At 49.1% G+C, this 573,550-nt stretch overlaps 7 protein-coding genes and 2 long non-coding RNA genes across 20 annotated transcripts; 1 reads left to right on the top strand and 8 right to left on the bottom strand.

The window, feature by feature from the left end:
- Nucleotides 1-12,615: 12,615 nt before the first annotated feature.
- On the bottom strand, nt 12,616-24,437 carry CFAP107 (cilia and flagella associated protein 107). The gene is made up of 4 exons (XM_059136335.1): nt 24,112-24,437; nt 17,493-17,606; nt 14,125-14,302; nt 12,616-13,016 (listed from the first exon to the last, which is right to left on the bottom strand). Exons 1-4 carry the CDS (start codon nt 24,223-24,225, stop codon nt 12,835-12,837), a joined length of 588 nt encoding a protein of 195 aa, XP_058992318.1. The 5' UTR covers nt 24,226-24,437; the 3' UTR covers nt 12,616-12,834.
- A 10,732-nt stretch (nt 24,438-35,169) lies between these two features.
- Nucleotides 35,170-44,796, bottom strand: AADACL3 (arylacetamide deacetylase like 3). Its single transcript, XM_059137731.1, has 4 exons — nt 44,605-44,796; nt 41,448-41,664; nt 39,855-39,918; nt 35,170-38,140 (listed from the first exon to the last, which is right to left on the bottom strand). The coding sequence occupies exons 1-4, from the start codon at nt 44,770-44,772 to the stop codon at nt 37,369-37,371; spliced, it is 1,221 nt and encodes a 406-aa protein (XP_058993714.1). The 5' UTR covers nt 44,773-44,796; the 3' UTR covers nt 35,170-37,368.
- Nucleotides 44,797-64,232: 19,436 nt separating this feature from the next.
- Nucleotides 64,233-79,426, bottom strand: AADACL4 (arylacetamide deacetylase like 4). Its single transcript, XM_059137415.1, has 4 exons — nt 79,268-79,426; nt 74,458-74,674; nt 71,124-71,187; nt 64,233-65,858 (listed from the first exon to the last, which is right to left on the bottom strand). Exons 1-4 carry the CDS (start codon nt 79,424-79,426, stop codon nt 65,084-65,086), a joined length of 1,215 nt encoding a protein of 404 aa, XP_058993398.1. The 3' UTR covers nt 64,233-65,083.
- A 28,724-nt stretch (nt 79,427-108,150) lies between these two features.
- Nucleotides 108,151-118,028, bottom strand: LOC131808936 (uncharacterized). The gene is made up of 3 exons (XR_009344995.1): nt 117,939-118,028; nt 108,815-108,915; nt 108,151-108,355 (listed from the first exon to the last, which is right to left on the bottom strand). It is a non-coding gene; the product is annotated as an uncharacterized LOC131808936 (long non-coding RNA).
- A 189-nt stretch (nt 118,029-118,217) lies between these two features.
- Nucleotides 118,218-155,533, top strand: DHRS3 (dehydrogenase/reductase 3). Its single transcript, XM_059135286.1, has 6 exons — nt 118,218-118,523; nt 147,336-147,479; nt 148,100-148,219; nt 148,498-148,736; nt 152,630-152,755; nt 155,020-155,533. Exons 1-6 carry the CDS (start codon nt 118,329-118,331, stop codon nt 155,102-155,104), a joined length of 909 nt encoding a protein of 302 aa, XP_058991269.1. The 5' UTR covers nt 118,218-118,328; the 3' UTR covers nt 155,105-155,533.
- Nucleotides 155,534-171,493: 15,960 nt separating this feature from the next.
- On the bottom strand, nt 171,494-178,093 carry LOC131810111 (uncharacterized). Its single transcript, XR_009345409.1, has 4 exons — nt 177,931-178,093; nt 177,699-177,854; nt 177,279-177,400; nt 171,494-171,771 (listed from the first exon to the last, which is right to left on the bottom strand). It is a non-coding gene; the product is annotated as an uncharacterized LOC131810111 (long non-coding RNA).
- An 11,777-nt stretch (nt 178,094-189,870) lies between these two features.
- Nucleotides 189,871-442,348, bottom strand: VPS13D (vacuolar protein sorting 13 homolog D). 9 transcript variants are annotated; one of them, XM_059136730.1, is made up of 70 exons: nt 442,254-442,348; nt 438,506-438,678; nt 432,923-433,000; nt 430,110-430,300; nt 429,933-430,013; nt 426,723-426,839; nt 423,858-423,962; nt 421,994-422,164; nt 421,463-421,563; nt 420,588-420,756; nt 420,328-420,429; nt 419,940-420,141; nt 418,414-418,593; nt 417,235-417,365; nt 416,313-416,388; nt 415,727-415,897; nt 414,596-414,726; nt 413,698-413,830; nt 409,527-411,740; nt 408,256-408,407; nt 404,294-405,325; nt 401,603-401,693; nt 399,938-400,064; nt 397,919-398,099; nt 386,143-386,325; nt 380,640-380,862; nt 375,148-375,358; nt 372,651-372,822; nt 372,368-372,480; nt 369,756-369,968; nt 366,081-366,346; nt 364,619-364,752; nt 360,830-360,985; nt 359,444-359,654; nt 358,438-358,512; nt 354,962-355,168; nt 353,012-353,101; nt 350,059-350,199; nt 347,461-347,583; nt 345,090-345,164; nt 341,312-341,417; nt 340,302-340,454; nt 338,167-338,302; nt 337,018-337,065; nt 334,703-334,853; nt 334,392-334,602; nt 331,526-331,773; nt 329,883-330,074; nt 329,448-329,574; nt 327,849-327,991; nt 323,887-324,017; nt 323,473-323,648; nt 317,382-317,505; nt 316,394-316,629; nt 313,224-313,332; nt 308,232-308,395; nt 306,752-306,860; nt 304,279-304,458; nt 302,564-302,680; nt 301,434-301,583; nt 287,485-287,634; nt 286,503-286,599; nt 284,374-284,522; nt 274,374-274,508; nt 273,122-273,289; nt 240,258-240,390; nt 237,025-237,220; nt 203,182-203,313; nt 194,792-195,032; nt 189,871-192,811 (listed from the first exon to the last, which is right to left on the bottom strand). In XM_059136730.1, the coding sequence occupies exons 2-70, from the start codon at nt 438,600-438,602 to the stop codon at nt 192,680-192,682; spliced, it is 13,170 nt and encodes a 4,389-aa protein (XP_058992713.1). In that variant the 5' UTR covers nt 438,603-438,678; nt 442,254-442,348; the 3' UTR covers nt 189,871-192,679. The 9 variants fall into 9 exon arrangements, 6 of the variants coding, with proteins under 6 accessions (XP_058992713.1, XP_058992714.1, XP_058992715.1 ...); XM_059136731.1 differs by having other exon boundaries at nt 341,312-341,414; XR_009345222.1 differs by lacking the exon at nt 189,871-192,811 and adding an exon at nt 200,520-200,627 and having other exon boundaries at nt 194,901-195,032.
- Nucleotides 442,349-447,597: 5,249 nt separating this feature from the next.
- On the bottom strand, nt 447,598-480,880 carry TNFRSF1B (TNF receptor superfamily member 1B). 2 transcript variants are annotated; one of them, XM_059135630.1, is made up of 10 exons: nt 480,685-480,880; nt 462,442-462,541; nt 460,624-460,752; nt 459,768-459,917; nt 459,299-459,392; nt 458,619-458,857; nt 458,021-458,098; nt 457,400-457,434; nt 451,842-452,049; nt 447,598-449,522 (listed from the first exon to the last, which is right to left on the bottom strand). In XM_059135630.1, exons 1-10 carry the CDS (start codon nt 480,760-480,762, stop codon nt 449,239-449,241), a joined length of 1,395 nt encoding a protein of 464 aa, XP_058991613.1. In that variant the 5' UTR covers nt 480,763-480,880; the 3' UTR covers nt 447,598-449,238. The 2 variants fall into 2 exon arrangements, with proteins under 2 accessions (XP_058991613.1, XP_058991615.1); XM_059135632.1 differs by having other exon boundaries at nt 447,598-449,519.
- A 20,499-nt stretch (nt 480,881-501,379) lies between these two features.
- On the bottom strand, nt 501,380-564,327 carry TNFRSF8 (TNF receptor superfamily member 8). Of its 3 annotated transcripts, none has more exons than XM_059136146.1 (15): nt 564,007-564,327; nt 550,485-550,572; nt 542,476-542,592; nt 534,563-534,715; nt 530,644-530,713; nt 530,116-530,276; nt 527,136-527,252; nt 523,807-523,956; nt 517,816-517,909; nt 517,462-517,607; nt 515,939-516,040; nt 515,762-515,815; nt 509,172-509,197; nt 506,848-507,055; nt 501,380-503,352 (listed from the first exon to the last, which is right to left on the bottom strand). In XM_059136146.1, exons 1-15 carry the CDS (start codon nt 564,067-564,069, stop codon nt 503,108-503,110), a joined length of 1,794 nt encoding a protein of 597 aa, XP_058992129.1. In that variant the 5' UTR covers nt 564,070-564,327; the 3' UTR covers nt 501,380-503,107. The 3 variants fall into 3 exon arrangements, with proteins under 3 accessions (XP_058992129.1, XP_058992130.1, XP_058992132.1); XM_059136147.1 differs by having other exon boundaries at nt 530,116-530,273; XM_059136149.1 differs by lacking the exon at nt 523,807-523,956.
- Between the last annotated feature and the right edge of the window lie 9,223 nt (nt 564,328-573,550).

The raw sequence follows: 573,550 nt of genomic DNA, 5'->3' as shown, positions 1-573,550 counted from the left end.
AAGGCACTTGGCAAGGAGAAAGGTCCCTATGGCTCCTTTCCTTCCCCTGGGCAGGTTTCCTGCCTCCCTTGCTCTCCTGGGATTCCTGCATCCAGGCGTCAGGCCAGGCTCAGCCAAGGTCCTGTGAGGAGGGAGAGGAGTGCCAGCCCTCATGGTCTCAAGTTCAACATTTGATATCATCTCCAAATGATGGCTTTTGCCCATTGGTCTCCTATTCTCCGAGGTCTTTCTGTTGGATTCCTCAGTGGCACTGGCTGTCCAGGAAGATGGGGACTTTTTGCTTGTCTCTGCCCTGGGACCCACTGCATCCTGGAGGCATGATTGCTTCTAAGCAGGTCTATGTACCCACACAGGGTCCCCTCCAATGGACGCAGCTTCCCACAGAGAGTCACTGGTATCCTCCATCTTCCTCACCTGGGGACTGCAGACCCCAGCCTCCTCCTGGCTAATTCTCTTTCTAATTCTCCTTGAATCACTCAACAAACACTTGTCCCTGGGTGACTTCTCCCATGGTGACACAGTGCCCAGTGAGACGGACAGTGTCCTGCTCACAGGCTGTCACAAGACCACTGTTGTAAATTGGCAGGTTGTAACTGGTTCTCTGAAAAGAACACAGAGGCTGAGATAGAAAACTACAAAGGAGGGGGTGGTGTCTCACTTGGGTTATGGGAAAGCACTGTTCCTGTGCTTTCTCTCACAGAACGAGCTGTGGGAATTGTGTCCAAGAAAACCAGAGACGGACAAGGGTTAGAGGGAAGGCAGATTTTATTCAGGACTGTTGCAGTAAGACCGAACAGGACTCTACTCCTAATACAACAGGGACAAAGGGAGATTAACAGCCAAGGAGTGGGGGAGGCAGGGCATGGGACGTGGGGACCAAGCTAACAGGATTCCTGCTGGAGGCAGCCCCGGGGTGGGGGGTGATCAGGTATCAGGTAGGGTGGGGGATTCTTGCTGAACCAACGTAGCAGGAGTCTTGCTAAGACTGAATTTTACAAGGAAGTGCACAGATGAGCCAAGGAGAAGGTTCTGGAGCCTGGCTAAGTGTTGGTCAAGCAAAGAATGTTTGTCGGTAGAAGGGATCATGCTGAGTCACTAGGCAGACTGCAGATGTTGTCAAGGTGGTGGCCAACTGGAAAAGAGAAACAAAGACGCTGAGTCCGGGCGGGGGCATCGGCAGACCACGTGGGACTGGGAACAAAGAGAGGCTCCGTGGAAAGGTTTCCATGGTCTGATTAATGCTTTCAAGCTCACCAGGAAGGATGTGTAGAGAGTCAAGCTGTAGGGGAGCACACTGGTCTGAGCACAGACCAATCAAGCCGCTGCAGAGAGACTCAGAGGTAGACACGTGCGGACACCATAGCGATGGACTTCTATCCTTTAAATGGGTGAATTGTGTGGTGTGTAAATTATATCCCAATACAGCTGCCATTTTTTTAAAATGCCATGCTTCACAGTAAATTTTTTTTTCTGAGTTTTGGAAGACATGACTGCTTTCGATAAAAATGTGGCATTTATATTTCATGGGTGATAGGTTGGGTACCGTGTATGTAATGGCATCAATAAACACGTTCTTAACATTTTTCCATTTTGATTAATACGGTCCATATTAATAGACATAATCCCCCTAAACAAAAGCTCTTTGGGATCTTTGATATATTTTAAGGATCTAAAAGAGTCTTGAGACTCAAACTTTGGGAACGGCTGATCTAGGGACAAAGTTTACCCAAAAGGAAAGCAGTGGTTTCGTGATGGAGTTTCGTGATGATTCTTTTCTCCTTGTATTGTTGGTTAGTCCTGGCCACGCCCTCCAAGCACAGTCAGTGCGACCTGACAGGGAGGGGTCCGTCCCCACACCAGGTCACCCTCTCGCTGCCACTTCTCACTTGGCTTAGTTTAGACAGCTAAATGGCTCCTAAGTGCAAATACTTGCTTTCATCTCTTCCATTGTAAAATGCTATCCCTTTTACTTCTCTTTTCTGTCTTGTTTTGGGCATAATTTCTCAGAATAATTGTCATATGAATCGTGAGGTCAGGAACACACAGTGCCTTACAGTGCCTTGTCTAAATGGAGTGTGGGGGAAATACAGAGTGCGAGGCAAGCAGGCAGATGACGTGGGGCCTGGGGGGCAGGGGTAGGTCTCTCTAGAGCCTCGTGGTGGTGGGACCCGAGGAGCTGGGTTCCATGCCCTGGTCCCCCCACACCCCAGACCCACAGGGCCAGGCACCTGGACTGGTCACCTGTGCAGTTTTTTTTTTTTTCTCCTTACAATGGCCTGTGCTTGGAAGAGGCACTACCAGACAATCAAGTCAGCAAAAGTCACAGGGACTTTGAAAAGTAAAGGCTGCCCCCTGATCTTCCAAGTGGAAAGCCAAGGTCCATGTCCGCATATAGCTTGCGTTTCCACAGAGATCTCGTGCTGGGTCTCGGCCGGTGGGAGAGCCATTCTGGAGGGAGGGAGGTGACTCAGAGCCCACATTCCCAGGAAGTTCCTTGAGAGCTGACCCGGACACAGCCCAGTGCTCTCTCCTGCACAGACCTGGGCACTGGCCTGATGAGAGGCCTCAGAGGCGAGCTTTCCACCCATCCGGATGCCACCTGCTCTCCTGTTCCAGCCCCATTTCCAAAACCCAGTGAGTAGGCACCATCCCAGCCAAGACTGTTAGACACTCCTATTTCCCACTAACACTCTGGGTCTTCTAAGCCTTTGTTCTTCCAAAATCTTTTCCAAACCTTAAGTGCCAGGTCCTTGCTCACCTACCTCCTCCCTCGTCTCTCTGTCCAGACGGTCCCTCGGTCCTGTCTCTCCAGCCATCAGGGAGCACTGTGGGGGTCAGTTAGCTGCGGTCGAGGGTCCCCTGCAAGGCGCAATGGTCTCACCTTGAACTACTGGGAAGCACAGGGAGAGGCTAGGAAGGCAGAACATAACCTCGAGGGCAGAGGCTGGCTAGGGGATCACTGGAAGTTTGTAAGAAGGGGTGTGAGATGACCTGATGCATGTTTTCCTGGTAGCCTCCCCTCACCGCTGCTGGACTATGTTCCACGGTGGAGTAAACAGAGAAGCAGAGACACCAGCCAGGAAGCTCTGAGCTCTAGATGGGGGATCCTGGCTTGCACTTGAGCAGCTGCCGGGACGGCTTTGCGCATGCCCTGGAGGTGAAATCAGCAGGATTTGCTTAGTGCAAGAGACGCTCCAGAGCTTGGTGCAAATGACCTTCTTTGCTTAGTGCAAGAGACCCTCCAGAGCTTGGTGCAAATGATCCTCTTTGCTTAATGCAAGAGACCCTCTAGAGCTTGGTCTTGACTTTCTGAGATTGAGAGGAAGGGGAAGGAACATCTATCTAATGAAAAGTAAGAAGTCTGCTGGGCCATGTTAGATCGCAGACGATTACATCATTGGATGAAAATAAAATCAAGTACAGAACAGCAGAAGCCATAGAATTCTATTCATATTATACTCATTCAACAGCGATTTGCAAGGGACTCCCACTGATTTTGTTATTTTATACCTGGTGGACGAGGGTTGGAGGGGCGAGGGGATTCCAGCCCCAGCATGTTCCGAGCCAAGGCCCCTAACCAGGGTTAGTTTCAGGTCTGGAAGAACAACTAGGTAACCACAGTTCCCCCCCACCCCAGTCTCTCCAGAGACCTCAGAGACGTCCTGTTCGTCAGCTGGCTGGAATTGGGACCTGGAAGGGAGCCCCACAGGCTGGGAAGCCAACAAGGGTGTGCCTTCAGATTCATGCCTGGATCCTCTGCCCCCACCGTGGGAGCACCCGAATACATAAGACAGCTAGTAACGAACATAAAGGCATTAATCAAAAATAATACAGTAGGGCGCCTAGGTGGCTCAGTGGGTTAAGCCGCTGCCTTCGGCTCAGGTCATGATCTCAGGGTCCTGGGATCGAGTCCCGCATCGGGCTCTCTGCTCAGCAGGGAGCCTGCTTCCTCCATTCTCTCTCTGCCTACCTCTTTGCCTACTTGTGATCTCTCTCTCTGTCAAATAAATCAATAAAATCTTAAAAAAAATAATACAGTAATAGTAGAGGACATTAACACCCTGCTTATAGCAATGGACAGATCATCGAAAAGGAAATCAGCAAGGAAACACTGGCTTTGAATGACACACTGGACTAGACAGGTCTAACAGATATATTCAGAATAACCCATCCTTAAACATCAGATACACAACTTTTCAGGTGATCCTGAAACATTCTCCAAAATAGATCAGATATTAGGCCCCAAAGAGGCCTCAGTAAACACAAAAAGACGGAAGTCATACCATGCCCCTTTTCTGACCACAATACTATGATGAAGCTGGAAGTCAACCGCAAGAAAAAAAATCTGGAAAGACCACAGTTACTTGGAGTTTAAGCAACGTTCTGCTAAACGATGAATGGCTCAACCAGGAAATAAATGAAGAAATTAGAGAAGTACATGGAAACAGATGAAAACACAACACTCCAAAACCTTTGGGATACAGCAAAGATGGTCCTAAGAGGGAAGCATATAGCAACATAGGGCTACCTCAAGAAGCAAGAAAAAGTGGTGCCTGGGTGGCTCAGTGGGTTAAGCCTCTGCCTTCGGCTCAAGGTCATGATCTCAGTGTCGTGGGATCAAGCCCCGCATCAGGCTCTCTGCTCAGTGGGGAGCCTGCTTCCCCCACTGCCACCTGCTTGTGACCTCTCTTTCTGTCAAATAAATAAAATCTTTAAAAAAGAAGAAGAAGAAAAAGAAGAAGAAGCAAGAAAAATCTGGAGTGTCTGGGCGGCTTAGTTGGTTGAGCATCTGCCTTCGGCTCAGGTCATGATCCCAGGGTCTTGGGACCAAGCCTCACATTCAAGTTCTCCGCTCAGCAGGAGAGTCTGCTTCTCCCTCTGACCCTCCCCCATCTCGTGCTCTCTCTTTCTCTCTCAAGTAAATAAATAAAGTCTTAACAAAAAAAGAAGGAAGAAAAATCTTAAACAGCCAAGTCTTGCATCCTTAGGTGTTAGAAAAAAACACAACAAAAGAAGCCAAAAACCATCAGAAGAAGGGAAGTAATAAAGATTAGAGTAGAAATAAATGATACAGAAACTAAAAAAACCAATAGAACACAATAATGAGAACAGAAGCTGGTTCTTTGAAAAAATTAATAAAATTGACAAACCCCTAGCCAGACTTAACAAAAAGAAAAGAGAAAGGACCAAAATAAAATCACAAACGAGAGAGGAGAAATAAAAATAAACACCACAAAAATACAAATAATTATAGGAGAATATTATGAAAAACTGTAAGCTAACACATGGGACAACCGAAAGAAATGGATAAATTCCCAGAAACATGTGACCTACCAAACCTGAAACATGAATTACCGGCAAAAAAATTGCATCAGTCATCAAAACATTCCCAACAAACAAGTGTTCAGGGCCAGATAGCTCACAGGAAAATTCTACCAAACATTTAAAGAAGAGTTAATACCTATTCTTCTCAAACTATTCCCCCAAAATAGGAAAGGATGAAAAACTTCAATATTCATTCTATGAGACCAGCATTACCCTAATACCAAAACCAGATAAAGACACCACAAAAGGGAGAATTACAGGCCAATGTCTCTGATGAACATGGAGGCAAAAATCCTCAACAAAATACTAGCAACCAAATCCAACAATGTATTTTTAAAAAGTTATTCACCATGATCAAGTTGGACTTATTCCTAGGATGCAAGTGAGGTTAAATATTTGCAAATTAATCAGTGTGATACATCACATCAATAAAAGAAAGGATAAAAAAAACCTGTATATATGATCATTTCAATAGATGCAGAAAAAACAATTGACAAAGTACAACATCCATTCATGATAAGAACCCTCAACAAAGTAGATTCATAGGGAACATACCTCAGTGTAATAAAAGTCATATAGGAAAACCCACAGCTAAAATCATCCTCAATGGGGAAAAACTGAGAGCTTCCCACTCTACGGTCAGAAGTAAGACACCACTCTCACCACTTTTATTCAACATAGCGCTGGAGTCCTAGCCACAGCAATCAGACAACAAAAAGAAATAAATGCATCCAACGTGGTAGGAAGAAGTAAAGCTTTTGCGATTTATATAGGATGTGAAAAACCAAAAGGCTATATAGTCTACAAAGAAAACTCCGAAGACTCCACCAAAAATCTGCTAGAACTGATGAGTGAATTCAGTAAAGTTGCAGGAGCAAAAAAGCAATCTACAGAAATCTGTTGTATCTTTATACGCTAATAATGGAGCAACAGGAAGAGAAATTAAAGCATCAATCCCATCTGTAATTGCAGCAAAAATAATAAAATACCTAGGAATAACCCTAACAAAGAAGGTGAAAGGCATGTACTCTAAAAACCATAAAATACTGGTGAAAGAAGTTGAAGACAACACAGTATGGAGGTTCCTCAAAAACTTAAAAATAGAACCACCCTATGACCTACTCATTGTACTACTGGGTGTTTAAGCAAAGAATACAAAAACACTAATGCAAAGGGGTTCGTGTACATCTATGTTTATAGCAGTGTTATGTACAAGAGCCAAATTATGGAAGCAACCCAAGTGTCCCTCGATTGATGAATGGATAAAGATGTGGTGTATATACATTCCAATAGTGGAATATTATTCAGCCATTTAAAGGAATGAAATCTTGCCATTTACAATGACAGGGATAGAGCTAGAGAGTATTACGCTAAGTGAAATAGGATAGAGAAAGATAAATACCGTATGATTTCACTCAGATGTGGAATTTAAGAAACAAAACAAACAAGCAAAGGGAAAAAAGAGAGAGAGGGGAAACCAAGAAACAGACTCTGAACTATAGAGAACAAACTGATGGTTACCAGAGGGGAGGTGGGTGGGGGGGAGGTGGGGGATGGGGATTAAGGAGGGCACTTTTCGTGATGAGCACCAGGTGATTAAAATAAAAACTTTAACAAAAATTCATGCCTGAATTCTCTAAGCATCAGTACACCCAGGCTCACCACCAGCTGTCAGATGTTTTCCAAGAACAATCAAAAAATCTGGTTTTGAATTGTTTTCACATCTGAGGTTAGAACCAATCTCAGAGACCCTGAATTTGAAACCACAGCTGCCTGTATGTTGGTGTCAAATCGGCCAGCAGGAGGCAGGCTTGTCCCAACCAGCGGGACAGCACCGGGGTTGCACGGGGGGGGGGGGGGGGGGGGGGGGGGGGGGGGCTTGGCTCCTGAAGTGCCTGGTTCCGAGGTAAAAAGTATCCTGTCTCAGTGGAGGCAATGGCTGGCACAGGAGTAGACTCTGCCTCAGGTCTCAACTGCCCTCCATGGCCTTGGCTGTTTTCTTGACTTTATTTTATTTTATATTTTATTTTTTCAGTGTTCCAACATTCATTGTTTATGACCCACACCCAGTGCTCCATGCAATACGTGCCCTCCTGAATACCCACCACCAAGCTCACCCAACCCCCCAGCCCCTGCCCTCCAAAACCCTCAGTTTGTCTCTCAGAGTCCACAGTCTCTCATGGTTCATCTCCCCCTCCGATTTCCCCCAACTCGCTTCTCTCCTTCTCCCAATGTCCTCCATGTTATTCCTTATGCTCCACAAGTAAGTGAAACCGTATGATAATTGACTGTCTCTGCTTGACTTATTTCACTCAGCATAATCTCCTCCAGTCCCGTCTATGTTGATACAAAAGTTGGGTATTAACCCTTTCTGATGGAAGCATCATACTCCATTGTGTATATGGACCACATCTTCCTTATCCATTCGTCCATTGAAGGGCATCTTGGTGCTTTCCACAGTTTGGCAACTGATCATTGCTGTTATGAACACTGGGGTACAGATGGCCCTTCTTTTCACTGTATCTGTATCTTTGGGGGGTAAATACCCAGTAGTGCTAGGGATAAAGAGAACATTCCTCAACTTCATAAGATCTATCTATGAAAAACCCACAGCGAATATCATTCTCAAAGGGGAAAAACTGACAGCCTTCCCTTTGAGATCAGGAACACGACAAGGATGCCCACTCTCACCACTGTTGTTTGACATAGTACTAGAAGTCCTAGCAACAGCAATCAGACAACAAAAAGAAATAAAATGTATTCAGACTGGCAAGGAAGAAGTCAACTTTCTCTCTTCTCTTTATATGGAAAACCCAAAACACTCCATCCCCAAAACTACTAGAACTCATACAACAATTCAGTAATGTGGCAGGATACAAAATCAATGCACAGAAATCAGTTGCTTTCTTATACACTCACAGTGAAAATACAGAAAGGGAAATTAGAGAATTGATTCCATTTACTATAGCATCAAGAACCATAAGATACCTGGGAATAAATCTAACCAAAGGGGTAAAGGATCTGTACTCAAGGAAATACAGAACACTCATGAAAGAAACTGAAGAAGACACAAAAAGATGGAAGACCATTCCATGCTCTTGGATTGGAAGAATAAAAATTGTTAAGATGTCTATACTGCCTAGAGCAATCTATACTTTCAATGTCATCCCATTCAAAACTTCACCGGCATTTTTCAAAGAGCTGGAACAAACAATCCTAAAATGTATATGGAATCAGAAGAGACCCTGAATTGCTAAGAAAATGTTGAAAAAGAAAAACAAAACTGGGGGCATCCCGTTGCCTGATTTCAAGCTTTACTACAAAGCTGTGATCACCAAGACAGCACAGCACTGGCACAAAAACAGACACATACACCAGGGGAACAGAGTAGAAAAGCCAGACATGGGCCCTCAACTCTATGGTCAACTAATCTTCAACAAAGCAGGACAAAATATACAGTGGAAAAAAGACAGTCTCTTCAATAAATGGTGCTGGGAAAATTTGTCCATTGTTTTTGTTGAGCAATAGTTGCCACCATTTAGGGAGGATTTATTATGTACCAAGCTCTGGGCTCAGTATTTCTCTCTGCATTAGAGATAGTTATGGTACCCATTGCTAGAGGAAGAGGGATTCAGAGAGGGGCCGTAACTTCTTCAAGGTCACACAGCCTGTCCCCAGTGAAACTGGCATTCTAAGGCACCGCAGTCGGTGCTCTGGAAATTTTCACTGTGTTGTTCCAGCATCTGGCAACGCATTACTCACTTCATACTTTGTAATACATCCCAGAGACATAGGCTCCCACTGTTGCTGGGAAGCCTTAGAGAAAGTCCGGTCCAGGTGTTTGCTATACTGTTTCACAGCAGAATCTGGTATTCCAAAGAGATCACACAAATAAAATAAGAGGGCAGCCTCCTGGAGTGGTTCCCAAGGTATGTTCCCCAGACCAGCAGCAACAGCATCACTTGAGAACTTTCCAGGAATGTGACTTCTCGGCCCCACCCCACACCCCACTTGTCCACAAACTCAAAGGGCAAGAACCCCACCCCTGCCCAGCCACGCTGATGCTGCTCAGGCTTGAGAAGCGAGTTGAAGCAGGGGTGTGGAGAAGAGACCCTCACTCTCCTTTTCACTCCTTCGAAAAAGACAGGGCGCTCCTCCCCCGCCTGGTTTCACTGGGGCCACTGCTGTGGGTTGCGCGGTCTGATTCATTCATCTTCATCTGGTTACAGTGTTTCAATCTGATTTTCAATTTTTTAATAATCTGATGCCAGTACTTCAGGCCACGGTAGTGTTTATTCTATCTATCTATCTATCTATCTATCTATCTATCTATCTGGGGAGAGGGCTTGGGAAGAGAGAGAATCTCAAGTAGACTCCATGCTGAGCGCAGAGCCGGACACGGGGCTCGATCCCACAACTCTGAGATCATGACCTAAGCCAAAATCAAGAGTCAGATGCTTAACGAACTGAGCCACACAGGTGCCCCTGTGGAAGGCCAAGGAGTGCTGACCCGTGCACGCAGCCACAGTCCTGGGGCTCATTGCCCCACCGCATGGCCCCTCCACCTTCCCAGTCACCTGGAAAGGACTAGATACGTCTCAGTGGTTACATGATGGAACACACTCGCTCAGTGCACTGGACTCCTGCCTTGCATACAGGCTCCAGATGAATCACACACCCCCTCTCCTTCAGCCAGTGTCCACAACCTCATCCCCCGAAACTCTGAATAGGTTAGACTATATTCCAAAAGAATTTTGCAGACATGACTGAGGATATGAGATGGGGGGATTACCCTGGATGATCCAGCATCCCATTTGATGACAAGGGTCCTCCCAGGACGGGGAGAGAAAGAGAAAATGCTACACTGCTTGCTGGTCTGCAAAGAGCGAGGGGGCATGAGTCAGGGAGTGTAGGTATCCCCTCGAAGCAGGAAAAGGCAAGGAACCCCTTCACCCCTAGAGCCTCCTGAAGAACCCACTGTGGACTTTGCACCCCCGGAACTGTAGGAGAATAAGCTTGTGTTCCTTTCAGCCACTAAGTTTGTGGTATTTGTTACAGCAGCAGTAAGAAGCCCATACACTATCTTTGAGGCTTTTAACAAACCTCCTAAGTTCCTTCCCAACACGGAGCCTCATACATGCTGTTCCTGCGACCTAAGCCACTCTCTCCACCCTCCCCACCTGCCCTTTCACCTGGTTAGTCCCCCCCTCCCCCCACCCCATTCTGGCCTCTGTCTAAATACCCCTTCTTTCAGGAAGGCTTCCCTGCTAGATCATGTCTCCGTTCCCCTATTATTGCTTTCAGTACCCCCGCACTGATCTCCCTCATGATGCACTGGCCACCTAGATCCCGAATTCTGTAAACTGGTCCCCAACATCACTCTGTCCTGTCCTGTCCTGTCCTGTATTTGTTTAGATCCCTGTCCTCTACCCGATGGAAGCCTCTGTGATGTCAGTGCCCTGTTCGATTGTGCCTCAAAGGATGTTTATGGGATCGCTGAGCAGCCGCCGGAGGAGCGAGGAGGGCCAGCGGGGTGCCAGTCCCCCGCTACCACTTGGATCCCCCTTTCTCTTCCTCCCCACCACTCTTCCTGCAAACATGACTCAGCGCCTCGTGGGTGCCCAGCTCGAACTTCAGGGAAATTGGAGTGTGGTAGGGAAGACAGGGTCAGTGAACAGACTTTTGGAAGAATGAGCGATGGCTCTAGAGTGTGCGGAGGTTGACCTAGAGGAGGCCTGGAGTCAGCAGGTGTCCTTGAAAGGGACGGCCCAAAGCCAGTCTTCCTCTGCTTTGAGTCACATTATTTCTGGACCAGAATCACAGCCAACTATGCACATGTGTCCCTGAGCCAAGCGCACAGCAGACTGATGCAATCAGCTGGTCTCAAGGCTTTCATTTCTTTGAAAAGACAGTTTCGCACAAGAGCTAAGCATGCCTGCTCTGTGACCAGCCCACCTAGGTTCAAATCCCAGCTCTAGGATTCACTCCCTGTGCAATCTTGGTCCTGCTGGTTAATCTTCATTGTGTCTGCACTTTATTCCCCGTTTCTGTAAATAGAAATGACATTTATAATTCCTGCCTGGGGGTACCTACCATGGAGGGTGGTAAAGACAGTCAATGAGATAATCTCATTTACACCTAGACCCTGGCTTTTGTTGAACTGCCTGTTTAACCCAAAATAAATATTAGATCAGGTTTCCCCTTCCTTCCCCCCCTACCTTGATCATTTGCTAGAGCAGGTGCCAAAAACGTCAAGGAAAAGATCCATGGAAAAATACTTCTAGTCATTTCTTTTTCTCCAAAGCAGAAAAAACACCCATTGGTAGTGATAGATGTGAGATGGGCTGGCAGGGCGTCAGAATTGTACTATTTCCCTGCCCTGGTGGACAGCCACGTTCTAAAGGATGGAGCTACAGAGGGTGACCTCCTTTCCCATGCTAGCAGGAGGATTGCGGCTAGGGGGAGGGCAGGGCTCACTTGTCTCTGACTTGGAAGTGGGAGTGGCTGAGTTCTGGGAAGAATAAGGGTCTTTGGGCATCCAGATGGGTTGGGGTCTGGACAGAGGTCCACCTTGGGGCAGGGGTGTAGGGAAGCAGCTAGATGGGACCCAGAGTGGGGAACAGGACTGGGTCATGGTGAGTGAGGGACAGCGTGGGTTCAGAGAGGAGCCCTAGAAGAGACAATGGCTCATTCGTTCGTCCAGCCAAGGATAATACACCTAGCGTCTCCCCTCCAGTAATGAACGCAGCCAGGCAGGGTGGAGGCAGAAGGCAGAGAAGCCCATTCTGGGAAGACACGGGCCATCGTGCTTCTCCAGAGGTTGGACGCCATGTCAGGTGGCAGAACGTGCCTCGGGGGACTCCATCCTGGGCAACGACGATCGCACCCAGTCCCTGAGCCAGGACACAGCCCCAGATCTTCTGTCCGGGGGTCCATCCTCCTTCTGAAACACTTGCTGAAAAATTCCCCATCCTCAAACCCGGAAAAGGATTTGAGAGCTCGGAGGTGGGAGGGAGATGCTGTGTGTCTCGCTTCCTCTGAGCCCTGGGTTCAGCACACCCCTGCTGGACCCCTCCCCGAAGGCCAGCTCCTGCGGGGTGCCCTCCCATAACCACATTATACTACTCCGTGGGGTTCTGCAGTGGTCTCATGTTCAGATCCCCTTCTGTATGGACCAGACCCTCCTTCCTGGAACATGTTACCTCTCTGGGCCTCAGTTTCCCCTCATGAGAGATGAGGGAGAGGGTCTTTTGCTCCTCCGAAGGATTCTTCATATATATGGCACTCCATTGTGTCAAAGAGCTTTAATTGTGAGATGGAAAAGAAAGGAACCTGAGGGTTTGGAGGAGGGGAGGGATCCGTGAAACACAGACCATGAGTCTAGGGGACCCTTGGCGGGGCCAGATCGAAAACTCGGAGTGTGTCTGCCGCCGCCTGCTGCCTGACAGGTCCAACTGCACAGCGGGTCTCCGGTGGGCTCTGCTCACATTGCCCGTGGAGTGGCCGCTCTCAGAAGCGCGGGACAGGGTGCAGACGAGGGGGAGGGACAGGGATGGCGTGCTCGCGCCGGGACAAAGCATGCCGTGGTGGTCTGGGGTAGGACGAGGTGTAAATGCTCTCTCTCGGGGCAGCCTGGGGTGCCAGCCATCTCCACTGCAGCTGCTCATAGAGTCCGTAGTTCGTAGGGGGAGCTGCAAGAGAAAGCTGCGTCTGGGTGAACGGGCCATGGACCGGCCAGGGGGGATGTGTGGTATGAGGCCCTGGAGGCTTTTCGGGGCTGCAGAGCTCCGGAGGGAAGAAGGGCTTGCAGGAGTGTTGGCTCAGGGTGGGGCCCGCTGTCAGCATACTCAGGAGGAACAGGAGCTGGTACGTAGGCCTTGGAAAACGCAGCCCCACGAGTGGTGGACGGTGAACCTGCCAGCTCCTGGGGGACTGTCCTACCCTAGCAGGGAAGGGAGCAGTACAGTCTTGTGAGACTCATCCCAGGGAGAAACCCTTGCAGAAGTCATGAGGAGTGACAGGCACCTCACCATCGGACCTAGGTCCCTTGGCATCGAAGTGTAGGAGTACAAAAAGTTGCGTGCAAAGAATGAGGGTAGCCTGAAATGTCCATCAGGTCAAGGCGCTCTCTTACAAAATGCCCTCAAAGTTCTCTTGCTTTTGGAAGGACAAAACCCACACTCCTTGTGGTGGCCTGGGAGCCCTGAAGCGGTCTTCCTGCTGTGGAGTGTCTCCACTCACTATTTCCTCTTCTGGGATTCTCTCCCCCCGAAATTCCTATCAACTCAACTCTCTCTTCCAGAAAGACCATCCCTTCTCCTTCCACCCAAAGGAGAGTCACAGGTAACTGCCTCACTTTGTGGCCCTTACTGGGTACCTTCCCCTCGTGACACATACCCCAGTCCAGAATGATCTTTTTTGCCAGACTTTAAGTCATCCATGAACAGTGTCCGATCCCGGACCATCTGGGATGACACTCCCCAGGGGCAGGGATTTCTCCCCATCTGTCACTCCTGTGTCCCCCAGGTGCTAAGTCAGGGCAGGGCACCGGGGACCTGGTCGTCACTGTCTATGCAAAGATGATGGATCTGAGTTCAGTGTTCTTACTCCTGCCACCCGTGCTCCCGGTAAACCGAGGCCACCGCGGTGCGCAAGGGAGGGCGCCAACCCACAGCCAGCATCACCTCCGTGGCAAGCAGCAGCCCTGAGGGTCAATAGGGTTCGCCCCCTCTCGTGTCATTCTAACCCTCTCTGGGTGAGTCTTTCGGCACGGGGCGGAATCCCGAATTAGACGAATACCAAGAAGGGGGAAGTCTGATTTCTCTGGGAGCCACAGCAGCTTGTGTCCACTCCAGGAGCGACGTGGGGGCAGGCCCGGGTTGTAACTGTGCCGGTTGTAGTGGTCGTCGTAGGTGCTGATCAGATGGCGGTGGGGGGGCTCCTGGTGGTGCGTGATCAGGTGTTTGTACGGGAGGCCCTGGAGGGACAGACACGGCGGGGGGGGGGGGGGGGGGGTCGGGTATGTTAACGGATCGGAGCAAGGCAGACGCTGCTGCAAGGGAGGTGTGCGGCACTGGTGGCAAGTGCTGCTGCCTGAGCCCTGGGGGCTGCCACCTCTGAGGACCCCCCTGTGTATGTCCACTCAATTCATCCCGAGAATGGGCTATGGGGACACATTAAAATGAAAGGCAGGACACCGAGCCAAATAGGAAGCTGCAGAGCCCTCTCACAGCTGCCCCTGTGATCTGAAATTACATCCTCCGATGTGTCTCTAGGCTCCCCTATCCAAGCGCCTATTTCCATGGCCAGGGAAAGACGTTGAATACCAGGCCTGACATACACACCTTCTATTTCAATCAGTTACTATGGGAAGAGTCAGAGAACGCCCCATAAATTGCCTTCTCCCGCTGAGGATTTACGGCTCCCTCAGCTGGAAACGCGGGGAGGGATTTCTTTGGTGGGAGTTATTTACAAGGAAAAGAAAGCCATGTCCTCCTGATTCTGAGACCTTTGCCTGCATCAGTGCCTTTCCCCAGAAAATCCTCTCGGCCCTGGAAGGAGATCTTGGGGGGACTGGACTGATTTACAGGGGAGGATAATGTGGCTTTCCATGCCTGTCCTCTTGTCTGGAGCAGTCAGGGAGATCTGTGTCTGCTCTGGTCTGGAAATGCCGGCTGCACGTAATAAATAAGTCAGATCACAATGCTGCAGGGAGACGGGGGACGGGCACAGACACAGGGGATCCCAAGGTCTGCCTCACCAGGTGCCCGGAGTACATTTCCAATGCCAGGGAAAGCAAGTTGGAGGGGTTCCAGGAAAGCAATGAGGATGTATCACAGCAGGGAAAGGAGAAAGAGATTTTCTTGCTGTTCTTCTTGGTTTGGGGCATGGCCCAACTGTCTTGATGACACACCTGGGATCTTTGTTTTGATCAGGGATGGTCAGGTGACAGAGAGACAAGTGCCTCGGAAAGAAATTATTTGAAAAGTTCATTACTTTCCTCCCGAGAGGAGGCGGCACCACCACCCAGGATCACGTAGGGTGCCCCAGGGTCACAGAAGGAGAGAGCATGGCCCAGGACCTCCAGGTAGTTTCTAAGGGAAGGAACAGGTGAGGCAGGTTTAGCAAGTTTGAGAAGTTTAGGGATGCAGAGTTCAAATGATCTCAGCCGGCTTTGGGCTAAAGAAGTGCTTCCGGTTATTGGAGTCTGGCCCTGGAGTGATTTAAGGCAAAGGGATATCGGCTTGGCATGGGAGCATTATGTCAAAGAGACGGTTCGAGTATGGGATCTGGGTTGGTTGGTTTGTATCCTAAAGGCATGCTTGCAGGCAAGCTGCTTACTGTCCTAAGGAACTAGCCTGTCCTGGGAGGGCAGTCTGTCCAGGGTTAGCACAGCCCTTAAAATGTCAAACCATCTAAAACACAGAACATAAAAATTGTGATTAATAGACCTGCCTAGTGGAAAAGCACAGGAAGGGGGACCTCCGTGGCGGAGGCTAACCCCATCAATCCACACATAGTTGATTGAAAGAGCAGATGCGCCTTTGCCTGAGGAGGAGGCAGAGTGATGTGGGGATGGGAGCTGGCTGTCCGCGGAGAAAGAGCAGGATGAAGCCCGGGAAGAGCCGATGGGCTGAAACAGCTGTGCAGCGGCCGAGCTCTGTCCTAGGTCCACGCCCACAAGCAGGAGATCTGAACAGAGTCCTTGGAGATATGTTATCTGATTGCTTGGGTCTATTCTGTGTGTATGTTGGCAGGGGGCTTCTTAATTTTAATCAGATTATATAAAGACTTATTTATTTATTATTTTTGAGGGTGAGAGAGCAGGGGGAGAGGCAGAGGAAGAGAGAGGATTCCCAAGCAGACGCTCCGCCAACCACGGAAAGCCCAGTGCAGGGTTCGCTCTCATGGCCTTGAGATCAGGATCTGAGCCAAAAATCAAGAGTCCGATGCTTAAGCGACTGAGCCACCCAGGTGCCACTTAAACAGATTCCAAAGAAGTGCGTGTGTGTGGTTATCTCCTCATCAGGGTTCGTCATGAGTCCAAAAGTCTTTAAGAGAGGGCACGGATGTGTATCAAGAACTAGGCTAAGTACCTCTTCTATATGGACGACTGGGGAAAAGGAGCCCCAGATCACAGGTTCTTACTTCGACTTGCTTCTATGAGCACGCACTTGGGTCTTCGGCGCACACTCATGGTAAAGATCAGCAGCCCCAGAGCCCCAGCACGGTCTGCGGATGCCAGCGTGCTCCGGGGATATCAGCGCAACCCAGGCACGCCAGGACGGAGCTGAGAACGTGGTGCTGTTTATACGGACGTGACCCCAAACGCAGGCAACAGAGAGTCCACTCTGGCAGACAGTGAAGAGGGACTCGAGGATACTTCTTGCTTGATTTGCAGATCAGCCACCTGCTTAGTCCCTTACCAACCAGCTATGCTATTTCCGACAAGACCTTCACCACACCCCGGGCACCTTTTATCTGAAAATGAGGGTGCTGAGCCGAACAATCTCTCGGGTCCCTTCCAGCTCCAAATGCTCCCGTGCTGGCCATGCCCACCCCTCACTCCATGCCCCCGCCCTGAGCTTAGGCAGGTATGGGGTTGGGAGGTGGGGTCAGAGTAGGGGACATGCCCTGAGGTCATAGTGCCCTGGTTCCTTCTCCAGGGAACTGCAGCACAAGGGCACGCACCAGCACTCAATGAGCGAGAGAGGGCAGAATGACCCCTGACTTTTTATACAAAAGAACAGAAAGCTGGGGGATAGATGATTAAAAATCCTGTCATCCAAGCATCCCCGCTACTCGCTTTTGGAGGACCCTATGTGATTTCTCATGACGTGCCCCTAAACTCAGTATTTACCTTGTTCGTTGGTTTGTTTGTTTCCCACACCCTTTACCTACACCTGTTAGGAAAGTGTGGAGGAACTGGGAAACGATCCAGAAGAGCGCTGGGATACAGGGCAGGGAGAATGCTACCAGCTGGAGACTTGGCAGGTTGTAAATAAAGGTGGATGCCATCTGCAGGCCCCGAGGTTGGGGAAGGAGCTCAAGAGATCACTCCTGTGTCCCCCGAGGGGGAATTGAGCTTCGAAGAAGCTGGCAGGTGGGGACTCCCGAGTGCTGGCGGGAGAGCCCAGCCTGAGTGTGGGGCCGCCACTCCCTCTTACCTCAATTCTCCTCTTGCCGGACCACCTGGAGATCTGGTCTGGTCTGTGGTCCGGGAAGGGGACATATTCTTTTCTGTAAATGCACTGAGGTGTTTTCTCAGTGGCTTTGGTGAACTGGAACAAGATGAAACAGTCAAGATAACATCTCTGGTAGGCCTTCTCACATTCCCGCAGCAGCCCCGTCCCTCCTGGGCTAGGGGAAGCTGGGCAGAGAAAGGCTAACCTTGGAGCCCAAGGCGTCCTGCGTGAGGCAGGCTTACCCTTGCCCCTTCCCTCCAGAGCTTAGAAAGGACCATGCTCAGGCACTTGGCACCCTATGCCTCAGGAAAAGTTCTTGTGTCCCGGGACCACTTCTCATGGTCTGAACCTGCTCCCTCATCTTCTCTCTCCCTGTTCTCCCCTCCTGCTGGCCTCTTTCTTCTCTTTTTCTTCTTTGTTTTTACCTCTTCCCAGATCCACTCTTCCCCCCTCCCATTATATTGTGTTTCCTGGTTCATTTTTTAAAAAATTTATTGTGGAAAAATATACATAACAAAATTTACCTTTTTGACCATTTTTGCTTAGACAGTCCGGGAGCATTAAGTACACTCATATGGTTGTGCAACCATCAGTCATCACCTGTCCCCAGAACTTCTTCCTCTTCCCAAACTAAAACTCTGAACCGATTAAACAGCTCCCTCCCTCCCTCTGCCCCCAGCACCCACCATTCTGTTTTCTGTCTCCATGAACTAGACTCTTCTAGGTACTTCACACAAGTGGACTCATACAGTGTTTGTCTTTCAACGCCTGGCTTCTTTCACTTCGCTTGTCTTCGAGGTTCATCTACATTGTAGTATGTGTAAGAATTTTCTTCCATTTGAAGGCTGAGTAGCATTTCATTGCATACATACCCTACATTTGGCTTATCCATTCTACCTTTTGGCTACTGTGAATAACGCTGCTATGAATATGAATGTAGGAATATCTCTTTTCAAAATCCTGCTTTCAATTCTTTTGGGTATAAACCCAGAAATGGAATTGCTGGGTCATATGGCCCTTCTATGTTTAATGTTTTTAGCATTAGCATTTAGTAGTACTTATACTGTCTACAAGCAGCTGCACTATTATGCATTCCCACTAAGCATTCCAGTTTCTCCATATTCTCACCAACACCGGCTACTTCCTTTTCTTTCTTTCTTTCTTTTTTTTTTTTTTTAATCATGGCCTTCCTAATGGGTGTGAAGTGGTATCTTGTGATTTTGATTTGCTTTTCCCTTATGACTAGTGATGTTAGGCATCTTTTCATGTGCTTATTAGCCATCTGCATAACTTGGAGGAATATCTATTCAATTTTTCCCCCCATTTTTAATTGTGGTTTGTTGTTGAGTTGTAGGTGTTCTTTGTATATTTGGATATTAAGCCTTTATCATAGATAAGATTTGCAAACATTTTCTCTCATTCCAGGAGTTAGCCTTTCACTCTGTTGATAGTGTTCTTCGATGCATAAAAAGTCTTCAATTTTGATGAAAGTCCAATTTATCTATTTTTTCTTTTGTTATCTATGACTTCGGTGTCCTACACACAAAAATTATTGCAAACTCAATGTCATGAAGCTTTTCTCCTATGTTTTCTTCTAAGAGTTTTACATCTTACATCTAGGTTTTTTGACCCATTTTGAATTAATTTTTATATCTAGTGTAAGGTAAGGGTCCACATTCATTCTTTCACATTTAGATATGCAGTTTTTGTAGAAAAGATTGTCCTTTCACCATTGAATGATCTTGACAGTCCTTTTGAAGTCATTTGACCAGATATGTGAGGACTTACTTCTGAGTTCTTTTTCTTTAATCCCATCTGTTCATACGTCTACCTTTATGTCAGTATCCCAGTATTTGGTTACTGTAGCTTTGTAGTAATTTTTGAAATCAGAGCATGTGAGTCCTCCAACTTTGTACTTGTTTTCTTTTCAAGATTAATTTGGCGGGGCGCCTGGGTGGCTCAGTGGGTTAAAGCCTCTGCCTTCGGCTCAGGTCATGATCCCAGGGTCCTGGGATTAAGACCTGCATTGGGCTCTCTGCTCAGCAGGGAGCCTGCTTCCTCCTCTCTCTCTGCCTGCCTCTCTGCCTTCTTGTGATCTCTGTCTGTCAAATAAATGAATAAAATCTTAAAAAAATATATTAATTTGGCTATTCAGTTTCTTGAGATTTCAAGTGAATTTTAGGGTGGATTTTTTAATTTCTGCAAAAAAAAAAATCATAAAGATTACACTGATGCTGTTGCTGGTTTTAGGTAGTGTTGACATCTTAACGAGATTGTGTCTTCCAGTCCATGAACATTGGCTTTCTTTCCATCTATTAACATTGTGTTTTATTTCTTTTGACAATATTTTATAGTTTTCATTATGTAAATCTTTTGCCTCTGTGGTTAAGTTTGTTCCTAAGTATTTGTGTGTGTGTGTGTGTGTTCTTATAAATAGAATTTTCTTTAGTCCCCCCTTTTTTTTTTTTAATTTTATTTATTTATTTGACAGACAGAGATCACAAGCAGGCAGAGAGAGAGGCAGAAGCAGGTCTCCTGCCAAGCAGAGAGCCCGACACAGGGCTCAATCCCAGGACCCTGGGATCATGACCTGAGCCGAAGGCAGAGGCTTTAACCCACTGAACCACCCAGGTGCCCCTGGTCCCCCTTTTAGATCATTCATTGTTAGTGTATAGAAATGCAACTGATTTTTGTATGTTGATTTTTGTATCTTGCTACTTTGCTGAATTCATTTATCGGTTTTGACAGAATTTTTTCTGGGTTTTTTGTTTTGTTTGTTATGCGGTCTCTAAGCTTTGGTACATAGAAGATCCTGTCACCTGCAAACAGAGATAATTTTACTTCTTCCTTTCCAATTTCTATGCATTTTACTTCTTTTTCTTGCGTAATTGCTCTGGCGTAAACTTTTAATACTATATTGAATAGAACTGGCAAAACAGACATCCTTGTCTTAGTCCTGATCTTAGAGGAGAAGTTTTTTTGGTCTTTTACCATTGGGTATGATGTTAGCTGTGGCTTTTCATATATGGCCTTTGTTATGCCATGGTAATCAAACACTAAGTAGAATTCACCAAAAACACCATCTAGTCATGGACTTGTATTTTGGAGATACGTTTGTTTCTTTCTCATTATAAATCTATTCAGATTTTCTATTTCTTCATGATCCTTTCTTCAATATACATTGTCCTTCTTTGGCTCTTATACCAATTTTTTACTTAGAGTCTATTTTTTTTTTTTAATGATATCGGTATACCCAACCCACTCTCTTTTGATTGCTATTTGGATGGATAACTTCTTCTGTCCTTTCCTTTTCAACCATGCATGCCCTATGCCCTTAGATCTAAAGACCGTCTCAGAGGTGGCACATAGTTGCATCTTAGGTTTTGAGTACCCCCCCCATTTTGCCAATCTATGTCTTTTGATTGAAAGTTTAATTGATTTACATTTAAAATAATTACTGTCAGGGGAGGGCTTACTTTTGCCATTTTGTTATTTGTTTTCTTAGAGGATTTTTTTGGTCCCTCATTTCCTCCATTACTTCTTTTGTGTGTGTTTAGTTGATCATTTTCAGTGACGTGTCTTTATTTCCTACTCATTTCCTTTTGCGTATATCCTAGAGATATTTTCTTTGTAGATTTATCATGGGTTGTGTATACCATTCTAAAGTTATAATGATCTTTTTAACAACCTATTTTAAATGGACACCAACTTGACCGAGCTCATACATAAAAACTCTGCTTCACTACAGCTCTGCCACCTCCCATTTTGTGTTACTGATGTCATAAACTTCATCTTGATACATTTTGTACCCATTAACATAGATTTATAATTATTTTTATATTTATGTATTTATAATTATTTTTATTTTAAATCCTATAAATATAGGGGAGTTACAAACTAAAATTATAATAACCGTGGTTTTCATATGTGTCCATGTGTTTCTCTTTACCAGAGGTCTTCATTTCATATGGCTTTGAGTTACTGTCTAATATTGCTCCATTTCTTGTAGGGTAGGCCTAGTGGTCAGGAACTGCTTCAGTTTTTATTTACCTGGCGATGCTTTAATTTCTCCTTCATTTTTGAAGGATGGTTTTGCTAGCTATATTATTCTCAGTGGATAAATGTTATGAATTTTTTTGTTTGTTTTGCTTTATTTTTTTAACACTTTAAATACATCACCCCATCTCTTTTTGGCCTGCAGGTTTCTGCTGAGAAGTCTACTGATAATGTTATAAATGTTACTTTGTACGTGATGTATCATTTAGATTTTGTTGCTTTTAAATTCTTTTATCTTTGACTTTTAACAGGTTGAGTATACTATGTCTTTGTGTGGGTGTTTTGGATGTTTCCTTTTGGAGTTCACTGAGATTCATGGATTTGTAGATACATGTCTTATCTTCAAATTTAGGAAGTTTTCAGCCATTGTTTCTTCACATATTGTTTCTGCCCCTTTCCCTTCTTTCTCTCATAATGTGTATACTGGTCTGCATGATGGTGGCCCATAAGTCCCTAGACTCTGATCTCATTTCTTTACTTTTTATTTTGTCTCCTCAGACTCAAGAATTTTGAATGATTTCTCCTTAAGTTCTCTGATTCTTTCTTTGCTTTTTCAAGTCCACTTTCAGATACCTCTAATGATTTTTTTTCAATAAAGTTAATATATTTTTCTGCTTCATAATTTATGTTTGATTTTTTTGTAATTTCTATTTTTATTGATATTTATTTTGTTCAAATATTATTTTCCTGATTTCCTTTAGTTCTTTGTTCATGTTTTCTTTTAGCTCTTTATGCATATTTAAGGTGGTTGTTCTAAGGTTTTTGCCCAGTCCATTTAAGGGAAGACTGCCACTAACAGGGTGTGTTCCAGGATGAATGAAGTCTTGAGTTCTTAGGAGCTTTCTGAACATTCATCTTGCCTGAACCTGTGTATGTGTGTATGTGTGTTTGTGTGCGTTGATTTTTTTATTTGGTTTATATACACAGCTACTTTAAAATCCACACACTGGGTATGGTGCATAAACAATGAATCTTGGAACACCAAAAAAAAAAAAAAAAAAAAAAAAAAAAAAAAAAAAAAAAAAAATTAAATTAAAAAAAAAAAAACTAAAAATAAAATCCTGAATTTCCCAAAGAGTGTCTCCCCTGGTTCTTCTCAAGGCCTTTTATATTCTGTTGCATTGCTCCACCTGTAATTCCTGGCCTCAGACTTTCACAGGTTTGTAGTCCCCTAGCAGCTTTCACCTGCTGTAACTACCCTTGCTTTCAACAGTTTTCTTAGCCTGAAAGATGAACTATGACATGTTTTCCCTATCTGAGCTCTGAGTTAAGCAAAGCAGGGGTACCAATCCCTCAAGCAGCCTCCAGACAGATTAAAATGTTGCTCCACTCTCTCTGGGTTCAAGGGAAGGAACTAGGAACTTAGCCACTATTTCTCTTACACTCTACCCTACTGTTCTAAGGAGAAAATGAGAAAAGAGCAAGGTAAAATATGATGACATTTCCTATCATCTTGAATGTGACTTTCTAAATTGGGCATTTGCTATGGACCTTTGACTGCTTTTCAGAGATCTTCTGTAATTATTCTGGATAGGTTATAGTTGTTTCTTCAGTGTTTCTTTGAGAGAGTAAGGAGCTAGATCTTCTTAGTCTGCCATGTTTTTTATATCACTCCAACTCTGCTCTCTTTATGCAATCTCTTCCAGGTGTAGGACCAGCCCATAGTATCCTTGGGTACTATCGCGCCCACAGGAGCCTAGACGGATTGCTCAGCCAGTTCTCCTTGCCCTTGAACCTTCTCTTAAACATATCTGCCCCCCAAATAAGGCCAAGTGCAATAAGAACTAACAATGGCCACAGGCCACATCTAGCCGGAGGGGTGATGAATGCAAATGTTCTCCCTGAAAACAGCCTTTTCCAGTTCTCAGACGTCACCAACAACCTTCCCCACACTAACACCAAAGCTGCTAATTGTATCTTGTTCTCTTTTCCTTGTCCACTTCCCAAGAAGACATGAGGGTATCTCCTTGTCTCTGCAGAAATTTAAGTGGCTCAGTCTTCACTGCCATCACAAATACAGATACCCAATTTCAAGTAGGCCAATTGAGGCCAAGTATTTTTGTGTTGGCCTTTAAAGTACACTGGAAAAGTAAAAACTGAAATGCACAGGCAGGGCAAGATTGTGGAACAGGTGTCAGAGAGCCCACAGCTCATCCCTGGACATCAGTGCAAGCAGTGACAAGCTTGCCTTGGCATGTACCACACTCTGGGAAGGGCCAGACCAGGGAGAGCCTGTGTTCTTCAAATCAAGGTTCAGGGGAATTAGGGACAGGGAACACCAGATACCTAGAAACACTCCACTGTAAATAATGCTGGGAGGCTTAACTATACTGACACCTCTGTTACGACATTTTCAAGATATAATAGGGATCTTGATGATGGCTTGAATGTAACTCCCCTATGAAGAGCACAGAGATCCTAAAGTCACATTCTTAAGATGTAACCACCTATGACCCTTAATTTGGAAATAATAATGACCTCGTATCCTTCCTCTGCCTGCCAGGTCTTCCCCGGAGCCCTCGGTCCAGTTTCTCCCCTTGCTTACCTTCCTCCTCTCTTCCACCCAGTTTCCAGTGAGCACTCGGGTTGAGTACTTGGTCTCGACCTTCCAGCTCGGGGTAGAGAATGACTGTGGACTTACTGCAGTCAAAAACTGCATGGTAAGTGTTCGCCCCGAGGCTTTGGACTTGACACAGTTCCAGGTCTCGGGCGTGGGGAGATGTTATGTAGTTGCTGAGTTCAGGGTATCTTTTTCATCTTCCCAGCTACCCTTCTGAGTGGGTACAGATGATGACACCCTGCCAATTTCACAAAATAAACAGGCCCGAGGGACTACTTTCAGCCTCCAGGGAGAGGTGCTGTGATCTTGGATTCCCTACTGTTGACTGTCTCCATGGTGATAGGCTCTGCAGATAAATAGTCTCCTTAAGGGGGAAGCTGATTCTTCAGGAGCCAAACCGACCCCACAGAAGCAAATCAAACCAACAATAACCACCGCAAATGCAGGGCCAGAAGGACCTTATTTTCGTGTTGTCGTCCTGTGAGAGGCATCATTGTTAGGGTTATTTAACAAGGGTGAGTTGAGATGATTACATTCTAGGACTAATTCTATTACTCTAGTGCTGATGGGCTAGGCCCATGCAGAGATATTTGCATGTAGTCACTCATGTAATTCTCACAGCAGCCCTTTGAAACAGAGACCACTGTTACACCCATTTTATAGATGAGAACAGTGAAGCAAGGAGAGATTAAGTGGCTGTTTAATGTTGTCCACGTGGGAGAGCTGGGATTTGAATCCACTCTGATTTGGGCCTAGACCCCTGGGCTCCAGTTAGTGCTTGTCTGCCCCTTTGCCCAAGGGGTTTCCACAAAAAATCCTATCTTTGTGCTCAAACTGATACCATGTGGTTTTTTCAGTTGGTCTTCATCCACCCCTCCCCAATCATTTTATTGAGCAAATGCTACATCTTGAGCACTGAGCTGTGGGTGTAGTGTGCAGAATGTAACTAGACCAGGACCCCATCCCCACAGAGGGACCCCACTGAGGTCCAATGGGAAAAAGGCCATTATTTTCTTTGTTCACAAGACAAAACAAAAAAAAATTAGAAACTACCTCTCTATCAAGGGAGGGCAGATTCAATAAATTATGGCACATCCACATAATGAAATACTTTGTAGCTGTTAAAAAAAAAAAATGCTAACAGAGAAAGGTGCCTCTGCTACAGTTGACTTAAAGAAGCAGAACCCTGTAGTCTCACTTGCCACAAATGAAAACATCCAGCTTCAAGTAGGTAATTCAGAGAACGTATTTTCCAACAGCCTTTAAACAAAAGAAGAGGAACCCCAAGAAATTATTTGTTCCCTCTTGAAACTAACTATGTGACGGAGAGAAGACCTGAAGACACACCACGGGGCATGGCAAACCTCTATTTGGTAGGGACAACTGCCTGGACCGGCTAGAGCTGTGAAGAAGGGATGTCCTTCTGATCTAAGTACAGGGGAGTCATGCATTCTGTATCATTCCATTTTTTAAAACTTTTAATTATAAAATAACACAATATGAACAAATACATTAAAAATAAATGTACAGGGGCACCTGGAGGGCTCAGTGGGTTAAGCCTCTGCCTTCCGCTCAGGTCATGATCCCAGGGTCCTGGGATCGAGCCCAGAATCTGGCTCTCTGCTCAGCAGGGATCCTGATTTCACCCCCCGCCGCACCTGCCTCTCTGCCTACTTGTGACCTCTCTCTCTGTTAAATAAATAAATAAAAGCTTTTAAGATAAATAAATAAATGTACAGATAAATGAATTACAGTAGAGCACACCCCCACAAAACAGCACGGAGGTCAAGAAACAGAACAGACCCAGCAGCCCAGGGTCACACACTCACTGCCCTTTCCAATCTGACTTCTATATCTGTCACTTCCTTGGCTTTTTTTTTTTTTTTTTAAATATGCTGAGCGCCAAAGGATGCATTCCTATAGCTAATGCTTAGCCTTGCCTGTTTGTGGAGTTGGTATAAATGGAACTGTATAGCATGTATTCATTTGAGTCTGGTTTCTTTTCCTAAATATAGTTAATATTTTTTTAAGATTTTATGTGTTTATTTGAGAGAGAGAGAGAGAGAGACAGAGCACAAGCAGAGGGGAGGAGGCAGAGGGAGAGAAAGAGACGCAGACTCTCCACTGAACAGGGAGCCCGACTCCGGGTTGGATCGCAGGACCCTGGGATCATGACCTGAGCCGAAGGCAGATGCTTACTTGACTGAGCCACCCCAGTGCCCCTATAGTTAATATTTTTAAGATTCACTCACGTTGCATGGAGCTGTGGTTGCTATATGACTCTTTTGTACTTGTTCTCTGGGGCCAAGACACAGCCATTTATCTAGGGCAGTGGCTCTCAAATTTCTAGTTTCTTAAAAATTATTGAGGGGGCACCTGGGTGGCTCAGTTGGTTAAACATCTGCCTTCATTTCAGGTCATGATCCCAAAGTCCTTGGATCGAGCCCCACATCTGGCTCCCTTCTTGATGGGAAGCCTGCTTCTCCCCCTGCCCACTCTCCCTGCTTGTGCTCTCTCTCTTTCTCTGTCAAATAAATAAATAAATAAAATTATTGAGAGAAGGGAGTTGGGGGAAATTGGAAGAGAAGGTGAACCATGAGAGACTATGAACTCTGAAAAACAATCTGAGGGGTTTGAAGCAGCGGGGGGTGGGAGGTTGGGGGAACCAGGTGGTGGGTATTAGGGAGGGCACTGGTGTGGTGCAAAAACAATGAACACTGTTATGCTGAAAATATATAAATAAATAAATAAATAATTATTGAAGACCCAAAAGGATTTATAAAATATGGGTTCTATTAGTGGTCTGGAACCAGGTCATAGAGCTCAGGAGCGCCCGCGGTGCGTCTCTCGTCCCAATTCCACCTTCTGTAAAATCACATTGGGAGCTCAAAATCCTTCATGGTGGGAATATTTATACCACAGGATGGGCAAACCCAATAGATTAATGTAAATATGTTGATTTTTATGTATTGATTTTTAAAAATTCCATCTGTTGTGTGATATTGTTTGGTGTAAAGGAGGAAATCTAACTTCCTATAGATATGTAGTTAGAAGGGAGAGAAACATTTTCATAGGCTTTGCAGCGAACTGTGCTATTCTTGGATGCTAAAAGAAAACTCAGTGAGTGGTAGTTTCTTGCTGGTTAGTTCCCATGTGGAATCTGAAACTGTGCGGACACCCCTTTGAGCTCTGTTCCATTAAAATCCACTGACTGAGCTTGTGCTGTGAGTAGATCTAACAGTTTTTTGCCATTTGTAACATCATGGTGGTCATTTGGAATCCATGGGTATGCTGAAACTTGCGGATCTTCCAAATGTTGGCAGAGTATATGATGTTGTAAGAATTGCATCTGCTAATACCACCAGTGATCAGAAAAACACTTAAACATGAGGAAGTTGACCAGCTCACAGTGATGGATACAAGGTTTCCAAAATTCTAGTTTTAGTATGAAAGCTCAAAACTCTGTTACAGACAATAACTAATACCCACTTTTTTCCCTGAAGGGTCAGATGTACTTCATTCATTTTTAAGAAAATGTCACCCAGATGTTCAGTTTGAATAATCACGGTTTGTCTAGCCATCATGTCTTCAAGTCAAAATGGTATTTGATTAAAAACAAAACAAAAAAAAGCCCACATAATTCTGCTTACAACTTCAGTGTTCTCTTTCAAGAGAATATCATTCTTGGGTAGCAACAGTAGAGTTTTACACACACCTACCTTCTGTTTCATCACACAGCAGTTGGAAAGGTATCTGCTCAAAGGTCAAAGATTTAATAGAATTAGTGATTTGGGGGCACCTGGGTGGCTCAGTCATTAAGCGTCTGACTTTGGCTCAGGTCATGATCCCAAGGTCCTGGGATCGAGCCCCACATCGGCCTCCCTGCTTATCGGGAAACCTGCTTCTCCCCCTCCCAGTCCCCCTGCTTGTGTTTTCTCTCACTGTTTCTCTCTCTGTCAAATAAATACATAAATCCTTTTAAAAATTAGGAACTTTTACTTCTTCATCAAGGACAACCTTAAGTGAAACTAACATCATCATCATTATCATCATCATCATTATGAATTATTTTATTGCAAGTGTGTAGTGGTGGAGAACATGACTGCCAGCGCCGCTGGTCCCCTGCTTTGATTCCTGCATAGGTATTAGCTGGTTTACCCACGACTCCGTCTGCACTGTCAGTACCAACGTCGACATGGTGAAAAGGGGCAAATGACCTCTCAGTATTACTAAGAAAATAGTTTAGCCCTTGTAGGTCCCCTGAAGGAAGCTTGAGGATCTCCAGGGATCTTGCTTGGAAACTTCTGCTCTAAGATATATACCTATAGCAAGGGAATTGCTGGGTCATAGGATATGTGGTCTTCAACATTGCTACATAGTGTCAAATATGTTGTGCAATATATCAGTTTTTATTCCCCCCATCAGTATGTATGTTTGTTTCCATTACTCCATACCTCTAGAGCTTTATCATCATTCTAAACAGAAACTCTGTACTCATTAAGCAATAGCTCCCCATTTCTACTTCCCCCAGGCCCTGGTAATCTCTGTTCTACTTTTCATCTCCATAAATTTTCCTTTTCCACGTACCTCATATAAATGAGAGCATAAGGGGGGTTTTGTTTGGTTTGGTTGGGTTGGGTTTGGTCTTGCTTATTTCACTTAGCCTAATGTTTTCAAGGCTCACCATGGTATAGTACATGTCAGAATTTCATTCTGAATTTCTTTTTTGGACAAATAATGGCTGAATAATATTTATATATATAATATATATATTATATATCTATAGACCACACTGTGTTTATCCAATCGTCTTTTGGACATTTGGATCATTTCCACCTTTTGGCTTTTGCAAATAGTGCTTCTATGACCATAGGTGTACAGATATCTGAGTTTTTCTCCTTCCAATCTTTGAAAATATCTAGGGCAGGAACTGGCAACACAAAACTCTTTTTCCCAGGGTTCATACCAGTTCACTTACCCACCAGCAATCAGCAGGGGGTCCCATTTCTCCACATCTTTGCCAACCCTTGTTACATTTCATTTCTGTTAAAATAATTTTATTATTGGGCGCCTGGGTGGCTCAGTTGGTTGGGCGACTGCCTTCGGCTCAGGTCATGATCCTGAAATCCCAGGATCGAGTCCCGTATCGGGCTCCCTGCTTGGCAGGGAGTCTGCTTCTCCCTCTGACCCTCCCTCTTCTCATCCTCTCTCTCTCTCAAATAAATAAATAAAATCTTTAAAAATAATAATAATATTATTATTTATAGGTATTTTTTGTCGATGCCATTTACTGGGTTAAAGAAATTTTTTTTCTATTCTAAAGAACTGGAAGTTTTTTCATAAATAAATGTTTAAGGTTTGCATCTCTTAAGATAATCACAGTTTCCCTCACTTAATACATTAATGTGATAAATTACATTGAGTTTGTGATATTAACAAATTCTCCAATGTGAAATGCATCTTACAGACTAGTATAGACTCAACTTGGTCATGATACATTATCCTTAGTATATACCGATGCATTCAATTTGCTAAATACTTTTTAGAAATATTTATATCCGTGAGCAAAATTTCACAACCTATAATGTTCACTTCCATTATCATTGTGGAATTTTATTACTAAGTCTCACAGAAAAAGCGTATCTGCTTTTTATATTCTCTATGCCAGTTTATGTTGGATTAATATCATTTCCCCTTAACATAAGAAAATCAAGGCATCTGGGTCAAGAGATTTACATTTTGTATCTGTTTGCTTTGTTGGAAGGCTTCCATTTGGATTCAGTATTTTTTATGATAAAAACACATCAGATTTTCTCTTTTTAGTTTGGTAAATTGTGCTTTTCTAGGAATTTACACATTGCATGTAAATTCTCAATTGTTGGGGCACTTTGGTGGCTCAGTGGGTTAAGCCTCTGCCTTCGACTCAGGTCATGATCCCAGGATCCTGGGATTGAGTCCCGCATCAGGTTCTCTGGTCATCTGGGAGTCTGCTTCCTCCTCTCTCTCTGCCTGCCTCTCTGCCTACTTGTGATCTCTGTCTGTCAAATAAATAAAATCTTTAAGAAAATTAATTCTCAATTGTTTAGCATATACTGCATAACCTCCTCTCGTCATCTTCTTAATACCTCTAGGATCTGTACTAAAGTCCCTTTCTATTCCTGTTAGTCACTATTTCTGCTCTCCCTTTTCTTTATTGGTCTTACCAGATGCTTATCAATTTTCTTTTTTTTTTAAAGATTTTATTTATTTATTTGACAGACAGAGATCACAAGTAGGCAGAGAGGCAGGCAGAGAGAGAGGTAGAAGCAGACTCCCTGCTGAGCAGAGAGCCCAATGCGGGGCTTGTGGGATCATAACCTGAGCTGAAGGCAGAGGCTTTAATCCATTGAGCCACCCAGGTGCCTCATTTTTCTTAGTGTTTTCAAAGAGCCCCAACATGGCATTAACGATCATCTCTACTGTGTGATTATATTACATTTTAGAAATTTTACCCTGAAGATATAAGAACGCATATAAAGATAAAATATATTGAAAACTAGAAATTACTTTTTAATGCTTAATCTTTCACTCACTTTAGGAAATTCTCAGCCACCCTGTTCAAATATTGTTTCTGCTTCATTTCTTTCCCCTTGTTTTCTGGGACACCAGTTACATACTGGTGACACCTTCTCACTGCGTCCTCAATGACTCTTGTCGGCTCCTCTGTGTTTTCTATCCTTTTGTCTATTTGCGCTTGATTCTGAGTCATTTATTCTGACCTGCTTTCCAGCTCACATATCTTCTCTCTTCAAGGGTGCAGTCACCCAGGGGATTTTAGATCTGTTGCATTTTTCAGTTCTAAAATTTCTGTTCGAGGGGTGGCTGGGTGGTTCAGTCAATTAAGCTTCTGCCTTCAGCTCAGGTCATGATCCCAGGGTCCTAGGATCAAGCCCCATGGCAGGGTCCCTGCTCAGTGGGACTGAGCCCTGCCCCCTGCTTGTGCTTGCTCTCTTTCTCTCTCCCATGCTCTCTTTCTAATAAATGATAAAATCTTTTTAAAAAAATAAATAGAATACAATTTCTGTGTGATTCATAGATACATCACATTTTATAGTTCCAAATTTTAAATTTTTCTACCTTTTGAATTTAAAAAAATTAGTTATTTCAAAGAGACAGAATGTAGGGGGCAGGGAGGGAGAGAGAATCTCAAGCAGAATCCCTGCTGAGCACAAAGCCCAACACAGGGTTTGATCTCATGACCCCAAGATCATGACCTGTGCCGAAACCAAGAGCTGGATGCCCAACCAACTGAGCCACCTAGGCACCCTTCTAACTTTTGAACTTTTAAATTACCACTCTTTGCCTTCCAAATTTTTCAAATCTATAGATTTCTAGATTATACTTATATATTTTAAATGTGTAGAGTATACTCATAGGCTATATACATATTTACCTCTTCTATTTATTCAGATTATATGAATAAATATATTGATACAGATTTCATCTCCTTGGACAGAATAAGCAGAACCATTCTACAGTATGCAACTCTTTTTTAAAAATGTTTTTTATGTTTTATTTAATTTCCACAACCAACGTGGGGTTCAAACTCACAACCCCAAGATCAAAATCTCATACTCCTCCAGCTGAGCCAGCCAGGTGCCCTCTTTCTTTTTCTTTTTTCTTTTTCGCTGTTGTTTCTGTGACTTCTTTTTGCTAGCTCTTCTTTTCTCATGTACCTGGTACCTGAAAAATTATTTGCAAAAGTAATGTAGGTCTAAGATGATGTTATCCTTCTGCAGAGGTGACTGTCATTTGCTTCTCTAATCACCTGTTGACGTTAAAATTTAGGGATCACTTGCATCCAGTTTAGGGGCAGGCATCTTGGATCATTGTATGATCCCAATGCTGTGTGCTCAGCACTGTGTTAGAGGAATGACAGCATGCTCTGCCAATTCACAGAAGGGCCTAACCCTGCTTGGCTTTCCAGAGAAAGCAGAACCTAAGACGGGACCTGAGAGCTAGATCATGGATTGACTTCTGCCCTCCTCCTGGTCCAGCATGACCTAGAAACACTTCTTAAAGATGACCAAACTGCCTCGGGGCATTTTGCATGGAACAAAGTAGTAGGGGGTGGTAGACTTGGAACTCAGACTCACTTGGCTTGAGCTTCAAGATTGCCCAAGTCAACCTTGGTTTCCTAATCTAAAAATTGGGAATAAATACCATGAGGTGATGAGAATTCAATGAAATGTCACCGATAAAACACCTCACAAGATGTCTGTCACCTATAAGGGGTAGATAAATATTCAATCCCTTCTTCCCTTCAGGCCTAAACCAAGTTTATCTTAGGGACAAAATCCACTCCTTTCCCTACAGGAGAGGAGCATATTTGGGAAATTGGGAAATAGGAGGGCTTTTTCCTATGACTATAAATGCTTTGAAACTGAACCCCAGGCACTGCCTTATCTGATTCAACTTTGTGCAGTAATTTGCAAGACAACAAGCTACAATATTGGGGTGGAGATAGCCAGGGAAAAGAGCAAGCCATGGCAACCATGGGAATGAGGAGACAGTCTGCTGGCTCTAGCATCATTTGTTTTCTTCTGTAGGAAGCATCAGTGTTGGAGGCAACAAACCAATAATGTTACAGCTTGCCCTGACCCCTCAACTGATCCTTGGAGAGTTTCATTTGAATGAAGGAACTTTCCTTTTAAAAATATGGCCATGCCATGCCAACTTGGTCCCACTCTACTAATTGTCAAGCCAATCCATTTTCTTTTTGCCTTTGGGATTGATGGTTATGATCCAATGATTTCCCTCCCAGTTGAGATCTGCTGGGAAACAGGACAGTCATCTTGGGACCATCTACCATTTAAAATATTGCCATTTAACAGTTCTCCTTGACCCCACCACAGAATCATGCATGCAGAAGCGGATGTGTGCAGACACATTCACTATGGATTTGTTGGTCTGTGAAAAACTAGAAAGAGACCAAATGTGTCCACTGCTTGGGAATGGCTAAGAACTGTAATATAGCCACAGTGGGGAACACTGTGTAGTAGCTAGAGAGAGTATGGTAAATCTATGTTGTTTACTAGGCTAGATTTCGAAGATATAGCATTGATTGAAAACACTCAAGTGTTACAACATGTACAGAATAATACCTTTTATGTACTAATATATGGCAAAGTCATTCCACAAAATATGGCTCCTATATTTTCCATGGATACATCTGTGTATGTGAAAGTATAGAAATAGGCTTTAAAGGATTGGAAGACCACCCCCTGCCAACAAGGCAACAAGATAGAGTGAAGGAAGGGTGGTCCAAAAGGATGTTAGCCTTATCTCCAGTATTTGAAGGTTTTACTTAAAAAGACAATATCAGGGTCCCTGGGTGCGTCAGTTGGTTATTCATCTGATTCTTCATTTCAGGTCAGGTCATGATCTCAGGGCTGTGAGATCAAGCCCCACATATGGCTCCTTGCTCAGTGCAGACTCTGCTTGAGATTCTCTCTCTCTTTCTTCCCCTCCCCCATTCACATGAACTCTCTCTCTAAAATAAAAAAAGAAATCTTTCAAAAAAATTAAAAATAAAAGGACAATATATTTGTGTATCACTTTTATAATTTACAATTAATGTTTTGAAGGTAGAATGGAAATATTGTGATTGTGAGCATGGTAAGCTGTAATATTATCCAAAAAAATATCTGCCACTTGGGGAGGATGATGCTTCTCTGTTGAGTCAATGTCAGGTGCGGCTGCATGACTTGCTCTGGTCAACGAAAGGTCAAAGGAAGCTTGGGGAGCCCATGTGTGATTTGCCATGGTCTTTTCTCCTCTGTCATGAGACTGGAGAACTTCTCACAGAGAGGCTTCTCCATCAGCCTGGTTTGCTGGAGCAGACAGATGTGGAGCAGAGCTCCAGCCAAGCTGAGAAGACCACGTAATGTATAATGTAAGCAAGAAATAGTCCAGTGCTGTCGTAAGCCATTAAGACTGTGGGGCTACTTGTCATTGCAGCAGAACCTAACCTAGACTGACTATAGTAGCCTAGGGATAACAGAGAGCAATAGGTCACTCTGGAGAAGAGGGTGCAGGCAGAGAGGAGACAAAGTTTGGGGTCAGAAAGGCAGGGAGGTCCTGGATGGGGGTGAGGAGTACCATGAGGAAGACAATGAAAGGAAAGTGGAGGGAAGAGCAGTAGAGACTGGTTTTGTCCATTTTTCCAAATTTGTCTTAGGACCTTGTCCTCAATTGCCATCTGACCAACGAGAACAATTTGGGATTCAACACGTTTTCCTTTATCAGCTGGCCCTGGACTAACTGGCAGATCTTTGCAGGGGAGTCCTGGGAATTTACTGAGAAAACACTTGCACCATGTCAGGGCTTAATGGTACGCAGGTGTCCATCAACCTTGAGCTGGTATTAGCTGGGCATCTCAGCTATAATGACCAATTCTAAAGTCACTCAGACTTTGAGAGAGCTGCAGTCAAACAGCAAAGGAAACCAGATGGGCAAAAAGTTACTTGGCTCCATCAACCTGACTCAGATCAAACAGCAGCTGACACCTACCTAGATGGATGGCAAATGACTCAAATAAGGTCATGTGGCTCAGTCGTGTCCTTTAATTCTAAATGATGGAAAAGGAAAGGGCTAATGGGCCATGGGACATGGCAGAAAGGGGGTGTTGTCAGGTGGGTCAGAGGTTCAATCACAGCACCTGACCAACTATGTGGTCTTGAGCCTGACTGGAAAGAGATGGGAAATGAGCATTGTTATTAACAACTCTGGGCCTCTGTTTCCTCATCTGTAAAATGGGTTTAAGAATACCTACTTTGTAGAATTCATGTGATGAACAAATGAGTGTGTTGTGGGGGGGGCAGTGCAGAGCTGGTGGATTAAATAAAAATATGCAGATCATGACCTGCTGAATGAGGAGACATGAGGCACCCACATGGGATAGGCAGACAGCTCCTTCCGCATCCCAGCTCCCACCCTGGGGAAGTGGAGACCCGGGGTCATTTCAATACACTCACACGAAGGTAATAAACTCATGAGATTTATTGCTCACAGATCCCAGAAACGTATTGGGGGTGTGCAAGGAAATGAGGGAAGGGCAGTTCTCTGTCTCAGGTCTCAAGCAAACAGGAGAGGGAGCAGGGTAGCAAGTACCAGCTTCTGATAAGGTGGTTGAGGCAAAGGTCAATTACATCTTGTGGGCTGGACCCCCAAGTGGTTATTTTAAAAAGGTGCCCTGCAAAAAGTGAAGTGGGAACTTATGGCTGGAAATCCTAGGCTTGAGGTTCTTATCTGCATGTCCATGGGTGTGAGCAGGATTGCCAGGCTGCAAATTGCCTGGGTAGCAACTTGAAAGAGCTCTTTTCTCATCAGAGGGGGATGGAAATTTAAATCCAGAGGCTCTTCCAGTCCTGAAAATGCAACCAACACATCTCCTCTGGGCATGGTCCTCCAGTTGCTCCCACACTCCTCACCACCCCACAGTAGAAAAGCTAACCACCTAAGTTCCCACACAGTCAGCTCAGTCCCACTTACCTATTTCTAGAGGCAGGGTGAAACAATGAAGACCACACTCCAGGAGATGAGCCTACCCAGACTCAATTGAGAGACCTAGTCTAGAAGAGACCATTCTCCTCAGATCCCATCCTGCCCAACAGCTGAGTGGTCACCAGACCAGTCCCTTTCAGTGAATGGTCCCTATCTTTCCAACAAAGACACCTGCTGGTCTTCTGCTGTGAATGGATCCAGAAGCCACGAAGTGGGATTCCTCTCTGCCCCATGTTTCAGCATAAACATTCAATGAAAGCAAGTCAAGGACATGCATGGGGGCCTCTGTGAAGTAGACTTGGATCTTGGCCTATAAAAGCTGTTAGCCAACCAGGAGCAGAGCTTCCTGAAGACCAGGTAGGACCACCCTGGGAATCTGGGCCTCTCTTTCATGGAAATGTCCTCAGGACAGGTGGTCAACTGACCTAGTGGTCATTGACATCTCTTGTCCCTTCCAAATACTCTGATTCAGGGTTCATTTAGCTTCTGTAGTAGCGTAAGCATTGATGTCCACCAACAGAGTAAGCATTGATATCTACAGTAGAGTAGTAAGCGTTGATTAGAGGAAAGTACTCCCTCCCTCCCTCACGCTCAGTCCAAGCCCCCAGTGGAACGGATCCCACCCTCCACCCCAAGGTTGACATGGAACGTAGTCCTGGTTGGTCAAAGCGTTCCACTCTCTAGGTTGTGGCAACTAGACACACTACTCAGCAAGCCCACAGAGCCATTGAGTTACAGTGTGGTTTCTGCTGGGATGGCTGAGAATGAGGCACGGGACTCTGGAGAGTGTGAATATGTAGCTGCTCAGGGCCACCATATGCAGAGTGGAAGGGGCCATCCATGCAGCAGAGCACAGAATGGAAGAAAGAAGAGAAGGCAACTCACCAGCTTGTTTGAGTTCCTGGATCAAACGATACCTGATTTATCCCCAGAATTCATAGCTATCAATACATTGTTTCTCTGATTTAGGCAAATTTGAGCTGATTCTGTGTCTTAAAACGGAAACAGTTCTTGCAAAAACACATCTTCAGCCCCCTTTGGCCCCTTGACTCCAAGAGCTCCAGAGCTCCCCCATCAGGTGGCTCTGGGCTGTCTTCATCTGCCAGAGGTTCCAACCACTACTACGCAAAACCTATCCTGTCCTAACTCTTCCAGTCTAAAGAGTTGAAACTCTGAGTTCAGAGGCAGAGGAACAGAGGGGGAAACATCACTGTGTACCCAAAGGAGAAGGACAACAGGTTCTCCATCTCCACCCAGCAGTCTGGAACATCAGAACCACATCCTTTGAGCTAGATTTGAGAGCCCATGGGATTGCACAGGATGTGTCCCTCTTTCGTTCCAAGGCCAGCCAAATGGACATTCCGGCTACCCACAGCCTAGACCAGCCTGAACTCTCCCTCAGGGAAGCCAGAGGCACCCTTCACATGATCATTCACTCTCAGATGACTGCTGCAGATCATCAGCTCATGTTTTCCCAATGGTGAACAGGAACAGAGCGCCACCCTGCCCCCAAACCTGTCTCTCCTACTGCTCTCCCTCCAGACATCAGAAGCATGCATTCTACATTTCTGGAACCTGAAGCAAGAAGGACATGGCAACCTCGACCCAGCCCCACTCAACATCACCTCCATCACAACAGAGAGCCCTGCTGGGGAACCAGATGGTGGTGGAATGCATTAGTCTTGGAAGGAAAAATGGTCACAACCCCTTTAGAAAATGAACCATGGCGTTCAGAATCCTTGTAGAGCAGGGAAAGTGCAAACAGCCCATATCTAAGGTACTAAGCACCCCATGGAAACCATCCTCCATGTGGTGCCAAGTCACTGGGACCCCCAGGTCCTCCAGCCGCTTCTTATACAACAGCGAGTCATCCCGGAGAAGGTCAAACTCACAGCTCACAATGAACGTTTCGGGGAGCTGGGACACGACTTCATCTTCTGCAATCAGGGGTGAGTTCATGAAATCCAGCGCGAGGCTTGTCTCCAGATAGGCAGCCTCATTCAAGGGCACAGAGGTTGGCTGGTAGGTTCCCTTCTTAAACCTCTCTGGGATATTTTCTGTACCCAACCACTTTCTATATTTTTCCCAGAATTCAGCAGGCAAATGGGCGCCTTTCAGGACAGTGCTTTTCCAGGAGGGGTTGATGTCCAGGAAAGCGCTCCAACAGTAGAAGACAAAGTCTTGGCTGGCCATGGGGACATTCTTGTTCTGCTGATGGGAGGGGAACTGGAAGTGCACAGCCTGGAGACTGGCGTAGATCAGCATCTGAGCACGGATCTTGGGGAGATCTGGACAGCCCAGAAACCTTTGACAGATTGCTGTTGCCATCCCCCCTCCCACACTGTCCCCACAGAGCACGACCCGACCTGGGTCCACGCCGTACATGTTCAGGGACTTTAGGAAGTGGGTCGTAGCTGCAGTGCAGTCTCTTAGCGCCACAGGGAACTTATGGTGGGGCAACTTGCGGTATCTAGAAAAGAATCAAGGAACACGGTTTACACCCAGCTCCCTAGCAAAACCAAACCTGTGTCTAGCATCCTTTAGGCCAAATTTCTTTCCATTAAGTTCTCTTTCTGAAGCCCGAGCAGGTGAAGTGAAGGTATGTGGCTTGAAAGACGTGATGGACATGCAGTCCACCGTGTCTGGCGTATCGGCTCAGTGAGTAGTGGCTGCTGTTCCTTCTGTCTCAGTGCCCCTTTGGGGGACAGACAACGACCACAAGAGCCCTCAACAATTGAGCAATTACCAACACAAACCCCTTCTTTCTGTACCAACCTGCTGGTGCATCCTTGACTCACACTTGTCCCCTCATCTTATGTTCCTTTATGAGCATCTCCAGATTTGCCTGGGTTTCTATTCTAACGAATCCTGCCAAGCTCACCTTGGCAGGTGAGCTGAGACCAGCAGTTAACCTGTGGGTCTCCTCCAGGCCAGCCGTGTCTTCCCTGGGCCATTCCTGCCCAGCAGCTGAGCCACACGAGTCCCTGGTCTCCATGCTCAGGTTGCTGTCATGCAAGCACACCTGCCCAGCATGCTAGACCTCCCCATTTTTCAAGAGATTCCAGAAATCTGGGTGTTCTGAGAAATGTTACCACTTCAAACGTTAAAAATATACAACTCTTCTATGGGATCAACGAATTTTTGCCAACCGTTTCCATTCCGATGCCTCCTATTTTTAAGCTGTCCTGAGTTCAGGCTAGGACAGCAATGTTTCAACTCTAAAACCTTATCTTCCTTGGATTCATAAACTAATTTTCTTGTAGAGAGTTGCTGGTATTATAGACCGGCGACGTCTTTGTTCAGCATGACCAGAGCTATAAGGAGTATTGTGGCCAACGGCTGAATCAAGAATTCCCCAAGGCAGAATATATCTCACAGTTGAGAATTATAAAATGACTGATTTCTCTGGATTTCCCCTTCTTCATCCAGGACCGATTTTTCACTCTCAGTCAACCAGTTGTGCTGCAAGGAAGCTGGGAAATTTTTTCTTGCTAAGACCCCAGCAAATGGCATTTCTTTATGGCTCGTGCATTTAAACAAAGCTGCAGGAAAGATTAGTCAGGAGAAACCATGGCACTCCCGTGGGATGTTGTGTCAGGCGGTGGGGGCGGGAGGTCTCGCCTGCCCCATGTCCACCAAGCCCTCTTTGAGGTTCCAAACTAGGAGGTCGACTCTCCAAGATCAGGTAGGAGAGAGTGGCTTTTTAATCCTTCTCAGTTCCTGTGACAGATCTCACCCGGGTGAACCCCACACACACACACACACACACTTCGGGAGTGCTTGGGAATGCCATGGCAATGTCTGCCCTCATCTGGTTTACCACGTGGGGCACCGTGGCATTGCATGGAAGGAGGTGCTGAGTGTCTGGAACATGCCGGGCTCTTCGGCCCAGTGAAGCACGTTCCACCCAACGGGGCTCATGTGCACAAAGTTCTGCACCTGATCTGCTCGACAAAGACCCCTCCCCACACAGCTTCCAGGTGACAGCCTGCACGGGATGCCGGAGGGCCGCCCGCAGGAAGGAGTGCCGCTCTCTGCCTCTCTCTCTCTCTGTCTCTTTCGTTTCCTCCGCTCAGGGTTGCTCACAGCCCATCCCGTGCCCCAGTGTCCTGGAATCCCAGCATCTTTTGTCTCCCTGCCTCCCACGCCACCACCCAGCACCACCTCCACATTCCCGTGCTCACCCAACTGCGAGAACCACCGAGTCACTTTCCTTGGACAAACGACAGCATATGGCATAGTGGGTTCCTAGAAAATAAAAGGTTTTTAACATTCACTAGGACGGTTAGTGGCTTCCGTTGGCAGCCCTCACCACGGGCTGCCCCTTCTCTCTGACAACCACCATGGACAGAGAGTTGGGGTTGATCCTAATGGGACTTTGCAGACTTTCTTCCAGCTGCGGAGAAGCCTTCCTCCTCTACTTGCTAGAATTTCTCCTTGGACGTCCTGTCTGAACAACTTCCTCTAAGATCCCCTCTTTCCCCATGGATTCTGCAATTCATTCAAAACATCTGAGATGCTGGGGCACCTGGGTGGCTCAGTGGGTTAAAGCCTCTGCCAGGGTCCTGGGATCGAGCCCCGCATCGGGCTCTCTGCTCAGCGGGGAGCCTGCTTCCTCCTCTCTCTCTGCCTGCCTCTCTGCCTACTTGTAATCTCTGTCTGTCAAATAAGTAGATAAAATCTTTTTTAAAAAATGGGCACAGTGATAACAACAGGGCTGTGCGGGGGTTAATGAGATGACGCGCATGAAGGGTCTCTACAGTGCCTGCCGTGTAAATATTAATTACTAATAATATTATTTAATACCCATTGACTGTTAATGCCATTCATTATGCAGACAGAACCCAAACCACGGCTCCAGAAATCCCTTATTTTCTCGAGGCTACTACCACTGTGGGCTTCTGTCTTTCCACAGTTTAGAAGGCAGGGCTGAAACCACATAAAATTGTTTTTCCCCTTAAATTCTTGGGGCACCTGTGTGGGGGAGGTTAAGATAATAAAACTGTCTCATTTTGAGGTTTTTTCCTCTTATTAACTCTCCTCAAATTTCTGATTCTCCTGTCTGTACCAAAATTTGTCTCGGGAAATATCTGGCCTGAAACAAAAGATTGTGTCTCTGGGTTTTTTTGTTTGTTTGTTTGTTTTTTCACTTTTAAAAAAAACTCCTTATTTCCAACTAAATAGAGCTGGTAGTTGTAGAACATTGTTAGTGTAGTAAATGCCACTGAATTGTACAGTTGAAAGCAGCTAATTTGAGGTGCCTGGATGGCTCAGTGGGTTAAGCATCTGCCTTTGGCTCAGATCACAATCCCAGGGTCCTGGGATCAAGTCCTGAATCAGGATCCCCGCTGAGCAGGGAGTCTGCTCGTCGCTCTGCCTCTGCCCCTCCCCCTCCCCTGCTTGTGCTCTATCAAATAAATTAATAAGATCTTAACAATTAAAGTGGGTAATTTTATGTTGTGTGAATTTCCTGTATATACATATACATACATAGATTATACAAATAAATACATAAATACATATGTGTGTATATATATTCCCCCCCCCATATTTGGGTCTCCTCACTTCCAGAAAGAGATCCAAACATTCCATATCTTTGCTGCCAGCCCAATCTGGGCCCCACTACCTCTCTGGCCGTGCTCTGTCCTGTAGCAGCTTACAGATTGGACTCCAGGACAGTGATGGGAGAGCCCCGTCTTGCTGGAAGGCAGGTGCCCCCCCCACTCTGCTCTGAGACTTTCCCACTACAGATGGGGATCTGAGCGAAGGACTCTTACTCAGGCTCCCCATGACTGCCCCACCGCCGTGGTAGAACACGATGCCAGGCCTGAGGGTGCAGGAGGACACCTTGGGCTGGTACAGCTTCACAGGGATCGTCCCGTAGTAGAGATCTGTGACCATGACATCTGGATCCTCCTTGAGTGGCACTAGATCATGCACGAAACGGACAAACCGAGGCATAGAGCAGATTCTCAGTTTCTCAAAAATCATCCCCTGTTGGTGAGAGAAGAGGAAATGAGGTGGGAAGGGTTTCCGCTCACACAGTGGAGTCCTGCCGCTGCCCGTGGCCCCCAGCAGGGTGGCTCGAGGGCAGGCTGAGTCACAGTCCTGCTCTACCGCATGTGCCCCCATGACCCTGCTGTAGATCCAGCCCACCTCGGTCCACCCACACTGCCCCTTCCTCCTCTCTCCCCAGGCACCTGATACCCAGCCTCATAAACCAGGCTTCTGGCCACCCCACGAGGTCCCTCTAACCCAGAACACTCACCCCCCATGGCCTGGACATGACCTCTCATCCCAAAGATGCCGTCCCAGACCAGCCTAGCCAACATGGCCATTCCAAGCCTTAGTTGCTATTAGGACCTGATAATGACATTGTGGTTATGTTTTTTAAAAGGTGGGGGGTAAAGATACAAATTTAGTGATCCAAAGGGGCACCTACACCCCGATGTTTATAACAGCAATGTCCACAATAGCCAAACGGTAGGAAGAGCCCAGATGTCCATTGACAGGTGAATGGATAAAGAAGATGTGGTCCATATACACAATGGAATACTATGCAGCCATCAAAAATGAAATCTTGCCATTTGCAACCACATGGCAACCACAACTAGAGGGTATTATGCTGAGCAAAATAAGTCTGTCTGAGAATTATCAAACAATCTCACTCATGTGCAAAATTTAAGAAACAAAACAGAGGATCATAGGGAAAGGGAGAAAAAAAAAAAAACAAGACGAAATCAGAGAGGAAGACAAACCATAAGAGACTCTTAATCATAGGAAACAAACTGAGGGTTGCTGGTGAGGGGGGATGGGGTAACAGGGTGACATTAAGCAGGGCACTGGGTACGATATAAGACTGATGAATCATGGGCCTCTATCTCTGAAATTGATAATACCACTATATGGCCAATAATCGAACTTACATTTTTAAAAGGATACAAAGTAAAATAATAAAATAAAAATAAATGAAAGGTCAGGGGTTCTTGTCTTTTAGAGATACCTACTGAAGCTTTTTGGATAAATATAATACTCAAGATCTGCTTCCTAGGAAACAGGAAGTGGGAAAAGTTAGGGTCACGGGTGCAACCAGGTTGGCCGGGAGTCAGCTGTCAGGGCCGGGGGGCTGGGGTGAGGGACCATCTTTATGGTATTCTGTCTCCTATGTCTGGGAGTCAGCATAACACGCCATAAAAGTAAACAAAGTAAGCTCTTCCCTGGGCACACTCTTTCGAGCGGCTCTGCCCCAAGGTCCTTTTGGCTTTCGGTGATGCCTGTGGACCTTGAGACAGAACATTTCCAACACATAAAGTAAAATACATGGGGTTACCAAGGAAACCAATTTCTTTTCAATTATAGTTATCAAAACAGGGAGGTGCATGAGCCAAGTAATAATGCACGTGTTTCTTTATTACCACACCAAGTAGCAAGACCTACTGGCTGGATTAACACTATCATAACTTCAGAGAAACAAGGCCCGCACACAGGTTTTTGCAATGTCTGCAAGAAATGTCATCTGCTCTGAAAACAGCTGGCATGCGCCTTGGTGACAAACCCCGGGTTCTGCTGTCACAACTGTGGTTTGTCCTCTTCATTCCTAATGGAAGGAAATACCACTTTTCCTTTAGAGGCGAGGGGAAATGGAGTGGTTTTTCCCTTCCCCCAAATTCAGAGACTCTGCCTTCTGTCGCCGTTGCAGATTCAGGGAACCCCGGACTTAGAAGCCCTGTGGTTCCCTCCTGCCCTGTTCCACTTTCTTCGTCTCACTTGTCACTGCGTAAAACAATTAATTTCTAGTGAGTTTGCTTGTTTCTCACTGTCTCCCCATGGACATTTCCGTGACAGTTTGAGCATCCTGAAGGCAGAGGCTCTCTGGGACTTCCTTTCTCTCTCCCATCAGTGATCCCAGAGCTGGGAACTGGTGGGTGACATACAAGAGTCACAAGACACCTCTTTGTAGAAAAAAAAAAAAAAAAACAAATCAGCAAATAGCAGTAAGGCTAATACTTAACGAGGGCTTCCTCTGCCCCAGGCATCATCAGCCGCACTCAGGATGGCTTCCCTCCTGAGAGCCCATGCTCCAAAGTCTAGACTGTTATTCCCCCTCTTTTGCAGATGAGGAAAAGGAGTCACCATATTTGGGAACCAGGACTACCAGACTGTCAGAGTCAAGGGCAGGAAAGACACAGGAGAAATCACTGGGTTTTGTGAAAGCTGAACTTGAAGGTAGGAAACCTTCAGCCTGAGGGTGCTTCTCCAGGACGGATCCCTCATGAGAACAGGTGTTTGCAATTAACTTTCCATTATGTAAGAGACTCAACACTTTTGTGTGTTTAATTCATCATCCCTCTGGAAAAGCACCACCAATCCGCATGCACAACCTGGTCTCCCCATGACCCATTTATACCTGTTTTATTAAACTCACACACCAGGAATAACGAGCAAAATCTGATTATATTCCATAAATAGTTTTCCATCTCTCAAAAGTAACAAAATATACCTCTAAAGTCACATTCTGTAGTTTTGCTAATTTACTAAATTAGCACTAATTTACTAATTGGCCGCATATCTCTTTATTGTTGGCTGCTGCTACCTAACTAGGGAGTGATGGGGGCTCATTCCTCACTTCACAGCATCACGCCGTGCGCTGTGAAGAAATTAGGTTGGAAGGCAGGAAAGCAGGACTAGAGCAGGGCTTTATCCCCCCCCCCCCATTAACGGAGGATGTAAGTCATTTTATCATTTCGTGGCTACGAGCCCACTGCTGCTTGAGCAACACCAGGAAGGGGTTGGGAACCTCATGACTAATGTGTTACGTATTAGCCTCCACGCCTGTGATAGTAGCATTAATGCAACCACAATCTTCCGAAGGGTGTTTTCCCAACTCCCTCCTGCAGCCTCCAGAAGACAGGACAAATAAAACACACCACTCACCCATGTCACCAACAGCTCGAAAATACAGTGCAGGACCCGCAGTTTCATGGGGTGGCCGATGGCGGCAGGGATTTCTGCAGTGAGGAAATGTTTGCAGACAACCCACAGCCCAACCCCCATGGAGAACACGCAGGCCGCCTGGAGGAGAAGCAGGACCGGGACTGCCATCGTGCTGTTTTCAACACGGAAGAGAGAGTGCTGTTTCAACACAGAAGAAAGAGAGGAGGCTGTGCTCAGGGCGGGCCACTCAGGACAGGGTTTGGAGCCAGTCACCCTCCTCCACTTATATACCACACCCTGCCCTCCCCATCTCCCCATCTCCCCAGCACTGGCCAGGTCAGGTGAGTCACAGACTCAGGTGAGGACGCAGTTCTAGGACAGCGCCCATGCACAGGAGAAAGAGGTTCATGCAGCCAGCCTCAGCTAGAAATGAGGGCTCCAAACTTCCAGCTTACATCCTGGGGCACTGCTACTAGAAATGGCCCTGGAGACGTCCCCGTGGGCATCACAAACACCATTTCCTCCCACTGTGCTTGGGACAACCCCCCAATTCCACTCTGGCCACACTCGCCATTCCTTAGTCTGCCAAGGAGGCCCCAGGGCCTTTGCACTTGCTATTCTCGGTGCAACCTTGTTCCCCCCAGACAATGACCGAGCTCAACCCTTCCCCTACTGCAGGTCTCTTCAAATGTCACCTTCTGAGTGAGGCTGTGCCAGGCCACCTTATTTTAAAGTATAACTCCCCACCAGGATCCCTATGCTCATCCCAGCCCTACACCCCTACCCCTGACACTTACTTACTTTGTCTTCTTGGCCTTTATTATCACTGGAAAGACCACACACTTTACTTATTCCTTTATTGTCTGTGACATGTCACCTCTGTGAGCACTGAATTTTTGGTTTGTTCCTTGTTTTATCCTCAGAGGCTAAGACCAGGGTCTGGTACTTCACAGGGGCTCAGCAAATGTCTGTTGAATGAAGGAACGAAGGAATAGATGAGCTTTGTCCTTTTCATCAAAAAGCAGGAAACATTGAGCTTACCTGCCTTTTCAGGTAAGGTCAGAGATTGATGTCAGTGTTCAAAATCTTCCCTAATGACAAAGTCTCGCATCTGGGGTAAGAATGAGGATGTCTGTCATCTCTCCCACCTCCCCTGCGGTGGTGCCAGAACAGCGGTCTTCAACAGGGAGAATCCACCTCCCCGGGAGATCTCTAGCAACACCTAGAGGAAATCTTTTGTTGTCACAACCGGGCGAGGGGTGGGGGCTGGGACTGGTGTCTCAAGGGCAGGTGTCAGCAATGTTGCTCAAAGTCCTGCAAGGCACACATGGCCCCCACAATGAGAAGGTACCTGGTCCAACAGGTCAAGAGTGCCCACGATGAAAGCCCTGCATTAGTAAGACTTGGATTTGAATCCAGGCTCTGCCCAAGCCAGTGTTCTCATCATGAACGAGCTACTTACATTCGCTGAAACTCAGCTCCCAAGATTGTAAGATTGGGATGATAATAATCTTCCCTCCATGTAGTTTCAGGGTGTGGCTCTTTGAACCCAATGAAGTAGAACATATGTATTGGCTTTTGGGGTTTTTTTATTTATTTATTGTATAAATAAATATATGTATATTGTATAAATAAATAATATATGTTATAAATAAGTATTATAAAATAAATATTATATTAGAAACAAATATTATTGTATAAATAAATATTATATTATATAAACAAATATAAATAAATAACATTATGTAAATAGACAAATAAATTGCTGATGGGGAGTTTTTTTATTTACTTATTGCTTAAATAGATACATTTTTAATTTATTTATTTTAATATATTTAATTTTAATATAATTTTATATTCTACTATAATTTATATTTTAATATTAATATTTATTTATTTTAATATATTTATTGCATAAATATATAAATATATTATATTAAAATTTATATAAATAAATATTTTAAAATAAATATTGTATGACTAAATAAATATCATATAAATACATATATAATATTATATAAATATGATATGTAATAAATATTATGTATAAATAAATATTTATTTATTGTATAAATAAATATTATAGTATATATTTATATACACATATATAAAAATATATAATTTATTTATTGGCTCTTTGGGTTTTTTTCCCTTTATGGACTCTTGGGAATTTGTGTGTTGATGCCCATTATCTATTTTGCTATTTTTGTCATCTTGCGTTGACCTAAAAGATACTTGTCGTGATCATGTTCTGACAGATGGGGACAACACTCACCGTGGCGAGCACTGAGTCATGTGTAGAATTGCTGAGTCACTCTGCTTTACTCCTAGAACTAACAGAACACTGCATGTCAATTACACTTCAACGAAACACTTTTAAAAATATTTTTAAGGACTTTTTTCTATTTTCCTTTCAACTTGGTTAGTGCTGTTTTTCCGCGTTGATGTTTATCATTTTTATGCAGTGAATTCTCTCACCCATTCTCGCATCATGCTTAGAAAGATCCTTTCTACGGTACGTGAAAGCCGACGGCAATGATTTTGAACATGAAGAATTTCTGTGTCAAAATTTAAATATCTGAATTTCACCCAAGAAATGGAAAGCACAGACTGATTATTAGGAGAGGGATTGGAGTCTGTCACCACTGAGGTTTACAAACACCTACGCTGGAAATCATGCAGGAGCGCAGGGAGAACGAGGGAATGCATGTGTATAAACACCAAACCATTTTTTATTTCCTGGATAGATTAGGATCCGTAATGGTAGCTCTTCTAACAAACAGCCCCTGTATCTCAGATTTTAAGGGAATAAAAACCTATTTCCCTCTCCCAACACAGACATTTGCATGTTTGGTAAAGAACCACAGCACTTGGCGACTATGGGATCCATGCTTCTCTCCATCTGATGCTCTTTCATCCCCTGGGACCTGTACCCATCCTCTGATGGTCTCTGACAGGACCATCCTCTGTACCTTGCCAGGAGCCTGACAAACCGTTCCCTCCTGGAGGAACCCATGGGCTAGGCCAGGAAATACATCCCACTGGCCAGAACGCATTCACATGGCTTCACCCAAATGCATGGGACCCTGGGGAAGGCACATCTTCTGCCCGCACAGGATGAAAATGAAAATGAAATGGAGTTTGGTGAATTCACAGGATCCTTCTGCCACGTAACGTTTTGTCCCCCAAGCAAGAGGAGATTTAATACAGGGAATGTGGAAACTGCTGGGGCGGTGGAGGGAGCAGGAGTCAAGGGAGGGCAGGCTTTCAAGGAAAAGGGACCTGCAGGTACCACAGGGAACCAAAGCTACTGGCTGATCTCTGTGTCTCAGCAGAGGACACCTGGAGTGTGGGCAAAATGTGGAACCTTTCCATCTGCTGGTGCTTACGAGCCCGTGCTCTGGGGCTGCCAGAGAAGGATGACTCCTGCTTCTAGCTGCCTTCCAAAGCTCATAGGGCTGATCCTCCTGGGCCAGCTGGAGCACTGTGGGCAGGAGAGCCTAGGAAATGCCATTGTCCTTCATCGGGCCCTGGACACAGGAGAGAGTTTAGAATGACGAGGGGGGTGCCAAGTGCCAACATCTGACCCCTGAAATAAACACTAGGGTGATTGTGACGTTCAGACCCCTTGAAGCCCAACCACGGACTGCCGAGGAGCCTCCGGGCCGAGGTCAGGTCTCCCTATTCTGTACCCTTGCAGTGTTGGTGCTCCTCTGTGCCCGTTGGGGGATTGCCAGCAGTCTTTTCCTTCGTGTGTTCTGCTGCAATGCTATTTGGCACAGAATTACACATTTACTGTGCAAGTCGCCTGTATCAGTATGCTGGGGGCTGCCCTCACCCAGGACCTCAGGCTGGGGGACTTAGCTAACAGAAGTATATAGTCTCGCAGTTCTGGGTGTTGGAAGTTCAAGGTGTCTGCAGAGCAGGTTTGTTCTGCGGGCTGTGCAGGAAGGGTCTGTTCCGGGCTCCTTTCGTTGGCTTTTGGAAGGCTGTCATCTCCCTGTGTCTCCACATCATCTTCCCCTACTCACATCTCTGTGGCCAGAGCTTCCCCTTTTGGTGAGGACACCAGGCATCTTGCATTGGGGCCCACTCTGATGACCTCAGTTCAGGGATCTCTGCAAAGTTTTGTGGAGATCATTTTGCAATATCTATGCATACGTATACTGAATCATTATGTAATACACCTAAAACTAATGCGATGCTGTATGTCCATTATATCTCAATTAAAAATATATACTTGCCTGCCTCAAGTGTGGCACGTTGTTGGCCCTTTAGGGGGCAGGCTTGTCTCTGTCTCTCTCTTCCTTCTGCCTCCCGACTTCCGTCTGCCCACATCTGGGCCCCTTTTACTTTGCCTTCGTTGCACATGCTTTCGCGGTAGGCTCTCACAAATCCTCTGTGAAAAGAGCTGTTTTCCAGCTTCCAAGTGAATAAAGGGGGAAGGTATGAAAAAAATCACTAGAACAATCTTCCTTAGTACAGATTCTGCTTTCAGAACTGGCTCCGTAAATGGATACCAGGGATGCCTTGGCCTCTTTCCCCACCTCTCACCGTGTGGAAGGGCTCCGAATCCCTTAGGAAAATCCATGCCAGCTGCAAAGGGTAGAGGGGAAGGCAGTGAGGGTGGAGGGGTTAGGGGGTGGGGTAGGGGAGGTGGTGCACCTTTTAAGGGGGAAATGAGCTGAAATTTTTTTCCCTGAAATCACATTCCTGGGCTGAAACTCCCAGGGGGAAGTCCCTGGAGCCAACCTGAATCCCTGGCCAAGGGTTTTGAATGACATGGTTGGGGGGAGGCTGACCTAAAGGTCTGCTGGGGCGGGAGGGCCGGCTGCACACGGAGGTTGCAAAAGTTCCATCAGGCCAATGTAGGCAAATCTGAGAGGCGACACTCAGGTATGACTGTGCAGGGAGCCAGCTGGAAGTCCCAACCCCCCACCCCAGACCGTGGACCACACATGAACTTAAACTTGGACCAGACTCCCGCAGGGCTGGCTCCTCCCCGACATGGCACAGTATGGTGCTGAATTTGGAAAAACGCATCTCTATGTATGATTCTTGTTTGCAACATCAAAAAATGCATTCATGCATTCCTAAATGATCAGGGTGCTCGCTCTCCAAGCAGCTATCTGGGGAAAGCCTTCCTGGCAGAGATGGGACGCTTCCTGAGGAAGCCCCTTGGGAAAGGAAGGGACCCCACGTCCTGTTTCAGGAGGCTCCTCCTGCCTCAAGGACAGGTACACAAGGTTTGAGTTGCTAGGGGCTAAGTCAACTTTCCAAACTCTGAAGTAACCAATTCTGGCTGAATTTTCACAATAACTTTGTTAATAATCCATATTAAGGTCATGATGGCTTAGGGCTAGACAGAATGGCAGACAGGCGGACACACAGGAGCCCTTTGGAATGTTCCACTCCTTCCTGATCACTCATGGCTGGTGGCTGATTCTCAGTTGAAAACAAGGATTCTTTATCTTTTTGTGCAGAAGACCTGCCTTTCAGAATAGTTTTAGTACTTTTTTTGGTAAAAGCAATGTTTTTAAATAACAGATGAAGTTTTACCAAGAAAATTAATTATAATAAAATGGAGTTGTAGAGATGGTTTTTCCTTTTTTTTTTTTTTTTTTAATTTTATTTATTTGACAGACAAAGATCACAAGTAGGCAGAGAGGCAGGCAGAGAGACAGGGAGGGAAGCAGGCTCCCTGCTCAGTGGGAAGCATGCTTCTCCCTCTCTCTCTGCCTGCCTCTCTGTCTACTTGTGATTTCTCTCTCTGCCAAATAAATAAAAATAAAAAATCTTTTAAAAAAAGAATTGTACTAAATTCATCTTTAAAAAAAAAATTAAGTAGCATGATCTAGTGGCAGATCTAGGAATTCCACATTTCGAAATAATAATGAACATAAGAGATGTTTTGTAATATTTGCTACAAAAGAGATATATGAAAATATTTGTGATTTCTATCAGTGATGAAGTCCCCTGTACAAGCAATATTACTGTGGTTTGTGGTCCACATTTATCCACCCCCAAAAAATCTAAATTTCAATGAGAGGTTCATGAAAATAACAATACGATTTCTTTCCCCAGTCAAGTTCGTGACTCCTTGACTGTTAGTCATTGAGCCCCTGTTTGAAGGTACAATAGTTCTGATGCAAATATTTGAACAACAAAATAAACGTTTAGTGTGTTCCAAAGATGAGAGACCATGTTAGTTCTTCTGCCTTCGGAGGAAGGAAGTTTTCCCACTGGGTACTAGGTAGATACAATCCGCTCCCCTCTGTAGCCACAAGCTGGTTAGGATCTTGACAGGTTTGGATTCTAATAATTGATTGTAGATTTGAAAGTCGATAAAGCAAAGCCATCTTGGGAAACAGAACAGCCACTCCGTGCTGTTTCCTATTACAGCTGTATGCATCCAGAACAGATGATAGTTCTTCAACGGGCCGCTTCTCATGTCCTCCAAGTACAACTGGAGTTGTACTTAAAGTACAAAAAGAAGTGTGGGAAGCAACAGAGAGCGTCTCAGACTCTCATATGATGCTGCTCACTTGGCACAGCTGCTCTAGAAGACGACTGGGATGCGTCCATGAATTCTGAACACATGCATGCCCTCCGAGCCAGCGGTTCTACTCCGAGGGATGGAGCCAGCCAAAGTTGAAAATGTGTGCGAAAAGATATGGACAGAAATGGTTATGGTGGCACTACTCACCATAGCTAAAAACTGGACATGATTCAGACGCCCATCAAAAGCAGAAGGGATGAACACACGATCATTGGCTCACACGATGGGGAATAAGAGCGCAAAATGGGTCAACAAGCTAGGAGGACATATAGCAACAGAGATGAATCTTGCCGATGCTGAGCGACAGGGCCTGGGTGTGAACGAGAACAGTTGTGAGTCCGTTCTGCAACGTTCAAAAGCAGGCAAAATGAATCCCGGCTATGACATGGTGACAGGATGAGGGCCGGGGAGAGGCTTCTGGGACACCAAAATGCATTTGTTGATCTGGGTAATGGTTGCCTGAATAGAGTCGGTGTGGAAACTCATCGAGCTGTAAGCTTGTAATTTGTGCACTTTTCTCAAGATTTATTTTCTTTCAGTCACAATTTTTTTTTCCCCAAAAAGACCAAGTTGAAAAAAGCCAGACATGTAAGGTTCTATATTGGACACTTCCATTCATATGAAATAACCAGAAAGACCAAGTTCATAGGGACAGAAAGAAAATGAGCCATTGCCAGGGACCGGAGGGGGAACAGAATGGAAATGATGCCTTAATGTACAGGGTATCCTTTGGGGGGTGATGAAAATGTTCTGGAACTAAACAGTAGTGATTGTTGCCCATTCCTGCAAGTGCACTGAATGCCACTGAATATGAAAATGTTTAATGTTTTATGTTATGTGTATTTTACCACAATAGAAGAGAGGGATCTGAGGAATGTGTTATTTCCACCTCCTAAAGATAAGAAAACTGAAGCTGGGAGCAGATAAATATCTCGCCCAAAGTTGGGCAGTGAGTCTACAGGGTCAGAATTCACCCAGGGTTGGCTGACTTCAGTGTCTTTCTCCTTCCCCTAGGGAAGTGTGACTGAGAGGGTCCTGAGCACATGAATTACCTGGGAATCTGCTTAAACATGCAAATTCTGATTCAGTAGATTTGCAAGGGACTCCAGATTATGCGTTTTTTTTTAAATCCAATTAGCCAACATATACTACATCATTAGTTTCTGATGTAGATGTGTTCAATGATTCATCAGTTACGTATAATACCCAGTGCTCATCATGTCACGTGCCCTCCTTAAAGCCCAGTCCCCAGCTAACCCATCCCTCTGTCCACCTCCTTTCCCGCAACCCTCAGCTTATTTCCCACAGTCAAGAATTTCTCATGGTTTGCCTCCGTCTCTGTTTCTTCCCATTCAGTTTTCCCTCCCTTCCCCTATGATCCTCTGTGTTATTTCTTACGTTCCATATATGAGTGAAGCTGTATGATAATTGTCTTTCTCTGACTTATTTCTCTTAGCATAATACCCTCTAGTTCCAATCATGTCGATGTAAATGGTGGATATTCATCCTTTCTGATGGCTGAGTAATATTCCATTGTATATATGAACCACATCTTCTTTATCCATTCATCTGTCAATGGACACCTGGGCTCTTTCCATAGTTTAGCTGTTGTGGACATTGCTGCTATAAACATTAGGGTACAGGTGTCTCTTCGAATCACTTTCCCTTTGTATCTTTGGGGTAAATACTCAGTAGTGGAAATGCCGGGTCATAGAGGTTCCTTCTTGAGGAACCTCCACACTGTTTTCCAGAGTGGCTGCCCCAGATTGCATTCCCACCAACAGTGTAAGAGGGTTCCCCTTTCTCCACATCCTCGCCAACATTTGTTGTTTCCTATTTTGTTAATTTTAGCCATTCTGACCTGTGTGATGTAGTATCTCATTGTGCAGATCATGCATTTCTAACAAGCTTCTGGGCAACGATAGCGCTGCTGGCCCAGGGACCACTGTTTGAGAAGCAGGGCTCTAACTGAGCTGTTAACAATAACAATTTCTCCTTTATCTTCTGGATTGTTGTCCACAGAGGCTGCGAGGAGGTGGGACCCATTGGTTTCTTCTTCCATCAGCAGCAACTGTCTGCCTGTGCCCCTTCCAACCAGAGCAGGAGAAATTTACTTGCCATCATAAAAGGTGAGCTTCCATTTTTGGCTTTGGTGAAGGGGAGAACCATTCAGATTCATTATAAAACCAGCAGCAGCATTCCTAATCTTCTCAGCATAAGGAAGGAAGCCCACTAATGTCACAGTGTTGATGGCTCTGTGAAAGCCACTTTTAATGTGGCACCAGGCCACTGGTACCCCTTGGTCCTCCATCCTCTTCTTATACATCAGGGTATCATCTTGAAGGACATCATGCTTGGGGCTCACAAGACAAGCTCCTGGGGTAGAGTGGATGATGTCATCACAGGAACAAGAGGCAAATGTTTTAGGTTATAGATCTCTCTGCTCACCAGATGGGCTTCCTCCCTAAAAGTCATGAGCATGCCACATCTGGATTGATAAGCCAAGTCATCTTAAGTTGGTCACTCATTGGTAACACCCAATATGGCCCCATGCTTGCTCTGCATGTTCTCTCCCAAAGAATGCAGATGAAATTCACAGCTTCTCAGCAAATTAATGGGTGAGCTGCTGCTGTGACCAGATTTAGCTGCTCCTGTGCTCTCCTGCTCTGCTGAAGAATATATGTTGGTTCCTGCCACCCTGCATCTGTTGGAACCCCTCTGGTCTTCCTAACCACACCAACAGAGGGGAAGACAGATGTGGCACAGAAAGAGGACATATGAATATTTCACTACTCAGGATAGAGTAGCTATAAAGTTTCTACCTTCTGGCACCTTATTCTTTGTGAGCTAACTTTCCCTTTGCTTCTTGCTATGTTTTAAATGGATTTGAACCTTGTGATTAAGCCATCTTAATTTGGTCTGTGAGCCTTTCTGTTCAGTGACCTTCAGAATTCCTTGCTTGGTAGTATTTAGGTTTACTTTTGCACCAGGGTAATTTCTCAAAGCACACATGGGTTGCCTTGAGCAAAAGTGTGGATTAGAAACTTGCCTGCGACTTTTTGCTTTCTTTTTTATGCTTGTATACTGCCCCAAAGTCGCCTGGATTCTCTCCATCAAGATCTGCTGCTTACTCAGGTGATAAAAATTTCTTTCCTCCATACACTGTCTTATTTACCAAAATTTGTCTGTCTTCTGTATCATTCTGTCATCTTAGTACTATTATTTCTAATCTGAGGTTGCAGAATCAATCTTCAAAACATGTCCTTCTTAGAAATTTAAACCTGTAATTGGGTTTTGATTACAAGGATGGTTCAACATTCGCAAATCAATCAATGTGACAGAACAAATTAATAAGAGAAGAGAGAAGAACCACATGGTCCTCTCAATTGATGCAGAAAAAGCATTTGACAAAATCCAGCATCCATTCCTGAATAAAACGCTTCAAAGTATAGGGATAGAGGGAATATTCCTGAACTTCATCAAATCTATCTATGAAAGACCCACAGCAAATATCATCCTCAATGGGAAAAAGCTTGCAGCCTTCCCGTTGAGATCAGGAACACGACAAGGATGCCCACTCTCACCACTCTTGTTCAACATAGTATTAGAAGTCCTAGCAACAGCAATCAGACAACAAAGAGAAATAAAAGGTATCTAAATTGATTACAAATTAAATAAGTTTACAAGTTTACTTTGGAGTACGCTGCCACCAAGTGGCCCAGCTGCATCAGCCACCTGTTATCTTGGCTCATGTTTTGTCTGGCTGAATCCAGAGTGCCAGGCTTCTCTGCCTTCAGCTGGACCTGTGCTGGTCAGGTCCCCTTGTGAAATCCATTAGGTCATAATATAATGTTGAGGGAAAGGGAGACAAAGGCCTTGGGGTTTGTTTTTTTCTTTTTTTAAAGTTCAATTTTACTTTTTCAGTGTTCCAAGATTCATTGCTTATACCCCACACCCAGTGCTCCATGCAATATGTGCCCTCCTGAATACTCACCACCAGGCTCACCTAATCCCCACCCCTCCCCCTTCCAAACCCCTCAGTTTGTTTCTCAGAGTCCACAGTCTCTCATGCTTTGTCTTCCCCCTCCGATTTCCCCCAATTCCCTTTTCCTTTCCTTCTCCTAATGTCCTCCGTGTTATTCCTTATGCTCCACAAATAAGTGAAACCATGTGATAATTGACTCTCTCTGCTTGACTTATTTCACTCAACATAATCTCTTCCAGTCCCGTCCATGTTGATACAAAAGTTGGGTATTCATCCTTTCTGATGGAGGCATCATACTCCATAGTGTATATGGACCACATCTTCCTTATCCATTTGTCTGTTCAAGGGCATCTCGGTTCTTTCCACAGTTTGGCAACTGTGGCCATTGCTATTATGAACATTGGGGTACAGATGGCCCTTCTTTTCACTACATCTGTATCTTTAGGATAAATACCTAGTAATGCAATTGCAGGGTCCTAGAGTAGCTCTAGTTTCAATTTCTTAAGGAATCTCCATACTGTTTTCCAAAGTGGCTGCACCAACTTGCATTCTCACCAACAGTGTAAGAGGGTTTCCCTTTCTTCACATCCTCTCCAACACAGCCCTACAAAAGGTTGACAAAAAAAAAAAGAAAAGAAAAAAAAAGAAAGAAAGAAAGAAAGAAAGAAAGAAAGAAAGAAAGAAAGAAAGAAAAGAAAAGAAAAGAAAAAAGACTCAATGACGAAAAAAGAAAGTGAGACTCAGGGAGAGTAACTACCTTCCCCAAGATCACATATCAAGAGACTACTCTAGATCTTCCTCCTTTATAACACTTCTCATCCTAAATTAGACTCCCAGAACCATCCATCTACTTCCCATGATGGAGATCTAGTGATTAGGGCCAACAAATTGCACGTTTCTGGCTCAGACTTAACAAAGGAGTCTTTCTTCAAAATGCACAAGGATGGAGAAACATCAGGAAAACCACTTGCTTTGCACTAAAGAAGAAAAGTAACTGGCATCAAGTCAGAGCAAAGGGACAGTGGCAATGTGCACCCCAAATCTCTAGGTGAGCCCCAAGTGAGCTAGTCAAATCTGAAGAGAAAATGACAGTGTCTAATTTCATGAAGTGGCAGGTTTGAGGGAAAAAAATATCTTCATGGAAGTAGGTGTTGTCAAGGAAGACAAGGCCATACTTGACAAAGGATTTGTAGTTAGGGGCACCTGGGTAGCTAAGGTGGTTACGCGTCCAGCTTTGGCTCAGGTCATGATTTCAGGGTCCTGGAATCAAGTTCTGTATCAGTCTCCCTGCTCCGTGGGAAGCCTGCTTCTCCCTCTCCCTCTGCTACTCTCTAGCTCTTTCTCTCAAATAAATAAAAAAATTATTTTAAAAAAAAAAAAGGATTTGTAGTTAGGTCAAGTGCAGCCATTGACTGCAAACTAAAACCATTGCCATGTACTCCATGGCACATGAATGTCTAGTCAAGGAGACCCCTCCAGGTACTCAGATGTCCAACTCTAAACCTTGAGATTTTATTCCCTTGCTTCTGCGTGGGCTCATAACCCATTTCTGACCACCCAGCGCCTCACCTCCAATGCACTTGGGTGTCTTCATGTTTTCTTTTTCCATTCATTCAACAACTAATTGTGGAAGCCACTCTCCTCCAGGCCCAGGGACACATGACGACTTTCATGGATCCTACTCCACCTTCCTTCCTTCCTAGTCTACAGCAAAGCCAAATGGCTGACCCAGAATTTGCCCTGACTCAGGCCCCTTGTAGCACAGACCTCACAAACTGGGAGACCTGTATTCAACTCCCACTCCTTCCTGAAGCCGTGTGGTTTCACCTAAACCTGTTACACCTTCATCTCAGTTACTCCATCCACAAAGGAAGCAATTAAATGTACCTCCAAGAGTGTCTAGGTGAATTAAATAGATTTATTTGTGGAAACTGCCATCGAGGGCACTCTGCACAGACAAGTTACCTTTCCCAGGATTTCTTGAGCACCTGCCATGTGCCTGGTGGGAACTAGGCTCGACGCTCCCAGGTGATGCTCAAGGATACAGAGCACCAGGAAGGCCCATGGTGATGGTAACTTTTGATTTTTGCAGGTGGAAAGGCTGCCACTGGATCCTATTGGCCACTAACGTTTTACAGAAATGAGCTGTGGCTGGGATTGGATATAGGAGCTTAATCGGTTATTCTGCAAACAGGTCCTTGCTCAGAGGTGACTCGGGAAACTCGCCATTGTGGATATATATCTACTGTGGCCCTTCCACATGGCTTCCCATCTCACTCAAGGAAGCACCAAAGACCTTGGAGCATCCTCAGGGCTCCACCTGATTCCCCACCCCAGGTTTCCCTGTCCCCAGCTCACTCTGGCCCAACCATGCTGGCCTCTTTGCTGTCCTTCAAACACGCATGCCCCTGGACCACCCTTCCCCCAAGAGACTCCTGCACGTCACTCCCTTGCCTCTGGAACAATTGCTCCAAGTGCCGCCTCTCACCAAGGCCCTCCCAGGCCAAGCATCCTCCTGTCTGCCTTTTCTTCTCCATTGCACCCCTCTTCGCCCTGCACTGTCCAGCTCAGTGAGCAGCTGAGGGCCTTCATCGGTACCCAGCTACCTGCTAGCAAGTAAGCATCACGGGAGACTTTTGTCCTTCTCATTCACCACCATGTTCCCAGATCCTCGAGCAGGGCCTGACTCAGAGTGTGGGCTCAATCCATGCTTGTTGAATGATCTAGAACTCTACTCTTCTCCTACCACGGAGACCCCGTGGCGCCTGAACACAGCACGTCCTCAACTCGGGAGACACACATCTTTACATTTATTTAGAATGCTGGCTGGCAGCTCATTTTTTGGTCTCCTTTCACAGGTTGTCCTGAGAATAGAGGGTTTCCTGGGGGTTGTCCCAGGATGGGGCCAGCAGGGCCTCGGCCTTCCTGGTACTCATTTCTAGATGACCCTCCCCATGCCCTGCCTTCAGTAGAGTGCCCTGCATAGGACAGATTCCCGGTCAACGTTCACTGAGTAAAAGACTAATGAGATGACTATAAACAAAGGAGATGGTAGACATGAACATGCAACAATGTCCAGAAAGGGCCCCTTCACACAGCTGAAAAGCGAGCAACAAAATGAAATCAGCTCCAGCTCCTGTTCTATCAAGGCAGGAAGTTCAAAAACAGAAAGGTGAGGATACCAAAGCCCCCAGTGGTGATCAGAAACTTGTTGTGAGTCACCCCGCAGGCTGCTGGCAGATTTAAGGTTCAGCCACCTCTCCCTGGTCCCCCCAGCTGCCTCAACTTTTAAGTCGGGGTTTGAACAAGGAAATTAACAAATACTGAAATGGACCTTCACTTTTTGTAGCTGGCTGGGCGTCCCTCTTTCTTAGATGGAACGTCTCTGCTCCTTTGCCCCTCACAACTGTCGTGAGCCTCCACCCCTGTCCAGGCCAGGACGTGAGGCTGTGTCACCCACCCACCCAGCTGCCATGTGCAGGCCACTTACATTATTTCATTCCCTTTCTGTAATGAGCTTCCCAGGCGGGCATTTTCCACAGACGAAGCTGAGACTCAGTGGAGCTCAAGGGCATCCAGGAGAAAGGGGATGTGAAGCCCACCGGTCTGCCTGACCTCAAAATGAAGTCCGTATGACCTCCTTCTGTTACTTAGGGTGCTCCCAACTGGGTGCTCTTGACATTCGGGACCAGATAACCCATCGTCATGAGGGCAGTCCTGCGTACTGTTCGATGTTTAGCAGCATCCTGGCCTCGACTTACTAGACGCCCATAGGGCCTCCTCTGTAGTCCCGATCAAACGTATCTCCAGACATGGCCAAATGTTCCCTGGGGCCCAAAATCGCACACACCCCTGCCTCTGTTGAGAACCGCTGTGCTACATCATGGCGCCTCTGACCCTACCACGCAGGACGTCACTCAACATGGAACCACATCCTGTGCCGGGTCTAAGAACACAGAACCTACTTTGCCTCCAGTTTGGTATGAAAAAGAAGTTAGGATAATGTTTGTCAGCAGATGCCCCGCACCTGGAGCGCCTGGTCAGGTTCGAGTCCCGGCTCTACCCCCAACTAGTTGACTTCGGGCAAGTTGCTTCATCTGATGAAGAGGAATGATCACGGGACCAGACTCGGGAAATGAAGTGAGAAAAAAATGTGTGAAGACTACTGTAGGGGAGGGGAAAAGGCCGTCCCCAAATGGGCCATTTTGGCACAAGGTTTCTGTGAACTGAAGACAATTGAGAAACAGTGACCCCAAAACAGATCTCGGCTCTCCCCCACTTGCCTAAATGTAGGATACAAATTCCCCTTGTGCAGATCTGCAGGTCTCGCCCCTCCCCTCTCTCCCACCGGGAAGAACAGCAGGAGACAACCCTAGACCCTCATCAGCCCAAAGAGACCGCCAGAGGAATCTGCATAAGCAATCTCAGATCAAGATAAGTGTACTTTTATTTATTTATTTTTAAGATTTTATTTTTTCATTTGGCAGACAGAGATCACAAGTAAGCAGAGAGGCAGGCAGAGAGAGAGGAGGAAGCAGGCTCTCCGCTGAGCAGAGAGCCCGATTCGGGGCTCGATCCCAGGACCCTGGGATCATGACCTGAGCTGAAGGCAGAGGCTTTAACCCACTGAGCCACCCAGGTGCCCCAATAAGTGTATTTTTAATCCCTTCCACTTAAGTCCCCCATCCCTTCACCCACCTCCCCTCTGGTAACCATCAGTTTGTTCTCTATTGTTAAGTCTGTTTTTTGTTTTGTCTCCTGCCCTCCCTTTATTCATTTGTTTTGTTTCTTAAATTCCACAGATGAGTGAAATCACACGGTATTTGTCTTTCTCTGCCTCAGTTCACTTAGCACTATACTCTCTAGCTCTATCCATGTTATTGCAAATGGCAAGATTTCATGCCTTTTTTTTTTTTTTTTTTTGGCTGAATCATTCCATTATATACCACCTCTTCTTGATCCATTCATCTATCTATGGATGTTTGGGCTACTTCCAAATTTGGCTGTTGTAAATAATGCTGCTGTAAACATAGGGGTGTACATATCCTTTTGAATTAGTGTTTTGGTATTCTTATAAATATGAAATTTTTTTATATTCTGGGAAATTCCCAGTAGTACACATGACTACTGGACCATATGGTGTCTCTATTTTTAGTTTTTTTAAGGAAACAACATATTGTTTTCCAGAGTGGCTACTTTCATGTGCATTCCCACCAACAGTTCAAGAAGGTTCCCTTTCCTCCACACCCTCACCAACACCTGTTGTTTCTCATATTTTTTATTTTAGTCATGTGCATGATGCCACATTGTGCTTTTGATTTGCATTTCTCTGATGATGAGTGACGTTAAACATCTTTTCATGTGTCTGTTGGCCATCTGGATGCCTTCTTTAGAGAAATGTCTATTCATGTCTTCTGCCCACTTTTAAAGTGGATTATTTGTTTTTTTGATGTTGGGTTCTATAAGTTCTTTATATATTGTGGATATAACTCTCTATCAGATATGTCATTTGAAAATATCTTCTCCCATTCAGTAGGTGGTCTTTAAATTTTGTTGATTATTTCCTTTGATGGGAAGAAGCTTTTTATTTTGATGAAGTCCCAAGAGTTTTATATTTGCTTTAATTTCCCTTGCTTCATGAGACATACTTAGAAAAATGCTGCTATGGCTGACATCAGAGAAATTAGTATCTGTGCTCTCTTCTAGGAGTTTTATGGTTTCAAGTCTTCACATTTCCATCTTTAATCCATTTCGAGTTTATTTTTAGGCATATTTTAGGCATATTGAAAGAAAGTGATCCAGTTTCATTCTTTTGCGTGTAGCTGGTTTTCCCAACATATTTGTTGAAGAGACTGTCTTTTTCCCATTGGATATTCTTTCCTGCTTTGTCAAAGATTAACTGTGGGTTTATTTCTAGATTTTCTAGTCTGTTCTATTGATCAATGTATCCAGTTTTATGCCAGTACCAGACAGTTTTGATTATTACAGCTTTGTAATATTACTGCAAGTCCAGAATTGGGCTGCCTCCAGCTTTGCTTTTCTTTTTCAAGATTGCTTTGGGTATTCAGGGATTAGGATTGTTTGTTCTAGTTCTGTGAAGAATGCTAGTTCAGGGATTTAGGATTGTTTGTTCTAGTTCTGTGAAGAAAGGGATTGCATTGAAAGTGTAGATTGTTTTCGGTGTACAGGCATTCTAACAATGTTTGTTCTTCCAATCCATGAGCTTAGAATGTCTTTCCATTTGTTTGTGTCATCTTCAATTTCTTTCATCAGTATATTACAGTTTTAAGAGTACTGGCCTTTTACCTCCTTGGGTAAGTTCATTCCTAGGTATTTTATTATTTTTGGTACAATTATAAATGGAATCATTTTCTTAGTTTCTCTTTCTGCTGCTTCATTATGAGGGAATAGATAAATAGATACACAAAGGATTTCTGTACATGGATGTTGCACTCTGTGACCCTAGTGACTTCATTGACCAATTCTAGTAGTTTTTTGGTGGAGTCTTTAGGGTTATCTATATAGTATCATGTCATTTATAGATAGTGAAAATTTTACTTCTTCCTTACTAGCTTGGATGCCTTTTATTCCTTTTTCTGATTGTCTGATTGCAGTGGCTAGGATTTCCGGTACTATGTTGAACAAAAATGGTAAGAGTAAGAGTGGACATCTCTGTCTTATTCCTGATTTTAGGGAAAAAAAATTCTCAGTCCTTCACCATTGACTGTGATGTTAGCTGTAGGTTTTTCAAATATGTGGGTTTTTTATTATGTTGAGGTATATTCCCTCTAGACTTACTTTGTTGAGGTCTTTTGACTTACTTTGTTGAGGTCTTTTATCATGAATGGATGTTTTACTTTGCCAAATGTTATATATTTGCATATATTAAAATGATTATATGGTTTTTATTTTTTCTCTCATTGATGGGATGTCTTGTGTTAATTGATTTATGAATATTGAGCTACACTTGCATTCCAGGGATAAATCTCATTTGAACATGGTGAATTATTTTTTTAATATATTGTTGGATTTGGCTTGTTAATATTTTGTTGAGGAGTTTTGCATCTATGTTCATCAGAGATACTGACCTGTAGTCCCCTTTTTTTGTCACATCTTTATCTGGTTTTGGTATTAGGAAAATGCTGGCCTCAGGGGCACCTGGGTGGCTCAGAGGGTTAAAGCCTCTGCCTTCGGCTCAGGTCATGATCCCAGGGTCCTGGGATTGAGCCTGCGTCAGGCTCTCTGCTCCACAGGGAACCTGCTTCCTCCTCTCTCTTTCTCTGCCTGCCTCTTTGCCTACTTGTGATCTCTCTCTCTCTCTCTCTCTCTCTCTGTCAAATAAATAAAATCTTTAAAAAAAATTTTCTCTAAAAAAAAAAAAGGAAAATACTGGCCTCATAGGATGAATTTGGAAGTTTTCCTTCCTTTCCTTTGTTTTTTTTTTTAATAGTTTGAGAAGAACAGGTATTAACTCTTCTTTAAATGTTGGTAGAATTCACCTGTGATCCTGGACTTTTGTTTGTTGGAAGTTTGTTTTGTTTTGTTTTGTTTTGGTTTTGGTTTTGGTTTTATGATGCAATTTCATTGCTGGTAACTGATCTGTTCAAATTTCCTATTTCTTCCTGATTGATGTTTAATTTGTTGGCATAGAATTTTCCATAATATTCTCTTACAATCCTTTACATTTCTGTAATGTTTGTTGTTATTTCCTCGCTTTTATTTTTTATTGTGTTTGAGTTTTCTCTCTCTCTCTCTTTCTCTCTCTCTGAATCTGGCTATCAATTTTGTTATCAATTTTGTTGTTATTTTTTTATTTTCAAAAAACCAGCTCCGGTTCCATTGATCTATTCTACTGTTTGTTTGCTTTTGTGGGTGAGGGTTCTATTTTATTTATCTCTGCTCTAATCTTTATTATTTCCTTCCTTCTACTGATTTGGGGTTTTGTTTGTTCTTTAGGTATAAGGTTAGGGGTTTTATTTGAGATCTTTCTTGCTTCTTGGGGTAGTCCTGTATTGCTATAAACTTCCCTCTCAGAACAGCTTTTGCTGCATCCCAAAGATTTTGGACCATTGTGTTTTCATTTTCATTTGTCTCCATGATTATTTTTTGTAATTGATAATCTTCTGGGGAGACCTTTGGTGGTGAACAGACTATGGTGGTCCCCATGGTCTCCATGCCCTGACATTCACACACTTGTATGATCCCCTTGTATGGGCAAGACCAGCAACTTGTTACTAACAGAATATGGCAAAGGTGATGACATATGTGTGATTACATATTTTTAAGTACTTTAGATTTTAGTGACCATCTTGCTGGACTCTGTCTCTCCCTTAGTCACTTGAAGGAGGTAAGCAGTCATTTGGGTATCTCAAATGAGAAGAAACTATGAGTGGCTTCTAGAGTGTAGGGGTGACTTCTGGCTAGAAAAGAACTGAAGTCCTCAGTCTACAACCTCAAGAAACTGAATTCTGCCAGTGACCTGAGTTTGGAAGTCAAGACTCGGATGAGACTACAGCCCCACATCTTGATTATAGGTAAGCTGTTCTCAGACTCCAGATCCACAGGAGTTGTGAAATAATAAATATGTATTATTTTAAGCCATTAAGTTTCCTGTAATGTCGTCATCCAGGAATAGATAATTAACACACTTTTCCATCAAAGCTGCTCGCATATAACACATGAATCATGATGCCTACCCATGTCCTGAGAAACCCAATCCAAACTGCTTGTGTAGGTATTTGCTTTCTTTGCAAGGATCCAAGACACCTGTAAGACTCCTCTTCCACTGATCATAGGTGAGGTCCTTGGTACCAAGAGAAGGAAAATCTCCATCTCCAGCACTTGCATGGATTTAGACAGCAGTGAGACTCGGTGTTATTAGAGAAGTATCTAACAAACATGGGCCCATGTAAAAACTAATGTGGGCTGCACTGGCATGCAGTATCAAGATTCCCTTTCACTGTGAGCAGAGAAAGTGGTATGGGCTAAGCAAAGACCAAAAAATCTTTTTTTTTTTTTAAGATTTTATTTTTTAAAAATAATCTCTACACACAGCATGGGGCTCAAACTCACAGCCCCGAGATCAAGAGTTATAGGTTCTACCAACTGAGCTGGCCAGGCACCCTTAGGGCAAGATTCTTTGTAAAAGTGGGAATGATACATAAGATCACCAGAGAAAGAGGGTATAGTAAGGTGTCTGTTTTTGAGAATGCAGTTTGCAGATTCAGATGGCATCCAGAGGTTCCCAAGACAGCCTTGTCACTGAAAGTCTGCCTCTTGGTAGCCAGGGATCTGATTTTGAAATTCAGATTAATGATGTGAGTCCCTACAACATCCATAGCCCCCCAGAGCCCACTCTTTCCCACATGGACTCTCTCTTCCCTCTTTCCCATCTCTTTTTCCAATCACTTCCCCTAAAATCTGCCTTTAGTCCAGCCAATGGATGGCTAACTTGAGCAAGAGTTCTACTGCAACAGCATTTCTCTGACTGGAGGCTAATCTGGAACCAGTCTGTTGGAATTTTGCTGGTGACCTCTGAACCCAAGAACAATTAGGTGTCCCCTCCTCCAACAGGCAGCATGACCCCAAGCCGGGCTTTAGCTTTAGCGTCCTGAGTACAGATTCACCAGGGACAGTATGACCAACTGTTGGCATTCACTCTACACAGAGGTTGTGTGTTAGGACTTTGAGAAATTTTTAAAGACCTTTTTTTTCCCTCCCTTTGATATTTATTTCACCTGAGTGAGAATGTTGGCGAGTATTGCTAGATCCAGGATTAACCACTGTCGGTGCCAGAAAGAAAAAGCAGCATTTTGGATTTTCTTAGGTACTAAGCGAGACTGTTCCAAGGCTCCTTATCCTTCTTGTGTGGGCCAAGCATTGACTGAGCATCTCCTTAATCAGCCCAAGAGAAGGACAAGGGCGCCCCAGGGTTACTATATGCTTTTTATATAACCGATGACAGCGTTTCTAATTTTCAGGGAGCATGGGAAAGAGAAAAACTTCTTATCAGAAAACAGGAAGGACCCATGAAAGCCATCTTCCACGTGATACCACGTCACGGGGACCCCCTGGTCCTCCAACCGCTTCATATAGAGCAAGGCGTCATCACGGAGGATGTCATGCTCACAGCTTACCACTAAGGCTGCAGGAAGCTGAGCGATGGTCTCATCATCCCTGAGCAGAGGGGTATTTTCTACATCCAAAAGATGTTTGTTTTCCAGGTAGGCAGCCTCATTAAAAGGGCCGGGAAACAGAGGTCGGTAACCTGGCTTTCTGAATCTGCTGGGAAGGTTGTCGGCGCTGAGCCACTTCTGGTACTTTCTCCAGAATTCCGGGGGTATGAAAGTACCGCCCAAGATGGCGTCCCACCAGTGAAAGTCCATAACCATATATTTGAACACACATGTCATCATGAACTTCCGGGAGAGGAACGGGACATTTCGGTTCTGCCAGTGGGACGGCAGCTGCAAATTGATGAGCTGGGTAACTGGATAAACCAAGACCTGGGCCTTGATCTGGGGAAGATCCGATCTGCCCACCAGAGCCTGGGTGACAGAGGCCACGTGCCCTCCCCCAATACTGTCTCCACAGAGCACAACACGGGAGGGGTCCACCCCATAGCTTTTCAGGGTCTTCAGGAAGTGAATGGAGGCGTTCAGGCAGTCTTGGTAAATGCTGGGGTAATGGTGATCAGGAAGCTTTCTGTACCTGAGAAGCAAGCAGGGAACAAAAGAATAGCGGTGTGGACAGCTGCTGAGAGCCATTTTACCTGTGTCCTCCACTCCTCCTTGCAGTACTGTCTCTGACTAAATCCCCAGAATGGCCCTGAGAGAAAGGGATTTTTATCCCCCTTTTATGGAGATGAGGATGTGAAGAGCCTCCCCGTTGTCTTCCAGGCAGGGATTCTTGCCTCCAGCACTAGGCTCCGTCTGCTGCAGAGACGCAGACACTCCACACAAGATTATGCAAGTCAAAAGCTATTTGAAGTGGAAGCAAAACAACCAGTAATGCCAGGAAAGGCAAAGGAAGTTGCTTTTCGTCTCACTGGCTGTCTGGAGAGGAAGGGTGGAGGGAACTAAAGCTCCAATAAAGGGTAAGTTTCTTGGGGTGCCTGGGTGACTTAGTGGGTTAAGCCTCTGCCTTCAGCTCAGGTCATGATCTCAGGGTCCTGGGATCAAGCCCTGCATCAGGCTCTCTGCTCCTTGGGGAGGCTGCTTCTCCCTCTTTCTCTGCCTGCTGCTCTTCCTACTTGTGATCTCTCTTTCTATATCAAATAAATAAATGAAATCTTTAAAAAAATAAATAAAGGGGAAGTTTCTTTCAGGAAGAATTTTATTTTTCCTTCAGAAATCTAACGACCAAGGTTTGTTCTTACTAATGACTCAAGTAGCTGTCTTTCCTTCAGGGTTTGGGGAAAAAGGGAGCAGGTTGGAGGGCACCATGAGGGTGGAGGTGAGGAAAGGTGGGCAGGCAGAAAACAGACACTGTTCTGGCTATGGGGAGCATCCAGAGGGCTGCTCTGAGTAAACCCCCAGAGTATATCTCTTCATGGGAATTCAAGGGCAAAGAGAAAGGACTTTAAAATGAACTTCTAGATGTGTACACTACAGTGAAATATTATATGGCCATAAGAAGGAAGGAAATCCTTTTTTGAGAGAGAGAGAGCATGAAAGCAACAGCGGGAGAGGCAGAAGGAGAAGGAGAGAGAATCTTAAGCAAGTTCCATGCTCAGCACAGAGCCCAACATGGGGCTTGATCTCACAACCCTGAGATCATCACCTGAGCCGAAATCAAGAGTCAGATGCTTAATGGATTGTGTCACCCAGGCACCCCCTGGGTCTTTTCAACTATCCAGAATAACAGTATCCTAAGCAATTTCCTGCAAGTTTTTCATGCAGGTGTTCCTGAACACTTTTTTGTGTTCAAGGAGTATTTTCATTACCACAAAGTTCTTCTCAGATGTAGATTCTGACAGAAACTCTTATCAACGGGATTTTAGACACAATGCTGAGCTGGTCAGGAAGTATGTCGAGTACTGGAAAGACATTGCCTTCCTCGATCTCATGAAGAAGACCAGAGGTGCTCTATATATTGCTTTAAGACACACAGATGCACTGTCTACTCAGCCTGGGGACAGCCAAGATTTGAAAGGCCTTGAGTATAGGGGTTGAATCTAAAAGAACAGTTTTTAGTTTCTCTCACTTGCCTTCTTGAAACTGTTGCCCAGTGTCTTCTTGTGTCTTGAGACATTCCTGGCATTTATCCCTGCAGTTAGTTAGTTGTTTTGACAACAGAATAAACACGTGCAGAATCATCACCCTAAACAACAGCCAGGACCTTGACCATAACCTTCAACCAATCCTATAATATCCCCACCAACATGTCATCTCACTGCTTTCCCCATCTGAGAGAACGTTACCTTGAATCCTGTATCCATCATCCCTTTTCTCTCCTTTTAACATAGTTTTATAATGTCTATCATATTCCTTACAAATATTCTTTTGAATTTGCCTTTAACTTGATAAAAAGAGTCTCAGGCTTTATGTAACTAAAAAAAAAAAAAAAAAAAAAAAAAAAACCTGTTCACTTAATTTTCTACTGCTAAGATGCATTCACATTCTGGGGTGTCCTCCCAGTTCATTTTTTTAAATTGTTATGTAATGTTAGTAAGAGAAAGGATAAGAACCACATGATCCTGTCAACAGATGTAGAAAAAGCATCTGATGAAATACAGTATCCTGTCTTAATAAAAACCCTCAACAGAGTAGAGATAGAGGGAACATACCTCAACATCATAAAGGCCATATATGAAAGACCCACAGCTAATATCACTCTCAATGGAAAAACTTGAGAGCCTTTTCCCTATGGTCAGGAACGAGACAGGAATGTCCACCTTCCCCATTACTATTTAACATAGTATTGGAAGTCTTAGCCTCAGCAGTCAAACAATAAAAAGAAATAAAAGGCCTCAAAATTGTCAAGGAAGAAGTCAGACTTTCACTGTTTGCAGATGACATGATACTCTGTGTATAAAACCTGAAAGACTCCATCAAAAATTGCTAGAACTAATACATGAATTCAGCAAAGTTGCAGGATATAAAATCAATGTGCAGAAATCTGTTGCATTTCTATACACCAATAAGGAAGCAACAGGAAAGGGAATAAAAAGCCCATTTTCAATTGCACCACAAACAATAAGATAACTAACTAAGCCTAACTAAAGAGGTAAAAGATCTGTCCTCTGAAAACTATAAAACACTTATGAAAGAAATTGAAGAGGACACAAAGAAATGGAAAAGCATTCCATGCTCATGGATTGGAAGAATAAACATTGTTAAAATGTCTAAACCATGCAAAGCAATCTGCACAGTTAATGTAATTTATCAAAACACCAACAGTTCTCACAGAGCTAGAACAAGCAATCCTAAAATTTGTGTGGAATCACAAAAGACCCAGAATAGCCAAAGCAATCTTGAAAAAGAAAGGAAAGCTGGTGCCATCACAATTCCAGACTTCAGGCTTTATTACAAAGCCCTATTCATCAAGACAGTGTGATACTGACACAAAAACAGACACACAGATCAATGGAACAGAATAGAGAACCCAGAAATGGACCCACAACTCTATGGCTGACTCATCTTTGACAAATCAGGAAAGAATGCCCAATGGGGGGGGGGTGGAGACAGTTTCTTCAACAAACGGTGTTGGGAAACCTGGACAGCAATATGCAGAAGAATGAAACTGGACCACTTTCTTACACCATACACAAATGTAAGTTCAGAATGGGTGAAAGACCTAAACATGGTACAGGAGACCATCAAAATCCTAGAACAGAACACAGGCAGCAACCTCTTTGACCTCAGCCACAGCAAATTCTTACTAGACATGTCATCAGGGGCAAGAGAGACAAAAGTGAAAGTGAACTATCGGACTTAATCAAGATAAAAAGCTTCTTGAACAGTGAAGGAAATGTTCAACAGAACTAAAAGGCAACCTACAAAATGGAAGAAGATATTTGCAAACAACGTATCTGATAAAGGGTTAGTATCCAAAATGTATAAAGAACTTATCAAACTCAACACCCCAAAATACAAATAATCCAGTTAAGAAATGGGCGGAAGACATGAACAGACACTTTTCCAAGGAAGACATCCAGAATTCTTACAGACACATGAAAACATGTTCAACATCACTCATCATCAGGGAAGTACAAATCAAAAACTATGATGAGATACCACCTCACACCTGTCAGAATGGCTGAAATTAACAATACAAGAAATAACAGGTATTGGTGAGGATGTGGAGAAGGGGGAATCCTGCTCCAATGTTCGTGGGAATGGGAACTGGTTCAGCCGTTCTGAGAACAGTTTGAAGTTTCCTCAAACAGTTAAAAATAGAACAACCCTATGATCCAGCAATTGCACTACTAGGTGTTTACCCAAAGGATATAAAAATGCAGATTCAAAGGGGGTACATGCACACCCAATATTTACAGCAGCAATATCAACAATAGCCAAACTATGGAAGGGAGCCCAAATGTCCATCCACTGATGAATGCATAAAGAAGGTGTGGTGTATATACACAGCAGCATATTACTCAGCCTTAAAAAGGAAGGAAATCTTGCCATTTGCAATGACACGGAGGGAACTAGCATCCATGGATGGATGCTAAGTGAAATAAGCAGTCAGAGAAAGACAAGTACCATGTGATTTCACTCATGTGGAATTTAAACAACAAAACAAATGAGCAAAGTGGGGGGAAGAGAGAGAGGCAAAGAGAAACAGACTCTTGCTTACAGAGCAAGAGATGGGGGAAATAGGGGACGAGAATTAAAGAGTGCACCTGTGGTGATGAGCACCTGGTGATGTATGGAAGTTTTAAGTCACTATATTGTACACCGGAAACTAATAGTGCATTGTACTGTACTAGGTTAACTAACTGGATGTTAGTTATGTATGTATGTTAACTAAGTGGAATTTAAATAATCACCTTTTTTTAAAAAAAGGAGAAAAGAGTCTGGTTTTTGATCTGTCTCTCTCTCTCTTTTTTTTTTTTTTTTCCTTTGTTCACTTGTTTTACTTCTTAAATTCTACATGTGATTGAAGTCGAATGGTATTTCTCTTTCTCTGGCTTCTATCCCTTAGCATTACTCTCTAGCTCCATCCATGTTGTTGCAAATGGCAAGATTGCATTCTTTTTAGAGAGAGGGAGGCAAGCCATAAGAGACTCGGTGATAGAGAACAGACTGAGGGTTGATGGAGGGAGGTGGGTAGGGAGATGGGGTAATTGGGTGATGGGTATTACGGAGGGCACTTGTGATGAGCACTGGGTGTTATATGTAAATGATGAACCACTGATTAAAAGAAGTTAAAAGTTAAAAAAATATATCATTCTTTTTTATTGTTGGAAAAAGAAAAAAAAAAAAATATATATATATATATATATATATATATATATATATATATATATATCTATCTCACATCTTTATCCATTCACCTTTTGATGGACTCTTAAGGTTGCGTCCATAATTTGGCTCTTGTGGATAATGCTGCAATAAACACAAGGGCACATATATCTCTTCAAATTAGTGTCTTCCTATTCCTTGGGTAAATACCCAGGAGTATGATGACCAGATCATGGGGTAGTTCTATTTTTTATTATTTTGAGTAACCTCCACACTGTCTTCTACAGTGGCTGCACACAACAGTCTGGAAGGGCTCTTTTTTTCTCTCCACCCTCGCCCACACTTGCTTCTTGCCATGGTTTTTCACACGCTCTGTGTTGATGAGCGTTTGGGTTGTTTTTGAGTTTTCGCCCTTTTGAACAGTGCCATGCCCGGGTCCGTGTGTGCACATGCAAGAGTGCCTCTTGGAGGTTAGGGTCTCTCTCTCTCTCTTCTAAAAACCAGCCACGTGCTCATGCCCGTCTTCTCCCATCCCTGCAACCTCCACTGACTTTCTCCAGCAACTCACCCAACCAACAGCAGCACAGAGTCCGTCTCCAAGACCAGCAAACTGCTCAGGTTGTGGAAGAAGTCTGCAAGAGTAGATCTGGTCACAGCAACAGCCACCCCGAGTGGCCTCTAGGGATGTCATCCCTGCCCAGCCCCACCTCCACCCCTTCCTTGGACCTCAGGGAGAGCCTGTCAGTCCTGTCGGTTTTCAACTTTGGGTATGATGTTCTCTTTCTGTCCCTGTTCTTGCCTCCTCTGCAGTGATGCTGGGTGGCTCTGCCGGGGCAAAACCAAAAAGCCAGGCCACATATCAGACATGTGACATCTGCCCCTGGTTCCTAGATGTTGGGGCTCGGATGCACCTCAGGGACTCACCAGCTGCAACATTTCCTTTTACAGTGGGGGTGGATGAGTGGGAACTGAGGACCAGGGAAGACTTGGTGACTTGAAACCTACAAAACCAATACCAGGGAAGGGAGGTAGGCCTGCCCTAGAATATTAATGATAATTACACACATGTACATACAGATATGTGTTACTAAGAAATAAGCAATGGAGGGATGGCCATTGCTATTAGCCGAGTGGTACCTCTGAGGTTCTCAGAGGACAAGTCCATTCTCAACAGCAGAGCCATGATGGCACAGTGCCAGACCATATATGTACCAAATAAGCCTCTAATTCAGTGGCGGTCCATCTTGGTTCTGCATAGTTGTACCAGAGAGTTTTTCCAAGTCCTGATGCCCAGGCAGAGCGCCAAACCAACCAAACCAGTGTCTCTGGGGCTGGGGAACGAGCAGCAGAATATCCCAGATCATGCCCACGAGGCCAACAACCAGGAATTTGGGAATGACTGATCTGACCGAGAGAAGTGAGGGGTTGGGGGGGCGAGGGGGTTGGGGGTGCAGGCTTCACTGACACCGCTCTGGGGAGGTGATGGAGGAGAAGTCACATTGAAGTGGGGAGTGGGCAGCTCCTAAGGAGGCCTCCACCCTGCTTGCAGATCAGCATCACCCGGGAGCTTTTTTTTAAAATGCTGATGCCTGGGCCCCACCGCTGAGCTGGACAGCGGCCTGGGCAGGATCTGGGTGTGGAGATAACTCTAAAACACCCCAGAGGCGGGACAGGGGGTGGGTTTCAAAGCACAGCCTGCGTGGAGACAGCGGCTGGCCCTCCCCATGCCATCTCCCCCGGTTCCCTGCTCTGCCTCCCTGGGACATTACTTCCTTTCCCTCAAGCCCCTGTTTCGGGCTCTGCGCTTGCGCTCCCTTCCGCGTAGACCTAACAGGGCAGGAGGCGAGGGAGCCACCTGACCTAGGCGCCGAGAGGCTCAGCAACCAACATAAATACTTCTTTAGGGAATCCAAGTAAATGCCACCAGGATTTGTGATGAACGGATTTCCCTATGAAAATCTCAAGTAGATGAGAGCCTGCCTTGCCTTTGTACAATTCATCCACCCCACCCCACCCCACCCCCGTTGGATCCCACCGCTCGATGAACGCTGACAGTGTGTTCATCATAGAACTTTTTTTTTTGCATTATTATTGAATTTTCGAATATACTGCATAAAAATATTATTAATCTTGAAGACTGTGTTTCTCGGTGCCCCTTTCAAAATAGAGTGCCCCCCCAACTCTCTTGCCTCCCCGGTCCCCAGAGGGTGTTTCCCAGCCTCTGTAGGGCTGGATCTTACTCATCAGTTGCTCGGGCCTGGGATCAAATTTTACTTTTTGGAGAGGCTTTGTCAGGAAAGACTAACGCGATGCATCTGAATCATACTCTATTCCATCTCCTCGTGCTCTCACTCCATGAGATGACCCTAACTTGTTCGTTTTCTCTTTCACTGCCCGGCCTCCTCGTCTGAGTAGGCTCCAGGAGGGTCTTCCTTGTTCTCCACCCAGTCCCCTAGACCTGGAAGAGAGTCTGAGGTAAATACTCAGGGAATATTTGCTGAATGTGTCCTGGTTTTACTTTTAGAAATAACATTGTGGCCCACAGAGGAAGGCTAACAGCCTAATGGGGTGCTCCTGGGGGCCTCTGAAAGGGAAGAACTGTCTTGGGGCAGGTAGGTAGGAGATAACCATAGTGAACCTCTAAAGAAGGAGAGCATCTTGGCAGCAAGTGAGGCTGTTGTTATTTCCACCACCAGGTGGCAGTACACCCCAATTCCAGGGACCTCACTGGCGTCCAACCATCCGTCCATCAATCTGTCCATCCATTTGTGTGTCCATTCATGAACACATCCTTTCACCCGATTACCCACCCATCCATATTCCATATTCATGCACCCAGAGAATCATTAGAAAATGTAAATCCACAGGCAAGGCATTGGGGAGGAGACAGAAAACAAAACACAAGTCTTCCCGGCATGCTTGGAGTTTCCATTTTTAGGTGCAGAAGAGAGACCATAAATGAGGACGCATGTGAAGGAACCAGATAAATTCAGACGGCGACAAGTTCCATGAAGAAAACGTAAAGGAATGATGTCAGGGATGGAGACAGGGACATAGCACTCTAAGGAATGGTTCCTTAGGTAAGGTGTTCAGGGAGGCAGCTCTGAGGAGAGACTAGAAGGACAAACAAGAACCCACCCATGAAGCAAAGCCAGGAGGGGTGAGACAGCTTTGGGGGAGGCCCAGACAGCAAGTGCAGAGGATTCAGAGTTAGGAGGAGCTGGGAGTGTCTGGAACACAGGCGAGCCATGCGGCTGCGGCTGCAGGGAACTCTTTGGGAGGAGAGAGACCCAGGGAACCTGGTCAGAAAGGGGGGCAGGGGTGTCCAAAGCCATCAGGACCTGAGAGCTTGGTTCCATCGAAGGTCACTGGAGAGCCACCAGCAGGGTTTGGCACAGGACTTGGAAGCTCTGGCTTGTATTTCTTTAAAAGCTCTTTCTGGCTGCCAGGTGAGGAATGAACTGAGAAGCAACAGGAGAAGCGAGAGGGCCAAGGGGGCAAGCAAGAGAAGATGGGGTCTTGGTGTGATGTGATGATCACATCACCATGATGTGATCATGGTGGGGTTCAGAGCCTAGGAGAAATGCATGGGTTTGGGATGCAGTGTGGGTGGAGAACAGCTAGGAATAGCCAGTGGTGTCAGTGAGTGGTGGGGGAAAGAGGAATCAATACCCCAGTGCCGTCCATGAAAGCCCTACTGAGACACGGCACTAGCCTCACCTTGACCGAGACTAAAAGAACACCTGCTATATAGATATGCACATCATCTGCTGATGTGAGCCCAGAGCCCTTAGTCTGGGGTCCCTATAAAAATACCCAACTGCTGATTCCTTTAAGTTATTCCAAAAAGGTTCTCATGGGAAGGGTGCCAAAGTTGTGCATATAGATGAAGTTCTTCTTACCCAGGCTCCCCATGAACCCGCCTCCTCCAGGGAAGAAGATGATGCCTCGCCGGGGGCCAGAAGACGCTGCCTTGGGCTGGAACAGCCTCACAGGTATGGTCCCAAAATACAGGTCAGTTACCGTAAGTCTATCGTCTTTCTTTATTCTCACACAAACTTGCAATAATTTGAGAAAACTGAGCATGGAACAAATTCCCAACTTCTCAAGTATTTCCGCCTGTTGGAGGTAAGAGAAAGAGGGGAAACCATAGGAGATGTCAGGACCCATCTGGATAGCAGATGACACCTGTCACCTATAATTGTGAGGATGTCTTTGCAATCTCTCATTTGCCTCATCCACATGGACACTGGGCTCATCAGGAAGGACAGGCTCTAGGTTGTGTCCAGAAGGAGGCCTTGGATTTCAGAATGTCCTTCCAACAGACTTCGATTGAATAATGGTAGGAATTTGCCAAAAAGCTCAACCATGTTTGGGCTGAGTGGTTGATCACTGAATTGAACAAAGCCAGTTGTCCTAGGTAACTGGCTGGCAGCCCTCCTCTTCAGCTCTCCAGCCTCAGATGGCAAAAAGGGTCATCACCTTGGTCCGTAGCTGCCATTGCCCTTGGGCTATGATGGATTCTTAAGCCATGTTTGTGTCCAACAGAAGAAAGTAACCATTAGGGACTTCTGCTGTTGACTCAGGAGGAGGGAGCAATGGCACAAGGCTATTCATTTGCATAGAATTCCACTGTTTTTAAACTAATATGGTCACTCTAGCTATAAACAAATGTCAATATATATCATGAAATATAGTTACAAGTAATATTGCATGTACAAGATGCACATTTTGGATCATCTCTTCCAAGAAGCTCACATTAAACATGTGTCGTTGTCATAAGGAAAACAACATAAGATGATAATGATAAAATAAGAACAGCTAACACTTCTGAGTCACCTACAGCACACCACCTACAGTACTGGTCCAGGTGGTTATGAACCAGATTAAGCCTCTCAGCGAACCTTCTGAGTTAAGCACAGTTATTAGCTCCATTTTATGGATGGGGAAAACTGAGACAAACCAAAGTCAAGTGCCTTGCCCGCCAATGGGTAGGATGCAGAACATGTGTTCTAAACCACTAAAGTAGAAAGAGCTTGGATTCGGGAGTCAAGCAAATCTGAACTCAAGTTTTAGCTTATCACCGGCTAGCTGAATGGCCTTGGCCATTACCTTCTCTGAGCTTCCATTTCCCTCATTTATAAAATAAGATAGTGTCCACAGCCCAAGGATGAGGCTTGGGAATTAGATGTGACCACCATGTGAAGTGTCTCCCTGGTGGGTCCTGGCAAGTATGAGCGCCACCCCTTCTCTTGTTCACACCCACTATGTCTTGTCCCAGGTCCTCTGGGATGCCCCAGTGCATTCCCCAGTGCATTCCCAAGGCTTCGATTTCTTGAAAGAGAACTCCAAACAAAACCATTATTTCCCTGCTTCAGCTGGAGGAGAATGAGGTGAGCTTGGCCCCCATCTCAGGGCACCAGATGTCTGTATCGAGACAACTTGGAACTTCACTGGCCAACTTATCTCTGAGCATCAGGACACCTCCTCTCAGTTCAAGTGGGCTCCAATAGTCACCTCCTCCCCAGCAGTTTCCCCAAACTCCCTGTACTCATCCATGGCTCACACGGTTTCCTGGAGCCCTTCTACCTGCCCACTAGGTAGATGGATGGGAAACTGACCTTCAGCTCCAATCAAGGCCACATTCTCATTGACTGATGTCATCCCTCTCACTCACACTGAAGGCTGCTGTCTCCTTGTGTGCCCTAAGTTTTCTAAGCCATAAGGTTTCTTCAGAACCCCTCAAGGTTTTATTAAATGCTATGGCCACCCATGTGTCTCCTCCCCACCCAGACTGAATTCTTCTTGTCAGCATTTTGCTTGTCATCACATCTCATTCATCTTTTTGCCTCCAACACCTAAAAGAGGAAGTGTTTCAGGAAATTTGAACAAGGCAGTGTGATGACAAGCCTTTCTTAGCATGACCTTCTCAAAGGTCACTAGATATGGCCAGGAAATTAGATTTGGTTTGGTGTGGTTTTCCCAACTGTGAGTCCATAGTTTCCAGAGCTGGTAATGTAGGACAAAGTCAAGGGAAAAAAAATTAATACTTAAAATATAACTGTATCATGTATAGGTAACTATAATAAATATATTGCTTGTATATAAATATTATCATCATCACATCAATACCATATTACTATAGTTATATTATAAAATTTCTTTTTTTTTAAAAGATTTTATTTATTTCCTTGACAGAGAGAGATCACAAGTAGGCAGAGAGGCAGGCAGAGAGAGAGAGGGAAGCAGGCTCCCCGCTGAGCCCTGATCCCAGGACCCTGAGATCATGACCTGAGCTGAAGGCAGAGGTTTAACCTACTGAGCCACCCAGGTGCCCATATTATAAAATTTCTAATAATGTATCAGTAGTAGTATAAATGGGAGCATCAGCAGGTTAGGGACACCTGAGGTCCAGAACTTTAGACAGAGATTGAAACACTTTCACAAAATATTCTAGCAGCATTTCCCCTTTAAAATAAAATCCATAATGCTTGTTATATTATTCTTTAAATCTTTTAGTAAAACTGCAAAATTATTACAGAATAATTTCAGGAAATGCTCTGTCTTTGCCTTCAGGTACTTGACATATATACTACCAATAATCTACTTACACTGAGCCCTTTCTGCGTGCCCATCATGGTGCCACTCACCTGATATGCATTTCCCATTCAATCCCCTCATCACCCCTATAAAAAAGCATCTCTTGCTATCCTCATTTTTCAAAGGGAAAAAAATGGAGACTCAAAGACCTCGGACCACAAAGCTAACAAGTGGGAAACTTGGGTCTCAGACCAAGGGTTGTCTGACACCAAAAGAAGGCACCTGATTTCTGGGCCATAAAATCTTTTTAGGCTTTTCCTCCTGCTCTTTAAATTTCTTATTCCTCCTGTACCTATTTGTCTTCCAGAAATGAATGAACCCTAAATATTTGGGCATCGTTTTCTTCATCAGCAGCACCCCGTGATGAGCAGTGAGTCCCGGGGGGCACACTCCAGCCAGTGCTGGAGGGCCCAGGACGGGATATCCCAAGTGTCTTCAGATCAGTGAAACTGGACACGGAAACCTCTGGGAAGATGCAGGGAGAAGCCAGCAGGGGGAGCCCTCGGGAGGTGCAGTCAACTGCAGACCCCTGGGAAGACTTAGCTCAACGTCCCATAGAAGAAGCCTGCTTTGCTCCTCCAACAGGAGGAAGGAAGAACTTCTCCTGACCTAGCAACAAGCTCAGCCAATAAGAAGATACCACGACTCAGCCAATGAAAAGCCATCCCAGCCCTGGCCTCCATCTTCCTCTAAGGGACTTTCACACAAAGCAGCCCTCCCACTCCCTCTGCTTCTCGGGAAAGAAGGGTTTCTCTCCTCTATCTCTGGATTTGTCTGTGGTTTGCCATGACTTGGATGTCCTCCACTGCAATTCTTCTGCTCTTCCTGGATAAGCCCCTCTTGCTGGCAAAATGACTGGCTGTGTTACTTCCAAGGTCTATCACTGCCCGTGTTGCGAGCGCCCCCGCGCGGCAGTCATCAGCAGGGCTGGCAGCTTGTGAGCGACTCTTGAAAAAACACTGAAGGTTGGAAAGATCTGGACTTTCCTGGGTCTCACACTACCCTGTAGTTCCATGTGAAATCACCCACTGGTCTGAGACAGGCGGAAGTGCATGGTCAGGATAAATAAGAGGGATGAGAGCTTTGCACCCTCAGCCTGTCTTCCTGGAGCCAGTAGCATTTCTGTAATTACAAACTAGACTTGTGCTATCTCTGAGAGTCATGCATAGCCACGGTGGAACATTCCAGCAGCACAGAGAGATATTTTACTTCTTCACCAAACACAGTGAGTCCTAATGACGTCATCTAAGTCTTTCACCAACCTGATGAGATGGACACTGTTGTTTTCCTTTCACAGGTGAGGAAGCACACACAGAAAGGTTAAGTACATGACCCAAGATCCCATAGCCAGAGCTGGGATGCACACGCTGGCAGGCTGGTGGCAGCCTTGGCTCCTCTATCCTCCTCTTTCTACAGTTGCTCTACCTCTTCACCTCCCGCCAGGTAAGCAGCGTGAACTATTTGGCTGTTGTCACCCAGTATTAGGATATTGGGGTTAAATCCAGTGGGCTGTCTCCTACCAGATGCCAAATCTTTGTTTTTAAATCTGCTGCAGCTCTAGGCACAGACTGGCCTGTCCATACCCCTGGTCCTGGCTCCGAGCCTGGCCAGCGTGGCCACTCTGACATGCAGGGTGAATTCACTTATGATTTGATCAGCAAATGGAAAGCACCTACTAGGCAGCAGGTCTGTGCTTATGGCCAGGGTTGCAGAGGTGGATAAGGCAGTCCCTGCTTTCGAGGAGCCTACAATCTATGCAGGGGAGAGGAGACCTATAGGCAATTAAGGGCATCAAGGTCAAAAGATGCTGTGGCTGAAGCCGGTCCCTTCCCTGTTAGGCTGAAAGCCCTCTGAAGGAAGGGACGGGTCTGAAATCCTTTTAGGATCCTCAGAAAGCAGCCCAGGGATGGGTGCTCAGTAAGTGAGGTTGGAAGGAAGGAAGTGGGGACAGGTGGGAGAGAGGAAGGGAAGAGGAAGGGAAACAGAACCACAGACACAAAAGAGAGTGTGGCAAAGGCTGCCTTGGGAGAGTCTAAAGAGGAAAGGAGGGGCAAGGTACAGGGAGAGAGGAAGGGAGCCCCAACCCATTACAGAGCCAGAGAGCAAACTCACCAAAGTGAGCATGTACAGGAACACGCAGTGCAGAAATCTGAGCTTGGTGGGATATTGCAACGTAGAGGGGATGTCTGCTGTGAGGAAGTGCTGAAGGACAGCCCAGATGAAGATGCCTACAAAAAAGCTGCCCAGAAGTGCCAGCCCCAGGATAAGCATGTTCCCAGTGCTTTGAGGAGCTGTTGCTCTGTGGAGCCAGCCTGAGAGCTTGTGTTAGGAGAACCTGGTTATACCAGCTGTCTCCTGCCTTCCACGGTTTTGGGGCTTAGCTTTGAAAGAGTGCCCTGACCTGTCTTCTTACACATAAACTCAGCTGAGCCAATAGGAGCTGGAAGGACTACTTCTCCAAAAAATTCTGGCACTAAGAAAACCAGTCCTGCCCATCAGTGGGTGTCTTGGTAGATGGGTATGGCAAAGGCTTGGGCTTTGGGGTCATGCCCCTGGCAGTTGGGCATGACATGGTTGCCCAGACCTCTATGGCCTGATTTTTCAACAGTAGAATACAAGACAGCCAGCCTTCCCAGCCCTGATTTTTCAACAGTAGAATACAAGACATCCAGCCTTCCCAGCCAGGCTTCCTCACCAGAGGGTGGCTACAGTGGGCAAAGCACATTTCTTTCCAGTTAGTTGGCGCAGCCCCACTTTGACTGACATATGAGTCTAGGCTGCAGGGGGAGGCAGCATAATGGAAAGTCAAGAGGATGTACCTAGATGCCAGCCTGGCTGGCTTTGAATCCTGCCTTTTTGGCTTGCTGGCTCTGTGGCCTTAGATAAGTTATATCTGTTCTCTACTTCTGAGCTTCTCCTCTAAAAGAAGGAGATAATAATTAGCTGAGGAATTGTGAATCACACTGGAAAGAACGTGAGTGTGCAAATACCCTCTTTTTCAACAAATCTTATTTAGCTATAATAAATAAAGGTATGCACACCCAGGCATATGTAAGACTAACATAAATCATTAAATATACAGCTCAAAGAATTTTCACAAAGTGGACACACCCAAAGACCAGCACTCAAACCAGGATATAGCACATCTCTAGCATCCAGATGGTCCCGGCTCCCCACCATCACTGCCCCCTCCCCATTATACATCCACTAAAGGTAACCACTGCTGTTCCTTTAACAGCCAAATCAGTTGGCTGATTTCTGACTTTTATATAAATGGGCGTATCTGCCACATTGTCGTCTATATTGACCAGTTCATTCATTCTCATTCCTGCATAACATTCCGTTGTATGAATCCACCACAACTTTTTATTCCTTCTGCCACAGATGGACCTCTGAGTTTTTACCCATTCTTGATTGATTGCCTCTCAGGTCCAAATGCAATTATTGTCTGCTTTGTAAAAATAGACCTGCTAATTTCAGTCTTTTTCCACTGTCAGTTGGCAAGGAGACATTGTCAGGAAAGCGTGCTGGAGGGACATCTGAGGAGGGCAGGCTCTACTCCCTTTGCCTGGGGGCTCACCTGGCAAGCTTCTGGAGCATGTGTGGCTTTGCCAGCACCCGTACTATGGTGTGTGAAGAAAGTTAACATAAGGAATTATTAACTGTAATAGGGTACATGAGTCACAAGAGATCGGCTAACAAGAAGTGAAAAGAACTCAAAAGTGTATAGGAATTACATATATAAGAAACAAGTATTCCCTCTTGTTGAGAGCTGAGGTTACACACCTCTCACCCCATCGGGCTGAGGTCTAGAGCTTGTCGGAGAGGCGTGGCATGACTCACTGAGTTGACAGTGAAGTTTCCCTTTTGTTGTACCAATGGGACTTGCTGACATCTATCCTGCCTCCTCACCTCCAAAATTTGTTGACAATCTTCTACCCACCCCCTTTCCACCAGGTCCTAGGGAAAGCCATTCATTCACAGGGTGGTGTCTTTCTGGAGGCACTCTGGAATGGAACTGCCCAAGGGGACTGGAAGGGAGAGCTACAGCAGGAGCTAGAGCTAGCACAACCATCTGCAAAAGCCTACACACAGTGCCACGTGGACTGGAGAAGCCACCCATGCTGCTAGAGCTGGGCCTGCAAAAGCAAGTAGAATAATAATAATGTGCCCCAGGAGTTATTGAAAGTAACAGTCATTAAGCCTGCAATTGGTGGAGGTTAAGAACTGGGTGATGCCAACAGAGGCAGAGAGCTTAACAGAGAGATCAGAGAAAGCCAAAGAGAACCCTGATGAAAACCATGTCATCCCAGTGGATCACTCACTGTCCAAGTCTGCAGCCCCTGTGGAGCATTGTTGGAAGCAGCACACGGAGGGAAATAGACTTTCTTGACATAGTCTGTCCGAGGCATGAAACAAGAAGACAATATAGGCAAACAGCCCAGGGAGAAGCCGTGGAGGAGTCATTATCCCAGCGTGGCTGCAGTATAACCTCTAAGTTCCAACAACAGCAGAACATGAGACATGCTAAGAAACAGGAGAAGTGTGATCCATACGGAAGAAAAACACAGGCCGCAGAAAGTACCTTTGAGAGCACCTAGATGTCAGACTTAACAAAGACTGCAAAGCAGCTACTATTATAAGTATGCTTTACTGTCTTTACAACTGTGGGATGCAGTTGCTTCTAACAGACCAAAATGCACCCGGAATCTGGTGTATGGCTCTGTTCTCGTCACCTGGCTGATTATATTCTCTCTTTTCTCCTCCTCCTCCCCCTCCTTCCCCTCCTCCCCCCTAGCCTCCTCCTCCTTCCTTTCTTCGTTTAGTTTTGTTAAAGTCTTTTTAAATTTTCATCTTTACAGATACATGCTATCCTTTCAATGTGTTTAATTTCATATATATATATGTATATATATATATATATATATATATGTAGGTTTGTCTTTCTTTACAATTTTGAGATGCAGTTTCTTCTAACAAAGTGATCAAAATACACTCAGGATATAGGGTTTTGCTCTGTTCTATCCACCTGTTTATATAAATATGTTCCAAGAGCTAAAGAACATCAAGCTAAATTCTACCTCTCAAACTAATAATACAGTATATCTTAATTAAATAGAATTTATTTTTTAAAATATTTTTATTTTTATTTATTTATTTGACAGAGAGAGAGAGATCACAAGTAAGCAGAGAGGCAGGCCGAGAGAGAGGGAAGCAGGCTCCCGCTGAGCAGAGAGCCCAATGTGGGGCTTGATCTCAGGACCCTGAGATCATGACCTGAGCCGAAGGCAGAGGCTTACCCTACTGAGCCACCCAGGTGCCCAATTAAATAGAATTTAAATAAAAGTTTTTTTCATAAGAATATCATACTTAAAGAAGTAAAGTAAGGTATGATGGCAATATTTTATAGAGAGAATGCCAACAAAGGGTTAGAAATTATATTTTTTGAAAGACCAAACTAAAATTATAGAATTGGAAAGAATAATAACCAAGATGAAATATTCACTGTAAGGGCTCAACAGTGGACCTGAGCTGGAAGAAATCATGAGCAGACTTGAAGGGAGATTGATAGAGACTATGTAATTAGAAGAACAGAGAGACAATGAACAAAGAAAAATGAACAGAGCCTTCGAGAAAAGTAGAACATACATATCCTGGGGGTACCAAGAGAGAGAAGAGAGGAAAAGGAACAGGAAAGTATTCAAAGAAAAATTGGCTGAAAACCTTCTAAAGTCAATGAAAAACATTATACATGTACAAGAAGCTCAATGAACTCTGAAAGAGATGACTTCGCTGGGAAATTAATTAATTAATTCACATTCTTAACTAATTAATAATTAATTAATTAATAATTAATTCACATTCTTTACAAACTCTTCTAAACAACGGAAGAGGAGACAACACTTCCCAAATCATTCTCAGTCCAGGATTCTCCTGATATCAAAGACAAAGAAAGAAAAGAAAACCACAGACCAATATAAACCAGAGACCCTATGAACAGACATAAAAGTCCTCAACAAAATGCCAGCTCAGTGAATTCAGCAACGTATGAAAAGAATAAATTACCAAGTGAGATTTATTTCAGTAAAGCGAAGTTGGTTTAACATGTGAAATTCAATTAATATCTGATACCATGTCAATAGAATACAGGACAAAAAACACATAATCATCTCAGATGTTAATAAAGCACTTAGCAAAATCCAAAACCATTTCAATTAAAACACTCAAGAAAAAACCCTCAAATAGAAAAGAACTTCCTGGTTAAAGACATCAGTGGAAAAAACCATGCCTAACATTGTACTTAATGGTGAGTATCAGTTTCCATTGTTGCTGTAACAAATTATCACAAATTTAGTGGCTTTTTTTTTTTTTTTTGAGAGAGAGAGAGAGAGAGAAAAAAAGGGAAGAGGAGAGGGAGCGGAAGAGAATCCTAAGCAGCCCCAAGATCATGAACTGAGCCCAAATCAAGAGTCAGACACTTAACCAACAGAGCCACCCAGTCACCTCATAAATTTAATGGCTTAACCAATACAAGATCATTATCATACAAGTTCTGGAGGTCAGAAGTCCGGCATAGATCTCACTGGGCTAAAATCAACATGTCAGGAGTGCTGTATTCCTTCTGGATTCTCTAAAGCAGCATCTGTTTCGTCGCCTTTCCTAGCTTTTAGAGACCACCCACACTCCTTGGCTCACAATCCTTTTCTTCCATTTTCAAAGCCAAAAAACCCTGGGCCAAGTCCATCTCACACTGCCTTCTCTCTGGTTCTCCCTCCTCTGCTACCCCCTTTACTTTTGATGACTTGTGATTACATTTGGTTCACCCAGATAACGTAAGACCATCTCCCCATTACACACTGATTAGCAATCTGCAATCTCGATTCCCCTCTGCTGTACAAAGGTATATATTTGCAGGTTCTAGGATAAGGATATGAACAGCTCTTGGGGGAAGGTCTATTATTCTGCCTGCCATGTGGTAAAAGGCAGAATGGTTTCTCTTTAAGACCAGTTACAGGTCAAGGAAGTCCATTCTCAGTGAGAGTCACTCTCAGTTCTATTCAGTATTGTGATGGAGGTTCTAGTCAAGGCAATTAGGCAAAAACAGACAAATAATTAGAGAGACACAGAGAGAGACAGGGGAATGGATAGATTGATAAATAAATGGCATCCAGATTAAAAAGGAAGTTGCAAAACCATTTCTATTTGCATATGACATTATCTTATACATTAAAAAAAAATCCTAGAGCATCCACTAGAAATACTATCAGAGCTAATATTTGAATTCAGCAAGGTAGCATGCTACAAGATGAATGTATGAAAATAAATTGTATTTCAAAAATCTAGCAACAAACAATCTGAAAATGAAACTAAGAAAACAATTCCATTCACAATAGCATCAAAAAGAATAAAATATTTAGGAATACATTTAATGAAAGATTGCAAAATGTGTAGCCCAAAAACTCTAAAACACTTGAAAGAAATTAGAGAAGACTTAAATGAATTCAGCCCCTGTTTATGATAAGAAGACAATATTGTCAAGATGGCAAATTTGTCAGCTTGATCTACAGATTCAATACATTCCTCATCAAAATCTCAACTGTATTTTTTTTTTTTTTTAGAGAGAGAGAGAACTGGGGTGGAGGAGAGAGTCAGAGGGACAGAGAAAATCCCAAGCAAGATCTTGGGATCTCATGACCCCAAGATCATGACCTGAGCTGAAATCAAGAGTCAGACCCTCAACCAACTGAGCCACCAGGCACACCCCCAACTATTTTATTTTGCAAAATTTGATGAGCAGATCCTAAACTTCCTGTAGAAACACAGGGGGATCCAGAATACCAAAGACAATCTTGAAAAAAAGAACACAGTCGGAAAAAAGGACTCATATTTCTCAATTTCAAAGCTTAATGATAAACTATAGTAATGAAGACTGTGTGATGTGTGGGTGGCTCAGCGGGTTGAAGGTCTGTCTTTGACTCAAGTCATGATCCCAGGGTCTTGGGATCGAGTTTTACATCGGGCTCCCCGCTAAACAGGGAGTCTGTTTCTCCCTCTGCCTCTCTCCCCGGCTTGTGCTCACTCTTGAGCACACACACTCTCTCAAATAAATGAATAAAATACTAAAAAAAAAAATTTTTTTAAAGGCTGTGTGGTACTGACATAATAAGGTTAAATACACAGATCAATGGAATGGAATTGAGTCCAGAACTAAACCAACCCATTTATGGTCAATTGATTTTTGGCAAGACTATAAAGAAAATTCAATGGGGAAAAAAATAACCATTCTCCCAGAAATGGTGCCAGGACCACTGGATATCCTCATGCAAAAGAGTGAATTTATATCCTTTCCTTACATCATACACAATTCTATAGCGAGAACTTGAAAATATGACTGAGGAACACAAATAAGACTGCACGTTATGTCCTTGGGTTATACAACTCAATATCATAAAGTTGCCAGTTTCCCCTGGCATAACCGTAAATGTAATGACATCCCAGCAAAAATACTGCTAACTCTCCTCAGAAACCTCCCCCCCCTGCAAGAATTGACAAAAGCGACTTCAGAATCTGAAATGGAAATGGAAGACAAAGAAGCACATTTACCTGGGAAATTCTGAGGAAGAACAACAGAAGGAAACTAGCCAGGTCAGGTATTAAGACATACTTCAAAGCCTTAATAATTTGAGTAAATACAGGCTTTTTAACAAATGATATGGGACTATTCGGGTTGCCAGATGGAAAAACAAACAAACAAACAAACAAACCAAAAAACCTGAGCCCATGTTGTAGGTGGTGCCCCATGCTAAAATCCAAATGGAGCAAATACAAACTTTTTAAAATGAAAATGACAAAAGCACCAGAAGAAGACATTGAAAAACTCTTATGACTTCAGAGAAGAAGAGAATTTTCTAACTATGCTTAAAAACACAGAAATCACAAAGGAAAAGACTGATGATCTCCCCTATATAATAGCATTTATTTATATAGAAATAACTAATTATATCTTTACAGTGACTCTCTGGGTGGAGGGACTTGTTTTGCCTGTCAGTTTTTCTAATCTCTCCATAATGATGATGTATGATTTGTGTAATTTAAGAGACGAAATTCTCCAAAAGTTTGAAGCAGAAGCAATAGCAGCACTTCTAGCTCTTTAAACCCATCCTGTTCTGTACCCTGTAAGTCAACCGCTGAGTCAGAGTAGACTGAGAGTCCCCCTCAGCCCTTTCTTTGGGGGACCCATTCTTTCATTGGCCTATTTATTCAACAAGCACTACTAAACACCTGCATAGTATTCACGAGAAATAGTATGGTGTATGCTAAAGTCCAGCCTTTACCAGCCGTATGACCTAACAGAAGTTAACTCACCTCTCTGAGACTCAGATTTTTTTAAATAAAGATTTTATTTATTTGAGACAGAGAGAGAACGTGAGAGAGAGACATCATGAACAGCAGGGAGAGGGAGAAGGAGACTCACCCCTGAGCAAGGAGCACCATGTGGGACTCGATCCTGGAACTCTGGGATTATGACCTGAGCCAAAGGCAGATGCTTAACCAATTGAGCCACCCGCACCCCTGAGCCTCAGGTTTCTTATCTGTAAATGGGGACACTAATAATGCTTAGAACTAAGTGAATGCTTCGTGTTAAAACACTTCAAGCAGATTTAAGCACTTCGGGAAATGGTTTGGCAGAATCTTTAAAAATCGTTCTAGAATGACCTCAGTTCCACTCCTAAGTGTGTATCTAACAGAAAGTATCCATACGCTCACCAGAAGACATATAAAAAGTGTTCTTACAGGCATGACTTGCGATAAGCCCCAAATTATCAGAATCCCAAATGTTTATCCTGAAGAAAATGGAGGACAGATAATATATCCATACAATGGAATATTCATGGCAATGAAAATAGATCATGACAACAGAGACAAGCCTTGTAAACATAGTGTTTAGACAAGATTGAAAACAGTGTGGCCCCACTCATGTAAGGTTCAAGGAGGCAGGACTAGCCTGTAATGTGAGAAGTCAAGACAAAGGTTAGCCCAAAGGGTACATATGTACTGAGTGCTGACCCTGTTCTCTTTCTTCAACTGGGTGAAGGTTACATGGAAGTGTTATCACACAAATGGAACAAAGTGTGCTCTCTCAGATCCTATGGGTGAGGAAGACACTATGCCAACGAGGGCGGCAGGTTGAATACAAGACAAGGACAGTGGACACATTGGTGCACTTCGCCCACAAAGTACTCACCAGTTTTGCCCAAGACTTGCTTCCTCCTGTCTTTCTAGAAATGAGCAACTCTCTCTGTCCTGCTTTTATCTTTCCACTTTCTTTTTAGAATTCTTTAAAAATTTATTTATCTGTCAGAGAGAGAGAGCACAAGCAGGCAGAGCAGCAGGCAGAGCAGCAGGCAGAGGCAGAGGGAGAAATAGTCTCTCTGCTGAGCAGGGACCCCCCTTCCATGTGGGACTCGATCTCAGGATCCTGAGATCATGACCCCAGGCCAAAGGCAGATACTTAACTGACTAAACCACCCAGACATCCCTATCTTTCCATTTTTGATAGACACGTGGATGCACAGTAATATTTCTTTACTTTAAGAAAAGCCACAGTGCGTGTATAATGAGGTATAGCAACTAACTACCCAATGAACTCAGCATCAGGGGCGATAGGGAGTGGTGGGGACTGGGGCAGCAGGCCAGCGTAGTGTTCTGCTTAATACATGTAGATCGCTGTGTAATTTACAGCAGAACTAGGAAATAACTTAAATGCCCAATGGGGGAGGAATGGTTAAATAAATTCCCTCACTTATTCATTTGACAAACTTTTATTTGTTGTCTGAAGATGGGTATTAAACAGAGTGTCAACTCTGTGCCAAGCCATTCAGGGATGGGGGCCCACATGAGCAAACAAGATACTCTGGATATGTTGCTTAGCGAAAACCAAAATACCAAACTATACAGAGCACACACGTTAATGCTCGTCATATCCAGACACTTTATACGCCTCTTTCCAGTGCACATGGAAGCCAGAGTCTCCTCCCAATTTCTCCAAGTGCCTGTCTCTCCCTTCAGAGAAAGAGAAAAGCAGCTCCTGACTTCCAGGAGCCAGCCGCAGGCACGGTCACTGGGGCCTTGGTATTTTCCTAATGAACATAGACAATTTCACAGACCCTCGATGTCAGACAAGACCACTCGGTAACAGTGACGGGTTAATGCAAAACCAAGAACCCTCCGTAATCACGTCTGAACACAGACAAAATATGGATATTGTCCAATCTAGAGCAAAGCACTGCTTCTTGCCTCCTCCACATTTCCTTCTGCTTCTCTCTGGCGCTCCTGCCTGCATTGGACCGTGTTGTCTGGGCTTAGATCTGCCTCAGCCCTGTCGACTTCTGCCGCGCGAAACCCAGTTCCTTTCAGCATCTTGCTAGTTCAGAAACTTGGCGGGGCTGCGGAAGAACGACGGGGAGGGTCCCGGCTCCCGGCTCCCGCCATCCACCCCACCCCTGCCCTGCCATGCACACACAGACACACACACAGACCCACACACACACCATGCCCAGCCTCCTAACCCCACTCTGGTTTCTCCTGCCCAGACCCAAACAGCCACACAGGCTTGACCTCCCTGCCTATTTCCTAGGGCAGGGAGTGGGGAGGGATTTACCATGGACTTGACTGGACAGGGGCATCAACAGCGGGCAGGTGCTGTGATGAATGCCCGTGTGTGATCCCAGTGGGGAGAGGGGTGGTAAGAACCATACCAACAAGGTTAAGTCCTAGGAAGCACTTACTAATATGACAAGGACTGAGTTAGCAGTGGGAGAGGGGTGTATTCTTTTGGCTCCTCTTCCCAGTAGCCCACAGTGTTGTTGGGGGGCACTGGGGTCACTCCGCTGGCTCTGGGGACAGCTGACCAGCATTGGTACCAGGCTCCTCCTCTAACTATACCTGAGACCTTGAGCAAGGTACGTAATCCCCCGTGCCTCAGTGTCATCATCTGTAAAGTGGGGATAATGGTGCCTCATTGTATCAAATAAGACAACACACATGGGCAGGTGTCGTTATGCCTCCTGCTTTCCTGCCTGACTCCGGATGGAAATAACCAGCCTGTGGGCCGAGGGGGTTAGAAGGTTACAGGCAGTGGGAGGCATGGGAGACGCGTGGAGTGGAGCCCTGTCTTGGAAACACTAGCACGTGCTGGGGCTTCTGCCTGGCAAGACTCCCAAGGGTGTCTGAGATAGAGTGGGGCTCCCTTCCTGGGAGGAGAAGCTGGGAAAAGGAAGGGGAAGGAGCTAGATCCAGAGAGGCCAGGCCGGGGAGCGGAGACCCTCTGTCGTGTTGTTTCGCAGAGGAAAGGGTAGGGGCTGCACCTGCCAGAGAGTACTAGTCGCTGAGCACCATCTAAGTGTCAGGCACCATCCCAAGTACTTCAGGACTGTCATCTCATTTACTCTTCAGCAGAACTATGTTTTCTCTTATCCCCATTTGACAGATGAGCAAACTGAGCCTGAATGAGAAGAAGCCTGGACACGGAAGCGCTGCAGCAGGGGTTGGACGTGAGCAGCTCCATCCTGAGTCCACCTTCTTAACCTTCTCCCTTTCTCCCAACAGAGCGTTCCTAGGGGACAAACAGGACAAGGACAGCTCAGAGCTTTGGGGCTCCTTTTTTTTTTTTAAGATTTTATTTATTTATTTGACAGACAGAGATCACAAGTAGGCAGAGAGGCAGGCAGAGAGAGAGGGGGAAGCAGGCTCCCCGCTGAGCAGAGAGCCTGATGTGGGGCTCGATCCCAGGACCCTGGAATCATGACCTGAGCCAAAGGCAGAGGCTTAACCCGCTGAGCCACCCAGGCGCCCCGAGCTTTGGGGTCCTTAACTCCCAGACCATTCTTTTCCCATGACCTCTACTCCACATGGTTCCGCTGAGACTGTGGATTCAGCTTGGGTGGGGGATCTCAGACATCAGGGAGCTGTGAGGACAGCAGGGCAATGATGCTGTGTCCCTTGAAACTTGCGAAGCTGCAGGAGATGAAGAAGAAGCGCAGGCTGTTTGGGGAGCCCAGCTGGCGGGGCTGCTTGTAGCTGGAGCTCTAGGTGCTCAAGGGGACGACGCGACTCATAAATCATCGGCATTTCCTGAGGACTGCCGAGCACACCGCCAGCCGAGAGCCGTCTGGGGTGAACGCACTGATAGGAAACAGACTCTGGCCTGAGGCTGTATCGGCTTCTCAAGATCACGGCCAAAGGTGAAGAAGCTGCTACCATGTGTATGAGGCATGTGTAACTTGACACAGGTTCGCAACAACACAGTAATAACGTCGAGAGAGCACCTGGGATTATTTAATTTATCATTTAATCACTTAATTTGTCATTTATCATTTAATCTATCATTTAATTTAATGATAAATTTATCATTTAATGATATATGAATGATAAATTAAATTAAAACTAAACTAAAACTAATTTAATGATAAATTAAATTAATTAAATTAAATTAAATTGTAAATATCCTCAAGGTAAAGAACTCTGAAATGGAGTTCATTATGTCAGCTGAGAATTCTCTTTTGAGGGGTGCCTGGGTGGTTCAATGGATTAAGCCTCTGCCTTCAGCTCAGGTCATGATCTTGGGGGTCCTGGGATGGAGCCCCACATCAGGCTCTCTGCTCAGAAGGGAGCCTGCTTCCTCCTCTCTCTCTGCCTGCTGTTCTACTTATGATCTCTGTCTGTCAAATAAATAAATAAAATCTTTTTTAAAAAGAGAAAAAGAATTCTCTTTTGATGAAGTAATAGAGAAAAAGTATCAGTAATAGAATGGAAGGGCATATTTCTCAATATCTAGATATTTTCAATTTCTTATTTCTGTGAAGATTTTATTTATTTATTTATTTGACAGAGAGAGAGAGAGCACACAAGCAGGGGGAGTGGGAGAGGGAGAAGCAGGTTTCCCGCTGAGCAGGGAGCCCCATCAGGAGCTTGATCCCTGGATCCCTGGGGTTGTGACCCTAGCGAAAGGCAGATGCCTAACCAACTGAGCCACCCAGGTGCCTGAATATCTAGATTTTTTTTTTTAATTGGTCCTTCAGGATAAGTAAATTTTCAGAACACAGTTTAAGTCCCTTTTCTAATCTTCCCTAGAAAAAGTGATTCTGCGCTATTTCCCCCAAAGAACCGTTTGTCTTGTTTTCTCCAAAGACTCATTTTTGGGTGCTGGATTAAAAATAAAGAGCACAAACACATAGAGGCAAACAAAAAAAACTGGACTCAAAACATGATTATATTATAGATTTATAACTAAGAAAAACTGCCTAACTGAAAATATTGCTGCCTCACGATTTTTTAAAACAAAAATTATCTGCTGCAGACTAGAAAAGAGCTAAGTTTCTAATCCGAAACTAAAAAAAGTAAAAATGGAAACTAAACTAAAAACTAAAACTAAAACTAGAAGAAAAAAAGAAAGAAAGAAAATATCTTTTATTGTAATGCATTCTAACAACTGTGTTGCACCTAATTCTCTCATCTGAGATATAACGAGGAAGATAAGTATCTTTTTCTTCAAAGTGTGTTCTTGTGTGTCTTGTATTTAAGTGTGACTGTGACTGACGACGTCTGAGTCCAAGGGAACCAAATCAGGTTTACTGAAGATTTTTCTGAGGGGGCTTGGGTGGCTCAGTTGTTGAGTGTCTGCCTTCGGCTCAGGTCATGATCCCAGGGTCCTGGAATTGAGCCCCACGTCGGGCTCCCTGCTCAGTGGGGAGCCTGCTTCTCCCTCTCCCTCTGACCCTCATCCTCACTTGTGCTCTCTCTCTCTCTCTCTCTCAAATAAATAAATAAAATCTTTTTAAAAAAAAAATAAAATTAGGGGCACCCGGGTGGTTCAGTGGGTTAAGACTCTGCCTTCGGCTCAGGTCATGACCTCAGGGTCCTGGGATCGAGCCCCACATCGGGCTGTCTGCTCAGCAGGGAGCCTGCTTCCTCCTCTCTCTCTGCCTGCCTCTCTGCCTACTTGTGATCTCTGTCTGTCAAATAAATAAAAATAAAATCTTTAAAAAAACAACAAGAATAATAAATGAGGTCCAACAGCTCATTTATTAATAAATGATAACAATAAATAATAGGTGAGGTCCAATAGGTCATACAGGCATGGCTGTATGAATTTGTTTAATGCCCACAAGGACCCCAAAAGGCAGGCACTGATGTCATTCTCAGGGTACAGTTGAGGACACTGAGCCCCAGCTGTGTAATTAACTGCCTTACAGACCCAGGAAGAAGACCATCTGTTCTCTGAGGGGTAGACAGACAGACAGACAGATGGATGGACACGTGGGCAGACAGAAGCTTACCTGAAGGGTTCCCCAACCTCCCTGGCCAGACGTTCTTTGAAGCTGGCTCAACACGCCTGCACCGACAGCTGGGTGCCTTTCTGGAATTAGAAACCGGGGCACACATGCAGCGTCACTGCTCACGGCGGGGTTCTGAACCAAGGTCCCAAAACAGACTCCAGAGGGGAAATACAGAACGTTCTGGGTAAAAGATCAGAACTTCCCTGGACACCGCCTGCCAAGATCCCCCTGGTGCCAGAAGGACAGGGCGTCCTGGCCGAGGTGGGACCTCGCTCTGTCTTTCCAGACACCCCCAGAGTCTCCTGGGGATGCCAAGCTACGTGACGAATCAGAATTCCACCCCGGGGCTGAGGGATGATGTTTTTGGACTCCATTCTATGGGTGAGAAAAGGGAGTCCTATTTCAGCCCAGCCAACCCAACCTTGCAAGCAGACCCCTAGGGGACACTCCCAGAGAACCGAGAATTCTAATAACTCAGGGGCCCGTAGGAAATGGGACTGAGGTAGCATCTCCATCCCTGGCCTGGGAGGGCTCATGTCACGAAGCTGGGTGTGTCCCCCAAAGGGAGAGTCCCAGGCATAGGAGGGTAGGGGCCAAAGCACTCACCCACTTCTTCCAGCCCTCAAAAGTGTTGGCTGGTCAAACACTGAGCAATGTGCAGCCCCCTCCTGGGGGCGTGAGATAGAGCTTCCCTCTGGAGGCAGGGTGCGGGCAGGCGGGGAAGACCCAGCTTTGCCGCCGGTGAAAATTTGGGTAGATTGCAGATTCAAAGGAATGCCCTCTTTATTGATTTGGATACATATTTAACAACAGCACAGCATTTTCTAACACCAGTCGAAGCATTTACAAACACTACGGGGTAGCAGCGTGATGAATACTGTGCCCATTTTATAGGCGGGAAAACGGAGGCACCAAGAGGCTAAGTAACTTACCACGGATCACAGAGGGAGTGAAGTGGCTGAGGAGGGAGTCTACCCCAGAGTCTGTGTTCTGATCACTTGTGAGATCCTAACCATCCCTTCAATGGGTGTTAAAGATGGGTGTTAACCTCTGACCACCATGAGGTTCTGCCATGATTTTCACGGGGCTATAAACGGCACTGCAAGGGCTCATTAGCTCCGTTTCACACACCACAGCCTCCATCGCCCCGAGGAGCCAGGACCCTGACATATACGGGAGCTTCTAAAGTCCCTTGGTGCTCCTGCCAGAGACAGCACTGCCTGGGGCTGGAAGTTTGGCAATAGAACTTTCCGAGGCTCGCTACCAAGGGAGAGGCCGACAGCCGGTGCCAGCCCTTCCTCTGAGAGCTTAACCCATATTATCTCGAGTCTTCACATGCCCTGGGATGTAGAAACTGCCCCATTTCACAGATGCGGAAGCCAAGGCTCAGGAGTGTTAAGAAATGTGCTCCAGGGAAGGTAGCTGCTAAGTGGAGGAGGCAGGTGTATTCTTCTCCTAGGGCTGTTGTAACCCATGACTACCAGCTTGGCTTGAAACAACAGAAATTAATTCTCTCACGATTGCGGAGGCCGGAAGGCTGAAAGTCAAGGGTTCCCTGGCCCGGGGCTGCTCCTCTCCAGCCTCCGCCTCTGCCTTCCATGGCTTCTCCGCTTCTCTGTGAGCCGCTCTTCTCTTCTAAGGACCTCGTCTTTGAATTTGGAGCCCATCTGGGTCATTTAGAATGCTCTAGACTCTCGCTTAATCCCGTCTCCGATGATGTTTTTCTCCAAATGAGGTCACACTCTGGAGATTACGATGAGGACGTATCTTGCTGGGGCCGCCTTTCATCTCACTACGGTACGATTTGAACCAGTCTGGCTGTGAGCCAGGGATTTGAGAAGCACCCATGCAGGTGCCCAGATGTCAGCACCTAGGGAGGGGGCCGCTGCCTGCCTCCAGGGGAGGTCAAGACCCACCAGGCTCTGTTCCTCAAGATGCCTGGTCCCACGGGGACAGCGTAACCTGAGGCTTCTATGTGTGGGGACCAGGGATCCAGGGGGCATCTTCCCCCCTCCAGCAGGGTTTCCCCAAACCCACCTACCCTGTGCCCTGGGCAGATTCCCACTTACCTGCCACACACACGTTCTCCCAGAGGACATCCCCATCAATGGGAAGTTGCTTTGGTGACCAGTGAGTTCTGTCTGTCTCCCCACCCCATGTGAGATGGGAAGACAGAGTCTATGTCTACTTTGGCTGGACCTCTCCCTGCTCCAGCAACCAGTGTGGGGCTCCAGGGGGGTTTTTTGTTTGTTTGTTTGCTTGTTTTTACAACAGCTTTCTGGAGATATAATTCCAATGCCATACTTCTTTTCACTTACGTTGGGCACACAATTCAGTGGCCTTTTTCGCATACTCATGGTCATGTAACCATCATCACAGTGGATCCTAGAACATTTGCCTCACCCCAGAGGGAAGCCCTGAACCTATCTACCAGCCGGTCACTCGGTCATCTTTCCCCACCCTCTACCCCAACCCAGGAAGCCACTAACCTGCTTCATACCTTCATGGATTTGCCTATTGGGAACATTTCTCATAATCTTACAATCTTACCATGTGTGGTCTGTGCTGCCTGGCTTCTTTCACTTGGCATAAATGTTGACAAGAGTGATGTTGTAGCCCGTAAGAACTCTTCATTTCTCAATAACACTCCAACATAGGGATTACCACATTTGTTTTTCCCTTTGTGAGTTGATGGCCACTTTTTGGTTATGACGAATAATGCTCTCCACATTCGCGCATGAGATTGTGTGTGGACATAGGTCTTCCCTTCTCTTGGGTGCGTGCTTACGAGCAGAATCACTAGGACATGTGGGAACTCCACGTTTGAGGTCGCCCATGGGTTCGTAAAAGACTGACTGCCTCTCACCAGCCACATGACCTTGGCCTGGCGACTTGACCTTCCCAAGCCTCAGATCCCTCAACTGTATAGGGGAACTGACTCACCCAATAAATATTTGTTGAACACCTGCTTTGGGCTGGGCCCTGTTCTAGGTGCTAGGATCACAGGAGACAAATTGCTGCACTCAGAGACTTCCAACGAGGAGATCTGGGTCATAAACAGACAACAATTTAAAGATTGTAAGTCCGATGAAAAGTGCTACCGAGGAAAAGAAGGCAGAGACGGTGCAGGGGGAGGGCAGAGGGGAGTTGCAGAATGGGGCTGGGGTCACAGGGGTGGTGTCACAAGGTTAATGGGGCCTCCAGGAAGTCCTCATTGAGGCAGTGACATTGTGCAAAGACCCAGGAGAGGTGAGGAAGTGAGGCTTGTAGAGATAGAGAGGTTGGGGGCTCGTGGGTTGGGCACACTGTAATCACCCCTATTTGCAAGATCTTTTTGCCAGAATCAAATGTAGCCATGTTGATTACCTGTGTCCTCACCATCTTGGGTATCAGTTCTTGTGAAGGGAGCCCCCAAACCACCATTTTAAATTCATTAGAAACCCAGAGCAATGAACACACAGGATGGATTGGACCTCTCTGCCTTGGAGAAATCTGGGAGGGCTCTTGGGAGGAGGTGGCATTTAACCCAGGCTTGAAGACATGAGGAAAGCCAGGCTGATGCTCCAGCCTCCACCATCAGGGGCTCTCCAGTTGGCTTCTGTACCCTCTGAAGGCCGCGTCTGTGTGCTAGAAGCGGGGAAGTAGATGAGCTTTCTGAAGCCAGGCTGGAAGTAGATGAGCTTTCTGAAGCCAGGCTGCCTTCCGGGAGGGGGCGTTGCTCGCAGCTTAGGGGACTGGAGAGCAGCAGGCTCTCCCTTGCTCCACTCCCTCCCCTGTCCACAACAGAAGTCTTTGTTCCCTTCACAGAAGCAGGCCTTCCTTTCCAGATCACCGCCTTCTCCCTTCTCCCTGGTCTGAATCAGAGGGGCAGGTGACAGGTAAATGTGGTAGGTGGCTGCTTCCTGCCAGGCCAGCCTTGGGGTAAACCCCCATCTTGGATGGTGGTCCTTCTTTGTCCTGGTTGAATCATTAGCCATTTGTTCAACAGGCATTTCCTGCTCACCTCCACCGTGCCAGGCTCTGTGGACATGAGATGATTCCGGCCCGCTCCTAATCCCCAGGCTGGGAGGGCCACCAACTCAAATAATCATGTGTTTCTGGCCTTCCGGCCTTCTGACCACCTTCACTGGGTGCGGAGTGGAGATAGTGCAAGGACATAGGAGCCAGACAGAGGCCCAGCACAAACTGAAAACGCATGGCCGTTGATCAAAAATGAGTAGAGATTTCCAAATGGCAACAGTAGAGCATCAGACCCAGGCGGGGGAGCGGGGTGCTTCTTAGCGTGGGGTCCCGTGTTATGGCATAGGTCACATACCCATAAAGCCGCCCAGCCCCGCCCTGGAGAAGCCCCCAATCTCATGTAAGATGATTTCCCCTCTGCCACCTTTATCTGTAGATGGGGTTTGTACCTCCCTCTTAGGTTGGGTTGTTATAAGCATTAAATGAATTTTTTTTTAAGGAGTTTCCACACCCAACATGGAACCCAACGCAGGGCTCAAACTCACAACCCCGAGATCAAGACCTGAGCTGAAATCAAGAGTCGGACACTCAACTGACAGAGCCACCCAGGCGCCCCGAGCATTAAACAAATTATATTTATAAATGCACTAGAACAAAAACGAGTGACTAGTAGGTCGGCAATCACTGATAGCTACCATCCTCCCAGCAGGTTCCAAAAAGGAGAGAAGGGTCAGTGTTGGGGGAGGGGCAGTTCCATCAGAAGCAGAGTGGAGTCCTGAAATGGAAATGCAAATGCGTGTCCCCCACAAACAGAGATGAGCCTTAGGGCATCCACCCCAGGTTTATAGGACTGTAATGGTGGTAGGTTCACCTCCCTGGCTGCTTTACGTACTTGTTCACATTAGCTGTCATTTCCGGGACCCACATCCTCTGGCCCACAGACTCTGGAGCCAAACCGGTGGGCACCCCCACCTCTCAGGAGTGTGAACTCAGCCCCTCCATGCTCGGTTTCCTTCATCTGTAAAAAGAGCTTAACACCAGCACACACTTCGGTGGGATGTTCTGAGCATCAGGCAGGTGAAGCCCTCAGCACGGGCTAGCATAAGGGAAGAACTTTCTGTTTCAGCTGGGGGGGAGCATCCAGAGTACCTGGGTTGGCAAGAAGAGACAACAAAGAATGATCTAGAACAAAGCCCAGAGACTGTTTATAAAGTAACTGACTGGGACACTTGAGGGGCTCAGCTGGTTGAGCATCTGCCTACAGCTCGGGTCCTAATCCAGGCTCCTGGGTTCGAGTCCTGAATTGGGTTCCCTGCTCGGTGGGGAATCGGCTTCTCCCTCTCCCTCCACTCACGCTCTCCCTGTCTCTCTGTCTGTCTTTTCTCCTCTCTCTCTCAAAAAAAAAAAATTGCAGATGAGGTTTTTCCTTTGGTCTTCTTCTGTGTCTTAAGAGCTTGGCTTTGTGACCAGTGAGAACCTCCTTTCTGGTCTCTGCCAACCAAAGGCTATACTTACCCGGGGGCGCCTTGGTGGCCAGTCGAATAGCCTGGGGACCTGAGACAAGCAGTTACAAGCATCAGGGAGGTTTGTCATGACAGGTCCTAGTCCATCAGGGCCTTTGTCCTCTCCACCACCATTGTGTGTTAGTGCTGAAAGTCTCACTCCAGGAGCGTCTGCCTGGGTCAGACTAGCATCTCACATCTCCTTGTAAGCTCAAGCACCTGTTTCACTACATCCTTCTTAACACTTCCGCCACAAAGGGCTCTGCTTTCTTTGGCTATTCTTGGGAATAAATTTGAGATCATCCATGCCCTCTCCAGGGACACCTCTTTTATCCATGGTAAAGCTTTAGCCTAAGCCTGGAAAGTTGCCTCCAGGTCTTTCCATAAAGTAACTTACTGGACGGGATTGCTATTGGAATAAATATCCTAATGGTGGCCCTGCTTTGTCAAGGCCAGTTGGAAGATCTTTTGAATCCGAAAAACTTCTGCGGTTGAAAAAATTTTTAGAGAGCTCTTATTCCAAGCAGTTGCCATATTGGTATTTATGGGAAGATCAAATTAAAAAGAAAATACAAAAACATAAACACAAACTATAAAGGCTTGGGCACCTGAGGAACTCAATGGGTTAAGTGTCTGCTTTCGACTCAGGTCATGATCCTGGGGTCCATGGATCAAGTCCCACATCAGGCTCCCTGCTCAGCGGCAAGTCTGCTCCTCCTCTCCCTCTGCCCCTCCCCCTGCTCATGCTCTTCTTCTCAATTAAATAAAATCTTATAAAAAAAAAAGTAAAAGAGTAAAACATGGCTAGCTTTAGGGAATCCCTTCATAAATTGAAAGAACAGACGTCAGAAGAAAAACCAAATATGACATAAACCCCGCTTAGAGCTCCCTGTAGCCCCAACTCCCTGTGCCTCTGACCCTCCAAAAAACCTTTAGGCTTCTGAATCTCTGGGTCCCTGGTCTCACCCCTCCCCCCCACCTTTCAAACCCAACCTCAGCTCCTCAGCCAATTTCCTTAAATCTTAAAACCCCAAATCCCCCAGAAGAGCCTTTCAGGAACCAGCTGCCTATTTTAAGCTCCCTTGCCCCACAGCTTTGCAGAGAACACGGCCAGATCTCTAGGTTCTGGGAATACAGGTTTCTTGTGTAACTGCAGGACGTCAGGAAGTAAATCCAGTAAGAGCACCCAGGGAGAGCCCGAAAGCTCTTTTCGCTGCACCTTTTATTTTTATTTTATTTTATTTATTTATTGGACAGACAGAGATCACAAGTAGGCAGGACAGCAGGCAGAGAGAGGGGGGGAAGCAGGCTCCCTTCAACATGAGGCTCGATCCCAGGACCCTGACATCATGACCTGAGCCGGAGGCAGAGGCTTAACCCACTGAGCCACCCAGGCACCCCACGCTGCACCTTTTAATTCCTCATATTTTCCAAGGCTTTGTAATCAAGCTCAGCCTGCTTCAGACATTCCTAGGCAATGTCCTTTCTGCATGGATCCTGGACCCCCACCATGAAGAGTTCATATCCTCTGGACAGCAGCAGACCTTTTATTTATTTTTTTATTTTATTTTAAAAACTAAGTCAGATTTTTATTATTTTTCCAAGCAGCAGACCTTTTAAACTATGAAACCCTATAACCTCCTCTCTCAGAGGCTCCTACCAAATTTAGAGAGGAATTAGGAAGATTAATGGCTATTCACAGCCCCATTCGCAGAGAGCTTGTCTGCTACCGCGGGGAGTCCTTCCAGCCCATGATTATAGGATGGCCATCAGGCAGGCCTGACAGCCCCCCGGAGAAGCACCCCTCCCGGGGGAAACACAGCCAGAGCCACTCTCTGTCCTCCCATGACGGACCAGGAGCCAGCTCAGCAAGAGGCTGATATTTCAGGGTTTCTGGGGGCGCTAGAGTAAGGCTTTCCTCCCCAAGTGAATCGATCTAAGGTTGCAATATACTCTCAGAAGGAAGGCAAACACCCGAACGCCGTTGTTGCACGGTTTGCACAAACTTTTCAAAGACGCATTGCGTTAAATCCGGAAGCCCCAGAACATGGAGACCTCATTTCTGCTTTAGTGGGAAATTTCCTCCCTGATACTAAAAAACACACCCACAATCACGTAATGGGTAAGACTAGACCACCCCTAGGGGTCATGGAGACAGCTACCCAGTCCTTCGAAAAGAGCTTACTAAAAGCCACAATTCTTGGGACGCCTGGGTGGCTCGGTTGGTTGGGCGGCTGCCTTCAGCTCAGGTCATGATCCCAGCGTCCTGGGATCGAGTCCCACATCCGGCTCCTTGCTCGGCAGGGAGCCTGCTTCTCCCTCCGCCTCTGTCTGCCAGTGCTCTCTCTCTCTCTCTCTCTGACAAATAAATAAAATCTTAAAAAAAAAAAAAAAAAAGCCACAATTCTTGCTCCGCGTCTTCAGTCTTTACAAAGGCAAGGGCACGACTCAGAATAACTTGAAGCCTGTTCAGAGATCTCCCTATTTGCTCCAGATAATTGCAGACATTGCAAAAACAAACAAACAAACAAAACAGCCCAGGACATTGGAAGAGAAATTGTCGCCCATGTAAGAAAAGGGAAGGTTTAAAGAGCAGTTCCCCTAAACCTCAGAACAGCCCCCCCCGCCCCCCCGCACGAAAGGGTCAGCTGATCTGAAGTCATGAGTTGCCTACCATAAAAATTAAATAGAGGAATGAGAACCAGACTTCATAGCTGACATGGGCGTGACTTTCTCTACCACTGGCTCAGAAAATTTGTCTCAACCGGGCAGCCCTGTTTGCTCCAGGCTGTGGGTCTCAGGGAGACCTGCCCTGTGGCTAGATCTTAGCCTTGCCCAGCGTCGATCTGTAAGCCTCCTCTCCCTCACGTGGCCCTTGGAGCGCGCTGAGGTTCACCTGCGAACCTTCTCCATAGAGATCTAGTCTGTAAGTGTAATTCCCCTACAAATCACAGCGAGAGGGTGTTTTTGTTTTTTTTATCATCAGACCAAGCCTCCCACTCCCGTTTTCTACTTTCTTCCTACTTCTGTTCCCAATTCCTCTGAAGAAAGTCTTTTCAAGATGTCCCATTGAGGGACGCTGACTGGCTCAGCCAGCAGAGCACGGGCTCTGGATCTCAGGGTCGTGAGGTGGGTGTAGAGCTTACTTAAGAGGGCGGGGGGGAGGGAAAAAAAAAAAAAAAAGAAAGAAAAGATGTCCCAGTCTTTGGGTTAAGCATGCAAGTGAAGTTAGATTATTATGAAGTAGGGAACCTGTGCACATTTCTTTGGAAAGAAACTGTTTCAATTAGTGGCTCTCCACTCTCTCTCCAAAGACACCAGAGCAAGATCTTGAGCCCAGAATAGACTCTGCTGCAACAGACGATCCCAGCCTCCATTCTCTCACCCTGGGACACCCCAATCTTGCCAGTAAGGAAAGCAGGCAAATTTGACTCAGAGGGAGACCAAGTTCATTGATTCCTACAGGACCTGAGGGCCACAACCTCTTCTGTAATTCCTTGCTAGCTGTGGTGTCCAGCACCGCTGATACTCCTACCCTTCCTGCGGAAACAGCCTGGCTCATACAAATCAACCTCTCCCCGGCTTTCTTTTTAATCCCACAGTAGTCTGATTGGCAATTTTCTTTTTTGCAGTACATTTAGAGGGAGACAGCCCGGATTCACACACTTGTCAGGATATTGTGGGTCTCTCTCAATGTTCTCTCAAGCCCTTAAGGCCAATAGAGACTCAGTAACTTCTACCCAAGTGTCCACGCGGAGCCATAGGTTGATGACCTCTGTAGCCAAACCCAGCAGGGAGCTCTTCTAGATCTCCCCGTTTTCTTGCCAACACCAGCTGGACGAGGCCACGAAGCTTGTAGATCTAAACTCCAATGAGTGCTGACAACGTTGTCCACTTGGGATATGAGCTCTCTCAGGGCATTCAAAAGCTCACCCCAAAACACCTTAAATCAATTCTGTCCACCCACCTCCCCAAGACGAGAAAATAGTTCTGGAGATTTTCAGGAATCACCAGCCACTGCCAGCAACAGATCCCTAATTTTGTGGTTTTTTTACTAAACCTTTGCTAGTTTATTCTCTCTGATATCAGCTTAGAGTCTATTTCCAGGATTCCAGAGGCATGAATCTCCTTTCCCGAAGCCTTCAAATTAGCTCTGTCCATACCCTCAGCTCTTGGTTTAACCTAATTTTGACAAGCCATTTCATTTCTACTGCCATGAAAATAATGGCGTTACTATGGGCATTCCAGGACGAATGGTGGCTTCTCAGACACGGCCTACAGCACATTTCTCACGGCCAGTTAGACCCTATGGCCTCAGATATGTTCCCATGTTACGTGCAATGGCTAAAGCTGCCACTTTGATCGACAAAGCCAAGTGTCCCCCACCACCTATATGTTTCCCATGTGGGGTCTGTTTCCTTACAAGTCACAGGACACAGCACCTTTCTATAGAGGAACAGAGCACTTAGGAACAAGCTCATTTGACTAGCCCATTCTCTTCCATCAGGGTAACCTTTAAATCCAGCTGCCTTACTCCCCTTCCTGATGCCGGAGAGCCCCTCTCTATTCTCTACGATTGCCTGACAACCACAGACATGGTCTCAAAGCCACAGGCGGACCTCTCAGACATCCGTCCAGACAATCCAGACGTACTTCTATTTTGTGATAGCTCCTGTAAACGAAGTTTCCAGGGAAACCTAATCATTGGTTAGGCCGTCATTTCTGCACATAAAACCCTGGAGGTACGTTCTTGACCCACCGTAAACTCAGCCCAAGTGGCTGAACTCATAGCTCTTAACTAAAACCCGCATATTGGTAGAAGGAAAAGCTGCTACATGCACAGACTCCACGTTAGCTTTTGGAGTCAGCTGTGCTGTTGGCAAAATTTGGAAATCCCAGAGGTTTTTTTGTTTTTGTTTTGTTTTTTTTTTTTTTTTTTGACAGAGAGAGAGAGATCACAAGTAGGCAGACAGGCAGGGGGAAGCAGGCTCCCTGCTGAACAGAGATCCCGATTCAGGGCTCGATCCCAGGACCCGGAGATGATGACCTGAGCCAAAGGCAGAGGCCTAACCCACTGAGCCACCCAGGCGCCCCGGAAATCCCAGGGATTCTTAACTTCTGTGGGCACTCCCTTTGCTAATGGGCATGTAGTGGCTGACCTGCTAGGAGCTATTCACCCCCTTCTGGAATTGTCATTGTTCGCTGCTCCACCCTGCTAAGAAGATGGACAGAACTGCTAGGTCAGCAGCCTAAAATAGATGTCCTTATCCTTCCTTCGCCCGATTTCTAACTCTCCCTTTACCCATGAGTAATATTATTCATTATTAGGCAAATGACCCAAATGACAATCTGAAAAGGACTCTTGGGCCCATAAGAAAGCAGAACAATATCCAATTGATTCTACCCTGGGCCAAAAAGACTCCCTAGCCACTTGTAACCTTTTGCCTTGTACTTATCTCTCACCCAAAGGGGCATGTGTCTAACAGGGGATAATTAAGGATCTAAAAGACCATTGGTTTTGCCCTGGCATCCACAAAATTTCTGGCCAAATTATTTCCCAGTGCACTGCTTGGAAATCCCACCAAGATTTCTGGAAGAACTCAGTTTACCCCTTTTGGTCCACACTGCCCTTTTCTTGGCATTCAAATAGATTTTATAGATTTGTCCTCACCAGCGGGATATTCTCATTGTTTGATTATTGTGTGCAGGCATAGTGGATAGATGGAATGCTATCCAACTAGATGTCCCAATGCCATCACAATGGTTACAAAATTAATACCTGAGATCATCCCTTGCTTTGGCATTCCTTGATGGACTGAGTCAGACCAAGGTACTCACTTTAGCAGAAAGACAAATCACCTGATTATAAGAATTAAAATTAAAAATTTAATTTCATTAAAATTTCATACCCTACGTCAGCCTCAATTATCAGGGCAAAGGAAACCTAAACATCTAGAAAGAAAAAGGAACTTAAGGAAGATCTGTCAAGAAACCAGTCTTAAATGGCCAGAACCTTGGCCTTGGCCCTTATGAAGATCTGGGATTCTCCAAATAGGAGATATGGCTTGACCCCCTTTGGAACAATGTTCGGTGGTCCAATGTCTATGGTATCTCTAAACCTTTCATTTCACGGATGAAAGGAACAATCTGATGCTATGACTAATTTTGCGTAAGGCTAACTGGTATGCCTCCAGCCTATTAATGGCAGCAATAGGGGTGTGCCTTTCAACCAGAGACCAGATGTACATCAAGATCTTTAGAAGAAAGCACACTCTATCACCTTGCTGGGAAGGACCCTCTGGGGTGCTCCTGAACACCTATACTGCCATCAAAATAAAAGAAAAATCCTCCTGGATTCATGCATGTTGCACCAACCAAAGTAGACCCAGGTTCTCACTCTCAAGACGACTGGGAGACAGCCCTAACAGGTGACCTGAAAATAAGGATTTCCATGGCCAAGTGCCAAGCCCCAGAAGCAGACTGCACCACCTTGGAGACAGCTTTTCCCAAGAGCACAGATCAAGAAACTTCTCTTTCACCTACCCTTCTTGCTTTACAGGCTCTGTGATACTACGAACAAAAAATGGAAAACAACTTTCTTTTGAATACTTTGTCACAGGCTGACTGGGGAGTGCTGATCTTCCTCGACTCTACTCCCCGAAGTCTGCACATGAGCTTTTTCCAACCTGTCTTGCTCTTACTGACCCTATCTTTTCACCCGGTGAAGCGCCAACCGAACACCCCCTTTGGACCATTTTCCAAAGCCGGCCGCAGTAACTAATCAGTCTGATTGCTGGCTGTCAGCATTCAGATAATGTAAAGAACCCGAACCGGTCTTCGTTCCTGCAGATGTGACACCTGGAAGACCGAGCATGGAAGACGCATGGGCCACGGGTATGGTATCCACGACCGGGAGAACGTCACTCTGCCTTTTCCCCGGAGAGTTACTTGGGCCCCAAAAAATCTCCACAGAAGCTTAAGGACTATCCCTTGTCAGAGTAGAAACAAGAGCTGAAAGTGTTTCCCTTTGCACTGAAGACAGACGTGCCACCAGACTTCTGGGAGGTAGACCAGGACTCTGCGGCAGGCAAACCCTGTGGCTTGCTGCTGACAATGGCACCTTCAAAGTTAGCAAGGAGATTAAAAATAACCAGCACAGACATTTGCCAAATCACCAAATGTTTTTGCAGATCAGCCCTGTATGACATGGGGTATCTCGGCTGCCCCCCTCGTTAGATTGCCCAACACCACAGACTATATTTGGGTGGATCAAAATTCTGGACTTACTTGGCTGGGTGACAACACTGAGCTTTCTTGCTGCCAGAACCAACCATAGGCCTCCCACATCAGCTATTTCTCAACCTGTTCTGCTCTCAGAGACTGACAGGACCACATGACGAATACAGCTAGACGGATGTTAACATGAGCAGTGGCAAAGGTCATGGAACCCTCCAGTCTTTGAAAGCTACAGGTTCCAGCCTAACCTTACCTATAAACTGCACTGGTCTTTCTCAATTTCATGTGGCAACTAAGTACATAGAATGTTCCCACCTAAATGGTCAGAATGATGTGGTGCTGGATGCCTGGCTCCTTCCCTCACTAAGCACTCCACCCTAAATGCCAGCTGAATTGCAAACTTGGGCTCCTTTGCTCATAAAATGATGCTGCACAAATGTGCCTGTTGAGAAATCCTAGAAAAGCCATGGAGATATCAAAATTCTAATGTCTGTAGTGCACTAAAAGTCTTATTCCCAAATTTCAGAGATTACAAATTAGAAAAGGTAATCCTAAACTCTCTGTCTGGTAATGGAACAAGAGTTCCATACCATTGTGCAAACTTTGACAACCCCCCCAGTCAGGAGTTAACAGCTTAGCCCCTATGGTTCTCCAAAATTGGCATGCCCTAGATATACCGACTGCCTGGCCAGGAGAAGCCTGTGCAAGCATCCGTGGAAAATGTTGCCTCTGTGTAAATCAAACCAGCCTAGTAACATGTCACTTAAGTCTGTCAAAAGAAAGATTGAATATTTTTCACCAGGTAAATGAAACATAGACATTATATTGGACTGATTTATTTCCAGAGTAGGGCCTGGTTTGGTGGGGTGCGCAGAAAGGCACTCAGATTTGTCCTTTCATTCATCCTCATTCTGATCTGTTTTTTCCTCTTTTTGCAGATCTCTTACCACTCACTGACTAACTCAGCTTCTCCCTCCCCGGTCCCCAGCTCAGCATTTAGTATGTGAGCTTCCAGGACAGCTTCAGAGGAGGACACTGTAAGGGCCCGGGCAGGCCATCCCAAAATATTCCCCAATGGCATCTTGATGATCTTGAATTGAAGCTCCTTGGAAAACAACAAGGGACAAGGATACCCAGATACTTGTCCATCCCCCTGAGAGCAGGACACAATCTCCCACATGAGAAACACCGTCCCTATACTAAGCAAAAAAAACCAAACATCCTCCTCACCAGAGTTAGGGACTTTAAAGTCGAGAAAACCATAGAAACAGACCCTGCTGGGTTTTTTCCTAATCTAGGGTCTCAGCCTAAATTTGCTTAGAATTCTGTACTAATTAAAGCTCCCAAACACCTGCTTTCATTTATCCTGTCAATTTCTCACAAATTTACCATCTCTTTGTCTACAATGTCTGAAGACTGCCTGCCTTGGTCATTGGGTCTTAGTTTCATTATTGGGCCTCTGTGCATGTGTAATAAAACTTTGGTTTTCTCTCCTGTTAATCTGTCTGATATCAATCGCATTCCCAAACCAGCTAGAAGAGTCCAGAGAGAAGGAGGAAATTCCTCCTCCCCTGCAGTACCCTCTCCCTGTGTCTTCACATGGTCTCTCCCCTCTGTGCATACATCCCCGGGGTCTCTTTGTGTGCCCAGATTTCCTCATCTTATAACATAAGTCAGACTGGATAAAGACCCCCCCTCACAGCCTCATTTTAAAGGTCCCGTCTCCAAACACAATTGCATTCTGTGCTATCAGCATTAGGGTTCCAGCATACAAATTTACAGGGAACATAGCTCAGCCCATAGCAAGCTGTGCTTTTCCAAAAATGTCAAGGTCATGAAAATCAAAGAAAAGTAGAAGACCAGAATGTGGCGTCAAAAGAGACGTGACAACTAACTTCCATGTGTTCCTCTGGCCTGCTTCCCAGGTTAGGAAAATTTTTTTAATATTTTCCTTTTGTTATAAAGGATATTAATGACACAAGTGGCAACGTCTGAATAAGGCCTGTAGATTATTACATAACAGCATCATATCAATGTTGGCTTCCTGATTTTGGGGGGGTGGGAAATACTGTAGGGGTGGCTCAGGTGGTTAAGCATCTGTCTTCAGCTCAGGTCATGATCCCAGAGTCCTAAGATCAAGTTCTACATCGGGCTCCCTGCTCAGCAGCGAACCTGCTTCTCCCTCTGCCCCTGTGCACTCGCTCTCTCCCTTTCTCTCAAGTTAATAAATTAGATATTTTTTTTAAAAAGTAGTATAGTTACGTGATGGAAAGTTCTTATTTTTAAGAACTGCACATGAAGTATTTGGAACTATCAGGCATTGGACCTGTCATGTAATCTCAGGTTAAAAAAAGAAAAAAAGCATACAGACAGTGGATGGATGGATGGATGGACGGACGGACACTTGGGTGCATGGATAGAAACAACTATAAAATGTTAGTTAACACATGAGTACACCGGAACTCTTAGTCCCAATTTTGCAACTTCTCTGTTAGTCTTTTCAGACCTACAGTTTACAAACTTCCATCAAACCCTGAGTGTGAAAACCTGAGCAGTAGGTACCGGGGGAGGCAGTATGCTGGGGAGAGGGGATGAAGGACAGGTCACCTATCGAGAGCATCAGGTGGCCTCGCCAGGTAATTAATGTCACCCTCATCTTCAGCCTGAGGAAGTGGGAGCACAGAGCTCTGGCTCTGTTAGGGCAGTGCCCACCGCCAGCTGCCAGCACCCCCCACCCCCTCCCCACCCCCCCTGGGAGGATGGCCACCCTCACCTACAGCAGCAGCCTCGGAGGTGGCCGGGTCCCTGCAGGGAGGCAGGGGGGTGGGGTTGGTGGGTTGTCCTGGCTGCATTTCCAAGCCTGTGGTTTTGCCTGGATCCCAAACTTCAGGACTCGCCTCAGTCCCTTCTGACCCCACAGAATCTCAGTACACAAGCAAGACAAAAGAAAGAGCCAACGTGATCTGAACAAAGTGTTTTTATAAACTCGTGTAAAGGGCCCTAATCGGAAAAGGTTTCGGCAGAAGGCAGGCATGGGGGTTGTGACGTGTCGATCCCCTCTGCAGGCTCCTGGCAAGCAGTGATCATTAGCAGATTTTGTTCTGGGTAAGCTCAGTGTCAGCTCCACATTATGGGATTTTATGGGATTTATGCACAGAACTTTCCTACAAAGCAAGGTATTATAGGACGGATTAGGCATTTCCAAGAAGCAAAGGTTCTGGCTCCCCTGTCTTATTTGTTAGCATTTTTTTTGGAGGCCCATGGTTAGGGGCTCTGTGGCCTCACACCAGAGCTCTCATATCCTGCACACTCTAAAACAAGACACTTGTACAAAAAGATCAAGTAGATTTTTCTTAATAGAAGCTCATTAGAAAGAAGCTCATTAGGAATATGTAAAAAGACCTAAAAAGGAGATGAAAACCACAGGCACGTACTATCATCCAGAGACAGCCACTGGCAACGTTTTGATGTGTTCCTTTACTGCCTTCTTTGTGTGTGTGGATGTGTGTGCCTGTGTGTGCACACAGAGGGACACAAGGAAAGACAAAGGTCCAGAGCAGGGGGAGAGAGAAGCAGAGACAACGGGTTCTGTAGTAAAACCAAGTCACATTTGAATTCCGTACCTGCTGCCCGTTGGCTCCACGACCTTGACCGAGCTGCTTGACCTTCATTTCCACAACTGCAAATGGGGAATACAGATCCTTCCTCAAAGGAGCCATTTTGACTAAACAAGATTAAATTCAATGAGTGCGAAGCATGTAGTATACTGCCTACACACAGGAAACCCCGACCAAATGGTAACTGAATTAATACGAGTCCGTACTTTCAGCTTTTTCTTTCCAAACGTAGGATCATGCTGGTGATACCAGTGTGTATCCTAACGCTTCCAGGATATTACTGCCCTAACTGTGGGAAGACAGACTTCACTTCCCAGGGAGCCAATATATTGTCAATGGTGTGCATATGATTTGGGAGCTGGCAGGGGGAGTGTGTTCTTTTCCTTTATAACTGACCACCACAGCCTAAGTTCCATAAGCCCCTAATGGAGTTTACAGAGTCACAATGTCCAGAAGATCAGATTATCCCATCTGCAGTTTCAGCAACACCACCCACGCCTGCACAACTGGGACAGGTTTCTTCTCCTATGTGGACCTCGGTTTCCTCATCTGTTAAATGGGGACAGCAACAGTGCCTCGGCAGCTGGTGACCATGACAGCCAAGGAACAAAATCCATACAAAGCCCAGGACCTTATGTCTGTTAAGCGCCCAGGAAAAAGCGAAATAATAATGATTATTGTTAAGTTTCTTTTTCTTTAAAGATTTTATTTGTCAGAGAGAGAGAGAGAGAGAGAGCACAAGCAGGGAGAGCAGCAGGCAGAGGAAGAAGCATGTCCCCACTGAGCAGGGAGCCCAGTGCAGGACCCGATCCCAGGACCTCTGGATCATGACCTGAGCTGAGGGCAGACACTTCACCGACTAAGCCACCCAGGCAACCCTCTTATAAGTTTCATATATATAAGAGACATAATCTTCATGGCATGAATATGTGCTTCCATTTGTCCATTTCTCTACTGGTATCTCATAAATTGATGAGGGCAACATGCAAAAAAAACACTGAAGTAATTGCCCAAGCAAAAGCCTCTCAATGATGGAACCAGAGCTGGCGGGAGAGAGCCCTGCATCCCCGCCCACGGAGCCACAGCCGGCCAGACGCAGCAAAGGGAAGAGTCTGGCGTATCTGGGACACGTATGTGGAGCCAAGGGGACAGGGGACTGGGCTCTCCTTGTCATCATAATAAAAATCGCTCTCATAATAAACGGCAGAGATGCAATAAATCTAAAGGCAGGTCCAGTGTTGAGAGGCAACAAAGGAGAGGCACCAGGATCTCCCTCCGAGAGGTCTACCTCCTGCTTGAGAATTTACAAATGCTCTCAGGCAAGTGACAACATTTGGGGTCTCAGTGTCCCGTCTCTTAGGAATAAATGAGATGCTGTGTTTGAGCATCTACAAATAGCACCCAGGGCGTAGTGAGCATTCCATAAAGGTCAGCTAGTAGTGGGGACCTAAATCCATCACTAGACCCTCATGTCTTACTGCCTTTTTTTTTTTTTTAAACTTCTCAGTACATTCAGTCTCCCTAGTGATTCTCTACTTCTTACAGTGGACATGAATGAGGACCAATCCTTATGATCCATTTCCAGAATGAGGGCAAGAAAACAGATTCTGCTTGTCTGAGGTTCGCACCTCATGTATTTCTTAGGTCTCTTAAAGACTGACATTTGCTGGCTCAGTGGTGGTGGTCGAGGGCAGAAACTGGCAAACTACAGTCCCCCAGGCAAGTCTGGCCCAAGCCTTTTTACGTATAGTCTGTGGGTCTAAGGATGGTTCTTACATTTTTAAGTGTTTGGAAAGCAATCAAGACGAGAATGACATTTCACAATGTATGAATGATATGAAATTGACATTTCTGTGACCATAAGTAAAGTTTTATCGGCACACAGCCACAATCATGAGAGAGGGCACATCGTTAGCTCTTTATGTATTATCTGTTTACATGATGTCTGTCGCGGTGACAGCCGAGTTGAGTTGTTGCCACAGAAGCTATATGGGCCACAGAGCCATCTACAGAAAATGTTTGTGGGGTAAGGATGGAGCGCTCCTCCGGCCCCGGCTCTGGGCCCGTTCTGGTGCCAGAGAAGGCTTATCACACCCTGCCACTCAGATATCCCCCACCTCCACCTCCCCCACGGACGGGGACCCTGTCACTCAGCCTCTCCATCCACGGCGCCCCACCCGGATTGTGAGATCCTTGAGGACGTGTTGCCAGGACAAAGGAAAGGAACACCCACTGAGTATCTTCCCCCTGCCAGGTACCAAGCCCTCCAAAGACATCATCTCTGTAGGTGGTAACATTTCCACTTTAGGGATGAGAACCCAGAGGCTCAGAAAGGCAAAGAGCCAGCCCGAGCTCACACAGCGACCCTATAGGTAGAGCTCAGATTCGACCAGTCATGCCAACCCCAGAGTCGCCCTCACACCAATACTCCATGCCCTGATTTAGGATTATGTGACCCACCTGGAGGCAGGAGGTAGGCGACAACCGCTGGGTACCCTCCTGGCCTCTGCCCAAGATTTCTCGGCTTACACCACCACACCCACCCTGTCTGTGCTCCTGCCACGTTCCTGCCTTGGCCGTGGCCTGTGCTTCCACCCAGCCCCAGCAGCCAGAGTAAACACAGCCGGTCCCAGCGTCGGCTCCCAGGGAGCCCACAGAACCCACCAGCAAAACTCGCCTCGGAGATGACGGGAAGGTCTAACTCCACAGAAAATACTCACCTGTGGGGGACAGGTTTGCATGGATGAGAGAAGCCATCTGTCTGTTCTGGGTTTTTGGTTTGGGTTTTTTATATATGTATCCAGTCCTCACCAAGGAGGAAAGGGGCCCACCCAGTAAATGTTCTGTATTGGGGTGGAGAGAAGGGTGTTTTATTAAGTTTTTTTTTTTTTTTTAATTTTTAAGATTTTATTTATTTATTTGACAGAGAGAGAAAGAGAGAGAAATCCCAAGCAGGCAGAGAGGCAGGCAGAGACAGAGGGAGAAACAGGCTTCCTGCTGAGCAGAGAGCCAGATGCCGGGCTTGATCCCAGGACCCAGAGATCATGACCTGAGCTGAAGGCAGAGGCTTAACCCACTGAGCCACAAGTCTCCAGCCTTTGCAGACCAAGTGTCCTCCTCCTCCACAGGGATCTTCCGCTGTCTGAAGCCTGTTTTGTCCTCTCTGTTTCCTGTGGCTGGGCAGGTACCCCGGGCTGGCGGGCCGTCTCACACAGCATCTGTCCTCCCAGGTGCCGTCTCCACAAAGATGCCCCCGCCACACACACACACACACACAGGGCAGCGCATTTTAAACTTCATGGAACACTGATTTCCCGTAGACCACAAGGTTCTCCAAGTCCAGCCGCCTCATTCGACACTGCAAGCTGGTTCTGCTCGGGGCAAAGTCGCCAATGGTCAAGTGAAACGTGCGCGCGTGTGTGGGTGTGCGTGTGTGTGTGCGCGTGTGTGTGTGCGCACACGTGATCGCATCCAGTTATCGCTGGTAAAATCCTGCTCCGTAGGAGGGTCCCTGGGAGGAGGGACGAGATCTCCCCCGAGGTCCCCGAGCTGGGTGTTCACGGCAGCAGAGCCTCCGGGTCCCACTGCCCACCCAGTTTTGCCTGATAGCTAGAGCCATCCCACATGGCCTCGCCAAGGCCATCCCTGCGTCCACTCCCAGTCCCCTGCGGGCTGGTCCAGACCCTGCAGCAGGAGCAGCTCCCCTGCATCCTCCCTCGTACTTTTTACCTCCTGGCAAGGCAGTAATGCCCGCCCCGTGAGGGCAGGGATTTTGCTGTCCTTCTCACTCTGTCTCTCCAACATCTAGACCAGGGCCTGGCACAGTAGCTGCTCAATAAACAGCTGGTGAATGAATGAATGAATGAATGAATATACCTATGAAATCTTTCACTACCTTTGCTCCTGAGGCTTAGTGTTAGCGACTCAATTTCTTCACTGGGGGGGAGAGCAGGTCCGACTTCACTTACAAAAGGTGCGCGGGAAAAGGGATCAATTTCAAGATGGTAACAACAGACCATTAACCCCTGAGGGGGTCCGGCACCACTTGCATGGGCCCCACGCCCACCGAGGCCGTTCAGCCTCTACCCCTAGAAGCTCCCAGTCTGGTGTGAGTTCGATGTGGAACCAGTTATCGCGCAGTGTGAGTGTGCTGGGAGGGAGGGAAGTACTGGGGTCAAGTGACGAGACCCCGGGGCCAGTCTTGGCTGAGGCAAGGAGGATGGCGACAGCCAGGAAGAGTTTCGGGGGGGGGGGGGGTGTTGGGAATAGCATAGGAGCTAAAGGAAACACTGGGAAAACAAATGGGTGTTACCTTGGCCAGAGAGAAAGTGTGGAGGCGTGGGGGTGTAGAAAGTAACCGGAAGAAATGAAGGTAAGTGAAGAAATGAAGGGAAGTGCGCAGCTTGGCTAGGCGGTCCAGAAGCCACGCCCCCCAGGGTGGTCTAGGAACACAGCAAAATGTAAGCCCCACCCCCCATCTCTCTGCATGGGGTCAAACTGTGTCCTCAGCAAGATGGGAAGGGCCTGACAAACACAGACCACACCATAAAAACAAGACCGGGCTCTCACTGAGCTCCTGGTAGGGGATTTTCTGAGTAGCTAAATTTATCTTCATTATTATCCATCCTTTACCAATGAGGAAGCTGGGCATGAGGGGCTGGCGGAGCCAGGGCTTGAACCAGAGCTGCCGGGCTCTGTTCCTTTCTGACCGGTCGCCCCTCACTACCCCACATGCCTCCAGGCTGGTCCAGGGCAGCCCAGGGAGAGGAGCCCCCCAGAGTGGGTTGGCCGCTGGGGGGACTGAATGGGCGAGTGTAAAACACCTCTGTTTCCCTAGCTTGTTTTCCTCGCGGAGACACAGCACTGTGTGCTGAGAACACGCAGTTGGCTCTCTAACATTGGGTGCCCCGCAGTCTCCGGCCTGGCATGCACACTTGTGGACCCCCACCCCAGGATGCTGGTTCTGGCAGTCTAGGCTGGAAGCCCGGGAATCTGCATTTTGACAAGAACCCCAGGTGATCCTACGTGTCGTGAGAGACCTCCGGGGATAAAGGAGACGGAACCGGGCATTCGACCAGGGTTCAAATCCCATCTCCATCTATGAGCTGTGTGATCTTGGGTGACTTTCTTGCCTTCTCTGAGCCTCATAAATAAAAGGCTACGCTGATGCCCATTTATATTTCCAGCTCTTTGCCTCTTCATTATGCCATGAACAGTCGAGTGCTTGCTCTGGGGCCGCGAGAGTAAAGAATGGGGGACCCAGAGGGGGAGGGGCACATTTACAGCCTGGTGGCCCATCCAAGGCCAGCAAGTTTCCCTGCTAGTTTCAGGGGAGGCTCCCCTGGGGGCCCCACCTCTAACCCTGACTTCCCCGCTGGCTCTGGGCTGGAAGGCAGTTCTAGAAATGCCCTGCTGGGTCCTCACACCTCCTGTGCCTGCCCTGCGCCAGGAGAGCTGAGTCATGGAAAAAGTTAGTTCTCCAGACTACAGCTCACCCCCCACTCCAGCAAACCCACAAAGGCTCCTTTCATGGTTTTTGGGTGGGGAGGGGGTGCGGTGGCTGGCTGTGGGGCCCTCTCCTTGGGCTGGGATGTGAAATTTCAAACTTGACCCTGGAGTTAAATTCCCTACCCCTTGCCCCCAAGGAAACTAAGGAAGGAGAGGTACCAAGAGCAAAGGACAAGGGATGGGGGAGGCGGGAGGGGAGATCTGCAGTTCTCACTAAAGCCAAGCCACAGGGACCCTCCAGACAGCCCCCAGCCCAGTGCCCCCTCAACCTCGTCTTCCTGGGGATCAGGTGGCGGAGAGGTGTCACCAAGAGGGGACAGACCGTACCCCTCTGGGCAGCTGATAATAGAAGCCTGAGGCCCACAGGGATAGCAGGCCCACGAAACCCAAATCCTGAAGGTAGAACAAGTAGAAAAAGGGGTCTGCTTCTGGGCCAGAAGCCAGCCCCCACCTCCTTTTAGGACGGCCTGACTTGTTCCTTTTAATTCCGCTTTCTGCCCAAAGCTGATGGCTGGAGGAGGGAAGGGAGCCCTCCATTGTGGGCTTCCGTGGGTCACTTGGATAGGCCGTATCTCTGTTTCCTCCTGCATTAAACAGCTGGGATGGCACCCACCTTGGCAGGCAGCCTCGTCTCGGAAATCAGTATGTGTGAAAAGGGCCTGATACCCTGGATGCTGATGTGGGTCCTCAACCTCCCGTCTGCCCTCTGCCCGGCTTCCATCCCAAAGACACGCACAGGGGAAACATAAACAGGATCCAGTGGTCCTCCGACCATCCGGCGTCAGGATGGGGTGAGTAGGGGCGCCTGGGTGGCTCAGTTGGTTGAGCAACTGCCTTCGGCTCAGGTCATGATTCTGGAGTCCCAGGATGGAGTCCTGCATGGGGCTCCCTGCTGAGCAGGAGGGTGAATGGGGGCAGGTAGCATATTGGGGACCAGGGGACACAGGTGAACATGCCAGTGTTTATGAGTGGCTTAAGATCTCTGGGCTGGTTGTCTCCTGGGTCAAGCCGCAGGCACGTGTGGAGGTGGGGCTATGATCTTCGCGGCCCTTTTTAGGCTTGGGGTGTTGCCCTGACGTAGGAGAAAGATCTGGAAGTTTGAAAAGGAGAGCTGGTGAGTGAGCAGGAACCCTGGAGGCCGCGCAGGGGCTGCCCAGAGGCGCAGTGTGGCAAGCCCGCCACTAGGCGGCTCCGAGGATAACAGATGACAGATGACGACAGGCCGAGTGCAGGGTTCCAGCTCCAGATTTCCCCAGCGTCTCATAAGCAGGCCGGCTGACACCAGGCGTGGCTGGGTGGAAAGGGCCTGTCTCTCTCGGGTTGGGATTTCTTTTCCATTTTTAGAGACTTCCAAGGTGGGAGGACACAGGCACTTTGACAGAGCCCTGCCCTTCGCCACTGCCTAGGAGTCAGATGAAGGCAATGGCCCGCCCTTCGATCGCACTTTGGGGGGGGGGGGGGCCTGCATGGAGACGGGAGGGAGCCTCATCCCCTCTCTCCTCCCCTTGCGCATGAGTAGGGTAGTGTGTGGGGAGAAATCAGGTCCATGTTTGAATCCCTCCTTCCTCTAGTTTCTGGCTGGGTAATCAGAAAATGGAGCTACTAATATAAGGCCCGTGGGAGGACTGAATGTCCTAATAGACGCTCTTTGTGTGAAAGCTCTTGTCCAACCCCACTCTTGCAGACGAGAAGTTTCCCAATTCACCTGGAAGGAAGATCCTCGCCTGGCCTGCAGAACTTCTCCCCAGAACTAGAGAGCCGTGGGCCGGGAGGTCATCCCCAGCCACCGCCTCCCCCAGATCAGCTTTTCTGAAAGTGACTCCCTCACCGGCACCTCACCTCGGCAGGGCTCCCAGGTGGAGCACTGCACAACCTACTAATTCCAGGGCACCCTGCCTGCTGAATCAGAAGGTCTGGGGGTGAGGCCCGGCTTCCTCGCCCCAACAAGCCTGGCTGGAGAACTCCTGCCCCAGATTACAGAGTAGATCCGTGGCTCAGCCTCTCGGCCTCCTGGCCAGGGAACCGTCAGGGGCAGTGGGAGGCAAGTCCCATCAGCTCTTCTAACTGGAACTGCTTTTGTGTGACTCACTTCCCAGACTTCCTGCGACGGACCTCTCTAAATAGCAGGGTCCCACCCTGCAGCAGAGGAGACGCTCTCCCCGGGGGGAGGGCGGGAGGTGAGAAGGTGGGTGCCAGGCCAGGGCAGCCCAAGGAGACCCAAAGACAGAAGTCGCTGCCTGCCCAGCACAGGGGCTCCCGTGTAGGACATCTTGTTTACAGGCTTTTGTTATTAAAGAAATTGCTGTCAGTCAAGGTAATTCTACCCCAGATGAGCAATAAATATGCTCCCAGCTAATCTTATGGGGATTTTATTGGCACCTTGGGGGCAGAGGTTCCTTTAACCTTCCTCACCCCCGCCTCTCAAAGCAAAATCCGGCTCCCCAGCTGTTCCCCGCCCCCAGCCACAAGAAGGGCTCGGGCAAGACTAAGAAAGTGCAGCCTAAGTGAAGACAGAAGGCGTCTGGGCAAAGGGCGGGAGCGGTTTCCTGGTCCTACCTGGAGGCAGGGGCTGACCAAATAGCCTGAAATAACCCCGGGTCCACCTGGTTGGATCAAAGCGCGCGCGAGCTCCCCCGGGCCTGTCCCGCGCGCAGGACCCGGCACCTGGCCCCGCGGGCGCCCCCAGCTCGGGGAGGGGAGACCGCGGCCCGGGCCCGGAGGAATGTCTCGGGGAGGGAGCCGGTTCGCAGGAGTCGGTTCCAGCGTGTTCGAGTTACTGCTGCGAGCCCTCAGGGACACCGCCGGCAAGTCCCGGCTTGCAGAGAGGGGAGCCAGCCCGGGAGAGCGCGAGTCGAAGCGAGCCCGTGTGCGCGCCCGCGCGCGCGCCCCGCACTGCGCTGGGGGAGGGGAGGCCGCGGCAGCCACTCAGAGGAACGGTAGTGAAGCCTCCGAACAACTTTAACTGTCAATCAGACTTAATGGGGTATTAAAAAATGGGGGGGGGGGGGGGTTGGGGGGGTGGAGGAAAGGGCAGCCCTCTCGCTCCGCGCCGCTGCTGCCCGGGGAGCGAATGAATAAGGCGGCGCTGACGAGGGCGTCCGATCCACACGCGCTCCGCTCCCGGGCCCTCTCCAAGTTGGAAAGGACAAAAAGAAGGCAATAAATGCTAACGAGGGAGAGAAAGGGAGCCGGAGCGAGCGGCAACTCCCGGCCTCTGCTGGGAGAGGGAGGGCGAGAGCCGGAGCGAGCGAGCGCGCGCGAGGCCGAGCCATGCACGTAAAGAAACTGACACCCGGACCCCCCACTTCTGCTGCACGTTGCTGGCAATCAGATCGCGTTTAAGCAATTTCCTGAGCCCAAGAATAGCAATGAGTCGGGAGACTTTCGCGGGCTGAAATTGGGAGCTCCAATCACTCCCCCCCCCACCGCCTTTTTTTTTTTTTTCCTCCTGGAGAAGGGGTGGGGGGGCGCTACAATTTGGAAACGGCTTTTTTTTTTTTTTTTTTTTTTTAAATCTTGCACTTTGAAACCGCGGGACTGTAGCAGGGTGCGCGCGTGTGGTTGGTGCCTTCCCGCCCCCCCACCCCCTGCCTAAACTTCTCTGTCAGCCTGTAAACATTACCTGAGAATTCCCCAGCCGAAACGGCTGCTGGGGCAAGAAACTTCTTGTTAGAACTTTCCACCTCCGGCTTCCCCTCCAGCCCTCTTACTGTCCCAACCTTCTCAGACGCTTTTTCTCCTCTCGAGGAGGATTTATCTTTATCTTTTTTTTTTTTTTTTTCCTTCCCCCCCCCCCTCTCACCCGGTGTTTTGCATTTGGGACGAGGTGATTTCAAGAGTGGCCAGGTGGGAAGCCTCGCTCCTCCCCCCCCAACTTCATTCAGTTTATTTATTATTGTTTGGGGTGTTTTCTTTTCTTGCTTGCTTTTTCTTTCTTTTCTTTTTTTTTTTAATTCCTGTTTTGCTCAGTCCGGGGAGTTTCGCCCCCCTGCCCGGCTCCGCGGCGCGGAGGATGGTGTGGAAATGGCTAGGCGCGTTGGTAGTGTTCCCTCTGCAGATGATCTATCTGGTGGCCAAAGCAGCCGTCGGACTGGTGCTGCCCGCCAAGCTGCGGGACCTGTCGCGGGAGAACGTCCTCATCACCGGAGGCGGGAGAGGCATCGGGCGCCAGCTCGCTCGCGAGTTCGCAGAACGCGGCGCCAGAAAGGTACCGGGCACTGCGACTCCAGGGGGTGGGGGCTGAAGGTGCGGGGGACGCCCACCTGCTGCCGCGGCCGAACCCGCACCCGGGAGAGTGGCCGGCCACCCTACTTGTCGGCGCCACCCGCGAGTGCTGAGCTAGTCGGTTTCACCTTGTAAATTTCCCGGGAACCGGACTGTCTTTTTTGGCAGGTCCGGAGCCGGTCCGCTCCTTTGGGGTCGGCGGCGGGCTGGCCGTTCACCCCCCACCCCGAAACCGAGGAGACCCACCCATTTCCCACCTTTCCCCCTCCCGAAGGAAGGTGCTGTGTTTTCGCCCTTCGCCCTCCCCCCATTGCCACCACCCTGGTGAGTGCAGGGTGTGTGCGCTCCTGGGTAGAGCTGGGAGCCGCCTGCTAGCTGGCTTCGTATTTTCCCTGGCAACCCGCTTCCCAGCCCCAACCTGGGCGGCTGCGGCTCTGGAGGCACCAAGAGAGGGGATACTCGGTTTGGGTCTGAAAGGGGGAGTGGTCTTGGATGTCTAGCCGGGCCTGACAAGCACTCCCACGCCCAGGTGTTTGGAAATCTAGAAAGAGGGGGACAGCGGTAACCAGCAGCTGATAAAGAGCCCTTGTTCTCACCTTCAACCCTGTCCCCTCCCCCCAGATACAGCCCCAGAGGGGATTCCTCCCCATTAGAGGAGGAGGTGGCACTGTGGGCAGGGCCCTCCTGCCCCTGGGCTGCCTTTAGCTTTTTGGTGGTTACAGCATCTCTTCCTTCTGGTTTTCCCAGACCTGGTGCCTGAGAGTGGGGAGGGTGAGCCGGCTGTCACCCAGCTCTGACCCAAGCCAGGCTGACTCACCCGGTGACTAGAGCAAAAGAGAGAGAGATTGGAGGCTGGCAGGCCCGACTGTCTCCAGCCGGCCCTGTGAGGAGGAAGAGCAAAAACAGGGAATTCGTTTGAAACTTCAACTGTTGAGGGGGGGGAGGGCTGCGGGTGAAAGGGCCGGAGAAGCCAGCTGATCTGACAGGGAGCCACATACCTAGGGGATTAAGTAAATATGTACTGTAGAAAAGCAAACCTGCCTGTAATTCCAGGTTGCTTTTGTTTTGTTAAATACTGCCCTGAGATTTACAATTCCTCCGGGGTGGCTCAGACTGGGACTGAACTTTGGAGCCTAAACTATCAGCCAAAGCCGATGACCGATTAACTCTTCCCCTGCCGGGCCAGCGTGGGGGAGGGGAGGACCGCGGTGGCCCAGCTCGGCCGGAGTCGGCGGTCCCTGGCTCCTGCTTCTCCTTGGGTGGTTTGGACAGCTGCTTGACCTTGTAGTTGGAAGAGTCGTTCGGAAGTGTTTTTAACCCTTGGACACACTGAAAAAAGGAGAAGTAGGAGTTGTTCTCAGCAGTTTCATTTCCTTGGGGTGATGCCCCGTCCGAGGGCTCCCCAAAGCCCTTTGTGGAGGGAGATCAGGAGGCGTCCTTGTAGGGGTATGTGGGGTTGGGGACAGTCGCGTGTGATTGTCATTCCTTAGCTGTCTGCGTCCCGCCGAAACTTTCTTCGGACTCTTCCAGCTGGCCCAAGTCCTGGTCTCTCTTACTGCTTTTGTAACTGGCTGCAGTAGGCTTACGAAGAACTCTTTTAGTCAATCTGGAAAAACTTGACTGACTATAAACAATCCTAAATTAAAGAAGTATATGCCATTGGCGGCGACAAGGACTGGGGGTGGGGAGGCTTAGTAAAATAGCACCGAGGGACACCCTGCAAGTTCATGCATTGGGAACCCTGTCCTTCCTGACTTGGAAAGGACGTTCTCTTCCAGGGAATAAACTCGGGGCCATTTAGAAATATGTCTCAAATTGGCACCGACTCTCCAGAAACGGGATCCATGGGCCTGTGAAACTTCCAGTGCCATTCGTGCTGGGTTTAGTCATCAGCCCTCAGGATGAACCAGAGAGCTCCCTGTAACTCTTAACTGTCTGACCAATTACTAAAGCTACTTTTTAATGAGCCCTCCACTTGCTGCCACGGTGGGGAATTTGGAATCTGCCTGAGTCCGTCTGGGGCCAATGGAGAGGGCCCTGGGACGATCCTGAGCCTGGAGTGTTTGCGGGCCCCCTGGGCTTGGGGACAAAGGGCCCCGTATTGTGTAGTGGGGAGTTTATGGGGGCCTGCTGAGCACGTTGTGCAAACTGTGGGTTTCAGGGTGGTCGTGGATGGGCTGCCGAGAGCCGGGGAGAGTGGCACCAGCCACAGCCTGCAGGGATGCCAGTGAGACAGGTGAACTTGCTGAACCACAGATCACTGTCCTTCTCCCTGTGTCGGAAGGAGAGGCTGCTTCTGAGAACCCTTCCAACTGGATTTAGGTGGTTTGGATCTGGAGGGGGAGGTCCCCCAAAGGGAAAGAAGTAAGGAAGGCCAGAGCCTCTGCCAGCAGATGGCATACCCAGAAGAGATGTCGGGTCACCTTGGGAAAGAATGACAACCCAGTTTCCCATAATGATCTTTGGCAATATTTGTGGGTGGGGGTGTGCCTTAGGCTGCAAAGGTGACCCAAAGGAGTGTTTTCTTAAAGGGTGACAAAGGCTCCAGGAGTTGGAAAGTTGGAGACATCTGTCCTTACCCCCACAACATATCGAGGTAAACTGAGGCGGGGCCGGCCCCAGTTAGGGGTCTCCAAGGGGAAGGCTCCTACTTGGTTGTTCCCACTACAGTATTTTTGTTTTTGTTTTCTGTGCTCTCCTGGAATTCCTCCCAAGAAAGCATCCACAGAGCTTGGGCCTTTCCCCCATCCCCTCAAGGCTCCTGGCTGGCTAGTCGGCTGGCACGGCCTCCAAAGTCTTTGCCTTTGACTGGGTTTTCGCAGGGGCCCCGAGGAGGAGCAGACGTGGACTATTGGTTTGGAAGTTTTTGCAGTGGCTGTTCCAGTTTCTGTTCCGGTATGAGGCAAAGGGCTAGACAAAAGTCCTGCGCTGTGATTGTAGGCCCGTGGAGGCAAGGGCGACACATGAGGGCCCAGTCCAAACATCAAGGATGGGTACAGCCCGGACTCAGGGACCCATTCATTTCCAGGAGGCAGGCTGAGAGCTGGCTCAGAGTTGCCTCTGCTTGGCTGGTACTGAGTTACACTATGTAGGTGGAGAGTCTTGTTCCTGAAGCAGCTAGCCAGGAACTAGCCCTTTATGTCGATCTGTGAATCCTGTTCCGCCCCATCCGTTCAGCAAGTCCCATCTCCTTCCCATTCCTGACGCTGGGGCAGGCCCAGGCCCATCTATGCCGCGATGACCGTCTAGTTCACCGAACCTGCTTGAGGGGTCTGTCAGGTGTTTGGCATAGCGCGAGGCCTGGAGGGGGGCAGGGGGTGGATACAACAAAGATGAAGAAAGACCCAGAGACACGGCTGGGTGCTCAGGGTCAAGGCACAAATTATAGCGTGTGTTCATTTCTTCTGGCCACCGTAATAGATTACCACTCACCTGATGACTGACAGCAGGAATTCACTCTCTCCGAGTTTTGGAGGCGGAAGTCTGAAAGCGAGGTGTTAGCAGGACTCGGTCCTTGCTTCTTCCCGTTCTTGAGGCTCCTGGAGCTCCGGCTTGGGGCGAGACCTCTCCGGTCTCTGCGTCCTCGTGGGGCCTTAACCCCTGTCTCTGTCGGACTCTGTGCGCTCTCCTTGTAAGGATACCAGTCACTGGGTCATGAAGCCTCAATCAGCAATGAACCTTAACTAATTACATCTCCAAAAACCCTGCTTCCAATGAATCACAGTCAGAGGTTCTAAATGGGCCTGAGTTGCTCATGCATGGGGTGGAGGGGGAGGGAGCGCAGTGGCGATGTTAATCTCTACCAGAGAATCACAGAAGGCTTCCTGAAGGAGGTGGCATTTGAGACAAGAGTTCCAAGTAGCAGGGATGTGGAAAGGTCACTCCAGGCGCAAGGAAACACCCGAGCAAAGACTGTGTGCCCCCCTGGAATCAGGGAAGGGAGCCAGAAGGCAAAGAGGAACAACATCGTAGAGTGGGCTGGGGAGCTGCGGGGGGCATCTCAGACCCCGAGTCAGGCCGGTACAGATGAGAACAGGAAAAAGGAGGAATGGAGAGGACAGGGGTCCAGACAGGGATTCCTGTGGGACCCAGAGCCCCCAGCGCGACCTAGCTTATTAAACAGTGATGGGTGGCGGTCCCAAAAAAGGGCGTGCTGTGGGAGATGGCAATGGCGCATCTCCCCCGCCCTCACCCTGAATGCAGACTCAGCTTGAAATTTCTGGGAAAAGGAACAGGCTCCCATTTGATGGTGGCTTGGAGCAAGAAGGTAGCCACCTGTCCTACCACAGCATCTAGCGAAAGTGTTTCAGCTTGGGGCATCAGGACCTTGGGTTTCAAACCATGGGCCTTGCACTTGGGCCATGTTAGGAAGGGACACACACCGCCCTCTTACTGTCCTGCCTGCCCACTTCCCCTGGGGAGCCAGGCGGCAGAACTCTGAATCCGTGCCAGCTGTGGCCCGGCTTCTGTGGGGTTCCCTAGACCCAGCTCTGCTACAACCCTAGGAAAGTAACTGCCTTCTCTGGGCGGCAGCTAAGCAGCGCACCTATAAAATGAGAGAGGCCACAGTGACCCCTAAGATCCCGGCATGCCTTCAAGTTCTCGTGTCACAGATCAGCCATCCCAGGAAAGCAGCAGATTACCAAGCTCCCCGAGCTGGGAGGGAAAGACTGAAAGACTGGTTCAGTCTTCCCTGCTGATCTCAGCCTTTCTTGCTACTCCTCAGATGCCACTGACAGAAGAAGCAGCAGCTCAGTGTTGGGAAACATGCCTGCGGTGGATGGGCGGCTCATTCCCACTGCTCAGCTCTCTCCACAGCCTCTGACCGCTAGCTGTCAGCCACGGGTTTATTTTAACTCTGATAGGAGATAATATTTTCAGCCTGTTGCTTCCAGGGCATGGGCAGGCCCAAATTCCCCAACCAGCATATCCAGGAGAACTTCCAGCTTATCCTAAAGTCACCAAATTGTCTCACTAGACAAGTTCACGTTCAGTCTATAGCCTGTCCGCGAATTCTCACTTACACTCGGGCTCTCCTGGGCTTCAAGCTCCTGGACGGACGGGCCCCTCTGATCACTCTGCCCTTGTGGTTACGTTCCCTGCCTCCTTTCCAGCTTGTTACTTGTCAAGGTCATCACTGAGAAATAATCTCCGCCAGATGGAGGAGAAGGTAGCCCTTGGCTGTCTCTTTCTACCTGGGAAAGCTCTCTGGTTGTCAACGTCGCTGCAACTTGTCCCGGAAGGACCTTGTCCCAACCTGCCACCCCCATCAAAATCCCACAGAGTTCTGGCCATCGGAGCAGGAATGATTCCAGACCCAACATATTCTCCTTTGCTCTTGTTCAAAAGCATGACCGCACCGAGAACATTAGAAGAGGCTCGCCTTGTTGTTGCCTTCCAAAGACACGGTCTAAAAATACATCAAGTATATAAGATATTTGAAAGGAAACATTTGAAACATATTATTCAGATGGACCGTAAAGGTCAGGAAAAGGTAAAGCCAAATGAAAAGGAGAGAAGAGAAGCTGTTTAGACACTAGCGTTCTCAGGTGGACACACGTCCACGGTCGGACCAGTGAGGGAGGGATCTGAGCGCCAACAAGAAAGACTGGATTCCCAAAAACAGAGGCCACATACCAGACAGGGCTGGCCAATGAATGGTGGGTGGGAACTCATTCATTCGTTCACCCCTTGACTCCTTGATTCACTCAACAAACGGCGGCACCTTCTGTGTGTCCCAGACTGCACTGGGGAGACAGTAATAAGCAAAGCAGACAAAAATTCCCCGGCCGTGTAAACAGCAGAGAGTTTAGTGAGGGGGACAGACAGAATATAAACAAGGGACATAAAAGAGCACATTGGGTCGTATTAAGTGCTAAGCGGAAAAGGAGAAAGAGGCAAAGCAGACGGAGAGGACATAGCTCGGGGAAAGGAGCTAGTAGCAGCATTCCAGGCCAGGCAGGGGTGCAGGGTGGGGGAGGGAGAGGTGCGGGGCAAGGCCAGTAGCGGGGAGCTTGGGGGGTGGGGAGCAGGGCGGGCAGGTGGGAATCAACAATCTCATGAACTCGATTTGGCTCTGACGCTGAGGGAAGCTGGGAGCACCTGGAGGGTTTTGGGCAGAGAGTGCCGGATCCGACCCAGCCGCAGCAGGATCACGGGCTGCAGGGAGCAAGGCAGGCGTTGTCAGGCCAGGGGCGGGGGACTGGCTGTTAGGAGGCCAGTGCAGACTTCCGCAGCGCCCTCAAAGAACATCACACCAGACTTGCCCTGCCTTCTTTTGAGAGCCTCCCAGAGCTCAGGGATTTGGAAGATGCTGGTGATGTCTTCCCTTGTCTCTCCAGTCAAATGGAAGTGAATGGGCCCAAAGGGGGCTCTAGGCTGGAGTGCCCCTGGTGGGGTGGGTGGGAGTCATCTGGGATCCGGGCCTGGAGTCCGCTGGGGAGACCTGCTCGCCTCCAAGTCCTGATCTGTTTTTGCCGAAGCCTTAGGCAAAGAATGCCGACCAGCTCGAGGGGGACCTGGCTCCAGGTGATGGTGACTCTGTCAGACTGGTTCACCGACTCAGAGAGTTAGACCTGGGAGCTGGCACAGAGAAGCACATAAACGAGGTTCTCTCCTGGTGGCACCTCTGGGCTGATGGGACAACTGTCTCCAGGTTGCCAGAGCCCCTGATGCTTTGGAAAGATAAGCCAGCCCCGGCAAGATGACTTTAATGGTAATAAAGATGAACTCTCCCCCACCCCCCACAAAAATAAAATAAAATAAAAGCAAATGTATTGGTGCCCAGAGTGAAGGAGACACTTTTCTGTTCCACTTGGTCGAAGGGCTTCTGGAGAACTGTGGTCAGTATTGGTCAACACTTCGAGAGGGGTCCTTGAGCAGCTGGAGGGTGTCCAGGAAGCAGGGTCAGGATGACAAGAATGAGAAGCCGTGGCTTAGGTCGGGTGGCAGATCCGTGGGGGTTGAGTTCAGGGTCCTGGTCCAGGTGGGATGGCGAGCCACGCCGGGCCGTGGGAGGGCTCAGGGCTGGAGATGGGGCTCCCGACCCAGCAACACCTGCTTGCCTTCTGGAACTCTCTGTAACCCAGCAGGCTGCCCTTTGAATATGCTGAGAATTCCTGCACTGGGGAGGAGGTTAGGTTCTGCGCGACCCCCTGGGTCCCTTCCACCTCTTAGGGTTCGTGCATCATTGTTGGCAGAGTGACCTCAGGGAGGACAGTGACCCACGCAGGGGCAGAAGGAAGAACATACCAGCCTCCATCAGCCAAGGCTCAAAAGAGGACAGCCCTTCTCCACCTGACCTCCCCAGTGGCCTTCAGAGGTCCTGTCATTCCTCTGCTGGGCTTTTCAGGGTACTGGACAGAGGACTGATAAGCTGTACTGGAGTCAGCAGGGTGGCCAGGGGATGGAGTTCACGTCCCCTCTACAGAAATAGTTTTTAAGCATGAGTAACAATATTTGCCTACAATGAACGGGATGCTTGCCAAAGGGTTAGGATAGTCCGTGGTTATCTGTGTTTGCTTTAAGCAACCAGCAACACGGTTGAACTTTATTCATTGGATAACCTGGGGAACACCTCAAATATGCAAGGAGCCGGCCTTGCAGGAAGAGTGAGTGCCAGCAGCTTCCGGTTAATCCCCAGGCCACCCAGGTGGAGCCTCCCGAGTGACCCCGAGCTTTGGTAGTACGTGAAGGGAGCAATCACTGTATTAGGGGAAATCTCAGAAGACTTCCTGAAGGAAGTGACAACTGAGGGAGTTGTAGTCAGTCTCAATCTTTTGCTGTTTGTAGACCCCTTTGAGGACCTGAAGAAGGTATAACCCCCCTCCTAAAAAGAACACACGACACACGTTTTTAAACTTCTACAGGGTCTTTGGATGTCCCTGATGCCTATCCCCGCCACAGGTTAAGAAAGTTGGTGCTCGATCTAATCAAAGTCCATCTAAGTCCCTCGGGCTTGGATTCCAGTGGAAGACTAGAGCTCACAGCACAGGTAGGGGCCCCTCTGGGGTCCTGTGACTCAGAAGCCAGAGCCAAGCCCGGGGATAGCACAGATTTGTGACCTGTTGGCTTAATGCCAACACTAGTCACTCGTAACAGGTCACCTGGCCCAAGCCGTTCTGACTGGGTTGGGCATCCCTGGCTTTGGGGAACGCAACCTTGAATTCCCTTTTCAGTGGCCTTTCAGGGAAGCGGCTGGAAAAGCATTCTGATTGTGAGTGATATGATTACTTTGTCCAGATTTGAAACATACTCCTGGGGAAGTGCTTATACATCACTGTGTTCTATCTGTATGCCTCGTTCTACAGGCCTCTGGCCCCTCTGGGCCCCGCAGCCCCCGAGGCAGACCCCAATATTACTTGAGGTTCTAGGACCCAGTTTTCAGACTGAGCTCCAGAGCATCTGAGGGGTTTCAAGAAGGTGGGACCCTATAGAAGGTGGAAAAAATAGGGTTCAGAAGGGCCCCCCCGCCACCGCTTAACTAGATCAGCTTCACGTCGATCTGTTTAATACTCTTGAATTCCATGTAAAATTCTTGTGTGCATTTTGAAAGAATGCCATTACTTTAAAGAAAAAATAGAGCTTAAAAATAGCTGTTCTAGGACACGCTCAGGATGCGCCCCTCTCTCTGGTCGGTCCTCATTGGGTCTCCCACGGGTCATCTCACTGGTCCCCAATCTTCAGCTCTTTTTTTTTTTTTTTTAAAGATTTTATCCATGAGGAACCTGGGTGGCTCAGTCTTTAAGCGTCTGCTTTCAGCTCAGGTCATGATCCCAGGGTCCAGGGATCGAGCCCCACATCAGGCTCCCTGCTCGGTGGGGAGTCTGCTTCTGCCTCTAACCCTCCCCCCTGTCGTGCTCTCTCTCTCTCTCTCAAATAGATAAAATCTTAAAAAAAAAAAAAAAAAGAAAGAAAGAAACCCTAATTTCTCAACCAGGATTGAGATGGCCTCCCAAATTCAGCCTCTGGCCCTCAAGTCCTGTGATTTGGCCACCCCAGCCCCAGAGCTGATCCGTGGGCTGCATCTCAGCCGCATCAGTGGCTACGGTGTTTTGAGAGGCAGAGGCCAGCCCACTGGCCGCAGCCCTCGTGCCTAAATTCAATCCCATAAATACGTAGGGGGCCTCCCCGCAAACTGCTGTGTGACCTCAGATAAGGGACTGTATGTCTCTGGGCTTCCGTTCCTTCATCTGAATACGAGGCTGTGAAGATTCAGTGAGGTGACATGTGTGAACCTCCCGGTCCATCATTTGCAGGAAATGGGGACGAGGAGACAGACGGAGTGGGGAGGCGGGGGCAGTGCGGGGGGTACAGTGGACCCTCCCCAACCATGGCTCTTTACCTTCTGCTTGTTGAACCAGGTGCTCTGCTGGGCACAAGGTGGGGAGGAGGAGGCAAAAGGCAAAGAACGTGCTGGTCCAGTCCGTGCTGGTTCTGACTCCCCAGGAAGGCGGTCATTGTGCCCACGCCGCAGAAACCCTCAGTGACTTCAGCTCGTGACCTTTTTTAGACGCAGTGGAAGCCTTGCCACAGGAGGGGCTTAAAGCCTCGTGTTTTCTCTCCTCCTGGAGGCCTCTAAGATGGCCTTAAGATGGCCGGTAATGGCCGTCCCTTTCCTCATGGGCAGGGATGGTCCAGTGCAGGCCCTTTTGTGGCCGAAGAGTAGAGACTGGCCAAGGGCTGGGCCTCTGCCCTGCTCCCTGCTGCCCACTCCCCTGCAAACCCGCCGGCTTCCCCTCTGTGGGTACCGCAGTCATTTTCATCTCTGCGTCCAAGTAGCTCAAATGGACAGGGGTGGGCAGTGGTGAGGCCAAAGTCACAGGTTACCATGGCAACGCGGCCCACTTTGCAGCGGCTTGTGGCCACGGGTCTTCTCCGAAAGACCTGGAAGAGCCCCTGGGAGCGGGGGACAGGTCTTCTTACTCACCAGGTGCCCTCAGCAGCCTGACACAATCTCAGACACAAGGTAGGCACGTAATAAATGGGCGTTTCCTGAGCGAAGGCATGACCCACAGGTGCTACTAGCAAGAGCCTGTGTCGCCTGAGGCTGGGCCCAGGGACTGTTCTGAGCGCTGTGGAGGCAATCAAGTCATTCACTCCCCACAGGGAGCTCCAGCCTAGTGCTGTTCCCACCCTCTGTCTCTGCTGGTCAGGACTCTGGTGGTTAGTAACTGTGATCACTCAGCTAGTAAGTGACCCAGCAGGATTTGAACCCAGGGTGTCCTCTTGAATCACTGAGTTTTGGTGTCTCTTCGGTCATCACGGTGTGGAACAGAACGGGTCCTGTGGACCGTGCCTAGCGGACTCTGTGCCGGTGCCTTTGGTAGTGAGACAGTCTGAATGAGTCAAACCACAGGAACCACAGCTTTCCTGGTGGCGGGTCTGGAGGTGCCCTTCAGATGGGTTTAGACTCTTGTGACCAAAAGGTCTGTGGGCAGGTCTACTTCTGGGCGTGGTTTCAGGGGCTTAAATAGCGATGATGTCGGGATTTGGTCTCTCTTTGGCCAAGCCTCCTCTGTGACGGGGCTGTTCACATCTACCCCTTGCTGCCTTAAACACTGCCCCCCCAACCCTCCCCAGCTCCCAGTCCAGGGGACAGACCTGTATCGTCTGCTCAGCAACTCCACAAGGGGACTTGAGTCTCCCTGGCTGTGGCAGGGTTGAGCCTGAAGCAGACACCAGCAATGGGTCACAGCCCTGTCTCTGACTCAGGGGTGGACCAATCCCAGCCAAGTCACAGCGTTTGAGAGTGGGGAGGTGGGCTGCTGTGGGTCAGTGGGAGTGCTGTTACCAGGACCAAGGGCTTTGGGAGCAGATGTCCGGGACTCTCTGGGGAAGGACCAGTCTGGCTTTTAGTCATCTCAAGTGGAAAGTTCCAGGAGATCCAGACCCACCTGTTAACCAGTCCTCCCAAGTCTGGTTCTACAGACATTATCAGGTCATTTACCTGACACTCAGGAGCTAAAAGGACAAAATGGTTCTTCCAGGGTTGAGCTGAAACCTCCTTGCCCTCAGCGAGGGTGTAGTTCACAAAGAGGCAAAATGAGCAGCCAGTCAACGGGGCCTAGCGGGTTGTCAACAGACCTTCTTGGTGCCTTCTCTAGAAGCTTCAAGGCCACTGTGATAGGAAACGAAAGCAAGCTCCTTTGCTGGGTCACTGTTCATGGTGGTATTTTCCTGGGTGTGAGGAGTCAGTTCTCCCTCCTTTCTGGCTGCAGGCAGGTGAGCCAGAAGGAGCCAGTACTGGGTCCTTCCAGGGCGGGAAGAAGAGTGTCTGGGGTCCTAGAGATATGAACTCCCAGGACCAGGGTCCTCTGAGAGCCCAGCCAGTCTGCTCAGCCTGCTCTGACCCTCGCGGACAGGTCAGCAAGGGGAGCTGGGGCCTGCGTGACCGCAAAGGGCAGTGCGACCTTCCTGCAGGTGGGCAGACCTGCCAGGCACGCCCACATGACGTCAGGCCTCCCTCGGCTCCCACACCCCCTGTCCTCACTTCTCACTTGGCACGGTGGGGTGGGGGGGGTCCCACCTCACCTCTCCAGGCCACTTCCCTGAGAACACGCAGCAGACTGGCTCCTCCAGGCCCGGCCAGGAGCAAAGGGGGCCGGGACCCTAAGCGCCCCCTGGGCTGGCAGATCCGTTGTCCTGTGGGGGCGGGGGCGGTGCACCTCTTAAGCCTTTGTGTTGGGAGGGGCATGTGAGAGTGTGTTTGCACGTGTGTTTGCATGCACACCACGTCCATTTGTTCTGCTAGCTCCTGCAGCCCGTAGAGAAAGTAGTTCAGATTTTTAAGCTCGAAAACCAACGCACCAAACGTTTTACGTTGGCTCTTCCGCTTACATGGCCAAGGGACCCCGGGCAAGCTTCGAGTCCCGCCTGTCTGAGTCTCAGTCTCGTCATCTGCAAAACGAAGACTCGGTGAGACCATGTAGAGAAAGTCCTGAGCACAGAATCACTCCGTGCGCTGGCCACGGCAGTCAGGCTTGCGATCATGTTGGACTTTCCCCTCTAACCCATCCCGTGCTCTCTATGAAAGCATTTCTGGAGGACTGTTCTTTTTTATTTTATTTTTTAAAAATTTATTCATTAGAGAGAGAGAAAGCACACACACATTGGAGGGGGGCGGGCAGACTCCCTGCTGAGCATGGAGCCCAGTGCGAGGCTTGAGGCTCGATCTCATGGTCTCATGACCCTGAGATCGAGACCTAAGCCGGACACTTAATGGGCGGAGCCATCTCAGCGTCCCTGTGACAGGTTTGTGTTAGCAATGCTGATGGGTGAGCCGGGGAGGGGCTGCTGTGGCCCTGGGAGCCCTCCGCCCACGGCAGACGGTGGAGTTTCAATCACAGCCCCTCTGGCCCGTGGCCTTGGTCAAGTCCCTCAGCCTCTGTGTCGGGGCTTCCGGTGCGGGCTCTAACCCTGTCGCCCCCTCAGTGGCTTGAAACAGCAAGCCTTCGTGCTCTAACGGCTCTGGAGGTCAGAAGTCCGACCGAGCTGGGTCGCACTGGGCTGAAGTCAAGGTGTCCAGGTGGAGTCCCCTCTAGGGGACGATCGGTCATTATCCTTGCCCTTTCGCCTTCCAGAGTCACCTGTGTCCCTTGGCTCATGGCCCCTTCCTCCGTCTTCATGGCCGACCTTTCCATGCTTACATCCTCCCTTTAGTCCCCTCTGCTGTCCCCCCTGTCCAGGTTGAAGGCCCCTTGTGATTTCACTGGGCCCGCCTGGATCATCCGGGATAATCTTTCTATTTCACAGTGGGCTGATCGGCAAATATAATTCCATCTGCAACCCCAATCCTCCTTTCCCAGGGAAAGCAACACATTCACAAATTCTGCGGGTCAGGACCAGGTGTCCTGGGGAAGCTTTCTCACCCACAAAGTGACAGAGCTAATCCCACCCTCTCTCCCCTGGGGGCCGTTGGGAGGATTCCCAGAGATGGTCCTACATGCTTGGCAGGGGCTCCGAAAATGCGGGTTGGCCCCGCCCAGAACACCTGCTGAGTACACAGATCTGTTCCAAGGGCTCCCCAGAGTCCCCAGGGATGGAAGAGGTCCCAGTTCTCGCCACAGAGAGGCTGGCGTTGTGACTGGGGCAGTCCGTTGTGTAAGGTTTGTCCTTGGAGAGCAAAATAGAAACAGGGGACTTTTAGCGACTCTTTTCCCTGGGGGCAGGTTTGATAGGAGGGAAGGACATACGCAGGGGACTCTCCTAGGTCCCAGGGATCAGGAGGGCATGACAAGGAAAAAATATGGTTCTGGGTCCCAGCCTCAGTCTAGCAGGGGAAATGGAGCAGGGACCCTCGGCGACCGTAGGTGTGATGCATGTTTGCATGGGCAAACCACGGTGGGAGCCAGCCATGGGCACCGGGGAGGACTTGCCAAGCCGACTCTGACTTTTCCGTCCGTACAATTCTTCCTTTACTTGAAGTGACTTAGAGGGACAATCTCATTTGCTCCTTAGAGCAACCCTATGAGGTGGGAACTATTCCTGTCCCATTTTTGGAATGAGAAAACTCGGCTCAGAGAGGCTAAATCCTCGCCTCAGGTCACACAGCAGCCCCGGTCATGGGATTGGAGGCCAGGCGGTCTGGCTTCTGGAGAAGGAAGGCTGGAGGTGGCCAGGCTGGGGTGGGGTGGGGAGTCCCTCAGGGGAGGTGGAGATCGCAGAAAGCAAACACCCCCAGGCAAAGGGGAAGAGTGTGTCTGGAAGAAGGGAGCCGAGTGTGGCCTGGCTGGAAGGGAAGTGGGAGGAGGAGGAGGGAGGTAGGCAGGACAACCCCTCATGGGCCTTGGTGGCCATGGTGCGTGGTTGGGACTTATGGGGAGAGCACTAGGGAGTCACAGAAGGATATTTACACAGTGCAGGACCAGACTGGGTTCCTGGAAGGGGAGGGGAGGCTGGTTTTCCGGCAGAATTCTCCACTTTGTACAGGGCTGGTGCTGCGGGGAAACCCCTCTGCCCAGCTTCCTGGGCCACGTGAGGCCCATGCAGGTTTGCTCCCAGCATCCTGGGCCAGGCCAACTCCCGCTGCGGTGTCCCCCAGCCCTTCGGCCCAGATCCGCCGCCGGATAGCACGATGCCACTCAGCCACAAGGGTCAGCTCCACGGCGTTTGACCTTTATCCCACAGAGATTAAACCAATTCCTAATTAATAGCTTGTAGGATTGATAGTTACCTTGGGATAGCTTGCAAGTAATTTAAAGCTTGTCCTCAGGAGGCCGGTCCATAAATAATGCTTAATTAGCTGGAGATTTTCCTGGGACACAGCAGCTGTGTGCTATTGGGCACAGGAGCTCAGGGACCTCTGAAGGTTTGGTTCGGAGAGAAGGGGATGCTGAAAGAGATACCCCAGTGGAAAAAATCTGTCTTTTCTTTTCCAAAACCACAGCCATATTCTCACCTCCACCAGTAGCTCCCAGAAACCTTGCCAGGATTGTTCTCCCAGCTCTGCTACTCCTGCAGGCCCTGGACATTTCCAGGACCTCAGTGGCCCATCTGTAAGATGGGCCCATAGCTCAGGTCTGCAGTCCTTTGAGGACTTGCTTAAATGTATGGGTGCAATTAAAAGGAAAAACAAAAAACAAAAAACACAGACCTTGGAGAGTTTGGATTTGAAAACTGAGGCTGAGGGGTTGGGTGGGGGTGATTTGGCATTGAACACCCCTGGGTATTAGTCTCGGGCACCCTCTCTGGAATGGCCCTGGCCGGCTTCCTGGGTGGGTGTGGCACCTGTGCCAGCATTCAGGGCCTCCACACTCAGGAGGGTCCTGTTCTGAATGTCCTGCTGTTGCTGTCTTGAAGTTCTCAATAATTTTTGAACTAGGGGGCCCTGCATTTATATTTTGTGTGGGGCCCCACAAATGACGTGGCCGGTCCTGGTGATAGCCATGATTTCATTCATTCATTCATTCATTCACATACTTGCAGGCACCTGATGACCGTGCCAGGTGCTGGGAATTCATCCTGAGAACCTACATTCTAGAATGTGTGTGTCGAGGGAGCAAAGAACTAACGTAAAATGTCAGACAGTGACAAAATGCTGTCAAGGCCATAAAACAGGGTGATGTGAGGGAGAGAGATTTAAATATTAGCTTCGGTGATGGGGAAGCTGGTGTTAAGCTGTGCCTTGCTGCGTTCCTGGGGTCCTTTGTAAACATCTGCGGTCATTTCTAGCTTCCCCCAAACCCCACAAGGACTTGAATTAATGGGATCCGAGTAGGGGAGCCAGTGTGGGGGCTCCTTGGGGCTGGGGGACTGTTTACATCTATCCCCACAGCCCCCACCACTCCCAGTAAACCCAGAAGTCACATCTGGTAGGTGGGTGAGGAAAGGCCCCGCCTCGGTTGCTCTGGGGTGGCTCCAAGTTCTAGGTCAGGCTGCTGCGTCTGAGGCTGCTGGCCAGCCCCAGCGGCCTGATGAGGGCTTCTCGCACTTTTGACCTTTCCACCCCAGCACAGGGAGGCCAGTTTCGGTTCTCCCCGCTTCCCCGCTTCCCCCAGAGGGAGATGGTGAAGCCCAGAGATGCCAAGTGACTCATCCAAAAGTCACACAGCAAATCAGCTCCAGAGTGCACCGCTGGCCTGCCGGCCCCAGTCAGGCTGCCTTCCATTCCCAAGGGCAGTTCGGAGTTGCTCTGGGAGCTGCCTGGAATCCGCGGCGGTCCTCTGCTTATAGGGGAGGTGGGGAGTGGTTGGGGGGCAGCCCTAGGGACCCGCTGGCATCCGCCAACACCTGGAGGAAGGACCTTAGCCCCCAGCACTTCTGCTTCCTTCAAGACCATGAGCTGCCCAGAAGGCCATGCACCAAGGCAGGCATTTCCCCCAATATGTCAGGCAGAAAGCCCAAAGCTGACCCCAGAGGCCCAGCCCTCGGCGCTGGAGGCACCCTGAGGAGGCAGGGGATGGGGTCCCGGCGGGGAGGCTGACCCCAGCTGGGGTGGAAGCTGCCAGCCCCCGGGGATGCTCCGGAGGAGGGAGGCTGCGCTCCAGCTGGGCCGGTGCCTGCCTGGGGGGCGGGGGGCGGGGGGGGGGCGGAGGGTTCACGCTGCGGCCAGCAGACTGGCTGCGTGTTGCAATGTCTGGTGGCGTTCGCAGCATCCTGTCCGTGTGTGCAGCTGGGGTAACCTCAGGCCGGCGCGGACGAGCGTGTGTGGCGCGCAGGCCTCGCGGCCTGGAGGCTGCTGGCACCGCGCATCTCATTTACAGCTCCGGGTTCAGCCTGGGGCCAGCGGCGCCCCTGACGTCAGGGGTTTGTTTACCGCCGGGCCGCGGGGAGGAAGCGCGGGCGGTCCCTGCGGCTGCAGGGGGACCCCGTCCACCCCCGCCCCTGCCCCGACCGACCCCCAAGCCGGCCTCCTCCCCGCCTCCCCCCACCCCGCTTCCCCCAAGCCCCCACCCCTATCGCCAGCCCAGCCTCCTCCCGCCTCAACCGCGCCCCCACCCCGGTCCCCAACCTGGCCCCCGCTCGCCATCAGTACCCCTTCCGCTCCCCATCCTGGCCCTCCCACCGCCCCTCCCGCACTCCTGCCCTATCCCCAGCCTGGCCCTCCTCCCCACCTCCCCTACCCTCTTCCCATCCCCGCCCCCCGCACCCCAAACCCTACCCGGCCGGGCCGAGCTCTGGATACCTCCCAGACGCCCCTCCTCACCTCCTCACCTCCGGGACCACAGCCGCCGCCCCCCCCCCCCCATCTGCTCCCCCTCCCCTCCCCTCCCCTTTCCCTTCCTTTTCCATCGGCCAAATCGGATCCGGCCCAGTACCCACCCCCTCCCGGGACCCCCCGCGGGCCCCCACCCGACGCCCGCCCCTGGGCCCACTATCAGAAAGACTTCCTGGAGCCTCCTGCCAGACCCGTTGAGGTTTCGCCCGGCGGCTCCTCCTGCCACCCCCTCACCCCATCATGTGAGCGCAGACTTGCCTCCCGGCGCGGAGCAGGCGGGCGGCTCGTGAGCGGTGGGGCCCGGGCCGCGGCTGCCGGCGCTTTGTTATTGGAAACGGGTGTGTTTACCAGCGGCGCGCTAGGTGGGTCGCCGGCCTGGCTGGCGGGCATCCAGGCACCCTCTTCCTGGGGAGGCTGCCCTGGCCACCTGGAACCGTTCCCTCGCTCTCCGCCACCCCTCCCCCGCACCTTGCTTCCCGAAGTGTTCTGGAAGTGGAAGGGACCGGGGAATGGAAGCCGGGATCTTGCTTTCCCTTCGTACCGGGGACTTGCCAAAGCCGACCTTTCCTGGAGAGGGCGGCTGGGGGCTCGGGGAATGACAACCGTTCTTCCATTTGCTTAGGCCAAACCCTTTGGGGGCTTCTTGGAACTCCTCTTCAGGCAGCCTAGTCTCACCCCCCTCTTCCACCAGCTCTACCCGACTGTCCCAGCGTGGGGGGTGGGGGTGGGGGGGGGGAGACCCATCTCCCCTCTGCGGTGGACAGCAGCTCCTGACCAGCCCTCCTCTGCTGTCTGGTTCCCACCATCATTCCAAACGCTTGGTCCAGCAGTCAGAACTGCTTCTGAAATCCCAAGGCAGAGGTTGTCTTCTCTCTGGTCACAACGCTCAGAAGGACTTCGGTTTTCACTGGGAATAGAATTCACAGCCCCCCACGCCCTTCCCAGCTACAGTTCCCAAATTCGTGTCTTCCACTCAGCTCTGCCCCTGGACCTCCCCCAACACCCTGAGTTCATTCCCACCCCAGGGCCTTTGCACTGGTGGTTCCCTCTGCCTGGAAGGTTCTTTCCCCAGATGTCGTTCCCTCCTTCACTTCCCCCAAGTCTGCCCAGAAGATTACCCTACCCGAGAGGGTTTCCCTGTCCCCCACGTCCTACCCCACGATCATTCCACTCAGCGCCCCTACACAGCTTCCTGTTCCTCCCATGCACTTTGCTTGCTTTATACATTACATAGTCAGCTTGTTCCTATGTTCACTGTTCCCATCTTCCTCCTACACACAGGAGAGCAAATGCCAGGAGAGGGGGATGAACTTAGGTCCTGCCGTGTTCTAGGGCTTCCAACACTGCCTGGTGCGTAGTCACCACTCAGTAATCCCCCTTGAATGTGAGTGAGTGAGTCAGGACAGGGAGCTTGGCTTTGGGAAGCTTAGCTTTGGGGTCTAGGTTGCAGCATCGCTTTGAAACTTGTGGTAGCGCCGCCTGCATGAGTTACTCTGAGCTTTGTCCATCCACGGCACTTCTGGTCCCACTTCTCAGGCTGGTACTACCGAGGATGTATACTGTGCGAACACCGCTGGCTCTCCCCTCCCCCCTTCTCAGCACCTGCAGCTCACGGTTAGGTGGGCTTCTCCACCCGGAGGTCCAGAGGGAGGAACTGAGGCAAAGGTCATGGGGCTTCAGCTAACACCTCTGGCCCGAGTTTGCATACCCCCGGGTTTTGCCAAGTGTGGTCTAAGTGTAGACAGAAAGCGGCGCGGCCCTTGGGCCAGGCTCTTCCGTCAGCCCTGAGCGTCTGCCTGGAGGTGAGACATTACGCTCCTCTGTAGAGTCAGCCTTCAAGAAAACACTGGAGGGTTTTCCCAGTGGTTCTGGAACCAGAGAGATTCACAAGGACCACACCCTGGCTTGAGAGGGGACTCAGCCCCATGGTCACACATGGTTTCGAAACAGTTGCAGAAGACATGGCTCTGGGCAGGTGGGAAGTAAGAGGCGGGGAGGTGCCCTCTATCCTCAGGGACATCAGACTTCCGTCACGGAGAGACATGGGTGTCCCAGGGACTGGGAGAGATCTGGAAAGTAAAAAAGCAAGGACGTGCACAAGGCTGTTTACAGCATCTTTATTCGTAACTGCCAAAGCTTGCCCCTGAGATGCCCTCCGGGCGGTGAAGGGAATCATAAACCAAAACATTCAGAAAGTGGGGTGTTATTCAGCCCTGGGAAGAACTGAGCTATCAAGCCATGAAAGGACACGGTGACACCCTTAAGTGTGTGTTACTAAGTGGGAGAAGCGATCTGAAGAAGGCTCTGTATGCTGTGACTCCAAGTACATGACCTTCTGGAAAAGGCCGAACTGCGGAGACCTTAAAAGGGTCATTGTTGCCCGGGGTTGGAAGGAGGGAAGGACAAACAGGAAGGACCGAGGATTTTGAGGGCCGTGAAGCTTGCTTTTTTTTTTTTTTTTTTTTAAGATTTTGTTTATTTATTTGACAGACAGATCACAAGTAGGCAGAGAGGCAGGCAGAGAGAGAGGAAGGGAAGCAGGCTCCCCGCTGAGCAGAGAGCCCGATACGGGGCTCGATCCCAGGACCTTGGGATCATGACCTGAGCCAAAGGCAGAGGCTTTAACCCACTGAGCCACCCAGGCGCCCCGAGGGCAGTGAAACTTTTATGTACGAGACTGCAAGAGGGGATCGGATGTCATTAAACATTTGTCTACACCCCCAGAATGTACACAGCCAGCAGTGAGCCCTCAAGTCAGCTACGGACTCTGGGTGACGGGGATGTGTCCGCGCGGGCTCATCAGCTGTGCCAAGTCGACCACTCGGCTGGGGGACGTTGGTAATGGGGAGGCCGTGCAGGGGTGGGTGCAGGGAGTGAATCTCTGTAGCTTCTGCTCAGTTTTGCTGTGAACCTAAAAGCCCAGCCTCCAGCGGCCCCTACAGATCAGACACACCTTTTTGGTCGCAGCGGTCAAGGGCAGTGTGTCATTGGTCTCTACCTCAACCCGTCCGCGTCCGCACTGCCACCCGCTCCTGGGGGCTCCATTCCATCAGCCGTCAGGTGGCCAAGGCTCCTGCCTGCCTTTCTCCAGGACCACACTTCTGTGGCAGCCGCCTGGAAGGAGTCACCTCTTTTCTCTGTGTGTCTCTCCTCTGTCTCTTATAAGGACACCTGTCATTGGATTTTAGGGTCCACCCTAATCCAGGGTGATCTCACCTCAAGATACTTTAACTTAATTAATCACATGTGCAAAGACCCTTTTTCCCAGTGCATGGGGATCAGGGATCAGAGTTGGATGTGCCTTCTTGGGGGACACAAGTCATGCTGTCACCCACCCGCAGGGCCGCTGTGAGCAACCGTTCTTCTCAAGGGCCTGGAACGGACACAGTACCTCCCTCCTAGAGCTGTCAGAGGACTAGGTGACAGACTGCAGCAGGGTGTGACCCTCGTGGTGATCCCCCGTGGTGCCCGAGGGCCAGTTCCAGATGGCAACTGCAAGGGAGGAAGTCCGTCCGGCTCCAGGCTATGGTCAGGGACTTGCCTAATTGCATTTGAGGAGCTCCGTAACAGTCCTCTCCAGCAGCGAGCCAGTAGCATCCAGAACCTTCTCGGCAGGCCCGAACAGGGAAGGAAGGCAGCGTGAACCTGTCCTTCCTGTCACTTGGGCAGCCCGGCAGTGCAGGAACGGGAAGGGGGAGCCACCTCTAGCCTGAGTCCCTAGCAAAGAGGCCTGGTGCTTCGGCCACCTCTGAGTCTCTGGGGTCAGGCGGCCGTGGTGGGACACGGGGAAGGAGCCTAAGGGCAAGATACAGACAGGGATGTGAGGAGCATGGAAATAGGGCTTCTGGAAGGGAAGGCGGAAAGAGGAGAAAGTCCAAAACGTGTCTAGGAGGTTTCCCATCCCTGTCACTGATTTTTTTTTTCACTGTCATTTTGAAACGTTTTCTTCGGAAGAAGGGCCGGTCGGCTGGGTGTGTGTGCGGGGGGCACAGGCTGGTACTCCCGGTGGTTGGGAGCTAGAGGCAGCCCACTGGGGTCATTCCTAGAGAAAACGCTTCTGTCCCAGAGAAGGAAGGGGTAAGGATCCGGGCTGCTAGCCTTCAAACTTTATTTTATTTTTAGCAACAGAATCTTTGTAGAAATGGCTGTTCTAGAAGACGAATCAAAGTGCCCCAACTGGGGCGCCTGAGTGGCTCCGTGTCTGCCTTCGGCTCAGGTCCCGATCCTGGGGTCCTGGAATCAAGTCCCATGTCGGGCGGCCTGCTCAGCGGAGAGCCTGCTTCTCCCTCTTGCTCTGACTCTTGCTCATGCCCTCGCTCACTCTCTCTCACAAATGAAAACATTACCAAAATCTTTAAAAAAAAAAAAAAAAAAAAAAAAAGGAAGTGCCACTGTTTTGGGGGAACCTGGATGGTGCAGTCAATTAAGCTCCCACGACTCTTGGTTTCCACTCAGGTGCTGATCTCGGGGTCGTGGGGCCCAGCCCCGTGTTGGGCTCCACACTCAGCAGGGAGTCTGCCCTAAGACTCTCTCTCCGACCCCCCCAAATCAATCAATCAATCAATCTTTTCTTTAAAAATGTGGCCCTGCTCCTCATGGCCGCTGGGGAGGGGCTGGGACCCTGGGACGCTGCCTCCCTCCCGAGCCTCCCACCCCTCAACAGCCCTCGAGGCTCCTTCCCGGATTCCTCAGGGTCCCCAGAGCTCGGCATGGAAACCTCTCCCGGGACATCTTCCTGCAGGGCGCCCTGTAGCCCGTCTGAGAGGTCGGACAGCACTGACCACAGTCTCCACCTTCATGGGCCAGGGGTGTGGACAAAGGGAGGTCTAAGTCAGGGGGAAGGAGAGAAACGGGGAGGTCTTTAAGATTCCGCAGTTGTGCCCCAGGTCAGGCTGTGGCTAGAAGCAAGGCAGCCGAGCCCCGGCTGGGGTCTTCCAGGCCACTGTGGCCCCGATGACTACACTTTTACGGGGGAATAGTGGGATCTTCTGCGAGCAAGGGGCGGGGTTTTTCTCTTCCTGGATTAAGAAGACAAAGAGCCAGCATTGACTGTGTCCTTTCTGCATCTCCCAAGCCACCCTTTGAAATTAAAGACCTTGATTTATAGAGAGGCTCCGTGGGTTTGCCAAGTTCCTGGGACTCCCAAGTGGTAGATCAGAGAATTGAGCCCAGCCTGTCTGGCTCCCGAGCCTGTTCTAGGCCACTCTACCCAAAAGGTAGGGGATCTCTTTCTGGAAATAGACAGGACTCTGAAAGAGGGGAAAACTCAAAATTTAAGTCACCCTGGAGAGTACGCATTCACGCTCTCAGCCTTACCTGTCCACACGCCTGCTTCCTGGCCACGCTGAAGTTTGTTGTTTGCTCATTCTCGTCTGTCCACAAGGCTGGATTCTAATTCATTCTAATTAATGTCCTCCCACTGGAGGCGCTCAGAGTGGAGGAGAGCTGTGCACCCTCCAAATGGTAACCATCCCCCCAACCCCGCCACCCTGCCATGGTTTTCGGTCCCGGGGGTGTTTTCTTCCTTCTCAGGAAGGTACCAACTCAGCACACTACTTTGCTCCAAGACATGGAGCCCAGGAGACATGAGCTGTTCTGCTAAAGATCTTCCCAGGGACTCGGATCTTTCCGGGGCTGCCAATTATAAACAGATGGTCCTCCTGGGACCCACCCAGAGACCACCCAGCTCATGTCACTGAGGGAGGTGGGGCTGCTTTCTGTGCTCTGCAGCTGAGCTCTAACAATGAATGCCAAGTCCAGGCACTCAAGCAAGCCACTTTGGACAAAGAAGTCCAGGCTGGGTGGGGTAGAGTCACTCACTATTCTCTGGTCAGCAGATTTTTCTAGAGACCTCCCCCGGCCAATCCGTGTGACAACGTCAGCGGGCTTGTACTCTGTGGCTGGCCCGTGCCAGGTACTAAGGTTACAAGATGGACAGAATGGACAGGAACAACCAGAGAAGCTTGAGAACTGACGGGGCATCCGGGCAGGGTTCTGAAGGATGAATAGGAGTCCGCAGTAGGCTTGGCATTGAAAACAGAGAAAAACAGCCTGTGCTGGGCACTAGGGAGGGAAACAGAGAACTGAGAACGAGTGAGATTTATTCCCTGCCCTCCAAAAGACGGGATCTAAAAGGAAGATGGTGACCACACTGCACTTGGGTCCAAGGGCAGTGTGTCATGCATGAGCGTAAACCCTGACTGTGGAGTCTCTGGGAGCCTCCTCACTCGTTCACACAATGATGGGGAGAGAGATCCAAATAGACAACACCTCATGATGGAGGGGAGCTCCCGAGAGCAGTGCCAGGGGCCTTGGGGAAGCAAGCAGGGCTAGGACCACAGTGCTGAGCCACCTGTGTGTGAAGAAGCTGTCTGGGAAGATCTGTGCGGAAGCTTTTCTTCTGCCATCCTTCTTCAAGATCATAAACAATGGTAGCCGTCCGTTAGAGACAGTTTTCTCAGGACACCCAGGCATAAAGACAGAAACCACAGTCAGCCACAACCCCACCCGAGACAACCCACCCTCTTACGTGACCTGGCGACTTCCGTGAAACCGTGAGGCTTTTAGGGGCACCTGGGGGTTTCAGTCAGTTTAGCATCTGACTCTTGATTTCAGCTCAGGTCATGATCTCAGGGTGGTGGGATTGGGCGCCACATCCATCTTCCTGCTCAGTGGGGCTGGCAAGGGTGGGGACAGTGAGTCTGCTTGCTTGTCCCTCTCTCTGAGCTCCCCCACTCTCTCTTGCAAATAAATAAATAAATAAATAAAATCTTTAAAAAAAAAAAAAAAAAAAACCCTGCTATGTTTGCAGAGTTGAGGGTATCCTTTATGGACAGGGCTGCAGTCTTTTTCTCTCAGCATTAGATCCCTCCGCCTTTTCCTGTGTCACGAACACTCATCCTTTTAACGGCTGCAGGTGAGGGTCCATCCAGAGGCCGTGCTGGTGTTCTCGGCTCTTTGTCTCCCTGGGAAATGATCATAGAGGTCGTGTACTGAATACTTAGCGGGTGCCCGTTTCTGCCTGCTTAATCCCCAGGAGACCCCACGAAGAAAGGCAGCGGCTTTTCTCCTACTAGGAGAGAGTGAGTGCTGGTGAGAAACCTCGGTTCGAATCCCAGCTCTGTCACTCAGTTGCTGTGTGACCACAGACAAGTTGCTTAGCCTCTCTGGGCCGCAGTTTCATTATCTGTACAAGGGGCTACCTCGTCCAGCTCCAAATTTAAGTGAAGTTCCCCCACTGACTCTTTATCCCACTCGCCATAATTTGCTTCTGATGGTTTTCTCGCTGGTCACTGTCTTCCCTCACTGGAACCCTGGCTCCCTGAGGCGGGCAATGTGGACCCGCCGCCCCTGGGAGGCTGGAGGTCTTGCTCCCCTTCCCTCCGGACACAGGCCAGCCACACAGCCCGAAGGACACGAGCAGCCGTTCCCCCCAGAGGGGCAGGGAGCCCGCACATGTCAAGCCATCCTGAGCCCTAACTTGACACACCTGCCCCCTCCTCGGGCTGCTCGCCCCACGCTCCTCTCAGACCCCCCTGCCACCTGCCTGCCCGTCCTCTCTCTCTCGTTCTGGTGCTGGGTGGGACTCCTGTCCTGCCAACTGCCCTGGGTCACCCCCAGGTGACTCCGGGCATGGACCGCACGGGCGGGCCTGCTGGGTTGGCCGCTCCGTGCCTCTGGGGCCTCCGAGGGGTCTGGGCAGGGGACTGGAGGAGGAGCGACCAGGAGGGGACAGTGACAGGAGCAGCTCCAACTCTGCCTCCCCTCAGCTGTCTCCCCGACCTCCCACCCCCAGACGAGCAGCCCCGGCCACCCAGCGAGGCTCGCACGCCTGGGCCTGACCCTCGTTCTCCTCTGAGACAGACTCCTTGCCCCCTTCCAGGGCTGAGCCTCGCACGTGACTCTACCCCACAGCTCAGCCCCGGGACGGTTTTGAGGCTCTGGGGAAATCCGGATCTCACTGAATCTTGGTCCAAGCACACTCTGTGCTGGAGGTTCTGGGACCCTGAATGGCTCAGCCAAGGACGATGGGAGGGTCTCAGCCTTAAACCTCCTCTCAGCCCATCCCACCTGTGGCCCAGAACATTCCTTCAGCAAACAGCAAACAGCACGTGTGCTCCCGGGTGCCGGAATATGAAAATGAACAAGCCAGACTTGAGGCCCGCAGGGGGCCCGTGGCCTTGCAGCGAGGCAGGCAGAGAGCAAGCCTGTCCTAGTGCCCGGGGAGAGGTGGGGGTCCGAGCACAGAGCCCAAGGAAGCCAGCCCCCCGGCGGCATCCTCAGCAGACCCCAAAAAGGAAATGGTCAAACCTGAGGGTCCTGCCGGGGCGTATGCCCTGCCCATGGAAGACGAGGGGACCCAGCTTTCACTTCACCCCCCTCCCCTTACTCCAGCCCCTTTCCCTCTGCAGGGGCACAGCCATGTAGACAGTCCTGGCCTCCTTGGCTTCTGGCTGCTGGTTTTCTGGGCAGACCAGGGGTAGGGGGATTTAGACTCTCCTCTCCTTGCCCAATCTGAGAACTGGGGGGTCAGGAAGAGTTGGTTAATCCGGCCAGGAACCCCTGGGCCCTTAGTGCTCCTTCTGCGGGAGCCCCATGCACACCTGCTTGTGATGAGAAGCAACCTAAGGTCCCCAGAATGAAGGGCGCCCTTTCTGTGCCACTGCTCCGGACCCTCCGAGGCGATCCCTCATGCTCCCAGAACCCCTACACTTGATAACACCCACCCCCAGTTTTAAGCTTCCCTTCTGTCTCCACTTGTCCTGGAATTCTCAGAGTCCCCAGAGGCATTGCCTTCTGCTGGGCGCCAGGGAACTGAGCCCGCTCCGTGGTCCTATTCCCCATAGGAGCTGGAGGCGGGATACTGCTGGGCAGGGACGAGAGCAGGAAAGAGGAGGCCAAGGATCCCCTCTGGCTGACATATTCAGAAATTCAGTGGAAGGGTGGTTGGATGACGGGAGAGAGTGCGTAGAAGGGAGAAAGGAGAGGAAGATGGATGGATGGAAGGATGGATGGATGGATGGACAGACGGATGGATGGATGGATGGATGGACAGACGGATGGATGGATGGATGGATGGATGGATGGACAGACGGATAGATGGATGGATGGATGGATGGATGGATGGACAGACGGATAGATGGATGGATGGATGGATGGATGGATGGACGGATGGACGGACGGACGGACAGATGGATGGATGGATGGATGGATGGACGGATAGATGGATGGACGACGGATGGATGGACGGATGGATGGACGGACGGACGGATAGATGGATGGATGGATGGACGGACGGATGGATGGATGGATGGATAGGTGGTTGGACAGATGGACGGATGGATGGATGGATGGATGGATGGACGACGGATGGATGGACGGATGGACGGACAGACTGATAGATGGATGGATGGATGGATGGACGGATAGATGGATGGATGGATGGAAGGATGGATGGATGGACGGACGGACGGACGGATAGATGGATGGATGGATGGATGGACGGATAGATGGATGGATGGATGGATGGATGGAAGGATGGATGGATGGACGGACGGATGGATGGACGGACGGACGGACAGACGGATGGATGGATGGATGGACGGATAGATGGATGGATGGATGGATGGAAGGATGGATGGATGGACGGACGGACGGATAGATGGATGGATGGATGGATGGATGGATGGACGACAGATGGATGGACGGACGGACGGACAGACTGATAGATGGATGGATGGACGGACGGACGGATAGATGGATGGATGGATGGACGGACGGATGGATGGATGGATGGATAGGTGGTTGGACAGATGGACGGACGGACGGATGGATGGACGGATAGATGGATGGATGGACGGACGGACGGATGGATGGATGGATGGACGGATAGATGGATAGATGGACGGACGGACAGATGGACGGATGGATGGATGGACAGATGGATAGGTGGATGGATAGCCAGACAGGCCGGTGGGGTAACAGGAAGGATGGAAGGAAACTGGGTGACAATGACCTCAAGGCAAGGGTGAGGTCTGGTGCCGTGGAGGGTGCTCACACCCAGCTGCCTTCCTAAAACAGATGTTTGTCATCTTCTTCCCGAAGTGACTCTCCCTGCCTCTCCTGCAGGGGCACATTCTTAGTCTGTTTTTAGTTCAACAGACGAGAAAGTATTCCTTGGAGCCTGTCTAATTGCAGACGGTTGGCCCTTGATGGGCTTTTGTGGTCACGGAGAGCCACGGATGGAATCCTTCCTTCTAAAACCCTTCCTGTGTTTGAAGACTTCAATTACAAGAAGTAAAGTGCTTCGACTAGGTGGGGTCTTCAAACCAGGCTTTCCCAGGGATGTTTCCGGAGGTGGAAAAAAAAACAAACAAACTTTTATTCTCTTTTTTAAAATATTGCAAAAGCCTTAAAAGCACTAATAAAGAGAGCAAACCCACTGGGAGATCCCCCAGCTCTCATCCCGTCAGCTACACCCTTTTGCTTGAGTAAAAGTTCTGAGATTTTAAGATTGATAAACCGTTCCCACCTCCAACTACTTGCCTGTGTGACTTTTGTCCCTCCTGGGTCACAAAGCAGACTGGAGAAATCTGGATTCCAGGCTGGTGTATGGGGACCCCCCTCTGTAACTCCCACTCGAAAATGTTGGCCCGCCCAACGCAGCTTCTCCCTTCTCATTAGTTGTTTCTAGAGGAAGAAAATGTGCAGCTGGACGTGTGATTTCTTCCTTTCGCTCGTTTCACACACTGGGTTCCATGCTGAGTTTTATTTCTCAAGGAGGAATTTCTTCTTTTTTTAATTTCTTTCTTTCTTCCTTTCTTTTTTTTAAGATTTTACTTATTTGAGAGAGAGAGAGAGCATAGGTGGGGGAGGGACAGAGGGAGATGGAGAGAGAGAAGCAGGCTCCCCGTTGAGCAGGTTGCCCAATGACATGGGGCTCAATCCCAGAACCCTGGGATCATGACCTGAGCTGAAGGCGGACACTTAACCGACAGCCACCCCAGGCACCCCTTGAGGAGGAATTTTGTTGGTAATTTTAGAAAAGAAGAAGAAACAAAAATAGAAACCCATTAGACTAATCCCGAAGAAAACCTCATCTCTGCCTATTATTATTTTTTTTTTGAGATTGTATTTATTTATTTCAGACAGAGAGAGAGAGAGAGAGGAGGGGGAGAGGGGGAGAGAGAGAGACCCCATGCTGGCTGCAAGCTCCATCTCTCAGCCCCAAGATCGTGACCTGAGCCAAAATCAAGAGCCGGATGCTTAACCGACTGAGCCTCCCACGTGCCCTTCTTCCTTTTTCTGATGCCGTCCGGCCCCATTCTGTCCCTCTGCGCCCGGGATTCTTAGTTCCCCCTCTCCAGGCCCTTTTACCAACAGGGGCCTCTCTGGACCCACAACATGTCCTGTCATGGGGAGGTAGGTGGGTTGTTCTTGCTTAGGTCAAGGTTGAGAATTAGCCGGCCTTCTTTTCTGCGCCTTTTATGGCCGCCATTCATAAATTTGCCCCACCCCATTAGGAATCTATTCATCGGCCCCGCCAGGGTCTTCTCCTGGTATAGCGGGTCCCACGTTCATGACCAGAGTGGGGGTGGGGGAGGGGAACGGCCACATCTCCTGCTCAGTGGGACCCTGGCGCCTCTCTCCGTGCCCTCCTTCCCAGAGGGACCGTGGAGAGCTCCACTTCGCCTCCATGGGCCTTGCGGCCAGGACCTTCCAGTCCATTCTGGCAGCTTGTGCTCATAAACCTGGCTCTGGCTCTAAGGGGAGAGAAGACCAGCTTGTTCTTGGGAGCGTTCCGGAACACCATAGAGGAGTTCTGCTGTGGCTTCTGTGATGGAGCTGGCAGGGGGTGTCCCGTGGAAAGCAGCATCTAAGAAGGACTTGTAAATAACACTCAAGCGATCGGTCCTAAGTGGGCTCAGAAAGTACTCGTTCGTTCCAGAATAGGCTCTATCCCTTTGGGAAAGCCTATTGTCGATGCGCTTTGCAAACCCTCTTTGGATGCAGTCCGGGAGCCTGGTTACTTCACTTGCCAATTCCTCGGGCACATTGCTGAACTTCTGATGCCAACAACTGAATCACAATGGCTTACTCAATGACCACTGACTCAGGGCTGTCATCCTCTCCTTCCAGATTGTTCTCTGGGGCCGGACTGAGAAATGCCTGAAGGAGACGACGGAGGAGATCCGGCAGATGGGCACCGAGTGCCACTATTTCATCTGTGACGTGGGCAACCGGGAGGAGGTGTACCAGACGGCCAAAGCTGTCCGGGAGAAGGTGAGTAGCCTGGAGGGCCCGTCCTCAGCTCAGCTGGACCCAGGAGAAGGCCAGCCAAAGAGATCAATCTGGCCTGGGAGAGAGTGTTGCTAACGGCAGGCTGGCTGTTTCCGGGGCATCTTTGGGGACTCTCCCGGGGACTCTCCACGCTGTGTGTGCACGCGTGTGTGTTGCTCAGGGCGGGGATTAGGGGTGTGGGTTGATTGCATAACACCTGTTGTCCCCTTTGGAAGTTCAGACCTTGTGAGTTTCTGTCCCAGAGTCTGGGGCCAAACATCCCATTGTCCTCTGGGAAAATCCTTGTCCTGACTCCAGCAACCTGTTTGCACTGAATGAGCTCTCAGGGAGCTCCCAGGGAGCAAAGCCCACCCCACTGGGTATCTGGCACACGGCTAACGTTAACTGCTTCCATGTAACAATAACCTCACTTGTCATAAACCTACTCTGTGCCATAAAGTCTTTCGGACCCTCGGATCGACCTGGGATGGCAGGCAGCCCCGTCTCAGGAGTCCAGGTTGATGCCTGGAGAGACGATGTGGCTGTCCGGGGGTGCACGGTGAGTGGGGAGGGGGCAGGTCCCTCTGCCCTAAAGGCCCCGCGACGGCTCCCCCTGCCCACAGGTGGGCGACATCACCATCCTGGTAAACAATGCTGCCGTGGTGCACGGGAAGAGCCTCATGGACAGTGACGATGACGCCCTTCTCAAGTCCCAGCACATCAACACCCTGGGCCAGTTCTGGGTAAGGGCCATCCCGGGCCACAGCCAGCCCCCGGGTGGGAGTGACTCATTCCTTCCCTCCGCGCTGCCGTTTGGGCGTGGGGAGAGGCTCCCTGGGGCTGGGGCTTGTGGATGTCGGAGAAAGTGGAGGTCAAGGCCCTGTCGCAGGCAGGCCCCGGCCGCCTCCCCTCCCCGTCCTAGGGGAGCTCCTCATCCGGGGGACACGGGTGCCTGTACTGGCCTGGTGTAGAGGGGCTGCTGGAGGCGGCGGCCCCACACTGACCTCCCGCCCGCCCTCAGACCACGAAGGCCTTCTTGCCGCGGATGCTGGAGCTGCAGAACGGCCACATCGTGTGTCTCAACTCCGTGCTGGCGCTCTCCGCCATCCCCGGGGCCATTGACTACTGCACGTCCAAAGCCTCGGCCTTCGCCTTCATGGAGAGCCTGACCCTGGGGCTGCTGGACTGTCCAGGGGTCAGTGCCACCACCGTGCTGCCCTTCCACACCAGCACCGAGATGTTCCAGGGCATGAGGGTGAGGTCAGTGAGCGGGGGACTCGCCTCCCCCCCACCACCCCGGGCACGGCCTACAGCAGAGAGAATGGAGGGTCCGTCCAGGAACAGCGAGGATGAATCCCAAAAGTCTTAAGTGGGTCAAGAAGCCAGAGGCAGGAGAGGGCCTGCTGTGTGACCACTCCATATGAAGCTCTAGAGGCCGGCCACGGGCATGGAAATCAGAGCAGTGGCCGTCCCTCGTGGGCTGGGGACATAGCATGGGAGGAGACCCAAGGGAGCTTTCTAGGCTTTTAAGAATGTTCTCTCTTCCCGATCTGAGCGGTGGTTGTGTAGATGAAAACGAGTCAAGCTATACACTAGAGATGTATGCTTTTTTATTATATGCAAAATACAGCTCAATTTAAAGAAATACCGAAGCCGATCAAAGGGACTGGGAACCATGGCTTTAGAGCTCATGCTTCCGAGCCAGCTCACCTCTACCTGTGATGTCCCCTGCCACCCTGGGTCCAGTTAGCGCCCACTGCGGCCTCCACTGCTCCTCTATAAAACGGGCTGATGAGAGGGGCATCTGGGGTGGCTCATTCGGTGAAGCGTCCCACTCTGGATTGGGGCTCCGGTCAGGATCACAGGGTCATGAGATCGAGCCCCATATTGGGCTCCACACATTCTCCCTCTCACTCTGCCCCTTCCTCCCCACCCGGCTTTCTCACTCGCTCTCCAAAAAAAAAGGAAGGAAGGAAGGAGAGAGAGAGAGAGAGGAAGGGAGGAAGGGGGGTGAGGAGGTCCGCACCTAGGTTCTGTGACAGGGATAAAACTGGACCTGCCGTGCAACACCACGTATGTAGACAGTAAGAGCCCAATAATTGGTGCTACGATGACGAAGGTTTGTGAAGCCGCATAAGGTCGTGGAGAAATGAAAATGCGGAATTACCCAACAGCTGCGTTCCTCGCTTTTTGCAACGCGGCATCAGTTACAAACTTCCCTTCCGAATCTGGCACACCAGCTTCTTCCCCAAACGAGGATGACGTGGAGGGTCCTCGTGGGAATTGAACGAGTCAGCCAGCGGAGGGCCTTTCGCAGAGCACAAGCCATGTAGGGTCCCCCCCCCCCCCCCGTCTCCCCGAGCTGTTAGTACTAAGAGTCGTTTGGCGACATCCCCGGGTCTCTGGATTTGCAAAACCTCGAACCAGCTTTGCCGACTCCCTGAGCCGTACTCCGCTGGTCTGTAAGAGTGGACATCATACCTCCCTGAGGGGCTCCTGAGGAGGGGTCGAAGCGACACACAGAAGGTTCTGGTGCAAAGCCTGGCCCACAGACCCCCAGTAACGAACTGCTGCTCTCCTGTCCTTGCCATCAGCGAGCATCTCTGAGAAGCCGTATGTGACTAATCTTCCTCCCTGATCACCCCTTTTGTGCGCCCCCCAAATTTCCCCCTGCTGGACATGCAAAGCACCGTGGATTCTGTATGTAGAGGAGGTTCGATAAAGGACAGTTAATGTCCCATGTTGGCTCCCCCTCCCCTATCACATCTCAGTTTGGCTTCTTTTCTTTTGGGTATACAGGAGGTGCTCTGTAAATGCATATTGGATGGAAGAGCAACAGGGGCAATTGGGGTTTCGGCTGGGCTCCAGGATGCAGAAGTAGGTGGCTATCAGCAGGCCTCTGGCAGGGTGTCTGTCTCACCTCCTGGCAGTCTCCTCTCCAGCACGTTAAGGACGTGCAAGTTTCCCCAAGCCATGTTTCTGCAGTGGTTCCAAGTGTGGACCCACACAGCCTCGGGCCAGCTCCGTGGGACCTGGATAAGTCACTTTAGCTTTTCTGTGCCTTGGTTTCATCTCTAAGAAGGGACGGGTAATGTAGCCCCTGCTTCACAGGTTAGATGAGCCCCGAGATGGGACTCCACTAGCCTGCCCGACAAGTAGTAAGCTCCAGGTGAAGGTTAGGCACCTGCGGGGGTGTGGCTGAGCCCCAAGGAGCTGGAGGAAGAGTCAGAAAAGGATGATTGCTGTCTAACCACCTCCCGCTTCTCAAAGGAAAAAAACAAAAGAAGAAAATCACTGGCTTCCTCCCCAACCATGAAACAGCTGATGGGCTTTCTGGCAAAGCCTTGGGGACCCATCTCACCCATAGCGGGGAAAGGAGAAGTACCCTCCAGCGGCCGTGCTGGCATCCGTCAGGTTCTTCTGCAGGGGCCTTACTAGGAAGGGTCCCCCTGAACTTAATGAGCTTGGCCCATGCGCCCCGCCTTCCCTTCCTCCAAGTAGTGAGCAGAACCGGCCCAGGTCGGGGCTGGAAAACCAGACCGTGCACTGTCTGTAGGGATCTGGCCTCCGTGACCCGCAGCAGGGCTGGGAGCATCTTGGCTGCACCTTGGGAAAGCAAAGGAAGCCCCTGGTGGGGAATGGGTGTGAGGGTCGTCCACGGGTTCTCTGAGACCCACCCCGCCCATGCTTGGGTCCCAAGAGTTGCCTTTGCTCAAGGTAACGTCAGCTCTGAGTGACTTACCTAAGCCCTAAGTGCTTCTGGGGCCCGAACAGCCGGCAAGCCCTTACGGGGTGATCACAGTCAGCCCTGGGCCTACAGGCCCACAGGGGCGAGAACAGACTTTTGTCCTGGGGCTCCTGCTGGCCTGGCTTGGGTCCTTGGGGCCTCCCCTAATCTCCCCAAAGCCTCAGCTTCCTTCTCTATAAATTGGAGCAAATGACTCCTGTTTCGTTTCGCACGGGTCTGGCAGGTAGAGGTACCATCGCCATGTGGGGCTCAGATCACAGGCCTCCGAACAGACGTGAGAAAGCTCCCGGCATTGGCGCGTTCAGCCGTTCATTTACCAACCCCTTGGAAAGCGCTCTGTCCGCGTCTCGAAGGCCGAGTCAGTGAGCCCGTGAATCAGCGAGGGGAGCAGCGAGCCGGGCAGAGAGCGGCCATCCCGCAGACCCCTGCCTCCGACAGGATGGGCAGGACACATTGGGGAACAGCGGATTGTTCTGTGTCCTTCTGTGCCGCGAGCACGGATTGAGCACCACTGTGGACCAGTCTCTGCACAGAGGGGAGAACACAGAGAGCAAGACCGACCAGACGTCTGCCCTGGTGGAACTCACAGTCGGAGGGGGGAGACAGGCCATGAACGAGGAGACAGACAGGCGAGGCCTTTCCCAAGGTGGCCAGTCCAGAGAATTAGCAGAGGGAGGAGCGCAGAGGCCACCCCGAGTGGATGGGCTAAGAACTCTCTCGGATGAGGCTGCCGACAGAGAGCTTAAGTGGCAAGAACAGAAAGGTTGGCCAAGGTAGAGCAGAGCAGAGTGACCCGGAAGAGGGGTCAGGCGGCGGGTGAGCGGGGCCCACATGAAGCAGGGCCGTGGAGGGCCCTGGGAGCCCCTGGGAAGGGCTGGGCCAGGCAGACACAGGATCAGAGCGACATTTTATTTTATTTTTAAGATTTTATTTATTTATTTGACAGAGAGAGAGAGAGAGAGCGCGCGCACACACAAGCAGGGGGAGCAGCAGAGGGAGAGGGAGAAGCAGAGACCCTGATCCGGGGCTCGATCCCAGGACCCCGGGATCATGACCTGAGCTGAGGGCAGCCACTTACCAACTGAGCCACCCGGGCGCCCTGGAGTGACACTTTAAAGGATCCCTGGGAAGCATTTTGGAGAATGGGTCCCAGGGGATGGCCTACAAGATCTCCATTCTCAAGGGCAGGCTCACTGGGGAGCAAGGAAAAGGCGGGGGGGGGGGGGGGGGGCGCTCCCTGCGCTACTGGGGACAGCAGGTGGGGGAAAGCAGAGCCTTCCAAAGGGGACTTAGGTCTTCCAAACAGCAGACGCCAGAGGGATGGGCCAGATTTGTTAGCCACGGAGGAGGTCAGCAGAAGCATGGGTTTCTCTAGCAGCATCCCCTGTGTTTCTTCCCGCGCCAGGTTCCCCAACCTCTTCCCGCCGCTGAAGCCTGAGACGGTGGCCCGGAGGACGGTGGAAGCCGTGCAGCTGAATCAGGCCCTCCTCCTCCTTCCGTGGACCATGCACGCCCTCATCATCTTGAAAAGGTAAGTGCTGGGGGTCGGGGATGGGGGATGGGGAGTGGAGATTTGGAGACGGGCTCCTGCTGGCCATTCCCCTTCTGCCAGGGAAGCCTGGTGGGGAGGAGACGGCAGGCAGGAGAAAGGACTCTGTAATCGATTAGTCATGTCTGCTGTGGGCACGAAAGTGAGCACAGGCGGCCTGCGTGCCGGTTTCCTACACTTAGGATGGAGCCATCATTTTGAAACTTGTGGGTCTCGGGACTCCTTTACAATGTCAAAAATTAGGGGAAACCAAAGCTCCCCCCCCCTTTATTTTTAATGGAGTTGTCTCTATTCTTAGTTACCGTAGGAGACATTAAAACGGAAAAAGTTTTACAAGATTTATGTATTTGTTTATGTTTAAAATATTTGCTCATGTATAAACAGCAGTAATCAATCCATGTCCATCCCTGGTTCACAGAAATATGATATATTTATAAAAAGGGTATTTTCCACCAAAAAGAAAAAGTAGCAGGAAGAATGGCATTGTTTTGCATTTTTGCAAAGTTCTTTATTGCCTGACTTAATTGGAGACAACTGGACGCCTAGATCTGCTTCTGATTTTACTCGGTTACGATGTCACGTGGCATGTCGCCTCCAGAAAACTCAGCTGCATGTGGGAGCGAGGAGTGCAGAGGCAAAACTGTCTGAGTCTTATGACAAAAACAGTTTGACCTCTGAAGCGGTTTCAGGTGTCCCCCAAGGGTTCCTGGGCCACCCTTTGAGAACCACTGTTCTGGAGACTAGTACTTGTTGGCCCCAGTGTTCAGGAAGTTCAATCTAGTGGGGGGAAACGGATCTCAATGTTTGGGATTCCCGGAAGTGCTCCAGGGCTGGTCAGATGGGATGTACCAGGAGGTCGGCTTTAAAGAGGAGATCACCCTCCTTCAGAATCGGCGCAGTATCACATTTCCTAGAACTTTCTAGACTCTGAGCAGCACACCCTGCCCTGAAGGGGCCATTCCAGGTACTCAGCAAAACCTGGTGCTTCAGGGAGAGCTTGGATGCTGGAGCCCCGTGGCTGTGGACTTCTATCTCCTCTGGGCCTCGTCTTGCCCCCTGCCCCCGCTGATGGAACCCCTCTGACCTGAGAGGCCTTTTCAGGAAATGAAGGACCTAAGTGCCTTCGTCAGATATCAAGGCCCAGGAAACAGGTTCCCTCTGTCTGTGTGTCGACTGCTGAGAAATTGCTCTAACTACAGGCACAGGGACCTCCTCACTAAGGGGACCCATCAGTCCGTCCAAACTCAAAGCTCTTTTAGAGACACCGAGTAGGGGCAGGGGCAGGGGGCACCTGGGGACATTTGGACCACTTCTTTGCGTCCCTTAGTCGTCATGACTGTTGCTCTGAGATGCTCCTTGCTGTGTGACCCTAGGCGAGTCGAGACTGCCACCCTCCACTGCAGGGGGCTTCTCAGGCCTTTCTGAACATTCTAGAAAAAAGCTGGTTTGTCTAGAACATGTCAGTGTTTTCCTCCAAAACCTCCTAGCCTAAATTCCCTCTTCTATCCCCCACTACTTTTCCACAGGAAGCAGAGGCCATCCCCTTCCTCAGCCTTTGTACAACACCCGCTTTTCACCATCCCCAAGAAAAATCTTTACAAGCTCAACTCTAGCGCCATGCGCACCCCAGGGAGTCTTCTAGATTGCTCTGGGTAGAAGTGAGCCCTTCCTGTCCTGCACTGAGAGCAGGCCAGGGCCCTTCGATTGAACAAATGGACTGAGGGGCTCTCTATGCCAAGCCCTGCCTGTGGGGCTTGGGTCAGAGATGAGGTCTCTCCTTCCAAGGCGGGTGTGGGCCTGACAAGCCAACAGCAAGGGCATGGCAGGGGCCACTGGGGAAGCACAGGGGCTGTGGGAGCCCAAGGAGAGGCCTGGGGGTGAATCTGGAAGTTTCCCTGGATGGAGAGAACAGCAGGGCCTAACCCTTCCATCCCACACAGCAAATATTTGTTGAGTAAGTGGAACGTGGAGTTAATTGGTCAGATAACTAATCGATCAGACAACAACTAGCCCCCAAATGCTAAGAACGTGGTCTTGAAAATTTGTTTCTACCACCCACCTTTACTTTGGAAACACTGTTTATCCACTCACTCAAAAGCCCTTCCTTCAGGGAGGGTGGGGGGGCGGGTGGTCAGGGGGGCGGGTATCAAAGCCACTGCTCTACTGTGTGGTTCTCTGTGGCCATTGGTGAACTGGCTGCTGGTGTCCCCATTAACCATCTTCCGTCTCCCTCCCTCCTCCCCCAGCATACTCCCACAGGCTGCACTGGAGGAGATCTACAAATTCTCAGGAACCTACACCTGCATGAACACTTTCAAAGGGCGGACATAAAGACCAGACGCAGAGACATGCTTGCAAGCCACGGAACCTGAGGGGGCCACGGTACTGGGCACACACCCACAAGCCTGTCCCTTGGCGCACTTCTGCTGGGTGAGCAGGACTGCTCCGGGCCCCAGGAAGAATCCCGGTGCCCTCCCCCTGGCCAGCCCCAGGACCTTTGCACAGGACTGATGGGCGTAACTCTGACCCCCATGGGGAGGCGAGAAACCAGCCAGTAGCTACCTTGACACTTTCATACATTTCTAATTCTGTAGAATTTATTATTAAATTGCTTCTAACCAGCCTTAGCAGTGTGCATAGACTGTTTCCAGGAGGGTCTGTACCCAGATACTCTCTTTCTTCTGAAATCCACCCATCCTCAGCTTGTGCAAATGGCACATTTGAATGGCAGGAATGAAAAATAAAGAGATGGTTTTTTGAGCTCCCTTGTTGAAATCCCTGACCCCCAGTCCTTGGCAGTGGGGAGGAGCCCAATCCCCACCACAAAACCCCAACCTTTAAGAAACGGTCGGTCTGCTTAGGGCCCCCAGCTGCCAGGAGTAGAGCTGGCAAGAAGAGGGCAGAGATGGTGAGAGAGACTGGGTCCCGCGCCTGGGGTGTGTGGCTCCTTTGCCGCCTCTGCCAGGCCCCTCCAACAGCCATGGGTTGGGGGCACTTGGCCTCATCACCCACGGCCTGAATGAACTTGTCTTCGGGGAGCTGCCCTCCGCCCCTGCCCCTAGCACCACCAGCCGCAAAGCGACCAGCTCAGGAGAACAGAACCAGTCCTTAGTGAGCACCACTGAGCAGCGGGTCAGTCTACCGGCCATGACTGGGTACCGAGAGGCCATGTCGCTGAGGAGCCCAAACTCTGAAGACCACCAGCATCAGCGGTCCCCCTGCTAAGCAGCCCCTTGAGCCAGATTTGACGGCAGGAGCTAGAAGGGAAATAGAAAGGAAGGAGGAAGTCTGGAGTGGCACAGTGGACCCGGGCTCGGTCACCAGGGAGGATCACGGCCAAGGAGACGTGGGGAGAGATGCCCGGGGTTCCTCTGGTGTGTGTTTCTCCCCGGCTGCAGCAAGCTTGTCAACGTGACCTTGGGCAGGGGGGACAGGGGCTTCTGGCCATATGGCTCTTCCAGGTGGTTGACCAGGTGGGGGAGGGGGAGGGGCAGCAGCTCCCCAGGGGTAAAGGAGAAGGTCACAGGCCCAGAGTTCAAGGTAGGAGCTTCCCCGGGCTCTGCATACGGCAGCCCTCCCACAAAACTCACATTAGCGGAAGATTGATCTCAAGGTCCAGACGATCGCCAGTCGGGACCATGCAGAAATGCCAAGTCACGATTGTGTCCACTGGTTATGGAGTACCTGCCAAGTGGCCGCCAAGCCAAGGGCGTCACATTTTAACTGTTAAATTACCCACTGCACCTGGCAGCAGCCCCTGGGAACCCCTTCCAACAGCCGCAAGGTATGTCAGCCAGGGCGTGACCCCAGGTCTCCGTGACTTCTGACAATGGAGGCTTGTCTTAGAATTGCCACCTGTCGGCCAAGAGTGGCGGCAACTCAGCTCTGTGTTCTCTTCATGCTGGGGACCTGGCTGAGCAAGGAGCCTCCATCTGGGCCGGTGACTAGGGGCAGAGGTAGACGCCCCTGAAGGTTTCTGCCTGGAAACAAAGCACGTCACTTTGGCTCCCATTTCATTGGTCAGAGCAGGTCATGTGGTCAAGCCTGCCGTGGCTGCCACTGGACATCCACTCTCCGTGGAATCCTGGCCCATCGTTCTGAACTATAATGCAATCGGCCCCACACCACGGCTGTTGTCCCTGAGAACGTGTCCACAGAGGATGGAGGGAAGCAGACAGATGCCGCCCTGGGGTGTGGTGGCCTTGCTGTACACACACCAGGTTCTGAGCAGAGCCCCAGAGAAGCACGGACCGGTGTGTGGGGTGCTGCTAGAAAGATGGTCTGGTAGGTGAGCAAAGAGGCTCAGAGCAAGGAAATGGCTTGCCCAGGCTCCAAGGGCTTGTGACAGACACCAGAGGCAGAGTTCGAACCTCACTGTGGCATGTGACTCGTCACCTGCATTTTGGTTCTTGAGATGTGTCCCCAAAGTGAGGGGGTGGGTGGGAAGAAAGCTTCTAAGGTGTCCCCCTGGCCTGCCTGGTGAAGGCAGGCCAGGGGGACATCGCATGTATCAGTCACCCCATTGTGGAGTGTCTGGACGACATGGTGTGGGGTCCAGCGGCTGGACCTGCCCCTCCTGTCCCAGGAGCCTGTCACCGGCTCTCGCAGGAGGTGGGTTGCAGGTGGCGGCACGTCTTCATGGGCAGGGGTAGATGAGGAAGAAGAAGGGGAGATCCTGTCTGCCGAGCCCTGAATTTTCTGATCATCCTTTAGCGGCACGAAGATTTCTGTGTTTCCAGCTGGCTCCAGGCCAACCGTTTGGAGAGGATTTGACTCCTAAGGTTTCCATGAAATTCTGCATTCGGCCTGCAGGCCAGGAATACAGTGAGCCCCCCCAGGGGTCTGAGTGGACTCTGGGAGAGACAAGGGCCGGCCAGCCCTCCCCAGCACCCACTGAGAATGGAACTGCCTTGGCTGCAGTGGAACATCCCATCTTTCCAGAGCCCCAGGGGTTTCTCCTGACAGGCAGGCAGGGCTTGGTCCGACCCCTTCCCCTCCCTCTCCGCTGGGACACTTTCAGTCTTTCTCTGGATCTCTTCCCAGAGGAACCAGGGAAAAAGCCTTGGGCAGATTCCCAGGAGGCCCTGGCCTGGTCCCTCCCCGGGATGGTATGGGTGCTTGGAAAGCCTTGAGAGTGAGGGACGAGAGCTAATTCTGTCCCCGAGCTTAGCCAAGGGAAACAGAGTGACAAACCCTGAACTCTGGCTTCCTCACCCCCCGAGGGGCAGGACAGGGCATGCTGACCCTGCAGAGAAGGCGTGGGCCCTGGGAAATGACCCAGTTGCCATGCCAGGGGCTCCTCCAAAAAAGAACCAGATCCGAGGTGGGCACCAAGCCCAGGGAGGCGCCAGACCCGAGCCCATCCTGGCAGGCTTCCAGGGACCAGCCTATCTGGCCTGGCAAGCGGCCAAGGGCTGAATTCTGTGGCCCCAGCCCCTCTCCCGGGGCCAGAACACTTTAAGAAGTGGAGACTCTTCTTTTTGGGCCAAACCGATGATCAGGAGGGACCCGGGGGAAGACAGGGCTCGGCCCTGTCCCGTGTCTCCCCCAGAGCCCCTCTGAGGGGACAGACAGCCCACGTGCCCGGGGCTGTCCCAGTCTGATAGGGGACCAAAAAAGGAGCCATGTCCTGAATAGGTGAGCCCTGCTGTCTGAGTGCTGAGCAGCACAGAGGGGAGACAGCAGCAGCCGGGGCGCGGACCGGGCGGGGGTCAGGGAAGCGCCGCCGTGGGGGCTCTCCTTCCCACCACAGTGCTTCGGGAAGTCTCCCTCAGAGGGGGCTTCCCGCATTTTCAGGAAGGGCCTTGTGAAGGGGGGCTCATTCATAAGAGCTCAGAGGTCTGTGTTTGTGAAGAGAACGTCGATGCAGAAACATCCCTCACTTCAGGCAAAGCAGGGGGTGACGACCGTCCCTTGGCGCAGCAGGAAGGCTTGGAAGCGCCGGTGGGCACCCCGGCCTCTCCGTTCCCCTTCCGTAGGGCTCTCATCCTGGGGTCCGGTTCACCAACACTTGTCAGCACTCTTCTCTTCAGAAGCTGTGGGCTGCGAGCTGTGGCGCGGACCCTGGGCCTGGTGTCGCTTCTCACCTCTCACGCTCCCCCCCCAACCCCACCCAGGCCCTCAGCTTCCAGAAACCCAGCAGACCCCTGAGCACCCTGCTTCTCTCAGCCCATCATGGCCCGGAGGCTCCCCAAGAGGCAGGAGGCCCCCAGAGGACTCTGGACTCTGGATTTCCACTGGCTGTTCCGTCGTCTCCCGTGGGTGAGGTCACCCCTCTGTCCCCGAGGAAGGATGGGACATTCCTGCCCTCGGGCCTCCTGGGCAGGGGGTGAGTGCCCAGTGCAAAGGCTCTGGAAACTCCAGGGCATGTGTGATGCTGGTGGCTCCCACAGCTCCCAGCCAGGCCCCAAGGGCCCCTCAGGGCCCCTGGCGTCACCATCTTGGCCTGGCCTGGCCAACCCTGTGACAGAAACGTCCTCGAGGACATTCTGTCCTCGAGGCTGGGGTAGTTCCCTCGAGGCTGGGGTAGAGGGAAGCTTAGCTCAGGAGGCCCCAACACAGGCAGCAGGTGCAGGGCTGGAGGAGGCCTTTGGGGAGGGCAGAGCAAAGAGGTCCCCCGGGGAGGTGCTTCGTGGGGGTTGGAGGGTGGGCTGCTGTCTTCCAGCACATGGGGCTGTGGCGGGGGGCGGGGGGGGAGGACATTTCTCTAGCCCCTCCCACCATGGTTGGCTCAGGGCAGGTCATTTGTGGCCAAGTTTCTCTGTGGCTGGGGAAGAAAATAAGCACAGATGTTCCCCAGGGAAGGCATCGCAGGGAGGGGCGTGGTGGCCATGGTCCTGCTGGCGAGCTGCTCTCGGCGCGTGGGTCCCCTCAGGTGGACAGCAGGCCTCGGAGAAAGGGCCACCACCCCAATCTCACTGCCTAGGGAACCCAGGACAGGGCAGCCCTGCTGGCCAGCGCACAGCTGTGCGACCCAGGGGGTCACCCCCTGCCGTGGGTGGAAGCAGCTGGAACTCTGCAGGGCCCAGAAGCCTGGACGCCAGGTCGCTAAGGTCACCCGGTCGCACCTGCAGAGCCCCCTCCCCAGCGCGCACCAGCCCGGCCGGGATGGGGCCTCCAGGAGGCTCGCACCTGACCCCCGCGGCCTGGGCCGCCCCACCTCAGCCTCTCCCTTCCTTTCTTCAGCGCCTGTCTCATGGGACAGGAGGTGGGGTCCCGCCACGATTCCTGCTCTGTGCGCGGCCCTCGCGCTCCGGGGGTGCAAAGTGGGGGCGCTTGGTAAGTCATTGGGCCGTGCCACCGCCGCAGACATCTTCGGGAACGTTCGCATGGGATGTGCTCTCCGGCGTCTGGCTTCTTTCCCTCAGCAAATGTGTTCAGGGCCTGCCCTGCCTGGGGCCCAGGGTAACAGGGCCTTTGCACGGCTGAATGACCCCCCCCCCCCGTGTGTGTGTGTCTACCACTGGCGGTTCACCTGCTCCGCACCCCGCTAGGGTGCTCCGGGCCGGCCGTTACTGGCTCCTTGCTCCTTGGGTCGGTCTGGCTCCCACCCCCCAGCCCTGGGAGCGGACACCCCATGAGCCGCGGGGCAAGTCCACGTTCCTTTGCCCCCCACCCCCACCCCCCGGTGGAATGTGTGGTGCCGCGGGGCCCCCGGTGGAGCCTCGGTCAGAGGCCGCAGCCGCGGCACGCCCCGCCCCCGCCCACCTCGCCTTATACTCCAGATGGGCCCAAGTCATAAAACCAACATTTACCATGCAATGTTCAGGGCCCCACGCCAGCGTCTCACCGAGGCTCTAGGGACGTTTGCATGTTTAGGTGGGAACAGCTCTCCGTGGGGACCGTCCTGGGCCCTGCAGGATGTTTGCCAGCATCCCCGGTCTCCACTCAGTTTACCCTCCTCGTTGTGACAACCAAGCCATTCCCCCGGAGTCCCCCAGGGCACCTGCTGGCCGGGAGGTGGAGGCCCAGGGAGGCTCGGCGGCCAGGCCGAGGAGAGGTTGCTCCAGAAGTGGGCGGACGGGAAGTGCCCGCCCCAGGATGCACCCCGACCCCCAGGCGGGAGCCGGGAGCCCAGAAGGCTTCGGGCCCCTCAGGCCTCCCCCGCAGCAGCACACTTGAGTTTCTCTGTCTTTGGACTCGGTTTGAAAACTCCCTCACGCCGCCCTCCTGGCGAGTTCCGCCAACACTGCAGAATTTTCCGGGCTTCTTCCCCGCCCCCAAACCCTTATCATTCCTTTCATTTTTCAGTGTTCACAAGACAAAGGAAATAAGCACTTGGAGGAAGACACAAGCTGTGTTTGTTCCTTTGCTGGCTGCGATGTAACGAGATCCTGCTTGGGGAGGTCACACCGGGGACCATGTGCAGGGCCCCGCAGGGGGCGAGCAGTGGGTAGCCCTGGCGTGTTGACAAGAGAGCAAAATGTCCCCCAAATGCTAGGATGGACGGCCCGTGGCAGTGCGCTTCTTGTGGGGGGGGGGGCAGGCAGAGGGGTCTGGTGTAGCCCACATCTTCTCGGAGTCCCCGCTGGCTGAGGGCCAGCTGAGGGCCTGGGGAGCTGACCTAGCCAGGAACCGGGGTGCGCACGGGGGAGGAGGCTGGACGCTGGAGCCAGCCACATCTGAATCCTGGCTCTGTGTGCCTGGCCAGAGCCTGTCTCCTCATCTGTACATGACTCGCTCTGGCCACCATCGAAGAGAATGCCCGCCACCCACTTCTCCATCACTTATTTGAGTCCAGGCCTGAGGGAGGATCTGACTGGGGGAGTCAGGATTGCACGCCTCAGCAGCCAGGAGTGGGGAAAGCTCACAAGCAACCCCTACACCTCTGGCTTTCAGTCAGGAGTTCCCTGGGAGCCACCCAGAGCTTCAGACAAGAGCGGGTACCTTGCCCAGCAGAGGGCCCTGCATGGGACACGGGCCGACTCCCTGCGTGACATCCACAAGGACTCTTGCGGAAGCAAAAGGGGGGATTTATCAGTTTACATAACTGGAAAGCCCAGTGGTAAGTGATTTCAGGTACGGCTGGATCCAGGAGTTTTAGCAATGTTTCCAAGACTGGTTCAGGACCCAGTTTCTCTTTCTCTGTCCTTCAGTCCACATTCTCTGGGCTGGGTTCACTCTCAGACATCTTGTTCCAGTGAGGGCTAGGTGCCTGTTTCGCTTCAGCCTCGCACCCTCCCTGGTTCAAGGGAAACAGAAGAAAACGAGACTGGATTTTCCAAGTCAATCAGAGTTAGTTCTGATTGGTTACGATTGGCTTGATTTGAGGCACGTGTCCACTGTGACCCGATCACAGGAGCCAGAGGAATACAGTGCTCTGATTGGCCAGACCTGAGCCATGTGGTTGGTCTGTGCTCGCAGCCTGGAAGGGAATCAAGCCCATGGAAAGGTGCAGACTGAGAGTTGGAACGGGCTGGGTCCCCCGAAGTCCAGGTGGGGTGCCCTGGACAGAAGAAAGGGGAACGGATGCTGGGTAGCGAAAGCAGCGATCGGCAGAATGACCACGGGCGGACTTGCCCTGGGGCTGTGCCTGATGGGCTGTCCGGAGTTCCCAGAGTGGGACTCTGGCCTCTCCAGACTGACATTTGGCCAGTGCGGTGACAGGCGGTTGGCGGCCCCCTGTCGTCCCCTGGCCCTTCCTGACTGGCAGTCAGCAGGCCCCCCGGTGGTTCGCTGGCCCTGGCATGCTTGGCACCTGACCAGTCCTCGCTGGCAGTCGTTCGTGGGGCTGCCCTGAGGGGGACAGGGAAATCTCCTGGGCCTCGCCACCGCCCCACTCCGTCCGCCCTCCATGCCCCACCCCTCCCCAGAGGCGGGCGGAGGGCACTCGGCGTTTGGGAGGCCGGAGCCAGAGGAACTTTTAGGGCCAGACGTGGCCTCTGAAGGCCAGGGGACAGGGATTCTGGAAGGCAGGGACTCAGGAAATGTGAGAATGGGCGCTCGCTTGGGGCCTGGCTCGCGTGACCAGGACGTAGATGTGCCCGATCGATGACGGTGGGGGTGGCCGTCCAGAGAAGGGACACATACGCTGAGGCCAGGCCTGCTCCCTCCGGAGGAGCCCAGAGGGGAGGCCCAGCTCGAGGCGTGTCTGAGGCAGGGAAAGAAGGTGGGAGGAGCCCGCCGGGTTGGGGGGGGGGGGGTTGTGTGGTGGGGGACGCCAGCGGTGTGCCCTCTGAGCTCCGCTGAGCTCCGCGGAAGCAGGGAGGCCAGACCAGAGAGGGTGTGCTCGGCCCTGGTAAGGATCCGGGCCCCTCTCCCAAGGGCAGGGACGTGATCAGGCTTGCCTTTTAGAGAGGTCTTTCTGCACGCAGGGAACGGATTGTGGGTAATCCCGAGAGACGGGGTGGCCCTAGCAGGAAGGGGTGGTAGGTGAGTTCACTGGTGGAGGAGGCATTGGGGGGCCTAGGGGCTGCCCTGTTAGACAACAGCCGCCAAGGGACAGGGGTCGTAGGGTCGCGTGATTGCACACACGAGGGCGTCCCCGGCTGCCCGGAGTGCCCGCGGGCACACTCACGCACCCCCCCACCCCCGTCTGCGCACATGTGTACACACAGAGCGAGCGGATGGAGGGCGCCTGAGACGGCGGGGGGGCGGGGGGGGGGGGGACAAGTCATGCCTTATGCATCTTCTGTTGTCACGGCGGCTGCTGCACGCAGCCCGTTCATCATTCTGGAGAGGTTTAATGAATGAAAGGTGAGAACTGCAGAGGGAGCAGCGCTGGCTCCGAGCGCTGGCCTAGTTGGTCACCGAGGCCTGGGAGGGCTCGGGTGGCCGCTCGCCGCAGTCCATTCCCCTCTGCCAGCCAGGACCCGGCCACCAAACGGGTGCCGGAGATCGCACGTGTCAAAGGCCAGGGGCGGCTGTTGCTGCTGTGGCTGTCTTCTCCCGTCCCCGCATCCGTCCCCCCGCCGACCCCCCACCATCTCCCTGCACATGTTGGGACTAAAGGAGCCTCAGATGGGCGTGGGGGGTGGGTCGGGGCCACCAGCCCCCAGAGAGGCCAAGACCGACCGGAGGCCAGGCCCGGGCCACCCCAGGGCCAGGGAAGGAGGCCGGCCTCTTCTCCACGACCAGCTGGTCCACGCCCCCGGCTCCTGCCGCAGGCCGGGGTGACAGATGGGCCCTGAAGGAAAGGTCACTGTCTCTGGAGCGGCGGTTGCGTGCTGGAGCTGGGTGGGCTGGGGGGGCGCCTTCGGAGCGCGCACTCGGTCCCCGGTCCCCCCCGTCTGGCGTTTGGGAGCCCGGACCTCGACAGCACCCGGGCTTGGTTTTGGTTACTAAGGATGGGAAGGTTCAGGTCACGTGTAACTGCCTGGCCGGGCAGCCAGCCTCTCCCCGAGGGCGGCCCGCGGGCCGAGGCCTCTTCCAGGCCAGCGTGTCCCCCGCCTCTCGGCACAGGGCGGGAGGCCTGGTGGCGGGGCTCCGGAGCCCAGTGGGGAGGCGGGGGAGAGAGGAAGGGGTCTCGGGGCCTGGGTTCAGAGCAAGGTTAGCCAAATAGTGGATAAATTAAGCGAGGGAAACAGACAGCTCCCCTCTCGGTGAACTTTTCACCCAGCTAACCTGCTCCACGCCCACTCGGGTGGCAGCAGCTCCCGCCCCGTGGCTGTCACCTCTCGGGGGGGTTGTCACCTGCCTCTTCCCCCCCAGCCACCACCGCTACCACCTGAGCTGAGAGGGTGCCGACGGAGCCCTCAGGCGCCCAGGCCGTGGGCCCGGGGAGGAGCTCTCTCATCTCATTTAGAAACTTGGGGATCTGACCCAGCCTGCCCAGCCCGAAGTTTGAACTGGAGCATCCCTGCCCTTCCCTCCCCTTGCCCAACTGCCTCCCCCCAAGACGATTCTGGCTCACCCAGCCCCTGCCCTCGACGGGGCCGGAGATGACTACGGTGGGGCCAGAGTTGTCTTTCCTGAAACTGGCGCTAGAGGTTTAGGGCAGGATCTCCAGCGGGACCCCGTACCCTAGACCTCCTTCTCTTGGCCTGCGTCTGGCCCAAGCCACACCTGATGGGACCAGCTCCACCTTCGGAGGCAAGAGGACCTCCCGATGGCGAAGTGGGCTTGAGGGGATCCCCCAAGCAAAGGCCATGGCCCCAGGCTTGGTGCCACAAGTAGACATGGCCTTCAGGTACCAGAGCCTCCTCTGTGCCAGGTCTCAAGGACAGAAACCTCACGGGTCATCAGACTATGAAATGTGTGCCAGGGAGGCCGCCGGTGTTGGGCAGACACACCAGGGAGCACCACCGGGAAGGGAGTTGGCAGAAGAGCTGGAGGAGGTCCTGGGGACGATCACCTGGCTGTCCCCTCCCACTGTCCTGTTCTCCCATCCAGCTGGATGCGTAGACGGTGCTGAGAAGACATGCACGACTCTAACGGGCAGGTACACGGGGCCGGGAGACCGGCAGGGGAGGGGAAGCCATTGCCAGGTGTTCGCTCACTTCCCGGGCATGGGCAGAGGAGGGCCCGCTGCGAGCCGGGCGCTGGGCCTGGGCCCGGGGACCCAGAATGAGCTGGGCTGGGAGTGAGAGCTGAGCAGACAGGATGCCAGCAGGTGGATGGACAGACAGACCAGGACACGGACCAGCCCCAAGGGCAAGTTGCGGTGGGCGGCAGGGGTGGTCAGCGAAGGCCTCCTGCAGCACGTGCCCTGGGAGCTGAGGTCACAATCAAAAGGAGATGCCCCCATAGAGGGAGAGGTGCGGGGTGAGGCGGAGGGCGGAGCCGGCCCGGAGCGCAGGGCTGATGGGCAGCGGCAGAGGCAGGACCAAGGCCACGACCTTAAGATTTGCCCTTGGCCCTTTTTGTAGCCTATCCTTTTGTTGTCTGCTCAAGGCAGCAAGTGACGGGGACACCTGGAACCGCGGAGCGCTAGGCAGTGATCAGCCCTGTGGATGGAGGTGCGCGGTCTGGATGGACCTACGCCCCTGACCGCGGCCTCCCGAGCCTCGGTGGAGGTCCTGCAAGGTGGGAACTCAAGGTTGACTTTCCGGGGGCCGGAGGAAGAGGAGAGCTGCCTGGACGTCGGCCGCCCCCCGGGGAGAGGGTGGAGGGTGACTGGAACCCCAGCGGGAGGGCGTGAGCCCTGGTGTTCCCCTCTGCACAGAAAGTGGCCCTAACCCCGAGGGGGAGATGAGAACCGGCTTGCTTTGGGCCCTGCTGGCAGAAAGGCCCGAGCTGAGCTGTCTGTAGCCAGGGCGGGCCCGAGGAGCCCTAAGGCTCTATCAAGGCCAACATCGTCTCCTGGACCAAGGCCTCCGAGAAGCTGCTGCTCCTCCATCGGGGCCAGAACCACCCTTCCCATTCAGCGAGTGTTTATCTGGTTTCCGGCCAAATAATGTGGAGCCCCTGGTCCCCCTGGGTTGCTTTCCCAAGAGGGGGCTCTGTGGCACCGGTGGAATCATTCCCTCCCACCTGGGGCTTCTGGGGCTCAGGAGCCCGGCAGCGGTGGACAGACGCTGTGGGGGATGGGCCCTGCCGACCTCACCGTGTCATTCCAGAGCGGCGCCAGCGGAGGCAGAGCACTTGGGCCGGGGCGTGGGGAGGACGAGAGGGGGCTCTCCTGCAAGCAGACCCTGGTGTCAGGGGATCTTCCTGGGCTTCCGTAAGGCATCACCTTTCTTGCACTTCCTGACATGAAATCAGCTGGTTATAAAAATAATACACACTCACTATTCGTAAAAATTAAAATACTGTTGGGGCGCCTGGGTGGCTCAGTGGGTTAAGACTCTGTCTTCAGCTCAGGTCATGATCTCAGGGTCCTGGGATCGAGCCCTGCATCGGGCTCTCTGCTCAGCGCGGAGCCTGCTTCCTCCTCTCTCTCTCTGCCTGCCTCTCTGCCTACTTGTGTCTGTCAGATGAATAAATAAAATCCTTTAAAAAAAATTAAAATACGCTAAGAGGCATTCAGGGGTCATCCTCAATGTCACGGCGTGAGGGCTGCCTTCCCTGACCGCCCAAGGACAGCCGCGTCTGTCAGGGGGCAGGTGACCCGGGGCAGATGTGTCGAAGGAGTGAGGGCAGGAAGGAAGGAGGAAGAAAACGAGGGAATCCTTCAAAGAGAGCTGGATACTTTAAGAATGGGGCGTCGTGGGTGTCTGGGTGGCTCAGTGGGTTAAGCTGCTGCCTTCGGCTCAGGTCATGATCTCAGGGTCCTGAGATCGAGTCCCGCATCGGGCTCTCTGCTCCGTAGGGAGCCTGCTTCCCTCTCTCTCTCTGCCTGCCTCTCTGCCTACTGTGATCTCTCTCTGTCAAATAAATAAATAAAATCTTTAAAAAAAAAAAAAAAAGAATGGGGCGTCGTGGCCTTCGGCATCCTGCTCCCCCAGAAACAGGTTCTCCTGCGTGCCGGCCTGTCCAGCAGTGGGATTTCCCTGGGGCGCACTGACCTTTCTGCTTCCTGTGTTTCCCACAGCTCCTGGGCCAGGGGCTTCCCGGAGCCCAAGGCCTGCCCATGGGCTCATTGTTTTGAAGTATTTCTTTAGCATCATTAAAAAGATGTTGTGTCAAGAAAGAAGAGAATGAAAAAAAAAAAAAAAATCGGGCACTTACCAGTCGTCCAGCAAATACCCTTTTCCTGCCTGTGAACGGTCCTCGGGACTTGGCTCGGCCCACACGAAATTTGTACGTGCTCAGGCTTTTTCCTTCTGTTTCTGTCTCGATTTTTACTCAACACCCTGGTAGGTGTTTTCTGTGCATGCCCTTCAGAATTCTCAATTTCAAGATCATTTCCATGGCTTTAGTCTCTCTCTGCCTGCGTCTTTCCCATCGTTCTGGCAAATTCCTTTCCTAACGGGTATATAGGCTGTGCGGGGGTTTTCTGCCATTGGTAATTGGAGGTCAACGGATATTTTAGCAGCTGTGCGGGTTTGCACCTTTTAAGCCTTTTCCTGGGGGTGGATTCCAATGTGGGGGGGACAAGAACCAAGGACGCAAGTAGTTTCATGGCTTTTATTCTGGGTGTCAGCCCTTTGCTTTTCAAAGAAAAAGGGTGATGACAATTTGCAATTCCATCAGCAGCAGAGGGTAAAGATGTCAATGTCTCTGCAGGCCTGCCAATGCTGGGTGTGACCCTCAAAACATCTTTTCTTTTCTTTTTTCCCCTAACATAGTAAATACAAAACATTCTCTGCAGTTCCTCCTTAATCTGCTCATTTTAGATTGTTAAGTGTAAAGAAACCTTTTACGATCTGGTGATTCGGAGCCAGTGAGCCTGACCAGCAAATTCGTCTCTGAGCCTCAGACCGTCCCCTAGGAAGGGGATAACACCTTTACCTCCTCATGGACTTATTGTGATCGTTTCTTTTTTCCAGCTCAGCCAATTTTTTTTTTCTTTTCCTTTGCATATTTATAGGAGCGTTAGGCCCACACAGCATTTTCAGAGTACCTATATCAAATCACGCTCTTTGCCCCGAGAGTTTAAAATGTATTTTTGTCTTTCAAGTATTTTTCAGAACTGCCCTAAGTGAGTCTTTCAGAAGTAGCTTGGGGAGACAATAGTAGTTACATTATCTGCAGAACCCAGACAGCTCAGAAATAAATTAACTTTATCCCAGACACAGCTATTAGGGTTGTGAATATGGAAAATAGTTTCCAGTCTTTCACACCAGATGAATGGATGATATCAGAAATCTGCTTGGTTGGAGAGATTTAATTAAGAGGGGGAATTCAAGGGTTTTCTTGGGACAAATAAAAGGGTTACTGCATTTCAGAGATAATATAGGGAAAAGTCAGAAATGTGTCACAGTCACGAAACTCTACATTTGTTGGTTGGATTTTCTTATGGCACTTCCTGTGATAATTAAATGAGATATGAAACTCTTAACGAGTGCCTACCACAGGATAAGCCCTCAATGTATGCCAACGGCCTCACTCTAATTTCTTTGTACGTAAACAATCATTTCCTTCGTTCACGTATATTGGACTCACGATGTTTCTTATTTATTTTAATGAGCTTTTTATATATTGTAGCCATTCTTCCTTTACATCCTATTTCCTCATATTTTCCTTTGTCCACAAAATTTAGAACATTGGAAAATTTCTGGGGTTTGACCTCTGTTCCTTCCCCAGAGCTGTCCTGGGTTGCATGAGAGTGCCCCCCTCTCCTTCGGTTGTCTAAGACCCAAGTGGGCAGAAGCCAGAATCTGGAGGTCTAACAGTTGGAGTAAGTTAGTTGATCCTGGATCGGGCTCAGTCAGTTCTCCCTGATGCCACGGTTCCTCTGGGGCCTTGGCTCACTGACGTACATGGAATCATTTCTTCTGAAATGAAAGGACTCAGAATCTCCCCCTTCTGGGTGGCTTTTGCCCCCAAACTGGGTGAGTTTTCTTGATTTTTCTGTTAGTGGTTGTTCTCACTTTCTTTCTTCTTTCAAAGCACATTGGCAGCCTTCTATGTGCTAGTCTCGAGTCTGGGGGATCTAATGGTAAATAGAACGGACGAATCCCTGCCCCCGTGGGACCCACAGTTTATGGGGGGGACACACACTGGCTCACAGCACATTGTCAGTGAATATTTACTGAGCACCTACTGTGTACCAGCCTGTCCGCTAGGGACTGGGGACATCCAGGTGAGCAGAGATGGGCCCTGGCTCATGAACCAAATAGCCATCGTTGACAAATAAATGGAAGGTGCCACTTAATAGGGATGAACTACAAGGGGAGGGGTCACGGAGCTAGAGGACTGGATGACACCGGGCTGGGATTTATTTGGATTGGGGGTGGCAGGGGTGGCAGTTAGGGAAGGCTTCCCAGAGGAAGTGACATCTCGGGTGACTTCTGGAGGCTGGCTGGGACTTCACCAGGTGCAGGGGGCCAAGACTTTTTGAGACAAAAGGAACAGCACATGCAGAGCGCCCGGTGCAGGCTTCCACGCAGCTGGGTCTCAGGGCTGGCGCTGGGATTCCGGGCTGAAAGCCTGGATCCCTCCTGGTCGGCCAGGTCAGGGTTTTAGGGGGACCCTCTCCTGGTTCAGCCCACCCCCAGAGCCCCATCTGCCCTGCCCCACCTCATCTGACAGTGGGGAGCAAGGAAGGCCATGGAGAGCCCCACTGTCGCCCTGCTACTTTCTCTGACCTTAGCTGGAGCTTGGCCTCCTGCCTCCGCGAGTTCACGGGGAGGTGAAGTCTCCTCCAAGTGGAGGCTGGGTCTTTCCCCTCCGGGGAGGCCTGGGAAGGCCCAGGAAGGCCCCTTCCAGGGCTCGCTGGGACCCAAAGAATCATCTGTCCAGCTCTGTCCTTGCCACTTCTCAGCTCTAGGGGCGAAGACACACGGATTTCACGCTGGTCCTGCCCCCCCCCTCCCCCCTGCCGCACAGGCTTGGGTCCTGGTGGGAGTTCCCAGGACCGAGGGACCCTGGGGCTGTGTCAGGCCATTGTGACTCCCCTGAGCTGGAGGGACTTCCTTCAAGGTGCAGGGAACGGCTCAGACCTCCTCCTCAACGAGCGTGTCCCCCACCTTGAGGCCCCCATGGTTTGCAGAGGGAGCTCTCCAGAAGAGGCTCTGGCTCCTTCCCTCCGTCGGCGCCGGGAGCTATGTCATTGGCTTCCCACCCTTCCTTACCGGGAAATTCCAGCCCAGAAGCCGGAGCTTTGGGAAAGGCTGCATAGACTTTGGAGCCAGAAAACACTGGGTCAGAATCCTTGATCCGCCTCGACTCTCTGTGGGATCCCGGGCAGATTTTCCTCTCTGAGCTTGTCTCTCCATATGGAAAATGGAGATGCTGGAGACAGCCAGGTAAACTGAGGCCTCCCTTGTAGGACACTGCTTTTGTCAGGGGTGGGGGGCAGGCTCTGCCAACAGGTCTCATGTCTCCTGCACAGGGACCTGGTCATGGAGCTCTAGGGAGTGGGCTCTCAGGTTCAGAGAGGTTATGAAACTCACTCCAGGTTGCACAGCAAGTAAAAGGCCCAGCACCGCCAGGAAGGGTGTTTGCTGAGAAGCCTGCCCCGTGTCAGACCCCAAAGCTAGGAGCCCGAGAGGAAGTTTTCTGTGCCAACTCTTCCTGCAAGCCCAGAATTCCCCAACCTCTCTGCACCCCCCCAGAACAGTTTCTCCGGCCCCTTGGGCTCCATCCTTAGGCCTGTATTTGGAAACTTGGCATTGGCATTGGGGGGAGGGCAGTCAGAGTGAACTCGGCCCCTCAGAGGGAGCCACTGTCACATTCCCCCCGAGGGTGCGGGGGGAGCAGCTTGGCGAGCAGGAGGGGCAGGCTGGCCCCTTTGTTGGGCGCTGACAGGACAGTGCGGTCACCACACGCTTCAGCTGCCAACCCGCCGCGGTCACTCAATCCATCACCGAGGGCGGGGGCTCCTGGCCGGCGGCTCGCTGCAGTGTTGTTCCAGTCTGCGTGGAGCTGTGAGATAAACGGGGCATGAACTGGCCCCCTGGCAGGGGGTCAGCCCCCTCTGCCCTCATTAAAGTGCCAATCAAGAAGAGGAATGGAGGCCAGTGGAGTGAGCTCAGCCTCCCGGTGGCCAGTGGCCGAGGGGGCAGGGTCGGACTCCCCCAACCAGAGTACAGAGAGTTCCACCCGCCTGCAAGCTTCTGGTTGCAACATCGCCCTTGGATTTTGGTTTTCCCTGCAGTTACAGCGGGGGGTGCGGCGGTGGTGGGGGGGAGTGCTCCATGGGGGCAGGGCTGGAAATTCAAGGCCACAGATGCTGTTCACATGGGTCACTTGGGTCCCACTCTGGCTACCTGCTGCCGTACAACAAATCCCCAAAACTTAGAGGCTTAAAACAACTACTTTTATTTTTTTTTTAATCTCTCTTGAATCTGAGGGTTGCCTGGACTCCACGAGGTGAATTTCCGGCTCCATGGCATGTCATCTGGCATTCCTCTGGACTGGAGGAACTTCCACGTAACTCACGCACGTGCTGGGTGTCTTTGGGGGCACCCCTGGAAAGCTGGGCTCACCTGGCTCGTGGGGCGATCGGCCCTCTCTCTCCAACTCCATGGAGTCTTGAGGTCTCTTCCCCAGGGTAGCCAGACTATTTATCATGTCTTAGGGATCCCAAAAGGAAAAGAATGAAAGCTGTTAGGGTTTCTTAAGGCATTGACCTGGAACAGGCACAGAGTAACTTCGGCCCTATTCTGAACTGAGGTATGGCTCAGCCGAAAGCAGCGTGGGGGTGCTTACCCAGGGCAATGGACGCTGGGAGGCATGGTCCTTTAAGACCAACTTTGGAGCCTGGCTACCGGGCACCATGTGATTCCAGCCCGGTGCTCAGCTCAGAAGAGGAGTGAACAAGTTTTCTTTTGTTCTGGGTTCTCTGGAGGCCTAGAGGCCAAGTTGACCAGAAGCTCTTGGTGGGGGGAGGTTGTAATTCTTCCTCTCTCTCTCTCTCTCTCTCTCTCTATATATATATATATATATGCACACACACACACATATATATATGATATATAGATGAACTAGGGAATATATATATACACACACATACATGTGTGTGTATGTGTGTGTGTGTGTGTGTATTCCCTAGTTCATCTATTCTCTAGAAAAATTGCCTAAAGCCTATAACAAGGTATCTGAAAAAAAATTATTAATGGCATGATGATGTATTCATTTCAAAAATTAAATAATAATTGGCACCATTGCTTGGGAACTTGCCCTAGCAATGATATCTCATTTGATTTCCCCAACAACCATACGGAAATGGAAATGAAACTCTTCTGGTCCTTGTTTAATGGAAGTATCCGTTCAGTAGGTAAACGGTAACAAATAGACTCCCAGACGTTCATTAATTCCAACATGGTAGAAGTTTGTTTCTCACTCACTTAATCAAGATGAGAATGGCTGGTGGAAAGAATGCTGTTCTCCGTTTGCTTTTTCACTGACCCAGGTCCCACCCATCTTGTGGCTCTGCTGTCCCTTAGATCCGCTAGAATGAACACATTACTCTAGCTGCTGTGTGAAGAATGCACCACAGTGTGTGCATCCGTGGGGAAGGGAATGGGATTTGATGGACATTCCCCATTTGCCTTAATCCACTCTCCAGGTCTCTGTCCCACGCTCTTCCCTGAGAGGCTATCTCCATAGACTGTTTCCATAGACTCCCAACCATCTGGCTTCTGGTTAGGTTCAGCCAGTGGGGGTAGTGGCCAGCGATCAGAGATTCCCCTGACCCTCTCTCTGGTGGGCTGTAGTGTGGCAGGAGCTGACTTTTTCTACCAAAGGCCATGATTTCCATCAAGTGGCCCTTTCCAGAATCTATAACTCTCATGGATTCTGAGGGGTGGTTACAGGATGCTTCCCGTTTCTTATTGGTACCCTTGACCCACCCATAACTAATACAAAGCCCCTTTGATAACCTCTGCAATCATATCCTCTAAGTGTGCCCACTCTATCCTCCTGTGCCCCTGGCTGATAAAATGGGCAAGGATTGGAAGCAAGAAAGCGGTCCAGGAGACTATCACAATAATCCAGGGGGGTAGATTCCGAAGGTGGATTGGATGTGGGTAAAAGGTTTTAAGAATGGCTCCAAAATGGTTCATCTACACAACTGGAAGAACAGAATTATTTTTTAAGATAGATAAAACCAAGGGAAGAGGCAGACCGATGAAGGAAAAAATCATGAGTTCTGTTGCGAACATGTTAAGCCTGGGATGCCTTCTAGACTTCCAAGTGGAGATGTAGAAAAAAGGCAGTTAGGGGGCAGCTGGGTGGCTCAGTGGGTTAAAGCCTCTGCCTTCAGCTCAGGTCATGATCCCAGGGTCCTGGGATCCAGCCCTGCATCAGGCTCTCTTCTCAGCAGGAAGCCTGCTTCCCCTCTCTCTCTCTGCCTGCTTCTCTGCCTACTTGTGATTCCTCTGCCAAATAAATAAATAAATAAATAAATAAAATCTTTAAAAAGAAAAAAAAGAAAAGAAAAGGCAGTTAGGGCTTCAAGTCTGGATTTCAGGGCACAGACCCAGGTTGGAGATATAAATCTAAGAATTATGAGTATATAGATGGTATTTAAAGCTTTGGGTCCCAATTAGATAATCGAGGATAGGGTGGAGGGTGAAAGGAAGAGTTCTCATAGTCCCAAAGCTTTCCAACGTTTGGAGGCCAAGAAGGCAAGAAGGAACCAGCAGAGAAAATTTGAGAGGAGCTGTCAGTGAGGTAGGAGGAAAACCAAGACACAACTGGCTTCTAGGAAGCCAAGTGGAGAAATAAAGTGCTTTCAGAATAAGAAAGTGATCAACAGTGAAGAATGTTGCTGATGAGTTAGATGAGACTTTATAATGAAGATTCGAGTTGACAAAATGGAGGTCAATGATAACCTTTAAAAAGGATAGTTTTGTTTTGTTTTGTTTTTTTAAGATTTTAAAGTAATCTCTACACCCAACATGGGGCTCGAACTTATGATCCTGAGATCAAGAGTTGCATGCTCTTACATCTTACCCAGTCAGGCGCCTCCAAGGATGGGGTCTTGAGGATAAAAACTTAATTGGAAATGGCTCAACAAAGAACAGGAGAAATTTCAGGTTCTATCCAGAGAAGAATAGCTGTATTTATCTGCCTGTCATAAATAACTATAGAACTGGACAAAATACATGAAGCAATAGTGATCAGCCATTGAACCACAGTCAGTGAAAAGCTATGATCCTTGAGAGAAGGAGAGCACACAAGGCTAATCTCCATACTCACCCTGACTTTCTGCCTGGGATTGATTTTCAAACTGTGGCACAGGGAAGTAGATTCCAAGCAGAGAGTTGGTCTCACTGGGTGGAGAAAAGAGAGTTCAGAGTTTAGGGCTCCTAAGACAGCTAAAATTTGGGAGGCAGATTGCCAAAAAAGAAAGAACCACAGAGAAGAGGCAGCAGAGATGGAGCCCCCAAAAATTTTCATAGAGATTCCCTTTGGGTCTGTAGCTGAATCCTAAGATCTGCATGTACAGGACAAGACTCCACTGGGCCTAGGAGAAAACCAGCTAGGGGGCTGAAAGCTGAACAGAGATTTCAGAGGTCTTAGTGCTAAAGTGATACTGGAGTTCTGGACCATCCAGAGGTGAAATGTTAGTGAATACCCTGAGAATTCCACTAAAAAACCAGGAAGTTTATTGTTTAAAAGGGCTACATCCTACAAGTAAGGGCTTCACCTTAGGACAATGGACAAAGCTAAAATACACTCACATTAACAAAGTCTAAAGTCAGCTCTCAGCAAGATCAAGATAATCCTCCTGTGATTTAACTGCCTACCAGGAAAACAAAACAAAACAAAAAACACACCATTCTTCAGAGGATCATCATAATTAAGAGTCTCCACGATAGAACATTCAAAATGTCGAGCACAGGACAAAAAATTACTAGACATGTAAAGAAGCAGGAAACGTGACCTATAGTCAAGAGAATAGTCAATGGCCCTAAAATCAATATAATCCTTCTGTTGGAATCAGCAGACTAAAATCAATCAATCAATCAATCAATCAACAATAAAATAAATAAATAAAGATTAAAATATATAAATGTATAAGGATTTAATGGAAAAAGTGATCAAAACACTTGTACAAATGGGGAAATTCAACACGTTCAACACAGAAATGAAATATTTTGTTTTATTTTAAAAATATTTAAATAAATAAATACTGATTTATTTTCTAAAAGAGCTTCACTACAACAGATACTGAGGATGCTTTCAGCTAAAGAGTAATGATCCCAGATGAATCATAGATCTAAAAAAAGAAATAAAGAAGATCAGAAATAGTAAATATGGTGAGTGCTTACAAAAATTTATTTAAAAGACTTTTGACTAGTTAAAGCAAAAATAATAACTATGTATGATGGTGTTTATAACCAGTATAGAAATGAAATATATAATACCAAAAGCACAAAGGAAGAAAGGTATATGCTGTTCAAAGTTTTTCATAATATGAGGAGTTGTATGATTATTTCAAGGTTGATTGTAGTAAGTTAAGGATGAGTATTTTAATCTAAAGTAACACTTAGGGCGCCTGGGTGGCTCAGTGGGTTAAGCCGCTGCCTTCGGCTCAGGTCATGATCTCGGGGTCCTGGGATCGAGTCCCGCATCGGGCTCTCTGCTCAGCAGGGAGCCTGCTTCCTCCTCTCTCTCTCTCTGCCTGCCTCTCTGCCTACTTGTGATCTCTCTCTGTCAAATGAATGGATGGAATCTTTAAAAAAAAAAAAATAAATAAAGTAACACTTAAAAAATTGAGGGAGGTAGTCTAAAAGCCATGAAGATAATGATGTGTAAATATGGTTTCATCAATTATAACAAATGTACCACTCTGGTGTGGGATGTTGATAGTGAGGGAGATTGTACCATGTTGGAAGCAAGACATATATAGGAACTCTGTACTTTTCACTCAATTTTGCTGTGAACCTAAAACTACTCTAAAAAATAAAGTCACTTAAAAAAAGTTGAGAGAAGGTAAAATATAATTCTAAAGTATATTCAATCCAAATTAAGAAAGGGAAGGAAAAGCAAAGGAACAGAGAGAAGATGGAACAAATAGAAGACACATAGAAAAATAGTGGACAGAACCCAATCACACCAATGATTACATTAAATGTAAACAAACAAAATACTCAAAGTGAAAAACGGACGGCATCTAATTGGATACAAGAACAAAAACCAACAATATGCTGTTCATTAAATATATGGACACCAAAGGAAGAAAGAAAAAGGTTGGGAAAAATGTATACCATTAAAACACCAATCAAAAGGGCTATGTTAATACCAGAAAAAGAAGAATTTTGGACAAAAACTATTCCAGAGATAAAGAGGGACATTGCATAATGGAAGAGAGTCAATTTAGCAAGAAGACATAATAATCCTAATGGTGCCCCACTGATAGTCTTAATAATATAGTTTTAACTCATGAAACAAATACTGACAGAACCAAAAGAAATCAACAAATCCATAATAATAATTGGAGATTTTAACACTCCTCCCTGCGATATTGACAGAAAGCAGACAGAATAACTCGCTACAGATATAAATGATTTGGAAAAGAGAATGTGAGGAGGTAGAGAGAGAAACCCCTAATCTTCTGAGGAATTTTACTTTGAAGAGAGCAGAAACTTGAGGAGTGGCTGGATTAGGGTATGGGATCAAGGGTGGAACCAAATGAAAGAAATAACAGCATGTGTGTATTCTAGTGAGGACAGTCCAGGAGGGGTGGGGACTTGCGATGCAGGACAATGAGTAGACCACTGCAGGTGCCGTATCCTTGAGGAGGCAGGAAGGGATATGGATACAAGAGGAATTAGACTGAGGGGTCATGTGTCAGAGCATGGAGAAGTGGAGCTTTCCCCAAATGGTGTCAGCCCCAGCTGCTGTTGTCACAGGGCTTGATCTCATGACTCCAAGATCATGACCTGAGCCAAACCAAGAGATGGATGCTCAATGGACTGAGCCATCAAGGTGGCCCAGATAAAGACCAGAAAGGTCTTTATCTGCTGAGATGGAGTCATAGCCAAGTTGCATTATTAAGAAAACAAAGGAAGGAAGTAGTATGCTAAAAAGTCTGTAAAAAAATAAAAATGAAAAGAGCAAGCAGGCGCACCTCTGTGGTTCAGTCCACTGGGCATCTGCCTTCAGGTAGGGTCACGATACAGGGGTCCTGGAATTGAGCCTGTTTCTCCCTCTGTTGCAGTCCCTGCTTGTGCTCTCTCTCTGGCTGTCTCTCTGTCAAATAAATAAATAAAATTTTAAAAAGAACAAGCAAAGTATATAGGTATATATGTCCTTGCCTGGATAGATAAACAGATGTTAGGTAGGTAGATAAGAAGGTAGGTAGATGATGAGATAGATCCCTCGATAGATAGAAAGAGAGTCTGTGTGTATCTCCCCGGAAAAATACGTAAGGAACCAGGGAGGGGGAGCGGGTGGTGGGTGATGAGAGTGGAAGGGAGGAAAAAGATAAGGAAGCATAAATAGAAACAAACCCAGAGGGCAGAGGACTTGTGTAACAAACAATACTCACACAGTCTACTCTACTTCCTGTTCCCTTTCTAAATACTGCATTTTATCTTCTAAATAGACATGTTTCAGAAATCCCATCCAGAAAATCTGAATTATTGAATCAAAGCGCGGATATTCACACACATTCTGTCGTCATCTGTGTGGCCTCTCTTGATAACTAGACGAACAGAACAACACTGAGGGTCAAATGTGAGCTGTAAGGGGGTAGGATGCCCCCTTCCCCAATACCTCACCTTCTCTAACATCATCAGTGTCACCTTCTGGAATAACAGAGTGAAGTGGGCCATGGCTAACTCCTGTGCTGAGGCACTTGGGGACAGGCAGGCGGGGGTGCCTTGGGGTCAGACCTGGCCACCGAGGCGTGGCTCTTCCCCTGTCCTGTTCCCTGTGCATGTCTCCTGCCTCTCTGCGGGGACTTTAAACAGCCTGGGCAGCTGGCCAGAGACCTCGGTTTTATTTGCAGAGTTGCCCAATCTGATATTGGTGGTTAGCAAACAAACCAGGCTCTGGGAGCCCAAACAGGAGTGAAACAGATGGGCTTCTTGCCTCTTCGAATCCCTAGGGGTCTTCGGCGGGGAGATGCTCCCCACATTTCATGGCCAATTAGACCTGAACTAACCTTCTCTAAAGCTGACAGGAAGTGTCACCTCGGCTCCCGCCTTCCTTTCTTCTCCTGGCTTCCACAGAAACGCCAGAGCGTGTGGGTCTTGCATTCTTTCCGTGGCCTTCTCGACTGTTCCTCATCCTCCTCTCATCCAAATGCGTTCCCACAAAACTCTAAAATGAACCGATTCCTGAGCCTCACAGGCCAAGGGGGAGTATCTGATAGCAATCTGCCCTCACCCAAGCAGCTCCCCGAGGACCCGGGACTTCACTCGGAGGCATGAATCTTCATGGTGGTCTTTCTGGCCACACTTGGGGAACCAGGAGGGCTGGGGACAGAGAAGACGTCCCATGGGACTCTGTCCACCACTGTCCAGCTGGTTCGGCTCTGTCCAGCACAGGGAAGGGCACTGTGCCCCTTGATAGCACCTTCGACCGCCCCTCCATGGGGCGCCATCTTGAGGGGGTTGGGAGTGCCCTGAGCTATTGCAGAAGATTACGTCCACACGGCGAGTCAGGTGGGGTCACCTGATTTCCCTGCCTCCTCACCCCCTCCCGATCCCTCCATCAGTTCTCCCCAGGGCTCTGGCCTTAGCTCCTATCTCTTGTCACCTTATGCCCTCTCTGAGCAGTGTCACTTACTCCATGGTTCATTTATAAAGTCGTGGGACACAGGGAGCAGGTGACATGCTGGCCAAGAAGGCTGAAGGTCGCTCCCCAGCTGGGGCCCGGTGCCCATTCTGTGAACAGGGTTCTCCCCACATCAATTTCCCGGCCCGTGTTCCCTGAGGGCTTAGGAGCCAGCAACTTCCAAAAGCATTTTCTTTGTGTGCCTGTGTAACAGCCAGCCGTGATGGTCTTATCTTCTACTTCTGTTCTGCCCAGCGTGGCAGCCACCACCGACCTGTGACTTGAAACGTGCCTAGTCTGCACGGAGATGCTCGGAAGGGTAGAACACACCCCAGATTTGGAAGTTGTAGTGCTAGCTAGCTCATTAATGACTGTTTATACTAATTACATACTGAGTGATAACATTTTGGATAAATGAGTTAAATATATAATTAAAATTAATTTTCAATTTCTTTTTCTTTTTTCTAAAATGTGACTCCTAGAAAATCTTAAATTATGGATCCGTGAGGCAAAGGTGAGCAGTGGCCACTGGGCTTTGAGGGTCATCATTTGGGTCAAGGCTGTTCCAGCGAGAAAAACAGCGTGCGGGGAACAAAAGCGCAGCGCCTACGCCCGTTTCAGTTAGGGTTAGACAGAAAATGACCGCCACCCCTCCCGAGCCCACCCTCCGCAACCCGGGTCAAGGCTGTTCCAGTCGGTCCTTGCTCTTGCCCCTGATCGTTCCCGACAGTGGGCACTGCTGACCAACACCCACCCTGCCCCAGACCCCTGCTGCAAACTCAGAGGGCAGCCACGAAGAACCAAGAATCTTCCAAAGATGTCCCTAAGTCTCCTCCTCAGCCCTGTGCACTCCCTGGCAAGGGGACAGTAAGACCTTGTTCTGATCGATCTGCCCTCAAAACCTTCACCTGCCATCTCCCCCCAGGTGTGTGCGGTCTCACTCCTACAACCCACCTGGATTCCCTAGTAACCTGCTTCCCTGTTTGATGCTGGTCCCTCAGGAGTCTCTGAGGCCCCCTAATCTAGTTTGAGTAAAAAAACCCAACCCAGGGGCACTTGGGTGGCTCAGTCATTAAGCCTCTGCCTTCAGCTCAGGTCATGATCCCAGGGTCCTGGGATCGAGCCCCGCATCGGGCTCCCTGCACAGTTCCCTCTCTCACTCCCCCTGCTTGTGTTCCCTCTCGCTGTCTCTCTGTCAAATAAATAAATAAAATCTTAAAATAAAACAAAACAAAACACCAGCCCAACCCAACCAAAAAACAAACAAACCCCACAGGAAACAAAACTGAGAACATAAAACACACTGATGAATGTATCAAAACACAAAGGGACGAGGTTCAGAAGCAAGACTTCTGCTCGTCACCATGAGGCCTCTGCGCCCCTATTTGAGATTCCATTTCCTTGCATTCCAGCCCCCCCCCCAAATTGTTCTCTCTCCTTCACCCCACCTCCCCTGCCCCATCCACAAACACATCCACCTCCTTGCTGTTCATAAAGCACCTAAAGAGAAAACAAAACCAAACCAAACCTCCCTCCTCCCTCCTCCTCTCCTCCAGTCGAATTTTGGAGACACCTACACACACCTCTTCACCTTTGGATCCTGTTTCCACACCCACAATTCCCAGAACTGCTGGGCTGACAGTCAACCAATGCCCTAGTTTCCACATCCATTGGCCTCTTTTCAGTCTTGTTCAACCTGACCTCAGAGCAGAGCTCGACGCCCTTGCCCAGTCTCTCTCTCCTCGGGCCCTTCCCACAGAACAGCCCCGGCCACCCGCCATCCTCACCTCCTTCCTGATTTCCCTGGCTCCTCACCCCCTCCCGATCCCTCCATCAGTTCTCCCCAGGGCTCTGGCCTTAGCTCCTATCTCTTGTCACCTTACGCCCTCTCTGAGCAGTGTCACTTACCCCATGGTTCATTTATAAAATCTGATCTCCAAAGAAATGACTCCAAAATCCTTATCTTTCCACCACTGCTGGCTGGATGAGCCCTAGGCCGCAGGTTCACGGGATCCAAAATGGAACTCCTCCTGGTTCTCCATGTTCAAGCAGTGTGGTCGATACCCTTCCTGCTGCCGTGACCTTCATAAGTAAATTGGCCTTTGAACAGATTTAAAATGCCCAGTGCCTCGAGGGATGTCCTTAGGACCTGGCCTCCCTTCATCTCTTGGGTCAGCCTATCTCGATTTGGCTTCAGGTAGGGGCAGGCCCTCCTGACGTGCTGGTTCCTGACAGCTCCAGGTTCAAGCCCGGTGGAAAGAAAGCATCTCTTCCTGGTGACTTCTGCCCTACTCCCTGGATTCACTCTGATTGGACCAAGTGTCTGTTCCAGAATCAGTCCCTGTGTCCAGAGAGAGGATTGCACTGGTTGGCAACTGGATTATATATACAAAGACAGTCACTAGGAAGAACATCCCCCTCCCAGGGGTGTTAGGAAGACAGTCAGTTGCTGGGAAGACCGGGCTGTTTGGCTGGCCAGGACTGAGGTCTTGCCTCTCCTTATGAGGCTGGAGCCCCTCTTGAACTGTGAGGATAGAGTAGGTGAGAGATGGTTTTCCAAAAGGAATTTAGGTCTATTTCCAGGAGAAAGGAGAACCGATTTCTGGTCAGACAACAAGGACAAATGTCCAGCCTAAGAAGTACCATGACCTTGTCCTTATCTTCCTGATCACATATCCCCAAAGTACTGGGTTGATTCTTTTTTTGTGTCTGTTGTTTTGGCTGGACTATCTCAATAGTTCCCTAAGGAGAACTTCTGTCTCTCATCATGTGTGTCATTAGCTTGCTCGGGCCTCCTGCTGAGTTGTGTCCCATCCTTACATTATGCTCCATTTTTTTTTTTTTTAATTCATTCACCTGTTGATGGACATTTGAGTTGCCTCCAATTTTTGGCTCTTATGATTAACCATTTGTTAGAGTATTTGGGTGGACATATTTTCATTTCTCTCAGGTAGGCAACTAGTAGAACAGATGGGTCTTGTGGTGACTGTGTTTAACCGAGAAACTTCCAAGCTCTTTTCCAAACTAGTTTTATTATTTTACATTCCCATCGGCAACGTACAAGAATTCCATGTGTTCTACACCCTTGCCTATACTTGCTATTGTTAGATGTTGTAACTCTAATATTCTATAGGTGTGCGGTGGTTTTCCGCTGTGGTTGTAATCTGCACTTTTCTGAGTGATACTGCACATTTTTCCCGTGCTTTTTGGCCCTCTGTATATTTCTTTTGTGAAGTGTTTGTTGAAATGTTTGCTTATTTTCAATTGGGTTACATGACTCATTGAGTTTATTTGCTAAAATAAAACTGTAAAGAAATTTTGCATCTGTGTTGAGGGAGATTGGTCTTTAGTTTGCTTTTGTTGTAAAACCTCTTGTTTTGGTGTTAGAGTAATAAAACGATTTGGAAATGATTTCTGTTTTCTGAAAGGATTTGTACAGGATTGGTATTAATTTTCCCTTAAATGTTTGACTGAATTCATCAAAGAAGCCATCCAGGCCTGGACTTTTCTCTGTGGGAAGGTCTTTAATCACAAATTTCCAGGGCTAAATCCAAAAATCCAGGGCTACTCAGATTTTCTATTTCTTCTGTCAATTTTGATAATTTGCATCTTTCAAGAAACGTGTCCATTTTATCTGAGTTGTCAGATTTAAAGGCAAAAAGTTATTCATAATATCCCCTTGTTATCCTTTAAATGTCAATAGGATCTGTAATGATGTCCCTCTTTTCCTTTTTCGATGTGGAGTACTGTGGTGGGGCTGTTGGGGGTGGGGTGGGTAGAAAGAACTAAATCCTAATTCTTCACAGTAGGAAATCAGTAGATAACACCTCTGATGGGAAGAAATCAAGAACAGGTAGTAGAAATACGTGGTAGATACCAGGAGAAATTGAAAAAGAGTTGAAAGTCATTGCCTCTGTGGACAGGTGGGGCATGGCATGGTTGGGGGCAAAGGACTGAAAACCAGTTCATTCTAAACTAGTACAAAATTCTACTTCAGGGTACTTTCATTTTATATGTCGCCTCTCTCATTTGCCTTTCCCTGCCCCAATTCAGGCTGCACTGAAAGTCTACTGTGTTCCTAGCCTTCTGTGATTTCCTCTTATCAGCGCCACTGGGGTCTTGGCTCAGTCTGGTCTCCCTGGTTGTCAGACCCAAATTCTGCCCCATCTTCAGGAACAGCAGACCTGGGCATCCCCAGGGATTCTCACCTTGGGCCAACGGCATACCTGGTATACTTGAAACTCAGAAGATTTTTTAACATCCCCTTTGCCAATATATCAAAAGTATCTTCAGTAATAACGATGAATGAAACATATACTAGTAACAAGAAGAGAAATGCCATTTAAAATTTTATTGAACTTTTCAAAGATGTCAGTAAACATTAAATAAGTATTAAAGTTCAAAGATGGGCACAATGGCTTAATCTTTTTATGTATATTTTATACTCAATGGTTTGAATTTTGGTTTTTTTGGTTCTAGACCTACATAACAAATGTTTATTTAAATAACTGTCTGGTAGTAAGTGAATTTTAGTTCAATCAACACTGGCAAAAGGCACAATTTTGGCAACTAGTAAGTTGCACCATTGACATAGTGCTCTATTTTCTTTATACTTAATTTACAAACCAAAATTTGCACTTTCTACACAAAGATGTTACACTTTGTGGTCTGCACTCTTTTGCAGTGTATAAAATTTTAAGCAAAAGTTAAACCCTGTGAGTGGTCACATAAAATGATTCAACTTCTATGGCCTCATCTTACAGTCACTGCCTATCACCTCTTACTTCACAAAGACGATTTGGATGCAGGCATGGAGTTAGACAGGGGCTGGGGACTTGACCTATGCCCAGAGTAGGCTTGAACAACAACTCCCAATTATCAGAATCTCCTCTCTGACTGAAGGGGTATAGCAGAGTCTGTGTGTTGGGAGACCACTACCTAACTGGGTGTCCCCGGAATTCATTTCCATGTGGAATACAAGGTTTATTAAAGGAGATGCACTACCACACGCCAGTGGGGAGCTTACCTATATGCTATTAAAACTCAATGGAACTTAAGCCCACTAAAGATTTTTAAGGGGAAGAGAATTTTATCATACGTTTTTAGAATTGCCACGTGCCTGGTGATAGAAAAGGCAGACTGGCTTTTAGTCCTAGTGTCATTATTATTTGTTAATTGTCTACAGGCACCCAGCAACCACTCCCACCTTTGGTCTGTCACTGTCACAGAGGACACTGTCTCCACTCGACCTGCCATCCACACCTTGCCCTAATATAGCTCCTGCTCCCAATGTTCCAACAAAGTCTTCTTATGAAGAACGCCCTCCATACTGTTGAATCCAACATACAGCTTGAATTTTCAACACCATTCAACCCAACCAATGCATCCGCCATCTTGAAACATTCTCTCCTTTTCTACCGGCATCTCCTGGTGCTCTTTCTCAGCCTCCTTTCCTGGCTCCAACGCCTACATTCATCCATTAGACTTTGGAGTTCCCAGGCTTGGTCTAGCCCTTCTCCTCTCACATGCGGCTCTCCCCATAATCTCGTAGACTCCCATGACATCAACACAGCTCACAGGCTAGCCACTCTCTCTCAACTGCCCACCATCTCTGCTTAAAACGTCACCGACATCTCAAACCGAATATGCCCATAACCTGAGAAGACGTTCACTTGTTCACTTAGCGACCAGCACATACTGAGCAGTCAACAAATACTGGCTCTTTCTCCAGTGCTCTGCCATCTTGGTAATCACATCACTGGTCCCTGGTTACTTAAGTTGGAAACCTGGGAACTACCCTCGATACCATGTTTCCCCCCAGTCCTCTCTGTTAGATCCATCCCTCTGTCTTACCTGTTCTTTTTTTATTTTTATTTTTTAAAGATTCTATTTATTTATTGGGCAGAGATCAAAGGTAGGCAGAGAGGCAGGCAGAGAGAAAGGGGGAAGCAGGTTCCCCACTGATCAGAGAGCCCGATGTGGGGCTCGATCCCATGACCCTGGGATCATGACCTGAGCTGAAGGCAGAGGCTTCAACCTACTGAGCCACCCAGGTGCCCCTCACCTGTTCTTCCTCAAGAGCATATCCCATCTCTCCCCTTCGATCTGCACTGTCCCCACCACTTCTTGCCTGGATGAGGGCAGCAGGCTTCCACTCTGGACTCCTTCTACCCAGGGTCCATTTCGCAGCCAGAGAGGCTCTTAGTCTCTCTTTTTATTTTATTTTTTAGAGAGGTGTTTGTAGATGTCAGTCTTACAGTGAAATCCTCTGCTTAAATCCTTTGCCCATAGAGCTTACGAGGTCCAGCATGGCCTGGCCCCCAGCCACGTCTCTTCGGCTTCGGCTCATGGCACTCCGGTTCTCAAATGTACCGAGCAGCTCCCATGTCCAGGACTCCATGGGAGCACCTCTCTCCCCTCTGTGCCACTAGTTCTTAGCCCTTTAGGACTCCGGCTCCTTTTCCCTAACCCAGTGAAGTCTTCCCTGCCTCACCCTGTGGTCCACGAGGCCAGTAGGGCAGTGAGAGTGTCCCCCTACTCATCCTGTCTCTCTAGCGCCCATCCTGAGGTTGAACCCAGGTAGATGATCACAGCAAGGGTGTACAGTGCCTCCCTGTTGGGGGGTGGGGGTGGGGGAGAAGCTCAGAAGCTGTGTCGTCCAGGCATGCCTGGGAATGGGTCCATCAAACAATGGAACTGCCCTTCTGTAGGCTGGGCTAAACTTTCCAGAAGTGCCTGTGTACACCCAAAGTTGAGTGCCTTAGGAAAACATGTCCCAAGGGCATGACATCCCCTGCTAAAGTCATCTCAGCCCCTCTCCCCACACCCCCTGCCTCTGGGGCTCACTCATTCAGGGCTTCCAAGGGTCAATTCGGTCTGGATGCATCCATTTCCTCCAAGGCAAAATGTATCCATGCCTTTTTTGTGCTTTGGAGGTTGCTGGGAATAAGCAGGAGGTGTGAGGTTTTATTACCCCCTGGGAACTATTTACACTGGGCGTGCTGCTTGGGTCAGGGCTGTGGGAGAAGTGGGCGGGCTCCCTGAAGGCGACAAGTGGGTGGGCCCAGCTCCCAGGGGAAGGGAGCAGCTGTGTGGCGCTATTGTTCTGGCATCAAATCCTTCTAAGGCTCCAACTGGATTGCTTGGCGGCAGCTTAATTAAGGCTGCTGTTTTCTTCTTTCTTCTAAGTTTGTTTACTTTATGCACTTTCCAGGGGAGTACGTGTAAGTTAGAACTTGCTTCTCTGGCCACTTGAAGATGTGGGTCAGAGCTTTCTCTCTCTCACACACATACACACAAATAAGTAAGACCATACAGGATTTGATTAATACAGTCTGCAAACTCAGACTTCTTTCCGTGTAAGTGTGGATGCTTGTATGTACGCACCTATCTTCACATACCTCAAAGAGCACACACTTTTGTTGCCTATGTTCATGGAACATTTCCAAGAATTGATCAAGTACTTGGATAAAAAGAACTACAGTGCATTTTTTTAAAAGGTTACTTTTACTGATTATAATGCAGTAATGCTTGAAATAATTAATTCAGCAAGGATAAGTTATTTTTAATATTTAGAAATGACCTATTCCTAGGTAGCTCTTGGGTCAAAGAAGAACTCTAAAGAGCAAGTAAAAACCATACAGAAAATACTTCATATCTAAACCCGAGTTAAACGAGCTGCTCTCAGAAGAAAATATATAATCTAAAAATGCCATTGTTGTTTAAGGAGAAAGGGTGGCACCCAGCAAAACAAAACAAAATTGACTACTCGTCTTGGAAAGAAGAAAGCAAGCAGAAGAAATCAAAACACAAGCCAGGTAGGGGAAATAAAAGATTAGAGGTGTCATGAACAAAATAATAAAAACAAAACAACAAAGAGAAACAAATCCCAAACTGGTTCTTCAAAAAGAACAATAAATCACAAATAGGTGAGACTAGGAAGAAGAAAGAGAAATGACCGGACTCAGGAGGTATCATGTGATGGAGAACACGAGCAACTGTCTAGCCACACAGGAAAAACCTATCAGAATTGGAGTATCCAAAAACAACAAAAAAGGGGAAAAGACCCCAAACAAAAACCCAAACCGCAAAACTCCTGCCAAAATGGACGTAAGAGATGGAAATTGGATGTTCCAATGAGCAGAAGTCACGGGGGATGATAAAGGGGAGCCACTGAGGAAGAGTCTAGAACCTTCCATCTCTCTTTAAAAAACAAGAGCAGGAAATTCTCAGGTAATTTGAGTATCACGAGCCAGAGAAAACGGTGGGTGTCTCCCTGGCCCATTTTATGAAGCCGGCATAATTTTAGTTCTACCCTTGGACGCAGATATAGAGAGAAGACGATGGAGGCCTCTCACTTGAAAGACGCAAACACTCAATGTATTAGGCAACCGAGCCAGGAAACGTATCAAAAGAATAACACATTAGCACATTCTGACCAAACGGGGCTTATTCCAGGGGATAAGGTGGCGCCCCATCAGGAAATCTGTCCACATCACGTAGGACATTAAAAAAAGGTGGGGGGGGCGGGGTTTAAACTGGAAAAACAATGTGGTCCTAAGAGCTGGTTCTAAAAGGGGGTGCTGAGGCCGGTGGTTTGTCCTTCAGCGCCACTGCTGACAAGTCCCTGCGAATGAGAAGAAAGACGGGACACCAGTCTGTGCCCATCAGACGGGTCCACGCTGTGGATGCCCGGCCCTCCGACTGGAGCAGCAGGTCTGGGAAGGGACCTGCTGGTGTGTACCCCCCACTGCATCAGCGCCCGGGGCGTCTACCGCATGGACATGAAGGGAAACAGGAGGATGCTTATGGCCGCCTTGTTCTGGGCTTGTGGGGCGCGGTGGCCCCAAGGTGAAGCCAGAGCCCATCCACATGGAAGCAGTTGAATCTGATAAAGAAATGCTGATACGCAGAGTTTGAGGGAACAGTTCACACCACTCGTTGGCGACCCGGAGAGGCTGCAGAAGAGTGTCCGGGATTCCGACGTTGGTGGAAAGAAACGCCGGGAAAGCACGTGTGAGCAGACGCGCGCCGGGAGGAGGCGGGCGCTGCCCGAGGCTATCAGAGGGGGAGATGCGGGGGCAGAAAGGGGCAAATACTGCGTTACCTGCTTTCATACGGTCACGGGAATGTGACATCATCTTTTTGGTTTGCCTTTCGATGAAAAAGATCTAAGCTAATTTTAAAAAAGTTTCAGTAGGTTTCTCCAGAAGCATATTCTCCCTCTGATGTTTATGGATTCTCGAATCATCTCCTGGCCCGAGAAAGGAAGCTTGGACCAGCAGCAACTGGGCAGGACCTGGCCTTGCCTGTGGACAGTGGTGAGTGGGGCTGGGAGGGAGGCAGAGGTCACAGACACACCCTTTCGGTGCTGGGTTTCTCCAAGGCCCGGAGGGTTCGGACAGCTGGTCCTCCAACACCGTCCCCCCTGCCCCGGAGCCCCTGAACTATTCTAGCTGCGTGGTCTGCCTTTCGGGGCCTTGGCCACAGCTCCTAGAGTCTCTCCCACTTGGAAAGGCACACTCTTTGGCTGTGGGCTTTGGTTTGGAAAGTGTAGCCCCTCCCTTCTCTTCCCTGAGCGCTCGGATTTCTGTTTGACATTTGGTTCTGGCTGGCTCTCCTGTTGAGCTCCCGTGGGCCATGGTGGCTGGAACATCTGAATGGGCAGGAGGGGACAGTTCTCGATTAAATCCAATTCTTTGCCTGTTCCATGCTAAGTCATGCCGCTGAGTGCGGCTGGAGAAAACCAGAACCAGGCTGCCTGGTCTCCGTTTAATGATCCCCAGCCTCGAATGGGCCTTTCATGTTTCCTGGCTGACCTACTGTCCGTACCTCCCTGGTCTGCTCACTTTCCCATGATCTCAAATGTCTGTCTTACCGCCCCTCCCCCTTCCTCCAGATCTCTGTCACCTCCCGTCCGTCCGTCCGTCCGTCCGTGCTCCCTCTCTGCTCATCTGACCAAGGAGAAGCAACGGAAACAAGGAAACGAAGATGTCCTTAAGTTTCCACCACATCTACCCCTCTTCCTGGCCTGTCTCCCCTCCTCCCCTTTGACTGCCTTCCCGTATGATCACCCCTCACCCTTCTCGAAGTTCCCGCTGCTTCTCTCCTTCCATTTCTAGCCGGGTTACTCCACAAGGTTGTGGATATTCCTTGTTGCCAATCCAAGTCCCCCCGACCCTCCTTCCATTTTCCTCTGGGCTCTGATGCCGTCCGGTTCTCCCCTTCTCCACTCCACGGACCCCGGGGCTGGGACCCAGTATTGCTGCTCCTCATCCGACCCGACTTAGCAAAAGCACCTGGTATCCTCCCTCCTCTCTGAAAGCTTTCCGGACTCGGCTTCTAGGATCCAAACCCTCCGGGCTTCAGGCCTGTGTCTGGACACTCCTGCTGAATTTTCCTCTCCACCTGCTTATACTCTAAACTTTGGGGAGCCCCAAGGCTCAGATCTGGGGCTTTTTATTTTATTTTTTTGCTAGACCCACTTGACTTATCTCCCTGGGGACTTCATCCAGGCTCCATGGGTCATCTGGATGCTGAGGACACCCAATAGGAGTCCCCTCGGGCCTGGACGTCTCTCTCGAGCTCCGGCTCAAGCAGCGTCAAGGAGGCACCTTCAACTTAGCACATACAAAGTGAGCTCTAAACCTGTTCCCCCTGAAGCCCCCTCTCCTCAGCCGACATGACAACTTCCAACCGGCAGAGACCCTGCCGGGTCAGTCACCAGAGTGGGGGGAGAGGAAGGGCTGCCCGCACAAAGCCGGGCTCTAGAGGCTGAAAGCTGAGGGTTTCGTCAAGGTGAGGGCTTTGCCCCTGTAGTGTGCTTGTGGGGAGCAAGGGGGAGAGGCTGCGTGTTACCGTGAACGCTGTAATATGTGTGGCACTAGTCACCGGCGATGGTTCTAGAGTCTATGAACACCAAAAGACCAGAAGCAAACGACTTGTCTGGGAAGTCAATAAAGCATTTTATTCCACAGGAAGAAAAATAACGACTCTGACATGAGGAACAGATGAAAGAGTCTTAACAGATCGGTGACCGTAAGTAATCATGTTTACACAGTAGAGAACCAGTTAATTTAATTTCAGGTTTTATCAAGCAGCTACTATGGTATTTTGAGGCACAGATGATGCTTTAAAAAAAAAGGTTGCCCTAGAGCCTTCTGAACATCCTGGTGAGTCCCCAGCAGGCCGCTGGCCCTGCCGCAGAGGCTGGACACGGCTGCCTCCCCCTCAGGGGGTGCGCGGGCGCCTCCCTCAGGCCAGTGCTCCCAGCGGGCAAGGCCACAGCTCTGGCTGCCCTGCCCTGTGGGTTGGCCGACTGTGCTGGGTCGGGAATTAGGATGGCTTTTGATTTCTCCTTATCCAATTTCTCCTCATTCAATTTCTTTTACTTTTCTCAGAGAGAAACTGTGTATTTGGGACAGCATGAAAATCAGGAGAAATTATCATAACAAAGTCTTAGACATCACGGGCTAAACACCAATTGAAAAAGAAACCAGGCACTCAAGGGGCCTGGGGCAGGGCCTGCTTCCTTCAGGGCTTTGATTCTTTCCTGGCCAAGCAGGAGGCTCAGTCCAAGGCCCCTGAAGCCTTCCCCCAGGGGGCCCGCGAGGGCAGAGAGCCCCAGAAGCTCTAGCATCTTCTCAGGCTCCTCCGGGTGAGGACTTGCACAATCCACCGGCCGAGTGACTGTTTCTAGAGCCGATTAAAGTCAGAAGGGCTCCGGGAGGAGGGCACCGCACGCAACACCTCTTGGTGGCCCGTGGGTAGCAGCCCTCGGCGGGCTTCCTGCATCCCAGCTGCCACCAGGGGCTGAGGGCCGTCCGCTTCGGTCACACGAAATCCCACTGACTTCATTCCAGAAAGCGACAGAAGGCTCACGGAGGCAAACAATCAGCTCTTCTGAGTCTCATCTTTAGGAGATCGTGGTCTCCGGCTGGCGGTGGGTCACTGATGGCAAAAGTGGGGTACAGCTGGGGAGGTTGGGGGGGGGCCCGTAGCAGGTGACACCGGGCCGCGCTGCTGTGGGTCTTGAGAGTGAGCGGAGGGTCGTGACTGCCCCCCAGCAAGGACAAACAACAAACCAAAATCCGCCCCAACCCTTCACGAGCCAAGTTCCGATTTTGCAGTTCACCAACTTAGAGCTCGTGAAGAAGACACAGACCTTGGAGTTTACGACGATCCCTGGAAACACTATTGGGCCAAAGCTCTCGAGCACTGGTGCTAACGCTCCCCTCCAGCTTCTTTGAAAACACACTCACACGTGCCCGCACATGCACACACATGTGCACACGTGCAGGGGAGGGCCAGTGAGGTGGACAGATCAGCTTCATCTGCGTCGCGGAAGGGTTTGGGTCAGGACTTCCAAACACCAAAACCTTCTACACATCCGCTGATGCTGTGCGTCTCGACCTCGGCTATGTGTGACGAGGCCGTCGAGACCGATGAGTTTTGTCAAAATGAAAATTAAGAAATCACAAAGCTCGTCATTCATGCTGGAGGGAGCCCCCCCTCCCAGGGAAACAGCAAAAACAAGCCCCAGGAGAAAGAGGGCTCTCCTAGCAGGCCTTGCTAACTGGCTGGAACTTAAGACCAAGGACAAGAGATGTTCTAGCCAAATCTTGGTTCCATGGAAACCGGACAAAACAGCTTTTCTTAATACTCAGATTTCATTCCCTTTCCCGAGACTCTGTCCCTTCTCGTCTGGTGTTACCACTGCTGACCCCAGGGCTGTGCAGCTGTGGTACCTGCCTGCGGCTTCATCGAAAGGAAAGAGTCCTGGGACCTCCTCCCTGCTGTCGCCCAGAAAGGAGAGCCTTCTGAGTGGGGCCTTCTGAGAAGTCTGTGGATTTTTGATTTGTTAAAGCAAACAGTTCTGTGAGATGTTTTTCCTTCTAAATCAACAGAGCCTACCAGTGTTTCAAACTGACCCTCTCTGATGATAACCCAAGAAAAACTTACAATGCTGGTGTGCATGAGTGTGCACACGCACACTTAGACCCACAGTGAACAGAACACAATTTACCTCAAAGTTGGGCAAGACTAGTCAGGAGAAAGCCAAACAGATGGAGGGAAAAACGAAGTGGGGGTGGGAAATAAGTAAAAGACGGGTTTCCAAGCCACCGTTCTGCTTCTCCTTCAGGGCCTGGCTCCGGCTCTGGGGCACGGGCTGCCCCACCTGGCCTCGGGGGCCCCGGGATTCCAAGGCGCCCACCAGAGCACCCCAGTCTCACTCAATCTTTGTTCCTGCGACTTCTCTGGTTTCCAAAACTAACACAGAACATTCTTCAACTTTCAAGAATGCCTTTTTATAGAGAGTACCCTGAATTAGATGTGTAGAATTAGTGCAATAAAAGATCCAATGTAATTTTATATTACTTTACAGTTAACAAACCTTTACACACATCACAGGCCCTGTTCAGAAATGCTCCTATATATTTACAAACACACAGTTGTACCTATATACATGTTACCAAAATACAGGGCAATCTAAAAATTAGATTCATCTCAGTACACTTTTTTTTAACGTTATTCAACAAAAGCCTTTTGAAAATGATTTCCCCATAATCTAAAGTAACCCTCCACCCCACCCACAAATTAATATGGTTTCCACTTGTTCTTGTATCTTCCCCTTGTTTCTTGATATCGTCCCCCAAACCTTATTCTGGTTGGACTGAGGACCAGCCAAAGGGCCTTTCCTCCTGATGGATCTGGGGTGTCTGGGAGCGTCTCTCGGGCAGCCGGGGCCTCTCAAGAATCCGGCTCCAACTGCTCTTGGTTTTCATTGAGTCTTAACATAAGCTGCTGTTCATAGTAAAGGCTCTTTGCATAGTTTATCTCTTGTGATAACTTGACAGCAAGGCCCTCGGATTTCACATGGACCTGGAGAACAGAACAGAATTAGTAACACGCCTCAGGGGTGTGGCCAAACAAATCCCAGGATGTGGACCATTCAACTGGCCCAGGCATCGGCTCCCAGCCTGGTGGCAGACCGGAACAGTATGGGTTTACTTTTTTTTTTTTTAAGGAGACTCCACGTCCGGCATGGAGCCCGCTTTGGGGCTTGAACTCGCGACCTTGAGCTGAGATCCAGAGTCGGACCAGACTGAATTATCTGGGCACCCCTGGTATGAGTTTCCTTTTAAGAAAGATTCCCAGACGGGGCCCCTGAGTGGCTCAGTGGGTTAAAGCCTCTGCCTTTGGCTCTGGTCATGGTCCCAGGGTCCTGGGATTGAGTCCTGCATCGGGCTCTCTGCTCAGTGGGGAGAGAGCCTTTCTCTGCCTGCCTCGCTGCCTACTTGTGATCTCTGTCTGTCAAAGAAATAAGTAAAATCTATAAAAAAAAAAAAAGGAAAGAAAGATTTCCAGGGCCTGTTCCTGGTGAATGCTGCTTCCAGATGTGGGGGTGGGGAGAGATTCCTGGAATCTGTATCTTTTACACCCCAGGTGACTGGGTGGCCAAGCGGTAGTCACCTGACATCTGGGACTCCCTGGAGGGGAGCACCGGCCTCAGCTCTGAGGCGGCGAGGGTCTGCTGAGGCTCAAGAGTGACAAGGAAGGATTGCACCATGGGGACCCACCTCTAACGTCCAGTGACAAGTCATAGAGGGACAAGAATGCCTAGTTGCTCCCTTGCCCTGAGAGGAGCAAAAGCGTGGCTGGGCAAGGCTCCCCACCATCGAGAGGAACTTGTGGAAACACTCAACTTCTGGGTGTTAACTCTGTGAATCTACCAGCCCTGATTTAAGCCAACGACCCCAGGGGAGCGTGCACAAGCCAAGCCAAACCCGACTGCATTCCTGAGCAGGGGAAGGTCGAGGGATTCCTGAGGAGAGAGGCCCAAGAAGGTTGGCTGTGGTTTCCGATCTGCAGAGGGAGCCAGGGGCAAGCAGGGCCATTTTGAAGGGCCCATCATTCTTGAATGTGGCTTTGAAAATCCTGGCATACCAGGTGAAAACTGAGCACGACTAACACCTCGGGCTCTCGCAGAGCCTGCGAAGAAGTCCGAGGACGGCGAGAGGTGGTGAGCTTCCCACACGCGCTTCTGCAGAGCCAACGGTTTCTCTGAGTGGAGGCAGCGAAGGGGTCTAGACCGCCAGCTCCGGAGTCACATCGCCCAGGCTTGTACCCCAGTTCCTCCCAGCGTTGCCCACATAATCTGAAGCGAGTCACGGGCCCAAACCAAGCCTCCTTACCAGGCAAGAGGGACCAATGGCACCGCGCCACATAACCCTCAGGAAACACTCAGTGTCTGTCCAGCGGGTCACACAGCAGATCCTTAATGCACGCTGGTGACTAATGGGAACGTTACTACTTGAAAGTCCTGCCATGACAATACTTTGTACCTTTTGGAGGCAATCTATCCATTTTATTTAGGAAAATTTATTTAGAATTTATTCTGGGGAAGGGCCTGTGCTAGACACTGCTTCTCCACAGAGAAAAACAAATCTGTGACTGTGACCCAGGAGAAACAGCCGAGAAGCCAGTGTGCGCGCTAACTCAGGGCCACGCACTGCAGAGTCCCGTTTTAGGAATAAAAACCCCCACGTGTCATGTGGGTAGGTCCTGACCACTCGCTACAGCAGCATTACTGGCCACACTGTTGTCGATGGGCAGGGGAAGCCCAGGGCCTGGGTCATTCCTGGTGGAGCTGGGAGCGCAGCATCGCCCCAGTTAACGCACAACGAGCTCCTTCTGTGTGTGGGACTGAGGAGCAGAACCCCCGGGGACTAAGAACAGCCCAGCGTAAACCTAAAACGAGTGCCTGGTGAAAAGCGTAAGCCTTCGAGGGCTCTTTTCTGTCTCTTAACCACCGCATACACCCATTCGGGAGCTCAGGAGACGGGCCAGCGGCGCACTCACCATGGGCTTCTGGTGGGAAGGGCCAGGGATGGACACGCCACTGCTCGAGTTCACTGCCTTCTTGGTCACCTGCACGTACACCTTCCCGTGGTCTTTGGAGACGAGGCAGTGGTAGAGATCGTCGTATTTGACTTCCAGGAAGATGGCCTCTCGGTCCACATAGTCGCCCCTCTTCAGGAAGTAGACGGCTTTGGAGGAGATGAGCACACAGTAGCTGTCGATGTTCTCCACGGCGATGAAGCTGCCGAGAAACGGGGAAAATCAGTGTGACGCCCCGAGAGGAGCCTCAGCCCCCCGATGGCGGGGCTGCTCCTGCTCACCGAGCCGACAGGAGGGGAGGAGGCATGCTGTGGGCTCCTGACCTTGAGTCCAGGCTCCCCTACGTCTACTACACCGCGAGCCTCAGTTTCCCCATTGCAAGCTGGGAATAAAGGTGTCACTGACCTCCCGGGGCTGTACAGCACGGGGGCTCCCTACACGGGGCTGCCCGAGAAAGGCAGCTCGTGATGACCACCAACAGCATCACCAAGAGAAACTCTATATCCTGACACTGCATTGTTGGGCAGGGGGCTTTCGCAGGGAGAGCTTTTGGGGAGCATAAGGCACAGAGGACACATGACATTACCCGGGCTTTGCTGGACACAACAGAGGAAAATACAAACTTTTCACCACTGACAAAGTAGCTGCTGACAACGTTCACTGCTAATGAAGGGCGGTGAAGGCCGGGCCTGGAAGACGCGGGCGGCCACGCCGGCCAGCGTGGCGGAGGTGCAGGGTGGGGGCAGGGGGACGACGACTCGGATTTAAACTCAGTTCCCAAGCGGGCGGGTGCGGGAAGGCGACGTCCGCCTCCGTCCTTGTTGAGGCTCTCCCGGGAGGCAGCCAGGCCTCGGCTCCACACCTCAGTGACCGGGAACCCGGAGAACGCCGCTGCATGTTCAGAAAAGTCTAATAAATTAGAAAGTGCTTTCTGAAGCTGTGTCTTGATTTGACTAATGTTCAGTCATTACTTGGAGGGGCAGTAGGGCCACTCGGAAAAAAATATCCCATTCCTCTTCCTCCATGGAGCTCCCAGATTTAAAGTGGAAATTTATGCACGTCAGACCTTTCAGCTCGGCTCCTGAATGAAGGGCAGTGACCCTTGGAAACGGCCACGGCAGCTCTCCGGGGCCTGGCCGCCTCCGCGGCATCTTGTGACAGCCCGCCACAATGGGGCGGCCACGTCGAAGGACAGCAAAAGAGACCAGATGACGGCAAGCATACTAAGAGTTGACGACAGGCTGGCTGTCAAGCTCTGGCCCCCTGGGACTTGATGTCCTGAGAGGAATTTCCAAACTAGCCGCTGAGCCGAAGCTCCCACTGGAACTGTTTGGGGACTGGGGTCCCACGATGGCTTTGTTTCTCGTCGGTCCCAGAACGGCTGCTGGGAGGGCGCCCGCCTGCCCGCTGGGGCCCCGGCCACTTTCCTTTCAGACCTACGCCTCCCCACCTGACGGTCTCCAGGTCCCCACTTCCCCAGGAAGCCTCACGGAAATGTTCCACGCCCGCCCCCACCTTCGAATGCTGAACTGCTTACCTTCGAGAGCCCGGCCAGACACGGACGTGGCTCTCCAGGCTGATGCAGGAGCGGGGCGGGGGGGGGGGGGGTCCGCATCGCACACCCCCGCGTCTCTCTGAGCCTACCACCACCGAGTCAGCCACCCCCTACGTACTCAAGTAAGTATCCGTCTGTTCCAGTTGCCATTTTAATTACAGCCTTGCATGACAAAAATTGGGGTTTATTGTTCTATTCTAACTGGTTGGCAATGCCAAGAATGCAGACTTGTAAAGTCTCAATGCCAAAATCAGAACTACCCGGCAGCTTTTGGTGTTCAGGCCGCTTAGTGCAGAATTTCCCACATTCTAGGTTCTGACAGTATCAAGGCAGGAGCGTTATCGCTTAATCAAACTGAAAGGAATCTCCAACAGCTCCTCCGGGGTAGGGGGAAGAAAGGAGAAACAGAGGGAGACAGAGAGAGAGAGACAGATGACAAAAGCATCCTGATGCAGACAGGAAGCACCACAGGCCCAGAACTTGCTGAGCAACTGACATGAAAACTGCAAACGGTCCATGGTTTCTGAGTACAGGTAGGCTGGGCATGCAATGGGCTCCCAAAGGAGACCCCAAAATTGGCCGCTGCCTGGGGGTGAGAGCAGGAATGTGCATTAAAAATCCAACTGAGGGGCGCCTGGGTGGCTCAGGCGGTTAAGTGTCTGCCTTCAGCTCAGGTCACGATCTCAGGGTCCTGGGATCGAGCTCCATACCGGGCTCCCTGCTCAGCGGAAAGTCTGTTTCTCCCTCTGCTTCTCCCCCTGCTTGTATGGTCTCTCTCACTCTGCTCATTCTCTCTCAAATAAATAAAATCTTTAAAAAATAAAAAATAAAAATCCAGCTGAGGTTATTTCCTCTCCTCTGGTCCAGTGCGGATGGACCTACCCCATGACCCTTACCCCCACTTGCACCTGTCTGGAACCTGCCGTAGCGGACACGGAGGCCCAGCCTCTAGAAAGCCAGGCCTTTCCATCCGGGCAGCTGTTCTCGCGCCCAGGCCAGGGTGGCTGACATTATTAGTGCACTTTCCACACTGGAACACTTTCACAGGCTTTCAAATAGACTCCTTTCCAAGATGCCACAGATGGCAAAGTCCTTAGTCCAGCCAGAGCTGCCGCGGGAGGAAGGGTGGCTCTGGGCTTGGAGGCTCGATGGTGGCACTTGTCACAGAGGAGGAAAGGCTGCCAGGCCGGGTGACTCTGCGCAGGCCAGCTGCCGTCCCTGTGGCTCGCTTTCTTCATCTGACAGAGGTGACGCTATCTGCCAGGTTCTTCACCAAGTGGCAAAGTCTGAAGAATTCATGGCCAGACCTCTGTTCTGTGCCCAGGGGCCCCATTCGGACCCTGAAGCCACCACCGGGAATCACACCCTCGACACGTGCATCAACTCTTTGAAGTCTTTTCAAATCAAGAGCAGATCAGAGCCGGTGCAAGTGAGAGGAGGAGAAACGGAGAGAGTGAAGCCATGGCCGGGGGCCGTGTCCCTGGAGCCGCCCGAGCAAGGACCCAGCGGCTGACACTGCAAACAGCTCTGCCTCTCTGTTTCCCTCCTGATGCGTGCCAACACCCCTACCGCCTGCCGCCAGTGCCCCGGGTTTCTTCCTCCTCCTCCTCCTCTTTGTCTCCTTTACAGCATCTAGGATGATTACAGCTCAGCTCTAGACTAGAGGTCCCCTGCTGTGGAGACAGATCCGAAACATGTCCCTCGTCTGTGAGAGGAGCCGCAGCTCAGGGTGACCGGAGAAGCCGGCCAAGGCAGCGCTCTCGGGCCTTCCCCTCTGCCAGCAGCACCGTCCTCTGTCCCTTTCTTCGGAGCCACAGCACTTTGTCCCTTCCGAGCCACCCACCTGCAGAAGCTGCTTCTCTCGGGAGGCGCGGCGTTTGCTCACACAGCTCACGGCGCCACGGCCGCCCTGGAGCTGTGTCTGGACACTGGGCTTCCCACTGTTCATTCTGGAACAAGCCCGTTTCACGCAGGGCTGCTCTTGGCCCACAAATGAAGGGACTGTGGCAAAACCTCACGGGATGGCACAGGACGAAAGCCAGTGTGGTCTCAGGGGGACCCTGGGCACACCCTTCTAGCCTCTGACCTGTTAAGAGCCCAGAGGTTCTCTGTGCACACACGCCCACAGGTCCCCACGCTCAGCATGTGCTCGGCCAGGCTGCTGCCCCTTCCTCCAGCCCCCCTCCTCCCTCAGCCTGCCTGGCACACTGGGCCACATCTCCATCCAGCCACACGGACAAGTGGCCCGGAGGTCACTCTCATCTCCTCCTCACTCCGACTCTGTATTTAGTCAGCGCTGATGCCACCTCCCCAAACCACCTCAGCTCTGTCCCCCCACTCCTGTTCGCAGCCACCATCTGCACTGGGGTCCCCCCACTATTGGCGTGGACCACGCCCACGCCCCCCCCCCTACTGCCTTCCTGTCGCGTGTCTCTGACTGTGATCCGTTTCTCTGCTGCCGGCAAGGTGACATTGTGAACATGTAATTCTCAGTGGGGTCCTCTTCAAAATCTCACCACTGCCTACAGGACAGGCGAGTTCAGTACAGCTCTTAGGATCTGGACTGTGGGCCACCTGCCACCACACCCGGCGGACCCCAACCATCCAGGAACTCTGCCGCCTCCACGCCTGTGCCCAGCACTAATCCTTCTCTTTGTTTGGGGCTTTCTCTCTCCTCTCCCAGGCACAATTCTCCTCATCCTGTTGGACCAGGTCAACCATCCATAGCCTTTCCTGGCTCTCCAAGCATAAATTAATCACTTCCCCTTGAGGCCTCATAACACACAGCTCACACTTCTATTTTTTCAAAGCAATCATACGTTATAGTTGGTTAGTAATACCGTCCTGCTTCCCCTGCCAGACTGCGAACTCGTCAAGGAAAGAAAAAAACTTCTCACTCGCCCTGGCACAGAGCAGCATTCGACACACTGACGCGCTAGGTAGTTTTACAAAATGACAGTGAATTTACATTGTAAGATCCAGGGGAGTCTGCCCGAGCACATGCAACTTTGTATGTTGGGACTGTATTTTACCCAGAAGTGAAGTTACAAAACTCTCTTGGAACTCTTGATCTAACTTATTACAGATAGAGTCAAGCCATTAACTTTTTTCAGCACAGCTGGCTGATCTGTCACATACAAATTTTCATTCAGGGGCATAGCAAAGAATGTCCAATTCCCTAAGTGTCAATGGTTATGGACAGATTATGATCCAGTTTGGAAAATGGAAGCAAATGAATTTTATCCCATTGCTCAAAAGGGTCTTTTTTTGTTCTCGTTTTCAAGCTGTATCTGCTGCTATAACGTTTACATTGATGGTTCTATGCTGTTAGAATCAACACTATAACCTGCGCTCTAAAAAAATTTCTGATTTCTTTCTCTATCTGCAATTTGTGAAGAAGGGTAGACGAGACCGAAAATATCATAAACAGTATGGTTACAAAGAGGGCAAGAAAGGAGAATTTGCTCTTGAGTTCATTTCTTTCTGTGCTCTCGATGTGCTGACCACGTGCCTGTGCTTCTTTCGTCAGAGAAAGAACTGGTTTGGCTGGTGGGTTTACAGGCTGTTTTTCTGTTCTTTTTTTATACTTCTCTGTATTAAGAGGGAAAAAAAATCTCATAAATGTCACTTTCTGAAATGACATTTTGCAAATACAATCCAGTCGTCGAGCTCCAGAATAGTGCCAGGTCACGTGGGCGCCTCACAGGCACCCATTCTGATCAGGTTAAGAGCCACCTTAATGTTTACGATACTGGTATGTCACTTTGTCTGTGATCAAGTATTAGAAATAAAATAGTGACTTTTTTTCTTTTCTTTCCTTCTCTCTTTCTCTTTTTTTTTTTTTTTAAATGAAAATGAGGTCTCTGGCTACAGATGAGATCCTAGTTATAAGGAAAAATTAATTTAATCAGATGGGACAAATTTTACTTTAACATCATCTTAACCCAGGATCCTATTTCAAAACCCAAACTAAAAAGAATGGGAAGCAACGGTAAGTCTGCAACATACCAAAGAAACAGTCAATTCTTCTGAAACCGAAGCCTTTTCAGCTGGCTAGACCCGAAATCCTCTGTCAGTAACTATCTTTTTAATACTAATTAATTAAATAAAATGAAAAATTAAATGAAACTTGACCTGGGAGGACAAAGTTGAAGTGCCCACGGCGCTGGGGACTTTGTGGGGTTTTCACTACATCAGGAAGTAATTACACAACATTTTCCAGAAGTGAAACAGTGAGTCTAACTGGAAAAAAATGTGGAAACATTTAGTTAGAACAGTAGAGCAAGGTATTAAAGACCCTTTTAAGGGGTTAACTCTGAAGGAAAATATGCAAATAATTAGGTCTTTAAGTATGTTTTTAATTACAATTCTAGGATAAAAGTCAGAGGTATAATTTGGCACTTGTGTGCTTTTCTTGAAAACCCCTTTCTTGCAAAGTGAGGATTCTAATGTTCACGTCACCATGAAGACCCAGCCTGACAACCTAGGATACTTAAGAGAATTTGCTGGCTTCCTTGATGCCTTCTTCCTTGTACCGAGGAAGGCCACGGTCATGTGCTTTCTTCAAAATTCACTGGCGAGATTTACCCACAACCTTGGGTAGCAACACATGGTTTTCATCTTTAGAGTCAAAACTCATTCATCCCAATATCTTTCCCCAGTTCATATGAATTTCAAGAGTTTCATGAAATCAATTTTACTGACTTCAGTTTGATTCCAGTTTCCAGCCGTACGTGGCTCTGTTTTCAATGTGCATGTCTCACTGAGAACAATCCTGGGTTAGCAGTACCACACAATTTCTCCCTTGTGTTTTTGGCGCATGCCATTCTACTGAAAATAAATTTTGTAAGGGCCAGAGACGGTTCGAACCAAGTAGGGGTGAGTGGGGGAGGAAATTGAAAGCACAGCGTACAATCATTTATAATCTCAACCTTTGGCCAAAAAACCCCCAAAAGATGGCAAGGTGAATGCGTATTACTATAATGCGACACCGCCACTCTCCAGCTATCATTCATTCAACAAATATTTACTGCAGGCCTACTATGTGCCAGGAACAATTCCAGGTACTAAGGGTGGTCTAGAGAATGGAACAGACAGAAATCCCAGTGCTGCTCTGCCGGACCCAAGGAAGGACTCTCTGGGCCTGTCATCCAAAAGTTCCATCAGCAAAGCAGCATAACCGGGCAGCTGAGCCACTAAATCCTCCCCAAGGAGCAGGAATAGAAAGTCCTCCCCGGAGTGAAGCTTCCCAGGGAGTGTGGGTTTTGCAACCCATGGGCCTAGACTTAAAAAGAAGCATGATACGGACTGAATTGTGTCCCTGCAGAATCCTTACATTGAAGCATTGAAGCCAGGAATTACTGTTAAATGATGTCACAACGGGTAAGGTCTCCATCCTACAGGGTTAGTGTCCTTCTAAGAGACACCAGAGCTCTTGCTTGCTCTTGCTTGCTCTTGCCGTGTGAGAAACAGCCAGAAGCTGGCCATCTGCAAGGCAGGAAGAAAGCGTTCACCAGGAACCAAACTGGCCAGTGCCTTGATCTTGGACTTCCCAACCTCCAGAACTGTAAGAAAATGGTGTTTTTTTATGGCAGCCGGAGCTCAAGCCATGTAACACACCACCATCCTTAAAAGCCCTTCCAGTAACACTGCAGGGGGTTTGGGTTATACAAAACACATTTGGGAAGAAGCCATCCGATCCAGTAAGCAGCAAATGATTTCTGGACTTAATTTTTGATGTCTCCATTCAAATACTGCTATAAAAATAGGAGATGAGGTCAGCTTAGCACTGTCTCTAACAATGACAATAATGGCTATCCTGAACTAACCTCTGCCTCAGATACTCCTCCATCAACCCAAAAATACTCACGGCCCTCAGAGCCTTCCTGTCTTAGCTTTAGCTTAAAGGATATGATAAATAAGCATTAAAAGAAATTAAGCAAGCATTTTGCTACTCATTAGGCATAACCAAACACCTTCTGACCGGTGGTTCTAATACCAACTTAAGTCACAGAGCCTTTTCTGCTAAAAGGGTGTCTGCAGGGGCGCCTGGGTGGCTCAGTGGGTTAAAGCCTCTGCCTTCAGCTCAGGTCATAATCTCAGGGTCCTGGGATCGAGCCCTGCATCTGGCTCTCTGCTCGGCGGTGAGCCTGCTTCCTCCTCTCTCTCTCTGCCTGCCTCTCTGCCTACTTGTGATCTCTGTCTGTCAAACAAATAAATAAATAAATAGCCTTTAAAAAGGGTGTCTACAGAATATGCTAAAATAGCGATATACTGAGAGCTATCATATCAACTTGAAATAATTTCACTAACTGAAAACACCGCAAGACCCAAGGTATGTAAGGCTTAGCATTCAAAGAGTAACAAAACAATGTTTTAAAGATCGCTTTTCTTTAGTTTTCAGCTACTAGTGGTCTGCCATCTGTTTATCTGTTTTGTTCTGCAGCAAACAGCAGAACATCAGAGCTCCGGAACATCTTACACAGAAGAAAAGCCTCAACGTTGAGAACGTTTTACTCCTTATCTTCTCTTTGAACACACCAGGAAGGGACTGCCATTTCCGAGAAACAAAGCACTTGGGTCCCGCTGCGGAGCTCAGTTTGAGAACCCCTGCTTTGAGTTAAAGACTCTGGACAAGCAGTTCTACCGACACCTGTAGGATGTTTGGGCCACGGAATCTTGGACAGGTGCCAGGGTCTAAGAGACACGGCGCACTCGGGACGAGAGAAATGTCTCAGACTCCGAGACAGAGGAGACAACAAGCTCAGGGAGCCAACAGGGCCGGTGTCCCACTTACAATTCATCTTGAATGTTGTCTGTCAGTTTGAAGAGCTGCTCCTGCCCCTCCGCCTGGCTCTCCGAGTAGCGGGGCAGCAGCCCCTGGGGCCCGGTGCAGCAGCGCGGCTTCCGAACCCTCTGGGCTTGAGTCCTGCACGGGAAAGGGAACATCAAGCAGGGAGGTTAGGTGTTATGGTTAAAGGATCTCCCTTCCTCATCCGAAATAAAAAGCACTCCATCATACAAGGCACACTCTGGCTTTAGCGACGGGCAACAAGCTGCAGCCTCACCTGTGAAGGCACTAGGAGGGAGCTGCTGGAGACTCCAGTTTTGTTTTGTTTTTAAAGATTTTATTTATTTATTTGCGAGTGAGAGCGCCCGCAAGCAGAAAGAGAGAGAGAGAGAGAGGCAGGCTCCCTGCTGAGCAGGTGACCCCCGCCCCCAACACGGGGCTTGATCCCAGGACCCCAAGATCCTGACCTGAGTCAAAGGCGTCTGCCTGTCTAGGCAACCAACGGAGGCACCCAGGTGCCCTGAGACTCTGGTTTTGACGAGAACCCTGCCTCTGCCGTTTCCTGACTGGGCGACCATGGACAACCGAGTTAGATTCTTGAACACCAGGTTCCAGTTTTTCCATAAAATAGGAGGACACATACCCCACGGACAGCTCACGGAGCCTGTGTCGGATGGGATGGGGGCTAGCTACCAGCGACGGCTCCTGCTGTTGCTGTTATTGAAACTTCTACTTGGGAAAATCCCACTTTTCTAGGAATCTTTAGGAGAGGCACCTCTCTGGACTTGGAAGGGCCAGGAAGAACAGTGTGGGAGACCGGGCATCTAGGAAGCACATGCCAGGATTCTGGATTCTTGGGAGGGCCTGGGCATAGGAATCCTGGGAGGGCGAGGAGAGGCTCCATGGACGGGGCCCAGGCCACAGTCTGGGATTCTGCAGCGGCTCTAACTCATGCCATTCGGCGGTTGGTTGCCCAAAGGAATCTGCTTTGCCATGGCTTTCAGGGTAGGCTGATGTTGTCTTTTTCCACAAACCATATACGGGGTAATTGATAAGTACTTTTCGGTGTTTTCCTAGAAACAGGAGTCCGTATTTGTCTTGGAAAGGCTGTGCATATTTCCGATGACTGATAAGAGTGTGCCGGTCTGTCCTCGGCCTTGTACTCGCTGTACTTTTCATTATTTGTTCCTGGATTCCACTGAAGCAAAACATCCCTCTCTAGACACAGCGAACAGAGAGGAATAAGGCTTGAATCAGCACTGAATCAGCCTTTCTGAGCCATGCACTAATAATGGCAGTGCAGAGACCTACTTGCACAGAAGTAGGGCACAGAAGTACCCTAGAGGGCAAACTGGGGTAGTAATACGGACAGAAACAGCCAGAAGCTTGCCACAGGCCATGCAATGACGTAGTGGCGAAACTGGGACATTGCGAAGTGCTCCTGGGCCCAGGTCAACGCTCCGCTCCGGGCCGTGATGCGTGCAGTCCCACACCTGGTTAATGTCTGACATGTGCCAGAGCCAGAAATCCAGTAATACATTTGTACGAGTTCTGGACTAAGGATGCCCTAGATACCACTAATGTAAGGAGATTGGTTAGAAGTTTCAGTGATCTGTACTAAGGGAATGGGTAAAAAAAATTTTACACGTACTTACATATGCCCACTATACATAGTCGCAATTTCTTCTTCAAGATTTAGGCCCTTTAAGTGTTGTTGGCCTCAAGATTGGGTTGGCCAATTACATGCTCACCCTTGACTGAAGGTGGGAGAGCAGTGCACGGAGCTGCTGCAGGGCCACAGTGGAGAAGCCGGCCAGCTGCTGCTTGGGGGATGCTGGCCAAACATGGGGAGGGAGCGCGGTACCCTTTCCCGGGCAGCAAAGCCCTGCTTTGGTCACCTTGCCTGGGAGACAACTACTGTCATTCCAAGCCCTGCCCAGGGAGGGCTGATGAAGGGTCCTTTTCCCAAGGCGTCTTTCTCTCTACTATCCTGTTGCCCATGAAGTTCCTGGAAGAGGTTCAGGCTATTGGGGTAGAAGCCCAAAGGCCCCTCCCTCCAAGAGGAACAGGACGGGGCCCATTCCCCACAGTTTGCCAATGTTAAGATTTCATCCTGACACTTCTCACCCCATCTTCCCAATCCACTGGGAGGTCTGCGGGTTCAACACTCACACAGAGCCCCACTGCAACAACTTCTCCATCTCTATTTATAACTAGCGAACCATCTCCAGATGTGCAATGGATTATGACAACAGTCTTCTAATTTATTCTATTTGCACCCTGTCTGTTCTCCTCACAGCAACGAGAATGATGCTCTTCAAATACACGTTAGACCAAGCTAGCCATGTGTCCCAAGTACATTTGCTTCACATCCCACTTAGATAAAACATTTGCTTAATTGCTAGGCTCCCCACCTGGAACATCCATGAAAAGGACTTTGTTTCAGTCACTGCTATCCTGGATTGAGAACAGTACCCGGTTCGTGGTTGAAAACAATAAACACGAGTTGAGTAAATGAATGAATGCAATTGTTGGCGGCAGGGGGCAGGACAAGGGCCATTTTCACCGGAACTCAAAAGTAAAAGTGGTGTACAAACTTTGGTGGAGAGTTTGAAGACCAGAGGTTCTGAGCCTTGTAGGTCGACAAAGTTAAGGCAAAATATGAACCAGCTAGAATTATATCTTCCAGAGAGAAGGATCAAGGGTGTGTTTATACATACACTGGTCAAAACGAAGGACAGGGCAGGAAGGCATAGTCATGAAATTAATGCCTTCGCTAACACATGTACTTTCCCTAAAAGAACAATCTTTTCATTAGTACCCAAAGTGGGAACAGCCTGCTACCAGCGAGAGGAAGACTACAAGTCCCAAATTTCTCTGGCGGGATCCAAAGAAGCCAAAGAAGTCAAAGAAAGGAGGCTTGTTTCTGGACCTGAGCTCCCGGAAGTCGCATCTTGTAACAACTACAGAACAGTAGTGCCCCGTGTTATCGCATTATCAAATAGCTGTTCGGTGCATATAGTTATCTCTTTATTCCATGGCATCCCTCAGAATCTGCCCCAAATTTCACTGACTCAGCCTCACCTCCACTCCCGACACATGTCTGAAGTAAACTATAAGCCCATCCAAACACCGGAGAACTGGAAAGTCAAGTAGCTCCCTTGTGGGTCTATACGGCCTATCCATTAAGTTTCTTATTTGTCTTCCCCAACAGGTTGCAAAGTGTCTTCCCACTTCCAAGGTCCTTGTTCTGTGACCAACCAACCACCACGGACAGCTGGCCATAGCATTCAGACACAACTGACTGGACCAGCCCACTGTGGCATTCAAGGCTTATTTTTCACGTGGACATAGAAGAAAAAAAGAGTTCAGCTTTGTCCTGGAAGGAAACAGTCTTCCCTTATAGTCTCATAACTGTAGGGGCTGCTAGAAGGTGTGGTTTAGAGATACTCTTACAAGGAGCACAAAGGTGTTAAAGGAATTCTTCCCCAAATCTCCTATTTCTTTGTTGCTGCTGGTACCTCAAAAACTATCCTTTCTTCTCCAAAACTCATCTAGAATGTTAACTTCGAAAGCCCAAGCTGGAGGCTGGTGGCAGTATGTGCATGCGCGCGCGTTTGCACGTAAAGTCCCTGCGTGTGAACAAACCTGGCACCAAACTTAATCAAGTAATTATGAACGAAAGTCCATAAGCTAGTGTTTTCAAACCTTGTAAGCCAGCAAAAACTTTAAAGTGAACTTCTCCACTGTGGGCCACTGGGTGATGGAACTGTTTTGTCCATCTGTTGACGAGAGCACTCTAAATTCCAATAACCCTTTGAAACCAGTGGGGCTATCGGTAACAGCAATCCTGTTTGTTCATCTGTTGTGACTCAGGTTCACGGTGTGTCTGTTTCTGAGACACAGTTCTTAAGTCACTTCCCTGCATTTGCGCTCCCTGGGAGCCTAGGAGCGCCTGGAAGGAAAGGACTCTACTCTCTTTTAAACCGCGTTTTAAGGTTCGGCTCATCATTATCCTTGGTTCAAGGCCCACTGTCATCATTGACCTTTTCTTTCTTTATTTTAGATGGTGTAATAAACATCCGGGAAACCACCATCCCCAACCCACAAACGCCATCATTGACCATAACCTGAAGGTCTCTGTGTGGTCCTCTGCTGCTCCTTCCCACCCCCTGTTCCTCCCCCACCTAAGACAGCCACGATTCTAAATCTTGTACTTCGCATTCCTCTGCGTCTCTTCTTCCTGTAGTCTTAGTACCTGTCAACATACGCTCTGGTAGAGTCTCATTATATTCTTTGGCTTTAGCTGTTCTAGTCTTTAAAAGGATGTCACTGCCTTTTTATGTTTGGGGGCTTACTTCTTCCTTTTAAGTCACACTGCTAAGATTCAGCCCTTCTTTCGTGTGCATTTTTAACCCATTTATCGTACTTGCTTATTTCTCTCACTCCATTGTAAGGATCTATGATTCATCTGTTTCCCTGTGGGCTATTTCCAGGTTTTGCTATTACACACAAGGCTGCTATGAACATTCCTGTAAATGTCTCCTGATGAAAGGAGGGAAGAATTGCTTCGGGTACATCTATTCAGGAGGTATTTGCTGGATCATCAGGCATGAATGTTCACCTGACAAGACGATTTAGGTTGTTTTCTAATCTACACTCCCACCAACAATGCACGGAAGAAAGCCGCGCAATCCATATCCTTCCCAGCACCTGGTACCATCTAGGACAACCCGTCCAATAACACAGCCTCTCGTCTAGTATGGCTACTGACCAACTGGAAAGTTGCTAGTGTGAGCAAGGAACTGAATTTTTACTTATTTATTTGGAACTGAATTTTTAAAATGTAATTTAAATTAGGGGTGCCTGGGTGGCTCAGTCACTAAGCATCTGCCTTCAGCTCAGGTCCTGATCTCAGGGTCCTGGGATCAAGTCCCGCATCGGGATCCCCGCTCAGCAGAAAGCCTGCTTCTCCCTCTCCCACTCTCCCTGCTTGTGTTTCCTCTCTCACTGTGTCTCTGTCAAATAAATAAATAAATAATAAAATAAAGTAAATGTAGTTACAATCAATTTAAATTTAAACTGCATGTTAAACAGTACTGGTCTAGATTCTCAAGGTTTGGTTACTCGAATGGATACAAAATGGCACCCTGATTTTTTTTTTTTTAATATTTAAAATATTTATTTGAGAGACAGAGTGCGAGAGAAAGCAGAAGTGGGGGAGGCAGAGGGAAAGGGAGAGGTAGACTCCTTGCCGAGCAGAGAGCCCGATACGGGTCTTGATCCCAAGACCCTGAGATCACGACCTGCGCTGAAAGCAGACATTCAACTGACTGAACCAACCCAGGCGCCCCTCCTGTTGTTTCCTTCTCATGCCCACCTTTCTTTTTCCACCTAAAGGACGGTGGTGGCCATTACAGGAAATGGAGCAAGTGGATGCTCGAGTGGGAGGGTCGTCTTCTAAGGTCCGCTAGCCCACCACTGCGGGGCCAACCTCTGGCTTCCTCTGCTGGCCTTGCTCCCTATCCCTAGGTCACCTTCCCTGTCGGGGTGTGCTGCTCCTTGGGCAGGGTCTTGGCACCCTGGCCCCGGGGATGACTGACCCTCCACTACACAAGACGTGGCAAAACCCCGCCCACTCACCTCTCATTAGTTGACGGCGTCTCTTACTAACGCTTGACATAAAAGATGGTTTAAAACACAAGTCTGTTTAGTGCATATGCAGCAACTCTGCCTCTGCAAACCTTTGTTTAGCCAAAGGTCTGTGGTGTATTTAATTGCTGCCAGCTGGGGGTTTGTCGGCCATTTTAAGCTCTCAGCTGCTGCGGTTTATAAATTTCACAGTGTATAGAAAGAAGCAGGCCTTCCAGTCAACCAGCTAATCCAAAATGTCAGCACCAAATGAACTTGAGCTTTGAACTCCATGAAAATGTCAGAGAGTCGGCTGTGCGGCATGGAGGACTCTTCCCCCAGGGAAGGGGCTGCTGATACAGTGGCTGATACACGGCAGATATCCACCCGGTGAGCGTGATCGGTACAGAGTAGGTCTGCATCTGGTTGCTGCAGTCTGACACACACTGGCGGCCTCGAACCGACGATGAGGATAATGAAAACAATTCACGTCGTTTTCTTTAAGCAACAATAAATCCAAACAAGGTGACGCCGGGAGATCTAACCAGTTCCACTTGGGTTGATCTTGCCTTTCAGCCCGAGGGTCAACAGTGGCCACCCATGATTTGTTCTTCATTGATCTGATGAGTAACTATGTCATAGCTCGATTGGTTGAAGACAGATGCTGTACACACAGACCCATACCCCCGTACAGCTTAAGTTAAGCTATTAGTCGGCTGAGAAATTTGTCATGGCCAATGTCTATCAACCAAGGGAGGTTCAAAAACAACCAGTAAATGAGGAGAAAGTGTATGTGTCAGACACGTGACTTCCTACTACAACAGAATGTTTATTCACCCGATGACTGCCATCTTCCTTGGGGCTGTGTGTACTGACCCCGACAGAGTGATGGATTGTGCCTGCATTTACTTGATGTGTGTGTCCGAGACTTTTGTTTTAATTAAATATCTTACAGATATATACTGTGCTCAGCTGAGCACAAACAGTTAAGCTCAGAACAGAAGGTCAATCCAGACTATCTCTTCAAATACGGTTAATGGATGACAGCTCCAAGATACCGGGATTCTTGACTGAGTGGTTCAACCAAACATTTGTCAGTTCTCTAAAAGGACTCAACAGTCTGTCTAAACAATACTCAGCCCCGGAACGGAGTTTAACCGACTGGTTAAAGCTGCCCCCCATACCCACTGTGGTCGTGTCTGGAAGTTCAGGAAAGCCCGCCGCACCATGAGTCCCACCTCAGCCTGACCTCTAGCCCTCTCGTCCCTACTGTGCTCACTTCCGAAGACTAAGTGGGAAAGCATTTTCCCCCCACGGATTTTACTCCTTTCAGTGGAAACTGTAATCAGAGGAGATTCTGTGAGAGGATGAAGGCCTCTAACATTTGGCTCAGTTCACATGAGAAATTCGTCCCCTCAGTTCCATGACAAACAGAAATCCACTTTCTAGAACCTACTGAGATAGCATTCAATCCATTGGTTTACTAATAACTGCTGAGCTCTTGCTGCACTGAACCTTGAACCCAGAAGATTGCACCAAATATTCAAACCATTGTAGCAAATGCTACGACAATTTGGATTCTCAATGTGAAAAACATAGGTTGGACAGAATGAAACCAAGGATCCAAAGTAAGGCAGCCGGAAAAACGAGCTTGCTCCGAGCCCTGGAAGGGCATGTGTCTTCCTCTGGCCCCACATCCCCACCCCATGTAATGACTTTTCCTGAGCTATCACCAACAGAGGCTAGTGCCAGGCCTTTGGGAAGACAGGGATGAATCAAGTTTCCAGGGACCCTGCTGGAGTCTAACGTAGAAGATAAACAGAAGGCAGCAATTCTAATGCAGCGGGGGGTGGGGGGGCACCCGGGGAGTGGCCAGGCTCCGCGGCCAGGTTTCTTGGTCAGAACCCCAGTTCCACCACTTACAGTGACCTGTGGCAAGTTAACCTCTTGGGGCCTTGGTTTGCTCATCTGTAAAATGGGGATGCTAATAATGAGGTTGTTGTGAGGAGTAAATAATGTGTCTAAGTGCTCATAACAGTGCCTGGTACGTGACAGGTGATCAACAAAACGCTGCCTGGGACAGTGACGGCGACGAGGACGTACCCGTGGAGCGCGCCGTGGGTACCAAGGCAGGCCCTTACCTAGCTTAGGTCGCTGAAGCCGGGATGGGCTTGGGTCCAGAAGCTAATCCTTCTCAGTTAGTTTTCTTTTTGGCGAAACTGCTTTAGACAGAAATATTTCCCTTTTCCTTCTGCTTTCTTGTTAACATTCTACTTCCTTCTCTCTAGAGTTCCACATTGTATTGTCACAATTGAAAAATGTGGGAAAGATGCTGATTCATGAAATCGTTAGCAATTACATTCCTATCGCCGTGAAGGTTTCAGTAATTCGACATCCTGCAGTGGGGACATTTCCTGGGCTGGGCTCTCTCCCATCAGTGGGATTCACACCTGACTTGTTTATAGGGGTCAAGGCTTCCTATAACCCAACACATGTTTTGGGGACCCCATGACATTACAACGGTGACAGCTGGTAGGACTCATGCCAACAGATAGGCCTGCGGGGATTTAACCTCTAAGAACAACACTACTGGAAAGTTTCTTTCCTGGAGGCAACTAACTGCCTCGGAGGTGAGCCTACCTGTTCATGAGGCTGGGGGAGGGGCAAAGCCAGCGGCTTCATTAAGATTTCCAATCAAGTGGCTAACATTATAGTTAGATTATGGCCTGATAGAGCCTCGGATTTCCTAAAATTAAAATGCCTTTCTGTATGCATCCAGGGGTTGCTTTTTTGTTCTGGTTTGGTTTTTGTTTTTTAATAGCAGACAGCTAAAAAGTGGTTTGCGACTTTCAACATCATTACAGAATCGAGGTATTTGACCACCATAAGCTTTGTTTGTGTTCTAAACACAGCGTTCTGAATCAGGATGTACTGCTTACAGGAATCTCTCAAGCCACTGGCAAATTCCTTGCTAACCTGTCACCTCAAATGTCAGTCCCAAGATATTTCACCTGGGCCGGAGCACACAATTCCTGGTAAACTTGATTTTGTGGCCAGTTGATAACAAGCTGATTAAACCAATAAATCAGATCTTTCCAGACTGATTTCTGGCAAATGATTACTAATTTCTTTCTTTAATCTTTATATTATCTACCTTCTCCCAAAAGTTGATCTCTTTTAAGAGAAAGATGAAATTTCGGAGCATGGTTGCACGGGGAAGAACACAAGCCTTTGGAAAAAGACACAGACTGAAATCCCAGTCCGTTCACTTATTCAGTGAGTGATCTTGAAGAAGTTACTAGATTGCTGGCAGCCTCAGTTTGTTCATCAACAAATGGGAATATGAAACTTGCTTGCTTGATTGATAATGCCGAGATAACACACGAAGAGAACATAACACAGTGCCTGGCACACAGCTCCTCATTAAAAGTTGTCTCCCTCTCCCCTACCCTTATTCAGAACTCTTGGGTGTTTCCTCAATGGAAAATACCAAAATGCACAATGTTTAAAGTTTAGATTTAAAATGGAAGCCTGAAAATCACTGCGGAAACTTGATTTGCTGAATCTGTACAAATGACGCAAAAGCAGTGGGTGGGGTGATCGGATGCACAGGTGTCCGCGGGAAGGAACAGCCCTGCCCGAGGGGGCACTCACCTGGTTGGCACCATCCATCCTGTGTCCTTAAAGAGCTGGAGCTAACCCACTGCGTGGCTCATTAAACCACACTAAATGGCAAAGTCTAAAATTGGAACGGGGAATTTTGGAACATTGTCATTCATCACAACAGAGGTTTTTTAGAACGTTTCAGTGGCAGAACGCTTTCCCTAAATGACGTTTGTAAGATAACCTGCCTACACCCTGAAAACGGGGCTGGGGACGGGCCCTCAGCATGGCTCACTCCCGGCCCGCGGCCGCTCCATGCTCCTGTGCGGAGGGCCTGCCCCATGACCACAGCAGGAATGGGGTGCGGCAGCCTACCTAGGGGCTGCTTGTCATTTGTTTGCTTGTTTTTTTCAAACCCACCCCTTGATCCAGGCCGGAAGTTCCGTACGACCTTCTGACATCAGGCAGAGTATGGGTGGCGGGGAGTGGTGGTGGAGAAGGACAAAGAGGGAACAGGAGGAGACGCCTCAGAACCAGACCAGATGCAAGATTAACTAACACCCGTCAGGAGACTCAAAGTTTCCCCACAGCTCCCACACTCCCAGGGACAAACAGGCTCTGTTTCAGGCCCTGAGCTTCGCCTGGAGGTCGTAGAGGGTCACACTGAGACCCTGGGAGGATAATGCCCCCCCCCCCCCCCCCCCCCCCCCCCGCCGCAGCCACCAACCTCTCCCAGGGAGGGGGCTTGCGTTCTGAAGCCAGCCGTGGCCTGGAGCGCAAGCTAAGTGTCAAACAGAATCAACATGGAACCAGAGTTTTCTGTCCAATGCACTGTTCAACCGCAGCACCCCTTGCAGTTCTCGGCACAGGCAGACACAATAAATGGACCGATGACCACCAGACTGTGTTGGCACCGGTGGCAGGAGGGCAGGAGCTGCTGCTGCTGCAGCTGAGGCAGCAGGGGGGCGGGCGGGGGTAGTCTAAGCTCGAGAAAGGTGGGGACTTGGTGACAGATGACCCAGGAACCCCCGGAGCACAGGCACACGGGTCCTTCCCTCACGGGGGTATGCCACAAAGTTACTGCCTCAGTGGTGTTCTCCCAGGGAGCCACGGGACAGCCACCTGATGGCCCTGGGGGACCACGTATCCTCTGCACTCTTCCAACAGAAGGAAGAGTGGGGCCTGGCCCTCCTGAAGCTGTTCAGAGGCCCCGTGTCCTCCTGTCTCGACACTCAGTGCTTACACAGCTCAGAACCTTCCAGCCAAGGTGACTGATTCTCTGTGCTAGCTCAAATTCCAGGGAGAACTCTGTTCAAAGGCTTGTTTTGTACGGCTTCTATGAGCTCAGTCCTAAGTTTCAGTCTTTGACCTAGAAACAGAAAGGAAGCGGCCCCTCCATGACCCCCTCATCTTTCTGTGACCAGCTGGTGCTTTTTTATTGTTTGTCATCAAACGGAACCTGCGGCGGAGCCTTCCCAGAAGCCAGGGCCACCTCTAGTCAAATCTGGCCCTCCGGCAACAAGATGGCACCTTCTCTTTGAACTTGGGTCAGACTGGCTCGGGCCCATCGTTCTGGTGGCCTCAAGAGTATCCTGGATTTTCAGGCAAAAGAAGAGATTTTTCCTGCCCTGGCTCTTGCCACAGCAGCTGGGTAGAAAGCCGGAGCTAGAATAAGGCAAGGAGAACCTCTACGTGTCGGAGTGGGGAGTGGGGAGTGGGGAGTGGGCTCCACAGGTTCCATGGCGTCCCTTCTCTGCGGACAGGACAGAAGCAGGACACAAGCTGGCAGCTCCGTGATACCCTCAGGGGCCCCTACAAAAGCTGCGTGTCTGGCTGGTGCCGTGACGTTCGAGCCGGGGACAAAAGATTGTTCTTTATTTGGCGATAAGAAGGTCACGCTGCTTTATAATTAAACGCTGCCAGTGTGAACATGAATGGGACTGATCGCCACAGTCCATCAACCCTTGGCAAACTGGTTTGTTTGGTCTGGACAGCAAGCAACATTCCACACTACTGGATTTTTTTCCCTCCCAGCTCCCCTGTGGGCCCATCACCCCCCAAACCTTTTTTTAAAAAAATTACAATCTGTTCTGCTGTCTCAGGTTACATTCTGTAAATAATAAGCAACACTGATGAAATGCAAAAAGCTGAAAATTTGTAAAAGCAAATGCAGTGTGTCCCACATCTGTGTCACATTAAACACTGCACTCAACAGATCCGTGGATTCCTGTCTAATCAGCGCATGAGGGCGACGTGGGCTGGAGCGGCTCTCGTGCCACAGGACACAGCAGGGCTGAGGGTCATCGGACGCAGGCAGGGAGGGGCAAGAGCTGGCACCAGGAGGCGGGTTCGCCAAGCACCTCGGTGCAGATGACATGTGGCTGCCGGCGGCCTGGGTTCTGGCACATGTGCGTGGGAGATGGCAGTGATTAGGTCACTGGGGAGCAAGCCCTTGGCCCCCTCCTCCGTGCTCCTCAAGGCCACTGAAGCTGGGCCCATGGCGGTTAGCCTAAATAACGTGTTTTATGACACAATGTCTCATTTGAAGGAGTTGGCTCCATATACATTAAAATGACGGCAAAATAAAAATAGAACAGAAGGAAACCAACTGATGTCCATTTGGTAAAATGCTTAGAAGCAACCAGGGACGAAAGTTGTCATGCCAGGCAAAATCTGACCCCATCTTTATCTCTCAAGCATCTCTCCCTCTCTCTCTCTCTCTCTCTCACACACACACACATGCAAAAGCACAGGCACTCACACCCGCATTTAAGAAAAACTGGCACAGCATGAGAGAGAGACTGGCATGTTTTAAACTTGTGGCATCGTGTTGAGTCCCTGAACAATTATAAGGCTCCGTATTGGAAAAAGCCAGATTCAGACTCAACAACCAATCTTTACACAGAGCAGCACAAAAAGCCTCTAAGGATACTCCAAGAAAAAACCAAGTACACGGCCACCACAGCCAGCTCGCTTAGCTCATATTTTTGCCATCAACTTTACATGATAGACACCAGAATGAAGACGGCTGGGCCCCCACGGTCCACGCTGTGTCCCTGCAGCTGTGTTTGTTCACTGTGCTGACTATACATGGGGCAGGTCACTGTCACGACATTCCTAGAGGAAGTTTTTAAATTAGTATTCCATCTCATGGAGGAGGAAGTCGTGCCTTTGAGAGATTACCAAGGTTGCTCAAGGCCATTCAGTTGGTAAGTGCAAAGCCAAACTTGATCTTGGGTCTTTCTCATTCTCTTTGACTCAGTAAGGTTATAATCAGGGTGACTGCTGATGAAATCTCTTTAGTAAATACTCTGACCCATCACTGGATTGGGCATTCTGGCCATCCTAGAGGGATACCAGTGGAGGCACAACCATGACCTCAGGAAGCTTATCATCTAGCTGGGAAGGTAAGACGGACATCCTCGAAATGGGTGGGGAGGAGATGTGGAAAATGCACCTGTGACGAGCATGCTAGGAGGGCTGGCGCCACACAGACACAGGGCACGGGGGGCTTCCTGGGAAGGCCTGGCTTCAAGCAGGGTCCTGCCTATGGGCAGAGCGAGATTTTTATGAAGACAACAAGGTACATCAATACCTATCCGCCAAGTTTTACAAACGGAACTAGTGGTGATCAAATACGGAGAAGTCACACAGAAGGAAATCAAGACAAGATAACAGACCACACCGCATACAACCCTGAAACATTTGTCTGAAGCCTCTTTCCCAGCGCGAGAGCAACTGACTGAAGCTTGTGAGCAGTGACAGCTGTCCTTTCAAAGTGGAGGTGCGGACGTTAACTGACAGGGATTCGCACAGTGACTCAACTCAATGTCAGTAATATTTGGAAGGAAAGTATGTACTAATACGGATGAGAAATTGTTTAAATGACAACTTTTGGAAGGGTTGGGCCAAGAAAGGGGAGAGGAGACAAAGCCAAACACTAGGAAGGGAGACACACTCCACTCTCGAGGGCTGTGGGAAGGGCTGGGGTGAGGCAAATGCAAAGGGAATTCACGAAACGAGAAATCCAAACTGCCAGCGGGAGTAGGGAAGATGGCTCCGCGCTAATTATCGAAGAGGTGCGCGCAGTAACATGGGACCATTCACTCCCTCAGATCAGGGCGGCGGGGGCTTTAAGAGTCACAGTGCCTTGCTCTGCTTCAGAGAACTCTTGGCGAGAGGGGCGGCGGGAAGGGGGGAGTAGCCTTGGATGGCAGAGGGCTGGGAAATGGGGCCTCTCACCGTGGGTGGGAGCACAAGAAGTTCAACTTCCTAGAAGGCAAGGTGTCCCGTGTTTCAAAACAGGGAAGTGTATTATATGCAATTTAATATTATGTAAATATTAAAAGTGATGATTTACCTCTGGAATGGAAGGATGTTCCAGGGTCACTGTTGAGTGAACAAAGTCTGTGGTCCTGTTTGTGTAAAACCACACACACACACACACAAACACAGTGTTTGTGTGCACACAGAGAACCACCTGCCAGGGTGGCCACTATTAGCCTCTTGGAGATCAGCAATGGCCGGTGCAATTGAGTTCTTTTTTCCTCTTTTCTTTAAAATGGGAATGAGAGTGTCTACTGCACTGGTTTGCCGTGAAGAGGGAACTTGCCAGGGCCCTTGGAGCGGTGTCTACACACTGCCAGTGCTTGTGTATTGCTTGAATTTTCACAACAGCTCACATTTGTGCATATTTTTAAACTCAAACGATAGAACTGTTCTTTCAGAAGACGACTTGGGGTGCAGTGAGACACACACACCAAGAATGTCTCAAGTCAAGCACATACCGTACCCGAGCATGGGCTGGGCGCGGACGGGAAAAGGAGTCAGAGTGGCCAGACCTCGCCTGGATATGGCTTTCTTCTGGATAAGGGGCAGTGCAAGTGGGGTTTCTCAAGAGGAAGGGGACAATGATTTGACCACTGCTATCCCTGCTACTTCCTCCGAGAGCAGAGGGCCGAACAGCCCTACCCTAGACTGGATGGTGGTGAGAGCCGCTGGTGCTATTCTGTGAACCCGGGGGTCTCCTGCAGCAGGCCTCTTCCCCAGCCTATCTGACTTACTTTTCCAGCCCTATCTTGCTTTTTGACCTTGAACCACAGAGCGAGGGCTTCTCTGGCTTGCAGCAAGTGGCTAGCTCGGGGCAACATGCCCTGCCAGCTGAGTGGGAGGAGGCAGACAGGGCCAAGGCTCAGGTGCTCACAGCACTCGCCCTGAACGGCCCCGTGAGGCTGGCCAGGGACTGCGGAAGGGGCACTCGGAATGGGTAGAAGCAAGAGCACATTGCCTCCCAGTTTGCCCGAAATTCCCTGTCTACTAACACAGGGAGAGAGAACATCTGGAACTGGTTTTGAGGCTCTCCAGCTGCAGAGCCACTCGAGTGAAGTTCGGGTTTCACTGGAAATTGCATTTCAGGGGCTTACAGACTGTCCTTTCTGATTCTCATCAGGGTGAAGTACGACCTAGAAGACAAGCTGGTTCACAGACCAAATCAGTTTTGCTTTGAAATGTTCTCCTTTCCCCACCCCCCGCTTTGAAAGCAGAATTAATGGTCCAGGTGGTGAGAATTCAAAAAATGAAAGAAAAGGGCGTGGGGTCATCTCAGGTGCATTTCGATGCCTTCATAAAAATCAGACGCAACCCCTGGGTCAGAGTCGACACCAGCCTTCAGAGAGCCTGGTCCTCCTAGGAAACAAGAACCAACAAGACTGAACCCATCTGAATTGTCAGACGGGGGCCTGCCTCTACAGGACTAGAAAAAAACATAGATTCAAAATGTGTTAGGGCTTGTTGGGCACCAACAAGGCAGCAGGGAAAGATGCTAGATCCTTCCAGACAGAGGAGACCACAGAATCAAGTCCCCTTGGATCTGGTCCAGCCAAGCCCACCATAAGCTTTTGGAAAGTGGCCTCCCCAGGCACTGGGACACAGGGACACTGGTACACTCTCTAGGAAAAGCAGATGCCTCCAGGAGCCTAACCCAGAGCAGAGGAGACAGCACCTCTCCCTACTCTGCCAATGGCAAATATAACCCTCTCTTCTAGCCTCTCCTGCCCTCTGAATGTTGGTTTCTCCCTCTGGACCTCGGGCTGGAGGCAGATCGGGAGAGCACAGGCAAGTGGCCTGCTCCTTGGGTGGACAAGCTCCTTGGGGTGGAGAGAAGCAGGCAGGCCTGGGACACCCCTGATGCAGACCAAGGAGGGTGAGTCATACATAAGGCAAGAGGTGACTCTCCAGCTGCTTTTCAGCATTCCCCTTCCAGAGGATCACTCAGATGCAAAACGCTCAGACCAGACTTCCTTCTGCATGGTAGATAAAGCACTGAAACTTTCTAAGACTCTGTCTTAAAATTTTTGCAGATAAGAATTTCTATAATTCCCAGGTAGGGGATCATCTGGCTACCTCATGGCATCTTCAATCATTGTTAAATTAAACAAAAACAATTTTAAAAAGCAGAATATCTTCCTACAATGTAACTGCTCACTACTTCCTTAGCATTTCTCTCTGCATACTTCGAAAGGTACAGCACAGCTCCTTGAGGCCAAGTGCATTCAAATACGTGACAAAGAGCACCTCCCAACAGGTGCCCCGTTAAGAGACATCTAGTACCAAGGTCTTCCGAACTTTGGGTTACGCAATTATTTTGTGGAATCCATACCATAAGTTAGTTCCACCAGGCTTTGGAAGCACCTTGACCATAGAAGCATGACCAAAGAGAATCCAGTGACCTCAACATGGGCCAGGGGCTTCTCCCCCTAAAAGCATCTTTTTTTTTTCCTCTCCAGGCCCCACAGCACCAAAGTGAGCAGAAACTATCCTTGGCCACGAAAAGGAGGGTATAGCATACTGAGCACATACTACTCGGATAGTGTCCTTCCAAGGCTTCCTGTTCTGTGTAGCAGCTGGAGTTCCCAGGTGACCAGATGGTGAAAAGAGCTTTTGCTGGATGGCAGAGCAAAGGCGCAGCCAGGACGTATCAGCGCTAGTTTGTGCAACTGACCAATTCTGCATCAGAAGGCTGCGGTGGTTTCTCACTGGGGGTGGCGGGGGGCAAGGGTGCGGGAAGGAGGACCTGGGACAGCTCCTAGACACAAAGTAGAGTGGCTAGGTTCTCAGGCATAGACACTGGCAGGCGAGGGCCTCCCATGGTCCTCTCACACTGGGTTTAGCAATCATTTTGTGGAGTCCACACCAAAAGTTAGTTCGGGGTTAAGCTGGTAGGGGGCTATGAAGGTGGTAAGCATCCTTCACACCAAAAGAGATCTAAAGTTTATAGAAACTGTCCCCCCTCCCCCCGACACCCTGTTCCCCCAACAACCGCACTGACATATTCTCTCTTATCTTCTGGGTCAGAGGCAGATGTCCTATTCCCATACTCCATAGCCATGGCCAAGAATCGAAAGGAAGTGGATCATGAGACCTGTTAAGAAGCCTCAGATTTAAATCCATAAGGTCTTTTGTTGGGCGAGACCAAGGGATGATCCAGAAGGAGCAGAGAACTTAGGAGTGTGTGCTCTGCACTCAGACTGCCAGGGCTCAAATTCCGGTTCCCTCTCACTACCTCTGCAATCTTAGACCAGTCACGTAACCTCTCTGTGCCTCATGCTCCTCACCTGTAAAATGGGGAAAACCAAGCGCCCACCTCACCAGGCTGCTGTGGAAATGAAACAGTACTGACACTAATATATAAAAACACAATGCTTACAACAGTGCGTGGCATGCATAAGTGTTCTGTATCCAGAGCCCTGCCGGCCCTGCCAGCTGGGGACACAGGTTCCTGCCTCCGATGCCCTGTCCCTTGCGGACAAGCTCCCTGGAAATGATAGTAACGTATGCCTTGCTGGACAGTGTGGACATAGCGCCACAAAGGCCACCAGTTTGGCCAAAGGGTGGACAGCACTAAACCACTCCCTTAACCCACTGTTTTCCTAGGATCCTCGGAACACAGACAGTGCTCCCCTTCTCGCTACATACGCCCGGGGCCGCGTCTGTCTTCCATTTACTCTGGGCGGCATCACTGCGAAAACCCAGGCGTCTGCAGGCCTGGCTGTGACGGTGCCCCCACGCCTACCAGGCCGGCCCCCGCGACAGCCTTCCGCCTGGTCTGTGTTTGCCTCGGGGCTCAGCTCTGGGAAGCCCGCAGGTGAGGCGACCACCAGCCTTCGGGGCGGCTGCGTGGCAGGGAAGGGACGCAGACTCGCTCCCGCCCGCATCCAGCCGCTGCCGCCGCCAGCGCAGCCTCCGCGGAGCCGGGTAGGTTTCCTGTGGTGTCAGCCCCACTTCCTTCGGCAACATTATACTGCAAACAGAGGGCTACTTTGAATAATGCGCTCTGGTGTCCCGTTTCTGGCCGGGGGGCGGTGGTGGGCGGGGGGTGTAGACTGCCTGGCTTCTCCGGAGGGAAACTCGCCCTAGACGGAGAGCTCGGTCTGGGGAAGGGCGACGAGCCGGCTGGCCTGTAGGACCTGGGCCAGGCAAGCTGGGAATGGCAGCTGGGTCGATTACACGCGGTGTGAGAGGGTTAAACAGGACAGCCGCCCCGACTCCTTATAAACGTTTGCCCTGTGGACACGCACTCGTTGGCGGCGGTGCAAGACTCGAGCCGTGTTACACGCCTTAACGATATGGTTCAACTCTCGGTCAGGCTTGGGCCTGGCACGGGGCCAGACCGCAATCAATGGGACACAGAACCTCCCCCTTTCAGATCATCACGAAGGCTCACATTATCTCCTTTTCGTCGTGCTGGTTAAATTTATGGAGCAGAACCCTGAAGCCGCATTCCTTGGCCTGGGTCGGCCCACGCGGCTCTCCTTCCCTTTGTTCGGTCCTGTGAGCGAGCCGTGCTTTGGAGGACGGCAGGGTTGTTAGTTCAGGCACTGACTGTTTGCTCATGACCGAAATGAAAGAGTTCAGTGGAAGGGCAAAAGGACAGCCCAAGTGTAAAACCCCATCCCAGCAGGCCCTGGGCCCTACATATAGGCCCGGAGCTGCTCCCGGACGGATGCCTGCACTTTGTTCTCACGAAAGCGAAACCTTCAGTCTGATCCCTGCTACGGCGTCTACAGAACGGCAGCCAGGCCTTCCTGGGGCGCACCTCCATGCCAGCGCGTGGATTCGGGGGTACCGTGGGGGGTGCCTGCCCTTCCCAGAGCTGAGACGTTAAAAGGAGCCACAGCCCACGACCATACTCGTCTCCCCCGGTCCCGCACGGGATGGGACAGCAAATGCAGACTCGTAGCTGGTTTTACTTTATATTCATACAAGAAAAAGTAAACTGGTTTCCCAGTCCTTGGCTACAAGGCTGGGATGCACGGGAGGGAGGCAAGCAGGGGAGAGGTCCGGGGTCATGGACTCACACAAGAGAAGGTCCTGTGCATCAGACCTGCCGCATCTGCCCACGCGCTCTGCCCTTGACCTTAAGCATCTCTGATTAGTAGATAAAGGGTTGAACGACCGAAGGGGGCATCTGCAGCTCACTTCAGAGGAGGCCGTCTGTCGGCTGGAAAGGGGGTCACGCCAGAGCTGAATCCGGGCTCTCCAAGGGGCGAGCTGCAGATCCGCGGTTCCTCGGTTGAACCAGCGTGGTTTGTCATCTGTTATGCCTCCGCAGGTCCACCTCTTCGTGAGGCTACTGGGAGCCCGCAATGATGATCCGAACTCTTCTAACCCAGTCCAAGCGTAAGAGAGCGAGAAGGAGTAAGAGGAACGGCGGGGGTGGGGGGGACCCTAAGCCAGAAACTAAACCAAAGACATGCTGAGAGGAGCAGGTAGGGGAGCCTCTGAGGGGAGTCGCTCTGGATTCAGAAGCGCTTTCCTGCCAGTCTGGTCCTTTTGGCCACTGTTCAGCAGAACTAGGCCAGGGCCCAAGCGTGTTTAGAAATGAAACCAGAAATCTCACACGAGCAAGAGCATCTACTTCTTTGGTGGCATCTAGTAAGGCCAGTGTCTGGTCCGAATGAGGACTAACCACGTATTTATTTCTGAATGAACTGTACACACATCTTCGTGTTTTCCTCAAAGGTTTCCTTATCCCCTGTGATGTTTCGAGGTAACCGAATGAGTCTGCCGTTCCAAAGCCCGAAGCACCTTTTTTGGGTAGACAGGAGGTGCCGTGGAATGAATGGATCACAGGAAACCGTCTCTACCTAGTATATTTTAGAATCCCTGGTCCTATGTTACTTCTCCACTGTACACGGTTTGCTCTGGGTTTGTAAGAAGCACAGGTTACAGAGACTACTAAAGTCTGGCAAGTGAAAGGGCAAGGAAAAGTTAGATAGGCTAATTTAGGGAACTGTCCAGAAAAATGTGTCATCTATTCAATCTGTCTCTGGTTATTAGCATATGAGTTCAGGGTTCAAGGAAGTCCTTAGTCATAATAACACCTCGCCTCTCCCGGGGCAGTCTACACGGCACCTGCACACGCCCACACCACCACACAGGTCCCATCAATGCTCACAAAGGAGGCTAGTCCCCACTGGGTGTTGGGTGCGTAAGGTCTTCTAAAGGCTTAGTCTGGCCCACCGTGAGCCCGGATACATCAAGATTCCCCAATAACAGTAGAATCTGGAAAAGCTAACCACTGAGGAGACTGTCTTATGGACCAAGACAAACTTTGAGAGCTGATAGAGCGCGACCTGGCTACCCCCACTTCCTGTGGGGCTTTATCACAGGGCCACTTGGATGACTATATTTGGGGACACATGACCATAAGTAACCAGAGAGGCCCAACTCCAAAAACGCAGGAACGCGGGTTGCTCAGGAGAAGGGTGCAGCAGCGGCTGCCACATGAGGCTAGAGCCGCCGTCGGGAGACTCACTGCTGCACACGCTCGTCTCCTGTTATCTGGACCGCCTTCTCTGCGCTCCAGGGCACTGCCATTTATGCTAGCATCGTGTGTAGATCTAAGAGGGACTAACTCGACACTAGTTTGGGCACCAAAAGGGAACACATTTGGAATTTGCTTTTTCATGCCCTGCATGCCTGTTCTTGATGCAAAAATGGCTTCTATCAAAATTTTTATATTTTGTTTTTAAAAAAACACTGATTTCTTGGGCAGCAGCTCCAAGCAGCTGCATCACATCCAAGTACCCCATGAAGACCGAGTATGTGGGAAGTGGTCTGTGTACGAGGGTTTGCCTGGATGCTGTGTTTTATGAATGCTGTCCTCACACGCTGCCCCCGTGGGATCTAGCCAGCCACATCTGGGGCCACTTCAGTCTTCCCAGAGGTGAAGTCAGAGGGAGGGCGGAAGCACTGACAGGGCAGCACGGCCACAGAGCCAACCCCTTGAGGGATTAGATGTAACCAACTTAAATGGTGCTAAGCCCAGCTGGGGTTCAGGCGAGGGCCAAGGGTTGCTCTGGAATATTTTAGGTACAACACTGCCTCTGATTAACCTACCGCCTTTCTATTTTTAGAAAATATTATCAAGTTTTCATACGTCCTCCTGGGCTCTTTCTTCGCCTCAACACCCCACTTCCTCCGTGATGGCAAGGCCAGTCTACTGTGTGCCTCGGGGAGTTATTCATCTCAGCCAGGTGGACGTGACCAGCCCGGACGACTCTCACTCCCTCCGAAGTGGGGAGACTGACCTGAGGAGGGGACCAAAAGCTGCTAGCACAAGACCACCAGGCAGAGGGATGTCAGGGCTGAAATCAGGGCTCTGGTCTCACGATGAACGACCCTGTCCTCCTGCCAAGAGGCCACGTTGGCCCCAACACCCAAAGGGAACATCCAGATAGGTTATTTTGATCGCAGAGATGCGAGTCAAGGAGGAACTGATCCTCCACAGACAGATTAAAAGAATGCGAGCTGCTGTCACTTCAACACAATAAATCAGAAGGATGTCCCACGCTGCTCTGTCAGCACCACCATTGCATCTGGGGACTAAAAATGAAATCCTGTGACTTGGATCCCCAAAATAGAAAAAAAAAAAAAACAACAAAACCTGTGGTATATCAGGATTCAATAAGAGTTAAAAGAAAAAAAAGAAAGAATCTGTCCCTGGAGCACTTTGCACATCTCATTGGGTCTGTGGGAGTCTAAGTCCCATGGGAATTGTGGAGCCCAGATGCCACGCCCCTGCCTCTCGATGCCCCGGATCCCCCAGGAAGAGCTAACAGGCAACAGGAGCTACATTTCCGGAAACAGGACGAACGGGAAGGTGAGTTCTGAAATGAACATTTCTAAGCTAGAGGAAGCTCGTTTTCAAAGGCTCAGAGCTTTACGATATACCCCAAAGTTCTCTCTCTCTTTCCTTGCGTGGAAGCCACGAGATAAAGAGTGCACGATGACAGTGATGCTTCAAGGGGCCCGTCACATCTACCCAGGAAGGAAAGAAAGAGTTTTTCCTTTTAAACTCTAGCCCTGACCCCGAGAGCACTTTTTGGCCTAACAGACCTGGGGGACCCTGACCTACGTGACGACGCTGCTGGGAGGCCGTCCTGGTGGGGCTCACACAGATAAAGCCACGAAGTTCCAGCGGCCCCACGGAGGGGGATCTGATTCTACAGTTCAGATCCCTTCTACCATACTCAACAGTGGACTGTCACGCGTCTGGAAAATATAACTGTTTTTGAGGAATGCTTTCCAAACCACGTAATGCTTTTAAAGCTGTTTATCAAAAGAGCTGGATGAGCCACAGTGGCCCGAAACCGTCTGTCAGCTGTCACAGGGTCGCTTGCCCCGTCCCAGTTTCCGTAAGCACTCCATCATTCCCGGTCGTCCTGGCCGCGGCAGACAGCAGATGCCAGGGCTTGGAGACATTCGCTACATAACTTTTACCCAACGAACCTGGCTCCAGGACAGATTTCCATGTCATGTGGGGCTTCTGGCTGAACTCTGCTCGAACCCAGAGGCGTATCATTTACAGCAGACACTAACAATAGTTTGGGATCACCTGCTCTTCACAAGTGGGTTCAGAGCGAGTTCGTGGCCTCCGCACACCTTCTTCAAAGGGCTTCTCATCTGCAAGGGCTGGGAGCCCAGGTGAGTTCTCCCACCTGGCGACCGCGACCCCGTGACAGCACCGGCGTGCGGGCCTGACTTGAACTACTGTCTAGTCTGTGTCAAGGACGAGAATAGGAGGGAGAGAAACCCAACAGAGCATGTGGACTTGGCATCGCGGACTAGAGCAAGTGCTGAGCGTGTCCGGGGACAGGGTGTAAGTGAGCGGGAAGGACACAATCCCCGATTCACTTACGCTCAATACGTATTCAGGGAGAACTCAGACCCTGACACCACTTCTCGAGCCCTAACTACACGCCCCACATCAGGCAAATGATGCACGTCCCACGCGCCATCTAATCCACATGAGCGCCCACGGAGGTGGACACCGCTGTCCCCACGCCACAGGAGCAAGAGGACGCTCACCTCGGTGGCAGGAAGGGAGAACCTTGCTCCGGGCCACCGCTGACGAACAGCAGCACCATGACTCAGATCCAGGGCTGCCAGGGCTGTCGCCTCCCACAGGCCCTCTGACCTTGTTTGACAGATGTGGGGACCAAACAGCGTTGCGGGAACCCCTTCCTGATTCCTGCAAACCCTTGGTTTCTTTTTACACTGGCTACCACAGTGCTACTTCCCATTTCTTCTCCAAAACTGGGGCAGATCTGTGATTTTATGTTCTTTCCACATCTCTTTCTGAAACGAGCGCTTCTCTTTGAAGCAAGACCTCTTGCCCTTGGAGTGTCAAGATAAGAAAACTTTCAGCAACTTCCCTTGGAAACTACAAAACACCCATCAGCACCCAGGATCTAAGTACAGTCGCTCACCAGCTGCCAGCCCCTCTGAATAGCTTTTATGGTTCCGTGAGGGGTGGTGACAGGGCCGTGTCACTACCATGGGGTGTGCTCTTTCTTTCATGTCCCTGGGATCTGACAAGAGCCTTCTACAACCTGTTTCTTTACAACACACAGAAAGAGAGATTAAAGACCAAGACCAGACTTAAAGCTGGGGTTGGGAGTAGCAAAGACTTCTCACCAGATGCATTCTAAACCTTCCACGGAACGAAGGGCCGCCGACCGCCCGAGCAGACGCTGTTCAGAAGCTGCTGTGGTGATTCAATGAAATAATACATGTAGAGTCCCTAGGACAAGGCCTGCATCACAGCAAAGGTCAGAAATCATCAGCAATAACGTTATGATTTAATTGCTTGCTACCACCAAACCTCAAGAATGTTTGAGCAGAAATAATGATACGGATTTTGGTAGCACCACATTAATTCGGAGCTACTGGTTGGATGTGGAGGGGAAAGGGCATCAAGAAAGGATGAAGGAATTAGTGAAAAGTCCAAGTTATAGGGCTTCTGATTCAATATGACAGATTGAGTCCAGAGACGTCTCTAAAGCGAAAGCGAAGGGCTACAAATGGCGCACATCCAAAAGGATAGAGAGAAGGTGTCAACAATATTGTAGAAGCCGAAAAGCAGACGGACATGTGGTGCTGAAATGTAAGCCTGAGGGAGTGGGAGCCACAGAGCAGTCAGCTAATTAGTACGGTAAACCCCACCAAATTCCAGAAAGACGGGGCACCGGGAAGCTCTGACGGCCTGCGGCAGAAAGGCAGGAACAGGGAGGTGAGGGTGTGTCGGGGTGGTGAAAACGGGAAGGTGGGTTAAAAGCCCAAGAAGGAGGTGGACCTGCAGGTCCCTTTCTCATCCCCCTCTGCCTGTTCCTCCTCAACAGAAGACCCGTGGCAGCAGGCCCCCTGTTATCGCTCCCCGGGCCCCACACAAGGCTCCCAGGCTGCTCATCAGGGCCTCGGCTGTAAAGGGGAGCAGAACAGACAGTCAAGAATCACCAACCACCCGAGAACGGTCTCTGTTCACGAAGGGAAAAGACCAAAACAAACCAGTGGAAGAAAGAAACTCAGAAGAGGACCAGGGCACCAGCTCTAGAGTGTTCTAGAGTGTTCTAGAGAGCAAGCAGTCTAGACAGGAGCAGGAGGCATCTGGAGGGGGGTGGGGAGGGCAGATCTTGCAAGAACTGTTAACACTGATAAATTGCTCTATACATTTTTAACTACAGAGAAGAGTTTGTAGACAAGTAAGTAATAGGCAGATAAAAAAAAATTTTTTTTAAGGACTTACTAAACTTGGAGTAAAAAAAAAAAAAGCTGAAAGTAAGTTAAGGGGTTGAGGATTCAATGGGAATATTCATGTAGCAAAGGAAGCAAACAACAATAATCAAAGCACTTACTAATTCCAGGGAGAAAAAAGAAACCAAAAAGGAAACATGGTAACTTAGGTAGCTTCACCGGGAATGCTGCTGACAACCATAACAATGTAAAAACTGAATACTAGTTTACCCAAAAAGGGCCATACAACTATACTGAAAAAGAAGGGGAGGGACTAGGAAATCAAATGATAGCAAGAAATAGCATTTTTTTTTTTTTTAAAAAGAAACACAGAAGCAAATACCTCCAAATAAAAAAAACACAGCCCGAAGTGTTGAAAGTGGTTGCCCCTGGGGGAGCAGGATTCAGAGGTAGGGAAGAGTGGGGCAGGAGACTGCTGGTTTTTATTTTCAGACATGTTGAAAAGTCTTTGACTTTTAAGCGTGGACACATATTTACTTTGACAAAATACAATTTGAAAAGATAAAAAAAATGTGTTGCAGTGAGACAAATATGGTCAAAGTCATAGCTTTTTAAAATCACTATTCTTACTAGGGCAAAAACTAAATAATATTTAGTAAATACATATAAGGTAGAAAGAGTAGAGATCATTTAAGAGCTTTGAAAGAGCAGTAATGGACCTGTTAATAAGGCTGGAAAAACCACCAGGCCTCCCCAATATACAGCACCGCCGGCACAGATGCAATGCTGTGGTTTTCTAGAACAAACAGGAAATCAAGTCACTAATAAAGGGGTCCTTCAAGAAAACTACGGGAAAACTTGCTTTAATAAGCACGTGAGACCAATTTAGGAATATTAACACAACTTGGTGATTCTCCAGAATCTGGAAGAGCATCAGAGTATTTAATTATTTAAGTAAGTATTTAAATACCTAGTATTGAAGTAGTCTCAGTATTTAAGTCCTGAGATTTTAAGTATTCACCATTCTCAGCGCTAGACACCTACGATATGCCGAGAATGCAGCAGGAGGTCAATACTTCACCAATTAAGGCATTTCTGCCATCAGGTTGCCTGAGCTTGAACCAGTGTGTTTACTACGCAACTGGGTCTAAGTATCACACATTTCTAATTAGCTAAACTCAATCAGTGGGACCCCCTCAACAATTCAAACAAAAACATAAAAACTCACAGAGGCTCTCACCTCTTTTCACACGGGCTACAAAAGCACTCACAGGCTCCCGCCTTTGGTGCCATAGGAGGTGGGCAGGCGTCCATTTCGAGCACCCCGGTTGTGCTGCTGGGGGGATCAGGGAAGCCTAGAGAACCGATGAGCGTTGCCCTCTGTCCATCCTGGTAGAACTCAGGGAGGTGCCACTGGATCCAAATCGTTCTAACCCAGCTGGCCAGGTTCCCTGGGGCCCGTTCTCATAATGAGAAGCCAAGTTTGGCTTTGACTCTCCTCTGAAGTTTCCTGCAGTCCCTGGGATTTTAGGGGGCCACTGGGGTCACCCCTGGCATCACCTGTGTTTGAAGTACGTTGAGGGGAAATCTAATAGGAGCTGCCTCTTGTGTTAACGCAGAACCGCCTCAGAAAAACTGCTCTCCACAAGGAGTTCAAGGGCGCTCACCCAAACACTGTGGGCTTGTCCTGCTCCACCAGCTTTGCTAGGGGAGAAAGCTGAGGTTTTGCCAAGGCAACTCTGACCTAGATATACCTTCCCCACTTCCTGAAAGAGCTCAGGCCAGTGACCGCAGGTGCCAGGGGCCGGCGACAAGATGGACCCCGCACTTTGAAGGAACGTGCTCCACGCTGCTGAAACTGAAATTTACTGGCACGGTCGGTTAAGGTGAAGGACTAAAAGTGGTAAATTACTGTGACTTTCTGGTACGTTATAAAATCTTGCCAACGGTTACCTCAGGAAACCCAGTCAAAGTCGGGAGCAAACCAGGAGGGCTGACAACTGCCGGCAGGAAGCCACAGTGAAGCGTCCCATCACGGGGGCTCCTGCGGTTGAATCCACATTCATCGCTGCTGCGGCTGGTGCTGTTTGCCAGCAGGACGGTGGGTCATCACCGCATTCTCGCACAGAGCGTCCTGTCAGGGAAATTAACCAGGTACGGCCAGCGGCGCAGCCACCGAGTCACAGAAGGTGCGAAGAGTGGCGCTGTTTTACGTCTCTACAAATCTCTTTAAGTCTTGCTTAACAGAAAACAGCTGCATTCTCTTATCTGCTTCTACAGTCAATCACTGTGTGCAATATCATACACCCTGTGGCTTCTGGAAAACTGCACTGTACCCTCATTAGAGAATATCATTGTAACAATGGTTATTCAGCTATCTACCTATGTATGAATTCATATACAAATGTATAATAATAGATCTGACCTCATGGATGCTGGGAAAGGCTGGGGTTTCCCTAGGGGTCCTCAAGCCATACTTTGAGAGCCTCTGTTCTAAAATGACCCACATGGACAGATTTTGTGCTAATGAGAAATCAGTTTCCTCTATGTATCCAAGTAATTCACTAAGAGTATAGACTAGTAACACTGTTAACTCGATTTGAGTTACATAAGCCAGACATAAGAAAACTCTATTTCTTTTAGAGTATACTGTAATTATAAGGTTTTACAAATTCAAATCTTAGTTCCTCCCATTTGACACGTTAGTGAGAAACTTAGCAAGAATCTGTCTTTGAGAGGCGGTCTGGCAAAGAGACTAAATAAAGGTTAGGGGGCAAGGAGACTCTGGGTCCATTACAACACCCAAACTTCCCCCAAGGATTATAAACAACTTTCCCTTGTAAAACAACACTACATTCTTCATTTAGTCCCCTGCTAGCCCACTGGTCCCCTGTGTACCTCACAATGACCTCACTCCCTAAAGCCTCCGGGGAGCAGGGGGGTCTGAACTCAAACCTGGATCCACTTTTCAAAGGGGATTCCAATCACATCCTGGGCAAAAGGGGACGACTCTGTAAGGGAAAACCTTACAGACGTAGGGTGGCCACCAAAACCCAAAAGTAAGTGAACTTAACACCTTTGCAGAGGAATTCCAGAAACAGTAGATGGCCTTTCATTTTTCCCTAACACACGAAATACAAATTTTTCTGAGGAAGGAACCCGCCATTTTGTCTCTTTTGAAGTTCAAAACAAAAATCTCAAATGCAGTCATTCTGGAGTTTTACAAATAAGTCACTGAACAAGGAAAGGACCCAACATGTACAATGGCTGGGTTGATTATTTAATTTTCAAATGGAAGAAACCAAAATTTGAAAGCACTTACACTTTCCTTTCTATCTTCTTTGAGCAAAGACCTACTGGTTGAGATACAAGGACTGTACTGTATGTGCCTAAATTCAGTTTATTTTTACTTTTGGAAAGAGGATTGTGCTGTTCCCATGAAGCCAGTCATCTCTGCATGCCAAAAATGGCAAAAAATAGACACTTTCCTTTCTAGAAACGATTATAATGTACCATGACCAAGAAAGTGGTTTTCTTCTTAACAGATAATCTTGCATAAAAATAAGTTATGGGATTTCAGAAATGGAAAGACTCTTCTCAAATATGTGTGTGCAGGTTTCCATGTTAGTTTTTTTTTTTTTTTTCCCAGCAACAGAAACAGATCTGAGCTTTCCATTAGTTATGTTACAACGAGAGTGGCATCATTTGGAGCCTGAGCGAAAGGAAAGTACGGTATTTACAGTCTAGCAAGAGGGAAGAAGTCTGTCTTGGAAAAAATAAGAGCTCTCTGCTTGAGGTCCTGTGAGAGGAATCTTAATTTCTAAAGGCATGAAAGATGTTTCTAAACAGTGTCTTAACCTGTAACTTCATCAGCTTAATCTCAGACCCGAGTGAGACAGCCTAGGTTGTGACCCGGCTCTGAATGTTGTCTCTTCTGTGGGGGTTGCTCAGAAAGAGTGCAAGAATGAGCCATCCACCTTGGGGCATTCTCTGGAAGGGCCTGGTTTGGCCAGATCAGGAAGCGAGAATATATGGTTCTGGCCTCATACAAAGTGCGTACAAAGTGTATACAAAGGCTCTGACCTCATACAAAGTGGCCCCTCAGGGGCCACTTTGGGACAGCAGAGAAGAGGCGTGACCAGTCTCTTCCCTTTGGATGGACATGGCAATCCTCTTTCAGTGCCACTGAAATCAACCTCCTTTTCATGGCAAAGCTGGCCCGTCTGCCGATGCACGGGCTGTCCCAGGCAGCAGACAGCGGGCAAGCCAATAGACAAATACGCCCAAAGGTCAGAAACGGAGCCTCAGCGTCAAACAGGTACTAGGCTCTGGCTTTTCACTCGTGTTCATATACCTGTCTTTCCATTAGTGCTAGGAGGGCCTAGAGGACTCATCTGGAAAGCATGTCTTGTGGCTCTTAAATGAGGATGAGGAGGAAGTCTCACGATGACCTGGAGTATCTCTCTGAAGGGCTCATTTGGTAGCAATTAAAAATATTATCTTATTAAAGCATGGGATAAAAGGTAAAATTCATTTATAGGTTTAAGACACAACAGAAACCTTCCAAGCAATACTGGACTTGCTTCTGCCCCCAGATACGTGGGAGGTCAGGCCACGCTCCTCTGCCTTAGGTGAACACTGCTGGAAAAAACTGACAGCACTGGCATAGCCTAAAAAAAAATTTTCATTTTTATTAAGATTTTTACCTCTGAAAGTTCCCTGAAGGCTCAGTTCAAACCAGTTCTGCTTAATGTGTTGTATACATTACCGAGAAGAGCAAATGGCTGCTTTCAGGGCAGAATCCTTATAAGCAGCATTTCCAAACTGGGTGAAAGAGTAGTGAAAGCATTTCCTAAATTCCCTTCGTGGACTTTTCTCTGACCTGTCCAACCCGACTGCATCCAGGCTCTGGTGACCTACGAGGGTTTTCCCTTCCATCTCGGAGAGTCATAGGTACAAGAAGGCAAACACTATAACAAAAGGGACTGTTCCTTAAGAAGATCTGCTTCAATTTCACATCCAGGAGACCATGAATGGAAAGTGTCTTGAACGAATTTTGGGTGGTGTCTTGGGACTGTTTGTACTGCAAAAGTTAAATATGCCCATCATAAATCTTTTCTATGACATCAACCGAAAGGTTACTTGAAAGCTTTCAGAGCAACTGGAATTTACATCTCTGTGCACAATACAGGGGTCCCCGGATTCCAGAGCATGACCAGGGTCCTGATGGCTATATTCTTAAGCACTGATCTATCATTATCCTTCAAATTCCCCAGTTCCTCCTTATCTAACTTAAATAATGAGATAAGCTCTAACACTCCTGAGCTTTGCTAAATTAGTTTAAATATTTCAAGTTCTGCCAGCTCCCACTTTCCTCTCCATTTTGGGTCTTGACTAAAAACGTGAAGAAATATTTTGGCGGAAACCTCGGGGCCCAGCTTCATAAATCTTCATCTGCTACTTTCCTAAAATGTCTTATAACCCAAAGCCCACAACAGATGGTATTTAGAGAAATAAAGAGGCAAATAAATAGCTCAGAGTCCAATACTCCCCTTTTCAATGTTATTTTTGCCTTCTGCTGGGCAAGGGCTGCCCCTGGGTCTCTGCAGCTTTCTACCACCCAAGTATCTTCTCAAATACGACCATCGACTACCACCACACACGCAGGAGATGGGCAGGCAGCCAGAGGGTGCCCTGCTTTGGCCTGGCCCATTTGAAGGGCAGCAGGCTTTTCTGTGGCTTCCACGGACCACAAGTGTGGCTGCCAGCAGTACCATTTTCATGAACTTTACTTGGGAACAGACAAATGTGGCCCCATACACGTAGACTGGAAGATGCGACCTGAGCCAGCATAAAGTTGCCTTGGAAAAGGCTTCTTATTTCTGTTCCAAACCACACATACTTGTCCAGTTAACGAATGCAGCAGGGGATACTAGTCTACAATATTCATGTGGAGGCCAAAGGCTCTGCTATCCTCCGCCCTCTTCTCCCCCAACCCCCACCTGCCTTCCCAAGAACTGTCAGATGGCATGGCAATTTCAGGGGAAAGTCAGGTGACTGTCTCTTCAGAATGCCTGCACACTCCACCAAGGAGAGGAACTTGGAAGTATTTTAATCTAAAAGTACTCAGGGAGGGGGGCTCCCTATAAATAAAGTCATGTTCAAATAAACACAAAGAGGAGCCAATATTTCCTGTAAGGCCACTTTTAGGAGGGATTACTGGAAGGAATATTCTTTCACAGTTTTATGGCTTACTTTGCTATCATCTGCTTAAAATTGGAGTCATTTAAAACATAGATGCTAAGATCTAAGCCTTCACTTGGATGAAATAGTACAAAGGAAGCAGAAAGTCTCATTCCAAGAGCAGACTCAGAGGCAGAACTCTTGGACTCCTGGGTTCTATTCCTGGCTCGGTCCCTGGGCTCAGGTCAGCCCTCGGTCAGAATCTCACTTCTAATCCCTTCAAATCATTTGTTAGTCCCTGTTGTCTAAACAGTGGGGAAAAACCCTGAGTAACACCCCTGGATCCTGTTCAATCGACTGGGATGGTTGGAGATGGTTCTAACTCAGTTCCAAGAAATCAGGGTGATTTATCCCCTGGTAGAACTAGTGTGTTCCTAAGAGATCACACTGTCATCAGAACGAACTCTCAAGGCACTGAAACATTTCTCCACCTGCAAGGATCTCTGTGCTCCTTTAATGTGACTTTCAAAATAGGGTCGTCCAGCATTTTATAGTGTTCCTTATAGGACCCACAGGAAAATAACCCTGGTTGGGCTTCAGATCTCTGAGAGAGGGAATGAACAGATAAGTCTATCTAGCCCCAATTTATAGATGGAAAAACTGAGGCTTAAAGAGGTGGGGGGGGGATTAAGGTAAGAGGGGCGTTGGGACCTGCTGTTTTCCAGGCCAAGTGTTCTTTTCTAACATAAGGATACTCAGTAATAGCCTAGTGTGGGACCCAGACAAATGGATGGAGGGAAACTGGTCAAAGTGTTTCAGCAGAAGCTGTAATGTCTTTTCAGTGCAATAAAGGGTAAAGAGGCAAATCTCTTTGAGGTTCCCAATTAGATGGTCCAGCACATACCCCACTCCCCTCTGGCAACTCTGGCCACGGCTCTCCCACCAGGGGCTCCTCTGAGAACAGAGAGGAGATGTAGAAGCTTTCTTGCCCCTCCCCGAAGCTCCCAGGTGCCCAGGCCGATGACCACCCGGCTGCTTCTCTCTTCCCACCGTAGCTTTTGTTTCCAGGCATGAAGAGCTACGGAGAGAGCTAGTCCTGCAGATTTGCAGCCGGACTTCAGACGGAATGCCAGATTACTGTTTGTTTTCAGGCACACTGACTAGCCTCTCTGGACCCCCTTGACCTGGAATGTGATTCTCTCTTCCCCTCACCTGGCCAACCCCCACCATATACTCAGGCTCCATCCTAACTAGCACTTCCCAGGGCCCTCCGTGGCGCAAGGGACAGCATATTGGACCTCGGAACAGCACCGCCCTCGAAAAGGCTTTCTTGACCCCGCTGATCACAGGTTAGCCAACCTCCTTCTCCACTTTGCCTTCTCCAATTACATGGTCTCGCAGCACCCTATAAATCTCCTGGGTCATTTATCACAATTTTAGCAAGAAATTATTACTATGATTATTTGTTTTATGTTTGCTTCCCCGGGAGACCAGGGGAAGAGCAGGGCCAGCTTGGCTTTCTGCTAGACTCCTGACCCCGAGGCCTTAGAAAATTTTCAATCAATATTTACTAACTAGAAACAACCGCGAGACAGGATCCACCGGGCAACATGGAGCAGAACCGGCTGCGTGAGCACCGGACAGCCCAGAAACTAAGGATACCTGGCTTTTTGCGGGAACCATTTTGTACTTTTCTTACGCTCCGAAAAAGAAAGACAAAACTTTATCAAGACTTCCAAACTGATACTGTGTAGAAAATTCGTCATTTCCTTCTGGTCAGCGTCACTGAAGTTCCTAGCACAAGATGGTATTTTTAAAAAAATGAAACACATACCTCAGAACCCCTTTTGAAACAAATCACTCAATCCTTTGGCCACTTTGGGATTTTACGAAAAAGGATGTTTCTTTTGGAACTCTTAGGGGTCTCCTGCTTTACTCACTTATCGTTAGGTCTTACCGTCCTAACAAAATAGTGGAGGTGGACTTTGGGGGCTTCCAGCCGACCCAGAAAAACTAACCGAAATACTTTCAAAGCTTTCCTACTGCCCCTCCCCCCAACTTCATAAATGCTTCAAAATATACTCAAGGATTGTTTTAGCTCTGTATCTGAGAATAGAATGTAACCTAACTAAAGTAAACTCTACAGATCCTTTTTTTAAAAGCAGCTGCTTCCAGTTGGAAGACAGTCTGGCAGAACACATTACATGGTCCCAGTCGACAATCTTAAGCATTTCCCCTGCAGTAATGTGTCATCAGAAAGGTTTCCTGGTGAAAGACACATGGATTCTTTTTAATTGGGGACGATTTCACTTCAAATCCTATTCGAGGGAGCGATAGGGTGTGGACAAGGCCCAGGCCCTAGACATTCTAAAAGGGCACACTAATTCACTCGGGGAATATCTCTTAACCAGGGAGCAGCAAAATCCTTCTGGGCTTAAGTGGCGTCCAGCTTGGCTGGGAACTGTAACATTCATTATACCCTTTGTTGATAAGATCCCCAATTAGTCACTCAGAAAAAGGAAGGCTCAAATAGGCTACTAACATGAAAAGCTATGTTAAAGTAGTCAGATTCTGTGGGCTGTGGAGCCATGTGGGCTGCCCCTGATTTCCCTTCCCAGCTGGTATCAAGGCAAGATAACATCTCACAGCAGAACCGCCAACCTGCCTGGGGAATTCCTTCATGAGGCTGGGGGACTGGCCGGCATGTCCATGTAGGAGGACCAAGAAAGGACACTCACGTGGTGAATCGCAACTGCTGCGATTCCAGAACATGCCACGGAGCCCAGGAGCCAGACACAGCCTGCAGTCGGACAGTTTTCTTAATGGGCATGTGGGCGGGGGGGATCTAGTTAGTTTGGTGAACAGGGGAGATCTGTAAGGGTGTGATCCTATTTCTGACCCCTCTAATGAAGAAAACCATTTTATATATAAATAAATTATAGACATAGGTATAGATAGGCAGATACAGGAAGAATTCATGCCAGATTTTTGTGCCTTATTTTCATGTATTTGTATTAGGCAGGCCAGAAATTTAAGATACATGTTTCAAGTTTTAAAAAACTGCATCACTGGGTGCCTGGGTCACTCAGTGGGTTAAGCTGCTGCCTTCGGCTCAGGTTGTGATCCTGGGGTCCTGGGATCAAGTCCCGCATTGGGCTCTCTGCTTCGGCAGGGAGGGGGCTTCCCCGCCCCACCCCACCCCCGCCTCTGCCTGCCTCTCTGCCTATTAGTGCTCTCTGTCTCTCAAATAAATTAAAAACAAACAAACAAACAAACTGCAACGTTAAGGCAGAAAGTATACGACTAAACGCATCAGCGTGGATCAGGAGAGGCAGCAGACCCGGGCTGGTGCAAAAGTGATTCCCACTCCCCCACGCCCCACCAATGACCACTGACCTGGGGCCACTGAGCGTGGCTGTGTCTCTCACCGCCTGGGCTGTTTCTGATGCGAAATCCAGGGCACCTGCCACTGGTTTGGTTACAGTGCCAACAAGCCCCTTCCCAAGGCCAGATATGAAACCGCTGACGCCCCCTTCCGTTTTCACTCCTTCCACTGTCGAGGTTATCACACTGGTCAGGCCCCCGATGATCCCTAGTGGGAAGGACAAGGGCTGTTGTAATCTGGCTGAGGACAAAAGCAAAAGCATTTGAAGCCAAACGCCATCAATTCCGTGCCCCTGGCAAGGTAACTTAGGGGCATTCTGTCAGCCTCTCTAGAGGCTATAGGCAGACCAACTCCAGTTGGGAACTGGCAGACTCAGACTGGCCCGCTGAGTTTAGAGTCTGAGAATATAGACTATGCGTTAGTCTGAAGTGAAGTGTGTCCCAGCTAACAAAAACCAAAACAAAACAAAACAAAAAATCAAAGAACACCTAAGAAGTTAACAGTGGCTCCTCTCCAGTTCCCGAGTGTGGGAAGCACATGGGCAATCAGGAGACTAAGCAGACAGTAGGACTAAATCAATAGACTAGCATATAGTGGCCCTTGGGGAAAGTTGGGGTCCCATAAAATATAAGGCAGAGGGATATAAATACAGATCCTCGGTTTTCCAAGAACACTGTATGACTGGCCAACACCAGACATTTGAAATGGGGTAAAAGCTACTGCACACTTTGCTGAAATCAGGTTTAGGCAATCAGAGTAAGTCATGAAGCCTTGATGAATGGTTTCCCCCCCAGCCCCCAGCCAAAAAAAGTTGCTAAAACCAGCCAGGACTCTCCATGGAGTTTCTTCAAAAGACCAACCTAGGTCACAAAGACATTCCAAACGTTTTGAAAGTTGACAGCAATGATCTTATAGAGCATGAGAAGTGGCCAGAAGTTGGCAGAAGCTGGAGAGGACACAGACATCACAGGCAAGAAGCGGGGCCCTGTCCGGGGAGCGTTTCCAGGATGTGTGCCAGGGACACTCACAGGATGTTTACCCTTGGACGGCAGGGGCACGAGGAAGCGCTCTAGACTCTTCATCTCTAGTGAGACAAATCGGTAAAGGAAATTCCTTGGGTGAGAACGCACTAACAATCCACGTTTCTTTTGGATTCTGGGTCCATTTGCGCCAGCAAGGCCACAGCCCTCTCCGAAACTTTTGAACCAAGGTCATGGAGAGATAGACATTACCCAGTCTGGCACAAGTGTGGCCTGCAGAGAAAACTGAGCGGGACTCCCCCATTTTGAAACCAAGGAGACTGAATGGATTCTGGTTCTTGTTATCCCTGAAGATTTTTTTCACACCAGGCTCCTGCTCTCATGCCATCCAGGGCCTCACGTATCCTCCTCGGACGAGGCTGCCTGTTCTCGGAGATGCTGCGTGTATTGTATGGTCCTTGGTTGGAAGGGATTTTGCAACCAACCTTGAACCATCATCCATTTTCTCAGCATACTCCTGTGTCCAACCAAAAAGTGAGGACAGCTAGGCTTTCTCTCCATATTCCAAGGATGCGAGACAGACAAAGGCAATTATACATAGCAAAGCATTTTGTATTCACTAAAAACAGACAAACAAAACCAGTCCCTCCGACTCCCAGTCACTATCATTACAGTTACTAGAAAGAATAATTAAATCTTTAACCCTAAATGGCTGCCCAACAATCAACTTTCTGAATCCCTAGACAGATTAATTTCAGCCAAGTTTTAGCTTGATGTCTCCTTTGGGGCTGCTCCCTTTCCAGCTGGGCAGGCTTAGGAAAGTAAAGGCATCTTGATCCAAACCTCATGGTTAGGAAAACTGATAAACAAAAACTCTGCCCTAAACGCTGTGTCCTAAGCATGAAGAGACTTAAGATTTTCTATTATTTATGTTCCTCCTTCTTCCAAATGTGGATAATCAAAGCCTGGTCAGTCTTGACATGACTTCTGCTAGCTTCAGACTATTTCTGAGAATCTGGTACAAATGATGCAATTCACTAAGCATTACGAAGCAGGAGCTACAGGCCAGGTATCCCATGGGGTTCTGCACGTATAAAGGTGGATACAAAATGCTCTTTCTGCTCTCCTGACCTGCAGAGTCTATCAGGAAAGCAAGGTGCACACAGCTGCCTAGATACACAACCCAGACTGCTACGTGTGATCTAATGGTCATTAATTCTAACTGGGGATCATGGAGCTGGGCAAGCATCATTTGAATTAAGACCTCTAGGTTGAACAGGACTTTGACAGGCAGGGATGGGGGGCAGAGGAGGGGAGGGCAGAGGACCATGAGTGAGCAAGCCCTTGGGGGTATGTATGGGCAACAGCCCAACCTTAACCCTAACCCTAACTCTAACCCTAAGGCAGCTCTACAGTGTGGCTGGGTGACAGTGGATGGAGAAGTTGGCTGGGCTTACATTTCCAAGGGCCCCGAATGCCACACTAAGAAGTTGTTGAGAAAAACGCAACAAAAGGCAAATGAGTAGGAGTTAAGGCATTAAAGGTCAGAATTCAAACAAAGTCAGAGACTTAATACATTCATGCAATCACCTATATCTCTTGGGCACATGGATTTACAATCCTTTTGAATGTGCATGTATACAAGACTCAAAAACATCTGGGCCACAAACCCAGCAGCCAGTTTCACATTCCAGTTGCCATGGAAGGAATGCTCAGTAAGCAGAAGGCAAGTCTTGAAGCAGCAGTTCCGTATTCTAAAAAGGGGCCCAACTAATTACACTTTACGACACTTTGGGAACCGGAGGCAGAGAACAGGAAGGGACTGGAGTGCACGCACCATTCCGATAGGTGAAAGCGAATGAAGAACATCACGGGCTGTAACACTTCCAACGGTGAGGAGGATAAAATAAGAGAGCCTGGAAGGGGCACCTGGGTGGCTCAGTGGGTTAAGCCTCTGCCTTCAGCTCAGGTCATGATCCCAGGGTCCTGGGATCGAGCCCCGCATCGGGCTCTCTGCTCAGAAGGAAGCCTGCTTCCCCCGCCTCTCTGCCTGCCTCTCTGCCTACTTGTGATCTCTGTCTGTCAAATAAATAAAATCTTAAAAAAAAAAAAAAAAAAAAAAAAGAGAGAGCGAGCGAGCCTGGAAGGCTGTCAAGTACACCAAGCTCTCCGGCCAGGATTTCCACTTGCAGTCGGATGGCTGAGAAGGGGACCTTGGACGAACTGTGGTGGAGGAGCCCTTCTTCTGGGACCACGCGACTTACCATGAGCCAGGCCATGGATGCCGGCAACGAGGTGCTCCCCACTTGTGGCTGCATGGTATCTGATGTACTCCCGCTCCGACTGATGCCGATTGTCCATCGTCTTCCCTAAGCCGTCCGATAATGTCCCTGCGAACTGGAATGAATTAAAAACAGAAGGAGAGAGTTTTAAAGTCTCAGCACTATTTCTGCTATTTTAATTATTTTAAAGATTATTTATTTATTTGACCGACAGATCACAAGTAGGCAGAGAGGCAGGCGGAGAGAGAAAGGGGGAAGCAGGCTCCCCGCTGAGCAGAAAGCCCGATGCGGGGCTCGATCCCAGGACCCCAGGATCATGACCTGAGCCGAAGGCAGAGGCTTAACCCATTGAGCCACCCAGGTGCCCCTTTAATTATTTTAAATAAATGCCTTGCCTTGCTCCTAACTGGGATTCAGTAAATCCCAACCGAGAGAAGAGAGATATTAATTGCTGAATTACATGTATGATATATCCCAGGAGACTGGTTCCTGAGCACCAGACACATTCAGATTGTAGGACGCTCTACACTGATGGGACATGAGGCTTGCAAAACAACTACTAAATGTCCATAGTGGCATCCGCCTTCCCCAGTTGTCTTGCAGTTTACTGAAAACCGTATCACAAAATGACGTGGGGGGAGAAGAGGTAAGCGTTGGGATTCTAGAATGTTAAGGACAGAGGCTCTTTGCTGTAGAAACCAGTGTGATTCAAAACAGGAAATGCAGCAAATTGTTGCTTTGGGGTTTGGGATCAAAACTTTTAGAGACCTCCACTGCCCTCAAGTCATGTCTTTTCTTTCACTTATTCCACAGTTACTGGTTGGTCAGGTGCCCAGTCCCATCGGTCAGAAGGAAGAAGGAAGTGTATGGAAAGGTGAACAGGTTAGGCCACCTTTCATATGAAATGGCAGACTTGAACTCACGACTGCCAGTGCAAAATCCTCCCCCACAAATCAGAGAAAGATCTTATTTATCCTGGCATTCTTTTACCAGAGAAGCTGTCTCATCCATCAAAGCTGGATAAAAAGGACATAAAACTCTGTTTTGTCACAAGACAACCTGAAAAGGTTTAAAGTGACAGTTAATAAACCACAGGGTACTTATCCTCATCATTCAGGCAGAAAGAGGAAAGGATATCAAATATATAATTAACCTTCTCGGGAAAGATCTACCAAAACAAGTGGTTTAAGTGCCAATGACCCAAGACTAACCTTTCGGAGAACTCACAGGAATGTTATTTAGATACAGAGCTCGGTGCAAAGATTCAAGGCAAACTGCCTGCCTTGAAGACCCAATATACTGGGTAGCCTGGACATCGGGGGGCCCGTTTCATACTGGTTTGGCAAGGACTTTTTTGTCTTAAGGTTTTATTTATTTATTTGAGAGCGAGCGAGCACATGAGTGGGTAGGAAGGGCAGAGGGGGAGGGAGAAGTAGACTCCCCACAGGGCAGGGAGCCCGATGCAGGACTCGATCCCAGAACCCCGGGATCATAACCTGAGCCAAAGGCAGACACTTAACCGACTGAGCCACCCAGGCACCCGAGGGACATTTTTACAGCACCAGGCCTGAGGCTTCATGACACAAGTGACAGGCGAAGGTGAGTTCTTGGCACAGAAGAGGGACTAGAGGAAGAACCAGCAATTCCAGGTGAAGCAATAGTTTCTGGAGCAAGAGATGGGAGCACTCATTGCTTTTACTCAGTCCAAATGCTTTTATGATTTAGGGCAGTGATCACTGACCTTTCTAGAGATGCACCCTTTCATTATTTGCTTTTGGCCTTGCTGTCCCTGCCACTCTGTGTCTAATAGGAGAACTAAAGTTAATGAAAGGTTATCTCACAATTGCCTTTAGGTTGGAGACACCCCGGGATGTTGCAAGGCCAGCTCTGTGAGTCACCAGATAAGGCTGTAGTCAGGGATCCTGTCGGAGAGCCACTGCAGGTCACGAGTTTGGGCATCTGACCAAACCAGAGTCTAGTGCTCCCTAGGCTTTTACATAAACAAAAACAAAAACAGAAACCCAAAACAACCCCCTCCCCCCTGTGTCCAGCAGATAAACACCGGCCTCCAGAATGAGTTTCTGGAGTGGTACCATCTATAAAATTAGAGTGGTCAGCCTTGGTGGTTTCCAAACTCCTTTCCAGCTTTGACAGCATGTGACGTGTGATCCAAGTGAGAACATCTTTATTAGGCGCTTACTGAGGGCCCAGCACAGACTGAGGTGCTGCGGAGGACACACAGCAGCCTGGGACCTACTGTCCAGGGTGACAGTTTCACCGGGAAGGTCCCAGTCCCCGGCAGGGAACAGGGAGCAGTAAGAGCCAGGAACGTAAGCTGCGAATCCAGGGAGGAGAGGCAAACATGATCCTTGTTTTGGAAAGGATCGAGAGAACGAGTCCCTGCTACACTCTGGAATTACGGTGCCTGCCAGTGTTCTCCGGTCGGGGCCTGGGCAAAATGCCTCTCCGTGACCAATGCCAAGGAGGTGGCAAGACAGCAGTGGGTGAGAGAGCCGTCTCCACGGTGCGCCATCTGTGCCAGAAGAGGCCCGGCGGCACCCACGCTGCATCCCAGGTCCCACTCAGGTCTTTCCTACCTCCTCAAACTCTAATTTTCCTTGAAAAGAGGTCTTTCCTTGGAAAAGATAGTTAAGTTAAGGTCCTGTCTACTGATTTCTGGCAGCTGACTAGGAAGAAATGAAAAATCCCATAATACTTTCCCCCTTAACAGAATATGTGAGAATAAAATAAGAATCATCTTATTTTTTTAAGAGAATAATGAACTGCTCCAAACCACCCCCTCTCCTTCCACACCCTCCCCCGCCCAACAATAAAACAAGTTCAATCCCTAAGGTTTAGGAGTCAGCCTACGCTAAGAGCGTCACTGCCAACTGACCCTGCTCCGGGACCCTCGGTTCCCCCAGCACAGCCTGGTCCTGGGAGTTCTCCGTACAAAAACACCACACTGACCTCAGGAGGATGGGGTAAGATGACCCAAGAGATCACACCTCCCTCTAAATGCTGGATTCTGCCACGGGCTTCTCAGCTGCCCGAAGGCGCCCACACCTACTCAACTCACCCAAGGACTTCTGTCTGAATTCTCACTTCCCTGTGGACAAAATAAATCATTCACCCAAGCCAACTGGACTTGTCCTTTGTCACTTGTGAGTAAATGGAAAGGGTACAAAGATATTATTCACAGGAAACTATTACCAAAATCTTACCCCTGTACCTGTGACTTTGAGAACTCAGGAAATGGGAGGTTTTGAAATCCGTGATGCAGCCAAACTCGTGCTGATTAGCGGTCAATCAGATTTTACGGGGAGAGATGCTTTATAGAACTAATCTAGAATCAGTGAGTTGAAGGGTACCGTGGTCAAAGAGGCTGGGCCCCGGGCCAGTCCCCTAGGCTTCTGAGTATGAATCCAGGGCACAGAAAGCTTGTGGCCTTCTCTCACTGTGGGAGCACTTAGTCATACTTAATTCCAACTCTCTCATTCCCTACCTCGGTGGGAAAATAAATCACACCCCGTATCTTATTTCTCCCTCAAAGATAGGGTAAGCACATGGGCTGAAGAGGGCGGTGATTCCAGTAAGCACTCTGTATGGGTGCCCTCTGGCACAGGTCTGCTCTGAGGCAGGGAAGAGTTATTTCACCCATGACCTTGAGCTAGAGCACTATAGTCAGCCCAGAGCAGAGATGTCCACGAGAGCCACAGGGCCATGTGGCAGTGACCGGCGTGGGACATCTTTTACCACCCCATCCCTGGTTTTGCCCATTTTATCTTATTTTTTAAAGATTTATTTATTTTAGGGGTGCTTGGGTGCCTCAGTGGGTTAAAGCCTCTGCCTTTGGCTCAGGTCATGATCCCAGAGTCCTGGGATTGAGCTGAGTTTTGGGCTCTCTGCTTGGTGGGGGGCCTGCTTCCTGCCCCCCACCCTGCCTGCCTCTCTGCCTGCTTGAGATCTCTGTCAAATAAATAAATAAAATCTTTAAAAAAAAAATTTGTTTATTTTGGGAGACAAGGAGCAGGAGGGAGAGAGAGAATCTGTCGAGCACACTCCCCAGGAGTGAGGAACCTAACACGAGGCTCCATCCCACACCCTATGAGATCATGACCCGAGCCGAAACCAAGAGTCGAATGTGCAACAGACCGAGCCACCGAAGCACCCCTGCCCACGTACTTTAAAAAGAAGCCAAATGTCTCGCAATTCAGACTCATTTTGAACTTTCCTCAGAGCAGATGCTCTTTGGCGAGTTCACGGACATCAAAATGGGGAATGAAGCTTGGGGACAGATATTCAGGGAAGGGGAAGCTGCCCTCAGAGGCAGCGGGAGAAAGGCTGGAAATCACAAGGACGTGAGCAAACACAATCCAGCTACGCATCAGCCCAACACTCCACCAGACGCGTGAGCGACAGGGACTGTGCGCCAGGCTAGCCAACAGGAATCCTAAGCCAGAGATGGTTTCTGCCTTCTGCCTCCAAGGACCTCGGTCAGGAGGTCTGTGTGCGGCATAACGGAAAGACCTTCGCACTGACTTCGGCTTCTGACTGTGCCACTTACTAGCTGTGAGATCAGGGGCAAGGAATTTCACCTCTGCGAGCCTGTTTCCTCATCTTCAAAATGAGGTGAGGACATCTACCTAGAAGGATGCCGGAAGGATTAGACAGAATGTGTGAGACACTTAGCACAGAGCCCGAGATGCATGAGGCATCCAATGAGAACAGTACTGAGTTATCTGAACTTTGACATCTTCACACACAGCATGGGAACAATCAGGTTCCACCGGGCTGTAGGAAGGATGACACGAGATGGTGTGCATGAAGAACACTCGGCAGGTGTGTCCCCAGAGAAGCGGCAGGGGGCCACAGAAGGCCATGGAAGCACAGGACAGACAGTGGGAGCCTGGCTTGAGCACGGGGATAGGACTAGCACCTGGAGGGGAATGTGCAGCTAATTCATGACTGTCCTCAGTAAAACAATATCTGGACACCAGAAGGGGCATTTGTGGAGACTTAAGTCAATCTAGCTCGTTTTGTAGCAATTTCAAGTCCACACAAAGCTTAAGATTTCAAAAGTTTCCAAGGAACAGAAGGTCCTTCAGAAAACCTGCTATCACACTTGCAAAGTCAACACCGATTTCCCCGTCCTTCACTGAAGGAAGCTTCAGCACATACCACACTCACAAATTCTGGCCGCAGCCCCAAATCATTAATTTCTAGAAAGCCCTATTTTGGGTAAGGAAGTGAAAATCTCAGAAGCACTTCAAGATGCCAGCACCACGGCAGAGCTGACGCACACGGTCAGTACCCCACCTTCCAGAAAGCATCCCATGGTCCCTCAAAATGGAGCCCCTACAAAGTAGCCCGGGTTTGGGGCCAGGCTCGGGACAGCTGATTTTGTAAAACTGAAATTCAAGTAGATGTTGGAATGATGCAAGAGAAAAAATTCATACTGTGTCCCTCTGTTCTGTCCGATCAGTTTTCCTGACTGTTTCATGATATTCAGCAAGCACAGGATGCCGGAGATGTTTGGCCAGTGTAACGGGAGCCTGGGCTTGAATTTCTGCCCCCTTCTCTGGGGTTCTTCTTTCACAGTTATTTACCTAATGGAAATTTCCGCTTTAATATCCTTGCTCCACTGAGTAATTGCTGGTGATAGTACTTTTCTTGTCACCGGGGCAAACGGTGGCCACCTATCACAGGAAAGGGAGAGAAGTGACAGGGCTCTGCGCTCTCCCAACCAGAAAGCTGTTCTGCTGCGAGTCTCAGCTACGAGTGCAGCACTGGTCCCAGGCCGTGCTGCCTGCGATCCCTAAGCCAGGGCAGGTCCACTCGGAAATCCCCGCAGGCCACACTGTGCCCATGAGTGTGCATCCTGGAGGCAGCTGCTCAACCCTCCCGAGTCTCAGTTTACCCATCTACAAAAAATCCGACCCTAAAGGGTTGCTTTCAAGGGCTACAGAGAGAATGCCCGGCACAGTGTCTGGCACCCAGCGGGGACCATCGATTTTGACACGTTTCTTCAAAGTGGTCCGGAGGCTTAAACTTGCAAGCCCTCTCCAACTCTGCTGGGAGACCCGGTAGAAAAATGCCCTTCAAGTCACTTCACAATGAAGGTCTTCACCACTTCCCCCCGATTCACATTGTTAAACAGCCACAGTTAAAACCGATTCTCAGTGTGAGTTTTGCCTTGATGCTGAACACCGCTTTTGTGATCCTTGTAAAGAGACAAGAGTGAAAGGAGCACGGGTTCCAGCCCACGACGGGTATCTGTCACTCGCACAAGGCAAACCAAACAGCGAGTCCTCGCTGGTCAGATGCTGAAGGGGCAGGCTAGGACTGGGGGGAGGAGGAGAGAGAGGGAGGGACGGAGGGAGGGAGAAAGAAGAAGGAAGAAGGAACATGGAACGAGTTGAGGTTTGGCAAGAAAGAGGCATTTTTGGACCCCAGTTCTCTATCCACTAGAAGTGGGACAGGTTTGTCTGTTTTCAGTTCTACTTGGTTGTGATTATGTAGAGCCCTTAAGGCAAAGAGAGAGGGGGAAAGAATCCAGAACTGAGACCCTGCAAAATAATACAGATACTTTTTTTTAAAAAAGCTAGGAGTGACTTCCTACTTTAGTAACATGCCTGAGTCAATGACCTTGCTTTTTTGGGGGCGGTGGGGTGGGGGTCTGTGGAGATGTAAAAGCCCTCCTACCCTAAGACCTACACCATGTTGCTATTTCACAGATAAATACTTATCAGGCAACAGACACTCCTTTTCAGTTAAGAAACACAGTTATCCAAAGCCACCCAGAATTATCTCTGCACACAAGGTCTGAACATAAGCAACAAAGTCAGACCTCAAGATCGTCCTGGTTCTTAACTAGCCCAAGACACACGCCTGCTGAATTGGCAAGTCTCGCTTGCTATTCTGCAACTCTGACCCGGTTGTGAACTCAGATGTTGTTTCAGATTAATCTAGAAGCTCAGAGTGGTTTGAGGCACTCTCCTAAAAAGGTTTTGCCTTTTCTTTCAAAGGGACTGGTGAAGTTGACTGTAAGGTGGGAAGCACACGAGGAAGCCGCACACACGGGGGTAGCAGACACGTGCCGCGGCTCCGGCACAATCGATGGGCCCTGTTTGTCCTACACCAGTCATGAAGAATCATGTGGGCAGGATGACTCTTTCAACCCAGCTGTGGGAAGGGATGATGTCTTACTTTTAGCCCTTCATCAACTTCATGATAAGCTTTTCCCCAGAAGGGATACAGGATGGAGTAGAGCGTGCCAGGCTTCCCGCTCATCTGCTGCTGAAACCCCCCGAAGCACGTGGGAGAAGCTGAAGGCGGGCTTCCGGACCACCAGGGCTGGTCAAGGAGGGGTAAGCCTGCCCACCCTGTGGGTGACCTCCAGCTTCGCCGTCCCGACAAGATTATTCAATATGCACACATGGCCAGTGCCTCCGTACTGAACCAGGAGATCGATCACGTTGTAGCGGAAACAAATCCCTCTGCAGCGGTCACAGAATAACGCCTGACTGTGTGCATACACGATTTCAACTCTAGGGAAGCACACAGGTTTTGGGAAAAGCCAGGCGTCCTGATCCCAACTCTGTCACAGTATTAGCTCGGTGAACGTGAACAAAACACACTCTCTTCAGGGATCAGTATCTTCATCTATAAAACAGGAAGAACACGACCTATAGAGTCACTGGGGTAATCCAAAGAGAACTTGTTTTTAAAAGTGTGTGGGGGAAAAACACACACACAAAGCAATGTGTAAATGCTGAGGGTTATTACTACAAATCCTTTTCTTTCTTCTAGTGAGTGCTCTGCTCCCCCTTCCACCCCGACTGAATCCTGCCTGTCTCCTCCTATACTATGGGAGCCACCTCATACTTGTTCCGGAACCAAGGAAAGCATCAAGAAGTCAATTATAAATAGACTGAAATCTCAAAATACAGAAACTAGAAATGGAATTGGAACATTTCACAACAGAAAAGAAGCTCATCTCGTTCCTAGTCACAAGCGACTTCATTCTTGTAAAGTACTTTGCATTTCCAATAAATATATTCTCTTTAATGCCGAGGGCCTGGGGAAGAAAGGGAGGGATAACACCGTAAAGAACATTCGGAGAAGCCAGACACCTGAACACGCTGGGCTTCTTACTGAAAAAGTCAGAGAGGCTTCAAGGGTTTCAAATATCTTGATGGGTTGGTTTTTTGTTTGTTTGTTTGTTTTTTAAGAAAGAAGGCATTCTCCAGCTGATTTCTTCAGATAAATGAAGTTTTGAATGTGTGCGCAGCAGAACAGGTGAAGGAAAGCTTCCAACTGCTTTAGACCATAGCGTAACTTTTGGAATTGTAAACGTGGACCAGCAAAGTTTACTATGTATCAGGCATTGTTCTCAGGGCTGGCCACCTATGAATCATTTATTAATTTAATCCACACAACAGCCATAGGAGGTCGGCTCTAATATTTTTCCCATTGTACAGATGAAACTGGAAAGACCATGATCACCTGTAACAAAAAGTCTGCTAAGAATCTACCTACATTTGATCCTGGGTCATCTGTGGAGAGAACCCAACCATGATTTTTGTTCTTCCTTCCATGGAAAATTCCTTCCTGAATGCCAGAGAAAATCGCAGAGAGAAGCCAAGGAGACATCTTTCCTTTCCTAAGCAGTGGTGGTGACAGATGACGGAAGCAAAAAGCAGCATATAAATAATAAAGTTTCAGAAAACTACATGAAAATCCCTGAACAAGAAAGTCAGGCTTCAATCCCTCCTTGACCAGTTTATCCGAACTCAGACACCCTGCCCCCTTCTAACACCCATTCGTTGCCCTACGCCATGTCGTCTCTGAAATCAGAAAGAATCTACTTTTCCCCAAACCGTCACTCTCGCGTGTGAAATGGGCCCCAGAGAAGGACAAGGCCCTGTGAATGTCCATTTCATGGGTCGCATTACACCAGATCAGATCACGGCACTAACGTGCACCCTTTACAGCTGGGGAGAAAGATGGGAGGCCAGCGAGGGTGCGGATCGGGACCGGTGCTTTCAAGAGCTCCTGCTTGCACGGAGGAGGTCTCTGCTCTTCCATCCCCGCTTCTTACAAAAGGGTTTGCTGAACTCAAAGATTTGCTCTGTCGGAGCTGGTCTGGGGAAGCAAATCTGACCACAGGAAAAGACGACTGCTCTGGCAAGGACTGTTTCATGTACCTGTAACTGTTGGAGATACAAATTCAAGGGGGAGGGACGAAAGCGAAAGAGGGCTGTGGGACGAGAACGGACATGAGCCAGCCATGCTCCGGGTAAGAAAGGATCCCGAAAGTGTGTGCAGTTCGGTCTCGGATCATCTTCTGTCTGTCCGGGCACTCTGATGCTTCCCCCAACAGCCCCAGCCATCTAAGGGTCACTGAGTATCCACAGTGGAAACTAAGGTACTATTATTTCTTACAACTATCAAACATTTCATGGGGGTGGGTGGGGTAGAGCCCGCGTTCGGGGAAAGCTAGAGATACAAAAGCCAACAGCTCACTTGTTGGGGGTGAAGTTACTCATCAGCAAGCGTGATGAAAGTGAGAGAAGACTGCAGATTCGGAACTAGTGTATGGCACCTGGGAGAACCTCTCTTTTGGGGGTTAGGACGAGAAAGGGAGGCAGCTCAGCTTCGAGGCACTTAAGTCCTGTCTCATTTTTCCTGAGACCCGACTTGTTCCTACACTCAAAGGAAAGGCCGAAAGAAGGCTCTTTTTCTTTCTTTTTTTGGAGCGGGGGAGAAGCAGTGGGGGAGAGGGAGAGAGAGAATCTTAAGCAGGCTCCCTGAGGGGCAGGGTTCAATCTCACCACCCAGAGATCATGACTTGAGCTGAAATCAAGAATCAGACGCTTCACTGACTGAACCACCCGGCCATGCCCCAAAGGTTCTTTTAAAAATGGACTCGAATGTTCCCAACACCTCAGATGGGCTTAAAATAAAAACCAAAAGCAGTTTAGCAATTTCCCAACAGCTCCTAAGAAACCTCTGCTCTTTGCCTGATCCCTGGATTCCTTAGCGACCTTTCCTGAGGGCATTCTTGCCTTTGCCCCCCAAAGGCTGAGCTGGGAGAGGACATTCCGACTTCACAGCCATCTACTTCCCATAGATTTGGGGTTTTTCAAGCCTGCTGAATTAGCCCTTTCTAGGTTAGCAGGTTTCAGGCCTAAAAAACAAGTCTTGGAATGAGGAAGAAAACCCAATCCATTTAACTCAACAGTGGAAAGAGGGAATGTGAGCAGGGAGGCTTCAAAAGTACTAGTATATTCCGTTCTACTAGTTTAATATTCTATTATTACGTTCTACCATCTCAACTAAATGGTAGGACCTGGATCCATCTGATTGCCCTTTAAGCTGGCCATACACTATAAAATGCTCTACTGGTCGACTCTTCCATAATTTAAAAAATGTTTATGGCACTTGTTTTCTAAATATGTGACTAAAGGCAGAATTCATTTTTAAAAATAAGAATTCGCTTCATAAAAATCGTGCTTATATCTGAAATGCCACCATATTCCAAAACATCAAGAACAGAATGTTTTCTGAATTTTGGCGAGCAAGCAGGAAAAGAGGAAGCTAACTGATAACCTAAGGGGGGGGAAAAATCAAAGATAACTTGGACAGCTATTTCTTAGAATCTTGTAGAAAACTTCTTGCCATGATGGAGTCAGAAGCTAACCATCTAAAGGTCATTTCTATATTCAATGCGCTCCTTCCTTCCACCATCGAGAACAAGGGAGATCTTAGAAATGAACCACTTAGCAAAAGGATGAGAGGCTAAATGTAGTGAAGAGAGGTAGCTTGCACGGTCTGATAATCCAGTCAGCCCCAGAGACCTGAAACTTGTCATCCCAGCCACACGATAGTGGTTGTTATAGCATGTCCCTAACTTCCTCTCCTGCTTTGGCGTCACGATGTCCACTAAGGGGACCACGTGCCACGGGAGGTTACTGGGCACTTAATATGTGGTTAGTATGGATTAAAATACACTGTAAATATAAAATACATACTGGAATCCAAAGACAAGATGAAAAATAATAACGTAAATCATCTCAATTACTCGACCCTGAGAACATAACCTGAGCCAAAACCAGGAGTCAGAAGCTCAACCAACAGGGCCACCCAGGTGCCCGTTTCCTTTTACCCTTTTAATGCAACTACTAGAAATTTTAAATGACATAAATTATGTGGCTCACACTTTATTTCTATTGGACACTTCCAAATGACTGCTGGTCACCTCAGCAGAGAACACTAGATAGAAGGCATTGGTTGGCTTTAGGGAGAAAGGCTTTTGTTATTCAAGCCGGAACTGGCTAGTACAAAGGTGGGCAGAAAGTTAATTATGGGGACACAGCCATATCACCTCCTGCTCTTACTGTTCCATTCTCCAGCACGAATGTCTGCAAATCTCTGCCTTCCCAACTGCAGCCTGGCTCTCCCAGATGCCTCTGCAAAGCCCTGCATGGCCTCTCCCTGCATGCAAACCCGTAGGTTTAGCGTCTGTTTCCTCGCAGGGCCAGGAGCACAGCAGCACGCGGTGCTCAGAAGCTCCAAGTCCAGAAACGGGGCTTGCAGCCCTAACCACCCAAGATGGTGCCTGGAACACTTTAAGAGCCAAATAAAGATGCGCCCCGCATTCCTTTCCAGCTCTTCTGAGCTAGGCCCACTGTCCCTTCATACAGATGATAGATTCTACTCAGGGAAAAGAAGTCTTTCCTGTCCTCCAGTTTAAATCAGATAAATGTAATTTTATCTGATTGTAATTTTAAATCAGGTAAATGGTGTAGATTTGCCAAATCTAGAGCCTTCTTCTGCACTCTCATAAGGCCTTGTCTTCAATGTTGCTCAAGCCACCCTCTTTTCTCTCCTATCTCCAATCCTCCTGGCCTCATCCTCTCAGACGGACAAAAAGAATCAAATTTGCTCAATCTTAAAAAGGCCTTCCTTGAAGTTCCCTGCCATTCAAGCTGTCACTCCCTCTGTGACTTGTAAAGATACAGCCTGTTGGTGGCTGTATCTTTACAAGATGGTTCTAAACTTACTGCTGCCACTGCCTGTTTTCCTGTTAACTGAAGGTTCTGGAAGCATGTACCAACAGCGAACAGTGTAAGACAGGGATCAAAACATGGAATGTATCCCTCGATACCCGTAAGTTTTGACATAGCTGGACACGGAAACAAATTTAGTAGCAGCCGATGACTGATTTCTTAGCGCCCCTCCCAGGTAAGTGGGAGTGAGCCCAGGCATCACTTGGTCCTGGGCTACAGGTGAAGAGCATATCTAGCAGGCAGCATCTAGGGAAGAAAACAAAACCATCCCAAGTCCAAGGCAAAGGCAAGAGACAAGACAGAGCAAATGCCCTAAGATGGACAGAACAGAGTGCCTGTGGCTTTGCCGATGGGCAAGAAGAGATCTCTTAGGGCATTCTTGAACCATAATGACTGCTGTTAAGTCTACAAAAGGGCCGGGGAGACAGTAGAACAGGAATTCATTGCCTTGGATGTTTCTTAATCTTCAGACCAGCACTACAACTTCCTGTTAGCCAAAGAAGAGCGCACGATGGACTGAAAAAGAACTTCAGAACTTCAGAGAACAAGAGAAAGCGAAGCTGGGAGACTGTCCCTTTAAAAACTAGCCGTTCTAGGCAATCAGCAACGGTGGCTCTTTGAAGTTCAAGGGGGAGTGAAGCTTGTTGAGGGCATGCCCGGGCGCTGTGCCTGTCTTGTTCACCTCCGTTATCCCCAGTGCTACGGACAGAGCCTGGTACGCCATGTGCATGTGCCCAGAACAGTGCCAGCTCTGGAACCGATGGGGGTTGGTCCCCCCAGTGAGTTCCCGGTGAACCGGGAGTAGCTCTGGGAACCAGTGACCAAAAAGATTTCACTGGTTTGACTAGGAAGTCTGTGTTTGCAAAGACGTGCTGCTTCTCCATCTTTTAGCTGCATGTGCTAAATCCATTTTCTGATGGTGGGGGGCATCTGGGGTAGGACTCTGCTGGCACTTACTTGTCTGTTCTGTAGATTAAGCCCCAGATGATACTGAGGACACTAAGAGATTCTGGCCACGTATTCTAAGGCATTTTATTTTTTAAAAGATTTTATTTATTTATTTGACAGACAGAGATCACAAGCAGGCAGAGAAGCAGGCAAAGAGGGAGAGAGGAGGAAGCAGGCTCGCCGCCGAGCAGAGAGGCCGATGCGGGGCTCGATCCCAGGACCCTGAGATCATGACCTGAGCCGAAGGCAGAGGCTTTAACCCACTGAGCCACCCAGGTGCCCCTCTCTAAGGCATTTTAATGTGTTCACATTACTACACATGTGCACACAAATTCAGTCTCTATTTTGGGTCACCGTGTGAGGCAGAGATGCCCACAGTAATGTGGAAATCAGAGAAGCTCTGGAATAGCACATTTGGGTGCAAATTCCGGCTTCATTTATGGGCTGTGTGACCCTGGGCAACCTCTGGGAGATTCGGCGTCCGACCTACAACCTGAGATCATGCCTAACTCCGGGAGTCGGTCTGCCCCTTCCTCCTCCCCTCTGTTCCTTCCTCAGCTCACTCAGCATCCAGCGGGTGCCAGGCCTGGCTGGGCTGAGACCTGGTGACACGGCAGTGAATACAACAGACAAAACTTTCTGTCCCCGGTAGGACTTACCTGCTCATTGCACAGGAAATAATATAAATAAAAGGGAAGTGATCGTGTATGTTAAGTGGAAAATGAAGCCGGGAAGGAGGAGAGACGGTGTCGGAAGAGGCGGTGCGAGTCCAGGTGGAGGAGGGCGCGCCGGGAGGAGCCTCACCGACAAAGCAGCCTTTGGACAAAGAACAGGCAGGTGAAAACCACGAGGTTAGAGAACCTTCCAGGGAGAGACAATGGTGAGTGCAAAGATCCTGAGGCCCCTGCTCGGAGGCAGACAGTCGAGAAACAGCAGGGAGGTCGCAGGATGGGCTGAGCGAGCTGGAGAGCAGTGAGAGGGACGAGGTGAGGTCGGTGAAGTTCGGGGCGGGCCGCATATACCTAACAAACCGCGGTACAGATGTAAATTTTCTGTGCAGCGTGGAAGGGGAAGCCCCTGGAGGGGGCTGAGATGAGGAACGACACCATCTGAGCTACCTTTTGACAGATCCGGTCGCTCCCGCTGCTGTCCTAAGGACAGATGGGAGGAGAGGGAGGCAGGGAGGCGGGTGGAGGCGGAAGGCGGCTCTCATGAGCCGGGCCAGGGGTGATCCCCAGGGGTTCCGGGGGGCTGCGGTCTGGCCAACCCGGCTGGTGGATGCACTTGAGATGCGGTGTGACAGGAGCGGAGAACGACTCCAACACAGGATCTGAGCAGCTGGGAGGAGGGAGAAAGGAGACATGGCAGAAAGTGCCCAGCACGCAGGAAATGGTCATGTCTTAGTTCTTCTTTACGCTTAAAACTTTCAGTGCAGGGGCACCTGGTGGCTCAGTGGGTTAAGCCTCTGCCTTCAGCTCAGGTCACGATCTCAGAGTCCCGGAATCGAGCCCCGCATTGGGCTCTCTGCTCAGCAGGGAGTCTGCTTCCTCCTCTCTCTCTCTCTCTCTCTGCCTGCCTCTGCCTACTTGTGATCTCTATCAAATAAATAAATAAACAAACAAAAAACCCCAAAAAGCACTTTCAGCGCAGACTCACGGCGCAGGCGTCCCAGAGGGCGTGGCCAGGCCACGCCGAAGCTAGAAGTGTCCGTGGAGGAAAAAGGCCAACGAGCGCACACTCCGCACTCGGCTCTACTGTGCGAACACCCCGCTGTGGATGAACTTCCACGAAAAGACGCAACACCTCCGCCTCCTCATTCATCTGTCAGAGGTGAGCAGACGAGAGGCCAACCTCCACATGGTCAGTGAGTGCAGAACCACGTTTTCCTCCCCGAGCTGGAAAGGATCCACAGAAAAGAGGAATAAACCGTGTGCTGAGAATGCACCAAGAATGTAAAGAGACAGCAAGTTTTCTGTGCTGGGCGAACATCTCCAGCTCCTGTACGAGCGACTCAAGTCTCCTGAGTCCAGGATGCAAGTGGCAATGGCAGATGCTCCAGTTCAGGGTGACCGAGTGACGGGGGTGGCGAGGCAACCACAGAGCACGGACTGAGGTGCTGGGGGGCGAGGACCCGGAGAGCCTACTCCCAACGGACATCAGCCAGGCTTTACCACTCAAGGAACCTTTCCTGACCACACGTCCCGTGGCCCAACCTATGCTCCGTCTCGTGAGTCAGAGGATGCAATCCTCTCACCAACAGCTGGGGCAGATGTCAGGCTGCACCGCAATCTCAAGTGTGAGGCTCGAGTTCCAAGAAATCACCCGGGGTCCTACGTAGCCTCAGCCCGCATCCTGCCAGCGAGACAGCAGTCGTGACTACCTCGAGATAAACGTCCTCTGAATACGTACATGAAAAACTAAGATTCCAAACACAAGCGGACACTTTTTGGACACTGTTACGAGCCGTGAGCGGAAACGGGAAAGAAGGGATTTCCACAGAAAAATCTACTGCCTGGGAGGATGAGGCAGGAGAGGGCTGAGGGTAGAAAGGGCAGAGAACACATTCTAGCCCAGAATGTGCGCTCTCCTCTCCAATTTAGGTCGTGTCTAGGCTAGCCAGGCCTAAAGAACACGGTGAAACAGTGTTATGGACTGACGAAATTGGGTTGGATAAATTAACTTCTCCCAATCGTGGCTCTGCATCTGTTGAGCTCCAAATTCTGCAGAAAAGCAGAGCGCGCCGAAGCACAAGCCCACAGCCTCTCTTCCCACCTTTCCAGTCCGGCTGTTGTAGGGGAGGCCTAAATGCTTTCCGGAACAAGGACTTGGAGTGTGTTTGCTCTGGGCTTTGGGCAGGGTGACTTTCTGCTCTGTCTAGATGCAATTATCAGGTTAACTGGAAATGCCGAAAGCAGCCTGTGCCTTAGTACTGGACGGAGTCACTCTGGCCAGAAAGGACACTTTGGCCAGATTTGCATTTACCTGCTCTGAACAAGCCATGATTTGGTTTTGGCTCTAATTACACAAAACAGAAGTTAGGTTTGTTTTTTTCCGGAGGAGGCGGGGGCTGTTGACTGTTGGCCCCTCTGTGAAAGCTGTTCCTGTTCTACCCACATACATGAAAATACTTGTAAAACATGAATAGTTACCGTTTTATATATGCAGATTCTGGGCAAATCATGGCAACCACACTAGGCAGGATAAGTGAAAAATCCCATTAGGCCTCTCTCCCTTGGGATTCCCTGATGCCGGGTACGGGGAGAGAGGAAGAGAAACCAAAGGGAGAGGGAACCGCGCGCCGGTCTTCCCCTAACGAGGCCAGCTGACAGGGCGGCACACTTTCCTGCCCCAGCGGCCTGCCGCCCGAGTGCCACTGCTCCACGTCCCTGAGTCCCCATGTTTGGGTTGCTCCTGTGGGCCCTTTGGGGCCCCTCTCCCCACGTCTTGTCCACATGGCCCACATCTCCTTGGACTTCAAGATTCACCACAAGCATCTCATCTTCTGTGCAGGCATTCCCTGCCCTGGGTTGAAAGGTCTGTCCCCTCCTTTAGCACCTCCTGGACCCACACAGACTTTTGTCCTAGCACTCAGAATATTTCTTTTCTTTTCTTTTTCTTTTTTTTTTTTTAAAGACTCTATTAATTTGACAGACAAAGATCACAAGCAGGCAGAGAGACAGGCAGAGAGAGAGAGAGGAGGAAGCAAGCTCCCTGCCGAGCCGAAAGCCCGATGCGGGGCTTGATCCCAGGACCCTGGGATCATGACCTGAGCTGAAGGCAGAGGCTTAACCCACTGAGCCACCCAGGCGCCCCTTCTTGTATGCATTTGTTCACAGGACCTTCACCTGTGCTGGGCTGTGACCCTGAGCGCGGAAGAACTTCTATTCCTGTTTGTTTCCTCTGTGACTAGGATGGAACCTGGTGTTTTTTGCTGTGAACATCTTGTTTAGATGCAATAAATAATAGATTTATTAACGTCAGATTATGTTATAATTTTCAAATCAGTCAGTTCTCCTTGTGGGGTTAGGATGAAGGTGAAATGCCTTCACAAGCCATCTGGGACCGGGTCCCAGCCTTGCCTGGTTGGCGACCACATGCTCAGGCTTGGGTGGTGTCGCGCCTACAGAAAAGCTAATGACACAACAAAGGGCACTCCAGGAAAGGACTTTCTACTGTGACTCAAATTCTCTGCACCCCCTTGAGCATGCAGCTTCACGAGCTTAATTCCTGCAGATCTCATACCACAGAAGGGTCCAAGAACGAAGACCACTAGACAGGGCATGACTTTTGCACGGGGCAGGGCCAAGAATGCAGGCTCTGAGCCAGAGAACTTGACTGAGCTATTGCCCTGGCCCTCCTCACGGCCGTGGGCAGGTTACTTAATTTCTCTGAGCCTCCATGTCCTTGTGTATAAACCGGGACTAACACTTCACAGGGTCATTGTGAGGATTAAACAAGTCAGTTCATGTGAGGACTCAGAAGGGCACCTGGCACTTAGGGAAGCAGCAGTAAATATTAGCCAGTCACATTTTTCAAGCGATCCATTTGGCTACTAACTCGGGTTCAAAATTCCCTTCCACTGTGTCATCGGAATGGCATCTTTCCTGGGTTTTCCATATGGCGATACTGAGGAAAAGAGAAGTGTAACCAACATTTCAAGCACTCCCAGTAAGAACAAGCGAACACACTGCCCGCGGTCAGGCTAATTACTCCTCTGTGGCTAGCTCCCTTGCGAGTCACGTGACCGTGAACAAGCCTCCTGGACAGTCAGCTTTGGGAACAGATTAAGTGAGACAAAGGCAAGGAAATACAAAATTAACATTGTGGTTACTCCTTATCAGAACACAGACAAAGCCAGCTACACTAGCAGGCCAGAAACGAAGGAAGCAGGCGGTTGGCTTTTGATTGGAATTTCCTAGGATTGTTACCATGTAGTACAAGACTGATCTAAATGTTTCTTTGACACAGCCAAGCTTATGGAGAACTCTATCAGAAATGATACAATGAAGGCTTGAGGCTGTAGGGGAACAAAACTGCTTTCAGGAAATGTATCATTACCAGGTCCAGGAAAAAAATATGAGCAGACTTCAAAGCACCTGGATCCCTAACTAGGTTAGTTTACTGCTGGGACGGGGATATACAAGCGAAATAAACAAGCAAAAGAGCAAGTAAATCAAACGTTTTCAGGTGACTTTTTCTTAAGTCAGTTTGACTGTAAAATGCATTATGTGCTGGCACTTGTGGCGTGCTCAAGGCCCTGCGGCTAACCCCACATGGCACCCCCCCACACACACCATGGGGCAACCACTTCAGCAAGCCTGCTGTCTGCACTCCCTGGGCACTAGCAGACTCACCCTCCCAGCAGCGCCCCCTACAGCCAGCAATGGGCTTTTCCAAGCACATGGGAAAGCCTAGAGCATGTCGTTCCAAGAAGGAACTTTGGGGCCCAGATGTGTCAAACGGGGTGGGGGGGAAGGGCAAAATTCAAGCAGTCGGCCTACCATATTTCAAGAACAGGATGACTCCTGGGAAAACGTGGAAAATCTGTCTTTGCTGGTCTACGCAATTCCATAAAAATAGCATCTAAAACTGAGAGTATCAGGCAGAACCGATGATGATTTGAGCTTAGTAATAATCAAATGTTCAGACTCTTAATTTGTTTTCTTCTATTTTGAGGGATAAAAGAGAGGAATAAAGAATGTGCTAGAAATTTGGGGAATGCACTTCAGACCTGCCCCCCCAACTCTCCTACACACACATACACACACGCACACGCACACACACACACACACACACACTCTACTCCTCTTTGTAAAAGGCCTTTAATTAGCTCACATCCTATCCTGCCCCGGCTCCCTGATAGACTGTGACACCAGCCTGCTGGCCGGGCAGTGGGCTCTAAGGGCAGCCCGGTGAGCGGGCTCCCAGCAGACCCCCCGTTGCTCTTATCTCTGCACATGCCTGAAGACTTTGGTATCCCCCTCCCAGCCCTCCTGGGAAGCCGCCCAGCAGGTGCCCATTGGCAACAGTTTTGTGTTACAGGCCTGAATGAATGATCCCCGCAGGAGCTGCCGACTGTTTTCACAGACACAGAAGGCAGTCAAAAGTCCACCGCGTGAACTTGGGATGACCCCAGCTGCAGAGTCACTGGCGGGTTCATCGGGAGGGCAGGCACGCTTTATTAAACAACTAATACTCTTCACAGATAACTTTCCGAAAAAGCAAAAGTGTTAACTCTTTGCAATCTTGCTCTGGCAAGCAAGTGGAGGAGCTCTACTGTGGGATTGAGGGCTTGGCCCCAGATGAAGATTTTGAGACAGAAAGAGGGTGATTACATGTGGCCTGGAGAAGGGTCAGGACTCAGTCACCATTTGGTCCGCTGTTTTGTTAAAGTGTTCCAGAGTAAAGTAAAAAGGCAAAGAGGGACACCTTCAGGTTTGGTTTGGTTACTTTGGTTAGAACAGTGACAGCTCAGTGACAGGCAACCCCGCTACCAAGCCAGCAGAGGAGGCATCCAGGCCCTCCTCCAGCCTCACCAACTGCCTCCCCAACTCACTTGTTCCCTTGTCCACATGCCACCGGGAGAGGGGAGGGTGACCAGGCTGTGCAGAAGGCAATGCATGAACTCCCCAGCACCCACGGGCTCAGGTCTGAAGACCTTTTGTTCCCGGCAGCAAGGGGCAGCAGTTAGTCCCCCATGGAAGGAGGATTTAGAAAAGGCACACGTTCAGATCCAAGTGTTCTCATAATCGAGTTCTTTCAGGCTTGCTGGGCACCAGGTGACTGCACACAGTCCTATTTGCGGTGTTCCGGGAGAGGAACAGCGAGCCGGTTTTCTTCACTTGGTCAGAATCTGTACAGAAGGTTCCCTTTCCCTCTTTTCTTTCCCCTCCCTCTCTCCTAACTCACACAGACTTTAGAAGGAGCCCAGTGACAACAATCGTAATGAACGACATGCAGATGAACATATGAACATCTAGAGAAATTCCAAGAAATCCACTGTAACTGACAAAGTTGCATTAATTGTGCCATCAACCAAAGACCACGTACGTACCCAGCCAAGTTTTCTGTCCCCTCATCTCACCCGGTGCTCCCTGAACCTAACAGTGCAGTGTGTGTGTATGTGGCGGGGGCTCCCTATTTGTGTTTTGTGGGAGGGGGAGGTCTTGTTTTGATTGCAGGTGAGGTACGATTCTGCCTGCGTTTGCTGGTTGGATGAGACGCTGCTGAAGGCCCAGTGATCCCAGGCCCTTCAAAGGAGCTGTACTTCCCTCCTGTTCCTGGCAGGCTGACCTTTACACAAAACAGACTGGTTGGGCTCAACAAGCCCCCGAGGGCTTTCTGCATACCATGCATCGTGGGTGCGCTTGGGGTTAAAAATACCAAGACGAACAGGACTTAGTCTCTTGTCCTCAAGGAACTCAATCAAGGCGGAGACAGATGTACAAACAGACCAACTCGGCCCGGAGAATGCTGAGAAAGCGTACCCAACTGTCAGGGCCCTGGGCCCACTACTTTCTCCTTCACTTCTGGAAGGTTGAGAAGTGGGCCTCACAAGCTGGCGACTCCCATCTCAAAGACAGTACCAGACTTGTAGCCACGAAGGCCTGAGTGGTAGAGGTGGCCCGGCGACTAACTGGCTGTGAGAAACTTACTAGGTGTCAGTTTCTCCAGCTGTAATGTGAAAGGGTGAAAAGCTGACCTGCAAATTCTTTCCCAGATCTGTGTTCCCGGAGCGCCTCTGAATGTATCAGAGGTTCTGTTTCGGGCTGGAGCCTGGGAAGAGCTTGCTTTGGGATGCTCAGCTGGGTAGAATGACAAGAGTTATAGGTTTGAGACCTCTCCCATGAAAAATATAAGCTGGCGTTCCGCGGAAGGGGAGAGGTAAGAGAGTGAAGCTACCATATGAAGTATCACTAAAATGTGTCTTCTCACAGAGTTTTTTTTTTTTCTTGGTCAAACCCAAATTAGGCACTGGTTCACTATCATGTTTTATGTTTCAAAGAGAAACCAGCGGCAAATCCTCCCTTGTGCTCAGTCCCAAGAATTTTCCTCTCTCCATGTACCTTGTTCTTTGAGGCGCGGCACCTCGATTTGTCTTGCTGATTTTTTGGTTTGTACCGTAGCAATCCTACAGACTCTCCCTGCTGATGCGGCCGGACACGAGCAGGTAGCAGGCCGGTGGGGTCCGGCTGTGCTTCTCCGTGGGGCTGTGACTGGAGGCACGCACGCCGTCGGGCTAGTCCACAGCAGCCTCCCCGAGTCCAGGAGCCCCTCCGGCCCTCCGCTGGGAGGACAGTCCAGCTGGGACCAGCGGTGGGCTGACAGCTGTGAGGCCCGGGCACCAGCACCAACTGCATGGTTTTGGCAAAACCCTTGACATGTTTTTAACGGACTCTCCCACCGCTTAAAGGGAAGCAGACGTCACACCTGCTGGGCTGGCCCCACAGTGTAGGGTTCAATCACCTCACAGATGGGCTTTAATTCCTGAGGGGGAAATGGTGCTTTCTAGGGTCTGAGGGAAAGGGCCTGGTGCCCTGAAGGATCCAAGGGTCCTGTCCTCCTCTGGAAGCCCCTTGCCCGTCCCCCAGGAGTCAGTTACCTTTGTTGTGATTCAATTTCTTCTTTTGTCAAGTGCAAATAATGCTCTTTAACATCTAAGTTTGTGAAGATCAAATAATAACAAGAGAATGCTACAAAGGTTACATTTCTATAGGAGTACAAGGAGCTATTAGTAGCTCTTCTGTTAGAACTTTGGCATCATTCCTGCCAATTTTCAAGTTACCAATGAAGAAAATATAATCCCGCTGGCCATAATATCCTGCTTTGAAACATTCAAAGGCAACAAAGCTGAAACAATGGGCTGTTTGGAATCATGTTCTGCTTAATTTTCATTTCAGTGAAAACACCGAAAGCCATTGCTTCCAAACCAATGCGTTGTTGTATAAATTCAGTGGCTTGCAGGAAATGTTTACTTAAACATCTTCCTCTAATAAAGCAAACAGATATTTCCCATAAATATTATTTTAATTCATTAGATTAAGAGGGACAGGGTTTCCCCCTCCTTCCCCCCATAACCGTTTCCCAAGGCTTCCTGATACCTTCAGCAGAGCCTGGGCTTCTCCTATAATGAGTGCCTGGCCTCCTCCAATCCTGGCTGATGTCTTAGACCCTGAGTGATGGGGAGGGGAGAGGGGACCCCAGAAGTCTGCAGCCTTTTCCTCTCAGTGTTTCTATCCATGGAGCACGATTCTGGATCTCAGTCAGCTTTGGAAGTGTTTAGGAAGAAAGTCATACATAAACTTAAAAGCCCTAAAATACTTCAATGATACAAAAACTCCAGCAGGAATGTCACTTAGTTGGTGACCGTGTGCTAAACACACACCACGTGAACATGCTGGTGGATGACTCCAGAGAGAGGAGAGCACCCGGGGACACAGCCTGGATCTCTTCAGTTTGCCTGTGACAAATATTCACAGCTGTCACAGGGGAATTGGGCAAAAAGAACCCCAAAAACAAAAAATAAAAACCAATGACAGATAAGAGCTTTTGCATTTCGGGGGCTTTAAGTCTTGGGGACACACAGGAACGCAGACAATTGCCTCACAGGTGCTCAAGCTCATCTCAACAACAGGATAGTGTTCCTGCCCCTCAGCCCCCAGAGCACGGCCTCATGGAAATGCCAATATTTGTGCAGACATTATGATTAGTTACTTGTCTGCCTTACCTGCTCCCTAGCCCTCAAAAAACCAGATTTTTGAAAATCTCACTCTCCAGCACTTAGCCCCTAACAATAATAAATGTTTGCTGAGGGGACGTGTGAGACACGTGCACACTTGGCTATTATTTTCCAAGGGCAAACGTGGTCCCCACCTGAATGGAAACACAGAGTGCCCTTGGAATGCAGAGTGGGGACAATCTGTCAGGGTATTTGCAGTGGACCTTACAAACTTGGGGCCACTTTGCCAGAGACACGGAGGAGGGCATTCCAAAGAGGTGAAATTAGGAGCAGAAGAGCAAAGGTGGGCGGGGAGCGAGCGTGACGAGGGCAATAGGAAGTGACCTGGACAACCAGCTTTCTCTCAATTTCTCTTCACTCTTTACTGAACTCCCCAGTTTGGCTCCTGGTTTTGGAGTTTATCTCCACCGTCCTCCTGTGCCAAACTAGGAAACTTCCTTGTTCTTAGATATGGCATTGGGGGAGGCGGCACCGCCTGGGTGGCGTAGTCGGTTGAGTGCCCGACTCTTGGATTTCAGCTCAGGTCACCATCTCAGGGTCCCGGGATGGAGCTCCGGGAAGGGCTCCGCACTCAGTGGGGAGTCCAGCTTCTCTCCCTCTGGCTCTCCCTCTCCTTTCCCCTAACCCTATCTGCGAGCTCTCTCTCACATCAATCAATCAATCTTGAAAAAAACCAAACCAAAACAAAAAACAAAGAAGAAATGGCATGGGAAGGTTTCCTCACTGGCATTTACTAGCAAAGAAAAGGGGAAGCCATCTTTCCTATCTGCCTGTTTGAGGTAGGTGTGGTGAGACTCTATTATTCACTGACTAACCATGGTCCTGAGTCACCACTTGGGGACATGCTGAGCCTCTCTAAAGAGTTAGGCCTGAAATTTGAAATTAAAACCATCAATACAAAGTCTGAATATATATTGCTTATCATTCCTACTTGATCATAAATTCATAAAGGGCAGACACTGTTGCCAACTGTCTTTGTAATAACTTCAATATCGAAAACAGGACAACAATCACTGATTCTGAATACATTAATGATAAAAAGAAGCCTGGATAGGTCATCATTTGGCTATGAAGAAAGCCAAGGAAAAAAGCTAGACCCTTACCCCTTCTGAAAGAACCTTCTTTTTCTTTCATGGTCTCTCACAGGGAATTTCTCCTCGCCTCCAACACTGCAGAAATTACTTAATGTAATGTCCTGACATAAGCTTAAATTGTTCACCCCACCAGCCCCCACGTCACCATAAAACTCTGGTCCTAGAATTGTTCTCACCACACATTCTGTTTGTGCGCTCCCACACGCAAGATTCCCAGATGTCTCACACCAACAGCATCACGGTTAATGAACGATTCAAGAAGCCTCTAGAAGGGAAAGATACATTTTTCTCCACCTGCGTTCTCTGTGGGTAGGTGGGTGGGGGCCCTGCTTCTCAAGGCTCACAGACAACACTGATGGCAGAAAACCCACATCTAATATGGAGTCCGTGTCACTTTCTATACTATCAGGAAAGATTCAAGAAGTCCTGTCCAGCAGTGTTCTAGAATTCAGGAGACCAAGGAAAAAGTCCAAAGCTCTATTACTTTCTGTCTGACCCATCCTGAGTGAATTAACTTATTTCCATGGGCCTCAGTTTCTTCATGGTGGTGGTAATATTGTCGGTCTGGTTTCAGGCTTATAGAAAGGGTCACAGGTATATGAATTCATCAACAACTAAAAATCAAAATAAAGATAAAGCAGTAGTAGTATTATCCCAGCAAGGAAGGCTTAACTCCTAAGTTAATCTTACTTCTGCTTTCTTCCAAGAAGCACACTATGGAACAGCAGCAGAATCAACCCCACTGCTCTCAGGGACAAGACACTGCCCCCGGCCTTCTCAGGTAGGCTTCCTGACTCAAGAGATGGTATCACTAAGCCCCAGAAAAGCCCAGCTGCTCGCAGAACCCAGAGATAGAATCTCTACAAAATCTGGACAACTGTCCAGAGACAAAGGGTAGGCGAGAAAAGACAGGAGTAGGAAAGAAAATGAGTTTCTGTTCTGCCTTCAATTTCCAGGGAAAAGCACCACTCTCCCCCCTTTCATGTCCTCCATGCTAAAAATCAAATCTTCTGCTTTAAAATGACATTCTCGTGGCTTAGAAATGCCATAAGCAGCAGGGTTCGGGAGACGGAAATGACCATTTCCCACGCATTTAGGGAAAGACTGCTACAGGGGCACACGGGAGGCAGCCCGAAGTGCCGGCCTGTCCCCCAGCCAGGGCAGCGGCCAGGCCCAAGGGCCACACACACCCTCTGAGGCGTGCATCTGAGTCCATCTGGGGTCAAGCACGTTGGGGTGCGAGAGAGCACAGTCAGCTTACTCAAAAGCCTTTGAGTCCATACAGTTTCTGTTTAGATAAAGAAAACTCTTAGTCCTTTTCTCCCATTTCAGGCGTCTTACAGAGGTTAGGGATCCCCGGATAGGGAAGACTCATTCCGAAAGCCTAGGGATCACAGCTGGGAAACGGCGAGCACCAACACACAAGGTTGAAGCAGAAAAGGAACGGAAAAGTGTTTGAGCTTCACTCTTAAATGACTTCATTTCCAGCGACTTGTGTTCTAGCTTCTCCACGGTCTGGGTTGAGCAGAGGATTTTATGTGTGAGGCTGCACCGTGGGCGGGGAAATATCTGGGCCCCCAGTGCTCAACTCATTATTAAGCGTTAATCAAGGTCACTGACCATTGTGGTCTCGCTCTTCTCCTCCGTACGAGAGAGAGCCCCTCCCTCCTTACAGGGTGCATGTGACAATTAGATGACACGGTCCCGCACCTGACGTGCGGGAGCTGCTCGCTCGGTAAAGGCAGGCTATGTTACCCACGTCCCCCTCTGATCTTTCAGGATGATACTGACCAAGCAGTCCTCACCTTCCCCGAAGAAAACACTGGCAGTCAGCTTTCCTTTGAGATGGAGGGAGCCTTCTGGAGATGACGATTTTAAGAGAGAAAGAAGGAAAGGAAAACAGAAAAGACCTTCCAAACAGAGTGAGTATTCTGACCTCTCCTTGCCAAGAATCAGAATTCGATTTGTCCTTCATGTGTTTATCAACATGGGTTCTGGTCCTCACCTCTGCAGGAAAGGGCAGATCCTGGTATGAATCATACTGAAATGCAGACGAGAGAGGCACCCCCACATCTCCGGGGGAACCAGTCAACCCAAGAAAGCTTGAACACATTATTCTTTTACTCACCATGTTTACACTGGGGTAGAAAACCACTATTCTTTGGGGGACACAAATATTTCCTGCCTTTTCAATTTAGCAACTGAGCATGCTTTTCCACCACATAGACTGCAGTTTTGGAAGACAGAGTGGATTCCTCTGAAATACGAGATGCTCAAGTCTAAGAAGATAACTTAAGGCCGTGATTCCTAACTGAACTACGATTAGGGCGTCAAGACAAATGTGAGCTTCTCCAGTCTCTCGGTTTCAAAAACAGAATTTTAACCGTAGCATCATCTCCCCGCTGCTTCTGGCTACTGAACTGCCTGCTTAGGGTGAAAAGAGGGGGCAGCCGGACCCTATTCCCTGAGTGCTTTTGCAAGCAAGGCTGCTAAGTGGAGCAGTTGGGATACCTGGGGACTCTGGTCACTCATGGAATTATCACGCCACCCAACATACTTCCAATTCCCATAGATAAATGGGATCTGACCATGTTAGGAGAGATCACGTATGGGTCATTCAGTATCTAAAATTTGCCTCCAACCAAAAAGAGCTCAGACTAAAGGAATCATTTTCACATTCCAGGTTATCAGAGGAAAATAAAACGAAAATTCTGTTGCCAAGAATTTGAGTCATTTCTCTATATACAACAACTTGAAGACACCTCCTCTTGGCTGGAAAAGAAATCCCTTGGGTGACTTATTTAGATCAAAGTCTTTGTGAAAACAGAAAATTCTACGTTCTCTAAGGGATACAGCGCTGTCTGAATTGAATTTCATTTAACTTAAAGTTTTGTGCCAACTTAAATACACTAAGACCGCAACACTTATAAGAAGGCATTCACCTATTACGTGCTTATAGGTACATGGAAAAGCTATTATGAGGATAATCAGCTCAACTATAAAATGAACCAGTCATACATAATGACAAAAACAGATACAAGTCATAAATTGCCTTTTCCCCTTCAGAATCCATGCAGGCAGGCACTCAGTACATTCTTTTGTGCAAAGATAAAACTTCTGCCTTGAATAAACAGTGCTCTCAGTCTGGTTTGAGCCGTATAAATCCACTGCCCACAAAATAAACACAAACAAATGCTGTTTCTTAAACAAAAGGCAGATGGACCCCTCTGCCCTCACCAAATCCCAGTATATACAACAGGAGACTGGCTGATGGCAGAGGCTGGCTGAGGGTCTCCGGGTGCAGGGACATGGAAATCACTGTCCACTGGATCACCGCTGTGCCCCAGATCTGGTCTCCTGAGCACGAAGGGCCAGTGAATGTTCTCTTGGAAGGCAAGTGGCTCCCCCACACACTGTACCCCGAACAGAGACCAAAGAACTGGAATAAAATATTACCTAAAGTCCTAGCTAAGTTTTCCACTGAACTATCCAAACAGACTCCTATCTCTCTCTCATCCTCTCTCTCTCTCGTGTAACTTGCTTGTATTTACCTTCAGGTGGTTTTCCTAGAAGCTATCAAAGTTCATTCAAAGACTGGGCAGGGCTTCTTGTTTTTGTTTTTCTTGTTGTTTTAAATTTTTTAATATAGAGAAGCATGTCTAGAGCACATCAAGCCATTAGTAAGATCTCAAAAGTCCTGGCCCCACAGTTACCCGATTGACCCTGGGCAAGTCACCTTCTCTTGCTGGGCCTCTGAGTCTTCACCTCTATAAAGGGCTAATCCTGTCCATCCTGTCTGCCAAGCAGGTTATGCTGATGACGAAATGATACCACATGAGGAAAACCATGTTTGCAATCTCCCAGGTTCTTACTACCCACAAAGAGATGGTGATGGTCACGACTGATCTAATACGAAAATGACCATGACCGCCACCACTTCCGAAGGGCCTCCTTTGTGACACAGATGATCTGATGGCAGTCTCCTTGCCAGCTAACGAAGTGATGTCAGATAATAAATAAGCTTCTGGTGGAAAGTCAGCAGTAACTAATTCTTTATATTCTCTACAGTGCTTGAAAAAAGGCTCACAGACACCAAGGAAAAACATCTTATAGGGAAAAAACACAAGGCCTTTAGATTTAGCTAAACTTGGTTCCAAATCCATCCCTGTCATTTCTAGTTGTGTGACCTTGAAAAAATTACGAAATTCTCTAAGATTCTGTGTCCTGATTTGAAGGACAATGGTTAACGTACATATTTGTGCGTTCCATCTCAGGCCTGGCAAACAGAAGGCGGTCCATGAGTGTTAATAAGTTAGTATGGGCTCCAAAGCGAAGCAGGGTGTTTCAACCTTGTTCCTCTGTCGTTTTCCCCACTAATGCCTTTTGCACGAAGGAAAAATGTAAAACGATTAGGCCTTTACCGAATTCATAACAAACTGACCTGATTTAAAACAATAAAACAATGATGAAAATGACACAGAATAAGATGTATTAACCAAAAACCAACAGAAAACCCCCAACTCCTTGGCAACAATTTAGATCTGCAGGATTTGAGCTGGGAAATCTAGGCTGGGTAGAAACAAATGCCATCAAGCAAGAGAGAAAAGAAACGAGCCCACCACACACACGCAGAGGTCACCGGCAAAAGAAACACACAGTGAGTACCGAACCATGAATTCTAGTATCTAATGATTTTGATGAAAATACCATCAACAAGAGAAAGTCATGAAAATACTTGAATTTGTACACCTAAGTCAAAAGATGCCTGAGATCAAAAAGGTACCCATGATCCAAAGTATCCCACACTGCCTTGATAAAACACACAAGTGCAGGGGTGGAAAGCGAGACAGAACAGAGCAGGGGTTCCCTTAGTGACGATCAGAAGTGTTCCTGCTCTTTGCTGGAAGAAAGCTCGGAGCTCCGGGCTTCCTGAGGGAGGACTGAATAGCAGCTGTCCCGAGCAAGCGCTGAGCTTCTACAGTGCTAGGGAAGAGAACGGAATCGTCTGTTCTATGGTCGCCTTCTGAAATTCTCTGAAAACAAAAAAAAAAAAACCCTTTTTTTGTTTCAGAATAATTATGAAATTTTCTGTAAGTATATGAAAATATTACACAATAATCACAGACAGAAGAAAATTAGAATCCACAGAAGAGAGGGAATTGAGGCAATGGGCCTCTCCTCGGTTCTTTGGCCTCGAAAGAGACTGTCTTACAGATACTCGTGTGACACCTGACGAGGCCAAAGGATGCTCTTTGGAGTTCATGCCACAGAAAGAAACCTGTCCCTCCAACATGTTTCTGGAATTTGAAATGTTATGCTTTTCTTAAATAAATCCTATTCCTGGAAAGGAGTCTGGCAGCAATCGTCTTGTCATGGCCTTTGGAAGGGGATCAGATCTTTGAGGTTCTACTTGAAGGCTTCGAGTCCTTTTGCCAAGATCTAGGCAAGGGAGTCACAGGACAGAGGCTCACAGCTTGGTGGCCAATCCCTAAGTCATATCACTGCCTTAGCTTTGGAATCCATAAGCAGATTTCTGGGGGTTGGACAATGAGAAGAAAGAGCTTAGAGAAATAAAGGGGACAAAGGGCACAGACTATTTTCCAGTCCTATTTTTTTGAGGTGAATATTAAATAAATTAAATAACAGTTAAAACTGTAACAAAGAATTCCAGAAGTGGATATGATGGACCTGAAATAAAAAATCTGCTGTGAATAATTCAAACCATCTATCCAGAGACAAGGAAGACCTGCAGATCCATTACCTTCTTACCAGACTGAATAAATTCCCTTTTAACTTCTCACTGGGTTTTCACATACCTTATCTCTTTTGTTCTTCAGGTCAATGGGACCAAGGTGGGGTGGGAGGAAGAGATTAACATCCTCTTTTCATAGGTTAAAACACACACACACACACACACACACACACACACCCTCAAGATTAACAGAAAAAAGGATTATTTAAAGGCAGGCATAGGGTTAGAACCCAGGTATCCCTAACGGCAGGCCCTACGCTCCCCCTCAACGCGAAAGCCTATGTCTGCAAAAGTGCCGGATGATCTCGGGGAGCGGTAATCCTTTTTCATAAGCCAATAAAAACTTGAGATTCTTGCTGCAGGAAAATACACAGACACACAATATTTCTTATTATTTTCAAGAGGTTTATGGAGCTTCTCCACTCCACTTGGAGCGTGATGAACCAAGGCTAAAGCCCTTTGGTCTTTGCAGCCCAGTGGGGCTGGCTGGTGGGCTTGATTGGGGAGATGCAGTTTTGTCTTCCGGCCCTTTCCTTTAATCATAAGAACCCAGGCACTTGTTAAAGAAATGCTTCCCACAGGCCACCAGTTGATTATTGTGGTCATTTGCACTTCCTGCAACTCCTCTTCTATAAGCCCCAAAGCAAACAAAACATGCCCCCAAAGCAAAACTAAAGGTCTGATGGCTTTCAACCCACAAAACTTCAAGAAAATGGAGATCTTCAACCAAACTACAAACATACAGAATCACAGGTGACCTGAGTGGGTATTTAGTTGACAGACCTGGCTTCTGGAGATGCTATTTCCAACAAGAAATGATAATGTTCAGTTTCCTTGCTTTCTCGTCTTAGATATATGGACTAATTTTTTTTTTTTTAAACACACCCAGGGTTCTTGGTATCCAAATAAATTTATCCAGCAATTTCTCTGACTAGCACCCTCTGATGCCAGCACTGATTAGCTTACTAGAGGCAAAAGAATTACACGAAGAAGGACCCCAACCACACGGAGACCATGGTTGCCATTCAAGAGGCCCTGGACCCTGGAAGGCAGTCCCCTGTGCAAATCCAGTGACAATATAGATTTTATTTATTTATTTGTCAGAGAGAGAGAGTGAGCACAAGCAGGCAAAGTGGCAGGCAGAGGCAGAGAGAGAAGCAGGCTCCCCCTGAGCAAGGAGTCGCATGCAGGACTCGATGCCAGGACCCTGGGATCATGACCTGAGCTGAAGGCAGCGGCTTAACTAACTGAGCCAACCAGGTGTCCCAACAAATCCAATGACAATATAAAGCCTGATATCCAATAAAATGCCTTATCAGGGTCACCCCAACCTTCACATAGATTTGGGGGTGAGGCTTGGCATAAGGAGCATTCTGCTCTTTTTCTATGTAAGTTCTCTTCTTGTGCAGACCCTCAGGCTTCAGAAACCATTTTCCAGGGGAAGCAGAAGAACCAAGAAATACATGAGACTTCCATGAATGAGGGAAAATAAAGAAAAGGCCAACACTTTCCACCAGCATGTCACTGAGAAACCTGCACACGGTCTCACCCGAGCAGAGGTCACAGGCATGTACCCAACTTCTTCATTCTCATCAAAAAGGTTAACAATGACAGAGGGTCCCTAACAGCCAAACTGGCCCAGAGGGAGTCTGATTCTCCCACACTCCAGGCCTGACACCCTCCTCCTCCATAGACTGAACAGGGTGGCTTTCATTTCAGGGGCACTGATGGCTCCCTGGTGGCTAACGTCTGAGTGTCTAAGAGTCAGAGTGACAACCTGTTTCTTTGTCCAGCCTCTATTTTTCAGTTTTCAGGACATGCTCTCTCATTTTATCTACAATGAGCCTGTGAGGGCGATGCGTTTCAATTCCACATTGAAGAGGGTCTCTCAGTAAACCGTAAGTGCATTTCTTCCCCCAAAAGCAAAGCCCACGGGTACAAAAACCAAGAAAGTAATTATAAAACTGAGGAGGCTTCTCTATGTTAATAAGAATTTCATCAAATTCAATAAAACGTCGCAGCTGGGCATTTACAACTGAATATTTAAGTGCCCCTGTTTATACCAAGTTGAGGAGCTGAAAGGACCCAGGGCAACCTGGGCCACGGCTTGATGCTTTTTGTGGCCGTTGGGGTGAAGGTCCCAGCTCTGCACGAGCCGTGATTCGAGGCCAAAGCGTGCACGCTCACTCGGACTCTAAAGCCGAGTCTGTTGAGCGACCATGACTTAGAAAGTCTCTCCTGCCTCTCTGCTGCCTGTTTTGAACCACAAGGCAAACAGCACACTGTTGAGTGTTACCTGACTTGACTGAAGAGCTATCCTCTCTGGAAAAGTCTGGAAGACAGGAGTAAGTCCCCAGCTTTCACATGCCGTTACCAGGATCGCCGAGCAGTACAGGCGTGCCGCGCAGCCCGCGTTCTCACCGGCCCTTCACGACGACCCCCTGCGTGGCACCATTAAACCCTCTGTTCGCTGGAGCCGGCTGCTCGCCGCACGGCCCACGGCGCAGGTACGCGAGCTCGTCCCTGCCACACGGGCCCAGAAAGACGCAGAGAGCACAAGTGCTTTCTCAGAGCGCTCCCTTCTCCAGAAGGTCAATCTCTAGGAGGCAAGTCTGCGGAACTGACACAGCGCGGAGGGAAGGAGAGGCCTTCCACACGCTGTCAAATAGCGACGGCCCCCCCCATTACCTTCGCCTTTCCCAGCTTCACACAGTGAGCTCCTGCCAAAAAATAAATTGTGGAGTAACAAGATGTCCACCGAACAAGAGGCCAATGAACAAAAAAGCCAACCAGACAGCAGGACCCGAGAGAATTACACCTTCCTTCCGCTGCTCTAGAAGCCTATTTTCAGTTTGGGCTCTCTCCTGTAAGCTGTGGGAAAGAACTGGTAGATTTTAGGCAGGAGAAGAGCACAGCCAAATCCTAGGTTTATACAAAGTGAGTTCACTCTAGCGGCATCGTGCTGGCCGCCGTGGAGTCCAGTGGGTCGGGGGGCCTAGTGCAGTGACCCGGGGAGGGGACAACTGAAGCCTGGGAAGAGGTGGCAGTGGCGGACACAAGGAAGATGACATGACCGTGGGGGACTCAGCAGACCCGACGCCAGGTGCACAGAGCGGCGGGTGGGTAATGAAGCCAAGCCCACGTGTGTAACTCCTCACAGCCTCACGGCTATGACAGAATCTCGGGGACGTGAACACTCTTGAGGTCAGCAACAACGGATTTCACCTTTCTTTCCTTACCTTGGCAGCTGAGTTTGATACGCCGTGCGTGACATTTCTGATGAGGCCTCCGACATTTCCGTATTTTATCAGTCCAGTAACCCCTTCAGAAACATCATTCAACAGCCCCATGGGATTGCCGAGAAAGTCCACAGATCCCAAGATCCGAGCTGCCTGGCTGAGGAGTTCCTGTGAAATGGGGCAGACAGAGGAGATGAAAACAGCACCTGCTGAAGCTTGCGGGCAGAATGTGCCCAGCAAAGAGGCGAGACATCTGTCTCCTCCTCCATTCACGTCATCACCCCCAATGACCTCTTAATTCTCATCAACGGCCAGCTCCTAACCTTCCACGAGCTCCCCCCGAGCTCTCCCCATGCTTGCACCCCAGAGACGACTCTCAGTACTCAGAAATGCGCCTCAAAGCCATTCCAAAGAATAAATAGTTAAGACTAAACAGGAAAGACCCTTTACAAATATTATTAGCATATACATCACACTTCCTGTTGTTCCTACAAATAGGGAACTCAGCAGCAGGAGGAGAGTTCTAGAAGGAAAATGAGGGAAGAGAGTGGAGTCGAAGTTCCCCTCGTAATCGGCAGAGGGGACGGTGCATAATGAGGGCATGAGCAAGCCTCCACTGATTCCAGGGCTATCTGCCACGTCACTGTCCTCACCGTTGAGTGGAAACACCGGCCATTAAGAAAGTTGAGGAAGGGAGCCAAGGAGGAGAGGAGGGGTGGCGGGAGGCGAGCGGAAAGGAAGCAGGAGCAGAATATATGTTAACTTGGACAGTTAATCTATTTGATATGATCTTGACTTCTCTCTTTATCAAAGAGTCTGGATAATAAATAAAAAAATGGAAAATGTCCAACTTGATACGAAAATTTAGAAGTTCAACTCTAGGGCAAGATCTCATAGGCTCCAAGAACACTGAGGAGGTTGTTCAAAGTAGGCCCATGCCCAGTCAATAGAGAGGTCAGAGTATTTTGTGTTATCATTAAAGCATCAATTGAACCCTTAAGACTTGTGACTAATCTGGTGGAAGCCCCTGAGACTAGCTCTGTGAGGGACAAGACGAACAGCTCATAAATCAAATACACTGTTTCAGGATTTTCAGAATGTGTATGGGCTTCACGGGCTGTGACCTGACCCCTAACACAGCAAATGTTTAACTGGGCTCTTAGTAGAAATGCCTTAGTAACCAAAATTCCCAAACCACCAAAACAAACATTCTGCTTATGCTCCAGCCACTAAGTATTTTTCCAAAGCTCACCTCCTGGAAGTGTTTGAGGATATCATTGATGATGAACTCCTTGGTCTCATAGGGATGTACCCGAGTGAATGGATCCAGATTAATCACGGCGTCCTCAAACCGAATCAGTGGAAATCCCAAGGTACTTTTTAGAGCCTAGTTAGGGAAGAAAGGAAATGACATTTGATGGCCTTCCGGCGTCCTATAATTTTGGATTCCATGAAAGTTACAAGTCCTATCAATTTTCCAATGAGAGTCAAGGTTTTGATATTTATAAAGAAGGATGTTCCCTATAATTACAAAAGCAAAATATGCACAAAAAATATACATGTCACTCAAAGTAACACAGATCACATAGAAATAAACACTTCTAGCTTCACAGCATAATTCTTTCTGGTCTGTTTTGTGTTGAGTTTTCCTTTTTTTTTTTTTTTTTTTTTTTTTAATATTTTATTTATTTATTTGACGGAGAGAAATTACAAGTACACTGAGAGGCAGGCAGAGAGAGAGAGAAGGAAGCAGGCTCCCTGCTGAGCAGAGAGCCGGATGCGGGACTCGATCCCAGGACCCTGAGATCATGACCCGAGCCGAAGGCAGCGGTTTAACCCACTGAGCCACCCAGGCGCCCCGAGTTTTCCTTTTTTGACTGAAGTTACCACACATAGAAAGGTACAGTAACCAAATGTACAGTTCAATGATTTTTTTCCCCCAAAGTGAGCACAGCAAACATGTAACTACCACCCGGGAGACCAGAAGAGTAAATTATTATTGATTTCATCTTGGAAGCAGCCCCCTCCCCAGCTGTGGCCTCCTGGTCACTACTCCCTCTTCCCCTAGGGTAACCACTATCCTGAGTTCTATCACCATAGGTTAGCTTTCCCTGCTTTGAATGTTACACAAAGGACACCATCAGTATGTATTTTGGGTGTTACAGAGAGCTGCAGTTGCTGAAATTTCATTGTTTGTATTCCAATATACGAATAAAACACAGTTTATTAAGCCATTGTTGTTGATAAACACTGGTGCTGTTTCAAGCTTTTGGCTATTATGAGTAATGCTGCGATGAACATTCATGGACATGTACCTACTTTTCTTGAATATGTGCCTGGGAGTAGAGCTGCTGTGTCACAAAGAACATACAGGTCCAACCCTACTACATACAGTACTGCCCAGCAGGCATAGCCAGCGGCTGAACTGGTTTGCACTCCCTTCAGCAGTCTATGAAATTTCCTGTTGTTCTACATCCTCATCAACACTCAGTACAGACAGCCTTTTAAAAGCCAAACATTCTGATGGGTGTGTAATGGCATCTCAGTGTGGTTTTAAATTCCATCTTCCCAGTGATACATATATTGGCTGCTTGGAGATCCCTTTCTGTGAAGTGCCTACTCAAGTCTTTTGCTTATTTTTGTAGCGGGTTGTCTGTTTTTTACTTATTACTTTGTAGGTGCTTTTCTTTTTATAGAAGATTTTATTTATTTATTTGTCAGAGAGACAGAGAGGAAGAACAAGCACCAGTAGGGGGAGAGGCAGATGGAAAGGGAGAACCAAGCTCCCCGCTGAGCAGGGAGCTCAATGCGGGATTTGATCCCAGGACCCGGGGACCATGACCTGAGCCAAAGGCAGATGCTTAACCGACCAAGCCACCCAGGCATCACCATTTTTCTTATCCATCCTGTATACAAGTCCTCTGGTGATTAGATGTACTGCAATTAATTGCAATTCTCTTTTCCCATTCTGTGATTTATTACTTTTTAAATAGTGTTTTTTAATGAAATCCAACTTATTTATCTTTTCCTTTAGGAAAAGAGCTTTCTATTTCCTGGTTAAGAAATTATTATCAGGGCACCTGGGTGGCTCAGTCAGTTAAGTGTCTGCCTTCAGCTCTGGTAATGATCCCAGAGTCCTAGGATGAAGCCCCACATTGAGCTCTCTTTGCTCAGTGGGGAGCCTGCTTCTCCTTCTTCCTCTGCCTGCCGCTCTGCCTACTTGTGCTCTCTCTCTCACTGTCTAATAAATAAATAAAATCTTAAAAAGTTATTATCTATATCAAGGTCATAAAGATACTCCCTGTGTTAACCTAAAAATTTTTTGTTTTACTTTTCACATTTAAATCTATAATCTACTTGGACTTGACTTTTTTATATGGTATGAAGCAGAAATTGAGATCCATTTTTTTCCAGATGGATATCTAATTAACTAAGTAATGTTCACTGAAATGATCACCCTCTCCCCTATTGCAGTACAGTGTAAACTTTGTCATAAGTTGAGTAACTGAATTAACGTGACTGTTTCTGGATTCCTTTTTCTGTTTCATTTTGTTCTGCCTTCTACCTATACCACACTTTCTTAATTACTATAGTTTTGTAATGAGTTTTGAAATCTAACAGTATAAGCTCTCCAACTTTGGTCTTTTTAAGGATTACCCTAGTTACTCTTTGCCTTTTTCATTTCTAAATACATTTTAGAATCAGCTTGTCAATCTGCCACACATACAAAAAAAAAAAAAAAAAACTTGGAATTTTCATCAAGATTGCATTGAATCTATGGATCAATTTGAGAAATGACAACTTCACAGTAGTAAATCTTTCAGTGTATTAATGTGGTATGTCCCCTTATCTATGTAGTTCTCTTCTCTCTTAATAATGTTACATTGTTTTCCATACAGAGGTCTTATATACACCCTTTGCTGGATTTATTCCAAGGTTTCTGCAGTAGATTAAAAATGGCCATATATTCTTTACATCTTATACTATTAGTGAAGGCTATTTCATCTGTACTGACCTTGAAATTTGCTTCAACCAAGAAAATGCAGTGGAAGGAACACTGTATGACTGCTGTGCCTAAGCCCCGAAGGACCTTGGAGCTTCTGCTCTGCCCTTTTTGACACTTCCACCACATGGGGAAGCTGAGAGACCATGTGGAAGAAGGTTCTCTTGATAGCAGCACTTAACACTTGACATGTGAGTAAGGTCATGGTAAACCAGTCAGTCTCAGTTGATTGTCAGATCAATAAAAACAGGTGAGTCCAACAGAAGAAGCATTCAACAGACTCCAGCCCAAATTGCTAACCCATAGAATTGTAAAAAAATAAACCACTGAGGGTTAGAGTAGTTCATCACATAGCCATAGAGAATGATACCATATTTGATGTTTTCTTAACACTATTGTAAATTACATTCTTCAAACTTTCCTTTTCTCTATAATTGTTGCTGAAATGTAGAAATACAATTGATTTTTGTACACTATGTCCAGTGACCTTTGTAAATTTATTTATTCATTCAGATAGTAACTTACGGGCACATTCTTTTAGATTTTCTAGGTACACATTCATGTTCTCTGCAAATAACAAAGTTTTCATTTTTCTGTCCAGTTCTTATACTTTTTCTTTATTTCTTCTGTAATCTTTCTAGCCTTATTGCGCTGGCTAGGATCTCCTGTATGACAGTGAACTGAAGTGGTGATAATGGGCTGGCTCCTTCCCACTGAGCATGTTTGCTGTAGCTTTTTTATAGATACATTTTATCAGATTAAGGCAGTTCCCTTCTTTTTTCTTTCTTTCTTTTTAGTGCCATTATTGAGATAATCATATTTTTTCTTCTTTTCATGTTGTTGATGTGGTAAATTATGTAATTTATCTGAAAATACTTACACTTTCATTCCTGGAATAAGCCCAATTAAATTATATTTTCCTTCTCATACACTTCTGTATTTGATCTGTTAATACGTTGTTCAGATTTCTTTCTTCTATGTTCATGAAACAATTCTGGTCTATAATTTTCCCTTATTTATTTTTAAAATATAGATTATAGTTTTCTGGTAAACTTCTTGAACACACTTACATTTACTCTTTAAAATTCTTTTTGATAAAGTCAATATTTGTTTTATCTATGGGTCTGCTTCTAGTGTCTGTTTTTATTCTTGGTCCCCTCTCTTGGCAGGTCCAGTAATTTGTGACTGACTCTAACATTTTCTATGAAAACTTTTACAGATTTCACATGAGTCTTTAGTTTTTAGCAGGCAGTTAAAGGGGCTTCATGTAATCAGGATTTGGGCTTTCTCAAGGCTGGGTTTCAGTCTTTGTAACCCCTGGTCTATTTTACTCTTTATAAGGCCTGGTGTAGTGTCAGCGATATCAACTGACAACCAATTCAGTTCCTCCACTTTTAATCTCCCCGGCACCAGAAAACTGCCAAAAGGTCTACTTTGTTTTCCTGCCTCTTGACCACCACCTTCTGCTTGGCCTCTCTCAGATGAAGTTACCTAGAAATTGGTATCTGCCAGAAATTGGTATCTGCCTCAAGACATACAGCAGCTCAAACCACCTGGGGGCTCTTTTCTGCCTGTCCTTTCTCTGTAAGATATTAGCCCCTCCCTTGATTACCAGCTCTCTTAGTACCTAACATTTGCTATGCCAGCCCCAGGAGACTGCCAGAAGCCTTACTCAGACTCTCTGCCTTGACAGCTACTTTCTGCTCACCTTCTCTGACTTTCTCCCCATATCATTTAAAGATTAGGATTATCTCAAGAATAAAATCAGAGTAAATTTGGACTCAGTTTATTGAGTTTCCTTCCTCACATAAATCTTGGACCATCAGGTCCTAGGTGTCCTGGTCGCTTTCCAATACCTTCAAACAGACTTTCAGAGTTTTTCTCTACCAAGCTTTTCTTGCAATTCTCAGCTAGTCTGGCTCCACTATAAGCCAGTTAACAATTTCTGGATATGGTCTATTTTCCAATTATATTTTTATTTAACAAGATTGATAATTCAGGGATTTTGGACAGCATGCAAAACACTTTACTTCTTTGAATGTGAAAAGAATTTTTCATGCAAATAATGTTAATAAATCTCTGATCTACACAGAATCTTTCCTTGTATAGTGTGTAAGTAAAAATCTAATTGTGTGTTTTTCCAGATGGGTATCTAGTTGGTCTAATAGCATTTACTAAAACCTCTATATAACCCCCAGTGAATCATAAATGCCTTTATGGTAAAATCTCATGTGTAATTTCATGCACTTTCTATTTTCTCCCTTATTTTTCATCTTTTAGCATGTATTTTCAGAGGCTGTCTTAAATTCTTTTGGGACAAGAGCATCTTTAACTGAAATGAAATTGTGTAATGGGAAGAAAATATAGATGGAATTTTTTAAAAACCAGAGAATGGGGAAAATTTTGGGGACTCAAATACGAACAGGCAAAAGACTGGTAATTTTGATGACATAAAAATAAAAAGCTTTCCTGTGATTAAAAAAACCCCAAAACATACATACATCAAAAGTAAAAAAACCAATTGAAAAACCGAAGGAAAAAACCTTGCAACTCATTTCAAAGACCAAATTTATAAAAAAAAAAAAGCTTCTAAAATTACAGATGATAAAAGACCATTAATATGATTTTTTAAATGGGCAAGTGATGCGACCAGACAGTTCGGTTCAGAGGTAAAAAGAGCCCTTATACAGATGAATCAGGAGAAACAGAGAAAAAGAAAACTGTGAAGAAGACAAAGAAACCAACAGAGGAATAAGAGGAGAACCAGAAAGGGACAGGGAGGTCAGCAATGCTGACTGTAGCGGAGGACCCTACAGAGATGAGGATAGACAAAAGGTCCCTATATCTGGGCCCTTGGGAAGTCACCAGTAACCTCCTACTGAACAATTTGAGAACAAAACATTTTAGAGATTGAGAGCATTCTTAGGTTAATTCAGCCTAACAAGCTAATTCAGCTGAACAGTCTCATTTTTTAAAATAAATAAAACCAAAGAAATGTTAAGTGGATGACCTAAACTTGTGCAGTTAGTTATTAGGAGATCTTAGACTCAAACGTGCTCATTTTCACGACAGTAACCACCCATTAGGTGGAAAGCATGCAGACCAGAATGGAGGATTCCATTGTTTCTCTTGAAAAGCCTTCTGCTGTTCATGCAAGCACGCTTCATGCATCCATGTGGCACTGACTGGGAAACTGAGGCCCAGCCCGGCCTAACCGCTTTGCTTAGAGCCGCCCAGTAAATGCGCTGGGGGAGGTATTGACATCAGGTCAGCAGTCTTTTTTGCCAATACACCTCTGAGCATTACTTTCTTTTCAGAGAAGAGGAAATGAGATCCAAACAAAGGCTTAAGGCAAAAGCTTGTTTGCTCCCCAACTTCCTCATTGCAACCAAATACTGAAGAGGAACCCAACATAGGAGCAGAGACTCTAAAACCTTTACCAAATTGTCCAGACTCTCACGAGAGACTCCCACCCCTTTCTGAATGGCTTCTGTGCTTTGTCTGAACGCAGGAGATACCCTGGCCCTTCAGTAAAAATGATCTCCGCCTTGTCATTTATGGCTCTGGGGCCTCCCACAGTAGAAAGAGCCAAGATGCAGCCCTTGGTAGGAATTAATCTGCCACCTTCAGGTTGTTCGGGTCAGTCAAAGGGAAACAGACGAGAGGACAAAGAGCCAAACAGGGCTTTTTCCTGAAGTAACAAAATGACTAATCGAATACAGTAGTATACAAAATTGATGCTTATTTACTCAAGTAGCAGACAGTTTCCTGTTATAAAACGGATTCTGGAGAAAGCCATCTGGGCTCAGAAGCTCCTAATAAAACTAGGAAACTGTCTATTCCTACCTCCTCCAGACGAAAACCGCTGAAGTCTTCCAGAAACTTTATGGAGTTGAAAGAGGAGATACCTGTCCATATGCCATAAGGTCTCGGATCACAAGCCAGTCCCTGGGCCACGTCTTTTCCTTTCTGAGTTTATCCTGCACTAAACAAAACTGTCTGGAATTCATTCTTTAAAGGTTTATTTATGGTACATAGAGACTGTTTATGTGAAGCAGGGTATTTGCCCATTTCCCTCCTGGGACAGTGTTTAAAACTACAGGCATAGTTCCCTCTCTGGCACTTTCTGAAATACAATTAACAATACTGGATCTTTTTTCCTTTTAACAAATCTGGTTTTTATTTAGGGAGGGGAGGAAAAAAGTAAAGGGTCTGAAGTTTCCCAACAAATTATTTCAAGCCTTTGAGAAGACAGTTTTAGGCTTTTTAAATAGTGTCTTTGTTTGAAATTCCCCCTCACCCCACCCTCTTGCTCTCTGACCATTAAAATGTGGGTTTTCTTCCAAACTAGATTGCTCAATTAAAGCCCTTCTTTTGTAATACCCCAATGCTCTAAATGGGAAAAGGACTGCTGTAGGCCACCTCGTGAAACCTTTGAAAGGCTCCTGGCTTCTTTTGATCTTTAAAAAAAATAAAAACAAAAAACACCCAAGTACATACAAACTACCTGGTTTTTCCGTCTTACCCTGCTACTCCCTAGTACTGCAGGCAGGAGACTAATGGAGAGGAAGGGGGAGGGGAGGGATGTGTCTGCATTTGTGAAATGGAGCTATTATCTCCCCCTTCTCCCATCACAGAGGAAGGAATCCAATCGAGATAGCAGATGGGAAAGCGGCTCTCAGTCCTTCTGAACAGACACTGTATCTGGCAATAATGTGCCCTCCCTGTAAACGTGAAGAGACTTCCCTCTGAGATTTCGGACAGCCTCACTTCTGGCCTGGAGTCAAGAGAATCAAGATAATTATTCCTTCAATACCAGAGACACGGTTACCTTTTAGTCAGACTCTTGTGAATCCTGCTCTGGGACAGCACTCCATTCCCTAAGCACATACTTTGAGCCATTATACAGTTGTCTCAAAGAGCACACGGCTCTTTCTAAGAGCTGTTAATAAAGGGATATTACTCTGTTAGGAAACTCTTTGAATAAATGACATTATTTTATGAGTCCCAGACTCCACGAGGAGAATTCGAGACACAGTGAAATGGTGACTTCCACAAGCTGAGAATTTAACTCTGAAGTCCCAATTCCCAGCACCCTGCCTGAAACAGTAATGTGCCCCATTCAGGATGCCCACCCCCACCCCCCCGCCCCGCCAGCCAGTTCATGACACAGCTGCTCCACTGGATTTCTGGAACAATCATCTGAAAAGGCCTTCAAAAGGTTCCTTCAGTACGGTGACAAACGGAACACTGGCCTTAACGGATCGCCCATGTACTGTTCACACAGCATCACGCATGCACTAGCAGCACCCTATCCCCAGAGGTCTGGACCTACTTCAGCTGTAGGAAATCCTACTGCATTTGTCAGGCTGGGGGAAAGTGTTTTGCTGGGAGCAATCTGAAAGGAACTGTTAGGTGTCTGTGTTTCTAAGTAAGATGATTTAAAAAACAAGAAGTCCTTAACTCTCAGGAAATGCTTAACATTGGTTTGTTGGGCGCATGCCAAGTGTTCTGGGGGAATATATACTTTATCAAACAAACCCATTCCAAGGGGTCACATAAGTCAAGTGGATACTTGTGGATATTAACAAGATAGTGGTTTTCCCATGGTTTTCCCCCCACTCCTAGGCTAATTATAAGTATCTTTAGTCTCCTGGGAAACATGAAATTAAAGCCAATCAAGCAGACAGGAGAGTCCGCTGGAAAGGGCATGCCACGCTGTTCTCAGGATGGTTGCAAAGCAACTCCTGCCCCTCTGGTCCTGACTAGCATCCCCAGCTTGCCGCGGAAATGAAGCGGCCACCCTTGCCCCGTTCTTATCCAAGTATGATCTGTTGATGACCAGACCACGGTCTCGTTACCTATAGGTCTGTTTTAGAAGTTGTGAGTTGGCAAACCAGGCACCACATGAGGCCCACACATGTGTTTTGTCAAGCTCAAAAGGTTTTTAAAGAAAACAACTCAAACTGGTTGCCAACATTTCAAAACCAGGAGATTCCACATAAAAACTCAGATTTCTGGCTTCGCTTTAGAAATCTGGAGATCCAGCCACACTGGGTTCACGTTGCCCTGTGACAGCAACTGGCCGGAGCTGAGTCGAAGCAGCTCCTTCAGATGAAGGGCACTCGCCCCACACGCCACGGTCCCCACCGCGCTGCGTCAAGCGGCGCACTGCTGGACAGTCCCGGCAGGCAGCTGAACCGAGGTCGCCAGGTGTATTATTTGTCTATTCAGGTCTGCGGCTGTTCCTGCTCAGAAGAGAGGTCGTCACACAGCATCTGCGAGGAGGCCGCGTGGGGCAGTGGCCGTGTCCTGGGCTGGTGGTTGCGGGTGGAGGGCGGGGAGCAGGTGCCTTGACAACCGTCTTCCAGGGCAACAAACGAGAAGAACCAGAAGTAATGGGTCCGAGCGGCAGTGAGGCAGATTTAGCCTCGGTCTAGGAAAAGACTGTCTAACAAGCACCTGGGGCATCCTCCTGCTCCCATCACGGCTGACCCACAAGGCCTGAGTGAAAGAACTCTCTGAACTCCAACATCCAACAGCTCTAAAGTGCTCTGATGCCTTCCGTTCGCGGGGGGCGGGTTGGGGGGACGGTATCCGGCACAGTGCAGCACGGTACAGGCTTCCGAGTCACGCGGGCTTGGATGTGAATCCCAGCCCCAGCCCTTCATTAAAATGGATCTTCCTGCGGCAGACGAAGATGGAATCCAGGCCCTCTCTGTCAAGGGCAGGTCAGGACGGTCTGCAGGCGTGTTACATTCTGAGACGGTGGTGAGGGAGGCCACACCTCAGCGGTATGGGGCCGAGTGTGCGCCTTGACAGGAGTGGACACTTCTGGTCTTGGCCATTCACACAGAGGTGGAGAGAACCGGTGGGCCGGCAGGTCTTGGGCACAAAAGGCAGGTACTGCCTTGCTTGTAACTTTTCTCCTGAATCTGCAAGCGGCCCTAGGAAAGTAGGCTCTGACCTCATTGAGACAAGCCAAGAGTTAAGAAGACGGGTTTTATGTAATTCTGTTTGCTCTTAAGTATTTTAAAAAGTGCATGTACATCTACACATATGTCCGTATGTACACACATTATGTGTACACATGTACGTGTGTGTGTATATATTTTGAACCTTCTAAAAGGGAAGCCTGTAAAAATACCTGCTATCGAAGATGATCCTGGACAGAAAAAGCAAACAGGAAACATACTCACTCTTTTCCAGGGAAAGCCACTGTTTAAATCTTACCCAGAAATCCGCTCACCTTGAGATCCAGTGGTAGCTTGTTGGAGGTGAACACGCTCAGCTTGATCTGGGGAATGCTGATTTTGAGGTTTTCGAAGTAGTACCGAATTGGTGTTCCACCCTGCTCAGCCGTCTTATCGTGGAGGTTTTCATCGTACTTTTCCACCTCTGGTACAAGAGTAAAATAGAGAAATTAAAAAAAAAAAAAAAAAAATCTCCTGAAGTCTCACACATCAAATGCTAACACTGAAAAATAATCATACAGAAATATCAACATGTCTCCAAAGTTAGTTTTTCGGGGTTTGGTGCTATGTACAGTATCCCCATACCACTTCTTGGTAAAAGCAGATGTGCTTCCTGTTGTTTACCAAGAAAGTAAAATAGCCTAATCTTTCATGACTCCATGCCATCTGGCAGACATCATCTTTGGAAAAAATCATGCAGGTGGGGAAGCCAGAGGCCACGGGTGTGTGCTGGCAATAAGTCTTCTAGAAACCATGTTGTTCTTATTATGATTATCATAAATGACCCCGATTATCTGCATTTATTTCATGAGATGATATATCCAAATAGCATCCCTCGGAGTATAATGAACGACATAACCAGTTGAATAAGGTACCTGAGTGCAAGAGAATGCCTTTAAAAAGAAACCGGCTACAGGCTATAACAAGCTGACATCACGGCAGCAGGCACCCGCTCTACCAAATGGCGGACGTTTGTGAAAGCAGCAGAGTTGAGGCAGATTTTTATTTTTACGTCTTGTGTAGTGAGAAGGAGTGACGTGGGCTGGCGCACGGCAATGTGCTCTCTGCCTTGCTCCTGTACCCACAACCACGCGGTCAGCTTACTTTCACTAGCCTTCACGGGCCTTAGAAATACAACCAAGGAGACTGTACCGATCTGCCTATCAAACAAATGTATGCTGTACGTGCTTATGGTTCTCTTTATAGAAAACAAGGGACGAAGTTTGAGAAAATGATGCTGCAAGAGAGACCTGCCTGTTTGTATTCAGGGAACCTAAACAGGGAGCGTGGAAGAGACATTCCAGTGAAACAAAGGCCAGGGTTTTATAAACATCTATACGATGCTTGGTGAGAAATTTATTTAGAGCAACTTACAAGAAAAGCATGTCCAGTAAAACTGAAAGTAAAACTTCCCAGGAAGGTGCCAAAAGAGCCTGGCTACCTGCAGGCAGGGTCTCGAGTGGCTGTCTAAGTCCAAACACACACCCAGAGTGGAAAACACAGTTTTAAATGGACAGAATCTTGCTTCTGATCCCAAATACACATAAAGTTTGAATCATAAGTCTGGGCTAAAGAGCAAAAATATTTTTCGTGTGTTGTGTCTAAGTATGTACATATGCACACACGTCCCCAGTGGTTTATTTCTCTAGCCAACGTGGACATATAAACATTCAAGTCTATTTTATCATTTCTCAGTTTCGATATTCGGTTTTATCTTCAAAAGACTAAGCATTGCCGACTTCTTTCTAAGTTCTATATTCAGTCTTACAAAGGCCATGAGGAGGAATCTAAAATAAAGACACAAAAGCTACATAATTTCTGTAGTGACTGCTGGGACATGTAGGGTTTCCAATAGCTTCTCTCACTCCCATCTCTAAAGAAGAGTCAAGTAACTAGAAAACTTGGTAATGACATTAAGGCATAAGGGCATGGATGTAAAAAGTTAAGAAGTTAAGGCTAGTCAATTTTTTTTTTCCATTAACTAAACCAAAGGAACTGCCGAAGGGATTTCTGATTCTTGGCCCCCAGTCTGTTTACTAAACAGAGGTTAGGAAACAAAGTGGTTTGCTAAATGACGAACATCATTTCTGTTATCCTCAAGCAGATGAGTCAACAAATGCACAACGAAGAGGAAAAGTGTGCTGCTTTCCAAAGGTGAACCCTGGGGACCCCAAGACACCTCTAAGATGCTTCCTTCATGCTCGCATCAGCTACCCTCCGCAGCCCCCATCAATAGGCTGTTCTGAAAAAAGCCACTTAGACACAGGCCTCAGCTTCTGGGCTCCGGCTGCGAGGTGTGAAGGGAGTCTGCTGGGTACTCAGAAGCCACCTATTTTCACAAGGGACTAGAAAAGGCCATTCTTGGGTCACTTCCCAGCCACAAATCTAGAATATTCAACAGTACCTGATTCTGCTTGATCGTAGCCAAAAAAACTCAGCAGCTTGAGGAGCAGTTTCTCTTCAATTTGCACTGTGAATCTCTGAGCCGTGATCATCAGATGCTAGAGACGGAGAGATTCTGATTAATAGTGTAAACACCAGAAGGAACTTTCATCTGGGCCATGAAGAAGGCCCCCAAATGACGTGGCACAGTTTCTTTGCTCATGTGATTTTGTAACCACACTGCCAAATGATTTCTGGCTCATCTCTCTCTACGTTGTTACAATTAGCCAAGAATTCCAGAAGAGGTTTAATATACAATTCACCGCCCTCTTGTTTGGTTTCCGGGGCATCTGTGTCTCCTTAAGTCAGGATCCTGCTTGCAGATGTGCTGCGGAGGACAGCATTCTGGTGCTGAGCTCACGTGGACAGCAAACTCGTTGAAGGAGTGGCAGGATTGGAGGGCTGCACACAGGCCCACTGGTAATGGTGACGAAGGGCAGAAATAGGGGAACCAACCTCTTAGCTCCCACTTTGCCAGAGTTTGCTGCTCTATCAGCCCGCTTATAGTGGAAACTTCTCTAGGGAAGAAAGCTCATCACTTTTGAACGATGTGCTTTTAGTAGTCAGTGTAAGTCAGCTTGCACAAGAGGACGTCTATCCCAAGGTCAGACCCCTCCTAACACTCTCTAATTATTCTAATAACACATCTGGATCACACCTGGTCCTGATCAACCTGGAAGATGCTATGTTTTCCCACAGAGACTCGACTCTGATGAATACAGACTCTGGGCCCTGGGGATTCCACGTTATCAGGTGCAAAGCCACAGCAGAGAACGCTGGGTGCTACGAGAAGTTGCTGTGGGCCCCCACCCCATGGAGGAAGTCAGACTGCCCTACTGTGCGGGACGACTTTGGGCCAGACCCCGTACTCGGAGACTGGGCTGCGAGAGAACAGATCAGCTCCTGCCACCGCGCCAAGCCCAGCAGCCTCCCCCAGGGCCTACCTTGTAGATGTTGGTCAACGCACTCTTACTGGGGAACTTCACCGCGTTCACCTGCACGGCCGGGCCGGTCTCGATGACCTCATTCTCATTGCTCAGGGGAGTCACGTACAGCATGAAGGGCTGAGTGGTACCAATGAGCTGATTGTCCACCTGGCCCAGGAACAAGACAAAACAAGAAGGGACAACGGCTCACTTCTCAGCTCTCTGTTCTCGTTGAGTGGGGTCCCCTCCTTGGTAGGACACTCAGAAAGGACCCCTGCCATTTTCCTCTGTTTCAGCAGCAGCTGGAAAAACGTATCCTCACTGCAGACCAGCAGCAACTATAGTCGGAAGGACAACAGCAGCTCTCCTGTGCGTGGGGAGTGCCACGTGCCAGGCACAAGCTAGTCCCCTCACGTGCATGATCTGAATCACGGGATACCTGTGAGGTCAGAGGCACTCGAGTCAGGGCTCCGCTACAGTCCCTACCACAACCTCCTGGCACAGATAAAGAAGCTGAGGGGAGGGGCGCCTGGGTGGCTCAGTGGGTTAAGCCGCTGCCTTCGGCTCAGGTCATGATCTCAGAGTCCTGGGATCGAGTCCCGCATCGGGCTCTCTGCTCGGCAGAGAGCCTGCTTCCCTCTCTCTCTCTCTGGCTGCCTCTCTGTCTACTTGTGATTTCTCTCTGTCAAATTAATAAATAAAATCTTTAAAAAAAAAAAAAAAAAAAGAAGCTGAGGGGAGAGGCCCTTGCTTAAGGTTGCACAGCGGGCTCTTCACAGAACTAGAACTTGACTCCAGGTCTGTCTGACGTCAAGCCCAGCGCTCTTAAAGGCTATCAGCAAGGTGGGCGGACCATAGAGCATGAAAACTAGGGAACTGGTGGTTCGGCTGCTACCAAATGGAAACAGTGGCCTTGACCAAAGTCAAGTCTGTGCTAGGAATGAAACGATGATGTTAGTGGCGTTAGGGTCTGCTCTATTCACCCACGCCAATCAGCACCAGATTGGAGCACGCTGTCTACACCCCACTGTGTTTAGGGGTGTCAGAAGACTCACTGCAGGAAGCGGGCACCTCCACTTCGTTTTCCAACAAAGTTCCACATCAGGGAAAGGAAAGAGAACGTCCGTGTACTTTCTACACATCTAAGTGTACTCCCTACACGTCACCGAATACATCCCTTACTACAGCTCTAAAGGCTAAAGTCTTTCTCCTCATTTTACAAAAGACTAAACAGAAGCTTAGAGAAGTTAGACCACTTGTCCACATTCCCACAGCTAGTGAGGCGGATAAGTCAGGTTCAAATACAGGCACTTCTGGCACCAAATCCTGTGACCCTCCCCGTGTACCACACGGACGGCCACACAGCCATCTGGATAACCTGCGGGCTCTCACGTCGCAGAGGTAAGGGCGAGAGACCGTGAGCATGAGCACTTGCTCCTACTTCCATCCTCGGCCCTACCGTGTACTCCCTGCACAGCAGCCGTGGTGAGCTCCTGTCCCTCTTTCCTTTCCAACTCATGCCCCTCCTTCCTTTACACCTGACAGAGGCTTCCCTTTCTCCTGGGATGAAACCAAACTTCTCGCCACGGCCTCCATGATGTAGCCACTGCCCACAGCCCCGCCTTCAGCACAGAGCAATCCCCTCCAGGTTTGCTCCAACCTCCCCCTACCCAAGCCTTCGGGTTATTTCTCAAAAGGGGGCAGCTCTCCTCTCTTCAGAGTCTCTGGATTCCGAGGGAATGCGTTTTACCCTAATAGCCTTCTCCAGGGCTCGCTCACTCCCTTCCTCCAAGGTTAGCGCTCACCGCCTTGGGAAGATCTTCCCAGGCCACTTCATCTCAAAAGCATTCCGTATTCTTTCGAGCAGTTCCCACAGGTGGCCGTCATGTTCCTCGCTTGCTCGCTCCCCCTGTTGGCTGACCTCTTCCCTGGCCTGCTAGCCCAAAGGGAGCAGAACTCATCTCCTGAGTCACGGCTGTTCTCCCCAGAGCCTAGTGCCCTGCGCGGTACACTGCCGATGCCCTAGGAATTTACCGAGTGAATGAATCACCCGTCACATCCAATAGAGAAGACACCTTACTCTGACCGCTCCGTTATTCTTGATAATGGAGGCAAGTACACTTGATACAAGATGTGGAAGAGGTACAAATTCTAGTGTTATTCTCCCAGTTAGATTAGATGCTTCGGAAGAATGGGGACCAGAGTTTCTATTTTTAAACATTCTTTGTCCCAGCGCTGTAATCATGGTCAACTCTCAAACCTGTTTATTTTCCACGATTTATGGCACACCTTAAGTCAAGAGGTATTATAGGACAAATATTCTTGACTAAATGGTTAATGAAATTCATGAAGCACAAATAGCTCTTTGGAGCTTCTCTGTAAGGTGAAGAAAAAAAGACAAGAAATAGAAGGACAAAATAGTAACTTTTTATCTGTCCTCAAACAAACAAGATGTGATTAGCCTGAACCGTTTTCTCTCTGTGCTGTAGGATAAAAACATTTTTCTGAAAGAGGGTTTTGGGTGGATGGAAGTGTACAGTGTGAGCGAGAGCAGAAGGACACCTGGTCAGGGGCACGCAATGCACAGCCTCTGGAGGAATGCAGGCTCCCCACCCAGGGAAAGAATCAAGGTTTAGGTCTTTGGATCCTTCTGGAAATGTTTACCAGGAACTGGTTTCCTAGACACGGTAATCCTGGTGGAGGCTGGAAGGAAGGGCTGCAAACACGAGGCTACAAAGACAAGAGCTGTCTTGATAGCAGGACCACAAAATTTGGGCAGAAACTGTCAAAGTCAACCTTTTCAGAGCTTTGACAGTTAACCAAGGGCTTGCAGCAGTCCAGGGGTCACTTATCAGAGAAAGTTGGCTGAAACTCAGCAAGAACAGCCAGCTCGGTGGCTTTCCCACCCCACCTGCCCTCCCCAGGTTCACGGTGGCCTCAAACATCAACAGCCCCATCCCCAGGCAGCCCCGGGGCTGGGATGAGCTTACAGCTCCCCTCAAAGCTTCGTCCCCATAGCACTGTCAAGTTGCGGGCCTCTCTGGCACGCTTCCCTTTCTTGGCATCAGTGATTTGTCTTCTCTCTTTCCCCTCCTGATCAAACTCATCAGAAGTTTGTTAGTTTGACTGATTTTCTCAAAGAAGCAGCTTTTGACTTCTTTCTTTCCTTCCTTTCCCTGTGGTTTTTGGTTTCTGCTCCAGTGATTTCCACTGGGATGCTCACTTCCTTTCTTCTGCTGCTTTTAGGCTTAATTTGTTGTTGTTGTTGTTTAGTTTCTTAAGATGACACCTGAGTTCAGTTTCCAGACCTTTATCCTCCTCTAATAGTGCTAGAAATCTCCCTTTAGTAGAGCTGCAGTAGCGTTCCACCAACTTTGACATGCTGTGTTTTCATCTTCGTTTAGTTCAAAATATTTTCTGATTTCTCCTCTGATCTCTGGGCTATTCAGAAATATGCTTTTTAGTTTCCAATCATTTGGGGGATTTTCCCAACTATCTTTCTGCTCCACTTCAATTCCATTGTGATGAGAGAATAGACTGTGTGACTTGAATCCTTTTGTATTTGGGAATTGTTTTATGGTCCAGAATGTGGTCTCTCTTGGAAATGTTTCCTGTGCACTTGAGAAGAACAGGTTTTCTGCTGTTGCTAAGTGAGCTGCCGGATAAATGTCAATTAGGCTACCTGGTTGGTAGTGCTATTCAAGTCTAGTATACCTTTGATGAATTGCTGCTTATTTGATAATTCTAACAATTATTCAGAGAGGGCAATGAAATTTTCTTTTTCCTTTTTTTATTATGTTATGTACACCATTTGTTTTTGATGTAGTGTTCCAAGATTCACTGTTTACAGATAACACCCAGTGTTCCACGTAGTACGTGCCCTCCTTAATACCCACCACTGGCCTCACCCATCCCCCACACTCCTCCCCTCTAAAACCCTCAGTTTGTTTCTCAGAGTCCAGTCTCTCATGGTTCATCCTCCCCTTCGATAACCCCTGTCTTTATTTTTCCCTTCTTTCTCCTAATGTCCTCCATGCTACTCCTTATGTTCCACAAGTAAATGAAACCACATAATTAACTTTCTCTGCCTCAGCATAATCTCCTCCAGTCCCATCCATGTTGATGCAAAAGTTGGGTAAAAGCCATCCTTTCTGATGGCTGAGTAATATTCCATTGCATATATGGACCATATCTTTAACCATTTGTCTGCTGAAGAACATCTCTGCTCTTTCCACAGTTTGGCTATTGTGGACATTGCTGCTATGAACATTGGGGTGCATATGGCCCTTCTTTTCACTGTATCTGTATCTTTGGGGTAAATACCCAGTAGTGCAATTGCCAGGTCATAGGGTAGCTTTAATTTTAATTTTTTGAGGAGCCTCTAAAGTAGCTGCACCAACTTGCATTCCCACCAACAGTGTAAGAGGGTTCCCCTCTCTCCACATCCTCTCCAACATTTGTTTATTGCCTTTTTAATTTCTGTCATTCTAACTGGTGTAAGTGGTATCTCAGTTTGGTTGATTTTAATTTCCCTGATGCCTAATGATGATGAACATTTTTTCATGTGTCTGTTAGCCATTTGTGTGTCTTCATTGGAAAAGTGTCTGTCTTCTGCCCATTTTGACTTATTTGTTTTTTGAGTGTTGAGTTTGAGAAGTTTCTTACAGATCTTGGATATCAGGCCTTTGTAGTGTCATTTGCAAATATCTTCTTCCATTCTGTGGGCTGCCTCTTTGTTTTGTTGACTGTTTCCTTTGCTGTGCAGAAACTTTTTATTTTGATGAAGTCCCAAAAGTTCATTTTCACTTTTGCCTTTGGAGACCTGTCTTGAAAGAAGTTGCTGTGGCTGATGTCGAAGAGGTTACTGCCTATGTTCTCCTCCAGGTTTTTGATGGATTCCTGTCTCACATTGTGGTCTTTCTTCCATTTTGAGTTTATCTTTGTATGTGGTGTAAGAGAATGGTCGAGTTTCATTCTTCTGTATATTTTCCAATTTTCCCAACACCATTTATTGAAGAGAGTGTCTTTTCTCCATTGGATATTTTTTCTGGCTTTGTTCAAGATTATTTGACCAGAGAGTTGTGGGTCCATATCCAGGCTCTCTACTCTGTTCCATTGGTCTATGTGTCTGTTTTTGTGCCAGTACCATGCTGTCTTGGTGACCACAGCTTTGTAGTAAAGCTTGAAATCAGGCAACATGATGCCCCCACTTTGTTTTTCCTTTTCAACATTTCCTTGGCAATTCAGGGTCTCTTCTGGTTCCATATAGATTTTAGGATTGTTTGTTCCAGCACTTTGAAAAATGCTGATGGTATTTTGATTGGGATGGCATTTAAAGTATAGCAATCTGTACTATGCTCTGGGCAGCACAGATACTTTAACCATGTTTGTTCTTCTGATCCATGAGCATGGGATATCTTTCCATCTTTTTGTGTCTTCAATTTCTTTCATGAATGTTCTGTAGTTCCCAGAGTATAGATCCTTTACCTCTTTGGTTAGGTTCCAAGGTATCTTATGATTTTTGGTGCTATTATAAATGAAATCGATTCTCTAATTTCTCTTTCCACAGTTTCATTGTTAGTGTATAAGAAAGTAACTGATTTCTGTGCATTGATTTTGTATCCTGCCACATTACTGAATTGCTGTATGAATTCTAGTAGTTTGGGAGTGGGGTCTTTAGGGTTTTCCACATAAAGTATCATGTCATCTGCGAAGAGAGAGAGTTTGACTTCTTCTTTGCCACTTTGAATACTTTTCATTTCTTTTTGTTGCCTGATTGCTGTTGCTGGGACTTATAGTACTATGTTGAACAACAGTGGCAAGAGTGGGCATCCTTGTCATTCTCCTGATTTTAAGGGAAAGTCTCTCAGCTTTTCCCCATTGAGAATATTTGCTCTGGGTTTTTCATAGATGGATTTTATAAAATTGAGGAATGTTCTCTCTATCCCTATACTCTGAAGAGTTTTAATCAGGAAAGGATGCTGTATTTTCTCAAATGCTTTTTTGGCATCAATTGAGAGGACCATGTGGTTCTTCTCTTTTCTCTTAGAAATTTGTTCTCTATCACACTGATTTGCGAATGTTGGACCACCAGGGATAAATCCCACCTGGTCATGGTGGATAATCTTTTTAATGTGCTGTTGGGTCCTATTAGCTAGGATCTTGTTGAGAATCTGGACATCCATATTCAAGGTAATGCTGGCTTCATGGATAGTCTGGAAGTTCTCCTTCTGTTTCTATTCTTTTAAACTGCTTTAGTCTCCTATTATTTCTTCTTAGAATGTTAGGTAGAATTCCCCAGAGAATCCATCAGGTACTTGACTCTTGTTTTTTGATTATGGCTTCAATCTTGTTACTAGTTATTGGTCTATTCAGGTCGTCAATTTCTTCCTGTTTTGGTCTTTGAAGCTTACAGGTTTCCAGGAATGCATCCATTTCTTCTAGGTTGCTTAGTTATTGGCATATAGCTGTTGATAATAATTTCTGATGACTGCTTCTATCTCCTTGGTGTTAGTAGTGATCTCCCGCCTTTCATTCATAATTTTATTAATTTGGGTCCTTTCTCTCTTCTTTTGGATTAGTCTGGCCTATGGTTCATCGATCTTACCAATTCTTTCAAAGAAGCCACTTCTAGTTTCAAGGATGTGTTCTACCATATCTCTGGTTTCTAATTCATTGGTCTCTGCTCTAATCTTAATTGTTTCCCTTCTCATGCATGGGATAGGCTTAATTTGTTGTTGATTCTCCAGTTCTTTAAGGTGTAGAGAGTTTGCATATTCGGGATTTTTCTATTTTTTTGAATGAGGCTTTGCTTTGCTATGTATTTCCCCCTTAGGACCGCTTTTGTTGTATCTGATATGTTTTGGACTGATGTGTTTTCATTTTCATTGGTTTCTATGAATTGTTTAAGTTAAGTACCTGTTTGATTTCCTGGTTGACCCAAACATTCTTGAGCAGGATGGTCTTTAGCTTCCAAGTGTTTGAATTTCTTCCAAACTTTTTCTTGTGATTGAGTTCCAGTTTCAAAGCATTATAGTCTGAGACTATGCAAGGAATAATCTCAATCTTTTGGTATCAGCTGAGATTTGATTCATGACCCATATGTGGTCTATTCTGGAAAAAGTTTCACATGTGCTCAAGAAGAATGAATATTCTGTTGGTTTAGGGTGAAATGTTCTGTATTTACCTATGGGGTCCATCTGGTCCAATGTGTCATTCAAAGTTCTTATTTCTTTGTTCATTTTCTGCTTAGGTGATCTGTCTATTGCTGAGAGTAGAGTGCTAAGATCCCCTACAATTAATGTATTATTATCCATATGTTTCTTTATTTTGAATAACAGTTGGCTTATGTAGTTGGCCTTTTCCATGTTGGGGGCATAGATATTTAAAATTGTTAGATTTTCTTATTGGATAGACCCTTTAAGAATGATACAGTGTCCTTCTGTATCTCTTACTAGGGTCTTTAGCTTAAAATCTAATTTGTCGGATATGAGGATTGCCACCCTACCTTTCTTTTGCAGTCCATTGGCATGAAAGATCAGTCTCCATCTCTTCAATTTCAGTCTAGATGTCTCTTTAGGTTCAAAATGAGTCTCTCATAGACAGCATATGGATGGGTCTATATGTCTTTTTATCCAATCTGCAACCCTATGCCGTTTCATGGGAGCATTTAGGCTGTTCACGTTGGGAGTGATTATTGAAAGGTGTGTTTTTATTGTTATCATGTTGCCTGTGAAATCCTTCTTTCTATAGATTGTCTCTGTAAATTTCTATTCTATATCACTCTTAGGGTCTTTCTTCTTTTATAGAACCCCCCTTCGTACTTCTTGCAGGGCCAGCTTAGTGGTCAAATATTCTTTCAGTTTTTGCCAGTCTTGGGAGCTCTTTATCTCTCCATCCATTCTAAATGACAGCCTTGCCAGATAAAGTATTCTCAGCTGCATGTTCTTCTCATTTAGTACCCTGCATATATCTTGCCAGACCTTTTTGGCTTGTCAGGTTTCTGTGGACAGGTCTGACGTTATTCTGATGTTCCTCCCTTTGTATGAAGGAATCTCTTCCCCCTAGCAGCCTGTAAGATGTCTTCTCTGGTTTTAAGATTCACAAATTTCACTACCACATGCCTGAGGGTTGGTCTGCCCTCTTTAATCTTGGAGGGGGGAGTTCTATTTCTAGGACATGATGCTTATTTCATTCTCCAGATTAGGGAAAATCTCAGCTAGGATTTGCTCAGCTATATCTTTTAGTCCTTTCTCTCTCTCTACCCCCTTAGATCCCAATAATTCTGACATTGGATCATTTCATGGCATCATTTATTCCTCTAATTCTGTTTTCATGGATTCTAAGCTGTTTGCTCCAGGCCTCCTCCTGATCCTTCTTTTCTATCAGTTTATCTTCTAGATCACTAATTCATTCTTCTGCCTCATTTACCCTAGCTATTGGAGTATCTAGATTAGATTGGATCTCATCAATAGCATTTTTAAGTTCTGCCAGATCAGCTCTCACTTCTGCCCTCAGAGAATCTATGTTGCCATTAATGTTCTTCTCCAACCTAGCTATAATCTGCATAACTGTTATCCTGAAGTCTAATTCCAGCATTTTGCTTATAACCATATCTATTAGTTCAGTGGCAAAGGTCACAATCTGAATTTTTCCTATGTTGCGGGTTCCTCCTCCTAGTCATTCTGGTGAGAGGTGGTTGAGGGAATGTACAGAGTCCAAACTCTGTTGAACACAACCCAAGCAAGATGCACCCATTTTATAGGGCCCTTAGGGTTGTCGGCCTCTTGTTCTTCCAGCCTGTCTTCTGGGGGAGGGGCCTGCTGTGCTGTTACTCAGGCAACCCTGTTTAGGCAGAACTGCCCTGCCCCCTATTGGGGGGACGGGCTCAGTGAAAACTGGTTTTGGGGGCTTTTGTTCTCTGGCAACTTTCCCTGGCAGCTTTCAGTGTCTCTTCTGAGAGTCAGAGCAGAAGCGATTGTGCCCAGTCCTCTGTCTCAGCATAGAGCGAGTACAGTCTGTTCTCCAGAAAGCCCTGCAGGCCACACTGACTCGGTTTTTGTCTGTGCTGCTGAACACCCCAGCGTCCTGGGTTGTGTGCCCCACAGCAGCACTCCCAGCCCTTGCCCTTGCCCTTTGTGCTTCTAAAACCATCAGCTACCCCCAGTTCACATGTGCACCCCCGCAGCTCCAGGTTTCAGTCCAATGGGCTACCCTAAAGTCCTTTCCCCACAGCTACTGGTCTGGTCTGCAAGTCTGTGCCCAGGCCCTAGTGTGGGAGGCTTGTGCGCTCCTGTGTTATTTCACCTTTCTGGCGCCAGCGCTTATGGCGGCTCTCTCCCTCTTCCGTTTATCTTCTGGTATCTGCCAGCAGAATCGCAGCTCCCTGCTTCATACCTCAAATCCAGCCGCCAGAGATATTCTGTTGGTATAGACCCTGAGATATCTTCTTACATCTCAGGCTGATATCCTGGGTGGTCAGAGTGGTCTGGTAGATATCCAGCTCAATTCAGGAGACCAACTGAAATAGGGTTCTCCTACTCCTCCGCCATCTTGGCCCCTCCTTGAAATATTCTACTATAATTGTGTACTTGTCCATTTCTTCTTTCAGTGCTATCAGTTTTTGCTTCCTACACTTCAAAGCCCTGAGATCAGGTACATAAATAGCTGCGATCATGATGTGGTCCACATACGCTGTCACTCTCAGCATTAGATAGCTGCGATCATCATGTGGTCCGCATACACTGTCTCTCTCAGCATTAGGACATTACCTTCCTTATTCCCAGTAATACGCTTTGCTCTGTAATTGATTCTGACAGGAATCTAGCCATTTCCACTTTCTTATGACTAGTTCTAGCTCAGTATGTCTTTTTCCATTCTTCTCTTTTAACCTACTGTGTCTTTATATTCAATGTGTTCCTCGGAGGCAGCATGTAATTGGATCTCGCTTTATACTCCAGTCTGATCACCTGTGCCTTTCCACTGGAGGTCCTTATAGCATTCACATTTATTTAATTGATACAGTTCAGTTTGAATGACTCTACCATCTTGTTATTTGTTTTCGATCGGTCTCATCTGTTCTTTCCCATGTTTTCCCACTTTTTCTGCCTTCTCTTGAGTTGTCCATCTTCTCCTTCTGTTGGACTATTAGTTGTAGCTCTTTGTTGCTTTAGGATTTCTAGTATTCATCTTTAACTTACCAGTTTATGTTCAAATGACAGCATACTACCGAGCGCATAAGAACACTGTAGTTAACGTATTCCATTTCTTCTCTCCAAACTTGATGCTATAGTTGTCATTCACTTTACTCTAACATCTTATAGGCTCTAAAATACAGTACTATCAGTTTTGTCTAAGCAGTTGATTCTCTCTTAAAGAAATCTAAATAATTAGAAAATATTCTCATTCACCTGTGTATTTATCATTTCAGGGGCTCATTCCTTTGTGGAGAGCCAGATTTCCACCTGCTCCCATTTCCTTCTGCCTGAATGATGTTACTTAACATTTTTTTAGCATGAATGTGCTGGAAGTGAGTTCTTTTAGCTTTTGTATGTCTAAAAACATTTCTATCTCATTCTTTTATTAGCTTTTGAGGCTTTAATGTAGAGATGATTTCTGATAAGGCTTTTACACATACCGAAAGTAGCATCCAGGCCTCCTTCCTTTAAAGATCTTCAGAGACTCACAAGAACTACAGATTTGAGGTTTGCAGTTACCATCCAAGGAGGATGAAAATTCAGTGACTTCCCCAAAATAATTAACATGAAATTACAAGTCCTAATTATTCTTATTTTCTTTTTCACAAAACGCCCTATCAAGTTTTAAAAAGACATAAAAAAGCACTTTTTAAAAATTTAAGATAAGCCTTTTAAAATATAAAGTAAGACCACGAAGCAGTGTGACAGGTTTTCTTCTGTCACTTGTAAACTCTAGAGAAGACAGTCCTCAGAACCCTAGAAGTCTGTGGAAATCTCTTCATTTACAAAATCAGGATAAACGGCATCCAGCCAGGAGTCAAGGGATCTGGGTTTCGGCTGTCATCCTGCACAGAGCGATCCTGAAAAAGCTTCCCAACTTCTGGAGAGCGGAAGCCCCGTCACAGGATGAAAGGGGCTGACTGAGGTCATCCCGAAGAACTCTTCCAGCTCTGTTATTTTGTAATGCAAGCACGTTCCAAGCTACTTGGGGTCAGGGATGTTAGAATCTATTTTGAACGTACAGTACTTTTAAAATTCCTACTTCTTTTTTGAGTCTTGTTCTTAAATTTATTTTTTTTCAAGTTCTTCCATACACAAAAATATATTTTCCTATTTAACAGCCTCTTCATTAATAGCAGTTAAAAGTCTTCTCAGGGCTCCTGGGTGGCTCAGTTGTTAAGTACCCACCTTTGGCTCGGGTCATGATTCTGGAGTTCTGGGATTGAGCCCCGCATCGGGCTCCCTGCTCAGTGGGAAGCCTGCTTCTCCCTCTCCCACTCTCCTTACTTGTGTTCCCTCTCTCACTATGTCTCTGTCAATTAAATAAATAAGTAAAATCTTTAAAAACAAATAGAAACAAAAGGCTTCTCAAGGATGTATTTCTCATAACTTGCTTGTATTTATTTATTTATTTATTTACTGGGGAGGGGGTGCTGCTTTAATTTCTCCAAGATCTCTTCTGCAGTTGTGGAGGCCACCACTTTTCCATGAGATTGACCACCCTTAACTAAAACCACGTCACTCTCCCTGAGCTCCAGGACATTCAAAGGTACCAACAGAGCTGGGCATTAGCCTCTCCTTCTGACAGGGCTGGGGGGAGGGGGCTGCGATGACCACACTAACAGCTTCCACCATCACGTTTATTAGAGCATTTTGTTTGGACCCAGGTTTAGCATGGATGGCTACGGTGACACAACATGTAGGATCAATCACCATAGGACCTAAGGGAGGAACTGGTCTTCCTGGCTCCTTGCTCTGATTCTTACCCCTGTTGATCACACCAGCTTTCTTAGGCATCTCAGCACCTAATGGGAGCCAGGCGGAAGCTCCGTTCCGTGTCCCGACATAAGCCACCTCAGCCCTCTGCCCAGCCACAACAACCCTGCCAGGGAACTGGGCAAAGGTGATTCACCCTTGCTTTTGAAAGATATATTTGCTGGGCATAGAATTCCAGGTTGATGGTTATTCTTCCTTCCAGTTCTTTAAAGACATTACTGTCTTCTCTTCTCGCTCATATCATTCCCAATGAGAAGTCAGCTCTCATTCTCACTTTTTCTCCTGGCACATGACAAGTATTGCTTAACCTGGATAACTCATCACTGCTTTTGAGTAATTTAATGATGATGTACCTTGGTGTAGTTTCCTTCATGCGCATGCAAGCATGTGTTTCTGTTCGTGCTTGAGCTTCTATCTGTGAGTTTAGTTTTCATTAAACTTGGAAAATTTATGGCCAAGATTTCTTCAAATACTTTTTATATGCCCTCCTCTCACTCTTGGCCTTCAGGGACTCCAATTATCCACATGTTAGGTTGCTTGAGGGTGTCCTGTAGGTCACTGATGCTGTTTTCTTTTTATGGATTATTTTCCCCTGAGCATTTCAATTTGGACAGTTTTCATTGCTATGTCTTCAAGTTCACTAATCTTTTTTTTTCCTGTACTGTGTCATCTGCTATTCATTGAAAGCAGTGTGTTTTTCATTTCATTTTAATCTCTAGAAGTTTGAGTTTCTCATATCTTCTATGTGTCTACTTAACTTTTTGAACATGTACAATGCAGTTATAGTAACAGTTAATGTCCTTCTCTGAAAATTCTAACATCTGTGTTAGCTCTGGGTCCATTCAACTGATTATTCTCATTATATATTGTGTTTTCCTGCCCCTTTGCACACCTGGTAATTTTTGACAGGATGCCAGAGATTGTGAATTTTACTTTGTTGGGTGCTGGGTATTTTTGCATTCCATTAAATCCTGAGCTTTGTTCAGGGATATAGTTAAATTACTTGGAAACAGATTGATCCTTTCAGACTTTGCTTTTATGATTTGTTAGGTGGGTCTGGAACAGTGCTCAGCCAAGGGCTAATTATAGTTCACTATGAAGGCAAGATTTTTTGGAAGACTCTTCCCAATGTTACATATGTTATTAGTGTTTCTAGTCTGGCTGGGGGAACAAAGCCCATCCCCAGCCCTGGGGAGCAGCAGATGCTGTCCCTGTGAGATCCTCGTGGATGGTTCAGATGGTAGTTTCCTTACATGCAGCACCGATCTGTCCTCTGCTGAATGCTCACAGAACCCCTCCGGAGATCTCCCGAGTCTGCTTTCTGTGCAGCATGCTCCTCCCAGGTACGCCGCCCCATGAAACTCTAGATGCCTCGGTCTCCAGACTCTCTGCCTGGCCTGTTCAACTCATTCACTCTACTGGGCTCTCTCTTCATCTCCCCTCTCAGTGCCATGGCCTGGAAACTTTCTCAAGGCAGTCAGCTGAGGTGAATGCAGGGCTCAGTTTTTTTGTTTTCCACCTCTCAAGGGTCACTGTCTTTCAGTGCCTGATTTACAGGGCCTTGAACCTATTGTTTCCTTATTTTATCTGGACTTGGGGGCTGCTTCAGGTAGGAATCTGGTTCCCTATTCGTACACTTTGGCCGGAAGCACAAGTCCAGTTCTCTTACTTTTTTCTCCCTGCAGTGAACTTCAATTTCTCTAATGATGGTTCAATGATTTCCTGTTACTTTTTCCTATTGGCGAATGGGGAACCAGGGTCCACTTTCTTCCATGCCATTTGGACTAAATCGTCTAAGTCACTGGCTACTATACAGAAACACTGGTGAGACAAACATAGATGGCAACAATTATTTTCATAGAATAATTTTTTGAAGTCCATAATAAGATATCTCCACCAGAGCATTAGTGTTTTTAGGACACCAAACACTGGATCTGGCTGGGTGTTCAGCAAGAACACAAGAAGGTTTAACAAGCTCTGAACTGCCCCCATTACCTGCACATCCTGTATGCTCAGCTCAAGCATGTGACTTGTTGCCAGCTGTGTGTAATGCACATTGATTCCTGTAAGACTTGCAAAGACCAGTTCTTCTGGGACTTTATTAATTAAGGACAACCCAATTCCACCTTCTAACTTCACAAGCACCTGAAAGAAAACCAAAATACAACCCAGTTTAAACAGAGGGCAAGGTACCTAGGAGAGTGCAGGGAAACATGTGGCTTTAAATCCCTCTGCTTCACCCCTGAGCAGGTGCAAACCACTTATCCAACTCTGGTCTCTCATTAGGCACCGTTCTCTCTAGGCTCAGTGCCCACCCCTTCCAGAACTCCAAAATGATATGATATGATAATACCTCTCTCGGAGCACTGAACACATTCTGCATTTCATTATAGGAAAAGACCTGTTTGAGAATCTTTCTCCCTGTTTGGGATGCAAGCTTTTAGTATGCTATTCACTGGACTTCCATAATATCCGACACAGTGCTTTACATGTAGGTCCTTATTTTATTTTTTTTAAGTTACTAAATAAATACCCTATAAGTATATGTCTTTTTTTTTTTTTAATTTTATTAATTTGACAGAGAAAGAGAGAGCACAAGCAAGGGGAGCAGCAAAGGGAGAGAGAGAAGCAGGTTCTCCGCTGAGCAGGGAGCCTAATGCCGGGCTTGATCCCAGGACCCTGGGATCATGACCTGAGCCAAAGACAGATGCTTAACCAAGCCACCCAGGTGCCCTAGTGTATGTTTTCATGTTCACCTCATGTTCCTTTTCAAACTCCACTTTCTAACACCCAAACAAGGGAGAGAGGAAGAAAGATGACAAGAGAAAACTGGGGGCCCTCAAAAAACCTAGTTTGCTTATTCCTGACCTTGTATAAATTTCAAAGTTTGATTTTCTTTCTTGTTATCTTACTTTCGTACACTATCACATTCTGATTCAATTTTAGCTCTCATTTAATTAATAAATTCACACATTCATGTTGTGATGACATAAACACCATAAGGCAACAGCTGTATTTAGAATTCAGAGGGCAGAGAGAAAAGAGGTCTAAAACTGAGAAAACCATAGAGCAAAGTTCTAAAAAACTAATAATAAAGAAATGAATTTACAATACTTAAAACTTACTTCCAGTTCCTGCTCTGTGTCTGGATTCTTTAATTTCTGTACCTCTTGCTCGGTAACGGGAAGTTCATCCATTTCATATGATGAACGGTCACTTTTCCGTTGGGAGAAATCTGTTATCTGAAGTCAAATAAAACACTGTTGTAAGAGGGCTCATACTTCCACAATGAAACCCATTCCATACCAACTGTGTAGGTCAAAAGTCACGATGTGCTCAATAATCCTATGGAAGTTAATGGTTTCAGAAACGCTGCCAAATAAGACTTGGGTAATAATGAAGTAAACTTGGTTGTAAGTCTACAGGGCCAAAGTCAAGTTACAGACCTCGAGAGCATCATACGGGGCACTAGGCATCTACAGGTGATCTAGAATTATTGGTCAAGTCCAAAAGGACAAACCTTAAGATCACTACATTCAAAGTTTGCCTGAAAAGAAGGGTGCTTTTATAAGAGGGATTGTGGATTATGAGACACTGCCCGGGAGAGGTCACTGTCACACACCACCTGCATCTCTCCTTTCCCTCAGCCCTCTAATTACACCAGGCCCTGACAAACCTGTATCTCCAGCACAGATCTCTCCCCTGAGCACCAGACCCACATTTACAGACTTCTAGACATTTTCACGTAGATAGCATATACTAACAAGTCCCAAACTCCTCATTCCTTGACCCCTCATTGCCAGAGAAAAACCACAAAATTTGCAGTATGTGTCAGACTTTAAATAATCTGGCCCCTGCTTCTGTCTCCAGCATTAACTCGGAGCACGCTCTCTGTGCCCGTTGGGCCACTCCCTTTCAACTCCAGGTCTTCGACTTATCAACTTCCCAAATCCTACATCATTTCTTCATTATGTTTTTTGCTTACTATTTGTTTACTCCTTCAAAATGAGAGTTCCCAGACCGCAGGGGGTTTTGTGTGTTTGTTCAGTAGTCTGTGCTCAGTACCAAGAACCTCGCTTGGCTCTAGTAAGTGCTCAGTAAAAAACTGCTGAGTGAACACTCTTCTCATTAGCACACAGCCCCTTCACCTTCCCTGGTGATCTGGCTAACTCCTCTCGGTCAACCTTCAGATCTCAGCTTAAATATTACTCCTCTCAGGAAGCCTCCAAGTCTGGGAATACGAATCCTTCCTGTATATTCTGCAGACCACCCTCCACTCCTGCTTTCACTACACAGTACGGTCATGGTCTGACCCAGGACTTCAAGCATCTTGTCGTTAATATATCCATTAAAGATTTAATACTATATAATGACTGATAATAATAATATGTACCATTCTTGGCATTGCCCTCTTTAACTCTCTTATCTTTTTCTACTATCATCTTATTATTATTATTTTTTTAAAGATTTTATTCATTTATTTGACAGACAGAAATCACAAGTAGGCGGAGAGGCAGGCAGAGAGAGAGAGGAGGAAGCAGGCTCCCTGCTGAGCAGAGAGCCCGATGCGGGGGCCCGATCCCAAAACCCTGGGATCATGACCTGAGCTGAAGGCAGAGGCTTTAACCCACTGAGCCACCCAGGCGCCCCTCATATTATTTTTTATACTTCAATTCTTATCACAACTTTGTGAAGTAGGTCTTACCCCTATTTTCTAAACAAGGGCATCCTAGTCTCATAGCCAGCATACATGTCTCAATAAATATTTGTAGAATGACTAACCAATGTGTGGGGGGAAAGCACAGTGAGATTCACATCAGTTCTTATGATAAATAATCACCTGGAGTGCTCTGGTCGGCCCATCTGGGATGACTCGGATAGATAACATTCCAGAACCAGGCCTCATTTTTTGGTTGATAAACTGTTGTTCAGGAGGAACTGGCCCCAGAAGCTCCATGGAAGTGTCAGGACCAAGAACAACTTCAGCTCCATCAAACAAACCGGAAAGCCCTCCTTTGGCCTAAAAGGATAAAGACATGAAAGCAAAGAGAAAGGAACTGACTTTGACAACGTAACATGTCATCTGAAGCAAGTTATCAAATTTAAATTCTCTTTTGAAGGGTCATGATCAATTTTTAACAAAGCATTTACTGTTTCTTCAGCTTTACTGAAGATGAAAACCAGGAGGATTACCTGGGCAAGACAGAAAGTTATGCTACAGGAATTTAGGGAATTCTGAGTAAGAATAGAGTATATTGGTTTACGAGTAACTTCTAGTCATTAAAATAAGCTTTTAAAAAAGTATCAAAACCCTATTTCTCTGAGTATTCTCATTCAGGTTTGGTTAAAAAACTAAAATATCAGCCTTCCAATAAGGAGCAAATTCTAGAGCTGAAAATCTCGGTAAAGAGACCGACGGTTGGACAGTGAGCTCAAATATTCAAACGATGGCGCCTCTTCTAAAATGAAACAGAGCAGCGAATGCCATCTGAAAGCCAGCTACTCAGACCTTTGGAGGAAAGTATCTTCTTGCTATCTGCCCCAAACAAAACGGAAGTCAACGGGACCATGTCTATGGGACAGCAGATACAGGGCTAGAGAAGATAATAGCTAGTGTGTCTTGATCCCCTTTGTTAATTTTTAAATACTGAGTAATGAAAAGGAAACTCTGAGCTGGGTTTACAGAACAGATTTCAACACGGAGAAAGCTTTCTACGACTGTTGTAAGTTCGGAAAGAAAGTACATACACAACCTTCTCAGGGCAGTGGTGTCAGATGGTTAATGCCTTCGGTTACTTTATTTAGAATAATAAGAGCAAAACAAGCTTATTTCCCTAACCAAAGCACACCCTGCTCAGCTGAATACTGTTATTATGGCGTCACTCACAACCACAGAAATGATAAACTGGATTCAAGAAACAAAAAACACCAGCAAAGGATGGGGGCGGGGGTCTGCTCTACAAGAATCCGAATTCCATGGGCTTTAGGAACAAACCGGAAGGGAAGTCTGCGGAAGTCCGGGTCAGACCCGGGGCCCAACAATTACAACGTGCCCTCTCTTGCCTCCAGAAGCCCGAACTGTATTGTTAATTCAAAATCACAAATCCATACCAGATGTGTGCTTCATAGAAGTAAGCGGCCTGGCTTTGACAGAAAAAGCTCAGGGCAAGGGAGATAAAAGAAAATAAATCTCACCAAACAGCAGGCAGAGGCTCCTTCCAATTTTGCTCATTGCCCTGGTGAACAACCTCCCCCTGTGGAGGGCCAGCCTGGTGTCCACCAGGGACAGACATGCTAAGGGTCCTCTAAGCTGGGCCCTGATGCCATCACGTTTACCTTTTGGGTCAAGCCCTGGGCTGAAGCAGAAACTGTCACGTCATTCAGCGATATGCCCAAACCTCTGTGACAACTTCCTGCCCCAATCACTCCAGATCCAGGGTCTTCCTTCTGGCCTGAAGCCAGAAGAAGGGCAGAAAATCCAAACTCCTGGTCATTTTCTAAACATGTGAACATTGCTTATGAGCAATGATTTATCATGAGATAGACTGGCAGAGGGCAGAGGAAACTGACCAGCAATCTTCATTCTGACATTCGCTACAATAATTAAACGCTTATTTGGGCACCACTAAGAATGCAGAAATAAACAGAATCTAGAAAACGCAGCTGGAACACATCACGGAAGACTGTTGTAGATATTGGATAATTGATTGAAAAAAGATTGTTGTAGATATTGGATTAATTCTACAGGTCTAAAATTAATCCACGTAACTTAGCATTGGGCTTTTAGCCAGCATTTTTCTTTCTTTCTTTTGAAAATTACATAGGTAATTTTTTTTAAAGCTTTTATTTATTTATTTGAGAGAGAGTGAGTGAGCATGAGTGGGAAGGGACAGAGGGAGAGGGAGAGGCAGACTCCCCGCTGAGCAGGGAGCCCATTGTGAAGCTCCATCCCAGGACTCCGGGGTCACGACCCGAGCCGAAGGCAGATGCTTAGCCAACTGAGCCACCCAGGTGGCTCATACAGGTAATTTAGATCACCAAAGAAAAATAATCCAAGACCTAGAAAAAAGGTCCCATTACCTACAGACAACATTCCCAACACATTTCTCATATACCACCTCTAAGAATATTATCCCTGTAAATACACACAGATGCACAATAGGAGTTCCTTGACCTTCTGGACTATAATGAAACAATGCATACTCGCTCTGTAATGATCTCCCCCTTCCAGTGTATTTATCTTAATTGAGACTTGGCTTCAAAGAAGGTTCAAGCACTCCTTGCTGCAGCTGAGGGCGTCAAGCACTACTGACCTGGACAACCAACCCGTGCAGCCCACAGGTCAGTTTTCCTTCCCGGAAACTCCACGTCTGAGTTGTGCTTCGCCTGCGATCCGGCTTGCGTAGCATCAGTGGCTCGTATCTGCAACACAGGGACATGCAGTGAGTCTTCAAGTCGAGTATGTGAGGCCTAAACAGAGTACTGGGGTCAGTTTTGCTCTTCTTTCTTCCAACATCTTCCCTCCTTAAAACCCAATGGGCGAGCAGCCCGAATCCCATGGCAGCGAGGTGTCTCTTCATAAGCAAAGAGGAATAAGGCAAAATGGGAAGCATCAAACAGGGGGACACAAAGGAGTATCAGTACTTTTAAGGATTCACAACAGCTGTAATAATCTGGTCCCTGCCTTTCCACAGTGAGCAGCTATCACGCAGTTTGAGAAGGGCTCTCCACTAAATAGATCAGAAAATATTTTCAAGAGGGTTTTGTTCTATTTAATTCCCAATTACCTTTATTTTATGTCGGGTTTTCATGTGAAGTCATGTAAAGTCCTTTTGGAAGTAAGTAAGGTATCAACTGGGAAAAAATATACTGACTGCATAAAGAAACTAACGCACAGGCAAGTCAAATAACTTATTTGTCCCCGGTAACCCATTCAAACCTAAGGAGTTGGTCATAAAAACACATTTGATTATTCTCTTAATAGTTTATTTCTGCTTTTGAAATATTTAACAAGAATTCTTAAAAAGAGGGGCACCTGGGTGGCTCAGTGGGCTAACCCTCTGCCTTTGGCTCAGGTCATGATCTCAGGGTCCTGGGATTGAGCCCTGCATCAGGCTCTCTGCTCAGCAGGCAGCCTGCTCCACAGCACCCCGCTCACCACCCCCCACCTCTGCCTGCCTCTCTGTCTACTTGTGATCTCTATCTGTCAAATAAATAAATAAAATCTTAAAAAAAAAAAAAAAAACACAACGAATTCTTAAAAATATTTTTAAAAACCTGCTCATTTCTAGGGAGGAATGGAGAGTAGAGATTTGGTGGGAAGAGAAAATTCATTTTTTCATATCCTTCATATTGTTTGACTTTTTTTTTAACACCTGCATGGGCATTTCAACAATAGCCTAACAAAAATAAAATAAAGACCCAAAATTTGTATTTAGGAACGTGACAGATCTCATACTAAAGAAAAATACAAATATAAAAATACAAATTCTCATGGGGCACCTGGGTGCTCAGTGGGTTAAGCCTCTGTCTTCAGCTTAGGTCATGATCTCAGGGTCCTGGGATCCAGCCCCGCATCGGGCTCTCTGCTCTCTCAGCAGGGACCCTGCCACCCCCTCTCTCTCTGCCTACCTCTCTGCCTACTTGTGATCTCTCTGTCAAATAAATTAATAAAATCTTTTTAAAAAATACAAATTCTTACTTCATTTACAGGCTTACTTTTTGGTATGTATCTCCACTGAAATGGGAGTTTGGAAGCAATGGGCTGGCATCAAAAGTTATCTGGAAAAGTACCTGTTGTCAGTTACTGCCGCAAGACCAGCGATATCCAAGATGGCGGAGCCCTCGGGGGAGCGGGCTGCGGAGGGCTTATTGGGGTTGTGAGGCACCGAAGATCCCTCGTGGGCCAGCATGCCCGTGCCGGTCATCCTCCACAGTTGGGAGCGCTTCCCGGGCTCCTGGGGGCAGAGAGACACACGGACACAGAAAGCCGTTACAGGCAGAGCCAAACTTCAGGTATGGATGCAAGAGCCTCACACGAGGGCTACGTTCTCAAGCAGAAACTACAGTCAAAGACATTTTCCATATTATACACAAGCTTAATTCTAACTTCCACTGTTGTCAATCCCGAGCTACACTTAGGATGAAACACGCTAACTCTTGAACCAAACATTACAAATAATATATATTTTAAGGATGTATTTTTTTCATATACTTAGTATTTTCTGAACAAACTAGTGAGTTGAGGTTCAGTCCAAACTCCATTAGCTGCACTGCTAGGGTAACTGCTGTCCCAGATGGTGACCCTCGGGTGCACTTACCTTCGAGAGGGATCCAATTATATAAAGTATATATGATAGTCTTTATATTTGATCACTGGTAATCCTCATAACTGGCAGACAACCAGAATTTACCAGATGTCTTCTCCCTTTCCGTGTTTATCATGAAAATACAACTATATTGATGGTTTCTAATTCATAAGCTGATTCTATTCAAATATAAAGTTGACTGAATTCAAAGGTTACACTAAGTTGACTGCTATTAATTCTAAATATAGTTTCTCCTTTGGAATGTTTTATAAACAGCTCTTGGACTTCCAGATCAATCCATGGAAGTCTATAAAATCCATTATATTCAAGAAGTAATAAGAATAATAATACTTATTGAGAATTTACATGTGCCAGTCACAGATCCATGGGATTTACATGTAGTAACTCACTTAACCCTTAAAACAATCCAATGACATATATCCCATTATTACCTTTACTCACAGGTGAGAAAGTTACAGCTCAGTGAGATGAAGAAACTTTGGTGTAGTCACATAACCATCAGGTGGAGGGGTGAGGATTTTATTTCCACAGCCTGATTTCAAAGCCAACAGCCTTAACTACTTCGCTCACGGGCCTAACGCAACCCAGATATTCTAGGCCAGTAGCCCCTCACCTCTAGAAGGCACTCCAGCTAGCCCTGTCAGGATCACATCCACTCTCACCGGCCAGGAGCTCCTCCACAGCAACAAACCCTTGTAGGGACCACACACGGGGTGCTGAGGACCAGGCTGCCCCTATCTAAAAGCTTCTGCACGACATCCACAGAGTCAAAACTAATGAAGTTCTATGAACACCAGCGTCAAAGGCCAAGATCCGAAGTCCAGCTGCACCAATTAGCAGCTGAATGACCTCAGACAGGTCACTAAACCTTGCAGAGCCTCTGTTTCCTGATCTGTCCAAGGGAGAAATGAAGCTATTATAGGGTTCCTGCGGTAAGTGTAACAAACAGAAGGCACTTGGCCCAGGGCAGCCTCGCAAAATGTTTGCTGTGTTAGGATGACTATGGTTCTTTGCCTGGCACTTTACATACCTCATCTTAGTTGATTCTTCTCACGAACCTGTTAGATCAGTAAGAAAGTGAGGCTCCGTGAGGAATGTGAAACACCAGACATCATCTATCTTTAAGGGGCAAAACCAAAAGATGAAGCCAGAAAGATATGATGCTCTTTCTCCTGTGTGCTTGCTAAGAGAGGACACTGAGCTGCACACCTGCGGCCCCCAAGTGCTCACTTCTCTGTTCGTGGTGAGAGCGCACCTCGATCCTCGGTGCCAAAGCCAGATGGAAAAGCAGCTCAATTATCCTGCAGCTGTTCCAGATTGGGAATCAAAGCACAGATGCTGGAGGAAATCAAGTTTTCATACATGGATTCCTCTACTGTCTGCCCTTACACGTAGACTCATCAGAATTGGAAACTACCAACACTTCCATTTTAAAATCTGAGATGTACCATTCTCCTTCCAGTTCCGTTTCCCAGTTCCCTCACAATTTAGCCCCAAAACCTTGAGATGACACTGAGGAAGACAGAAGTCCATGGGGACTGTGATGGTGGGTGGGAGGGGGCTTTGGGGGAGGGCAGCCCACAGTGTGGTGTTGAAGCCCAAGGTTCGTGATGATCCGTACCAAGGGACGGGAGGCTGGAAGCTTAGTGTGGGCTGTCAGAGACCAAAAGAGGTGAGAAGAGCATTCCTGCGAGGGGTAGGGGCCGAAAAGGGTGCCTGCTGTCGAGGATGTGGCGATCGGAGGCCAAGCCAGATCGCAGGGTGTGCTTACACAGGCGATAGGGCACCACTCTGGAGACAGAAGACTGGGTTACATTCAGAGGAAGTGATCGAATTAGTAAAGATGTTCTTAGTGCTGGACAAGGGACTTACAAATATGGAAAGGGAGAAAATTAGGATGAATTTGTGATGTTGGACTGTAATCAAAAATATCAGAGTGAACTGCTAGTTCTTAAAATACAGAGATCTAGAAATATGCAGAATATATAAATACATAAAATGTGTACATATATGCATTTATACTCTGTACATATACATACCTATGTATGGGTGCAGGCTTGGGTGCAGGCACGTGTACGTATGTGTACACAGGCCGTGCGCACAGAAAACCCCTAGCTCTGTCCCCCGGGGGGAGCCTGGAAAGGACATCGCAGTAGCGATGAGTGCACCTAGTGTACGTGTCTTAGCTTTCCAACTTCCACTCTCTGCTAGGAGGGGTCAGGGCTCCTTGAGAAGGACAAATTCCAGCATGCGGCAGGAAAGTATAGCATAACCTGCTGTTAGTAAGTACGGACGTGTTCAGGGAATGAGGGGCATATGCCAAAAGGACACCCAAGAAGAAAGAACTCCCACTGACCGAATATGGGGACTGAGCATAAATATATTCTGACGGTAACCGGTAACCCACTGAAGAAAAGAGGAATCCATCGTGACAACATACACTACGCTACGAACCACACTGACACCCCTGCCCCAAGTTCTTATGTTAGAGACCTACTCTGAAATGTAGATGGTATTTCAAAATGGAAACCTTGGGTGATAATTGGGTTTAGATCAGGGCATACGGGTAGAACTCTCCTGATGGAATTAGCACCATTCCAAGGACAGGCACCAACGAGCTGGCTTTCTCCCCGCCTTCCCCTTAGACTCTCTGCCATTGGAAGACACGGTGAGAAGGCAGAAGTCTACAAGCCAGGAAGCGGGCCCTCAGCAGAAAACCGCATGGCCAGCACCCGGATCCTGGCCATCCCAGCCTGCAGGAACTGTGAGAAATGAATTCCCATGATTCCAGTCTTCCAGTCTATAGCATTCCATCATGCGAGTCCAAGCCAATACACATACATAATGCACAGAAAATCTGATGAGGATCAGGATGTCTACAGAGTCTCCAAGTACCTGTCCACAAAGTATTTACTAAATGCAAGGGAAAGAGAGAAACTTTGCTTCACAATCCAGAACCACCTTCATCAAGTGCTGAAGATAACATCAGCAGTGACAAGACAAATCGAAATCACAGCATCCCTTCTACAGAATTACTGCCTGTTTTTCTCTGAGTTTGAGATTCTTTCAAAATAAAAGTAAAAGGACAAAAGCTAACCAACCAACCAAGGACCCAAGATGTCAGACTTCCTACTCTTGGTTTCCAGTTGAAGAGCAGAGGACCATTTCCTAAGGCTAATTCTTGGAACAGAGCCTAGTTTGGGATGTCCGTGTAACTCATTTACACCTACTCTCCTACGCACCATTTTCCATCCCCATCAAAGGAAATTAACAGCAGTAAAAATGTTATATAAATTATAATATCTTTTTCAAAACGTTTTTTTCCTACCTCATTAAAAAAAAGTCTGTTTTTGTCTGCTTCACAGTCACCCAGCCCTTGGAAATTAAATTATTTATCATTCCTCTTCTGCTGATCAAACCCGCGCTCAAACCCCAGCTGGCAAATCACCTTACTTCTGACTTTGTCTCCTTTCGTGCTAACATGCTCATCAGCTTGAACATTCTTGGAAAACCATCTGACAACATCATTTCCAAGGGCTCTGCCATTTTTTTCGATTCACTTGATTTCTGTTGGGCTTGCTGCTTTTCATTTTTAGATTACTGCTTTTCAAAGTTTTTCTTCTTCAGAATTCCCAATAAAAGCCTCCAGACCTTCCAATTACTTTCAATTAGTATGCCTCACGATCTCTTTAGTCATCACCAGTCCCAAATCTTGATTCCAAAATGCATCTCACAGATAGGCATAGCCTTCCACAAAGAGGGCAATAACAGGGAAGCCTGGGTGGCTCAGTGGGTTAAAGCCTCTGTCTTCAGCTCAGGTCATGATCCCAGGGTCCTGGGATTGAGCCCCACATCGGGCTCTCTGCTCAGCAGGGAGCCTGCTTCCTCCTCTCTCTCTGCCTGCCTTTCTGCCTACTTGTGATTTCTGTCAAATAAATAAATAAAATCTTTAAAAAACAAAAACAAAATAAAAAAACACACTTATGTTAAAGTTTCATTTGGCGTACAAAATTTGAAATGATTTGAGTCTACCCCTCTCCCCATTTAAACTTTTGAGAGGAGTTGTATAAACTCAAATCCAAATTAAGCTACACCACTGACACACGCAAAACCACTTTTGGTTATGAAAGGTGTCCTTTGTCAGCATTAAGGCAACAGGGTTGTAAAGAGACATTCACTTATCAGGGTTATTTTTGGGTTGTCTGATTCACATGATGGAAAACCTTCAGGAACAAAGCCTTTAAATAAATGTGTTTTTTTTTTTAAATTACAGTTGGTCAGTCTCCCCCCTCTTAAAGTCACTTGTGCACCTCAGTGTTCCATCCGGAGGAAGCCATCCAGGCTGCCTCTAGCCCCTCCCTGTGCACGAAGAGGGGCTGGACAGGATGACCAGAAACCCCTGCAGGGCTAAAAAAAAAAACTCCTCTTCTAAATTATAAGTGCTAGGTTCTCTTACCTTCTTCTTTAAAATGACTCTTTGCGTCTTTGGGGAGACATCCAAGACGAGCTCCGCACACGCAGTGGTCTTGCTAGAGGCCCCGGGCCTTCCCGTCCCCTCCTGTAAACTAGAATTAAAACAATAATGCACACATACATACACGCATCTACATACACGCACGCGTGTATTCAAGAACTCAGATGCAAATCCTTAAAAGGCTTAAAACCTCATCTATAAAGAGGAAACTTAAAAATCACAGCAGAAAAAGTCTAACTCAAGTTATGGAAAGATCAAGGTTGTGCGGTTTCCTTGTACAGTTCAAAGATTCATTTGTCAGAAGACAAACTGACATTTCCCCCTCTCCTGATGATTTTAGTGCCTTAAAATTCAGACATAAAAGAATGACTATATATCCTTAGAGCCCCCACCCCCCAAATTAAGCCAGACATTCCAAGTGTCCAAGAATTAGCTCTGCTCTTTGCCAGAGAGAAGATCAGCATCACTGCATCCCCAAGGCTTGGCAAGAAATCAGAAGTCCCTTTAGGATGAAAAGAAAACAAAGGGTTTATAATCACCTGCTTCCAACTCGATCGTGTTGTGTTTCTCCATGGCTTAAGAACCCTAAGCTTTATGGAATGCTGCAGGCTAGCTACACTTTGGGGTATTTTGATTAGATTTTATTTAGATTATTCTCCTGTTTCCACTAATCTTTATCATCAAAAAGGGACCGAGAAATTCGGAATGAAAAACTAGTTTTCATGACGAAAAAAGTACAAGTGACAAAAATAAACACATAAATTAGATTTCAACAAAATTAAAACCTTCTGCTCTTCAAAGGACACCAACAAGGAAGTAAAAAGACAATTCACAGAACAGGAGAGAAGATGTCTGCAAATCATACAGCTCATATAGAATTTGTACCCATATTATACAAGGGTCTCAAATTCAACAATGAGATGCAAAAAAAAAAAAAAAGAATTAAAAACAAGTAAAGGATTTGAATGGACATTTCTCCAGAGATAAGCAAATGGTCCGTAAGCACATGAAAAGCTCAACATCATGAGGTGTTAAGGAAATGCAAATCAAAACCACCAGCAGAAGTCACTACACACCCAGTAGGAAGGCTACAGTCAAAAACCTGTGAAACAGCAAGTGTTGGGGAGCTGTGGAGAAGCCGAACGCTGGCCCACTGCGAGTGGGAAGGCACCGTGATTCAGCTGCTGCGGAGAGCAGGAGAGTAGTTCCTCAAAAACTTCAACATAGAAACAACATGGAACCCAGCAATTTCGGCCCTAGGTGGATACAGCAAGGAACTGGAGACAGCACTCCAACACACATGGGCATAGGCATGCTGACAGCAGCCCCCTCCACAGCGGCCAAAAGTGACCACCACACTGGCGTCCATCAGCAGAGGAATGGACGCCAGAGTGGGGTACGTCCATACAACAAAACATTACTCGGCCACAACAGGAAGGGAATTCTGACACATGCTAGAGTGTGGATGAACCAGGAAAACATCATGCTAAGTGAAAGAAGCCAGAGAGAAAGGGCCACATATTTATGACCCCATTTATGTGAAATATCTGGAACAGGTAAATTCTTAGGGATGGAGAGCAGACTGGTGGTTGCCAGGGGCTGGGGGGTAAGAAGGTGGTGCCCAGTAACTGCTTAATGGGTTGGGCGTTTCTTCCTGGGCCGATGCAAATGTTCTGGAACAAGACCCAGCGGTGGCTGCAGAATAGCAGGAACACACTAAATGTCACGAAATGTCCCTGAACTGTTTGTTTTTAAATGGTTAATTTTATGTTGTGTGCATTTCACTTCAACTGAAACTAAAAGCCAAAACAAAACTAGTCTCTTCCTCATCATTTGTTCTCTGCAAAAATGCAAAGAAATCGTGTCTAAAATATGTCAAAACATGGTACAATCTCTCCCCACACCAAAACTCCCAGGAACCTCACGCTTTATCTGCTCCCTATCTGCCCAACCCATTAAAGTCACAATCACCCACGGAGTCTTCAGTTCAAGAGCAGAGTAACTAACTACTGGAATTTCACATGAGAACATAAAGAGAAAAACATGATTAGCAACCAGATTAAGAACTGGTTTTTCAGGCACTAAAACCGTAAGCACGTCATGCTGGCGAGTGCCATAATCTTTAAAAAGAAACAAGCAGCCTGACTTAATTATAACAAGATAAACAACCCAGCACCAGTATTTCCAAAGAGATCCGTAACAAACAAGGAAAAGAATGGTGATTCTAAGCAAAGATGCCCATTCAATTCATTCATTACTAGTGAAATCTGGGCTCTGGGTAGGTGAGAGGTGCAGCCAGACCCCGAGATAATTTTGTGAGCCTCAGTGCATACAAAAATGTCATTCATAAGCAAAATTATTCAGAACATTTTGGTAAGGGATCTGATCTTAAATGTCCTGTCGAATGGGGGCATTCTATTTGTCGTGCTAAAGACTTAGCTCTTTTCCCTGTTTTTCCCACAGGTAAACTTTAAAACTGGCTCCATAACCGGCACAGAAACAATCAACTGTATTTACATTTTGCTGGAATGACCAGTTTTTGAAAGCCTGGTGTTTTGAATCTCTATGTACCAATCTAACAACAGAATTGGAATAAACTTGCTATTCCTCACCTGAGTTTCCTAAATACAACTAGTGAGAGGACAGTGAAGGTTATAATTCTCAGGCGGCTGGAATTACTATCAAGTCAAGCTACTCTGGTTGCCTATTGGTGATGACCAGTATTCTCAATGGGAGAGGGGAGTCAGAATGACGATTTGAATAATTATGATAAAGATCAGTCAGTTTCAAATGAGAAAAGAGATAAAAATACCAAGAAGTTTAAAAAATACATTAAAAGTACCACCTTAAAACAAGAGGAACTGAGGATATGAGAGTAATACCTTATGGGAGGAATGTTAACTACCAGAATGGATTATTGGTGAGATCTTTAAAAAAAGAACAGTCTTGCCTCTTTGGATAAATTTAATCTAGCCAGAAGACAAGGCTTTAGCCTAAGACCTCTCAAGATAGACCCTGAGCCTAGGATTTGGTCAAGAATGGAAGGAATCTTCCTTCATCCTCTGGGCCTTTTGAGAACTGCTTAAACTCTAAAACCAGTTAATAATTAGAGCCTTCTGCTTTATGAGAACAGCAGTTTAACCCAGAATTACCCTGAGAATGTATACGTAGCAGCGATGTAAATGAAGTTTTCGTAATAGAGCTGTCGGTTGTCCTGAAAATCATTCATGCTGCAGCTGAGCTCAGAGGAGCCCGCCCCCTTCACGGTGAGCGTGATGAAAGGAGGCAGGGTGGGTTCATCCCAGGCATAATCCAATGACGTCATGGGCTTCACTTCGGTTCGGAGTCTGGGTTCAGCGACACCGTGCTGAGTAAAGACCACTGGAACCTACGGTAATGGCAAAGAGGATCAAGAGGGCTTTCCTTCAGAGTGCTGTCACTGGAGAAAGTGAGTCGGGGCTCCCCAGGCTCAGGCTCCAGATCCTGCCCCAGCCAGCCAATCCCACACAGAACAAAACCACAGTCATAAGCATAGTCCTCTAGCCTCTTCAAATGCCTTTCTAATCATCTTCCTAACCATATCAAGTCCCCAACAACTAAAGGACACAGGCCATCTCCTCTACTCTCACCCACCCCCCAACCCTCGCCCCCATGATCCACTCAACACAGAAAGGAAAACAAATTCTGGCATTCAGCTTTGGGAAGTCACATATTATAAGACGACATTACTCAAAGGCGTAACTTAAAAGAGCCTCTTCTGATTTCCATTTTGTCTTTCCTTGTAAGATTTATAAAAAATGTTCACTGTAATGACACAACAGTGGAAGTGCCTGTTCCCATTGTCAGCGGACAAGCTGATTCTGATTCCTCTCTCTGTACAGAATGTCACCCAGACGATCCAGTCAGGATGACTGTGGTGGGCTGAGAAGTCACTTCCGGACAAGGCTGCCCAGCAATCAAACTAACGAGCAGAAAACACCTGAGGGTAAGGATGTCTAGGGCTGTCCGGCTGCAGAGATCCCCATACAGTTTCTTTCCAACCCAAGTCTAGAAGGTATTTCCTCCTTATCTTAAAGGCAATACGTACACCACCTTCCCGCACATGCAACAGCCAAACTGGCTCACGACCCCACTCGATACCTTAGAAAAGTTGTCAATTCGGAAAGGCGGTGGTAACTGGTCCGTGTCACTAAATGAGATCCTGTAGGTAGCTCCTCGGAGAGTAATTTCCACACGCAGGAAGAAGCACTTCCCCAGGGTATCTCTGCACATAAAGGAAGCAAAGAGGCTGCACACCATGGAGGAAACAAGTTAGAGTTCACTCAGACTTCTCACCGTCGGGGTGTCACCTGGACCTCAACGGCCACCACTGCGTGCTCTTTGATCATATTTGAAAAGTAGAAATGGACCACATAATCTCACTGAATGAAAAAGAATGCATCCAAGGAACTTCTGACCAGCATTTGTCAGCATACAGTAAGACCAATGGTTTACGTGGTAAACCATTTTGTCTTGGGTAATGGTGCCAGCGTAGCAAATGAGTAAAATAGTGTTACACACACACACACACACACACACACACACACACACACGAGTAATTTCACATGGTTCAGACTAATGTATGGATGTTATTAATAACCAGTGTTTTACTATAGGATGACAAAAGGTGAGGAAGAATCCACCATTAGCTACCAGTATAAAAATCATAATTTTTTAATATATGTGTGTCTTTATGTACATGTATATGTGTGTTTAAATACAGATAGATCACTGGAGAGAATAGGGGAGCTCTTCCTTACAAAGGATTATCACTTAACAAACGTAGAAGAAATGAAAGAATTAGAAAAATCACCACTTTGCAACAACCAAGGTAATCACTGATTCGGGCAAGAGTCATCAAACCATCGCGTGAGAAGTTCCCAGAGCAGAATATACACATAGTCTCAAACTACCCCTCCTGGTGGTCTGCTACTGTTTACAAAGAACCAAAGGTAACTGCACAGAGAGGCTGGTGGACACCACCCTGATCAAGTGAAGACTGAATTTAGCAACATCGATAATGGGACCGACGGATGTCACGGGCTTCTGGTGTCATGACCCACTGAGAAACACACAGAACCACATAGGTAGTACTCTTACCAAAAATGACTGACCTAAGTCTATGTATAGGAAACTCTCAGAAAAAAGAAAATAGAACATTCTACAAGAAAGTGGCTTGGAATGTCCACAATAGCCAAACTATGGAAAGAGCCTAGATGTCCATCAACAGACGAATGGATAAAGAAGATGTGGTATATCTATACAATGGAATACTATGCAGCCATCAAAAGAAATGAAATCTTATCATTTGCAATGACATGGATGGAACTAGAGAGTATTATGCTGAGCGAAATAAGTCAATCAAAGAAAGACAATTATCATATGATCTCCCTGATATGAGGAAGTTGAGATGCAACGTAGGGGGTTTGGGGTTGGAAAAGAATAAATGAAACAAGATGGATCAGGAGGGAGACAAACCATAAGAGACTCTTAATGTCACAAAACAAACGGAGGGTGGCGGCGGGGGAGGCTGGCTTATGGACATTGGGAAGGGTATGTGCTATAGTGAGTGCTGTGAAGTATGTAAACCTGGCGATTCACAGACCTGTTCCCCTGGGGCAAATAATACATTATGTGTTAATTAAAAAAAAAAAAGAAACTGGCTTGGAGTCTTTAAAAATTTCAATGTCAAAAAAGGCAAAGAAGGAAACAAACAAACAAAACAGGCAAAGAAGGAAAAGCAGAACTACTCTAGATTAAAGTGGATGGCTCTATCTGCCGAATAAAATGCATGATCCGTGACCAGATCCTCAATCAGGAGGAGGGGTGCTGCTTTATTATAAAGGACATTTCCTTCTTTCTTCTTCTTCTTTTTTTTTTTTTAAGATTTATTCATTTATTTCAGAGAGAGAGAGAGAGAGAGCACGCACAAGCAGGAGGGGCAGAGGGAGAGGGAGAGAGAATCCCAAGTACACTCTGCGCTGCACGTGGAACCAGACCCAGGAGTCCATCTCATGACCCTGAGATCACAAATGGAGCTCAAATGACTGTGCCACCTGATGTCGCTATGAAGGATGTTTCAAAAGACTTTATCGGGGGTGCCAGGGTGGCCAGTCAGTAGAGCGTGCTATTCTTGATCTCTTGGCTGTGAATTTGAGCCCTACATTGGGTGCAGAGATGACTTTAAAAAGAAAAAAAACAGAAAACAAACCAATATTCAATTTTTTCAGCGTGTAATGATAGTACATTTACTCAGAAAAAACGTGCTCGTCTTTAGGTAGATAAGTGAAGTGCTTCTGGCTAAACTAACAGGATGAGTTTGATACACTTTCAAATGGCTCGAGAAAAGTATGCTGTGTCTTACATGTGTGCACGCACGCACGCATGCACGCATGTAAGACACAGCAAAATGCTAACATGTAGCTGTATCCAGTGAAAGATAAAGAGGTTCCCTTATACCACTCATGGGCTCTCTATAGGTTTAAGCATTTCAAAATGAAAACGTGGGGAAGGGCAAAGAAAGAGGCTTCGGCTCTGTGCTCAGTCGCTCTGTGTACTAAAACCATTCCAAAGGGTTAACAGAGGTATACCGTCTTCATCCCCCACCACCACACACTTTCCTTCCTTCCTTGTAGTCATGAACAACTTTTACTTAATTCTGAATTGGCTTCCTCTTCTCACACAACGTATCCAGGCGACCTCCGCCCAAGCAGTACATAAACCACGGGTGGTTTTAGCTGCAGAACTAACGCCTCACGCCCCCAACGCATGAAGTCTGGTGGGGACACAGGATACTGGCAGACAAAAGCTCTGGTTGAAGCAGGGATGAACGCACTGGAGCCCTGCCCACTTGGCTCCTTCAGCCCCTGAAGTCACCTCCTTAAACCCCCGATGACTCGTAGGAACACAGCTTGAAAACCCCTTTACCGGATGCAATGACCTCTAACCAGGGCCAGGGCAAAAGGAATACACCACTGACCACAAAGGAAAAAAAAAACAATCCTCAGACAATGCATGCTTGAAAAAAGTCAAATACAGATACTACTTTGCATTATCTAGTCTTAAATCAGTCATTTTCCTGTTCCTTTACAAGAGTGTTCTCAATGGAGAACTAACCATAAAGTATAAAAGCTTAAATTTTGCTTCTAAATAGCAATGATTTCAGTGTCTTTAGCTGCCAAAGGATTTGATGAAAGAAATTAAACAGGACACAGATAAATAGAATGGCATCCCATGTGCACAGATCCAACCAAAGACTTAATGTTGTTCAGATAGCAATGCTGCCATTAAATGTGGATCTACACAATTAATACAGTCCCTACCCAAATTTCAAGTGGTTTTTTTCTGGAAATAGAAAAATTTACCCCAAAATTCTGATAGAATCAAAGAATTCCAAACAGCTAAAATAATTTTTTAAAAAAGATTTTGTTTTAAAATAATCTCTATACCCAACATGGGGCTTGAATTTTACAACCCCGAGATCAAGAGTTATGTGCTCTACTGACGGAGGCAGCCAGGAACCCCCAAAATAATTCTAAAAAAAATCCCCAAAGTTGGAGATTTCACACTTCCTGATTTCAGAACTTATTACAAGTTACATTATTCAAAACAGTGTGATACTAACATAAAGAGAAACACACAGAACATGGAACAGAGAACCCAGAAGTAAACTCTCACATTTAGAGTCAAGTAATTTTTGACAAGGGTGCCAAGACCATCCCATAGGGAAAGGAGAGTCATTTCAACAAACGGTGTTAGGAAAAACTGGATATCCACAAACGCAAGAATGGAGCTGGACCTTTACCTTGCACCACAGCCATACATTACTCAGAATGGATCAAAGACCTCAGGGTCAGAGCCAAAAGCATGAAACTCTCAGAAGAAAACAGAAGGGGAAGCTTCACAAAGTGGATTTGGCAGTGATTTCAAGGTATGACATCGAAAGCACAGGGAACAAAAGTTAAAGGAGGGGAGTTGGAGTACATCAAAATTAAAAACTTCTATACGTCATGGAACAGTCACAGAACAAATAGGCATTTTACAGAACGGGAGAGAAATACACACAAATCATGTCTCTCCAAGGAGGTTACTATCAAGAATACGTAAAAGACTCCTGTAACTCAGTAACAGAAAAACAAATGGGCAAGCGATAAACAGACATCTCTCCAAAGAAGACATCCAGATGCCCAACAAGCATATAAAAAGAAGCTCAAGGGGCGCCTGGGTTGGCTCAGTGGGTTAAAGCCTCTGCCTTCGGCTCGGGTCATGATTCCAGGGTTCTGGGATCGAGCCCCGCATCGGGCTCTCTGCTCAGCAGGGAGCCTGCTTCCTCCTCTCTCTCTGCCTGCCTCTCTGCCTAGTTTCTCTCTGTCAAATAAATAAAGTTAAATTAAATTAAAAAAAAAAAAAAGAAGAAGAAGAAGCTCAACATCACTCACCATGAGAGAAACATGAATGAAAACCACAGAGAGCTATCTCACACCCACTAGGGCAACTATTATCAAAACAGCTGAAAGGAACAAGTGTCAGCGAGGGTATAGAGAAATTAAGAACCCTTGTGCACTATTGGTAGAAACGTAAAGAGGAGCAGTTACTATGGAAAATAGTACGGGGTTCCTCAAAGAATTAAAAATTAGAGGGTGCCTGAATGGCTCAGTTGGTTAAGTAGCCGACTCTTGGTTTCTGCTCAGGTCACAATCTCCGGGTTGTGAGATGGAGCCCCGCATCAGGCTCTGAGCTCAGCACAAAGTCAGCTTGGGATTCGTTCCCTCTTCCTCTATCCCCACGCCACCCAAGTGCTCTCTCTTCAATCAATCAATCGATCAATCAGTCTTAAAAAAAAAATCTGAATCACCAGGGACACCTGGGTGACTCAGTCAGACTCTTGGTTTTGGCTCAGGCCATGATCTCAGGGTCGTGAGACGGAGCTCGGAGTTGGGCTCGTCTCAGCGTGAAGTCCGCTCGAGATTCCCTCTCTTTCCTTCTGCCCCTTGCCCCACTCACAGGTGTGTGCTCTCTCTCTCTAAATAAATAAATAAATCTTTTAAAAAAAATTAGAAAGACCATACAATCCAGCAATTCCATTTCTGAGCATAGACCCAAAAGAAATGAAAGCAGGGGCTCAAAGAGATCCCAGTGCAGCCACGTTCACAGCAGCACTCTTCACAACACCCAAAGGTAGAAGTGCCCAAGTGTCCATCATCAGGTGGCCGGAACAGAAGTCAAAGGTGGTCTGTACATACAATGGAGTAGCATTCAGTCTTAAAAAGGAAGGACATCTGCTCCAACAGAGATGAACCTTAAGGACATTATGCTAAGTGAAATGGGCCAGTCACAGAAAGACAAATACTGTACAATTCCACTCAATTGGAGGCACCTGAGTAGCCAAATTCCTACAGAAAGTAGGTAAGTGGCTGCCAGGAGTTGAAGAAGATGCAAAGTTGTGTTAATGGGTATAGAGCTTCATTTTGCAAGAGTTGGGAACACCGACTACCCTATAGTGTGGGTACACTTAAGCTAGTGAACTTAAAAATGGTTAAGATGGTGAATTTCACATTATGTACCCAAGCCCACAAAATAATCTGTGACTTTGTGTTATCTTTTTCATATGGTATGTGTATTTTATCATAATTTCAAAACATTTAATGCTTTTATTTAAAGCATTTGATAAAAGCAGAAAGAAAAAAGTCATCGTGTGGTGGTTGATGCGGAGTCTGTTTAATTTTTCTTAATAAGGACCTGAGGGTCACTGGGTTAGGCAAAGAAGGCCAGATGACTTACTAGAACAACCAAGAGAGAGAAGAGCATACACAGTTGGAAAAATAGACAAAACTGTCTATAAATAATGTTAGCATCTAAATACAGATAGAATTTTCAGAGTTGCAGGCAACCACGAGCTCAGTGCAACGCCGTGGATTTATAAGCCTCAGCCCACGGCAACTGTACCATGGTCAAAACTGTCAACAGCCCTTTGATTCCTTCCACCAAAACATTCGGTCATACTTACCTGTTCACAGTTTTATGAACTTTGTCTGAGCTAGAAACGTATGTGCCCATTTCATGAAGGGTAAAATTATTCCCTATTTAATAGCTTTGGAGATGTTTCCAATGTATATGGGATTTACAGTCACCATTTACATTACTGTACCTCAAACATGGCTACTTTTTGTCGAAATACAGTCTCTGAATTTACCTCATGTTGATATGGAAGGAATTATTCTTATTGACTTCAAAGCCTCCGGACCAAATACAATTGGGAACATCCATCAGTCTGACACATAAGAGCTGGTCATAATCATTCCGAGGCCAGTGGAACACCACACTGGAACCAGGAAGGGTGGAAATGTAGCCTTCAGGATTGGCTGTTCCCTGAAATACACAGGATCCCTGGCTTTAGTCAACAAATCGAGTTACGACAGCAAATGTCTCCGAGTAACCACCTACTGTGAGCCCTGCCCTCTACCATGAGCTAGTGGGGGTTCCAGAGGCACAAAATGGTCATTCACATCACAAAACTCACAGTGCTGATGGAGAGACAAGCCATAGCATTAAAACTCTCCATGCTATTAAATAAACACTAGTCATTTTTCAAAAGGGAATGACTTACCTGTCCCCGGGCAAATTCCCTCTGTGCAAATGCAAGCTTGTGAGATGATTTATTATCTAACAGGTAACGAGGGGCAAAGATGACCATACAGGTGTCGATATATCGACCTCGGCCTTTCTTGACATCAATACCTACAAATAATAAGAATCACTTCCGTGAGTTAATCACAAGAAAGAATATCTGTGGTCTGACAGATATCAACAGGCTTCCCAAGTACATAGTTTCCCTGAGAAAACAATCACATCACCCAGAGATGTTGTCAAGCCTCCCAACAACGAAATGAACACAACTGCACTCCAAATCTTATTCTGCATGTCCACTTGGACCTTCCGTGGTGATACCGAAACCCTCCTAACTCCTAGCTTCTCCCTAAAGGGTGCCCAACCACGACAGCAGCTGAGACACACAGATGTTCAGCCACAGGTACCAGTGACTGTCGTTTATGAAGCGGGCCACTAAGACAGTTTATATACTACCTTTCTGTTCACCTCTGGGACACAAAATTCTCTCCTTGGGAACTTGTCCCTTTCACATGATATGGCAGAAACTTCAGATTACATAACTGGAATCTGCACGGCCCTGCACGCAGCATACTCTCCTCTAGGACTTTCTCTTAGCCCACTGCCCGAGAACCCAGCTGAACCACGAAGCTAAGTATCACAGGAAGTATTCATTCACAAGACAAGACAGGTGTTGCCAGCACCTACCATGTCCTGGGAAAACAGACTAGCAAACGAAACACATGCCAAGGGAAGAAAGTCATAATGGTTCAGCTGGGTGTCTCCAAACACTGGACCCCAAAGAAAAGAAGGGAAAATAGCACTGAATTATCTTAAAAACTCTGATGGTGATTTTAAAAACTACAAAACTCAGTGGGATACGTTATTCATTCATTCAGATAATAACAGCAACTATATTTGAGGCACTAGGCTGAGCTCTGATTATACGATGATAAAAATATCAATAGTTAGGGCGCCTTGGGTGGCTCAGTGGGTTAAGCCTCTGCCTTCAGCTCAGGTCATGATCCCAGGCTCCTGGGATCGAGCCCTGCATCGGGCTCTCTGCTTAGCAGGGAGCCTGCTTCCTCCTCTTTCTCTGCCTGCCTCTCTGTGATCTCCGCCTGTCAAATAAATAAATAAAATCTTCAAAAAAAAAAAATAAAGACAAAAAATATTGATAGTTAGAAATAGTAAAAATAATATTTATTGAATTCTTAATGCAGGCTGCGCCTCTCCCAAAGGCTCTACATTTAATTCTCCTAACAACCTTATGAGATAGTATTTTCGGGCTTTCCTTTTTACAGACGAGGGCACTTGGGCATTGGGTCACAGAGCCCATCAGTGACACACCTGGGGCTCAACCCTAGGCACACCGCCTCAGGAGCCCTTGCTCATATCATGATGGGATATTTATAAAGACCCTATGCAGCAGTCAACAAGAGTCAAGAGAACCATAAAGAAAGAAGAGATCTTAGGACATGATAACTGGGTGTCCTGGTTGTCCCAACATAGCCCCAGCTGTAAACAGTCCAGTCTGTTAACTCCATAATTCACCTCTACTGGCTTGAAAAAGCTGGTGTTGCTTTAAATCTAAGTCTTCAAAATAACTGAAAGACTGAGCAAATCACAAAAACAGATGAAGTCTGAAATTCTGTACCTAAGAAATGCTACATAATACTCGAATAGGGAGATGTGCCCTATTTTTTTTTTCTAGAAAGCACTGTCAGAAATCAACATTCACAGCTAGCTGATCCTAACCAATACAAAGTCTTCCTAAAAAAGATATTTAACTTGATATTACAAGAAGAGTCTACAGTATCAAGACCCAATTTAAGGGGCTCCTGGGTGGCTCAGTGTTTAAGCACCTGCCTTCGGCTCAGGTCATGATCCCAGGTCCTGGGATCGAGCCCCGCATCAGGCTCCCTGCTCAGCAGGAAGCCTGCTTCTCCCTCTCCCACTTCCCCTGCTTGTGTTCCCTCTCTTGCTGTCTCTCTCTCTGTAAAATAAATAAATAAAGGTTTTTTTTAAAAAAAGACCCAATTTTTTAAAAAGCAGGCTATTTTATATCCTTTTTTATCTTTGATTGCCTTGGCAAACTCCCAATAAATGACTATCTGTTAAGACTAAAATGTACGAAAATCCTTCTTTTTGGAGGTACATGTGAGGCTAACTGGCGAGGTCCTCCCTGGCTTTTCATCTTGGGACTTCACTTTTAAACTCTCCTGATAGGGAGCTGGTTATCTAATTCTTCAAAAATATTCAGGGAGAGATTCCACAAATTCCCTTGATAATACACGCCAAGATCTCATGATCCTTAGGAATTATAAAGTCCTATCTCAGCCCACCCCCTCTATCCCTTTCTTTGGTATAACAACAAAATTCCTATCACAGTACTGTTCCTAAAAACATGACTTTTCATGAATGTTCCTTGAATAAAAGTTTGTAAGTGTCCTCACACCGTACTTCTGACCGGAGACCTATCTGCCTCTCTGCAGGAACTCTGTGCTTCCGGAGGGCCAGCTGCTCAGAAGCCACAAGCTCCACTTCTCCCAAGTCTGTCCCAACTGCGGCTTCTAGCCAACGTGCGGTGTCTTTCTTTGGGAACGCTCTCAAGACAAGACACCTCCCCCCAGCAGATAGCCAAACGCAGCATGAAACACAGCCTTTGCCTACTCAAGAGGTGGAATAAACAGATGCAAAGACAAAATACAGAAAATGACCCATGGCAAACAAACAAATAATAATAATAACGATGATATAAAAGAAAGAAAATGATCCCTGGTGGGAGAACTACGAAAGTTGATTTCTTCTACTAAAAATCTTAATGTCAACCTTAAAGGAGACAACTCCCAGGAGAACACATACGAATTCATGTTCCAAAAACAGGAAAAGGAAGCTGGGCTTGGAAGGGACTCTTGCTAATAAGTCCTCAAATACTTAAACATACCTCTGACCTTCCACGGGACTCAGGATAAACAGCTACATGAAACCACCTCGGATTTTCCTTCTACAACAGGACTCTTTGTAGCTACACTGTCCAATTACAGTGGCCATTAATCCTGAACCGCTATTTAAATCCATTAAAATCAAGTGGAGCGAGAGACTCAACTCCCAGGCCACACCTGCCCCGTCTCTGTGTGCTCGGCGGCCACGTGTGGCTAGTGCCATCCTCGTAGAGAGTTCAATGGACAGCACAGTTCTAGAGGGTTTTCCAGCATTCAACACTCCACAGTGCTTTGAGATCTTTGGAAATTATATACTAAAGGAAGGGTGCGCCGCTAACATTTTAACCTGAGACATATTTAAATCAAACTTATCTGCACCCTTCTGAAAGTCTTCTGACTACTGCAGATAGCTACAAGGAATGTAGGTACAGCCCTCTCCCCTTCCTTCAATACCTTCCACCTCAAGAAGTTAAACTAGCTTAGGGGCTTCTAATTACTATAACTGCTATGTACTTTTTATAATATTTTTGCTTCAAATGTGTATGCCCCAGTCATAATCCTACTTCTGACCCAGACTTGCCCTTTGCATCTGGGCAAGTCACTTAACCTCTATGCTTCAGTTTCAAAGAGAACAATGCTTCTTACCCTCTTAGGGTTTGCAAGTTTTAATGAATGCGTGGGAAATGCTTGGAGGATGAAAAGCATTCTAAGTGTTCCTATTATTCCCATGAAAACCAGGGATTCAAGCCAAACCGATACTTTCCTGACACAGGTGAGTCTGAAATTAAACAGAGCCCCAGACCTCAAAAGGGCAGTGTTTTGGTGGCTCCTTGGATGCCTAGGAGAACAGATCTGTGTTGATATCAATCTAGCATTCAGAGAACAGATACCTGACCCAATGCCAAATGAGAAAATCAGCACTTGCAGCCTGGCCAAAACGTATGGCCAGCTTATTCCTCCAAGCCTGAGGTCATTGGCCAATGGTTCTGATTCTCCCGCTGCGCCACATGTAACCCACCGATGTTATAGATCAGCCCTGGGCGGTTTCCTTGCTGGATGACTTTCAAAGCTCGGACACCACTCCCACCATCCAGTGAAAAGCCCTGACACCAGCCCGGCATGCCTTCAGGGTGAATCCCCCTTCCGATTCTCATCGTGCAGCTGTGGGGCAGAAGAGCAGAGATATATGTATTCAGCTGTGAGAAAGTCTTAATCAGGAACCGCTGTTGTATCTGCCACCCCAAACCAGAACCCTAACACGGACTCCTGCTCACTCTCGTGTGACTCCCCAGCAGAGCAGGGCAATCAGACAGGGGCCAGAACTCTGATCTTAGAGGCACACACGGTACTACAATATGTGAAAAGTACTGACATCTACACCGGGACACGTTCGGAGAAAAGAGGATTCAATCAGCTTAAACCATAAGGAAAGGACTACAACACCTTATTCCTCCGAGAAACAAGGAGTCGAGGCAAACTCATACTTTCCTATCTCAGGTGTTTCAGGGGTTCATGGAACTCCTTGACCGTAAGAGCAAAGGATGTACACAGCTGTGCACACCAGAAATGTATGTGCAGGAGATGCCGCTCATGGTGTTTTCTTTCCCAGACCCGGTACTGTTGCAACAGCAAAGCGCCAGCTGGTTGGCCAGTGTCTTGTCCCAGGTCCTGGAGACAGACTTCCTGAATGTGTGCTCCGACTGTACAACTAACAAGCCATGTAGCCTCAGTTTCCTCATCTTACTATAAAACAGTACTTCCTGCCCTGCCTAATCCACTGGGACGTGATGTGCGAGGCAGAGATGCTTCGTCGTGAGCCGTGGGTTCCCTGGGTAAGTCAAAGTGCGTCACAAACGTCAAGTCCTTGATCTAGAACTGTCAGAATCCTCTCGGTAAAGGCGTGAGACTGTGTCAAGGGGCTGTCTCTATCGCCCTCCATGTCCTGTCAGTCCCCAGCCAGTCTGAGACCGTCGCGTCTGCAGCGCCCCTGAAGCCGCCCTCCCTCTGCGGCCCCCCCGCACTTCCCCGCAGCAGGAAAGGGCACTGCTCTCACCTCCCTCTGAGGAAGGCTCTAAATGAGAAGACTCCTATAAAAAGCAGAACGTCACAACCAAGAACAAAAGGGAATTCGTGCTCCTACCACATGCCCGAAGGCCAGGTCATCTAAACCTCGCAGCCGAGGCTGGCCCCGGCTCCGAGCTCTTGAATTGGCACAGTTTATTTCAAAAAACGCCCTGGGCTGAGTTAAGGGGGCAAAAATTTTATCAAAGGGCCAGGGTACCTCCCCTCTGCTGCCAGCTCCGTTGCCCGTGCTGACGGCTCTGTGCAGGAGAAACCCGTGGAGAGCAGGGAAGGGAACACGTGGGTTCTCCCCACTGGCCGAGTTATGAATAGAACTACTTCAATACATGTAAAATAAAACTAGCTTTCATTATAAACCCACCAAATGGTTTATTTTCAATATCAAATGACACAGAAATTAGATCCGAAAAAATCCCATTAGGTCATGGTCCTACTCCCCTGCCAAGCCTGGACTGTTATCTACAGTATATTTCCACTTGCACAGATACACTCTAGCCTTTGCTAATTTCCCCTTCCCATAAAGAATGGTACTCACAGGTTTGGCTGCTCTCTGTCGGCGTAGCAGAATAAGAGAGGGCTCAGGCTCCGGGCCAGCTCGTGTTCCTCAAACTGGCCTGCGGCATCTGTCTTTGCATTGTCCTGTCTGAAGATCAGTGGTAACCCTTTAGGAAGGAGGGGGAAAGTTTACATCAATCCCACCCAGTCTATGCAAGACAGATGCAGACGGCACAGGAAAAACATCGTCAAGCGGGAGAATCGTGAAAATCGGATTTATTTGGTGGGCTCAGCTTGTTGTCTGAAAGGACGCTTTTGACCATGATTAAGCACTTATTATGGAAGCAGGAGGGTTTCAGCAGCTTAGACTGTTGAAGTAATCTATTTGTATTGGCTCCGTTCAGTTAGCTGAGCGAATAAATCTGAATTCCCATGGCCAACGCCAAAGGCCTACTTGAGCGGCCTCTGTACATACCTGTTTTGTTAATCAACCAATATGGAGCAGAAATGAAGATCTTCAAGGACCCTTCTGCTCGACACACGATGCGGATGGTGAGGTTCAGCTGCCGCCGGTTGATGTCATACAGTCGCATCCTCACCATGTAGTTTTGGGTTCCCGGTGGAATGAGCAGTTCCTTACAGAGTGGAAAATTCTCCAGGGATACCCCTAAAGAAGATACAAGCCATTGTCTGCCTGGGTTCTCACTTCGGTTTGTCAAACAAGCCCAGGGCCGAACAAAGTTGGGCTCCTTTCAGAGAAATCAGGAACTAGGTATGTAACTGGCAAAAATCTCATCAGAACGGCCATTTTCCCTTAGCTGGAGCGAGATACATTTGAAGCAAACCAGATGGTCTGGAAGAGACCAGAGAGTCCGAACTGCATAATCAGAAGGATGACACTACCCAACAGCTATCAGTAATAGTTACGATTGTTGTGAGCTTCAGGCCCGGGGCTGGGCAGGAGCCTCAAACACAGGAAAGGCGAGCACAGGGTAAGAGGCAAGGTCTTGGGCAGTCACACGGCCTGGTTTCCAATTCCCAGTCTGTCCTTACCAGCTGTGTGATTCGGCGGGGGGTAGGGGTGGGGGAAGCGTACCTCGCTCGCTGGGTCTCCTCTGCCAAATGGGGAGAACACCAGCGGGTCTGTCACAGGATTTTTGCTAAAATGATCCTTCCTGTGGAGTGCGAGTAGGTAGGTAGGAGTGCCGGGTGTGCACGCAGTGCAGTGGCAGGGCGACACTGCATTTTCTACAGGGCTCCAGGAACATTTGTTGGAGAGATACTTAAATGCCAGAGCAGATATCTGTTTTCTTTAGAATGGATGACTAGCACTGCATTATTTTTTCTTTCTAAATGAAGCTCAAGGATTTACATATTCGCTGAAATGTCAGCAGGTCACCCTTGAACATGCTGCTTAAGTTCAATGAGTCTGGGGTTCCTTGCCTGTAAAATGGGGCTACCAGCTGTCTGCCTGAAACAGGGGTTGTGTGAAGATCGAACGAGAGGACACAGTGAGATCAATCATGCAGCCGGAGCAACACAAATGTCTCCGTCATCATGATTCCAAGGTGACGACGACAGACTTAAAGCAACATACATCCTGCTCGAACTCCTTTGCCTTCAAGGCTGCAAATACAGTAACGGTTCTCTACGCTGTTTGTCCCCGTCACTGAAAATCACCCGGTATGTAAACCCCAAACCTCGGATCACGTGTGTAAAAGCACCTGACTTAACGCCCGGAGCCCCATGCATGCTGAGCACATGTCTTCCCCTTCCCTGAAAAGAGGAAAGACCCAGGATTTTGCTCATTTTACAGCTAGGGAAAAAAAGCACTGTCTGAAAAGATGAAATGACTTCCTATAGTCACACATCAAGTGCGCAACATCAGAAAAGGGGCTCTGTTGAGTCCTCCCTCTAAATCTTTTGGATTTGTTCAGTTTTTCTTTTGATGATTTTCTAAGAAGTTTCTTTTTTTTTTTAGTGCATAAATCCCTTGAGCTGGGTTACTGAGGTATCATATGTGCTATAATTTCTCTAAAATGTTTACCCAATGATCACAAAATACTCAGTGACATTTCCATAGAATTACCACCAATGATTCTTGGACTGAACGCTCACCCAGTTCAATGTTCTGTGATGTATCAGCTGTGTGGAGGGCCACCTCTTTGCCAGGTTTCAGGGTCCCATTAATTGGCATCCCTTTCACATAAAAGTCAAGTTCACAAGGTAACAAGTTGCAGATGACCACAGTTGGAAGGAGGTATATGGTATGTCCTGGCTGTCTGAAGATCTGTTTCGCACTATCAGAAAATATGTTTGAGGGCATATAATCCGGATAATTCTCCTTCTTTATGGCCACACAAAACCTATGAAGACAAAACACTGTAAAAACCAAAGAACTTGAATTTTTCCTCCTCAGTGGAGTATGAGAAAGCATACCTTAAAATGGTTCAATAATGCAGTAAGATATCATTTACTGAGGTATAATTAAATCACGCTAAAACAGGTCATTTTAAATGCTCAGGTTAGCGAGTTTTGACAAAAATGTATACCTCTTTATATGCTACCCAAAACCAGTTATACAATCTTTCTCTCATTCCAGAAAGTTCCCTCCAATGTCATCTCCCAACAAAGAAGCAACCACTGTCTTTTACTTGTCACTTACAGATTGGTCGAGCCTATTATTGAGCTGCATGTAAATGGAATGATACGGTATTTACCACTCCCTGTGTCTGGCTTTTTGTGTGTAACGGGAGGTGTCTACAACATGCAGCCGTGCTGTTGTACGCATTAGTATTTGACCCACATGACAATGGACGAATATGCCATTTATTTATTTATTGGTCATCCTGTTGATAGCCAGCTGGGTTGTACCTCCAGATCAGTTTCATGAGCATGGAAATCCTAAACATATCAAGTCTTCCAGGGAGGCCTGGTGGGCTCAGACGTTAAGCGTCTGCCTTCGGCTCAGGTTGTGATCCCAGGGTCCTGGGATCGAGCCCGGCATCGGGCTCCCCACTAAGTTGGAAGCATGCTTCTCCCTCCCTCATTCCCCTGCTTATGTTCCCTCTCTCGCTGTGTCTCTCTCTGTCAAATAAATAAATTTTTAAAAATCGAGTCTTCCAATCCACAAACTTGGTTAGCTTCCCACTTAGTTACTGGGTTTTTTTTTTTACTATCTCTTGGCAAGTTTTATCATTTCTAGCATAGAACACTAGTACATAATTCCTCTGATTGTATTGATTTTCTCTATGATGGTTTTCTATTTCACTGATTTCCACACTTATTTTTATCAGGTGCTTTTTCTATTTGTTTCTGTCTAATGTGCTGTTCTTTTTCTACCTTAAGGCAGAATCATTGACTTTACATCTTCCTTATTTTCTACTAAGACCATTAAAAGCTACACATTTCTCAGGATCAGTTGGTTAAGAGTCTGACTCCAGCTCAGGTCACATCCTAGGGTCCTGGAATCAAGTCGCGCAGTGGGCTCCTTGCTCAGTGGGGAGCCTGCTTCTCCCTCTGCCTGCTACTCACCCTACCTATGCGCGCGCTCTCTCTCGCTCTCTCTCTCTCTGACAAATAAATAAATAAATTTTAAAAGCTATACATTTCTCGAAAAAACAAAACACTCTAGAACTGCTTTTGCTGCTTCCCCCCATATTTTAATGTCTAGTTGTTATTATTATTCAGTTCAAGATTTTTTTTAAAAGACTTTATTTATTTACTTGACAGAGAGAGAGAGAACACAAGCAGGAGGAGTGGCAGAAGGAGAGGGTGAAGCAGACTCCCTGCAGAGCAGGGAGCTAGATGCAGAACTTGATCCCAGAACCCTGAGTTCAAGACCTGAGCCAAAGGCAGACGCTTAACAATTGAGCCACCCCAGGTGCTCTAAAACATTTTGAATTTCTTTTGTGATTTCCTTTTTTGACCCCTGGGTGATTTAGAAATCTACTGTATAATTTCCAAATATTTAGGGATTTTACAGGCATCTTATGTTACTGATTCCCAGTTTAATCCTTTTGTGATGATGACATTTATTGTGTCTGGTTCCAATTCTTTTAATATTTGCTGATCTTCGTTTATGGCCCAGTGGATAATCTCTCTTGATGACTAGTCCATACATACTTGAAGTGAGTGTACAGTCTGGAGCTGCTGGTTAAAGTGTTTTATAAATGCCAACTATGACAAGCACTGGTGGAGAGCACTGTTCAAATCCTCTTATATCTTGATTGTTTGTTTTGTAAATTACTGACAGGAAAGTGTTAAAACAGTCCATTACAGCTGTGTATTTATTCAATTCTCTCTTCAGTCTGTTTACCACTGGCCAGTCTGGGTAAAGGGCGCACTGGAATTCCTTATACTATTTTGGCCCCTCTTCTGTAAGTTTAAACTAAATGAATGCTGTCTTCACTAGAGAGAAAACTAAAGCTGATAGTCTCTAGTCTAAGTAAGTTTAAAGTCCAAGTTCAGAAGGACCGAACAATACCAACCCAACTCTAGAAATGTATTACTTATACTCTTCAGGAGAGGAAAACAGGAGTCTAAATGATTAGATAATTTTGTTAAGGTCCCCAAGGAATGTCAGTACTAGGTTCCTGACGCTTCTTCCAAATTCTTTTGAAATCTGTCATTTGAAGAACTTCCAACCCCAATAACCTGCTTCTCAATTTAGGAATGGGAACTAGAAATATTTTTTTCTTCCCTCTCTACATGTCCTCTTTTTCTGCTGATGCATACATACAAGTTTCTGACCTTACATGTGTGAGTAGTGTGTGTGTTTCTCCCATAAATATCAAATGATAAGCAACAATCCCACTCCCCCAAAGATTAACAATCGAATTCTTATGAACTCTAACACAAGGACTTAAGGAATAAGAACTTAAGGGTTTTAAACAAGCACAAGTGAATCACTAAGGGTCCTCAGAGAGAAAACAGGTTTTTTTTAAAAAGCAAAATTCACATGCCATTGCAGCGCTGTGCATACCTGAAGAAACGGCTTTTGTCCAAGTCCATAGAGTGGCACTCTCGTTTGCTGCTGCTAACCTCTGCGGTCTTCACTACATTGGTCCAGTGAATAGGAGCCTTACAGAAAAACACACCCAATCCTTTGGGCCGGGCCTGGAGCCGCCAGGAAGTGAGATGTAAAGGCACCGCGAACGAATCCCCTGGCATGATGGCAGGAAGCACCACAGGCTCTGCCACAGAAAAAAGGGTCAGCATCTTCAGGGAATGGTCTTCCACCCAAATGGCTAACCATTTCAAGATAAAAGGAAGACAGACTATGGCAAAACTCACTGTCTGGAGCTGACGGGCTGTCCAGTCTCAGCTCCATGGGCGTCTCAAGCCTGTTCTTAACAATGAGGGCAGACCGGACAGTGATGACTTTCCGAGCACTGCCTTCCATCGTCACGGCAAAGACCACCCGAACAGGTGGCAGCGAAGAGAACTAGGGAAAAGACAGGAATAGAAGAACCATAGCTGGGCTCTTGAAGAAACACAGAAAATATAACAATACCAACCAGAAGGCCTAAATCAAAATCTTAATATTACTATAACCCTTCGGTGAAATTAATCATTAAGCCCTAAAATCACTCATCTTTCAGGGGACTGAATATTCTATAGAGATACACACTGTTAAAACAGCCAATTCTAAACATTTCTAGAAAGATAGATACTCTACTCAGACGTGGTATCACAAAATGTGTCACAAAGAAAAATCAGTCCTAGGCCTCTAGACACATTATAAAGAAACTAAGACCCATAATAACCTATTAAATCTTCCAAACTTCCTGCAATTTGATAAGAAACTGTCTGCTGGAAATTACCCTTCATTCACCCAATGCCCTTGGGTTCCTACACATCAGCCCTTATATGGAAACTATGAACAAGGCTTGTTTTCAACTCTACTGGAGGGGAATAGAGATCATCCAAAGCAGCTAAATGTTCAAGAACACTGGGGTGAGACTTTGCAAAACATGAAATGATTTACCTTCTGTGGTATTTTTCTCCCAGATTACCATTAAAGTGAGAAACACTCCTTGAACACTAACAATGGGCTGGATACAGCCCAACACACACAGAAAAACAGAAAGAAGTCTTTCGAGGTTAGAACTTGTCTTTGTAAAACCCAGAGAGTGTGTAGGAAAGAGTTGTCTGTACTGGCATGCCTTTCACAGGAACAATAATTAGTTTTTCCCCCTAAATGTCATGAAAATTATACTGTAGGCCCATACATGACTCGGTGACATGCCTGTAAAAAGGCAACATTTGTTCTTCAAAGGACTTTAAAATCAAACTGCTCTTCCTCACAACTTTTTCAGCTCCGTTCAGCAATTGCTTTTTCACAAACAGGACACTGAAGCGAGACTCAACAGAGTGGGGGGGAAATCATTTATTTTTGGTCTTGGGTTGCAGCCACCACTTCGTTTCCACACGTTCATTCACACAGTCAACACACGTTTCATTCTACTACCACGGGCCAGGGAATTTTTTTTTTTAAGTATCAAACCCCACATCAGGTACACCGAAGAGAAGGTTTCTACAACCATCATTCTTTGAATGAGTGTCCAGAACTTACTGACAATACTGTTTTTATTGGAGAAACCAATGACGCCGCATCCAAGCGTTCATACTACCAACTTTCTTATTAAAACAAACAGTACGCGGAAACCAACCCTAATACACAGTAAAATGAAGAGTTCCATGTTTTGAACCAAGTCTTCCAGGAAATCCCAAGGCAATAGGGATTTTTCTGGAGGGTTTTCTGGAGGGTTTCTAGAGGGACACAATTCCAGGGCACACCCATCAGCAAAGCTCCCATTGACCTAGCCTGGTAAAGCCCAACAGAGCCAAGGCCCAAGAATGATGGTTTTAAACTCCGCTGCTCCTACCTCCAAGCTTACCTAAAATCTCATGTTTCAGAACTCACTACCACCAGAGAAGAAAATATGAGCAAAAACCTCAAGACAGTTTTTTAATATCATCTTCTGATGGTGTTTCAAAAGCCAAATGGAAAGAAAAAATCGTGTTTTTCGTTCTTATTTATTTTCATGACCTTGGGACCAAAACCTAGGAAACGCATATAGCCAGTCATACAGGATTCATTTATATTTTAACATGGAAAGAGAAAGGGGGGCACCCGGGTGGCTCTTTCGGTTAAGCATCCAACTCGGTTTTGGCTCAGGTCTTGATCTCAGAGTTGTGAAACTGAGCCCCGCGCTGGGCTCCACGTTGGGTGTGAAGCCTGCTTAAGATTCTCTCTCTCTCCCTCTCCTTTTACCCCTCCCCACTCCATGCCCCCCACCCCATATATGCATACAAACTCTCTCTCTCTCTTAAAAAAAGAAAAAGGGAAGAGGAGAAGGGAACCTTGGGCCACACATCTGCATTTTCTCCTCCTCCCTGTAACACTCAGTCCGACCTACCAAGTCAGTGGAAGCATTTCCTTGAAAGTTCTTATCAAAGGAAGGCAATCGTTAATAAGAAAGGACACAGATGAATTCTAATCATAGTCAGGTGACACAGTGCTGTGATCACCAGGATGTCTATGGACGGTCCAAACACAGTATATATAGTCAGTAAACACAAGGACACAGGAAAACCATACTCACATAAACCTGGGGATGAATAATATTCGTTCTGCTGCTTGGGCTGCCAATCTAGGAAAGAGTCCAAAAGTCAGAGAGTCAGCAAGACCTAAGATTACAGGCATCATTAAATTCAATGACAATGTAATCTGCTTGAAAGGGTGGGATTTATAAACACTCTTAGCAAAGCATGGTCTACCATGAAGAGAAAACATCTTATCCTAGAAGATATGGGAAAAGTAATACTTATTTTTCAACCATTCCACATACACAGAATTTCTCCAGGACACATCAATACAACAGAAAGGTTTCCTTGGGGGAATTAGTCCCTTCATGACCGGATGTAAATTTAAGTAGGAATGTAATCTAGAAAGTTTCCTTTTTTAAGAAACTTGAGAAGTGGAAGGAACAGTGTTCTCCGAGAGTATTTTTCTTGAATAAAGGCAGAAAAAGGAAAGCTATGATGGTCCTTGCAAATATGCACCTTCCCACTCGTCCCTGGCTCCCCAGAGAGGAATGCAGGTCTACAAAGTAGGACTAAGCACTGAGTAAGAGCACCGGCGGCGGCGGCACCAGCCAGGATGCCAGCGTCCACCTGCATGTTCTCAAGAAGGAGGCCACCGGCGTCACTCCCCAGGCCGGCCCTCCAACCCCTAACACCGCAGGCTGGGGTGCCATTAGGGTGAGGGCATGTGACAGGATGTGTGATCAGAAAATGACTAACAGTGGACATCAGTCTTGATGCCAGAAAGAATTTGGAGACACGGAGACAGAAGGATCAAGGAACAGCGTTACGAGAAACATAAAGAAGATCCTATAAAAAGGAAACATAACAATATGCAGAAACAGAGCCAATACACGTTTGGCAGATTAGTAAACTGCCAGTTGGGCCAACCAAGTATGAGACGGGTCTGCAGAGGTGAGGGAGTATGTGTTCACGGTAATATGGATCTTGTTTTTTCTACTGAAGTTAACCATCGGTGGCTTATCTACATATCAGCTACAAATGCCTATGACTGACCCCAGACTGTCTTATGTCTTCTTCCTAGAACTAGGGGAAATGAGGAACCAGAAAAGCTCACGAGAACGAGCTCACAGGCTGACCATCTGGCATTAAGGGCATGTGGCCAGGGCACAATCGTGCCACAAAACCCCCATTTGACAGTCACACACCGTAGAAGAAGATGAATTCTTATCCGGTGCTGCGTAGCGGAAGAATGTCCCGACTTTGTCCACAGACACGGGGCTCACTTGCTCCCAGCCGTTCACTCTCACTTGCAGCTGATGAATCCGGAGGTCGTGGGTGTGCCTATCAGGCAGAACACGGGGAAGGACGTTAAGCACGATCTTAAAAAGGGAAGGAAAGTAGAAGCGAAGAGTCAAATCTGATTTACTATAGAACTACATAAAAACCCAGCTGGTTAAGCCTTTTGGTGATTACCTAATGCAAGAAAAATCAGGAGAATATTTTAACTGGGTGTTATACTTAAAACAAACGTGCGAGATCTGTAAAGCCTGAGCGAGAGTGGCATTTACCCTCCCTTTGTACAAACTTTGCAAATCCTGTGCACAAGCCCAGGTCCTTCCCCCACCCACCCCCACCTCCATAAAATCATGACGTCAGCTAGAACCATTCCAGTGGGCAAGTAAAACTGTTGTACCAGCAATTTCATCACAAAACCACACTCTCGGAAATGCATAAAATGACAAATTTTTTCTTGGTTCCCTTGTTGAATATCCTACTTCTCTCCGAACCACATTCCGCTGTTTGGCTTCAGTCCTGCAAGACTACAGACAGGTTATGAGAGACGGAGCCCTTGGAGTTTCAGGGCTAAAGTGCCCGGCTGAAACTGGGGCAGAAGGCAGTGGGCAGAACAGGAGGCACAGGAGGAAATTGCACATTTAATTCTATTTTAGATTTTGCCTAATTCAAGCCAGAAGCCTGAAGTGGGGAACTGGATTTGAGGCTGACAGGAAAGGGGGAGGGAGGCAGGGCATGGGGTACAGTGTGCCAAAGAGGGGGAAAGCCAGAGGAGGCATTTATTTTGATGAATTCAAGCAGAACAGCGGGACTTGAAATGGGTTACTAGACATGTCTGCTAAAACGGAAATGACAAAGAGGTCAAACCCCTTCTGACACAAGGGAGGCAGTGCTGGTGAAGAAATACAGCCAACAGTTCTATAATTAGCTTCTCCAGGAACTTTGTGGAACAGGAATACACTCGCCACTCGTCCCTGGAAATTCTACCATGGCTTCCAGGTACATGTGCCCAGCACGGTGGTTTTATAAACTTGATCTTTCCAAGTCCGGAAAGCCAGCCCCAAGAGAATAATGTGTGCTGGTACAGGCTGTGCACAAGGAAGACCTGTTTCCCTCAGGAGTAGGTTTGCACACAAAGACTTCAAGTGCCATGAAAACCCAAGAGTGCAGAAGGCTGAAGCCGAGTGCTTCAGTTTCAGCTCGGCTTGACAAAGGATATGAGGCTCAAATGCTAAAATCTTAACCTATTCACTGTCCACTGGATTCCTCTTAAATATGTTTGCAAATAAAAGGCCATTTTATGACCTCTCAGCAACGAGACAGAACCTTCTTTCATGTTTTTTGCAATCCTTCAGTTGGCTGTTCCAACAGTGCACGGGCCGACAATCTCCCTTGATGAGTCAGTGTTATCCTCCTCAGAATCAGAATTTCTTATCATTCCCGGCCCTGCTTCCTGAAACCACCTGCCTGCTGAAAGCGCTGTGTGGCACACACGTATCTTAAAAACCAAAATCTTTTTTTAGTATATGTGCGGCCGAAGCGAGCACTAAAAACCGAAATCAACGTGGTTTGATAACCTTTTAAGAAGAGCGTGTCATTCCGCTTATGGGAAGAACAAGTCACGAGGAGAAAAGGTACAGTCCAGGAAATACAGGCGGGGGCACCGTAATAGTGCCGCACGGTGACAGATGGCGGTCGCACTCGCGGCAAGCACAGGATAATGGAGAGCTGCTGAATCGCTATGTTGTGCACCTGGAACTAATGTAACAATGAACTTGAGTGTTGTCACCTGCCTTTGCCTCAATCATATTATCGGCAACACACGGGCCATCAACCCTCATGTCAAACAGAGGGATAATTAATGGAAAGAAGTATATTTCCAAAATAGAGAAAGGAAACCTTGGTTTTTGAAATACCTTTTAAAAATGAAACATTAAAATCATTAATAAAGGCACATGAAAAGGCAAACCACTAGGGACAATCTTTTGTGGCGCAGAGATCTATACGGTATATTTTGGGGAGAGGAGAAGAATGAACCACACTTTACCTGTGTCTAAGCTTTCCTCTTGCTTCAAATTCAAAGGGAATCTCCTCCCCCGTGAGGACTTCCCGCCATTCACTGACATTGTGAGCATCATCAAGAAATGTGCCATTGCCTTCTGGAACGAGCCCCGGACTCCCGCTGTGGGACAGCGCAGCCCTGGAAACAAATCAGACAATACCAGCACAGCTGTCCTTCTCGCTTAACTCCGTCTCACCCAGAGCTCGGGGCTGGGGGCAGAAACCCTCCTGGAACTCGATCCCCAGAGAGCCTGGCTACCGGGATGACCTACAAGGTCAGGGACTGCCATTATCTTTGTGACAATCACAGTGTCGGTGAAGCTTTGGAAAGAGCTGAAATCGATCACCGCTTTACCCTACCTAGGGATGGCAGGAGAAAGGTGGCTTCAAATTGGCCAGTTCTGTTATTTACTTCACGCATCTCATTCCCTAAACTGGAAAGCTCGGCATGCGTTTGGAGGGGAGAGCCAAGGTCTACACAGGCAGGAAGCTGGTAGAGAACATCCCCGGCCCAGGTAAATGCTCCTTTGTTCTCCAAGCTCCACTCTACTTCCATCTGGGGTGAACTGTTTGAGGGTTGGAAGATCATCCTCGGTGAGGGGGATGTGGGAGGTGTTTTTAAAGCCATCTTGGAAGAAAAATGCAGGGTGTCTGGTTTAATAACCATGTTCAGCTTCTTTTAAAAGGGGGTGGGGACGGGGGAGAAAAGGCGGGATGGCTTCTCCTTCCCACTTCTTACACGCATCCTTCGTTCACTTGACTTTTTCCTTAAACATAACGTGTACCAGGGTGGGGATCAGAATGTGGGTATTGCAGACTCGGGACCTACTTCTCGGGCTACAGACCCCGCCCCATCATCAGTCTCAGCCGACAGCAAGATGCCAATTCCAATACAATCCTAAGGGCTTCCAGAAGGGGCCCACCTTGCGCTGCTGGGCTGCTGCTGAGGAGCTCCTGGTGGCAGAGACGGCTTGGGGGACACCCTGGGGGCCTTACCTGGTGGGCGTGGTGGTCAGGGTGGCAAACCACAAAGTGCAGCCTGTGTGGTTCCTCAGAGCAAAAGGGACAAACGGCTGCCGGCGCTTGGGGGTCTTCACCTCTGCTGCGGGCAAACAGAGGAAGGCTGTTAGCACGGGCCCCTGTCTGCGCAGCAGAGACCCTCCCCGGACCTGCACGCGGTGTCCCGTCTCTCATGCAAAAGGGCTGACGGTGGCAGCCACAGACACAGAGCCGCCATCGGTGTGTGATGGGACACAAGGGATCTCCGTGTCCTCTGCTGCCTGCTACATGGGGACAGTCCCCCCAACAACTGGCCGTGATGTGGGACGACTCCCAGCCCCCAATCCTCCCACAACTCTTGGGGGCCTTAAATCAAGAGAGGGTACCAGGCCCTAACTGGTACCCCAGGAGGCCCAAGGAATATATTCTCCATGAGTGACCTGAACTGTAGCAAGATACAGCGCACAGAGGAAAAGTTTATTCCAACTTTGTCCAAAATGCCTGCCTTTAATAAAGATTCCCTTTCTATGGAAGCTACACTTGTCATGCTATGCATCTTTCAACAAAATAAAAGCGTTCTCTTCTATCCTCTTAAACTAACAGCTATTTTCGCCCTCCCTGGAAGATCAGAAATATACTACCCCCAAAGTTTGTAAATGAAATCTTCAGCTACTTTTCCACATTGATACCATTACCGTCTGCTATGAGGCAGCCAATGGGGAGACTACACAAGGAGCATCAAGTATGGTTTCTTTTCACAAAACAGCTTCTAAGCAGCGAAACTGGAAAGAAACACCAACCAATCCAAAACTGTAAGTACCCAAATTCCAGAGACCTGACTATAAACTCTCTTAAGAGAGAAGTGAGAGTCCATGTGGCCAGAAATGGCTTTCCATACCCAGGCTGCCCTGAGATCCTTCTGCGGACACCACTGCCCTGCCGCGTGGTCTGACTGGAGCGGCATGGGTGTGCCGAGAGGAGAGCCGAGGGCCTGCGCCTCCTCTCCCAGTCGGTGGGTCTGTGCGTCGGGGGTCGCACTGAGACAAAGCGCGAGGAGGCGGCAGGAACCATGAAGGCAGCAGCCATGTGCCACACCGCGCGGCCTCTACCAACAGAACAGGCCATGGCCCAATCTTCCGGCATGTCCAGCTCTAAAGCACAAAGACGGCCTTAGAAAGACCAGGACCCGAATGGTCTGCGGCTGCAGAAAATGACACCTCGAGGTGACCATGGCTGCCCACTGAGAACACTAGAGCAAAATTAAATGCACCTTACAGGTCCACATGTTTCCTGCCAGCCAAACAAGAAAGTAAACTACAACAACCCTGCCTTCTCCCTCCGCTAGAATAAGGCCTGGGCCAGGATCATCAAAGTCACTAATTGCTATTGCCTTTTAAAAAGTAATCAATTTCTTTTCTTCCCCTTTGTGTCTTCTGAAGTTTTCAGAAGCTAGTACTATAAATGCTACAAAAACAAGCAATTTAAGCTAAGGCAGGTTCTGTTTTGGTAAGGACAGTGGCTCAAGGGAGTCTAAGACACAGTAATCCGATAAAATAAACAAACAGTTTGCAGTGTGTCCCTCCAGTTCTTTGGTTAGACTTTACAAACACCCTACATACTTCCGATGAAAATCTCCTAGAATATCTCCTAGATCATCACCTAGAAGACATGCACTTCCCATGCCAATGGCCTCACTGAATTCGCGAGGTTGGCTTTAAAAAAAAAATGACAGGAAGTACAAAATTAAGGAGTAGCTGTGAGGCTGGTGACAGGAGCAGAGGGGGAGTAAAAGAGTTAAGAGCTGTCTGCAGGGTAAACAGCACTTACTGTGCCACCTTGAAAGGCACCTCCGTCTCTAGGCGTGCACAAGAGATCTGCTTTATTACAGTAGATAAAGGACCCAGGAGGCAAAGAAGCCAGATGTGCTTTCATACCCCACTGTGAGCCAGACTGGAAGTTTCCATTTGCAAATTAGATTAAAAAAGAGCAGGTGGCAAATGGCTTTGATCACACCGTCATACAGAAGAAAAGTGCTAGGAGTCCGTACAAAGACAGTCCCAAGCATGTCGCTCTAGAACGAAGCAGTCAGGGCAGGCACACTGCTCAGGTCCCCAAGCTCCCTGTGTCAATTACACACAACAGCACAGACTTCAGCAGCCGGCCTCGCTGAGAATAAACAACAAGGAATGCCCACAAAGCCCAACCCGACACCAGGGGACAGACCCGACATCTCCCGCACTAGGGTCCAAATCAACCGCGTCCTTGTCTTTGTCACAGCACCAGCGAACAACGTTCTCAAGCCCATCCAAGGGAGCGGCAGTCCCTGGGGGCCCCAGAAAGTCTGCCCCTAGTGACCAGACCTCGTTCCGTCATAGGCCGAGAGGACCTAAGTCTCCTCACGTCCAACCTGGGCTTCATGTGGCTAAGGAAATTTCTTGCCTGCTGGACTTGTCTCACAGAGCAATGTGGCCCTTATAAACAGGGTAGGTTTTCACACCATAGAAGCGTCCAGTCTATCAGAAAGGACATGGTTTGTAAATCAAAAGAAATAGATTCAAGGGGTGCCTGGGTGGCTCAGTGGGTTAAAGCCTCGGCCTTCGGCTCGGGTCATGATCCCAGGGACCTAGGATCAAGTCCCTCATTGGGCTCTCTCCTTTAGCAGGGAGCCTGCTTCCCTCTCTCTGCCTGCCTCTCTGCCTACCTGTGATCTGTCTTTCTGTCAAATAAATAAAAAAAAATCTTAAAAAAAAAAAAAAAAAAAAGAAATAGATTCAAGACCCAGGCCCGCTACTCGCTGGTCATGTGCATGACGGCAAATGACTTCCTCTCCCTCAGCAGCTAAGGCGCCCAGGCTGCTTAGTCTGAAAGATTAAATAAGAGATGTAGAAAAGCTGAGCATCTAAATTGGTTAATAAATGAAGATTCAATCACGGGCTTCCTTTGTGAACCACCCCCCCCACACACACACATCAGTCTCAGCAAAACCTTGCAGGAAAACCCTTGTATGGTCCCCTGTATGGGTGCATGAACACCACTGGTCTGAACTCCTGGTAGAGGATGCTCACATGGTCTTTTTTACAAAATAGATCATGACCCTGGCAGGACCTGGTGTTGGCCAAGCACAGACATAAAACACACCGAATCAATCATACTCCTTCCAACAACTAAAGGAAAGAACATCGCGGGATTCCCATTCTTGGAAGCTTTTGCTGTTTCCGATCATATTTACTTATTAGTCAAATTCTTAAGGAAAGTTAAAGGGTCAGAGACAGAAATAAAGCATTTTATTTTCTATCTCTGAAGCACTTCAATTTACAGCTAAAGAAATCAAGGTCTGTGCCTGAGCAACTATTTCCTGGGAAATGTTTCCTTGGCTTGGTTCCTGATCACAACAGCCTCCACTCCATGGCGCCCCCGCACTGCCCTCGGTGCCCACCGAGGGTCCTATCAACAAAGACATGTGGCGCTGCCTGACAGAGGACGGCTTTGCTCCATTTCCTTGCTTTTCCAAATGAGACAGAAATCACCGCAGATGCTGGGGATCTCTGCCCCAGACGCTGACGGGCTGATTCCACCTCCACCGAGGGTCAGGGCGGACGGAAGACGCGGCATGTTGCCCGCTCCTGACAGAAGGAGCCCTCTGCTCCTCCGCCGGAAGTGCTCCCTGTGCTCAAACCCGGGGTATCCCATCCGGCTCCCATTCACACGAAATTGATGGACAAGGCAGTTCTTCAAATAGCAAAATAAAACAAGCCCTCACTTGGCTATACTGTACCTCTAGCATAGATCTGGTGCTCTAGGTTAGTCAGACTGGCTGTACTCCTAGTTCTAAGGTAGACAAGGGGGAGGCCTGGTAGACAGGAGAGACAAAGTTAGAGGGTCAGGATATATACAGTGAATAAGAAGACTCACTTCCAAAACACAAGCACAGAGAGAGTACATTACAAAAGTAGCAAGCATCATGCAATTCCGGGATCATTCCCTTCAGTGACTGCTAAGCCCTAAGAAAGTACTTGAACAAAGGGAGTGAGACATTTTTATGATAGGCTTTTACTGTGGGGGATGTGGGACAGTAGCGTGCTCCTGTTTTTCTCCTCAGGGGAAGGAAAACATCGTCCACATTCTCTTTAATGGAATGACAAGTCTTTTGAGGCTTTTTCACTTAAGGCATGCACGCTCTTAAATGGCAATGGAAAAGCTACCAAGACCAGTCGCCACAGACCGGGGCGGCAGTCGCTCCATTCCAATTTGGAAAGGCAGAGCTAAGAGAGTGCTAATCCCCCAGGGGTCCCGAAATTTCAAGGGAAAGAGTCAATCTGCATTCCAAAACGGTCTCCATCAAGGCATTACCTCATAGTATTACTTATATTATAAATTAAACATGGAAGTTTTTAGAACATTTACAATTGGTATTTGCATCACGTGTCCTTTGAATAGCAAACTAACAAACTCCACAAGGGCCCAACGCCATCCAGGTCGACCTGCAGAATCTCGGCCCTTCCTGGACAAAGCCAACAATGATGTCAAAAATGAGGCCACTGTTTTCTTTCCCCTGCTAAAGGAACAGTGAGAAATCAGCAGCTCCCTTAGGCTGAATTTCATTTTAAGAATCTCTATTTCAAGGGCTCATTTTGAAGCTGGCCTGAATGAAATGCACACATTTGGGGGGGAGGGAACGTAACTAAATGTTCATGTGACAGGAGGACCTGAAAGATGTGATCGGTTCAAGAAGGTTCACGTCCACCGACTTTGAAGACAAACACCCCACAATTAATTTAGTAGACCTGTTAAAAGAATATGATCCCATCTGCCACACGTGCTGATGCCCAGGAATAGGAAAAGAGGTTTGGAAATTCAGGTATATTCACTTCTTGTCTAATTAAAAAGATTTATTTCTGCAAGCGTAAGTAAGAGAAAATGTCTTTTTAAAAAGGTGGAGGGGTGGAGACAAAAGAAAATCCTTCATCGGAATCCTGAAGATTAGGCCATCCTTGTGTTTACACTGAGTCTGGATTTAAGCTCCCCTTGCAGGAATAATAATTTCCAAAACATACTCTCTAGGACACATTATATATTACAAAGATCACTGAGAGTCTTCTGGGTGGACTGTTCCATTCTTTCAACACACAAATTGGGAAGGTTAGCAGAGGAGCCAGAATTGAGGCTGATGATATCTGAACAGCCCAGCTCCTAAGCAATGACCTTGAGACTCAAAAGCAACAACCTGGGAATACAGAGAGCAAACATAGCTGACACTTCCTTGTCCCTCCTTCCAGAAGTACATGGCAGATAGAGAGTCTACTTCTATACCCTGAGGAGAGACGAACCAGTTCAAATACTTCACAAACTAAGAAAATCCATCTTCCCGTGACATGTTTGCAGACCAGATGGAATATTTAAGCATTCATGAGCCATGTGAAGTCCAGCCAGGACTCCCCAAAGAAACTGCACTGAAAGAGTTGGGGCTGAGTCGCATTTGGAGGACAATGGCTTGTGGAACAACTGAGGACCACGCGGTTGGCCGCCACAATCTCCCAGCTCTAAGGAAATCAGAGCTCCATGGTGAGGCATTAAATAAGGAAAGAAAACATCATTAACAGAGAACAAACGGACTGCTCGTTCTTCAAAAGGCTGGGTATTCAATTCTTTTCTACTTTATGAACAATACGGAGCCCTCTTGTTTAACAATTTCTTCCATATGGGATCCTGCCTGCCCTCCCTTCAAGAATATATCCAAACTCTGTACCTCTAGATTTAGAAAACTGAAAAGATAGTTTTTAAAATCCAGTCAAAAAGTCCAAATCAACTGGAAAGTTTCGCCAAGTTAAACACACTGGCCAGTGCCTGATCTTGATGTGTTTCAGGCGTACCAGCTCATATGCAATGTTGCCAGAATTTAGAAAATTGTACGTCGCAGATCTTTTCTCTCCCACAAAGGTGGAATTACAGCCCATATTAAAAGTTCAGTATTTTGTGCCAGAAAAATGTCTCCTGCAAAGATTAAAACAGAACTACAGAAGATAGTCAGAATTTCCTACAGGTTTGTTCACAGAAAATGATGATTCTATTTGGATTTCTTGAAGGAACATGGCTGTGTTGGTCGACAGTGATTTATTTACTCACACATTTGTAGAGAAAAATCTTACTTTGTCCAAAGCATGGAGGATCCACTGAAGAGCCCATCCAGTCTTCTGATGTGGTTGAATCCATTTCCTTGTCCTGTTTACAGTAATCCGCCATCCACGATTCTTTGGTACTTACATACTGATCTAGAAAGAATTCCCCAAAGATATTAAGTACGGAAATAGAAAAGGTTGAGGGTTCAAGTCAAATTAATTTCTGTTTAGCAAAACAAGCTTTTGTTGAATGCCTAATTGCATACTAGGCACTATGCTGGGTTCTCAGAAAGTCTGTGCCCTGGAGAACTCATGCTCCACTGGAAGAAATCAATGTTAGCCAAACAACCATCGCCGTAAAACCATAATGTGGAAAGAGCTAAAACAAAGACATAAATGAAATGCTACAGGAGCACGGGACAGGGGAAGATTTATTCTGCTTTGGCAGAAGTGGGACAGTACACACCAAGATCCACAGGAATCTTTTTTTTTTTTTAAGATTTTATTTATTTATTTGTCAGAGAAAGAGGAGCGAGAGCGAGCACAGGCAGACAGAGTGGCAGGCAGAGGCAGAGGGAGAAGCAGGCTCCCTGCCAAGCAAGGAGTCTGAGACTCGATCCCAGGATGCTGGGATCATGACCTGAGCTGAAGGCAGCTGCTTAACCAACTGAGCCACCCAGGCGTCCTGAGATCCACAGGAATCTTAAGAGATGTGGGGACCCCTACTAATGGGGTTAGGAGTGCGGGGATATTTCAGGCCAAGGGAACAGCATACACAAAGATTTCAAAGACATGAAAGTACACAGTACTTTAGGAAACACTGAATACTTTGCTGTGACTCTGGCCCAACATATTGGGGACACAGCAAAGCAGCCTAGAAGAGAGAATTAGTTTGCGAAGAGTATGCTATGCCATGCTAAGGGACAGGGTTTCAAGACACAAAAGCCAGTGAGGAGGCTTTTTTAAACAAACAAACAAACACACACACACCACCCATCTCAGGAGGCTGAAATCTAGCTGACAATCTCCAGGAATGGTTTTATGGTTTTGAGAGGAGAAATATAAGGGGATGGGCAGGTTAACAAAATCATTATGATGTACCACCCCTGGATAAAGGCCTTTTCTACTAATTAAGGTATGATATTTTTTAGAACAAAAACTACTGGCTTTTGGTTTTCAGTTCCAATAGTTAGCTATAGGTAAGATTTATTTCAATACGAAGAGGTCACAGTAATATTTCTGGGTTCCCGCACAGTATTAGGAATAAGGAATTGGAGAGGAAAAGAAAAAAGAAAGAAAACAACAGTAGCTTTACCAGAGACAAGAATGCCTTTTGGAAGACATTCTGGTGTCTCAAGCTCATAAGAAGTATCAACAAAATTCTTTCATTCAAAGTAAGTTCTTTACTGTAGCTTTCTAAAATGCTACCCTCAACTTTATCTAAACTTCCAGATGAATACATGATATAGGAAAAAATACAGGATCAAAATAATACAGTACAGAAGGAACATGAGATCAATTATCCAGGCAAATTTAATGAACGAAATCTGATCATGTAAGACAGTGGTTTTAAAATTTGGAGATCGGGGCGCCTGGGTGGCTCAGTGGGTTAAAGCTTCTGCCTTCGGCTCCGGTCATGATCCCAGGGTCCGGGGATCGAGCCCCACATCAGGCTCTCTGCTCAACAAGGAGCTTGCTTCCTCCTCTCTCTCTGCCTGCCTCTCTGTGTACTTGTGATTTCTATATGTCAAGTAAATAAATAAAATCTTTAACAAATAAATAAATAAAATTTGGGGATCAATAAACTTATGGTCTCATTTCACTATACAATCTCTTCATCTTATTCTGATGTGGAATAAGCCAATGGATAGTCAAGACCACATACACTGAAGAAAGTCCAGATGTGTGGTAGTGTTATCACTCAGATAACTACAGTAGCACCAAAAACCAGGTCATGTAGATCACGAACTCAAACAGTGAGTGTGGGTTGTCATGGCAAAGGCAGGCAGTACCTGTTTGTACGTGACATTACTCTTCTCCAAGCCGATGTAAGCATAAGCATCAAGGGGTTCCGACTCACCACATGGAATCAGGGAACATACATTTCATTGTTTTCAAAGAAATGGTCAGAACACGCATCGCTAGCGTGGTAACCCTTCAGCCCAGTGATTTTCAGAGTCAGGTCAACATGATAACTTGATGGGACACAGTACAGGCAACTTAACCTATTATAAAGACCAGGTCAAAACTGTACCTTCTAAGAATTATTCTGTGTGTGTGTAGCCTGAAAGAAGTGAATCTAAACTCACTCCTAGGACATTTAAGAAAAACCTGTGGCCAAGCATCGTCAGGAAGAGAGTTCATCCTGAACAGAGAGAGTGTTCTGTTTCCCAAACAGTCTGAGCTCTTGCTTGATCACTGAAAGCATTAATATGGGACCCCAGCTCTGGAGCAATGAGTTGAAAAGAACCATGAGGCCATGTTCGAGTTTATCAGAAAAGCAGCCACGGTGAGTAAGTGATGTCCAGTGTGGGCCTAGGTATTTGCCAACCCAGGATTAACAGTCTTCTGGACAAGCGACTTATGTACAGAAAGGTACCGATCTTCTAGGGACAACTTTCTCCTCACCAATTAGCACAGAGGTGATGTTGATATCCAAACGAGGCTTGGCCTTGGCTTCCAGCTTCAGTCGAGGAGGATGGAGACGACTAGCTGCCTGTTGTTGCCAGGATACGGAGCACGGCCACGGCTCAATAAACGGCTCCCAGCCTAAAAGAACACAGGAAATAAGACATCTGTTCGGCAGATAGCGAGAGCTTACGGGCGAACGCTGTTCACAAACGCTCAGCAAAGACAAACCGCAGCTTAACAGCTTTCTATTTCCAATGTGCTTTCACAGTGAAAGCACCATCTTCAGCGATAGGTTACCCTACCGACGTCTGTGCTGTCTAGAGGACACGTGAGTGGAAGGACACATACGGGCCCCACACGCTCTTCCAGAGGTGGGAGGGAGAAGGGCATAGAGCATATGCGCCCTCTTTCTTAAAGAGCAGGCACGACCTGCTTTTGATCCACTCAAGATGGAGAAAGGAGTCTCGGACTCAGAATGGAAAAGTACTGCTTAAGTGCAGCTTAAGTAACCCTTTAACTGGATTCTCCCACTTCCAACAAGAATCCGTTGGTTGGATAAGTAAGTACAGCATAACTGGACATACATTAATTTAAGTTTTTCAAATTTCTAATCTTAAAATGTCATTAGTACAAAAGGTATGAAAATGTCTATGTACGGTTTAAAGAACAAAATTACCATAAGCCCCATGCAGCCACTCTTCAGCTTAAGAAACAGAAAACTATATGGTCCTTGGGAGGCTCCGAGTGCCACGGTCCCGTGTCAGCTCGCTTCCCACCAGCCCCTCCCACCCGACCCCACGTAAACATCAGCTTGCAGCTTTCATCACTTCCTTGCTCTCCCTTCATAGTTTCAACACACATGTATTTCTTCAGAACATACTGGTGAGTTCGACCTACTGGGGATCTTTACATAAATGGAATCCGGCCATACGTGTTCATCTGTAAGTTTCTATTTTTGCCCAACCGCGTGCCTCTCTGCTTCACTCATGACCGTGCTACGTAGCTGTGGCACAGTTACTTTCCCCAGTGAACTGTAATCCACGTAGGGATACACCGCAATCTACGTATTCGTTCTACTGCTGTGAAACATTCCCTCGAGGCCACACTTTATAGCTATGAGGAGGAACCACCACCATGAGGTCTCCTGCTTGTCTCCAAGCACACGCGGGCCAGACAGCCTCTGGGGTACAGACCTAGAAGAAGTGTAATGCTCATACTTAACCCTGCTACATGTCAGAGTGTTTTCCATAGTGGCTGCACCAACTTAAAATTCTAATGGCAAGAAGTTAAAGTTCCGTGGCTCACAGCAGTGTCACACTTAATTTTTGTCAGGCTATTGGACAAGAAAAATGGTACCTCTCTGTGGTTTTAAAGACTCAACGTTTCAGGGCACCTGGGTGGCTCAGTTGGTTAAGCATCTGCCTACGGCTCAGCTTATGATCCGGGGGTCCTAGGATTGAGCCCTGCATCAGGCTACTGGTTTAGCTGGGAGCCTGCTTCTCCCTCTCCCTCTGCTGCTCCCCTGCTTGTACTCTCTCTCGCTCTCTCAAAGAAATAAATAAAATCTTTAAAAAAAAAAAAAAAAGACTCAACTTTTCAGGACAGTTCTTTTTTTTTTTTTTAAGGTTTTATTTATTTGCCTGTCAGAAAGGCAGAAAGAGCGAGCAAGCACAGCAGGGAGCGGCAAGCAGAGGGAGAAGCAGGCTCCTTGCTGAGCAGGGAGCTAGACGGACGCGGGCCTTGATCCCAGGACCCTGGGACCATGTCCTGAGCTGAAGGCAGACGCTTAACCAGCTGAGCCACCCAGGCATCCCAAGACAGCTCATTTTTAACAGTTTTCGAGCTATACTCCGTCAGCCACAGATCAGGTGAATGACCAAGAGGAACCCAATCGGATACATAGCATCGAGCAGGTACATTTGTCTCCTAGCACTGTTCAGCACTTAGTGACCTGACTGTTCGCGTAACTATAAAAGGAAGCAAGATTTGCTCTGGGAAAATACATGAATCTCAGAAAAATGGCTTCCATATGCCCCGCGAGAGTCTCTCTCACCTAGTAAGACTCGGATCAATATTCTAAAGTTAAACTTGCTGAACAGCTGGGAAATCAGAGTGCTAGCACTCTTAGAAAGTGAATCCAGAACAAGGAGAGAAAAACGCTAACTAACATACAAAAGGAATTGCCGCACGTGCTCTAGAACCATCTGCAGCAGCAGCACAATTAATGATGCTTCTGTCTCCAGCAAAATCAGAGGGAGCAGTCACTCTGAGGCCGAAGCCCTGGGCTGTGCAGCTCTACTCTGCCCACACCTACTAAGCACTCCCTTACAGCAGAGAACTTCACACTCAAACTGCTCAGCCCTGGTTTCCCCCGCTTCCTGAATGTCTGTGTATATGGGTCCTTACCTTGGTCGTCCCAGCGGAAGGAAAGAAACCTGAAAATGCTCTGCAGTATTACCCAGGTTCTATGTCTCCAGAAGGATCGCCTGCTCTGATCAGCTATGTTTTGCCTGAGGGAGTAGGGTGTGGCACATTATACACAATCCCGGACTCGGGATGCCTCTAGTGGAAAAGGTCCAGCAAGGAGGAAGGATGCTTGAAGTATAAAATGCTTACGGGCAGAAATCTCCCTTGAAATCTAGCTTCCATCAGGGCCAGACAAATGATCCTTCGCTCCTGAGCCATTCCCTGTTCTAGAATGAGCCAAACTCCAGTCTCAAATGGAGTTAACTAGAAAAACTTCTTTGTATGTAACTCAGTTGCAATGTATCAGATATGTCAGAAAAAAAGAAAAATCTCCATCTTTTGTGCCTAGTTAGTCGCCTGTGTCTCACCTTTCCCTGCTCGGCCCCGCCCCCTTTCCCTCCGGCAAAATTTAGGTAGAAATAGGCTCAGGCACATACTGAAGTGTGGGTTTTAGCCCCACGATCACACAAGTGCAGGGACTGACCTGACAGGGCGCGGTTGTAATAGTCGCCGGAGAGGGTGAAGTGGGCGTAGCCTTCGGGGCTAGCTCGTGCCTGCTGCAGGAAGGTCACACCTGCGAAGAAAGCACACCTTACAGCAGCCGTGGGGCAAGAGCAAACCAGAGCGAACTTTCTCAGCTGAGGTTTTAGTGAAGAGATGGATGGACGTTAAACACAGCTGATACCGATGACCCCCTAGGAAAGCGCACGAAATCTTGATATTTTGTTCATCATGGGCTTTCTGCATGAATTCTGATTTTTTGTTTTAAAGATTTTATTTATTTATTTGACAGATAGATCATAAGTAGGCAGAGAGGCAGGCAGAGAGAGGATGGGAAGCAGGCTCCCCGCTGAGCAGAGAGTCCAATGCGGGGCTCGATCCCAAGACCCTGAGATCACGACCTGAGTTGAAGGCAGAGGCTTAACCCGCTGAGCCACCCAGGCACCCCTGATTTTTTTTTTTTTTTTTTTTTAACACTGTGTTAAAATGTTATTTGTCAGGGAGCCTGGATGGCTCAGTCCTTAAGCATCTGTCTTCAGCTCAGGTCCTGCTCCCAGGGTCCTGGGATCGAGCACTGCATCGGGTTCCCTGCTCAGGAGAAACCTGCTTCCCCCTCTCTCACTGCCCCTGCTTGTAGTCTCTCTCTTACTGTCTCTCTATCAAATAAATAAAATCTTTTTTTTTTTTTAAGATTTTATTTATTAATCAGAGAGAGAGAGAGAGCGAGCACAGGCAGACAGAATGGCAGGCAGAGGCAGAGGGAGAAGCAGGCTCCCTGACGAGCAAGGAGCCCGATGTGGGACTTGATCCCAGGACGCTGGGATCATGACCTGAGCCTAAGGCAGCTGCTTAACCAACTGAGCCACCCAGGCGTCCCAAAATCTTTTTTTTTTTTTTAATGTTATTTGTCCTAATTCCTGAGTTTCTGGTACCCCTTGCAATGTTGTGCCTTAGGCAAAGGCCTTCTCTGCCTCCTTCCTGTTCCAGGCCAGCCCCAGCACCCGGGTGTCTCTGTGTATCTCAAGTCTGTAGGAATATAAAAAACCTACTTTGTCCTGAATGCCTAAAAATCAGAAGGCAGACTGGTAAGAGCAGTTATGTCCTGACAAAGATTAGCTCAAAATTTTAAGATCACCGTAGAAAAATAAGAAGTAATTATTCCCCGCAGAAAAGATTCTCCATCAGAATCCCAGCTATCACTCTCAGTCTTGTGGCCCTGGTGGGGCCTTGGAGCACAGGGAAAAGGAAGCCTCTCCCGTGTACAAAGGTCTAACTCAATCCCCAGGATGGAATTTTCCTTGAAGGAAAAAGACTCTGGCAAGGTCACAACAGCAGAAAATTGAGAGTAAACCCAGTGGTGAGGTTTTCATGGATTCTCCACCGAAGCCCCATCCAACACTGCCTGTGACGACACGGTCGAGGAGGAGGTCCTCGACCCCTCACCCCCGCTGCTACTGAAGGAGAGCTCTCAGCGCCCTACGGGGGACACTGTGAGGTGAACGTTCTAGTAAGACTCCGTGTGCTTTCCTTTCAAACATACACAGGGCAGAGCATTTTCTGAGCTTATCTTTTAAGTGCCTCCAATAACAGGGCTCATTGCAGGCTTTACATATATAAAAAGATAAACAAAACGGAGACATCAGGAATTATTTAGCTAGAGCTGTTAATAGAACAGAAATTTCATCAATGACAATGTATATTATTCCCAAACTAGAGGCTGAAGGCCACATATGGCAAATAAATACACATCTCTTTAAAATACAAATAATGAAAAACAGATGTAAAACCATTAGCTGAATTTCACCCATACTGTTAAGTGGGGAGCATGAATATCACACACACACACACACACACACACACACAACGGGCTCCAAATAACTCGGCAATCATGGCAAATCTTCAAGATGAGCCTGAACATCGGGAAAACACTCACGGGAAAAGGTGAGCTCAGCCAGAGGGACGTCACAGTCCATGCAGTCATCGATGAAGCAGATGCACACGCTCTCGGCTTTCACCTCCACCCCGGAGATCAGCCGCGCCGCCACGGGCCCCTGGCTCTCGCGGCCACTCGATGCCAGGGAGAGAGACTTCAGAGGTTCGGCATTCTTAAACAACCAACTTGCCGCCTTCTTCAGCTGGCCTTCAAGAAAATTTAAAGGCCATCAGTTCAGCCAGCTTGCACAGCTACTCAAGCAACTCACTGAGGAAACATTTTTAGGGACCTACTGGACAGCCCAAGAGGCTCCCGCTCCCAAGATGTACCTACTCTCAGTCTTAGAAAAGAAGAAAAAAACTAGCATAGGAATTCTATCTCTAGGCAAATAGAACGCAGCCCCTTTGCACACCTTCCACTCAAGTTCACCACCCTTCATGATCTGGTTCGAAACGCCTCCAGGAGCCATCCCTCCTCTACTATGACATCTGTCGGAGGAGAGGAGAGGAGAAGAAAAGACAGGATCCAAATTCTAGATGTCACTCTAGGAAGTATGTAATCTTCACTGTGTAGTTTTGCCTGTACTGATGTGCTACTTTGGGACTGTTCTCAAATGACTTTGTCTTCTCCACCGATCAGGAATTCCTTGAGAACAAAGAGCAATGAGAAGGGCACGTGTGTAATACCGCTGTTAAATTAACAGCCACTCGCATCCCCAACACTGCCAGATCGCTAAAGCTATAAAGGAAAGGAAATCAATGCAACCCCGTATCTATAAATTACTAGAGGACAGTACACAACACAGGGGTAAGTGGTTAAGGGCACATGCTCTAGAAGGTGGCCTGGCTTCTGATTCCAGCACCTAGAAGATGCTGGATCTTGGGCAAGTTACTTGGTGTCTGTGCCCAACAGCACATACTCACAGGGCTACCACAAGGAGGAAACAGACAAGCCCATGTAAAGTTCTCCTCTGAGCAGAGCCTGGCACATATCAAAGGCTCTACTGATAATAGTTGCTGTTATTGTTTTTGTGATGGAAAGAATGACACCTTAGCTACTAAAGAAATAAAAATTAATAAAAATCAAAAACGCTCCTAGAAATTAAATAGAGGGACGCCTGGGTGGCTCAGTTGGTTAAGCCGCTGCCTTCAGCTCAGATCATGATCCCAGCATCCTGGGATCGAGTCCCGCATCAGGCTTCCTTGCTCAGTGGGAGCCCGCTTCTCCATCTGCCTCTGCCTGCCACTCTGTCTGCCTGTGCTCACTCTGACAAATAAATAAACAAAATCTTTAAAAAAAAAAAGAAAGAAAGAAAGAAAGAAATTAAAAAGAAATGTTGTGTTAAAGAAGAAAAATAGAAAATGTAAACACTTGGGGGTATTAAGTTAATTAAACTAACGAAGTGTGACGTCTAGGTGAAAACAAAGCTAAGGAATGCAAGATAACTAAATCTGTCTCCCTTTTTTTTCAGAAGGAAACAATAATAGTTAATGTGAAGAAATGTGCTGTACGACCAGCATTTTCACACCGAATTGGCTGGAGTTCGGCCTGGTACGTTTTAGAAAAAGATTTATCAAATGGAATAAAAAGTCTGAAAAACATAGTTACACCCTTGGATCCAGTATTTATCCTACAAGGTCTCTCTATAAGGAAGTACTAAAAGATACAGACGGAAGTTCATACCAAAAAAATATGTATTACAGAACTGTGTACAATATTTAAAGAATGAAAAGCAAAGAAGAGCTAAATTAAAATGTATCATTAGGTGAGCCTGGTGGTGGGTATCAAGGAGCCGCGTATGGCGTGGAGCACTGGGGATGGTGCGTAAACAATGGATCTTGGAACACTGAAAAAATTAAATTAAATTAAAAAATAAAAATAAAATAGATCGGGGTGCCTGGGGGCTCAGTGGGTTAAAGCCTCTGCCTTCGGCTCCAGTCATGTTCCCAGGGTCCTGGGATCAAGCCCCACATCAGGCTCTCTGCTCAGCGGGGAGTCTGCTTCCTCCTCTCTCTCTGCCTACTTGTGATCTCTGTCAAATAAATAAATAAAATCTTTTAAAAAATAAAATAAAATATATCATTAGGTCAATGTGAAAAAAAAATCAATGTTTACAAATAATTTTAATGATACGGGAAGATGATGGTATTAAGTACACTGCAATAATATTGCGACTGTAGTCAATAAAACTGTATTGTAAAGAGGCTACACAATTAATTGTATTTGTACTACAATCTGCCAACATACATGATATTATACGTATATACATATACATACGTATGGCTATATATAATACATAAAGAAGTAGTGGTGCCTGGGTGGCTCAGTGGGTTAAAGCCTCTGCCTTCAGCTCGGGTCGTGATCTCAGGGTCCTGGGATCGAGTCCCGCATCGGGCTCTCTACTCTGCAGGGAGCCTGTTTCCCCCTCTCTCTGTCTGCCTCTCTGCCTACTTGTGATCTCTGTCTGACAAATAAATAAAATTTTTAAAAAATCTTAAAAAAAAAAAAAAAAGAAGTGGAGAAACGTACATATAAGCACAGACGAGAAAAAAATGTAGCCTTTGGGGGCGCCTGGGTGGCTCAGTGGGTTAAGCCGCTGCCTTCGGCTCAGGTCATGATCTCAGGGTCCTGGGATCGAGGCCCACATCGGGCTCTCTGCTCAGCAGGGAGCCTGCTTCCTCCTCTCTCTCTGCCTGCCTCTCTGCCTACTTGTGATCTCTCTCTGTCAAATAAATAAAATCTTTAAAAAAAAAAAATGCAGCCTTTGCTTTACCTTCCTGTTTTAAGAAATATGGCAACAGAGAGGAAGGTGGGAGGGACTCTGCTGCAGCAGAAAGAACACAGGCAGGCTTGGCTTTCCGTGTATCTTAGCCCCTCACTAACAGGTGACCTCAGACCAGTTTACCTATCTGAGCCATTTTCCTTATCTGAAGCAGTGACAGTGATGTCCACCTCAAAGGGCTATGAAGATCCCACAAGAAAACCCAGGATGAGGCACACGGGAGCTCAGCAGCACTGACTCTCCGCATCAGCACCATTACCATGACTGCCAGCAGCGCTGGCCACGAGCATCAGAGCACCTGCTGGGTGCCAGGCACTTTCCCGTGGTGCTCTGGAGACACTGCCTGTTTATACCAAACCTCCAAGGGGAGTCCTCCTATCCTCTTTTTTCAGATAAGGAAGCACTGGTACAGAGAGACTAAGTGACTTGTCCGAATCACCAATGAGTAATCAAAACAGCAGCACGGCACACATCAGAAGCATCAGCTCCAGAGCCCAAGTTTTCATCCCCTATGAAATACTGCTGCTCCTCACTAAGCCCTGCCCAAGGTCATGTTCAGCGCACAGAAAACCATGGAGGGGAGTCAAAATACAGTCTGGCTCTCTCAGTTACCTTGTGGGTATGGGGGGGATGGGACAGGAAGCAAGTATATTGTCAAAATGAACAACAGGTATGAAAACCCTGGTGCAAATACCTTGGCACACAAACAGGGCTTTGCGGCAATCATCCACGCTGAATCCCAGCTCCTGCAGTCTAGCCAGCTGTAACTCTAGGAAAAAAGTATATAATTTTCATAAATAATTTTAGAGAAATGAGTCCACTCACTAATTAAAGGAAAAAAAGAAAGAAATTCAGAAGCTGGTGGCTAAAACATTGTTTCTCTAGGCAAAAATGGGCTCCAGGGGCACCCGGGTGGCTCAGTGGGTTAAGCCTCTGCCTTCAGCTCAGATCATGATCTCAGGGTCCTGGGATCGTGCCCTGCATCGGGCTCTCTGCTCAGCACAGAGACTGTTTCCCCTTCTCTCTCTACCTGCCTCTCTGCCTACTTGTGATCTCTCCCTCTGTGTCAAATAAATAAAATCTTAAAAAAAAAAAAATGGGGGGCGCCTGGGTGGCTCAGTGGGTTAATGCCTCTGCCTTCAGCTTGGGTCATGATCTCGGGGTCCTGAGATCGAGCCCCACATCGGGCTCTCTGCTCAGCAGGGAGCCTGCTTCCCTCTCTCTCTCTCTCTCTGCCTGCCTCTCTGCTTCCTTGTGATTTGTCTGTCAAATAAATAAATAAATAAAATCTTTAAAAAAAAAAAAAAAATGGGCTCCAACCTAGAGACTTACCAAAGTGCACCCTGAAATTTTTAAGAGTCTTTTCCCTATACTGATTGTGTTCATAAAAGTTTAAAACTGAAATTTAGTATTATCAACACAAGGGAGAAAAACTCAATGTTTAAAACTAGCCCTTAGCATTATCCATATAGCTCTGGAAGAAGTGGTAAAAGGAAAACTAGTGTAGGTTACAGCAGTCGGTTTGGGGTGTTGTATTTGTTCTTAAATTTTTAAAAAATTATAGCATCATACTTATAATTACACTTAATGACATACAATTATACTCTGAACAATTTAATTGTGCAAAAGACAATCTGAACAGTTAACCGGAAGGGGAACTATTAGGCAGACTGAGTTGGGTTTCACAGTTCAACACCTACCCAAGACAGGATCTAGGGTGTGTCTGGAACCTTCTCTGATCTCCTCTCCAGCCTGAGTCCCACCGGGAAGGGAACTGCTAACAGAGCTGGTCTCCAGGGCCACTGGGTCCGGCACTGCAGCACTGGCTTGCTCTGGGATGGACTTTGCAATGGCAAGAAACAGCTGAACATCGTTGTAGGAGAGCCGGATATCCAGGGCTTGTAACTGAATCTAACAAAATTGAGAAGGCGGCAGTTTTTTCAAGTTGAATTTGCTTTTACGCCCACACCTCTCACATGTATGTCTAGCTCCCAACTCAAGTTCTAGAAGTTCCACAGACACCACATTAATTTTTCATTTTGAAGACTGGGAAGATCTTAAAATTAAGCACGAAGGGCCATAAGGTAAGATGCCTGTGCTATGAGGTTGAATGTTCACAAAACTACACCAAATAAAAAACGAAAAGCTAGGAAATCTACCACAGCAATGAATATTTCAGTTGAACAATTTTCTTACAAGATTAATCATCAAAGTAGAGAATCAGAGAACAGCTCGGACAAGGAAGGGGGGGTATCAGCAGCATTCTGTGAACTCATTTTGCTTTGACTGATTTAATCTTTTTAATTCCTGAAACCAACTGACCACTCAACAAAAATTACCTCTTCTTTCTCCAAACATAACCTTAAATGAGTCCAGTGCCACACTAGCATTTCCCCACATCCGGCCTCCCTCCCACATCAACACTACAGCGGCCAGCAGTAAGCAATGCAGACACCAGCGCAAGGCCACTTAAAACTGGGGTAACTGCCGGAACGTCTGGGGGTGGCACCTGGTTGATTACGTATTTTGTCTTCACAGATAAAAAACTAACAGGGCTTTTCTCTCCCTTTCAATCTCCCATGGTTCCAATGTATTAACTGTTCTTCCTGGGCCAAAGAAATAAAACACCAAATTCATCTGTGTTCTTTGCCCAGCTTCACCTTGACCAGGCATCATCTTCCATGCTCCCGGATGGACATCTTTGTTCTGGGGAGACCTCCCTCTGTCTTGTGCTGGCTGGGCCCCTTCGCCCCCAACCTAGCTACTTCCTAACGTGGACTGTTCTCTGCTATCTACTGATATCCTGTCCCTACCTTCGGTTCCACCCACAATCCACACTCCTCCCTCTGTTGTGGTCTGCCTTCTGCCAGCTTTCACAAAACTTCAACGTGATACTAGGTAATGAACAGGTCTTTCATTCTCCACAAGACTGAAAGACTTTCTAGGACAGAGACAATGTCATATTTCTTTGGTATTTGCCAAAGTGCTAAAAACACTGTTGAGTTGAGCAGAGTAAATATGCCGTGTTCAGGCACAGGGCACTGTTTGAGAGTGTATCGATGTGTCTACATGTTTTTTATCATTACCTCTAAGATCGGTGGGAAATCTTCACTATTGAACGCATCCATCAGTCCCGAACTATTCTGGTAGGAAGAGTTCCCCACGAGCTCCACTTGAATTTGAACTGGATCAACAATTGAAAGAGCCGTCTCGTGCTCGTTCCCTAGTCGGCATGAGAACACCTAGAGAATGAAATGCAGTATAGGAAGAATTAATGTCTGATTTAGAAGAGTCTAATAAGCATCAGCAGGAAAAAACCCACTATCTCGGCAGCAATCAACCCCGTGTTATCAAAAGACCCACAACAACTGATGAAATAAATATTGTCAAGGGGGGGCCGGCATTCTTGCCCACGGCCGGAAGGTTGGTCAGTGGTCCTCCCCCACTTATAAAAGGCAGTGCACTGTCACATGGCAAAAGGTCCAAAAATTCACACATACACTTTGATTCAATAATCCTACATCTTTCTAGGAACTAGTCTATGGAAATAATGCAAAATACAGAAAACAAAAATCACTGAACCATTATTTAATAGTTAACAAAAACAATTCAGAGCAGCCCAGGTTATATCACATTTACTCAACGGACCCTTTTATCATCATTTAAAAGAGATGATTAAAAAGACCTCATGGAACTACCTACAGGCAGGTAGTTACCACATGCGCTATGAGGACAAACGGTGCAATCAAAGTACTATTACACCATGACCTTAAGGAAAGAAACACATCAAAATGCCAACAGAGAGTCCAGACAAAGGGATGGGCAATTTTCTCTTCCCCTCCCTCAATTTGATGTAATATAATTGTTACTTTCATAATTGAAAATAAACACATTAATTACTAAAGCTGGGTGATGGGCTATACAGGGGCTCATTAGAGTAATCTGTTTACTTGTGTATGTTTGAAAAGTCCTATAATAAAAAAGTTTAACAATAAACGTATTTATGGAGAGAGAGAAGGGAGAGAAGACTCCCATTCTAAGACGGAATTATCTTTGTACTTCAAGAACAGTACAGAAGACCAGAATCTATCACAAACTTATCAAACTCAATACCCAAAAAAACAAATAATCCAATTAAGAAATGGGCAGAGGATATAAAGACATTTTTCCAAAGAAGACATCCAGATGGCTAAGACATGAAAAGATGCTCAACATCACTCATCATCAGGGAAATATAAACCAAAATCTCAATGAGATACTACCACACACCTGTCAGAACGGCTAAAAGTAACATGTGGAGGAAGGGGAACCCTGCTGCTTTGTTGGCGGGAATGCAAACTGGTGCAGTCACTCTGGAAAATAGTATGGAGGTTCCTCAAAAAGTTAAAAATAGAACACCCTACGGTCCAGCAATTATACTAAGCATTTGCCTGAAGGATATAAAAACATAAATTCAAAGGGGTACATGTTCATAGCAGCAGCACTACCAACAATAGCCAGAGGTGCCTGGGTGGCTCAGTCAGTTGGGTAGCTGACTCTTGATTTCGATTCAGACAAGGTCTCGGGGTCCTGGGATCAAGCCCTGAATCAGGCTCCACATTCAGCATGGAGTCAGCTTGAGGATTCTCTCTCTCCCCCGCCCCTCCCCCTGCTCATTCTCTCTCTCTCAATAAATCTGGGAAAAAAAAAAAATACGGGAACAGCCCAACTGTCCATTGACTGGTGAATGGATAAAGAAGATATGATATCTATAGATCTTGATCTATATATATTTAGAATGGAATATTACTCAGCCATCAAAAAGAATGAAATCTTGTGTTTTGCAACAAGATGGATGGAGCTGGAGTGTACTCTGCTAAGTGAAGTCAGAGAAAAACAAATACTTTATGATCTTGCTCATATGTAGAATTTAAAAAATAAAACAGAGGAACATATGGGAAGGGGAAGAGAGACAGAAACAAACCATAAGAGACTCTCAACCACAGAGAACAAACGGAGGGTTGATGGAAGGAGGTGGGTGGGGGAGGGGCTGGTGGGGGAGGGGCACTAAGGAGGTACTTGGTTTGATGAGCACTGAGTGTTGTGTATAAGTGATGAACCACTGAATTCTAGTCCTGAAACCAATATTACACTGCGTATTAACTAAGTAAAGTTTAAACAAAATTTTGGAAAAAAAGAAAAAAAAAAGAGAGGAAGAAAGAACAGTATAGAAGAAAGCATTCATGTTGCTCTCCCTTTTTCCCCCTTTTGGGGAGATGGAGGCCATTTTCTAGCGCTGAAAATATGTGAAACCAAGCTCCTTTACCATAGTCAAAATCAACTCATTTGGCTTCCTTTATAAATTCTGCCCCAGTGATGGACCGAGGCGTGGGCGGCGGCGGGGTGGGGGGCGTGAAGCCAGGGGAGGGGTCTTAAAATTCAGATCCAATTGTGCTGCCTGAGGAACAAGACTGAAAGGAATTTCCAGGAATCTCAAATAATACAGTTTCTCTAAGACTTAGAGCAAAAGAAGTTTCATTTTCCTTTTTTCTTCAGGGCCTTCTGCTACCCAAAACTCAATTGTCCCTGGCAGGTCATTAATCAATCACCAACATTTTCCATTCAAAGCTGGTACTGGAGGGGCACCTGGCTGGCTCAGTGGTTAAAGCCTCTGCCTTCGGCTCAGGTCATGATCCCAGGGTCCTGGGATCGAGCCTCACATCGGGCTCTCTGCTCAGCAGGGAGCCTGCTTCCTCCTCTCTCTCTGCCTGCCTCTCTGCCTACTTGTGATCTCTCTCTGTCAAATAAATAAAAATTGAAAAAAAAAAAAAAGCTGGTACTGGAGAGGCTGGGAAAGAGCGACAATTTCATGATCAGCTCACATCACACCAGCACGTAAATCCTTCCCCTCAAACTGAGGTTTCGTGACATGAGAGCAACAAGTAATCAAGAAGTGAAATCTCTACAGATTATATTGAGCTATATCTGCTGCGAGAGAAAAAAAAAAGTGCCATAAACTGCTGACAGTGAAAAAAGTTTTGTTCATTCAACCTCTGAAATACAACTGGAAAGAATAGGGCACGAAAAGTTCAATCATAAAGGGAATGATGAGTAACCTGGACCCAATATTCTAATATTATAACAAGAGGAACGTCAGCAGAGATCAGCAGATTAAGAACACTTGATAGAAATAATAATCTGCCTCATTTCTCCTTCCCTCTCCACGGCCCCTGACCTTAAAAGAAACAAAGCAGTTTTTACTCAATATTGCATCATGTAATTTTCAGGCTACAGAAGGCCACTCCAACGCCAAGTATCTCCTTCATGAGATTAAATTACAGCCTCAAGCAGCACTATGAGAGACTCACTCCGTTAGGTTAGGCATGCCTCTTCAGAGATATCCTTCTACAAATGAGATATTCCTGAAAGGATAATGCATCAAATCCTTCACACCTCATATAAACAAGTTTCCAAGACCACAAAGCCCTAAGTCTTCACAGAGATGACAATTCAACACAGGGAAGGGGACACAGGGAAATGAGGACCACTTGCCCACCTTGACTAATTTCCCCAGGGCTAGACCACAGCCACTGAAGGCACAGCAGGGGCCTGCAGAGTACTGGGGACTGCAAGAGTCTCGCTGAACTTCTCGAGGAAGGGACTATGTGAGACCCAGAAGTCCCATCTCTCAGCATTATTTACAGCCTGACACTGGAGGACTGACTGCCCATATAAGGATAGCCTGGTAGATCTGAGGACAAACCAGAGAGGGGCCAGAGTTCCCCGACTCCATCAATGGTTTCCCCTAATGAAAGCCGAGCAGGTAAAATTCTCTTCCAAATGCTTTTCTCTTAAGCCAAACATTGAGTGTTTTGATCGACACATAGATTTCTTACCTCGATGCCAAACAAACTCCCTGAAAAGGGGCGATCGACAAATCGGGGCTTATAGGTGAGCACTGTGGTGCCTTTGAGAATAATGGCATTGGTATCGAAGCAGGACACATCTTCAACAACCACAAACTCCGTGCCTGGAAAGGACAGCATGGTCAACCAAGCCAAAGCTGGGAAGCTGGAAAACACCAGGCTGCTGCAAAGTAGTCAATGCATTTACACTGGGGAGGCTGAGGGGAGGGGGATTAGCCAGCAAGACTTGCGCTCCAGGATGTTTGTCGACACTTGGCTTTACCACCAGCCTGAACAAATTCTCTGTATCTGCCCAGGCAGAAAAGACTGGGATGCAGCTTCTCTTCTCTCTTTAGAATGTATTTTTAAGGGGGGACCTGTGTGGCTAGGTTGGTTAAGCATCTGCCTTCCACTCAGGTCATGATCTCAGGGTTCTGCGATGGAGTCCCACATCAGGCTCCCTGCTCTCTCTCTGCCCCTCCCCTCACACTTCCCCCCTTGTGCTCTGGCTTGCTCACTCTCTCTCTCTCAAATGAATAAATTTTTTTTTTTAAATCTGTAGAATGTATTTTTAAGCTAAGTCTCCTGGGAGGACTATGAGATATTCAGAAGCCCGGGATATCACCCCTTCTCCAAGCAATGGCCTATTTTAAAAACCCAGAAATAGACACACGTCCTAATGCTGGTCGGGCAGTGGGAGGCACGGCATCATCTACATAGCTGTTCAAGTGGTTTACAAAGAACATACACTAATTTAACATAGATCTTTTTGAAATTACTAAATATAGACAGTTTCCTACTCATTTGTACATGGCAAATTTACTTTTCGTTTTCATCAAACCCCTTGTTTAGACTGAACTTTTGAAACTAAATCTGTTCGGAGCGCACTGTGCTGGCCTGCTTCTTCCAAACCCCTGAGCGGTAGTTGGGCTACGGCAGCAACACGATAGTAGATCCACAAATACATACAGATCTACCAGGAGAGTTCGCTAGTTAACAAAAACCACAGGAAATCTGTTTGTAAAGGGACATATTCTTTTTGCAAAGAAAATAATAATCCCCTCACTTATTTATCCTGCAATTTTCACATATCAGATTTGCCTAAACTCAGTAAGGCACATCTGTTGGAGCACTAAAGACCAAACAGAAAACTGAAGCCAGAGTTAACACTCGGGGAAAAGACCAGTGGCCAGGCAGCACTCAAGCTGGACAACAGCCATGGGCTGGTGGAGCCAAGGGCCCAGAACCCTGCAACCTTGAATGGGAGCCCGCAGTTCACAGCAGAAAATGAAGGTCACGGATTCCGACACTCATTGGTCTGCAAATGTATAAGTGCTCACATCAAGATACAGAGATGACAGAAAAATCATCCTAGAAGACACATATTGAGCCTACCATGCAGACTGAGAATCAGTGACTCACACCTGCAACACACCTACGACAACAGGCTCACCTGTTACGTTGACCTTGACCTCCAGGTGCCTTTCAGTGGACACAGGAAGGGAAGACCGCTTGGTAACTACTCCACTCTTCACAGTTTTGGGAACTACAGCAGATTCACTGCTAGAGTTACGGTGGCGAGAAGAAGTAACATGAGTCTGTTTCTTGATGTCGCTGGGAGTGTGAAGAAAATCATGGACTAGCAGGAGCCAGTCAAATATGAGGAACACACGCAGATTGTTGAGAACTACCGTAAAACAGGACGAATCCTTTGTAGATCTGCAAGCATAAAGATTTAACAAAAAAATAAAACAGGAAGGGAGAAATGTATTTTATTAACTTGCAAGTATACTACTCAGCTTGGGCAGGTGTTTTTCCCGTATTTTTAAAATTGACTGCTCTGGGTATCAGTAAACTCTGAACAGTGGTCTAATAAGATACTTGGTGTATATTTTCAAAAGCTCATCACATTTTTATGCTGTAAGAAAGCAGTATAGTGTCCTCTGGCAGTTCTCAACCAGGAGTGATTTTGTCCCACAGGAGATGTCTGACAACATCTGGAGGCGTCTGTGTTGGTCACAACGCAAAGTGGGGGCATGGCTCGCTATGGGCCTCTAGAGAGCAGAGGGCAGGGATAGTACTAAACATCCCAAAACAGACAGGACAGCCCCGCAACCAGAAGTGTCTAACCTAAAACGTCAACAGTGCTGAAGCCGAGAAATCCCGGTGCAGTATAAAGAGCACGGACTCAAATCCAGTCGCTTACAAGCTGTGTTATCTTGGATAAGTCGCCTACCTTCTCTGAGCCTGTTTCCTCAGTTAAAAAATGAGAAACATGAACAGGGTAAAAGACAAAGCACCAGGCACATAACAGGTGTGTGTTCGGTAAATGTCAGTTCCTTCCCCACAGGCTATTTCAAGAAGATCAGTGAGGCACCCTATCTTTGATATTTGGGATCACTTCTTTACAAACATCAAATGTACACAACAGTACTAATTCGCCAACTGGATCCGACCAGACAACCCAGATCTTTAGCCTGAGAAGGAGGACAAATAAAATGACATTTATATGTGGGCATAGCCCCAAGCACCCAGAAATGGAGTTGGGGGAGGGAGAGAGACAATATTGGCTTTGTAGGTCCGATTACCCCGAATTCTCTATTTGAGGTGAAAACCCATGGAGGACCCCAAGCCTAGTCGCAAACCGTGGTGTGGCCCTACCAGAATAGGAGTGGGCCGAGACGGGTGGGACAGAGGAAAGTGGCTCAGGATACCTTTGATGGTTTTCTGGGTTGAACTTTGTTCTGTGAGCCGCGAAGTGACTCTGGGGCTCCAGCTACTACCCATACGTACCTGGTTACCTCCCCCAAAAGGGGCTCCTATTCAGCAAAAGCTGATTCTGAGATGTTTTTAAGTCTGGCCTCTCTAGTTCTCTTGTTTCTCCTAAACCTGGCTCACTGCCTCTGGAGAAAGGGCACAGTGATGCATGTCTCCCTCATACAGACACAGCATTTTTCACAGAAACACTTTACTCTTTTGTATTAGAGAAAAAATGTTGCCCTCGGTAAAATTTTTTCCACCCCATTTTGAACACAGATCGTCAGAGTTATGCACTAACTGAAAAGTCAAAGTATGCCTGATACCCTTTTCTGGAAAATATTTCAAGCCTTTAAACACTGTGAAGTGATTTATATTTGACACACAAAATCCCAACAGAAGAGCAATTCTTCTGGAGACACAGAAAGCGTTCAAAAGTTCCAATCAAGGGAACATGTTAACCCCCTCTCCCTCACAATGGTATTTCTGTTCACAAGAACCAAGGTAAGACTTTACTTTTTGGCTCCCAGAAATTATACACCTCCAGTATATACACAGAGTGATATTCCAAGGCTCCTTGTATATTAAAAATAAGATCGATGAGGAGCACCCGGGTGGCTCAGTGGGTTAAAGCCTCTGCCTTCAGCTCAGGTCATGATTCCAGGGTCCTGGAATCGAGCCCCGCATCGGGCTCTCTGATCAGCAGGGAGCCTGCTTCCCACCCCCTCTCTGCCTGCCTCTGCCTACTTGTGATCTCTCTCTCTGTCAGATAAATAAATAAAATCTTTAAAAAAAAAAATACGATTGATGAGACAACTAGCTGACAGATTAGGAAGCTAGATCAATAATAATATAACAAACCCAAAAAGAAACTGTTTCTGCAGAAGGACCAAATATATGGAAGCCTCCTGCTCAGATAAACATCTTCAAACAAAAGAACCACAAATCACAGCCAGCCTCGCATCTGACTGCAATCAGCCAGGTCAGGAGACACACAGTGACCACACCTGAGGACTGTCGGAAGCCACATGGGCGCTGCGATCAGAGGCCCCAGTGTGAGTCCTGAGCATGTCATTCACCCACCTTGGAGAGGCGTTCAGTGCCCTCCAATTCTACTGCTGCAGCTATAAAACTGGGCAGAAGGCACCCACTCTGCAGACCTGCTGGGAGGATTTAAGTATCAAAGTGAGGAAGTGCGTGGCTTGGGCCTGGGCCCACAGTTAGAAGGAACGAGCACTCTCATTTCAGAGCATCCAGAAAGTTCAGGCAAAGATCTGACCGTACTTTGCTAGACTTCCTAAAGGCATATGGAGAAGGACCATGACCTCTCTCTAAAAGAAATCTCAACCCTGAGAATTCCCCACGCAGCACACTCAAGTATCAGGTACATTCAAGCATAGGAATACAAGAATAATCTTCATCTTTTTTGGCCCATGAAGTTTGTCCCAGCCTTTTCACTTACTAGTTTGTAGGTACAGCCTGAGAACATTAGGCACTAATAGAGTAGAACTGACGTTTCTTCCAAAGGTCTCCTTTTGAATTTGCGTTGGAGGATTTTAGATCAAACCTAATTTTTCACGGTTTTCAGGCCTATTCCCACCTTAGCCATAAAACCTCGCAGCAGTACACTGTACATAACACCCGCTGCCTCGGTAATAACAGTAAGAACTACCATCGGGGCCACGCCACAGGCCAGAATTACTTCTTTAATTCCCGCCTGCACCGTGTGAGGTGGGTACACTTGTCCCCTCTACCCTCTAGAGGAGAAAACTGCCGGTCAAAGTAGTTGAACTTGTCCTAGGACACACAGCTAAAAGGTGGTAGATCAAGATGTTAAGCCCACATTGGTACAATTCCAAAACATACACTCATTATATGCACATTTCAGATGCTTCCTGGTCTAATACCGGGAAGAAAAACATAAGCTATTTCAAAGAGGCCCCGTTTAAATGGAGAAATGGGTTAGCAAGACGTGCATAGATAAAGGAATAATTCAAGTCAAAACCACGTTCCTGTAATTTCTACAGACCAAACATCTTCTTTCCCCTTAAACAAGAATCATTTCTTCCTTCCTCTGTTTGCTCTACATACTACAACAGTCTACAGAGAGATTGAGTTTAAGACTCTGGTCTAATTATAAACTTTTTTTTTTTTTAAGGCAACAGAGACATCTGTTGGCCAATACAGGCAACTGCAAGGTGACAGGAATACCGAGTTAATGCGCTGTGAGCTGCACTGGTGAGCCCTTTTCTATTTATCTTTCCAGTGACTCCTCAGTCCTGTGACGTTCTAAAGCTGAAAGAGCCTTGGCCCACTGGCCACAAAAGGAAGTTTGATAGAGAAACATGGAATCAGGGTCTCGGTCCACTACCTGAAATGCAGCTCCATCTGGATGGATCCCTGGGTGGTGCTGCTGTTCCTGGAAGGCTGAAAAATACAGCTGAAGACATTTGTCAGGCCGGCGCTGGCCTTCTGCCCGGCATAGCGGGTGTCAAAAGCCATCATGGAATGGGAAACCAAGTTAATGGACTTGGTTTGGTTGGAAAAGCTCTCATAGAGCAGTTTACATTTCTTGAAGTCGAATCTGAAAGGGAAAAAGCAGACAAGATATTAAACTCTTCCATTTCACAAAATTATCTAAGTTCGAGACAACGGAACAAAGTCCTAAGTATCCCTGAGAATTATGAAGGGGAATAACTTTCCCCAATTTTGTTAACAGACTCCTCAAAAAGGATCTAGTGCCACTGACCCCTATCTCTTACTTTTCATTTCCAGGAAGATGACCTTGTCCATAGGAACTCCGTGAGGAATAACATTATCTACTATTCTCTGGCTGCAAAGGCATTCTTGTTTCTCATCTCAAGTCTGAGAAGGTTATATCCATTTAACAATCTCCAAGGGATGCCAAGGGTCTCTTTAGACCTTCATCTGTCAACTCCTAGCCTTCCTGCAGATTCCCCTCTTCAGAGACTGCCCAATTGTTACATAACTACTATAGTTTCCTAGAAGCAACCAGAACAAGTAACATTCCTCATATAGAGAAATAATGCAACTGATCCACCAAGAGGAAGTACATACGATACTGCCTTTTTTTTTTTAATAAATAACAGAGGAAGCTACAATGTGCAATTCATAATTTACTCAGTACCATCATGACCTTCCATACAGAATTATTTCAATTTATAAAAAACTAAGGGCATAGCTAGTCATCAGAAAAAAACTGCTGACTCACAAGACTATCTGGGCCCCAAGCCTCATTATACCATGTTTCATTCAACTGAGTTACATAGAGGCCAGGATGGACTGTTGACAGGAAGACAAGAAAAAAAGGAGTGTTTCAGTAGGGAAATTTCTAGACTTTGAAGTCCTGTTTTCAAATACAGAACCACTTTTCCAGCCATGCGACCTTACACTAGATACAAAGTCCATCTGGAAAACAGAAGTCCTATCTGCCCGGCCTCAGCCTCACATGCTTGTCAAGAGATCAAAATGAAAAGGTATCAGGTGTGAAGACACAACGCAGTCGTCCAGGTTCCAGACCAGTAATCACAAATTCCTGGTACGCCCAGACCATGCAAGTGACGGACGCACAAAGTGAATCACCAGGCAAACACGTGCTATGTGCAGGCAGCCCAAGATGCTCCTCCATGAAAACATGGGCCCAGTATTGTCAAAGCTTTCAGCTTCTCAAAAGAGGCTGAAATCCAAACTTTTTATGCCAAGTCCCCCAATTTTTAAATGCTGGCCGGGGACGCAGTGAGCAGGGCTGCTCCCCAACTAGCTCTGGGTCTCCCCTTCGGCAGACACCACCCAGCCTGCGCTTCGGATGGTGGTGGACGGTGCTCGAACTCTGTGAGGTGAATGGTGGACTCCATGAGGTGGACGGTGCTCCAACTCTGTGAGGTGAATTCAAGGGCACTCAGGGACTCTCGTCTCACTTGCTGCCACATCGAGACACTGGCTGCTCTATCAGCCACAGTGACTGTGGCCATAGAGCAGCCTGCGGGCCACCAGGGTCACATACCATCAGGAGGAAAACGTCTTCCTTCTCAATCCCTGCTGTGTCTTGCATGTCTGTCACTTCTTTTTTGACACCCCCCTCCAGTCCGTGGCACTTTTTATTTATTATTATGATTTTAAGCTTCGATGACATAGCACAGCAGCAAGATTACATTAGGAGTATATTATGATATGACTTTTTCCAATGGAGCCTCCCTTACAACACTGCAGGCTCTCTGGAATGTTACCCCCTCCTTGCCACTCACACACAACTGCAGTGGCTGCTGTGTCTCTCCCCGCAGAAACCGCACGACGTTAAAGGTGCGCTCCACAGGTACCAGTAACAGCAGTACGAGCTCTCCGTAACTGCGGGTCTGGAGTCGATGCTTCCGAACACCAGTAGATTCAGGGTGGGGAGGCGAATGGGTGAAGGGGAGCGGGAGGTACGGGCTTCCAGTTATGGAATGAGTAAATCACGGGGATCAAGAGTACAACACAAGCAATACAGTCACGGTGCCGTAGGAGTGTCCCAGGGCGACACAAGGCACCTGCACTCGCGGCGAGCGCAGCAAAACGGACGGAGAAGTTGAATCACTTTGTTGTACATGTGAAACTAACATCACGTTGTGTGTCGACTGTCCAATTTTTTTGAACAGTGCTGACATGAAAACAAAACAAAACAAAACAACCAATGCCAGCAGAGTCTTAGGAAAGTTTTGATTCATTTCTGCAGCTCTTTCTAATGCAACCATTTCAGCACCAGGTGTGGAGGTCACTGACACGTCCTAATAACCTGTCTTTACTCATAAAGCAATGAATTTAAACTTTGAAAAAGCAACCAAAACGCACTGTGCAGACCACCTCCGTCATGAACCACCGTTCTGCCACCTCCGCTCTACGCTAAAGCGAAATACGAGTACTGCTTGCAGTACTGCTACAGTCCTGTGGGTCACCAGGCATAAACCAGCACCGCGAAAGTCATACCTGGCTAAGGACCCAGTACTTTCTTTTCCTTTGGGATCTTTCAGCTCCAGACTCACGTTCACCATATCGATGAGGAAGCACATGCACGTGTACACTTCTCCACTGAGAACAGTCTGCAAGAGGAAAACGCCAGTCTGAAAAGGGGGTTAAAATGTGAAGACATTAATCTGCTCGTCGTCCCATCAGCTCTCCGCAGGTGAGCTGGAGCGATCCACGCACGAGGTGGCCATCGGCTGCGACTGTGAGAGTTAAGGGTTGTGGGACGGCGCGAGGTCTCACTTACGTGAATTCTTGGGTCTTGTAAATCGTAAGGCCGCATAAATTCCTCTATGGGCTCTCCGAGGTTGTTCTCCAGTAAACCCCGGATCAGCTTGTATTTGGACAAATCCAGGGAGCAGTGGACTGAGGAGAGACTGCCATGGATAGAAATGTCTGGCACAGTGTGACTTATTTCTCTGAGGAAAGAAAAAAAGTCACTTTGGCCAACAAATCAGTAACACTGACAAAGCTCACACCCAAACACAAGAAAGAGCTGAACTGTGCCCCCCGACATTATCCATCGGTTCGTCTCTAACTTCCGATAATAAAACTTTCATGTGGCTCCAAACAAACCAGGTGAGCACAACTGAGTATCCTGTGTCATCTACAAAGAACACTTTTCCTCTCAAAATATGCACTTACAACGTCCCCAGATCTGAATTAGCCAAATAATTGATTAATGAGGAAAAAGATCTCATGAGACCCAGAAAGAGCTCTAGCGTTACATTTGGGGAGGCAATGAAGAAACAGCGACCGCTTCACTTAACTCTTCAGACTCCGTGATAACTAAAGGCAGACTCCAGGGTTTCAGACGGAGCCCAGATGGGACATCAGGATAAACTCTGAATCCGTCACTTGTCTCTGCTGAGACGGGCAGGAGTAGGGCTGAGATGCCCGGATCTGGGGGTAGCATACCTCGTCCCCACACTGAAGAGCTGCCCTCCACCCTCCCAGGGAGAAGCGGGCCCCACGGATGCTGCAGACACCACGCTCGGAGTGCGGAGAGGATGGGGATTCAAAGGAGAATGTAAAAAGTAACTGTGCAGAGAAAAATCTATATAGTGACCAAGTGAAGAAAGAGCAGTGATGCAAGCCACAAAAAAAAATCTGGAAGGGACTCCCGGGCCCCCTCTCAGCTCCCTGTTTCTGTGGCGCAAGCTGCTGAGAGGGTCTCTCGTACGGAGTTATCGCTGCCTGTCGGGGCTGATGCTATAATCACCTGCACATAAACGCGGATGGAAGGGAAGCGGGTCAAGTTTACACAATCAGAGTAACAAAGCACGTTATTGGGGGGGAAAGCATTATTTGAAAAGAAAACAAAGTGTTCCATTTCTAAATAACGAAGCTCCTCCTAAGATTGCTAGGCCAGAAAACCAGAGAGAGCCCATGCCAAGCATAACTGAGCGCCAGCCAGGGAGCGCTTGAATAACAAAAAAGAATAAAATGCAAACATCCCAGAGAGAGCAGCTACACGATGTTAGTGTCGTTAATCTAGAGAGAAACAAAAAAGGAGTATTAAACGGTTTGCCCAAACCCTAGAACCCCGAAGGGAGTGGCCAAAGACGGATTAGAATTGCACTCCCCACAAGTAACCGGACGGCTTGTCAAAATGCAGCCAACGAGAACGTTCTTCATTACTTGACAGCCACGCACCGTCTTTGCTTATCACAGAAATGCCAAGTATTGCTGCTTTCTCTGAAACGAATGCCCCAAACAGACAGTGATCACACACGGGGCACAGCAGCTCCTGTCCGGGCTCGTGGTCCCCAGGCCACACCAGGGAACCTCACTCACATGCACCCAAGGCTTAGCCCTGAGAGCCAGGTTCCACTGGTCTCTGGTGGGGTCTGGGAACATTCACATTTAACATGTTTCCCGAACGATCCCACAGCAGTAATGACAATGAAGCAATGCTCTAAACGGCAGAGATGAACAGCATCCCATACTTGAGGCCAATGAAAAGGTCATTTAGAGTCAGCTCATTAGCCTTTATGGAGTACTTTGAGATTGCTTAACGGAGCCAAATGGGCAGAACAGCAGCTCAACAGTTATTCTGATTAAATGGAGCTTCGGGCTAAGTAGCAACACCAGGTCCAGGATCTATTGTGCTTGGAACATATAATCCAAATGTGACCTCTTCCAAAATACTTTCCTTGCCATCATCACCTCCCTACGTCCACCAAAAGCTGTGCTACACCCGCGCCTCCTCGTCTTTGTTTCCAAGGTCCCAGGGCAATCCCAGTCACACAGTCTCTAACACTGAGTCAAACCCTAAATTACAATCACCTTCTTTTTTTTTTTTAAGATTTTATTTATTTATTTGACAGACAGAAATCACAAGTAGATGGAAAGGCAGGCAGAGAGAGAGAGAGAGAGAGGGAGGCAGGCTCCCTGCCGAGCAGAGAGCCCGATGCGGGACTCGATCCCAGGACCCTGAGATCATGACCTGAGCTGAAGGCAGCGGCTTAACCCACTGAGCCACCCAGGCGCCCCTACAATCACCTTCTAATTTGCCTTCCTATATCCCTGTATCAACACAACATAAGCTCCATAAAGACAGGTTTTTCTTCCCATCACAGTAGCCCTCATGTTTAGCACACAGCTGGGATTCAATAAACATTTGCTACACGGAAGAAATAAGTGAACACCTATTCTCTTCCAGACTTACCTCCACAGTACTGATTGCCAAGCTATTAAGATTCTACCAAAGACAGACAATTATCCAGATGTAAACCACTCACTTGTCCAAATTCCTTTCCACCTGCAGTTTCAGCCGACAAGGCTCAGTTAGGAGACTCCCTCCCGTCTGCCGCACGGAATAGGAAGGGAACACCAGATCTCCACTGCTGTCCTCTGAGGCCTTAGAATACTCTCGAGGACGTCTCTCTGCAGCAAAGATGTCCATGTCTTGTAGGTCCACGACAATGCAATCCAGCAGGCAGACATGGTCTTCTACATGGACCCAAGGAAAGAGAGAGAATAAAGAAAGTAAGACCCAGACTGGACCAGCCCTGAACAAAACTAAAAAGGTAAACAAAGTTCATTCTGTCTTCAGAAAACGTTTGGAACTGTCTCCTTCAAAAACCTGAGTGTCCAAAAGTCTCCACTCCAGCACCAAGGCCTCCCTATGCGGCACTCCACGTGCTGGAACCTTCCCATCTGCTCCCCTTCCGCATCACGCACATGCTACTGTCCTGAGACATGAGCTGAGCCTAAAGGATTTATGACCGACATGACTGGACAGCCATCCCTCCCAAGGATATCCTATAGGATATAGGTCTCATGTAGAGAGGACACAACTCAAAGCCTTCAAAGTTTTCCAGCACCGAAATTCTCTTCTCCAACAAATATGTCATCATTTCCGCGACCACTGATCTCATCCAAACCACTGCCATTCTGCCTGGCTCTCTAGAAACTCCCCCCCCAGTATACCTACGCCATTCCCTCTGGCCCTCACAAAACCATTCTGCCCGCAAAATACCTGACTAATCCTTAAAAAAATAAATGAGACCGTAACATTCTCTTTCTCCTACGCTTTAATGATTATGCTTAATCCAAAGTTGTTTCTATAAACTCCCCCTAAATCCTTATAAAACCCTGCATAAGCCCACTGCCTACTTTTCCAACCTCATCTCAAGCCATTCTCCACCCTCCTCCTGAAGCCTCAGGCTCACTGGCCTTTGTCTCCCCAAAACTGCCAAGCCCTCCGCTGCCTGAACAACCTTACCTATGGAGTCGCCCTCCCCTCTCGATCTCGACTGGGTCCTCTCTGTTCTTTCCTCCTGCACCATTCTCTCCTCCCCAGAACATCTCACGATGGCCACATCGTGGGGCCTGCTTGGCACCTCTCATCTCCTATGCAGAGTGGCAGGAGCTGTGTCTAACAGCATGTAGTACACAGCAGAGCCGGATTATAACAGTGTTCAGTCCACATCTCATCTATCAGGTCTTCAGGCTTAAAGCTCATTTGTGCAAATGTTTTTAAACACCTACTCTGTGCCAGTTACTTTTCTCAGTCCAGGACACTATTCCAGGATACAGCAGTGAACAAAACATACAAATATCTTTTTCCCTATGAAGCTTATATTCTAATATAAAATTGTAAATTTATGAATTCTCCAACAAATTAATCTGTTTATTTAATATAATCCCAATCAAAATCCCAAAAGAGAATTTTTGAGGTAAGCGGGAGGAGGGGAAAATGTAACAAAATAATTCTTAAGTTATTTTTAAAAATAATCAAGGGTATTTGCCCCATGGGATGATAAAACACAGGGAAGGTGTTTCTGAGTGTGTTATCAGAAGCGGAACACACAACGGAAAGTAAAAATGGATCTAGCTATATGGAAATTAAAGAGTAGTACAAGATGAAAACATCATGAACAAAAAAGGCAAAAGAGAAACTGGAGAAAAAATTGCAATATATTTGACAGATAATAGAGAAATAGTCCCATTTTACAAAGATTTGGAAAAATTTGTAAGAAAAGAACATGCAAGTAGGAAAATTGGCAAGGAATGTGATAGGCGATCTATTGCCAAAAGAAAATCATCCCAGCATGTATATGAAAATATATCCAACCTCATTAGTGATCGAATAAATGCACGTTAAATCACACACACTAAATAAAGAAATATAGCAGTTCTTTGTTTTTTATTATTTTGATAAACACGTGGAAGAGACAGAAGCGGAACTGATCTGGTAGAAGGGGGCGGGGGGGGGGGGGTAAAGGGCTTCAGAGATTACTTCGGGTCATCACGGAAGCCCAAGGATACATAGAGCAGTTTGCAAACCACTACTTTAATCCCATCTTAATCACAAACGAATTCCAGAAACAAACAGCAAACCAGAAGAAGAAATATTGTTCGGAGAGAGATCTTTCCATCGATCTCTAAAACATCCTAAATCATTTCTGAGGCATTTGCCTACCTTCCTCCTACTCATCACTGTCCTCACAGCAACGGCCCAAGGTCACAAGTGTCACTGGCACCGTGTGCGCACCCTACCTACGCTCCACACCCAGTACCTATAGAGACTGGTAGACAGAGTCACGCAGGGTAAGGATTCGGCTCTGCAATCAAACTGCCCAAGCTCATAGTCCAACTCTGCCACTTACTATCCGCACTACCCAGGGCAAGTTAAGCTACTTAATCTCTCTAAGTCTTTGTCTCTTTGTGTGTAAAATGAGGATAAAAATGAAACTCTATAGGGGTGCTGTGGCATGAAATCCAATGATTTATGGAACAATGTGCCATGATATCTGGCACACAGGAAGTGTTCAACAATATCACATCAACAACATCACAACAGTGTGATGATGATCAGGACAATCTCATTTATTTAATCATCAATCCAACCATAAGACACGTTCCCGTCACCTCTAGGACCACAAGGGACTATAGGGAGTAAATAGTACCCAGTACAGTTAGTCCTTGCATAGAACAAAAGACATGCAACAGCTTTCTTAGTGAGTGTCCCAATCTCTCAAAGCCTGATCACACTGGATGGATTTTTGTGGCAAATCATGTTCTGTTTCCTTCTCTAACTTATCCTACCCATCATCTACCCAGAATACATTTAAAAACCATAAGGCCAGGGATGCCTGGTTGGCTTAGTCAGAGGATCAACTCTTGATCTTGGGGTCCTGAGTTCAAGCCGATGGGTGTAGAGATAAATTAAAAAATTCAAATGGAGCGCGTGGGTGGCTCAGTCGGTTACACGTCTGACTCTTGATTTTGGCTCAGGTCATGATGTCAGGGTCATGAGATCAAGACTCAAGTCGGGCTCTGCACTGGGCAAGGAGCCGGCTTAAATAAAATAAGATCAAAAAGGATTAAAAAACAAAAATAAATTTAAAAACAAAACAAAAAGGCCAAAAAAAATTTATTTTTCATCAAAATAAAAAGCTTTTGCACAGCAAAGGAAACAACAAAACTAAAAGGCAACCTACTGAATGGGAGAAGATATTGCAAATGACACATCTGATAAAGGGTTAGTATAAGAATTTATATACCTTAACACCAAAGAAACCCAAATAATCCAATTTAAGGATGGGCTGAAGACCTGAACAGACACTTCTCCAAAGAAGATATCCAGATGGCCAAGAGACACATGAAAAGATGCTCGACATCACTCATCATCAGGGAAGTGCCAATCAAAACTACAATGAGCTACCACCTCATGCATGTCAGAATGGCTAAAATCAACAACACAGGAAACAACAGGTGTTGGTGAGGATTCAGAGAAAGGGGAACTCTCTTGCACTGCTGGTGGGAATGCGAACTGGTGCGGTCACCGGGAAACAGTAGGGAGAGTCCTTAAAAGATTAAAAATAGGGGCGCCTGGGTGGCTCAGTGGGTTAAGCCTCTGCCTTCAGCTCGGGTCATGATCTCAGGATCCTGGGATTGAGCCCCATATCGGGCTCTCTGCTCAGTAGGGAGCCTGCTTTCCTCCCTCTCTCTCTGCCTGCCTTTCTGCCTACTTGTGATCTCTGTTAAATAAATAAATAAAATCTTTAAAAAAAAAAAAAAAAGATTAAAAATAGAACTACTCCATAATCCAGTAATCACACTACTGGGTATTTACCCCCAAATACAAGAACAATAATTCAAAGGGATACATGCACCCAATGTTTATAGCAGTATTTGCAATAGCCCAATTATGGCAGCAGTCCAAGTACCCATCAAGTGATGAATGGACAGAGGTGGTATACAGGACGCCTGGGTGGCTCAGTCAGTTACCCTCTGCCTTCTGCTCAGGTTATGAGCCCAGGGTCCTGGGATCAAGCTCCGTGTCCAGCTCCCTAATCAATGGAGAGTCTGCTTCTCCCTCTCCCACTACCTCTTCCCCTGCTTGTGCGCATGCTCTCTTTCACAAAAATAAATAAAATCTTAAAAAAGGAAAGAGGTGGTAAATATATATATATTTCTATACATATAAAAACATATATCTCTGTATATAAATATATATGTATATATGTTTAATACACACACACACACACAATGCAACATTACTCAGCCATAAAAGAGAATGAAATCTTGCCATTTGCCAGGACACGGACGGAGCTGCAGAGTACTGCACTGAGTGAAGTAAGTCAGTCACAGAAAGACAAATATCATATGATCTCACTCGTATATGGAATTTAAGAAACAAACAAGCAAAGGGAAAAAGAGAGGGAGAGAGAGAGAGAGACAGAGAAAGAGACCAGCCAAGAACCAGATCTTAACTATAGAGAACAAACTGAAGGTTATGAGCAGGGAGATGGTGGGGGTGGGGGAAACAGGTGGTGGGGACCATGGGGAGCACTGGTCATGATGGGCACAGGGTGACTACGAAGCACTGAATCACTGCACTGTATACCTCAACCTAATAGAACACTCTGTGTTAATATGCTGGAATTAAAATAAAGCAAAAAATTAAAAACCTTAAAAAAATAAAATAAAATAAAACAAAAAATTAAATTTAGTTCAATTTAATTTTTAAAAAAACGCGGGGCGCCTGGGTGGCTCAGCGGGTTAAAGCCTCTGCCTTCGGCCCAGGCCATGATCCCAGGACCCTGGGATCGAGCACCGCATCAGGCTTTCTGCTCAGTGCAGACCCTGCTTCTCTCTCTCTCTCTCTCTCTCTCTCTCTCTCTCTCTGCCTGCCTCTCTGCTGCTTGCGTTCTCTGTCAAATAAATAAATAAAATCTTTAAAAAAACGCAAAAGGCCAAAATCAGGCTCTCATCTGGAATAACTCATTCTTAAATTCCAGAGAAGAGCACCAGTAATGGGACAGTTCCTATCTTTGCAAAATTGTTACTTATAGTATCTCTGTGGTTACCTAATTGACACTAATATTTTCTCAGAGTTCTTTGTTTTTTTTAGAATTAAATAGAATAATAATTGAGTAGAAAACAGCGTCTTGACAGTGACTTGCAAGGATATGGCTAAGGATACAGGAATCATCCAAGTTTTACTATCACCATCTTCTGGCAACCACCTTGACCTTGAGGAAAAAGTCCTAAGAGACAATCTAAACCTCTTTATTCACACTGTTTCTTGCTAATTTAACTGTACTTCAGAAGTCGCCCACTGCTAAAATCTATATCCTGAGACTCTTAAGCTTTCTAAAATAATACCAAAATCAGATTATCACTAAAGACCTGCTACCACTCTGATGCATCCTCTGGAGGAACCTGCCACAGTCTCCTGAACTCCCCACCTTCATCACGTGGCTCCTTCCTCCTCTTTTACCTGGACTACCGGAAAGCTGGCTGGCGGAGGGCGCAGCTTGTTGCCCTTGCTGCTTGGTCGAAGTACTCAGCGCAGACTCACTCCTCAGGCTGCCTAGACTCATTCCAGCAGGAGGCATCATGAACAGCCCCTCGGAATGTGCTCCCTTTGGGTCCTCCGTGCTTGTCATTTTCCTCATGTAGTGTTTGGGGGTACCTGTTGGGGATGCTGAAGGCACAGATTTCTGGGGAAAAATAAAAAATAAAAAAAATAAAACTAGAAAGTAGGAATGGCGCGACTAATCCTTACTCTCCTGAAAATCCTACCCCAGTCCCTGGGCTCTTCAAAGACTCTATGCCACTTGGCACTTCCCAAGCCCCCCAAATCCCATAAACAAAAGGGTAACAGGGTCATGATCTTTCCTGTCATGTGTAATTATTTGCAGAGATGTTACTTATAATTCAACACCTACTGAGAACTACAGCCATCTTGCAGGAATATATTATCTGTTGGCTTGAAATGCCAACTGTTGGTTCAGTCTAGGTCAGACACAGCGAAGGCAGAGCTCTCGGCCATACAAAATGTTACTGCTTTGCTGGAGGGGAGGGGCCTGTAATTCTAAGAGAACATATCTACAGCAACATGGTTCCAAAGGAATGACACCACGGTAGCCTGTCTACACTTCCTAGAAGTCACTCTGTCTGGGCTTCATTTCTCATCTCTTCAAGTAACCGTGCAAATGAAAACAAAATGAAGACCACAGGAGGCTGGCCATCCTTACTATGTTTCTGTTTAAGGGCATAAAAACTAAGGGCAAATACTGAGTAACGTAAATTAATTCTACTGAAAACACGACACGCTTTTCATACATACTTAGTACCCTCGGTTCTCTGCTAACAGTGGAAATCTTCTTCACCTGAATGATTCAATAACTGACTTTTAAACTTCACTCAAGCCTCCATGCTACCTGTCTGCAGGGCTCTGCCACCATCGACCCACTTTCACAGGCGTGCTGGGGGGAAGGGGAAGAACGGGTTTCCAGCCAGCACTGCCCTATGTGTTTACGCCTCGCAGCTCTGAAAAGGAGATGGGAATACTGTTCTTCCCAGTTCTCTTAAGTACAGCGATTCACAAGTAACAGTGGGAAAAAAAAAGTTCTTACTTTCCGCATTTTTTTGGAAGGCAAATTGCTTTCCAATGCTTCCAAATGCTCTTAAATATTTCGACATTAAAAACCTTCCTCCCAGGGTGCCTGGGTGGTTCAGTGGGTTGAGCCTCTGCCTTTGGCTCAGGTCATGTTCTCAGGGTCCTGGGATCCAGCCCCGCATCAGGCGCTCTGCTCAGCAGGGAGCCTGCTTCCCCTCTCTCTCTCTCTTCTCTCCTGCCTCTCTGCCTGCTTGTGATCGCGCTCTGTCAAATAAATAAATAAAATCTTTAAAAAAAAAAAAAACCTTCCTCCTTTCTTGATTTACTTAAACTCTAAGGAGTAGCTGTTGCTCTTTGACTTGATTCATCTCTCTACATCCTCTCCGTAGTTGGTTTAAATAAATCAATGGCTTGAGGAGATTAACTCAAAGCTTTTGAAAGGCTGACTTAGAAATTATGGTTTAAGCACAGCAAACTGTGGTTGAGGAGAATGAAAGCAGAGCATACGTGAAAGATCCCAGCCCGCACTCAAGACATGGATTTGTGTAAAACAATCCCAAACACACTAGAGTCAGGGGTGTGGGGGGGGGGGACTCAAAAGCAAATACCACCCCATCCCCCTACCTCCCCTCCCCTCACCCCCCCCACCCCGCAAGCTTTGATTTCAGGATTATTTCCTGTTCTTTAACCACTGGAATGCATACTGGACAAACCTCACACATGCAAATACACTGAAGGGAAAATGTAAATGCAAAGTGATTTTAGGTGAAGAAAGGAATTCTTCACGTCACCTAGGCCTAGATCAACCGAGCCTGACTGTGTCTGTGGAAAGGTGAGCTCCACAGACAGGGTTATCTGAACACAAAGACTTGACCAAGCGACACACTCCAAGCAGCCCTTATGGAATTCTACAGAACAATCACTGCATGTAACGAGATAAAAGTTTGTCAAGGACTTAAGAAAATCAGATCACCAAGAAATTACTGCCTAGAGCCAAAAAAAATTTTTTTTGGTCCTTAAGAAGGCCTTCTCTAGGGGCACTTGGGTGACTCAACCATTAAGCATGTGCCTTCAGCTCAGGTCATGATCCCAAGGTCCTGGAATCGAGCCCGGCATCGGGCTCCCTACTCAGCGGAAAGCCTGCTTCTCCCTCTCTCCCACTCCCCATGCTTGTATTCCCTCTTCCACTGTCTGTATCTCTCTCTCTCTGTCAAATAAATAAAATCTTAAAAAAAAAAAGAAGAAGAATAAGGCCTTCTCTAGGCAGGAGAGAAGTGACTCGTCAAAGGGACAAAAAGGTAATCAGCAGGCTTTCCCAGGTTACGTGGTTCCCAAAGACGTGGTTTTTCAAAGTTTTCTTTTTAGAGCATATGAATGTGAATTGACTGCTGAATCCCATAAGGTTTTTCCAAATAACCGGGGGGCAAAAAGTGTATTATACCTTGAAGAAAAAGCGATCCTTGTAGGCACTGCCACTTAAAATCAAATCCTCAAAAACAAATACAGGAAAAGTCTTTCATTACAATACTGCAAACTATGTGCTGTCATTTGGCTTATTTAACAAAACAGAAACTCATGTGCAAAAATTTCTTCAAATATTTTAGCAATTCTTAGAGTCTAACTTCTCAGTGCATGAGCCCATATACAGATATAACCAATACAGAACATCAGGTCCTTTACCTTTTTAGGAAGGGGAGAGAAACAAAAATGGTATTATTCAACCTGATCACTCCTTCTGTTTCTAGCTGATTTCTTCCTAAAAAATTTAGTCCTCAAAACAAAAATTTTCCACAAACAAAGATATCCTGAAGAACGTACTGTCGGCTCAAAAGACCGTTTCAAAGAAGGGATTCAACTGTCCCTTGGGCAGTTGATGGCAGCACAGCTGGAATAAGATGGTGGAACAAAGTGTCCTAATGTGACGGTGAGGACAACCTTCACGAGCAAACACAAGCTCTGATACATTTGTTTAATATCTAGTCATGTTGGGGTACCCGGGAGGCTCAATTGGTTAAACATCTGCCTTCAGCTCAGGTCATGATCCGAGGGTCCTGGGATGGAGCCCCGCATCGGGCTCCCAGCTCAGCAGGGGGTCTGCTTCTCCGTCTCCCTCTGCCATCCTCTCTCCCTGGCCCCAACTCGGGTGCTCTCTCTCTCTCTCTCTGGTCTCTCTCAAATAAATAAATAAAATCTTTTTTTAAAAATCTAGTCATGTTAATTAGAAATACCTCATACTAAGGATATTTTAGAAGCGAGAACTTCCAGAAGCAGTTACCAATCTTTCTTTTCACAAATGTATCCTTCTTCTATGTTCTTTAAGACTTTGGTCAGTGAACAGCAAAATGTTTCTCTCTCAACTGCAAAACCAGACTTTCTTCATTAAGACCCAGGTTGCCAGATTCTACCAGGCCTGCTGTTAAAGACCAGTGGAGACTGATTTTATTTTTACTCTCTTAAAAAACCATACCTAAGTGGAAGCCTACTTCTCCCTATCAGAGCAGGGAAGGCCTATCATTCTGGCAGGAGGGCTTCCTCCAGCGAGGTCAACAGCAATCGAGTCCTGAATCATCAGCTCTGCCTGAGGGCAGCTACGAAGCTGAAGCTGTGAGGTCATTGTGGGGGCATTCCGCCCTCCCACGCTGAGCACTGCTGCTCAGGCATCACCCTCTGCTCTGATCACTGCATAGGGTTTCTTTGAGTGACTACAAGTGAGGTGATACATGGACAACCCGCCCCTCAAACTTCGTCCAAACACCGTAACTCTGGTCTGAACCCAAGGTTATGACACATGAACATGGCTGCCACGTTCACGCTGTCTGTCCGCACCCCTCTTACTCTACCAGCTCCCACTCGCTGAGTCAAGTATTTTCAGCTCAGGATGTGCAGCTTAGTAAGAGTGAGTAAATGGATGAGTGAGAAGCAAAACAAATGAAGAAAAATATGGAGACAGTAATTTGAAAACAAAATTATTTGAGTTCAGGTATTACCAACAAATGTCGTCACCTGTTACTTTCTGAACAGAGCTGAGGTTATTGGCAACGTCCTGGTGACAACTAGAACCCAACTCATAGTTTTTCATTTTCTTTTCCTTCTACACCTAAAGAGGCATACAGTAACTGCTCAAATTTGTGCATTTTTCTGTGATCATCTTTGGAGTTCTTCCCTTGAAAATTATTTTAATGAACTCAGCCACACCCTTTAGAAAATTCCAAAGAGCCACAGGTATGCAGGCCGGGGTCCGTAAGGCACATGGTAGGGACAGCCTACCCCAGTTGACTGTCCCCACACAGGCCTAACCCTAACAGCATGGGGTGAAGGCATAGCACAGCTGAGAGTATATGGAAGGCAGACACACCAAGTCTGAGGCCTGTGCTGTATCTGTGACTAGCTGTATTATCCAAAAGAAATGACCCACCCTATCTATGTCTCCGTATCTTCAGCTCGAAAAATGGGGTTAATAAAACCAGATACCTCCTTAGGTTGCTAAGGAGAAAAAAAAAAAATGGAGAAATACATGAAGAGCTTAGCACTGGTTGGTATATAAGAAGCATCCAATGAATGTTGACTATGTACTGCTATTATTGCCAGTCATAAGAGCTCATAATGAAATCCTGTGCATCTCCTCCTTCAAAGGCTCTCTCCCTATTTTATTAGCTATTAGACTGAAGACGGGCATGACTAGCTACGAATTTCAGTAAGTGCTTTTCTGACAAGCTAAAATGAATTTGTTCTTCATAAGCAAATATGCTGCAAAGCCACCATGGAAACCAGCAAGGTTCCATTAAAATACACACCTCGAACAGCAAGACCTCGTCCTAAGTTCCATCAGTGTTAGCCTCCCTGACTGCAGAAGTGGGTGGGAGGGGCCCGAGAGACCACCTCCGAAACCAACTCTGTGACTTACTACATGAACGTAAAATGAAAGCAACGATCTGCAGCCCAGTCACTGCTAAACATTGTCATAAGAAATAAATAAGAGCTAAAGTCGTTTTAAACTATAAAGCCATTCGCTATATAAAATTTTATCATGAAGATAGGAACAGCTGCAGATAAACCACGGGCCAAATCCCATCCTCTGAAAAAAGGCAGGTCACATAAAAAGTTGATCACTTATAAGGTCAGCCTGTGAGAAAAGCATTATACAGACGGAAGATTGGTTCTGTTGGTTGTTTGCATACAACTGGTAAAGGTTACAATTTACACTATCTCTATTAAAAGGTTAACTGAAATGTCAATATAACGTAAAAAAAAAAAAAAAAAAAATTGTTCAAGCCGCAAAAGTAACGGCAGCTACAAGTCAGCCTGGGGCAACCTACGAAATCTTCCACTGGCAGGCGAGTAGTTGGACTATGCAAGGGAATGGATATTGATGGCTCACCTTATCTTGTAAGGAAAAGGTCCCAGGAAAACCAGCAAAGAGAAACTTGTTCTTGACCTTCAACTTCCCCAAATTTGCTACAATCAGATTATTTGATCTGGAACTTTCAGGGATAAGGAGAACGGGAGCACCCGCCTCAATATCCAGGAGAACCCGTGAACCGCGCTGGGCTTGGTCTCTCACCTGAAAAAGGAGGAAAAATTAACTCAGAGACAGGCTCAATCAATGCCCTAATCTTGCAACCAGATAGCCTCCAGTTCCCAAAAATTCCATGAATTCATAATTCTAAAACAACTGAAATCACACAGAATATATTCCAGCACCATGGGATTTCACTAGAAATCGATAACAAGATTCCAACAAGATTGGAAAACCCCCAGATATTTGGAAAGTAGACTACACACTTAATAACCCAAGGGTCAGAGACAAAATCGCAGGGAAATAGAAAAATATTTTGGCCTAACTGATTTTAAAAAAAGAAAAATGAAGCATATTCAAATCTGTGGGACACACTTAAAACGGTGCTTAATGAAAAATGTATAGTATAGTATTAAAAGCTTATTTTATGTAAAAGAATAAAGATTAAAATCAGTGACCAAAGTCTAAGAAGCTAGAAATAGGAAAAGCAAAATGAACCTAAGTAAGTAGGGGAAAAAATAATATAATGCAGAAATCAGTTATTTAGAAAACGAATAATTTTTAAAAATCAATTAAATATTTATACAACACGATACCCAACAACCATAGAATATACAGTATTTCCAGGTGTACATGGCATACTCGTTGATAATATGCCTGGGCCATGATACAGGCCTCGATAAGTTAATTATTTGAAAAAGCTGATAAAGCCAACGAACCTCTAGGTATACCAATCAAGAAAACAAAAATAGTCACTATCAGGAAGGAGTATGGGACATTGCTACAGAACCTACAAAAATTTTTTTTATTATTTTATTCATTTCAGAGAGAAAGGGAGAGAGCACGATTGAGTCGGAGTGGCAGAGGGAGAGGGAGAAGCAGACCCTCACTGAGCAGGGAACCTAATGTGGGCTTGATCCCAGGACAGTAGGATCATGACCTGAGCAGAAGGCAGATGCTTAACCGACAGAGCCACCCAGGCATCCCCACCAGAATTTAAAATATTTAAAAATGAGGCAACCTATGAACAACTTCATGCCAACAAACTGACAATTTAGATGAAGTAGAGAGATTCCTTAAAAAAGCACATGTAGGGGCACCTGGGTGGCTCAGTGGGTTAAGCCACTGCCTTCGGCTTAGGTCATGATCTCAGGGTCCTGGGATCGAGTCCCGCATCGGGCTCTCTGCTCCACAGGGAGCCTGCTTCCTCCTCTCTCTCTCTGCCTGCTTGTGATCTCTCTCTGTCAAATAAAAAAATAAAATCTTTAAAAAAAAAAAAAAAGCACATGTACAGGGGCACCTGGGTGGCTCAGTGGGTTAAAGCCTCTGCCTTCTGCTCAGGTCATGATCTCGGGGTCCTGAGGTCGAGCCCCACATCGGGCTCTCTGCTCTGCGGGGAGCCTGCTTCCTCCTCTCTCTCTCTCTGACTGCCTCTCTGCCTACTTGTGATCTCTGTCTGTCAAAAAAAAGGGACGCCTGGGTGGCTCAGTTGGTTAAGCGGCTGCCTTCAGTTCAGGTCATGATCCCAGCGTCTTGGGATCGAGTCCCACATTGGGCTCCTTGCTTGGCAGGGAGCCTGCTTCTCCCTCTACCTCTGCCTGCCACTCTGTCTGCCTGTGCTTGCTCTCGCTTCTCTCTCTATGTCAAATAAATAAAATTTTAAAAAAAATCTTTATATAAAAAAAGCACACGCACAAACTATATACGGCTAACATCAGATTTACAGAATGTTTTCCCGCTTAGATAAGAAACAAGGCAGGGGGATCCCCTCTTACCACTTCTATTCAACATTATGCTGAAGTCCCTAGTCTGTATAAAAAGACCTACAGGTTGGAAAGGAAAAATGTACAACTCTCTCATTCCAAACAGCATAATCACCTATGGAGAAAATCCTAAAGATTTAGGATAAGTTTAGCAAGAATGAAGGGTAAGAGCTCGACATGTCAATATATGAAAGTTAATTATATTTCTCACACATTCAATAAACAATTGGACATTGAAATTTTCTTAAGAATTGATTATCATTTACAATAGCATCAAAATTTCAAAGACCTAGGGATCAATTTAACAAAAAAGATGTGTGAGATCAGTAAGACAATAGTGAGAGAAACTGAAGTCCTAATTAAATGGAGAGATATACCACACTAGAGGTCCAAAGACTCAATATTATTAAGAGATATATAAGGCGCCTGGGTGGCTCAGTGGGTTAAGCCTCTGCCTTCACCTCAGGTCATGATCTCAGGGTCCTGAGATGGAGCCCAGCATCGGGCTCTCTGCTCAGCGGGGAGCCTGCTTCCCACTCTCTCTCTCTGCCTACTTGTGATCTCTGTCTGTCAAATGAATAAATAAAATCTTGAAGAGAGAGAGAGAGAGATTCAGTGCAATCCCAATCAAAATCCCAGCAGATTTTACTGTAGAAAGATTCTAAAATTTGTATGGATAGGCAAAGGTCCTAAAGCAGCCAAAACACTCTGAAAAAGAACAAAGCTGGAGGACTTATACTACCCAATTTCAAGACACGGTGTAAAGCTACAGCTGTTAAGATAGTGCTAGCATATAATTAAACACAAATCAAGGGAACAGAATAGAAAGTGAAGAAATATACACATCCCTGTATGGTCCACTGTTTCTCAACAGATGTGCCAAGATAACACAAGGGGAAATGAACAGTCTAGATACTCACATGGGGAACAAAATAGCTCTCCCCTCACTTCATACAATACACAAAAATTAACTAAAGGGACACCTGGCCGGCTCAGTCAGTAGGGCATGCACCTCTTGATCTCAGGGTTGTGAGTTCAAGCCCCATGATGGGTGTAGAGATGATATTAAAAAATAAAAATATTTGGGTGCCTGGGTGGCTCAGTGGTTTAAGCCGCTGCCTTCGGCTCGGGTCATGATCCCAGAGTCCTGGGATCGAGTCCCGCATCGGGTTCTCTGCTCAGCGGGGAGCCTGCTTCCTCCTCTCTCTCTCTGCCTGCCTCTCTGCCTACATGTAATCTCTCTGTCAAATAAATAAATAAATAATCTTTAAAAAAAAAAAATAAAAATAAAAATAAAAATAAAAATATTTAAAAATAATTTGCTCAAAATGGAACACATCTAAAATTATAAAACTTCAGAGGACACAGGAAAAAATTTTCGCCACCTAGTGGCAGACAAAGATTCCTTCAGCAAAACACAAACAGCACTAACCATAAAGGAAAAAAATTGGACTTCATCAAAATGAAAAACTTCTGCTCTTTTTTCTTTTTTTAAAGATTTTGTTTATTTATTTGACAGAGAGAGAGAACACAAGTAGGCAGAGTGGCAGGCAGAGAGAGAGGAGGAAGCAGGCTCCCCGCTGAGCAGAGAGCCCGATGTGGGGCTCGATCCCAGGACCCTGAGATCATGACCTAAGCCTAAGACAGAGGCTTTAACCCACCCAGGCACCCCCGGAAAACTTCTGCTTTTCAAAGAATAGTGTTAGGAAAATGGGAAAAAAGCCACAGACGGGGAGAAGATATTCACAACACATATATCAAAGGGCTTGTACCAGAATATACAAAAAAGGAAAGAATATCAATTCTACACAAACTCTTCTGAAAATAGTAAAGGGAACACTTCCAATTCATTCCACAAGGAAAGCATTGCCCCATTACCCAAACCAGAAGAGGCATTATATTCTATTCCAGAAAAGAAACCTACAAACTAATATGCCTCAGGAACATAGATATAAAAATCCATAACAAATCAAGAAAACTATAAAAATATGCACATAATATGTAAATGAATTGGCTGTTTTCCAATAAAACTTTATGGACATGTATATGTAGGCGCATATTCTCACAGGCCATACTTTGCCAACCCCTAGAATAACTGAATGCTTTTCTCCTATGATTAGAAACAAGGTGAGGATGTCTGCTCTCACCCTTCCATTCAACATTGTCCTGGAAGTCTTAGTGCAGTAAGAGAAGAAAAAGAGATGAAAGGCATACAGATTGAAAAGGAAAAAGTAGGGGTGCCTGGGTGGCTCAGTGGGTTAAGGCCTCTGCCTTCGGCTCGGGTCATGATCCCAGGGTCCTGGGATCGAGCCCCACATTGGGCTCTCTGCTCAGCAGGGAGCCTGCTTCCCCCTCTCTCTATGCCTGCCTCTCTGCCTACTTGTGTTCTCTCTCTCTGTCAAATAAATAAACAAAATCTTTTAAAAAAAGAAAGAAAAAGAAAAGGAAAAAATAAAACTCTATTCAAAGACAACGTGATCATCTATGCAAAAAATCCTAAAGAATCTCCAAAAAGTAACTAGAACTGGTAAGTATATCTAGCAAAGTTGCATCAATTTTATCTCTATGTATACTCTACAGAGAATTAGAAATTGAGACTTTTTAAATACCACTTATAACAGCATCAAAAATATAAAATGCCAGGCGCCTAGGTGGCTCAGTGGGTTAAGCCTCTGCCTTCGGCTCAGGTCATGATCTCAGGATCCTGGGATCGAGTCCCGCATCAGGCTCTCTGCTCCGTAACCCCCTCTCTCTCTGCCTGCCGCTCTTCCTACTTGTGATCCCTGTCAAATAAATAAATAAAAATCTGTTTAATTAAAAAAAAATGTTTTAATATTTATATATTTATATATATTTATATATATATAAATTTAAAAACATAATATATATAAATATATTTATATATTATATTTATAATATAATTTATTTATATTTATAAATATATATTATATATATTGATATTATTATATATATAAATAATATAAATATATATATATATATAAAATGCCTAGGGATCAATTTAATCAAGGTGCATAAGACCAGTACATTTAAAACTACGAACACTCCTGAGAGAAACTGAAGACCTAAATAATTGGAGAAAATAGGCCACACTCAAACAAAAGACTCAACAGTACGAAGATGTCAATTCTCCAAAAGTTGACCTACAGATCCAACACAATCCCAATCAAAATTTCAGCAGGCTTTTAGAATCAGCTTGTCAGTTTCTCTAACAAAGCCTGCTGAAATTTTGATACAGAAACTGACAAGCTGACTCTAAAATCCACACAAAAAAGTAAAGCATCTAGAACAGCAAAAAAAAATTTTTTAACTTTTTATTTTTTTGGAATGATTTTTTTTTTTTTTTAAAGGTGGCTCCATTCCCAATGTGCAACCCAAACGCACCAAGGTGGAGATCAAGAGTCACGTGCTGTACCACGTGCACCCGTCAGGTGCCCTCACCAGAACAATTCTGAAGGCAGTTCCTTATGAAGTCAACCACACAGTTACCACCTGACGTGGCAATTCCTCTCCTCGGTCTTTACTTAAGAGAAATGAAAACATACAACCACACAAAGATCTCAACACAAGTGCTCACAGCAGTTTGATTCACAATAGCCAAAAACTTGAAAAGACCCAAATGAACATAAAGAGGGTGAATGGATAAACAAATTGTATTACATTCAACCCACAGAATACTACTCCCCAATAAAAGGAAACCACAAGGCTGCTACTTGCAACAATATGGATGGATCTCAAAAGCATTGTGCCAAGTGAAAAAAGCCAGATACAACTATGCAGTATGATTTCATTTATAGAATATTCTAAAAAAAAAAAAGAAAACCAGAAAAGGAAAAAATGGCAGAACTATTCTGACGGAAAACAGACCAATGGCTGCCAGACACAGGGATTAGGAGACTGTTTGCCTAGGGAAACAAGGAGACTTTGTGGGTAACAGAAATGTTCCAAAAATTTGGATGTGACTGGGGTTCCAAGACTATACAACTGTTAAAACTCATTGAATTGTACTCTTAAATTGCTTAATTTTACTGTAAGCAAATCATACCACAATAAAGTTGACAAAAAGTATGGTACACTAATATAATGAAATGTTTCTCATGTATTGATCAGTGAAAATACAGATTAAAAAACAGTGAGAACAAGACAGTCTTAATTTTCTACTTAATCACGTTTTTATTGATTTTATTATCTATAAAAAACATTTATTAGGGCAACCCTTTTGAGGCCCCTCACTTTTGAGAGCTTTTTCTGGATCTTCACTCAATAAACTTCTATCACTTTGCTCACCAAAACAAAAAAACTACTTTAAAAAAATATAAATAGGCTTTATAACATAAAAAAGCTCCTCTTTCTTTGGTGTTAAGCACACAAGTCAGGAGAATTCACAACACAATAAATAGCGTTTTCACTTTCTAACCATACATGATTTGTTGGTATGGTCCATCAACCCATGACTACTGCCTGTTTGCTTTGTTCTTTGAGTAAATTATAGAATTACAAATTAACTCATATTCACTGTAACGAACTTAGAAGGGAAAGTCAAACAAATAGAAGGAATCTGATATCAGCGTAATGTCACAGCCAGAGATCAAGGCTGTTACCATTTTGACAGGTTAGTGCAGGCTCTCAGAACGGGAGCTCTGAAGCCTGTCTACCTGAGTCGAATCCCTGCCCTGGTCCCTCAGAAGTCTGGCCAGCCTCGGTAACTTGTTAGGTCTCTGTATTTCCCTCTCCTTACCTGTGAATGGGAGGAATTGTAGGCCCTACCTTCAAGAGCCGTTGGAAGGACGAAATGTCCTCCACCCACACACGTGTGGCATGCAGAAGCACTCACCTAGGAGCAGGCAAGTCTACTGCAAAGCTAATGCACTAAAACTGCACAATCCTACTCTTCCAACACGCCTTAATAGTTCCATGTTACCCATATCCCCATTAAGAGAAAAGCTGAATCATGAGTTAGCCAGAGTTCCAGGCAAGCAGAGTTAAGAACTACTGTTTCCTGGGGCACCTGGTTGGCTCAGTCAGTTAAGCATCTGCATGTGGCTCAGGGTCCTGGGATCCAGCCCCGTACTGGGCTCCCTCGTCAATAGGGAACCTGCTTCTCCCTCTCCCACTCCCCTGCTTATGTTCCCTCTCTCTTTCTCTCTGTCAAATAAATAAATAACATCTTAAAAAAAAAAAAAAGAATTACTGCTTCCTCACTGATGAAATGGCAATATCGCATCTGCCCAGCACCCCCTCACTGGTTATAATCATGACTCATTATATTTTCTGCTGGATACTATCATCTCACTAAAAGGCGAGCTCCATTAAGGCAATCACCTTGTCTTCCTTGTTTTCCATTACGTTCCTAGCACTGGCAGACTCTGACAGATCATTTGTCAATGAACATTCACTAAATGATTCACAGAAATGCACAAACAGGTTGTCACAAGGGTCAGACGGGACGTGTGCGGGCACTCTGACAGCTCCCAAGCATCACGACTACACCACTAAGCGAGCACACAGCGTACTTCGTTTGTATCTCCATTTTCCTCTAACATCGGAGTCAGCAGAATAGCAAGAAGAACTTGCTACTGGTGAAACAGCTTCTACTGGCAACACCCAGGCTCCAGATTCTTGGACCAAGATTTCAAAACGCCAATACCACATCTTCACTCCGCCAAAATTCTGCCCTCCCAACTGCTCAGTAAATAAAGAAGTTTAACAAATATTTGAGACAACATGTAGAGCATAAGATGCAGGAAAACCATACCGTGCTTCTGGGATAAAAATAAATTCACACTTGGCCCAGTCGAGGTATGTGATGCTCTTATAATTTCAAACATCAAGATTAAAAAGAAATGTCAAGTGCTACTCGATCATTATTTACAGACCCTGGAAAATACAGGAATAAATAATCCAGCTTCAAGTCAAAGGCAAAGCATACCACCTATCACCAGGAAAAAGGTATTTAAATTTCAACAGCCTCAATTTTACCAGCAAATAAAAGTACATCTTTAGCTCTCTCCATACATCTAAGTATGCAAAAATCTTAAACATAAGTGGTTCAAACAGCTAGGATTAAAGATCTTGAGATCAGCTTTTCCTCAGAGTCCATGCACTTGGCACTGTTCAAAACAGAAGATCAGGGCGCCTGGGTGGCTCAGTTGGTTGAGTGACTGCCTTTGGCTCAGGTCATGATCCCAGAGTCCTGGGATTAAGTCCCACATCGGGCTCCCAGCTCCATCGGGAGTCTGCTTCTCCCTCTGACCTCCCCTCTTATTCTCTCTCATTCTGTCTCTCTCTCTCTCTCAAATAAATAAATAAAATCTTTAAAAAAAAAAAAAAAAGGAAGATCATTCCTTCACTACTTGTCTTACCTAACTTGGTATCACAAAAACTTCAAAGATTTACCTGTTCAATTTCTGCCTAATCCAGGAAATTAAACCCAATTACACACTAATGTACACAGTCTCACTTCCTACCCCTAGTGATTCCTCACAGTACCACTGCTGCTTAAACCACACTGGTGAAAATAATCATGCTAAGGGTACATGATTCTAATAGGCAACATTTATTAAAAGTATCAAACTGAGAGTCACAAAAATGTTCATCCCTTTGACCAAACAATATCATTTATAGGATTCAATGTTATAAAAATAATTCAAAAAATGAAAAAAAAAACAACTAGGTACACAATGCTATTCAAAACTGGAAGCAATTTAAATGTTAAAAAGCAAGGAAATGGTTAACTACACTGACTTAGATGGATTATACAGTTACCAAACAGGATCACTACGAAAAATGCAAAGCAAAATGGAAACAGATTAAGAAAAAAGGTAAACACGATGGCTTTCAAAAGTGTATGCATAGGGGCACCTGGGTGGCTTAGGCATTAAGCGTCTGCCTTCAGCTCAGGTCATGTTCCTGGGGTCCTAGGATCGAGTCCTGCAATGGGCTCCCTGCTCAACAGGGAGCCTGCTTCTCCCACTCCTACTCCCCTGCTTGTGTTCCCTCTCTCTCTGTCAAATAAATAAAATCTTTTTTTAAAAAAAGTATATGCATAAAATTAACACATTTCACGTTACTGTATGCTATTCCTCAAATGTTTTTTTTAAAAAGCATAGGGAGGTGGAATTAAAATTTTAAAAATTATTTTTAAAAAATATTTTTAATAAATATTTTTAGTAAAAGGCATAAGTAGACCACAAATATAATGCCATTTTGCACCATTACTGGGGCAAAATAAAAAGGTTAACGAGTGTTGGATATGAATTAAAGGATATGAATTCATACAAGGAAGTGAATGAAAAGGAATTCTTATAAATTGCCAATGGGAATGTATAATGGGTTTTGGGAAACAATATAGTACTATCTTATAAAGCTAAACATGTGCATACCCCCTGGGCCAGAAATCGTGCTTGGAGAAACTCTTACACGTGTGTACTAAGAGACATAGTACACAACAGCAAAACACTGTAAACAACGAAATGTTCAGCAGGAAAACGGATAAATCTGTTCTACATGCAATGAACTATAACACTGAAATTAAATGTAAGGCAATCATGTGTAACAGCCTTAATGTATCTAACCAAATGAAAATGGAAAAAAAAAAAAGAAAAAGCAAGCAACAGAACATTAAACACAGCCTAATACCATTTTTTTTAAAAGATCAAAACAAATTAAATAAGATGTAATATGGGAACTTCTGTTTGAGGGATCACAAGACCCAAAAATCAGGAGAGTAGTTACCTAAGGAGTTGAGAGCAATGAGATGGGGAAGGAACACGTGCAGCGGCATTAGCAATGTTGTAATTTTTATTTATTTCCCAAACGTTCAAAACTGATATGCTAGAGATATTCTTTTATATGTGTCAAATACTAAATTTGTTTTAAAAATTTCTGAAGAGAAGAAAGGTTACATACTCTATGCTTACAACCATGGAAATATGCATAGGGAGACACTTAAGAAACAATGAAAACAAATTACAATATACCTGGGTACTAAGACACTGATGAGATTGACCCTTTTTTCCCATAGTCCCTATAATTTGTGCTTTTACAGATAGATAGATAGACTGATCGATTGACTTTTTTTAACTAAACAGGCTCCATGCCTAGTGTGGAGCCCAACACAGTCCTTGAACTCACGACCCTGAGATCAAGACCTGAGCTGAGATCAGGAGTCAGAGGCTTAACCAACTGAGCCACCCAAGCGCCCCTGTGCTTTCATATTTTTTAAAAATTATATTCCCTCGAAGATATAAAGGAAACAGGTAACATTATTTCCAGGAAGAGAAACTGGATGATTGAGGAAAAGTAATTGAGAAGGAAACTTTCCTCCAAATGTCCTTTTGCGTTGATTCTATATGAAATTAACATGAAACATATTCCAAAAATTTAAATAAAATTAAACTTTTTAAAATGTTGTCACTATAAAGACAGCACCTATTTAATTATAATCTATTACTTAATGAAGCTTAAAAATAAGTTAAGTTTTACAAAGGACTGTACTGTAAACATTTTCTGTGGTTCCCAAACTCTGTGCCAAGACACCATAAAACACTGCCACGCAGGTCCATGCTGCCAGGACATTTCAAATTTTTGAAGCAAACACATCAACTGTTGGACACTGCACATACTAGACTAAGGTAGTTCACGTTCAGTGTTAGATCATGCTACTTTCCTTTCAATGACATGGCACCTTCACAAAGCTGGGTCTCTGGCAGCTGCTGTGATAAAGAGCAGGGCCATGAGACAAAGAATGAGTGCTGTCGTGTCCAGCCTCGTCCTAAATCTGAGAAGCTGAAAGGTGCCCAAGGGCACTTACATCCCTGCTAGCAAGTTATTTATTTACAAATGGGATAAAAATATAACTCTTTCACTTACATGTTATTTTTTAAACAGCTATTGAGTCATTAAGACTTGTGTACCTACTTGTTTAGACTTAACTACTTTTTTTTTTTTTTTGACTTAACTACTTTTTTTTTTTTTTAAGATTTCATTTATTTATTTGAGAGAGAGAGGATGAGCACAAGTGGGTTGGGAGTGAGGCAGAGAGAGAAGTAGACTCCCCACCGAGCAGGGAGCCCGATGTGGGCTTGATCCCAGGACTCCAGGATCATGACCCGAGCCGAAGGCAGACAGACGCTTAATCGACTGAGCCACCCAGGCGCCCCTAGACTTAACTACTTTTTTTTTTTTAAGATTTTATTTATTTGACAGGCAGAGATTACAAGTAGGCAGAGAGGCAGGCAAAGAGAGAGGGAAGCAGGCTCCCCGCTAAGCAGAGAGCCCAACGTGGGGCTCGATCCCAGGCCCCTGGGATCATGACCTGAGCCGAAGGCAAAGGCTTTAACCCACTGAGCCACCCAGGTGCCCCTTAACTACTTTTTAAACGGAAAGACCATTAGGTGTGTCTTTGTCTGAGGACGTGCTGTGGAAATATTTCCAAAACACTAAGAGAACCATGAAAGAAGCTAGGAACCGCTAATCTATTTGGAAAAAAATCTCTTTATTTAACTGGTATGTTCCTTGGAAACATTTTCCAAGAGAAGTGTCTCCACCGAAGCACTAAAAAGGGATCAGAAGTCTTAAGTGTTAGCCATAAATTCCATTTATCTTCTTTAGAGGAAGCTAATGCTAAATCTTAGAGGTCATTAACACACGACACGACGAAAGGAAGAACGGAAGCTTTCCAATTACAGAAAGACTCCTGTAGATCATTGGCTACATGGAGGACACTAGTAAGCGTAAAATTATCTAATTACCTTTTCTTTTTGCAGTGAAATTTTCCAGACTTTTTCTCTAGAGGCTTAAAAGTTCTATTGATCAGTCAAACAGGAAAAGCTACTTGGGGAAATGAGCCTTCCTACCGTCTGCCCCTCGATGGCAGCTCGCTGGCGCCCCAAGACATCTTGCAGCTGCGTGAAGTGCTGGACGAAGGCCACCACCTCGGCCTGGAAGCGCTGCGTGTGCACATACTGCACGGAGGCCATCTGGAGGCTCACTCGCATGTCATGTTCTCTCCGGAGCAGTGGGTCAGGCCGGCCGTATCTGGGAAGAAGCGCGGAAGCGTGACTAGGCAGCCAGACACAAGTCAGCACTGAAAGAAAACAGGCCTACGCAGGGGTTTCCCCTAGAAAGCTGCTGTAACTAGTGAAATGCCACTCTGCAATCCGGTTTGACATAGCAGACCCCAACAGCCGCTCTTCTCCGGAGCCACGGCAACACGCTGAGGATACAAAATGCAAGTCTGGGATGATGGCCACGGCTGTGAACAGGTGGGCAGCCGCGGCTCGAGCCTCCCTCTGGATTCTAGAACTCCCCCAGCAGCCACCTGCAGCTCACACCTCTCACTAGCGTTCCTTCCCGGCCTTTAGGGAAAAGTGATTCTCCCCGCTCGAAGACTGTAACGATATGGACTCGAGAGATAAAAAGTACGTCCAAGAACAAGGGCGAAAGAACATTAAGTGACACAATCAGTGTTTCTGGGGAAAACGGTCTCCTGGAGGCAGAAAGCTGTCTTCTTTTTGCTTCGTGAAATGGAGGCCAAAGAGGTTTAGCCTCTACATTCCAAGACAGGTTAGAAAACGTTTATGAATGGTTTTCAATTTAAAAGCCATGGCATCATTTAATAAATTATACAAGACACAGTCCCAGGGGCAAGAAACTCACATTTGCTTAAGCACCTATTTTGTGCCAGGCAGACAGTTAGGACTTTTATATTAATTATCCCATTTATCATAGAATTACACCCCATTGGGCACCTGGGTGACTCAGTGGGTTAAGCCTCTGCCTTTGGCTCAGATCATGATCTCAGGGTCCTGGGATCAAGCCCCGCATCAGGCTCTCCACTCAGTGCGGAGCCTGCTTCCCCCTCTCTCTCTGCCTGCCTCTCTGCCTACTTGTGATCTCTGTCAAATAAATAAATAAAATCTTAAAAAAAAAAAAAAAAAAAAGAGTTACACCACTGTGGTAGGTAATAATATAAACACACCAATCTACATTCTCAGTAGAGTGTGATATACTTCCCCCGAAAATGAAATAAAAAGTCCTCAGACATCTTTGGGGACAGTTTTTCTCAATTCTAGTTAAACATGAGAATAACTTTACAAATGTTTAAAAAAAAAAAAAAAAAAACTTAGATTATTTGGGGGCAGAGCTCGATATCTATTTTTTCCAACAGCTCCCCAATATGTTGAAAACCCAGGATTTTAAATTTTCAGCCTAGTAAAGAAACCATTCTTTAAAAACTACATAGGTCCCAAAATGCCTTCTAAACTCTAAAACTGAAAAAATTCAATGTATATTGTCTTTATACAGAAAAAAATGTGTGATATCATTTAACATCCACATCTTTGGCAACTTTTTCAGGCTGAAATCATTCCAGAACCTTGAGAACTAGATGAAAACTGATCTACCTTTGTCCCTTCAATGTCCCTTCAATATTTAGATAGAAAAACTGATTCATGGAAATTAAGTGACTTGCTTAAGGTCACATAACAAGCGAGCACAAAGCCGGCAGGAGAGCCCAGGCTTTTGAATAACCACAATTATTTTGGGGCACCTGGCGGGCTCAGTCAGTGGAACACGCAACTCTTACCTCAAGATTGTGAGTTTGAGCCCCAGGGTGGGTGTAGAGATTACTTAAAAAAAAAAAAAAATCTTTAGGAAAAAATCATTTCAATCCCACACCATCTGTTTATGAAGACTGAGTAGCCCGCTTCAACACAGATCAGTCTTACTATAAATCAGGATTCCCTGCAACTAGATCATGTCAATTTTACCTAAGAAGGTAACATTTTCTTAAATTTTTATTATTTAGCCAACAAGAATTTCAAATAGCAAGCAAATGTAACAAAATGTCAAATGAGAAAAACTGGTATTTTTACTTAAAAGTCTGGAAGATGAGCGCTTCTTCCCCACTGGTTGTGAAGCGCTCTCTGTAGAATTCTCCGTGCGCTGTGAGGTCACTCAGGGACAGGCTCCCGATGCTGCCCTGTAAGGCCAGGTCTCCGTCTAGGAATGTTAAAATTAGAACACATTCTTATGTATCTATTTTGATCCTACACCTTAAATATGTCTGGCACAAAACCGACAAACACATGCCTCAGACTTTTCACTATTTAATCAAATTAAATGTCAAAGGCAAATCTTCATATTCCAATCCACCCACCAAAAACATTTTCCATATTGTTTCAAACAGTCTCAGTGCAGAAGTCCAAAGGGGGTTGAAACAATACAGCAATATCATACTTTACCCTTTAGAAGGGGAGAGAAATTAAATGCATACACAAACTAAAGGATAAAACATTTCTAAAAACAGACAAAATGGGATCCATTCAGAGATTAAGACCATTAACTGGAATTAGTGAAACAGCAAAAGGTCTATTAATTGTACTGAGGATAAAAGAATTAAGGAGGAAGTGTCAGAGATATGTCAGGTATTCGGGAAACATTAGGTGGGTGTTAGTGTGATTTAATTTTAAAAAGGGCAATTAATGAGACCGACACTGGAGACAGGTATAAAACTACTCCGGTATTACAAGAGTGAAAGCCCTTGAAGGTGGAAACGAACAGAGAAGGATGATGAGACATGTGCCTCTGAGACGTGGACCTGTGATGAATCATTCTTTACACGGTGTGGATATTAAAAAGTGTGACTGAGAACAGTTGCTTCCATAAAACGAGTTTTATCGTCCTAATTAGCACTACAGAGCAATGACTTCTGTGTCTGTGTTCACCATGCCAGCTCAGCTCTCAGGGAACTGAAGACGTACTTACATTTGGCCCTTGATGTCATCTAACAATAAACCCCAAACTTCTCCCAATTTTAGAGACCCATCTCTTCTGAGCTTTTATAAATTAACTGAATTTACATCAGGCATGAAATCTCAGTATCAGATCATTCCTTTCCCGAAACACATTCTTGTTTACACTACAGAGGCGACTTCTGAGCTGTGATCTTCCGTTATTTCATTATCTGTTCTGAGGAAGGAATAGTGCTTTATTCACACTTCATAAACCTCTTCTATTTAGAACTTGATGTAGCTGATCCCTTGTGTTCAGCTAACAATTTCAACCCGCAGAACGCCAGCTTTGCAATTTCCTCCCGCCTAAAACTACGCCCCTTACTGGTGGCTATTATGGCAACAGAGTGAACATACACCCTGGTTTCCCAGGTATAATTATTAATAATGCCCCCTTTCACTCTCAAAATGTCCTGATTTGGACAAAAAATTATATAATTATAAATTATATAATCACCCTAGACAGAGTTTGTTAAAAACACAGATAGATGCCAGGGCCCCATCCCAACCTAATGAATCATATTTTGGGGCGGGGTGGGGGGGCGGCGGCCAGACACATGCATTTTTAGCAAGCTGGCCACATGATTCCAGTGTTTGGAAACCCCCACCAGAAACCACAGCCAGACCAAGAACCACAATCCAAGCCACGGATCCCTCACCTTACTTTGCATGTGAAGACAATTACATTTGTGAGCAGGAGGTCCAAATGCTTACCGCATTTTGCAAGTTTGCTTTCTCCCCACTTACCAATCATTTCCAGGTGTGCAGCCAATTTGGACACACTGGCTTTAGCAAGCTCACTGGTGGTCTTATTCAGCACGAGAGAGAGCGAATGAACCTAAGAACGTGGGAGATAAAGCAAGGCAGATCTTACTTGGGGAGAAAAGGCATGTGTCAGGCAAACAGCAGAAGCAAATCGAGGAAGATACAGTAAGGGCTCGGGAAATATGACGGGAACACTTTTGCGGACGCCAATTTCATTTCAGCTTTCTTGTTCCATCACACACTATCAGAGGAGACAGTTAATGAGAAAAGGCTCCACAGGACAACCTAAAACCCAGGGCCCACAGCGGCATCTCTGGGCTCACCTCATCTGGACTTTGTCCGTGAAACGTGTTACATTATAAAACAATCATTCTCGTTTTTGCATTTGTTTATCGTATTACGCTATTCTGTAATCACTCACAGAGATTCATTAAGTCCTACCCTAAGAAATCTGTCCAAGCAAAATGATAAATACGATTTAGAATCCTGTTTAATGACTAGACAAACATTTAACAGGGCCATTGCTGACCAGCTGGGACTTGGCCTAGGAACCAGAGTCCAAGATCTTCTTTTTGAGGGATGAGCCGAAACAGAAGAATGCCAAAATCCTTGGTCTTAGGAACCACATTTCTTATAACAAATAAATCCTGTACTGTAACACTGTCATTTCAAACATTCAAAGGACTTCTATATGTAGGATGTGTTGAGACAGGGATAAGAGATCAGTTGGGGAGAAGGAAGGAGAAGGGAAAAGATGGAACCTCAATCCACACACACTGCTTCCAAGCACCAGACTCAGCCCTGCATCTCCAGGGCCTGCCCCTAAGCCTGTGCTCCGTTAAGTTTGATGAATGAACAATAAGGAGCAAAAAAGATGGGGGAAGAAAGAAAGAAAATAATACACAGAAAATAAGAAGGAGGAACACTTGTAGAGGAAGGCAGAGAAAAAAGGAGGGGATTATTCTAGGTGCGGTGGCCTTGGAGGCCGCAGAAAGCTTGCTGACACAGACACATCGGTCTCAAGGAAACCAGATTATCATGAGGCAGGGAAACAAAGCCCCTCGTCACTTAATCACCCAAAGAACAAATACAGTGGGGTTAAAAATGCTTTGATTAGAGGAATCCAGCTGTCACCCCCTGACCCCACTCTTAGCACAAATCCTAGTGTCACTCTATGTGGGACCATGAGATGCTGTACACCCTCAAGCACGACACAACAGGAAGCACCCAGAGTGACCCACGAAGTGTCAACCAAAAGTCGAACCTCAATCTGAGGAAGCCTCCAGAGCTAACTTTCGTTTCTAAAATGAGAAGATCAAAGAAGATAGGTGGCACCTGATGGAAACCAAAAGACACATCCAGAATGTGGGACAGTCTACAGGACACCAGCCCAGTTTCTACAAGCCAGTGGCAAGGCGGGGAATACAGACTGGTTTTCTGTATTAACAGAGATTAGGAGCTAGGATAGCAACGGGATTAAACATGATTCTCCTCCCTGATGGCTCCCCGGCAGCCAGCGCCAGGCCGCCTTTGCTACAACAAGTAGCTGAAGAACGTCACCCTCCAGGCACGGATGGCATCGGCCACAGCAGGGGGCCCCGGGCTCTGGGTGGCTGTCACTCTGAGGACGTGCCCCAAAGGGTCCACTGCATTAGCTGCTTACCCATCTTCCTGTGCTAGCGCACGGAACAGAAAAACCTTAAAATCAAACGCGATCTGGGGTGCCTGGGTGGCTCAGTGGTTTAAAAAGCCTCTGCCTTCAGCTCGGGTCATGATCCCAGGGTCCTGGGATCGAGCCCCACATCGGGCTCTCTGCTCAGCAGGGAGCCTGCTTCGTCTTCTCTCTCTGCCTACTTGTGATCTCTGTCAAATAAATAAATTTTTAAAAAAATCAAACGCGATCTTTTTTATGTGTTTTTAAACATCTACGCTAGGAGTACCAACGACAGGTTATAAATCTGGTAATCCACGTAACAGCAAAAAAACACACAAGTTCTCGTTCGCTGAGTGCTCGCTTCATGCCACACACTGCGCACCGGGCCCCGCTCGTGTAGTTCTCTCACCGAGTCCTTGCAGCAGCAAGGCACCGCTCAACACCCCCCCAGTTCACTGATGAGGAAAATGGGGGAGAAAGAAGTTAAAAACTGTCCCCGAGACCACAGAGCCAGAAGATAGAGCAAAAGTGCCAGGACTCCAACCCAGGCAGTCTGATGTGACTTCACTCTCTGTGGCTGTCCTGTTGCCTCAGTGAGAGCCAACGATGTCCTGAGTGAGCAGGGACAGAGGACCGAAGCCACATTCGAGAGCAGCTACTAGGTACCAGACACTCGGCTACGCGCTCCACATACCCTACCTCACTGAGTGATAACTGATTTACTCAACTGATCCGATCACCGAAGACCAGCAACCTGAGGCTCCAAGAAACCAGAGCGTTCCACCGAAGTGCACAACCCAGTGAAAAGACAGGAGCTTACTTAAACCATTTATTTTTCCCAGCCTCCAGATGGGATTTATGCTAAAGCCTTTTCTAAAATATTAAAACATCCAAAAGACTAAATATAGCTACCTCGTCAATAATATCTATTTCCTAAGGTAAATGAACAGTGACTGCATTTGCGTAAACAAAGCAAAATTCACTCTGAGAACATCAAGGAGCCAAAAGGGGAGTGATACCTTGAGGTCCAGCTTGGTGTTAACCGGATCCTGAAGCTCAGACTCCAGGAGAGCATTTGATTCTGACTTCACATTTTGCAGAATGTCCTCAGGCAGCACCTTCATAGCGTGGTTGTCCGCAGTGGAGCCAATTCCAAAAAAATCTAGTATCACGACCCAGGTCTGCAGCGTAATCAGCACATCCAAGCAGTTAAAATCGACATCAATGTTCCGGTTAACTCGATTATAACTGGAAGAGAATTCTGGATGCTTCTTATCCACCAAGAATACATTGATATGTACCAAGGAATCATCAAATTTACTCTTCCCAGCAAGTATCTTGGGCTCATCTACTGTTGGAGAAGGGGGTGGGGTCAAGGGACAGTCTTTGTCTTGGACTTCCTTTTGCTTCTTCCGGGAAGCCGAGGTGGGTCTCTGATACAGCTGGAAGACATTCGGAGCTTCTTCCATGTGGGAAGGGAGAGACCGAGGCATGTCGGGGTACTCCACATTGGATACTGAAGGACAAGACTGAGAAAGATACTCTTTTTGTGCTAAACTGGATGGCTTAGGGGCTCCCCGAGACACCATCAAGTTCTTGTATTTGGAGTCTGGGTTTTTCTCCAGTAAGTCTTCCATCAGTAGAGAGCGCAGGGCAATCTGCACAGATAGAGTCTGAGGGTGGTCTTTACTGAATTCCACCTCAAAATCCTGAAACTTTAAGCTCACGAGACCCTGGGCCCCCAGAGTCAGATCTCCACTGAGCTGGACTTGAAGCTCTGATATACAAAAGTTGGCTTGAATCTGGGTAAAAGATTTGACTTCCTTCAGAGACAAGGACTTTTGAGAAGAGTTAGAAAGGCTGGAGTGGCTGAACAATCCATTCTCCTTCCTTTCAGTGGAAGGCTCTCCACAGGTACTGAGGGAAGGCAGAGGAGAATTAGGGCAAGGTGAGGAGGTAGCACTGACTGGAAATTTATTCAGATCTTCACTATACACGAGATTGTCCAGCGTTTGTAAAACCTGCTCATATACATGCTTTGCTAACACCACCTGCAGTCAAAGAGAAGAATTCGGTTATTCCACTGCTACCACTGATCGCACTCCAGTTTTCAGTTGACGTTTACGGGTTTTCCCTAGACGCTTTAAATTAGTTAACAGCAGGGACTATCCCTTCTGTTTCTCTTCTGTCCTTAACTTCTCACTAGCCCACGTCTACTGACGAGGCCATCTCCCTACCTTCCCCAGCACCTCACCAAATAATCTTTCCACAATCAGTGTTCAGTAAGTACTCCTGACTATAGGCCTGAATCAGTAAAATCACTCTTTCTACCCCTACAAAAACAACTGCAGAAATTGACGGGAATGCCGCCAAAAGTCCAATGTGGTGATTACCACAAGACTGAGAAACAAGACTCATGGTTCTAAACCTCGCCGATCATCCCCAGTTAGTGTAATAACCTTTGTTTAGTTCAGCTAAACAGAAAGTGCTTTGTAATGATAATAATGATAAGCCAAAATCACTTGTGCTTCCTCTCCCATTACTTTGTGTCTAATTACAACTTATTAAAAATATTTTCACACAAGTTTCTTTATATACTTAAGGGAAATTTTTTAACAGAGGAATTCCAAACAGATACAGAAGTGACAGAACTGGAAAGTGATGGTTTCACAGCCCCAGTCAACTCATGTATACCATCAGAGTTGATCCGTGGAAGCCCCCGTAGGGAGGCCTTTACAATGGACAGATCGGGTTCTCGCCACCTGCACACAATCACCAAGTTCAGCATCACTAACAGAGACAACCAGGCGTTATGTGCCGCTTGATATAATGCAATGTGACATACACAGCCCCCACCGCTGAAGTGTACTGGCCAAGAAAAAAAGAACCTGAATCCAGCTGAACCTGTAGAGTTAAGGTAGAGCTTACAGGAAATGTGGGAGAACAAGCTGAGTGATGATGCCATGAACGAACAGCCCAATCCAGAATGTGGGACAATCTACAGGGCAACTGCCCTGCCTCTCACAAAGCAATAATGGGGCGGGGGGCGGGGGTGGATGAGAGGAAACTAAACACAGACCCACACAATGTATTACGGAAATGCAACGTACAGGGTCTCATTGGGATCCTGATTCAAACAAACCAAAAGTGAAAAGACATTTTTAAAAAATAATAAAAAATGTCTCAAATCTGAAAATAGATTAAAATTTATTATGTTACCAAGGAATCCTCATTTGGACATCATAATACCATTGTAGTCATGTAAGAAAATGCATGTAAAAAAAAAAAAGAAAGAAAGAAAATGCATGTGGACTATAGAGATACCTTCCAAATATATGGCAGTAAAAATGGGTAAAAAAAAAAAAGTAAAAAAGTAAAAGTAAAAAAAAGAGTACAACTCTTGGGATTTGCCTTAAAATAGTTCACCAAAAGGGGCACCTGGGTGGCTCAGTCAGTTGAGCATCTGACTTTTGATTTCAGTTCAGGTCATGATCTCAGGGGTGTGAGATCAAGCCCTGAGTCAGGCTCTGCACTGGGCATGGAGCCTGCTTCAGATTCTCTTTCTCTTTCTAACCCTCCCTGCCCTCCCCCTCCACCGCCAGAAAAAGGAGAGAGAAATGAGACAAATGTGGCAAAATATTGATAACTGCTGAATCTGAGTAATGGGTACATGAGGTTCGTTACACTATTCCACTGTTGGGTGCCTGGGTGGCTCAGTTGGTTAAGTGACTCCCTTCAGCTCAGGTCATGACCCTGGAGTCCTAGGATCGAGTTCTGCATCGGGCTCCCTGCTCAGTGGGGAGTCTGCTTCTCCCTCTAACCCTCTCCCCTCTCATGTTCTCTCTCTCTCTCATTCTCTCTCACAAATAAATAACTAAAATCTTTTTTAAAAAAATTATTCCACTGTTGTGTATGTTTTAAATTTTTATAATAAAATATTTTTAATTATTAAAATTATTATTAAATAATTTAAAGAATTATTTACAATAATTTTTAGAAGGTTTTCATCAAAAACCACAGTAAGCAAATGGTAACCATGAAAACAGTAAGTCAATATAATCCAACAGAATTCATGCTATATGCTAGACTTAAGGTGAAAAAGTCACCCTAGTAGCCACAACTGGGAATGCAAAAGTTTAGCCAAGATGGGACCGCTATGGGTAAAGTTCTCTCACGCAGGGACCGATATCCAGGAACCACTGATGTCAAAAGGTACACATGCTCTGGGAACAGGACTCCTGAGTTTCTCCAGAGCAGCTGCCAGATACGGACTAGTGACCAGTTACTGCCCAAGGCTGCGGTCCACTGTCCTAAGATTGCCTGTCCCTACTGTTTTATAATGATATGTTCTTTGCACTCAGCCCTGTGAAAGCAGGAGAAATAACACTTTTGAAGGAAATAGGATAGCTGTGTACACATACACTCATCACACACACACGGGCATACTCACAACATCCAAGCACGTGCGCGCGCGCGCGCACGCACACATATATGAAATCCCTGTCTGGGCCCATTTCATTTCAAAGAGAGCAAGACTAAGTCTCCCTTGAGAGGGTCTGTTAACAGCTCAAATAATCAGATTGTTCTCCAGGCTGAGCCAAGTATGTGAATGAAGAGTGACAAAAGTGTATCCTCCTGAGAAAGACAAGTTCTGACTTTTTAAGCAGTAACTCTGCTTGGTTTTGAATGGCAACAGAATTAACGATCTGCCTCCTCTCTCTACAGAACTCACCGTTCTCCCACATGAAGAGGGCCAACAAGACTGGTTCCCCAGCGATGAAAGGACACAGTGAAAAGGCTCCACATTCACAGAACAAGTTACCAACAGTAACAAGCAGTCACAATGTCTCCTTGAATTTACAGATTTTCCTTCTAACATTTTATATATACAAATAACATAACAAGACACGAACATATTATTATTATATAAAGTAAATACAGAACTTCAACTGCCCAGACATGAAAATCAATACATGTTTACCTGGACTGGGTTGACAAATTTCCCTTCGATCTTCATGATGCTAGAAGTTCCCAGGTCATCTGGACTAAGGGAGAAAGTCAACTCAGATTCTCTCTCTATAGGGATCTTCTCCAGTTTAAACTGAATGGTGGTGTTGTTCAGGATGTGAAAAGCTGGCATGACAGAAAGAAAATGACAGATTGGAAATATTAATATTTACTGCATTGTTGCTGAGGTATAGGGTGTATAAAATCGAGTTACCCCTAGACCCAAAGGGCAGAACAGCTGGCACCTGGGGTCTATGACTGAGGGCAAACTCATAGCAAGACCCAGACCAACGCACAGCAAACAGAGGTAAAACGTAAATTTATACACAAAAAGAAACAATACATTCATGACATGTTCCATTTGGTGGCTTCAAAACACAATGTGGGGAACATTAATCCAGGTCAGGTCTCTAAGCTTCTCTTAGCCTCCCAAGCCAGCATTTTCCAAACCAAACTGCTCATCTTTACCCAGCTGTCAATGACAGACTGATCCCTCTACTGGGCCTCAAGGACAGTATCCGGTTCTAAGTGAACACCTTTCATCCCAAGCAGAGAAAGCATCTTTAGGTCAGGATGTGAGCAAACTGGCAAATTCACATCTGAGAACTACAGATGGAAAAACCCTCTAGGCCTGAATTTCTTTACCGATAAGGAGAGCCAGGCTGATGTCTGTGGATGCCAAAGCTAATAGATTGAAGTTTTGGTTTTAGCAGATCAGATCGAGAACATAAATGAAGGCATTTTACTCCTAGAACCCTGGACCAACCCCTTACAGAAGATGACAGAATACTGAAAGGAAAATATCAGATCCACAGACTAAACTTCACATCCCACTTTTGTCAATCCCCCAGCTATCTTGGACTACAATATTTAACTAGCAAAGATCTACAGCTTAGAACTGAAAAAATTCAGATGGATTTCACCAAATTAAATAATACTCTAACAGACCCCACCCTTTGAAGCATCCCCATAAATGGGCATTCATCCAATGTTAAAGGAGGCTACTTTAAAACAAAATAAAAACAAAAATTCTTATTTTGCCAAATATGGTATCCAATGGGAACAACTAAAAACATACCAACCTGACAGGAAGAATCCTATTAAAATTCTATCTAAAATTCGATTAAATATTCACTGGGGGATAACTCTAAAAGAAAAGGTTTTCATTGTCGTTTTATGCAAAGTACCACATACACCGGGTTTGGAATCTTTTGACAAAATGAGACAAAAGATTTACACTCTCACCTTGACCTCTATGCAAAGATTCAAAGAAATCATGTCGGGTGAAATGAGCTTCCTCCTGACTGTTGGCACTGGCAGAGCCAGAAGGAGAGCAAAACCCCCGGCTTACTTCGGACCCAGGACCCTCTCTGCCTGGCAACTGGGTGCAGTTCAAAGAATATAACTTAATGTCTTTAATTTCTACCCGCAGACGGTCACTTCTGGATTCATCGTCTCCTGACACAAAATTCTGGATGAATATTTGTCCTAAGTGTCCCACCAACAACTCGGGACTCCCGGGCTTCCGAGGGATAGACACAACAGGGGATTCAATGTTTATGTTCAAGATCAGCTTTACGGTGTCAGAATGAGACCCAGCGAGGCCAAACCCATACATTTCATTTTCTTCTACGACAAAGGATTCCCGAGGCTTCCTTGGCGTTTCGAAGAGTGACACCATCTCACTGTACTCGGCCGTCTTGGTAGCCAGTACCGTAGTGACTTTGGTAGCTGCGCTTTTCAGCATACTTCGAAAATTTTCTTCCAGCTCATCCATGGACAGCGTCAACTCCTTCAGAAACTTGGCAGAGTGGTTGTAATGCAAGGAAGCCATCTTGAGGTTGAGAAGACATTCCTGTTTGGATTTCTCAACAAAGGTGAAACTCAGAGCTTCACTCACGGCTGCGTCTTCCATCCTAACAAATACAGATTCAAAGTAGCCAATGTCGCTGATGATATTTTCATAGCCTATGGAATTTCCAATGCTGACAACGTACTGGTTCTTAACGTTCTCTTGAGTCAAATCCATGAGCTGCAAACAGCCGAGAGAACCATTCATGTCAAATGTGCTACCCATTGAGACGTTAACTTTGGTGCTGCCGATGCTCGCAGTTGCAATTTTTCTGCCGTATTTCTCGCCATTTGCCATCCCTACTGTCCGAAGGAGCAGTAAGTTAAGCCTATGGATTTCCACGGCAACCTCGGTGTTCTGTTCATATGTAGCTTGGTAAGTTCCTTCTTCCCTGAAGCTTCTTTCAAAATCAGTCATTAAAGGCTGAGGACTCAAATCATCTTTTTCCTTGGGAAAAGATTTCTGAAGAAAACCAATCAGCTCCACGATTGTCTCCGGATTTAGGATAATATCCAGATTATTCACCTGTAACGAAATCACCTGAAGAGTGCTGTCCAAATTCATCGACGGGCACTCTGAACTCACAAACTGATACTCCAGTTTGATGAGGGACTCCTGTTCTTTGGTGATAATTTTGTCAAGTGAAACACCAGTAGCCGACGGGTCATTCAGTGTGGCCGCACTGGTGAGGTGGGCCGCGTTGGATCCGGAGACAGGAGACTGGGCCCTGCTGTCCCGGAGGCTTCCTGTTGGGACATCGAAGCTCAAGTTCTTATGCGAAGCCATCAAAAGGTCAAAATCAGCACCGTACGTCTGCATCGTGTCCACCAGGAGCAGTCCGTGGACGGTCAGGGAGACCTCCACATCGTAAGGCCTCTTCACAAAGTGAGCATTGGTCCCAAACACCTTGAGCACAGAAATGTACCGACCGTTGCTTTCCACACCAAGCTGCATGCAGTTCACCTTAAACTCGGCCAGGAGGAGCTGTGACTCCACCAGAACCTCCCGGGTATGCTGCTCAAGCATCACGAAACTCTGGGTTAAATTCATGACTGAGTCTTGCAAACTGCCCCGCTGCCCGCCTTGTGGAAAAATCTTCTCCTTAAACTGAGTGTCCGAAGTCTTTACCTCTGGGGTGGTCAGGAGAGCAAAGCAATTCTTCAGAGCAGATATTTTCTCTTCATTGATGTGAATTTTCAAGTCTGGGAGGTTGCCCGAGAGCACGGCTCCAGGGTACTTGGGATCTGAAGTATAAATCAAGCGACGTTCTAACTGGAGGTGAACGTTGAACTTCTCAACCACGTGCGTTGGCCCCACATCAATATCCTGGACATGCTTCCAATTGTCCTTCACTCGTCCGACCATGATCTGGAGGTCCATGAATGACAGGGAGTATCTCTCATACATCTTCGTGCTCATGAGATGTGCCTGCAGCTGCTCTGCGCTGAATTCCATCTCAGCAAATGGCGCTGTTTTCCCTCCGTTACCGCTGCTTGTCTCGGGAGGGGGGGTGCTGGGAGGTGTGGCAAGGGGTGTCTTATACTCGTCATCACTAAACTGGTCCTCTTCAGACGCCAGCCCGTCCCCACTTTTCCTCTTGGAGTCATCTGCAGACAAAAAACAGAAGATGCAAAGTCTACGTCTGCTCCTTCCTTACTCCTTCCTGTAACATAACGAAAATCAACCAACCCTGATCTAAAAAAAACACACGGATGACAACTCTAAGCATGATATTCTGATCTTACCATTTCTTCGATGTAAACTCGTCTTGTAATTGTGAAATCAGAACGCAAGAGAGAAAAGATGGAGGCCTGCTGACAGCGGAACGCAGATCGGGGAGCTGAAACCAATGACCTGCTTCCCCGTGTCAGCCACCATCTGCTCTCCCCAACCATTTCTACCTCACTCTCAGCTGTCTGTTCACCTTTCCCTATATCTATGTGCTCGTTTGGTTCCCCACTGAATGTTTCAAAGGAACCCAGGCCTCACCTGTCTTACTCAACAATACCCCGAACGCCCATCTCAGAGCTCACAAGCTCACAGCACCACACCCAAGCCTGATTTCACAATTCAACCCTTCTCTTCTACAGACTTCCACAGTCCAGTCTTTTACTGCTCAGGGCTGAGTCAACTACAAAATCACACAACTGGGTTCTGTCACGCACGTCTCTGCTCCATGTTTACAGTTTAAAAGTTCAAGTAGGTGCTTTCCGTGGTGTGAGATCCTTTTCTTCAGATCTAATTCCCTTTTAACATTCCCCGTGGCACCAAACTTTCCCACTCCTGTTTGAATCCTCTCCCTCTTCTCTTTTGGGTCTTCTCAGTGAAGATAAGATTGAGATTATTTGAGAAGCTTCCTCAACCTTTTACCCCATAATCCTCTTTCTTCCTGCTCATCTCAAGGTAAACAATAAATATTTTTTGGATCTAGTAATAGTAAGGTGATTTCAACCTTCCAGGAGTCTCTTTTTATATGGGTCCCTAATATCCCTAAATAGATTAAACCTCTATTTCTGAAATGAAGTTCTGAGAAATGGTGTTTCTTAAAATCCGAAGTGCTTCATGAGAAATACAAATAAAAACCACAATGAGACACTACTTCACATTGAAAAAAAAGGCTATAATCTGAAAGACAGATAACAGCAATGTTGACAAAGATGTAGAGACAAAGAAACCCTCATACATTGCTGGTAAGATAGTAAAATGGTGCCACCCTTTTGGAAAACAATCTGGCAGTTCCTCAAAATGTAAAACACAAAGTCACCATATGACCCAGCAACTCCACACGGAAGTAATACCCTAGAGGTTGAAAATACATCCACACGAAAGCCTGTATGCGGATGTTCGTAAAACATTGTTCATGGTAGCCAAAAAGCAGAAACAACCCAAATGTCCACCAACTGACGAACACTTAGTAAAGGTGTGGTATATTCACACACAGGAATATTACTCCACCACAGGCAGGAATGAAGTACAACAAGCTACAACACAGATAAATCTCGAAAACATCAGGCTACGTGAAAAAAAACACACATTAAAAAGCCACATAACTGCATTCATATGAAATGTTCAGCAGAATCAAATTCACAGAGATAGGAAATTAATGGTTGGCAGGGCACAGAAGAAGGGGTAATGGAGAGTGACAGCAGAAGGGCTTGGAATGTCTTCCCAGGTTGATGAAACTGTTCTGGGACGAGATAACACAGTCAAGGGCACCATTCTGTCAATATCCCAACAACAACTGAACTTCCCATTTTAAAACATATCCTAATACAGCTGTCATAAAAGAAGTAACAAGTGAACTTTGCGGTTAAGATGTCATAAAAGCCTTTTTTTTGAGAGAGATTGAGAGAGAATCTCAAGCAGCTCCACTCTCTGCACGGAGCCCGACTCGGGGCTCGATCTCACAACACTGAGATCATGAGCTGAGCTGAAATCAAGAATGCTTAACTGACTGAGCCACCCAGGTGCCCCTAGAAAGTGTTCTTTAAGCTCTACTTGGGTAAGCACAGGCAGATCAACCCCTGCGGGGTCCATCTTCACCACGTCGCGTTCATACCATACCTTGGCTATTTGTCAAAAGCATTCTCCCTAGATCCACAACAACTAACACGGGGTTCCTGGATTTGAAATCATCAGGGAAGATCACCTGAGGGGCGGAAATATCTAGTCGCACGGTCCACCTTTTGCTCTCCTCCTGTAGAAGTAAAATAAACCAGAAGTCACGTAACCACAACCACGAAAACTAAACGGCATTATCGGTTGGGCTCAAGGCTTTCTGAAAGCCACATTCAGGGGTTATTGGATCACTTTAAGGTCAATGGTATCAGAGCAAAAAGTTTAAAACAAAAGTAGACCCACAGGCTGAAGGATCTGAGACATTACCACAGGCAAATGTTTGAGGTGGGAGGAAAAAAAAATTAGTAAATTACAGGACTGGGGTTGTCTACTCTTTGGTTGTGGTGAAGCACGGCTTAAGAAAGATCAGGCTTCTACAGTTAGGGGATTTACTATCTCACAGTATGGTCAAAATTATGGAATTCCAATAAACACTGAAACCCAAATATTTCTACTTTTTTTTTTTGAGAGAGAGAATCTTTCTTTTTTCTTAAGATTTTATTTATTTGACATGCAGAAATCACAAGTAGGCCGCGAGGCAAGCAGAGTAAGAGAAGGGGGAAGCAGGCTTCCTGCTGAGCAGAGAGCCCGACGCAGGGCTCGATCCTAGGACCCCGGGATCATGACCTGAGCCCAAGGCACAGGCTTTAACCAACTGAGCCACCCAGGCATCTCCATTTGTTTGTATTCTTGACAGCCTGTCAAGACCATGAGGTTTTATTTTTTGCTAGCTAAGAAGGATTTCCTATTTTCAGTGAACTCCATGCTTGTAGTTGAAACAAGGGTGCTCAACCAGAGGAAGGGAAGACGCTGACAGAGGGGCGCCGGCCCCCGCCCCACTTACAATGAAGTCCCCCACCAGCAAACGATCGAGCGTTTGTCGGATTTCTGCCTTGGTCTGCATCTTCAGTTTGTTATACTGTCTTCGGGCAGCTTCTGCCACTCTCAGCTCGAGTTCAGATTGATAGCCAAAACCTGAAAGATTAGAGATGCACGGGAGAGTGAGAATTCTCAAGCAGCTGGGGGGAAAGACGACTGCAACATCTGTGCTCACCACGACTTCCCACCGAAGCTAAAGAACCATCCGTACAACGGCGCCTACTCCCACCCGCGCCGGCACTGCGTGGGGTAACCAGAGGGGGGCAGCGATGGGGGCCCAGCCATGGCGTTGGGGAGGCACCTAAGTCACTAGCATTTTCTTGAACCATTTTCTGAACGATCCCAGACCATTCTACATCCTGAAAGCATACCGCTACGTTACAAGAGAAATGTGGGATTTGGAAGGAAATGCCTTCTATATTCTACCAGTGACAGAGCAATAAAGCCACAGCATTTACAGCTGTTGTTGACACGAAGACTCAAAAACTGGTCCAAAAACTAAAACAGCTCCCTTGTTACAAGGAGGAAGAGAGGGGATACATGTAGGAAAGGACTATTGTTTTCGCCTGTCAACGAGAGTGCTTTCTCTGCTCCTACGATCTCAAATCTCTCCTGGGAACGAAGGGAGGCATGAATAAGGCAATGATGACAGAGAACAGTGCCAGGATGAGCCCTTCCTTGCTCACCGCGAGGATGAGTATTTCACACTGCGCCAAGCAGGTGAAACAGACCACTGACCCCACCATCTAGAGGAAGTTCTCGAACGTTCCTCCTAAATTCATTGGCCTAGAATATCCTGGGTAGCCAAGGAAACCACCCTCCTAATAGAATGGAAGCTTTTTTTTAAACATGCTAAATGGAAGCAAAGACAAAAGAAAATATTTAATACTGATCCTTTTCGGAGAAGTAACTTTCCAAAGACACCTCCTCCGTTTCTATAACTAAGGACAATTCTATCCACAGGCCCTCTAGGCATTTCTGATTCCAGCCACTCCAGGTCACTTCAGTGTATAATAACCCTTGTCCAAAGCACTAAAAATGACAAGAAAAATGTCTATAGAAAGTAACAGAAGATCAAACAAACAAAAAAGTTAACCTGAGGTATGAACCTTTCCCTTGTAGAAAAAGTCTGCTACTTTTTTAATAGCCTGAGGATTATATATGATGTTCAAGGGCCTCGTGCTGACATTCAGCCGCCTCTCAAAATGGCTGTGCACTGGATTTCTCTCATACAGCATCTCAAAAACCGGGTCATCTGGATCCGCAGCTGAAGGGAAGAAGCAGAGAAAGAAAATGGAACACAGCGAAAACAACCACCCTATTCCTGATAACCTGTAAGGAATTCTGGGGAAAAAGACATTTCCTAAATCATTTTCTAATTAGTTCTCATTTATGAAAATCTTATAAAATAGAGCCCCTAATGAGGACCGCCTCAACAGGAATCCTCAAGACTGGGTTGCTGTACTCACTCCCATTATGGAAACCCAGGCCCCGGAAGCACTACATGCGGACACCAGTCACACGAGGGTTAACAGAGAACAGAGTCTCCGAGACAAACACAGAGCCACACAACAAACCGCTGGGACAAAACAAGACACACTCCCTCTTACAACTGCCCAAGACTGCTGATCTGTAATCATCTTATTTCTAAGGATTAGTTTTAAGAACATACGACAAATTACCAGGGTTATGATCACTTCTGTCTGCAGATATTGTCTGGAGACCAAAAGACTGTGAGACTCTGCCAACTTCTTTTTGCTATTAAAACACACACAAAATGTATGAATGTCAGGTGAGAAGGGACGACTGGCCGTGCACACACTTCCTCAAGTCCTGCCCTGTGGCATCACTCTCGCTCAGCACTCCAAATCCAAACTCACCAGACACTGGATGATAGGACTTGCGGACTGATCTCTCTCATTTGTGCCTTTTTCTAAGCTAAAATGGACAGTATACTACTCTGCTCCTCGGCAGTGAGCGTGTTTAATGACAGATTCCTAAACGAGCAGGACGTACGTAAGGCTTTGTACACGCTCACACTGTACTCCCACCCTCTCCGCAATCCAGCCCCTGAAAAAAGTCACAGACAGAGCAAGTAGCTAAATGCTCAGCTATTCTGATCATACCTCTGCCAACTTAATAAGATCAAAGATCTAATTAATAAAGTATATTGACTATAAAAGATTACAAATATATAGATAACTTGAAGTGGTTCTCTTGGAACTCTGAAAAAGATGGGACTTTCTATCAGTGACTTAGGGTCAGAATGCATGAAAATGAACTCCAGACAAAGGAGATGCGAACAGTGACCTTGAAATGCAGAAAACAGTGGTGCTGATGCCATTTTCTTCCAAAATAGAGCAAACTACTCCACGGCAGCTACGACAGAGGAGAGGAACAAGGCACTGCCGTAAAACCCTCCAACATTCACTCTCTGGAAAATTAAAAAACCTTACTAAATTCAAATTTGTTTTTAATCAACTCATCCTTCTCAACATAACCCAATGTCAGAACGAACTGAGTTAGTATTACCTATTGCTCACCTAAGACAGACCACAGTCCGCCCCACCCGGGACAGCGCAGCCATCCCACTGCCGTACGTACTGAATTCGGGAACACCAGAAGGGGAAACATGGTGCCTTCTGTGGCCAGGTCTCGAAGAAACAGTCCACCCAACCGGACTGAGAGCAAGGAAGAATTTCTTCGAGGAAGAGACTCTGCTAGCAGCTTCACACCTACAAAAATACCAGTGTAAGAGTTGATACTACGCCGTGATAACCAGAAGTATCTTACAAGTCTGAGCTATAATATTTTACAGAGAATGGTTAATATGATGTCTTTTTCCTTGAAAGTAGAACTAAAAAACCTACTCATGTATCCCTGGGTCTGTATAAATCTCTCTCTGTAACTACACATGGGATATCAGAAGTTTCCCCGCAGAATGAATTCTACATGGAGCATGTAACCATTGAGTTCAAGCCATCTGCTGGTTCATACTAAGTTGATGATACGTCTGCTCTCAAGATGATAAAATCAAGCAAAATGGCTTTTTTTTTCTTTTTGGTTGTTTACCTTTAAATTACTGATAAGCGGCTATTTTCTACACTGAAATAAAAGTCTATGTGAGATGTTAAACACCCAGCATCTGCGTAGTACACCTTTAATTCAGTCACAAACATGTCAAACATGGCCCGTCCTCGGTATCTGTGGGTTCCATGTTTGTGAATTCACCTACTCACTAAAATTAATTCACAGCCCCGCAATCCAGCCTCTCAGAGCTTCTGAGGGCATGTGCACAGCAAAAACAAATCTGAGTCCTCTAACGTGCGCACTCACAGCCGAGGGTGACCCAGAGAGCGTTGTGCTGCACCCATGTGCCCCTTTCGTGATCTACTTAGTGCCAAGCAGTTCGCATTTCTGTGCTTTTTGTTGGTGACGTCATGGTTTACAGCGGCCCCCACGCTGTATGCCAGGCCCTCCAGCAGGTAAGTTTCACTGGGGCACGAGTTACAGTGTGGCTGGCCGAGTCCGAGATCAGAGAATCCACGATACAGATTAAAAGCGTCTTTTACAGACACACAGAACACAGGGCTCGGTGCCTGCCGGCTGGTGAATGCTCCAATCGGAGGCTCGCAGGCACTGAGCCCCGCACTCCCCCAGTGACTCTGCCTCCCACCATCCCGCGCTCACAGCAGCCCGCTGGAACGTGAGGACCGCGACCAGGGAGACTCGCACAGATGCTGGGGCCAGGGAAGAGCAACCCATGGCTCTGCGGGGCAGCACCTGAGAACTCGAGCTGCATGAAGGCGCACTCCTCGGCCCGAGGGCCACCCGGCTCCTGGTGCAGCAGCGTCACGGTGCCCCGCTGCAGCTGCACGTTCAGTGTGGCAAACACCAGGTCCCGCTTCATGTAGGAACTCAGGCAGGACGCATCAGTGGTGGGGTCGAAAAACTCCTCTGTGCCTGAGCGCGAGGAAGGAAAGACGTCAGGGGAACACACGGAAAAAGTCGAAAAACGCCACTGGCCCCATGGATCACAGTGATGATGACATTATTGAACAGTTTTCCCCTTTGTTCAGGGAAGAACTCCGAAGTCATGAACAACTGCTTCATCCCCAATGCAAAATATAAGAGATCTTATCGGGGTGCCTGGGTGGCTCAGTCAGTTGAGTGTCTGCCTTTGGCTTGGGTCGTGATCCCAGAGTCCTGGGATGGAGTCCCGCATCCCTCTACCTCTGCCTCTCTCTCTCATGAATAAATATGTTTTAAAGTATTTTAAAAAAAGAGAGAGAAAGAGATCTTATCAGCTCATTCTCTGAGAGGGAGGACGTGAAGATTCAGGACGGAGGCCAGCATAAGCCATGCTGCCCAACACGGTGAGATGCTCTACGTCCCCACAGTGGGCTCAGGGACCACCAGCCACAGGCACCTTTGGGCTCTATAGCTGACATGCCTAGTGTAACTGAAGGAAAAAAACAGAATTTTTTTCCTTTAATTTTAATTAATCTGAATTTAAATAGCCATCTGTTTGAAAATAGGTAAACAAATCGATGGTGTTACAAATTAGGAAAAAGACTGTAACACGCAGGACAGCGTACAAAATGCACAAAGCCCTCTGGGGTGTTGGTTGTGTTCTATTTCTTATCAGCGCGCAGGTTATACAGGAATATTCACTCTGGAAGCCGCCCATCTATGTAAGTACAGCGTGTGCATTTTATGTATGTTTGCTTCGATCAAATTTTTTTTTTAAGTTTTTTTTTTTTTTTTTGACAGAGATCACAAGTAGGCAGAGAGAGAAGGGGGAAGCAGGCTCCCCACTGAGCAGAGAGCCCAATGCGGGGCTTGATCCCAGGACCCTGAGATCATGACCCGAGCCGAAGGCAGAGGCTTTAACCCACTGAGCTACCCAGGTGCCCCTCGATCAAATATAAAAACAGATAGGTAGCCTATCTGTGACTACAGCTACCGTGTTGCACAGCACGGCTCTAAACCAGCGGCTTTGGACTGATGCCCCAGCCTCAGAGTTTAAGCCTCCTGAACTTGCTTCGTTCTCTTACAGTCACCGCCGCTCAGCTCTGAAACTGTGCTCATTATTCCAATGCGGCAATACAGCTGCAAACGAAGTTCTCGCTCAAAAACTTCCTCCATCTGAATCTACGATTGCAAAATGAACTGTTTACAAATGTCTCCTTCTTTTATTTGACAAACACTACGGGCCGCTGCACCAATACCAGACGAAGTTTCATGAACCAAGTGTCTCCCTTCACGACACCCAAGGACAGGCAAGTGAAGGCCCGCACCCCCCTTACCTAGGATCTCCTCGGGAGTCCACTGTCCATGCTGCTCTGCCGACAGCCCCTCAACCACTCTCCCCTCAGGGGTCTGCTGCCCGTACCAGCCACCCCAGCCAGGAAACCAGGACTGAAGGTACTGGAGCATCCCACTGCCTCCACTTGTCTCCGGGTCCCCAGGGGAGTCCCCCGGAGAATCCAACTGAGGCTCTCGTAGGCTCTGCGTGAACCAGAAATGAGCAAATATGAGGCCCCAGAGACAGAAACAAGCTGAGATGTCCCACGGATTCTTCTCCGCCACGCCGCCCCCCCATCGCCCCCACCGTCTCAGAAGCACAGCACATCGGAACTGAGGCTCTCTGAGCGTGGAGGGTCCAAGCATGCCCTCCCATAGAGGATGTCTTACCTCCGCCAGTTCTTCCTGCTTGTGAAATCGCTCATGAACCAGTTCACGCAAAATCTTCAACTCCTCAAAGCTCTGTTCCTCCTCAATCCGGCGCATCTCCTCCTGTTTGGATTAAAACAAAAACAAACAAAACAGGTCTTAGAGCTCCAGAGAAACCAGACGCCTTCACAAACCCCTACAAGTCCGATGAGGGAACTGTTCTGCCTGCCCACGCTCCCACTGGAAGCCAAGAAACAACGAAGGTAACAAGAGTCCCTCACCCTGTCGTCTGCATGCAGCAAGCCTCCTTTCAGCTTGCTGAAGTATTTGTCGGTGTAAGACACGGCATCACGGGCCCGGTGCAACAAGAAGTCCCAGGTACAGCGCTTCCTCTCCTCTCTGATCTCGTTCAGGTTGGCATTCAGAGCAAAATACCACCATTCTCGGCAGCTGAGATGGTTCATAACAATGTTAATTACTTCTCACACAAAGAACATCAAATAACAGATTCTCAACTTCAACATCAGTAATAACATATGACAGAATTGGTTTGAATCACCTGTAACAGTAGTGCAGCCCACTGACAGATAATCAACCAGTGACCACAGGGTAAAAACTATCTTAAGACAATTAGATAGGATTTGGACACGAAAGATTTTAAATGGCATACTTCGGAAAAGCCGTGGAAATACACAGGATCTTGAAAATTTTTAATACCCTGGCCCACCCCAGTCTATCACTGCAATAGGAAAAGACTGACTTTGGCAACCTAAGTTATCAGGTGTGCTACCTAAATGCTGCCCGGACAGCACGGGAGCACAGACACAGGAAAGCAGGCTCAGAGATCACTATGAAGTTACTGCCTACACAGTCAAATCCCACAAGAGCAGCACTGGTGTACTTGCTAAGTAAGACGGAGAGGACTTTAACTCCCCTATGCTCTACCTGGGAGCAAACCCCCAACAGCAACAAAACAGACAGTATGAACATCCATGCAGGTCAACCACAGAGATGACAATTCAAAGGTCAAAAAAATCAACTGTATTTTAGCTCCAGCCACGTGCCAGGGACAGTGAGGCCCATTTCTGACCCACGGGCAAGGCCAGCCACGCTCCACCATGCAAGTCAGGGGCACAGGTCGCTCACAAGCCCTTACTTCTCAGACACGGCCACTTTGGGCTTCCATCTTCGGAACTTGACCTGCCTCTCCTTTCGTTCCAGCTCCTTGAGGAACTCCATGATCTGCCGGTACTGCAGCTTTTCAGCAGAGGTTAAGAGAGAGCAACTAGGTTAATACTGATGTGTTTCTTCTACTCGGTTGACGCCCATCTCTACCGAGGACAATTCGTATTGGTCAAGCCACTGAATGGAAATCCAGGGCGCACCTGAGACCACGTTTCAGCATCACGTGGCCCTTCTCTCCGACCACAGACAGTGCAGTACTCCTGTTCACTGCACGTCCCGGACTCTGGCCCGTGCTTCAGAACCAAATCAAAACTAACCGGACGGCAGCCCGGTGCCTCCGTCTGACATGCAGCGGGTGCTACACTGGCCACGACACTGGTCTCCTGGGCACTTTCCTTCCCGCTGGGGTGCCGGGAAGTATTGAGATCCTTCTATCACCGCGCTTCCTTAGCCCCCATTCCGGTCCCCCAGGGAGAGAAGCCACCGGGCAGAAAGGGAGTACCTGAGAGAGTTTCACGGGGATGGTCGCCAGGTGAATGTCGCACTCGATCCGAGGGCTGTGCCGAGACCTCAGGGGCTCTTTGGAGCAGTTTCTCTTCAAGAGAGCAGATGCGCACACGGGCTCCAGGATGTAGTGATGCGCGCGGCTCTCCATGCTCTTGTCCATGGCCTCCTGCGGGTCACAAGAATGTCTGTCCTTGTGGCGAGTGTTTTCAGGTTCAAGTCACAGGCTGGTATACTACGTAATTTACAATGTATTACCTCAAAATCTCAAACGAGGACAAAACTAGGAATCTAAAAGCTCTCTAGAATTTTTTTTAAATTTTATCTGTATCTCTTATCAGGTAAAACATTCATGCGGTTCAAAACTGAAAAGCAAAAAAAGGCGAAATATCAGGGCGCCTGGGTGGCTCAGTGGGTTAAAGCCTCTGCCTTCGGCTCAGGTCATGATCCCAGGGTGCTGGGATCAAGCCCCGCATCAGGCTCTCTGCTCAGTTCCTCTCTCTCTCTGCCTACCTCTTTGCCGACTTGTGATCTCTGTCAAATAAATAAATAAATAAATAATCTTTAAAAAAAAAAAAAAAGGTGCAATATCTCCTTCTGACTCCCATCCTCCAGCCACCCAATTTTTCTCCCCAGAGGCAACCAATAATAGCAGTTTCTTCTGTATCACACCAGAGGCATTCTGCCTGTGTTCAGACAGATCCATGATTTTCTGGTTTTTTAATCATTCTCACATAAATGGCACGCATGCTGTCTTACCTCAGTTCTTTAAACTTAATACTAAACTTTGGGGCGCCTGGGTGGCTCAGTGGGTTAGGCCGCTGCCTTCGGCTCGGGTCATGATCTCAGGGTCTTGGGATCGAGTCCCACGTCGGGCTCTCTGCTCAGCGGGGAGCCTGCCTCCTCCTCTCTCTCTCTCTCTGCCTGCCTCTCTGCCTACTTGTGCGTCCCACGTCAGGCTCTCTGCTCAGCGGGGAGCCTGCCTCCTCCTCTCTCTCTCTCTCTGCCTGCCTCTCTGCCTACTTGTGATCTCTCTGTCAAATAAATAAATAAAATAAATCACAATGCTTAAACTTAATACTAAACTTTAGAGACGATTCCATAGTTATCATAAAGATCTTTGTTCTTCTTTTCTATAACTGCATATGGTTCTCTATATGGATGTACAGTATTTATTTAATCAAATTAGCAAAACAAAACCATTCTGTACAGCAGCATGCCAGCCAAAGAAAATCTTAGATAAGGGGGAAAAATAAGTCCTTTTTCCGCATTCTACTTAAACCACCCACAATTTGTTTACTGAAAGATTAAACTCGGAATTTCTTATCCTTCACAAAAACACTTTATGTCCCATGATTTTAATGCCTTTCTAAGTATTTCTTAAAGGAATACGACCACAGGTGAAGTTCCAATATACACAGAGTAAGAAAAGCTCTTCTTTAAGAGTCAGAGCTGGTGTTTTGTTCATTTAAAATCTGGACGTCAAGTCTGTGATGCTTTAAAGAATATGTAAGTATGTTAGATGTATGCCACGGAATACAGTGCAGGAGTCAGAAGCAATGAACCAGAAATAGAAACAGCAACAGTAATCAATCTTAAAAATACAGCTTTAAGTGAGAAAAAAGAAAACAAAGAAACCTAGCCTGTGATACAAACATAAAGCATACACAAACACGATATATTGTTCTGAACTACACGCAGACGCAGTATGTCAGGCAAACCCACTACAGATTGGAGGCCTGCAGAGGAAGAGGGTCATGGGAATGGCAACTGAAGCCACAGAGAACAGAAACCTACGTGGCGGGGGTCCCACACTCTACTTCCGTGCTGCGTTCCGACACAGCCCTCTGCCAGAATCCTACCTGTAACTCCACCTGGGGCAAGTCCCCCAACAAAGTGCAGTGGGCATCCCAGTAGACGCTGAAGTCTGCCACATCTAGTTGCTTTTTCCGCATTAACTTCTGTACCTGCGGTAAAACAGGGAAGGAAAAAAACATGACTCTCTGTAGTCACAAACTCACCCATCCATTCAACAACCATTTCTGAGGAGGCATGCAATGGTACTTTGCAAGGGGGCTGGAGATACAAAACTGAATTAAAACACGGTTTTGCTCTGACAGTGTTCAAAATCTGGCTAACTGGGGACACAAACATGCAACAGTTTTAACGAAGCAGAGGGAAGCAGAAGAAAAATACATGAGAGGCTATGAGCAAGCAAAAGAGAAAATGTCGCCGCGTGGATAAGCCTCAAGAGATGTGTATGGTTTGGACACCAGGCAGGGTAAGAGGCAAGGGTGGGGACACACGTCGAAGCATCAGGTCCACCGTACAGACGGCCTGGTGTCTTCAGAGGGTGGCAACTCCACCTGTGTGACGGGAGCACCGCACTCTCGGTGGGAGGGCAGGACTGGTACACACACTTGGAGTGGGTAGTCAAGTGCTACTGAAAGCAGCGTGCAACGCCACTAGGTGTCCTGGGTGAAGTGCCACCCCCCCAGCCCCAGAAATTCATGACTTCCTAGAACCTGTGAAGGGGATGTTACTCAAAAGAGAGTCTTTACAGATGTAATCCAATTAAAACGAGGTCATACTGGATGAGGGTGGGCCCTGGTCTAATGATGAGGATCCTTTTAAGAAGAGAAGGCAGACACCCAGGGGAGAAAGATGGAGACAAAGATAGAAGGCACGTGTCCAGGAGGCAAGAAATTCGACGGCAACCACCAGAAGCAAGGAGGGATGGCTTCTCCCGCAAAGCCTCCAGACGAACCGGCCCTGCGAACACCTGGATTCTGGACTTCAGGCCTCCAGAACTAAAGAGAATAAATTTCTGTCGTCTTGAGCCATTTCACTTATGGTGACTTTTTAAGGCAGCCCTAGGAAACGAATACGCTAGGAAAGAAGTCTATGCCGCACTAAGGAGTTTGGACTTGATACTTTAAGAGACACAGAGCCACTAAGGGCTGTGGTGCAGGCCTGCCAGCAGGGTCAGGGATGTGTCTGAGGAACAGGAAGGACTCTGGCAACAGTGCAAAGTGGAGCTTCCCTCCTTGGTGTGCTAGAGAAAGAGTCGTGAGTATACTGGGAGATGGGCATGTTTATAGGCTCAGGTTACATTTAGAAATATCTGGCTCACCACCTCCAGCCCCCAGCAGCTGCACACATTGGCCCCAGGACCTTGGCCAAATGTGGTGTGCCGTGGTGTGGAAGAGACGGGGAAGCACTGCGTTAGAAAGAATCGAGAATGGAAGCAAGGAAGTCATGAAAACCGGATGTTTTATGAGCTCAGACCAAAGCTTACAGGGTCCTGAAGGAAGGCAGACGCAGGGAGGACGAGGGGAAGAGACATATCTGAGACACTCCGCAAGGAAAACTGGCAGGATGCTGTGAGCAGATGGATACCGAGGTTGAGGAATAAGAACCAGAAGGCTGAGCACAGGCTTAGGGAGCTGAGCACAGTGGCTGAGGACCCATGCTCCGGAGCAGGGGTGCGAACTTTTTCCGGCAAGGATCAGAGAGCACATAGGACGGGTTCGTGGACAGTACGATTTCCGCTGGAACGACTCAACTCTGCCCACTGGAGCAGAAAAGCAGCCTCAAACGATCTATAAATGACAGGTGTGGCTGTGATCCAGTCATTCTTTATGGACAAAAACAGAGAGTGGGGTTCGTGGACAGTACGATTTCCACTGGAACGACTCAACTCTGCCCACTGGAGCAGAAAAGCAGCCTGAAACGATCTATAAATGACAGGTGTGGCTGTGATCCAGTCATTCTTTATGGACAAAAACAGAGAGTGGGGTTCGTGGACAGTACGATTTCCACTGGAACGACTCAACTCTGCCCACTGGAACAGAAAAGCAGCCTCAAACGATCTATAAATGACAGGTGTGGCTGTGATCCAGTCATTCTTTATGGACAAAAACAGAGAGTGGAGGGGCTTTGCTCTACAGTCCGCCATTTGCCAACCCCCACTTTGCAGCTGGTCCATGTGGGTTCGAGACCCAGCTCTGCCACTCCACCTCTCTGTGCCCTGGCATACTTAGCTGTATGCAATGTGAGGTTAACAGTGGGGGTGAAAAGTGCTGAGAATCCAATGAGGCAAATCATGTAAAATGCTAAGAACAGTGTCTGGCACATGAAAGTGCTCAAAAGATGTTAGTTTTGTTTAACATTCAGTAACGTGTTAGAGAATAAAAAGGAAATATTGGTTTCAGGGAAGTATAAAGGGCCAGTGGAACATAATGGTATAATTTTGCTTATGACAAGCCTAGAACACCACAGAGGTGTCCCATAGGTAGTTAAAGACACGAACGAGAAGGTCAGAAGAGAGGTGGATACAGGGTGTTCAGATGTGGAAGGCATCAACAATATTCCCAGGGCATGGCTGATTCTCTGAAACAGAACGAGCTTACCCTGGGAGTACACATAGCATGAGATAAAAATCAAAGCTGAAACCCTTTCTGTGACTCAGTTTCTTTGTGCACAAAATGAAAGGGATTTAACATTTAACATAGGAGTGAAATAAAGAAAGGTCAGAAAAAACTGGCCATTTCTTGACTTTGGCAAATTAATCTGTTGACACAGACAAGAAACATACATTCCCGCCAAAGAACAGGGTGATAAAGAACGCGGCCTCCTTTAGGGAACATGAAATGACCGAAGGCAGAGCCCCCAGTTCCCAAGACCCAGTGCTTTCTTCCTAGTTTGCAAGCACAGTTCATACTCACAGGCTCATTCACAGCATTCTGCACGGACACATTCTTAATACAGATGCCGAATGCAAAAGGATGGGACGGATTGGTAATACCATCTTCAAAGCGCAAATGGACATCTTGAATTTTTAACTGCAGGGGAGAACAAAGGAGAACTTTTAGATGCGCTACAGGTAGAATACTACAGGCCGACGCCAAACTGCCCTTGAGCATCAGAAAGTCACAGCCGGTAGTTTATACAAATGCTTACAGCACACATATGTCCAACGCTATGAGAATTTTAACCACAGTCCTGAGAGCTAAGATCAAAAAGGACATGAAGGACATTTCTTTGTGTTTGGTGCTACCTCCAGATAAGAGCTACAATACTTTCGTTAAACCATTTCATAAGACCCCTTTAAAAAAAAACAACACCAAAAGAAATACTGCCGGATCTAGATAACAGGCCTGCCCTTTCTTACAGTATCTTAATCTTGCCTCTGTGTCCCCACACCTAGACACAGGAACACCAACAGGACACACAGATTTTATACTTATTCATTTCCCCTGGCTCCTGGAGGTGGGCTACAAAAAAGACACTCTGCTTCAGTGAATTAAAACTTGTAACAGAAAGTGAAAAGACAAACCACAGGATGGGAGAAAACATTTGTCAATCATGGACCTGGTAACAGACTAGAATCCAAAATATATAAGGAGCTCTTGGGCCACCTGGGTGGCTCAGACAGTTAAGCATCTGCCTTCAGCTCAGGTCATGATCCTAGGGTCATGGGATAGAGGCCCACATCGGGCTTCCTGCTTAGTTTGGAGCCTGCTTCTCCCTCTCCCTTTGTCCCTCCCCGTTGCTTGTGCTCTCTCGAATAAATAAAATCTCTAAAAACAACAACAACAAAATACTCAACAATAAAAAAACAAAAAAACCAACTTTTTTAATGAAAAAGGGCTCTGGATAGACATTTCTCAAAAAAAAGATATACACATGACCATAAGCATATGGAAAGGTGTTCAGCATTAGCCAGTAAGAAACTGCAAATCAAAACCACAGCAAGGTAGCTCCTCATACCCACTACTGTGGTTATTACCACAAGACAGATAACAAGTATCAGTGAGGATGTGCAGAAATTAAAATGTTCCTACATCACCAGAGAAACTGTAAAACAGTGTGACCTCTTTGGAAAACAGTTTGCAAGTTCCTCGAAAAATTAAACACAGTTACCATATAACCCCCACAGTTCTACTCCCAGGTATCTAGTCAGGAGAACTGAAAACATACATTCACAAAAAAAACATATACATGAAGGCTGACACCAGCATTAGTCATAAGAGGCAAAAAGTGGAAACAACCCAAATGTCCATCAACTGATGAGCAGATAAACAATATGCAGTAGATCCCAAAACCCACAAAACCTCTCGGTAAGAACACTCCATTCAACCTGCTGTACTGAGAGATGGGACCACATTTAACACGGCTTCTAGCACCTAAGCCTGCGTCGCTGGGACATTCCAGCCTCATTCTGTGTTCCTGTCTGGAAAAGCTCAGGGCGGTTTGTTCCAGCCAAAGCCCGACAATAGGTCCCTGACCTCCCTTTCTCAGCGCCTTTACCAAAAAGGGCTTAAAATTGTGAATCCTTTCTCTGTCCCTATGAGAGGTGTATGTATCTCCTATAACCAAGGACCTGAGAGCCATTCCTTTGAAATGCAATCATCAGGGAGGACAGGGCCCATCTCTCAGTCTCAGCCTCTGCGAGAGCACAGAAGCCCAGCCAGCAGATACAGCTGGCCTTATCATGGGGACACTGACCCTTCGTCATTCTCCACCTGAGCCCTCCCTCACAGGACCCTCTACCTCACTCCCCCTTTAAAAGTCCCTGCCACCTCTGTGTTATTTGGAACAGAGCTCTGCTCTTTCCCCTTCTGTCAGCAGTTACTGAATAAAATCTGTTTTCACCACTTTCACAAACATTCAACTTTATCTTTGACCGTCCACATCTCTGACCGAACCCATTATTCGGTCATAAAAAGGAATCGAGTACTGGTCCGTGCCACAATGTGGAGGGACCTTGAAAGCATGATGCTAAGTACAAGAGGCCCGACACAAAAGGCCACACAGACACAAAAGGCCACACAGCGTAGGATCACATGGATACAAAATGTCCAAAACACCAATGCGAAAGCTTAGTGGTTGTGTGGGGCTGGAGGGAGAGGAGACACGCGAGTGGCTACTAAGTGGGTATGGAGTTTCTTTTGGGGGTAATGAAAGTGGTCAGGAATTACGGAGTGGCAGTCAGGGCACTTTGTAAACACCCTGTAAAAACACTACAGTGTACACACTAGAGGGGTAAACTTTACGGGATGTGAACTAAATCTCAATAAAGCTATTAGTAAAAATAATAATGATGGGTTATTTTAAATGACAGCTAAAAAAAAATATATATATATATATATATATATATATATATATATATATATATATATATAAAACTGCCTGAAACAGAATTCAAAGCACTCACCTCAAATGTACTGATCTCTCTGTCAACATTATGACAGTTACAAAACCAACAATCTCAGACTGCATTCGGCTAGCACTGCAGGAAAACCCCATAGGTGCTAAGTACAGGCTCACTATTACGGCACTCATAAAAATTAGCATGGACCCTGATCTAGTCTTCAAGGACGAAACAAAGCTGTAATTAACGCAGAAAACGTGGCCAACAGCCCTGACATCGTAACCCTTCAAACCGCCACCAGATCCATCAGTGAGAGACTCAACACCTCTACGGGCTATTGGCCATTCACTACGTAACCACCTAGAAAGCAGGTATGCAACCTCCCTTGTGTTACAGAAAGAAACCGAGACCAGAGAGGTGAAGTGATTTGCACTGAAATGATCAGTCGTGAAGGCTTAGGTGGCCCGGCTTCTAAGGAGGTACACATCCTTTTGGCAAGTAAGAGTCCAACGTTCAAAAACGAAGCGAAATATGAGTGAAAGGAAAACTCCTACTCACACGAGATGAAGCAAGAGAAACCTGTCTGGCCAGAGCTGGAGACGAGCTTTTCAGGTTTTCCTTGGCCACTGCCTAGAAGAGGGCATGACTGAGCCGTCAGCGAAGGCTCTGTACACCCCGGCTCAGTCGAACCCACGAGAAACAAGGTACTGAGAGGCACAGCACAGTTAAGCCTGAGAAGTCTCCCTGTCATTGTTCATACTTTACCAAAGTCAGGACTTACTTCAATATTCTCCACAATCCTTGTAACCACAGAAGCGGTGACTGAGTACCAGTAGGACTCCCCCTTCCGCTGGCGTTCGTTCTACAAAGGAAAGAGGGGGGGTTAGCCAAATCCAGTGCTCTGCTCGTTTCGTCTGTCTCACGCAGAGGGTCTGGGAGCCGAGGGAGTGTGCCTTGCCTTCCATCTGTCCTCCAGGGCTTGGAGCAGAGCCTTCTTGCGCTCCCTCTCCAGGAGCTTCTCCTTCTCATCGTTGAAATCCTCTAACTTTTCAGGGGCTCCGATTAAGTGAAGGCTGGAGATGGAGATCACCCAAGGGTCCACGTGGGGGCGGTAAAAGGGAATCTGAAGCGTTACCTTCCCAATCAGGCCTGGGGAAAGCAAAGTCTTGTCAAGTGCCCATATACGTTTTCACTTCCTACATTTTTTTTCTGTATTCTTTTAGTTTTCTCTAAGAAGCATAGGGACTTTTATCACTTATTTTTTAAACTAAGAGAGCAGGCAGCAGGTTCTCATACATGGGAAACAGAAAGTTAGTAGGCTGAGATCTGTAAGAACGAGGCACAATAAAAAGCCCAGTGTGGGGGCGCCTGGGTGGCTCAGTGGGTTAAGCGTCTGCCTTTGGCTCAGGTCATGATCCAGGGGTCCTGAGATGGAGCCCTGTGTGGCTCTCCCTGCTCAGAGGGAAACCTGCTTCTCCCTCTCCTTCCCCACGTGTGCTCTCTCTCTCTCACTATCTCTATCTCTCTGTAAAAAAAAAAAAAAAAAACTTAAAAAGAAAGGAAAAAAAGAAAAAGCCCAGTGTGACCCTATCAAATGCAATGACCCTCCTCCACGAAGTGCCTCTTCCCCAACTGAACTACTTCTTAAACTTCCTTGGAGTGTCTTTCTCCCCAAAGCATCTGCCCAAGCCCATGAGTTCAAAATTTATTTCTTCTCCGTTATTCATGGGCTGGTTGAGAACCACTTCTTGGGAACTACCAGACTTTGAGTATGTCCAGTCTTAAACATATCAGCTGAAACATGGGTAATAATTCTAAATCCTGATGCTTCATAAAAACCCAGACTGACGTGAAATCGCCTAGAACCATGATACTGATTTCCCAAGCCCTACCATTTCTGGCCAAGTCTCCTAGGACACAGATCTTCTTTAAATTCAGTTAATAAGAGCCAAGTTACTACTAAGGAGTAACATGTAAGAGTATCTGAACTATCCTAAGGGATCTCTCAAAGATCCACATGGCCCACCTAATATGCTCCCTCTGAAAAAACACACGTCACCAGAATAATCACTACCCTCTAGGACCTAGAATTCAAGTGCAACTGATCTGTTGAAGATAAGACAATATTAACACCAAGTGCTTGTGTAATAAATTAAGAAATATGGCAATAAATAATGAAAAAATGTTTTCATTTGGATTTTATTTCGAAAAATGAAAGTAAATTTTTTCTATTTAATAACTGAAGCCAAATACAAATTTTCACCACAAAGAGTTTAATTGGTGCACAGTTGCAATTCTAACCTAAGTTATTAGGGAAAAGAGGCATGTTTGATAAGGTAGGTGACAGCAAAAGAGAACCTCTGTTATTGAGGTGCCTGGGTGGCTCAGTGTGTTAAAGCCTCTACCTTCGGCTCAGGTCATGATCCCAGGGTCCTGGGATTGAGCCCCACATCGGGCTCTCTGCTCAGCAGGGAGCCTGCTTTCTCCTCTCTCTCTCTCTGCCTGCCTCTCTGCCTACTTGTGATCTCTGTCAAATAAATAAATAAAATCCTTAAAAAAAAAAAAAAAAAAAACCTCGGTTACTGTTACATTTCATTTAATTTTTGCAGAACAAGTACAGAGTCATTTTTGCAAAAATATTAGGAAACTTCATCAATATTCCCCCAAGAGCTTCTCCTAATCCTTTGATATTCAAATAATAATCTTTGGAAGTACCCTGGGTATCATCATTCCTGAGTTCCTTTCAGATTCTAACTTCTCAGTGTCTCTGCCTGTGATTCTGGCAGTTTACCCATCACTTGAACTGACTTCAAGAAAGCCTAAAAAGTCTTTTGCAAGATTTCTACCCTGCTCCACCTAGCAACTGATTTGCTTTGTACTTGCATTTTATTGTAATACAAGTACCCAAAATAATGAAAAGACTGGCATCAACAGGCTATTGCTGAATCATGACTGGGTATCGGAATAGGGACTAATTTTACACACGGCCATTTAATATGGAATTTTTTTAAGACTTTATTTTTAAGTAATCTTTACACCCATCATGGGGCTCAAATTCATAACCCCAAGATCAAGAGTCGTAGGCCACACTGACCAAGCCAGTCGGGCGCCCCAACTAAGAATATTTTTATTCTAGGACAACTCTTGTTTCCTCATCAAACCTAGGAACTGCGGAACTCCTATCCTAACTGTAAGCCTCTACTGAGAGTGCCAGGCGTTGTTCCAAGTAATTTTGATGCATTAACTCACGTCTTCCTCTCCATAACCCTCTGCTGTAGGTAGAAGGATTATCACCTCTTCTTAGAGACTAAGAAGCACACACAGAGTGGTGAGGCACTTCCCTAAGGCCAGAACAAAGCAGATAATGGAATATACACACAAGCACACCGTTCCAGAGTGCACTTTCCATTCAATAAACTATCTCTCTGTAATATTATGAATTCTCCAAAAATAAGAACTTCCATATCTAGACAGAAGTTCTCACACTTCAAGAAACGTAAGAATCACCAGCGGCACTTATTAAACATACAAGTTCAATGACACATGCTTGGTTCTGATTCAGTAGGTCTGGGAAACACCTGACCTCCCCACTGCCACCCCAAGATCATCCTGATAGAAAAGGCCACATTCGATGACTGATTGAAACTCTATTTCCTATCCTGCCTCTTCCTGCTCAAACACAGCCAAACTCGAGGACTCTGGGTTTTCCTGTCCCAAGCAGCGGAAGAAGCAGTGGAGGACTGCAGCCCTGTCCCGCAGAGTTCTACCCACCGGCTTTGACTTCAAACGGTAACTCCAGTTCTTTCAAGGCATCTTTCTTTAAGGGCAAGTTTTCCAACTCAACAGCACCTGAAAAATAAAACAACAGTGTGAAATGTTCGCCCAACACAGGCAGTAGGCACCTACTGTGTGCAAATCTTTGAAGGTTAAAGGGAGTTTTACAGCTCAGCCTGGCTAGAAAAAGCCAGGAGTAACACGGCGACCAGCACCAGTTTCCTGCCCATCTCCCTCTGACAGCGGAAGCTCACCAGCAGGTGAAGGGTGTAGGCAGTGATCTTTTTCTACAATAAGCCAGACAGTACATATTTCAAGCTTCATGGTATCTGTTGTATGTTCTCTCTGTTGTTTTTTTGTTTTTTGTTTTACAAGCCTTTAAAAATATAAAAATCATTCTCAGTTTGAATTTGGACAGCTGGCCAGTGTGCAGACCCCTAGTTCACCAGACCACCATTAACATCTGGGCCACCTGGGAAGAAATGCAGGCTCCAGGGCCCCCTGCGAACTACCTGCTGGGACTGAAATAGAGAAATTTGCAATTTTTAACAAGCTCCAGCCACTCCCCTCCCCAAAACAAAAGGGTCTATCGCACACAACATCTGGGAGCCCATGAGAGTTCAATAAAATTGGACATCAAAAAGAATTCCACTCTCCCTTCTGGACAGACCCGCTCCACACGATCTGGTCCACGTCTGTGCCTGCAGGCTTCGTCACCCGTTCCAGGGCACAGAACAAACCACTGCTGAAGGTCCCTTGCAGACTCAGCTTTTATAGGACTTAAGCCGAGAGCTTCGGGACGTCTCTGAACAGCCAAGGCTCCCTGCCTCACTCTCCCAGCTGTGGAAGTCACCCGTCCGCACTGACACACCACCCCCCAGTCTCCAGCAGGCACTGTGCTGGCCACTGGGAATATGAAACGAGAAGGCAGGGTCCCCATCCTAAAGGGCGGAAGAGACAGCCATCATTCTGCAAAACTGTTTGCCCAACTTAAGGCAATTTCTGGGAACAGGGAGTACAGACAACCACCCAGCAGCCACTGGTACAGGAACTCAGAAGAGAGGCAGGCCAGCCAAAGACAAACTAATACAAGAAGCAATTATTTTTTCCTTTAAATGACGGCTCAAGACTTGACAGTAATTGGCTTCTAAGGTATTCAAATCCAGTAGCTCGGCAGATGCTGGGCAAATGCAACCAGCTTACATTTTAGACTTTTACAGGAACACACGTCCCCACGAGGGTCCCCACATAACCTAAGACTAACCAAAAGGAGAAGTTAATAACCCCAGAGAGCCTGGAAACAACTCTATTTCCACATTTGGGGAGTGAATGATCACGGGGTGGCGGGGAGGTGGGGGAGGTGGGGGAGGGGGGGCGCATGAAACTTGTTCCTCAACAGTGGACACTGACTTAAAGGAGGAAAGCATATGGTTTCTTCTTTTGAAGAGCATTATTTGCAATTTGAATCATTTGCCCTATTTTTCAATCCCCAAATCTGTCACAAAGGCAGACGGCACTACGTCTCCTTGGCTGTTGTGCACCTTGGAGAAGTGGAAGGAACAGCAGACAGCCCACGCTGGGAGAAATTAACTCCGCTGAACTGCGGGAGAGCGGGAAAGGTGCTCTAGGAAGGGGAAGAACCCGGGGAAAGGACGAGAAGGAAGGGCAGCCTCCAGCATTACAGAAACAAAGGAATCAAGCAAAACAGCAGCGGCGGCCAGCGGCTCAGTGGTTCTGGACGAAGGCTCGAAGGCTCGCTGATGCCCCACCCACTCAAATCTGCACCCACACCTGGCCCTGCCGGGAAAGGTCCCTCGAGGGACCCAGAGTCCGGAGGACTTTATAAATGACAATGCTCTTCGTTTCTTTCCCAGCAGATAACGTGCAGGCTTATTCCTGGACGTCTCCTCCCAAAACACCTCCGCTTAGCAGAGCAAGAAGCAGAGGCCCTAGAACTGGGGTACACCTAGAGGCTGGTGGCTTTTCGGTCAGCACTGATGACTGCTGGCCTCTCTTCCCGCAGCCCTGCGTCACCCAGAAAGCCAGACTGAGGTAAAGAGCTGATAGGAACAAAAAAGAGGGGCCCTAAGTGCTGGGCCACAAACACAGATAGGCCTGCAGCCCGAAGCTCAGGGCCCCTGATGTGACACCGGCAGCTGCTACCTTCTGGCCTCAAACCATCCCGAACAGGCCTGGGGAGTTCTCCGCCTCCTGCCTGTGCTCACAAGCGTCAGTCCTCCAGGAATGCCGTGCCCCGCCCAGCGCCACCAGCCCAACTCCTGCTCGGCTCTTCATCCCTCTCCAGAGTCCTGCCAACAGGGGGAAGGACTCCCCTGCTTTGCACACCTCGCCCCCCCCCACCCCGCCGCCCAGCCCGTGCTGTGCCTGCAGCTCTAGTGGAACAACTGACAGCGCCTGGCATGCCCAGCAAGGTAACGGGTGTCCGAGGACAGGGACTGCCGAGGTCGAAAGAAGGACAGGAACAGCGACCACTCAGTGCGATCGGACTCGAGGAGAGCGCTTATCCCACCAAGACAGCGAAACCTCCCAACAATATGAGGAACAGCCATCCTGTTTTCCACTCTGAGGTGAGGAAAACTAGGTGCACAGGTAAGCAATTTGCTTAAAAATCACAGAGCTAGGAAACCTGGGTGGCTCAGTGGGTGAAGCGTCTGCCCTCCGCTCCGGTCATGATCCCGGGGTCCTGGGATCAAGCTCCACACTGGGATCTCTGCTAAGCAGGGAGCCTGCTTCTCCCTCTCCCCTGCAGCTCCCTCTGCTGCTCCCCCTGCTTGAGCTCTCTCTCTGCCAAATAAATAAATAAAACCTTTAAAAAAAAAAAATCACCAAGCTGTTAACTATAGACTATAGTTCATACCAGGTCTGTCTGATCTCAAGTGGCAGGAGGAGAGAGATAACTTGCTCAGTCACAAACAGCTGTTAGGTGGAGAGACCAGGCTCAGACCACGCCTGAGCTCCTGGTATCTTCTCCTGTCCATCATGTTTTCTATCAGTCCATAACACAGAGCCGTCCATAGCCAAAGCAGGCACTCAGTGGTGTCTGCAGAGACTGAAAAAATAAAGTCATATACAAGTTCTCTCTCCTTCGAATACTCATTTGCTATTTTGCATTTTTATTACATTTAGTACGTGTGCACAATCCACCCTTTAAGCCCCAGCCAAGCCAATCATATGGTGACGATCCTGACAATGGGACATGGTGACTGACTGAGAGCCCACTACACGCCCAGAAGGGCTCTAAGCTCTTGGATCTACATTCATGTCTAGTCCTCAGAACCTCGTGACACAGTTCATATTCTCTCCAATCTACAGAAAAGAAGAATTTGAGAATTCATGAAGAATTGGAATAACCAGCCCAAGTTACTGGTAAGTAGAGAAGTGGAATTCAAAATCAGTCTGACCGGGGCACCTGTGGGGCTCAGTCAGTTAAGCATCTGACTCTTGATTTCGGCTCAGGTCGTGATCTCAGGGTGATGAGATCAAGCCCCAAGCCGGGCTCTGCACTGTGCAAGGAGCCTGCTTAAGATTTTCTCTCCCTTTGCACCACAACCACCACCACCACTCACCGCTTTCTCTCCCTCTCTCTCTCTCTCTTTCTCTCTCTCTCTCTAAAAACAAACAAAAAAAACAGTCTGGCTCTAAAATTCATATTCTTAACCACTAGCTCTGTCTTCTTGGCATCTCAGACACTAAACATCTATAGACGGACTAAAATAACATTCCTATTCCTATGCAGGACCCCCTGCCTCCAAATGGTGCTCACCTATAACTGCGATGCTCACAGCTCCAAGCTTTGTGGGGTGCCTTGAGTCCATAAGCAAGGGGCACCACACTAATATTGGTTATGAAAGAAAAATTATTTTTCTATTCTGCAAAGAGAATATTTTTTAAACAGGAAGCACAGAAAAGTACTTTGAAGCATCAGAAAGATACACACAGTTGTCATTACGAGATATACTCCAAAACAGACCAGAAATCTGTTTAGTGTAGAATCTATGATACATCGGATACCACAAATCTCTACTCATTTCTTCCGCAAACATCCTATCTCTGTCATTAACAAGGTTATGGTCTGCGCTTCCCTGTCTCGGCTCCCCGCCCTGTGCAACCTGGATAGCTTCAGAGCGTGTACGAGAACTTCAGTAAGTGAACCAAGAGGTAAGCTTGACACTCCTCTTGTACTTTGCACACATCCTCTTCCCTGACAGACCGGTCACTCTCACCCTGGACTTAGTAGCTCCCTTCTAAGTACAGGAGGAAAAGGTCAGGACAGAAGTTAGAGATGAAGAAAAAAACCTACTTCTGTTTCCAACAAAAGGAAGGGAGTGGGCGGGGCGAGCGGAGAGCTCCCGACAGCCTGTGGCCACCACAATCCTTGCACAGGTTTAGATGGGTCAGCAAAACGTGGAAACAACACTCCTGGGGACAAGCGAGCCACGGACACCCTCTTCACAGACCCCACCAGTGTGTACCACTGCCATGCCCACTAACCTGTCCTGGTCCACAGGCCAAAATCCACAGCCTCAGGAAGGCGAGCTTCCCGCATCTCTGAGATCCCCTTTCCACTTTTTGGGCTGCTACACGCTTGCAGACTATCTCCTCTCTCTAGATTTGCTCAGGGGCTCCATTTTGAGTTGAGCAAAGGGAACTTACATTAAAACAAGGAAAAGGAAAAACAAAGCGATTTTCTGATCCTCACGCCAGTTTCCCCGCACTGCATTCAATCACGTCTCCGCACTCACCAGGGAGAGGCCTGTGAACATGACTCGAGCTTTAGTCTATCAAAGACCCCACAGTAACATATTTTAAAGCTTCAACTTGGTGTCTGTTACACACTAGCCAGACGGGAGCTGTAAATGTCATTCCATTTGATCGGTGTGAGCCTTACAGCAACCCTGGAGAAGTACCTTTCCCACTTTTCCTTTTCTTTAAGATTTTATTTACTTATTTGAGAGAGGGAGTGAGAGCGAGCATGAGCAGGGGGAGAGGCAGAGGCAGACCTCCCACGGAGCAGCGAGCCCAACGTGGGGCCCACAACCCTGGGATCATGACCTGAGCCGAAAGCAGAATCTTTACTGACAAGAGCCACTCAGGCATCCCTTACCCGGTTTTCCTAAAGAAACTGAGGCTCTGAATTTCAGTGGCTTGTTCACATAGCTCGTAAGTAATACAACAGGATTTGAAGCCAAAGCCAATGCCACTGTCACTACGTCACTACATCACTACATCATGGCCACCTCCAAAAAGCTTCATAAACCTAAACAATTAGCTGGGATAAAGCACACTCACCAGCAGCATAGTCTTTTTCTTTCTCATATTTAACAGTTCCCCTAAAATCTATGGCAATACAGCCACATACTAAAGGTACCCTGCCATAATAATCAGCGTCATGTGAGAGAACATATTTCCTTTTACACATAATTAGTACAAAGCCATCTGGGCATTATGTTTTATTATTCTTAGTACAACAAAATGAATATAAAAAAAAAAACACAAAAAACCAGAAATGCCATCTGCAGTAGCAAACTTTACCAAAAAGAGATACACGCACGCACTCACCTTTCAGAAGCGCGACAGAGAGCTGATCGGTGTTCAGGTTATTGACGTATTTTCCCAGATAAGTATTGAGAACCCAGGCTACAAGACCTTCCAACATGACTATATCCTCAAGACAAGGTGTTTAAAAATCATGGATCATTCTTTACTTCTCCCTCTCATGGTCATAGAAGAACCTAAGGAAGAAAAAGAAAAAAAGGAAATCAACAGAAAACCAGATGATTTTTTTTTTTTAAGATTTTACTTATTTATTTGACAGATAGAGATCACAAGTAGGCAGAGAGGCAGGCAGAGAAAGAGGAGGAAGCAGGCTCCCCGCTGAGCAGAGAACCCAGATGCGGGGCTCAATCCCAGGACCCTGGGGTCATGACCTAAGCCAAAGGCAGAGGCTTTAACCCACTGAGGATGATTTTCTAAGCTGGCTTCCTATTGCTACCTTCCCTAAAGGTGGATGAATGAAAAGCACAGATTTAAAAAAAGATGGGGGGACCAGTACTGTAAGACCCCGTGTTAGCCAAGGATCAAACAAACATGTTCTCACACAGCTACAAGGAACAGTCATGTATAAATATACCAAACATACCTACAATTCCAAATTGTCTCTCCTTTCGGTGTAACTGATCATTAAACTGCTTGCCTTTAGTAATTCACCTTGGCATTAGACTGTCCTGGTCAGAGCTTCTCATCCAAGTGTAACTGGGCAATGTCTAGACACATTTTTTTTTTAAAGATTTTATTTATTTATTTGACAGACAGAGATCACAAGTAGGCAAAGAGGCAGGCAGAGAGAGAGGGGGAAGCAGGCTCCCCACTGAGCAGAGAGCCCAATGTGGGGCTCGATCCCAGGACCCTGGGATCATGACCTGAGCCGAAGGCAGAGGCTTTAACCTACTGAGTCACCCAGATGCCCCACTAGACACATTTTTTATTATCATGACTGGGGTTACTACAGGTATCTCGTGAGTAGAGACCATGGAAAGAGCTAAACACCCTGCAATGCACAAGACAGCTCCCCCATAGCAAAGAATCATCCAGCCCAAATGTCAACAGGGCTGAGGCTGAAAAATACTGTCTTTAAAAAAAAAAAAAAAAAAGTAAGAAAGAAAGAAAAACCCTGTCCTAGATTAAGGCAAAAATGCCCTAAGAGATTTCAATGAACATATTCTACAATGATCCTCTTTAAGCCTTCTCTAATTCAAATGTGCAAATTTGTTCATCAAGATCATTCATAAAATAACATAAATGAAAGGGAGAAGGCAGAGGTTTATCACTGTTCTCAAAAGTTTCTGAAACTGCGGGTGCCTGGGTGGCTCAGTGGGTTAAAGCCTCTGCCTTTGGCTCAAGTCATGATCCCAGGGTCCTGGGATCGAGCCCCGCATTGGGTTCTCTGCTCAGCGGGAAGCCTGCTTCCTCCTCTCTCTCTGCCTGCCTCTCTGCCTGCTTGTGATCTCTGTCTGTCAAATAAATAAAATCTTAAAAAAAAAAAAAAAAAAAGTTCTGGAACTGCATTACAGGAACTCAGGCACCAGACGATGCTGATACAATGAACTACCTTAGTCAGCAACACAAATACAAGAAATTCTCTGGTTCCAACTACAGTATTTACATCCACTACTGCTTTACCACTACCTGTAAGAAAACTGTGTTTATTAGCATTGCAAAAAAATATACACATTACTTTTAGTATTGTATTAAGTTATCATGAGGGAACTTGAGACATAAAAGTTTCAATGTGCTCTGAAATTGCTCCACTAGCTAGCAGATCCCAGTTAGAACTGTGAGTTCCAAATCCTGCTCTGAGGCAAGCACATCAGACACCAGCCCACCATGCAGGACACTCCGGATTTGCTATGGCATGTGTCCCACTTGGAACCAGCCCTTTCAGGATCCTTTCCAGGCACTCTGCCCCACCCCCACTGATTCATCTTAGTGCCAGAAAATACACTTATCCCAAAAGAAAGGCCATTACCCAACGAAGACCCAAAACGCAAGGCCCTGTAAGAGTTAAATGAACCTTCAGGAAACACTGGCTTTTATTCGTCAACAGTGACTTGCACTTGCACTTTCCTTTTTATTTGCTATCAGTGACAGTAAAAAAACAAGTAAATAAATAGCATTTGATGAAATACTGATTTCTTTTCAAAAAATTTTAAGCCATATTTTGTGTAAAACTAAGAATTTGCTAGTTATTGGATACATTTATTTAAAGGAGAGGTTATAAGAACAAACTCTTAAAAATAAATGTTTAACAATCTGGTAAAATAAACACTTCTATATTACAACTTCAAACAAGTAAATCTGTGAGAACAAAATATGAATCTGACTTATTCTAGTATTACTATGTAGACTCCAAACACACTTAGACGGAGCCAAAATCAGAGTGCTCTTTATTTTTGAAGTTAATGCCATTGCCTCCACCCCTAAAATGCCAGCAAACTCTCTATTAAGTGCCAACTACAAATACTCTCCCAGTAGAGGGAGAAACTGTCAGGTGGTACCCAAGATCCGGCTGGACGCTACTTCCCCTGAAGGTGGAAGAGTGCAAAATACAGATCAAGGAAAAGATGGGGTGAGAAGCACTGTAAATGCCCTGGTCAGTAAATTAATACTCAAGCCAGAAGGAGTCTATTAGCTCAGCTAAGCATCTAACCCAGGCTTGAAGCCACTTCAAGGATTCCCTTAAGGAATCCGGTGTCAGGAAGGGCCGCCAGACTGGCTAGAATCCCAAAGTGTTTACACTCGGGTCCACCAGGGCTTCCAGGCAGTCAGTCGCCTGGCACTAACTCGCACCTGACCTCGCCTAATCGGTGGGGTAGGTGACACTGGGGATCAGGGCTCAGCCCACAGGCGGGCAGACAGCCGGGCATGACCTTGAGCCAGGCCCCTCCCTCGAGGGGCGGCCAAAGCTGGGAGTAGGGACAGGCAAAGGGACCAGAGCGCTGCTCCCCGAGCCGGCTGGGCCCGAGCGCTGTGGGAGTCAGAGAGCTCAGAGAATTCGGGACCAGAGGGGGCCTCGGGCCCCACAGGAATGGGACTGCCCTGAAGGCGAGGGTCCCACAGCCCTTCCTCCATCCACTCCGTGGGCTCCAGGGAACCGAGACCCCAACACCCAGATAGAGGCCGGAGGAAACGGCGCCTGGGGGCTGGGGTCCCGCACCTGAAAGCAAGGACTCAGCTTGGGTGTAACCCCGAAGTCCCCAACCCACAGCGTAACCCCAGAAGGCTGGTGGGTGGTTGAAACACTGTGGCGAACTGACCAGCGCCCCCGTTCTCTGGCGTGCGGGAGAGGGGCTGCACACGGGTCCCGCACAGAGACCGTGGCTCAGGCGGGGAGACGCGGGCTGACACCGTCCCCGAATCCCCCGGCAACAGACTGCTGGGACCTCGGAAAGGGTGCCGGGTCCGGTGGGGACTCGGACTCCCAGGGCAAGGACGCCGGGGTCCCGAGAAGCCAGGCAGCTCCAAGCCTGTCAGTCCCTGGGGTGCCCGTCGGGGCTCGCGTGCAGGGGCTCGCCATGAGGGCAGCGGGCTCGGGGCTGTCGGGAGCACGGTCGCCCCCGGGCCCCCGGAGAAGCTCAGACCGCGGGAGGGCCGGACGCCGGGCTCCCCGGGCTCCCAGCGGCGCGCTCCCCGCGGGCGGGCCCGGGCCCCGGATCCGAAGCGGAGCCGGGACGACAGACAACAGGCCCACGGCCCACCTGCAGTCTCCGACCCTGCGTGTCGCCCGGCGTCGCCCCGCCTCGGCCCGTACCTGTCTGTGTCCCGGGCCGCCCGCCTAGCCCGGCACTGCGCGGCGCTTCCTCTCCCGGCTCCTCAATGGCGCTGGCCGGCGGCGCTCCGGCCCGGCCAGACCCGACCAATCGAGCGGGCGACGTGCCGGAGCCTGGCCAGCCGAGCGCCGAGTCATCGAGGAGGCGCCCCCTGCCGCCCGCGGCCGCTCGCGGCGGCGGCTGCTGCTGCGGCTGGAACCCGAGAACCGCCCATGGAGCCCGCAACCTACGGGGCTGGGAGGAGACTGAGTCCCACGGGAGGGCAGGGTCACAAACTCGTGTGGCTTCAACAGTCTTGGAACCCAGCGTTCTTCCTCCATCTGGCCCACTGACAGTGGGTTCCCCACTCAGTAGCCGCAGGGGTCTGCTAAAACATAATTCAGACCAAGCCACTTCCTTGCTTAAATCGGCTTCCCCCCAATGCTTGAATTAAAACCCGGCTCGCTCTGGCTAGATCTGATCCATTCCTGTTTCTGCCACTCTCTCTGGCTCCCTGCCTTCAGCAGCCTTCAGTTCCCCCCTAAAAGGACCCTGTGCTTTTGCCATTCTCTCTACTTAGGATGCCTTTTCCCGGGATCCCTACTGTCCGGTAGAAATACATGCCACACATACAAGATACGACATAATTTTTAATTTACTATTTGGTACATTTTTAATGAAGAAAAAAGTGAAAATGAGTAATGTATTTCATTTAATTCAATATGTCCAATACATGATCATCTCAACCTGTAGCCAACAGAAAAAAGAATCAATGAGATATTTTAAGGGGTTTTAATAGTAAATTTTTAAAATTTAGTCTGTATTTTATACTTACGGTGCATCTCAATACGAACCAGCCACAGTTCCCAGCCATAAGTGGCTGGTGGCTACAGAGCAACCTTGGATAGTCCTACAGTCCATTCCTTCTGGTTTCAAATATTCCACTCCAGAGAGCATTTCCTTACCATCTTATCTAAAGTTCCCTTCAACCATCACCCAGTTGTGTTTTCTTCACAGACCTTAATGCTATTTGAAATTATCTTATTTGTTTATACTTGCCTTGTCACCTTTCTCCACCTTGAAAGTTCCCTGAAAGCAGTGATTTTATCTTTTTCACAAATGCCTCTCCAGCACCTAGACATTGCCTAGCACAGAAAAGACTCATTTAAAAGTGTTATATGTGAATGAAGGAATAAATGAACAAATTAGCAGGTCATCCTGCCTTAGCCGCAGAAGGACAGGAAGAAGACCTCAGGCTCATAAAAAATCAAAAGATACAGGAGACATAATGGTAAGTTTGCAACAGTGTATTTGCTGTAGTGATTATCAGCTCTCGTGATGCTGAGCTAATGAAGGTGACTATGGGCTGCACATACCTGGCAAGATCTGAGTTCCTCTGGGGTGGGAATAACCTATCCAAATCTCAGTCCTGAGTCCACCTGGGGGCTAAGGTTTGGGTATAAAACCTCAGACTCCATAGACGGAAGGCAAAAGAGAAGGAGCCCGTTAGAGAAGAAGGTTCTCAGAGTCGGGCTCAGCAGGGGGCTCTCTCTCTCTCACTATATATATATATATGTTTTGTACTAAGTCTTCAAAATTCATTCAGTATTCTGCATTGCGATGTAGTGCACACATCTCAGTTTGGACTAGTACACTCAGATGCTCAACAGCCACACATGCCTAGTGGCTACTGTATTTGACAGCACCAGTCCAGAGTCTCTTGGGAAAATGCAGACAGGCCGGTAGCTCAGTGGGTTAGGCATCTGCCTTGGGCTCAGGTCATGATTCTGGGGTCCTGGGATCGAGTCCCACATCGGGCTCCCTGCTCAGTGGAGAATCTGCTTCTTCCTCTCCCCCTCATCCCACTCGTGCTCTCTCCCTTCCTCACTCTCTCAAATGAATAAAATCATGAAAGAGAGAGAGAGAAAAGAAAGAGGAAAAAAAGGAGGGAGGGAGGGAGGGGGGATGGGAGGAAGAAATGCAGACAAGCCCTATGGGAAGGACAAGGCTAGACCACAGCTCAGGGCCAGCCCCTCATCTTACAGCAGGAAGCTCTGAGCTCCAGGCGGGGACAGTGGCTGCTTTAGGTTCACACTGCAGGTACCTGGGGACAGGATCCTGGGACTCCTCACCCTTAGCTTTACCCCAAGCAGCCTCTCCACTCAACCTCCTGGCTTGCTAGATCTGCCCTGCTTGTCCCCTTTTGACTACGGAGCTCCAGGCTGTCCCGGGAGAGAGAAAGTACTTGCCCTTTAAACCCAGGCGTAGTTGATTTTCTTGGGAAATTCTAAAGGGCTGGTTATCAAGAGCCTCCCACAGGAACAGGCCGTCCTCTAGACTAGATTCTAGATAAGTATCAAACCTCCGCCCTGCCCCTAGGTGTCCTCCTCTGCAGAGCAGGGATAATGGGTACTTGGCCTATCTCCTAAGGCAATAATGGAGATCAAATAATTGAAGGCTGTCAGGGCGCTGGGGTGACAGCGGTCAGTGATAGCATCTGACTTCTGGTTTCGGCTCAGGTCTTAATCTCAGGGTCCTGGGATGGCCTGCTACCTTGGTCTCTGTGCTCAGCGTGAATCTTCTTATCCCTCTCTCTGTGTTTCTCCACCCGCCAAATAAATACATTTCCCAACTCTTAGACTAGGCAACTTAAGGAACATCTCATACTCCCTGGACCCTCCTACATACTGAAGCGTAAAACCCAACATCCTTTCCAGTGGCTTCTAAAGCAGCCCTCAGGACCTCCTGTCCTGCCCCACCCCCGAGGCCCAAGGCTGTACCGCCCTCTCTTCACTCAAGGCCTCTGCTCAAACAGCATCTCCTCCAAGAAGCTTTCCCCAACCCACCCAGCTAGCTAAAAGCACCCCAGCCCCCCAGCCCCGTCCCTGTTGCTGCTTTTTTCTTAGCACTGCCCGTCACCTGGCACGGCCTACATGTGTTTCTTTACAGTCTGTCCTAGCATGTCAGTTCTGGACAAGGACCTTGGCTGCCCCAAACTCTCGCATCCCCAGCACCTACCTACACACAAAACAGCAACTACCATTTACTGAGCACGTACTATGTGCCAGGCGTAATTCTAAGTGTTTTACAGACAGTAACTCAAGTAATCCCTCACTCTGAGGGAGGTACGATTTTAATCCTAATATTTTAGCAGATAAGGAGGCTGAGGCACAGAGAAGTTAATTAACAACCCCCCAACCCAGGTCACATGGGAAGTGGTCACACCTGGGCACACAGGTTTTGGGAGGGGGACCCCTAAGTCTTGACTTCTCTGTTAGTGCGCCAGAGCACCCCACAGCAATGATGATGGCATGAAGATTACATGGAGAAGAAACAGTCACCATGACCCCCGCTGCCCACCCCCCGCACTGGCCCGCTTCAGCCAAACCACTTGTTCCATCATGGTTAACGAAGAAAAAGAGGCAGGAGGGGCTGCATGTGGCCCGTTTTACCCGATCAGACAAATTTACCCCCTCTGATATTGTGTTTTAATTGTTTTTTTTTTTTAAGATTTTTATTTATTTATTTATTCGTTTGAAAGAGCACAAGCAGGGGGAGAGGCAGAGGGAGAAGCAGACTCCCCACTGAGCTGGGAGCCCAACATAGGGCTCGATCCCAGGACCCCTGGGATCACGACGTGAGTGGAAGGCAGACATCTAACCATCTGAGCCACCCAGGCGCCCTGATCTTGTGATTTATAATAAGAACTACCTATTTGGTCTCCATCCTCTGTTTCTGGCCCTTAAAAGGCTTCATATTTCCTAACTGATCAGAGCAATGGGAGCATTTTTTGTTCTTATGTTGGGCCCTGCATACTCAGTTCAGGAAAGTGCTTAAGTCACAAAGATGAAAGGAGTGTCTTGTTATTCCCGACAAACCCGTTTCAACCACAGCTGAGTAGATGTTACTGGGGTAACTGGAGGAAAGCTGCTGAGCATGGGGGCTGGTTGCCAAGGAAACCAACCATGGGATCAGAAGGCGGGAACCCCTCACCTGCACCTCTGGGCTGGGGAGAGGGGCTGGAGGTTGACTCCATCACCAATGGCCAATGAGTTCATGGACCATGCCCATCTAATGAAACCACCATAAAGACCCAAGAGGACAGGGTTCGGCCAGCTTCAGCATTGGTGGCCACGCGAAGAAGCTGGGAGGGTGGCCGATGTAGGGGACCATGGAAGCTCCAGCCCATTCCCACCTTGCCTTATGCATCTCTTCCCACTGGCCGTTCCTGAGTCCGAGTTACAGGCTTTGTAAGAAACCGGTAATCTAGTGAGTAAACAGGTGTCCGGAGTTCCATAGGCCACTGTACAGATGAATGGAACCGAAGGAGAGGGCTCGTGGGGAAATTCTGGTTTATAGCCGGGGAGCCTGAAGCACAGGTGAGACCACTTGCCCGGGTGACTGGTGTCTGAAGTGGGGGGCGGGCTAGTGGGGCCGAGCCCCTCGACTGCTGGGTCCAGTGCTCCCGCCAGGTAGAGCATCAGAATGGAGTTCGTTTTGGAGGGCGCCTCGCCGGTGTCTGCGGAGAACTGGGGAATTGCCGGGTGGCGTGGAAAACACTCCAGACCCTCTCTGGTTGATGTCCTGTCTGTCGCCTGCCTCAGCCACAGAGCTGAGTAGTCACAGAACCGTTATGAGTCCCCAAGCCTGAAATGCGTACTAGACGGCTCTGTACGGGAGGGTTGCCAGCCCTGCTCTAGGGTACGGGTAGAGGAGAGGGCAGGGCTGTGGGAGGAGAAGTCCAGGAAATCACCAAGAATGAGGAGCGTCGTTCTGAGGGAGTGACCGTGACCCAGGAAAAAGGGTGAGTGACCCAGGGGTTGGCTTAGTGAATTCAAGGCCCAGGGTCTCTTCTCTCCCTCCCGGCCTTTACATGAACCCCGTCTGCCTGCAATCTCTCCCCATCCTTTGTTCTGGAAAACTGCTCCTGCCTCAGAAACAGGTCAAAGGTCACATCCAGAACTATCTCCTGGCTGTATGTGTGTGGGGAGGGAGGGGCAGAGGCTCACCCCCTAAGTGAGAAGGGGTGCTACATGTGAACAAGGAGATCTGTAGAGACCCTGGCTCACCCCAAGAGCAGTGCCTCACCCCAAGAGTCAATGACACTGAGGGACAGGGCTGATGAGGGCATAGTCAGAGGCGGGCGGGGGGATTCTGGTCCCAAGGGAGTGGCCAGGCTCTCAGCAAAGCTCAGCTGTGCTTTGGGGGAGCTTCCAGGGTCCGGACACAGCACGGGCCAGTCAGCCCCGTGACCCGGACTCCATCTCTCCCTACACATGGGCGGCAGGCAAGTAGGACCACGGGTGAACCCCAGCTCAGACCCGAAGCCAGAGCCAGGAGCCCGTGTGTGAAACAAACAGGAGGTTTATTTAGAAGCAGGAATGCTGTCCAGTATATACAGTACAAACTCTGTCTTGGGATCCACACAAACCTGGGAACTGAGGCCACATCCAGAAAGGGCCTCCTTGCAATTCAGAGCTGCCCTGGGAAAGAGCAGGGAGGCTGAGGTCGTCCCAGGATGGTCCACCAGGGGGCAGACACGCTCCATCACTGCCCGGCGTCCTGCACCGGCGGGGAGCCCGGCCAGTCCGGACTCCCAGGGAATGCAGATTTCGAGGAAGCTTTTACTTTCTCTTCATGGTAAAGGCTGGACTCTCCCACCCTCCAAAAGTTCAGCTGCCAAGTCCAAGTCCAATGGTCTTCTTCAGCAAGAGATCCAAGTACCTGAGACCCAACTGGCTTCTCCAGGAGTCCCCTGCTCCTTCCAGAATCCAGTGAGGGCCACAAGCCATGCTCTGTGGGACTCCGGGCATGGACTGGGGGGAGCAGACGGACTCTTCAATGGAGAAGAATGGTTTGACAAAATTACTGATTGCAGCTGCCTCGGGCAGGCCATTCAACCCCACAACATGGCTACACAGACCAGCCGCGCACGACAGACACACGGACACAAGGCTGGCTCTCAGCACCCTATGTCCACCTGAGATCACGGCAGGCACAATACCCAAGTAGTCCCGTGCTTTCCCTGGGGCCTGGGACTCCAGGAACAGCGAGGGGGGCCGAGGCGAAGAGGAGCCCCTCCTCGGGAGGCAGAGCAAGGCCCATGAGGTAGGAGGAGAGACGGCTGTGGGCCTCAGGCATCTCCAGGCCCTGAAATTCCCTGACCGGGGTGTGGCCTTGCACAAACTCAAAGTTTGGCTTTGTCCTTTCCTTGGCTTGTTGGCCTGCATGGCGCTTTTTTATTTTTTAATTGCCCCATGCTGAAGTTGGCAGATTTTCGGCTAGAAGTCTGCCATCTTGCCCCAGCTACAGGACTCACATAGCTGGGCTCTCGGGGGTTCTGATTCTCCCACCATCGTGCAAGAGGTGAAGCTGGCAGGAATGGATCTGGAGATGGTACCAGCGAATGTGGGGAGGTGGGGCGACCCCGGTCTCCTGCAGGTGCTGCCACCCCCTCCCTGCACAGGACCATCCGATCCATGACACACACCCCCGCACCGCCCGGCCCCCGCTGGAACCATCCTGTGGTCTCGGCACTCAAGGCCCAAGCACTGCTCCTTTTCCACGGCCCCTTCTCCGGGGACCACTCACGCAGCGTCCGTCTTCCCCGGTAGGCCACACTGGAAGGCAGGATGCTGGGGCCTCCCAGAGAGCCAGAGCTGGGCAGCACCCAGGGATCAGAAACAAAATGAGGGCTGCAGAAGCCCAACTCACAGAACCAGCTAGGGGGCAGCTCTCAGAGCGGCGGGGTCTGGCCCCAGGCTGGCCGGCACGTCCGTGTCCAGCGAGCCTTCTGAGAAGGACACACACCGCGACAGGAGCGGTTTTCCACAATTCTCCTTCTGCCAGTAGACGAGAGGAATTCTGAGGCGGTGGTGGCCACTAAAGGAATTTGGCCCAGAAAGAGCTAGAGTCCTGTGGGGTGGGAGGCCCAGGAGGACCAGGGAAGAGCCCACCGTGGCTGAGACGTGACTCCCACCAGTCTGGCTAACTGGGCATCATCCCAGCGTCAGGCACGCCAAGGGGCAGTGGCTTGTCCTCTGGGCTCGCCAGCAGAGTCTCTGGGGCCCCCGGCTGGGACTGAAAAGGGCATTCTTCCTTGGAGAAGGGGACCTGCTCGTCATCTGGGGAAACGGAGGGGCTGGCGCCCACGTCCCCCTTCGTGTAACTGGCCTGTGAGGCGCACTGAGAGGCGTGGTCGGAGCTGCTGCACACATTCACGATGCAGGTGACGTTGACCTGGGTCCCGTGGCCACCGGAGGAAGTCTCTGCTGAACAGAAGACGGGGGAGGGGCGGTCAGTAGGGGGTTCCTGGAGTGGAGGAGGTCGGCCAGGCCCGTCTGCTGCCCAAGAGACACATTAAGACAAAAGGGTCAAGAAGAGCACCGAGCCGGAGCCTAGAGGCCACGGTTCTAGCCCAGCTCTGCTGTGTAATCTCGGGCAAGTCGCTTAACCTTCATGTGTTCGTTTCCTCGTCTGTCAAATAATTTCCCACTCACATCACCCCCACAGATGGGAGGAACCAGTTACATAAAGCCGGTGAAGGTTCTCGGAGCACAAAACACACACCCCGCAAAGAATTGGAGAAGCGAGCAGGGACCGGAAGCCAGGCGGAGTTCTCTTCCCGGACCTGCAGGAAGCCTTGGCAGTCCTGGCGGGACCAACCAGGGAAAGGCCAGACTCCTCTGTCAGTGGGCCCTTATCTGCTGGCTGCCAAGTCCACATCAAAGGGTTTGGAAATTGCTCCCTTATGGAGATGCAACTTTGACCTTGACATTGCCTTTATTCCTAGCAGCTCCTGTTTCCTCCACATAGGGCTGCCTCTGTGATTTCATAGATCTGGGATTCCAGAATGGGGTGGGTGGTGGACTGTCTCCATCACTGAAGCCAGGAGGTCTGGGGCAGGTTCACGCGCACCTTCCTGCCCTGCCCTGTGGGCACCTGCGTTTCCTAACTCGGTGAGGGACGGGATGTTGGATGAGCCGAGGGGCTAAGTATAAGGGGCTGGATGCGCGCAAGCCTCTCTAAGAGGGGGAGCTGCCCCTGCTGTCCTTGCGGGGACGTGCCAAGTAGCCAAGCATGCAGGGGAGGGCTGCAACTCCGGGGAAGCCTGAGAGCAGGATGGAGACAGCCAGCTGCTCTGCTCAGAACAGCCACAAAGAGGCCAAGCGAGGGAGGGCTGAACTCATTGGGCCGGAAGGAAATTTCCACCCTGGTGAATGAGACACTGCCGGGGCGGATGGGTGACCACGAAGGGGGCACAGCCACATGTTCCCACAGGAGAGGGAGGTGCTGGGGTGGGCGGAGAGAGGGGGAGAGCCGAGGTGACACCAGAGAGCAGGGGTGGAGGGTAGAAGAGGTGGACGGCCGTGGTCAAGGATCCACGTGTGAGCCAAGGAGGAAGCCGCAGCAGGATGACCATGGAGATGCGGCTAGGCAATCGGAAAGATGAATCCCAGAGATGGACAAAAACCACGAGTTTATATCTGGGGCTCCGTTTGCTCATTCAACGAAGGTTTAGGACCACAGGCTACGCCCCTTCCTGGGGGGGCTCTCAAGCTGGGGTGGGGCACCAGCAAGACATCAGAATGACTAGGGCAGCCTACGGCAGGGGGCACGGGTGGTGCCCCTCGGTGCGGGCGGCAGTCGGGGGCGGTGGGTGGCAGTCCTAGAACAGGTGACAGGGAGGAAAGATGGTGCAGCCCTGCCAAGGCGAGGCCATGCTCCTCTCCAGATGAGGAAACTGAGGCTCAGAAGGGTTAAGGAGTCTGTCAGTACAGTACATCCAAAGAAGGCCCAGGCTTTCTTGGGGGAGACCCCGGAAGGGCCTCCCTCCACTGTGGGCTCTGAAGCTTCTTGCCACGGGTGACCCCTGCCATGGACCAGGCCCAGGGCAAAATGCATTCTGTGTGGCTTCTCCAGAACCCACGAGGTCCCCGCAATCCTGAAGCCCCAGGCCCAAAGGGACTGGACAATGGGCCACAGTGAGTGGAGCCCTGAAGACACCCATTTCTTCATCTAGCTTTGCACCCCAGGACTCTGGAGCCTGAGTACCCAGGGGGTCTTCCTGGCTAGCTGTGTGCCCCTGAACAAATGCTTCAACCTCTCTGGGCCTCAATGTCCTCATCTGTAAAACATAATAGGTCTTAATATGAGCATATTTAATGTTGTATAGTAACTTATATAATATACAAGAAACTATATAATATGTAACTATGTGATAATACATGTATAAAAATATTTAATTATATATAAATAAATATAAACTTATACACAAATATATAAATATTTAATTATTTATATTTAATTATAAATATTTAAATATATGTTTATTTATATATTATAACATATAGGAAAACTCCCTTCCTAGATATCAGGGACTCCAAGGACAAGCTGGGATTGTGTAGAAGGGAGGGTGTTCCTGGGGAAAGAAACCATACGGGCAAAAGTAGGCAAGATTTTCTGGGCTCAGAGAAATGAAAGAGGTCTGTGGCTCGTGTTGCACCCGAGGGAGACAAGGCTGGCGGGTGACAGAGAGCTGGAGGTGGGGGGTGGCAGGGAAGGAAGCCAGGTGGGTTCCCGCCTCTCACCTGAGCTGCCGGAGCCGGCCCGGGCCTCCCCGGACCCACTGGCCTTCTCGGCGCTTGGTGCCGGCGTCGGGGTCCTGGCGGGCGCCCCCCTGTCTGCAGTGCTGGCTGAGCTCTCCAGGGAGCTGCTGCTGGAGCTGGGGGCGGTGGTCAGCAGGTGCTGCTGTTCTGCGCCCTGGGCGCCTCGGGCGTCATCAGCCGGCAGGTGAGGCTGGAGGGGGAGGGGCGGGAGCGCAGAGCGCGGTCAGCCGGCTCCTCCTGCCCCTTCCTCCTTCTCACCCACCTGCCCCCCCCACCCCGTGATGTCAGCGTTGCGGTTGATGCCGCGCCCCGGCCCACGCGGGCACGGTCCCCCCACACACGGCGCTTTCAGGACGGTGGGAATCTGCACGGTTTCTGTCACCAGCGCCTGGCTGGCCTCCGGGAGCGTGAGCCGAGGACGGTGGGCCCGTGCGGCCCTGTCCTCCGAGCTGTCCTGGAGGTGGGGCAAGCCTTTCACCCTCGTTCTGCATCAGGGAAGCAGAGGCCCGGAGAAGGAGAGTGACTCTCCTAAGGTCACTCCAACGGCACGGAATGACGTGGCCCAGCCTAGCAGCCGAGAGCGCAGACTCGGGACAGACAAGAACACGTGGGTACAAATCATGGCTCCTTCACTTACTTAGCTGTGTGACCTGGACAAGTGCCCTAGCCCTTCTGTGCCTCCTTCTTTCGTATTATTGGGGGAGCATTAAAAACCTGGCTCCTAGGGTTGTTGCAAAGAGTAAACGGCTGACTACCTGCCACGTGCTCAGAACCATGCCTGGTCCACCGTGAAGGCCTGGGCCCGGGGTTCCTTACGTGAGGGCTCGGCACACTTACCACCACGAGCCGAATCTGGCCTGCTACTGTTTTTTGTACGTACAGGACACAAGCCAAGAAGGCGTCTTATATTTTTTAAATGGTTGGGGAAATGTTTAAATAATATTTTGTGACTTGCAAAATGTTTTGACGCGCAAGTGTTAGTGTCCATACACAGCCCCTTGCACTGGCTGACGTGTGTGGCTTTCCTCCTCCGGCGCCAGGCTTGAGTAGCTACGACAGAAACCGTACGATCCAGAAAGCCTGAAATATTTGCCATCTGGCCCCTTCATGGACAATGTCTGCTGGCCCTTGCGTTGGATCCATCAATGCGGTGTAGACAGCCCTAGCTTAAGACCCTCAGCCGTGGGGTGCCGGCAAGTCTTTCCAGATTCCGCTCCCCAAGCCTGCCCTGTGACTGCGCCTCCTACCTTCTTCCCACAGAAGAACACGAATGACACCAACCATAATAATAAAGTAGTAGCCAATATCTGAGGGCCATCCAGTGCCAAGGGGATGAAGTCCTTCCAAGACTCTATCTCGAAACTTCCAACTCTGCCAGTGTTGGCAGAGGAAGGACCCGAGGTCCAGACAGGTTGAGTTCTTTGTCCAACGCCACACAGTCAAGACATGGTCCAGGTGGGCTAAAACCGTGACCCCTTTCCTGAGTGTCTGGGTTTTCGGCTCTGGAGGCTCAAGACAATGAGGTGCTATCCAGGCACCCCCGCGGGGAAGCACATCAGAGCCTGTGGCCGGTCCACACCCCCTGAACAGGCACACAAGCACTCCTTGCCTTGGGGTTCTTACTGATTGCTGGATCCCAGAAAAAAGGGAGACAGAAGGGCTCATGTTCTCATTTGCTGCCCTTGGCCCCTGGCCTGGCAGGATGCAAGGGTCCGGTCGGGATGGCAACCACGGCAAATGAAGGGCGGGGGGGGGGGGGTGCAACCAGGAGGACAGAAGAGGAAGGGGGGTGGTGAGGGTCAAGACGGCAGGCCTCTGCTATAGGGATGGGGGTATGTCAGCCCCTGCTCCCCAGGAAAGGCTGGGACCCCTTGGCCTCATTCCTGCTCCCCGGGCTCCCCAGGGAGCAACAATTTCAAGTGTGCTCTGGGCAGCCCACTCACTCTAGCCAGCCCCCAGCCCCCAGCCCAGCCTACCAGGGCTACGGCCTCTCCCACAAATGAGCCTGCCCCAGCCCTCAATTCCCTGAGGCCGGCCCACTGTCATCAGACTGTAGGGTCTTTTTTATAAGCTATCCCTTGAGGACACGGAGTCCCAGAGAGGGTGAGTCCCCGGCTCCGTATCACAGGGCCGGTCTGGTCCGTGGCAGAGGCACAGAGAATCAGTGTAGCAGAGATGCTGCCTTCCTGGTTTACAGCCCCTGGCTTTGGAGGGATGGAGGGCATTTCAAGTGCAGGCTGAAGCTTGGCCCAGGTGGTCTGACTTAGGCCACTGGACAGCATTCTAACCCTGCTCCGACTTGGACGGGGAGGAGAAGGAGGGACCGGAGGGCCATCCAAATGTCACTTCTCACTACCTCACTACCTCCAGAGAAGGGACTTTTGGGGCCAGTACCCTGCTCCTCTGCTCGTGGCTAGGGCTGGAAAGAACAGGAACCCCCAAAGGTCACAGTCCGCGTTCTTCCCCCCCAAGCCACAAGTAGCAAAGTTCAAGTAGGCTCTGAGCGGGGAAGATGGATCCTGAGTTCTACCGCTTGGGCCGGGCGGGGAGTACTGAGGAGGCTCGCTCAAAAACACAGGACTGCAGACAGCCCGCCCTGATCATGGCCCAGCCCCGCCATGGGCAGGACAGAGCCCCCAGCCAGGCCCTCCAGAGTCCCACGGCTTCCGTGTTTGCCTGTGCGAGCACGTGCTCGTGAGGCTCACATCTGAATGTACAGGTGTGGGGGTGGAGGGTGTGAAGGGTGCACACACACCTGTCTATGGGGGGGAAGGGTGCATATCTGTGAGTGGTAAGTTCATGTGCGTGCTGGGGCTGGTGAGGAGAGGCCCTCCTAGGCTGGTGTGCCAGGCCACTCTCATCAGCTGTGTGACCTTGGGAAAGTTCCTGAACTTCTCTGAGCCCAAATTTCCTAGGCAAGACACCTGGGGCAATAATCATTCTGCCTGGGTTGGAGCCTGGGCTGTAGCCTAGGCTGTGAGACTCAGCAATGCTCTGCTCCTCGCCTCACAAACATTCACTCTGCTGTGAAACGTGAGCCCTGCCGGGGCGCGTCTATGGGAGTGACTGTAGGTGAGCTCACACACGTGGATCTGCCGGCCTCTTCCGAACGGAGGGAAGCCACTGTCCCTCACGGAGCCTTGGTGTTACCCCTGCAGCAGGAGGGACAGGAGGCGCGGGGTCTCTGCACTTCCTACCCCAGCCCCCAAGCAGGGACAGCGGCCCACCGCCGAGGAAGAGCTGGGCACCAGCCAAGCGTGGGGGCACGGGTGGGAGAGGGGGCAGCAGAGGGCCCCGGCGGGGGTGAGGGGCAGGCCCACCCTAGGCGCGGGCAGAGGCCTGCGGATTCCCATGGAGCTTGCAAAACCCAGGCTCGGCCACTCACCCAGGTGTCTAACCTTACACGGGTCCCTGACCCTCCCTGGGTTCATCTCCTGAGCAGCAACACGCAATCGTGGTGGGGCTTCCCTCCCGGGGGATGCATGGGGGCACAGGCGAAGGGCCTGGCGGGACTCCCGGGCTGCTTCCCCACTAAGTAGTGAGGAAGCTCTCAGGAGCCTGAACCCGGCCACAGTGGGAACGGTTGCAGTGTTGTGCGCAAACACCACCCATCAGAGTCGGGGTTTGTTGGGTTTTTTAGCAGCCCAGAGAGCCGGTTACCAGCACACCACTGGGCTCTTCGCTCAACCGCACTCAGCAAATAATCAAGTTATTCTCAGTGAACATGAAACTCAGGGAACGGAAAGGGGAAGTGGAGGCCACAGGGCCACGCCCAAGACACATTTGCTGCCTCGACTGCTGGGAAACCCTTGGTGGGGACACGGGCTGCAGGAGCCGAGCGGCTGGCAGGAGCCGGGAGGGAGCCCTTGCTCTGCACCCTGCCAGGCAGCAGCTGTCAGTGCCCCTGAACCAAAACCAGAGGAGAGGAAGGCGTGGCCTTTGGGGGGGGGGGTGGCGGCTGAGAAGCCCTGTGCATATCTAAGCCCCTACGTTTGTCTGCAGCAACACTGCAGAGCAGATGGGCCAGAGACACACTGCTGTGTGACCTTGGGCAAGTCACGTTCCCCTCTGCAATTCTTTTCCTGCCGGCAACTTCAGGAGCTGAGATCAGTCTCTGCTCCTTCCCAAGGCCAATTCCCTGTGTAAACCTCGTGCTCTGGGCCACCAAGGGTGGAGCATTTCCCTAGCATGGTGGTTCTGGATCAGGGGCAATTCTGGCCTCAAGGCGACACTTAAGCAATATCCGGAAACAATTTCAGCTGTCATTCCTGAGAAACAACCAGTGATATTGGTGAACAGCCCCCAGAGCAGAGGACAGCTTCCCCCTACCCCTCAAACCTCCGTGACAAAGACTTATCTGGCCCCAGATATTAAAATGGCTGAAGTTGAGAGACCTTGACCAAGCAGGACTGGGAACACAGAGGGAGCTCCTCAGACTCTATTTCCTCATCTGTAAAGTGGGTTAAAAAAACCTCCCCTGCCTACCAGGTGGAGGTCACAGCACACACTGCTCTGGCTCATCCGGCACCCGTTCCCAAGCCCTGTCCCTCCCCTCCTCCCCCACAGAGGCTGGGAACAGCCAGGGGTGGTCCCACGGCAGGGCTCTGGCCAATAAGAAAAGAGAAGCCCACCCAGGGCTCCGGGGACAGTTCCTGACCTCCTGACCACTGCTGGCCTGGCCACGTTCCCCACTTCTTTCTGCCTCAGACCTGAAGGTCACATCCAGAGTGGGGCCCGCGATCTCACAAGGTAAGGCCACAAGCAAGAGAACAGAAGCCGACACGTGGAAGGGGGCAGAGCCGGGGGTCCTGCGGGCCTCACAGAAGGATGCACCTGAATGGTGCCAGCAGCTGACAGCCCCTCGACTCTCTGGGACGTGAAAAAGACAAACCCCCTTTGCTTTAAGTCACTTGCAACCGAACGTCTTCCTGAGGAGAAACCGATGAGCTACCCTGCCAGTGTTCTAGCAAAATCCTCACAGACCTCACTTTAGAAAAAAAGATCGAAGGCGAGCTGCTTTGGTCAGAACAGAGCGCAGGACGCAGGGCCCCAACCCCAACCCTCCACCCCGGAGACGACCCCCTGCTGGGCCCAGTCTGGAAGGCCAGGGCACCCCCATGAAGGAGATGTCTGTGAGGCCTCAGGGAGACACTGAGAACTGCTGCCCCCAAGCGAGCCGCACAGCCCTTGCATGGGGCTGAGCAGACACTGTCCCCTTCCAAAGAGGAGGAGACAAAGGTCATGAGGAATGTCACATCTGGCCAGCCTCACAACAGGGGTCGGCGACCAGGTGCGCGACGACACCAATGACCCCCTGCTCTCTGATGGGGCACTTCGCACGCACACTCTCGTTTAGCCCAGGAAGGGCTGCCTAACCCCCAAGGACACACTGGCTGGCCTTTCCTCGGCCCCTCAGGGCTGCACACCGCCTCACACCAGACGGACCAGCCGACCTTCAGAACTCACGACTTCCCGTGGGAACAACACAGCCCACCAGGAGGGAGACCAGGGGAGGAGGGGAGAGGCAGAGGGACACTTACCACATTGGCTTCTCCTTGTAGGCAGAAGGGCCTCTCTGTAAAGAAGAGAGAGGGGACAAGTCAGAGACAGCGGCTTCCTCAGGCCACACCTGCTCTAACGAGGAGGGCAGCATGGGGCCCAAGTAGAACCGTTCAGAGTAGGCCCAGCCCCGGGCAGCAGCAATCACCCACCAGACAAGTTACACAGAAGCCCCCGCCCCAGCTCCCCAGCTGACCCCACCCCCCTCCACCACGCCCAACTGTTCTCCAGCGGCCCCATCTTTGCTCACACCACGCCCTCTCCTAAGTGTGCCTTCTCTGTCCTGCACACGTCTTCCCACGGAAATCTGACCCAGCCCCGATACCACCTACTCCAGAAGGCCAGGAGAGATCCCCCAGGACTTCCAGACAAGAATCCCAGACAGCTACCCCCTTGCATGCCCAGACGGCATCCTGCCTCCTAGTAGGTAAATGAAGGCAAAGCCTTTTGCCCGCCTCTGGGCTCCCGCGGGACCAGGACTGCCGTGTCCAGGTGTGTTTGACCCACACGGCTGCGCCCGGTGCTGGACTCACGGGAGGAGCCCCAGGAAAGCTTCCGAGCAAATGGATGAACATATGAAAAAGGAAGGCATGAAAACCTACTCTTTTTCTGGGTCACGATGACACAGTTCACCAGCCCTATCATCAGCAGAACCAAGGCTGTCACGCCTACGATGAGTCCTAGAAAGAAAAAGAGAAGCTCGAGGCAGCTGCAGAAAGCAAACTCAAACGCACCAGGGCCCAAGCAGCCAAGTCCATGACCGAAGATGTCTGGGATGCCACAGGGGGGTAAGCCCAGGCTGGGGTCTCTCAAATTCCATTATAAGACAACAAGCCAAAAACTTCAGACGAAACGAAATGTGTCTATTGGCCGCATCGAGTGCCCGGGGCACCACTTTGAGATCCATGGCCTGCTGGAGTCCTAACCCCAGAAGGGAAACCTGTGAAGTGACCTGGCCCAGCCCACCAGCTAATGAGTTCATTAGAAACGGCAACCAGGAGACCATCTCCCCTTGCAGATAAAACACTGACACCCTCCCCACCCCCACCAGCTGTCCTCAGTGACAGCACCAGGTCTTGGCAGAAGACAGGTCTCACCAGCACCCACCTCCTGGGACAGAGGACAGGGTCCAGCCTGCAGAGGGCACTCGGTAAGACTCTGAGATAGTAGAGCAGCTGAACAAGCCCTCCTGGGACTTACCAATTGGAAGAGAGATGTTGCCTGTGCTGAGCCCTTCGGTGGGGGGGCTCGGAACCATCGGCAACACAACGAAGGTGCTAGGAGCCATGCTGGGCCCTGGAGCTGGCTCCGTGCGCTGGGATCGTGTGGGCCCTGGCTGGGACATGGAGGCCGGGGGTATGGCCATTCCCAGGCTGGGGGGCACGGAGGTGCACACTGCGTCCATGCTGGCATTGCCCGGGATGGCCACGGAGCTACAGCTGGGGGAGGAGGAGGTTTGCTTAGGCGACAACAGAGGCCAGAAGGTCTCAGCATGGCTGGGCCCGCTCACGGGAGACAGACCAGCAGGCAAGGAGTCCCAGCAGCCAGGATGCAGGAGACAGTACTGGTGCCACCCCACCCCTTCTGTCCCTCCCACCCCCGCCCTGCCCCAGGCTGCCCCATGCCCCCCACCATGTGCTGACTTCCAGGCCAAGGCTACTGTACACCTGCTGGCTGAGCTAGGACCCGCCCACCAGCCCACTATGGGTTGAGCCATCCCGGATGAGAATAAGGCTCCCCAGTGCTTTGACCCCAGGCAGTGAATTGGGGGGGGGGGGTATTTCAGGACCCACGCCAGGGCTGCTCTCTGCGCTAGACCACACGGTCCCCCTGGGGCCGCCCTCTCTGCTCCTGCAGAACCCGGCGACTCAGCCACTCACATCTGGTGGGGCTTGCAAGTGTCCGTGGATGATGTCGTGTTGGAGAAGGTCCCGGGGGCACAGGGAGTGCACACCACGTCTGAAGTGTCAGTTCCTTCAGGGAAAGATCGGAACCCTCACCAACCCAGACTCTCAGTAGAACGAGTGGGCCTCAGCACGGGCGCCCTGGGAGAAGTCTGAGGGGCCTACGGACCTCGGTCTGCACCTCTGCCTCTTGAAACACACACGTGAGCATGTACGTGCGTGCGCACACACAGAGCTGGTCCCATTCTGGACCCCCCCAAGGCTGAGCACACAGTAGGTCCCTAATCCTGCGTGCTGGAGGAAAGAACGCGAGGGGGAGGGCTGGACAGCTGGCTGGGTAGCCAGCACCTGGCCACCACTGCCCATGATCCCAGGGCTGTCACGCTGACACCCACGCAGGAGAGGCCCCGGGGGACCCTGAGGACTGCTGGCCCTGCCCCCATACCTGGTTTGTCCACGCCGAAGCCCGGGCGGCACCTGCTCAGGGTTGCACACAGCCGGCACCCTTCCTGCCTCGGCAGCGTGCAGTACGAGCCTGGTCTGCAGGTGCAGATCCGGTTCTGCTCCCGAGTGCAGGCCTGGGTCTCCACTTGGTCTGCAAGAGCCAGAAGGCCACCCAGGGTCATCCCTGCCTCCACCGGCCCCACCCACCACGTGCCCACTCCACCCACCCACCCCCCTAGCTGGGCCCTGGAGAGCTCTGCTCCCTGACAGGCTGGCACAGTACCTCCCCCCCACCAATCCACAGCAGGGGCGGAGAGAACACCAGCTGTGCAGTCCCAACACCTGCGGTCTCTCTCCATCTCCATCTCCATGAGCAAGTGCACCTGCTCTCCAGGGCATGGCTTCCTCAGCTCTAAAATGGGCACAGTTCTCTCCCTGCTACCCTCGGCCTCTCTGCCCATGGGGCTGTTGGACAGGATAGGGTGAGACAGAGGGTGAAAATGCCCTGGAGGGGGATGCCTGGATGCCTCAGACAGTCAGCTCAGATCGTGATCCCAGGGTCCTGGGATCAAGCCCCACATCAGGCTCCCTGCTCAGCAGGGAGTCTGCTTCTCCCTCTCCCTCTGTCTCTTCCTCCCGCTTGCTCCCTATCTCTCAAATAAATAAATCTTAAAAAAGAGAGAAAAAGAAAATGCCATTGGTGAACAGGGAAGGGCTGTCCGCTTACAACCTCATGCTCTGGGGCACAAAGACAGCTGGCCTGGGGGAATCCTAGCCAGCGTTCAGCCGCAGGGGCTGGGCTGCACAGCAGCCAGGGGAAGGTTCCAGGGCTCAGCCCGCTCTCTGCGCCCACTCACCGGCGCTGCAGCGGGAGTTACAGCTCAAGCACTCGGGAACCCAGTTCCAGAGCTGGGTGTATGTGCTGTCCTCACAGCGGGCACACACGGTATCTGAGGTATTGGTGCAGAACGATCGTACATGGAAGCCTGAGGAAGCAAGGGCCAGAGGTCAGTGGCTCATCCACCCCCCACCCCGCCCTGAGCCCCAGCATCCTGAAGCCTGGGTGAGGAGGCTCTTTGAAAGCGTTCCTGTCCTTCACCGACTCATCTCACATCTTGGGGGCCCCAGCTGCCCCTCCATGGCCAAAGCCCTGATGCTCATAAAATGCCTTTTCCTCTGCTCTTTCCAGATGGCTGGGATTCCACCATTGGAACTGTCTATGGCTAGTCAATCACACTTTAGTGAGAAAAGCTTTACTAGCTCCTTTCTTCTTTATCATTGGCTAAAATTCTCCACCTGTGGGTGTGAACTACAACGACTAATGGGAACGCAGTCCCTGGTTTCCCATCAACGATGAGGGCATGGGTCTCTTGTGGGCCTGGACAGAAGGCATGCCAGGAGATGGGAGAACACCAGAGCAAAGCTTTAAGTTTCTCTCTTGAGCCTGGAGCACTCTCCTGCCACATTCACTGTTGTGCTAATCCAGTAACTTCTTACCTTAACCCTGCCAGTTAACAGGAAAAGGAGTCACTTGTGAGGTCTCTTCAATTGGCCATGGGCAATGACAGGTACACATACGCCTGCCCACACCTCAGGCTAATGGCTCAAGGGCCCTCCAATGGCTTCCTAGCTTCTGAATCTAAACTCTTACTGTGGCCCCTGCTAACTTACTGTCTCTGGGCCACACATTGGCCTCACTGTTCCTCAAGTTCCCCAAACAGGCTCCCACCTCAGGGCCTTTGCACTTGCTGCTTCTCCAACCTGGCAGGCTGCTCCCTGTGTATCTGTATGACCTACTCCCTCACCTCCTGCATGTCTCTACCCAAGGGTTGGCTCTTCAGAAAGGCCCTCCCTGACCACCCTGTACCAAAAAGCATGTCCTCCTTCATCAGGCTTTACCCTACCCTGTTTTTTTCACAGCATTCACTCTGGGTAGGACCACACATCTATTTCCTCTGTTGGCTTCTCTGTCTGTGCCTCTATTAGATGCAAAATCCATGAGTGTCAGGATTTGGTCTGCTCTGCTCTCTGCTGGACTCCCAACACTTAGAACAGTGCCCGGCACTTAGACGGTGCTTCATAAATGGCACAGGAATGTGGGTATCAGTGAACGACTAGACGGAAGACACCTACTCAGCTCTCCCAGCTGGGGTCAGGCTTCAGGCCCACCATCTACGAAATGGGTAAGCTCGCATCGATTCGGTCAGATATGTGCTGAGCACCCACTATGTGCCAGGCGCTGGGGAGTCCGTGGAGAACAAGCCCACAGGCCCCTGTCCCAGGGGAGGACGCCGTGGAGGTGACAAAAGAGGAACCAAGCCATGACTGCTAGCTGAAGAGCTGCTGCTATGGGGGATGCCCGGGGGCCCGTGGGAGCTTATGGGAGGGGCCGGATCCAACCAGGCAGTGTGGGCAAGCTTCCTGGAGGAAGATACATCTAAGCTGAGGTCTACAGGAAAAGCAGGAGTTCACCTGGGGAAAGGAGTTGGGAGTTAGGCCAGGAAGAGGGAACAGAATGTGCCAAGGCCCTGAAGCAAGAGGCAGCAAGGGACCATCTCATGGCACTAAAAGGAATTCAGCTCAAACGGTCAGTTAGGACCCTACCCCGCTCCCTGCAAGGCACCGGTCCCCAGGGCCCCAGGTGTCCAGGAGTCAGGGCCCCAGGCTGCCCTCACCCGGCGCACACTTGCTGCAGCACATCTGGACCCTCTTGTTGAAGTACTCTCTGTGCCGGCAGGTGCTTCCAGGCCCTGGAGCATAGGGGAGCGATGGCACCTGGAGGGAGAAGGGAAGGACGGCCATCAGACAGCCACCCCTGGATCCTGTCACCCTAACACCACAGGATGGAGGTCCTGGGGCCTGTGAGCCTTTGGCCTTCTCCCTGTTGGGGCTCTCCTGATGTGGAGACATCTCCCGTGGAGGGTTAGGTAGACAGGAGATTCCCCACCTTCTTTCCCTGCCTCTTCTCCCCGCCTCACAGTCACACATGCATGTCTGCTGGTGAAGGCACCGAGCCAGATGGCCGGAGCATGGGGCTAGCTCTGGGCCAAGCACAAGGCTGCCCAGAAGGCAGCAGCTTCAGTCACAGAGGACCACGGTGCCTAGCACAAAGTGGCTCTCTGCCTAGGATGCCTCCTTCTCCCTCCTCCACCTGGGAATCACCCCCTTGGTGCTTCCAGCTGAGTGCTGCCTCCTCTGGGAAGCCCTCCCTGACTCCTCCAAGCTGTGGCAGGTTCCTCCCCACTCTGGGCTCTCTCTGAACACTGGATACAGCCGCTTCAGACAATCAGCTCATTATGCTGAAGTGGGGTGGGGGGTGCACATGCACCATCACACGTGTGCACACGTACATGCACGTGTACACACATACACGCACGCACCACAAACATCTGTGACGCAGGAGCAGAAACAACGGCCTCATCCTCTCTAGACCCTGACACAGGGCCCACACAGAATCGGGGCTCCGTAGATGAATGCTGGTCGATGACGACAATGACGACAGTGACCATGCCCTTAGCACTTACGGGAGCGCCAGGTGCTGACCCAAGGGCTCCAGGTGCTCCAGGCAGCGGATGCCACTGCACGCCCCTGAGGTCCCCTTGTGGCAGGAGAGCGTCCAGCCCCAGCCGCCCATGCTGCCCAGGAAGGGCCCCGGCATCCCTGAGGGACCGACACTGTACAGTTCACGCCCCAGAGACACCCCCCGACCCCGGGAGTCATGCCTGCCAGAGCCTGTGCCGGGCCCTGCAGGGAGGGGGAGCGGGCTGGCAGGGACTGCCACACCCACCCTGACCACCCATGGCTTGGGGCCAACGGCTGGAAGTCTTGGGGCACGCGGAGATGACCCCCAGGACAGGGGATCCCTGTGACACAGCGATCTGTGTCTCTTCCTGCCCGCACGCCTTGGCCCAAACGGCCTCCTCCGCCCGGAACAGCTTCACGTTTCCTCGGACAAAACTCCATGTATCTCTTCTGCCGGCAGCACCCCTTGAAGGCTTCCCAGCCCACACCCCACCCTGAATCATCACTCAGACCCAGAATCCCGGCCTCCTCCTCCAGGGCTCCTGTCACCCGGGGCTGTGCCCCCACTAGCTGGGAGTCCTCTGAGCCTGCGGGTTGGGCGTAGCTTGGTTATTACCCCGAAGCCTGGCCCGTAGCAGGTGTTCAGGGCTCACTACCCTAAGCAGTGGGCTTCATTACAAGGTCATTCTGCAAGGGGTCCAATCCTGCCCCAGGCCACACTGGCCTGGCCCTGCAGCCTACCTTCCATCCCGGAGCCAGGGCCGAACCCCCTCCAGTGAGGCTGAAAGACACAGGGGGCTCGCAAGGGAAGTGGGAACCATTCCGCACAACACAGAGCCTAAAAATGTAACCTCCATCCCCACCGGGACTACAAGCTTGCACGCCCATGGCTGCCTGCGTGTGTGTGTGTGTGTGTGTGTGCACGTGCACGCGTGCGCGCGCGCACACACACACACACACACACACATACACACAATCCCAGTCCTTCTTCCTTCCCCATCTGGTCCTAGAGCCGGCTGGACAAAAGGGGAAGGAAGCAAGTCCTTTATCAGGGCTCCTCATGGTTGGGGTGAGGCTCACTGTCAGCGTCTGAAACACCTGCACCAACGATGTTCCTAATGACCCGCACCCCAACAGATGGGGCAGAAGCTCAGGGAGTGGGCCCAGAAGCTGTCCACTACAGGAAGAAAGGAAGAAAAAGAGCCTCCACCCCCACGGGATTCTGATGCCTCACTGCTGAACAACCCGACTCCCTGGCACCCAGGCATGGAGCGAGATGACCTATGGGGGGGTGGGGGGGTACAGACAGGAGACCCAGAGACCAAAGGCCAGGGGAGCCCTGAGCCCGAGAAATCATACTTTCTGCAGCCCCCTTTCTATACATGCTTCAACTGCACACCAACCGCAGTGGGGGGCCTGATTGTCCCCAGACGGGCTTCCCTGCAGGCTGTGGCTATGCGGCTTCCCGAAGGGAAGGGGCTGTGTCTCTCCCTCCAGCTGAGCACCCCAGAGGCAGCTGCCTGTCCCCAGAGAGCAGGGAGGGCTCTACCTCCTTCTCTTGCAGACCCCTTCCAGGCCACCTGACCCATCATGCTGTGGGCTTCATCACCACCAGACCCTGGGCAGTACCTAGGGAGGCCCCTCACTCGCATGCGGCCGAGAAGCACCAGGCCGGTGCAGCTCCAACGGGCAGAGAGAAACCCTCACCCTCAGAGCAGCTCCTGGGGTGCAGTCCCAGGAGGCCTGCCCTGGCCGGGGTAGGGGGAGGATTTCCTGTCAGGGTCCAAAAGGCCTGATGGGAAAGGGCCCTGCCCTGGCCAAGTCCATGTTCTCTCTCCACCCACAGGCCAAGGGTTCCTGGACAAAGGCAGGCAGCAGGACCCCCACAGTCCGCCCCCTCACACAGCCTCCCCAGGCCACTGCCCTGAGCTCTCCCCTCCAGGGCCTTTTCCAGTCACAGTCTCGTTAAGCCCTTCCCTATACTTCCTCCTGCTGCTCTGTGTGATCCCAGAGCCCAGGGGCTGGCAGCGGGCAGGGGGGATCAGCCCTCCCTTGAGCAATCTCCAGGCTTGTTTATCCACTCGGACAGGAGAAAAAAAACCACCAGCCACAGCCTTGTCATGGCTCAACAATGAGGAACAGAAAGCCCCTCTGCAGAGTGGGACAAAAGGTCACTCACTCCCTCTACTGTGGAGCTCTCCAGAGCAGAGGCCGTGCTGGCCCACAGCCCCAGGAGCCCCATGGGCCAGGGGTCTCCGGATGTCCCCCAAACGGGGCAAACGGGCTCCGGGGAATGCAGGGCTATGGAAGCTTCTAGATCCTTTGGCTGCTGTTGGGGAGGCTCAGACCCACATATCACCCACCCACGAGGGAGCTCTGACTGACATTTTAAAATGAGGAAATAAGTTGGATAGAACTTAATTTACTCAGCAGTTTAGCAATCTTCCAAAATGCAAGGTTCCCAGGTAAAAATCTGAAAAACACTGATGACGCTGAACCACTCCTTGAACGGGGGCGGGGGGGGGGGGACAATCCGTGACCCCGTGTGAGGAAGGGGACTGGAGAGAAGATGGATGGATGGGGGGAGGGGAGAATGACAGCAGGGATCATAAATAAGGGGCAGAAAGGAAACTAGATGAAAGGAAGGAGGGAGGGAGGCAGGGGAGGGTTGGGGAGGGGTGAGGAGGGAGGGGGGGGAGGGGGGGAGGGGGGGAGCCCAGGGAGATGAGGGAAGGAGGGCCTATCTAACACACAGTGTTACGCGGCACCCCCCCCCCCCCCGATTGTGTGGAATAGAGACCAAAAGAAGCAAAGCCACCTCTCCTTGGTCTCCCAAAAGTTCTAGGCCATTCCCAGGCCTAGCTGGTGGCAGGCTGACGGAGGACCACGCACAAGGAGGCCATCGGGGCCCCCCTCGTCCACCCTCACATCGGGGTTGCAGCTGCCTTCCCTCTGCTCGACATGCCCCACCCCCCACCCCCGGACAGGGCGGACTGAGCACCTGCCATCTCCCAGGACCAACTGTACGAGGCGCCAGATGCATGGCCGCACGGGGTCTCCCCTCGGACCCTCCCAGCCGCCCAGAGGGGAAGTGCCTAGAGGGGAGGTGACACGACTCGCCCGTCCTCTCCTGCCTCCCTTCCTGTGGGAGGTCTCCAGATCATGGGGCCCAAGCTTCCCTCCCCCTCGACATAGACCCGGGACCCCAGGTGCCCCCAAAGCTCAGCGCTCCCTCCCACCACGTGGCCTCCATCACTCCTCCAGGCTCTCAGCTCTGGCCCTTGGAGGAGGCAGGAAAACAACAGGATCTTCAAGCACCTACTGTGTGCCAAGCACCCACGCTCTACCTCTGCCCCCAAAATGCTGGTGGGCGTGTGCCCATCTCACAGCGGACGGAGATCAAGTCATTTGTCTGAGTTCATCCAAGAAGGGTGGGGTGGACTTGGGGTGTGACTCTTGTACTGGTCCCACTGGAGAAGTCCTTGTCCTCTCCTCAGAACAACTGAAGGCGCCAGCTCCTCGTCCCCAGGTTACTGCAGCGCCCTTGGCCCCCGTTCATCTGCCTCCGTGCCACGAGGGGACCAGGGCCCCAGCTCACAGGGGTGCACAGTTTTTGTCTGTCACTCGGGCTCTCCTATACACCCCAGTGCGGGGGGACCCCTCTCGCCTTAGGCCACCATCCTCTGACCTCAGCCCCGACTTGGTTTCCAAGGGGAAACCCCCCCCCCCAACAGGAACCTCAGAACAGGCCGGTCCTCTGCAGCAGGCGGGGGGCAGCGGCCACCTGACGCCTGGCTCCTCTCAGAACTGCCTGTGTCGCGGGGCTCCCGAGAGGATCCGTCCCTAGCCTCAGCTTTGCCAAGCGCTGGAAGGATGCGTGGGAGCCCAGGAAAAGGAGGTCGGGGCCCAGAAGTTGGGGGCAGGAAGGAGGTGTAGCCGCTGGGGGCCCGCAGGGGCCTCGGACACCACAGCAACCTCCCACTGGACGGTGGGGAAAGTCAGGGACAAAAGGGGAAGCGTGCATTCATTCAACAGGAAACACCGGCGTTCCAGGAGCTACATTACTGCAACGACCCGGTCCCAGTCTCCGCCCTGCCTGGGCCAGAAGGCGTTGGAAGGACAGGTGTGGTGTGTCGCAGGCCCGGCCAGGAGGAGGCCGGGAGGAGGCCAGGCAGCTAGGCAGGGTGCGGCCGCAGGACACAGACACGGGCGCAGGACACAGACACGGGCGCAGGACACAGACACGGGCGCAGGACACAGACACGGGGGCAGGACACAGACACGGGGGCAGGACACAGACACGGGCGCAGGACACAGACACGGGGGCAGGACACAGACACGGGGGCAGGACACAGACACGGGCGCAGGACACAGACACGGGCGCAGGACACAGACACGTGGGCAGCGCCTCCTCCCAAGCTCGCTCCGAGCCAAGCATCGTGCAGAGCCGGTCGCACGCCCCGCCGCCTCTCTCCAACCTCGTCCCGGTCCGCGCCGTTCGTACTCTGAGGTCACAGATGGAAACTCTGCCTCAGACGGTCTCCTGTCTCCAGCCCTGTTTCCTCCCTGGCGTGAAGCTGGTGTCTTCATCTCCTCCCCCTGCTCCCAGGGAGACTGGACTCCAACGCCCCTGGGCCCATCAAGAGGGCCTCCCTGTCCTACTCAGGCACTCCGCCTTCGGAGGGCAGTAACTGGCTTCTCTGTGCCTCAGTTTCCTGGTCTGGAAAATGGCCCTGTGGGCCTCCTCAGTGCTCTGAGCCCTCTCCAGCTCTGGTTTCTTTCTTTTTTTTTTTTTTAAAGATTTTATTTATTTATTTGAGACAGTGAGAGAGAGCATGAGCGAGGAGAAGGTCAGAGGGAGAAGCAGACTCCCTATGGAGCTGGGAGCCCGATGCGGGACTTGATCCCAGGACTCCGGGATCACCACCTAAGCCGAAGGCAGTCATCCAACCAACTGAGCCACCCAGGCGTCCCCAGCTCTGGCTTCTTAATGACAGGTGTCAGAAAGCTCAGGCCCCTCGGCAGACCTCAGAGGGCTGGGCGGGTGAGTGGGTGGCCCGCCCACGTGCGAGGCGGAGAGACTAAACGAGCCGGGAGGGGGTGGGGGGTGGGAGGCCAGGCTGAAAGTGGGTGCCGGGAGGGGCGGGCAGGCCCCCACCTCCGCCCCTCACTCCCTCCCCCAGGGTGAGGGCAGCCTGTGCAGGGGGCTTCAGGGAGGAGAGGAACCCGAGACACAGAACCTGGCATCACGGGAGGAGAGCTAGAGTGTCTGGGTGCACGTGCTGGTCCTGGGTGACTTGTGGGTGTCATTTACCGCCTCTGAGCCTCAACACTGTCACCAGTAAAATGGTGACACACGGCCTTGCCCTGCCTCCTCCAGGGGCTGTTGTAGGAACGAAGGCAGGGGGTCTGAACACGGGTCCATCACCTGCTGCCCAGCTCCCAGGGGAACCGCCCCCCTGGCGGCGCTCTCAGGGTCTGCAAAGGCTCTGAGCTGTAGACCCCTGTCAGACGGAATGTTCGAACTGGGCCCTTCTGCTTGGCTTCAGCTAAACACGGACAAGGCAAAGACAAGGAGGGCAGCAAGTTGCCCGGGGCCCGTGAGAAGCAGGATGGCTCATGTGGGCCTTGGGAAGGAAGTCGTTCCCTCCCACTTTGAGGTCAAGTGTGGGGAGACTGACCTGTGACCACTGGAGCTGCAGGGCTGCCCATGGGCTAACCCCAGGCCTACTCCTCGAGCTCAAGTCAGGAGACCGCAGCAGACCGGCTGCCATGACAGTGGGGTGGAAGCCTCATTGGGGCGGGGGGTGGGGGTACCCGACAAGCCAGAGGCGAGCTTCCTGGGGTAGTTGCCTCAGGCGGTCTCAAAGGGGCTTCGCTCTAGGGGAACACCTGCAGGGGTGACGGCCCCCCCAAGATGAAGAGCCTGGGTGAGCGGCCAAAACCCAGGGACACAGTGTCCAGGACAAGGGACAGCAATATGGCAGTTCCCAAAAGCAAGTGAGCCTCGGAGGTCTGCTGGGGCCAAAGCTATAGCCAGACGAGAGTCAACCTGAGGAGTCAAAAGTTCCTCTTCCTGCCCGTGTCCCCCTCCCCTCCTGACCTCCTCCCTCCCCACTCACTCCCTCCTGGAGGAGCCAGGAGGAGCTCGAGGTGGACACCGCACCAGGACCACGAGCCGGCAGAGGCCGGGGCGAGCCTGACTCTGGAGTCTGAGTCAGCGCTCTCCGCTCTCCGGGGGAATTGGGCAACCCTGCCCCAGCTGACTTCCTGTCTTTCCCGCTCCTGGAGCACAGCCCCAGCCCTGTATGTGCCCCAAGGTGGTGGCCCTCCGTCCCTCCTCCTATTTATAAATAGACAGTGAGAGCGAGGAAGGCAAAGCAGGGCAGGCCCGGGGAAGGAGAAGCGGCTGCCACCGGCAGGGTCTTCCCAGAGCTCTCTGCACCGAGCCTTCTGCTCTTCCTGCCACTGTGAGCGCAACATCTCTGAGGACTTGGAGGCTTTCGAATTTTCTGGAGACCCTCCCACCGCCAGCTTAGATGCCTGTATTGTTGGGAAGGGGTCACAGCCCAGGGGAGAGGGCCAGAAGAGAAGATGGGCAGGGGACCCAGGGAGAGGCTTCAGGCTGTGGGGAGTGGCACGTGCCTCTCACACCTACCCTTTGCACAGAGCCGAAAAGACAGGGAGACCGTGCAGACCCAGGAGAGACGCCTACTGTCTACACACAGCACTGCGCTCCGCACGCATTCTCTCCTTTATTCCTGCACCGGCACAAGGAGGTCACCATTACCCCATTTTAGGGATGAAGCCATAGAGGCCCCTGGAGATTCCATACTAGGTCCAAGAACAGAAGGGGACCCAGAGGGAGACAGAAGCTCGTCACAGCCACGTCCGCTTCCCTGTGGCCTTGGACAGTTTTATACCCTGTGGCCTTGTCTCCCTCCTCCGTCTTACAGAAGAGGGGCCCTGAGAGGGACAGTGACCCCTCTGAGAACACTCAGCGAGCGAGGAGGGAAGACGCAGTGACTCTCCCAGAAGGGTCTTTGGGGTCCCAGGTGCAGAGGCTGCGGCGGCGCAGAGGGACCCCTCCACAGGTGGAAACCATCTTCAAGCAATAGAGAAACCCCATCATTTGCATGGCAGCCCCCTGGGGCCCTGTGATACTGTGGGAGGTGGGGGGTGGCAGAGCTGTCTACGGCTCCATCGTGGGGGGTTTGCGGGAGACCCGGGGACTGTGGGGTGCGGCGGGGAGGGATAGCCACATGAGGCCGGGCCAAGCCCGCAGCATGGCTGGGGCAGCAGAGGCTCGTCTGCTGTCATGGAGAGAGGGACCACATCAGAGGCGGCGGCCCGGGGTGACACTTCCCACTCTATGTCTCCTGCCTGTGATGTCGCTTCCGAAGTGAGTCCGGGGCAGACAGGAAGCCTGGGCTGGTATCCGGCTAGGGGACCAGGCTTTGTGCGGAGCACCAGGGCTCCAGCTCCCTCCCTTTGGGTCCCCAGGCCTGTCAGATGGACCCCACGCCACCTTCCTATAGCCAAGCTGGCCCTTTGAAAACCATCGGCTCCACTGCCCTCGGGCCCAAGCTCAATGCCCCGAGCTTGGGACCTGGGCATCCCTGCCATGGCCTCCCTGGTTCTTTCCCGCTCTTCCCATGCCTTCCCGTCACTCCTGCCGTTTCCTCGCCTGAACAGGACCCCCCACCCCCTCCCCCACACCCCTGGCTAACTCCCCACTTCTTTCAAGAGTCCTCTCCAGGAGCACCTGGGTGGCTCGGTGTGTTGGGCCTCTGCCTTCGGCTCAGGTCATGATCTCATGGTCTCAGGGTCCTGGGATCGAGCCCTGCATCAGACTCTCTGCTCAGCGGGGAGCCTGCTTCCCTCTCTCTCTCTCTGCCTGCCTCTCTGCCTACTTGTGATCGCTCTCTCTCTGTCAAATAAATAAAATAAAATACTTTTTTTTAAAAAAAGAGTCCTCTCCACTGTCACCCGAGGGAAACCTTCCCCAAACTCCCAGATGGGGCTGGAGGTCCCTCCTGAAGGCCCCAGGCACAACCTGGGAAGATCTCTATAGTGCCCGTCTAGACCACTGTTTGGTTCATTGTCCATTCTGCAGTGTCTCCCCCTCCAAGACAGGCTCCAAGCCCCTCTCTACACACAGTAGTAGGAGCTGCGAGCCAGACACCCGGGTTTTAGTCCCAGCTCTGCCATTCTGCAGCCTCACATCTGTGGTCTACAAAATGGGGACAAACACAGTCTCCGCCACATAGGGCCATTATGATTCAACAGCAGTAAGAGCCAAATGTTACTTGCTGGGTTTTTATTACTCATTGCTCCAGGCCCGGGGCATAGGACACAGCAGGTGCCTAATAGATGCTGAACTGTTTAACAGAAGCAAAAGTCTTTGTTTCCAGTTAGTTGAAATGAGCTGGAGTCAGCATGAGAACAGGGCAGGAAATGGCTCACAGAGAGAGAGGGAGAGGTGTGTCCCTAGTTGGGGGAGACCAACTTTCAGATAAGGTCCCTCAGAGCCACGGTGACCACCGTTACATCCGGGTGGTGGTTTCCTCGGGAGCCTGACCATCTGGGGTGGAATCTTGGCTCTGCCTCCAGTGAGCTGTGAGCCTGGGCACAGGGCTGAACCTCTGTGCCTCAGCTGCCTCGCCTATAAAATGGGGGTAGTGATTGTCCCCCTCCCCAGGGGGCTGTGAGGACTCAGGGCTCAGGGCAGGCAGGAGACCCTTGCCTGGCCCCGTGAAGCACGCCCCCCACCCCCGGATGTCAGCCCTAGCCCTTGGTTCACTGCACTCCCCCAGCCCCAGTGGGAAGCAGCAGAGACTTTTATCCCCACCTTGCCGAGGGGGAAAGGGGAAACTCCGAGAGGAGCTCAGAGTCCCCCGGGACCCTGGCAACAGAGCGAGGACCCCCCAGAAGTCCTGCCCCCCCCGCCAGCTGGGGGCACATCGCATCTCACACCACACCTGGGATGAATGGGCCAGCCTGCCCAGTCTCAGAGCACCCCAGCAGGAGCCCAAGCGACCGAGGCCAGGGTCACCCTGCGGCTCCCAGTGACAGCTCCAGGAATGCATGAGGCTGACCATGACCAGAATCGCCGGGCTGGGGCTGGGGCAGGGCTGAAGGCAGACGTGCCTTGCGTTTCAGGATGGAATGGAGAGAGACAACTCCTCTTCCTCCTGAGTATCTCTGTCCCACACTAGGTCTTGGGTCTAGTCCAAAGGCTCCTTTCCCTACCTGAAGCCTTCGATCCTTGCTTCCTATTCTGGTGCGACTCTGGCTTCAACTATTATACAGTCTCCACCTCACTTGGCCTGCCCACCAAGGCCAGAGTGATCTACACTCTCTGCTCTAGTCACTCCCTTGCTCTAAAACTATCAGTAGCTCCCCATCGCCTCAACCCCCGATAGGAGGTGAGCACGGTGCCAAAAGAGGAACTCTGGAGTGAAGCTGCCCGGCTTTGAATTCAGACTTGCCCCTTATTAGCATGAGAGTTCTTTTGTTTAAGAAATGAAGTTAATAAACATCAATCTTTTCAGACAGTGTACACTTCGGGGGTCTACTGTGAGGAGTGAGTGAAATAAGACAAGTAAAGTGCTGGGCGCCCGGGTGGCTCAGTCGGTGAAGCATCTGTCTTCGGCTCAGGTCATGATCTCAAAGTCCTGGGATCGAGCCCCACGTAGGGGTCCCCAAGCAGGGAGCCCGCGTCTCCCTCTGCTTGCCGCCCCACTGCCTCATGCTCTTTCATATAAATGAATAAAATCTTAAAAAAAAGAAAGACATGTGAGGTGTTTAGTAAACATTCCCCATATCACAGGGCTCCCACGTGACATTTTTTACTACTCGCATTAACGGCCCGAACAGCTAACAGCCTCGTGGGCCATCCCTTCTCCTCATGAGGCTTTCGCTCCCGCAGCACTAGTCCAGCTACTGTCCCCTCCATGCCTCCCTCCACACCATCCCCCCTCCGGTGCCCACTCACCCCCATCCTGCCCACCCTCGGGGCTCAGCTTTTAGAGGCATCCCTGTGGGGTCACCCCAGAAGGAGGACCCGGAAGAGGACAGGATGTGTGGGCAGAGCCAGGAAAGTGACGAGAAAAGATGAGGGCAGTGACCAAGGGGCCAGGCCTGGAAGACAGTGAAGCCATCTGGGGTGCGGGGGTGGGGTGGGGGGGGGATGGCTGGGGGGACAGGGAGAGAGTCGTGCTGTGAGGTGAGGGAGGGGGCTCCGGACCCCTGGGAACGCAGGACAGGAAGGGGCAGGAGGAGAAGCAGCAGGCAACAAGCACGCCAGGAATAAGCCACACCCGGAGTCTCTGCGAGTGGCAGACAGAAGGCCCTGGTGGGTCAGCAGGAGGAAGGGGTGACCAGGGGGCCCAGGATGCGGGGTGGGGGGCAGGAGGGGGCAGATCCTGTGAACTAAAGTAAAGTGCTGGGAGCCCCTCCCAGGAGAGTCACTGTCAAGTCCAGACCGGGGCCTTCTGAGTGGGGGCCACACGGGCGCCAGACCTGCACGCCACGCCCACCCCTGCACCACCTCCCCCAGCCTAACACGTGGGGCCAAAGGACACAGAGGCAGGGGTGTGCGAGGTCCTTGCTGTTCTCAATTTCCAGCCCAGGCAGCTGGGGCTCAGGGAGAAGGAACCCAGCCAAGCCTTCCAGAGCAGGAGGCCGAGGCAGGACCAGACCCCCAGCTCCCAGCCTCACGCTCCAGTCCCTCTGCAGCCTCTGGCATCTGTCCTGATGAGTGTTAGTCAGGGCCTCCCACGGACACCCCAGAAGATACCGGCACACAGCCTGCCTGTCCCCAAATCCCTCCCCACTCCGCACCCCCCACCCCCGGCCAGGCCCACTCAGTTCCCTAGGCCCGTGGCCACGGCCGCCGTACCCACTCAAGGCCAAGCTCAGAGTGAAACAGAGGGTAGGCCGCTGTCTGGACAGCCAAGGAAAACAAACAAAAGCCTCTGGGGATTTCTACACTGTCTCTGGCCCCTTGAGGTCCCAGCGCTCCAGAGACAGACCCAGCCTGTGCCCCCTGAAGTCAGTGCACACTCCACGCTGCCCATCTCGCCCACGCGTGCCCACCCGGCATCTGCTACAAACGCGGGGAGGGCGGTGGCCCCCCGGGGCCTGGGAGGTGGGTCCCGCAGGCTCCCTCCGTGCCCACATGCCTCACGCGGTGTGAAAGAGCGGGCTGATGGGCCTTCCTGTTCTAGAAAGCGAACCAACAGTCTAGTGATCGTAAACCTGCCCAGGTGACACCAGAGACATGGCCCTGCCCCTCTGCAAAGATGATGCAGAGGCTCAGAGGGGCAGGACGGTGTCACGCAGGATGAAGGCAAGACCACAGAGGCAGCCTGGGGCCTCCTGGGCAGCTGCCCCCCTACCCCGTTCCCCCAGCACGGCTCACATTTGGGGCAGAAGGAAACCTGCTCTTCCGAACCCCAGTCGGTAAACAGACACTTCCTCCGACTGGGTGCGCAACCTGAGAACCCCAAACCACAGTGACGTCACTGCCCCATCCCGTGACCTCACAACACGCCATGGTGGAAAATGACCGCAGGCCCCACAGGGGTGGGGTTCAGCGTCCTGGCCCCACAGTCGACAGCCCAGCAGAGGGGGACAAGTGCCCACAGCCCTGGGCTGTGAAGGGGCTGGCAGGACTCCGAACCAGCGGGGAGGGCCTATGCCCACGTCAGGTGACAAAGGGGGGTTCTTTGAGGAAACCGTCCCTCCCCACCCAGCTTCCTTGAACCTGTGGGTTCGCAGACAGCAGGCGCCGCAGTGGATGCCCACAGCTCTGCCTCACCCACAGTCTGGGGCCCCAACAGGGCTGGCTGCTGAACTTTACCAAGGGCCAGGGAGGCGGGAAACGCACGAATCCTGTTCTGCCTGAAGGTATCCGAGTCTTGTCTTGGCAGCAAGCTGACGGGCCGCCAGGAATTCTCGATGCCCGCGGTGCCTGAGCTGAGGAAAGCATTCCAGGCACAGCAAGTGGGATTGAGGTCAGCAGGAAGACGGTCTGGGAAGCCAAGATATGAACAGTGGGGAGTGCTGGGCTCTCCTTCCTGGGAAAACTTCTGGAACCCTCCCCGCCTTGGTCTGCAGCCTTTGGCAACCCTGTGCAAAGCTGGCGCTTCCCCAGCATTCCAAAGACACCGTTGGGATCAGGGGTGCGAAGTTTGATGGATGGGGATGCTGAGCCTCAGAGAACCTAAGTAACCCGAGCGAGGTCACACAGCAAGCCGGGGAGCTCTGCTCTCCGGACACCCAGGCCAGCGCTCCCTCCTCAGGGTCTTGCGGTCTCAGCAATCCCTTGGGGGCTGGAGAAGGGACGGCATGGCCTCCGGGGATCCTCCCTTCCGGATCACAGAGGTTAGAAATGGAAGAGGTCTTAGAGATAGCCTGAAAGGCCCATCTTGCAGACAGGAAAGCTGAGGCCAGGACAACCCCTTTATGGCCAGGACATCCCCTTCACAGCCAGACCATTAGATACCTCTGTACTGCACCAAATGTGACCCCAGCTCACCCTCAAGGGACACAGAGCACCTGTAACTCATGGACAGGGTAGGGTTGAGATTCCCTGACCCCCTGGGCGTGGCCACATGCTAAGGTCAAGGCCGGGCAGCTGGACAAGTGCAGCAAGGAGCAATAAGGTAGGAAAGACAGCCAGGAAGAGGCAGGCAGACTGAGCTGTGCTCAGGGACGCTGGGCAGAAGCTCTGGGTAGCTGGAGGTCTATCCCCCACACCCTGGGGCCCCGCGGCTCAGACACTCCATGGTGGTCCCTGTCGCAGCCGGAGCACCGCCCCTCCACCCAGAGTCAGGTCAGGCCCAGCACAACCACAGATGCTCGGCTAGCCGCTCGGGAGCCCTTGTGGCCCGTGGATCACATTCAGCCCTGACCGCCAGCCATGGAGGCAGGGGTTGTTCCCCGATTTACAGAGGGGAACACAGAGACTCCCAGAGACAGAATGACATGGCCTGTAAACAGCAGAGGAAGGATCTGAGCTGAGGTCTGCCTGGTTCTGAGGCCTGGGCCCTTCCCCTAGGTCATCAATACTGCTTCCCCCTGGCCCGTCAGCGCATCCGGAACTGGGACAGGCAACATCTCTACTCTGTTCCCCTTCCCCTGGTGGCACCCCCTCTCCTCCCTAACCCCCAGCTTCCCTCCCTGCCTGCTTCTGGGCAGGTCACATGCCTACCGGGGCCCTGAGTCATTGCCAGTGGGTGGCCCCGTCACAGGCTCAGGTGGGGAAGTACAGGAGTGGAGGGAGCACTTTAGGGAGAGCACCCCAGGCTCAGAGGACCCAAGCACAACATGAAGAAGAGCCCAGAGAAACATCCCAGCCAGAGGGTGACACACTGGACCCCAGCCCTGCCACCCCTGGCTTTTCACTCTTCTGTCTTATTCATAAAGCAGGGCCATAATAAAGGTCAAAGGAATGTTGTTGCTCATTTATTCAATATTTTTTAGCACTTACTACATGCCAGGCCCTGTTCTAAGCCAGGGCAATATCTTCCCCAAGGGCCATTTAGCGATATCTGGTGACGTTTTTAATTGTCACACAACAGGGGGGAGTTACTACTGGCATCAAGGGGGTACAGGCCAGGGATGCTGCTTAACACCCTACAAGACACGGGACAACCCCACGACAACTACGTGGCCCAAAGTCAGGAGCACTAGAAACCCCGTTCTAGGCTGCGAGTCTCCAGCGGTGAGCAGGTGCCTGCACTTACTGAGCTCACATTCCAGGAGGAAAGCACAAGGCAAGCGAAAGAAACAGAACAGGTTGATGGGTGTTATGTAAGAAAACAAAGCAGGTCAGGCAAGGGAGAGCTTTTATAGGCAGGGTGGTCAGAGAAGGGCTGAGAAGAATTCATCTGAGCAGAAAGAAGTAGAGTGAATGAGACTAGGGATCTCAAAAGGAGGAACTTCCAGGATGAAGGGCAAGGCAAGTGCAAAGGCCCTGCGGTAGTTGTTGGTGTGTGGCACACTCAAGGACCACAGAAGCAGCCAGCGTGGCGTAAAACTGAGAACTGGCGTTCAATGTAACACACACATATACACAAACACACAAACATACATGTACCATGGTTGGCATCAAAATTCCCCACCCAACACACAACCTTCCTGGCTATTCCTCCAGGAAGCACTAGGTGGTCAGGACCATATAATATCTCCCAGCCCTGGGGAGGAACAGCACTCCAGGAGCGCCTGGCTCAGGCTCCAGGATGGCAGTGAGGGTCACCACCTGACAAAAAATGCCAGGCAGGTTCTCAGCCATCCGTGCTGCAATGTCTTTCATACCCACTCGGCTCTGTACGGAGAGCAAGGCGGGAAATACTCTCCGTGCCCACAGACAGGAAAACGGAGGCTCTCCAACTTGGCCCAGGTCACGAGGTCACGAGGGCAGGTAGGGGCAGAGCCCAGGTCCGTGACCATTGGTGATGCAGCTGCTGGAGGACTGGAGCCGGGTCATGGGCATCTCGACGTTCCCAGAGCCCAGCACGAGGGTGGGCTTGGAGTAGGTGTCCATGACTGTGGGGGGATGAATGAAGGGCACGCGTTGGGAGTGCCGCCGGCTTGCCCACTGCCCTCTGACGGAGAGCCCCCACCATCAGGCCACGCTCTCACTCAGCACCCAGGTCCCCCTCTGGGATGTCAGGCAGGAGCCAAAGGGACATCCTGGGACCGCAGGAACACTGCTCACCCATCTCCACACCAGAGGCCACCATCCCCAGGCCAGTCTGGGAGCCCCAACCTCTCTCTTTAACTCAAGCTGGCCCCGGGCCCCCGGGGTAATGAAGAGGCAAGTGGTGAGCCCTCAGCCTCAGGACTTGCACTGGGAGGTGGGCCCGACCCCATCCCCGCCCACGAGCAGCCAGACAGACAGCTGGGGACCCTGCCCACCACCATCAGAGGGCACCAAGGGCTCACTCACAGTGCCGGCTCTCCTGCCCTTTATTGGCCGAATGAATGAGTGAATGACTGGATGCTGGACGGAGCGCCGATGCATTCCACAGCGGCCAGCAAATGTGGCTTCTAAAGGAGCCAAAAGCCTAATGGCAGTGAGTCAGCCACCCCCGCAGCCAGGTCTACTGGGGGCTCCTTCAGCAGCTCCACTGAGTCACAGCCCGCATTCCTGAGTCCACAGTGAGGGCGCGGGACCTGACGGGTGCAGGGGGGGCATCCAGACACGGCGAGGGTACAGCAGAAGCTCTGCAATCAGGCAGACATGCACGCAAATCACCGCAGCCCCAGACCTACTCCCAGCTCTGCAATCCTGGGAAATGTCACCGCCTCTCTGGGGCTTAGTTTCCACACCTCCAAACGCAAACAGCCGCCAGGCCCTTTCAGGAGTTGCTGTAAGGAAGCTCTCAGTGAGGTTCTGTACGGGAGGCCTCGGACAGTGTCTGGCACTCGGTTCCAAAAAAGGAGCTACTGCGGTCCTAACCAGGAAGAGGACCCCACAGGCCCCGCACTCCAGAAAATTCCCATCGGTCGAGGTAGATAAGACACAACTAGATTAAAAAGCAGAACAGAGTCTGTCCTTGGGAGGAACAAAGAGCCAAAGAGCCAGTCCAGCTGGGAGAATGAGGAAAGGCTTTCCTGGAGGGGGGAGGCATGTGGGACCGGCCCTGAAGGAGAGGGCAAGGGGAGTACCATGAAAAGGGGACAGACAGCTCAAGGACCACATCTCACTGGATGTGGGGTACGGATGCAGAAAGATGGCAGAAAGAATCCAGACCCTTGACTCACTCCAACCTGGGACCCTGGGAGGAATTGCTGCCTCCGCCAATGGGGGCCATAGGAGGCTTCTCAGGCAGGGAGAGAGAAGTGAGTCCACCAAGAAAGACCAGTGGGAGAGGCAGCAGGGGCCAGGAGACCAGCCCCAGAGGCTATGGAGATAGTCCCGGGGGGAGGGAACCTGTTGGTCAGGAGGGCTGGGAAGTGAGAAACATGGAGGACCCCTCACACTACTCCAGGACTCGGGCCTGGTGCCCCAAAGAGAAGCCCTTCCCGAGGGGCTCCGATGACCCCAGGTTCACCAGCGCAGAACAACACCCCTTGAGGCCTGAGTCTGTGACTTGATTCTGCACTCAGGCTCTCAGATCGGCACTCTCTCCTGACCCTCCTCTGTTTTCAGGACAACCTCTGGGGCAGCCCCCCAGGGCACATCTCGAAGCCCACTGCTGCTGAGTCAATTCTGTTCTGACAGCCTCCGTCCCCTGCCCTCAAGAACTGGACTCGAAAGAAGCCTCTAGCCGCAGCCAGTGAATCACTTCACATTACCACATGAGCCAATGCCACCTGCCACTCTCGTCCCGGTCAAGAAAGTCACCTGAGTCGGCACACTGCACGTCCATCAGGGTAAGATCATGTGGAGGGAGAAATGTCCCCCTTTAAAGGAAGAGTGCCCCCATGCCCTTCCATGAAATACAAGTTCTCTGAGCCTCTGTTTGCCTCCTCTGTGAAATGGGGTTACTCTATCTTACCAGACTATGGAGACAGCCAAAGAAGGCAAAGGGTGAGCCAGCCCACTGCAGACTGTACCTTGCTACTGGACGCAGGTACTGACCTTCATCTCTGGGGCCTCTGTTTTCTTCATGTTCCTGGAGTCCCTAAGGGACCCCGTCTGACTTTAATAACCAGCCCAGAAGTCCTCCCTCACCTCCTGTGCACCCAGAGCTCAGCCCAGGAGAAGGTGAAGACACTGTCTCCTCCCCATCACCCAGAGCCCACAGAGAACTGGCTCTGAAATGGTCCCCAGACACCCCAAGTCGGTTCTGGGGAGGGTCTGTGTAAAGAGCTCAGGAAACAGCCGGCGGTCCTCCCGTGCTCTTATTAGGCGCTTACTGCACACCTGGCCCTGTTCTCTCGGGCGCGCAACCCTGGTATTTCTAAGAAAGAGGAAAACCATAGCCCGGAGGAGGAGGAAGTCTGAAGAGAGTGCCCGCGTCCGCAGTGGGGACAGCGCCCCAGAACGGAACCCCCTCCCCCCGCCGCGGGAGGCAGGCAGGGGTGTCCGAGCTGGGGTCCGGGCTGTAGCGGGGATCAGCCCAGGGCCGGCCTGCCAGCCCCCAAACACCCGGGCCTGCGCGGGCGGAGGCACCGGGCTGCGCCGCGGGGAACAAAGTTCGGGTGGCCCGAGCGCACGTGTGCCACACCGGCCTCGGGGACCGGAGGGAGAGGACGCCCAGCAGGGGTCCAGGCGCGCGCGCGCGCGCGCGCGCGGCGTCCGTCTGGCCGGCGGAGGGCGGCGCCCCGGTGGCCCCGAGCCCCGGCACGGCGCCCCGGCGGGAGCGCGGCGAGGGCGCCCCGGGACGGGGGTGTGTGCGCGCCAGCCGGGGAGCGTGAGGGCCGCGCGAGTCACCCACCTGGACAGGCACAGCGTGGCCCGCGCCCCAGAGCTGCAGTCCGACGGCCAGCGCGGCCCAGACGGCGGCGGGCGCCATGGTGCGGGCGGCGGCGGCCGAGCGCGGGCGAATCCGGCTGTCGGGGACTGCCGCGCCCTCGCGCCTCCTCTCCGCGCTCCGCAGCCTCCCGCGCCTGGGACGGAAAGCGAAACCCCGGGCGCCGGCGGCTGAAGGGAGGCAGGTGGCGGGGCGGGGCGGGGCCGGCGATGGGCGGGGCGGGGCCTCTCCGCCACGCCTCCTCCCACGCCCCCTCGGCCGCGAGCGGCCCCTCACCCCCAGCCGGGCTCTCCTCCCACCGCGGGGCCCAGCCGGAAGCCCTGATCCACCGACCCACCCATCTGCGGGTCTGTCCCGCCAGCGCCAGCCACTCCCAGCCTCGGGCACCCTCAGCCTCCTCGGACCCCTCCCTTGCCAGGCTTGTTGCTGCCCCCAGGCTAGGCCTCTCAAACCCGGCCTCCGTCCCCATCTCCAACCCTCCCACCTCCCGCAGGCTCCCCACTCCTGAGCCGGTGGGGCACTAACTTGGAAAAACAGCTCACAGAGGTGACACTAGCTCTGGGGGGGACCACGGGTGTTCTACATAATTCAGTCATTTAGACTACAGCCGCCTGAGTGAGTCTCTCCATTAACCTCATAGGGTTACATTTTCTGAAAATTAAAAAAAGCTATCTACCACATACAGTATATATGACATATGTGTGTATGCTTGCAAAATATATCTGTGACTTAAGGAACTGTATATTGTATTAGCTGCTGTCACTATCATTCATTTGCTCATTTATCCTTAAACTTTAGGTAGGCTCCTTGCCCAGGTGGGCTCCAACTCACAACCCTGAGATCAAGAGTCCCGCACTCCACCCGGTCGGAACAGCCAGCCTCTATCATTAGAGGCCGGGAACGCCCAGCCTCTATCGTTAAACATTCTTCAAGCCCCTCTGAGAGTGAGTCAGACGCTGTACTCTCTTCTTGTCTCTTGTCCAGGTGGCAGATAAGGAAACAGAGGCTGGGGCAGAAAGCCATCCAGGAATGGAGGGGGCTCAGAGCGGGACTGACCCAGGCCAAGGGCCACGGGGGCTGGTTGGCTTCCCTGGGGCTCACCTCATGACTGAGCCCCTCCTCTAGCTGCCATCTGGACCTTCTCTCTTTGAGTGGGAACTCTACTGCCAAGGCCGGCCCTGTGGGGCCACAGGGTCTTCCCCCAGCCCTGGAAGTCCTTGCCCGCAGCAAACAGGGCATTTCTGAGGAGTGAGGGGGGCAGGGCAGTAGAAGACTATTCTGTTCCCCCGTTCCCTAACAGCAGGCTGCCCAAGAGGCTCAGGGACCTCACCTCTGGGCCACCAACGCCATGATGGAGACAGCCGGCATGGAGCTTCTAGGCGCTGAATGAAAAACTGAGAAGTGACTTGTGGAGTGGAAAATCCCACCTTCTGACCAGGAGTCTGGGAAATTACCTGGTTCCCAAACATTTCTGAGTGATAGCCCATGCTGAGGTTGTGGCTAGCACAGCCCACAAACCGAGCTCGCACAGAGTCAGTCTCTAAAGCTAGCAACAAGACTTCTTCTCTACGGCCATTATGAGCCTCACCTGGGAACGCTGAGGACTCCCTGATCCGCAAGACAGAGATGTAGACTCAGAGTACGGTGTCACCTGGTGGAAGCAGGGGCAAATAGTTCTCGGTGGATGATCTACACACCTCATACCCAGTGGGTCCCACAGAATGGGTCCCAGTGAATGGCACCTTCACGCCCAAACGTAGGGATCCTCTTGGGATCCTCTTGGGATCCTCCCTCCATCAGCTGGACCAAGGGGCAGGCAACAGCCAAGTCGAGAGGAAAGCAAACCCTCTGCCGAGTGATTCTCTAAAGGGTATTTGGGGGCGTCTGCGTGGCTCAGTCGGTTAAGCACCGACTCTTGATTCCAGCTCAGGTCATGATCTCAGGGTCATGAGTTCGAGCCCCTCGTCAAGCTCCGTGTTGGGCTCTGAGCTCGGTGTGGAGCCTGCTTGAGATCCCCTCTCCCTCTGCCCTTCTCCAACCTCCCCAACCCCACGTGCACTCTCTCCATCTCCAAATTTAAAAAGAAAAATGTAAAGGTAACGAAAATATATATTCTAAAGGCTATTTAATAGAGAGGAATTAGTTACAAAGATGTTAGAGGAATTAAAAGAACAATTAGGGGAAAGGAAGACCACCCAGAGATTAGCAACCTGGAGAAGCCGCCACCACCTCTGGGGCTGGAGACCAAGGTTCCTCAGCCAGAAGCGAGGGTATCGGGGGAATCTGGAACCACGGAGAAGTCAGAGCCTCTGGGGGAGACACAAGAAGCTCAGAGGAGGGAAATGTCAAGTCCTGTTGGCTCCTTCCTGCCCCTCCCGTCGCTCCCATTCACCTCCTCCTGGTGCCTCCCACTGGCTGAACCTAAGGTGGGAAACATTTGACAAAGGAACTTGGGAAATGTAGTTTGTGGGGTCAGCCCATTGCTGGAGAGCAGAACAGGGGCACGGCAGCCAGCTGGCACTGGTCCGAAGAAGAAGCCACACTCCACCTTCAACTTGCTGTGGGAGTCTGCCTAGCCCTAGCCTCTGCATGAAATCCTGGGCAGGTCCTGGAGCTTTTCCAGGTGTCTCAGGCAAGAAATGACCCTCAGTCCTGTCCTAGGAACTCATCAGAGCTCCAGTCTCTGGCCAGGGGGCAGCTTCGCCCCTTCTCCAGCTGAACCCAGGCTTTGAACCTGCCTCAGAGAGGGAGGAGCTGGCAACTTCTCTCCTGACTCTGCCAGGTATGATCGCGGAGAAGCTCCCCCCAAACTCCCCCAGCCCTCTGTTCTGTGGCAGCTAAAGGTGTCACCCTGCTCACATTGGAGCTTTTTTTTTTTTTTTTAAGATTTTATTTATTTGACAGAGAGAGACACAACGAGAGAGGGAACACAAGCAGGGGTTATGGGAGAGGGAGAAGCAGGCAGGGAGCAAGATGTGGGGATTGATCCCAGGACCCTGGGATCATGACCTGAGCCAAAGGCAGGTGCTTAATGACTGAACCACCCAGGTGCTTTTTGGAAGCAGTTTGTGGCTCACTCTCTGAGGCCTTTTGAAGGCTTTCTTGGTAATCCCTCTGACCACAGCTCCCCTCACTGGAACTGCCCGAGCCTCCTGAGGGCCACAGCTGTCTGCATCCCCTTGCCTCCAGCATGAAGGGTGGTCCTCCAGGCTTCTCCTGATGACGGCTGCTTGGCCAGAGTTCGAAGCACCTTGGGTTAGAGACGCCCCAAAGCTGGCTTCTTCCCTGGAGTCCGCGGTTGCCCTCTGCCCTTCACCTGTAGCCACTCTGCTCACAGCTCAGGTATTCCATCTTGCCCCGAGTCGGCCACCTCGGGCCCATCTACCCTCAGGCTCCCATGTCCCACACCTCTATGGAGCACCTCCAGCGAGCCTGCCCCGGGGTGCTGGGCACTCAGTGCACAAAGCGGACAATAACCTCCTATCAGGCCTGTGGGCCCTAAACTCCTTGGATACCGAGCTCTCAGAGTGGTCCCTTGTAGCCGCCCTGCCCCCCCATCCCCGCTTTTGCCCAAGATAAAGGGAAGCATCCCCTCCCCCAAGAGGCGGCATGGGGCGCTCAGCACAATGGCCACACCCTTCCCCAAACCCTTTCTTCTTCGGGCTGGGGTTGGGCAGTGGCAGATTCAGTCACTCAGCCCAGCTCCACAGGTGGCCCGGAACTCTCTCTTCAAGACGGGCTTTGTACCTGCCATTGGAGGATCTGGTAGAACTCAGCGACAGCACAGGGAGTTCCCTTAACACCCTGCTTCCGCCTGGATCACCTGGCCCTTTCCTCCTGCCCCACAGATCGGCCCCTGCTTTGGCCTTGGCCGTTTCTCACTTGTGATGCTCCAGTGGCCTCCCAGCTGGTCCTCTGACCTCCAGGCTCTGTCCGTCTACTCTGTTCTCTGTGGTGTGGTCAGGGCCAGCTCTTGGAAGCACAAGGCAGTCATGTCATTCCCCCCGCCAATGTAGTAGCTCTGAAATCAAGGGGCGATTTTCACCCTTTGCCCTGCAAGGGACATCTGTCCATGTCCGGGGAACATTCGGGATTGTCACGATTGCAGGGGGCAGGGTGGTGGGTAGAGACCCAGATGCTGCTAATATGCTAGGACCCACAGAACAGCACCCAGCCCAAACTGTCTGTGGGTGCCAACCCTGAGACCCCCTGGGGTCCTCCCCACCCTAGCCTGTGGCTCCCTGCAGCCTTCAGAACTAAGTTCAGTCTCCTCGGTGAGATGCCGGAGGCTTCACACCCTGGTCCAGGCTGTCTCCCAGCAGATCCCCACCCCTACCCGCGCCCAGCCCATACTCTAACCACCCTGGACTCCCTGGACAGCCTTGAGTCCCCACCTCCGTGTCTTTGTCGACGAGGGCTCCTCTGCCTGCGAAGTCCTCCCTTTCCATCTATTTGGTGATCAGCTACACGTCCCTTCAACGTGAAGCACAACTCCCTCTTGTGAAACTTGCGCTTAACCACGTCCCAGCAAGCCAGACAGGGTCTGGTAGAACTTTAGTAAAACACTCGCCTGGGGATGGCTAGTTGCATGTCCCTCTTTCTTAGTCATTGTGATACTAGCGGTTATTGGACATGTCCCCTGGGCCAGATGATTTATGTTGTCTCGCAGTAGAAGAGACAAGCTTTAGAGCAAGCTTAGACAGCCAGGACAGGGAACAGCGCCTTCCAGCTGCGTTTTGTCCCCGCACAGCCAGGAACCTCTGCTCAGCCAGCGGAAACATGGAGGGATGTGGTCATGGTCCCTGCTGTGTCCCCGGTGGCCAGGCGATACCCAGAGGAAGGGGCTCGGTAAAGCCGGCCTGCACCACGGGTCTGGCGTATGCAGGAGGAAACGAAAGGATGCCGAGGTGAGCGAGTGAACGAGTAAGTGGAGGTCAGAGTCGAGGCCCCAGGAAGCGAGTCCGTCCCATCACTCCCAGGCCCCACCCACTCAACGTGGTGTCCCAGGTCACGCCTATCTCCCCCAGCAAAGCCTGGCCGCGCAGAAAAAGCCCACTGTCGGGGCGCCTGGGTGGCTCAGTAGGTTAAAGCATCTGCCTTTGGCTCAGGTCGTGATCTCAGGGTCCTGGGATCAAGCCCCACATCGGGCTCTCTACTCGGCAGGGAGCCTGCTTCCCCCTCTCTGTGATCTCTGTCTGTCAAATAAATAAATAAATCTTTAAAAAAAAAAAAAAAAAAAAGCTCACTCCTTTTCGCTCCTTGGCAATGGGGAATAAGCAGGTTCCGGCAGACAGGTCTGTGGCCCTCTGGTCCCCAACACAGGGCCATAAGCCCAGGATACACTCTTGGCCTGAGGCTCCCTGGAGACTTTCCTCCCTTCCCCAGGAAGCCGGTGGCCCTCAGAGAGCCCCCTGCCATCTCTCCCCACCGAGCTGACGACTCTGCTTAGCAGGCAGCTGGCATGGAAGGCGGCGGGCCCAAGAAGAACCTGTCCATCTGCTGACATTTACTGAACGCCCACCGTGTGCCAGGCTTTTGGAGGAAGGACTCTCCAGCTTCAGAAAGCATCAGAGTCAGCTGGAAGGCTTGTTAAACATGCAGATTCCTGGGCCCCACGGGGCCTGTTGTGTCTGTGGAGCACCTGGCTGGTCTGGCTTTGGAACATACCCTCAGGTGACTAATGGCTCTCTTTTGGGAAACGTAGAGGGTTTAGCAGGTGCTGCGGCCAAGGGCGGTTTGGAAGGCAGAGCTGTGGCTGGGCGGGGACCGGCAGCTCACAGCTGGGGAGGTCTCAGATCTCACCGCAGGAAGCCAGCTCCCTCCAACCTGGGCTGGGGGCCCCTGAGGGATCCTGCCTTGCACGATGGGCAGCCTGAGCCCCTCCCCTTCCCCACCCAGCTTGGCTCTCAGCCAGGCCAAGCAACCTTCTCTCCTCCCACAGTCTGCCCAGCCCCTTGATGACTCATGTCCTAAAATCACGAACAGGAAGTAACACTTGGTGGTGGCCAGAGCGCTGAAACTGCCTCCTTCATCTGAGCCTCTGCCCTCCTGCCCAGGGCCACATCTTGGGCTAAGCTGCCCATATCGAGCTGCCAGCCCCTCTCCCCCAGCCCAATTCCCTTCCAAAGGGGAGGAGGGCCAAGGAGTGCAGCTCTCCCCCAACCCTTCCAAAGCCCTCAGTTTCTTTCTTTCTTTCTTTCTTTTTTTTTTTTTTTTTTTAAGATTTTATTTATTTATTTGACAGAGATCACAAGTTGGCAGAGAGGCAGGCAGAGAGAGATGAGGAAGCAGGCTCTGTGCTGATCAGACATCCCGATGTGGGGCTCGATCCCAGGACCCTGGGATCATGACCTAAGCCGAAGGCAGAGGCTTTAACCCACTGAGCCACACAGGTGCTGTGACCCTCAGTTTCCAAGCCCTGCAAGTGGGGCCAGCTAAGAGTCGGGGGGGGGGGGGGTTTCCATTCTAGCCCCTCCCTGTGTGATCTTGCTCCCTCGTTTCTCATCTATAACAGGAGGGAGCTGAGCTAGGTGGGGCAGAGCGGCTGGCTTCATTGTCCATGCCAACTCTGCCCCAGGGCAGCTGCCTAGGTGGCGTCTCTGTGTTCAGAAAGGCTGTGAGCCCCCATGGGCTCTGTAAGGAGGGATGCCTGGCCAAGGAGCCAGGTTTCCGCGGGGTGGGGGCGGGGGAGGCAACCACAGCACAATCCCTGGGCTCCTCTGCCATCTGGGAACTAGGACTAGGACCTAGGGCCTCTCGGGTCCTGAGGTTTGAGGATTGGGATTATCCAGAGATGAGGGCAGGTAGGGAGGCAGTAGGGCTGAGGCGGATTCGAAATCCATGCCTTGAAAGGTACAAAGAGGGTGTGCCTGTCCTGCAGGAATGCCCGGCCCTAGATCCCTCACCGGACCTCCCCGGCCTAGCCCTCCCTCTCACCCTCCTGCACGCCTCCGGTGGCTGTATTTTACACCCATCTGTCTTCTAACCTTACATTTTTTCTTTGCTTAAATTTTTTTTTTAATTAAAAGGAAATTAAAAGGGCGCCTGGGTGGCTCAGTGGGTTAAGCCTCTGCCTTCGGCTCAGGTCATGATCTCAGGGTCCTGGGATCGAGCCCCGCATCGGGCTCTCTGCTCAGCAGGGAGCCTGCTTCCCCCTCTCTCTCTCTGCCTGCCTCTCTGCCTACTTGGGATCTCTGTCAAATCAATAAATAAAATCTTAAAAAAAAAATTAAAAGCGTACAATCAGAAACACCCATATTCCCACCACCCGGGACTGAGCAAGGTTGACATCGGAGGCTGTCTTCATGCCCCTCCGACCTCGTATCGTCACCCCTCACCCATGTGCCCCCCTGGCTGGTCCCAAACACGCAGTGCACGTTCCCACCACCCGACCTTTGCAACTGCGGTCCCCTCTGCCTGCATCACCCTTCCTCCAGATACCTACATGACTCACTTCCTCGCTTCCGTCCAGCCTCTGCTCAAATGTCACCTCCTCAGACAGGCTTCTCTGGCCCCCGAACTAAAATAGCTGCTTTACTCTCCTCTGAGCATGTCTAGAATTTCTGTTGCTGAACTGTCTGTCTCTCCCGCGATGGCAGGGACCTGGGCTGGTTTGCTCTCTCCTGTGTCCGCAGCTCCTAGAAAAGCAGCAGACACCAATTATGTATGTGTGTGTGTGTGTGTATGTATATATATATGTATATTTATATAAATACATATATTTAAAACAGTAGGTTCTCAGTAGTTGTTGAATTATTTTTGCTTCAGATTATTTTGTAATGAAAACCGAAGCCCTTCTTGACCTCCTAGTTCTCATTCCTTCTCCTTCTCCCCCAAGGCAACTGTTCCTCTGACAGCGCCCTTTTTCTTTCTCGACCCATCGGGCAACACAGAGCATCCTTCTGGACCTGTGCCTCTGCATCTACCGCAGTGGTAGAAAACCAGCCTCCCTGTTCTGGCCCTTGCCTGCTTCCCCTCCCCTTGGCTGTGTTTCTGAGAACTTTCCATGTTGATGAGTTCAGAACGGGCTCATTCTTTGTACCTGCTGTGCTTTGCTGGCCGCATGCCTGTGCACCCTCCTGCCCCCCACCCCACCCCAGTCTGCCTGCTTTGGGACTCCCTCCCCCGGCAGGTGGTTGAGCTCTGCTCCAGGCCCTGCTCGGGGACGCCCATCCTTTGCCTGCCTCCCCGAAACACAGGATTGAGCACTTCCTAGACTCCTAGGTCATAAACCTAGAAAGTTGAACTGCCAGGCGGTGGGGTTTGCACATCTTCATTTTCACTAGGTCCTGCCAAGACCCTCTCCCAAGGGGCTGTACCCAGTGACACTCCCACCAGTGGCCTGTGGGACTCCCACGTGCCCACATGTGCGAGGACCTTTGATCTCGTCCGTGGGTTTCCTTTTATACCTCTTCATATGTTCAGACGGCTTTCAATTCTCCTCCCGGCTTTCAGCCTCACCTGGCCCTGCAAACATCCTTCTCACTCGAGGCATGAGTGCCCCAAAGTCTCCTGACCCCTGACCCCTCTGCCCTCCAGCCCCCAACCTCCCACCCACCCTCCACCCCATTCTCCAAACCCCCTTCCTCACCCCATTTCACTGTTTCCCTGTCAGGCCCCAGGGAAGCTAGGACACAGCTGGTCCCCACTTTCTATTTAAAAGACGCAAAGATAGATACTATGGCTGCCTTCTGCCCTGCTCTCCCCAGGCACACCTGACCCTGCCTCAGTTTCCCCGCCTCCCCTGGGTCCCCTTTGAGTTCTCCACCCCATGACAAACTGGGCCGCTCTGTCTTGGGCAGGAGGGTCTCCCCTCAAGAGGCTCCTCCCCCACCACCCCTATTTTGTCAATAATTCCCAAGTATTTTATAATCTGCTAGCTGGTATGAATGGACTTTTTTTTTTTTTTTTTTTTTGCCTAACTTCTCTCTCTTTTTTAAAAGATTTTATTTATTTGACAGAGAGAGAGATCACAAGTAGGCAGAGAGGTAGGTGGGGAAACAGGCTCCCCTCTGAGCAGAGAGCCTGATGCGGGGCTCCATCCCAGCACCCTAGGATCACAACCTGAGCTGAAGGCAGAGGCTTCACCCACTGAGCCACCGGTCACCTCTCCTGCTGTTTGCTGGCCGTCCCCTAGGGCAGTTGTAGTCAATCACGGTCCTCTACGCAAACCTCCGTGCGTGCTTCCTTTTCTCCCCAATCCCTGCTCCCATACCCCTCCCACTCCGAGCTCAACCCTGTGGCCTCGTGGGGGGTTTGGGTCTCTCTGCAGTGGGACTGCCACGTCTGGGGTAACCGTGTACCTACTTCCCTGACACCACCAGAAGTCGCCCCAGGAGGGCCACATCAGCGGGGGTAGGGGGGTCCCACTTCCTCAGGCTCTCCCCCGAACTCACCGCCAGCCAGCGCTCTGATTTTGGCCGACTGAACGGACCAGGACCGGTGTGAAGTCCAACCCACTCCGGTACAATTTGCATTTCTCTGAATATTCGTGGGTTTGAGCACCTCTTCGTTACTTGTTAGTCATTTGGGTTTCCCCTTCTGTGAACTGCCTATTCACATCCTCTGACCGTATTTCTATTATTTCCTGTCTTTTTCTTGTAGCTTTGCAATAATTCCTTGTATATTCTAGATATTAATCCCCCGTCATTTTTAGACATCACAAACACTTCTCTCATTTTGTCACGGGTCTGGTATCCTGGCTTAGGGTTGTTAAAAATACATACACACGCACACATCTCTCCTTTATTTTAACGGAATCAAACCCATCAATCTTCTTCCCATTTAGATGTTTGTCGAAAGGTCCTCCCCCACCTGTAGAATAAAGAGGTATTTTGCAGTAATTCTTCTCATTCAGTTTTCTGACCTCCCATCGAGGTCTTTAATACAACCCAATTGTATGTGATGTGTAAAATCTAGAGACCCAACTTGATTTCACTACGGAGTGAGCTGGTTGCTCCGAATCCACTGGCCAGAGCCCACCTGTGCTCCCTGGTCATAATTCCCAGGGTCTGTGGCTGGATAATCTCTTGCTCCATACGTCTTCCTGCTCCCGGGAGAGTTCTACACGGTTTTAATGAGCAGAGTTTTAGAGACGGTTTCGGATCTGCTAGAGTGAATCCCCCCGCTCTTCTTTTTCGAAATCGACTAAATCATACAGGGTTCTCTACTCTTCCATCCTTGTTTTGAAATACACTTGTACGTTCTTTGAGCTCCAGCTGGGATTTGCACGGGATTAACAAGTGAATGTGGAAGACAACTGACTTCATGGCAGCATCAAAGTATCCCACTTACCATCCTGGTGTTTCCTTCATTTGTTCGGAGCATCTTCTAGGTCTTTTAATTTTTTTTTTTTTTTTAATTTTTCTCTGGACGTCCGGGTGTGGCTGGGTGAAAGGTGTCACCAACTCCCCCAACCCGTTCCCACCTGATCTCTGCCCTGTCTCCAGGCGCGCTGAATGGCAGAACCTAATAGTCCCGTGAGATGATCGAAGAGATGATCTTATGTGGCTCACCTAAGTCCCCACAGCCAGCAGAGTGTGAACCCGTAACACAGAACAAATTGGCACTACAACCAATATCATTAAAATCTGAAAAATTCTGAGTCATAAGGGATTTGCTGGACCCCCAGGCAGTGGCCTATTATGTTAGGTTGGACCACTCATTCGAAAGAGGCTGCACTTCATAGTTGGAGAACCTGGGGTTCTTCCTGTGCTGGGAACACTAGGCTTTCTCCAGGCTGGCCCCCAGGGAGAGGTGGGATTACAGGCCCATCTGCCCACATCACCAGGAGCTTGTACCTACTTGGTGGCCCCAGCTCTTCAGACAAGCCTGGCCAGGAGGCAAAGACCATACCTGTCACATCTTCTTTGGCCTTTCCTAGAGAAAACAGCTTTCCAAAACCTGTCCTTACCTCACTCACCTTCCTCCAAAGTGCCTTCCTGAGGGCTCCCACCTGGACCCCCAGGTAGTTCTGGCATAAATGTTCTCACATTGAAATGTGATCCCTTCACAATGCAAAGCCATTCTTCCCAGCTTTGCTCCAACCCCACCTCCTCCTTGAAGCCTGCAAGATGTCTCCAGTCCACAGGGGTCTCTTGTCCACTCTACAGGAAGTCTGGTGTTGGAGAAAAAGGAAATGAGCTAAACCAGAAACTTGCCAGAAAATTCTTGGTTCCAGTAGAATCTTACATGGAGAGATAACTCAGTTTTCTCAGATTGCCGGGGTCTGGATCCTGACTCTGCCACTCACTGGCTGTGTGACCTTAGAAGAGTCACTACGCCTCCCTGAGCCTCAGTGTCTTGATCTGTAGAATGGCAGCAATAACTACACTTGTCCCCAAAGCTTGCTGGGAAGAGTAAATGTGACGATACGTGAAAATACCAGGCGCAGAGCGATAATGATGACAATTAGGATGGAAACCTAGTTGATAAAACAGATCCAAGGGCTGCTACTTCTTCTGAAGGGGGCTTGGAAAGGCCTGCTCCCCACTGACTTGGATCACTCCTGACTTAATCCCCAGAACCCTTAAATCCCCAATGTGCCTCATTTAAAACTGAAATAGGTAGAGGTGATTCCTTAATACAGCATGGAGTTTGAGAAGGAGCAGGTCTCTTATGTAAAATAATAGAACAAGAGGGGCGCCTGGCTGGCGCAATTAGGAGAACACGCAACTCTTGATCTCGGGGTTGTGAGTTCAAGCCCCACATTGGGTGTAGAGATGACCTACAAATAAAATCTTAAAAAAAAAAAAAAAAAGAATGAGAACTAAAAGCAGGAACCCTCTGGAAGTTCCATTTAGAACTGCTGGAGGCAAATCCCTCGGTGGGGGCTCCGCTGAGGTGAGGGGGCCCCCAAAGTCATGAGCGGTCAGTGATTTTTAACTGTGGGGTGGAAATGGTTTCACCTGTATGAGGAGAGCTACAGGTTGGGAACCATAAGTTGGGAAGTTTTGTTTTGGTAATAAATCACCAAAGATAATTTTTTAAAAAATGACTGAGAAGGAAAGAAACCAAAATGTTTGAAGTGGTTATAAGGGGTACAGGATCATGCATAATTTTTATTATTTTCCTTATACTTTTGTTGTGTTTATTCTTTTCATCCCCCCCAATTATATTTACTTCCTTATTTGTAAGGATTTGGGGTTTTGTCTTAATATATATTTTTTAAGATTTTGTTTATTTCTTTCAGAGAGAGTGTGGGGGAAGGAGCAGAGGGAGAGGGACAAGCAGACTCCTCACGGAGCACGGAGCCCCATGCAGGGCTCCTTCCCAGGGCTCCATCCCAGGACCCTGAGCTCAAGACCTGAGCTGATGTCAGATGCTCAACTGACTGAGCCACCCCGGCACCCCTCGTTTTAATATTTAAAGCACCAGCAACCGGGGTTCTAGTCCTGAGGCTGGTGACTTCAAACACGTTTCCCATCTCCAGGCCTCCAGTTTTCCCATCTGTACCCTGAGAGGGAGGGGCTGCATGGGGCTCTGAGGTCTGGGGGTCCCAGCTGCTCCTGCACATCAGCCCTGCCCCGTGCACCCCATTTCCCTCAGGCGATGTCAGGGCGCTGCCTTGCTTTTGGGACGCATCAGCGCAGATGGCCGGCTTGCCGCCAGGTGACCCCGCGCATGTTTTTCTCATTAGCGAGACTGTGGTTTGGAGCCGGCACAGCTGGGGAGCGATCTGGGGGTGACAGGGCTGGGAGTGGGGGGTGTGCAGGGAGTGGGGAGTGTCCTGCCAGGCTGGACACCACGCTGCTCTGTGCCTGTCTCTCTGATGCGGTACCCAGCACACGAGACCTCCCTTTGCTCATCAGCAAGGAGCGCACAATACCGGTCACTGACCTCATCTTCCCGGCAAGTTTTCCCTTCCCCCATTCAAAAGAAGGAAGAAATAAATAATTTCTCCCCTGGTACGATTTCTCAATGTTCACTCATTCAGATGTTTATGAGTGCACGTCTACGGGCCAGAGCTGGGCTGGGCGGGGCCAGACGGGGCTGGTGATTCAGTGTAGGCACAGCCTCGACCGAAGCTGGGAGGCAGAGAGCTTGGGGAGGGACAGAGGACCCCGGCTCGGGATCCGAGGGACTTCTTGAATTAGAGGACAGTGACTCGGCCACCCCCAGTTCAGCACGCGGGTGGTGTCTGTCTACAGGATCGCACTCCCCCAGGCCTGTCCTGCCTTCCCCACAGATGTCCCCCACATACTCACACTGAGCACCTACTGTGTGCCAGGCAGGTTCTCGTGCCACTTGGGGAGACCCTGCTCCAGCCTGGTGCCCAAATGAGGATCCCAGGAAACTGGGAGCGCCTAGCAAGGACGGTAGAAATCCAAGCGCCAAGAAGGCATCAACTTCACCACTGCCTAGATGTGGGTTCAAGTCCTAGCTCATTTACTGGCATGTGACCTTGACTTTGGACAAATCACTTCATCTCCTTGAGCCTACACTTCCTCATCTCTAGGATGGGGATAAAGAAGTCCCCTTTGCAGGGATGCTATAAAATTCAGAGTTTGGGAGTCCACAGCACCTGGCACATAGTAGGTGCTCAACAAAGGGAGATGCCGAACTTGATGGTGGCCATACATCCCGCCTCCAGAATGGAGGCCTGGGTCCCCCAGTGTGCAGGCAAAGGTTTCCCTGTGAAGTTCCCAGAGGGTGATCAGCCTCCCTCTTCCCCTCCACACTCAGGAAACTCCCCTCATGCCTCATTCCCCTGCAGCTCCCCCACCCTCAGGAGGCTGTTGTAACTTCCCACCAACACCCAGCCCTGCCCTTCCAGTCTCTTTCTCAGCTCCAGCACAGGAACAGCCCCCCTAGGACACGGCCCTGCCTCCACAATCCTTAGATACCTCGCCATGGGAATGAACTCGTCTCTGAGAGTCACTAGAGCCCCAGCAGTGGTCACACCCTCGGCCACTGCTGGACTCCAGTCAGGCCTCCCCAGTTGGACTTGGGAGTCGCCGAGAGCAGTACCATATATCCCCGTCTCCTCCCTGCCCCACTGTGTTTCCCGGCACAGTTCCCGACACACAGTAAGTGCTCGGTACAGGTTGCTGCTCAAATGACTCAGTGAGCGACTAAAGGAATGGACAAATTCATCTTTTCACGCAGAGTTATTTCTTGGGAGCCTGCTAGAACTGGCCTCCAACCCTTCTCACAGCCAGTGCTGAGGGAACTCAGAGGACACAGAGGTCTTGGCCCTGGGCCAAGGAGAAGGTTGAGGACGGAGGCTTGGGAAGCAAAGCACTGGGCTGAGATTTCCTGGGGAGATTTACCTCCCACGCACCCTGTATTTGGTGATGGTTTGGATACAGGAGCTACAGAAGGTAGCAGGACCTGCCTGTGAGGGCTTGATCGGCAGACTTTGGCTTACAGGTCCTGGGGAACCATCGAAGGTTCTGGGAGAGAGCAGCCCGGTTAGAGCCAGGCTTTGGAAAAGACAGGCAGATGGAAGCTGGCAGGCAAACACCACTCACTGTGCCGTTCCTGAGCCCGGCGGACCCCTGGGTGGCGTTCCATAGGGCCTGGCACTCGGGGGCGGAGCCGCAGCACAGTGGTGATCCCAGCCTCAGCTACAGTGGACCAGTGGTTGGGAACTTGGGCTCCAGCCAGGTGGCCTAGGTTTGAATGCTGGCTACCCCCGCTTAGCAGCTGTGTGACCTCGGACAAGTGACAGAACTACTCTGTGCCTCTGTTTCCTTGCCTGCAGCATAGGGATGACAACAGCAGTTGCTGCCTCGGGCACTGTGGGGTTTCAAGGAGAACCCAGAAAGCCTCAATAAGTCACAGTTCTTACTGTCTTTCTGATGTATCACTTCTTGGATGGTAGGGATGGACCCTCTTCCCCTTCTGTCAGAGCCCAGCTCGCAGGGGCATAGGGAGGCTCTCTGAGAACTTCCAGTAATGAACCTGGACAGGGCACAACATCTCGAGATCTGGTCCATCTCGAGAGTGCCCCAGCATTCACGTGGGGTCTTCTGCTGCTGGGAGGGGCCCTCCCTTGACACCTGCCACGACACCTCCCTCCCTCCACACCAAGGCTGTGGGTATTTCCTGGGTGAAGTGTAATCGCAATGAAAAACAATGTCCCTGCGACAGACTCTTGCATAATCTGCCCACAGCTCTCTGTGATTTCCTGGCCAGGCTGGGTACAGCCCCGAGAGGGGGGCCCCCATCCTGCCTTGGAAGGTGCCAGACCCTGCCCCCCTTCTTAGGGGGCAAGAGCGCTTGCAACCTTAGTTTCTCCATCTGGAAAATGGGGTGTTGGAGCCAATTAATTTGAAAGCCTCAAACGTTCTTGAATCAAACAGAAGTAGGCTTGATTTCTGGCCCTGCTGCATTCTGCCTGCAGGGGTTCCTGAATGCACAGGGTGTCCCCATGGTCAGATCTCGCTCTGGACACAGGCCAACTTCAATTCCAATTCCAACTGGCTGACCTTGGACACGTGATTTAGCTCCCTTGAGACAACTCTGGGAGCAAGAGCAGTTCAGTTACTGCGAGGATGAAAGGAGGCAGGAAGCAAAGTATTAAGTGCAGTCCCTGTCACATAGTAAGATCTCAAAATTCTTTGTGGGCTCGGGGGGGGGGGGGGGTCTGCAGCCCTTCCCCTTGAACCTGGGCTCTGGGGCTGCTTGACCAATAGCATGTGGCCACAGTGATGCTGGGCCCATTGCTGGGCCCCTGTCTTAAGAACCTGGCAGGTCCCGCTTCCTATGCCGGGGCTGTTTGTTCTAAGAAGGCAGCTGCCATGCTGTGAGGAAGCCTCAGCATCCCCAAGAGAGGCCTGTGGAGAGAAGCCCACAGCCCACACCCACTTGCTATCCGAAGTGCGATCCCTGGGGCCAGCTGTGAACAGAGGCGAGCTCCCCGCACCTCTGAGCCCCAGCCAAAATGCATGCAGAGCTGTGAGCAAAATCAGTTGCAGATACTGCTTTGAGCCACTGAGTTTTGAGGTGGTTTAGGATGTAGCAAGAGATCATCGGGACAGTTCAGGTCAGTTACTAGCCACTCAACGTCACTGTAAGGGGCTCAGCGAGTTCATCGGAAAGCGTGGTCCCTGAGAGCGGACATAGCAAGGCGCGGAAACGGCCTCTGCATGGAGCACGATCCGGACAGACAATGATGCCGCCCCTGAAGGAGCAGCCTCCTGATTTGGGAGACCCAGTAGAAAAGGAGAACCCAGGCACCTTGTTCAAAAATGCACAATCATTTGGACAGCATTAAATTTAAATAGAGCATTAAATCAAGTGCTGGCCCTTCAAAGCAGGAGACCGGCCGGGCTGCACAAGCTTCGTGCCTGTGAGGCTGCAGACAGCTCCTGTGATCTAGTCTATCTGATTACGCGGACCCCCTCGACACCTGCAAAGCTGCCTTATCCATAAGGACCTAACTCACTGCGGTTACTCTTGTGTCAACACCACACTGAAATAAATAAATAAAGGGCAGAACCAAGAGCAGCAAGTCCCCTTTACCGATCGCCCGGACAGAACAGTGATCTCCCTGCCTGCCGTCCTGTTCTCCCCCAGGCGGCACGGAGCTGGGACCACAGGGCAACCCACTTTAATCCCTGTGGGGCTATTTTCCCATCTATGATCTGGGGAGGTTTGCTCCTGCCTCGTCTTCCTTCCAGGGCTCCTCGGGGGCGTGGGGCAGAGAGTGGGGTACGAGGGGTGGCTGAGAGGACGCCCGGCTCTCTACGCTGTCTGCGCTCCCTGCCCCTGGTCTCCCCTGAGTGAGGCCACCTGGGGGAGTGCAGATCCAAGGACAGAGGTTCTACCTGGGCTGCTCGGGGTCCTTCCTGCCCTGCCAGGGGGACTCAGAAAGCCACAACCGGTCTGCCGCTTGAGCTCGGCAGGTTGCCCAGGCTCCCGTGAAGATCTCTGCCTCCCCAGAAGAGGAGGGCTCAAACCGACCTCCCTCCTACCTCCGAGCTATGGTGAGCTGGAGGCAAGGAAGCTTGTCCAGAGGGCACAGGGCCTGAGGATAACCTTGATATAAGTGCCCAACCAAGCGCAGCAGGAGCCTGGCTCCGTGGACAGGAAGGCACCTTCCTGGCTGTGTGACAGTGGGTCAGTCTGTGTGCCTCTCTGAGCCCTGGTCTGTAAAAGGGAGCACTGACCCTCAGCCTTTCAGCCATTATTAATGAAGCCCAGATACAGAAACCATTAGGTCTAAAGGCCCCGAGATGCCTCCATGGGCCGCCCTGTACCAAACAGGGAAGCTGCCCAGCGCCAGGCCAAACGCTTGAGCCCGCTCACCCCAGCACCTCACAGCCCTCCTGTGAGGGGGTTATCACGTCCGTGTTGCAGATCTAGGAAACCGAGCTTGGGGGGCTCTGTGGCTGGAACTGCTCGGGCTGGAAGTGAACCCTGATGGCGCCGCGCCCTTCCAGGCACAAGCTGGGCCGATCAACAATCAACGGAAGGGGGCGCGGAAGGGGGGCGTGCAGGCTGGCTCCAAAGAGGCCCCTCGCCCGGCACCCAAACACAAACAAAGTTTCCTCCCTCCCCCAGGAATTTTTGTTGTGGTTTTTACTCTCCTGGAAGCCAGCCAAAGAAAGGGGAACCTAGACCCGCCTGGCTCCCAGCCCCAGCACAGTGACATCGGGCCCCCGGAGCCAGGAACTGCTCTCAGCCAGGAATGCAGTCTGAACTCGGCCTTTTCTGAGAAAGCCTGGACATCGGCCCCTTGACAGCCGGCCCCCACTGCCTCTTTCCTAGATTTCCCTCAGAAATAGGTTAAAACAACCTTTGGCGCCTCTGCTTTGGCCCTTCACGCCTATTCCTGAGATAATACCAGGATGTTGATTGTTCTCATAGAGAAAAAAAGACATAGCCTTGTATACCAGATTTGATGATAAAATCTAAGTGTCCTCCAGCAGCCCCACACGCCCCCTGTGCGCCGCTGGCTTCCCGGCTCCCCTCCTTCTTCTCTCTGCCCTGCTTCTCCCACTGGGTCGGGTTTCCTGAATCTCCAGGCCAGAAGCACTCCTACCTCAGGGCCTTTGCAACTGTGGTTCCCCTGACTTCCCGGAATGTTCTGTCCGCACGTTCCCAGTACCCCCTCTTGTCATGTCACTCCTCTGAGCTCAGCCAGCCACATGGCTGGAGCTGGTCCTCCCCTGCAGACACTCTGCCACACACCCCTGATGGGGGCTTCTCACAGCACACAGAGCAGGATGGCTTCTGGAACTACCTTGTTCACCGGTCAGTTATGCACGGTCATCTGTCTCCATGCACCGGACACAGACCCACGCAAGCGAGTCTGTCTGAGTGCTCTGTGCCCTCTGGAGCGACACGTGGGCCTGGCTCATCACAGGTGTTTTTAAAAGGATGGGAGGAAGGAGGGGGTGAGGGAGGCCCCCGGAGAAAGATCTTAGGCAGCAATGTGCTGGAATGCACTAGAACCATGAACAGGACGTCCCCTACAGAGGGACCCACAGCACATGGCAAATGCCCGAGTGTCAGACATCTAACAAACAGCCCAGTCCTAGGACTTTGACTTGAGGGGTTTCTGGGGCACCCCACAGACCAAGAAGGGGTGTATCCACCGTGGGGTTTCCCACACAACCTGGCCGCAAAGGAACCCAGGTTCCAGGAGAGCCTGAGGGCCCTGGTGAACCTTGCCCAAGCCAACACAGGCTCCCTAGAACCAATGAGCAATCACAGCGCGCTTTCGAAGGTGACCTGCAGCTTCAAAGGTGACCTGCAGCTTCGAAGGTGACCTGCACGGGAGTTCTGCCAGCCCCCCCGAGGGCGCACTCGGTGGTAGGTGGCAGCTACGCTGTGCCCAGGACACAACTACTAGCAGCAAGAACAAGCCCCCGATCCCCGGCCTCCAACAGAACCCCGTGACCCTACCGGATACGGGCTGACACTCTTGCCCCGCAGACCAGGAAACAGCTGGACCCGTGTTACCTCTGTGCCTCACATAACCAAGATCGCCTTGCTGGTAAGTGGCAGAGCCAGGATTCGAACCCCAAGTCTGACCTGCACATCTCTGCAGTTCTGTGTCTGCTCCGAAGAGCAGCAGTCGGGCCTCTCTGCCTGTGACTTGCTCACAACCACTGGGGACCTGTGCTCCTCTGGTCCCTGGGCATGGCCCCAGGGTATGAATCCAGCGTGGGTGCCAGACCCACGGGAGGGGGTAAGAGCCGGGGTGGGCTCTGCCAGTTCCTCCTCAGGACAGAGCTGACCTCGGTACTTTTAATATTCTCCCTCTGGCCTCCAATCCAGCCTGATGCTCCAAGTTCATCTCTGTCTCAGGCCCTGCTGCCTCCCTCCCACCCGCCACCGCCTCCTCCACTGTTATCTCTTAGAGGACAAGGTCGAGAACGTGGGTGGGAGGGAAGGCACCCAAGAACCTGCAGCCAGAGAGCCGCCTTGTCCGTGCACAGAGTTTCATTTGTTTAACCCAACAAGCCAGTTCCCGGTGACCTCTTCAGGCCCGCAGCCCTGGAGAGGGGGCAGAGGAGCCCCCAGGCTCTGGAGATGCAGCCTCCTGTTCCGTTTCGGGGAGTGGCCCTGGCCTGAGAGATTCTACAAACGGAAAACGGCTTACAATCCACCAGACTGCCGTGGGAAAGAATACGTTTCCTATGAATGCAAGAGCTTCCTTAGGACACATCACTTACCGTCACTCCCTGAATACAACTGTTCAGGAAGAGGGATGTTATCCGTGCATGGGAGGGTCCCTCTTGGCCTGCCCTCTGCCACCCTGAGCAGCAGGGGACGTGTGCTCTGCTCACCTGGACGTCAGAATGGACAGAGGTTAGGAGGTGGACCCTGATCACTGGGCAGGGCAGGGCAATTCTCCCAGCTCTTGGACCAACTGCGTGGCAGGAAAACACAGTGGGTAACCGGCTGGGTTTGATCAAAAGATCTGGGCACGAGCTGGAGTCCTGGGGATGGGGTGGGTGAGGTCTGACCACGGCCCTCTGTCTCTTTCCTCCACCCCAGGGGCGGCACAGTCAAGAGGGGAGCTCCCGGCCGGCTGCCTGGGGTGGGCACTAGGGCCCCCACTGGCCCTGAGCTGTGATCAGGGCTGCAGGCTGGGCCCCTCCCAGCTCAGGCCCCAAGTCCAAGGTTTCCATTTACCCCTCAATCCTCTCCTTGCCCCAAAGCTGGACATTCATGCTGCTACTTTGGGATTCCCTTTTCCCAAGCTGCAGGGGCAGCTCCTCCCAGCCCAGAGGGTGGGCCACAGAGAGGCCCAGTATCTCTATCTGCAAATACCCACAGGAAGCCTTATGACAAGAGGTATTTTCTTTTAAATATCCTCAGAGGACAGGTCTTAGCCCAGGGAGTGGGAATTACGTGGAGGAAGGTTTGTCCCAGCAGCAGGCAGGCTCCCTGCTGCAGACCTCTGGGTCCCAAGATGCCTCCCCCGTGGAGGGGACTGGTAGGGACACTGTGAGACAAGTCAGTCGACAAGAGGCTCACTGTGGGGGCTACAAGAGGAGGGCTGGCAGCACCAGGACGGTCTCACTTGGCCCCAGAGGGGCTGGGGACCAAGCTGGGCACTCACCTCGACACAGGGCACAGAGCTCAGAAGCTGGCCGCCTAGGTAGTTGGATGAAGGAGGACCCCCCGCCCCATTCTGGGGGAGAGGGACTGCCCAGACCCTTCCTGCTCAGATGTTCTCAAATATTCTCACTCTCAAAAATAGTTTCCTGAAACTTACAACTGGTATTTTTAAGGAACCTTACACATTTTCTGAGGATCAAAATTTCAGAGGATCAAAGGTTTTGTGAAGGGACTTTGGGCAAGGAAGTTCTTCATTTCTCCCAACAGGGGGACCGCATCTTCAAGTCAAGACTGCCAGGGCCCTGCTCAGCGGGGTGGGGCGTACTCGGGCCCCTTCCAGCCAGAGCTCCAGGCACAGGCACCCCGGCCGTTCCCGCACGGCACATCTGGGCAAATACTGTCCTTCACATGGCAACGTCTTCAGGTTCCGACGTGAGTCCCTCTTGGTGTCCTAGCCCCTCCGAACATCTGAGCAGTTTCAGAAACTACCCTGTGATTCCTGGCCCAGCCCCAACTTCCTCCAGAGAATGAGCAAGCTGGCGGGTAAACGGCCTGGACTCCAGCGGGTGAATTCCTGGGGCCTGCAGGCAGCTGAGGTGGAATGGCCTGAGCTGTGGGCAGCCCCGTCCTCTGCCCACACATCCCTCTCCAAGGCTGGCTCATGTTTGTTCACATGAGTCTGAAAGCCCTGGGGAGAGCAGGCCAGCCAGACCCAAGTCAGGACAGCTTTACTCCTTAACGTGAAATGCGAAAGTCCTCAAGTCCAGACGGGACTACTAGTTTTTCTGAGAATCCGGAAGAAGGCAGGAAGTCTGGGCGAAACCGTGTTGCTTTCTGACATCCGTGTCCCAACCATGGGTGCTGAGCAGCTGGAGGGCAAGGGCAGGGCTGGGCCCACTGGGCTCCGGATGCATGGTAGGTGTGCGGAAGGCGCCTCACCCTGGGACAGCAGAGGGGCCACAGAGCAGGCAGGCACCCAGGAAGGGCCCAGGGCTCCCCACCAGCAGGCTCCTCTCCAGGCAGCAGCTGGGTGGGCAGGGTCTCTGGCTGCGGGTGAGGCGCGGCAGCAGCTGAGCGTCTGGGTCCCAAGGAGCCTCCCGCGGAGGTGACAGCTGGGGACCTTGTGAAACAATCAGTGACCCCAGACCCCTCACCCACCGTGGGTCTACAGAATAGGAGGGGGCTGGCGGCACCAGGAGGGTTTCACTTGGCTCCGGCATGGCTAGGGGCCAGGTGGGGCAATCACCTGGATGTGGGCGCAGAGCACAGCGGAAGGGGTTGCGAGGGAGGGGTGGTGGCTGTTGCCAAGGTGGGGCCAGCCCATGACAACTCGGCCCCTGACTTCCCTTCAACCCAGGACAAACCACCACAGGTGCTGGCTCAGTGCCCTCAGGGGCCACAGTACACTAACTGGGGGCTTCCAGCATGGTGGGAAGGTCTGGGGGGCGTCACTCCCACCGCCCAGGGTGAGAGCTGAAGGCACAGGGCCAGTGCCTCCCGGCCTCTGCCGTCAGTGAGCTCTGGCCCCCGTGGCGCGTGTCTGATGCTTGGGGCTCCGGGGGCAGTGGCAGGAGACAGGTGCCCAGTCCCTGCTGTCCGTCTGCCGCTCCAACAAACACTGCCATTCAGATCCCGCCCCTGGGTCGTCTCTCCTGCACAAGCCCAGGCTTCCCGAGGGTCTGGGCTGGGGGGCAGCAGGGCAGGGATGCAACGAGAGGCCCCTGGAACCCCCTTGCTCCAGGCTGCTCTACCCCTGGGTGCTGGAACCTCAGTTCTGGTCACAAGGGCTTCTGCCCCCAGCCTGGTGCCACCAGGGCCACCCTGGCTGGCGCCCCACTGTCCGCTCAGCCCCAACCCAGGCCAGGCTTCATTTCTCCGTGACGGTCACGGGCAAGGAGGCCTCCTTTCCTTCCTCTTCCACCGAGAACATGGCGTCCCCACAGCTGTCCAGAGGCGGCTCTGTCTCCTGCTCTGGGAAGCGGGGGGCGTGGTCCACTTCCAGATCCTCCTCGAACTCAGGCCCCGCCGGCCCCACCAGCCCCCGGCCCTCGGGCACCTCAGTCCTCACAGTCCCCACAATCACTGTGTCAGCCTTCATGATGTAGATCTTCTCTGCAAGGCAAAAGGGAGGGTGAAGAGAGGGGACCGGGGCCCTCGCTGGGCAGGGCGAGGGGGCAGGGGGCGGTTCAGGTTCCAGCTCTGTCTCTCCTGCTATGTGGCTTCGGGCCCGCGACCCAGTCTCTGATGCACAGGCGGTCCCATCAACCTCACAGGTGTCCTGAGGCTCAAAGGACATAGAACAGCTACAAACTGTGTGCCGGACTGAAGGACTGGCCCGCTTGTGGGAGAGGCTCATGACCGCCCCAGCATTGAGGAGGGGATGGGGTAGGGAAGGAGAGAGCCGCGCTGGGGAGAAAATGAGCCCCGGGCAGAGAAGGGGGCGGCTGCAGCCCCACTGAGCAGCAGAGGCAGCCCGTCCAGACCCTTCCACACACGACTCCCGAGTCCTCACAACGCTGCCACGCAGCGAGCAGTCTGTTCTTGTCCCCGTGGACAGATAGAAAGAACCTGAAGCCCTGAAAGGTTAAATGACTGGCCCAAAGTCACCAGGCAGTTAGTGGAACTCTCAGCAGAAACTCCCACCCGACTGGCTACCCTTTCCACTCCCGTCCGCGAGCCTACATCAGACACCTGGGGGCGTGGGGGGCAACGTGTTCTGGTTGGCCTGGGCTGCTCCCGGTTTTCGTAGTGAAAGACCTTTTCAGTTCAGGTAAACCCAGACAGTTGACAGTCTGAGGAAGCTCAGGCCTGTTAATAATGAACAGCAGCCTGTGAGGCTTTGCTCGGGGCCAGATCTCAGTGTTTATTACTCATGGCCCGTGTCCCGCCTTCACAGCTGGGCCTGGCCGGTGCATGGTAGGGCTGCCTGTGCGTGCTGCTTGGAGGAATCGTGGCTCCTGAGAGGCAGGACCCTCTGCGGTCCTCACCATCATCTGCTGGGGATGGGGGAGGCACTTCAGAGGCTCAGGGGAGTTAAGGAAGCTGTCCAAGGAGCTGGGAAGGGAGAAGCCTGGCCTACACTCAGCCTAGCTTCTCTGATGGCCTTGAGCTCGGGACAGGGTCCCAGCTCCAGCAGCTTGGCTCTGGGACTCTCTCTGGAGTCTCAAGAGGGAACTTGACAGCAGGGGTGGAGCAGGGGGCTCCTGACCTGCCTCTCTGCGTCACCCAGTTACGCCCCTCTGATCCAGGAGCTCTCCAAAGATCCCTGGGGGCCTTACACTGGCCACCCTATGCATCAAGCTAGTCCTTCTGTTTTGGCCTTTCACACTCCGGGAAAGAGGGAAGTGTTCAAAATAGCAGCGAGGACGAGAGAAAAGCTGCGAGTGTCGCAAGCTGTGGGTTGGGGGCCCCTCACACACCCCAAAAGAGAGAGCAGGGCCCCAGGCCCCGGCCAACACCCTCCACCGAGGCCTGTAGGCCCTTTGCCCCGGGAGCCTTTGCAGAGGGCCTAGGAAAGAGCGGGAGCCAGAGGGGGTGAGAGAGAAGGGACCGTGGGGAGGGCGAGAGGGCCTGGAGCAGCCAGACAGGGCTTGGAAGAGAAGACGAGGCACAGGGAACAGGGTGGGTTTGTCCGAAGAAGCCGAAGCCAGGGGCCAGGCTCTCCCTCCCTCACATTCCGAGGGTCCTGATTGCTCCAGCTCTATCCGTCATCACCTGCCCCGCCCCCCAAGCTGGGAACAGAAAGGAGGGTCTTTCAGGGGCTGCTCGAACCTTCTATCCCACCCACGGCTCTAGAATCCAGGGAAGTTATCTTAGTGGCCTGGGAGGTGAGGGGCTCCCCCTGCCTGGTGCCCAGGGGCAAAGGGATATAGCTCGGGCTGGGTGTGGTCCCCCCTGGGGTACTAGATGGGTTTTGTGGGGCAGGGGGTGCTCCTCGGGGATGGTGTCAGAAGGATGAAAGGTTCCCGAGCAAACCTCCAAGGCCCTCTCTCCCAACAACCCTGCTCACCAGCAAGGCTAGCAGGCGGTTGGAGCGGGCTGGCCACACCCCAGCCGTCCTGGAGCCCGGTACGTCCCTCCGCCTGCCCCCGCAGCTCCGGACACTGCACTCAGCACAGATCCAAACGTTCAAGTTATGACTTCTTAGGAAATTTAGAGGAGATGCCTTGTGGGTGGTATTACCCCAAATAACACTCTTCTTAAATAAAACTTGCTGAGAGCTACAGCGCCAAAAGTTTTGGTTTCGTATGAAAGACCCTGGCCCAAAGAGTTCTACCCACCAATGCCTCCTGTAGAAATGTATAGGATGATTACAGATGCCTCTCTGGTATTATCCCGGCAATGCTTAACCCTCCAGAGAAGAAAGAGATGGAGCTCAGTAAGGCCTGCCCTCAGGGAGCTCACAGTCAGATGGGAGCGAGGCAGGGGGCAGAGGCCACAAACCCAGTCATACTGCGGGAGGCTGAGGATACGGGGTCTGGAGGTCCGGGGTCTGAGGGAGCACAACAGAGGGGCATTGGTTTAGACAGGAGAGTGGAGAGGGCCAGGAAGACTTCCTGGAGGAGGAGGCAAATAAGCAGGGGTTTCAGGACATCAGGAATTGACTAGATTCAAAGGGGGAGTTGGCTGTCCCAGGTGAGGAGGCTGCTCCCGCAGAGAAGCTCTGAAGGGAGAGAAGGCTCTGTGAGCTCTGGAAACTGCCAGTGAGTGGGCAAAGCAGGCTGGAGGGTTCAGGAGGCAGGGGAGTCTGGTCGGTGGAGGCAGCTCGTGGGCAGTGACCGATATGAATGCCAGAATAAGAGTGCATCCTGGGATTCATCCTGACAGTGACCGGGAGTGCTGAAGTGGGGTGCAGAATGGACAGGCATGTATTTCGGTAGAAACACTCTGCTGTACCAGGACGGAGAGAAGCCGGAGAGGAGGCAGGGAGACTCTTGAGAGGCCAAAGCCGAAGGCCTGCCTCGGGTGGAGGGCAGCCGAGGCTCGGGAAGGGCTGGTCTCTGCAGAGGTGGGCCAGCCACGGGGTTCAGAGCCCCGCAGGTGTGGGATGGGGCCGGGTCCTGGCGCTGCCGCCCGCAGCTGTGTGACACGGACAATCTCCCCGCACCCACCCGACAGTGCCCTTGCCCCGGGTGTGAAAAGAAGAGGCAGGCACTGTCCTCAGAAGGCCACATGACGACGAGAGAGGACTTCCGTCCAGACAAGGGGCCGGTCTTGTTGTCACTGGAATGTCTCCTCCTGTCCCCGCAAAGGGCTCTTTGCTGGGGGTGGGGGAGGCGTTCATGGCTCACTTTAAAGCTGGCAGCCCCCCAGGCAGTGGGGAGCCCCTCTCCCCGACCCTCACCCGCCAACACAACTTCACAAGCGCCTGCAATGGCCCTGTGGGGGCCGGATCACTACTACACCCATTTTACAGAAAGTTAAACTGGGCTGCCAAGATGGAACAGGCTTTAAGTCTCTCATGAAAAGTTGTTCCTACTTACGAGGGTGGGCGGGGGAACCCACCCCCTCCTCACCAGGCCTTCCTGCCCCAGGGGGTCTGGGTCTCACTCCTCCTGCTCCCTCAGTCCTGAGCACACAGGGACCCCCCCGAACCAGCAGACTCACCGATCCTGTTGTTGGTATGCTCCGAGGTCACCCGGGGGGGCTCGGGGAGGTCCCTGGGGGACGAGGGGCTCCCGGCGGGAGGGCTAGCTTCCAGCAGCCGCATGCTCTCTCGGCAGACTGCCCCGCCGGGGGAGGCCTCCGCAACCGGGGGGCTCAGCAAGCCCAGCTCTTCCGTGCCCGGCTCCACCACTGACACACTCTTCAGCTGCTGTGGGCACAGAGGGGGTGGAGTTGACAAAGGGTGCCCCCAACCACCCTGGGAAGCCCCCGTTTCTTCACCTCCAGACTCCAGTGAGTCTCCCTCTCTGCCTGAAGGTTGCCACACACCACCCACGGCTTCTCGGCGTGGAGAGCCTGGTGCCCTGTGCTGAGTTTCAGAAGTCCTGTTGCTTTTTACACCTACTAAATAACCAGAGCAGCCAGCATCCCCTACAGCGCCCACCGCGTGTGTGTGGCCTCAACACGTGTGAATCCTCACGACCGCCCTGTAAAGTGGCTAATACCAGCACCCTCCCACTTCACAGACCAGGAAACTGAGACCCAGAGGAGTCAGGGAATTCGCTCAAGGAAGTGTGCGGGCCAGCCCTCGAACCCCGGCACCTCGCTCTGGAATCCATGCTTATCAGTCTGTGTGGGTTAAGTGTGCACTCCAGGCCCACCGCAACTGCCCAGCCCTGACCTCCTGGGACGGCGACTGGTTACGATTACACTAACGTGTTCTAAAACCAGCTATGTCTTCAGTTAAACGGTGGTTTCGTTTTTGACTTTCATAGTTAAGTATAAAGGAAGAGTGGTCTCATGGAATGTTCTAACGCATAATATGTACCTTCAGCCTTCAAAATGGAATGGGCTCGAGTGATTCACAAAATAGAGCCACACAGCCATGACTGTCCTTTCACAATCATCTGAAGTCCGAGAGATGGCATTTTAAACAAGTTTCTATGATACCATGGACTCTTGTGGCCAAACAATGTTTGATTATCTCACAATCATTAAATGCCTTTTTCATCAAATTTCCTGGTATTGTAATAGTCACTTATCTGACCCAAGCATATTTGTGAATGTGACCTCCCATAATTTGAAACTGAACTCACATTGTGGTTCTGGCTGTTGCATTAAGAAATTAAAGGACGGAAACCTCTCTCCATGTATGAATGTCTGAGTTGAAAGAAAGTCACGGAAAGATTGATAAATGGAAAAAACAATGGGTGAACCGTACACAGCTGAGATGTAGCCGCATGGAGTGTTTTGTCTTACCCCATCCCTCAGCCCCGGAGGGCAACACCCCTTGTCTTACCAAACCCCTCCCCACCCAGAGCGCTCCTGGAGGCTGGGCCCAGAGCAGGGCACCCAGCCCAGCCCGCTGAGGGCCAGGTGTCTGGGCCCCTCCCTGGTCACTGTCAGTCACCAGCAAAGCCCCTGGCCCAGCACCTGCCCACAGCAGGAAGCTCTTTGTCAAAGGCAGGTGAAGAAGTCCTTCCAGCTCAGGGCAACAGTGCAGGGTACCAGCTTTGAAGCCCCACAAACCAGGGTTCAAGTCATACCAGGGCTTGCAGATCTATTTTCCAATCGCGAACCCAGCTCTCCTGTCCGTGCCTAGGTTCCTTCTTTTGTAAAATGAACGACAGTACCAACCTTCGAGTGCCGTCAGGACCACCCGCGATAACTGAGGAGCATAGAGCGAGGCGCCTGCCTCATGGCAAGTGGTCCACACAGGATGGCTATGTGTTCACACTTTTTTTTTTTTTTTTTTTTTTTTGAGAAAGTGAGAAAGAGAGCATGTGCAGGAGAGGAGGGGCAGAGGAAAAGACGGAGAGAGAATCGAGAAGGCTCTATGCTCGGCACGGAGCTCGAGGTGGGGTTCGATCTCACAACCTGAAATCCCTCACAACCCTGAAAACCCTGACCTGACCTGAAACCAAGAGTTGGACGCTTCACCGACTGAGCCACCCAGACACCGCTGTGATGGCTGAGTTTTCAAAGAATCATGTTGTGGATTTGTTTTCCCAGTGGAGTGAAGGAGAAAAGGGAAATGAGCCCATCTGGCACCCAGAGTAGCCCAAACCAAGTCCATGGTCTGCCAGACCCTTCTGGAAGTCCCCGGCAGGATGAGCCAGGAGCCAGAGACTACTGAGGGGGTGGGGCTCCCCGTCTGTGCTCAGGACACTCCCCCGTGGAGCAGACCCAGCTTGAACTTGCAGGGGGAGCTCACACCCCCATTACCGTGGGAGGGGAGGGACCCACCAGCAGCTCTCAGAACCAGGGGAACAGTCCGATTTAGGGGCACAGAAGTGAGGGAGGCAGGACGACAAACGGCTACTTACTGTCGGGTTCCTCCCAGGCCTGGAATCTGCAAAAAGAAAAAGAGTAGTGACTTCACCAAGGAGAGTCTGGCAGCTGCCTGGTCTGCCCAGCCCACGTATGGGAGGCAGTGACATCTGTTCGACACTCAGGCTGGACGGCAGGGGACAGTTACAGAACCCTCGCCCATGCCTGGACACGGAGGCTCGCTTCCCAGCGCTCGCCTCAGCAGTAGCTGTGGGAGGACTGGGAACCACCTCTCCCCCAGTCAGGAAGCCAACCAGGGCACCGGACTCCTTCTCCAGTCTCCCACCCCACTCAGGCACAGGAGAGGTTCGGGAGTGGCACGCACGGCAGCTGGAGCCGAGGAGACGGCCTCTGCTGCCTCAGGAGTTGGTTTGGGGCTGCCCCCACTCCCTTGCAGCCCCCAGGGTCTAGAGAACTCAGAACTCCCTGGAGCGCCATGCAAAGCTCCCACGGAGGACCTCAAACCTGGGTGGGGGCAGATGACTCATCCTGAGGACCTTTGCTAAAACCCACACTGGACAGACCCAGCGTCAATCGACCCTGAAGGCCTTTGGTGGGAGATGGGGTTTTCTATTACGCGTGCGGAAAGATCCCATGTGACCACCTTTGAGGAGGACAGCGGCTCGTCACCATCAACGCTTACCATCCCTCCGCGGGGCTCAGGAGGGGCTGATTCACTGATTCTTAGGCTGCAACTTTACCTTCTCATCCCAAACCCCCACCATCCACACCAGCACTTCTCTCATATCAAATATGGGGCCAGGACACGGCTAAGCATAGGTTGACATTTACCCATGGCCCATTGGCCACCTGACAAGGCAGGAGATTCGGCGCCCAGGAATCTGGTCTACACTGGGCAAATCAACTCCCAGCGTAGACCGTCATCGGGACACACAGCCCTTGAGGAGTCCTGAGGAGGCCCTCTTGGAGACTTGGAAGTGTTGTTCCAAGCTGCCGTTAGGCATGCATACCTGACCAGAGAAATCTGCTCTGGAAATGCCAGTGAGTTGCATCATCTCCAGAACATTCTGACCTCAGCAACTCTGGGAACCATCAGCCCTGATCCTAGCTGAAACACCCACTGGAGGCCAACCAACTAGGATACTACTAGTAAGACAAGAGGTTTGAACGTGCTGTGTAGATATTAGGTCAGTTGGGGGGACACACTTTCATGTGCTTGTAAGTGATTATCAGCATGTAAAATGTGTCTAAGGTCTAAAGAGGAAATGAATGATGGTCAAAAGAAGAACATGTATAAAATGACACAATTTTGGATTCTTTCCTCTTTTTCTTCTTCTTTTTTTTTTTTTTTTTAAGAGAGAGACAGTGAGAGTGTGGGGGTTGGGAGAGAGGGAGAGAGAAAATCTCTCTTAAGCAGGCTCCATGCCCAGCATAGGGCCCGACACAGGGCTGGATCTCAGCCTTGAGATCATGACCTGAGCTGAAATCAGGAGTTGGATGCTTGACCATCAGAGCCACCCAGGTACCCCACCTGGAGTCTTGATATAACAAATGTTAAAGTTTCCTTCGTCTGGTAACTGATGCTCCCAGCAGAGTGGTCACCTTGGGAGAATATGGTTCATTCCCGCTGGGAGGCCCCTGTTACCCAAGCGATCCCTTCGAGAAATGCTCTCTGGCCTGAGGCACATTCTTTTAAATGATGTCAGTGAAGACTAATTTTTCCCCTTTGAGAGTAATGTTGACTTTTGCAAATAGCCAGCTGTGGTTTAGGTGGCCAGGGGGAAAGAGTGTGACAAAGTAACAAGATAAAATAAAATAAATAAAAGTGATAAAACTCAATCTTGGAAAGGATGTGAGTAAAAAGGAACACCATGGCTCATGCCCTGTGAACTGGTTCCATGTTTCTCAAGAGCCATCTGGCAGTGAAAACCTCACACTCTTTGACCTAGTAAATCCCACTTCAGGGACACACCCTCAGGAAATAACCCAAGAGAACACAACAAGGCTGTCCGCAGAGGTGGTAGTTATAATCAAAAAACTGAAAGCAAACCAGATGACAAACAATGAGGCAGCTTGGCAGTCTTGAAGCAGAGCCCTTCCGAGCAAGGAAGCCCCAACACAACATCTCTCCACCTTCCCAGCTTTAGTTCTCGTGTCTGGAAAGTGGGACACAGCATGCCAACTCTGGAGGGTTTTTATGAAGATGAAATGAGACCCAAAACGCGAAGGTACCCAGTGATCAGTCCCACTGAGAGCACGCGCCTTGACATGATGTGGTAAGAACGATCCTGTGCCCATGTGGTCTTCCTCCCCCAAACCTGCCACCCCACTGTCACCAGGAAGAAAATATTATACAAATTCCCATCAAGGGGCATCCTGTACCTAACGGGCCAGCAGGCCTCAAAACTGCCAAGGCTGGGCACCTGGGTGGCTCAGTGGTTAAACATCTGCCTTTGGCTCAGGTCATGATCTCAGGGTCCTGGAATCGAGCCCCGCATCGGGCTCTCTGCTCAGCACAGAGCCTGCTTCTCTCTCTCTCTCTCTCTCTCTCTGCCTTGTCCCCTCCCCCAGCTCATGCACGCACGTGCACTCTCTCTCTCAAATAAATAAACAAAATCTTAAAAAAAAAAAGGGTCTCTTACACACACATACAGAACACCTAAGTAACCCTAGAGTGTGGGCTGCAGTTGAAGGGAATGTATCAGTACGACCTCAGCTACCGGACAGATACACTGAGGCAAGCTGCGCGCAGTGGAGGCAGGAAGGACACCGGGTGTGCACAGAACTCTCTGAACTATCTTTTCAGATACTCTACACATCTAAAATGGTTCTAAAATGTTAAGTCTGTTGAAAATTTTTAGAAATTTAAATGTGAGAAAGGGACCATTCCCAGGAGGCTGCGGGCCACGCAGCGGGCCCCGGGACACTAACGCAGCGGGCCCCAGGACACTAACGCAGCGGGCCCCGGGACACTAACGCAGCGGGCCCCAGGACACTAACGCGGCGCTCATCACGCCAAAGAGAAAACCAGCACGTGACACTGACTCTTGGGAACAAGCATAAAACAATAGAAAGGTGAAAAGGCCGAATCCAGAGGTACCAATGTCTATCTACAGGTGCCTGACAACCCACGTGTGTACTTTGATAAAAACCCAGGACAAACTGTGCTGAGAACAGAGGTCAGATTTCCTAAGTGTGCATCCTGGAAAAATGTGGCTTTAGTCCACGGTCTTCATTATCAGTTTCCTCGCTTGGGGGAGTAACTACGATCTTTTCGTAAACACGTCTGGCACCCGAGGACACGAGTCCAGGGACACACGAGACGTTGGTGGCCCCCCCGGGGACAACTGCATGGTTTCCCCAGGGCTGCCGTGAAGGCCACTCCAGCCGACCCTGTGAGTTCCCACACCGATGCCAGCACTCCCGTCCGCCCCAGCCCCTGCCCCCTCTCAGTGCCAGCTCCCATCCGGCCTGTGGGCCCCGCTGCCGTGGGAAGCGGAACAGACCCGAGGAAGGAGGCTCAGCCAGGCTTTGGCAACGGCACCCCAAGGTTCAGATCTGGCTCATGGGAGACACAGCTGATTCCAGGGTGAAGGCAGAGAAGGACCAGGTAAGTTAGGATCGTCTTAAAGAAGTGCTCAGAATACAGGAGGACGCCAGCGCCAACTTCAAGGGCCGAATCTGAACACTAACTCAATAATGATGGCAAGAGAATAAGACAGAAAGCCACGAGTGCATGCAGATATAAATAGAGACGACGAAGAAGTGTGATGAGGAACCGGTTATTCAGAGAGCCTCGCAATTGCTCCCCCGAAAGCACTTACTCCTTGCCAAGGAGAAAAGAACAGCCTCGTGCCAGAGCGGCCTGGGAGGCAGTGCTGGCATCAAGTGCTCCCAGCCAGCCACGCCGGGAAAGGGACCAACCGGCTGGAAACTGGCAGGACGGCCACCACCTGGGGAGCTCAGCAGCCCTGCTGGGATCTTCCCGCCACCAGAGACACACAACCTGACTCCACTCTCCCATCACAAGGACTGCACCGGGAAAACCCAAGGGGAGGGACGGCCAAGTCAGCGGGGAGATGCTGAAAGGTAGCCAGGTCACAAACGTGACGGAAAAAACAGGAATGGACCCAGACTGAAGGAAACTCAAGAGATGTGACAACCAGAAGCAACATGGAGTCCTGAACTGGATTCTGCTGCTGTGGAGGACATGGCTGGGACAAAGGAAGGATCTTGAGTGGGGTCTGAGAATTCGTCGGTGGTAACGCACCAGTGTGAATTCTCTGATTTTGGTGGTGTCCCTGTGTTGTATAAAAATACACCTTGTTTGCATGAACACACACTATAAAGTATGATAAGGCATCAAGATACTCACTCGCCACAAAAAGTTTAGAAAAATTAGTTCTTTGCATTTCCTTGTGACTCTATCCTAAGCTTGAAATTATTTCAAAACAACAACAATGAACATTTAACAGATAAGGACTTTGGTGTTCATTAAAATGAAGAAGTTTAGTCTGAGTTTCTCAACCAGGCACAATTCCGACTTCAGACTGTTCTTAACCGACTGGTCTTACACAAGCTCCTCGACCTTCCTGTGGACCTGGTTTCTCATCTGGGAAATGGGGACAAAAGCTGCAAGTGCCTCCCAGGTCCGCTGTGCACCTGGGCTCTGCTGCCGAGGACACGGGCCACAACGTGGAACGGACTCGAGAGACAGCTGGCAGGCGCCGGAGCTCCGGGGCAGGGAGGGCCGGGGCGCGCATCCCCACCTGGCCAGCCGTCGGTCCCGTGACGCACCTGACGCTCATCTAAACGCCAGAGGGAGTGAGGACCCGTTTCTGGACCCAGCACTTGGACCACGATTTGAACACGCGAATGAGCCAGCAAGTGAACGGACGCTCCCTCGCCCCTTCGGGCCCCACTGCTCTGGGGGGGATTGGGGCATCGACACCCTCTGTCCATTCTCATCCTGAGTCCTGGGCGCTTATCCTGGCTTCGCCTTCCATCCAGCTCAGGCCGGGAACCCAGACCCCGCCAGGGACCCACCGGAAGCCAGAGGGCCAGAAATAGCCCCAAACAGGATGGCTGCCACTGAGTCTCAGGGCTTGGTTTCTTGTAGGTCTAACTTCTTCAGGGAAGGTGCTTTTCTGTCTCTCTCTATTTTTCTCTGTGGCAAAACTGCCATCACGAAGGTTTGAAGAAAAAAATAAACTGACAGCAATGGAAATTCTAATACTAGAAAAATGTCAAGAAAGCAAACATGGGTTTCAATGAGACATTAAGGCTGACAGCTCATGGAAAAAGGCTTGAAACTATCAAAACACAAAAACCCCCCTTGCTAAGATCACAGCAGGTGCTTGTGAAACTCATCAAGTTTGAAACAGGTCTCGGTGGACGGGTTTTGTGCCCAAGTCCAAAAGCTGGCGGCAGTGAGGGTCTCCAAGGGTCCTGGGGAGATAGGGGGCAAGAGGGCCGTGACCTGGCCACTGGGCTCCTGTGTGGACACTGGAGAAAGCACGAAGCTTGAGGGGAGGGCGGCAGAGGGGACAGGTCCGAGCCCTCCACAAACAAAGCCCACGATCTCGAGGACCAGCGCCTGAGTCTTGAGTCTCACCAGCTGTGTGGCCCCCGCCAGCTACCCACTTTTGGGACTTGACCCCTCCTTATGGAATGGAGATCATCACCCATCTCCCTTGGGGTTCATGGTGGGACCCTCTATGGGAGCCTGCCTTGAAACCAGAAAGGGAAGTTCACTCCTTCCCCCCTTGGGTCGGGGCCCAGCACACAGTAGGTGCTCAATCAGTGCTTGTGGAGTGCTGGCAAGACCTTGTCCTGCCTGAAAGGGCTGCACAGGGGAGAAGAGGCACGTGGCAAGGATGGCTGGGACCCACCCCCCACCCCCCCACTCGCCAACACACACACACACACACACACACACACACTCACACCCAGGTGAGGGCTGGAAATAGGTCAGGGGCTCTGGCAGGCGGTCTGCAAAAGTTGGCCTGGAAGCAGGGCCAGAGAAGGCTTTAGAACAGCCTAGAAATCAGAAGGCCCTGAGATGCCTGGTGAGGAAAGCAGCCTCCAACACGGGCTGGCCTGTTGGCCAACATCGACCCTCAGCTGCACACAGTCCCCGCCTCAACTGAGCCGCACGGCCGCCATCTGAGGCAGACCTTGCCACCCCCCTTCACAGTGAGGACACTGAGGCAGAGGAATGATGAAACTCACCAGAGCCATGCAGCTCAGAAGTGGTAGAACAGGATTCCAGCCCTATCAGCCTGCCCTACAGAAACCACGGCCCTGGCTGCCAGCAGGAGAGGGGCACAGAGTGGCGGGGAGCAGGGGGAAGGGGCAGAGAGGCCAGAAAGGAAGGGAAGGCATCCAGAAATGCCTCTCCAGGGGGTGGGCACTGTGGAGGGAAGAACGAAAGATGAGATGGATCTTAGACCTTCCTGCTAACCCACCCTCCGAATGCCACGGAGGACTGCGGAGGACGGTTCCCGACCGCACTGCATTCCCCTTACCAATAAGCCTGTTGCAGAGAGGGAGCCCCAGACCCAGGGCCCAGAGCTGCTGTGTCCCTGTGGCCCGAGGAGCCCCCTCTGGACATCTGGACACTTACCTGCAGGCTCCAGCTTGGGCCGGAAGGTCTGGACAGGGTAGCACGGGTAGAGCTCTGAAAAGACAGCGGAGTTGGCTGGAGAGCCTCGCGCAGCGCCCCCCCGGGGCAGCACAGAGCCCGGGCTGGCCTAGCACAGAGCCCCTGCCCTCCCCCAGGTCCCAAGACCCATGTACTCACTCTGCTGAATCCACTTCCGGCAGGCCCTCCGGTGGCACAGGAGGAAGGACACGGAGCCCAAGACCACCACCAGTAGCACGACCATCCAGAAGAGCACGGGCCCTAGAACACAGAGGCAGCCCTGCTCCCTCCACCCTGATGCTGGGGGGCCTAGGAGCCTCCACTGCAAGCACCCCGGACGGTCCTCACCCTGGACTATGTTCTCCTCCTGGGGCACAGAAGCCATCGGGGCTGGCAGGACGTGGTCCTCCCCCAAGAGGGAACTGAGACCCAGACCCTCTGCCTCCCTGGTGCAGCCTTATCCACCTGCCCTCCCTCCCCTGGCTCGAGGGAGCCCGTCAGGACAGGTAAATGGTTGACAGAAGAACAAGCCATTCCTGGACAGTGAGAAATTGAGGAGTCGAGGAGCCGGAAGGAAGGAGCCAAGGTCCAGAAGAATACAGTCTGCGGAGGATGGCCCCTGCCAGGCACGGCCCAGAGGCGGGGGGTGGGGGGGTTGGGGTAGGGGAGGGCTGGGGTGGGGGGCAGGCGAAGCAGCAAGGAGGGTGAAGTGGGGCGTCTGGGAGGGCTCCAGCTCCCCTCCAGATGGGAAGATCCCCAAGGCAGGCAGGGGATCTTCTCTGCACACGCACCCACTCAGCACCTCTTTCCTGAATACCACGCAGGCACCATTACCATCTCCTTTTACAAACGAGGGAAACTGAGGCTTGTGAAGTAACTCACTAAAATGGCAAAGGGCAAACCCCAAGAATCACGGCTTCGGCCAGGCCGGGCCAGGCCAGGCCAGGCAGCTCCAGAACCCACACGCATCACCGCTGTGTGGGTGTGTGTTTCTACAACTTCACTCAGTACTTGTTCCTTTTTATCTTTGGTTGCTTATGAAGATAGTTACTGTTAAGTCCACGTTCAGATGTTAAAACGTAGTAGGTGCCATCTATGTGCTTCTCCAGCTTTAACGTGCATGCCGATCTCTTGGGACCATGTTGCAATACAGATTGTGGTTCCTGCGGCGGGGGTGGAGCCCAGAATTTTGCTCCTCTGACAAGTTGCTGATGGGACAAGTCCCAGACCACGCTTGAGCATGGCCAGCTGGAGGGCTGCCGCCACCTAGTGTTTGACACTAGAACTGCAAGCCCTACACCAAAGCCCCTTAGAATGTCCCCAAGGAGCCCCAAAAGGTGATAGCTACACGTACCCCACTGCTTACTGCCATGCGTGGTATGTGCGACAAAACTGAGGCTCAGAGGAATTAAGCAACTAGTCAAGGTCATGTCTTCATTGTCCAAGTGTTTTGTGAGTAGCAATTACGGGGCCACGGGGACAAAGCTCTGAGTACAAGCCCTGCCTGGAAGCGAGGAACAATCAAGAGCAGGTGACAGAGCCACAGCCCCAGCTCAAGAAGCCAGAAAGCTGGGGTCAGCCTTGGTCTCCCCCACCCAGTGGATGCTGCCACCCAGGGACAAGCCTCCCTCCTCCCGGCCCCCTGGGAGGCAGACCCGTCCTTTCTGGGAGGTAATGGTTACCTGAAACCAGAATGGGCTTTCCCGTGGAGGAGAAAGAGATGGGAGTGCTCGTTGATATGGGGGTGTCTCCCCAAGCGTGGGTGATGCCCCTTCCATGCTCCTTACTGATCTGGGGGTCTCCCGAGGAGACCAGAGGGGCAGAGGCACTGCCAGGAGAAAAGACAGAAGTAAGACTGATGGTGGAGATGGAGACAGGGAAGCACGTGTTCAGGGCTCAGGAATCGTTCCCAGTGGTGCCAGCCCAGAGTGGTGCACACATCCTCCAGAATGACTTGTGACCTTGTCACAGAGATCCAGCCCAGGCCCCACCCCTACCTCCAGCCCAGATGCCCCCAGATAAGGCCAGGGAGTCACCTGGTGGACGTCTTGCTGTCCTCTGGGTTGGTGCTGCAATCAGGGTGGGCCTCAGGGGGAGGTGGCTCATGGGTGGCACCCCTTTCAGCTGTACCTGCAGGGAGAAGTCTTAGAATTGGTATCAAGGAGCCTTACCCAGCAGGACTGGAAACTTCTAGGGAGGAGGCGTGGTGAGGCCGTAAGGACACTGCAGCCAGGTAGACTCGGGCTAATGTCCTGACCCTTGTTCCTTCACCCCTTCCTTCCTTCCCTCCGTGCAACAACTCTTTGCTGAGCACCTGCTATGTGTCAGGGACTGTGCTGACAGCTGGGATGGAGCAGTGAGCAAAAGGGACCAGATCCCTACTGTCAGGGGCTCATGGGCATGGTGGAGGGCTCACAGAGGTGACACGGGTGTCACACAAAGGTACACGGGCTCCCCGTAACACGGCACTTGAACGCGTCTGTCCAGGGAGGCTTCCCTCAAGGGACGTGTGGGTGGGGCTATCTAAGCAGAGGAAATCAAAGACGGGGCGGCCCCAGGCCCCCGGTGGGGAAATGAGGAGAGCAGGCGCACGGGAGGGGCCGGCGAGCAACACACTTGTGCATACGGCATTCTTCAAAGTAGCCAAAGGGTAGAAACAACCCCAATGTCCATCAACTGGACAAATAAGTAAGATGTAGTGCATCTGCACCCCAATACTGTGTGGCAATAAAAGGGAACCATGCACTAAGACAAGCCGCAGAGCACAGAAGCCTCAAAAGGATCTTGTGCCGTGAGAGAAACCTGACACAGAGCACGGATTCAGGAAATGTCTGGAAAAGGTCCATCTAGAGGGACAGAGAGTAGGATGAGTCCTTGTCCAAGCTGGGGACGGATACGGGGATTGACTACTAAAGCCACAAGGTTTCGTAGATTGTAGTGATGGTTTTATAACTCTGTAAATGTCTTTACAGTCATTGAATTGCACACTTAAATCTACAGATCCTGGGGTATGTCAAGTGTACTGCAACAAAGCTGTTCTTAAAAACTGCTCCCCAAAGTGAGGATTTGGGATCAGTGCAGTAGATTACATCCTGGGACCGCCTCCTCAGATGGGGGAGGTCTGTGTCCCCACATCCCCAATGCCATGGAGCAGGATGGAAGGAACAGAGTGACTGCCCCCAGCCTGGGCCATTCTGCACTCCTGCACGGGCTGTAAGGAGAGGATGCTCTGGGCAGGTAGTGGCCGCCACTCGTTCCAGGAGTAAGAGAAACACCTGAAGCCAATGCAAACCAAACCTACGCGCCCAGGCAAGACGGCAAAGCCTCCAGCTGACCCAGGCAGGACAGCTGAACCCTGAAATGTCAACGTTGTTTGCTGTTTGCCGTCCGCTATGCCTGCAGGCCCGTGTCTCAAAGGATCAAAGTGGAAAAGCCGCCCCTCACCTCCAGCCAACTGTGATCACACAGGAAGGTGACTTGGTGCTCTACACCTCCTGATTTTATGCAAAAGAGAAACCTGATAAATACATATAAATAAACATATGAAATTACTATCTCCTGTTATTTAAAGTAGCTGCAGTTTTTTGAAAGTTCCTTTCTTTTGAGATCAACTATATTAAGGCATAATTGATATAGGAGAAAATGTCCCTTCCGTTGTACTATTCGATGGGTTTTGAAGACTGAATCCTTCCAATGTACCTATACCTCCATTCAAGATCTAGAACATTCCCACCATCCCAGTAAGTTCTCTGGTGCCCTTCTGCCATAAACCCTCCTCCTGCATTCAGGAAACCACTGGTCTGCTTTATGTCTATATAGATTAGTGTGCCTGTTCCAGAATCTCGTTAGACCGGCTCGGGCAGGAAGTACTCTCTGGGTCTGGCTTCCTTCTCTCAGCGTGTTTCTGCGATTCACTTATAATGCACAGCACACTCGTCACTGTGGAGATGTGCCACATTTTCCCGGTCACCCGCAGATGGACAGCTGGGTTGTTTCCAGATTGGAGCTTTTTAAAATAAATTATAAATTATAAATAAGGCAACTCTGAATGTTCTTGTACAAGTCTCCATGAGGACATACAATTTCCTTCCTCCTGATACTTCGGAGCAGAGGGGACGGCTGTATGTCACTGTGCCAACCACACAGAATGCCTTCGAGGACCCCCAGGCAGCACCATGAGGAGAGAGCCTCCCACCTCTCTCTAAGGCACCTGAGTCTGAGCTCCCACTGGACACCTGCCGGAATGCAGCAAAAGAACCACTGTCCTGGGGTGCCTGGGTGGCTCAGTGGGTTAGGCATCTGCCTTGGGCTCAGGTCATGGTCCCAGCGTTCTGGGATCAAGCCCTATGTTGGGGCCCCTGCTTAGTGGGGAGCCTGCTTCTCCCTCTATCTCTGCCCCTCCCCCAACACCCACTCATGCTTTTCTTTCACAATCTTTCTCAAATAAGTAAAACCTTCAAAAAAAAAAAAAAAAAAAAAAAGGAAGTACCGCTGTCCTTCTCTAAGTGGAGAAGGGGGACCCAGTGCTCCTTGGGTGCCTCTCAACCTCTCCGTGTGCCTCGTACCTCACCTGTAGCCGCCTCCCTTCTCCCTGGGGTAGTGGCCCTCCCCCTTTCCTCTTTCTTTAAATCTGGAGGTGAGGAGAAGGTATTGTTTAGCCCCTACTTAGGCTGCTGCGTTGTCTGGTAAGAGCCAACTGAAAGACAGGGAAAAAAGAAAAAAGAAACTCCCACTCTTATTCCCAATTTAGAACTAAAAAATATAGTATTTGCCAGACTGAAATATTTCTCTTTAAATCCAAACACCTGATCCTTGGGCCATCTGAAGGAGAATGGTCTTAGCATCAAGGTCGAGCGGGTTCTCTTTTTGTGCATCCAACAAGTGCTTAAAATCAGATAAAATTTTCATCTTCATATTTGGAGTGTAGGTTAGTCGGCTTTTTATTTTCCCTAGAGTTCTTAACTGCCTTTTGGTTTTCGTGTTGAGAAGAGAATAATATGCCTTCACCGTATCATCAAGTTTTTCAAACCTACTACTCAGGAAGTTTACTGTGATTCCTTCTTTCATTCCTGCAGACAGGACAACTCACTGGAGCCCTCCTCCATTTTTCTGTTCTCATCTGGCTCAATTGGTCTGCAGTACAGCTGTCATACTGGGACTTCCCTGCTCTCCTAGGATAGAGTCACTGTTTTCTAGATTCATGGCTTTTTTTGTTTGTTTTAGCCCCTCATTTAGCCAGATAACATCTTCAAGTAACTTTCTAAGAGAGGACACATGAGAGAAAATCTTCCTGCCCTTTTATGTCTGAAAATGCTTTTTGATGCTTTCAACCTTAATTGTACTTAACCGAATAGAAAATTCTAGGTTCAGAACTAAGAAGAAGCTGATGAGGTCTGGTAGGGAGGACTCTGGGCTGGAATTCAGGATCCTTATGTTCTAGCTCTACCTCTAATCATATGATTCTCTCCATCCATAAAACTAGGTGGGTAAGATCAGGTCGCAGGTGGTGAAAGCCTTTGAATGGGCCCTCAGAAACATTCTGGGTGGCCAGCACAGGAATCTAGTCATCCATCTCCTGGGTATTTACTCATGAGAGATGAAGAAATATGTTTACAGAGTTGTACAAGACTTTTTGTAATTGCTTTATTCGTAATAGCTCCAAACTAGACATAACCCTAATGTCTGTCAACTAGTGAATGGATAAAGACATCTATTTTGTCTAGGTCTGAGTAATCTTCATTCGTCCTGCTTTGCTCTTGGTAGGCCCATCTGAAGTTTCATATTTTTCAGGTCAAGTATGCAAGGAAAGTTGGGGCATCACGGTGGGTACAAGGCCCAGAGCACAGTGACCAGGCCAACATTTGTGAATGCGGAAGACCCAAGGCTTAGGGTAAGGGGTGCACAGGGGAATTATGGCACTTGGGCTGACATGAGGACCGGAGTATACCAGTGTCCCTGTTGGGAAGGCCACACCAAGGTGGTCATCAGACCAAGGCTGGGGCTGTGAGGCTACCCAGGGACTGTCTACTCTGGGAACATGACTGGGGCGGGCACGACCAGATGTCCCCACCCATGTGCTCTGCCGACAGAGGGCGCAGCAAGAGCAAGAAAAAGCAAATGCAGCCAAGAGAAGCCTCTTTCTCCCTACAATGGCTCCCCAGTGCCCTCTACTGGCAGAGCTCAACATCGCGATCAGGAGGAGAAACACAGAAGAGTCTGGTCCAGCAGGTGCTGAAGGTGAATGGACCACGGAGAGGCAATACCCAGGAAGAAGCACACTTTCTTAAAAACTTTCTTGGTCCTCTTCTCTCTTACTATTTCTTTTTCGCAGCATTCTGATCTCTCTCTATGGATGTAACAACTTCTTGAGTTTTTCTGTGGATGCTAATTTAACATTTTAAATATCTACTCCTATTCCTGAAGCCATTTCCATTGCTTCATCCACGGTGTCCTGTGATTTTGTTTTCCTCCATCGTGCAGCTGGTTTCCCTTATCAGTCTGAATGGCTTTACTGCCCACTCCTATTTCCTTAAAGAGGACTCCGCTGCATACTCCAGCAGCTGGTGGGGTTTCTTCTGCTGCGTTGGTAGCACGGCCTTTCCACCTGAGGCCTCTTCGGGAACAGGGGTCCGGCTGGGAACTCTGGGCGGTGGGGAGTGTGGGCTGACCGTCTTCACTTCAGGGGGACTTAGCAGGGGTAGCTTATCGCCAGGCTATACTCCCGAACACACAACCAAAGAGGGCTTTCCACAGGGCGGCGGCCCCCACCGGCAGCCCCATGTTTCTCCAGATACTCCTTCAGTGTCTTCAGCCAAAAAGTCGATGATTTTCACCAGAGGATGAAAACTCAGGCACCATCAGGGTCCGTGGTGTACCACTGTCTCAGATTTTTAACTGTTATTTCCCAGACGAATTTGCAGCCCGCTGCACTGTTCAATTCTCCGCTTCAGCCCCATTCTTCCTTCTCCAGGCCACTCTGAGCCCAGAGCCTCCGTGGGGTCTTGTGAGCAAGGGACCTCTCACTTGTCCTGCAGCACAGGTGGCGTGAATTCCGGGGCAAGGTTTCCTCCCCCTCATTTCATTTGTCACCACCCATCCATCTGTTTTCTACCTTCTAGAAATTTCCTGAAATCTCCTTTCTGCTGATTTACCAGGTTTTTTTTTTTCCTCCAACGTCAAGAGTTTATATTTTTCTGTACTCAGAAAAATGTCTACCATCTTTTTTTTCCTTGTTTTCTCTTGTGTTTTTTGTTTGTTTATTTGTTTTTTTAAGTGAGCTCCACACTCAACATGGCGTTCAAACTCACAACCCTGAGATCACGAGTTGCATGCTCTGCTGACTGAGCCGGCCAGGTGCCCCCAAGGCCTACCATCTTGAGTTGGAACGGTCTTCAAAAATTTCATATTGCTCTATCTTGAGTCAATGAAACAGCCTTTCAAATGAGTGAAGATTTTACCAGCCCAACAATTTCAAAAGGAACAATTCTTTTAAAAAATCATCATCAGTGTCTCTTACTGAGGGGCACCTGGGTGGCTCAGTCAGTTAAGCATCTGCCTTCAGCTCAGGTCACAACCCCAGGGTCCTAGGATCGAGCCCCACTTCGGGCTCTCTGCTCAGCAGGGAGCCTGCTTCCTCCTCTCCCTACCACTCCCCCTGCTAGCGCTCTCTCTCTTCCTTACTCTCTAAGTAAATAAAATCTTAAAAAAAAAAAAAAAAGAATCTCTTACCAAAATGCCAAATCTAGATTTAAGTTTATTTATTTATTTTTTAAGCAATCTCAATGTGGGGCTCAAACTCACAACCCCAAGATCAAGACTGACATGCTCTTCCGACGGAGCCAGCCAGGCACGCCCAGATCTAGATTTTATTCCACTCACCAGATCTAACTATGAAAACAAAACCAAAGCCCAAACCTGACCTAGTTAACAGCTGGGGTTGAAGGTCATTTGCCCAGTGCGGGGTGAAGAGACGTCCAGCTGCAGGGGCACAGACGGAAGCCCACTGGTTGGGGGTGCAGACAGCTTACCCTGGGGTTTGGTGACGGTCCCTGGTGGGCAGCTGGAGCGGGGGGTACAGCGGGCACAGGAGTTGGTGGCTGACGTGGTACAGAACATGCCAGATCGACATTCGCAGACGCGAGAGGAGTTCCATGTGCACGGCGTCTTCTCCACCAGGTCTTCAAAGGGACACAGAGAAGGGTCGTGAGGAGGGATCTGGGATGGCAAGAGCAGAGGGTCCCGAGGACCCCCAGGAGGGCAGAGAAGCATTTGCCTGGAAGCAAGCGCTCATGTGACTATCCTGTCGAGCAGATCTTTCGGCTCAAAATAGTTGGGCTGAGCGAAAGATGGCAAGGGGGAGAAAAAGAGTATGTACTATCTGATCACGTTTACAGAAAATGCTAGAATATGCAAACTCCTCCACAGTGACAGGAAGCAGGATGATTGCCTGGGAATGGAAGTGGGGTGAGCAATGGTGGGAGGGACGATAAGGAACTCGAGGAAACTTTCTGGAAACTTCTTTTCCTTGATTGTGGTGATGGCTTCACAGCTGCATACGATGTCAAAATGTATCAAATGGCACGCTTTGCCCACATGCGTGGCCCTGCGTGTCAATCCTGTCGCAATAAAGCTGATAAAAGAAAATAATCTAGAGAACAGGGTGAGCACGCATGGGTAGAGATGAACCCACAGTGGCTGTGGCTCGATCATTCGTTCAAAGTGGGTGATGTCCACAGCCATTCCTGACTTTTCTCTACTTCTGAATACGCTTGAAATCTTCAGTGCTGGGGCACCTGGGCGGCTCAGTGGGTTAAGGGTCTGGCTTTAGCTCAGGTCATGATCTTGGGGTCCCGGGCTGGAGCCCCATGTTGGGCTCCCTGCTCAGCGAGGAGTCTGCTTCTCCCTCTTTCCTCTTCTCCGCCCTCCCGCCCCCGCTCATGCTTTCTCTCTCTCTCAAATAAATGAACAAAATCTTAAAAAAAAAAAAAAGAAAGAAAGAAATTTTCAATGATAAAAAGGGTTATTTTTTCCAAAATTTAAAAAAAAAAAGTTGGAAGTTTTATCAAAGAAAGCATGTGATAATGCATTTACATATGCTTGGGAATATTTTATGTGCTCTAAATGGGTGAAAACAGAATGACCACATTAATAGATCAGACACATGTGACTGGCTGGGGAGGACTTTCCTCAATCAGCAGGATACTTCACAGACCTCAGATGGTAACCTCATAGTCTCTTCCTGAAACCTCCAGAGAGAGTGGGAACTGGGGAGGGGTTGGGGAGTTTGTGCGGGCAGCAGGAGTGAGCTCAGCAGTGCCGGCGAGGGCTTGGGACAATGACAGCTATTATCACAATCTCAGCTATTAACAGCACCGAGCGTGGGTGGGACGTGCCTGGGTGGCTCAGGTAAGCGTCCGACTCTTGGTTTCCGCTCAGGTCATGATCTCAGGGAAGTGAGAGCAAGCCCCACTCGACAGGGCTCTGTCCTCAGCGGGGAGTCTGCTTGAGGTTCTCTCCCTCTCCTTCTCCCCTCTTCCCACATACACACACTCTCTCGCAAAATAAATAAATAAGGGGCGCCTGGCTGGCTCAGTGGGTTAAGCCGCTGCCTTCGGCTCAGGTCATGATCGCAGGGTCCTGGGATCGAGTCCCGCATCGGGCTCTCTGCTCAGCAGGGAGCCTGCTTCCTCCTCTCTCTCTCTGCCTGCCTCTCTGCCTACTTGTGATCTCTCTCTGTCAAATAAATAAATAAAATCTTTAAATAAATAAATAAATAAATAAATAAATAAAATCTTTTTTTTTTTTTTTAATATTATTGAGTACAAACAAGGCAGCCATAATACCATCGGGTGCATGGGGGGTCTTACTCTTAGCATCCTGCCCTGATTAACTTAGTCTGACCTACTTAATTCCTGCATCAGGTCTTCAAGAGAGTACTATTATCATGGCCACTGCAGATGAGGGAACTGAGGCACGGAGATGTTAAGAAACTTGCTTGTGTTTATAAGCTGCAAACTGGTAGGGCCAAGATTTGAACCCAGGCTCTTGGGCTCCAGAGTCCGTGCTCTTGGCCCCTGTTCTCTACCCAACAGCTTCACAGAGTTTTCATCCTAGAGCTGAAGGAATTCTCTTGTTTCTCTATCTGACATGGTAGCTTCAGCAGATGATATTTTTTCCAAAAATGGCCAGAGCAGCATTTCTGGCCCCATCTGTTCTTCCAGACCTCTGCCTCACTGTTGAGAAGCTTGATTTCTTCTCCTTCCGCTGACTCTAGTGGGATGTGTGACTGCCTCAAGAGGTAAAAACTGGCGGAAAATACGCCATGTGACTTTCAAGCCAAGGTCAACAGAAGGGATGTGGCTTGTCCCCACCCCTGCCCCATCCTTGGAATCCAGGCGCCAGGCCTCGAGGAAGCCCCGAAGTTAGCCATACAGAGGCCACGAAGGAAAGGGCTTTCAGACAATTCTCGCCTGTAGCCTTCACGTTTTCCAGCTGAAATCCCAGACATTGTGCAGCAGAGACCAGCCACCCGCTCAGGGTCCTGTCTGATTTCTGACCCATGGAATTCATGAGTAAACAGGAGGGGGTTGGTTTTGCCACCATGTTTTGAGAAAGCTTATTTGTGGCCTTTGCAACTGGAACAGTGGCCCCAGTGACAAATGGTGTTCTTTCCTCTTTGGGCCTCTGCTGACTTCAGCCACTGTTTCTGTGAAAGAAACCTTGGACAAGGAGACACAATCACGCATCCACTCCCTGCTCCCGTGGCCTTTGTGATGGGGCTGGGGACACAATCAGCCACGGCTGTCTGCAGCCTGGGCAGCTGCCCCTGTCCTGCGCAGCCCTTGTGGATGGATGTCAGGGGGCAGCTGGTGGTGCTGTGAGGCTGTGCTGAGTCGGCCACATACACAGAAGTCACCCAGCAATTGCCTGTCCTGAGAATGTTCTAAGGACAGTATAGTGACTAGCCGAGCCCAGAACCTCCAAGTTGAAACTCTGGCCATGCCGCTCTCGGGGGCCTGTGGCCTTTGTAAGGTCTCAGTGTTCTCCTCTGTACAATGGGGACAACTGTAATCCACACACCAGAGGACAACTACCAAAAATAACAGGACAAGCCTGGAACAGGTGGGTGGTAACGAACGCTTCCTTGCAGGAGTAAACAAATGGAAGCTGTGTGAGAAGGGGTCACCACCATCAACACCCCGCAATCGAGAAGGACACTCAGAAAAGGCCCGCTGCTCAGAGATGCCAGCGAGGGGAGCTAGGCTCCTGAGGGCTGCGCAGTCCCAGAACAAACTCAGAGGCCCCCATCCCCAGATTCTTAGCCAAGAGCCCCTGCTCCCAGGAAGGAGCCCCTTACCTCCAGAACAGGTCACGCAGGCCTTGCAGCGGCCGTCCCTGTCTAGGTAGTAGTCCGGGTCACACTGCTTCCCGCAGTCCGATGACCCCTGTGCGCACGGCTGCTGGGAGATCTGCCCTGGGGAAGGAAGCAGAGAAGCTCCAGGCCGGGCCGCCTTGGCAGAGGCCCCACCTCTGCACCCAATCGCCACCCCCAGCTCCACGGCCAGCCCCCAAGCTCCACACATGTCAGATCGATCTCTCAGAGGGAGTCCTGAAGCCCAGAGAGGGAAGGAATTTGTCTAAAGCCACACAGGAGAGCAGCACTCACTAAGCGGCCCCTGCTTCCGGTCCCTTTCCTCTGCTGCCCACCACGGCCACGGCCCTCTCCCCAGCCTCCCTGCCGTGTCACCACCCTCCTCAAAACTCGGGGGCCACTTTCCCTCTGAGACCAGCCATGAGGTGATGTCTACTGGCCACAGCTTCTGCTCCGTGTGGCACTGGGGGATCCAGGCAATTCGGGAAGGCGAGGAAAAGAGAGGAAAGTAGTGGGGTCTGGCGAAGAAGACATCAGGCTGTCATGGACAGATGGCATCATTAAAGGGGACAGATGACCCGGAAGAACCAGCAGATTCTTCGATTAGTAGATTCTTAGATTATTAGAACTAACAAGTGAGTTTAACAAGGGGCTTGGAAATAATGTTATGACATCAAAACTGAGTGCCTATATGTTTGGGTTGAGCCACATGAATTGCTATTTTGGTAGGTGAGGCTGCCAAATATTGGCTGTTCACACGGTTCAAAACAATACCAGTGATGAAGAGTTAGAACACGAAATACTGAAAAAAAAAATATATTCCCCTCATCATCAGAAACATCAGGTACCTAGAAATCTAAAACAAAGCTATAAATCTCTCTACACAGAAAATAATACAATATTACTGGGAGAAGGTCAAGCAGACCTAAGTTGAATTCAATAAATAAAAATAAAAGGTTAGGGGTGCCTGGGTGGCTCAATGGGTTAAAGCCTCTGCCTTGAGCTCGGGTCACGGTCCCAGGGTCCTGGGATCGAGCCCTGCATTGGGCTCTCTGCTCAGTGGGGAGCCTGCTTCCTCCTGTCTCTCTGCCTGCCTCTCTGCCTACTTGTGATCTCTGTCTGTCAAATAAATAAATAAAATCTTAAAAAAAAATAAAGAGCGAAATAATAGAGAGCTTTACCATGTACTACTCGATACTGCAAAGATTTTCTCTAAAGTAAGCTGGATTCAGTGTGATCCCAACGAAAAGCCCAAGAGGACAGTTTACAGAATCTGAAAAGTTGATTCTGAAGTGGACACAGAGAGGCAGATGACTGAGAAGAGCCGGTCTAGTGACGAAGAACAAAGGTAGAGACATTGCTCAACCATCCCGATGACTTAATAAAAACCTGTGCCATTCAAGCCCCTGGGGCATCCACACGGTCTAGACGGAAAGACCAACGGAACAGAACATCAAGTCCAAGATCGTGCCCAGGCACATACGGACCTTTGGATACAAAGATGTCTGCAACACAGTGGGGAAGGATAAAAGATATTGGTTCAACTGGACATCCACACGGACCTTCCAGCAGGACCCTTGCCTCATGCCGTACACACAAGCCAAGGCAGACGGCGGGTCTACACATGAAAGGCAAAATGGGAACAATTCTAGGAAGTCGATGCAGATGTCTTCAAGACTTGAGTGGAGGAAAAGAATATAAAGAGCGGAGCATAAAAGCACCGGTCATAAAGGGAAAGATAGATCCATGTGACTACTTTAACATTTATTTTTAAAATATTATTTATTTATTTGAGAGAGAGAGAACACAAGCAGGGGGAGGGGCAGAGGAAAAGGGAGAAGCAGACACCCCACTGAGCAGCTGAACAACATGGGACTTGATCCCAGGACCTCATGATCATGATCTGAACCGAAGGCAGATGCTTAACTGACTGAGCTGCCCAGGTGCCCGTGACTACGTTAAAATTTGGAAGATCTCTTTATGGGGGCGCCTGGGTGGCTCAGTCAGCTGAGCATTGGACTCCTGATTTCAGCTCAGGCCACGATCTCGGGGACCTGGGATGGAGCCCCACATCAGGCTCTGCACGCCACAGGGAGTCTGCTTGAGGATTCTCTCCCTCTCCCCTTGCTCGCACAACCGCACACATGCGCGCACGCTCTCTAATAAATACATCTTTTTAAAAAATAAAATAAAAAAACAAAATCTCTTTAGCAAAGACACTATAAAGAGAATAAGAAGATAAGCCACTGGGTGGAAGGTGGCCGTCCGCACACCACTATAGGATGAAGGGCTCAAACCCAGAACTGTAAGAAGTCCTATTAAGAAGTCAATGGAAGGGTTGCCTGGATGGCTCAGTCGTTAAGCGTCTGCCTTTGGCTCAAGTCATGATCCCAGGATCCTGGGATCCAGCTCTGCATCGGGCTCTCTGTTCGGCAGGAAGCCTGCGTCTCCCTCTCCCACTCCCCCTGCTTGTGTCCCTCTCTCGCTGTGTCTCTCTCTGTTAAATAAATAAAATCTTTAAAGAAAAAAAAAAAAAGAAGTCAATGAAAAAGACAGACAAGCCCCAGAGATTTCATACAAAGACTTGCTTTTCCTTATTCATCACAGCCAAAAGGAGGAAACAACCCAAATACCCAAAGACTGCTGGACAACCACGGGCCAGCACCGGAGGCCAGTCAGCCATGGCAGGAGTGGACTGAGGGCCCCGCCGGTCGCCGTGGGAACCCGGAGGGTGTCAGACCCACAGCTGCTCCTGCACTAGCACCTCCGCGTCACACACACTCGAGCTGTCCAGCGAATGACTTCGTCCATGACTACAGCCCCAAGAGGCCTGGAGACACTCTTCTCCTCCGACTGGGAAAGATCACAGCCCAGGGCCCCCCTGCCTGGACCAGCCCGCAGGGGTCGCCTGCCAACGAGACGCTGCTGCCCTGGAAACGAGCCACAGCCTCTCGGAAGAACTCACCTGGACCTGGACCGGGCTCCTGCACCGAGGAGGGAGAGCTGGGGGCTCTCGTAATTTCGGAACCGTGTTCCAGGGTGAGGGAAGCGCCCCTTCCGGGAAGCGTGGTCCTCGCCCTGGAGCTTGCTGAGGCAGTCCTGAGGGGCCTGGCCTGGAGGGTGCTGCTGCCAAGAGAAAAGTTAGAAATGGCACTGCCAATTCTCCTGAGGGGGCGAAGTGGGGGGGTCTGTGCTCAAGGGCAACCATTTCTGCAGAGAAGGGGGTCCCCAGACCCTCTGTCCACAACGTCCGGCAGCCCTGCCGTCAGCTCCTGGGAGCAAGAACTGTGTTTTCTAGGCTCTTCTCTCATATGCTCTGGGAAGACTGAGCACATGGTGGGGCCTCAGTGGCTTGTGGGCTTGGCAGAGAGACTCCCCGGGGTCCTGACACCCTGGGCTGAACCCCAACCCACCACAGCCAGCGGGGCCCTGAGCATCCTATGGGGCGGGACAGCCCCACACCAAGGTCAGCTGGTGGGGAGAGGGGAGTCACCTGGTGGCCGCCCGGTCAGGACTGGTCACTGGGGAAGGTCGCTCACAGATGGTGTCCCTTTCTGCTGTGCCTACAGGGGGGACAGAAATGCAGGAGTGACAGATGTCACGGCGGAGCCTGAGGAGACTCATTGAGACACTGAGAAGACGTCATGAAAGAGCCTGAGGACTCCAGGCACAGATCTTTTACCACCACAACCCAGAGCTCGGAATGAGGTGCTTGGAAAATGTCGCGGCCATCTGATGTTTCAGCCTGCCCAGTGTCCAGGCCCTGTTGCGGTAAAGCACCTTGACTTTCCCCGGGGAATACTTTCCAGTCTCAGCGCCTGTGCTCAGGGCTGAGGCTGCCTCGCCTCCCTCCCTTCCAGGAGCACACACAGACCAGCTAGACCCATCAACCCCTTTGATTCCTCTGACCCCGGTGAACTGGTTCAGTGATGCGCACGTGACCCAAGGTGTGCCCAGGAGGAACGATATCAAGATTTTGGTTTCAGTTCTTGGAAGGAGAAGCCGTCTTTCCACTGGGGTTGGGTGGGAGGCAAGCCAGGAGCTGCTGGTACGAATCTTACAGATGCCTACACATAGGGGACCGGAGATAGCCCGATACTACCCAGGGAGCTCCAGACTTTGCAGTTACAGGAATCAAAAAATTTTGAGATTTTGTTTCCAGCAACCCAAAGATTCCTGAAGAAAAAATCCTGAAGAATTTTGAGATTTTTTTTCCAGCAACCCAAAGATTCCTGAAGAATACTTAAGAATGCGATCAGAAAGAGGAACACCCATAGCACTTTCCGTCCGGCGGATCTGAGCTCACGTGCCGCCTCCATCATCCTCGCCGTGCCCACCACACTGCGTGACGTACAGTAAATGCCTAACCCATAGCATGTCCTTCTCCACATCTGTACATTGCTTAGAGAGTGTCCCACAGGTGGGATTGTGATCTGAAGGTTTCTGGGCAGGCAGCGTGAGCAATGCGGATGTGTCATGTGCGTCAAGTGTGGTGGGGTGACCACGCCCGGTGTGACCTTCAAACCCAAACTCGGGTATTCCCTGCTCTGTGGCCTGGAGACTTGACCCATCTCTGGACCTCAACTTCCTCAGCTGTAAAAGACGGCTGATTCGGCCTGCTTGATGGCATTCTGAGCCCTTCAGGAGAGAACACCTGCACCAGCTCTGGGCACACAGCCATGGGCCGACTCTGAAGCAGAAACTACTTTCCATTTTACGGCTGGAGAGTCGCCCTGTGGGAGCAGGAGTCAGCCAGCAGCGCTGTCGTGGAGAAACCTGATGGGAATCCCACACATCATCTGAAACTGCCTCGTAACCACATTTTAAAAAGTAAAAAGAAACATGTGGAGTTAATTTACTTAACCTAATAGATCTAAAATACATCAGTAGATATTTAATATAAAAAATAACTAATGAGGGGCACCTGGGTGGCTCAGTGGGTTAAGCCTCTGCCTTCAGCTCAGGTCATGATCCCAGGATCCTGGGATCAAGTCCCACATCGGGCTCTCTGCTCCTCGGGGAGCCTGCTTTCTCCTCTCTCTCTCTCTGCCTTCCTCTCTGCCTACTTGTGATATCTCTCTCTCTCTCTCTCTGTCAAATAAATAAATAAAATCTTCTAAAGTAATAATAATTAATGAAGGGGCACCTGGGTGACTCAGTCATTAAGCGTCTGCCTTTGGCTCAGGTCATGACCCCGGGGTCCTGGGATCGAGTCCCACATTGGGCTCCCTGCTCTGCAGGAGGCCAGCTTCTCCCTCTTCCACTCCCCCTGCTTGTGTTCCCTCTCTTGCTGTGTCTCTCTGTCAAATAAATAAATAAATAAATAAATAAATAAATTAATTAAATAATGAGACATTTTACATTTTTGTCTACTAAATGTTTGAAATCCAGTGAATGTTCTGTCCTGACAGCCCATCTCAACCCAATGGGCCACATTTTAAATGCTCTCTGCCTGCATGTGGCCAGTGGGACCGCTAGGGGCAGCACAGTCCAGGGCATCAGAGAGAGGCCTCTGGTGCCAGCATGTGCCAGTCGCAGGAACACCACGGAAAGGGCCTCCCTGGCAGGAGAGGGTCCACAGGCCTGGCTGGAGCAACAGAACTCCAGGTACTTTTCCCAGATATGCAAGAGTTTCTGAGCTGGAAAGTCCCCCCAAGGCCTTCTACCAACAACTTCACATTTTCCCGATTGGAGACTGAAGCCCAGGATGGGGTGGGAACACGTCCCCCAGGTGCAAATCTAACAGTACTCCAGGGGTCTGATGCCCAGCCCCTAGCATCTTCCACTCCAGTCCGTGGTCCGGCTTGCGGCCCTAGATGACCAGGAGCACAACGGGCATGGCCTAGCTTCATGGAGCTACGGCTCAGGGAGGGAGGCCAGCCCTGATCAAACCAAGAGAGACACAAATGTTCATATCCACGTTTGCGAAGGACGCTGTGCGATAAGAGATCAAACACAGACATGACCTGTGATAAGTCATAGGAAGCCTCCTGACAAAGGGATGTGTGGACAGAGAGCTCAAGGCTGAGGAGCTGACTGAGTGAACAGGAGGCAAGGGTGTCCCAGGCAGAGGGAACCACATGCCCAAAGGCCTGTTAAGAGGGGGAAGCACCACGCAGCCACAGAACTGAAAGCGAGCAGACCAAGCTGAGCCAAGGAAAGAGGGAGACTGGCGCTGAGTCTGGGGCCGGGGGAAGGAGACGACATGGTGCAGGCCGTGTACACACTGTGTCTGGGAGACGGCCTGTGGCAATACGCAGCGGGTGCCCTTTTCCCTAGTCCTCCGACTAAAGACAGCTAAACCATGGGTACGTGTCTAAACAAAGACGACTCTGGACAGCGGAGAGAAGGCCTTGGAACCCAAGGAATGACACGGTGATGAGTCCCCTGGGTTTTCTCTCTGTTCGCCTATCCCAGACATGGAGCCAAATAAGCCAGCAGCCCGGAAATGCCAAACAGCACAGACTTTAGAAAAGAAGTCCCTCCAAAAACCGGTTCTCTTCTGCCAAAGGATCATGGCATTGTCATTAGAGTCATGAGGTGTGTGTGTGTGACAGAGGGAACCAGATTTGGTTTGGCAAGGGTGGCTCCGCCTGTGTGCCACGGGCGAGGAATGACAGGAGGAACTGGGTGTGGGGAGTAGGAGACAGAATTAGGTGGACAAATGCTATGGGACCGGCTGTGGCGTGTGCGGGAAGGAAAGGACAGACAGTGGGGGAGAAGGTGGTAAGGATGGTGGAAAGCACCAGGTTAGAAGTGGGAGTATCATGGGCGGGGTGCCTGCACCTTTCTCCCCAGTGGGCGTGGCTCCTCGGATTCCATCTTGCCGCCTCCCCAGCCTGGGGCTATGGTCCACCCACTCCCCAAGCCTCCCTTCTAGAACGTGTCCTCAGTACCACCCACACAGCATCTGTGGCCCTTACCTCCTTTCTGGCCATGAGCCTCCTTGTACGGTCAGAAAATTAGAAGCCCAGAGAGGGTAAGGAATTTGCCTGAGCTCACATGGCAAACTGAGAAAGAAATCCAAGTGTCTCAGTAGCTCTAACTCCCAATGCCTCAATGGTGAATTGGCAAAACCAGCCCTAATCCTCTGGGGAACTCCCACGACAGAGTTTGCTTCTTGTTTACCAGGCATCAGAGAACTTCTGCCCCAAACCTCAAACCAAACCCAAGACTTCATCCCGGCACGCCTGTGCTTCTGGCCACCAGAGTCTCGCTGAGCCCAGGACACAAAGTGCAGGGAAGTGGGGAAGGGGGCTCTGCAGTAGCTGGTGCCCCTACAGGATCTCCAAAGGAGACAGCGGTCTGTCCAACAGGAAGAAGGAAGTGGGAGGTCATAGGTCATTTGGAGATCTGGGGCAGGTGCAGCTGGGCCCAGATCTTGGTGCCGGCCTGAGAGTGAGGATACTTACCCTGGAACCTGACGACCTCCCCTGGTGGGCAGACGGAGTGCGGCCTACAGCGGGCACAGGATTTGGTGGCTGATGTGTAACAGAACATGCCAGGCCGACACTCACAGACGCGGGAGGAATTCGCTGAGCATGGAATCTTCTCCACGAGATCGTCTAAGGGACACAAAGAAGAGTCACAGGGGACAGAGGAAGGACAGGGGAAGAGAGCCAGAGAACCCTCATGGCCAGTGCCCGTTTGGCACAAGACAGAAGATGCCGCTGTGGCCTCCCTTTGGGCAGGGAGCTGGCACGCTCAGCCCTTCTTTCCAGAATGTTCCTGCAACAAGGGCCAGAAGCCAGGCAGGGCCAATGGGGCAGACTCCCCTTCCCCACCCAGATGCCCAGATGTCATTATAATCGTATTAAAAAGAAATTAATGGACCCATTTTAAAATGGGCAAAAAAATAAAAATAAAAAATAAAGACACGGAGGAACCCTTCAAGGCCCAGTGCTACACAAAAGAAGTCCGTCTGAAAAACCTGCGTGCTGTGTGATTCCAACTCCGCGGCCTTCTGGAAAAGATCGAACCATCGAGACACTGTCAAGTGGTTGCCGGGGGTCTGGGAGGAGGGTCCTAAACCTGACATTCATGTCACTATTGCTCGTAATTGCCAAAAAGTAGAAACAACCCAAATGTCCACCGATCGATTGTTCAGCCATAAAAAGGAATGACCCTGTTACAGCATGGATGAACCTTGAAAACACTGCAAAGTGAAAGAAGCCAGTCACTAAAAGCCGTATATTGATGACTTTGAAATGCCCAAACTAGGCAAATCCACACAGACAGAATGTCGACTGGCGACTATAAGGGAGTGGAACAGGAGGGGAATGGGAAGAACGGGGCTTCTTCTGCGGGAGGTGGAAATTTTCTGAAGTCAGACAGTGGTGGTGGGTTGCATATTGTGAATACAATAAAACCACGGTACTGCACATTTAAAATGGTGAATCTTAGGGGCGCCTGGCTGGCTGAGTCAGCACAGCTCGCCACTCTTGATCTCTGGGTCTCGAGTTCAAGCTCCACGTTGGGCATAGAGCTTATATGCGAGAACAAACAGTTAATATAATTTAATTTTTAAAATAAATTAAGTGGTGAATTTTATGTCAAGAGAAAAAAAAAAACAAATCACTGGTATAAGTAATCGGCAAATGCAAACATCCGTGGAAAGCAACACAGGGCATCCTTGGCCATCCGGAAATGGTGAAGGCTTCCTGAAACATGGAAGCAGGTGGGGCTGCGTGGAAGAAGGAGACGGAAACCGGCAGCCCAAAGTATACCCACGACGGTTATTCTGGGAGAGGCTCCAGTCTCCGAGTGGGTACAGGGCAGGGGCAGGCCCCAGGGAAGCCGATGGGGGAGACAGCAGGAGCACCCAGCTGGGTCAGTCTCCCCACGCTTCTCATCCACTTACGCCACAGGTCCAGAAGCCAAGCATCTCCCCCAGGAGACTCTTGGGTGAGGTGAGCACAACAGTGCCCCAGGGCTGGTCCTACGTGGGAGGAAGGGACCCTACAGAAGATTAGCCACTAAACAACACACGCCCCCATCCCAGCGACCAGATACAGTGTGCAGAAGGGTCACCCGTGGGAGAGAAAAAGAGCTCCAAACTCAAAAAGAACTAACTCTCAAAAGAGCAGATAAAAGAAAAAAGAAAAAACAAAAACCCACAGAACAAACCATTAGAATTAGTACAATTAATATCCTCAGGAATTTGCAGCTATACAACAGAATCCCCTGGAGCTCAAGGAAGAAAGGAAGGACATAGAAGCCATAAAAAGGGATCCTCGGGCACAGAATGCTGTAGTCACCAATTCATTTCCTGTGGGCTCACGCAAAGACTACATTTCCCAGCCCCCCTCAGAGTTGGATTTGGGTCCCGTGACAAGATTCTAGCAAATGAGATGTGAACAAAAATGATAGGCGCTTCTCCCAGGCCTGGCCCCTAAAGCAATCTCGTGGGGGGCTTTCTCATCTCTCTCTTCCTTGCTGTAGTGGCCCCGGAGCAGTACTCTTGCCTGCACCCCGGAAGCAGTACTGAGGAGAGCATAAAATCCCGAGAATTCTAGAAAATCTAAGAGTGGTAGACTGAGGGCGCCTGGGTGGCTCAGTGGGTTAAGCCGCTGCCTTCGGCTCAGGTCATGATCTCAGGGTCCTGGGATCGAGTCCCGCATCGGGCTCTCTGCTCAGCAGGGAGCCTGCTTCCCTCTCTCTCTCTCTCTCTGCCTGCCTCTCCATCTACTTGTGATTACTCTCTGTCAAATAAATAAATAAAATCTTTAAAAAAAAAAAAAAAAAGAGTGGTAGACTGAGGACAAACAGTAGACATCCCTGGAAAATTCAGAAAAAAAACAGAGGCCTGGGCAAAGGTGGGAACAGTGCTGGGACTTGCCAACTTTCAGGAAGGCAGGCCCAGGGGAAATGAACAGAGGCCCCGGGAGTGGGGTACACTTCTTTTCGGGCAGCAGGATCTCTAGATACGCCCCTGATGGAAGGGAAGGCAGATCGCTCTCCCAGCAAGGACAGAGCCGTCTCTGGCTGCACTCTGCCTCCCACCCAGGCCCTCGGGCTCCTAAAATCAGTTTCAAAAGTTAACACTCAGGATTCCTTCAAAAACTAAACAGGATGACCACACGATCCAACAATTCCACTGCTAAGGATATACCCCAAAAGAACTGAAAGCAGAGACCTGAACAGATTATTTGCCGATGTGTGTATTCAACAGCAAAATTCACAACAGCTAAAAGGTAAAAGCATCCCAAGTTTTCACCAACATGAACGGATGAACAAAATGTGGTCGATCCATCCAGTGGTGTATTAGCCTGACACCTGCTGCAGTGTCTTGAAGACACGAGGCTCAGTGAAATAAGGCAGTCACAAAAGATAAATATTTTAGGATGATACTTATATGAACTTCCTAGAGTGGTCAAATTTACAGAGACGGTGAGTAGAACGGTAATTGCCAAAGGCTGGGGGTACCATGCTAGGGAGCTAGTGTTCAGTGGGGACAGAGTTACAGTTGGGGCAAATGAACAGGGGCTGGAGTTGGGAAATAGTGAGAATGTTGCCCCCAAAAATGCGAATGCACTTGGTGCCCCCCCCCCCCGCCACAGTACACTTAAAATGGTTACAATGATCGGACGCTTAGGTGACTCAGTTGGTTAAGCATCCGACTCGCTTCCGCTCAGGTCATGATTTGGTTATATCATGATCCCAGGGTCCTGGGATAGAATCCCATGTTGGACTCCCTGCTCCACGGGAAGCCCGCTTCTCCTTCTCTGTCTGTCATGAATAAATAAAATCTTTTTTAAAAAATGGTTACAATGATCATTTTCTGTTATGTACATTTTACTACAGTGTTTTTGAAAAGTAACACTCAGCCCCCAGCTGAAGGTCTGAGCTGAAAAGACAAACCAGAGCCCAGGGAGGTAGGGCAGGTATTAAAGAAGTTATGCCACAACAAGCTGCTGCCCCTGCTAAGCTGAAGCAAAAAAAAAAAAAGAGAGAGAGAGAGAAGAGAGCACTGCAGACACACCGTAGCAGTAAAGAAGGAAGGGAGGGAGAAGGGAAGACTGGAAAAGAAAGAGAAAGATCTAAAGGAGATAGAAATACATTTTGGAAAGACCAAGAACCCAGACTAAAACAGAAGCAATTCCAGGAGTGCTTCACACTATAAAAAAAAGTTAATAAGAATATAAATTCAGCCTGGGTGGTTCACTCAGTCAAGCATCTGCCTTCGGCTCAGGTCATGATCTCAGGGTCCTGGAACTGAGTCCCCACATCGGGCTCCTTGCTCAACAGGGAGCCTGCTTCCCCCTCTGTTTGACACTCCCCCTGCTTGTGCTCTCTCTCTCAGACAAATAAATAAATAAAATCTTTAAAAAAAAAAAAAGGAATATAAATCCAGCAAAGGAAAACCTCAAAGAAAAGAGGATCTTTTAAAAAGCATGGGATGAGAAGTTAGACTAGAGAGTTAAAGTAAGCAAACTTTGGAGATCAACTTTGGAGATGCAAAGCATCTCCAATAAATTCAATGAATACATTACAAGTGTCCTGGGAGTCCTGGTGACACCTGGAGGCAAGCAGCGGAAGAGATCAGAAAGAAGACGGAGTTCATGGCACGGAAAAAGCAGTAAGAAAATGCCAGTGCATGCAAGATAAAAAGATGAAAGAACACAGGGAAAGGGCGCCTGAGAGGCTCAGTCAGTTCAATGTTTGCTTTCAGCTCAGGTCATGACCTTGAGGTCCTGGGATAGAGTCCCCCATCATCATCATCATCATCATCACCAGCACCCTTGGGTTCCCTGATCAGGGCGGAGCCTGTGTCTACTTCTCCCTCTACCCCTCTCCTTCTGCCCTTCTCCCCTGCTCATGCTCGCTCGCTCTCTCTCTCTCTCTCTCTAATAAATAAGTAAAATCATAAAAGAAGAAGATGATGAGGACAATGACGGCAGAGAAGGAAGGAAAACACAATCAAACTTCAGGATACGAGGCAACCATAAAACTGATACTGAGATACATATTTAACAGAAACAGAAATCCAAGCCAATTTCCCAGAAATGAAGAAGAACTACATCTGCAGATAGAAAAGACATTCCAGGGACACCTGGCTGCCTCAGTCAGTGGAACATGAGACTCTTGGTCTTGGGGTCGTGGGTTCAAGCCCCATGTTGGGTATAGAGATTACTTAAATACCTAAAAACTTGAAAAGAGAGAGACAGAGAGAAGACCTTCCAGGTACTAGGAAGAATTCTTTCCAAACAATTAATATCAAGGCACATTCTTATAAGTTTCTGAGCCCTAAGGATAAGGAAAGTGTTATACTTGCAGTCTCCTACAAAGGGGAAAAAAGAAGACAGATAGCAGACCACTCCACAGCAATATTCAGCAAAGAAGACAACGCACCAAACCCTACAAAGTTCTAAAGAAAATTTCTAGGAATAATCATATACAAAGTTGTCAGTTCAGGCATAACGGCAAGAAACATTCTCAAATATGAAAGAACCCCCTTTCAGGGGGATGCGCAAAGATGAGTCTTTCCTCAAAAATCCACAGGTCAGTGAAATTTAACCAACCAAGCAATATATCAAAATGAAAAATTCAGAAACAGAGAAGTGGTCGTCAATGTACTCCTAGTGCCCAATGAATAACCTGAAATAGCAGAGTAACGCTAACAGGCCAAGGGACTGAGTCTTCTTGTAAAGAATATAAACACCATAGGCAATAACAAAGGAAAAAGGAAAAAAAAACGTATGTCAGTAATTAAAGTCAGGAAGAGGTCAAGGAAGCAGCAAGCTAATTACTTCATTTTTCATTACAGGAAGCCAACCTACCCTATCCTGTCCAAAAACTGAAACAAGCAGAACATGATTTTACCACAAGAGACAGTTATTCCTTTAATGATTTCCAACTGCTTCTTGATTTTCATAATCTCTTCTTAATTTTAGATGGTTTTATTTTTAGAAACCGTTCTCTTGTGATTGTTGTATTTTCACTTTAGTCTCTTCCTCCTCTGATACATTTGAATAAAATCAAATATGATCACTTGAACATCATAAACAGTAAGAGCCCAACCTCTTAAAGATCCCTTTTCTTGGGGTGCCTGGGTGGCTCGGTTGGTTGAGTGGCTGCCTTCAGTACAGGTCATGACCTTGGGTCCTGGGATGGAGACCCATCTTGAGCTCCCTGCTCAGTGGGGAGTCTGCTTCTCCCTCCCCCTCAGCCCATCCCTACCTCTCATGTGTGTATGTATGTATGCTGTATGGGTGTGCTCTCTCTCTCTCAAATAAATAAATAACATCTTATTTAAAAAATCCCTTATCTCTATGTATGTATAGACTGTCTGGCTGCAAACCTTCCTATGCTTCTTCCCTCTATATAGAGATACAAAGAATTGTCAGTCAGACACCCAAGGAAGGGGAAGGAGAAGGGCGGAGCTGGCTTTCTTCCTCACACTTCTGTATTGCTTGAAAGTTTTATAATGAATGCCGATAACTTTCATTTACAATGCAGTCATTAATTTTAAACGTAAAGATATGCCAGAGAAATACCAGCGCAGACAAAGAAGAATGGCAATATTGATATCAAACAAAAATTGAATTGAGGCAAATACACTGTAAGGACCAAAGAGGTGTATTTCATGCTGATGAAAGGTCCAACCCACCAAGAAAGTACATTGTACCTAATAACATAGCTTTGACATACAGAGAGCAAAAATAAATAGAACACAATGAAAATCTGGTGAAAAACAAGCATGGGGAGATGGATTTTATACATTTAACTCAGACATCAGCCATTTGGAAGGTGACAAAAATAGATAAGAATGAAAAAAAAATGCATATTATTTCAGGGGACCTAGCTGGCTCACTCAATAGAGCATGTGACTCTTCATCTCAAGGTCATGAGTTAAAGCCCCACACTGGGTGAGGAGACTCCTTGAATAATTTTTTTTTTAAGATTTTAATTATTTATTTGACAGAGAGAGCGCACAAGCAGGCAGAGTGGCAGACAGACGGAGAGGGAGAAGCAGACTCCCTGCTGAGCAGAGACCATGATGTGGAGCTCCATCCCAGGACCCTGGGATCATGACCTGAGCCGAAGGCAGCTGCTTAACTGACTGAGCCACCCAGGTGCCCCACCTTGAATAAACTTAAAAATTAGTTTAAAAGAATACATATTTAAAAAAAAAAAAGAACACCTCTTATTTAAATAACACAATTAACAAGCCTGATCTAATGGGTATATAGAGAATTTTGTACCTAACCAACAGAACATCCATCTTTTTCCCAAACACACTAAACATGCTTTTAAAATATGTACATTTGGGATGCCTGGTTGGCTCAGTGGGTTAAGCCTCTGCCTTCGGCTCAGGTCATGATTTTGGGGGTCCTGGGATCGAGCCCCGCATCAGGCTCTCTGCTCAGTGGGGAGTCTGCTTCCTTCCCCACCTCTCTCTGCCTGCCTGCCTCTCTGCCTACTTGTGATCTGTCCATCAAATAAATAAATAAAATCTTTTAAAAAATAAAATAAGGTAAAATAAAATGTGAACATTTATTAGGGTACAAGAAATCTCCACAAATTTCCCAACCCCACACCACAAAAAACCCACACAAAACAAAACACCAGAGAGCACATAAACCACAACCATAATAAATTAACAATGAAAGTGCTATGGGACGCTTTCTCCTGGAAGCACTTGTGGTCTTAGGTGAATAACAGTTCTGGGTGTCAGACAGACAGCTCAAACTCCTGATCTGCCCCTTACCAGACTTTTCTAACTTTGGAAAGGCCCTTAACCTCCCTAAACCTGGGTTTCTTCACTGTAAAGCAGAGATAAGAAAAGAATTTCCCCCAGGGGCCTGGCTGGCTCCGTCTGTAGAACATGAGACTCTTCATCTCAGGGTCATAGGTTGAAGCCCCAAGTTGAGCATTGAGATTACATTAAAAAAGGAGTGGGGGGAATCTCCTAGAGGTCGAAGTCCCTCTAAAAACGGATGCAAGGGTGCCTGGGTGGCTCAGTTGGTAAAGCGACTGCCTTCAGCTCAGGTCATGATCTTGGAGTCCTGGGATCCAGCCCCACATCCCACTCCCTGTTGCATGGGGAGTCTGCTTCTCCCTCTGTCCTCTCCTCTCATGCTCTCTCACTCTGTCTGTCTCTCTCTCTCAAATAAAACTTAAAAAAACAAAAAACAAAAACGGATGCAAAATATCAATGGCTGATATCAATTCACAAATACAGAGGGGTAAACTGAGGCACCAGGGGGACAACTCAGAGTCCAGCCAGGCACCAAATGGGGTTGCTCCCCACCTTCTCTGCCTACAGCCCAGAGGGCTCCCCCTTCCCGGAAGCTGCCCCTGCGTGGGAGAACAGGGCCCTTACCTCCAGAACAGGTCACGCAGGCCGTGCAGCGGCCGTCCCTGTCCAGGTAGTAGTCGGGGTCACACTGCTTCCTGCAGTCGGATGACCCCCGTGCGCACGGCTGCTGCGAGGTGTGCCCTGGGGAAGGAAGCAGAGAAGCTCCAGGCGAGCCGCCTTGGCGAAGACCTCACCTCCCCAGACTTGACCTCTCGTCCCTGAAGCCCCTCCCAGCTCCACCCTTCAACCCCCCAAACACGGTGGTCCAGCTCTCGGGTTCTAGGTGGACGCCTTGCCGGGGAGAGCGCAGACCTCGCCTAAGTTCAGCGAGCAGGCGGGCGAAGCAGCCCGGCTTGGGTGGAAGAGCTGGGCCTGGGGGGTTCCCACTGCGTGGCTCGGGCCAGTTCCAGTGACTCATGGGCACCCTGAGATTAGCAGGATCCCCCGTTCGGGCTGTTGAGCGGGGTAAAGGGATGGTGAAAATAAGCAGGGGTGCTCGGCGCACCGCAAGCTCCGGAGGGCCCCGGCGGCGGTCATTCGGGCAGGAGCCCTGCTTCCCTGCAGGAACTAGGGAGTCCGGACTCCCTAGACCCTGCGGAGCCTCAGCCAGCCTGACTGAGATGCGCGCGGATCAGCCAGCAGCCCCCGAGTCCCCTTGCACACGGACGGAAGATGCACGGCGTGGACACCGACTCCGTGCGGCAAAACGGTAGAGCACCTGCGCCTGGACCCAGCTCTCGGTCCGGGGACAGCCCTAGCCGGGATGCCTACCACCCACAGCTTGAGCCCGTATGGGCACGTGAGCCAGATAAGCCAATCAGAATACCTCATCCTTCAGGGTGGGCACATGACCCCAAATAGGCCAATCAGAACACCTCGTCCTTCAGGGTGCGCACATGACCCAGACAAGCCAATCAGAGTCCAGCTTCCTCACCACTCGGCTTCGGAGACACGTGAGCCATGTCCGCCAAAGAACCTCATCTCTGAGAGCTTCACAAAAGCTACCAGTGAAGACGGCTTCTCTTTATGGTTGGAGTCCTGGGGCCAAGGGCCGTTGAAGTCCCCAGCTGCCGGGTCGTGGCAGGTGCGGCGTGGCCACAGCCTGCCTGAGAAGGAGGTGATTTAGACGCAGGCCGAGCCCAGGACGGAGAGAGACGGACCCCGGAGGGCGTCCAGCCTGGCTTGATGGCGTCACCGACTTCTCTCTGTTCGAGCCGGGTCTTTCTCTCCCCTCACTCTGTTCGGGCGTAAGTGAGGCTGAACCATCGGTCCTCGACATTCCTCGTGCCGCCTAGTCATTCTGCGGAAGCGGGGGACCCGGCTCGGAATCGTGTTTCTAAAGTGCGTACAGTACAGTACATGGGGTGACCCAGGAGCCGCGCTGTGTGACAGCCCCGTTCACAGCGCATTGAATTATTTAAGCGATGGGGCGCCTGGGTGACTCAGCGGGGTGAGCCTCTGCCTTCGGCTCAGGCCATGATCTCAGAGGCCTGGGATCGAGCCCCGCATCGGGCGCTCTGCTCGGCCGGGAGCCTGCTTCCTCCTCCCTCTCTGCCCGCCTCTCTGCCTGCTTGTGATCTCTCTCTCCGTGTCAAATGAATAAAATCTTAAAATAATAATTTAAGCGATGGCGCTATCTGTGATTCTTTGTGAACTCATTACATAAAAATCTCATGAGTATCCTTGTTTCAACGTGACCGAGGAGCACGAAAAATGTTTCGTGATATCTGTGGCAACTGTGGCACTGTTGCAAGGTGTCCGGAGAATATCTGACTTCTAACTGCGGGGAAAGCTGCAGACCCTACAAGAACGTTACTGTGCTGTGTTGTCTTAATCCACAAGGGAAGGATACATCAGAGACTGATGAAAAGGAGTGAACTCATTCAGGTCTAGGCCCCCCTGAAATCTACCCATGGACAACTTGGGAGTCCCTGGACCTCAAGGTGAGCCCCTGCTTAGAAAAATATGTGAGAATCTCTCAGAAATACTAGCTTGATGGCTGGCATCCTCTATCTCAGAAAATTTCTGTAGCTCCCCAGTGGTCTTTCAGAGAGGTAAATGTGACCCCATCACCTCTTGGCCTAAAACTTTCAAAGCCATCTCATGGCTCCCAGGATAGAGCCCTAGGTCCTTACCGTGGTTAAGGAGGTTCTGCCCACCTACAACTCCCTTACTGTCTAATCTCAAGGCACACTGGAATCTCCATGTCCCCCAAAGGGGTCATGCTCCCTTCTGCCCCCAGGACCTTTGCCCAAGCTGGCCCTTTGCCACAAATGTGCCTCTCCCCTTTCCCCTAGTAAACCCTTGCTCAGCCTTCCCATCATTGTCAGGGTGTCACTCTGTCAACAACTTGGTCAAGACCCCTGTTGTAAACCGTCAGAGATCCACATACCTTGCCCTCCTATGCCCAAGTCTGCTGTAATCTATTTAATCTAAATGTGTAATCATACTTATTTGTGGGATACATTGTCTTAGTATCTAAATTCCTCCCATGACTGTGAGCTCCTCAAGGTTGAATCTTTGCCTTTCTGCTCACCAGTGATTCCCCTCTCACAGGGCCTGGTACACATATCTGATCGATATGTGCTCTGACCACCTAATCAATATGGACCCAGCCTCACATTCTCAGGCCTCCCTCTGGCTCTGATTCCTGCTTTGGCATCACTGTACATGGCTCCCTTCATGGGCTCTAAGCTGCAGCCACCACTGGGTACCTTGGTCTTTTCTCTGGCACTCCTCCTATGTCCTGGAATGTTGTAATGGGTCGAATTATGTCCCTTGAAAGAGACATGCTGAAACCCTAACTCCTGGTATCTCAGAATGTGATCTTATTTGAAGACCAGATCCGTACAGAGGTAATTAAATTAAAATGCAGTCATTGGGGTGGGCCCTAATCCAAGATGATAAAAAGGGGGGAAATCTGGATACAAGACACATGTGCACATGGGAACAGCCAGATGAAGACTGGACTCATGCTGCCACCAGCCAAGGAACTACCAGAAGCTGGGAGAGAGGCGAGAACATTCCCCAGAGGCTTCAGAGGGAGCATGGCAGGCCAGCACATTGATCTTGGACTTCTAGCCTCTGGAACTGTGAGATAACCCATTTCTGTTGTGTCCATCTATCAGTTCATGGTACTTTGTTGATGGCAGCCCTAGGGAATGAATACAAATGTTCTTCGCACAGGCTGATGAATCTATCCATCTCCATTTCTACCCACTGGGGATCCCTCTGAAGCCAACCAGCTCAGGCTGAAACACCATCCCCTGGTGGAATTTTCCTTATCTTCTGACCCCATCCAGTACCCCTCTCTAGATCCCTTTAAATTCACCTCTCAGCGCCAGGGGCTGTTTGGGGCGAACTCTAGAAATGCACTCTGCTCCAGAAAATGTATTCAGGGATTCAAGTGACTCACTTCATGCTGGGATTCTATTTTCACTCAACTCAACATTTATTGACCATCACCTGTGTGCCAGGCACTGAACATAGAAAGTGGAGAAGGTGAGATCCCTACTCCCGTAGAGCTTATCCTCGAGCCTAGAGGAGCAGAGGCAAGCAAGCACAGAAAGAAATTGGCAAGTCAGTTTCCAGTGTGTGAACAAACTTGGAAGAAAATAAAGCAGGAACCAGAAGAGAAGGCAGAGGAAGAGGCAGGAGAGCTCCAGAGGGAGGGATCGGGGAGGCCTTCCTGAGTTCCCAAGGACTGAAAGAGGCAGCTGCACAGAGGGTGTGGGAAGATCGCTCCAGGCAGAAGGAACCACCTGTGCAAAGGCCCTGGGGACAGAACAGGACATGCCAAGAACAGAAAGTCCATGGGGGCTGGAGCAGACGGAGCCAAAGAATTATGAGCCCTGATTCATTCCTATTTTCTTCTTTGCCCATTCTCCACACAGATTTTCTGCACTGAATCACTTTCAAAATCAGAAACAAAAACAGCAGAGAAAGGCTCAGGGCCTGCAGAGACTGTGCTAGAATGGGTCCCTTTGTCGCAATCTGTCTCCAGCCACTCCCACTCCCTCCAGCCACTCCAGCCACTCCCAGGGCGCTTTGCTGACTCCAGATGTTCTCAAAGTTTGTGCTAACAATCCTGCACCCTCTCTCACCTCTGGTGCAGCATCAGGCAACCAGGCCCCAGCTGCTTTGGCCAAAGAAACTCTCACACTGAGAACTGCTCTGCACTTGGTCTGGCCGCCAGCCCCTCCTCCGTTCCCCCTACATGGCCTGGGCTTGGCCTTTGGCCAAATAAAACCCTCCCAATTCTCCAGCGGTCCATCCTGCTCCCCTCGAGGCCTTTGCATATTCTGTGCCTCTTCCCAGAGCACGCCCCCTCCCCACCTTGGCCCGGCCAACCCCTGCTCATTCCCAGGACTCCTTTTCCTCCAGGAAGACCCCTCAGTCAGGCCACATGCCCTGGGAGTGTGTTCCCATGGCTGCCAGCAGCACCACCCCAAGTTCTAACAGCCTGGGGCAATAGACACGTTTTGGAAGGGCTTCCTAGCCCATAAGCTGCCCTTCTTGGAGAATTGTCCTCTCCCTCAAGCAGTGGCCCAGGGCCAGGGGGAACCAGAGCAGAGGTGGACATCTATACCATTGGATGCTTTCTTCTTGGGCTTTGGAATTGGAACTGGAAGATGTTGGTCATGTGTCCCTCTTGGTGAACGAGGGAGAACAGACCGGGAAGGGAACTGTGGGTCTTCCAAGCTTGACCAAGGGCCGGAAGGCCAAGGAGGCTTCCTCCTCCTCCTTCCTGCTCACAGCCCTTGGAGAATCCCCTCTGCTCCTGGGACATGATGGGGTACACTCACACAGCCCCAGGCAAGCCATGCTCTCTGTATAACGTGGGACCTGTCTTCACGATGTCCCCCCACGCCCACAAGAAGCAGGCTTCACACTTCTGCAGGATTCCCTCCTCCCACTCTGGGCACTAAGGAGAAGGTGATCCAGGAAGGAAGGGGCAGAATAGGAGGGGGTTTGTAGCCCCCACAGGGGCTCCTCGCTGACATGCTCTGTCTTGCACCAGCTGTCAGCACCAGCTAAGAGGAAAGGGCTCAGGTTTCTGAGTTAGCCACACTCAGGCTTTAAGAGATAGCCAGTAGGGGCTCCAATAAGGCTCCCACAGGCTACTTATTAGCATATGACCGTGGGAAAATCTCTGAACCAAGTCCAAGTTTCCTCTCTGGGTTTCCTGTCAGGATTCAGTAAGCTAATGCAGGTGAAGGGCTGGCACTGTGGCCAGCACAAAGCATGCTCCATCGGCAATAATTGTTGTCCTTGTTATGAAACAGTGAGTGAGCTCCCCGTCACTGAGGGTGTGTAAGCAGAGGACTGGGGAGCAGCTGTCAAGAATGCTACAAAGGGCATCCGTGGCTGGGTGAGAGGAGAGACTCATTGACATCAAAACTTCTCAGTCTCAAAGGTCTCCCAGTTTCCTTCCTCTAGCAACCCACCTCCGGCCAACACTGCCACGGCTCAGCTGAGCCCGATTGCATAGGGCGGGCAAAATGTCAGAAATTTCCCCCAGAGACCGAGGAAGGGGTTTTTGTGGGTTTTTCTCTTTTCCTCTTGCTTGCCGGAAGCACCGGGTCAATAAAACTCCAGCAAAATGCCCCGCCCACCACACCAGCAAGAAGCGCTCAGCCGCCTCCGGTCACTGGGCCACAGAGAGAGAACGTGGGGGGAGGGCAGCCCTCTCTTCCCAAGTCACAGCATCGCTGGGCAGGTGTCACTCTGTCTCCGCCCACTACACCCTGTGGGGACTGCACCAGGCAGGGGTGAAGGAAGCTGGAGGGGCTGGGAAGAAAGTGTCTGTCTTTCTTCCTGCAGCTGGAATTATGGGTCCCGTGTTAAGTCACAGAGCCCTGTGTTGCAGTTGTCCTGACTGCTGTTGTCCTGGGGAGAAGCAGCGTGCCCCCAGCCACACAGCACTGGGCTGGTGAGGGAAGGCTTCCTGGAGGAGGCAGTACCGGGACTGCAGGAGGTGGCGGCGGTGGGAGAGGGCATCCCAGGGCAGACAGGCATGTCAAAGGCCTAGAGACTTGAAAGCACAGAAGAAAGGCCAAGGGGAAAAGGGTGAAAAAGGTGACGAGTGACCTCACGATTAGTTGAAGCAATAAACGGTTGTTGGTTGGGTGGGCAGAAGAGCACACGGAAGTGGGAAGGGAGGAGTGGGTGGGTGGATGGCGCCGCATGGGAGGGGGAGGGTGCTGTGGCCCAGCTGTGGCCCCCTCCAATCCACATGCTGAAGCCCTCACCCCCAGTGGGACTTTATCTGGAGACAGGGTCTTCAGGAGGTAATTAAGGACAAATGCGGTCAGGAGAGTGGAGCTTGGATCCGACAGGGTTGGTGGTCCTTACAAGAGAAAAAGGGAAATGTATCTCTTTTCTTGCTCGCACTCTCTCTCTCTCTCTTCCCCACTCCTCTCTCTCCTTCAGCCATGACAAGGGAGCTGTCTGCAAGCCAAGAAGAGGAGCTTTACACCAGAAGCCCTGCTGGAAACTTGGTCTTGGACTTTCTGCCTTCCAGAATGGTCTGGAAACAAATGTCCATTGTTGACGTGCCCCACCCCCACCCGCACCCCCCAGCCCCACTCCCCATCTGTGGTGTTTTGTTATGGCAGCAAGAGCAGCCTGAGCCAGATGGGGGCATGAGTAGGGGACCAGTGGCAGAAGGAATGGGGAGGGGGTGAAGGACATAGGACGGGGGAGGGGTGGGCAGGTAAGAGAGTGGGTGAAGGGTTAGGTGGGGGATGGGCAGGCTTATGGGGAGTTGGTGAGGGGGCTGGCCAGTCAGGCACAGGAGTCCCAGGCCCTAAGGGAAACACAGGCGCCCACCTCGTATGTACTTCAAAACCCACACTAACCCATAAAATAAAGGTGAGAAAATCCAATAAATTTCTACTCTTTTCCCTACCATGACAACTTTGAAACATTTTTGGAAATAGAAAATATCCAATTCTTTTCCAAAATGTTGTTCTGGGTCCTTGCGGGGCAGGGGGCGCTGAGCTTGGGCTCGGTCCACCCTTGCGGTGGAGCAGAGAGGCTATAGGTCTAGGGACAGACTGGGCTTCCCGTCCGGCTCAGGCCACTTACCCTGGATGATTTTGTGCACCATGGCCGGGAGCCACCCTCCAGACAGCAAAGCTGGCGGGCTGAGAAGATGGCTAGGTGAGCTCCTAACTATCCCAAAAGTCACCCCCCACTTCCAGTGGCCTCCTGTCCTCCAAGCACGAGGCAGTCCTCATGCCCTCCACAGTCAGAATTAGCATCTTTCCCACTCAAGGCTGCACCCGAGATCAGAGACCATAGTTCAGCTCTAGCTCGTGTCCCACCCAGCCAAGGCTACTGGAAGTGCCTTGGGAATTCTGCTAACAACCACAAGGATGACAGCCTCACCACCCCGTTCTGGCCGCTCGCCTCTTCGGGCCAGAGCCGCCCCAGCCCAGTGAGCGAGAGGCAAGCTGATATTCTACTCAGAGCCAGTCATGGTGCTGGTGCTGGGTGAGCCTCCCAGGAATGGGCGCAGAGCAGGGAGCCTGGTTCCAGAGAGATTTAGGGCTCAGCTGGCCCAGAGATAAATGCACGTTCTGGGCTGGAAAAGATGAGGACTGCAAAGGGCTTCCAGACTCAGAAATGAGGGGCAGTCTGGGGGTGTCGAGAGCCCAGGCTCCAGGGTCACAGAACCCTGGGCTCCAGTCCCCAGCCCCCCGCCAGCTCCCCCATTTCCCAGCTCTGTGACCTTGGGCCAGCTACCTAAGCTTACAGCACCCTCGACAGCCTCATCTACAAAATGGGATTAATAAAGGATGCTGTGGAGCTCGTGCAATGCTTCTGAGGCTCTCAGACCGGCGTGCGTATGGTAAGGGTTCTTAAGGGGTCAGCCAGGACTAAGAGCAAAAGCTTCAGAAATCTAGAGCCAACGTGACGATGACAACATGGGCTTTCATCTTGCCCATTCACCAATCACCCCAGAGTTTTATACCATGGGGACAAAAGTCCGCCCCCCAACCCCGTCCCTCCCCAGCACCCCCACTCACCCTCGGGGCAGCGGTAACAGCACCTCCCAGTAGTCTGGTCATAGGAGTGGTTGGGGCCTTCCTCGCAGGCGTTCCTCCGAACTCCATCCTGAGGGCAGGATACATTGGTGAGACCAGGCTGGTCCCAGATACAGACCCCTCCTGCCCCTCGGATCCCAGGAGGCCAGGTCTCCACTCACTGTCAGCACCAGGCCTGAGACAGAGCCTCAAGTTTTAGAGGAGAATCCGGACAGGAACACCTGATCTCATACCTGCCTCCGACCCGCTACATTGGGAGGGGGGAGTGTGATGGCAACTCCAGCCTTCCAGAATTCAGCCCCAAACCTGGCTCTGCCCTCTCCTCTCAGGCTCACATCCAACCCATCAGCAAACTCTCTTGGCCTCTTTGGACCAATGTTCTCCCCGCCCCCACCTCCTCCACCTGGCCCCGGTCCCCATCCTCTCTCCCCTGGATTAGTTAATTCAGTTGCCTCCTACCTGGCCTCTGACATGGACCCAGCAATATGGCAAATCTGTTTGTTGTGGTCTAACATGCTCTACAGGAAAGTGCACACATCTCAAGGACATACCCACTGAATTATTCCAGTGTGACCATGTCTCACAGCTGGCACCCAGGTCAAGAACCAGGATGTTTCTGGCACCTGGCACCCTCCCTCATGCCCCTTTCCATGAACTACTTGCAAAAGGCACCGGCTAACCCAACTTCTCTACTGTAGACTGGTCTTGTTCAGCTTTTGAGTTTCAATGGGTAGAATGATCTCTGTTCTCTTGCAACTGGCTTCTTTAACTCAACATTACACTTTGTTGCAAAGCCTGTTGCATTACACAGCTTGTTGCAAATGGCAGCTGTTCCTTCAAGTTCATTGCTGCGTAGTGCTGCCTCACGTGAATGAATAGGCACAATTGATTTATCTAGTCTACTCTTCATGGACCTTAGTGTTGTTTCCACTCCTGATCATTATGAATAATGCCACTAGGAACAGCCCTATACATACATTTTGGTGCACAAATGTACACATTTCTATTGGACTCCACCCTGGGGTGGGGGCGGGAATTGCTTGGTCATAAAGTGTGGTATGCTCAGCTTTGATAGAATCCCCATAGTTTTCTTTTCTTTTCTTTTCTTTTTTTTAAGATTTTTTATTTATTTATTTGACAGAGAGAAATCACAAGTAGACGGAGAGGCAGGTAGAGAGAGAGGAAGGGAAGCAGGCTCCCTGCTGAGCAGAGAGCCCGATGCGGGACTCGATCCCAGGACCCTGAGATCATGACCTGAGCCGAAGGCAGCGGCTTAACCCACTGAGCCACCCAGGCGCCCTCTTTTTTTTTTTTTTTTTTAAAGATTTTATTTATTTACTTGAGAGAGAGACAGTGAGAGAGAGCATTAATGAGGAGAAGGTCAGAGAGAGAAGCAGACTCCCCATGGAGCTGGGAGCCTGATGCGGGACTCGATCCCGGGACTCCAGGATCATGACCTGAGCCGAAGGCAGTCGTCCAACCAACTGAGCCACCCAGGCGTCCCAAATCCCCATAGTTTTCTAAACTGACCCTTTACTGCCGTGTGTAAGTGTTCCAATCGCTCCCCAATCTTGTCAACATTTGGTAGAGTCAGTTTTAAAAATTTTAGCCATAGTGCTGAGTGTGCGACGGCCTTAGATTATATCCTTTATGTTGCGTTTCTCAGGGGCATAACGATGTTGAGTATCTTTTTACATGTTTGTTAGCCTTTTGGATATTGTCTTTTATAAGACCTGAATGAGGTCTTCTTCTTCTTCTTCTTCCTTTTTTTTTTTTTTAAGTTGAATTGTCTGACTTTTCTTATTGATGTGTGGGAACTCTTTATATATTCTGGATACAAACCCTTTGGTAAATAAATGAATAATAAATACCTTCTCCCCTTCTGTGGCTGGCCTTTTCACTTTCTTAAGGGATCCCCCCCCCTTTTTAAAGATTTTATTTATTTTGTTTCAGAAAAAGAGAGAGAAAGAGCATGTGAGTCCAGGGAGGGGGAGAGGGAGAGGGAGGAGAGAATCCCAAGCAGACTCCACACAGAGCATGGAGCCTGCTGCAGGGCTTGATACTGAGACCCTGAGATCATGACTTCAGATGAAACCAAGAGTCAGATGCTCAACTGACTGAGCCACCCCAGGTGCCACTCTTAAGGGAGACTTTTTTTTAATTAGTTTATTTTTTAAGATTATTTATTTAAGAGAAAGCAAGTGAGAGAGAGAGAGAGAGAGAGAAAGAGAAGGGGGAGGGGCAGAAGGAGAGGGAGAAGCAGACACCCCATTGAGCATGGAGCCCAATATGGGACTCAATCTAGGCACCCTGGGATCATGACCTGAGTGGAAGGCAGCCGCTTAATGAACTGAGCCACTCAGGCACCCAGGGAGCCTTTTGATGAACAGAAGTTCTTAGTTTTAATGAGGGACAATTTATTCATCTTCTCTTTCATGGTCAATGTCCTTTATAAGAAATACTTGGGAGCCCAATGTCATTCAGATGCTCTCCCACATTACCTGCTTGATAATATCCCTTAACCTTCCTTGTCAGGTTTCATTTTGGTGCATGGTGTAAAGTAGGGGTCAACACTCACTTTTTTCAGGAATACACATTTTAACAAGTTCCCCCATAGACTTCCAGGGCTCTTTAAAAGTTAAGTCCTGGGCGCCTGGGTGGCTCAGTGGGTTAAGCCGCTGCCTTTGGCTCAGGTCATGATCTCAGGGTCCTGGGATCAAGTCCCGCATCGGGCTCTCTGCTCAGCGGGGAGCCTGCTTCCTCCTCTCTCTCTCTCTGCCTACTTGTGGTGGTCTCTCTCTGTCAAATAAATTAATAAAATCTTTAAAAAAAAAAAAAAAAAAAAAAAAAAATAAAAGTTAAGTCCTGGGTGCCTGGATGGCTCAGTGCGTTGGGCCTCTGCCTTTGACTCGGGTCATGATCCCGGGGTCCTGGGATCAAGGCCCGCATCGGGCTCTCTGCTCAGCAGAGGGTCTGCTTCCCCCCCACCCACCTGCCTCTCTGCCTACTTATGATCTCTCTGTCAAATAAATAAATAAAATCTTTTAAAAATAAATAAATAAATGAATGAATAAATGAATAAATAAATAAGTTAAGTTCCTTTGTCAGAAGGAGATTGAGAGAAGAAAATCTCTGCTGACATCCTGGGGGAGGAACTTTGTCCTTCTGGTGGAATGAAAGGGGAGCATGGGGTACCTGGTGGCTTGGTCAGTTAAGCATCTGCCTTCAGCTCAGGTCACGATCCCAGGGTCCTGAGATCGAGTCCTGCGTAGGGCTCCTGGCTCAGCAGGGAGCCCCTCTATCTCCACCACTTCCCCCTGCTCATGCTCTCTCTCTCTCTCCCTCTAAAATAAATAAAATGGAAGGAAGGAAGGAAGGAAGGAAGGAAGGAAGGAAGGAAGGGGAACATGAAGCAGGTTTCTAGGCTCCAGGAAGGGAGACAAGAGGGAGACGGGAGAGAGAAGAGGGAGCTATGTCCCACCTCTGTATCAGCAGCCCCGCGGGCAGGCAGTGCCTGGCAGAGCCCAGGTGGCCGCTTGTAGGATGAATGAGATGAATGGGCTTTCTTGGTTTGGGGAGAAAACAGAAGCCGTCTCCTAACCCTCCCCCCATAGGGGAGATGCCTGGCTGGTCTGAGGGGCTTCTCTGCTCTTCTCTCCAGCCAAGGGAACAGTGAACACTAATGAATGAGTCCTTCCATCATGTCAGAGAGCAGGAGAAGGCCAGTGTGGCTGGAAGATGGTATGTAGAGTCTTGATCACATTATCCTTTTTTCCCCTCTTTTTGCGCATCTGAAATGTTACCATATAAATGGGAAATCAATGTAACCTGCCATTTGCGCCCCACCAGTCCCGTGGCACTTGTGTACCTCCTTTCTCACTTAATCCAGAGCCCCAGGACTTGAGGCCTCGACTCGAGGACACTGTCTTTACCCACCCACACCCAGTGCCCTCCCTCCAGCAGGACCTCCTTCTTCTCCTGTAAACTGGGGAGCTTCTGCGAGCCTCGCTAGGGACAGAGACCTGCCTGCCCCCCAACATTTAACCAAGTGAGTTTGGATGCCTACTGGTGGAGCTGGGTGGGGGGTGCAAAAGTTCAGGCCTGCTGAGTGTGGGGAAAATTCTGGGTCGCTGGCCTGGGTTTTCCCCTTCTGGCTGCCCACTCATCTTATTGATAATTATGGACTCTGAGGAGGCTGTAGGTCCAGGCCCTTGTCTCTCCAGGGTCTGGATGGCGGGGGGGGGGGGGGTGCAGCTGACAGTAGCCTGAATTCTTACCCTCCACTTCCTGCTACCACATCCTGAGTCAGTGGGGGACGGTGGAAGGTGCAGAAAAGAATAGGGAATCCATGGTATTGCCCGTCATGCCCTCCACCCCAGTCACACAGCTCCTCCTTTATGCCACTGACAGCCCTCTCGGGCCAGATCACCCCTCCCCCATGATACTGATGAGGAAACTACAGCTCAGAGAGGCTCAGTCACCCACCTGAGGTCACACAGCAACTAAGTGCCAAGAGGATATTTGAGCATCACTGTGTCCCCAGTTCTCTCCCCCTCTCTGGGCCACAGGCTGCCCATCTAAAGTAAAGACAGTCTATTGTGCTGGGAAGGGCACCGTATCACATCTGTGGTTTCTTTCTACCAGAAGTCCATAGTCTGAATCAAATCATGAGGACACAGCAAATAAACCCAAGCTGAGGGGCTTTCTACAAAACAACTGGCCTGGACTCTTTGCGTGAAAGAGAAAGAAGAGCTATGGAATGTTCCAGAATAGGGAGACTAATGGGACAGTGTGGCTGAATGCGATGTCTGGAATGGATTCTGAATCTGAGTGGGGCTATAAAAGAGAATATTGACATAGATGGTGACATTTGAATATGGAATTTATATTGGATTCTGTGTTCTTTATGCCTACATGCAAGGAGAGAGAAAGATAAAGAAATTGTACAAAACCACACCTGCCAGTAACAGGTGCTCAAAAAAGAGATGGCAACAATTTTCGCAATAAACCTTGTCAATCCAAGGCTGCCACCAGGGGGCGCTGGGCCCTCAGCCAGGATGCCCTGGAAGGAGAGTGGGGCCTTGTTCTCGCGTGGGGCTTGTGGAGGAAGAGGGACAGAGGCTGAGTCCAGGTGGAGGCACAGCTCAGCGCCCTCCCCCAGCATCCACCGCAGATGCCCCCAGACCGCTGTGGCTGACCTTCTCCGGCAGAGACAGTGGGGAATTTTTTTGCCGATGACGTCATGCATGGTTTTACAGGTGCCCAGAAATGGGGCCAGAGCAGTGCACACGTGCTGTAGAAGTCACAACAGTTGTTGAACCCAACAGTCCTGAGAGGCCCTACTACCCCAGAAACTGATCTCGGAGTGGAGAAGGACCTGCCCAACGTAGGTGGCAGGCAGGATCTGAGTTGGGGTCAGGGGACTCCTGACCACCCCGACCACTCCATGGGGGCGTTGAGCCCCTATTGCCCATCAGAGAGCTGACCTGCTCCCCGAATACTCTCTAGGAGCTGCTGCTCCCGTATGGGAGACAACCCCACCTTCCCATAAACTAGAGAGAGGTGGCATCTGGCGTCCTAAGCTTCACCTATGCAGCGCCGTGATGCCCAGAAGCTAGCCCAGTCCCACGCCCCAGAGCCTCACCTCTGGCCCTGCTCTTTCCTATTCCTCTGCAATCTCCCTGTCGGCCCCCAGGTTGCCCTGCACCACTGCCCATTCACATAGACCCTTCCCCTTCAGCACTAGGGCAGCCCCAAGAAGGCTGACCCCCTGGACACTGGGGCGCCATCAATCTCCCCTGGCCACTGGTCCAAACCCTGGATGGCCCATCAGTTCCTGCTGCCCCTGGGTAACTGGCCTTGGCATCAGTTTCTGATGCCCCTGGAAGAGAAGGGGCATCAGAAAGGAGAGAGTGGGAGGGGGAAGCCCAGGGACTGCAAGGGGGGCTTTTGGGTGGGGTTCCCCAGCAGGCTTGAGGCAGAGCAAGGTGTCCACAGAGTAATGAGCTGTGCAACCAGAGGACTGGGGCCTGACCTTGGTGGCATCAAGATAAAAAGAGAGTGGCCTGAAACCTTTCCATTTCTAAACCTGCCTGTTTTCAGGCTGGTTTGGTTTTCCCTACAAAACCTGGTAAATTTCACTTTCAAAAAGCCCCACCTGGTTTTGGCTGCCTAGAAGCGAACAGGAGCTGGGCTGCACCTGCAGGAACCAAGATACTGGAGGTGGGGGGCTGGAAGCTAGGGGAGCCAGATCAAATGCAAAATGCACAAAGGGACCAGAGGCAGGCAGAGCTGGGAGAAGCATCCCACCCTTAGCCCAGGCAATCCCTGCCTCTGTCATTCAAGGTGAGATGCCTGGGCTAGGAGCAGCTAAAGATGCAAAATCTCAGGTCCCAGTCTAGACCATTTTACATCTGTCCCATTTTGCAGGTGGGGAAACTGAGGCACAGGAAGGTTAAGAAACTTGCCTGGACAGTGTTAGCCCCGGAATCTGGACCGACCCATCTTGGATGGGCTCTGATCCACCACGTTCTGTGTCACTAGTCCTGCCTGCTTAACCCCCAGTGCTACCCTCAAGTTCACCAGCGCTTCCTCACCACCCCCCAGCATGCACTTGCCGGGAGTCATCCAAGGCCCTCCTCCCATCCGCCCCGGGGGCCCTGTGCCCCACTCAGCGCAGATGCCAGACGGATCTTCTCGGACACAGGCCTGGTCTCCTCCCTGCCCCCTGCTGAAGGGTTCCAATGAAACAATGAATAAAGTCCACAGTGCGGGCAGCGGCCCAGGAGACCCAGCTGGCCTGTTCATCCTCCAGCACCTTCTCCCACCTTCTTCCCGTCCCCACTTCTACCCCTACCTCATTTCCTCCCTCCGGCATCCTTGGACACGGTCCTGCCTGACCACCCCATTCTCTCCTTGTCCAGCACCCTCTCCCACTGGTCTTTCGTGCCACTCCCTCAGAGACCCCTCCCTTTTCACCCCACCCCCAAGTCCAGGTCAAGTGTCAGCCGGCCAAAATCAAGGTGTGGGCAGGCGGCATCCTTGCCAGCAGCTGTGGGGGGAGAATCCATTTCCTTGCCATGAAAACCGAGGTCCCACCTCTATGCGGCCCGTCAGCGAAGACCCACCTTCTGGAAACTGCTGTGTTGCCTGGATGGCATTGCTTGACATACTGCCCCCCTCCTCCTTCTGCAAAGGCCACACTGGTGGGGCAAATCCTTCTGTCACATCTCCCTCTCCTTCCATATCGTCTCTCCCTGACACAGCCAGGAAAGATCCTTCTTTGAAGGATTCTTACAAGGACAGTGGGCCCCCCTATATACTCCACGCCGATCTCCCCCCTCACGGTCTCTACCCTTAACCACAGGCACGAGGTCCCCTCTTCCAGGTAAGGGCACATATTCACAGATTCCAGGGTTTAGGACACGGATGTTTTAAGGGACCAGTATTCTGCTGACTACAGCCCTGGATTATTCTGTCAGTAGACTGGGTTTGGTCATATCCCCGTCCTGGGGGATTCTGAGCCCCGCTCTCTACCCACAGGGCTAGCTAGAGCTCCAGGCCAAGAGACCACCTAAAATTGAAGTTGTGTGCCTCCCTAACCCTAAGCACACCCGCAGACACACAGTCCACCCCGGTCTCAGTCAGCCGGCCACATCCCTCCTTGATCTCACGCCCAAGAGCAGGAGACGGGGATGGGGGGGCTCTCCCCCAGTTCCCACCTCTGGCTTCCAGGGGGCTGCAGGGGGGTATGCAAATGGCTCCATGCAGCCAGGCCTGTGTCTGGAGATAAACCCAAAGACAGTAGACCCAGAAACAGCCCCCAAGGAGGGGGTCTGGCACTCGCTGGCAGAATGCAAGGAAAAGCTGAGACCTTCTCTGAGCTGGTGCTCACCAGAACAGTGGCCGTCCTTCCCCTCAACTCTCCCCTGCAGGACGGGAGAAGACGAGAAGGCGTCTGTGGTGGGCGGAGGAGCACCCCTCCGAAGATGTCCCCGTCCAAAACCCCAGAAGCGACGATGATACCTCTTTATGTGGCAGAGGGGAACTGAGGTTGCTAACGAGTGACCCTGAAATGGGATGATCCTAGATTATGCAAGTGAGCCCAGGGCCATCAGAAGCATCCTTGAAAGGGCAGGTGAGTCCGATCAGGGAAAGCTGGGGACGATCAGAGAGGGGTCTGCGGCCGGCGTGAAGATGGAGGAAGGAGCCTGAGCCCCAGGATGCCCCCAGCAGCTGGGAAGGCAAGGCAACACATCTCCCGCCTCGAGTCTCCAGAGATGCGCAGGCCTGCCCAAACCTCCAGTCCAGCCCAATGCCATTTTGGATTTAGGAACCGCAGATCAGAAAGATGATCCTCTGTGTTGTTCCGAGCCGCTGAATGCGTGGTAATGATGGCCTGGGAGGGAACTCAGCCAGGGCCCCAATCCAGAAGACCAAGAAAAAAGCCACGTCTCCTTCCACTGAGCGTTCCCTAAAGGCCTGCGGGGAACTGGGAGCTGGGCCCGGCGCTGGGGCCTCAGGAAAAGCCAGTGCCGGACGGTCCCAGCTCACGAACGCAGCCCGGGCCCGCTGGAGACACTACACACCAGCCTGCAGAACAAAGGACTATAGGAGAACCTCGGAGACACAATGAGACAAACGCAGGGATCGCCGACACCACGCAAGATGCCGTGAGCCTCACGCAACAGGGAGAGAACAGGACCGAGCGGGGGGGATTCACGACACTTTCTCGGAGGAGGGGCGCTTCCACTTTTTCTCGAAGGAAAGTAAGATCTTGGCAGGAGGGAAGGAAGGGGAGAGCTTCCCCGGCAGAAGGCCCCACAGAGAAGAAGGTCTGAAGAGGGAAAAACAGAGTAGTATGGGAAATCGGTGGTTTATAGGGTGAGACCGTGGGAGCAGAAGGAGAAGAGGCCCAGGACTTGGGGCCAGATGGGCGGCACGTACTCGTCATTCCCCACACGGTGTGCCACCAAACACCGGTTCCACCCACCGTCCTCAGGTGACAAGCCAAAAACCCTAAAAAAGAAATACGACCAACCCACCAAGCCCTGGATTCCATCTGGGAGGTTAACATTTTAAATCTAGGGCCTTTACTGTGCTTGCTCGCTCTCCGATTCTCCAAGGAAAAGTTGGGGGCCCGAGAGACAAATTGTTTCCCAATCTTAGGTGGTCACAGAACCCTTTCCTCATGGAATGCCTGTTCCCTGGAAGTAACTTTGGGAAACGTTACCTTTGGCAATGGGGAGCCACTGAAGATTATAGAGCAACGGAGACTAGACGGGATGGACAGCATGGAGGCAAGTCAGTCAACATTACCAAGGTCTGGCCTTGAGTCCAAACTCTGTGACTGCTAGCTCCTCACTTCTCACCGACGCCCCTCCTGCCCGAGAGAACCCCCAGCCCAGCTGCCTGAGCCAGCCATTTAGATCACGGTCCTCCTGAAAGTTCTGGGGCGGCAGCAAAGACTCAGGCTTCACGCTCAGTGAGACCTCGGATGGGATAAAGCACCAGCCCTGGGGCTAGCAGACCCAGCAGCAGCAGCCACTGAGGGACACGGCGGCTGCCACGGAAAACTGAATGGCTTTAAAGGATAGGGAGCCCCTCCCCCACCCCTGCCCGGGTACTTTAGCTTTTGTCCGTTCTTGGAGGTGTCTTGGAGGTGTCTTGGATTCGTCCCCGTGTCAGCTCACCTGCTAGAAGGGCCAGCTTGTTTCCGGGACCACCTCTGTCATCCCAGCCTGCACAGGGAGGGGAGCCAGGGACCCGGGATGCAGGCCCCCCCCCCCCCAATTCCACCACGAGACTGTGTGGACAGAGAGAACTCAGCCTGTCCCAGTGCAGGAACCGCATCTGGCGGGCGCCTTCTGGAAGCCCAGAGACCTTGCATGAAAGCCAACGAGGGAGCTTCAAGAGCCCATGCCCACACCCCCTCGCCGACATGCTGTTCCACCAGGCCATTGGCGAGGACATTGGCCCCCTTCTCTCCTCAACCCCCACCCCCCGTGTCAAAAGCTTTCTCCCTCCAGTGCAGGTGGAGGTGAGCACGGGCCCTTTGTGGGCTCCCACTGGCGGGGACAGATCTCCCCACAAGCGCTAGTCTCTCTTCTCTGGGTCCCTCTTCCCACACCCTCGGGGGCAAGGATCGGTTCATCTTCATCCTGTACCCTCAGTACCTAGCATTCACGAGGAGCTTAATAATGGCTTACCTTTCCACAGCACTCCAGCACAGGCCAGGCCCAGAGAAGCTGCTCCTTTATGATTTTATGAATGAATGGGAACTTGGAGGAATATCCCCGAGGACCCAAGAAGTCAGTGAGTAATTGAATTGGGTCGCATAGAAAAGGTCCCTCCCCACCGTGGAGGCCAATGAGAATGCCAGTGATTTTCGACCCTAGACAGCCAAGATTTTGGAATGAGGCCTCCCTCCCTCTGCCCCAACAGCCCCTAGGGGAGATAGCAGGGGAGAGAGAAGCTGGAGAACTGGTCTTGCCTTGCCGAGCTGCCTTTTTTGACATTCTGTCCCTGAGGTCTGTAGCTCTGGTCCCGCTCAGACCCTGACCCGTCCTGGCACAATTGGCAAGACCATCCTCTGCCTCCTCGTCTAGAAAATGGCGGCCGTGACCCCAGACGGGCCCTCCCAGGGTCAGCGCATGAGCCCGATGAGGCCACTCCAGCCAAGCCTGGGCTAAACCAACCGTCTGGGCCAATGAACCCCCAGTTTCCGGGGCGACCCAGACCCAGATCTCCCTCAGCCCTGTTTTCCTTCCGATGATGTTCCGGAGGCAAAAGAGGCCTGGAGGAAGGTGCGTTTGAGCTGAAGAATGAATCACAATCAACCCAAGAAACAAGTCTAGGTCAGAGATGAGTGGGAGCAGAGTCAGAAACTTACAGTAAATGCTGCACTTCTTCCAGCATTGACTGATCTCAAGCTGACTAATGTCCCCCCCAACCCCGCTCAAACCCCACTGTGCGCTCCTGGCTGCCCAGGCCACTCTCTGAGGAAGGGGAGGCCCTGGAGTGAGACCAGCCCACACCTCCTCCCCCGCGTCATATGGGTCATCCCGCTCTGGGTCCCTTCTGCCTGGTGCATAGGGTGAAATCCTGCATCAGCACAGCCCCAGAGCGGCTGGAAAAGTCCCCTTTCCCAGACAAGCCGGCATGGAGGTGCCTTCCTGCTGGTGCCTAAAACCCACTATTAGCACTCGGCTGTGTGGGGTCACTAGCCCTGGAAAGCCCTGATGGAAGACAGACACGTAGAGCTTATGAGTCACCCCAGGAAAGCCTCGTTCAGCAGATCGGAGCCCAGCGGGAGCCTCAGAGCCTACATCTGGGTGCCAGAGGGAGCTTTGTGGTAGCTTTAGCCCTGGGAGAGGATGACAGGAATTTGAAGTCTGCAGAGGTCATGGAACGACCCTGGGCCTCCCTCCCCTGCCACCACCCACCCACCGACCTCTAGGTGACCGGATGAGGGGGCGAGCGGGAGGCCTGAGGGCAAAGAATTCTGAGGATTCCCATCAGAGTGACCCCAGGTCCCTTCACCAAAACCACTCTTGGGGAGACTGTAGCGCGAGGCATCAGAGGCCCAATCTCTTTCTCAGAAGGTGACACACAGCAAGGAGTCATTCTGGCCTCAGGCGTCCACCACAAAATGATGGCGTCTCCAAGCAGACGGTGAGAAAAAAGAATTTAAAATTCAACCCCTGACCTGGGATTTTTTTTTCCTCTTATGACGATTTCCTAAAACTTTGCTGGAATCCCAGAGGCGGAAAGAGCCTTGGGGGAGTTGGAGGACGGCGAGGCCGGGCAGGCAGTCCCCATCCCCCACAGACAGCCGGACTCCTGCCACGAAATGCCCCAGCCTGAGCCCATGAGAGATGCAAATTAAGACAACAAGGATATGGCCCTTTTCACCCGTCACATTGACAAAAATAAAAACTCTGATAAGATCAAAAGTCGGTTAGGATGTGGGGAAGTCACTTCGGCTCAGGCACTGCTTGGGGGGCGGGGGAGGAAGGGGGATTGTCCAGCCACCCTGGAAGCCCATTTGGTGGCATCTTATCACCTGCGTACACTTTCGCCCCGCAACCTCTGCCTCCTCCCGTCAGCTTCTTCCCTGGGGAAAGAAGCGTACACATTCCTGCACATTCCCAAAGGCATCCCTGCCATGCGGTCCATTACAATTCCAAACAAACAGACAACCCCGTTGGAGGAAACTTACCACCCACCCAACAGGGACCTAAATAAAGAAAACTATGGAGCCCCCATTTGGTAGAATACTATGTAGCATTTCCCAAGATAAACATGGGGGAAAGAGAAATAAAGAGAAACAGGATTGCCGCTGCGACAGTCTTTCTAAGACAAGCTGCCGACGTAAAAGCCGAATGAAGAACCGCACGTTCTGTATCATATATGGAAAACCCGACCTACCCGTCTACAACTAATGAAACATGGGCAGGCGTTTATGAAGTGTGCTTGTCTCCCTTTTCCACCTATACTCCTCCTCCCCCTGCCTGGAGCCCATTCCCCTTCCCTCCTCGCCCCTGCCCGGAGAGTGGGATGGACAGGGCTGACCTCCACAATAGGGCCGCCCTTTTCTGTAGGACTAAAAAGACGGGCCTGCCCTCCCCGCAACAAACCACTGCTGTTCCCGCCTTTTGCGCTCGCTCAGACCAGTGCCCTGCAGGTGTCTCACGGACACTTACTGTATCCACCAGGGAATTACGGCCAGCCACAGGCCTCTCTCCTCTTCAGACCCTGTGCTCAGTGCCCTTGGTAAAGTAAACCTTGACCGGTCAATCCGAGCTCTGCTCCCACCCCATGCCTAGCTCGGTGCTGGCCACCAGGAAAGGGCTCCGTTTTCCTAGAGCAGTCCCCAGATGCGGTTCTGGGGTTTTCCTCCAGCAGACGTCAGCCCCATCGCTGACCTTTTCCAGGGGCGGCCACCTACCCCGTGCTCCACGTGCTCCAGGGCCCGGGATCCACGCATCGGTCAGACAGGGGTAAGGGCAAAAGTACGGATCTGGCACCCGTCTAGCACCCTCATTCCCGCGTCTCACCCACACTCAACTTCCCCTCGCCAACCGTTTTAGGGACCAGGGGCCGGTAGCAAGGAGAGCCCCAGCACCAACCTCTTCTGGGCACGGAGGCCCCACCTGGGCTGCCCAGGACCCCCACCCGCGAGGAGCCTACCTCCAGCAGGCAGCCCGTGTTGCTCAATTATTGCTGATTGAATGAATAATTGCGGCATTCGGCCAGGGCCGGGGAAGAGAGCCCCCAGCAGCTGCCTGTCAGCCAACCTCCCACCTGTGAATCCTTGCAGGCGCCTCTCCCCCTGTTTGTCACCTGTGCCCCCCTCACCCCAGCTGGGCGGTAACGAGGTGCAGAGACTCCCCGACTTCCACTGTCCCCCCACGCTCCCCACACTGCCAGGGGCGCAGAGCAGCAGTCGCAAGGAGGGGGCTCCGGACCACGGGCGCCTCCCAGGCACCTGCTGCCCTCTTACCTGCGGGAAGGCTCCCAGCACCCCCAGGAGTAGCAGTCCCAGCATGGTGTGGAGGGGGCACATCCCGGGGGCTGGAAGGCTGAGCCGGCTGGGGAGAGGTGCCCACCCAGGCAGCCTGGGAAGCGCGCTGCGCCCACGTGCCGGGCCAGAGCCGGAGCAACACCTGGGTGAACCTCCGGGCCAGCAGACTTCCCCCAGCGCACCTCCCCGGCGCCCGGCGCTGGCCGCAGCTGTGAAGTCACTTCAAAAGTGGGCTGCACTTTCTTTGAGGGCTCTGCCTTAACTCTTCCCTTCCCCCACCATCCAGAGGTGCACTGGCACCCAGAGCGGTTTCCAAGAACGCTAAAATAAAAAAAGAAAGCGCGGACAAACACGTGCAGAGATGACTCAGGACAAGCCACACTCCCCTCCTGCTCTTTGAAAGACCTGTCCTGATTGGCCAGAAGCTGTTCTCCCGGCTCCAGGGAGTTTGCTGCCGGCCCCCCGGGGCACTGAGGGCCTGGGAAGGCAGCTCCCCACCCCCCCGCCGCCCCCCCAAGACCCTGCCCACCACCCCTTGCCCCTGGAGGTGGGGGGAGGCACTCAGGAGATTGGGAGGCTCTAAGCACAATAGTCCCGCCGCACCCCAACCCCAACATAGGGCTAGACCTGAGTTGATTGTGACATGGGTCAACCCAGACCTTCTCTCTCGCCCTGGGGATTCTTTTAGAAGGGACAGCGGAAGGCAGGGGGCTGCAGAAAAAGCCAACACCCCTGAATAAATAGTTGCTAAAAAATAAATCAATAGATAGATGAGAGGTGTGTGGGTGGGTGAGGGAACAGAGCACCCTGGAGATGGGTGTGTGAGTGGATGGCCGGGCAGGTGCCTGGATGGGTGGACAGGCCGATGGACTGACTAAGGAACTGTTGGACAGAGTATATAGAGCATTTTGTTGTCAATCCACAAATATTTCCCTGCCCTCTGAGAGTTTTCTGCCTAGAGGAAGAGCCTGGAACTCCTACCTAAAAGAAAGAAACCATAAAATTCTCATTCAAGTTCGGTTCTCATTTGCAGGGGAATAATTTTCCCTTCCAGTGCTTCTCCAGCCCATGAGTTCTCTACTGCTTTCTTTCTACCTTCCAAGCATACATACGGAGCATCCAACAGCCAGACTGCGGGTCACGGGCTCATTTGCTTGTGTTTTTTTTTTTTTTTTTTTCAGACCTGAAGACAGAGAAATAGGCAGCCAGTTCTAGGGGCTCGGATGTAAAATGGCCAGTTGTTTTCCCTGAGCCCAGAACGGCCCCGTGGCCCTCAGGATTCTACACCTCGGTCTGTCCCTGCAAGATGTCCCCCATCTTCCAGAAACGCCTTCATCTCCTTGGTCCTAGTGAAGAGGAAAATTACCTAGTGAAGAGGAGAAAGAGCAGGCCCAGGCCAGGAGGCTCCAGAAGATGGAAAGTTACCAAGAAAAAACTAGAGATAACCAGAAGCCCTACTGGAAGTAAGAGATAACCAGCCACCTCTCCTTCCACAAACAGGCTCCCTGCATTGCTGGTCCCACCTAATGCAGCCCCACTCGCCCAGTTTAAACCCACCTACCAGCAGTCCGCATACCCCTTGGAACGTAACTGCTGGCAGTCCCCTGTAAAAACCCCATAACCCCACTGTCCGGGCCCAGAACTTAGAGCACGAGCTCATCCATCTGGGTCCACCAGGGTAAAATAAATCCGAGTTCTCCTGCTTCTCCGAGTGTCCCTTGGTGTCTCGCAGGTCTGATTATTTTTCCACAACACCGCCGGCAGTCTCCTACCAGAACATTCCATAACTACCCTTCCCGCCCCACCCGACTTTCCTCAAGCTCCTGGATTCTACTTGGAAAAATTTCCTGTAACTGTGCATCCTTCCGGAAGACCCCCTTCTGGGCTCTGCCCTGGGGGAGCATGCCCTGGCGTGTTTGAGCTGAGACCATGTCAAACAATTACGTGAGTGATCATGGAGGCGACCACCCTTGACTGTTCACGAGCGAGGCAGGGTCAGGAGCAGCCCAGGACACCTGCTTCCCTGTTCAGGGCTTTCTGCTATAGAAGAGCCGATCCTCTGAATAAATAAATTCTAGTGAACCCCCTATGCATAACCAAACACCACCACCAACACGGCCGACCCAGGGGAAATACACACGCATGTCATTACAAGGTTTAAAAATTCCACCTTTCTAGCAAGAGATGCAAATGAATGCAACCTTCATACCTTCTTAGACTTCTTGAATCATCAGGGTTTTTTGTGTTTGTGTGTGCATGTTGTGTGTGTTTGGTCTTCTTTATTAAAAAAACAACCTCGGTAAAATCCAACCCCAAAATGGTGGCGAAATGGGAGTATGCGTTCATACTCTGCTGGGAAGTGTTACACAACCGTTTTCAGAAAGCAATATGGCAATTTTTAGCAAAAGCCCCCTACAAAACACACACACACACACACACACACACACACACTGTTTGCAACTTGTGGCTCGGTAATTTCGCCCTACAAAGAAAAAAGAATCAAGGTAATGGTTGAACTGGAAAAAGATAAAGGGAAACCATACACGCAGTGATGTTTCCTAAAACATTATTTATAAATGTTGGAAATACCCCAAGAATGACAGCAACAGGGGCAAAGCGGACTGTGATACATCTGTTTACTGGAATACGACACATCCACAAACAGCGATCAGAACAGCGATGCTCTAGGAACCTGTGTCTCCCCCCACTGCCCCGTGTTGCCTTCCTGGGCTTCTTCAGGGACCTTTCAGCCGTCCTCCCCCACACAGAACCCTTGCAGAGGTGCAGTGGCGGGGGTGTTCTCCCATGAAAAATCAGATCATTTCTAAAGACGTACTGACATAAATAAATAAATCAGATTATTTACTTAATAGCAATAACAATACTGCCTTTTTTAAAAAAAGATTTTATTTATTGGACACAGAGAGAGAGAGCACAAGGAGGCAGAGAGGCAGGCAGAGAGAGAGGGGGAAGCAGGCTCCCCGCTGAGCAGGGGCTCCATCCCAGGACCCTGAGATCATGACCTGAGCCGAAGGCAGAGGCTCAACCCACTGAGCCACCCAGGCACCCCAACAAGAGCTGCCTTCGAGTGCTTACTTTGTGCTAAGATTTTTTTAGGCATTGGCTCCTTGACTCCTCCGGGAAAGCGCATGAGGAAGATCCTTTTTCGTGCCCTTGACCAGGTGAGGGACCAAGGCCCAGCACAGCGAATCCACTGGGCCAGCGCTCCTCCAAGCCAGTGGTGTCGGAGACCCTGCGTCTCCTGGCTCAGTCCTATGGCTCTAGCTTCCCCTTCCCCCGATGTCCCCTGCTCCAGCCACGCGTGCCATCTGTCCCTGCCGTCTCTTTCATGCCTTTACCCATCCCGGTCCTCCGGGAACACACTTTACGACTCCTGTTCACCTTCAGAGCCTGCTCCAAGGTTATCTCCTTGTTTTCACTTTCCCAGAGCCTCCCTTCCCCCTCCCCCTCCCCCAGCCATCTTCCCAGGCAGAATGGCGGTTTCTGTCGTTTTTTTGGTACCTCAATTCTAGAACTGGTCTTTACTGCGTCATGACTGTAATGACTGGTTTGTGTATCCCTCTGTCGCAGGAAACCGTGTGCTTCTGGAGGACCAGGATGCCTCGTGAGTCTGAGACGGTGCCTGGCACAGGGCTGCAGGACCATAGTTGGCCTGCAGAGAGAAGGGCACGCTTGGTGGCCGGAGACCGGGTTGGAGCCCCCGGGAGGTCCAGCCTCTCCTGGAGAAATTGCAGCCTTTGCAGGAAAGTGGTGGCTGGTGAGACTCCAGAGAGCAGGCGCTGGATAGAGCCCACTGGGCACCTCCTGTGGGTTCCAGGCCGCTGGCGAACCCCCTAACAAGCGTGAAAGTGCTTTGAAGAACAGGAGGGGAAGTCCCCGGGCCCCATGCACGGCGCGGCAAGTGGCCGGCCCTGCTGTGGGATCACAGGGGCCATACCTGCCAGAGCGAGCTGCCAGAGCAAAGCCAGTCCCCGGGCCTGCAGAAGGCAGGAAGGTGAGCCGCACCTGCCCACACCGTCTGATCTCAGAGGAAGAGGGCAGAAGGCAGGCATGGCAGGAAGCCCTCCAAAGGACACAGGGAGCCTGTCACCAAAGAGATGCTGTGTAAGACACGAGGTTCCAACCTGGCTCAGGAAATCCAGGGACTTCCCCGACAGCTGGGAACCCTAATCCCAAATAGCCCCCAAATACCCCCTGGATAAAAGGATTCTTTCTGCCACAGGCAGCAGCAGGCGGTAAGGAAGCTGGAACTCAGAAGAGGAAAGCCTGGACCCTTCTGGTCTGGTTAGCCCAGCTCCTTTTCTGAGTATGTTTCTTGGGAGCCTTGATGGAAGTAGGACTCTCCATTAGGGGGCTTCTCTGGAGGGATCTACAAGTCGGGCTACCTCCAACTCAAACACCCCAGAAGTCTCCCCAGCTCAAGGCTGGATCCTGGTCACTCAGCTCTGGCTTCTCAGGGGGTGGTGAGTAGTGGTGACTGAGGGCTGGAGGCAGGAAGTTCACTCCTTGAAGTTGGGAAAGAACAAACATTAGGGGTTTTCCAGCTGGCTGGATAAGCTCCAGCACTGCAGAGCCCCCAAGCAGGCTACCCAGGCCCTTGGCCAGACATTTAATCCTGGCAAGAAGATTTCAAGTCAGTATTGCTGTCCCCACTTCACAGATGCAAAAACTGAGGCTCAGAGTAGTTAAGTAACTTGCTTGAGGTCACACAGCTAGAGTGTGGTAGAGCTGGGATTTGGCTCCAGTCCTGCCTGACCTTCGGGGCTCAGCTGCCTTCTTTTCTCCTTCTGTCACCCTTGCTTTCCCAGGAGAAAGGGCACTGGTAAAGGAGTCCTGGTCCAGCCATGTCACAAGGTTTCTTTTCTCCGAGCGTTATTAGTTCTCTGTTGCTGTGTAACTCAAAACTTAGCAGCTTAAAACAACAAACATTACATCGCTCTTGTTTCTGTGGGTCAGCAGCTCAGGAGGGTGATTCTGGCTTAGAGTCTCTCATGACGTTGCCATCAGGATGTCCCCTGGGGTCGCAGTCTTCTGAAGGCTTGGCTGGGACTGGATGCCCTGCTCCCAGCGTCAGCCACTCCCATGACTGTGGGCAGGAGACGTCCGAGTCACGGTGACCCAAGCACGCAACAGGGAAGCCGGCTTCCTCTGGAGCAAGTGATCCCATAGAAAAAGATGGAAGCCACAGGGTCTTATGATCTAGCCTCAGAAGTCATGTTTCGTCACTCCCACACTAGGCTGCCGCTTACAGAGACTGACTCTCCCGGCGTGGGCGGGGACTGCACAGGTGCATGAGTACCCGGAGGGGATCCTAGTCCAGGGGTGACAGGATTCCTTCTCCACCAGGCGTGGATTTGGAAACTGCCGGCCAGCCTTCCAAGGCCTGTGATGAGCCCAGAATTAAATTAATTAAAGCAGAGAAATGTGCCCTTTGCCTCACTAGGGACCCAGGGCGCCCGCTCTGGCCCCAGACCTCTCCTTTGGGGACCACAGATGAAACGCTCATAGTCTGGTGTTCCCCTTGCGCAGGGGTGAGTTTACCGTGGCATTCACCGTTCCAGCCCAGAGTGACTCACACAGGGGTTTCGGGCTCCGTGGCAGGTCCACAGGGGAGAGCTCTGGGGTGTCAGAGGTGCCCCCTGGCCCTCCAGGGACGCCAGAGGGGTGACCATCCCCTGCACCTCAGCACAGGCGAGCAGCCTGCTGATCCCCCTGCTGTGGGGCCCTTCCCCAGGCCTCAGTGCCCAGGTCCAGGCTCACTCTTGGCTCCAGCCTGAGAGGTGGCAGCTTGAGGGGTGGTAAGACTAGACGGAGAGAGTAGGGGGCCCGGGTTCCGGGTCTGCATCCAGCCACACGATTATCCCCCTCCGGGCCTCAGTGCCTTCATCTGTGAAATGGGCTGGGATTTGACCGTCTGCTCTAAGTCCTGTTGGTCCAAGGCTCCAGGGAGAGTGAGGCAGAGGAGGGCTGGATCTTATCCGGGTCTGGGGGCTCCTGCAGGACATGTCTGGCTCTGCTAGAGATGCTAGAACCAGACAGCAGACAGCCTGGATCAATTTCTATCTCTGCCACTAACTAGCTGTGTGGATCTGGGCGAGTCACTCACCCTCTCTGCGCCTCATCTTTTTCATGCAAAATATGAACAGTGATCTCAACTGAAGAGGGTAAAAGGCGTATGTGACTAACACCATCGGGAGGCCCTGCTCTCCGGACTGAGCCACAGGAGGTGGTTTTAACCCTTGTGAGATCCTGGGCCTGGGAGCCGGCCAAGGGCTCCCACAGTTCCTTCTAGTTTCCAGTATTTTCTTCCACCTTCCAGAGGGACAAAGCTAAGACCAGAGAGGGAAAGAGACGTGGCCGAGGCCCAGACTGTGGCGGCGATGACTCCGTGGGCCTCAGCTCCCTGTCACCTGTCTCCCCCAGACCTTCCTGCTCAGTAGGGCCGTTGTGAATGGGGGTGAGTCATTTCAACTCTCAGGAAACCAAGCCTGGTCCAATATTAATCACGGAATCAGAGGCTTCGGGTACAAGAAAGAAACAAGCAACTGATGGTGAGAGCGGCTCAGGTGAGAAGAGTGTGCCCCCTCGGGCATGTCCCCTCGGGCGTGTCCCCACAGCGAGGCCCCCGATCCTGGGTGTCTGGACAGGAGAGCCCGGGGGAGGCCGCTCGACCGCTCCTCACAGGGGCCTTCCTGTCCCCATGAACCAGGCTTCCCTCCAGGGAGTGCTGTCCCCACCCTGCGGATGGAAAAATCAAGGCCAGGGGTCTGCTGGCTTCCTAGGAGAAAAAGAACCACCCCCTACAGACCCGGGACAAGGATTTGGCTCCCCATGTTCAGAGCCTGGCATGACATGGACATCTGGTTTTTTTTTTAAATGCAGAATTAATGAGTCAAAAGTGCTTTCAAGGTACCTGGCACTGTACCCCTGCAAAGTGATAGGTTTTTTTTAAAAGAGTGATTTTTTTTTTTTTTTAATCCATGAGAAATCAGATGCTTGGAGAGATAACCTGCCCAAGACACCTAGTTACTGAGGTTTTGTATCTGTTTTTATTTTTTGACAGAGAGAGACACAGCGAGAGAGGGAACACAAGCAGGGGGAGTGGAGAGGGAGAAGCATGCTCCCTGCTGAGCAGGGAGCCGGATGCGGGGCTCTATTCCAGGACCCTGGGATCATGACCTGAGCCGAAGGCAGATGCTTAACAACTGAGCCATCCAGGCACGCCCAGTTACTGAGTTTTGAGAGCCATGATTCAAACCCAAGTCTGTGATGCTAGAGTAAGCCTCTCCCCTCTCCAGGGTGGTAGCTGCACCCCCAGATCGTGATGTCCTAAAGTCCCAGGGGTAGCCCGCACTTCTTGGCTGTCCTGGAACCTGCTCTCAAGCTCCTGGAGAGTCTGTTCTAAAGGAGTTTGCTCTATGAGGACTGGCTTAGTGTTTCTGTCTACTCCCCTTCGTCCCCATATGAGCTGGGTCTCTGGCAGTCCAGCCGCAGGGGAGACTCCCAAGGACCAACCCTGGAGGGTGTGAGGGGGTCAGAGGCACCCGGGGCTCAAATCGTGACTTACAACCTAAACATTCAAGAAGCCAGCTTCACTTTCTGAAGGCTGAGAATTTGGAGACCGAGGAGTGATTGATGAAGGTTCCGTCCGTGGGCCTGCCCCTGAGCCTGAAAGTCCACCATTAGTCATTCCCTTGGGTGGAGGTATCGAAGGCCCTAATGAAAATGTAAATCATTTCTGGGGGAAACCACTTACTAAGTCATTAGCGGGTGTCAAGACCCACATGGCTGATTTCTCAGAAGAGCTTTGGGGGACCAGGACCAGAGGGTCTGATGGCCAAGTATTAAGTAGCTGCCCACTCACCATTCAAGAGGGTGTCAAGGAAGGACTTAGATTCAGAACCAAGCTTCTCTCCTGGGCCAGAAAGACCCCCCAGGTGGGGCTCCTGGCCCTCACCCCCACCACCTTATCCCCTAACATATTCCTCACTGGCCTCCTTTCTGCTCCTGGGGCCACCAAGCTTGACCCTGTCACAGGGCCTTTGCATATGTTAATTCCTCTGTCAGAAATGCTATTCCCCAACTTCTCAAAACACTGGCCCTCCAAGGAAACTCGTGAGGTGACGGATATGTTCACTACCTTGGTTGTGCTTGTATAGGTGTACATGTATGCAGAAACACCAAATTGTGCCCTTTAAATAGGTGAAGTATATATGTCAATGACCCCTCAATAAAGCCATGAAAAAATAAAATTTTTTATTAAGGTAAACTTTACATCCAACGTGAGGCTTGAACTTAAGACCTTGAGATCAAGGGTTACATGCTCCACTGAGTCAGCCCTGCGGCCCTAAAAAAATAAATTTTTAAAATGCTGCCTTAACATCCTTCAGGTCTTGGCTTAGAGGAAATGGCCTCAAAGAGACCTCCCCCCACCCCCAAGCTGCTGGCACCAGTGTCTGTCACTTCACCCTGTTCACTCCTTTCAAGGAAAGCCTCACACCCTCGTCTGAAACTGTTGGCTGGAAGCCTGACTTTCCCCCTAGGGTGGGAGCTCGTGGGAGCAGGGATGGCCTGTCTTGTCCACTGATAGGAATGGGCTTGGCTTAATGCACATTTTTTGGATTTTTTTGCACGGCCCTGCTTCCTGGGGATCTCTCCTGGGATGCAGCGTAGAGGCTGAGACAAGAAGGCTCAGGAAGTATAACCTGGAACAGAGAGTGTGGGCGCCGTGGTCATGCCACCATCACAGCTTGCCAGTGCGGGATGGGGGGACAGGCCAGGCCACAGTCCTAGCCAGGAGGGACCCTGTTCCTGGCAGGAGCTGCCCATCAGCGTGTGGAGTTCATTCAGAAAATCCCTCTGGCCTTTTGGTCCCCTGAGTCCCTCCACAACACTGAGGAAGGGGCAGGCCTACACCCAGGACATTCTCTCCCTCCACACTGGAGCCAAGAGGTCTTAAAGCCTGGTTGGGCCTGGAGCTCAACAGGCATGCTATTCTTGAGATCTTGGGACACTGAGGCCCAGCCCCAACTCTGGCCTTGGCTGCGTTTGGAGACTGGGACCCTGTTCGGGGCTGAGAAAAACCCTACAGTTGTCCTCCACAGTCCTCAGTCACTCCCTCTTACTGCGTTGCTGGTTTGCCTAAGAAGGTGGCCCCAAGTGTAAGGGCTGAGAAAGATCTGGAGAATGAGTCACTTCCCACCCGCTCTCCTACGGGACTGACACTGACCCTAAGGAGAAGTCAGGCAGCAAGTCAGGGCAGGGACAGTCCCCAGACCCCAGGCTTCCATTCGGAGATCCATCAGGCAGAGCCTCAGGTACATCTGCCTTTTTTTGAGGCGATCAGACAGAGAGGGGTCGTGTCTGAAAAGTCTGACTGTTTGCTGCCAACATCCTCCCCTTCTGAAGGATTTAGTCATCTCCGGCCCCTGCAGACCTGGTCTGCTTCTGCTGGTTCTCAGTTCTGGGGCATCCTCAGCTGGTGCGTGTCTCAGCGAGATCT

This window comes from Mustela lutreola, chromosome 10 (genome assembly GCF_030435805.1).
Source record: "Mustela lutreola isolate mMusLut2 chromosome 10, mMusLut2.pri, whole genome shotgun sequence".
Classification (NCBI taxonomy): domain Eukaryota; kingdom Metazoa; phylum Chordata; class Mammalia; order Carnivora; family Mustelidae; genus Mustela; species Mustela lutreola.
This window is presented reverse-complemented; position numbering and strand designations above follow the sequence as displayed.

Excerpts from the sequence above, each read along its gene's own strand:
- CFAP107 (XM_059136335.1), bottom strand. The coding sequence starts at position 24,225 with ATGCAGTTTTTGACTGCAGTAAGTCCACAGTCATTCTCTACCCCGAGC. Across the intron at positions 17,607-24,111 it reads GGGTGGAAGAGAGGAGGAAG|TTCACCAAAGCCACTGAGAA; the intron begins GTAAGCAAGGGG and ends ATCTTGTTCCAG. Across the intron at positions 13,017-14,124 it reads ATCAGACTTCCCCCTTCTTG|CTCCCCCTACGAACTACGGA; the intron begins GTATTCGTCTAA and ends TTTCTCTTGCAG.
- AADACL3 (XM_059137731.1), bottom strand. The coding sequence starts at position 44,772 with ATGGCAGTCCCGGTCCTGCTTCTCCTCCAGGCGGCCTGCGTGTTCTCC. Across the intron at positions 41,665-44,604 it reads TCGAGCTGTTGGTGACATGG|GGGATGATTTTTGAGAAACT; the intron begins GTGAGTGGTGTG and ends TCTCACCAACAG. Across the intron at positions 39,919-41,447 it reads GGCAGTCATGGGGAGCCTGA|GAACCCACTATGCCATATGC; the intron begins GTAAGAGTCCTT and ends TTTATTTTCTAG.
- AADACL4 (XM_059137415.1), bottom strand. The coding sequence starts at position 79,426 with ATGCTTATCCTGGGGCTGGCACTTCTGGGCAGCTTTTTTGTAGGCATC. Across the intron at positions 74,675-79,267 it reads TCCTGTACATGCTCACTTTG|GCGGAAATACTTGAGAAGTT; the intron begins GTGAGTTTGCTC and ends TACCTCCAACAG. Across the intron at positions 71,188-74,457 it reads CGGGTTCATGGGGAGCCTGG|ACTTCTTCCACAACCTGAGC; the intron begins GTAAGAAGAACT and ends CTACTCTTGCAG.
- DHRS3 (XM_059135286.1), top strand. The coding sequence starts at position 118,329 with ATGGTGTGGAAATGGCTAGGCGCGTTGGTAGTGTTCCCTCTGCAGATG. Across the intron at positions 147,480-148,099 it reads CCAAAGCTGTCCGGGAGAAG|GTGGGCGACATCACCATCCT; the intron begins GTGAGTAGCCTG and ends CCCTGCCCACAG. Across the intron at positions 148,220-148,497 it reads ACACCCTGGGCCAGTTCTGG|ACCACGAAGGCCTTCTTGCC; the intron begins GTAAGGGCCATC and ends GCCCGCCCTCAG.
- VPS13D (XM_059136730.1), bottom strand. The coding sequence starts at position 438,602 with ATGTTGGAAGGTCTTGTAGCCTGGGTTCTCAATACTTATCTGGGAAAA. Across the intron at positions 341,418-345,089 it reads GCACCAGATCTATGCTAGAG|CAGAGGTGAAGACCCCCAAG; the intron begins GTACAGTATAGC and ends GTTTGCCCGCAG. Across the intron at positions 306,861-308,231 it reads GCGGCAGTAACTGACAACAG|ATACGAGCCACTGATGCTAC; the intron begins GTACTTTTCCAG and ends CCTGTGTTGCAG.
- TNFRSF1B (XM_059135630.1), bottom strand. The coding sequence starts at position 480,762 with ATGGCGCCCGCCGCCGTCTGGGCCGCGCTGGCCGTCGGACTGCAGCTC. Across the intron at positions 459,393-459,767 it reads CTTCGGCGTGGACAAACCAG|GAACTGACACTTCAGACGTG; the intron begins GTATGGGGGCAG and ends CTTTCCCTGAAG. Across the intron at positions 452,050-457,399 it reads TACAAGGAGAAGCCAATGTG|CCTCACCTGCCGGCTGATGA; the intron begins GTAAGTGTCCCT and ends CTCCCCCTCCAG.
- TNFRSF8 (XM_059136146.1), bottom strand. The coding sequence starts at position 564,069 with ATGTGCCCCCTCCACACCATGCTGGGACTGCTACTCCTGGGGGTGCTG. Across the intron at positions 550,573-564,006 it reads TGCTGGGAGCCTTCCCGCAG|GATGGAGTTCGGAGGAACGC; the intron begins GTAAGAGGGCAG and ends TCCTGCCCTCAG. Across the intron at positions 523,957-527,135 it reads CTGCGTGACCTGTTCTGGAG|ACCTGGTGGAGAAGACGCCG; the intron begins GTAAGGGGCTCC and ends GTCCCTTTGAAG.